This window comes from Neovison vison, chromosome 1 (genome assembly GCF_020171115.1).
Source record: "Neovison vison isolate M4711 chromosome 1, ASM_NN_V1, whole genome shotgun sequence".
Lineage (NCBI taxonomy): Eukaryota > Metazoa > Chordata > Mammalia > Carnivora > Mustelidae > Neogale > Neogale vison.
In genome coordinates, this window is record NC_058091.1 from 9,625,912 (window position 1) to 10,107,154 (window position 481,243).

The 481,243-nt window shown below is 46.3% G+C and overlaps 3 protein-coding genes and 1 non-coding gene across 5 annotated transcripts; 2 read left to right on the forward strand and 2 right to left on the reverse strand.

Annotated features, from left to right (window-relative positions):
• Positions 1–111,674: 111,674 nt before the first annotated feature.
• Positions 111,675–377,956, reverse strand: ZDHHC14 (zinc finger DHHC-type palmitoyltransferase 14). Of its 2 annotated transcripts, XM_044243227.1 has the most exons (9): positions 377,712–377,956; positions 220,646–220,806; positions 182,021–182,179; positions 150,591–150,728; positions 147,223–147,271; positions 135,731–135,833; positions 134,556–134,665; positions 128,686–128,788; positions 111,675–112,950 (listed from the first exon to the last, which is right to left on the reverse strand). In XM_044243227.1, exons 1-9 carry the CDS (start codon positions 377,954–377,956, stop codon positions 112,552–112,554), a joined length of 1,467 nt encoding a protein of 488 aa, XP_044099162.1. In that variant the 3' UTR covers positions 111,675–112,551. The 2 variants fall into 2 exon arrangements, with proteins under 2 accessions (XP_044099162.1, XP_044099171.1); XM_044243236.1 differs by lacking the exon at positions 182,021–182,179 and having other exon boundaries at positions 377,712–377,931.
• A 45,462-nt stretch (positions 377,957–423,418) lies between these two features.
• On the forward strand, positions 423,419–452,667 carry TMEM242 (transmembrane protein 242). The gene is made up of 4 exons (XM_044243262.1): positions 423,419–423,554; positions 424,154–424,254; positions 429,689–429,826; positions 450,613–452,667. Exons 1-4 carry the CDS (start codon positions 423,467–423,469, stop codon positions 450,709–450,711), a joined length of 426 nt encoding a protein of 141 aa, XP_044099197.1. The 5' UTR covers positions 423,419–423,466; the 3' UTR covers positions 450,712–452,667.
• Positions 429,772–444,687, forward strand: LOC122902968 (L-lactate dehydrogenase A-like 6A). Its single transcript, XM_044243248.1, has 2 exons — positions 429,772–429,826; positions 443,169–444,687. Exon 2 carries the CDS (start codon positions 443,178–443,180, stop codon positions 444,303–444,305), a length of 1,128 nt encoding a protein of 375 aa, XP_044099183.1. The 5' UTR covers positions 429,772–429,826; positions 443,169–443,177; the 3' UTR covers positions 444,306–444,687.
• A 534-nt stretch (positions 452,668–453,201) lies between the features above and the next one.
• On the reverse strand, positions 453,202–453,306 carry LOC122898325. Its single transcript, XR_006382992.1, has one exon. It is a non-coding gene; the product is annotated as a small nucleolar RNA U13 (small nucleolar RNA).
• Positions 453,307–481,243: the final 27,937 nt, after the last annotated feature.

Below are 481,243 nucleotides of genomic sequence, written 5' to 3' on the forward strand. Positions count from 1 at the left end.
GGCTAGATCAGGACGAATTAAAGGGCAAGGAGCTAGCCAACAGAATAATAAGGAAGGCCAAATCAATGGATAATTTAAGTTTAAAGGACAAACCACTCTGGGGACCCAGGAGACTCTGATAACTCCACAGTGGGGGGGGGATGATTATCAAAGCAGACCTATGATTAGAAGGAAAAGAGTGGTAGATCATAATCAGAGGCAAGGACAACCCAAAGAAGTAGTGGCCGATAGGGAACCTATTCGCGCTGAACTCAGATTAGGACAGATTTCTGTCCAGAACATATCTGATGCAGACGGCTTACTCCATGTGTGGGGTAGCGGAGCAAACATGACAGCACTATTTATTGGGTACAGAGATTTATCAGGTATCTTCTTTCGCCGAAAACCCCTCATTAAATCATTCAATTATGGCAATACATAGAAAGGACACGTAGGAACACATGCGATATTCAAACAATTCACAAAAAGAAATCCCAGCGTTACTTGGCAGGAAATGAAAAAGAACATTGCAGGAATATATCATGTTGTAGACAAATGATAGACAAATATGGGTACATTGCACCAATAGACACATACAAACCCGCTACATTTAATTTTATAAAACAAATAGATTTCACAGGACTGCTAAAAATCAGTTATCCACAGAAGCATGCCGACACTAGCGGATACCTATACATAGCCTTGGGGCAGCGGTGACTGCATCGAGGTCCTCAGCCCACAACCATACACGCTCTAGAATCACAGGCAGCTCATTTTGGAGCACCAGTAACAGTAGAAAGTGACCAGGGAACTCACTTGACAGCCACCTCAGTTAAAAAGCCCTGTATTGATGGAACTTAGAATAGCATTATCATCAAGTCTATAACCCACCAGCTGCTGGATATGTAGAAGGATTTAGTGGATTATTAAAAAGAGAATTACTATTGGTAGAAAGACAAGGGAGTTTTCAACAGGCCCTGGATGTGGCTTGCTTTATGCTAAATCAAAGAGACAGGTTACAAAAAGATAGTCCTTGTAAGATCGTAACACTTCTGCCCCAGATATAGGAAAAAAGGAGGTACCAGTAGACAGACCCCAAACTTCCATATAAGTTAGCAACCAAACTGAGGGACAATTCTGTCTCCTTACAGGATACTGTGGCTCACAGACGTGGAAACACTTAGTGGACTTGAGGGGCCAAAGGATAGCTACAATTTCAGAAAATCCCAAACCTTTCCCCTATGGGCCTACATTAGGAATAATTGGAGGAGGGAGGTGGGGCGCCTGGGTTGCTCAGTCGGTTAAGGGTCCAACTCTTGATTTTGGCTCAGGTCATGATCTCAGAATTCTGAGATGGAGCTCCTCCTTGGAGCTTGGCTCCATGCTGGGTGTGGAGCCCATTTAAGATTCTCTCTCTCCCTCTGTCCCTCTCCTCACTCATGCTCTCTTGGAAAAATAAAGAAAAAAAGAAGAAGAAGAAGAATTAGAGGAAAACTGCTTTCAAACTAGCATCATACTATGCCTACGGTATTATACTTTGGCTAGCAAGTAGCACACTCACGTGGACCTTATATCGAACAAGCATACCAGGCATGTGTAACATACAACATTCCTCCTGTTATAGATGAGGAAACTGCCATGTACTGCCTCCAATCCGTGTGTCCCCGTTCACTGCTACAGCGGCCTCTTGTCGTTGTAAGACAAGAGATACACACACACCAACTGCACCACCAATTAGGATATAAATATGCAGTGTTGATCTAGTTTCCGGCAACGAGGCTGCTAGGGAAAACATTTTTAATAATTACCAAATAGTGTCCTGATTTTTGGTCTGACTGAACTGACTGGATACTTCACCTATGGCCACCACACAAACTGCCACAGTAGTAACAGGACCCAACTATTATGCAGAAACCTAGTTAACTGCACAATCTGCCTAATTAACAAAGCATTAAAAGAATAAGATTTTCGGGGTGCCTGGGTGGCTCAGTGGGTTAAAGCCTCTGCCTTCAGCTCAGGTCATGGTCCCAGGATCCTGGGATTGAGACCCGCATCAGGCTTTCTGCTCAGCAGGAGGCCTGCTTCCCTCTTTCTCTCTGCCTGCCTCTCTACCTACCTGTGATCTCTGTCTAAATAAATAAGTTAAATTAATTAATTAAATAAATAAAATCTTAAAAAAAAAAAAAAGAATAAGATTTTCCACAATGGAGAGATGCACCAAATACCGGACTCTACCATACCAGACTCCCAAGAATCTCCTGATAGAGATCTAGACTCGGCACGAATAATTCAGGAAGACGATCCAGAAATGACCCTGCATTGGAAGCAGCCTGGGAAGACCTCTCAGCCCTCTTGGATGCCCCGTTAGATGAAGACGCCGGGTCACCGCAGGCTCGTGCTGATTGGTTCAAGTGCCAAGATGTGCTGAACTCCCATGAGGCATACGAACTTTAATGACTGCTTCTTTTTTTTTTTTTTAAAGATTTTATATATTTATTTATTTGACAGAGAGAAATCACAAGTAGGCAGAGAGGCAGGCAGAGAGAGAGAGAGAGAGGGAAGCAGGCTCCCTGCTGAGCAGAGAGCCCAATGTGGGGCTCGATCCCAGGACCCTGGGATCATGATCTGAGCTGAAGGCAAAGGCTTAACCCCACTGAGCCACCCAGGCACCCCTAATGATTGCTTCTTGACTGAACTAGCAGCAGCATTAGGAATTTCACAAGGACTACTGGAGGTCACAGACATAGGTCACTTATTTGATATTTGTTTCTTTTAACGTACTATTGTCAACATGTACAAAGGCTGATTAATCAGAGAGATAATAGAGGACATTATTCTAGGCTGGAAACATACCCACAAGTACCACACGATTGCCCAGATTCAGTGGCTAATTTTATGTATCTTAATCATAAACACGGCCACTGTCCTAAGACACACAAGAGTTACCAATAATACTTCAGCTCCTGAATACGACGTGAACTTCCCTGCACCACAAGACCAGCCCAGCCCAAAATTCAATTTTTCAAATCATGCCCCAACCACATCAGGACTGCCCGAACACATACCAGGCTATATTTTTATACAATAACGTCTTCCTTTTTCCAAGCCCTCCAACAATATTCACAATCTTAGAAAATTCTACATAAGAGAACAATACGTGTTTAATTGTGCTAGAGCTCGAAAGCAATGTTAAGACCCTTTGGCACTTATGGTATTGATATTAAGCTTAGCTGACAAAATTTTTACTCTTAGCTTCCAGACTGTATACATTTATGGAGCTATACATAAAATAGATCACACACTAGATAAGTGCAGACAGAATGGGATAAAGTCTGAAAGGCCAGAATCGTGCTCATGCCATGAAGGCTTTAATAATATCTCAAACAAATATGCCACTCATATTGCAAACAAAATTGTAAGTGAAGGCATGGAATTAACCCCATCCACTGAGTTTAAAAACATTAGTTCCGTCTTCTACAATCTCACCGCAGAAACATATGTACCCAGCATAGAGCTCACACTGCAGGATATCTAGACATCCCATGCGTGAACCTCGTTATACACTCACAAATTCTTCAGCAACCCGTGGTATGAATTTTGGTACCAACTGGGTATGGAACAAGAGGATACGTATGACAAACATGAGTATCCAGAAACTACTACTAATAGTAATGCAGGCACTGGTCCTGCTAAACCCTCATATCATTTTCCACACTTTAACTCACCCCTAGACAAAGTTCCAGTGCCACCTGGGTACCCGAAGGATTACGGCATCACATCCACTGACAATAATGTTACATAGTATGAATATTATTTGATAGATTTTCCAAGATTTTTATTTTTTGGCCTTTTTTGCACAAGACACGGAGATTCACAATCTCATAGTACACATGGCACTTGGTGTACCAAGGCTTCATCAACGTACCTAACCCCTGAAGGATTTTATACGAGAGGAAATGGAACATTTGCACCCACAGAATTAGACTGGAAATTAAAAATAGGACCAACCTTGCTTACACAGCTGGATCACCACTTCACACGTCAAGCTAGACCTGATTTACATGTACCCAAAACCCCGTATTATTAGATGGAACAACTGTGCCGTAATTGGACATGGGGATGCCTGAAAGGCTTTAAAAGTAATTTCACCACACACCTACGCAGGGACAATGCTTCAAGACCAATGCTTTTAAAACCCATTCTCGAATGCTTTCCACTGAACCTTGCAGTGGCACACACAAAGGGATATTTTTACATCTACCAGTTTGAAACAACTTATGAGACTGACGCGCTACCTACTGCGCTAACGAGGCACCTTGAAACAACTTAGATTTTAAAACATTGGCTTATAGGGCACAGGCATTACTCTGATGGACTAATAAATTGCTCTGCAGCAGGACCTATGAGCTCAAATTCAGCGGTTGATACTTTTTGCCTACCAGCATCATAATGGAATGGAATGGAATGGAATCCCAGAGCTTGAAAAAAACACCATGATCAGGCATCTCCCACTTAATGGTATAGCGGAGTTGAAGTTATACTCGGCTGACACGGGATATAGTGTAGAATGGAATGGTGGGCACCAACTAGGCTTATCAAAATTTAGATCCGATATTACATGGCAGAATATTTCCAGAGATAGTTCCCCACTGCAGGCTAGCATCACAACTGAAAACTGCCAGTTAATACGACTAATTGTTGGACATGTGTGTATCCCGGTGATCGTTGGTTCCCAGAACAGTCTGTGACACCTGTGCAGTCATACCTAAATGAGTTTTAGCACTTAACAGGTAAACAGGGCAATATGATCTTTACTTGTGATCATATTCTAGGTGATTTTAATAGCCTTGCAGTTATAAATCCAGCCACGTTAGGTCCTTTCACACCTACATGGGTTAAGACACAACAACTCAATCGCTCCAACACTAATCCTACCTCTGACACTTCTTCTTGTAAATGGCTTAAGATAAATGACACGTATGATACTACTGTATTATCAAAATTGACAATCTTTATAACATAACGAAGTGATCGGTGGGAAAAATAGGAACTGATTTTAACACAGACTTAGTAACACAGATTGACCCAGACATGCAACAATATTTCTTCTCATTGGTCCAACCGTCACATGCACAGTGAGTAGATCACACATGGTGGGCACAGCGCCCTGTGAGAATATAACCAGAACTGATTCATCTATACCAATTCACATAACTAAAGGACATACCTTGGACAAGTATGGTGTATCACCCAACAGCCCAGGCTTATGTATCATTAAGAGATGTTAGAATACTACACATTGTATGAGAACTTTCCACTGGAAACGACAAAGGACGTATGGCATTACCAAACCAACACCAAAAATCCTCAAGCCAAATGTGTTTGAACCTGTATTACTTAATCCTATGAGAACTGTATACAAACCTATATCACAGAGAGTTGAAATAACAAAAGGAACAATTCAGTCTGTTCTATATACAACCTGGATGTAAAATTTACAGAACAGAAATAGAAGTGATCACCCACGAATTGCCTCATTTACCACCTGTTGATAAAATTAGGCTTAGAAACCCCCTACAATACCTGGTAGGTATCATCTCTAATTTAATTATCTCTGGGATACAAGAAGCAGAAATCCAGCCTCTTAAGAGGAACTATTTGCATTTAAAAGAACATGTTCACCCCCTGTTTAATGCAGCTGGTGATTTAGGTTCCAAGAACTCCCCAGCATTCAGAGAACTACATTCCATTGTTTCAGCTATGTGCCATTACAACGCCTATGGACTGAAATTACCTATAACATTGCCGGTAAGATCCAAGCCCTCCAACAATATTCACAATCTTAGAAAATTCTACATAAGAGAACAATTTAAAAAAATAGTTGCTGCAGAATCCATAACCTACTGGAGAGAGCATGGAATGATATCAGAAACGTTATTGTAACAGGGAAGATATCTTCTGAACGGACAGAGTCTCTCCTACAGTTAGACACCTCCAGGCCATCTGGTTATAACAATACAGGACAATGTAAACTTTCATTGTTAAGACTATCTGGGAGTCGGGGTGCCCTGGGACTCAGTCCGTTAAGCATCTGCCTTCGGCTCAGGTCATGGCCCTAAAGTCCTAGAATCGAGCCCCACATTGGGCTCCTTGCTCAGCAGGGAACCTGCTTCTCCCTCTCCCTCTGCACAACCCCCCCAACTTGTGCTCACTCTCTGTGCTCTCTTTCTCTCAAATAAATAAACAAAATCTTTAAAAAGAAAGAAAAACCACTACTGGGGGTAAAAGCCTATCAGCCTATGACACATAGATCAACCATACCAACCAACCATAGACACCCTCCAAGGAGCTTCTGTCTCCATACCACAAGTGTAACACAGCACTTTTGACAATCCACATACTCATATGGACTGATGGATATTTACTACCCAAAAAGAGGATATTTCAGTGATGTAATTTCATGTATTATACCTGGTCTGAACTGGAAATAAATGAGAATCTTCACTCTCTAGCGACAACATCCATGGAAAATTTATTCTTCCACATGGGACACTTCCACAGGATGATTTATGCTAAGAACTCCTCAGAGGTCACCTTCTTTGATCACACTCAGAGGCATAAAATTGTCACCACCATCAACAAAGAATGCATTAATATATTGTATGCTATTAACGTAACATTGAATAATGTTATTAAAATGGGTACGTTTATCTCAGAATATTTGTGTAAGGATTTTCCAACATCTTATCACACCAAAGTAACAGAAATACTTTGGGTGAAACTGACAAGACATAACTCTAGATGAAAACGTAGAAGGACTCCGGGCGGCCCAGAAAACCTTGAGCAGCAGGCTAATCCACTTTGAGCAGGCCGCACGGGCTCATTGTGTGGCCTTGGCACTCCCCAGCACCAACCCTGTCACACTGCCCAGAGATACACAAGACTTACATAGTATCTGTTCCTTTCTAGAATTACTAACAAAACCTTTTAAACGTGTTGTTTGTTCTGGCTCCTGGTCTATAACCCTTTAAAATACTTAAAGATGGGTTGGAATTACTTCTCTGCTCATATTTGAGGACATCAAATTTCAGGACATCTTTCTATTGCTTTTAGCTATTATTTTTGCTAGCTTATTAATGAAGCTATTAGAATGTTATGCACCATCAGGTTTAAGAAGGGAAGATTACAAAAAGACTATGATTAACCATACCCTCCCTGTTCTTTTCTGTATGTGCCATGAGTCTCTGGCGAAGATTTCATTCATGATTTTCATTTGATTCTGTTGATTTGTTATCTTACCTTAATTGAATTCAGATTTAGTTTGGTTTATGACTTAATTATTATTAAATAAGACTTAGAGTTTGAGTTTTGATTCTGATTTGACTTTATAACCTGACTTAATTGATACTTGATTTAATCCTGTTGATTTTGCTTTACTCTAAATTGATTTACCTTTATTTGACTCAATTTTATTTATCTGTTTTGATCTGTTGTGACTTTCCTTCCGTGCTGTCAGTTGAAAATTTCATACAATTTGAGGTTGATTTGATTTTGTTTGATTTTCACTGGAACCATGATTATATATCTTAGATTTGCCTTTATCCATAGCAGAGTAAAACCATAGTGCTGATGCTGTTAAAAACATATTTGATTCACGCATGACCCTTATGGGTTAGTCATGAGTAATCATGGGATAGGATGGAGAGAACAAGATGGAGTCACTCGTGTCAAGCAGCGAGCTAATCGGGAGAGCCGCCAAGGGCCCCGCAGCTGACCCCAGCTCTCACCCCAACCGGCACTGACCGGCAGCACCAAGGACTGACCATCGGTGAGGCCACAGCACCTGGAAGAACCCGGAGTTGATAATCACTGGAACCAGAAGAGGCCTGCAAAGGCCCACGACTGATCGAACTCCTTCAAGAAGGGAGGACCTGTGCGGCGATCTGTCGGACTCTCCAGCCGCTGACCTTCCCCGTCTGACCCCGCAGGAGAGGCCGCTGCCCCGGCAGGCTCGGGCTGCTGGGTCTCTGAGCAGAACAGAGATCCCCCGCGGTGTGATCACAGCCAGCGGGACCACGGAGGGCTGACCCGGACCAGGCAGAGGCCTCCCCTCCGTGGTGCCCAGCGACTGACTTCGCTTTGGTTCATTAACTTCTTGCCTTTCTGGTGTCTTGTTTGTGGTGTGACTTTGTATTATAGCTTGTCTCGTGCGACGTGTATGAAGCCCAGTTAAATGCACAGTGAAATGTCACGGAGTTTGGAAGCCTGAACCTGCTTCACAATCATGTCAACCTTGCTCTGCGGCTGAATAAAGCTGACACTGTGGAAAGACACAACTCACACGCCCGGCCTTCCGGTATTTTTGTGACACCCTCCAAGGAGCTTCTGTCTCCAACTTCGAGGTTACCACAGGCTGTGATCCCAGCTGGAGCTTCTGGGCCGGGACGTGTGGGGATTTCATTCTGAGATGTCCCATTAACCTCCTTCTGGACTCTTGATAAATTTAAAAATGCCTCAGGGTCCCTGAGGTGCGAGGGAGACACAAGAGGCTTCCTGAAGTGCAAATGAGAGGTCTAAAAATTTCCTTTTTTTTGGTCAAAGTGTATGAATGAATGATTCAAATTGAGTGGCAAGATTTTTACTCAAGGACAAAAGACATGACCAGGAGACAGATTTTTTTTTTTAAATTTTATTTATTTATTTGAGAGAGAGCATGAGAGGTGAGAAGGTCAGAGGGAGAAGCAGACTCCCTGCAGAGCTGGGAGCCCGATGTGGGACTCGATCCTGGGACTCGATCCTGGGACTCCAGGATCATGACCTGAGCCAAAGGCATTTGCTCAACCAACTGAGCCACCCCGGCACCCCGGGAGACAGATCTTAATTTGGTGTATTAGTCCAGTACATTTTGTTTTTATTATCAGGGATGCATGTTAAAAGAGGCAGCTATCAAGCCAGATCAACCTTGTCTAGAAAAGAAGTATTTAGAGATAATGTCAAATTTGTGTCCTCCCGAAAATAGTCTCTCTGACGTCCAGAGATTTCATTAGTTACATTCAACAATGGCGTTTGAAAGGATCTGGTGCTACAGAGTGCTGTGAATGTTTGTTTGCTGAGGTCAGGCTGAAGTGATAGTCTTCATAACATTCCTTGACAGTCTTTCCTAAGTAAAAGGAAAGTTGGAGACACCAACGCTTGCTGACAGCCTGCTTGCCCTATAGTAGGTTCTCACATGCCTTAATCTCACTGAGTCCCTATAGGCAGCTTTGAGAAAACCATTATTGTTTACAGACATGAGGAAACCAAGGCTCACTTAAATAATTTAGTCTGTCATATTTGTCAACATTGGAAATGACCATAACGGTGGACCTAGTGGCTTTACTTCTAGGAATTTATCCAGCTGTCCCTCTTGTGTAAGTGTGAAATATGCTTAGTAAACCATTGCCTTGTGAGAACCCCAAACAGACAGCAACCTATATGTTTGTTGACAGGACTATCTCAATAAATATGGTATATCCACACAAATTAAATACTAGGAAGCCCGTAAGAAAGTGGTTCTATTTTACGAGGTGTTAATAAAGGTAAAAAGAACATTATCGTGCAATCGTTGATGTAAAAAATTTAGAAATGCATTGTCTATGCCTAGGAAATTCCTGAAAAGATTCACCAGATGGTATTGCCAGAAGTTTTGCATAAAGATGTATTGCTTTATCTTAAGAATGAGTTTACATTTTAACAACTAAGAGTACGCACTAGTATTTGGAAAAGCCAGGATCTGAACTCAAGGAATAATATAAGTACTGAAGTTTCCATATTCTTTTAAATTTGAAAGCCAAGGACAGGTGCCTGCAGCCTGTTCAATAATACATGTTTTGCTAGGAAGTCAAGGTCGCGCCTATGACCTGTGTGTTCTGCATGTTCAGCTGAGAAGTTCTGGGCAACGATCATTTTGGGCATCTGGCACCAAGAAAGCCGGAAGACCAGCTTTTCCTGGTCTTTTCCTACTTGAACAATTTCTATAGGCTTGGATTCATTTGGAAAAGCCAAATGCAGAATAACCAATGCAAATCAATATAAATAGAGAAATAAAAGTGAATCTCCATGTATATTCTTGACCCGTGGTTTACAGAGCCCGGAAGCGTGGTCACTGATGTAATCCTCATGTGAGCTTGATCTTTGCCTCTTGTTCATTCCACCATCCCAGGCTCTCTGCTTCAACCACTCTGGGCTCTTCCTTCCTCCTAACTCCTAAGCAGCACACTCCCTTCCAGGGAAAGGACCAGGGCCTGCTTCTTGGGCGGTCATGTGACCTGTGCTAAAGGGACTGAGTCCAGATGGACCGTATCCTTGCTTTAATTCTCTGTTCTCACCATCTTTAAATTATTAATCGGTTTGAACAAAGGGTCTCACAATTTCATTTTGTGCTGGGACTCCTAAATTATGTTGTTTATATTGTTTCTTTGTCTAAAATACTCCCCAGCCGCCAACCATCCACCCTCCCCACCACATCCCGGCAAACTTCCCACTCATCTTTCAAAGCTCTCGCGAACAGCCGTAGTGATTACAATTCTCAGGGAAATCTCCCTGGCCTCCAGTCTAAGTCAAGTTCTGTCCATATAAGTTCTCCTAGTACTGGTTTCCTTGCCTTTGGAAACTTATCTCAGTTTGGAATTCATTGGAGTGACCACTTGCCTGCCTCTCCCATCAGACTGTAAGGACATTAAGAAGAGTTTCGGGAGTGCCTGGGTGGCTCAGTGGGTTAAGCTGCTGCCTCTGGCTCAGGTCATGATCTCAGGGTACCGGGATCGAGTCCCGCCTCGGGCTCTCTGCTCAGCAGGGAGCCTGCTTCCCTCTCTCTCTCTGCCTGCCTCTCTGTCTACTTGTGATCTCTCTCTCAGTCAAATAAATAAATAAATAATCTTAAAAAAAAAAAAAAAGAAGAAGAAGAAGAGTTTCCATGGTCTTGTCTCACACATGCCTCTGCTCACCTAGCTTGCAGGAAGACCCCATTCAAAAAACTGTGTGGAAATGAATGAGTAAATGAATGAATGACAAGAGTTATGAATCACAAATCAGCATTTGCCTGAGTCTACTCTCGAGCAACTCTTGGGATTCTGTGGAACACATCTGAAAACCACTGTCCCATCATTACCCATGCTAATGTGAACCATTGCATAATATAAGCTTCCACAAATTTTATTACTCAACAACATCCTGTTTTTTTTTTTTTTAATCTTCAGAAGTGTTATCCCTCTACCAAGTTTTAGGAAGTAATTTCATGCTATGATGTTGCTTTTGGCTGGTGTGTAGGAAAATGATGTTGTGAAGCTGAGCAGTATTTATTGGAGATGTTAAAAATGCGGTAAATAAAGGTTTTCATTATGCTCAAGATCTCTCTAGTGTGACTTATCATTGAAGTGCACATCTCTTAGGTACTTTCTAGGTATTGGCTGGCTTTTGTTTGTCTTGGATGTAAGGACCAAGGTCATGGGATTCTAAAACCCCCGTCCATTCATTTGCAGGTGCAGGAACGAGACCGGAGTGGTTCAGGGGCTCACTCATGGCCGTGAATTAAGCCAGAGCGAGGACAGGAGCCCACTTCTCTTATGATGGTTCCCCCAAACACGTCATTTTCAAACTACCAGTGTTTTAGGTGAGAGGTTTAAATGGAGTTTTGTGAAGGTAAGGACAGTCACTGTTAATATGGGACAAGGACTCCAGTCCTGGAGGAGCCACCCACCCACACAGAGGAACAGAAGAACAGAAGAAACATGACACAGTTTTCTGTCATCTGACGAGATCCAGATGTCCAGGGGAGCAGCAGCTTCTCCCAGACAAAAATTTGACTTCGCTCGAGACAGTCACGGAAAGCTCTGGGTGCAATCGGGAAACAGATGGCTTTTGTTTTCTGCTTCCATTTGGAAAAACCCATTCATGCCTCTTTCTTGCCTCCCTCCTCCTCCTTCCCTTGACATCTTTCCTTGGAGGTGACACCTTCCACAGGCTGCCCGCAGAATCTCGAGCCCCAGCACTGAGACTGGCACACATTTCCTCAATGGCCAGAGCTTCCAGTGCTCACACGGGTGAGAGCACAACTGATGAGCAAAGGAATTGGTATTTGCAGACAGGTTTTTGTTATAACGAGATTGCTCTTTCAAAAGGAAAAAGAGCCTGTAGCCAGAGCAATGGAGCTGTTCTGTTTAGGTTTTGCACTCTTGTCATCCTGGTGAGGTGGAGAGATAGGGGTTCCATGGAAGTCCGTGCTAGGGACACAGCTGGTGGCAAGAGGAGAATAGCCATGGACTGTCTGGGTTCGTTCAGTGACGTGTAGCTGGGGTGACTACTATACCCTCAGGAAGTTAAAGCACTTTGGTTTTAACTAAAGAAATTAGTGACTTCAGGGAGCCTTGGGGGGCTCAGTGGATTAAGGCCTCTGACTTTGGCTCAAGTCGTGATCCTGGGGGACTGGGCCCTCTGCTCCGTGGGGGAGACTGCTTCCTTTTCTCTCTCTCTGCCTGCCTCTCTGCCTACTTGTAATCCCTGTCAAATAAATAAATAAAATCTAAAAAAAAAAAAAAGAAAGAAAGAAAGAAAGAAAGAAATTAGTGACTTCATTGTTGTAACTCAGAACCTCTCCAGCCCCAAACTCATTTTTTCATAGCAAAATGTTTTAAAATTCATCTTTTATTTTATTTTTGTTTTAAGTACGCTCCCCACCTAGTGCAGAGCTCAATGCGGGACTTGAACCCACAGCCCCTGAGATCAGGACCTGAGCTGAGATCAAGAGTCAGACACTCAACCAAATGAGCCACCCAGGGGCCCCTAAAATTCATCTTTTTTAAAAACTAGAATTTCTTAGATACAACTCTGTGGTTCAGGAAAACACAAATGCAATCGCCACTCCATTCCCTTCTCTTTTCTCCTCCTTTCTTCCTGAGGAGCAGAGTTTCCTGTCAACAGGTATGGATTCTGTTACTTACAACCCACGTAATCTCAGGCACGTTACTTAACTTTTTCATTCTCAGTTTCCTGAGCTGCAACACGGAAATGATAATAGTATCTATGTCATGGGTTTGCTGTGTGTGTTAAACTAAATAATGAACAAAGGACTTCGCATGATGTTTGATACCTAATAAGCACTCGATAAATAACCATTATTAACCTTCCTATTAGTTTCTCAAGTCAAAATTAGGTTCTCGTTGTATTTCAGCAGTTCAGAACACAACTCAGTGCTAGGTCAACTAATGGGAAACTACTGCAGGAATATGAAGCTATGAGAACTAATGTGGAATGGCGGGGGGGACATGTGTGACTGTCCCCTCCTGCCCGTATCGGAGAATGGAAGCATGGGGACTAGTTAGGGACTCCCAGAGTGGGCGTGGGTCTGATACACAACTGTATCTTCTCTCACTGGATGAGCTGTTTGAAGTTGAAGTGAACCTCAAGGGTTCACTATTTTCACCTTGAAAATAGCAAAACTGGGCGTGACAGATGCCTTTCCAATCACAACATGTGTATTAAGTCTTCGCCTTGTACCAGATATTGACAGAGGCAAAAGTCCCTGCTCCCTCAGAACGGACACTGGGTAAGGGGTGGGGGAGACAAGGCACCGGTGCATATGTAAGGTGTCAGGTGTTTCAGGAAGTGCTCTGGTAGAAAATCAAGCTGGGGAAGGAGATGAGGTGAAGGGAGAGAGGTTATTTTATATAAGGCTCCCAGCCGGTGTTAAGCTTGCCAGTGGTTATCTATGAAAGTGAACGTCCTTTTGTTTGGGTTGCTTAGCTAATTGGTTGGTTTTAGTTTTTGTTCCGTTTTGACTCAGTCACTTCTCTCTTCCTCTGTCAGGGAGGAGACACAGTCCACGGATCATGATTGGAAATGGTGTGCGGACCCAGAGAGCTAGCAGGAACTCCTCTGCTAAGATCTGAGCGGGGAGACAGGCACAGAGGGTCGAGGGGGGAAGAGGCTGGAGGTCAGTGAGACTGCACGGATGGCAGAGGTGGCCCGGCCGGGCAGCGTAAGTCTATGACAAGGGCTGCTCCCTCTTGGTTCTGTGCTTGCCTGTTGCTCCGTGTGAGTGCACCTGACTCTCAACCTCCTCTGGGATAGGAGGCTGAGATGGCAGCGGTGACCATAACGTCAGCTAATCAGTTGGCTTCCCAAATCTCCGAGGTTCCGGCATCCCTGCGCACCCTAAAGCTGCACCTAGGACATTGCTTTGCTTCTCTGACCTGCTGTGAACAGACTCTGTGTGAGCTCTCAGAGCGTGTTCAGAGACAAGTGGTTGGGCACAAAGAGGTGAGCAATAGCAGGAGGAGGGAGAGTCGGGGTGCAAAGGTCTTTTGCGAGCTCACATGTCATTGCTCAAGTCACAGACTACGGGGTTACTTTCAAAGCTAAAAGTCCCACCTGACACACTCGTGCACGCACATGCAGTGACACACCTATATGCACACACACACGGGTCCTGCATGGGAGGCTCTTCCAACGACAGTGATCGCCAACACGAATGCAGGGTATTTGCCGCTACCCTCACGATTTAGAGCTGGTAAATGCGAATGACAGCTTCTGTCTGTGAAGTCTTGTTCCTTCCCAGGCCTTTGAGCAGAAAGGCCACCAGCTGCTGAGTGCTGAATGGTGAGCAAGCGAGCCCCGGATTTGCACAGCCCGTGGCTCGAAACTCATTTCTGCTGCTTCCACCTGTGTGCATTGGGGCAGCTTATCTAATCTTGACCCTCCGAGCTCTCATTTATAGTGACGCTGCCCTAAGGCTTGTTTATGAGATTCGGCGAAACAGCCTTTAACCCAGCAGTATGCTGTCTTAAAAGATCATTTTCTTTATTTTTTAAAAGATTTTGTATTTATTTATTTGAGTGAGAGAGCAGAGGGAGCAAGAGATAATATGAGTGGGGAAGGAGGAGCAGAGGGAGAAGCAGGTTCCCCACTGAGCACAGAGCCCAACATGGGCAGGGCTCCATCCCAGGATGGGATCATGACCTGAGCCAAAGGCAGAGGCTTAACCCACTGAGTCACCCAAGTGCACCTGTCTTAAAAGATCTTAATAGTTATTAGTGACTCTGTACTAGAGGGGCCCACTCTGGTGCTGAGTTCTTTCTTTCTTTCTTTATTTGAGAGAGAGAGCAAGCATGAGTGGGAGGAAGGGTAGAGAGAGAGAGAGAGAATCTTCAGCAGATGCCCCACTGAACCTGGAGCTGGATGCGGGGCTCGATCCCACAAACCTGAGATCATGACCTGAGCTTAAACCAAGAGTCAGATGCATAACTGACTGAGCTGCCCTGGGTGCGATTTCTAATCACGGTTCTCAGATCTATAACGATATTCTGAACATGTTGTTCCATAATAGTTTCAGCTTTTCCATCATCCACATCCTAGACCTGTATTTGCTCACTCCATTGGCATTTCTTGCTTTTCTCTATCCACACTGTTGTTCCGTTTAGCCCCTGGGATATACTTAATCTCTTCCCTGGGGTGCCTAGCATCTCAAGCTTCTCAGCATTTTCACAGATGCCTCAGCAATTCTTCTATCGGCCATTAAACCTCTGTTTAAGTCAAGAAATGTCAAAATGCAAAATATTCTTTTAAGTGAAAAAGGCCAGAGACATTCATAGTTCGTATAAACACAAGCACCACCTTAGTTTCAAAATAGGTGACAAGTTTAATTTTAGAGAAACAGAGACATCCTAAGCTCAATTTCTAAAAGTATTAAATTAGTAGCTGTTCAGAAACACAAAGGATTCTTTGAAACAGTCCCTATCTAGCTGATGCTTGTCCATGTTAATATTCGTAAAGTAAAGTTATGGTTTTCAGGTGACAATTGTTCATTGACTGTAGTGATGCACACAGAGCTCTGGCACTTGGTAGGCATTCAAGAAACAGTGGCTCTTATTCAGACTGGTTTGGTCTATTAGCTGCTTTTTAGTTCATTCACAACATCTTTATTGTGAGTGTGCAATGGTAGATAAGCTCAAAGTTGTGAAAAAAAATGTATTTTGTGTTCCCCTAGAATTGGAAATAGAAGGAAAATAAGACATCCATCCTAGTACCACACTCAGAGGCCCCAAGGTGGTTGTGGTTGACTATTTACTCTTATTAAACAAACAACCTGTGTTCTTCCTGGAAACGAAACTCTCATACTCTTTCCATGAGAACCACTGGGAGAATCACCTGTATTTTAGAGAACTTGTGGTTTCTGAAGTAAAGAGAAGGGAAGAGATCTGAAAAGCAGAACAATTCTGGGGAGTCTGTCCAACCGCACTACCCCAATCTCAAACCCCAAAATGCTTACCCCAGAGCTAGTGCACCTCACAACTATCCTTTGCCTGAAATGTTTCCCACTAGAAGGTAACAGTTAGAGATGAACTTAGCATGTACTTTTGAAAATGTAATCTAAAAAAAATTAATTTGGGGGCGGAGGATTAAGAGGCTCTTGGTTCTTTGCTTAAAACCAGCCTGATAAATATTCAGTAGATTGAGTTGATGGAAATGATAAGGAAGTGAATAATTTTGTAACACAGTTATAGTAGATACCTATGTTCTGAGCAGGCCTGGGTCACTTAAAACAGGGATCCAAGTTAGTGGGTCCAGCGACATAATTTGTGGGTTCTGGAGCAAGATGAACATGTGTGAACCCTTGTTCAAACATGATTAGCAATTTCAAAAGAATGAAGTCAGTCTTATCTCACACCATATACAAAAGTCAACTTAAAATAGATTAAATGTAATATCTGAAACCATAAATAACTTCTAGAAAAATGTAGGGGAAATCTCCTTGACATTGGTCTTGGCAAAGGTTTTTTTGTGTCTGACACCAAAAATACAGCAAAAAACAAAAATAAGTCAGTGGGCCTACATCAAACTAAAAAGCTCTGCACAACAAAAGAAACAACAATATGAAATGGCAACTTATGGAATGGGAGAAATATTTGCAAACCACATATCTAAGGCATTAATATCTAAAATGTATAAGGAAGTCACATAATACAATAGCAAAAATCCGAATAAGCTGATTAGAAAATGGGTGGAGGATCTGAATAGACATTTTCCCAAAGAAGACATATAAATAGCCAATGGGTATATGAAAAGATACTCAACATTGCTAATCATCAGGGAAATTCAAATAGAAATCACAATAAGATGCCATTTCATACCTGTTAGAATGGCTATTAGCAAAGATAAGACATAACAAATGCTGATGAGAGTCTAAAGAAAGGGAACCCTTAGGCACTATTGGTAAGAATGTAAATTGGTGCAGCCATATGCAAAGAAGCATGGAAATTTCTCAAAAAATTAGAAATAGTACTACCATATGATCCCACGATCCCACTTTTGAGCATAAATTCAAAGGGAATGAAGTCACTATCTTGAAAAGTTATCTGCACTCCCATGTTCATTGCAGTATTATTTGAAATAGCCAAGTTATGGAAACAACCTAAATGTTCTTTGACAGATGAGTCAATAAAGAAAATACAGTATTATGGAATATTATTCAGCCATAAAAAAGGACATTCTTATGTTTATGACATAGATGAACTTGGAGGACATTACACTAAGTGAGATAAGCCAGATACAGAGACAAATTCTACATGATTTCACCAACACATGGAATCTTTAAAAAAAAAGTCAAGTTCATAGTATCAGCAAATAAAATGATGGTTTCCAGGGGTTGGATGGTGAGGAAATGGGGAGATTTTGGTCAAAGGGTAAATATTTTTAGTTACAAGATGAATAAGGTCTGGGTAATCTAATATACAGCATGGCAACTATAGTTATTTAAACTGTATTGTATACTTGAAATTTGCTAAGAGAGTAGATCTTAAGTGTTCTCACCACAAATACAAAAATAACTCCGTGAGATACATTAATGAACTTGGTTATGGTAATCATTTCGCAATGTATACATATATTAAATCATCACATTGTAAACGCTAAATATAAATAATTTTTCAATTATAAATTTTAAAAAGCTGGAAAAATGAAGAAAATTTAAAATAAAACAAACAAACAAACAAACAAACAAAAAAGCAAAGATCCCAACAAAAACACAGGGTGAACAATGTTGGAGAATTCAGGACAGAGTTAAAAGAAAAGTGGGATGTGATTAAAAGGGGAGTAGAGAGAATGTAGAGAGGAATTGATATCAGAAAAGAAAATACAGAAGCCTCTTCCAAACTGATGAAAGACATCAATCCACAGATTGAATTTTCATTTAACTCCACATCCCCTAAGCAAAGTGCACAGAAAACAACAAGCTACACTATGGTCTAAAGAACAAAGATAATGAGGAAGATTTTAAAAACTACAGAAGCCAAACACACAAGAAAAAAGCTGATAGCTGAGATCTCAATATAAATAAAAGGAGAGAGACATCAGTGGAGCATCATTTTTAAAGTGGTAAAGAAATCTCTTGATAAAAAAGAATTCTATACCCAGCAGCAATACTGTCCCCAAATAAATATATATATATATTTTAAAGATTTTTATTATTTACTTTCCAGAGAGAGAGAGAGAACACAAGCAGGGGGAATGGCAGAGAGAGGCAGAACAGGCTCCCTGCTGAGCAAGGATCCCAATGTGGGACTCCATCCCAGGACTCTGGGATCATGACCTGAGCCAAAGGCAAATACTTAACCGACTGAACCACCCAGACATCCGAAAATAAAGATTTCTTAAGACAAGCTTAAGCTGAAACATTTTGTTGTTAGCAGCACTGAATTAGAAAAAAACACTAGAGTGAGTTCTTCATTCCAAAGGAAAATAATCCCAGATTGAACTGAAAATATAGAAAGGAATGAAGAATAATAAAAAAGATAATACATAGATAAATATAAATGAATATTGTTTTGTGAAGCAATACTAGAAATGCCTCATGGAAATTAAAATATATGTAGAATTTAAATGAATGACAACAGTAATACAAAAGTCAATAAAGGTAACAATAGAATTAAAAGTGTTCAAGGTGTTAGAATTTGAGGATATAGTTTATTAGACTCTATTAAGTATTCATGACTTAGTCATTTGTGTCTGATTATAACTAACAAGTTTATAGAGGGATCAATGGAATAATAAAATATTTAATTCAAAGCAATGGTAAATACTTTTTCAGGTAAAGTGACTAAGGAAACTTTAACCAGTTAGGTCAAAATGTGGGGAAAGAGTAAGATGGTTGAAATAATCTCAAATTTATAGCAATGATGTGAAAAATAAAGGCACAAAATATTAATTTCTTTTTAATGGCTGTGTGATTTATTCTTTAGAACTTTTGACAAATATTTTGCACATTCCTTTATTGAAAAAAAAAGAATTTCAAGACAGCAAAAGCAGAGTATTATTTTTTTAAGATTTTATTTATTTATTTGTCAGAGAGAGAGCAAGCCTCCACTGACCCCTTATCCAGACCCAGATATCATCAACCATGGCTGACCCATTCCTGCACCCACCTGCTGTTTGCCTCACCTATTATATTTAATAAACCTTAGACATCAAATCATTGTATTGGGAAGAGCACACAGAACTTAGGGGCCAATCACATGTATGCCGTATTGGGGAGGAAAATTTTTACTCTATCCTCAAGATTCTTTTGGCTGGTCTAAGAATTTAATCAACATGAGACAAATTAACAGGAGAAAAATCACATTTAATTTTGTATGTATGGGGGCTCCATGGGAATCCAAGGCCCCCATGCAGATAATTGAGGCTTATATGACATCCAGATGTAAAGAGAAAGGGGTAGGGGTCTGGGACTTCAAAAAGAAGGAAGTTCTTTTTGAACTTCTTTTGAACTGAACTGGGAATTCAAAAAGAAGGAAGGTAATTCACAGGAAGACGAAAAAAACTAAAGGTTTGTTGGGCCATTCTTAAACAGTGGGACATAAGAGAGGAATTTTAACAAGCACACTGCTAATTTCCTCTCTGCCTACCATACCCAGCTCATGCTATACTCTACTTATCTACCGTGATGGCTCCCTTCCTGGAGCAGGTTGTTTACCCACATTTTATCAGGCAGTTAGGAGGAAAGTCAAAGATTCTCCCTGAGCCTTCTGTTTCTTAAAAACATTCGGTCTAAGATAATCCACATGCCATAGAGACACACTTCGGGGTGGCGAATTTTGCTCGCCTATGGTAGAAAGGGAAAAATTCAGGTAGCTATGGTCCCACTGCTGAATAGTAGTAATTGCTAACATTTTTTCAGCACCCACAGGGTGCTGGAGATTGTTCTTGGCATGTCACACATGAATTTTGCTAGAGAACGGTGAAGCCATGGATAAAAACAGGTGCTGGGGAGGAACCCAGAGTCTGACTCCCTTTCTCTGCAGCTGGATTTCTGCACATCTGGGACGAACATGATCTTTGTAAAGAAAAATTTTATGGGCCATGGCCCAGCAACCCTGGAGAGTCTCAGAAGTGGGGGTAGCAAGGGGGTGAGGTCAGTGAGGGTAAATTTTAATGTGCAATTATGATTATTGGAGGGGTTGTGGATTAGACTTGCAAAACCTTTCTGCAAACCCTTCTCCAATGCCAGATATTTGCTTGGCCTGCTAGTGTCTGTGGCTTATCCTTCAGCCTTGATGTGTTAGCAGGCTTCTTCCTGGGTTGTAGCCCTTTCTGTTTTATCTCAGGTCTCCTTCACCCGGAGGAGGGGTCCAATTCTTGGCTCCAGATCCCCTCCCCATTGGCTGGGCTGAGCCTGACTGGGTCTTAAGGGTTGATGTCTAGAAGGAAACACTCTGGAGATATTTGGGATGGGGAATGGGATTCTATAGAGAACTTAGGTCTGAAAATGAAGATTTCGAGATAATAGAGCAGAGAAAAGATGTGAGATGTTGGAGGGATTTCCTGGGGAAGTGTTGCAGCAGAGCCAAAGACCAAGGCCCGGGTAGTGTGGCCACAAACCCAGGAATTCCTAGCGGCTCAGGAAAGATGTGGCCTGTATGTCCGGTGGTGCGGGAACAGGTTCTTTCATCACAGATGCAGAGCTTTGTATACTTAAAGGCTCTGAAAACCATTTTTTTTAATTATAAATTTTTAATTGAACTAAAAAGAATTTTATATTTGTATGGGTTTTTTCCAGCTCCAAAGTCCCTGAGACAGCAAGAGAATCAACTTGCAATTTGAACATAAAATGATTGTATTTAAGATACTAAACCTAGAAGTATAATTGAATAACATGGTGATTGAAATGTTCGGATCAGGATCCCTGGCTGGCTAAGTTGCTAGGGCGTTCGACTCTTGATCTCAGAATCGTGAGTTCCAGCCCCACGTCGGGTATAGAGATTACATGAAAGAAACGTTTCGATCACTTGAACATTATTTTAGGGTTTTTTGGGGGTCATTACCAGCTCCTTAAAATCATATGCAACTTGAGAAAAGTTAGCATAAACAAACAAAAAAAGAGTTTTATTTATTTATTTATTTATTTTTCCCGTTATACTCAGCAAAATGGCAAGTGATATAGGAGAAAAAAAATAAATTCAGCATCTGGGATGAGTAAAACAGAAACAAACGACCCAACCCTTTCCAGCCCAGTCAGGTCCTTTGATGAACTGACACTTCAACATTGCCACAGCTCCGGGGCCCTTTCTTGGTCATCTCTGGAAGATTCTGCTGACCTCTGAAAACTATTTTTACAGGGGTGGGTATAAGCTTCTCTACCGTTCATATGATATTATATTTCTTGACAGCATCATGAGGATTTCCAGATAGAGATGAGTTTCTTCAAATGTTACAGAGACCGGAGTGTGAGGAATCATGAAGTCCCCACCGCACAAAGACGTGGCCTGTGCCGAGAAAGGAAGATGCTCCCACTGCATCAGGAGGGCATATAGGGGAGCTCAGGCCACCCTGACAATGTGCCACAGCCCTGGAGGCTTACCTGGGAGACGTGTATTGTCCTTGGGTACTGGAGGCTTCGAGTCCCACATGAGGGTTGGTTGGTTCCATCTAAGGGCACTCAGGAAGAATCTGTCCCAGGCCTCCTGTCCCCTAGTATGTTCATTAGGTTTCTCCAGAGAAGAAGGACCAACAGAGTGTGTGTGGGGAGAGAGAGAGAGGGAGAGAGATTTATTTTAGGGAATTGACTCACGGAATGGGGAGGCTCGGTGAGGTCAAAATCTGATGGAGTAAGGTCCACAGAATGGAAACTCACGGAAGAGCATCAGGTCAAGTCCAAAGGCAGTGTGCTCCTGTCTCTTTCATCCACTGAACACATTTTCTTGAAGAGTCCAGCACACTTTTATTGTAGGCGGAATCTGGATAGTTTCCAGTGATGCCCTTCTGGTATTTGTTCCCTTGTGTAATTCCTCCCTTTGAGGGTGGGCTGAACTTACGGGATTGCTTTTGATGAATAGAACAGGGCCGAAGATGTGGATGTTCTAAAAAGACTGTGGTTTCCACCTCGGATGCTCTGACACTCTCTCTCTCTCTCATCCCAGCTGCCATGTCATGAGGATATCCGGACAGCCGCTGGAGATTTCCTCAAGGCAAGGGGCTGGGATTTGCTGCAAAAACATGGATAAGCTTGGATTTTCCTGAGACCTTCTGAGGTCTGCCAGCAGTCACATGAGTGAGCTGTGAGAGGACGCCAGCCCTGGCTGACAGCCTGGGGCACCGAGCTAAGTTGTGCCCTCAGCGAATGTTTGCTGTTTTTAGCTCTTAAATAGTGGGGTAATTTGTTATGTAGCGTTAGGTCAGGAACACAAATTCATACTGATCACTGGGAAAAAAATAATTAATAAGGCACATCTTGAGTAATGAGTCACCATCCATACTCTCCTCCTAAGTATGAAATCTGATTCTTACTTAAAAAAAAAATGGGTCCCCCAGGGAGGGGGGCCCAACATCCAGATTGACCCCATATCTTTAGTGTCCACTTGGGGATGTGGCCCACTGTCCTTCCCCGCATTCTGCTGGGTTTTCCTCTACGTCCGTCATCGTCTGACCCTGCATTAGTAGTTGTTCATCTGCAAGTACTCCTGTTATGCTTTTTACTTATTAAGTTTTTTACAATCAATCAGGTTACAGAAATAAAACTGTATACAGGAATATAGCACTGCAAACTTCTGGAGGGCAGAGTGGGGAGCGCCCCCAGCTGCAGCTCTAGCCTAGACCGCGTAGTGACTTCACGTCCGCAGATCTCTTGGGGAACCCAGGAGGACCCTCTTGAGGTGACGCAGGCGCACATTGCTGTCATTTGGGTTGGGGCATCTTGACCAGCTGCGATTCCAAGGAAACCGTGCTTTACTTTTTTGTGTGTTATGGAAAGTGGTTGGTGTCAGTTGCGTCTTTAACACTTTAAGAAAAGGATTCTTTTATTTCATAAATAAGGAGCAAGGAAAGGTAAAAACCACTAATGGACCTTTTCTTAAATGTGGTATCAAGCTATAGGTTTTTGTTGTTATTGCTGTTTTTTCTTTTTTAAAGATTTTATTTATTTATTTGACAGACAGAGATCACAAGTAGGCAGAGAGGCAGGCTGAGAGAGAGAAGGACACAGGCTCCCTGCTGAGCAGAGAGCCCGATGCGGGGCTCGAACCCAGACCCTGAGATCATGACCTGAGCCAAAGGCAGAGGCTTAACCCACTGAGCCACTCAGGTGCCCCATTATTGTTGTTTTTAAAAGATTTTATGTATTTATTTCAGAGAGAGAGTGGGGGCGCACATGCTCTGGGGAGGGGCAGAGGGAGAAGCAACTCCCGGCCCAGCAGGAAGCCTGATGGGGGGCTTGATCCCACAACCCTGAGATCATGCCCTGAGCTGAAGGCAGTCCCTTAACTGACTGAGCCACCCAGGATCAAGTTACAGTTTTAAATGACCTTTGCCAGATTCACATCAATCACTGGTCAGCAATCACTGGTGAGCTAGAGTTTCTGTGTGTCGGGCTGCGGAATTAAAAAAAGATGAATAACATGGGGCGTGTTGGTGGCTCAGTTGGTTAAGACTCTGCCTTCGGCTCAGGTCATGATCTCAGGGTCCTGGGATCAAGCCCTGGCATTGGGCTCTCTGCTCAGCAGCGAGCCTGCTTCTCCCTTTTCCTCTGCTTGTCCGCCAACTTGTGCTTGTGGTCTCTCTGAAATAAGTAAGTCTTTAAAAACAAAAAAGATGAACAATGCCCTGGGTGTCTGCTGTTGACGAATTCATGAATCAGTGGGGGACAGGACCCCTAAGCAAATCATTGTAAGGAAAGGGTTAAGGAGCAGTCTCCGTTCAATTGGCTACAGTGACATTTCTTTTCTCTAATCCTGGCCCCAGGCAACCCACTTTTTGATACTATATTTTTGCCATTTACAAAATGACATATAAATGAAACTGTACAACAGTTATAGTCTTTTGTGGCTGGCTTCTTTTTTTTTTTTTAAGGTTTTATTTATTTATTTGACTCAAAGAGAGCGAGATCGTGAGAGGGGGACAAAAGCAGGGGGAGTGGGAGAGGGAGAAGGACCTCCTGGTGAGCAGGGAGCCCAATGTGGGGCTCCATCCCAGGACCCTGAGATCATTACTTGAGCCGAAATCAAGAATTCGACACTTAACCAACTGAGCCACCCAGGAGTCCCTCATTTTCATTTTTAATGTTATTTGTCAGCGACCAAAACATTTTTAGTTTCAAAGTCCAACTTCATTTTTCTTTGAAAGTTTGTGTCCCATCTGAAATATCTTTGCCTACCACAAGAGCACAGAGGTTCTCTCATTCATTTTCTGACTTTTGTTCTTACATGATCCATGATCCATTTTGAGTTAATTTTTATGAATGGTATGAGACAATGGTTGAGGTTCAAATTTCTTGTCGGGACAACCAGTGATTCAGGCCCCATTAGCAGAAGGGCTTTCTCTCCTCCAGGGAATCGCCTTGGCAAATTTGTTGCAAATCCACTCTGCAAAGAATTGTGGGGCAAATTCCTGGGCTGTCTATTCTGTGCCGCTGGTCTATTTGTCTAATCTGCCAATAGCACATCGTCTCGAATATTGTCAGTGAATGTAAATTTGGTATCAGGTAATGTAAGCCCTTTAACTCCCTTCTTTCTTAAAAACTGGCTTGTCTGTTCTAAGTTCTTCCCATTTTCAGATAAGTTTGAGAATCATCTGTAGTTGATTTCTACAAAGAACAAATTCTAGGATTTTGATTGTTTAAATCTACAGACCAATCCAGTAAGAGAGAATTGCCATCTCAACCTTCAATCTCCCAACACAAAAATGATAAATCTCACCATTTATTCAGGTTCTCTTTAATTTCTCTCAGAAGTGTTTTATGATGTTTAGTGTTTAGGTCTTACATGTTGTCTTTTAAGTTCATTCCTAGGTTTTGTGATGCTGTTGTGAATAAGCGTTTTAAATTTCACCTGTCAATTATTCATTCATATAGAAATACTAATGATTTTTGTTAACTGGCTTTATATCTTACAACCTTGCTAAATTCATTTATTAATTCTAGAATATTCTAAAAGATTCCTCAACATTTTCTATATTAGACAATGATGTCCATGAAAAAAAAAGCAGTTTTATTTATTCCTTTCTAATCAATATGTCTTTTGTTTCTTTCTCTTACATTATCATACCGTGTAGGCCCTTCAGAACAATGATGACTAGAACAATGAGGGTAGATATACATGCCTTGCTTACAATCCGAGATAGAAGCTTTCATTCTTTGACCATAAATATGATGTTAGCCCAAGGTTTTTCACAAATGCTCTTTATCAGGTTGAGGAAGTTCCCTTCTATTTCTCATGGACTGAAAATAGATTTTTTTAAATCATAAGTAGGCACTAAGTTATACCAAATTTTTTTTTTTTGCATCTCTTGATATGATCACATTTTTAGTTTTTCAGTCTGTTGATTTTGGGAATTACACTAATTTTTAAACTGTGAAACCGAACTTGTATTCGTGGAATGCAAGTGGGGATAAACCCCACTTCATTGGAAATATGCTATTTTTTTTAGACATTGTTGGATTCGATATGATCACATTTTGTGAAGACTTCCTTGTGTCTTTACTCATGACTACTATAGATCTTTCCTTGGAACGTTGTTGACTGGCTTTAAGAGCAGGATGGTGGTGACCTCACCTGATGAGTTCTGCAGTGTTCCCTCCACCTTTACTTTCTGGAAGACTTTATGTAGACCCGGTATTGTTTCTTCTTTAAAGTTGGTTTGTTTTTTTTTTTAAGATTTTAAAAATTTATTTATTTGACAGGCAGAGATCACAAGTAGGCAGAGAGGCAGGCAGAGAGAAAGGAAGGGAAGCAGGCTTCCCGTTGAGCAGAGAGCCTGATGCAGGGCTCGATTCCAGGACCCTGAGATCATGATCTGAGCTGAAGGCAGAGGCTTTAACCCACTGAACCACCCAGGTGCCCCTCTTCTTTGACGTTTTGATAGAATTCATTGTAAAGTCAAAGACCTAAGCCTAGGATTTTCATTGGGAAAACTAAAAGTTACCAATTCAATTTCTTTAGTTGGTACAAATTTATTTACATTTTCTTTTTTCCTTGAGTCAGTTTTGGTAATATGTCTCTTTAAAATAATTTTTCCACATCATCTAAATTGTCAAACTAACTAGCTTAAGTTGTTAAGAATATTCCCTTATTATCATATTTTAAAGATGTCTTAAAAAACATTTATTTATTTATTTGAGAGAGAGAGCTCACAAACGGGGCGGGGGGAGGAGAACATCTTCAAGCAGACTCCCAGCTGAGTGCGGAACCGGTCATGCGACTCGATCCCATGATCCATGAGATCATGGCCTGAGTCAAAACTAAGAGTCCGACGCTTAACTGACGGAGCCACCCAGGCACCCCTCCCCGATTATCATTTTAATGTCTGTACAATCTTTGGTGACGATCTGTCATTCATTCCAGTTGTCGTTAGCAGGTGTATTCTCTGTTGTTTCCTGGACACTGGGTGCTGCTAGTCCCTGTACTTGGCCGAAGCTGGACACTGGAGAAGTGGCAAGTCTGGTAGCTTGGACACTGGACTCTGGTGCTGGTGTAGATGGCCAGGGAAGCCATGCACATTGCAAGCACACAGAACGAGAAAGAGTGATTCTGCCTCTGCAGTGTTTCCCAGGTGCTCACAAAGCTTAACATCGAGACATCTGTCAAAGGAAAAATAAGACTTAAATATTAATTAAATAATATAAAGGGCCCAGATCCATTTTCACAGAACTGGCAAAAAGTATGAATTTAGAGCTGAGAGACCATAAATTTATAACCAGAACAGAGCACTCTGTTAAGTAGCAAAAGCTAACTGATGTATGGTAGATCCTCTTGGTTAATCTTCCAAGGGCCTTAACCCCCTTTTCCCTTTTTCTGTGTTGTGGTCTGGGAAATTTCTTCAAGATGGAGACTTTCTTCAAGATAGAGACTCCCCCCCCCCCCAGCTCTGTCCAACCTCTGGTGTTAATCTACCTACTGGATTTTAAATTTCAAAAATGAATTTTTTTTCATTTCTAAGGAGCTATTTGGATTCTACTGGATTGTCCAGTAGACAATCTGGAGTTACTGGATTGTTGCATGGTCTTATTTTTTCATGATGATTTCTATATCCTTTAAAAAACAATTTCAAACATTCTTATTTTATCACTTATTTCCAATTCTGCTATTATCTCAGGTTTTTGCTAGTCTTTCTGTTTGATGTGTTCCTGGTGAGTTTTCTCTTGTGGTTTATAATTTTTGTTTGTGAGCTTATTTCTTTAAGATTTTTTTTCCCTGAGAAAGTCACTTGTATTTTCAACTAAGAAAGTATCTCTAGAGAGTAGTTTATATTTTCTTCTTCTTAGCAGCTAGAAATTTCACCAACCTGTGACTAATCTTCATGCTACAAGTTTAGCTTGGAAATTTCCACATAATGGGGTTACTGTAAATTTCAACTCCACACCCCTCCAAGGTATAGGTTTGGAACCTCAATATTTCATAGGAGGTGTTTTTCCAGGACCCTGGGCAGAATTTACTTTATTGTTGCTTTCTTGGGAAAGCAGGGAAGTTTTTTAGCCACTTAATAAAAAGATAGCTCTTTCAGGATTTCAGTTTATTTATAAGTCTTGGTTCCAGCTCCTTGCTTCCTGGGGCCCAAGAACACATTTCCTGCCCTTGCTTGGGTGTTAAAATCCCATCCCTAGCGTTTTGGGCCCACATACAGATCTAATTCCTGCCCTCGACTCACGTCTGAGACCTCAAGTTGTAAGTTTACAGCTCATTCTGACACTGGGAGCTTTCGGACTAGTCCATGCATTCAAAATAATTTCCGCTATCTTTTATCTAATATTTCTACGTGACTGTGAAAAGGTTGTAAGGTTGGCAGTTACATTTGCATTAACTCAGTATGCCATATTTCTGGAACCTGAGTTTTAGATTTTTCATCATTTTAGAATTTACAGCAGAAGATTTTAAACAGGAGAGGGACCACAATCAAATCTCTTTTGCAGTGATCACTCTGCATTTTATTTTTTTCATTTTTTAAATGAATTTTATTTTTTTCATTTTTTAAAGATTTTATTTATTTATTTGACAGAGAGACACAGCGAGAGAAGGAACACAAGCAGAGGGAATGGGAGAGGGAGAAGCAGGCTTCCCGCTGAGCAGGGAGCCTGACTGAGGGGCTCGATCCCAGGACCCTGGGATCATGACTGGAGCCCAAGGCAGACACTTAACGACTGAGCCACCCAGGTGCTCCCTGAGAGTGAATTTTAGAGGAAAGTCATTCATGCCTGGAGGGCCAGTTGGGACGCTATTGCAACAGCCAAGATTCAAAGATGATGAGAAAGTGAAGGGTCTCCCTTCCCCCACCTCACCCAAGGAGAATCCTTGTCCTTTAAGAAGGGAAGATTGTGAAGTCACGTGGTTGCAGGATGATTCAAGAAGGAGGTGATGCCTGTTTTCATCTTTGAAAAAGCGGGAGGAATTATTTGGATAGTGAGCAGAGTAAAGAGCCTTCTTTCAGGGTGGACAGGCCCAGGCTAAGCCAAGAAAGGAAAGTGGTAGGAATGTACGTGGCTTATAGAGTAGGACAGCTTGACCAGAGCAGCGGGCCGAGCAGGGGGCCGTAGAAGGTATTGGAACAACCACTGAAACCCGATTGGGAAGGCTGTTAGATCCCCCATAGATATCCTCACCGTTGGTGATTACTAATATTTTGGGGAACACAGTCCTGGGTTTTGCCAGTGGAGAAACCACAAAGGGTATTTTGGTTAGATTGCCATATGAAGGAAGTTGGATCCAAAATTGTAGTTGTCCCAATTTTCAGATCATCTACACTTTCTGTTGCCACGAGAACCTAAGTTTAAATTTCAGAAAGAAAATAAATGTTTGACGATTGATTTAAACCGTCCACTTCCAACTGTATCAAAACTAACAAAGTCTTGATTTGGTTGCTACCCGCTGCTGTTTTCCGCTTGATTTTAAGATTATTTAGTAGAGAGCAGGACACAGATGGGTGTTGGATTTGCTTTATGTTTTTTAAAAAATGAGATGGGTGGGTGTTTTGAGAGCAACTTTAGGATGTTTTATTTTCCCTACGAAAAGTGGCATAGCCAAAATCATATGCACAGAATAATGTCTCACAAATGTGCTTCTTTCCACAATTATCAAATATTTTGAAGAGTTGCAGTAACTGTCCCATCTGTTAAAGATAAGTCCCTCAGTAACCTCTGGCATATGCAGAAATCAGAATGGAAATAAGGAGACGGGGAAAAGCTTAAGGTGATGGATTTACCATACTGAGCAGAAAAAGAAGCCAAGAGAAAGAGACGCTTTTTTCTTTCTTTTTTTTTTAAATGATGACTAGTTACAGATTGGCTCAGTTCTAGGCCAGCATTGTTTTGGCCATTTATCTTTCTTAATAGACTGGTGAAAGAGATAAACACATTTTTATTAATTTTTGTGTGTGTATGGAGTTCCCATAGAAGGTTCAAATAACAATTTTTGACTCGGAGACCAGAAGCGGGATGGGTTCCGATTACTGTAGCAGCCACTTCATAGTCTGCGCCCGATACCAGGCCTGTGGCCAGGAAGAACTGATGTATGTGCTAACCCGTAACAGACGGGCCTTTTCTGACACATCTGGGTGCATGCAGAGCCCGACATGGCGCCGGACAGACGGCGGACGCTCAGGGAAGCTTCGCTGGATGACTGAGGATGTGCGCACAGGAACGCAGAAGCGGTTAAGCTATGGGTCCGTAAATGCATATTTAGATAATAGGTTATATACAACAGGGGCTATAAACTATGTGAATATTTTATCCAGAAAGTGAATCAAAGGGGAGTGACTCTAAGCTTCATTTTACCTCCTCGGGTGGGCAAAATAAATTTTTAAAAAATTTGGTGCTTTCTGCCTTTTTATGGGCCCAGCATGTTCCGTTCTCATTTGTGGTGGGGCGCCATGCAGCCCAGCACCCCTGTCTATCTCAAAACATCAGAAAATTGTGTCAGGAGTCCCCTATGTTTGGCAAATTGGAATAGGTGCTGCCTGTCTCCATACTCTGGGGAGGGGAACCGTACTTTGGGGATGCGGCCTATACTCTGGGGATGGGACCCACACTCCAGAGACAGGACCCACAGGCAGATGGGCAAGACTCAGAACAGCGGGGTGTGCTTCGTTTCTTAGAAGGTCACTCTCAGGGCCTGTGAGGATGGTTGGAAGAGGCAGAGAAGGAAATATGGGAGGCCAGATCGACTGAGAAATTCAGGTTCTAGTCCAGGCTAGACATGTTGAAAACCTGGGCCAGGCTGGTGGCCACAAGGACAAAGACGACAGATATTTGAAGTGACAGGATTGGGGACTGAAGGACCGTGGGCGCTGGGGCAGAAGAAGGGTTGAAGACAAAGCCCAGATTCCTGGTGTGGGTGGCCAGGGGCTTGTGACACGGTTGCCCAACACAGAAGAGTCTAGAAGAGGAAATCATTGTGGGAGCAGGAGCTGCTGGGTTATAGGGTCAAGTCACAGAATTCTGCTAATGTGAGTCATGGTCCATGAATCCCACTAAAAGCTTACTGCCAGACCTGAGAGCCCTTAGTGAGGAGAAAAGACATTTTTTGTTTATAACTGGGCCAAATGTTTGTTAATGTTGGAAGCACTTAGCTTCCTGTATCTGGGCACCCCTCACTAAGGAGGACTGGTGAGGCACAGAGCCCCACTTCTCGCTGTAGGAGGAGAGGTGGACTTTTCCCTCCCCCCGCATTCTGGCTGCCAGGATTCCAACAAGTTTCTTGGTTCAGCAATTGGTTGCTATGATTGTTAATTGTCCATTTCAACTCAGCTAGGCCACAGTACCCAGATATTTGGTCGAATGCTAGTCCAGATGTTGCTGTAAAGGTATTTTTAGATAAGATTAACATCGAAGTCAGTAGTCATTGAGTAAAGGAGATCGCCCTTCACAATGTGGGTGGGCCTCACTCAATCAGTTGAAGGCATTAAGAGAAATAAAGATTGATGTTCCCCTGGAAGCAGAGGGAGTTCTGCAAGCTTCATCATCAGTTTTTTCCTGAGCCTCCACCCTGTCTGCTTGCCCAGAAGAGGGAAGAGAGCCAGAGTCTGTTTCTGCTGCTTGCAATAATGAGCTTGTCTAATATAGTAACACATGCTCATTGTTGACAAATCACAAACACCAGAAAAGATGAAAAAAAAAAAAAAGAACCAATATAAAACTAAAAAATTCACATACACCCTGATGCAACGAATTTAAACATTTTCCCAGTTTCTTTCCAGATTCTTCTGTACATGCGTCCCATAGTCACATCCATATGTATATGGTATTTTATCCTGCTGATTCACTGAGCAGTCTACAATTACTAAAGCATTTAGATGCGTCCTTAACCATGGGTCATTTTACTGGTACTCTTGGTCCTATCTCAGTCCTCTTGATGTATGCTTTCTGTTTTTCAGGCTGCCTTCTTAATTTCTTTTCCTCTTTGTTTTCTCGCCCTCTGGGACCTATGCTGTATATGATTTGCTTTTAGTTCCCAAAGTGACTTGGAAATAGACACCCCATTTAAGTCCGCTTGGGGTTACCTCTAAGTTTAAGAACCACATCGTTGAAATCAATTTCTCTAGTTACTAAAGTTGAGAACTGATGTAGAGATCTCCTTTTCCCATACCCTCTCCCTGCTTTTCATGTAAGACCCTAACACATGTTAAGTATTTGCTCATATAAATATTTTCTTAAGAATAGTTTTTTGCTTCATTGATTTTGAAACCGTATCCCAAAGGTTATGTATACGTTCAATTGGTTTTAATACTTACCGCATGGCATTCCTATTCTTGGAACTTGTGCTTTCAGGAAGATATTAGAATGGTGCATTTTTTTTTTTGAGCCCTTGTCTATTTGAGACCATCTTTGTTACTTTCACACATGAATGACAAGTTGGTTTGCTCAGAGAAGTGTTCTCAAGCTATTAATAGAAACTTTTAATGGAGGTGAGTCAGACCTCCTTACCCTCTTACCAGCCATCCATGACTGTGCTGGCTTAGATGACAGGGAGGGAGGATTCAAAGGGGTAATTTTCAATCCAACCTCATCCACTCCAAAATCAATGGAAATTTCCCCCCATCCTGGCCCATGGTGCTCTCTCCTCTCTAATGCCCAATGGCGTCCCAAATTCCCATATTCCTGTGTCCCTTCACAGGTATTCCAGGGGGCGGTTCAGGGAGGGTCTACTAAGTAAGCCCCATGTCTACTGTCCCGTTACCTCCAAATGCCAGCTCGGAGTCCGTCCATCCCTCGTGGGTCCATAGCTTCACCAGCTGCTGTTACTGGAGATGCAGCCTTCTTTCATCTGCATTCGTCAAGCCTCCGCAGCTGCGTGTTCATTGCAACAAACCTGACTTAGTGCAGACAGAAAAGGAACCACCTTACAAGAATGCAGGAAAGCTTCATGGAACCCAGGAGCAAAACATGTCATCGGGTCTTAATAGGGAAGTGGAAAGTTCTATGGACCCTCCACTTCTTACTCCTGTTTCTTTCTACAGTTGGCTCGTAAAGATAAGCAGAGAACGCTGTCGTCTACAGAGTACTCAGTCCTTGCCACAAGGACCCTCAGAGAAAGGTATCGTGTGGCCTCTCCAGCTGCGCAGATGAGGAAGCCGAGACATAGAAATTCAGTTGCCACCCCCCTGGGAAGTTGCGAACACAGAATTTAGATCTCCAGCATTGACACCCTTAGTCTGTGCCAAACTCAGGTGCAGCTACCCTACACACATAACTTCAAAACAAATACAATGTTCTAATTATGAAATTAAGGAGGAATAAAGGAAAGTAATCTTTAAAAAAACAGAATGTAAATGCTGAGGCAGAGCTATGCCAGAAGACACAGGAAAGGGTTAATTGCACTTGCTTATAAGAGGAGTAGGGAATTTGGGTAAATTGGAAGGGGAGGTGAACCATGAGAGACTATGGACTCTGAAAAACAATCTGAGGGGTTTGAAGTGGCGGGGGGGGGTGGTGGGAGGTTGGGGGTACCAGGTGGTGGGTATTATAGAGGGCACGGCTTGCATGGAGCACTGGGTGTGGTGAAAAAATAATGAATAATGTTTTTCTGAAAATAAATAAATTGAAAAAAAAAATGTCTCTGGGCACCTGGGTGGCTCAGTCGTTGGGTGTCTGCCTTCGGCTCAGGTCATGATCCCAGGATCCTGGGATCGAGCCCCACATCGGGCTCCCAGCTAAGTGGGAAGTCTGCTTCTCCCTCTCCCACTGCCCCTGCTTGTGTTCCCTCTCTCGCTGTGTCTTTCTCTGTGTCAAATAAAGAAAGAAATAAAATCTTTTAAAAAATGTCTGTATTCCCAACAAGTAAGAAGATCCGATGGCTCTCTGTAGAAAAAATACAGAAAAAGAAAGAGAAAAGTTGTAAGTAAGCATTAGGAGAAATGATAGGCCCAAATTATGTATGTATGATGAAAGAGAGAGAAAAAAAACCATTCTTTAAAGTCATTATATATGTCAAAAGCAAAGTATAGACTTCTGAAAATGAGGAAGTGTGATTTTGTCACAGGTGACAGAGGCGTTCATTTAGAAGCACACTGTCAAACAATTTCCTGGCTTCTGACATGGGACAGTGGGTTGCCAAAGGCATGTCTCCTGTACTGTTTTCCTTGAATTCATCCTGCAGTCAATGAAGCTTTGGAGGCTGTGGGCTTCGATGGGCCCCGGAGCAGAGGATGGAGTGGAAAGAGAAACAGTGGAATGGGGGCAAAAGGCCCTGGGGCAGCCCCGTGCCCAGTGTCAGGAAAAGACTGGAAGATAAAACGGGGACCAAAGAAGAATTCCAGTATACAATGTCCCAATGCCTGTCTCATCCCCGAGGGACAGAATCAATATACATGTGACACCAGTCACAGGAAATCTTTTCAAAGAATCCTTCTAGTGAAATTAAACTTGATCTTTGAATTCATGTCTCTGGCAATGTAAGAAGTTTCTGGAGGGAAGGCAGTTACAAGGAGGCTTCAGACAGCTGTGTTGCCGAGTCGTGCATGAAAATGGCAGAAGCAGAACCAGCTAGGTGTGTCTTCAGGCCCCTCGGACACCACAGGCTGGCAGCCCTCCTTGGGGGTGACCTCATTTTTCCCCCACACTGAGCAGCTTCTTGGTAGACTTTCCAAACACAGCACAAGAGTCCTCTCTCAGCTTACACGGTAGTTGCATTCCCGGAAAATTTGTGATGGTGAAGAGTGTGAAAAGAAATATTTTTGCATTTCTATGCAGAAAGAGGCGTTCTAGACAGAGATATTTGTAAGAAGCTTTTTTCACCCCTCCAATGGCTGGAGGCAGTTCTTTATCTCCCCGTCCTGTCCACCTGTTGCAGGAGGCCTGGCATCCGGGGCCCTAACCCACTAGGTACCAGCAGCGATCCCTCCCCCACCAAGGGTGCTGCTGCTGGGAAGACCCCTTGGGTTAGAGAAGTCCCTTTGATTCCCTTCTCTGGGACACAGGCAAGCTTGGTGCCCACGGATCCTTCCACACACACGTACGTTGGTGTAGGTGACAAGCTAGTTCTAAACGTGTCTGCTAGGCCACCGTCTCCTCCTCTCATTTGTATTTACCATTGTCCTAGTTTTTAAAAAAAGTGGTAAAAACACACAAATTTACCACTTTTTGATTTATTTATTTATTTGAGGGAGAGCGAGAGCCCCTGAGCAGAGCAAGGGGAAGAGGGAGAGGGAGAGAGAGTCTCAAGCAGACTCTGCGCTGAGCACGGAGCCTGACTCGGGGCTCGACCTCACGACCCTGAGATCATGACTTGAGTCGAAACCGAGAGTCCCATGCTTAACCAACGGAGCCACCCAGGTGCCCCCATAAATTTACCATTTTTAAGTGTCCAGAGCAGTGGTATTCGGCACACTCACATTGTTGCGCAAACACCCCCACCATCATCCCCGGCTTGCGTATATTCGATATTTATTTACATCTGGGGAAAAGCGGTAAAGATAGTACAAAGAACTTTCCCCACGAGCTAGTGAAAGAGAAGGTTGCTGCTATCCTGTTTTATCAATCCTGAATGCTTTAGTGTAAAATTCTAAGAACAAGGACATTCTCTTAAATAAACTCAACATAGCCATCAAAATTGGGAAATCAACATTGAAAAAATACCACTGTCTGGCTCTCAGACCCCATTTAGTGGGGTCCACACTGTCCCTTCTGGAAAAGATCTCAGCTAGGATGAGGCACTGTGTTTTGCTGGGGAAGGACAGGCTGGGCCGAGGGCATCGAGGGCCAGGTCAGAAGGCAACTGTCCCCTCTGTCTTTGATCTTCATCAATCAGTTCCTCAGTTTGTCCTTGACCTTCACCCTCTGCACTTTCAAAGGCTACAAACTGGTTATTTTCTAGAATGTCTCTCAGTTTGCATCGCCGGGTGTTTCCTCCAATTATTTCAGGTTCAGCTTTTTGGCAATCACAGTGAATTTTTCTTGCTGTACTCACTCAAGTGGTATAAGATTTCAGTTTGGTTCGTTACTGGTGGTATTAAATTTGATCGTTTGATTAGTGTTGTCTTGTGGATGTCTCCACTGTCAGGTTGGGGTTTTTTTTGTGATTAGTAAGACTTCAGTGAGGAGAGACTCTGAGACCATGGAAATACTCCATTCCTTATCAAATTTCACCCACTAGCTAGTTTTCACATCTAATGTTTGTTGGCTGCACAAATAATGACCATGTTGTCAAAGAGTGACTTGCTAATTCCAGCCTGCCTTATACATTTATGAGTTGGAATTTCACTGCAAGGAAAGCTTTCTTTTCTCCCCATCAGTTATTATGTCATTTCACTGGGTCAGTACAGACTCACAGATTCTTACTTTGTTTAGTGGGCTATCATCTCTTACTATAATTATTTGTTTTGATGTCACATTATTTATTTTGCCCTGGATCTGTCCAGCGTGGGGCCCACTGAACTGGCTTCAGTGTCCTTTGAACATGTCCCTATCATGTACCAAGATCTTCCTAACATTCTGGCACAAGGCGTTCTAAGCCCATTTTGTACTTTCCCTGCCCCAATCCTAGGATTACCCATTTCTACAAGAATCCCTAATTGTTTTTTTAGTAGAGACTATTTAGAAACCAAGATCAAGACTCTAGGAGGGCACATGGTTCAGCATGTCGCTGATTTTAGATAGAGTCGGGGTTCACTCTATCTATGATCTTCCCATCCATCCATCCATCCATCCAACCATCTTCCAATCTCTCTCTCTATCCACATCACAAGCATCATGTATGGATCAGACATTTACATTTATTTCTTTATCTCTGTACACCACAAGTCACGAATTCATACCAAAACTTCCAATTCCAAATCTAATGCCACAGAGTTCATTCTAGTTGGTTTTCTATATCTGTAATCTCCTTCTCTGACAGTGAGACAACTGGCTTCCATCGTTCTCTGTGTTTCCTTATTGCCTCGGCGTCCTCTGTGCATAACCAGCCTACAGCAGACCTCTCCCAGATGCCTTCTGCACCCTGCCTGGGTGCTGACACCCTGTCCCAGGCTCCTAGACGTGGACGGTGGTCTTGTTTGCTTCCTTAGTTAGTGTCTTTCAAACCAAACCATTCAGGAATGAAGGATGGCAGGGAGGTAGGGAGGCAGAAACTTCCTAACCAGCTGGATCCCACTTTTGTGTTATTTTAAATCATTTGACTTTAATTAGAATTGATGTGTTTCATGCTACAGAGCACCTGCTGTGTCTGGATACTGTGTGCATTTTGCACCCATCATCGCATTTAATCCTTCGTTGAGGTACATAACGTTATTCTTTTATTCACCTTACAAAGGAGGCCCCTGAGACTTAGTTTCCATGGGAGGTGACCCCGCTAAGACACAAACCCCATGTGTTTTTCTCCAAAGATCATCCTCCATATTAATTTTTAAAAATTTAAGTATTTCCAGTATGGAACACCATCTAGGTAGATGTCATTTATAGATCACCAAACCCATTTTTTGTTTTTTAAGATTTTATTTATTATCTGACAGAGAGAGAGATCACAAGTAGGCAGAGAGAGAGCGGAAAGCAGGCTCCCCACTGAGTAGGGAGCCCGATGCAGGGCTCAGTCCCAGGACCCTGAGATCATGACCTGAGCTGAAGGCAGAGGCTTAACCCACTGAGCCACCCAGGCACCCCAGCAAACCCGTTTTTAGCTCTGTTCTTTGAGTAAATATTTTACATTCTGGTGAGCAATACAAAGGTGCAGTTCACTGTCTTCTCAGGATGACAGAGCTTCTCTGTAGAAGACAGTCCTTGAGTTAATTCTGTGTGTCATTGCTGTGTGTCATTCCAGAATAGTGCCTGCATATAGTGCGTACTTGAGCGATAGTTTTCCGCACGGCTGAGTGAATGATCTAGACATCTACAGAGCAATTGTTGGCAATGAGGTGGAAACAGCACTCACCAGAACACAGTTACTTTTCTGTCACTGGTAGAGGAGAGGCCACACTTTTCTGCTCCCTTGCAGTTAGATAGGGTTTCACGATCGGTTCTCATCAAGGAAAGGTAGAGCAGCGGTGACTGGTGAGAAGACCCTGGGTACATCCTAGTCCTTCTTGTCCTGCAGAGACAAGTCCCCGATGGCACAGCTACAAGGTGGGGAGTCTTCTGGCAGGGTGACGCTCTACCCAATCTACTTCCCCCTTCCCACCCACCGCCTCGCTGACCCGCAGGAGATTTTTGTTGTGACATGAATCCTCAAAGCCACTGAGATTTTGAGGTTATCTTGTTTCTGTAGCATGACCTTTTCCATCCCGACTCCTATCCTTCTTCTCTAGTTTCAGAGATAGGATTTACACAGAAAAAAGTTACATTCCCTACAAAAAGTCCAAACACAACTGAACTGTCAGTGTGAGCAAATGCCAGTTGCAAGATTTATAATAGAAACAGCATCGCGAGGATATTCTTGGGAACAGGAAATGTTGAGGAGTGCAGGAACATTAATTAAAAAAAAAGAAAAGAGAAGTAAAGAAAAGTCAAGACTGCTCAAACTCCTGGAATGGAGGGAGGACCGACAGAGCTACCTGCCTTGACATCTTACGTAAATCACTTTTGAGAATGACTTCCGGTTCTAACTTCCCTGATCCCTAGGATGCCAATTCTTTGTCACTCTTTGTCACACTTCCTCTTTAAAGAAAGAAAATATTGCCTTTGTTCATAGAGTTTTTTTTTTTTTAAGGTTCTGACCCTTTTTCACTTATAGGAAGGTGAGATGTACAGTTTCATTCAACATCTGGCTAGCTTAGTATTTCCTCATCAGACATAATTTTACTGTTACACTTATACCAAAAGTCACTTCAACAATGAAATAGTATTTAAGATTAAATTAGGAAGACTATTTCCTTCACCCAACATGTTTATCAACGTTATCCCCATGAGAACTTATCATATCAATTTTATGTATAGAGAGAATAATATAATGAATTCTCATAAAAATGTCATTTTGGTTTTATAAATTAACATTTTGTCATACATGCTTTATTTATTTTTTTCCCTTTGCCAGATGTTTTAAAGCTAGTCTCAGACCTAAAAACAAGGAAAACTTTTGTCTATCCAACATTTCACTATTAAATGCTTCAGTGCACATACCTAAAAAATAAAGATATTTTCTTACATAATCAGTACTATCATCACGCCCAACAGAATTAATAACATATTTTTCAGAACATCTGAAACCCAGTCCGTATTTGAATGATCTCAAAGATGCAGTTTTCTTTTATTTTTATACTTAGTTTGATTTGGAATCTAAACAAGGTTTCCAAATGTTTTCTTTCCTTTTTTTTTTTTTTTTTTTTTTGTGAGGTAAGTCTGAGCAAGATGCTCACTTTGTATCTGGGCAAATCTAGTATTTTTTTTTTTTAAGATTTTATCCATTTATTTGATAGAGATCAGTAGGCAGAGAGGCAGGCAGAGATGGAGAAGTAGGCTCCTTGCTTGCAGAGCAGAGAGCCTGAGGTGGGGCTCGATCCCAGGTTGCTGGGATCATGACCTGAGCCGAAGGCAGATGCTTTAACCTAGTGAGCCACACAGGTGCCCCATGTTTATTTGTTTTTAACAATCTTTAAAGACAATATGATATGGTAGTAGAAAAAGCTAGAGCTACAGCTTTTTGGGAGTTAGATACCTGGGTTTAGTTCTGCCTTTAGGGCAAACTAATGATTTGAGTAGAGTCCAACCTTGTCAGAGCCTTGGTTTCTTCATGAGAAAGGCTGGTTTAATTCATAGAGAAGATATACCAGGAACATTCTAAAATTTCGTAATGATATGTGACCAAAAGAGACCTATGACATCCTTCTGTCTCCCCAACAATTATACGAAGGTCTTAGGCTTCCCTATGAAGGTGGTTCTTCAAAGCAGGCCCTTTGGAGCTGGGAACTCATTTCCCTGATGTTGCCAACCTTCAAAACATTTTAGCAAATACTTCCAAACTCAGTGTACAGGCTGCACAAGAAAGTAAGTACTTGATGGCCTCATCTCCTGTCTGATGGAATAAGCATTCATTGTAGGTTTGCTCCTCGGACGAACTGTGCTGGGTGTTGAGGTTGCCAAGGCAGAGGTGGGCACAAAGATGAGTAAGAGAGTTTCTGCTGCTGAGGAACCGGTGGTCTGGGTGGAATGGGGAGATGGGCACGTGCGAGACACAACCAAAGGGAACAAATAAAACCTTTGAGGGGCGGAGAACATCTTCCCCATCTCATTAGTCTCTCCAAAGTCAAGATCCTTATATAACTTTATATTTTGAGGCTGATAAGGTGACTCCCATGTGATATTTATCAAAAGTGATTCTAGCGGTGCCTGGGGGCTCAGTCAGTTAAGTGTCTGCCTTCTGCTCAGGTCGTGATAGCCCCGTCCTGGGATTGAGTCCCACGTCAGGCTCCATGTTAGTAAAGAGCCTACTTCTCCCTCTCCCCCTACTTGTGCTCTCTCTCTCTCTCTCTCTGTCAAATAAATACAATAATTAAAAAAAAGAGGTGCCTGAATAGCTCAGTCAGTTAAGCATCTTCCTTTGGCTCAGATCATGGTCCCAGAGTCCTGGGATCTAGCCCCGTGTTGGGCTCCCTGTTCACGGGGGAGCCCACTTCTCCCTTTCTCCCCACTTGTGTGCTCTCTCGCGAAATCTCTGTTTCTCTCAAATAAATAAATAAATAAATATGGTTTTTTAAAAAAATCTTTAAAAAAAATGATTTTAGTGTAATTACTAAAATCAATAGCCAGGGTGGAAATATGAACAATCATTATCAGTTTGAAAGTAAAAAAGTTCAAAGCATCCTTTCGGCAACGTTGGGCCAAAACAAACACACTATACCCTCACTCATTTAAATAGCCAATAAATGCTCTTTCAAGAAGTGAGAACATTGAAGCATTTATAACACTATGGGGGAATTTCCCTATTTTTAACCCCAGTTAAATATTTTAGGGCACAGGTGTTTTCAGTGGGATTTCATTTCTGCCGGATTATTTTCCCCCAACATGTTAACTGATTCCTTCGCAGTCATACCGATAAGTATCTCTTAGGTTGACCAGGAATTTTAGTAGTTAGTCACTCGATGTTCCTTGGTGCTGACTTCCTGCTATCAGACTGGTCAGAGAAAAGCCATAGTTAGCCCCAGGCAACCCAGGAGCTTGTCCTTTTGGACGTTCCAAGCGTTTCTTGAAGTGGGCTGATCAGCGTCTGTCACATCGCCGATGCGACCCCCACCGTTGGTGCCAGGAAGAAAGATGTCACCTTGCCAAGTGCTGAAGACGTGTTTGTTGCAGAAGATGAGCGTGGCTTTTCAAAAAGCTCACTTAGCGTAAAATCATGATCCTCATGTATTTATTGCAGACACAGTTATTGAAAAACTACCAGGGACCAGAGCTGGTTGCCATAGTGCGTGGTTACATCAGGTGTTCTCGGCTGGGAGACCGGCTTCGCTGTACTGGAGGGGACTGGTTGACGTTCAGAAACAGATGAGGTTTATTCTTGGCTTCACTATTAGGAAAGGTAATTTCTGCTGAGTGTACTAAGGCCACAGAAATTGCTTCCGAATGCAACAGACAATAGTGACGGAAGATTAGCTTCCGTAATTTAGACTCACTGAATTCACTCGACCTGCAGTTTGGGGAGGGGAAGCGCTACCGATGACGTCACAGCAATTCATCAGCACAAGCTAGGACTGCGCGGGTCTGGTAGCTGCCCATTTGAGAACCCACTTGACATAGTCTGTTTACAAACAGAACGAAATGAAACAGTAAAAACAACCTTACTTAAAACACCTATGAGGCAGACCTGAAATGCTTGAAAGAGACTCATAAAATTTGTTCTTATTCATGATTTCCTCAAATGACCCGGCAGTGATTACCCAAAGGTAATCCCAAAGGAGCTAGAGCCAATAGGATTTTTGTTGTTGTTGTTTAGAGAGAGAGAGACAGAATGTGCTCAAGAGAGAATGGCGGGGGGAGGGGCAGAGGGGGAGAGAGAGAGAGAATCTTAAGCAAGTGGCATGCCCAGCGTGGAGCCCAGGAGGGACTCCATCTCTTGACCTTTAAGATCAGGACCTGAGCTGAAATCAAGAGTCAGAGGTTTAAGGGACTAACCCAGGCAACCCAGAACCAGCAGGATTTAAAGGAATCCAGCTGTTCTGCACTTTGAGGCACCTCCCTCTGAGAGAGGTCCAGAAAGGCAGCTTCCTCCCCGCCCCCCACCCCCACTCGCTGGAACAGAGGAGGTGGAGGGTGAGATTATCTGGGGTAGAGAGCACAATTGGCTGGAGGCGGCTATGGTTGCAGAGACAAGCCCCCATTGCACAGTCTAAGGTGAGCTGAGAAGCAGTGCAGGCCCTTCATCCTCGCAGGGGCCACACCTGCTCCAGCATAGCTACCCCTGTCTGGCTCAGCAACAGGGGAGAGAACAGGGAGGGGGAGCATGCCCATGGCTTGCAGTCCTTTGTAAATGGTGACAGAGGAAAAAGGCCATTGGGTATGATTCCTGTGCCCGAACTTCCTTGTCAACCTCCCCAGCTCACAACGAATAACAAGAGCCAAGAACCCTCGGGGTAACTTCTCTTCCTCTCCCCCCTCCTTTTTTTAAAGATTTTATTTATTTATTTGACAGAAATCACAAGTAGGCAGAGAGGCAGACAGAGAGAGAGAGGAGGAAACAGGCTCTCTGCTGAGCAGAAAGCCTGATGCGGGGCTCGATCCCACGACCCTGGGATCATGACCTGAGCCGAAAGCAGAGGCCTTAACCCACTGAGCCACCCAGGCGCCCCCTCTTTTCCCTTCCTCATGCTCCTCCTGTTTCAGATACCCCTTCTCTATCTGCAACTCTCTTCCCACTTGCTGTCAGTAGACTCTGCTCAGGTCACAGCTTTGACTTTCACATGGCATGTTGTGGAGAGCCCAACTGTGTGGGACACTCCTGGCTTCCTCCCATACCTGCTTTTCCTCCTTAGTAACAGAACTCCCAGGAAAACCCGGAATAATGACTCCAATTCCCATCACTCCCTGCGGCAGGCTGGGGGCCCGGAAGTCCCACACGTCGTCTCGAGGATGTTGTGGCCACAAGTGGTGGAAGTCCATGGGAGCCATGGGTCGTGGAGGTTGGGGAAGCGACCAGCTGGAAGGTGCCCGTGTTCCTGTCATTTGTGGGGCTGCCCCAGTGACCCTGCCCTAACTGAGGGAGGTTCAAAGTCTCTTATTTGAGCCTTTGTAATCCTGAGAATTTTGTCACTCTGATTTAATCTTTGTAGGAGTTGTAACCTGCTTTAAAGTGAAACAATACCATCGTTTTAGCACTTACTTCTAGGCCATGTTTTAACAGTTTTAGGTTTATTAACTCATTTAATACAACAACCCTATGAAAAAGTACTGTTATTAGTCATACTCATTTTAGGGATGAGAGAAATGCAGGAATGCTAAGTCACTTGCTCAAGGTCATAGGAGTAAATGGTAGAGTCAGAACTTGAACCCAGGCAGTATGACTCCTAAAAATGTACAGTCTTATCTTCTACAACAGAGGTTGGCAAACTAAGTAGGGCTGGTGGGAAAATCCAGCCTGATGATCCCTCTTTTTGTCAGTTTATTGGAACATAGCCATACTCATTTGTTTCTGGATTGTCTATGGCTGCTTTCATTCTATGAAGGAAGAGTTGAGTAGTTTCTACGCAGACCAGTTGACTCCAAAGTCTAAAATATTTATTACCTGCCCCTTTATAGAAAAAGATTTCTGATCCCTGTTCTATGATATACTGCCTCTATACCTTATTTGGAAAAACATGAACTTCTATAAAAGATAAACCACCGGTGGTTTTTTACTTTAGAAAATGGTTGACAATAGAATTGCCTAACTACTAAGGGAAATATTAATTTTGGTGACATCTTTTGTATCAGGAATGGCATTAGGCCCTTTACAAAATGAAGTTTTTTTCTTTTATAATCATCCCAGAAGGTAGATGTTCTTATCCCCATTTTGAAGATGAGTAAACTGAGACCTAGAGAATTAAGTAACTTGCCCATAGCTTCACAGCTATTAAGTGACCAAGCTAGGATTTGAGCCCAAGTATTTTATTTTAATCCTATAGTCTTCACTTACTATATCATGCCAACTCACTTGAAGTATTTAAAATATAATTTAATTTACAGAAAAATGGGCTTTCCCAGTATGTTGTAAAACCTCCTATAAAATTTGTTTAGCAAAATTTAATAAAGAACTATTTAAGCCTTCATTATAGGGTGATGATTTCACATCAAACTGGTCTCTGGTGGTTTTGGTCTAATATATGTCAACCTAGAAACTTCGAAAACATTGTTCATAGAACATCTTTCTAGAATTCTGATTTTCCTGGGTTGTAAAAGGAATTAGCTATTTCTAGAACTGTACTTCAAGTAGAAGGCCTTTTGAATGAGAAGAGAAAGACATGGCAATCTTTCCACATAAGCCAGTTCAGATAAGCCATAGTTCATCGTCCATGCCTTAGTCAGGCAACGATTCATTGATCGCTAACCAGGGAATGGCTTTTAATCTTTTAAGGATTATACACTTCTAAGAGGACCTCTGGATGTTTTCCCTTGAAAAAATTAACACATACTTAAACAGTTTTCCAAGACCTTTGGAACATTATGGACAACATTCTAGAGTTCCTCAGTCCTCAAGTTAAGAGCTTCTGTGTTATCTCTAGTATTTCCTCTCTATTATTAACAAGAGGACTTTGGACAAATTACTTAACCTTAGCAGGCAACAGTTTTTTCAACTGTATAGTAGGCATAACAACAGTATTTACAAGTTTACTGTGAAGACTAAGATAATCCGTAAAGTGTTGAGCATACGTCGGTCACATAAGCATTCAAGAAATATTAGCTGGGGTTATTAGAGCTGGTTTATCTGGTTTGTTTCCTACCTTTAAAATGTTACAAACAAGGCTTGATTTCAATTGATGAGGATTTGGCCACTGCTTATGTCTGGAACTGTGCTAGGATTTGTAGGTGATATCAAAATCTGGTTTATCTGGTTTGTTTCCTACCTTTAACATGTTACAAACAAGGCTTGATTTCAATTGATGAGCATTTGGCCACTGCTTATGTCTGGAACTGTGCTAGGATTTGTAGGTGATATCAAAATCTCATAAAACCACTGGTCATTCAATTATGCTATAGAATTTTTTACTTCTTAAGAGTATATAAGGAATTAATAATTTATAAAAATGATAATTAGCATTCTATTAATGAAATTGAATTGTTTAGAGATTAAACATAAAATATTTTTCTACTTTGGGATCCCTAAAGATGATGTTAGCAACTAATGTGGATATACATTACATGTGTTATATATATAATATAGTATACATATGATATACTATACAATGTTGAGCAGGAAGTGATGGCATAATTCCCTGAACTGCTTCTGACCTTGGAGGGCAGGATAGGGGATATTTAATGACGTTTCATGGGAAGCATCAAGGTAGCCATGTGTTAATGGAATGGGGGAGTCATTTTTTTAGATTCAATCAAGTAGGGATTCTTTTAGCCTCTCTCTCTGTTACATGGCACAGAACTCAGGGTAGAAAGACAAGGGACTATAGACTCAACAGCCACAGTTAACATTTCTCTCAGTAATATTTTATAGTTTTCATGGTAGAGGTCTTTGCACATATTTTGTTAAATTTATCCCAAGTCAACCATCAGAGTCCTGTGACTGTGATAGTTCTCAGAACTCAGTGAACGGGGGGGGTCTTCAGTCAATTACATTTTCTTTAATGGAAAGTCTGCAAAGTATATTCTTATGACCACCATAGAACTCTAGTACAATCTTTAATAGAAGTGGTAAGAGTGGACATCTTTACCTTTCTCCTAAACTTATGGGGAAAGTGTTCAGTATTTCATCATTAAGTATGGTGTAGGCTGTAGGTTTTCTATAGAAAAGAGGTTTTCTATATCTGTATCAGTTTGAGAATGTAATCTTCTATTCCTAGTTTACTGAGCATTTTTTAAAATAATCGTGAAGGGGTATTGATTTTTGTTGAAAATTTTTATCTATGAAATTGTCATACATTAGCCTTTTTATTCTTTATTCTGTTAATATGATTGATTTCATTGTTTGATTTCTTTTTTTTTAAATTTTTATCTATTCACTTGAGAGAGAGTGAACATGGAGGGGAGGGAAAGAGGGAGAGAGAGAGAAGCAGACCCCCCACTGAGCCAGGACCACCCCCCCCAATACAAGGCTCTATCCTAGGACCCCATAATCATGAGCTGAGCTGAAGAAAGACGCTTCACCAACTGAGCCACCCAGGTATCCCCATTGTTTGATTTCTGAATATTAAACTGACCTTTCAATCCTAGAATAAACCTCACTTGGTTATGATATATTATCTTCTTTTATTAATTGTTGGATTTGATTTGCTAATATTTTGTTAAGAATCTTGCTCTTAAGGTGTATTGGTCTATAACTTTTTTTGGTAAGTTCTCTGACAGGTTTTACTCTCAGAATTATGTTGGATGCATAAAATACATTGGGAAGTGGACTTTCTTTTTCTATTTTCTGAGAATTTGCATAAAATAGTATTATTTATTTCTTAAATGTTTAATAGAATTCACCAGAGAAACCATACAGGAGATTTTTGAATGTGAATTCAATTTCTTTCATAGACATAGGACTATTTATATTTTCTATTTCATCCTGTATCAGTTTTTGCAAATTATGTTTTTCAAGGAATCTGTTAATTTCATCTAAGTTGTCAGATTTAATGATATAAAACTGTTCATAAAATACTCTTTTGGTAACTTTTTCATTTCTGATACCAAACAATTATCTTTTCTCTCTTTTTTCTTAATTTGCCTTGTTAGAGTTTATCAATTTGATTAATATTTTCAAAGAATCAATTTTTGGTTCTGTTAAATTTTTCTGTTTTGTTTATTTTCAGTTTCATAGATTTCTGCTCTGATTTTTATTTCTTTCTATTTGTTTATTTGGATTATCTTGCTTACCTTCTCTAACTTTTTTTTTTAAGATTTTATTTTTTTATTTGAGAGAGAGAGCACAACAGGGGACAGAGGGAGAAGGAGAAATAGGCTCCCTGTGAGCAGGGATTGCAAGGCAGAGCTCTATCCCAGAACCCCAAGATCACAACCTTACCTAAAGGCAGATGTTTAACCAACTGAGCCAACCAGGAGCCCCCACCCTTTTTAACTTCTTTAAGTGGACACTACATACTTGGATAACTGAGTTTAAGCCTTTCTTCTAATATAAACCTACGAAGTTACAAATTTTCCTTTAATCACTGTTTTAGCTATAGACCCTAAATTTTGATATGTCATATTCTCATTATCATTCAGTTTGAAATATTTTTTTAGTTTACCTTGTGATCTTTTTCTTTGACCTAGGAGTTATTTAGAAGAATTTTGTTTAATTTTCAAATAGCTGAGGATTTTCTATAGATAGTTATTGATTTCTAATTTAATTTGTGTGTGGACAGAGAACACATTTTAAAAATTCAATTTTTAAAAATTTATTGAGACATGTTATGATTCAATGTATAGTCTACTTTGGTGAATTTTTTTTTTTATTAGCTTCAGAGGGCTCTAAGGGCCCTCCTTAGTGCCCATCACCCCATTATCCCTCCCCACCCCTGCCACGTACTTTGGTGAATGTTTTATGTGTACCTGCTAAGAATGGATATCCTGTTGCTATTGGGTGTGGTGTTTTATAAATATCTATTAAGTCAAAGTGGTTGAAAGTGTCCTTCAAATCTATATCCTTAATGATTAAAAAAATTTTTTTGTCTATCAATTTCTCAGTGCAGAGTGTTAAAATCACAAATCACAGTTGCAGATCTATCTGCATCTCCTTTATTTCTGTCATTTTTTGGTTGCATACAGTTTGAAGCACTGTATTTTGTTATGTCTTCTTGATATATGGATTCTTGTTATACTTTTGCCTTCAACTTTATTTTGAGTCTATTTTGTCCAAAATTCATATAGCTACCTCAGCTTTCTTACACTTCTTATTTTATAGTCAAATTTTCATCTTTGTTTCTTTCATCCTATTCGGGCAGCTCTGTTTCAGGTGCCTCTCTTGAAGGCAGCATATAATTAGGTCTTGCTTGTCTGATATAGCTGAGTGTAAGTCTACCATCTTCATATTTGTCATAACTGTCCCATGCTTTTCTTTTTCTTATTTATCTTTCCTGACTTTCTTCTGCATCACTATTTTCAATATTCCATTTTAATCCTTTACAGGCTCTTTAACTATGCCTCTTTGCATTTAGTAGTTGCTGTAGTGGGTATAATATATGCCTTTACTTCATCACAATCCACTTACAGGTAATATTGTCCTGCTTCATATAGTTCATGGGAACCTTAGAGTGGTATAGCTCCATATGCCGTGTGTGCATGTGCACACACGTCGTGTTCTATGTACATTACATCTACCTCAAGCCAGTAAGGCTGATGTTTCCTGCCTATAAGGAGGGTGGGCATTCAGGAAGTTTCCTCAAGGTAAAGAAAAAGAAGTAGCAAACTCCCAGATATCACCAGGTAGAGTTTCCCCTCTTTCATGGGTAAACTCAACTCCAGTTTCTGCCTCCTTTTACTCACTCTCCACTGCTTTCATATATGAAAAAAAAATTTTCCCTTATTATCTGTAGGGCTTATTTTCACCAAACTACATTGTCATTACCAGAACATAATCTCCACAGCCAATCTTCTTCAGAGAACTTTATAAGAAATTAAAGCCCTCTGGGTGCCTGGGTGGCTCAGTTGGTTGGGTGACTGCCTTTGGCTCAGGTCATGATCCTGGAGTCCCAGGATCGAGTCCCACATGGGGCTCCCTGCTCAGTGGGAAGTCTGCTTCTCTCTCTGACCTTCCGCCCTCTCATGATTTCTCTCTCTCATATAAATAAATAAATAGGTAAAATCTTAAAAAAAAATTCTCTCTCAAAAAAAATTAAAGCCCTCCATTGAAATCAATTAGGAAACGCTCACTATTGTGGGAAGATGAGCAAGTTTAAGCTGAGACTTTGCCTTCAGGGCCTTAATGCAACAAGCATCTACCGTAATGGAGACAGAGCACGTGGTCACACAGAAGTGAATCTCATTTGGGTTACCGAGGAGTGAGTGGCGCCTCTCGGCAGAGCCCGCTCTAGATCCTCAGTTTCTTGAATGCTAGCCTAGATGTTGAACCATTTGAAATGGCCACCGTTGGCTGGTTTTGACCTTAAAAACTATGAATGTTGCAATTCAGCCAAATGGTCTCTTATAGAATGTGGGTTTCATTCCTTCCTGAACATTTTCTCATCTTTACAAAGTCCTAAAGGAACACTCTCTGCATTGTTTTATAGAGAGATAAACAGGAGGAACAGCACTTATGAGAGTCACAAGTCCAGGAGGCAAAGCTAGGTGAGCAGCCCCACGTAAAGCGTTCTATCTTCACAAGGAGTGTCACCTGGTGTGGCCAGTGTGTCAGGTATGAGCAGTGACACCAATTACAGGGAACTGTGCTTCCTTGAAGGCGGGAGTTGATTATGTGATGTCTGATATCTTCATCCTGAGATAGTCTTAATAAACAGCGTGGGTTTAGTGTTGCCAGAGTCAGCAAAAACAAAAAATCAAATAAACACAAACAGGGTGCATGGTTAAATTAGAATTCCAGATAAACAACAAGACCTTTTTAGTGTATGTTTTCTTCTTATCACATGAAACATAGTTATACTAAAAATTATTTGCCACCCATCTGAAATTCAAACTTATCTGCAAATTTACCCGACAACTCCATGGCCTACAGTGTGCGGTGCCAAAGAGGACAGGGTTCTGGCCCTGGAAGTCTACACTGTTAGGGAAATGGGCCTCCAGGTGGGATGTTCATGGTTCCATCTCTGGGAGAAAGGAGGCATCCCCAGTTGGGAGGCCAAGTTCACAAGGCACCTGGAGAGTGGGAGCTCATAAAGAAAATCTTCCTTTTGAGAGCTCCTATACCAATAGTAATTAGCTTTATCAGGAACTTTTTCTGTGAGTATGCTCTGTAATTATTCATTTGTTAATTGCTACAACATCCTTTGGAGGTTGGTAAATATTTCTCCTACTTTCATTTTGCAATGAAATAAACAGGGACAGAAGAGGCAGCTGAGTCACAGGGCAGCCCAGCAGGCTAGGAGGGGACAGGCAGGATGGCCCAGGTGTGGCCTCACATACCGAGCTGTGGGTTTGCAGGCAAGCTTGCCCTAGGGCTGGTCCTAGCAATGTAAAAGCTCAAATAAAAATCTGATACGAGGAATAAAGAAAATGTTCTGAGCTGTCTGAAAACTCCAGATTCTGAAGAGCTCCATTGTTGGCAAATGAAATAGACCAGAACAAAAATATGTAGAAAGGAAACGGTTGAAAAGAGATGGTTTTTCCAAAGGAGGGAATAGCTTCTCCACCCTTTGTTTCTCTTCAAGCAAAGGTGAATTTTCTTGTCAGTGCCTGGAAAAGGAAGACAGTAAGAGAAGAAAAGTGATTCCACCTGTAATAGCAGCAGTCCACACTGATGGACTCTCTCTCGTATCAAGGGGTTTACCAACCTGATTGAATTTAATCTCCACAACCAGCGCACACGCTCCAACTGTCCCCACTTTGCTGATGGGCAGGCATAACTCAGAGGGCGAGAGAGACTTCTGGGGTATCCGCTGCTGTGAAGAGAGGAGGAGGACTCAAGGCCGGGACTGGCCTGACTCAAGTGCATGTACCATTTTCTGCCTCAACTTTCCACCCACACCCAGAAAACATCCAGCATACCCAAAGCTCTCCCAGAAGGCTCTAGGGAAGGATCCTTCTTTGCCTCATGCTGACTTCTGGTGACTGCTGGCAGACCTTGGTGTCCTTGGCTTGAAGACACATCTCCCCGCCCTCTGCCTCTGGTGTCCCGTGCTCCTCCCTGTGTGTCTGTGTGTTTGTGTCTAAACTTCCCTTTTCATACAAGGACACTGGTCATTGGACTCACTTAGGATCTACTCAAGTATGACCCTGTCTTAGACTGATTGTAACTATAAGGACCCCATTTCCAAATAAGGTCATAGGTGCTGGAGGTAGCATTTGAGGGTATCTTTGTGGGGGGGGCACAGTTCTACCCACTTGAGTCCCACTATCTTCTTGTCTCCTCCCTTCCCTCTCCTTCCCTTTCTATATCCTAGGCTGTATACTGCATTTCCTAAACATCTCTCATTTTGTCCTTCTCCATCGCATTGTCTTGATTCCGACCCTAACTGAGCTGGATGACCGCAGGGGTCCCCCTCTTCCTCTTTGTCCTGTTGGTTTCCCTTTCAGCCAGCTGCCTCAGCGAGCTTGGGGCAATGTGGATTTGGTCATGGCATCTGCTGCCTAGAATCCCAAATGGCTCCCGAAGTCTTTGGGATCAAAATCGAGAGCCCGATTTTCTCATCTTTCAGGGACAGACTTACTTATCAGGCTCACGCACTGACCATTTGCTGCCGGAAAGCCACTTTACTGATCTAAGTAGGAACTGTAGCGCTAGACACTGGGGTCCTCCAGCCAAGCCACACTCTCCCAGTCCTGCCACCTGGAAACGTAAGTTGTCAGAAGATCCTGTGAGCCTGGAGTCAGACAAGGAGAAACTGTTTCATGTTTTCCACATTGAATGGTACCGGGTTGGGCAGCCCTGGGTGTCCTCCAGGATCCTGCAGAACCCCCTTGGCGCAGCCTGGACAGGTGAGTTTTGGGCAGGATCGGTCCTCGCGGGAGGGGCCTGCATGGATCCTGCGCCTTGGATGGGGTCACAGCCTGTGTGGCTGTATGAGGTGTGCCTTTAATATCAACTTTACCAGAGATGGGGGAGAGGCGGGAGTGGGATAGAGGCGTGTTTATACCAGAGCTTTCCGAAGTGGTGTACTGAGAACGGCTTATGGATACCATGTCCCTCGGGGAGAGCAGATTCTCCGGGCTGGTCACCTCTACTGCACCATGTCTACGTTAGTGGTGGGCTGAATCGTATCCCCAAAAAAGACAAGTTCAAGTCCGAACCCCCCATTCCTGTGACTGTAACCTTATTTGGAAATATGGTCTTTACAGATGTAATTAGTTAAGATGAGGTCATACTGGGATAGGATGGGCTGATGTCCTCAGGTCCCATGTGCCCCTCCAGTGACACCTGTCCCTCATCTTCCCCACCTCCATCCCTTTCCTTACTTCTTCTCTGAGGGGAAACACCAATTTCTTCACCTCCTTGCCATCTGCAAGGCAGTTTAAGTTAGCCCCCCCTGGGCCTGCGCTCAGAGCCCACTTGAGCAACTTATCCAAGGAATGGAGGCTCATTTTTAAGGAAACTGATAAAGATTCACACAGATAACTGTGCCCTTAACTGTCCTGTGGCAGTTATTCAAAAAGATACAGACGGGAAAAGATACAAATTATTGAGTAATTACAGCATGCAGATGAAAAAACAGAAAGTAGGAATCACCTCCATTCGCATCTGGGGAAACTGAGGCTTAGTCGGTAGGCAACTTGCCCAAGATGGATCCAGACTTTGAACCTGAAATGATCTGACTTCAAAACCCTTCCTTTAAACTATGTTACTAAATTGACTTCAAAAGATGTAGTCTTATAAATATTTGGAAGGGCTTGCCAAATTTGCCTTATTCTTTCTATAATTTTATTATTTTATAGACATTTGCTGCTGAAAGTAGACATAAGACACCTGAAGAAATTCAGGATGGTGATCTATATTTCAGTTATTCTTGGCAGTTTATTTTCTCAGGGGTAAAAGTAATAATTATTATTTGGTCTGGAGCCTACCAGCCTTCATAGCAATTCTACTAAATTTGTAGAGAGTTCCTTAAGTATCAGTGTATTGTGTTTTAGTGTTGGTAAAGGACTGTCTCTTTTTTCTTCCCTGAAGTTCAAGCATAGACATAGTCAATATATTTTCTTTTAAACCCTTGCAGTGATAATTTTCTTTCAATGCAAATTTGGTGTTGCATGAGCTTTGGGCATCCTATGAAATTCTTAGCCAAATAAAATAATAAATCACTCATTTTTTTCCAAAAGTCTTTTCTGTTAAGCAATATCCAGTTAGCTTCAGCTTAAATGAATGAAGTTTTTTAGCTTAAATTACTACACTAAGTGAAATTGAGGTGTGGGAAATCCCTCTTTTACTCGAGCAGCAAACTCAAAGCTCATGTTATTAAAATGCCCTCGGATTTCCGTCTTCAAAGCCAGTAAACCATCTGATGTCTTCTTGCTCTCGGGAACTTTAACCACAGGCCATCCTTGATGTGCTCACAGACATGCACTACTCGGAACGGGGTCTTGTGAGCCCTCTTTACACGTGTGTCCTACCTGACAGGATAAATCAACAATCTCAAGGCCTTGGTTGAAGTCCAAGCGTCACTAGCCAAGCAAAGTTTCCGCACAAACATGCAGAAGACAGTTAGCACTGGGCCGGACCAGCTGTGAAATTTGCAGGCCTCGTGCAAAACGGAAATGCAGGGCCCGTTGTTCAAAAATGAAGCATTTTGAGACAGCAACAGCAGCACAGTAAGCCGAGGACTGGGCCCTCTGGGCATGGGCTTGGGCGACTGCTGAGCCACACACCCCTGGGCGGCCATCCTTCCAGCTTTCGGCTCCTCCTTCTGCCACCTGCCATCCGGCCCCACGCTCCTACTCCAATATTTCATCTATCGCTGAGGCTGATTCTGACCCCTGGACACCTTGCAAACATGCCCATTTCGCCTCTCTCTTTCCTGATGCCTCTTACCTCCAGTCACTCTCTGCCCCCGGCCCCGCAGCCTGGCTCGCTTGCCGTAGAGATCCTGTCCTGCCCCGTGGATCAGCCTTGGGAGGCTTCCGATCGCCCTTGGTGGAAGGCCAAAAACAAGCACATAGATGCCCATACCTTACTCTTTCTGTCCTGCTTCCTCTAGCATCTTCGGCTCATGCCGGTGCCTTAGTCACCCTGGACTTCTCCCATGTAGCCTCCCCGATGGGACACTCTTCCAACCTCCTTGCCTTCTCCAGGGCTGCCCTGCTAGCCTTTCCCTCTGTCTTCACCTGGCCCCTCCCGGTCAGCTGGCAGGGCTTGGCTTGAGTCTGATGTCCTGGGGAAGCGTTCCCTGCCTCCCAGAACAGGACAGATCTCCCCGCTGCCCGCTCCCTGGCATCCTCTCTGCTCCCTGGTACAGCTCAATGCACTCTCCCTGTGTGGCTCCTGTCCGTGAAGGGGCGGGTGGGGGGGGGGTGTCCCAGGGCTCCTGTTCCCTTGCAGAAATGGCAGGGACTTGTCGGATGGGCTGTGGTTCGAGGCTCTGACACAAAGACAGCATCCTCGAGAAAAAGAACTATGGTCACTTAGTACCAAGGGACCTGTTTTGTTCTTGCTGCTAGTCCGTAGAAGGCTGTAGAACACAGACGCTCGGAGCAGCGAGAGGCTCTGGTGGCAGACGGTGTGACCCACCGGAACGAGTACTGCCCACCCGAGATGTGCACTGCTTGCGTTTTTTCAGTATGTTTAAAAAGTCGGCGTTCTGAGGTTATGTGTGGTTTTGAAGGTTCCTTCTGTGTTCTTCCAGCTTGTGACGATATGCAGACACCACTGTGATGACCGTGATGAACCACCCCTCCCCAGCAAGCTTGCTTTAAAAAAAAAAAAAGTACCAGGCAAGAGGAATTTCCTAAAGGGGTTTATTTTCTTTGCAAATGTGTTTCCTCTGACTGGAAAGGGGAAACTGCTTTCATCCCTCTGCTCACACACCGCAGAAGAAGGGGCACGAAGAGGAAGTTACGTATGGTGTCAATGGCGCCAATTAATATTCTTATAAAAATTTATATAAAAGTGAGAGAACAACCATAGCCATAAAGCTAAGCCACGAGAGCTGCTGAACCCCAGGGAGGGTGTTTACCGCTCTTGAGGTTCTGAGCTTTGAGAAAAGAGAGGACAATTGCCTTCTAGTCCCGGACCATGGCTGTACAGAGCAGTAGTTTCCAGCCTAGATTATTGAGCCTCAAACACTTTTTTCCTCCTGCTACATTTGTCTCTGCTATTCAGGCAAGAAGGATAAGAAACAGAATTTGAGTCAAGTCTGTGGGATAGGCTCGGAGGGTTTCAGAATGCGTAGTAAGGCTAATGGGTTAGATGAACGTGAAGCAGTTTATACCAGCATCGGATGCGGTGACCCACTGTCCCTGTTTGCCTGTGACGCAGGAGTTACCCGGACACCAGACTCAAAACTGAGATGATCCTGAACGAACCAGTGTGAGATGATGACTTGTGGGAAAGCAGACCGGGGTCCAGGCCTGCCTTGGGGCCCCGCCCCTGCTGGCCCCTCCCCTGCTGGCCCCGTCCCCGATGGCCCCGTCTCCCGTGGGCCCCACCACCCATGTGTTGCTACTTGGCTCAGCTTCTGGTCCCCAGCACTCCGTGTGAAGAACTCATAATATCACCATTTTCCAGGGCAGTTTTGAGAATCGACTCTGGCCTGAACTTGGGAACCCAGAGCATAATTTCATCTTCAGTGATGTCACTCAGCTTTTTACTTTCTAGAATGAAACCCCTTTAACTTGGGTTTTAAAATGATTTGTGATTTAAGAGAAAACAGAATCCTGGTATGAACTCAGATTTTGATACATTCGAACCGTCAAAATTGTTCCCTTTAAGTTGCACTCAATGCAAATTTCAGTTCCTAAAAAACCCAAATAAGGTAATAAATGTTAAGGGAAGGAGGTTTGATTTATCTCTTCCTAAACTGATGACCTAGTAGGAAAATTGCTGATTTGAGGAAAAACACGTCGGGGTTCATGCTAACACAGAGACACACTCATGGCTGTCAAGAGTGATTGTTCTATTTCTGCTGCAGGGGGTGAAGGAAAGTTAGGGCAGGTTCTAAGGGAAGGCTGTCATTAAGACATTTACTGTGGCATTCCACTTCATATGCACCCCTCCAAGGGGTCCAGTATTCCAGGAGGGAGATGACATCATCATCCCACTTTCCAGAAAGAGACTCAAGCGGGTAAGTGGCCCGAGGACAGGCATCCCGACCTGGTTGTCTCCCACTCCTATCTGGTTGCATTCTTCAGAGTGGGGCAAGTCAGTTTCCTAAGTGTCTTACAGCCCTCACGCTAGGTCAACCAACCAGAGCTGAGACATCATTGACAGAGAACTCACCGTCTCCCCTGAGTAACAGAGATGAGACAGAAGCTGATTTTGATGTTTAGAGAGTCTTGATACCGTTTGTTTAGGGAATTGTTCTGTGTAGATGAGGAAGAACTTTCACATTCACTGGAAGACAAAGAAGAGCAGCGGTGATGGCAGCAATAGTCACAATAAACGCGCCCACAATGCGGGACTCCTCGCCATGCAACGACGACGCTGAGGCTCTGGGAGGTGACCGAGCTGCCATTTTGTCCCCAGGCTAACCCTGAAGTTCAAGCTTTTTGTGCTTCATCCCATGGTCATTTTTTAGTGTGTTGATCTCATTTTACAGCTGAGGAAATGAAGACACTTGGAGGCTAAAGGACTTGCTCAGTTCTCGTGCTTAGAACGTGCCGAGCCGGAGCTCACCCCTAATGGCCAGCCGCCTCTGCAGGTGCCCTTGAGACCCTGCCAGCCCGTTGATGTTGAATCAGCCCAGAGCCAAGAGCCCCATGGAATGATGGGCTTCTGAGATAAGAATTAGTACCAGTTAGTGATCTCTTGTTTGCAGGGGCAGAAATTGTGGAGTTAAACAAATAAGGAAAATGTTAAGTTTTTTTAAAAAAATGTCAAATTGAGCCTGGAATGAGCTTGCAGCTGGGCCTCAGGAAGTACCAGACTTAAGCCTGGGACAAATCAGGGCTTCTTCTCTGGTTTCTGTAGACCAGCTTTCCCTGCTCTCCAGGGCCAGGCTGGAATGTGGCCACTGGCCACACCCACATTTACACAGTTTAAGTCCAGCTATTGGGAAAGGTTTTTTTTGTTCCATTTCATTCTCCAGGAGAAGGGCCAGTGAGTGGTCAAGTCTGGGTAGACCGTGTGCCTCTGGTCCCCACTCCGTAGACGGGAGGCAGGCGACAACACAAACAAGGCCAGCCCAGCCCCCCAGCCCCTCAGAACTGGGGAACGAGAGTTACCAGAGAACTGGGAATCACATAGAAAGCTGGGCATATGGCCCAGTATATGTCCAGGCATCAGAACTCATTAAGTCAGAACAGAGCAGGAGAAAAACATCTAGACAGAAGCCATGGTTCTGTTAAGCAGTGCTTACATCAGGGAAGGTGTATCCAACCAGCTATTTATTTCATTAAAATCCTCCAGAAAACAAGTATGTACCATAAATATTGTCTTTGTGATGAACTGTTTCTAAAGTTTTTTTTTTTAATTTTCATTTTTTAAATTTGTGTAATGATCACTTAGTGGGGGAAATGGGCTACTGTAACTTCCATCCAACAATGCAGATGGGCCCAAGAAATTATAAGTTTTCTGGAGCAAAGGAGTCTGCTGTGATAGACTTTCCCCGCTAACGTCCTCCTTGCTCCCCCAGCAACTTGGGAATAAATGTCACGGTCTTTTTGCAAGAGAGGCAAGATGGAAAATTAGCAGACGTGAAATGTGTAGCTCTTTATAATGGATGCTGTCCAATATACCCCGGGTCCTTTCTCTCCAGAAAGTCACTGAACGATATGCAAATGATATAAAGCAAAAACAAACCCAGAAAAACAAAAACCAAAACCCCACAAATCACGACGCCTCCAAGCCCCTGTGCTTGTTAGCTGCGGGCCTCAGTTCGTTTCTGACATGCAGGGGGACTGGGATAAGACACATATGCATTGGCTCTGAAGGACTTCAGATGGAATTCTCTGTGGCAGAGAGTGGGGTCCGAGTCGGACGGATAGTTGTCCCTAAGGGTGACAGTCATCGTCGAGCAGGGACAATCTCCTTCTGCCTCTAAAAGGCTGATTAAAGCTTGGCCTTCCTCTTGGTCTCCTTTCCGAGAATCTCCGAGAATCTCCGCCGCAGGTTCACGCTTACTATTTCAAGTTGGTCTGGATGATTTCCACGGCAACGCTCATAGCATCGGGATCTGTAATTATATTTTGCAAGCGGTATTAGGCGCTGCCAATGCATTTGACAGTTTCGTGTTGCAAGGCGGGTGCCCTAACTTTTTGCCACTTGGTTGTTGAATTCCATACAGTAGAGAGAGACTTAGTCGCACTGGTGGCCCCCACGAGGAAGCGGGAGGGGCCTCTGCGCCAGCAACATTCCTGCCGGTTTGGATTCCTTCCCCGGAGGTAGGTTTCACGTCTGCCACGTGATGGCCCCCGCTGCTGTCAACAAGTGATTCATTGTCAGCTCAGAGGGAAAAACAGACTGTGGAGGAAGGTGCTATATGGTGATACATTCCGGGGTTTTTCTGCCTTCTGCTGGGTACATTGTGCCTTATTGTCACGCATCGGAGGTGGAAGTGTGACGCAATTAAACTGATTTACAAAAACCACATACAGAAACTAGTGTCTTTTTTTTTTTTTTTTTAGCCTCGGTGTGGTTAAGGTTTACTTCCTCTGCATATTTATAGCGGAGACTTAGGGGCATGGCTGGGAGAGAGCCAGCATCTGATAGAAGGTCTATCTGCTGGTTACTGCCTCTGTAATTTATACTCGGTTTCACAAGGAAAGGGTCTTCCTGGCCTCAATTAGATGTGAAGGTTGTGATTCTCGGCAGCCATTGGCCATTCCAGCGGAGAGCAGGACTATGAGCCGGAAACAGATCCAAAGAGGCACAGGGCTGGGAAATGCTGCAGCAGATTATTTGAGCTCTCGATTCCGTGTAGCAACTGGCTCAAAAATAGACCTGAAAATGCATATACAAAGCAAGACTAATTTTCTGTCATAGGGCCGTGGGGCTTTAAAAGGCAGCCTGGACATCTCAGTGAGTCCGTTTTTAGAAAGGGAGGAAGGTGAGGTTAATGAACCTCGACACCTGCTTTGTTTTCTTCCTCTGCTCTAAAAATCCTGCCTGGTGAGGTTCTGGAGCACGTCGTAGATATTATATTTAAAGAACAAGAAGCAGCGGTGGCTGCGCGGTTCATGAAACATGCTAGAAACGTAATGAGGCCGATTCTAGCGTCTCCAGGCATTCACTGGGAGCCCAGTCCATGTTTCTTAACTTGCAAATTTTCCAGGGTGAAATTCACACTACTTATTTGGGTGTTTGGAGAAGTTGCCATGAGGCAGTGTGTCAAATCTGTGGGAAATACAAGGTGTTCATTAGATGGTGGCTTGGGTCGCTGGAATCAGGCAGGTGCCCAGGGAGGGGATGACTCATGGAAAAGGCAGGCTTCCACCTGGAAAGGAGGCTCACTTGGTGTGTTGACAGGTAGGAAAGAACGAGTCTCTAGAATTATGACTCCTTGTCTGACCTGCTCCTGGGTCAACATCTGAACCCCCCAGCACCGTCTCAACAGCTTGTTTCTTCAAAGCTGAGCTGTCCCGGTCTCAGCCTTCCACTGTTTATAGAGTGCTAGTTAGCAGGGGGAGTAGACACTTTTCTGCAGTGAACTGTGTTGGCCTTTAGTTACCTAAACTCCATGGAGAAGGACTGGAGATCCGTGTGGAAGTGCTCTTTTCATTCCAGGAGGGTCTGACCTGGAAGCACAGGGCACTGCCGTAGGCCTTTTCCCTTCCCTGCTCTGGGAGAGGAGCCCCAGCCCCCACTCAGCATCAAAGAAGGTAGGAGGACTGACCGCCCATCACCCATTGTCATGATGCCAACCTCAGTGACCTCTGGAAACAACTTTCCATCTATTTCCAAGTAATCATGACAAAGCTCATGGTTTATGTTGCTGTGTGCGATCTCCATGAAGTGATCAGAAAGAGGCCAGAGGGCATCTTTGTTTTATTTTCCATTTGATTTGGGAGATGCGGAGGAAGCTATAATGTCTCTACCACACTCCTTAACAGAAGAATCATCCACTCTCCAAAAATGCATCAGAGCCAACAGAGAGAGAAGAGGCTTCTGCTTACAGATCGGATCCTCCCCCTTGACAAGTGGTGTTGGAGATGCTGCTCCAGGAGCTTCTTCTGGACCTGACTTTTCCTTCCCAACCAGACACAGCAACTCTGAACGTGTGAGACACACAGTCTCAGCCATGGTATTGTTTTCTGTTTTCTGGAATCTTCTTTTTCACTTGGCTTCCTGGAGCGAGCCCCACCCCGGGAGAGGCCTGGCCTGGCTCCTTTTCCTGCTGACCTCTCAGTTTACCTAGTGTCCACATTTCACATGTTCACTTTGAAGTCCTCCAACTTTGCCCAGCACACTGTATTTGCAATGGAAATTCAAGTTCCAGACCTAGAGCTACATTTGACCTCCGCAGATACGCTTGCTCTAGGCTCCATGTCTCCCCTTCTTGAATCCTGGAAAGCACCAGGCTTTAAAACATGCATCACCCCTTCCTATACCCGATTTCACTGGACCTTTAGAAATAACCCCGAAGTAGCTGGCCGGGGGTTCTTAGCCCCATTCTACAAATGGTAAAACTGAGGCTGCGAGCAATTGAGTAGACCACTTCTAAGGTCATACAGTTGCTACGCCCCAGAACTTGATTCTAGGTCAACGTTGCCACATCTGCATGCTCATCTCTTTTTAAAGAACCTTGTTTTTTATGCTTCAGACCTCTTTCTGCTCCGCGGGGTTCAACGCTAGAATAATAGGAAAGTGGTGACTCATAGCTAACTTCTGACTTCTTCTGTTACGTGCACAAAATAAGGCGGTCTACCAAGTTTTTCCAGAGAGCTCATTGCATCTCTAACAGCGCTTTTCAACTCTGAGCTCCGTGGACGGCCTGCAGCCTGTGGACCCTTGAGGCATGTTGTCGTCTGAACGGAAAAACAGGACATGCCTCCAACACTCGAAAAGTAAGGGCTTCTATGAAACTAAGGCCATAAAGAGGAACGGAAGAAGAACGTGTCAGCTGTTCTAACACAATCAACTGATCACGTAGAACCCCGTCAGAAGTGCCCAGCTGTGCGGAGGGTGGCCACCTGCTCTGAAGGAGTGTTTTGTCACCACCGTCGCTTAGAACGACGGTGATAATGCAAAGCAGGCCAACTAGCTGGTTTTCTTGCGTTTTAATTCTCTGTAGACCATGGGCCTTGCTTCCTCCTCTTTCTCAGGACCACCAAGTACAAACAGTGACTCCTGTTACCCATCAGATCAGAGTTTTTCAAAATTATTTTATCTTATCTTATTATATTTTTGATAAGTACATTTCACTTCCTTCTGTGTGGTTGTCAGATCCTGCCTCCCTCCGCCTGCTTCCCCTCAGCTGCCTGCAGGCTCCCATCAGCCAGGCTTGGGACCGTGAGACTGAAACCCCCTTCCCCATTAGGGGGTGGAGACTGGGGTCCTCTGCAGCTGCCCCCCCACCCAAGCACAGTATGGTTGAGCAGTCGGCCACGTTGGCCTCTGTCCCTATCCTGGTTTTTATTCTGGCCCTGAAACCCAGCACTGAATGTCAGGCCAAGGAATTGGCATTCTGCCTCCTCCCTCAGTAGGCATTCTACCTACTTTCCCCACGTCCCCCAGTCCTCTGTATCCTCGCTCGCTGACACTTGCATCAAGCTGGACAGAGCTCCCTAGAGCCGTGACCCCGGCATTCCCTGAAGCTAAGAGCTGTCCTTGTGCAAACCCTCTGCCGTTGGCCTCTCCAGCCTCACCGGACGGGGATCAGTGCTGCTCCCTGATGGAAACGTGGAGGGGCGTCCTCTGGCATGTTTCCCAGGGCCTGACCATAACTTCTTTTATCTGCCATCCTCCTTCCTCTGAATGAGAACATGGATGCTTCCCCAGCTGACCTTTGGTCCGGATCCCTCTTTTGAACCCCAGTGTCTCCTGTACAACTGGCAGCACATCTTCCTCTGACCGGCTCACAAGCATCTCCTACTCCTACACGCTACCAGCCAGACTTAACTCTCCAATGTTCTTGGTTCTTCCGTCCATCAATATCTACTGAGCACCTACTGTGTGCTTGTCGCTGTGACTTCTGCACGTCATGCAGCCTGAATAAGCTACTGTCCCAGTCCCCACCTAAAGGAAATGGAGTCACCACCGGTTTGGTGACCTAAGGCAGGGTCATCTTCCCACACGGCATATTAACAATGATTGGGTCGGTAAATCGGATCTCCTCTTCTACTTCCTAATCAAGTCTGGAATCCTTCCTCCTCTTCCTCCCCCCATGACCATCTTTTCTCAGGTCCTCATGCTTTCTCTCCCGGATGCTGCCGGAAGCCCCTCACTGGCCTTTTCATCCAGGGACTGCGGCATCCCAACCCATCCGCCATAATGCCGGCGGAACGAGACTCCTGAAGCCACATTTATGACATCACCGTTTCCCTGTGTAACATTCTCCCAAACACCGTCCTGACCTTTAGAACGAAATCTATGCCCCTTGGCATGATATAAAGGGTCTTCTGTGTTACCTGGCTCCTGTCTACCTCTCTGTCTTCTCGTCCCCATTCTTCTTGGGACTTATGCTCTGGTCACAGAGAACTTTGCCTAGAATCCTCCCCTTTCCCACCCCACCCCCATTCTGCTCCTTCTTTGATCGCCTGCTCCCCTATTTATTCTTCAAAACGTGTTCTGATGCAAGCCTCCCAGGGTAGTTGTGCCGTGGGCCTTGTGGAACAAGCGAGCGGTGCTGTGCACACCTGTAGTCATTGTAGATTATCAGGACAATTTTCAGGCATATGGTAGTCAGTCAAGTGTATATGGCCGTCAAGGGCAGAGTGCCCCTGAGGCCGTCAGCAGGGCTGCTCCTGTCAGCCCCTCCTGGCAATGTCTGCTGACCCTCCCCATCTGCCCTCCGAGGCTCTTCTCTGTCATGGCCAAGTCAGACCATCCTGTAATCATCTGCTGATTAGTCCCGGAGCTTCTTTGGAAAATGAGCTCTTAAAGGAGGGGACGAGGTCTTTTATCTGTATCAGCAAGGAGGATGCAGGGGCCCTAGTAAATGGTCCATAAATGTTTGTTGAGTGAATGCACATAATACAGTGGTAGCCAAGGGCACGGACCCCTTTCCCCCTTAACCCCCAGTGAACCCCATTGTTGTTTCTTCCCGGCGGTGGGGTGGCCCTCGTCACTCGTCATGTGGGCAGTCACTTCACGTGACGAGTGTGAGGCCTCAGGGAGGAGAGGGGCTGTCCCGCTCCCGGCCAGCACACACGGAGCAACTGGCAGCTCTTACAATGATGGGGTATTTGCAGGTCTCAAACTCCTTCTCTGTTGGGCTTTCCAGTTCAGGTTTCTGGACTCCCTCCATCGGTCTATTATTATTTTAACCTTCCTCATTCTTACTAGAGAAGCCGCATGATCCTGATGTTATAAATATTTTTGGCTGCCAGCTCTGGGGTCGGAGGAGGTGGGGATGGAATGGGGTGGGAGGTGGGGGCGGGGGGCGGGTGTGAGAGGTGGACTGTGGCTCCAAGATCTGGGGTGTGGCGGTGGCGGTGTGTGTGAGCTAAGGCAGCACACATCCATGGCAGCTAAAACCCAAGGACAGGGCTGTCAGACCTTGGGGATTATCTGGCTATTCCCAGCTGCCTCCGGGCTTGGACGCTGGCCTCATTTCCATGTTGGCTACCCTGAGTTTTCCCCGGGTGGGAGGCACTGCTTCCTGCCACTGCCCACCGCTGGCTGGAGCCGGACCTCCCCATGTGTTTGACGATGTTGCCCCCTAGGGATCAGGCCCAATTTTCAATGACTATGGACTCCCCGGCTGGAGGCTTGCAGGTCTGTGGGCTGCGTTAGCAACTTCAGGGGTGCAGAAGGGACCCCTCCCTCAAGGTAGGATGTCCCCACTCAAGGAACTGGACACCTTGATAATCCTGGAAAAGCGTCAGGACTAGAAAGTCCTGGAAAGTCAAAGACTGGAAAGTCAAAGAACTCTGTGTACAGAGGGGGTACTGTATCCTGGGGAGAATTGCGATGAAGGTGGGCCCGCAATCCTGTTTGTAGAGAATTGAGCAATTTGAAGAGAACCACAACCTGCATTTTCTTGTTTCTTCCTTTCAGACACACCAGTGAGGATGGTATTAATGAAATAACCATTTTGTTGGGAGACCGACAGTTAATACCGTCACCTTGGCCACTTACGTGACTACTGAGGACTGCCTTGACTTGTCAACTGATACTACGTCTCATCGCAAAGGTCACACTTGAAACAAAGCATCGTTTCAGAGGGAAAAATAAAACCCCCATGACTGTGACTTACCAGCGCGACTTTTCTGTAGTACCTAAGCTTTCTCCTGTGGAGTCTCTGGTAACATCTGGAAAGATCAAAGCGTGAACTAGACAGATGTGATGACTGCGGATGACTTTTGTGGATAATTTTCAGTTTCTGTCTTGCAACTGTGATCTGAAAAATTATGAAAAGGCACTTTTAGGATCAAAAGCATTTATTTTTTCAAGAAAAGATTTATGTGTTTATTTGAGAGAGAGAGAGAGGAAGAGAGCGTGAGCAGGGATTGGGGCAGAGGGAGACAATCTTCAGGCAGATTGCCCACTGAGCACGGAGCCTGGATCTCATGACCCATGAGAGCATGACCTGAGCCCAAACCAAGAATCTGATGTTTAACCGACCGAGCCACTCAGGTGCCCCGTATTAAAAGCATTTAGCTTCATTTCTTCATAGGAATGGAAAATCAACATCATTCTGAAGTCATTTTTTTAAAAGATGCAAAACAACTCTCCATTGCTTTGAAATCCCTCACATTCAAGCTTAAATCACAGCGGCATTGTCACATCGTAATCTATTTGAGTGAGTTAAACCAAATAATGGCGAAGGGTCCTTTTCTTTCTTTGATCTTTGAGAACAAAAGGGGAGCTCCAAAATTTATGCTGAACAGTCTATTAGGAGTCTCGATTGCTGCAGACATTCAGAGTAATGTCCGCACACGCCGCGCTGGTGTCCTTCTATCCCAGATGTACTCTGTTCTCCTCCAAGAATCGAGGAGTGACTAACACTTGGGAATACGGTGCCAAGAGCAGCCACGAGGAGAGAGAGACAATTCAGAGAGAGAATTTCTCCCTGGAGATTGTGAAATATTCTTTTTCAGGAGACAAAGCATCTTTCCCAGCTTCCCTTCATATCTCTGTGGCCAGAGCTGGGTCACATGTCGATTGCGTCTCCCCTTGGCCAGCAAGTTTGTTTGGACAATTCTTTGGGAGGGTAGAATGGATATTGGGATGTTAACCACAACTTTGGATACTGTTTCTGGAAACTTTGAGAGCCAGACCAGCTGTTCTTTGGTTTGAGGCAGATCAGAGGACTTGCTGCTCCCTTTTGAGGGTCTTTGGTGATTAAATGAAAGCCAAAAAAAAAAAAAAAAATCCCCTTTTCTCCCTGCACTCTTATCTGCGTAGTTACAAGAGGGATCTCTTATTTGGAAAATTTGCTGTGGAAACCCAAAAGCATAAAGCAGAGTTTAACATGATGTGTTAAGGTTCACTTCTGCAATGCACCTGCACGCCCATTTCACACAATCTTATGTGTGTGTAGACCCAGGTTCAAGAAAGCGTGCTTAGGCCTCACTTTGCAGTAGCATCTGATAAGGACACATCTGATAAGGGCAAACACTGTCGGTGGTCTACCCAGCAGGCACCCCTCATCTTCCTTGCTAACAGAGCCCTGATTTTGTCCCGGTGTCTGTCCTCTCTGGGTTTCTCATTTGCAGCCCTAGAAGCAGAATCTTGGTGACTTGGGGACGGGTAGTCTCGGGGGCTGGTTTAGAGCAACTGTATGACCAGTTCTGGCCAATGACACATGTAGGGCAGGGGTAGGTGTGGGCGGGTCGTGGAATCTGAGGCTCCAGGGGAACATTTCTTTGTTCTTAAGAAATAGAGAAGAAACGGAACAGCCCCTCACCCTCCTCTGGACCTTGTTACAACCGTCTGTAATCTTGGGATGCGGCAACCGTTTTGTGAAGATGAAGGGAACTAGCCTAAGGGCAGAAGTGCCTTACCTAGTACGGTCGACTGAAGAAAGACCCACGTGCCTTGTAAACTTGGGAGTTGCTGAATGAATCAACACCGGATGGCTCTAGCCCTGAATGTCCTGTCATCAGCTCACGTCCCCTTGTTTAGAGCATGTTGACTTTAATCTGAAAGCATCTTAAACAGTAATCCAGACCGAACTGTTGCTCCAGTTCACGGGGTGCTGCTTGCCCTCCCCTCTCGTTCTCTTACCCTCCATCTGAGCAGGAGTCCTTCTAAGGTTTGGGGAGGCCCTTTGTTCCTGAAGCTCACTTTTAAAAACAGAAATACTCGTCAACACAATTACCACTGCTGGTGGTAACCACCACATCCTTTCTGTGTCCGCTCTGCAAGGTCAGTGCCAAACCCCTCGCCTACAGTGTCTTTCTTATTTATTTATTTATTAAGGATTTTTATTTATTTATCTGACAGACAGAGATCTCAAATAGGCAGAGAGAGAGAGAGAGGGAAGCAGGATCCCTGCCGAGCAGAAAGCCTGATGTGGGGACTCGATTCCAGGACCCTGAGATCATGACCTGAGCCGAAGGCAGAGGCTCAACCCACTGAGCCACCCAGGCACCCCTACACTGTCTTTTTTAATTGTGAAAAGGACTCTGTGAGGTGGGACGCTTGTTATTCTCATTTCATAGGCGAGAAAGCCAAGGCCCACAAAAGTTAAGTAGCTTCCCTAGGTCTGAAAGCCGGCAAGTGAGGAAACGAAGGGTCAAAGCAGATGCTGGCCACGCCCTTGCCCATCACCCTGACTTTGAGCTCTACCACCGTGGGAACAGCACACACGCATGGGGCAGAGACCTCTTGCCTGACTGTTTTTCATCCTCAATATGTGAGTTCCTCAGGAGAGGTGAAATCTAATTAGGTTCTAAAGGTAATGCAGTACATAAACGTCGCTGCTCGACAGGAATTCCCTTGTGAGTTTTATTTAACCGTTCTGCACTTCAGATTCTCTGTTTGTGAAGTCAGGACCAGGAGACTTCCCACTACCTACTTCCTCAGGATATGAGATGATACACACGATCATGTATCCAAGAGCATTTTGCAATATCGAAAGGAAAAATACACAGAAAGCCAGGCCATTGTTAATGTGATTTTAGTAACTCCTCCCAACTCTTTGGGTGTTGATAGTGCAATGGAACCTGATAATTTGTTGAAAAATTTCCATACTGCTCCTTAAAGTCTGAGGAGAAAAGGCTCTGTGGGAAGATAAATGAGAAATCAATGACTTGGCGGCCACCCACCAAATATGTTCTAATGCTCAGGATTTTACACTGGACAGAAGGCAAGATTGTGTTAAGTTAGGGAACATTTTTCCTATTTTACATAGGTGTTTATAAAACATTTGGAAAGAATGGATCCTGACATCAGATATCTGATGTCAACCTAAATTATATTTTGTTATTTAAAATGAACAAACTGGGATGTCTGGGTGGCTCAGTGGGTTAAGCCGCTGCCTTCGACTCAGGTCATGATTCTAGGGTCCTGGGTTTGAGCCCCGCATCAGGCTCCTTGCTCAGCAGGGAGCCTGCCTCTCTCTCCACCTCCGCCTGCCTCTCTGCCTGCTTGTGTGCTTTCTCTCTCTCTCTTTCTGACAAATAAATAAATAAAATCTTTAAAAAATATATGAACAAACTAAAGTTAGGTATAGCTTGTGAACTAAAATTAATGTGGTCTTTCAGTTTTAGATCAAATGCAATTATAGAACAAAGATAAATTTACAAACTAGATAAAAACAAAATGACAAAACCAATAAAATTCAGACTAGTAACATTAATTTCATAGGATGGGTGATACTATTTTGTTGAAATAAAGTATGTTGGGTTTAATAATACATGGAGCAAAACTCTTGTTTGGTCCTTTACTTACAGGTTCCAGTTTGAGACTCAGTCCGCTGGATTAAAATCCCAGCTCTGTTTCTTACTGGCTGTGTGACTGTGGGCAAGTTAGTTAACCTCTCTGAGACTAGGTTTCCTAATAGGAAAACGGGGACAATAATACACTCAACTTGAGAGTTCTAGAAGGAGTTCAGGAAGATGGTAACATCTGTCAGTTAGTTGGCACAGTTGGACACAATAGGAGCTTAATAAATGCTAGCGGTTACTACTACTATTATTTTTTTTCTTTTTAAAGATTTATTTTATTTACTTTAGACAGAGAGAGCATGAGCTGGAGGGGCAGAAGGAGAGGGAGAGAGAATCTCAAGCCGACCATGCACCGATCTCACCGTGGGGCTGATCTCACCGCCCTGAGATCGTGGCCTGAGCCGAAACCAAGACTCAGGCATTCAATGGGCTGTGCCACCCAGGGGCCCCTAATATTACTTGTTTTACAGTTGTTGAAAATAAGCTGAATTCTGCGGCAGTGTTGAAATTTGCGGTAAATGAGTAGTGAAAACTATGATTGCTGGAATAGATAAAAGAAAAACTTTTGTTACAGGTTTTTTCTTGTACTTAAAAAGCCTCCCTGACTCCAGCCCCCCAACCCCGGGACAAGCATCTAGCATGGGACACACCTGTCACTCACTTCTTAATTCCACTTGCCCCCTCCCCTCTCTCACATGCTTGTGCTTGGACTCATTGAAGTGGCTGCTCCTTCAGTGACCTGCCTTTTCTCAGCTCAGGCGAATGAAGCTTTAGGTTAAAATCACCTTGGGGTAGAATGGAAACACGAAACTTTCCAAGTCAGCTTTTCCAGAGTTAAAAATCAAACAGGAGCTGGGGAGGCTCAAATCCTCTTTTCTTGGATCAACAAAGCACAGAGGAAGCAACAACGAAGTCATTTTATATATGGAAAATGCTTCCGTGCCTGCGGAGGACTTTACTTGGATGGATAAGGGAAAAGAGAAGGAAGAAAAATTTCTAAAGCTGAATATAAATTCTAGGTCCTGGTAAAATGGCTTCTTTATCTGCCTGCTGCAGACTTCATGAACACCTGGCCGCAGCTATAATAATTACTGCCACTCATTGAGCAACTACTGTATACTTAGCCTTTGACATATATAATTTCTTCCTCATAATAAACTAACAACAAAGGCAATTTTATTCCCACTTCATAGATGAGGAGGACAGAGGCTCAGAGAAGTTTGAACGTGTCCAAATTGCAAAACCAGTAAATAGTGAAAATTGCGCTCTGAACTTATCTCTGCTTGACTCAAAACTTGCTTTTTTTTCTTTTAAAGATTTTTTTAAAATTTATTTAAGGGATGGTGGTGGAGAGAGTAGAGGGAGAAGGACAAGCAGACTTTGTGCTGAGTGCAGAGCCTGATGTAGGGCTCACTCTTAGGACCCTGAGATCACATCCTGAGTCGAAACCAAGAGTCAGATGCCCAACCAATCGAGAAACTCAGGTGCCTCCAAAACTTGCTTTCTATTTAGCACTCCATTTTTGCTTATTACAGACTCTTGTTTTCCTTGAAGTTGTAAAGAAAGACAATCCAGATGGAGCTAAGAAAGTGCCATTGCTCCCCAACTGGGACCCTAAGGAGGATCCAATGGAATGAAAGGCTTGGATGGAATGAAAGATTTGGACAGACAGTCTTCCAGGTCCTTCTTGGTCCCAAGTGGGGAGGAGATGCCATGAATCTTCTGTGGCGTGGGGAGACTGAATAAGGAACAGGGATGTCATGACGGCTCCCATGGGGTAGTTGATTGCATTTGAGAGAATCCTGGAAGCAGGAGAAATAAATTTTTTGCTAATTGTTGCCTCCAGCTATCTGCAAATGATCAGTGGAATTAAATTTTCTTACACATCTTCTTACAGAGTCCATGAGTCATGTCTTTAAAGTATATTAAAGATTATACCTGGAGATTGGTGCGGTATAGTAAGGAAGCTACCAGAACCTCTTAAATATATAGATCATTTGTGGGAAGGAGTGAGAGGGTGTCCATGCACGAAGGCCCTGGCCTGGGAGTCAGAAGAAGGGTGACCTAGTCTCCGCTCTGCCTCCCAAATACTTGGGCCCAGCCAGGAGCAATCATGATAATATAAACAGAAGAGCTTTTGTTTTCAATATGAAACATTTGCCATATTGCAGGGTTAGATTAGTTGTTTTATATAAACCCATCATTTAACTTACATGACCCTTCCTCCAACTCACTCTTAAAAAAAAAAAAAGAGAGAGAGAGATTTACTTATAATTAAAACAGGTAATTTCAGGCAGGGTAAAGACCTCTGAGAATCCATTCTCCATTCAAAGCAACAAGAACACAGTCAAAAATGGTCAAAATCCATTCTTTCAGAGGTCTAACAACTCATCGAAGGCTTACAACAATACCAGAAGCTTTCATTCAAGAAAAATCGCTGGATTCTGGTAAGAACAGTGATCTTTGTGGAGTTTCAGCTGCCCTGATTCCAGCTCCCTCTCCCCGGAACTCCTCTGTAGCCTTGAGGATCCAAAGACTTGAACTCTCCGTAAGGCGCCATATCCTCACACCATCACTGGGCACGGAGCGATGGCGGGTGCGACCCTGCGGATGGACTTGCAGACGGTAAGCCAGACACAGAAGACCATATGCCGTGTGATTGCGTCCATGTGAGATGTTCAGAGCAGGCAACTCCATGGAGACAGAAAGCAGGTGACAGGTTGGCAGGGACTGGGGGTGAGGAGTAATGGGTTACTTCTTGGGATGATAAAGATGGTCTGGAATCAGGCAGTGGTGAGGTTATACACCCTGTGAATATACTAAAGACACTGAATTGTGTATATTTTTAAAAGATTTTATTTATTTATTTGAGAGAGAGTGAGAGCGGGCATGAGTGGGAGGAGGAGCAGAGGTGGAGGGAGAGAGAGAGAGTCTAAGCGCGGAGCCCAGTGCGGGGCTCGATCCCACAGACCCGAGATCATGCCCTGAGCTGAAATCAAGAGTTGGTCACCCAACCAACTGAGTCACCCAGGTGCCCCCGAATTACATACATTTTTAAAGGGGTGAGCTTTATGGTATACAAATTGTATCTTAATAAAGCTGCTATCAAATAAAACACATGGAATAAAATATAATTGGTAATTCATATCCATGGTAGAAAAGAAACCAAACAGCTCAAAAGCGTTTAGAATAAAAGGTAAGTCTGCTTCCATTCCATTCTCCCAGCTGCTAAGTGTCTCTTTCCCCTGTGTTATTGTGAATCTTTTCAGAGATTCTTCCTTCCTTCCTTCCTTCCTTCCTTCCTTCCTTCCTTCCTTCCTTCTTTCTCTCTGAGAGAGAGAAAAAGAGCACTCAGGAGTAGAGGGAGGGAGAGAGAAAATCCCAAGCAGGGATTCCCAAGAATCCCAGCACAGAGCCCAGTGAGGGACTCGATCACATGACCCTGAGAACATGACCCCAGCTGAAATCAGAGGCAGACGCTTAACTGACTGAGCCACCCAGCCGCCCCCACTTCAGACATTTTTTAATGTATTCCCAAGTACGTAAGTACATGTACACACATTTGTATATAAATGATAGCATACTATACCTTCTCCTCAGGTCCTTGCTTTTTCATTTAATTTTCATTTCATTAAATTTTTCATTTAAATGTCAACACTTGGCAATCATTCCACATTAGTATGTACAAATATATTCATTAAAAAAATTGCTACAAAGTATGTTTTTGTATGGATGTGCCATCATTGTATATTGTATATACATTGCATAATTACATTGTTCCTAATCTTATCTTATATTATTAAACTTATTTTAAACATATACAGGATCAATGGATTTACGTATTTTCGATTTTGTTGGATATTGCCAGTTGCTACCATGATCGGTTCTTTCCCATTGATCAGAAAGCAATTATGCTGAGTGAAATAAGTCAAGCAGAGAGAGTCAATTATCATATGGTTTCACTTATTTGTGGAGCATAACAAATAGCATGGAGGACAAGGGGTGTTAGAGAGGAGTAGGGAATTTGGGTAAATTGGAAGGGGAGGTGAACCATGAGAGACTATGGACTCTGAAAAACAGTCTGAGGGGTTTGAAGTGGCGGGGGGGTGGGAGGTTGAGGTACCAGGTGGTGGGTATTATAGAGGGCACGGCTTGCATGGAGCACTGGGTGTGGTGAAAAAATAATGAATACTGTTTTTCTGAAAATAAATAAATTGGAAAAAAAAATTAAAAAAAAAAAGAAAGCAATTATAAATCACAAAGCACTATTTATTTGCCGTAAAAGCTTGGAATGCATTCTTTATTTTTTGTGGTGGGGCAATGTGCATTGTTAAAAATGTAATTGCAGTGGAAGAAAGATATAGGGGGTAAAAAACAGATTCTCCTGGAAACTTGAACTCCTTTGATATTAAAAAAAAAAAAAACAGAATTCTCTATGTCCTTTTCCTATTGTCTGAGCAACTGTCTTGAGTCTCCCTTGAGGAGGGATCCTCTACTGACCTCCCCTTCCTGCAGTGCTCCCAGGGCTGGACTTTGGCTCCTCACTGTGCATATTCTCCTCGGGCAACCTGTGCATCCCACTGACTTCGCTGTTGTCCCTGTGCTGATGGCTCCCTAATCGTACCCCTGCCCGTGCCGGGACAGGGCTGCCATGATTCTCCCTACTTCCCTCCTCTCACCATCTGGCCTCTCCCTACCCACTAGCACAACCATCCCAGGACTCCATTTTCCAGTCTCCCTTTAAAATCAAGGTTTCGTTCGAAGTCTGAGCTGGGATTCCCAGGATTTAGGTGAAATTCTCAAACCCCACACGTCAGGTGCACCTGGCTTCCTCTCAAGACTTTTCAGAGGTTCACGAGATGGAGCTTCGCAGGGTCCCCGAGGGAGGTGACCTTCACCTTCAAACTGGTGATGATATTCTCATATGCAGGTTTGGCAGAGTGAGGCTCCCTTTACTTACTATGGGATGGGTTACTCGGGGGTGATGGCAGGGGCTTGCTGAATCTGGAGAGAATCACGAAGGTGTCTCAAAGAGGGGGCTGCTTACTGTGTGTCACACTTAGTCAGGTGTCTCTGTGGACCTCAGCCTGGGACTTTACATCTCATATGCCACGCCGCCGACAGTTGCCAGCTGTCAATAAATTCTAAGAGGACAAGCTGGATTGCTCTGTTCCCTCTGTGAGGCCCACCATCCGGGAGAATGTGGAGTCCATGACCCTGGAGGGGGCACCCCAGCACTAATAACCCACTATCTACTGGACATCTCTATGGGGCTGTCTCTTGGAATCTGGGTCAGTCTCTTATCAGAGCTCATGTTGCCCCCTCCCCTGGCTGACTGAGGACCCGCTCTCAGCCGTGAAGGCCGAGCTCCAGAGTGGTCTGAAGCCTCTCCTGACTCTCCAAGGAAAACTTGGCCAGCTCCTCCTTGAAGCTCTCCCACTGCCCCCCATCCACCCTCCCACCATCTGCATTCCGTCCCCATCCAAGGAAGGCATCATGGAGCTCCCACGCTGGGTTTCCTTCTTCCGTATTTTGTATTTTGCTTTATTTTGTGTCTTAGTTGGATCGTGACTTTTCCATTTCTAACAAACTCTGAATGTGCCTCCCTTTGGTGGTGGATCCTGTGAGATCGCTTCCTGCTGTAAACTGTGTATGAGGCGCTTTGGCTGAAAGCATTCGATCAGCGAGCTCTGAGTTCACCTGCTACAGTTTTTACTGAATCTTAGACTTCTCTCCAGTTTCAGGCTTGCCTCTTGTCCAGGCCTGAGGCCTCTGACACCCACTTCCATGCATCTTGTATGATGTAGGAAGTAATAGCTGTCCAAGGACGTGAGTATGCTCAGAGCCATCCAGCACATTCTCTGTTGCCATTGGAAGAAGTATGGCGCTGGGAAGTAGAAGATTTATTGTTTTGTCCTGGGGGTGCCTCTCCGCTGGGTGTAGAGAATCACTTATGTGACTGGTGGTTTTTTCCACCTGTAAAATACTGCCTCACGAGTTTTTGCAGGCATGCTATCTGGTCTGTTAGACATTACCAGTGTGGTACTTAGGGCTTCTACGGAGCTTCAGAGTCAAAATTAATAAGAACTTAAAAGCTTGAAGCTCCTCTAGTTATTAAATTCAGTGTTTATGAAACTTTCATTACATTAGAAAATGATTTATTGATTAATTTTTTTTAAACTTTGTAAAAATTCCTGAATAGCTAGATGATCTCCAGGAAATGATTGCTGACCCTAAATTAGTCACTTGAGCAAAACAAAAATTTTCAAAGTACTATAATAAGATTCTATTTAAAGTGAGACGTGGACACATTTCAGTATGTTTGCTCTGATGTGGGGCCGCAAACGTCAGAGTCCTAGGACTCAGGGAGATCTTGAAATGCCCCTGGATTAAGGGCTTTATACAGGTACCTAGTGAATTACAGAAAAATGCATTAACTACTCTGAAAAAAATCTCTAGAACAAATGCCATTGTCCCAAGAGGCCGCCAGCCAGGCATGTCTACTTAAACAGGGGTTCTGAATTCTATTGGATCATTCAAATTGCGGGGGAAGAAGGTCAGGATGGTGGCTGAGAGTGGGTCTTCTGATGATTGTTCCAAGTGAGTCTGGCAACTGGGCAGATTTGGGAACCGCTGGACTCTAACTGGGCTCCTCCCATCTCCTCTCATTTCACTTTGCCCTTGGTTTGCCCTTTTGGAAAAGAGCCGCGGATCATCCTCCTCGCCACCACATTTCCTGAACTTGGCTGCTGCCAAGTCTTTCTTAGCCAGACAAGAGAAGCCCAAGGGCATTCATAACACAATCAAACATCGCTCCGTCCTCAGCCCTTCCCTTCTCAAACCTCTCCCCATCCAGAAGAATTCACATCCCAGAACCCTCATTCTTTGCACTGTCCTTAAATTTCCTTCTGAACGTTCAGGTGCTGCCTGGAACGTCTTTGTCTTCCCTGCTCTCTTGTTCCAAGTCCCAGCTTCTGCAAAATGTTTTCTATTCTAGTTTGGCAATAACGGGCAGTAGCTGGGATTCCTGGGTGAAAGTGCTGTCATTTGCTGTAAAGAGACCGGAAGTAGGAAGTAAACAGTGTTCCATCTCCTGAGACCAACAAGTGGGGCCAAAATGTTTGGGGGAGGGGGGAGGGGAAGAGGGAGGTTCACCTTTGCACTTCTGGGCGTATTACCTTTCCTGGGGCAGGAAGTCAGTTGAAGTGGGGCCTGACTCTTCACTAATCCAGGCCGGAGGTTGGAAAGATGTTGTCTGCTGGAAATGTGACAATTGGTAATTTTAGTAAGGGTCTTATTTTTGTTGCAAAGGTCGGGGGGTGACTTCCTTCCCCGGGGGGAGGCCTTCCCCGCCTTGAGGTTGGTGTATTTGGCTCATATGTGCAAGGAGAATGCCACCAGAATTATTTAGCATTTATCAACAGGCTCGCAGCATACCGCAAAAACTGCAGATTTCATTGTTTTTAATGGAATGCAGCTATCATAGATAATTAAAATAAAGATGAATTTTCTTGTGGCATACTTGTCATCCTCCGATTCTGCCTGTTAACAGCACAGTCACAACACACCAGCTGCCGCGTGACGCACGGTTTCTCGACATGTGACCGGTGATGCACGGTTTCAGAATCACCGCGGTGGGGGCTGTTGGGAATGCAGAGTCCTGGGCTCAGATTCAGGCAATCGGAGTGTCGGGGTGAGGGGCCCGGGAACCTGCATGCTTAGCTTAGCCTCTCCAGTGAGTCTCGAGAATTCCAAAGTTGAAGAGTCACCAATCAGGCTAGACTTAGTATGTGCTAGGGACTCCAACTGAATAGAAAAAAAATCCTCACAGCAATTGTGCGAAGTAAATCCTGTCATCTGCCCTTTTACATGGAAGCTGAGAGGAACTGATAACATTTCTGAGGTCACATAGGAAATGGCAAATCCATGATTCAAACTCAGGTTTGTCTAACACTAGAGCCTGTGCCCTTCCGAGGTGGCCCCCATCTTCCCACGGAGGCCCAGTGGGAGCGGCCGGTGCCATTCACGCAGGGCCCTGGGCAGAGGCCGGAACTTTGCGGGAAACCCATGGTGTCTGTGAACTTTCTTCTCCAACAACTGCTGGATTTATTCTCCTTTGGATGATGGGGGGCGCCCAGCTCCTGGGAGTCCACGCACCCCACGGGGCTCAGATACCAGGTGCTTTGGCTGCCCCCCGACGCTCCTCTTTTTCAGGAACTCTGGTAATTAGCAGCCAAGCACGGCCGATGCCATTGGGAACCCATCCAACACCCATCTGCTCCCCTGCCGGAATTGGGGGACTGCGTCAGGAGGGACTGGGACTCGCAGCAGCCCCTCAAGGTGACCCTTCATTAGCCCAAATTAGACGGCAATTCCCTGCTGCCCGCCCGGCCTTCAACAATGAGCATCTGCCTCCATTCGATGAAGATTCGAGAGCGAGTTTGCTGGGAGGTCTCTGAGAGGGACCCCTTGATCACAAGCCGTCCAAGCCGTTCCAGAAGCAGAGGCCAGGCCAGCGCTCGGGACGATCCGGGGGGCTGCCGGCGTGTGGGAATCTCCTCGGCCACGGCCCCGGGGGCCCGCAGAGGGGTCCTGCTCACGCAGCAAGCGGCCCAGGGACCCCCAGCCTTTGCTCCACCCGGAGTTTCCAGCCCCACAGTCACAGATTCACGTCAGCTGAGTGAAGTGTTTAAGCCCCACAATGTCTGGGCGCAGGAGGCCTGCGGGCGAAAGCGGGCGCTCCCGTCGAACCTGGGCCAGACTCCAGGGTCTCCCGAAGACCGTGTATGCCAAAGCTCTCCCCAGAGGATAAACCTCCGCAGTCTGGAACCTTCGGGAGGATCAGGCTGGATCTGGGCCGCTCAGGCCTCTTGTCATGTTTAGCAGCTTCGACAGAGCCGTTCCGGGCCGCGGAGGGCCTGAGGGAGCGGCCAGGCCCAGGCTGACGGAGCGGCCTCTGCTGGCGACGCCCGGCCTCCCGCCTCCAGCCGCCAGAGCCCCGCTCTCGGCTTTCGTCCTCCCCCCTCGGCCTCCGACTGTCAGCTTCCTCAGGACGTTCCTCGTGCAAAGCCAACTTCCTTGTCAGGCGCCGTCTGCCGGCCTGTGGGGACCCGAGACCTCAGATCCTCTGTCACTCCTGGCTCCGGGGCCAGAAGCTTCCCTGACCCGACTGACCCCTCAGCTTCCCAGCAGGCCTCGGCCAGAACTCAGGGGTCTGTTAGCTTCAATCCGGGTTTCCACTTAATACAACACAGTGTTAATGGTTTCTAAAAATACAAGTTTCCTCCTTAGGGCAATTTCGCAGGCTCAAGGCTGAGAACGTAGAAATCGTCACAGAGCCCGCAGGCCAAAGAGTAACTCCCAAACCGAAGGAATTCTGACCCCCAGGGAGAGCAGCCACTGGGTATTTGTTTATTTTCCACTTCCTCCTCACGGTTTAACATTATTCTCGCCAGGACGATTGTTATCCTTATGTCACGATGAGGATAATCAGGTCAATCACATTGTTGTTGTTATTCATCGTTGTTTCCATGATAGCCACGCTTATCCTGGGTCGTCAATGAGTTGCTTGTGGTGCAACACCGAAGAGAGTTTCTCTGTTCACTCACGGTGTCTGATTTAACAAAGATGATTCGGAGATTTCCCCTAAAGACACAGTACCTCTCACCCCTCTCTGACAACCACTGTGACCCTCAGGTGTCTCTGAAGGCTGAGGCTTCTGAAATGTTCCACGTCCCTCCAGAGATGGGGAGCCACCACAGGCTTGCAGAAGACACTTGGGGAGGGGGCCTGTGCCTTCCTGAGCCAACGGAAACATTCTGAAGCCTCCTTTCCTCATCCCGTCAACCCCAGGAATAGGCCTGTAAGCTACAGCCAGGTCCTCCTGGGACAAACGTGTCCCACACAGTTTTCTAAGTCAACTGGGGGCCTAGGAACGATTCCTACAGCCCAAAGGGATTGTGAACGGTGTTCTTAGCCCTCCTGAGACTCTGTATTTTTTCTAAATAAGCTTGAAGGCAGATGGACCATTCCATTCCACCTAGAATGCCAGAGGGCGGTTTTACCTTCCACCAGAGCCTCCAGATTTTTTTTTTCTAGGTCAGTTTAGGAGCCTGGGAGCAGCCATTGCCCACAGACATGCGCAGAGAGGGCCTCCAGGATTGTGTGAGCCTCGGGAGATGTTCTAAGCCCCCTCAGGGGACCGCAGAGGCACAGAGAGGGCCAGTGCCCACCTGACCAACCGCAGAATCTTCTAAGTTCTCTGAGGAAACCCTGGAGTTTCTGAGGATTCTAGCTGGGGGACACCGAGGATAACGCACTCCAACAGCTCCGGCTGGAGATGTGCGGACCAAGACATCCCCACCTTGAGAGGCCCATGAAGACCCGATGGAAACAAGATTTTATTTTTTTATGTTTCATTTCATTTAAAAAAAATATTTCGTTTATTTATGAGAGAGAGAGCACAAATGGGGAGACCCTGAAGCCGACACCACACTGAGAATGGAGCCCAAGGTGGGGCTCGATCCCACGACTGCAAAACCATGACTTGAGCTGAAACCGAGACTGACACTTAACCAACTGAGCGACCTGGATTCCCCAAGATTTTTTTGTAAAAAGGTTTTTTTTTAAGAAAAGAATAGCAGTTTATTATGCCCTCTACAGAGAATACTAACCAGCAGTGATTGCCCCCTTTTTGGAAACAACACCCAGAGTTCCTTTTGGGCAACAAGACCCTAATCCACTCTCACAACTAAAAGCCTAAATACGGCTTTACCCAAGCTGCCGGGCTCAAGGAGGCAGCCCAGGCCTCAGCCAATAAGGGTGTTGTAAATGCACTGGGGCAGAGAATGTTGGAAGGCGCTAAGTGCTAGGAGAACACCTGGTGAAGTCCCGTATTCCTGGGGAGGGGAACCAACAACTTTCAGCAGTTGAATATGTGGTGTTTTCCTGGCAATTTGCAATCTGACCTCAGTGCTGAACCTGCTAAGTGGTCTCCCTTCTTCCCCGCCTCCAGGCTCATCCCAAACCAGTCCCTCTCTCTACCCGGTAGTCAAGGTGGACTTTTCAAATATAAATAAGTCTTCTCTGCTCGAAACCCTTCGACGGAGTTCCACGGCCCTGTTGGCAAAGGAAGAAGTCCAGACGTCCACCTTAGCACTTGTGGGGCTTGGTGATTGGCTCCTGCCTCCCTAACCCACACTGCCCTGCATTTTCATGTCTTCTCCATCACACTGTGAGCTCCTTGAGGGCAGGGATCATCTATGACTAGATTGCCATCCACACGATTGCGATTCCCATTATGAAATCCAACTGGGATCCCAGTTGAAAGTAAATACAGTTAAGCACAAGATAGAGGAAGAACATTTCTATAAGCAGGAATGACATTCTCTCTGGATTCTAACAAAGGATCTAACAGAAACTGACGCTTCGGAGAGAGATTAAGTACAATTTAAGGGGACTTAACAAGGGATCGTTCCCAAGTTTCTTCACTTGATCTGAGCAGGTACGCTCCAGGAGGTCACACTTCCTCTTCCCAAGAGTAGTAATGCATTCGGACAAACATCTTCTTAAAACATATTATCAGTTTAGTACATAAACCAATCTAGTGTCATGTAATAACCATGCTCTGTACGTGGTTGAAGAGACACGTTCTTCACTATAATAAGCAAGTAGTCGTCAAGAGCCATGAGCAGACTCAGGTCATGGTTTCCCCTTCCTGCTTCTTAGGAAAAGAACCTTCCTTCCTTCCTAAAGTAACACCTCCTTATTGGAGAAAAATTCTGAAGATACTGATAAGTAAAAGGAAAATGAAAATCATCCAGTAGCCCTCTACCCAGAGGTAACCACTATTGGGAACTTGGTTTATCCCTCCATTTTAAAAAAAGTTTTATTGAGATATAATTCACAGGAAGTTGACTCATGTAAGATGTACATTTCAAACGCTTTTAGTATTTTCTCAGAGTTGTGTATCCATCACCATAATCAATTTTAGAACATTTTTATTACTCCAGAAACAAAACCTGTTCCTCTTAGCTTTCACCTCTCAAATTTCCACCTCCTCCCGTCTTAGGCAATAATGAGCCTAACTTCTACCTCTGCAGACCTGCCTGCTCTGAATGTTTCATGTAAATGGCATCATACACGAGGAGTTCCTTTGGGACCATCTTCTTTCCCTTAGCTTCAGGTGCCTGGGGTTTATCCATGTTACAGCACGGGGCAGGGGTAGACAGATAATGCTATGAGAGACCTTCCTCATTCTCTACTAAATGAATCAATTACATTTTCTTCTAATTCTTTTATGGTATTTTTTTTGAACATGTAAAGCTTTGCTGTGGATTTTATTTTTATATAAGTAAGAAGCAACTTGGTGAATGTGACTTTGAATTTCCCTACTCTCTTTAATTCTTTGCTGATGGGAATTCTACCTTTATCACATTCTAAGTTCCAGGGTACATATCAACACATCGAGAGACTCCAGTTAAAAATAGAAAGGCAAGGCAGGAAAGGATTTTGCATAGTGTCCTGTAAGCCAGGACTTGTACCTATGTCCTACTTCAGCATGATGGTGCCGGGAGGCATAGCTGCCCTTGACTTTGAATATAGATTACGCAAGGCTCAGTGAACATGGGAGTAATGGAAAATTGTAACCTCTATTAGGTTTCTAATAGAGCATTTTGAAGAAATCACCTTTGGAGGAGGTGTGAAGAGGTAGGCAAGAAGGAATAGCATCAACACCTTCATCTTCTTCACCAGGAAAAATAACCAAGGGTAAAGTTGAACATTTGTTTCTAGGATTCCTAGTTAAGAAGCAAAAAGGTTTTTAAAACGTGCTCAGTGCCCAGTGTCAGCTGTGCCTTCCTTAGAACCTTAAGTGGCTCTGGGGGAGACAACGGGGGTCCCTTTCAGAAGAAACAGTTTCACTTGCTGTACATAACAATATAGCACTCTAAGTGAATTTCGGGAAATCCCTGCCTCTGGGACTAGAGCAAGGAGTCACTGGTACAATCTAACCTCGATGGGGAAGAATTAATATTGCTTCTGGGCTATGCCATGATGTCGTATTTGCTGTGGAACAGATAGTATCATGAATTACTGTATCCTGCAAGTGCTAAAAACCAATTTTTGCAAAGGTAAAGGTGGACCTTTATTTCAGATACAGGTTAAAGGAGCTAAAACACTGTCATATTAACACTTTGTGTCAACTGAAGGCAACCCTGTGCTTAAAGCTTTGAGTGAAGCTGACTTGTACTCCCATCCATGTATACTTGCAGACCTAGTATCCTTCGTAGACTCCAGGGAATGTGCAGGATGTCGGCCATCTGTATTCTATTTCCCCTGCTTACCTCCAGCTCTGAAATCCGGATTCCACAAAATCAATTCAGTTCGTGAAACATCTTTTTAGCCCAACTTGTGCCTTACAGCCCTCACTGGCCATGAGAGGATAACGTAATTTTCCAGAATGCCATCATCCAAGGCTATGTGTGTAGCTGACTTTTACTGACAGTTTGAGGCCACGGAGAGGTTTATAACATAGCATCTGAGTGTAAATCTAAAGTTAAGCCTGAATTAAACCTAAAATCGAATTACCTGACATCCTTGCTTTGGTATTTTGTCCCATTTCATCAAGGGTTTCTGTCTCACTGCTCGTATTTCTGCCCATTTCTGTGCTATGTCTCTTCTCTCCCCTCCTTGACCTTCTCCCCTTCCTTACCTTATCCTGACCTTTTATGCAGAGCACTTTGTCTCCCTTTTTTCCCCCCACTATCTTCTTCCAGACAAACCAATGAACACTGACCTCCCAACTAGACTGACTTATTAAGGTATTTTTGAAAACAAAGGCAATTCTTTTCACAAGTGGAACTCTGGTGTTAGCTGGTAAATAACATTTTATTGGATACTTGTACAATTCCTGGTGAAAGTAACCTTATGATAGTTTTGAATTTTACTTAAACCCTGTGTTTAAAAAATATTTTAGTTAAATAGTGAGGTAGGGCCAGGGGTAGTTTCTGTTCCTATAAGCTGGATTAGAAAAACTCATGACTCACTGGGCATTGGTTAGAGTACTCCCCAGGGTCTTGCCTCAATATTGGGGAACAATGAGCCCTATATTAAACATGACCATAGTCCACTTAAATTTTAAAAGCAAGACAGAAAGAATCAAACTATTCCCAAGTAATTTACCTTATCAAGAACAAATTCAAGAATATCTACAGGAATACAAAAACATCCAGTATTCAACAAGGTAAAATTCATAATGCCTGGCATCTAATCAAAAATTACCAGGCATACAAAGAAGTAGAAATCTACAATTCACTATTACTCACTACGTATACTATTGAAAATCACATAATAATACTTTTAATGTACTCTATTGGTTGAAACTGTCAAAAGCCTACTCAGGTTCAAGGGGTATAGATTCCACTTCTAATGGGAAGAGTTCAAAGATTTTCAAGGCCGTTTTCCAACACTACCACATAACCGAAACCCAGTGTCTTAAAGCAACAACAATTTGTTTAACTCATGATCTGCTGGGCAGTTTGTATGGTCTGAGCTAGGCTTAGCTGATCTTGGTGGGGCTCACTTAGACACCATTGGCAGGTGGACTGGGGGTTGGTTGGTTTATGATGGCCTTGATGGAATGACTAGGATGTCTGGGGCTTCTCTCCATATAGTTTCTGATCCTCTAGCAGACTATCCTGGGCTTTTTACATCATGGTCTCAGTGTTCCAAGGTAGTAAAAAAAGCAAGCCCTACTGGGGGAGGGCTTTTCAAGTCTCTTGCTTGCTTCATACTGCTGTTATCCTATAGGCCAAAGGAGGGAATAGCCAAGCCCACAGTCAGTGTGGGACAGTCCTGCCAAAGCAGGAAGGTACAGGGAGAAGAATCTGTGACCATTTCTCCAACCTCCCCCAAATACTATGATTATTCTCACTTTACAGATCAGGAAACAGTAACAGGTAGGTTAAATAACTTGCCCAAGATTACCCAGTTAGTAAGTGAAGGAGAGAGGATTCAACCTGGGCAATCTGGTTCCAGAGTCTATTCTTACAATGATTGTGTGGAAGGTTGGGGAGTGTCAACTCAGGCCTCCTACAAGGGGAGACATGGGATGACCTGGAATCTGGAATATCGGGGAAGCGTATCGAAGACGCTAATCTCTTACTGAGTCAGTGTGTGCGTGGACGCTTGGGTCGATGGCTGCACAAAATCAACCTGTATTCAGCGTCCGGCAATCTACCAACAGTCGTACTATTTGTAGAGATGGAAGTGGAAAAGGAAAGACATAAGATGAAAACTTGGTTTTACTATAGAAAAGCAATACCAACTCTAGCAATAGATGTTTATTTGATGATTCTGATGACTATTTCTGCTCCTTTCCATGATCGCTTTTCTAGCAAACACATACTGAGCATACACGGTTTGCAGGTGTCGTGCGTGCCACTGTGGGTAAAGAAAAATGAGTCTAGTCTTCATGAAGCCTACAGCCCAGGAGGACCAAATGCACAGTAATGATTACACATCACAGTATCGTGTCGTTAATTGGAAGTTTTGATTATAACAAGCTCTGACTGAACATGCGCCGTCTTCTTTTGCCCCTGTGGCATGACTGTTCTAATGACTGCTTAAAGCATTCAAGGTAATACTGCTGAGAATTGATGGGATATAATGAGTACGGCCTCTCTGACCTGCGGGGGACAGCTCAGCACTGTGGAACACAGAGTCCCTGAGCAGGAGGGGAGGCCTGGACACTGTCCCCAGTCCCCCGTCCCCGAGGGCAGATGTCAAACAGACACTTGCCCCTGATATGGTCTGAACCTCCCAGGGCTACAGATACCCTTGCTCTTGGGTGGTACAGGGAACGAAATCTCCTTCCTCCATTCTGCATCCTTGGCTGTTTTTAGAAGGTATTCAGAGGTTTCGTATAAAATATTCATTCAAACCCAAACAGGAAAAGCCTGCCGGGCTCTCAGCAGCCTCTGGGAGGTCGGTTTTCTTGGTGCCTGGAGGAAACCTCCCAGGGCTGAGGCCGAATGTTAGATCCTGCACGGGAGGCCCCAATCCAGAGTCTGAGGAAATGACACGACAGGAAACGGACTCTGCCGCATCACAGGCCTGAAGTTAATGAGTTCTCGGGGAGAGTTAACTCCCTGGGGATTATTTTTTTTAATGTGATTCTGAACTACTCTTTTAAGAGAATGTGTTTTCCTAAGATTAAAGAAACTTTTAAATATGAGGAAAATAATTGTTATCATTTACGCCCTATCAACTTTAAAAAGAGTTTTGAGGTAGCTTAAAATATGAAAGCGTGTGCTAAGCAGGGCCGGGAAAGTAGAGATAAGAGGCGCCCAGAAGCCGGGGGCAAAGGGTGAGTGGGTCAATTCCGTGCTCATTCTGGAAGTTACTAATTCAGGACAGAAAGGTGGTGTAACGGATTGTACTGTTCACGTTGCCTGATTGGAGAAAACCTTCTAGAGAGATGGATATTTTCCAGGAACTGAATTTTGGGAGCGATTTCTCGGGAGACCGTTCACAGGAGGGGTGCTAGCTGGGGCCTCGGACCCTATCTTCGCAGCAAGGTTGTAAACAACAGAAAAACTTGGACAACAGAAAATGCGAGCGAGCGTCCGTGTCCCCTTGCAGGATGGCCAGTCTCGTACCTTCTCTGACCTTCTGCTCACTCGCCCCCTGCCAGCCTCATGAGGCAACAAAAGAGAAACACCTTGGGTCGTTTTGCTGTACAGGAGGGAGGAAAGGACTCCCGGAGTTGCTGGCAGTAATGAATGAATGAATTCGCCGCACAAGTACCCGCAGAGCGTGTGATGACGGTTGCCACCGGAGGACAGGTGGAAGACGGTGTGTGGCGCAAGCCTGGGCAAGACCTGAAACAATTTTCCGATCATCTTTGTCCAGAGCATGTATATCCGCTCACCTGAAAGGCTCGGTGGTTGGGGGCTCATTTTCAGGCTCACAGAACAAAGCCTGACCTTTCCCTTCGCTTCTGCCTGCCACAAAAGGGAGGTCATTATTGGAGAAATAGATTTGACCCGTGGGAACTGGAGGCTGGGCACCGGGGCAGTTCAGGTCATGATCCCGGGGTCCTGAGATGGAGCCCTGTGTTGGGCTCTCTGCTCAGCAGGGAGCTTGCTTCCCCCTCTCTCTCTGCCTGCCTCTCTGCCTACTTGTGAGCTCTCCCTCTCTGTCAAATAAATAAGTAACATGTTAAATAATGCGGATTTTCCTTTGTCTTCAAGCTTAGGTGATTCATTTGGAAGATGTGAGAGTTTCGGTTATGAGCAGAGTGGCCCCGCGTTGCCATCTGCTGGGACAGTCCCAGTTCACATCTGTGGTCCTGGTGGGGTTATTAATAGGACCCCCTTTCACTGTCAAAAGTGGCTGGGTTGGGCGATGAATTCTATAATCAGGCTCGTGAGGATGTTTAAAAATGCGTACAGAACGTCAAAAGCCTGGCTTGCCAGTAAGGGGGGGTCCGGTCCTCCTTCCTGGGGAGGCCAGGGTTAGGGTGGCTTCAGGGCTGGCCGGTCATCTGGCTCCACGGGGTCTTCATGATTCTGGGTTCTCCTTGTGCCTCTGCTCTGCCCCACAAAGGGTCAGCATCCTCCTCAACCTGGTATCTGTCCAGGGACAACAAGGTCCCAGCTGCCCTGGAGCTTTCTTCCACACAATACACCGCCCAGAGGGAGAGACGGTCTCCTCCACAAATCTCTGCTTGTGTCTCCCCAGCCCAGCCTGGGTCATGGGCCACTGCTGAACCAGTGCTGGAATTGTCTGAATGCCATTTTTTGGGTCTGACCCCGCCACCGTGAGGCATGAGATAGTGTTATGCCTTTCTCTGTCTTAGACTAATTAGGCCCCTCCTGATTTGAGGGTCCTCCTCTGCCTAAGCCTTTAGGAGGTAAAGGGAGGCTACTTGAATGAAAATCTGAATTCCCTTAAGAAATCAGAAAGGGAAGAGAAATTCTAGATGCAACCAGCAAAGGCACATGACACAGGCCATTAGGATTCTTCTGTCGGTGAGGAGTTTGGGTGGCTTGTTTGGAGATTCTAGTACGAACCCTGGACAGAAGAACAGTCCTCCTCTTCCAGGGACAGTTGTCCTCCTCAACAGAGTGCTCAGCTCCAGAGACACAAACGGAACCGTGAGGGAGGGAGGGACGCCAGCCTAACCAGCAGATTAGCCGGGTCAGCGCTGGTGATCAAGGACAGCAGTCTCGGCCAGATGACCGTCACATGTGTGGGAGCAGTCTGGGAGGGGAGAGCTCTCTCTTTGAAGGAGAACAAAATCCCTTATGACTTTCATCTCATCAGCTGATCTTTGCTAACGGACTTACTCAAGAATATTCAAGAACATTCGAGAATCAGGAGACTTAAGCATTGACTCTTCAGAGTCATTTTGGAAGCTCGAATTCACCTCGTTGTTTTTCTTTCTGTGGTTTTGACAGCACGGAGGCCCTGGTCGGGTGTTACGTTTTCTCCCTCAGAGTGACTCTGCCCTCACAGTATCTTCACCGGCTCCTTTCCTAACCTGAGTGACCTCTGCACACGCCCAGGAACCACTGAGGCTAAGTCGGGAAAAAACACGTGAGTCAAGTTTGTCTCAGCATCTGAGTATGTTTGCCTTTGTCTTCGGCTCCTTGTCCAAAGTAAAGTGTGAGCGCTTCAGGATCGACCATTATTTCGTATGTCTCCTCCATTAGTATAAGAGCTGAGCTCCTAATCGTTGTGAAAGGCTTAGACATTTTCACCCTGAGCTCGAAAGGAGCAGAGGCAATGTTCTTCTCTTGCTTCTGGAGCCACTCTGGAGAATCTTGTTATACTATCATTTCAGCTGTGGCTACTTGAAGGGAATGGCCAGAGGCGAGGTCAATGGAGGGTCATTGGTCTCTCGCCACGGGGTGAGTCTGGTGGCTAAAGGGACACCTGGGAGGTAAGCATCCTTGAGCCCTTTGCCATTGCCCCAGATGCAGGAGGCTGTGGGATGAACGCTGGGGGCAGGGCTCGGGGGAGGGTCCGATTGGGCAAGCCACAGGAAGCTGTCGGTGAGGAGGCTCCTATGGACCTCTCAGAGAAAGTCCCTGTCAGTCAGCAGCACCAATAGCCAAGGGAGAACCAGGATGGCGGCTGCAGGGCAAAGACCCTGGACCTTCCCTTCCTCTTCCTCCTCCTCTGCACAGCACAGTGGGTGAAGGAGCGAGGTGGAGAGGGCGGCCAGAGCCACCACTGCCCCCGCCTCAGGCCAGATTTCTGAAGTGAGGACTTCATCACTGCTGGGAGGAGGGGGAAATGAAAAGAAGTGGATTAACATGGATTGGACAAGACTTGTGTTTTTTTAATACCCTGTGTCATGAAAGAAACAAGGACTCAGGATAGGATTGCTAAGGGACTGGACATAAAATGGGTTTATGTAGAACATAAAGCCATTTCCTATTTGTTTAGCATCGAATACCAAGTTAAGTTTGTTGAACAAAGCAATTAGTAACACATGTCTAGTATGACTTATGCTCCACTGATCTAGCATGTGTTTTCTATTTCTTTTTCTTTTTCTTAAAGATTTTATTTATTTGATAGAGAGAAAGAGAGCACAAGTAGGCAGATCAGCAGGAAGAGGGAGAGGGGAAGCTGGCTCTCCGTGGAGCAGGGAGCCTGACGCGGGACTCGATCCCAGGACCCTGGGACATGACCTGAGCTGAAGGCAGCCACTTACCTGATGGAGCTGCCCAGGTGCCCCAGCTTTTATTTTTTACTTCAGGTCTTTTGAACTCATGGATGTAGTGTTTCTTTATTTGTTAATTAATTTTATTAATCTTTTGTGTCTTTTTGTGTCTAATTAACTTTATTAATCTTTTGTGTCTTCCACCCCATCTCATTCTGGAATGCACAGAGAACCTAGGACTGCCATTCAAAGAGGCCGGCGACCACCTCCACAGAGCCTTCTCCATCGCCACGGCATCCGGCTCCATCCTTGGACAGACCGGCTCAGCCTCAGCTACTTGGCTGTGAACTATTGTTTCAACTAACCGTGTGTGGAGCACCTGCCAAGTACAGGGCCTTGTCCTGGCGGCTGGAGATGCACAGCTGTTCCTTACAAACCTGCAGCCTTCTGGATACTCCCCATCTAGGGAGGCTGGGCAGCGACTAGAAGGACAATGCAAGGATGGTTCGACCACAGGGAACTGGGCAGGGGTGGGGGAGGGTGGAGGAGGGAAGAGCAGGAGCAGGAGTCCTGCAGCTCACCCCTCATCCACCCCCACCGCTCTCCTCTCATTGACGCCAGAAAGTGCATTTGAGGGCGGCCTCCCATTGGAGCCCCCCGGGTGACCACGCACCAGAGGCCACAGGGACACAGCTGTTAACTACCCTTCAGTCCATAAAATGCGGAGATGGGCCATGGGAGTGTTGTTCAGTATTCACAAAGATACTGGACCTTGAATTTGCTTTCTGTTGATGTTTTGTCCCTCCTTCCAAAAAGAGGCAGCGATGGGAGCACAGCATCAATCACTTCCTGGCAAAAGGAGACAAATTTCTAAAATGGGCTGCAGCATGCAATCAATTTCACATTGAAAGCTTCTCCTTCTAAATGCTGAAAAGCTATAAATCAACAAGCCTAATGGGTTTTGTCCTGTCTATTCAATATCTTCTAGGGCACTGAATTTAGAATGTAATGCATTGGGGGTGGGGGGAAGCCCTCCAGCAAACACATGAGCTTGAACATTTTCGAAGTAAGATCCTCCAAGTTAAAAGCTTTCCTTCTCCCTTGTTGTGAAGCCTTGACCACTTGTCTGCTCGCTGACCGACACGCCCTCAGAGCTCACCTCGGAGTGCAGAGGAGAGAGCACGGATGCCTTGACGCCATCCCAGCTCTGCTGCTCCAACTGTGGGCCCTCGGACAAACAAGGGGAGTCTTTGCAGGGTTCTCATTCACCCAGTGAACCTTGAGGACGTAATGGAACATGTTACAAAGAACTTCAGGCAGCCCCTGCCTGACCGGGGTTGCTTGAAACATGGCGGCCAACATGATGGTTGTTTTCCCATGTAGATCCCCTCGCCGGCTGCTTCCTCACGTAGAGGACAGAGGCAGCCATTGCAGCTGTATCCTTCTCTTCCTTCCTTTCCTTCCTTTCAATCCATGAGCAGGACAGAAACCACGAAAGAATGTCCCTGCTTCATTAAGTAGCCAAACATGCAATTCTAGGCACTGTTTCAGGTGGGAGGGTGTGGGGCCCAGTGGGACCCACCCAGCTCTGGTTTCAGTAAAGCTTGGGATGGGGAGAGGCTGCCAGCCTCCCAGTCTCCTCCTTCGGGAATGGCTGGGGTGGGGCTGTTTTCCAGGCTGAAATCACAGAGGCCCCCCCCTTGCCGCTCAGACCTGGAGAGCCTCCTTGCAGGGCTTGGACAGGGCCAGCCAGGATTCCAGGCCCCACCAGCAGGGTCATGAGAGTTGTTGTAACTCACTGTTGTGGGGAACTTGGGCCTGGAAAACAAAGCTGTGTTGCAAGATTTCTTCATTCCTGGTCACACACCATCAAATTACTCATACATTTAATGTCATTTGAGTTTTTCTCGTGGATGGATCACATGGCCAGAATACAAAAAAGTTGACCAAATCGAGCCAGGACTCCTAATTTCTAGACTTTGTCTTTTCTCTCTCCCCTTTTTATAGACCATTTAAACCATAATCTTTGTAAACAGAAAATAACAGAAGCAGATGGATAGGGTTGGTTTCTTTATGCAAGCAGTCCTGTCAGGCTTAGAAAAAGGCTTAATTAAAAAAAAAAAAAAAGCCTTGGGGTGCCTGGTTGGCTCATTCGGTTAAGTGTCTGCCTTCTGCTCAGGTCATGATGCCTGGGTCCTGGGATCCAGCCCTGTGTTGGGCTCCCTGCCCAGCAGGGAGTTTACTTCTCCCTCTGCTCCTTCCCCCACTCGCCACACCTTGGCTCCTTCAGCCCGGGCACAGGTTTCTTTCTCTGGCAGCCTCCACCAGCTGATGTATGAACATGTATTTCCTTTATCTTGGAATATCCAGTGGAGGCCCTTGCAGCACAGCAGGTTAGACTGGGCGGGTCAACTTCACAGCATCGCCACCATTCCTGTGTTTTGCTCATGGAGCCATCGTGAAGGGCATACAGTACTCCTTCTGGTGCAGCCTGAGCCCTTCTCGGCCCAATACTCTGGATGGGCACCAACAACCCATCACTGTAGACATAAGGGATGAATTTTAGTTGCCATCCTGAAGGTAAGACGATCATGCGAGCCTGGATATGTGAGATGCAGTCAGCTACCTTGGGGTAGCAGATGACCTGTTCTCTTCTAAAATGGAAACTACCAGCTGCTTCTCACATACCGGTTGACCCAGAAAATCGTGTTAGAGGAGTTGACAAAATTGTTTTCTGAAGTTGTACGTTCCCAGTGAGTCAAAGATAATACAGGTCAATGAGGTATTGAGTTTCTGCACAGAGCAAAGCTCATTCAGGCAGGAAGCAGACATCTGTTGTTATTGGGGATGATGACAGTTTAGGGTCCCCTCGAGGGGACACCTTTGTCCTCTGGCACCTTTTCCAGATTGAGGATGATCTGATGGAACCTCTGGCAAGCAGAATTTCTCTTCCAGGCCTGAGCTTTCATAGGGGAGTAGAGGTGAGGGGAAGGGTGAATGGGTCGACGGGAGGGTGAGGGACAGGGAAGGTGGGCTGGTCCAGGCCCTGGCCCTTTCCCTGCCACTCCCAGGTGGGCAGATCTTCTGTGCACCAGAGCAGCTGTGGGTGATGGTAGGGGGCTCAGTCCGCAGAGCCCACCAGACCACTCCCCAACCCTGACAGGGCATTCCCCTCCACAGGTTCAAATGACCTGAGCCTATACTTCTCCCAGGTGCAGACACCCCTGTACAAAGAGTCTCTTCCGGCTGCCGCAGGCTCCTGCTCCCTATAGGTGGCTCTCTCCAGTGGTGAGGCGGTTTCCTTGATTGAGTAGCAGACAATGTCAGCCACCTGCCCCCAAGCCACGCATGCTCCCTTCCTGCTTCCTAGCAGACTCCAGGTGTCAGAAGAGGAATCCGATGAGCCAACCAGCCATGGCAACCGCACGCTGCTTATCGATGATTGGTTCATCGACGCAGGCTAAGTACGCAGGGTACATTGTCTGGTGGGGCCATGTTCTGCGGTGAGCCATTTTTGAATAAACTTTTCCCACTATGCCTCGTATTTGCTTTGTTTTTCTTTCCCTCTCCATCGACGAACAGGAAACAGCCACCAGAAAACCTGTGTCTGCTTTCCATGTGGCTCTCATAGGAGCCGATAACATGGTCTCGGGGCCTCAGGTTTGTTCAGAGTCTTTAAAATCTGTGGGAGCTCAGGAGACATCATGGAACCCAGCAGAGGTCAGAAAGAAATGTCTAAGAGAAACACTCTTTTCTATGTCTCCTTCCTCCCCTAGTTACCTCCTGCATAACTGCTTGCTCTCCCATGGAGGAACCAGCAAAGGGAGACCAGCATGCTGGAAAGTTCCATCTTACTGAAAGAAACACACTCGCTGCAAAGGGAAAAGCTTGCCCAAACCATGCGTTTGCCTTGCTAGCCTGTTCTGTGTCCACGACCAGGCATTTCAGGAAGGGGACCCTCTGTTGGAGGGGATCCCGTTATCATGTGCTAGGAGATGCCTGCTCGGAGAAGCCTAGCATCGGAGAGTGCTCAGCCCTTGTCCTCCTGTCCAGCCTGAAATCCTAGAGCATCCCCGGAACTGGGCTTCAGTTCTCTTCCCATTTGACAGCCCAGCTCCCTAAGAACTGTCAAACCACAACTGTGAGACAGTGATAGCTTCTACTGATTAAGAGCTACCCATTAGTTATGTGTTCGCATGGGTCATCTCTACCCTTTAAGTGATACTATGGAGGACAGGGAATTGTGCCCACTTTACAGACAGGGAAAACTGAGGCTTGTCGACACAGAGTAGTTCACCCCAGGAGCACACATTTAGTAAGAGGCAGAGCAGAGTCCACGAGCGACTGGTCGGTCTGTGAGGAGCAGCTTCTTACACTGGGGAGCACCACCTCCCACAGGGCCAGAGCCCACCCTTGCCTGCCCGCCCTCCTCCCTCCTGCTCTTTGCTGGAGTCTGACCAGGGATATGGGAAGGTGGAGAAGCTGGACTTGCTCAGTCAGCCAGCTCCCTGGTTCTCAGCCCCAGGAAGTAGGGGACAGTGTCTTGAGCCACACAGATACCCCATAGCTGAGGGTACCAAGGACCCCAGCATCATTTCATAGTTGAGGGAGCAGAATCCCAGAGATAGGAAAGGCTGGTTGTAAATCACTTAGGACAGTGACTGGATAATTTATTCAGCTCAGTTGCTCTGCTCCTGCCCTTGTGACAGCGCGGTCTCTCAGACACGTCTGGCCGGATCAGGACCCAAGTTTAGACCCACTCCCAGGAGATACTGCCTTTGCCCAACACCTGATGGTGTGTAATTTAATTGGATGGTGACAACCAGAGGCTCACAAAATGGGCAGCTGTTGCATTATTATAGCAATCCTTGGTGACTCGAAGGAGAGGGACCTGGAGATGCTGCACAGCCAGTGACGAGAGGGCTTCCTTCCAGACCTTCACACTGGGGGCTCGTAGTGCAACTGACAGGCTAGTGTCTGGCTGAGGTTTTCTAAGTTTTTATTACGGGTCAGGAGCACGATACAAGCTGGCTCATCTCCACTCCGTTCCAACAACGCAGTGAGGGTTGGTAGGGGCTGGCGGTGACATCTGGAAGATGGAAACATTGACCTTGGAAAGACTGCGTGATTTACTCAAGGTCACCCAGCTTATAGGCACCTGAACTGGCACTTGAATTCAGAGCTGCCGGAAGCCAACACCTACATTCTTCACGGTTCTTCAGCCCCCTCAGAACAAACTCATGGTTGTTTTTTTTTTTTTTTTCCTGGAAGCCAGAGAATTTTGAATTCTGATTAGAAAATCACCTTTCCATATTGATAGGCCTGGACCCCAGGTGCCCAGACCCCTCAAATGAGCCTGATTCCACACGGAGGGGACACGCAGGGTCTGGACACCACAGGTGGTGGCTTTTGAGTTTATCCACAAAAGTGTAGCGATTTTTGTTGTGGACTTAGTTGTGTTCCCCTAACTCATATGCCGGACCCCTCACCCCCAATATGACTGCATTTGGAGATAAGGCCTTTCGAGAAATAATTAAGGCTAAATGAGGTCATAAAGGTAGGGCCCTAAGAAATACTGGGGAGCTTTTTCTCTCTCTGTTTCTCTCTCTCTCCCTCAATCTCTTCCTCTCTTTCAATCTCTTTCTCTGTCTTCACGCTCCCAGAGAAGAGGCCATGTGAGGACACCGCAAGAAGGTGGCTGTCTACAAGCCAGAAGAGCGGTCTCACCTGGAACCAGTCCCGATGGCACCTTGATCTTAGGCTTCCAGCGTCCAGAACCATGAGAAGAGAAGTGTCTGTTCGGGCTGACCCTGCCTTGTCACAGCAAGCCAGGCAGGTGAATAGAGAGTTTCCTTTACAGATCCTCAAAGCCCATGTTCCAGCATAATGCGGAGGTCAGAGCACAGCCTCTGAAGTCGGGGTCCGGGGCGGGGGTGTCCCACGTTCACCCAGGACCTTGGATTCTACTGTACTTTCATAGCCTGTTTCATAAGACTGATAGGATGATTGACTAAAGCAAAGCCTAGCAGTACCGTGGTGGGTAGAACACATACGGATGTTATTGTCCTTGTGAATTTAGCCTTCCTCTGAAGGAGCTGGCAGATGGCATTTTTTTTCATCAGGCAGGGATACGTGGGCTCAGTTGCCCTGGGTCCTTCCAGCTGTGGTCTGATGGTTCCCAAACTCACAACTTCCTGACTCTAGGGCATCTCTAAGTCTCCACGGGGGTTCATGGCTTATTTTCAGTATATCCCGAAGTGTGTGGGTCGTCCCGGGCTTGCTCACAATGATGCTGCACGGGCTAACCAACATGGCATGTTCCTTCGCTTTTGGCTAGAACGAAACAAACTCACCATGGAGATGCTGCTTATCTCTAGATGACCGAAGCTGAGATTGACAGATAGGCATGTGCTTGGTTTATAAGAAAATGGGAGCATAAAATAATTATTATCTTACCATGGACTCCAAAGGAGCCATGGCAAGAAAAAAAAAAAAAAAAAAAAGACAAGGAGTCCCAGCGGGTGAGAAGGTGAGGAACCCTGGATGAAACCGTTGCACAGGGGTTGCGTATTTTTCCCCCAAGAAATTTTACGGAAATACTGTACTTTTGGATCAAGAACTGGTTTGCTCTTTTAATGATTACATACGGCTTAAATATATGATGTTTCGCTGCACCGCTCTGAGTCACCAAAAGCCAAAGCACATGAAGAGCTTGTGGGAGCCTTGAACACGCTCCTCACACCTGCCGTTGTGCGCTCGCACGTGGACTCAGCCCCCCTCGAGGACACGACTCCTTGCACTTCCGGGTGCTAAGTCCACACTCGGTACAGCCGCACAGGGCGGGCCACGCCTTCAGGGACGGGAGCCTGTGCCACCCTTTCCGTGGAGGCAGGATGGAGGCCTCCAGTGGGGCATCTGGATTAACCCGGTTTGTCACATTTAATGGCCTCAGGAAAGGCTCCGTCCTGGGTGTGTGCATCACTCGGTATCACAGACACTAAAGTAGCAGCTTCTGATGCAAACACAGCCCGGAATGACAGACAGAGGACTCTGGCCGGCAGGAGCTTGGAATACAGAAAAGATGCAGCCCGGCATACCTCAGGCTTCCAGGAGGTTTGGCATCTCATTCTTGCTGACCCTGAGGGGCTGCCCCTCCCAGGGCTAGTCTACTCCTGGAGACAGCAAATCAGTTGCCCAGAAGGCACCTTTCATATGCAAACTAACCAATCCAGAGTCCAGCCCCAACCGCCTCCTCCATCTGGCTGTCACACCCTGGGCCTCTGTGCACCTGCCCTAATCCCAAGGGCCAGACCCAGACCCAGACCCATGTGCCAGTCACTAGGGAGAGCCCTTCCTCCCCAGAACCCAACTTGCCAATGCCAAGTCTGCCTACTCTGTCTCATCCATTCCTTCCCTCAGAAACCACAGAGAAGGGTCTTGCCTGCATTTTCCTCCCCACCCTGCCTGCTCCCCACTGACCCTGGTGGTTTCCCGTGCTGCCCTATGGGGTGGGCCCTGCCTCCTGATTTCAGGGAACTGCACATGTGAACAACATGAACAGAGGTGAGATGCTGTTTGCAGACAAGCCTTCGCCTATGTCATCCAGGTCTTTGGAATTCGCCCTGCGGAATTCGCCCTGCAAATGCTATTCGCGCTGCGGATACTATTGGGGAGCCGGTGGAGGGCTTGAGAAGGGAGTATTCTAGAAAACCACTCAGGCAGTAGTTGGAGACCAGATTGGAAAGAGTAAGATTAAGATTGGAAGGGACCATTAGGAGTTTTCCATCCATGGCTTGGGCAAGAGGTGATGTCATGGGTTGAACTTGTGTTCCCCAAAAAGATCTGTTGAAGTCCTAACCTGTGGTACCCGGGAATGTGACCTTATTTGGAAATAGGGTATTTGCTGGTGCAGTTGGGATGGGCCCTAATCCAATCTGACTGGTGTCCTTATAAGAACAGGGAAAATGCATGTGAAGACACAGACACACAGGGGGAAGGCCACAAGGGGACCGAGGCAGGGATCGGGGAGATGCATCTGTGGGCCAAGGAAGGCCAAGCATTGCCACCACTCCCGGAGCTGGGAGAGGCAAGGCAGGCTTCTACCCAGCCTCCCAGAGGGAGCGTGGCCCTGCTGATGCCTTGATTTTGGACTTCTAGTCTCCAGAACTGAGAGAATACAGAAGTCAGGGTACTGCAGCCCTAAGAAAGGCATCCAAGGGATCCTGGTTGACTTTGGCAATGGTGGGGGGCACAGAGAAGGGAGGTTATGTTGCTGTTTTCTTGAGGTTGAAAGACCTCATTGGCCAAACAGATGTGAGGGTAAGGGAAGCACACGGGGCAATGGATGGTTCTAGATTTGGGCTTGGCAACTGCCCTGTAAGCTCCTGTTCCTTGTTTTGGATGAAGAGTTGGTCTATGCTAGCCCTCTTGAGACTGGCTGAGCCGTGGTGCTCTTGACCTTGTCTACACGCTGGTTCACCCAGTAGTGGTTTATGTAAGGGAAAGTCAGGAGACGGTCGCTGCTTTGTCCACCCCGAAGCCAGCCCACCCTGATGTCTGCGTGGTGAGCCACCCCTCTCTACTCTCGGTTCCCTTCATTTGAAGGAGGCTGACTCTAGGCCCGTGGCAGGGGTGAGCACCTCAGGCCACCAGAGTCCTCCCGCTCCTGGAGCTGGCTCAGCCCTGAGCACGGCCCATGTAGGCCTTATGAGGTTGTGTTCCAGGACTTGGCAGATGTGGAGGAGAGAGTCCCCCCACTCTCCTTCACTGGGGTTGCTGACCTGGAAGGACATAAGCCAGAGGACATCAGTGACTATTGTGTCACTCCGAGGGCTGATTCTGTCTGAGTGTGAAGTTAATGCGGGGGAAAGCAGAGCTGAGAGGTGGAGAGAGGGAGAGAGAGGTTGAGAGATTGTGTCCTTATGACATCAACTCAGCCCTTGGCTCAAGCCAGCCTGACGTTGGGTTATCTCCGTGATGTGACAAATCCTCCTGTTTGATGTGAGTGTCCGCCGCCCTTCCCTCACTGGCTGATGGTGCCGATGAGCCGGACAGAGGAACTGTGGACTCCAGGCAAGCTGGGGCCCAATATCACTCTTTGGGTTCCTTCTGCGTCCCTGGAGCTGTCTTCCGTAGAGCATTGGGAGGAGGAGTGGCTAACCAGACAAACTTGCTCAAACCATGGTTCCTCTTCATAAAGACTAGTTTCCCCATGACCATTGTTCTGTTACTCTACGTGGCCACGTTCTCTTCATTTAAAGCTACGGACTCTGAGTTGGAAACGGAGACACACACAGTGAAGATCCTTAACACTCGCTGCGCGGTGGTGAGTGCGGGGCCCAAAGCCCCGGGTCTGACAACTCTGGGTGGTCTTTTCACTCTACAGCAGCCTCTGAGAGACGGGGTCCCTCATGGGGACCTGACTGGGACAGCACAGCACCCCGGTCAGGCTTGTACTCACTACGGAATAGCGAGATCCAGCCCTTCGTAGAAAGGAATATATCGGGGTAACTTACGAATGTTCTCCACAAACTGTTCGCAGCGGGTACACGTTGCCAAGGGGGCAGGAAGGCTCTTATGCCCTCACCGTCTTCAGAGGTAACCACACACAAAGGGGGAGAACCCTTGGGCCCTCGTTACTTCGGTGTGTCGCAGTACAATGCTTTTATTTTTTTTTCAAACACATTTCCTCTTAAGATCCCTTGAAGTCCTTCTAAATCAGGCAGCTGGACGTGTGCAAGCCTAAATAAGCTCTTGTTCTGCAAAGGAAACCAACCACTGATAGTAAGCCTAAAATAGACCCAACCCAGGAAATCCTGAGCCGGTGTTCCTGATGGCCAGCTCACACGGCAGCAGGGTCCCAGCTCCCAGAAATGCGGGTGGACCTGAGCATCATATCCCAGCATCCCGGTCTTCAGGCAGGAACTGGGCCCTACTGGGGGTGGGAAGGGCAGCTGATCCAGGGGAAAGAGAGCCTGCTGGGGCTGCCTAGGGTCAGACCCAGGACTGAGGGCATGTGATGGGACATTGTTCCAGCTGTGACTGTTCAAGGGAGATCCCTTTGGGAACTGTCCTCTGTTGACAGCATGATTCACCCCACTGTGTGTGTGTGTGTGTGTGTGTGTGTGTGCATTTGCTTTGATCATTATGATCACATCATCATTTTTTTTTTTTTGCAGTTGTGGCTAGTGTATGTTTTTTAATTAATGGATTTTCTTTTTTTTTTTTTAAGATTTTATTTATTTGAGATAGAGAAAGCATGAGAGAGCACAGGTGAGGGTCAGAGAAAGAGGAAGAAGCAGGCTCCCCGCTGAGCAGGGAGCCCGATATGGGGCTCAATCCCCAGATCCTGGGATCACGACCTGAGCCGAAGGCAGACGGTTAACCGACTGAGCCATCCAGGTGCCCCAATAGATCTTCTTTTTTCAAGCAGTTTTGGTTCACAGCAAAATTGAGCAGAGAGTGCAGAGTTCCCACATCCCCCCCAGCCCCTGCACCCACAGCATCCCTCACCAAGGGGTACGTTGGCTACAGTGGATGGACCTACAAAATCCAGACTTTACATTAGTAGCGTTCCTTCTCGGTGGTGTACATGCTATGGGCTTGGATGAACGTGCAATGACATACGACCAACATTATAATATCATACCAAGTAGTTTCACTGCCCTAAAAATCCTTTGTGTCCCTCTTACTCCTCCCTCCTCTCTTAATGCCCCCCACCCCCACCCAAGGACTGGTCTTTTTACTGTTGCCACAGTTTTCCTTTTCCAGAATGCCACAGAGGTGAAACCATACGGGATGCAGCCGGTTCAGATGGGTTTCTTTGCTCAGTAATATGCGATTAAGAGTCCTCCATCTCTTTTTATGGCTCCAGAGCTCATTTCTTTTTAGTGCTAAATAGTATTCCAGTGACTGTCTGCGTCCCTCTTCAGATATCCAGCCACCAACTGTGCGACATTTTGGCTGCTTCCAAGTTTGGGCAGTTATGAACAAAGTCGTTATACATGCCTATGTGTGGGCTTTTGTGTGGACCTAAGTTTTTAATTTATTTTGGGTAAATACAAGAAGCATGATTGCAGGATCTTACAGTTTGAGTATGTTCAGATTTTTTATTTTTTTATTTTTAGAGGTGTGGGGGGGCAGAGGGAGAAGGAGAATCTTAAGCAGGCTGAACGCCCAGCGTAGAGCCCAGTACAGGGCTCAATCTCACGACCCCGAGATCATGATCTGAGCTGGAATCAAGAGTTGGACGCTTAACTGCTGAGCCAACACCCAGACACCCCAAGAGCATGTTCAGTTTCATAAGAACCCACCAGGCTGTTCTCTCCTGGGCGGCTGCGCCCTGTTGCTCTCCCAGCAGCGATGAATAAGAGCTCCTGTCACTTCTGCTGCGGTCCCTGTTGGGATCGGGCCATTCCAACAGGTATGCGGTGACAGTGCTGCTTCTAATGACATTTGGGGCACTATTTCAAGTTCTGACTTTGGATGCTGTGGTTCAACGTCTTGAATCCAAGGAAAGTGTAAGAGAACTGAATCATACATTTATCATTCATTCACAAGTCAGATTTTTTTTTTTTTGGAAGCTCCAATGGGCCAGACACTGGGGATTCTTAGAGGAAAATGCTCTCCTTGTCTTCGAAGACCTCACAGTGGAGTTGGGGAGATAATGACCAGATTGGAGAACGATTAGCACCCAGGGGTACATAGCGGCGGTGGGGGTGGGGGGGGAGTGTTCAGTGCTCCTGTGGAAGGAAGTCTCTAAAGGGGGCTCTGATTCAGAGAGAAGGGCCTGGTGGGCATCCGGTAGGAACTTGGAGATTAGAGGTTACGATTTTAGGGCCACTGAAGTGTGGGGTTTGAGGATGAGGAAGCAGGGATTCAAACAAGATAGGGGCATGACTGGGTTTGCTTCTGGGGGGGACCCCTAGATCACGTGCTCGCAGGGGGTGGACACACAGGAGGGAGTGACGAGAAGGGAGGGGACCATGGAGGGTAGAGGGTACAGTCCGCAGGTCTCCAGAGCTAGCGCTTTCCTAGTTATCCTCTGTTCTTGTGCTGGATTACCCCAAATCTAGCTTTAGGGACAGTTTTGACCTCTTCTCTTTAATCCTCGATCTGGAACCACTTCTGCTGACAAAGGAATTCTAGAAGGCTGGTTTCAGGTTAGCGATTCTCCTCTCCTTTACTCCTTCAGGGGAGGCTCAATGAGTCATGAAATGGCCATGAACAGAGGGGCAGAAGTCAGGAGGGGCAGGGGGGGCGCCGGCAGGGACTCACACGGGCGGTCAGTGCCGTTGAAGGCATGACAGGAGGCTTTGAAATTAACAGCACCCCCCTCCCCCACAACTGCGGAGTCCGCTCAGCCTCCCTGTGAGAGTCCGGGCGAAGTTCGCCTGTGGGGATGATGCTAAAGGGGCTTCATCCTGTTTTAGAAAATGGGTGACGACCTTTTTTTTTTTTTTTTTTTAATACTCCCTCACTGCCTTCTGTTTTCTCTTTCCTTTTCTTTTTTTCAGTTTATTTTTTAAGGGGCTCAACCCAGCAGCATTTGCACACACACCATTAAGCCCGAGCAGTTACGATGACTGTACGAAAAATCCATCAACGAGAAAAATAGATCTTTCCCGCAGACTCGGGATACTGATATTTCTCCGACTCGCCTGAAGTCAGTAGGGAAATTAGGCGTTGATGGGCCCTCTGAAGCTGGAGCCAAGGGCGGCAGGATAATTGGGCAAGTGTGGCTTCCCAGGGACAGGCACTGGGGAGTGGCCACCTGCTTCCTGCAGTGTTGAGTCCCCCCTAAATTAAGCTCTTTCAGCCGTTCAAAAGACGCTGAACACCTACTATGTGCCGGCATGGCTCCAGGCACTGGGAGTACAGGAGTGAGCGAGACAGGGTCCCTGCTTATTACGGGATTTATGTTCTATTTGTGGAAACATTATAAATGACTTCAATATTGTAGATAATGCTGAGAAGCAAAAACTGCAACGAAAAACTTTAAAAGCAAGGAAAGGGGCAGGAGCCCGATGGGGGGATGGATGGCTGTTTTAGAGACGGTGGTTTGAGCCGAGTGTGTCCTGTGGTGCCTGAAGGGTATTTCTAGGCAGCGAGCTGAGGGGCCTGCTTGTGTGTGAGGACAAATCTTTCTCTCTCTCTCTCTCTCTCTGTGTGTGTGTGTGTGTGTGTGCGTGAGGAGAGGCGGGTGTGTGACTGTGGAGGAGGGGCTGGTTGGTATAGGACTGAGGAGGAGAAGCCTCTCTCTGTGTGTAGGAGAAGCCACAGTAGCTAGAACAAGGCCAGAGGGTGGGAAAAAGGGGCTGATTTCATGCCCGTGTCGGCCGCTCATACTGCCAAGGTAGGAACCCGACCTGGCCAGGGACCAAGCCCCTCTTTGTGATGGGTACAAATGTCGTAGTCACAAACTGGGTTATAAAAAAAGCCACATTTTGAGAACTACTTCATTTCCAACTCTGAACCTCCGCAGCGGAAAAAAGGGAAAAACTGGTCTAGGTAAACTCAGTTGAAATCCGGGATTTCCTTGGTCAGGTGAGAGTTCCCTCTTGGCCTGAACTGGGAGCTTCTTCAGAATCTGTGTGGTGCTAGTCACCGTGTCCTTTGGGAATGAGCCTCTGGTTCTCTATCACTCTGCCCAGTGGCCACCACAGAGACGCGACTCCTCTCAAGGCATCTTCGGCATCTGCATGGACTGCGGGGGGGCTGGGACTTAGGGCATCTGCTCCAGGGACCCCATCTGACCACAGGCAGGGTTCCTGCCCCGCTAGGGTGCTGCTCATATCGTAAACCTCACAGATCTGTGTGTTTGCCCAGAGGATCTTGTATTGAATGTCAGTAAAGTTCGGTCTTCTTATAAAAATCAGTCTATGATGAATTTCCCCAATGGATGGAAGTAATGGGTCTTGAGGACCCTTTTCCTGATTTGTGCAGAGGGGTTCCATGTGGCTCTGCGCCCAGGACACATCCAGCGGCTCTTCCTAGCCTGGTCTTGGAGCGAGGGAGATGGGCTGCCTCCGTCTCTCTGCTTTTACTGACCTGCTGTGATTTCCACTAGGCATTCGCATGCCGGCCCGCAGACGGCGTGTCTCCTTAGACTTGACCCAAGAAGTGAGGCCCTGGTGCCGTCTGCCCTCAGGTTCCCCGCAAAGCCGCGGAGAACAGCAGACTTCCCTCATCAAGACCCCATGAAGTGGGGGGCCGGGGAGCCCTCCACTGCTCCAAAGTCTTCCCTCAATCCAGAGTTCTCCGCTCTTCTCCCTGTGGTACAGAAAATAAACGCCAGTTGCTCTCCTTACAAATCTTTGTTTAAGCTCTACTCAGTTGGTATTTTCTTTTCGTGTCATGGTCTCTGGCCTGGCCGTAGAAAACTCTACATAGACACTCTGGGGTAAGAACTGACTTCTGTCTTCTGGGCAGGGCCAGGACCCCTTGGATAGGCCATGGACTCAGTGAGTGGAAGGTGGTGGCCCCACAAAGAACGGAGAGGAAACCTGTTTCCATCCTACAGATCACCTTTGATCCCTTTGATCTTGCTATAAGTTTTCCTAGAAAGGAATGGGGCACAAATGCCTGACTTGTAAGTTCTGTTCACCCTGAACTTGAGGTTAGGTTGATCCAGGTTTAGACAACTCAGCAAAGCAGCTGATGCCTTGATAGACGTTAGAGAGAAAGAAAGAGAGGGAGATAGAGAGAGACAGAGAGAGAGAAAATCTGCTCCCTTTTTAGAAAGAGCACTGCTCTCCTCTGCAGCTCTGCGGCTCAGCCTTGCCCCTGGCAGGTGACGGATGCTGAGGAAAGAGCTAAGGAATTCTTTTTAGGACAGATCCCACCTGCCGATGAACTGATAAGGAAGTGTCTGGAAGAAAGAAATGCTAGAATTTAAAAGTACATCAGCCATCGCAGCTGGAAGTTCAGTCCTGGAAAGATAGAGAAGTCTGTTGGTCCCGAGGAAGAGCCAAGTCACAGGGAAGATGCCATGTCCAGAGGTAACCACATTTGTATTACGAGGTCCCTAGCTTGGATCCTGTATAAGACAGAAGCAGAAGTGAAGGGATGTCTTCGTGAAGGGGAGGGGGCACATGGAGAGCTCCAAACCAATGTGAAAGGAGAACTCGAGGTGGTTCTGAGCTTCCTGAAAGGGTCACGTTTTCAGTTACCTTCTATCGTGCTCTTGGGTTAGATTTTATGGCAGAAAGTTAATTTTTATCCAGATCTTGGGCAGATGCCTATGGAAGGCAAGGCACCCGAAGATTTCAGTAAGATAACAGAGCATCAGTTCACAAGGCCCTCCTATGACCTCAACAGAGCTGGTCTAAAGCTATTACTTAGGGACATGGAGAACCTTATTTGATATTTCCATGAGAACAGTGGGTTTAGAATAATCCTTGGTGGCTTCTGAATCCATCTGTTCGCATTATGCCAAGAAATTGTGTTTTCTGGTGCAGCTTCCAGACTGACCTAACTAATTAAGTTTCAATACTCAGGCTAGATTTCAATCAGAAGACAGGTGCTACCAACAGATGTTTGCCGACCAAATTTCTCAAAAAAGGACACTAAGAAGAAATCTTGCATAGAGTCTTCACCTCTATACATTTCCAGAGTGTTGACTAGGTTTCAAGGAAACATTTTTTTTTTTTAAAGATTTTATTTATTTACTTGACAGACAGAGATCACCAGCAGGCAGAGAGAGAGAGGAGAAAGCAGGCTCCCCGCTGAGCAGAGAGCCCTATGCGGGGCTTGATCCCAGGACCCTGGGATCATGACCTGAGCCGAAGGCAGAGGCCTTAACCCACTGAGCCACCCAGGCGCCCCTCAAGGAAACATTTTTAAAAGGCTTTACAAAATAATCACTATTTTTTTCACCACAATGATCAATGACAGCTAGGCATGCCTCAAGACAGAATGTGTGTTTTGATTCAGGGTATTAACAAAGAAACAAAAATAAATTCCCAGTCTCCAGTGAGCTGTACACGTTTGGTCAAGTTGGATCCAGCTGTGGAATCATCTAGAATTTCTGCTGGAGAATCATCTCAGCTGACGTTCCTGAAGGTTCTAAATATAAAGGAATATCTTGTTTCTAAGAGGTACCTTAAATGTATTATAAGGGGTTTCACTATTTTGAATCTCTGGAAGTAGAAAATGTAAGACTTCCTTTCCAGTGTTTTGTTTGTCCCTAATACAGATTTTAAAAAATCTGAGGTCCATGTGTTTCTTAAGATGGATTTACTCTTTGGTGGTGGGGTAGAAATAAAAGAAAGGGGTGGTCTACTCTCGAGGGGGCCTGGGGGTCCCCAGGTCAGAGCGCCAGGCTCAGGACTCAGAACTTAGAGACCTTTGGGGAGTTTAGAGCCCAGGTTTGTTGCTTGCATTATTTCAGGTCAGTTACGGATTATTTTGCACCTGACCTAGGTTCTAAATGTCATTTAAGATGTTTGCTTCCATGAGAAAACACATTCTAAATTCCATGCTAATTTCTGGAATACAATCCATCAGTGAAAAGTATAGAAAATATAGCTCTATATAAAAAGCAGTAGCGTGTACGAACACGTAAGAGTCTAACATATTCGAGTGTATGGTATATGCCTTCATACGTGAGTATATGCCATCGCTCATTTCTTTCTCCGTTCTTCATTACAGTCAGTCTTGTTTGTGACGTAAGAGGGAGTTACCATCCCTTTATCAGTCATCTGGCATCTCATCAAACCATTGGCTCTGCGGATGCTTGTCTGGAGCCCACACGTGGATGTTAGCATCAGCGCCGCGATGTGTGTGCACGGTGCAAAAATGGGATTTTAGAAAAGCGGCATATGAATGTTTATTTTATGTCTTATTTCAAGGCCTCTTTTATTAAATATCTGTAGTCTAGAAATAAATAATTACAATATATGAGTATACGGTGTACGCATTCTATGATATGGGAAGTGAGACACATTTATCAGGAACTAACCCTGTGTCATGTAGCCAACAAAGCTTGTCAATGGAACTGGTTAATAGATTTTTATTAAAAAAATTTTTTTAAAGCATGCAGTCCCCAATAATCTAAGTTACCTTACTATTGATCACAAATTATATATTTAGAAGATTAACTATTTTTTAAGATTTTATTTATTTGAAAGAGAGAGCAGAGAGAGATGGAGCACAGGGTGGAGGGGAGGAAGAGGGAGAAGCAGACTCCTTGCTGAACAGGGATCCTGATGCGGGGCTCGATCCCAGCACCCTGGGATCATGACCTGAGCCGAAGGCAGACACTTAACCGACTGAGCCACCCAGGCACCCCCAAAGTTAACTTTTTTCTATTGGAATTTTATAAAATGATGATTGATGACCACAATTTTATCCCAAAGTAGAATATATGCCACAAGGAATGGAAGGGAAGCCTCAGGTGGGCTTATGGAGGGAGCATAGATGTTCTGGGTCTGAGGAGCAGACCAAGACTGCCCCCGCTCAGGCACCCTCCACACAGCGCCTTGTATCTCAACAACCACATTTCCTTACAATGGACACCAAAAGGGTTAAAAGAGAAGATGGCTCCGCTTTCTGCTGAGGCTGTGAGGTCTCAGGATGGGGTCTCCTTAGGAAGTTTGGGTCTCTTTCTTAAACTGTTGCCACTGTACCCTCCTCACCTGAACCCCCGTCTTTCTGAGCATTTGAGGATTCCATGCCTGAGTGAATTGTCCTGCCTGGCACGCCCCCATGTTTTCTGGGGAGAGAGAACCTTTGCATGAGAATGTGAGTAACAGGTATTCTAGAAAGTGCATCGAATGTGTGACAGACATGTTTCAGATGTGCTGGTGGTGTAATCTTGTAAATATACTAAAAAACCACTGAGTTGTACATTTTAAAAGTGTGAACTTATGATAAACTTATGGTATGTGAACTATACCTCAATTTAAGAAAATACCTGACAGAACAATTTAAGAATTCTGAGGAAAGCAGTCTCTCAGTCTGTCAGAGAGCTTATGGAAGTGTTGGCCCTTGAGCAAGGCCTTGAAAGCTAGGATGGACTATGGGGAGAGTCAGGAAGAGCAGAGGGAAGATAGGGAGGGTAGGAAGTGCATGACTCCTACCAGAAGGTGAGGAGGCCAGACGGTCAGAGAGGAGAGCACAGGAAGAAAGGGACAGAGGACAGAAATACTAGTTGAGGCCAGAGAATAGAGGCTTTGATGTTGGCTTAAGCAGCATATGAGCAAGAAAAAGCCTTTGACAGTCTCCTGCCTAGGGTCTGACATGCACCTCGCATAGTTGGGGAAGACCAATTTGTCTGGGTTACATGGGATGGACAGGCTTAGGAAAAGCTTTGGAAGGGGACTTCTTGGAGCCACCATAACACTCTGGGGAAGACAGTGAAGACGGCAATCCAGTAGAAAAGAAGGACAGATTTGATGGATATTATAAAGCAAGACTAGAAGGGATTAGACACCTGACTGGATATGGAGAGTAATGAAGAGTCAAAGACCATTCCAGAATTTTCAGCCTCGGACTCTACTAGGGAAGCAGCAACTAAAATAAGGACTGGTTTGGGGGAAAAGATGTGGAATTCAATTTTAGGTATTCTGAGTGTAGGGTGATGATGGAACATCTAAGTGGACACTGAGCCAAGAATAGCATGGTGCATCAGAAGCCACCATAAACAGGTAAGGGAACTAGGTGCAGAGGCTCTACCCATCACCCAAGTGTTGGAGAGCTAGTTTCCGGCAAGCCAGAGCCAGAATCCTGTCTGAAAACTTTCTCCTCCAAGACAGCTGGTTCAGATGTGGGCTGGCACTGGGGAGGGAGGTGATCCAGGAGATAGAGAGGCTGGAGTTCACTATAGAGGAAGGATGAGAAGGCACTGGGAATGGAAAAGTCTCTGCAGGGGAGGAGAGCCAGGAGAGCGAAGGGCAAAGGGTGTGTCCTTATTTAGGGGGTGTGAGAAGGAAGCAAAATGCAAGGAGGTGCCCACTGGAACAACAACTTCACTGAGCCAGAGGGCAGAAGCACAGTGGTGAAGCACAGAGAGTTTGCCTGAGGAGCCTCGAGGCCATCCAACCGCAGCTTGCCTTCCATGCCCCCATGGCCCACCCAGGTGGGCCACCATGGTGCCAGATGCTTCCGAGATGTGAAAGAGAAGGTAGACCAATGTTGCTGGATTTGGCCATTGGAGACCTTGGAGCGCCAGTCTCATGAGTGTGGCACGAGGGAATGCCAGGGATGAAGGGCAAGAAAGAGGATTTTTTTTGTTTTTGTTTTTCCTTTTTTTTTTTGATAGAAGAAAAGCATGGTGACCTAGAAAAAGCAACTAATGAAAAGAGAGAAACTGAAGATGCAAGAGAAAGGGCTGGATCCTAGAGGTCATGGAACAGCCTAGGTCAAGCCTACTTTAGTAAATAGGAACTCTCTCCAAAGAGAGAAAAAGTGGGTGAAGACAAAGCTTTTCTGGCGGAGTGGAGAATGGATAAACTCAACTAGCAGGTCTCTTTTTCAGTAAGGAGGAGATGAGGTTATCCATTGTGATGATCTAGTAAATACTCATTTTGTCCTTCTTCCTTACAGAACTTGACATTATTTGGGGCAATAATGTGTCCAGCTAACACCGTAATTCCTGCCTCTTTTGTGCTCAGGGGTTGTCATGTGACTCGACATTGGCAATGGAGAAATCTGAGTAAGATTTGGGAATGGCTCTCTGAAGGGAGCCATCTTAAGTGTCTTGTACCCATTTTGCTCTTTCCCTTTGTTTCCTTCCTGGAATACGGCTTTGATGGCTGGAGCTGAAGGAGCTATCTTGTAGCCATGAAGTGAGCCTGAGGGTGAAAGTCAATGCTAAGAATGGCAGAACAGAAAGAAAGGGTTCAGGATACTGATGACATTACAGAGCCATCACTGACTCTGGATTGCCTACCTCTGGGCTTATTTTGCATGACAGAAAACACATCTCTTTGTTAAGCCACTGTTACTTGGAGATTTTGTTATTAGTAGCCAAATACAATTCTTATCTGGCAAAGTTAAAGGCTGGGGTATGTGTGTGTTAGAAGGTGGAACACAGAGCAAGTAGATTATGGGGTTTGAAGTTCTTAGTTGCTCTAAAGTCATTTGCGGATTTTAAAAAGTTGAGAATCACAGCTGTAAGAAACCAATCTAGGTATCTGTGACCAGAAAATCCAGTACTCTTCAAAGGAGTGTCTACACAGTGAAAACTCACTGAATGCAAATCGATCTGATTCTTCCCTACACCTTGTTGACCTTGAAAATCTTATAAAGACTGAGGTTTACATTTGATGCCATTAGCAGTTTTTATTGAAGGAGGAAAATACTTTCTTAATTCATTTCAGGTTTAAGATAGATTCTGCAAACATTGATTAAAACATGAAAGGCACTTCAATAAGCATAAGTATCTTGGAAAACATGCAACGCTCTGTATTATAGTGTGTTCACCATTGTTCCGATTCAGGGCTTTGAATCCACTAAGAGTTTAAAAGGCCTTTTTTCCCACCCTTTCACACCAAAATGTTTGACTCATGTGAAATACCAACACAGAATGCCCTGGGCAAATAGTAAGTGAGGATGTAATCTTCCCTTTTTTTTCTTTCCTTTTTTTTTAATTGCAGGCTAAAACCATGTCCATTCATGTAGAACCCAGAAAACATGTCTCCTTGGATAGGCCATATGGCCTCTCGGTGTAACTCTCCATCTTAACATATCTAGGGCAAACAGAGAGCCGTCCATTCATGTCTTCATCAGCAATACCAAGTGTCTCTTAAAAAGTCAACAGTGGATGGAAGAAAAGTCTTCATGTTGCACAAGATGGAAGAAAAGTCTTCATGTTTCCAGCCCATTCTGTAGGTGATTCCTGGGGTTTATGAGATTTAGAAAGTAATTCCATAGAAGGCCATTTATCTAGTTTTGTGGCAGCTGCAAATTCAGTTGCTCCAGAAACAATCTAATCTTCAGCCTCCCAATTATTTTCCATGGCTGGATTAATGTTCTGACGCCTTGTCTGAATATCCATCCTGGCTGTATGATGAGGACCTTACAGTGGGCAACTAGACGGAGGATTTCCCCAGGTACAAAAAGCCATGAGCATCTTTGACATTCATTTGAAAGAAAACGACTTCCAGCTTATTTAATATTTCAATAACTTATTGTTAGAAGACAGAGACAAGGGGGTGTTGCATCTCGAGGGAACAAATGGGGGGGTGGTTTTTGATGCAGGCACATGGAAAATGGCATACGAGGCCATACGCAGAGCTCCAGGACCTGTGGAGGGGACCAGGGGAATCAGACTTCATTTGAAAGGCTCTCTCCTTTGGACAAGAATATGCTTGACTTCCACAACTTATAGGTACTTAATAAAAAATGTAAACATCGATTTGACTTAGGCTCAGCTTCAAAACAGTTTAAGGCATTAATCAGAAAAGTAGATCTGACATTTGTTCCCTTTAGTCTCTTTTCTTACACCATCAAGACCTGAACAGGTGAGGCAGTGGTCATGTGGATGAATGACAGACAATGCACTTCAAAACGTTCCTTAAACAATGAATGCGAGTTCCTGATGCCTTCTGGCTAACTCAAAACCACCAGCCAAGGTGGGAAAGCCCTGGGTTTCTGGTGAAGAGGCTGACTGTTTGTGGAGCTCGGGAAGGGGGCATCGAGTTACAGTTCCCCTCTTTGGGGAGCAAGGAGGCTCTGAGACCCACAGAGGAGCCCATCAGGCTGTGCCCCTCAGAAACCAGTGATGGCGGTCCCCGAATGGGGGACCTTGGAGAAGTCCTTGGGGACTTCTGAAAACTCATTTAGGTCCAGCAGGAGCATGGCTCATAAAATGGGGTTTGCCTCTTGTTTTGAATCCCAGTCAGTAATCCTAAACATAATGGGGGTGGTTACGGGGTCTTTGGAGGGGGCTGAGCTGAGCACAAGGGTCTTCCTTGGTGTTATTCTGGGCTAGAACAGGTATTTGGCATTTTGCTGGCCCAGGCTGGGGCTATGGCATCACCCTCCCAGGCTGAACGCTGGAATGAGCATTTTTTCAAGTGCGTCAGCACAAATGCCGGCCGATTCTCCCTACGCATGAATGTCATGTCATCCTGCCCTTTCGGCGGGCACGCTAGCAGCCGCCCTGACGCTCCAGCCAACATCTTCCCCAGGACCAGGGCACTCAGGCTCAACTCAGCCTCTGAGTGCCTGGCAAGCCTGCGGTGCCCGAAGCGCTCCTGGGAGGAGGAAAGCAAATGGATTTTTAGACAACAAAGTGAGTGTGTGTGTGTGTGTGTGTGTGTGTATGCATGTGCATAGGTTTGATAATGGTCCAAGCTTTAATAGCACGGTAAAATATTAATCTTATTTTCATAGCCAGCATGCAATCGCTCCATAACACACCGACAGAATTTAGAAAGATCAAGGTCTATATGCAGCCACAGCTTGATGAAACCACCCAGCATTTAAAAATATTTGTATTTCTCAGTTAATGGGAAATGCAGATCCATCACCAGAAGTCCCTTTCCTGAGATCAGGGGAGGTTGGGAGCTCCCTGGATCATAGTCCTTCATTCCACAGACTCCCCCCTCTTTTCTAAGCCACAGACTAAAGGGCTGTGAGTATCTCTCTGGTCTGGGGCTTTAAGAAGTTCATTGTTATAGCAAATGGGCCTATTCAAGTTAATCACCCTCCTGGACCCGGAATGGGCTTGATAGCTTTGATTTGTTTCACTGAAATTCCCAATCCCCTTTCCAATAAATGATGTCAATGGGTACAGGAGATAAGGCTGGGGGTGTGCAGAGGATCAGTAATATATATTCTGTAAGTATTGGTTATTAAAGACATGAAAGATCCTTACTTCTTGGATTTTATCGTAAGGAGGTGGAAAGAGGGACCAATCCTGGGAAATCAGCAACCACTGAATTAGATGATAGAAATAGAAAGACTCAAAAGTTCATTGTCTTCATCTTCCAGGTGAAGGAAATGGGAGTGGACCGAGCCACAGACACTGGAGTGAGAAGTGACCCATCTTCTCCCCAGGGCCAACACTCTCCCAGGGTATCTGGGCAGTAGATGGAAGGAGGCAGAGAGCAGAGGGTAAGGAAAGTTCTGGAAGGCACATTGTGGGGCTATTGCTTTTTGCTCCCAGGCAGTGCAGGCAAGGAGAGAATCCCTATGGGTTTGTGACCGTGAGAGTGTGTGTGTGTGTGTGTGTGCGTGTGTGTGTATGGCTGTGTAAGGAAGAGCTCTGTCCCCGTTATTATAAATTCCAAGTGAGCACAAGGAGCTAGGAGGTCCGGGAGGTCAGTAATGGCTACACACCATCTGCCTTTCCTGTTTCCTATCTGTATAGACAGCATGAAAAGTTACGGTGGTTCCAAGACACCACCCAGCCAGAATTGTGGGGTTATTTTCAGCACAGGAGATTCTCCACCAACAAAGAATGGGCTTTATTCCAGATGAGACTTTAAATTGTGCTTTTCTTTTCCTTTTCTGCTTTCCTTTTCTATAAAATGGCAACTCTTTCGTGGGAGAAACAGCCTTTTTCCATAAATGCAAATCGCTGGGGTGGCTGGTGTTTCACACGGTTGTGAGGAGCCCCAGCTTGATTTTGAACTTGAGTCGATTGGGCGGTTGAATTTATTGTCTGGAGAGAAGCCTGGACAGAGCCTGCTGAGTCCCCGCAGCTGCCTCCGAAATGACTTACTCCTTAAATACAGAGCCCGCGTCCTTCTCAATGATAAATGAACGAATGAAGCAGTAATTTTCTTAATTCCACTCCGCTTCATGTCTGGGTGAGAATGATCAGCTACATGCTCAGGGCCCAGACGTGAAGCCAGTTTCTCCTCATTTTCTGATACCCGAGGAGAACCTTGCGCTGCCCTTTCCAAGCACTGACCTTATGGAATAGGACATAGAAGACGGCCTCACGGTGGCCTTGTCCCTGCGTGCCCTCTCCCGCCACCCGTGGATTAATCGCCCTGTGGCAATTGGTCAATGTGGAACAAATTCTGCTGAGACCGTATCAGAAAGACAAAGAAAAAAAAAAGAGAGGAAAAAAAAACCACTGTTGGAAAGCTACCCGCTTACCTGAGAAATCATCCCGTAAATCCCCCCTACCCCATTCCAAGATTTTACTTTTGGCTGTTTGGGGACCGTTCCTCGCTAGGGATACTTCGGTGAAACCACACTCTCCATAGGTCAGCCAGATGACTGTGTCGTCATTGAAGCTGTTAAGGATAACTGTACGCAGATCCGAAATAACAGAGGACGTCATTTTATTGGCTGCCCACAGGACGTTTGGTCACACAAGGAGGTGGAGACTGTGGCAGGCGTGGTACGACACAAAGCTCGTCTAACTACCCAACAGAAGGTGAACTGATACTTGACAGGGAACAAGCCGGCAGCCCCGCAGCCCGGGCGCCACCTGCCCCTGCCTAGCGAAGCTCGAGAAGCTGGCGCGCGTCGGCAATGTCCATGAGCCTCGCTGTGCTGCACTGGCTTCCCCTAAAACAGCACTTGAAAATTCACCAAATTAGAAGAAAGAAAGAAAGCAAGCAAGCAGCATTTCCGTTTGAATACCAACACCACTTGGAAACAGACGTAGCGTGGCATGCAAATCCAGATCTGGTCTTTTTTTTTTTTTAATCCCCTTTAGGTTTTTGTTTTTGTTTTTAAATTAACAAATGGAATGGTATGTCTAGTTCAAATATTAGTAGCATAACATGTAAGTGCAAATTCAGTCTGGCCACCAGTGTCCTCAACCTTCCCGTGTGTCTGTCCCCAGAGCAGCGGGCGGACCGCAGAACAGCCATCCGGGCCAGGTCCGTTCCTCCTGGGCTCAGCCTGCAGCCCCGGAGGCTGCTCCTCTCTCCCCAGGCCCACCCCTCAAATGCCAGTCGTCTGGAAACAGCCCCTTCTCCATTTTCATGGTGATCAAAGCAGTCAGGGTGGGGAAGAAAATTCCACTCAACCCAAGCTGTAGGCATTCGGGCCCCGCCCTCTTCTGCCCTGGAAGGGCCATCCGTTTGCGCTCTGAGGGGTCTGGGCGCCCCAGGACCCGGAGTTGTCCTCGCCGCCTTGGAACCGGGTCACGGCCAAGCCCCCGCGGTCTGCGGCCCTTGTCCCCGGGCTGCGGTCACACGGAGCTGAGCTTCACCAGCCCGCGCACCGAGTCCTCGTGCAGGGAGTCCTGGCTGGCCAGCCCCAGCACGTGCATGGTGCGGCTGTGGGCCAGGGGGCTGCCCGCCAGCAGCCGCGGCGGCGAGGGCGCTTCCTCCGGGGTCAGGAACTGGTGGCCCACGTGCTCGTCTTTCAGGGGCAGGATGTCTGTGAGCGCCGCCTCGGCGGTGAGGTTGGGCATGGAGGAGGGCGGCGTGGGCTGCCCAAGCGTCAGGCTGGCGCAGGGTGTGCCCAGGCCCGGCTTCCCGGGCAGGTGCAGCTCGTCGCTGGTGAGGCTGGGCTCGCTCTGCAGCAGGGGCGTGGCCGCGGCCTGCAAAACGAATTTGGTGCTCTGAATGCACTGGTCCTGGTCGCACTGGGCAGCAGGAGGGAGCCGGCAACCAGAAGGCGGAGAGGAGATGAGCATGGGGTGGGGAGGAGGGAGGGGGCACAGGAAGGGGAAGGGCGGGATGTGAGAGAGAGAGAGAAACCCGTTAGTGATGCTCAGTGAGACAAGACAGAGAGCGTGCACAGGGGCCTGGTATCCGCCAGGGACGCCTGCACCTGGAAAACACGTGCACCCAAATAAGCCGCCGGGGGAGACCCACAGGTGCCCACAGTGCCCACAGGTGCCCAGGGAGTTACGGGCGGCCAGAGGCACGACGCTCCTGGCCCTTGACCCCCAGACACGGCCTAATTAAGGAAAAATCCCCTGGAGACAGTTACAGGCTTCACCACCCAGAGTTGTCTCTGGTGATCGGTGGCTGCTGCTTGCAGGCTGGAAACCACTTTTACTCGATTGTTTTACAAATACAGGGGCCCGCACCCATGCTCACAGCAGCAGCAGTCACAAGAGCCAAGAGGTGGAAGCAGGGGTCCGTCTGCAGACGAACAGATCCACAAAACGTGGTCTAGACGGACGATCCGCCACAGCTGAGCTGTGGCAAGGAAGGAAATCCTGACACAGCCCACCACACAGATGAACCCTGAGGACATCGTGCTGAGTGAAGTAAGCCAGTCACAAGTGGGCGAATATTCCATGATAACACACGCGGCACCCGGAAGAATTAACTTCCCAACGACAGAAAGTAGAGAGAAGGGTGGGTGCCCGGGCCTGGGGGGAGGGAAGAGGGAACCAGTGTGCCTGGGGATAGAGTCTCAGTTTTGAGAGACGAAGAGGCCTGGAGATGGACAGTAGCCATCTTTGAACAACCCTGTGAGTGAACATATTGCCACCGAACCGGACACTGAAAGATGGTTAAAAGGGTAAATTTTGTGTTTTGTATATTTTACTACAAGGAAGAAAGAAAGAAAGAAAGAAAGAAAGAAAGGCAGGCCGGCCCCTCAGGGTCTGGTCAGACTGTTGTTCACAAAGCCCCAGAATTCCCCACTGCTAAATTTCCATCTGCTTCGAGAACCCTTGAGCTTCTGTGTTTTTTTTTAATCCGTGAAAGAGAATGCCAACATTTTACAAGATGTTTCCTTTTCTTCTAAGTGTTCTTAACTCATGTCACACCTTATGTCCTTTCCCTCATTTCACTCACTGGGTGAAGAAATGCTGTAAACATATTTTGAGCTGCTGGAACGTGGAATGTGGAACGTGGGACATGGGACGTGGAGCGTGGAGCCCTCCCTCGAGCGATGGAGCAGGTTTGGATCAGCCAGAAGACGCCTCGGCAGCATTCAGAGGTCTTGAACTAGAGTGTGTGCGGTCAGTCCTTCAAGAGTTTCAGGAACTGCTCTTCCACCAGGAGGAGGGAGAACGGGTGTGACTTTAGGTTCGAGCAGTAAGCGAGGCAGTGCACTGCTTCTTCAGAAGTTCTTAGAACAAACACATTTCCCCCCTGAGGCTGAAGTGAATGAGTGGCTTGTTCAAGACCTTACGGGTAAGAGTAAGGCAAGGACCCAGCGTTTGGGGCTGAGTTTGCTTGACCATGAAGCTCTTTCTACTACTGCACGTGACACATAGTAGGTACTCCATAAACCTTGTCTTACTATCCCCTCCTCTCTTTTTCAGAACTCCCGAGTTCTTGTAGAAACTGTCCCAGTGGTTTTGTGGTGGAGGTGGCTAACTGTCCTGCCCAGGGGACACCTAGAGCTGCCATCACTCCCCCACCTCCGTGCAGGGAACAGAAGGAACCATGCACCGCGCACACTTTTGGGAGGAGAGAGAGTTCATCGAAGTTCCAACTTACTAGGTCTTTCTTCCTTCCTTCCTCCCTCCCTCTCTTTCTTTCTCTCTTCCTTCCTTCCTTTCATTCTTTCTTTCTCTTCCTTTCCTTCTTTTAAAAAATCTTTTTATTTAAATTCAATTTAGTTAACACATAGCGTGTTATTAGTTTCAGAGGCAGAGCTCGGTGATCCGTCAGTTGCACAGAACACCCAGACCTCGTTACATCACGTGCCCTCCTCGGTGCCCATCACCCAGCTACCCACTCACCTCCCCTCCAGCAGCCCTCACTTTGTTTCCTGTAGTGAAGGGTCTCATGGTTTGCTTCCCTCTCTGTTTTCTTCTTATTTTATTTTTCCTTCCCTTCCTCTATGTTCGTCCATTTTGTTTCTCAAATTCCACAAAGGAGTGAAATCATACGGCATTTGTCTTTCTCTGACCGACTGACTTCATTTAGCCCAAAACCCTCTAGGTCCATCCACATCATCGCACATGGCAAGATTTCATTCTTTTGGATGGCTGCGTAGTATTCCGTAGTGGATCTACACCACATCTTCTCCGTCCATTCATCTGTCAGTGGACACTCGGCTTTTCTTTCATTCGCTCCAGTGTGTGTGTCCTTTGGCCAGATGGGTTTCTTTCTACATCCGCAAGGGGCAGGCCCGCCCCCAGCCCACTGAGGAGGGAGAGGTGCAGTCTCTGTGAATTCACAGGCTTTCAAAGGTGAAAGACCCAATTTCAGGCAAGAATAGAGTTCTTTACCGAAGGAAAGCAAGTCTCGGGGGGACCCTCACTCTCCATCGCCTTCCTCCCAGTCCAGGGAGCTCAGGAACACTGAGGGCCCTGGGCAAGGGCTGGGATCCCCTGTTCTCATTTTCCCCATCACCACCCCGTGGTTTCTGCCACCGCAGTGCTTTCCCGAGGGCTGGTCGGGCACCGGGTTCCGGCTGCTGGCGGGGGTTGGGGGGTTGCTTTCTGGCGGAGATGCTACACAGCGAGGCGGGGGCTGCGGGCGGGCTGGTGCAGGCAGGTGTTGCTCACGCTCTCCCGTATGGTCAGGCTGGTCCAACACACCGGATTGGTCTTGACAGGGCAGAAGCAGAGAAGAGCAACCTTCCTGATTAAACATTCATCTTCTGGAAACTGTCCTAGGGCTTTGGATATATTGTGCTTTGCAACGAATGTTTTGTGAAAAGCACAGTTTGGTCTCCTTGATGACCAAGACAGCTGGGCTCCCTCACCGCCTCCTCCACTTTCCGGGGCTCGGGGCTCGGTGCAGCCTGGGAGCAGGCCAGCGAGCGACCCCGGGGCTGAGCCGTGCCTGGAGGCCAGGATCCTGTTCTCAAATCTTCCCTCCTGGAGCTCCCCCCATGCCTCATACCTTCTGTCTACCCAGCACCCTGGGCTCTAAGGAAAGATAAAACTGCAAATCAGACTTGCTTGTCTCTGTTGCCTGCAGAAAGACTTCCTTTTTATTGAACAATAATTGGCAAATTCTGTTTTAGGGATTGGTGCAAGACTGACTCTTGCAGACTCACAGAGGATTATGTGAGAGGGCAGAGCTGGAGATTTTCAAGGTCAGGGGCACCAGGGTAAGGGGAGAGGTAGCCCCCCCTCCTGTCTCCAGCTCACTTCCTAGGTCCTTTTCCCTGGTCACTCCCCTCCAGCCATGCCCACTGCAGAGCCAGATTCCCCTGGGAGGAAGTGGTCAGTTAGTTCCTTAGACCTTGTGATCATTGGGGACTTCACGTGGAGCTGGATGTGGTCTGGAAGGCTTTGTATGACCAACATCACTGCTGCCTCTAACAGGACCACCCCTACCCGGAGGTGGGTTTATTCTGAAGCTATGAGGCTTGAGATCAAGTCCCAGTTCCTGGCAAATTGTTTTCTTTCTCTTAAAGAGAAAGCCCCCTCCAAACCCGGGTCCACTCCTGTACACATTACAGAGCTTTCCTGTGGCCAAACTGACAATTCATTAAAACGGTAACAAATCCGTGCTCAGCCTTCCGGTCAGGACTATGAAAAACAGTGTTCCAATTACCAGAGGTAAAGCCTAAGGGCTTGAACACATGAAAAACAATTGACCCTGAACTACTGCATTAAAAAAAAAAAGTCTAAATATAAGTGACTCAGAAATATTTTCAAAATGACTATTTTGAACCCTAGCTTGTATTAACTGACTTCAAGCCTCTCTCCTACATTGATTTCTTCAAACATTTAAAAAGATGACTATCTTTCTGAGTATAGTTATGGATATTTCTTTCATCATAGGGACTGCTTTCATATTAATAATTAACCTACTCTCTGCCATGCATTCCTTCCCGCCAGTTTAACTTGCGGCAGTGACGTCAGTGAGCACAGTTACCAGGATGATGAACCTAAGTGTCTAAAACCTGCTGACCCAAAACTTTGAAAAGAATTTGTCCCATTTGAACTGATTTTCCTTTAGACAATCAACCCCATAATGGGGGAACCCAGGGACCAGGATTTGTTCTACTGGAGTTTGCCCATATAAATCTCTTATTGGTTCCACATGACAATGGACTTTATTGGATTCCAACAAGGGACTATAATTCTCACATTAACTTGCATGTTTTGAACATCTCCTTCTTAGAAAAGATTCAATGATTGGGAAGCTCCTTTTTTGTTGTTGTTGTTTTGTTTTTAAAGTTAGCATTCCCTCATTCTGCACAATGCCAAAATTCCCAGGAGGATGGGTTGATAAACCTTCATGGTTGCGATCCTATTTGATAACTCGGCTGATATTTTCAAGGTCACTGTGGAGGGGATCCATGAAACGATGTACTTATACCTCCTCCTTTTCACCTCTGCTTCTGATTTTTATTTGCCCATTTCTTCTTTCTTCTTCCTCTTTTTCCTTCCCTGTCTTCCTTCCCACCTCTCTCTTCTTAAAGGCCAGCCTTTCTTTTCTTATTTATCTATTTATTTTTTATTATATTCAGCTAGCCACTGTATAGTACATAATTAGTTTTTGATGTAGTTTTCAGTGATTCGTTAGTTAAGTGTAACACCCAGCGCTCATCACAGCAGGTGCCTTCCTCAATACCCATTGCTCTGTTACCCGCTCCCTACACCCTCCTCCTCTGAACCCCCCAGATTGTTTCTCGGGATCCATAGTTTCTCATGGTTCATCTCCCTCTCTGATTTCTCCCCCCTTTGGATTTCCCTCCCTTCCTCTATGGTCCTCTGTGCTATTGCTTATGTTCCACAGATGAGTGAAACCATATGGTAACTGTCTTTCTCTGCTTGACTTACTTTGCTTAACATAATCCCCTCCAGTTCCATCCATGTTGATGCAAATTGTGGCTATTCGTCCTTTCTGATGGCTGAGTAATATTCCCTTGTGTATATGGGCCGCATCTTCTTTATCCATTCATCTGTTGAAGGGCATCTCAGCTCCTTCCACAGTTTGGCTATCAAGGACATTGCTGCTATGAACATTGGTGTGCACGTGCCCCTTCTTTTCACTACATCTGTATCTTTGGGGTAAATACCCAGTAGTGTCATTGCTGGGTCATAGTGTAGCTCTATTCTTAACAACCAAATTGGCAAAGAAGAAGTCAAACTCTCCCTCTTCGCAGATGACATGATACTATATGTGCAAAAACCAAAAGACTCCACTCCCAAATTACTAGAACTCATACAACAATTCAGCAATGTGGCAGGAGACAAAATCAATGCACAAAAATCAGCTGTTTTTCTATACATTAACAATGTAACTATAGAAAGAGAAATTAAGGAATCAGTTCCGTTCACAACAGCAACAAAACCCACAAGATACAAAGGAAATAAACCTAACTAAAGAGATAAAGGATCTATACTCTAGAAACTACAGAACACTCACAAAAGAAATTGAGGAAGAAACAAAAAGATGGAAAAATATTCCATGCTCATAGATTGGAAGAACAAACATCAAAATGTCTATCCTCCCCAGAGCAATTTATACTTACATTGCCATCACTATTAAAATACCATTGACATTTTTCAAAGAGCTGGAACAAAAATTCCCAAAATTTGTATGGAACTGGTAAAGATCCCAAATTGCCAAGTTAAGGATAAAAAAGAAAAACAAAGCTGGGGGCATTGTAATACATTGCAAGGCATTGCATGTCTTTGAGCTGTATTACAAAGCTGTGATCACCAAGACAGCATTGTACTGGCACAAAAAGACACACAATGGAACAGACCAATGGAACAGAATAAGGACTCCAGAAATGAACTCTCAGCTCCATGGTTAACTAATCCTTGACAAATCAGGAAAAAATATATCTAATAGAAAAAAGACAGTTTCTTCAATACAAGGTTCTGGGAAAACTGGACAGCTACATACAGAAGAATGAAAGTGGACTATTCTCTTACACCAGACACAAAAATAGACTCAAAAATGGATGAAAGACTTCAGTGAGAGACAGGAATCCATCAAAATCCTAGAGAACACAGGCAGTAACCTCTTCGACATTGGCCACAGCAACTTCTTTCAACACATGTCTCCAAAGACAAGCGAAAATGAACTTTTGGGACTTCATCAAGATCAAAAGCTTCTGCGCAGCAAAGGAAATAGTCAACAAAACTAAGAGGCAACCCAGGAATGGGAGAAGATATTTGCAAATGACAGTACAGACAAAGGGCTGATATTCAAGATCTATAAAGAAATTCTCAAACTCAATACTCAAAACTAATAACTCCGTCAAAAAATGGGCAGAAGACATGAACAGACACTTCTCGAGAAAAGCTCAGCCTTACTCAAGCCACCCCCCACCTTCTCGGCTTTTCATGAGCGGACTCCTCTCTTCAGCCAGTAGGGGGCGACATCACTGCTTACTTTCTTCTCTGACAACTTGGTCCAAGACTTAAGGCTCCTGCACTAACACCAAGACGCCCTTAGGTGTCTTTTAGAGATCTAACCACTCACATAATCTTAAGAAAAAACAATCAAGCGCCTGGATACTGGGCAGCACAATCCATCCAGTACAAACGGGAAATTGAGAGACTCGTGCTATCATTCCAAAACAACCCTTTAAAGTTTCCTATTTCTCAAATATTGGGTTGAATTCTATGAAACCGCCATTCTAAAAGTAAAAATCAGGGACACCTGGGTGTCTCAGTGAGTTAAGCCGATGCCTTGGGCTCAGGTCGTGATCCCAGGGTTCTAGGATCAAGCCCTGCATGGGACTCCTTGCTCAGCAAGGAGCCTGCTTCTCTCTCTGCCTCTGCCTGCCACTCTGCCTGCTTGTACTGTCCTTGCTCTCTCTCTCTCTGATAAATAAATAAATAAAATCTTAAAAAAAAAAAAAAAAGTAAAAAATCATTCAAATGGGGAAGACCACTGGAATAGAAAACCGATCTCTTGGAATAGTGTCTATGAAAAGACCCTTGTGTTGGCATCAGGAGAAACAGTGGGGGCAGGAGCGCGGGACCGCTGTGTTTGCTGTGTGAGGGAGGGCTGATTTACCGCCCGGACAAAGCACTGTCATTTAACGTACAAACGAACTGATGGTTTCAGATGTTCAGATGTCACACACATTGTCACTTAATGTTACGAGGGGAAAACAGTGCAGAGATAATTTACTTTCTGTTTCTGCAGATTTTCAAACGAAATTGCTCATGTTGGGATACATCTTATTTTACTCTCGCTGACTTCTTGTTTGAAATAAACCTAGCACACAAGTTCAATGCTGTTAAAAGCAAAGCTGGGAGTTTTCTAGACGGTCTTGTATACAAATGAAGGGTGAGTGAAATTATTTATGGCTTCTGCTCCAATTCTTGTCAAAAGTATTAGCATTGGGAATTGTTTATGTCTGCTTGGCCATGAAGCCCTCTTCTGGGGGTCTATGAGTGCTCAATTATGGTTCCAGAAATACTCTATACTTCTAAAACACACTTAAAATGTAGGTTAGGAGGAGAGCTTCCTTCTTGTCCTGTGATTTAACATTACTTTTTAATCTATTTTTTTCATATGATGCATGGAGAATTCTGCAATACTAGTTGAATAAATCACGTTAAGTGCTGGGTTTAGTTTAATTAATAAAATTAACGATGAATGAAGTTGACATCATGTGTCTTGTAGACATTAAACATGCATTAATTCTGATTTTGTAGTTCACACGTTTTAGAGCTCATCATGTGTTTTTAAGTCTTAAAGATTGTCACCATCCCTGGAAAAGCACACAGGCACTTGGCTTACAGTGTCCATTCGGTAGGACTAGCCATGACCTCTGGTTTCTCGGCCCATGGACTGATTTGATCGTACCAAGGCTGTCCCTGCACCAAAGAGAACTCCATCCCTCTGGTTCCTAGTTTCATATTCATAGGGGAGCCTTTTGCAGATGTGACAAAACTGGAGAGAGGAAAGAATGAGGTGGAGAAATAAAGACAGGAACAAACCAGTGTTTGTGCAGAACCCCCAGGAGCAAGGCCCCGAGACGGGGACGTTCACACACACTCAGCTGAATGTCTAACAAGCTCCTCCTGCGTTCCCGGCTGTGTTATCGTTTGGGGCTGGGAGGACAGGACACACAAGGCCTTAGTCAGTTCTAATCGCCTCCGTTCACCACTCTCCCCTTCTTCCCTTCACAGTTTAGGAATTGGAGGCTCTTGGGATTAAAGGACTTGATGTCCCTGATGTCCCAGCCCCAGGGTGAGGACTGGCAAATACAAGCCCAGGGGCTGTGATGCCACACGGAGCTCTCGCTCTACCTTTCCACACTGCGCTGAGTCCTGAAATCTGTCCGTTTGCATTTTCCCCTCATCATCTTTCAGCTTTATTCGCTCATCCTCGATAGTGTCTAATTCGATCAAGAGACTTGATTTGACTTGGTGAGGGCAGAGTTGACAGGGGTGGGTGGAGAGAAAGTCAGGAAAAGATATTAAATGTTGATTTTCGAGAAAAGACTCTTCCAGCAGGAGAGACAAAATCAGGTTAAGAGGTGACAAACAGGCAGCTCATGCTTTGTTAACAATGCCGATCGGCTGTTATTTCTAGGACAACTAATAAAATTGACCCACGTTTCTACTATTTCAAAGTGAATTTCTACAAACCACATCATTCCTTCGTAAGCATGGGGAGGGAGCCATCTGTAAGTTTCCCCACTACCGGCAGGGTACCCCCCACCACCCCCAGCTATCTATGGGCACCTTCAGCTTCCCCCTCCCCCTCTCCCTGTGTTTCCTTTGGTGACTTTTATGACCAGCTTGTCACCAAGCTGAAAGGCAGGGGGCAGGGGGCGCATCCCTGGCTCCTTGTCCCTGGCCCTCCACAGAGATTCCACCCCTGACAGCTGCTGCCTCTTTTCTAAACCCACCTCGGCTGTCCCGAGCAGCCCCACTGCCGCAAGGCCTACTGTGAAGGTCTTCTTCTGTTTTCCCCATCTCCGTATTAACATGCTTCCCTCGGCACCACATGGAAACTCCTGGGCTCTATTCACCCCAAGAAAACCTGATGGTATTGCTCTCTGCAACGGCTCCCTGCCTTGTGGAGAAATCCATGCTGCTTCTAAGGCACGTGAGGCTCTTCACACGCTCCCTCCAACACCTGCTTTGCAGCCCACAGCCTGGTAACTCAGTTCCCCGGCTCCCGTACCGGCACGCAGGGCCACCCCACTTGCACCTGTGACCTGTCCGTGCTCTGTGTGGCGTGTTTCTGCCACCCCTGGGTGGCTAATGCGTTTTAACGAACCTCTTACTATTTGGCTCCGATGTCATCTCCTCCAGAAAGCTTCGCCTGAAACCCAAGTACCTCTGTTTGGAGTCCCACAACTGCCCGGCCTCTCGTTTGCTAGCACATTCTGCTGAAATCCTCCGTACACCTGAGTATGAATATTCTCTGAACAGAGCATGTCTTAGTTGAGTCAATTCAGCTAAGGTTTTTCAAGAAAAACATTCTTTGTGTCAGAGCAAAATATGGCTCAAAAATCACTCCACCTGGGGATTCCGACTGAGCTGGGCTCAGGATATCAGTGTTGGGATCCTAACGTTCACCCAGGGCTGAGGCCCACTGGGTTGTAATGAGCTCGGCTGCCAGATGTAAGGGCCAGATCTGAAGAGGTTCAGCTGACACCGATTTGAGGGCTTCTAGAGTTGAATTCGCAGAAAGCAGCCCGGCTTTGTGACTCTGAGCAAGCCAGACATCATTCTAAAGCCTCACTTTCATGCTTTGCAAAATGGGAATGTAAGGACCTATTTAGCCAGAGCGACTCCATCTTGGTTAAAAGCCATTTTGTTGTTTGTGCAGTAAAACTTAAACTGACCCTGGCACCCCCCCCCCCCACCCCGAGAAGCTTACTTAGAAGCAAGTCTTGGAAACCAGTAAAATATGGTCGGCCAGTTCCTAATAACAGAGCCCAGAATACAAGGACGAGTCAGGCCAGGTAGAGACACCCAATCAGTAAAGCACACATACTGTCTCCCTAACCACCAAAGAATGTAAACTCCACCTTTTGGGCGCCAAACTTGAGCACCAATTCTGACCAGAGTAACAGGTTAGTTCAAACAACTACTTTAGGGTAAATTGTAATTCAATTGGCCACCTGCGTGTGACCTAACATGACTATGCAACTTTCTCTGTGTGTTACAATCTCATTGGCCACCTATGTGTGGCCAGGCTTTTGCTCTATAAAAGGTAGCCTGTAAGATGGGGAGGGGTCGCTCTCTTCGGAGGCGGCCCTGACCGGTCAGTCTGACTTCTAATGCTTAGCATAGAATAGAGCTTTGCATAATCTTTCACTTTGTCTCGTTCCCCTGGCCAATCAGTCTGACTTCTGATACTTATCATAAAATAAAACTTCAAATAACTTTCACTTTGTCTCAGTCTCGTTTCGTTTAATAACAGACCGAACAGGGAATACCTTGTAGGTTGCTGTGGGGGTTAAATGAGATGATCCCTGCAGTCATAGTATCCACACTGTCCACACTCTGCTGACTGCAGCGTGAATTAACTTTTGCCCCAGCGGAGACCCCCTGGCCACAGTATAATTCTGTATTAAATAAACTTGGTTCCACTTTTAGAACTGCCTGAAATGCACCTTGTTTGTTATTGTTAGATCATGTTGTGATTTAAATTCAACTTTAAAGGACTTGAAGCCAGTTTTCACATCTGTCTCATTGGGGATTGGGACACAAGAACATTTTTTATTGATCGTGTGCTCTAATTACATCTAATAAATGAAATAAATAAATAAAAAGGAAGACGGTGGGTTGCTTGTGGACAAATCGCTCCTAGCAATGATGCATGGCTCTTGCATGGCAGAAGGTAAGTGCCTGGATGTCCACTGGGCTCTCAGAACTGGAAAACCTGCTGGGATTGGGGTTCTTTCTGGCCAAGCACTGCTGGGTCTGATGTGTTGGCTCAGTTTGAGGTGGTCTTGCTTGGGGTGTCTGTTGGAGGCAGACGAAGCAAGTCAAAAGAAAGGCATGTCATAATCTGCCTCAAGGAATTATGGTCAGTCTTGAAATATTTAAGCTCTTTTTTCCATATTCTGACAATTTCTGGAAAATGCTTGTGTATTTCTCCTGGTCCTAACATTACCCAGAGCAGGACCTGCAGCCCACTCTGGAAGTCACTCTGGTAGGGTCCCCCAGCTCTCTCCTCTGGGGGACTTACAAGCATTTTCACAGCACGTGGCAAACACAAAACACCAATTACCCCCTTCAGGGCTCACTTTACCTATGTTCCTTCCCTCCCACCACATTCCCTCTCTTTTCACTTCTACAAATTACTCTTCTTATTTGTTTTTACTTTTTCAGTCCTTAGCTTTCCTTCCTTTCATCTAATTCCATAATAAAACGATAATGATATGACCGAAGAGACAAGGGCAACAGATTAGGTAACTTTGTAAAATAAATTCCTGGAAAGACAAGTGCTCTCGAAACTGACGCAAGATGAAGTAAAAAAATCTCAATAGACCTGTGAAAAGTAGTAAGTGAATTCATAATCAAAAAACTATCCACAAAGAAAAGCTCAGGACCAGAGAGCCTCACTGGTGAATTCTACCACATCTTTTAAATGGAATTAATCCCAGTTCTTCATAAATTCTTCCAAAAAACAGAAGAGGAAGAAACACTTCTCAACTCAGTCTATGAAGCTAATATTATCCTGATCCCAACGCCAGACAAAACAAGAAAAGGAAACTGCAGACGAAAATCTTTTATGAATATAGATGTAGAAATCCTCAACAGAACAGCCAGCAAACTAGAGCCAGCAACATATAAGAGGGATTATTCATCACGGCTAAGTAGGATTTATCCTAGAAATTTAAGAAGTATGAGACAAATAAGGGGAAGTTTGGGTATAAAGCCCAGACTACAGCAGGGTCTCGAGTCTGGGTCAAGGTGGGTAGGAGGAGTGGGAGGAACCAAGGGTCACAGTGTTTACCCTTTTCTGGGAGGAGCTGGCTCCCTTTCCTGTGTATGGGGACTGAGAAGTTGTTCTCTGCTCTTCTGACCTGTCAAGCTGCAAAGATCAGAGGTTCACAAAGAGTTTCTAGCTAGATGGGACTTTAGAGACAAATTAATTTCAGGTCGCATTTTGCAGGTGGGGAAAACTGAGGACCACAGAAGCAGAGTGACTTGCTAATAGTCAGGGGGATAACTGGTGAGAGCCAGGACTGGAGCTCTCATTCTCTGCTTCCATCGAGGCTCCTTCCCTCACCTGGGTCATGTCCATTGTTGTTCAAGTTACTCAGCGTGGATGCAATTCGCCCGGTTGATCTTATCATCATAGATATCAGGGTGATGATGACAGTAATAATAATAGAGCTAATACTTATATAACACTCACCTTGTGCCAGGCAAGGTTTTAAGTGCTTAACGTGCATTAACTCACCTAATCCCCATAGAAACCTTACAAAGGATATCAATGTTCCCATATTATGGATGAAAACACTGAGGCAGAGAGGTTAAGCAACTTGTCAAGGTCATTCACCTAGCAAGCGGCAGAAGCCTGGCTCTTTGCACAATTAATCGCCATCTCCTCTTGGAGAGAAGAAGGAAGGCCTCTTTCAAGCCTGGTGCCTGACTGTGAAGTGCACCCCCTGTCGAAGACACATCCCTGCACATTTTTAAATCACTGCTGGAACAGCCCGGCCCAGGGACCTGTGTCCCCGACTGTACTATTTACCAAATCTGGAGTGGACTTTGCTGGATTTTTAGATTTTGTCTCTGATAGGGAGAAGGTGGACCATGGAACACAGCAATGTGGAATTTCTTTACTGTGGAGTCCACGGGAGTCAGGGGGAGCAGCTGGTCCAGAAAGCAAATGCAGAACGTCATATATCTGAACTTACAGTCTGCACATGTCATTAGGGTTGTGGCTGCTGGAGTGTTAACGATACCGGAAGGCTCCCCAGGCTGACCTGTGCCTTGATCATTCCTTTACATCCCATGGCACTTTCAGTGCCTTGTCCAGAAGAGCTTGTATGCTCTTCTGGAAAGATCTGTGCACGCCTGGACAAAGAAATGAATGAAGCTCTTCCCCTTTCTGTGTGCTGGTGGCGACGCGGGGCTGTGGGACATGGCGTCTTGCACCTCCACTTGGGTGAGCGAGACAGACAGGGCATGAAGTCCAAGTGCTGTCAGCCTTGGCAAGTCGCCTGGGGTCATGGGGCCTCACTCAGTGCCCCCGGTCATGACTCAGGACGCTACGATTACCAGGTTGGGCCTGAAGAAGCTCTGATGCAGGTCAGAGCTCTGCCCAAGCCCCCGATCTGACTGGCCCTTCAAGCACGTACCCTAACCATTCCTGCCAGGCCAGTGCCCTCGGGAGTATGTCCTTAACTGGGGTCACGGTGCGGGTCTAGATGGCCTGGACCCCAGAGGCACAAGGGCAATTCTGATGACTCTGATTAACCGTACGAAGCAAAATAACCACAATGTCCCCTTTGTCAAACCTGCCCTCTCTGTCTAGCATAGAGGCACACAGTAGGTGCTCAGTAAATGTTTGTGGAATTAACAAAGTATGCCCTCATCCCATCTTAACATAAAGTGGCTTAACAGTGTCAACACCCTAAGGGGGCCTTGTTTACTTCTTAAATCTAAAGAAAGTACAGAGCAGGGCGAGCTCAGTACCACGGGAGTCAGGGCATGAAACAAACCTAAGTTCATTGAGTCTGGTAAGCACCCCTGCCCTCAGAGGCAGCGTCTAGTGAGGGTTCCTCCTACATCCTTCATGTATGTGTGTGTGTCGTGTCCCCAGACTGCTGCCTCCTCGAGGACAGAGGGACTGCTCTCCAGAGACCGCACATCCCTACCCCCGAGTCGAGTCCTCAGCACACAGCGGGGACTCAGTTACCGAACGAACTAGAGAATACGGACACAGTGTGTGAAAGCTCGAGCACACATCCCAGGAGTTACCGGTGGGAACCATGGTCAGGATCGCAAACAGGAACTTTCTCCTTACAGGACTTTTGTTGTGCACCTGCCGATCTCTGAGAAAGACTTCCAGACATGGAAACTGTTGTCCGTAGTGCCTGTTCATGGAAAGGAGGCAGTATACGAAACAGACACGGGCATTAGCCATCAGACTGGTTTTGGATCCATGAATTTGTGGCTATGTGCCCTGGGGCAGATGAATCCCCTCTCTTAGCTTAAAAAAAAAAAAAAAGCGAGAGACAAGCAGGCCCCTTTGCATTGTTGGTTTGGATTCAGTAAGATTCTGCTCAAGTACTTTGCACACAGTTGGTGTCACATACATGTAATCTCCTTTCCCGGGGGCCTCTCTCCTTGCTCTCTCAGTCCTCATTTCCCTCCTCTAAAAATAATGCGGTGCCCCTTAAGGGCCTCTTGTGTGGGTGAGTGCGGACAGAACAAGATGTCCTGTGGCCACTCTCAGAGTGGAGTGGCAAGGACCGTGCCGCGCGTGCACTTGCCTTTAAAGGAGACACTTGATCAGCAAAGCAAAGCACCACAGCACGAACTAGATGCCCCCGCCGCCGACAAACAAGCCCCTGCAAGCTTCTCCTGGGGGTCCAAGCCCATTCTCATGGGTCTTGGGGAGGAAGCAGTTTCCCTGAGCGCTTATTGAGACAGCTTTGAGACTGTTGCTTCTAAAGCAGTTCTTTCTAAGCTGACACAAAGTGTCCAAGAGGCTCTCATTTTTCCAGTCTACCCCAGAAGACAGGTCTTTGATCTGCTTGTTACGGAAACTCTGTTTTGGGTAATTCCCATCTACAAAGAATAAACAGCTCCAAGTGGGATCACATTGTGTTCCCTCCTGAAACACTGAGTTTCTTTAGGGAAATCCACTCCAACAGAGGAAAGCCATGGTCTTCCAGACACCTAAGGGTTTTTAAGAGACTGACGGTCAGAGCCAGACCTGACTGTGCTTTTAGGTGCCTATGGAGGGACTCCCGCCCTGGCCCCAAGTCTCCACCTGCAGACTGGCAACAAAGCCTGTCCGTATGCCACACCTCGCAGGAAACCTGTGAGCCTTCTTTGGCGAGACTTACTCAGTTTGGGCTCTGAATGAAGAAAACCTTGTCTGATTATGAGCATTAAGCTGTGCATGGCTGATCTAAGGTTTGGGCTGAGAGACAGGTGAACTGGCCACCCAGTGCATGGAGTGAGGCGAAGGCACGGAAAGGGACCACTTGGCTGGCCCTGCTGCCAGCATTGGTATCTCATTCCCTAGACAACGCCCTGGTTCTATGTAAGGGGTTTCCCATCACAAGGTGCCATGTCCTGCTCCTGGAGCACTTTTTGCACGTGTACGTCCCCTTACACGACCCGACCTGGAACACACCAACCACTCAACGGCCCTCGTCCTTTGCTGGGCACAGCCTTCACTTCACGCTTCCTTCCCCCCAGTGAGACCTTCAGTGGGCGTCCGGGAAAGGTTTCTAGCAGTGCTTGGTTGGTTACTGGGTTAGTGACACAGAAGCAGAAGAGAAGCCTTTGCGGGAGCGCTGGGCCTGCCGCAGGCATCCCTACCATGTCGCTCTGTGACTGCGTGGCCCCATACGCGGCCATCCCGTTGGACGGTGCGGCTGGCTGCGGCGTGTCGGACTGGATGTAGCCTCTTCTGTCGATGAGGCTGCCAGAGAAAACCAAACCAAACATCGGAAGAGGGAACAAAAAGCCAAAGGCGTCATCAACCCTATTTTCATTCCCATTTGGGACTCCCTGTTTCTGCCTGGCCCCGGTGCGGGCCCCTGGGGGTACACCCCCACTTAACCTTCACGTCCAGTCAGGGACCAAATTCTGTCACCTCGGCCTTTAAAAAATGCCCGTAGCATCTGTTCCCTCCCTGTCGCCTGCTGCAGGCTCCCATGGTCTCCCGCCCTGTCCCCCTAAGCTTCGTCTAGCGCCCAGTCCTCATAAGGTCTCCCCGCCTGCTTGCCCTGCTCTGGGGTCACTCCACCACCCGCCAACACTCCTACTACTTGTCCCCACTTCCCACCCCGGCCTCAGTCTGTGCCTTCTTAGGACAGGCACCGTGTCCCCAGGTCCTTCCTCAAGCGTGTGACACCGCAGCCCCAGCCCCGCCCGCTCGCACCCGTGTCTGCGGTCCCTGCACTGCTCCGGCTCTGGGTTTTCTTCCCCAGTCACTCTCCCTTCCACTCCACTGTCCGAAGCCCCCAACCCTTGCTCTTGCCCCTTCTCTGGATTCTCCGGGCCCTGCACGGGACCCCTGTAGCGGCACACATCCCTTTCCGCCTGGTGTCGCCAGGGTTTTATCCGCAGCCCCCCCCCCCCAATCTGGCAGCCTGCCAGCTCCAGACCACGGCCTTCATCTTCCCCCAAAAGCACCTACCCCGGCCCCACGCCCACCCCCACCCTGGACCAGGCCCCTCCGCGGTCCCCCAGCGCGCCCTGTTGGTCACGTCCTGTCGGGGGGATCCCCCGCTGGCCGATTTGCATCTGTCGTGGACTGTAAGCATCACGAGGGCAAGAACCAGGCGTTAATCATGGAGCCCCACCACGGACGCCCAGTAGGAGCTGCGCAGAAGCTTGGTGGCTGAATGAGTAGAAGTGGGTCCCTGTCGCTCGCTGGCAAGTGCCCAGAGAACAGTAAAACCATCTGTTCTGTGGCCCCGGGAGCTGTGGCCCAGACGGAAGAAACGGGAAGCTTCATGCAGCCATCAAAAGAGCCGCCTTTTTTCCTTCCCAAGAGAAGGCTCAGTGCTCCTTGAGTCTAAGGGCAGGACTGCAAAGGGCAAGCGGGGAGGTTGGGCCAAGGAGTGGCCACTCCTTGTGTGGCCCCCGCCACGTGGGGCTTGGCTGCTGGCCCCGCAGCCTCCGCAAGATGCTGCAGATGCGTCCGGGTGTCTATGCGCCCCCTCCTCCTCCTGAGGGTGGCTGGCCGGTCCCGTGAGGCCGCCCCTCTCCTTGTCAGGTTGCCTCTCAGGAGACATGAGTTTTTCCAATGAGCACCTGCGGGTCTCCAGACTGCACAGTCACAAGGCCTGGAAAAATACTTGTGACAATGGGATTCTCTCTGCTTCCAGTTTCGGTTGGATTCCCAGAGGTTTAGAAAAACCAACAGGCGACAAGGACCTCCATTTCCAAAGGTGGGGGGCGGGTGCTGGAGCCCCATGCAGCTCAGACCGAGTGTGTGACCCCCTGCAAGGGCACAGAAGATCAAGTGGAAAGAGCACAGAAGGGTGGACAGTGGTCATCTGCAGCCCACGGTGGACAGGAGCCTTGCGGGTCCCCTGGGACGGGCCCGTGTGCAGTGGGGGTGAACTGCGACTTTCCGAAAGCTGTGCTGAAATCCTAACCCGGCTACAGGTGAAGGGGAGGAGAGTCTGCCTTTCAGTGAACTCTGGGGTCCCTACTCACGGAAATGACACCGTGCTCCAGGACACAGAAGTGCCCCGAGTCCTTTGTTTTATTTTTAGGTCACAGATAAATTAAGGGGCTTGCAGGGGATTTCATTCAGGAGCAGGAAAAAAAAAAAAAAAAGCACGAGGTCATCAAAAGAGTCTGAAAGGACAGAAGGAAGGACAAAATGAACAACTTCTCAGCCTTCATCCTCTGTGTTCAGCCTGTTTCATGGACCAACCACACACTCAACACTGTAACATTCTGCCTCAAGTGTCCTTTCAGTCCTCACAGGGGCCTGGGAGCCCCTGTCATCTGGACGCCCTCCCTTGCCTTCACTTCTTGCTTTGCCTTCTGTGGTGCCCTCACTCCTACAGGGGAGCTCTTTCAGGTCTTCCTCGAACAGGCCATGCTCTCCTCTGACCCCAGGGCTATGGCACGTGCTGCTCCCGTGTGTCCTCCCCCAGATTCCTTCCCCCAATTCCTACTCATCCTTACAACAGACGACAACTTTGGCCCTCTCCTCTGGGAAGCCCTCCTGGGTGTCCCATGGAACCTGCACCCCGCCCTCTGTCACAGCCACTCTTTGACTGTGTAGACTGTGTTTTGTTCAACCTGTCAGTGACAGGATGACCCTTAGCACCGGCCCACAGGGCCCGACTGATCACACCTTGGGACTTTCTGTCTTTCCAATTTTCCATTCCCTCTGCTAGACTTGTAGGAGAAACCCGTTTCCCAAACCTGGCCATTTCCACCCCGCAGCCATGCACAGTCCTGGGGACCCGTGCAGGGAACCAAACGTGGGTCTTTGTCCTCATGGTTCCTAGTTCTCAGATCGAAACATGAAGACATCTCACAAGTATGTCGTTACGCCATTTCGGAATACTTTAGGGAAAATTCAGGAACATGAAGTTAGGCACGCTTGTGGTTCGTAGTCCGCATTGCAGAGGCTTGGCTGGCATGCCCGTGGAAGGTACTGGCCCTCTTAGGGGCACTGGGGTGGGTGAGGTAGGGCAGAGAGAGAAGGGGCAGAGAAGGCGACAGGAGGGAGAAGCAAAGACCAGCGCCCTCCCCCTGTCATTTCTGTCCAGGGCCAGTTCCGGGAGCCGGTGGGCACAGTGGGAGAGGCCAGGGGCCCATTTTCCCTGCACAAACCCTGGAGCAGGTCATGTGGTTCCGAGGGGAGGACCGTACTCAAGAAGCGCCCCATCCAGAGGGACTTGGGTTCTCGAAAGAATACAGCCCCAGCTCAGCCACAGTAGGAAATTTTATCCAGTTGTGGAAGCAGTAGATTTGGTTGTGATGAGATTTGATAAATAAATGATACAAAGTGGGTTAGGCCACGGGAAGGCTTGAGACGAGGACCAAACCAGGCCCTGACGTGTGCCTCCTTTACAGGCTGAATAGCCGAACAAAAGGCTTAGGTAGATAAAGTCAAGTGGCACCGAGAAAGGGTCTGTGCTGTGTGTTGCGCGTTCGCCTACGTGACTTCCCACGTTTGCTAGTCAGATAGAGACGATTTGGCCGGGGTCAGAAATTCCTGGCTGGACCTTGCTGTCCTTGCACGGGCTATAGGCTACACCACTGTAAGACTGAGCTGTGCTTATATACAAACTATGTCTTGAGTGGCCTTGAAGTCAATACATCTGGCGCTAGAAGGTCTGCTATTGGGGCTTGGGAAATAGATAATAGATAATAGATTGAAGGATTTTCTGTGCATGTTGCAAACTCTTTAGTAATCAGCTAAAAATAGATACTTCCTTATGATTGTTTCTGTTAGCTATATAATGCCTCACAGCCTTGAATAAAATTGGCACTATGGGACATCCTCCTCGGGGCTCCTCCTGCCCCCATCTCTGTCTCTTAATTTCTTTTCACCATCCTCTTACCCTCACATTCCTGGTCGATTTGTCGCACCGGCTGACAACAAAGCAGCGCCAAAGGCAAATCGAAGAACGGGGAATAAGAAAACAGATTTGTTCCAAATGGGAGACTTTGAAATTCCTTTCCTGGGTTCAGATGAGTTTCAGATTTGGGGAAGGAGGCTTGTTCTGTTGTCCTTTCTCTATTACGCTCCTCCGAGGCCCCTCACCTGGGCCTCACGGCCTGGCCCCATGATCCACATATACAAGCCAGTAGGAAGCAAAGCCAATTGTAAAGAAACAAGCATATCCTGAGGGGTTTTCTGGCCCAAAGAGCCCGAACAGGGTTCCTGGGTGGGTCTGGAGGTCTCTTGGGGAAAGTCTCACACCTTCCCAGGAATGTCTGATGCTCCAGCCCAAGGCGACCTTCCATCCAGAGTCCTTGGCTGTCCCTGCCTGCAGCCCCTCCTCGGAAGAGGCCCCTGAGGGACAGGCCAGGGGGCTCTTGAGGGGCCTCAGTTTGGGGGGAGAGTGGCACAGTAGGCTCCCAACTTTCTAGGCCCAAGCTAGAAAACGATCAACTGTTAATTACCCAGTAGTGCCAGTTATATAACCCGTTAATATGAGGCCTCAGAATATATGCTTGGGTTTATTTCTGGGGGGAGGGCAACACTCTTACTGCCCTAATGATATTTCAGTGAGCCTGATGATAAAATCGAGTTTGCTTTCCACGAGCACACATTGACCATGACTGGCCACGGAGGTTCAAGCACAGAGAGGGGCTACCTTGGAGACCACCTGGGACTCTCGTGCAGTGCATTTATGCATTTAGAGGCCAAAAGGGAGGACGTAGCATGTTTTGGAAACTCATTCTAGAGACTCGGAATATGTGCTTAATAAATACATTGGGTGATTATCCAATGACTCTGTTGGAAATGCTCTACCTGACAGTCGACTCACAAATAATGAGGAGCCGACTGCATTTTGTACTTGGGTAGCTTCCCCAGGGGGTGGGAGGGCAGCACGTACATCCCTCACTCACACTCGTTCTGATGCCAGAGCCTGGGTTTGGGTCCTGACCAGGGGGCATTTACTAGCTCGGCAAATGTGGGCACATGTTGGAACCTCTCTGGGCCAATTTCCTCATCCACAAAATGGGATAGAATTGTCCCTACCTCTTAGGTACAGAGCAATGTTTTTTGTTTTGTTTTTTTTTATTTTTAATTTTATTTTTTTTAAGGTTTTTACTTATTTGACAGACAGATCACAAGTAGGCAGAGAGGCAGGCAGAGAGCGAGGAGGATGCAGGCTCCCTGCTGAGCAGAGAGCCCGATGTGAGGCTCGATCCCAGGACCCTGGGATCATGACCTGAGCCGAAGGCAGAGGCTTTAACCACTGAGCCACCCAGGCGCCCCAGAGCGAGGTTTTAAAAGCTGATACATATAGGGACGCCTGAGCGGCTCAGTTGGTTGGGCAGCAGATTCTTGATTTTGGCTCGGGTCGTGATCTCTGGATTGTGAGATCGAGCCCTGCATAGGGCTCCACACTCAGTGCCGAGTCTGCTTGAGACTCTCTCTCCCTTTACCCCTCCCCCCCCAACTCGGGTGCACGGGCTCTCTCTCTAAATGAATGAAATCTTTAAAAGCCGACACACATAAAGCACGTAGAGCGGATCGAACACTGCTCATGAACGTCAGCGGCTGCCATCACAGTGCTGGCGCGTTCCCACCGCCATGGAAACTCAGCTCTCAACACCCACTTCTACAGCTTTCCTAACTGCTTCCTCCATTGCGTCCTGGACCCCCTACTTGTCTAACCACCACTCTCTCTTCAGCACGGATGCTCAAGATGACGCCACAGTTAATGGGAGTCACATGCCTCAGTTTCCCCATCTTGATCCTTCGGAGATTTTCCTCATCCTTGACAAGCATTCAGTGAAAGAACCAGAAAAATGGCAGGGACAGCACCATAAGCAGAGCCAGATCTCGACTGCCCCAACGCCACGTCTCCGTGGCACAAAGCCGGCCCCTGGCCTGGCGATCACCCAGAGGGTGCGATCGAATCTAACAGCGGGTTTTGTGGCTGGGTCTCGACCTCACAAGGCCTGCGCTGCCACACCTAAGTTGTTGGCTTTTCCGAGGTCCGCAAAAGTGCCTGACGCTTTCCGAATCTCACCTCGGAGAGATGGGCCCGCACAGGGCAACACAGCAATTGGTGAAGATGTTCCCGTAGCTGTAGGGATTGTAATTTTCTTTGCCTCTTTTATTTGACCAAGATCCTTTAATCTGAAAGAAAAAGGGAGACAATAACACCAACGCCACAGCCGAGGGAAACTGGATTGGAGGAAGGCCATAAAGAATGCGAAGTCATCTTTACTCATTTCTTTGCCAGGAGAAGCCGAGACACTTTCTCCAGAAAAACAGGCAAATGTTTTTTTCTCTCTAATGTGAACCAAACCTGGGTCACATTAGAGAGAAAGTAACATTCTCTGGGGACAATAATCTCTTGTTTCTATTACATGGCTCCAGAAGGTCAGCTCACATAAGCCTGTGGAGGGTTTTTCAGACCCACAGTTGGCGAGCTCAGCGATAGTTAAGTGAATGGTGGCTGATGGTTAACACGGCTCCCCTGCCAACTTACAGCCTGACAGAATCTGGCCTCACAGTGTTGCCCAAATAATCTCACAGATGCGAATATCCACAGCTACCAAAAACAAGTAAGTGTTAATATTCTCTTAACTCATGTATCTCTCCAGGCTTTAAGGCGATCTGACCGAATCTGAGGTAGTTAATCGTGGTACTGACCGAAACTGCCAGAAGCTAAATATTCAGAGCAGAGAGGACCAGGCTGTGAGGAACCTCGCCAACATCAGGATTTCTCTTTGTATACCTCCTCTCTGGCCTCATTAAGGACACACAGGCAATCCCGGACAGAAAGTGAAACTCTGGGTCAGGGTGGTCTCCTCCAGAAACAGAACTCTCATGTGGTAAACCTGAGAGGTGGATTCATTCGTTCACCCCGAGATGTCAGCCGGCCACGGTGTCCCTTCAGGGGACGTGTGACAGGTTGCTCACAAAACTACTGAAAAGGAAGAGAATCTCCTCCCTCAGCGTCTGGAATTGGGTGTCCCTTAGCCAACCTCAGAATCTGACTGACGTGGTCTGAAAGTAGGACAATTCGGAGATCCCCAGCTGGGAATCGTAGATGCTTCCACGACATTCTTGGCTCCCAGAGGCTCACACCTGGACTGGGATATGCAGAAGACCTTGGCCCCCAAGCTCGTCTCCTTACCCCCTCTGCCTCTGGACACAGACGCCCACACCCAGCACTCCAGCCCGCCAGGAACTTACGTCTTCATTCGTCGTCTGGTTGGAGCTGATCAGGTACGTGTGGAAACCCGAGAGGCCGACAATAGACCAGACGGAGAAGAAGCACACCACGGCCTCCAGCACAGTGGCCTGGAGTCAAGGAGCAGAACAGGGAAGGCAGGGGGACTCTCAGGGTGCCCGAGGAGCCAGGATGACATGAGGTTTGGACGGGAAACACCCACAGACACTCCCTAAGGCCTTTGAGCTTGTCTTGCTTCGCGTCAGGGCCATCCCTAGACAGAGCGGCGCCCTTCAGGCTGGCAATGTGTCCCCTTCTCTTCTAACCTCACATCATTCACGCTCAGTGAACCATCGGCGGGCTCCCTGAGCTGTCACATCGACAGTTCTCTCTCTCCCCCAGTCTGGTGTCAAGGGTAGGAGTGAATTGTCACAAAACAACAGTTGACAGTTGGGCACAGGTCTGGACACCGGTGCCTGGGAGCCTGGGCAGGCCTTCTCATCATGCTTTCTCTCTCCCTGACGGTCCCTTCACCCAATGGTGGCTGCCCGCCCCCATCTATGAGTGAGCTTCTGAGCCAGGGGGCTGTTTCTCAGAGTGGCATCGGGGGAGGGGTATTTCTAAGTCAGGGGACTTCTTTCCAGCCCCTTAACCCATGCTGACACATGGGGCCATTTTCAGCTAGTCGATGGGTGACTAGGAAATGCGGATGCTCGCCAGACACTGAGGGAGGGGGAGTCCAGAATTCCACAAGATGTGCCATTGCCAGAGGAAAGTGTGGTGTCCCTCAACAGATGACATAAATCAACCTAGAGTGTGGCACTTTGAAAGGACTAGAGAATTCTTCCTTCCCACGAATGTTCATGAAATTCTACTTACAAGATATAGACATTTCACAGGGAAAAACAAAAATATCCATCCTAGCTCTGGGAGTTGAAATACACACCATGCATCCCCCATCGATAAGTCATATCAGGCTTGGAGAGAGCAAATTCCCATGCTTTCTTTATGCTCCCAAGGACAGAAGCCATAGAGCATGTTGTAATAGACCATCATTGATTTTTTTTTTTCAGGATTGGAAATAATTCATCTTTAGGCCAGAGAAATGAACACAGTATTCAGTGTGGTGTCAGAATCTGCCATGTCATTATTAACAAATACCATCGTCCGTGCACACGGGGTGGCATGCGAAACAGGAGAAGCCAACAGGCTCCTGCCTGACTGCCTTTCAGCACCAGGATGAAACAAGGGCTGTGCTCTGTGTGACGGAGAGATATGCTTTACTCTTCGAAGGTTTGAACTCCTAGAAACCGCAAGCACTCAGAAAAACACTACTCTGATGTTAGATGGGCACGTGAAGAGGAGAAGAACGTTCTTCTGCCAGCTAGCTAAGAGGGAAAGCCCCAGGTACCCAGTCTTCCAGATGCCAACATCTGGGGCTCCCAGCGGGCCTTGTCCGTTCCTCACAGAGGCAGGCAGGAGGCGGACAGAAGTGAGGAGTAGCTACGTCTTTTGAGAAGGGAAACTAATGCACCACTTTGGAAAAGCAGGTAGGTATGGACACATGGGGAGGACCGGTGGGGGTAAGAGAGAGATGCAGAAAAGCAGACCCCATCCCAGGGGGACCACCAGCCTGGGCACCCCCTTTCATTTCTCCCAGGGTTGTCCAGATGGGGCAAATGGTGATGAGGGGAGGCGTCGGGTGCACCTGGGGACACACGGATGGTAGCCCTTGTAGCAAAGATGGTCTCATTCTCAGCTGCCTTCTCAGGTGGGGGCTCACAGATGCCCCTCCTCCGACCATCCCCGGCCCCCTCCCGGGACAGACGGGGCAAGCAAACACCGTGGGGTGTAAAGGCAGAGGTGAAGCGGAGCCCAGGGAAAATGATGGAGGTGAGCAGTGGGAAGGCTGAGTCAAGGAAAAGCGGGTTGCATTAAGGCAGATGACCCTGGCAATGAATTTGCGCAACTGGAAGTAAAAGACAAGAGCTAGAAAGGTCAGAGAGGAGGGGACCCATGACACGGAAACGAGCAATGGTCAGGGTAGAGAAGAGAGTACAGAATGAAGGCAAAGGACTTATTTGCTGAATAATACATGAAGAGCCAAACTTCTGTCTCAGGAACACTTCGGTGTTGCCAAAAGTTTACAGTTGGGTAGAACGATGGTGGCGTTGTAACAGACACAAATGCTAATGCATGAACCATCTAAAAACAGGCATGTCCATGCAGGAGGATCACAGCATTTCAAGCGGCTTCTGCCCAGCTTCTGGCTGCTGCCCCATTTGCAGCGCCACCTAACCTGACCACTCCTCGGAGGCGGCCTTGTTACCAGCGGACATGTAACATTCAAGGCTTATAGCTCCAAAAATAAGCTTGTAGTTTTCTGTATTAGTATCTCATGAGCTTTAGAGATGTTTTATGGGGCGTCTGGGTGGCTCAGTGGATTAGGCCGCTGCCTTTGGCTCAGGTCATGATCTCGGTGTCCTGGGATCGAGCCCCGCGTCGGGCTCTCTGCTCAGTGGGGAGCCTGCTTCCCCCTCTCTCTCTGCCTGACTCTCTGCCTACTTGTGATCTTTCTCTCTCTCTCTCTGTCAAATAAATAAATAAATAAATAAATAATAAAAAAAAAGAGATGTTTTATAAATAGCATACGGCATGGTTAGCTCAGAGCCGGGTCCGAATGACATGAAGACAAGGCAGGATGCCAGACGCAGCCCCGTGCGCTAGCCCCGCCCCCCCCCCCCCCCGCGGACACCCCCCACCTCTGCGCATGGTAAGGAGCCGTCATCGCCATTCATAACAACTTGTGGCCGGTGTTTCTGGCTACGCGGCAGGTGGCACTCCAGAGGCTTCACATGGACGAATTCACTTGATGCTCAGTCAGTGACCCAGTGAGAAGTGGGATTCCCAATTACCCAATAGGGAAACTGAGGCAGGGAGAAGTTCCGTACTTTGCTTGAGAAATAGTAGAGCTGGGAATGGATTCCTGGATGTGCGGCTGGGCCACTAGGACAGAAAAGCTGTGGGCTGGTTCCTTTCCTATTCCTGCAAAGGCCCGATGGCTCTAAGCTGACCGCATCCCACTGGGGGAGATGGGGACACTCCTTGTCACGGATTTGTGACCCTATGGCAGCCTAAGTAGACCACTCCCCTTCAACTTCACTTTCAGGCAGGGGGACAAATAACTGAACACATCTTCTCACCGACTCGATAGCCAGAAGGTGAAAACACCTATGCCATGATAAGATCAGTATAAATTTCTCTTGGGTGTCTGGGTGGCTCAGTCGGTTAAGCATCTGCCTTTGGCACAGGTCATGATCCCAGGGTCCTGGGATCGAGTTCCACATCAGGCTCCCTGCTCCGTGGGGAGCCTGCTTCTCCCCTTTCCTCTGCTTCTCACGAATAAATAAATAAAATCTTTTAAAAATTTTCTCTTAAATGTATCAAACCTATTTACTGAGAGCTTTAAAAGGGGAAATGAGGGAAAAAAAAAACATTCCAATTCCACTGAGAGCTAATTTAATAAGAGTTGGATGTTTACTGCCTCAGAGATGGCTCCAAATTACAGCAGTTACCACAGTCAGCCTCTGTCTCCCTCTGGCCTCCAGTAAGACAGGGAGCCCCTTGTGTGGCCGGGGTGGGGGTGGGGGGGCATTGGCATTCTATTCTCTGTAGCTTCTAGCCCAGGATAGTGCACATCGAGGTAATCACTAGATGACCGTGGGAATGCAAAAGCCTGGAAAATGCTGATGGGCAGACACCCTCCCACTGGGTTCCCGCGCCATCGCAGGAGCGCCGGCTCGGTGCCTTTCTGTGTGTGCAGCCAGCCCTGCACTGAGGAGAGCAGAGGTGGGGAGGGATTCCCTCCCTGCTCAATGGGAGTAGGAGTCTGTATGCCTATGAGAGGTAAGCAATGCGAGAGTCCCTTGCAGACAGGTGGGCAGGGTGTTGGACAGCCTGGCGAGGGCATCTCAGTATCTGGAAAATCACAGAAGGCAAGAGATCATGGAACCAAAGATTTTTAACCTTCCTGGGTCCCCACTCTTTTCTCATAAAAATATGCACACACGCTTTTTTTCCCCTTATAATTTCAGGAGTTTTGGAAACTCCCCTGATACCTCTCCACAGATACACACAGACCTCAAGTTAAGAGGTCCCGATTTATTTTAATCCCTTAATTTTAGAGCTAGGAAGCTGAGGCCCAGAGAGGTCAAGCCACTTTTAGAAGCTCACATAGCAGTTCACGGTAGAACAGAACTAGAACTTAGTCTCCAGACTTCTAGGACAGAAAGAACCCTTCCCAAGGCCCCACGCGATGGCAATGTTCCAGGACAGGCTGCCACTTACAGCAGCAAGGCCACCTGTGATCTGGAACCTGACGCATCTGTCCCACAGTCTTTGTCTTCCTCAGCATGTTGCCAGCCATCTTTCCAGTTTCCGTCAATCAGGCTGGCAATAGTGTTTGCCCAGTGCCAAATTGGGATAATAGTTTATTCTTTAAAAGTCTGTGTTTCATGTCCGTTTCCTCATTGACCCAAATCCTCTGGGTTCCAGAGTGGCTGGGGAATGCCGAGTCTGGGCTCTGGCTCGGGCACTTTCCTTCCTGAGCACTGGGTGACCCAGGCTCTGGGCGGCCTACGGGGCTGAGGGGCACTTCTCTCTGCAGCCACAGCCCTCACAAATTTTAATCCGCTTCAGGTCTCTGTTGTGAGTTCTGATTTTTAAAATGTAAGAAACAAATGTTCTTGGTCTTTTCTTTCCCCCCTTAAAAATTACAGTAAACTCGGCAGTGCGCCCTCCCAGGAAGGGTTTCTGTGGAAGGGCGGCCTTCAGCGAAGCTGCCCTCTCTTCTCTAGACTCAGTGTCTACGTCAGCATTGGAAGCTTGTGGATATTTGGGGTCAGGAATCTGTCAGCGCGTTCTCCACATCTACTGGATGACCCTACAGTCCTTAGACAGGATGGGAAGCGCAGCTCGCGCCACCGTCACCGGAGCGCCAACCTGCGTCGGGGGTGCAGGCCCTTCACGTCCCGGTGATTCGCGTGGCAGATACTGTCCCTGCAATGGCTCATTGGTATGTGCACGGACTCCTAGAATACATCTGGAAAGACCCACAAACACTGACAAGGTCAAGAGCAGTGCTCCTTTTTTAACACTTGTGTTTCTGACCATTTGAAATCTCTTACAATGAGAATATGTTCTTGTAGTACTTGGGTGATTTAAGAAACCCAACACCATCCTCCCCCACTCTGTGCCCTCATGAGATGTAATCTGATGCTGCTTCTTCACGGGACTTCCCCAGTCAGACTGGTCAAGGGCACCGGGAAAGCATCTCCACTCCCTGCGTGGAGAGAGGGACCGGCGGTGAGAAGATCCGGCCCCTAGTTCTGGCGACACTGTTGAGCAGAAATTGGGGGCACATGACCCTTCAGTGCTGACTCAGCTATAAGGGACCTCAGGGCGCCTGTCCTACGGATTTTCTGGGGTCCCTTTGAGGATCCACAGATACTGGGACAGAAGGGTCTGTCTTAAAAGCTGAGTTTAGCAAAGGCTTGTGCTGCCTTCATTAATTTTGCAACGGGCAGTACGGTGTCCCTCCTTCCTGGGGGCGCTGAGCCAACTCCAAGCCTTCTACCACATTCCCTTCAAACAGAACCATGTCCATTAGGCCACTGGTGCCTTTCAGACATTGCGCCGCGAAATGAATGCAAACTGGGGATAAAAAGGCTTTCTGTCAGAAGCCTCCACCCACGCAGAATCAATTACCATTTGATTTAGCAACCACTGGAAACTCTTCATTTGGGAGCACCAAACAATAAGTCATGATTAAAAATGACTGTAATCCTTTTAATTGGATGTTAATGCCATTTCATTGCAACGACCTGCTGATCACAGGGCTTCCCTTCTCTGGCTCCTCCTCAAATGACGCCGCCCGCCCTGGGGTCCTGTCCCTGTGGGGTTCCACCTCGTGGAACCTTGAAGCTAGGGAGCCCAGGGCGTGGCCAAGTGGCTCCCCGGGCACTGTGTGACGGGCCCCATTTCCTGTGAGGCTGGAGCATGATCACCGCAGGCTCCTGACTTCTTCCTCCTTCTGTATTTCATGCAAGGAACTACAGAGGATCCTGAAGGTATTTCTAGTCTCACACGGCAGTTCCCGGGGCCGGGGTGGGGGGGAGGTGTCATCGTTTAGGTTCTGCTCCTCAGTAGACTGCAAATAGGACTTATTTCCCCCGAAACCAGTGATGGCAGTCTCCCTTTTCTGCTGTGCCCTCTCTCTCCCGGACACCCAGGGCTGAACCCTCAGAGTTGGCTCTGACCCCCCACCCTGTCCCCTCCCAGCAATACTGATCTGACTGCCGAGCTGCTGGCTAAGCTGTCCCCTAGCCACTCATTCAATTTTGGGGGCCTTTCCCCTATAAGCATTCCTCCCTCCTTCCTTGTAATTCCCTGCTGCAAGGTGAGTGTTATTAAGGCAACAACAAAACCCAGCTCTGGGGATGTCATCACCTGGCAAAAATCTAAGCTGGTTCCGTAGCATCCAGGGGAGGAAGGTGGTCCCACTCCAAGCTAGCCAAGCCCCTCCCTTCCTGGGAGCAGTCACTCCTGACCCCCACCCTCAACTGGGGTTAGCCATCCCGGCCTCCCTGCCCCTGCCTACCACGTGTATGAGCCCAAGGGCATCTGTGTGCTTCCACCATGAGGGCAGAAGGCCGGTTGACTGGGAGCCAGCACCCCGCAAACCTTGTTGAGAGAACGAATGAACACAAACCCAGCTCCGGCCCTACGTGTTCCCTGTTCTTCCCTGACACGTGCTGAGATCCCCTCCCCCCCAACCACCAGGCTTTGCTCAGGCTCTCAGTTCTGCTGGGGACCTCTCCCCTCCATGTCCCCTATTAGCACACACCCCCCCGCCCCCCGAATCTTTCCAAGCCCTGTGCAAACACCACCTGCCAAAGCCTTTCCTGATTCCCCTGCACGATGCCCTTCTGGAACCCGCCCCCACCCTTCGGCCCCAGTGCAAGCTCTCTATAATTTCTGATGCCACTTAAGATTTATTCTGCTTTTGAGAAATCAGAGTCCTCCACCAGATCTTGGCATCAACAGATGCTCGCTGAAGAGAAGCATGAACCACCCCGCCCACCCTCGCTGTCTGCCCCCTTGGATAGAATGCGCTTCGGCATTGGTGTCTCCCTCATTCGCGCCAGTATCTCTGATAAGGTGTCTCAGCTCGTTGTTAATTCGCCATCTGTGCTTCTCATTTCTCCTGTTTCATCAACGACACGGCTCTCAGTTGGATCGTCTGCGGTAAATCCACTGAGAGAGAAACCTTTGCCGGTGCCCTGATTCCTTGCCACGATGTTTTGATATCATGGTCCAGAGATCAGATTGGAGGCCACAGAAAACATAAATTTGAGTTCTTCTCTTGCCCGAGAACTCTCGGCTGGGTCACAGGCAGAGGCAACAGGGGCCTTCAGTTCAGCGCTCAGGCAACGCCCCAGAAAACCTCTTGTTCTAAGAACTTGGTGCGGGACAGACTCTGGCCCTGTCGGGGCTGCGGGGCTGGAGAGGATGAGCTGAGGGCAGCAGGACCAGCAGCCGGGGAGTGGTTTCTATGAGGGTGAAATTCACAGATCCGTCTCATCCATCAGAAACCGACCACCTCCAAAGAGGCCCGGACTCCCAGCGCCTCAGCGATGAAAAAGAAGCTTGGGAGCATTAACATGATCTGATGTTAGAAGCTTCTACCACCCCAGCAGCACGATCCATCATCTTTGGGACCGCCCCTGTCCCTGTGACCTGGGGTTGCTGCCCCAGCGGTGAGCACACCTTCCCCTGCGAGCTGAGAACAGCCCCTCACTGGCACCACCTGGCCATTCCCGTGCCCCTCCCGAAGCCACACATGTGTCCACAGGAAAGGCAGGAACCAGATATACTGAACAGATAACTGAATGGGAACTGGCCTGACTTACCACACACATGTAATCACTCCTAACCAGAACTTCGTATTTTCTCAAAAACACATCACAGTCCCACAGACCTAAGGCATACTTTTCCTTCTGGAATACCAATTCATGATAAATCATCAGACCTCAACCCTTTTAATAGACTCACTCGATAGAAGGAGGGATTCTTCTCCAAAGGAGATATTTAAAACTGAGAAGACGCATCAGCACCCAGAGCCTGGCGGGAGTCAAACTGACGGGGGAGGGGGCGTTCGGTGTTCAATGGTACATACAACCATTTATGTTCTTTGTAACTAAAAAACCCAGCACCTCATTTCTTAGCATGGGCAAGTCTGATGTTCCTGAAATTCCCCACTGTTTCCGAAAGAGTAAAGAAAGATGCTGCTCACACGGCTCCTGTCATCTCCCTGCCCGTCTTGTCCCCGCTGGGCCGCTGTGCTGTCACGGTCCCCTGGGGGCCTGCTCTTGGTCCCCGATGTCCTCTGGCAGAGCATCAGACAGACGGAAGGGCACAGACCTTGAGATGAGCAGATTGTCCTAAATTCTCAGGTTGCGGCCACGCTTCAGAAGCGGAGAGCCTTTCTGGCTGAGGTGGGAGAGGTGGGCGGAGGACGGGCGGGAAAGCTTCAAAGTGTGGGAGGGACCCGGCCTGCTGCTGCTCTCTCTGAAGAGTAATTAAGTCCTGAGTCTGAAAACGGAGAAAGGGGCCTTCGTCCTACATCCCACGGACATGGTCAAGCATCCGAATGAGCCCAAGAAAGGGTTCTCCCCCGGAGCTTCCGGATGAGAGTCGAGGCTGGATGCCTTGATTTCAGTGCTGTGGGACCTAGAGCAGAAATGAGCCAAGCCTGCGGCCTTCTGACCTACAGAACGGCACAGCAATGACTTTATGTTGCTTGAAGCCTCCAAAACATAGCAGGCGCATGCTGGGGTCCCACAACCACAAGCAGGTGGTGGCCGCCACAGGCTCTTGACTGGGCTAGGTGGCTGCCCAGCTCCAGACGTAGTGGACATGTCCGGGTGACACGCAAGAAGGGACATACCTCAGCCCCTAGACCCGGCAACACCATCTGGAAAGGCAGTGACTGAGATGCCTGCGTGTTTTCAAAATCTGGGCCATAGCAAAGACTCCTTACTTCTACCTAGGAATGTTATTTGGAGGGAAAACAAGCTAAAATTTGCTCTGAACCTGACAAGAGCATTTCTCTCTCTCCTCTCCTTTCCGTGTGGACGGTTTCTCCTGCAAAGTCAGCGGGCCGCTCTTTCCACCAGCAGCATCTGTCTGCTTCCCTTCCCAAGGAACGCAATGCTCTTGATTATACACAAGAGCACAGCCAAATCATGAGAATGAGCAGACATGTGTGCTCTAAAAGAAGGTTCTGGAAGAGACCGCCCGTTGGACATCTTGCCACAAAAGATGCTTCTTTGAAATCACTCCTGTCACGCACATAAACAATATTCTGGTGCTGGGTGTTCTCACTTATATTTTGTATAACTGACTTTGTCGCCACAGCATGTAAAGTACGGAATGGCTAACTCTAGCAGGTCAACAACTTGAAACACAAAAGGGTTCAAAGAAATGACCTTAAACCTCATAACTGTGAGGGTAAGCAGGAATCCAGACCTCACTCTTTGTTCCTTCCTTGGGATATGATAAGATCCATGCGTCGGGAGGTCTGTAACAGCTATCAGGAAGACCCGTCAGCAACAGACCAACCACACACAAGAAGTGCGTGTGCTCTGCTCCAGGGGGACAGCTGTGTCCGAAGTGGGTATGGAGGTGAGCCCCAGCGAGCAGGAGGGAGCCTGCTGTCCCCAGGGATTGGAGCAGCTGAGATCCCCCAGGTCCCAGGTCAGGCTTTCTCCTCCCCTCCCCATGCAGAAGAGTCCCCATCACGGATGCCCGTTCATTGTCTGGAAAGCTCCACAGGCATCCATACAGGCACACGCTGTCGGAGAAATCACAGGTGCCAGGGACAGAGGAGGGGCGGTGGCTTAGGCTGCCACCCTCTCGAGGCTTCAGAAGGCGTTCCGGCTGCAGCCCAGTCCTCAGTTCTGGTTCTCAGGTGCATTTATAAAACGTCATGAGACCGGCATGTTTTCATGATGTAACCAGTTTTCTGAAAGACAGATGAGCCTCTTCTTCAAGACAAGTCTTGACTATAAGATATACCCAAGCAACATGTCTTGACAACAGAAGGGCACAGAGGAGATGATGGTGGACGGTGTCGCCGCTGACAGCACTGGGAAGAGAGACAAAGAATGACACTTCCCGTGGGACCTGTTCTTAGCGGCCACGGACATTGACAATTTTGATCTCAGGACCACCTTTCCTTCTGGATAACTTCTAACTAACTCTTGCCTCCCAGGTCCTTCATAGAAGACAGGATGTACCTTGTAAAATGTATTCTTCAAGTCGGCTTTGTAGATCTTCCATATGCCCCTGCCCCCTTTCTGGGAGATCAGCTGACTATAGACTCTGTACTTGTAACCAACATTCTGTGCTTTAAATACAGAAGTACCAAAATGGAGATACTTTATAGAATGAAAATATATACAGGACCACATTTGTTTTCAAATACCTAAGTAACACCACAAACACACACACACACACACACACACACACATACATGCCCCCAGGGACACGAGCTGGTTCATTTTAATAATTAAATGATATAAATGATATATACATCTTAGCAAACGTCTTCATTCATTGTTTAAGAATCCTCTACCACAAGATGAAGATGACTTTGGGGAGAAATGAGAAGTTCAAGTGCAGTCTACTTGGTTATACGGAGAAGGAAGAGAGGCAGTCCCAGATGGAGCCAGGTCAGTGGGTCCAGGGGGCCAACCCTACACTAATGAATGGTAAATCCAGGGGGACAGGTGAGGCAAGGAGCCCATTCAAGCCCATCATGGGTGAACATTTTCTTTCAAGAAGTTCAAAATACAATAGTACGTGCCCATACAAACTGCTTGGCAGGATGGGATCAATCCAAATGTCTTGAGATTGACCATCTTTCAGTTAGTCCATTCAAGACTGTGAAAAGGTGTTCTGAGCCTGGGAATAATATAGGTTATCTGGACTGCTTGAAGGTGTGCCTAACAGCACTCCCAGAAGGAATCCATAAAGGAGGTCCGAGGATTCCCATCTGGTGACCTCATAGCGAGCAGGCCACTCACCAAGGGTGTCTGTAAACACTTCGCATGGACCCCCTGCTCATCAAAATGAAGTCCGCTGGACTCCTGCCCATACCAACCTGATTTAACAAAAACCAATGCATGTTTTGAGAGTGAGAAAGGATTTACACTTAGCTTTCTAGTTCGAGAGCACTTCAACTTATTAATACATGCCTAAACAAGTCATGCCCAGGTTCAAACTTTCGGATGCTACTGCTTGTCATGTGAACATAGTTTTTTGGAAGGAACAAAGGAGAATACAATTTCTGAGAAGAAAAGCGAAGGCACAGAGGAAGAGGTAGTTGAGTAGAAGGTCAGCCCAATACTTAGCACGTTAGCATTGTGGGAACCAGGGCAACCCCAAAGGATATCTTGCAGGACTGTCCTTCAGCGCGTTTAGGAATCCTGTCTGCTGTGAACCTGTGGAAATGAAAAAAAAATTTAGTCTTCAAACATTCACCTCCAGAGAAACAGCCCTTATGTTGGAAGTTCCCTCATCTACATAAAAATAATAGGTGTCTAAAGATCAATTAAATAATTACATTTTGTTGTGCTACGGCTCCCAGGATGCTGATCCGGGACCGAGATCCAACTCAAGTTATTTAACAAGAAAATGGCAGATTCATAATTAGTCCAACATCTGCAGGATATTTTTTCAATAAAAGCAGATGGATGTCTGCATACTTTCCCATAAATTATAGTTCTGATTACTCCTTTGTTTTCCTCATTTTAATAGGAAAACAGAATACGGGATGTTATTTTCTTCCTCTTATGAAAGACTGTTTTTCCAAAGTTCATTAACTGTTGACCTCAGACATCCTATAAATTAGGCTGTGTCTAAAAGATGTCTTTATCTGCACCCGGAGTACAGCATAGCTCATAAAGTGACAATTTATTACTCACTCCTTTAGGAGTGAATTGCTGGTGCAAAAAATACTTTCTTTAGGGGCTTGAGGAAAGATGCATCTGACAAGAAACATTTTGTCTTTTACGTGTTGTCGTCATGGTTTTTAAAAACGAAAGCCCAAGAGAAGGAATGCTTGGTGCTCCCATCCCCGAGCGGTTCCTGCTGTGCTGGGTGAAGCTGTGTATGTGGGGAATGGAATCCGGCCTGGAGCAGCAGCGAGAGGAACAGGTGGGCTGGGCACAGCGTCCCGTGCTGCCGCAGCTGCACTGGGGAGTGAGAGGCAGGGTCCCGCACCCCTCTGTGTAAGAGGGAACTGTGGCTGGCCGTGGGAGGGCTAAGCATTTGTCCCCAAGGTCCCGTTTCCTCTGTGCTGTCTTCCCCACTGGCCACCACTAAGGCACAAAGATGTTTTCCCCGGGGCTAGGATGCCCAAAGGTGGGAAGACTAATAAGGAAAGCTTAAGGTTGTCGCTTCCATCTCTGTGAGGCCAGGGGGGCAAAACCAGCAAGTGAGCTGGGGCAGATCTTAGAGAAGTAAAATGAGGACACTAAAAGAAATGAATTCTCTTTCCCTACTGAATCCCGCTTTCCCAAACTTTCCATTCTCAATGAGGAAGTCTGGCCGTCCGCTTCCTCAGAATCTGCTACCACAGGATTCCGCCCTGGCTCCCCTTCCTGTCATGGCCTCCAACCCCCTCCTCCCCATCCCCCGGAGCCTGTTACCTGGCAGGGGAAACTCAGGACAGTTCTCCAGCTGCTCTCAGTGTCCTGCCTTGGCCAGTGTTTTCAGAATATTGGGGGATCATGGAAGCCATGTAAAACCTGCCCTTCCTGAGAGCACTGAGTGCTGAGCCAAGTCAGGGGGAGATGGGGTTGTTGGGGGGGGTTGGGAGGGTGCAGAATAAGAGGAGAGGAAAATCCTTATTTGCTTTTGTTCAACATATTCGGGTAACTTGCAAGCAGATAAATTCTGAATGCTTTTTGGGGTTTCTTTGTTGTTGTTGTTTTATTTTGATGGGATTAAAATATATTAGCGTAAATGACAGCAAACTCCATTTTGTTGGGTCTGGGGTCAGTAAAACCTGAGGGGAGATAAAGCGCAGTGTACTTCACCCAACTGTGGGGGCAGTGGCCAGTTTCACTGTGAGTGTGTGTGTGTGTGTGTGTGTGTGTGCTCCCAGAGCTCACGTGTGCAGGTGTGCAAGCAAAAACTGGCCCTTGGTGTCCAGAACGCAGGGGCAAGGTCATAAATATGTCCTGATAATATACATAGAAAGCAGCAGCGAGAGGAACAGGTGGGCTAAAGATGATCCAAAAATGTCAAGTTTAAATTCTATTTTTTAATGTCCTAAATGCAATGAGGTCTCAGTGTTTATTTCTTCTTGAGTCATTTCTGATTCTTTTGCTTCTTAAGATGCAGAGAGGACCCTGGCTGCATTTTTGCCATTTTTCAACTCTGAAATGAGAGGGAAAAGGTGCCTCTGCAGAGGCCATGGTGAGTGTGGAAAGGGCCTCTAACAAATGGCTAGCCCCTTCTTGGGAGCGCACGGGGTCTCGGCCCTCAAGTATAGACGCCCAGTCCGAGTCCCGTTGGCATGAAGGGATTTCAGCCCAAAGGAGGGGACCTAAGTTTTAAAATGCCATGAAAATTTGGGAGATTCTACTTCATGTCTGAATTTGACCAACACATCCATGTGAAATTCTCCATACTGCCTCCTTGGCCTAAGCCCCCGCCCCACTAAAAGAGAGGCAGAGAGTAACTCTAGCCTTAGCACGCCCTCTGTGGTTTCAGCACTGCCCCACAGGAGAAAGGGAGGCCGTGTTCAGATGCTCCCAGAAACCGGGCGAAAAGGAGCTCTGCATTTGCTAATGGGCGGTTCCATTTCTGGAATGTGGACAAGAGGCAGTGCTCGACTTTAATGTTGCTAATGGCACTGGAACGGAAATTTAAAGGCTTAAGTTTATAGTTCAAAGCCAATTTCCTTCCTTCTCATCATTCCCTGTTGTTGGAAAGTGGATAACCAGAAGTCAAAAGAAATTCAAAGTTATGACCTTCAGAATGAGAAATGAAAAATGTCATTTGCCTAGGCAAATACATATTAATATCCTTAATATCCCAATCTCATTTTTAATAAAGTTGCTTCCTTCGTATACCAGGGATTTACTAATGGTCGCCGATAACTGGAAATCTTTTTGATTGTGTATCTTTAGTGTGTGTGTGTGTGTGTGTGTGTGTGTGTGTGTATGTGTAAGGAAACCCAGTCTTCATTCCCTAGACATTGTTTTCTCAGGATGCGGCCTGTTCTTACATAAGCCAGTATCATGTTAAAAGCAAAACAAAACTACTGTATGATGCTTATCATTACAGCACATTATCCTTTGTGCAAAATGTGGGAATGAGTCTTCCAGGGGATCCCTGAGCCAAAGAGAAAGTGAGGTCACTGAGGTTGGAACAGGGGCAAGCATATGGAGGAAAAAATCTTGTAAGTGAAAAGAGAGCTTAATCTGGGTGATCTGGTAGCTGTGGTTGGAAAGATGAGGAATGGGAGTAGAAGGAACAAGGGGCAGGAAGAAGGGCAGAGAAAGAGGCTGGGGGGTGACAGAGAGGGAGGACGGGGAGGGAGGAAGGAGAGGGAGGGCAGAGAGGTAGGGAGGACAGAGAGGGAGGAAGGGGAGTACACAAAGGGACAGGCTGGAAGCGAGGAGAGGAACAGGAGAGGGGAAAAGAGAAGAAAGAGCCCGAAATGATCAAAATACTAACTCAAAATTAAATCAGAAAACCAAAGGCAGGCACATGGTTACATACATAATCTGATTTCGCCAGCATACTTACGAAGAATGACGTGGGTGATAACGAATGCAAATATAAAGACTGTCAGAAAAGACAGGGATAAAATAAACATATAAAAAAATCTGTAGTTTCTTTTCCCCACACAGTTGCCTACCCAGGGACAGTGGTGATCAAACCGTTCTGAAATGAGAGGCAGAAAAAAAAAAAAAAAGGAAATCAGTTAATAGAATGTCTTTTTACTCGAGGGAGCCCCTCCCTGCCCCCCAATACTCTGACAATACTGTCGACCCTTGAACGGTGCCAGGGTTTGGGGTGCTGGCCTCCGCACAGCTGGAACCCCATCTAACTTTGACTCCCCTGAAATGGAACTACTGATAGCCTTCTGTTGCTTGGAAGCCTCAGCGATCACATACACAGTCGGGTAACACACATTTTACACGTTATATTATTATATACTCTACTCTGGCAATAAAGTAAGCTAGAGCAAAGAAAATGTAATGAAGGAAATTGTAAGGAAAAGATACATTCACAGCACTGCGCTGTGTTTACGGAGGACTGCCCAGGAAATCACCGGCCCCACGAGGTCCTGGCCTGTGCTGGTCAAGGTCAACTGTATCACAAAATCACATCCAACCGCATATTTCCAAATGCACCACTCAGGGAAATGCTTAACACGAAGATGTTTCCAGAACAGAATGATTCTTCCAACAGAACTCAGCTGTTTTGAAAAAACAAGGAACACACCTTCCTCTCAAGCAGTAACTTAAAGGAATGGGAACTCAAATTCTTATCATGATGAGAAAAGATTTCCCTTTTCTGCAAAAGCCTCCGAGATTCACACAACAGTCTTCTGTCTTGTTTGTGTGCACGCATGCATGCACAGGGGTGCGTGTGTGCGTGTGAGTAGCCACAGACAGAGGTCACAGGGGTGGCAGGACAGAGGGGTCCTCGTCTTGTTCTCACATCCCATAACAACCATTTCCCAAGGAATGTCTCCACTATTTCAATAGTTGTAGGAAAACTGTATTTTAAAAATCGAACTGTGATCTTCACGTCCAATGTAACACACTAGATTTTTTAGTCCGCAATTCTCAGCTAAGTTACCTGTAAAGGGAAGATGCTCTTACAGGCTTGTTGTGGGGTTACCTAATATCTGGGAGCGCATTTTTAAAAATACACGGTGTTGGGGTGCCTGGGTGGCTCAGTGGGTTAATCCTCTGCCTTCGGCTCAGGTCATGATCTCAGGGTCCTGGGATAGAGCCCCACATCGGGCTCTCTGCTCGGCAGGGGGCCTGCTTCCTCCTCTCTGCCTCCTCTCTGCCTGTGTCTCTGCCTACTTGTGATCTCTGTCTATCAAATAAATAAATAAATAAATAAATAAATAAATAAATTAAAAAAATTAATTAAATTTAAAAAAAAAAAGTACACGGTGTTCTGTGGTTTGTCGAGAGAAGTCGCATGTCTTGATACCCCTGGCCTTGAGCCATTTCCAGGAGGAAAATGATGTTGCCCTCTTTTCTAGAGGAGCAAACTGAGTCCTAGAAAGAGGGGAGGAGACCCCTCAGGAGCAGTGGGGCCAGAAGCTGAGGCCAGGCCCCCCCATACGCTGGCCCTGGTGCCCCGCGGACGCCTGAGGGTTGACACTGGGCACTCTAACACTGTCTCCCCCGGAAGCCCGCGGACAAATTCACATCTTCTCACTGCAGGAATTTCATACAAAGTCTGTAATGCCATTGTGATTTGTCCCTCCCCTTGCAAGTCATGGCCAAGTGCTTCTCTTCTCTGCGGCTCAGCGGATCTTCCTTCCAGAAGGACTATGTGGAGTGTCCTACTAACACACTCACCCTGATTAGACCGCCTGCCGCCCACGGGGGCCAAAAACACTGGGGGGCAGGGGACGCCTTAGCTTTTCACTTGGGGTCTTTCCCAAGCTTATCTTCTACCCAGTTTTCAGATTTTAAATATCTATGTTTTAAAAAACATACAGAGAGGCTTATGGGAGGTGCGACTATGTAAGTAAGCCAGTCCAAAGCCAGGAAAGGCAGAGTGTCCTTTCTTTCTGGTCACCCGCCATAAATCACTCATCTCCCATTTTATGTCTCCTGCAAGCTTGCTTCTTGAAAACGGCACAAGGGACATTCGGAACAGTGGTGGTAAAGGAACTGTAATATCCATCCTAGCTCTCAAGGTGCGTTACGGAGAAACGGCCAGTGTGAACAGAGGAGCCAAAGAGATTTCAGAGCTCACTGGCCTCGTGACAAGCTGCTGGCCGGTACGAAGCTGACACCTGCGGGAAGGGGTCTCTGGCAGCGGTCCCCTGTCCTGTGTTAACGTGGGCTGCCCAGTCCACACAGTTGGAAAAGTTAACTCTTGTGCCAAAACCACCTCATTTCTTCCAAGTCACTGGTCTACACAGACTATACGAGAATACGTCTACACAAAGAAAGGCAAAAAAAGGAAAAAAAATCTGAACCAACCAGATATTCCTAAGACTTTGAGTCTGTCATTTTAAGAAGCCTCTTTTTCTTGATCCATGAGGACCAAACAGGGAAATGGGAGGTAGACACCCGGGGGCACAGGATGACATGCTAGGTTGGAACTTCTGATTGCAGCTGTGAAAGCCGATTTCCAAACCCCAGATACGATGTGGACTGAGCCTCTGCCTCAAGCATCTCTCAGCGCAGAGGACGCCAGGGCTTGGGAGGTGTAACTAGCGCTGTGGACACGGCCCCTCGAAGCACCAGGGTCTTTGCAGCCCACGGTAGACCATGGCTAGCGGGGCAGGCGGCTGTTTTCTTTCTAGCTGAAAAGTCTTGGCCAAGCGGGGACTCCGGTCTTCCGGTGGGAGGCAGAGCAGCTGGGGAAGGTGAGGGGCAGGAGACCCTTGCTCATGGCATCTGGGAGGGTCCTACGGAACCAGGAATGGCGGGAACGCCGGCTCTCCCAGCGCCCTCTTCCCATCCCCTTCCTCCACTTCCCTCTCTGCCCGACTAGCGGCGGTGGCCTGCCCGCTGGGGCTCAGCTTGGGCCCCTTCTCCTCTCCATGGATTCTCTACCGCGGGGAAGTCTCTCTTCATCCAACCACACACTGGTGATGCCCAAATGGCATGGGCCGCCTTCAGCAGGTCCTGTCCACTCTACCCCCACTTTTCTCCACAATCATTCATTTTTTGCTTGTGTTTGCCAGTGCTACATTAAGTCTTTAATACATGTTGGTTAAATGGCTGCATAAACTCTCATACTCCCCAGAGGACGTCCACGCCAGCAAGCGTGTTGCCCAACACCGCGCTCAGCTGGTGCACAGCCAGGCTGGCGCGAAGCCCGCTCCATCTGCCTCCGGGACTCCCGGCCACGAAATGCACGTGGCCCTTCCTGAGTATTCTGCAGGTGCCCGGTGCCATGCCCAGTGCCAGGAAGGAACACAACAGCAACAACAACACTCCGTGGCTTCAAGATGCTCCTCATCTTATTGGATGCGATGCTTTGTTTTCAGACTCCAACTTTTCTCGCACTTAAGGAGTGAGCTCCTCGCCGAGAAAAGCTACTTGAGCATCTCACGCAGTCTGCTCTCTCTCGCCAGTGCTGGCAAGCACACCGCATCCTCCCTTTATGGGTCGGGGATAAAAGCAGGACAAGGGGTGCTCACCCCGTCCTGCATGGCTCTGCTCAGAACACACGTGCCCTCGCTCGGAGTGGAGGAAGCTCAGGGGGCACCTGGGGCTGTTCTGAACGGGAAGACTCCTGTGACTCAGTTTCCAGGGAGAGGAGCAGACAGGAAGAGGGTACAGGCCGAGCTGGAGCAAGAGGAAGTGTGCATGACGTGCCCTCGGGGAACCGGTGGGAAGCAGGAACTGCCTGGGCGAGAGGTCATCTGAGGGAGGAGAAGGGGGACCCAACAGCTGGCAAAGGTAGCTGCATGCGTCCGCAACATCTGGGACGTTTTGAACAGCTGTCACTAGAGGTCAGTTTGTGTATTTCCCGCAGGGAAAAGTTAAATGAAGTGTTGTCTGTCCTGAGGGTGGGGGTGGCGGTGGGGGTGTGAGGTGTTGTGGGAGAGTCTTTAAGAATAAATGTTTTGGAGCTGCCGCCACAGCCCTTGATTCTCAAGTTTGGAATCTTCTGCCAGAAGGGAGTGGTCTCTACACTGTGGCATTTCTGGAGGGTTCCTTTCCAAAGCACCAGGAGCTATTCCCTGTTCTGTCGCGCTGTCCTGGATCAGTACTCAGCCTTCCCTGCACACCGGAACAGAGCCTGACGGGAGGGGGACAGCACAGAGGGTCAGGGCTAGGTGCAGACAAACATGGAAGGTTCTCTGAAAAGACTGGAGATCCGAGGAGCTAGCTGGGGCGCCCTGACCTCAGCGCTTTTGGCACCACGCTACCCCGTAATCATCTGTGAATTGTCCTCCCCTCCTTCCCCAGGTGAGTGTGCAGCAAGAAACCATTTCTAGCTACCCGAACAGCCTGGCAGACACTCAACACACAGGCACCAAGCCAAGGAAGAGATGCCTTTAATGGCTTTTGGTAGGTATCCAAGTGATCGCTGGTTGCCAGGTGCAGACATGGAATATGCTGGTGAAAGAGAAGATTTGGGGCGAGCCAACCTGAGGAAAAGGCAGGGGTCCGTGAGATCTGAAAGCACTCGGACAAGCCTGAGGGGTGGCAGCTGTCGACCAGAGCACCAACTGGACAGTCAGTGTGAGTCATCGCATGGCGAGACAGGGCCTCTGGCTTCTCCCACTAACAGACGGAGGCGGGGAGGTTTTATCAAAAGCTCCAGAGGATGGACTGAGAGACCCAGATGCTATGGCTGGGAGGCAGGCCAACTTCAAAAAGTCACCTGCCCTGAGATCTTTAGTGGGGGAAGGAGGCCCCAGAAAAATGAAATATGGTCTTACTTTGTTAGCTCAAAACTCAAAATAATAATGAACATAGTATTATTAGTGATGATTGAAGGTACCGTTCATCGGCTGCCTGTTACGTCATCACGTATTATGTGCTGTTAGGATTACTTTGTCATTTGTCATTTATCCTGGACAACAGCCCCATGGTAGGTGCTATGCCCACACTTTACAGAGGAGGGAATCACCCAGAGACACTCTGCCCATCGAGAGCCGCAGGTTTGGAGGGAGACTGTGTCTCTCCCCCGACTAAAGGAAGATCGGGGGAAGGAATGGAATAGGAAAAAGACCCCAAACACAAGGAAAACAGGAGCGGTATTAAAACTGCACGAGGATAGAACAATCCACTGAAACATTAAGGCAAAAATATTTGCAGAAGTTGTATTTGAAGGCTGCCCGAGAAAGGAATACAATGCTTTAAAGTTTAAGAGGTTAAAATCTCCTCAAAGTCTGGCTCTAATATAGGCCCTCAAGAGTGGAATCGATGCAAAGATAGAGGAAGCCCATACCCTCAGTCCAGACAGCCGCGGACCAGAAAATTCCGCATTTTCCGGACAATGGTTCTGGGCTCTGGTTGGGCTGCATCTCAGCTTGGTCAGAAGGGGAATAATCCCAATTTCCTCCTCCAAGAGCATCTTGGGAATCATGTGAAAAAATAGATGGAAATATACAACTGAAATTTAAAACTCCTAATTTAAATGTTAATTAAATGTTAATTTAAATGTTAAGTTAAATGTTTTCAAATATATGAAATGGGAAATTATTTTTTCTTTAAACCTAGGGCTTTTTTTTTCAACATTCCAAATTAGAAAAATCTTGCCTTATGAGATATCTTTTGTTTTTTTTTTTGTTTTTTTAATTGATGAAATATTAGAGTGGTACATATTGTTATCTGGCCTTTATGATTCCCATGCACTTCTTAGACACTAAATAATTCATACCGTTCTAAACTTTCGGTAAGGCCCAAGTTAAAACAGCTTTGCTGCTATGTTCAAGGACTGGTTAGGTTTCTGGAAAACAGCCTGGGACGCTCACTCCACTCCCTCCTCCTTCTCTCACTCTTGCCCACTTTTATCCCCATGAGTCCTTGCCAGGCACTGTGCTCAGTACTTCACATGAATGGTGTCCTTTACTTCTCAGGCAACCTGGTAAGGTTGACACTATTATGCCCATTTTACAGATGAGAAAGTGCAGCTGGAGAAGTTGGCACTAGAGTCCGGGTGTTAACCTGAACCCTAAACCACCACCTGTTCCTGCCTCCTGGGCTGGTCGCTGTATCAGATGGGCCTAAAGGCCCGGCCCTTGCCTCCTAGAGCAGCAAACTTGGGTACCCGCAACCCAGCAAGACCTAGCTCAAGTCTGGGGATGCCTGCCCTCAATCAGGAAGTCCTCCAATGTATCAAATGATGACCACATTGTCAGCAGAGGGAAAATCAGAAGAGGGGTCTCCTTTGGAGACGTACGGATTTGACAAATCTATCGCGACTGTGGGCTTTGGGGGTTATTTGGGACAAAGGGACGTATCAGGGAAGGTCTTCTACCCCACTGCTAAGGAGTAAGGCTCCTTATCTGAAGATGAATTCTACCTGTAATATCATATTGACTAATCTTGTGGCCTTCATTTATCATCTCTACATGGGGACTCAATTTCTTCACGTGTAAAAAGTTGAATTCGATAAGCTCCAAGGCCCCTGTGAGCTATAAAATAAAATGCAAAATGACTCTGTTTTCTTAGTCCCTGTATGGATTTTTTCCAGTCTTGAGCCCTTGCAAAAGGCCTATAAATTAAGATTCTACAGCTTTTAGCTCTATTGGTTAAAAAACTAAAACTTCCCTTGTAAAACCAACAAGTAAATGTAGAGTTGTTGTAAACTTTACAATGCAATTTAAAGTCACCTTGGGCGGTGATGTGGAATCAAAGCATGGTCTCATCTGCACCCCACCCCCCACCCCTGCTCTAGCTTCTCCATTAACCGGCACAGTGCTGAGTCTTTTTGGGCATTGAGGGAGGGGACTTGACAACACAAAACTAAGGTGCCTTTAGCTCCCCCAATGGCAATCTGTACACATTTCTATTTCCTTGAATTGTCTCAGTTTGCTTAACTTCTGTTTGTAAGGCTGGTTTCCAATGCTGGGGGAATTTTCTGCTTCTAGAAGGAGGGGAAGCACGCAGGGGAGAAGCCAGCCTTTGGAAGCAGCTGTGCCATGAGGGAGACCTATGGCTGAGAAACAAAGATGACAACAAAACTTGAAAAGAGGGGGGAAAATGAAGGTCTTTCCAGAGAAGCAAAGAGAAATAGTATCTCCCCAAAATGGGGAGGAAGGCAGGAAAAGACAATTTAGTTTGTAATACAAATAGTTTTTGAAAAGAGATATAAGAAAGGTAATAGAAATACAATGACTTTAAAAAGTGAATCAACCCATTATGAGGTAGAAGGAAAGAATTCTTAAATTTGGGGTCCTAGAGGGGCAGCCTAGGAAGTGTCAGTTCCAATGAGGCAGGCAAATGGCACTGCCTTCTCCGGTCTCGCTGTCCCAGCATCTCTGGCCTCGGGAAGACTCAGATGAGAGCCCCACTGTTGAGCCCTTTGAGCTTCCTGGAATTTAGTTGCTGGATTAGAGCTCTGGCTCATTTTGACAAAATCAGTAATGTAAGTTCAAATTTGCATATCCTCAAGACAACCGTCTTGAGGCATGGGTGGTCCCTGCTGTGTGGTGAAACTCTGAAATAAGCCAGTGCCTGGGCATTCAGGAAGTCTTACTTCCTGGCAGTCATTCTACGAGCCTGCCCAGACCCCGCTCAGCCTTGGCTCCCCACTGTCTGTGGGTCTGCAGGGCCAGAAACGCTGTCTGGGAATTCCTCTTCATTCTCCACAGAATAAAACTATCTTCTGAGTCTGAAAAAACAAGCTCATGCTATCAACCAACACCCCTCAGAAACTTCTCCATGCCTCTCTAGTAATTCCAGGCCTTGAAATCAATATCAACATCACCTGACATCAGAATGACTTGAACATCTGTAGGGCTTTCTGATTTTTAGTCCTTGTTAGCGTTCGCTTATCTTACACCGGCCCTGGGAGAGAAGCAACCAGGTGCCCGGGTACAGGTGAGGAGAGTGAAGCCAGGAGCAGGTGGAATTGCCAAGGCCCTGGATGCTCCATGCTGGGTCCGGGTCAAGAACCACTTTTGATGTCCTGTTGCTGATTTCCTCACGTTCCCACACTTTTCAGTCACGTTCTTTCATGTCCTGTCACTGTGGTTTTGAAGCCCAAAATGAAGGTTTGAGAATAAGGGTTTCAGAAGTGATTTATCTCGTGGGCACATTACACATGTAAAGCTGATGATTCTAAGGCTCTTCAAAAGCTGTCAATTTGAGGGCGCCTGGGTGGCTCAGTGGGTTAAGGCCTCTGCCTTCGGCTCAGGTCATGATCCCAGGGTCCTGGGATCCAGCCCCGAGTGGGGCTCTCTGCTCAGCGGGGAGCCTGCTTCCTCCTCTTTCTCTCTGCCTGCCTCTCTGCCTGCTTGTGATCTCTGTCTGTCGAATTAATAAGTAAAATCTTTAAAAAAAAAAAAAAGCTGGGGGCGCCTGGGTGGCTCAGTGGGTTAAGCCGCTGCCTTCGGCTCAGGTCATGATCTCAGAGTCCTGGGATCGAGTCCCGCATCGGGCTCTCTGCTCAGCAGGGAGCCTGCTTCCCCCTCTCTCTCTCTGCCTGCCTCTCTGCCTGCTTGTGATTTCTCTCTGTCAAATAAATAAATAAAATCTAAAAAAAAAAAAAAAGCTGTCAATTTGACTATGGACATATATGGTTGGAAACCTGTGCTCCTGATGGGAATGCTTTTCTGGAGTAAGCCCTTCTATGATCTTGTAGCAAAGACCTGATGTCGTCTCGGGCACAGAGCTGTGTCGATGAGCAGGATACAATGACTCAGTGGAATTGATGATGAGTCCCTTGCGTAACAAACTCTGATGTGGTCAAACTAATAATCTTAAAAAAATTACCCAGAATGAAATCTTTTTGCAAAGCTTCTGAGACATTTTATTTCTCTTAAGTTGAAACTGTAGACCCAACTTTATGACGAGTAGGGTTAAAACAGAAGACCAGTGCAAGGAAAGGATGGCAAATATGTACTGTGCTTTATATATTTTAGGGTGCTTTCCCATGTAATAGCTCATCCAGTAATATACCCGTGTCCACGCTGTGTCTCGTGGCTACCACTAATGGCTATGTGTTACGAGATGATGAACACAGATGTGGGACCGGAGAGTGACAGGGGCCCGTGCTCCCCCTGTAACCGTTCTTTAGTCATGTGGCCAATATTCATATCTGTAATATTCGTAATTGTCCCCAATTTTGCATTTCGAAAAGGTGGGACCCTGAGTCACCCTCCCTGCCCAGCACGCTCAGAGTTAAGGCCTTCTGGAGGCTCAGTGCAGTTATCCTACTGGATAGTCCCGGCTGCCCTACTTCGCAATACAGAATAGAAGAAAAGCCAGACTCAGATGGGCTGAAGGGATATTTGATGCTCAGAAGTCCCCAGTAGGGTTTTCCCAAATCCTCACAGCTGCTGTCACTCTGCGCAGATGTTCGGCCCCTCAAGTATCTGCGTCCCCAGCTGCTTGTGTGATTGGCATTCCCGGACATGTGCCTGAGAGTCCACAGTCCCTTTGTCCCTTTGGTTCAATGCTTGGTGATCTGGTGCAAACATCCAGGTTTGGGAGGGTACCGTTGAGGGTAGGTAACCCAGTCATTCCTATTGAGCACAAGGAACTAAGGGTGTGTTTGGATGTCACTCACCCCAAGCTCCTTTACTTCTCTTACTGATACATTCACCTTGACTGAGCTCTTGCTATCCTTCCAACGGCCCACTAGGCATTCCTACCTACCGGTCTTGTAGACACCTCACCTTCAGTGGTCCAAAGCTACATTCATTATGCTTCCCTGTTCACTCTTCTCCTCACCACTGGCTTTGTCTTAGCAAATGGTGCCCTCGAGGCATCTGGCTGCCCAAGGTGGAGAACGTACTTTCTGCCCGTTCCTCATATGCAGCTGGCCAACGGGACTGCCCGCTGTATCCTGCTGTTTTGTTCATGCTTCTGCCCCCGTCTCTGAAGGCCATTGCAGTGCACATGCCTTTATCAGCTCTTCTGTGAACCACTGTCAAAACTTCCGGGGGCGCCCCATCCATGTGTGCTCCACATGGCTGCTAGAAGGACCACCCAAAGCAAATAAGATCCCATGAGCCCTGTGCTTGTACTCCCTGTGCGGCTCCCGTGCTGGGGCCTCCACATTGGGTGCAGCCTTGATGGGACACAGAACTGCTGCGTTTCCAGAATGAGCTCCTTGGGTGCTGGGAGGTCCCTCCCCCTAGTCATTCACTTTTTCTTCCCTTTCAACTAGAGGAGACAAACCTCTATTGGTTTTATATATTGAGTTTCCCCATTATATTGCATTTTCTAAAATGGCCCACTGCTTACAACCCCCCTGCCACCCCCCCATACTACAACCAGCTAGTAAATGTTCCCTGTAATTATTCCAAGCAGTCCCAAGTTAAGATCCCAGTATGTATGGTATCCCGCTCTTGTCAAGTGACAGCTTGGGGGAGCCCTGTTGAAAGGCCACTGGGTTCTCAGGAGAAAGGACCTGTGACCTAACCCTAAAGGCTGATTTAGCAATGTCCCCTAGGCAGGTCTGTGGGTCCCAGCAGCTGGATATACTACTGTCAAGGTTCTTTCCAATTCAAATATTAAGATCATAGGGCTGAATACAAATGTCAGAGATTGAAGTCAACTGAGTCTGTCTTGCACAAGATTAGGAAGTGCTGGCAGGCTTCAGCAGCAGAAACTATAAATAATTGATAAGAACTGGTCCTCTTATAGACCCAGGGTAGGCCCAGAAGGAACCAGAGGCTGTAAAGCCTTCAGACTACAAAGTGCTACATAAATACTCCCCCTCCCACCAGAATCAGATCAGCACTGATTTCTCAGAAGCTAAACATAGTGGGTTGTCTTCTCACTGGTGGCTGTTGTTCACGAGAAGCATGCCAGCACTTCCCTGAGTCACCCTGGTCTAGCCAGTGGATCGTCAATTACTTTTTTAAAACAAGGCACTCAAAAGAAGAGGTCAAAGGTTCTCTCTAGTGGTCAGGATTACCAACATAATTTGTGGGGTCCACTGCAAAATGACCCTATAGGGCATCTTATAGAAAAATTCATAAGATGGGTGCCTGGATAGCTCAGTCGGTTAAGCATCTGACTCTTGATTTTGGCTCAGGTCATGATCTCAGAGTTGTGAGATCAAGCCCCAAGCCGAGCCCTGGGTCACCTCTGTGCTGGATGTGGGACCTGCTTAAGATTGTCTCTCTCTCTCTTCTTCTGTTCCTCCCCACCCACCCCTGGCACACGCAAGGACACTCTCTTTTTCTCTCTTAAAAAAAAAAAAATTCGCAAGAATTTCAAGACAGCGACAGCAGAGCATTAAATCGACCTTGGGTCCTGCACAGCCATGAAGCCAGACCTGCTAACTGCCAAGGGTTTATGGTCTGGGAAAGTGATTTTCTAATCGAGGACAATTAATGGCTAGAAATTCCATCGGATTGTCTGAAAGGATTTACAAAGGGCATCTAAGAGAGAAGTACAGCAGGGACATGGTGATGGACTATTAAACCTGCAGGAGGCTAACGTCCCATCCCTTGTGGAGAGCAAGTGGAAAATGCCTTGCTGCTGACAAGGCCAGAGCTACGGAGCTCAGGTCCAGCGGCCAGGCCAGGGGAGGCTCCTGCTGCTGGCCCGGGGCTGCTGGAGGTGTGACTGAGGACCCTATGATAGGCGTGAGGTTAATGAGAGAAGAAGGATGACAGGGAGGACGCAGGAGGAAGCGAAGGCTAAAACCCATCCTCTTGGCTACAGTTTCCCACCAATATCAGAAACTCAGGTTTCTGGGGGCACCTGGGTGGCTCAGTCAGTGAAGCGTCTGCCTTCGGCTCAGATCATGATCCAGGTCCTGGGATCGAGCCCCACGTTGTGTCCCCTGCTCAGCAGGGAGCCTTCTTCTCCCTTTCCCTCTGCTGCTCCCCCTCTATCCTTCAGTCAAATGAATAAATAAAAAAATCTTAAAAAAAAAAAAAGACCTCTAGGGCAGTGGTTCTTAATGCTTTTTATTCCCAAATGCTTTGAAAATCTGATGAAAACTGTACCCCATCCCCTCCATGCCCTCATACACAGCAGTTTCCATAAAACCACCCCAAGCCTGTTCTTAGACCCTGGGGTTAAGAATGGTTGATCGATGGTTTCCCCTGCTGAAAATGAAGTAACTCATTTCAAACAACAAATTTTCAAGTTGAGTTGTTCTAAGAAGGCAGGCAGATGGGTCTGTTCAATGTGCCGCCTTCGGGTCCTGAAGAACAGTGTCCTAGAGTCCCACCCCAGCTGGAGGACGGCTCTCTGCTCACCCCGCGTAACTTCCGGCTGCCATGCACCCACACAGAGCGTGAGCGGCTTTCCTTACCAGAAGGGCCTATGTTTTATTCAGGGTCTTTCAAACTAAGGGCTATGATTAAGTAGTGGGTCACAAAATTAATTTAGTTGGCCATGACCAGCATTCCGATTTTAAAAAAGGAAGACAAATAGCCTGGAAAACACCAAGGCATCTCATGTAATCAAGTTACTGCTTCACGAAACGTTATCTGAACATTTGTATACATCGAGTAGCAGCGAATATGCATTTCCTCCTGTGAGTTGCAGGAAAGAAAAGAGTTGGAAAGCAACTACTGCTTTATTCACATCTGTAGCTGGCACAGGGCAGGCCCTCAGATACTTGCCCAGTGAATAAACGAATGTAGGTATCCTATCTGCAAGAGGCCAAAATACATTCTCAATCATGCCATTTCCATCCTCCCAGAGCTGTTATCAGGGGTATTAGCTTCTGATCAAACTTCTATTTTATAACTTTTTATCTTTTCTCTTGGAGTCTGAAGATGTTATTTGTGCTTCTTGAACTTTGAGAGTTTGTGGGTGGGGTGGTGAGTTTTATTTAGTGTAAATTTTGGGAAGGAAACATTTTTGTTTCAGTTGAGAGCACTAACCTAGTGAGAGAACCAAAAAAGCAATATACCTTTTTTTTTTTTAAGATTTTATTTATTTATTTGAGAGAGAGACAGTGAGAAAGAGCATGGGCGAGGAGAAGGTCAGAGGGAGAAGCAGACTCTCCACAGAGCTGGGAGCCCAACGCAGGACTCGATCCCGGGACTCCAGGATCATGACCCGAGCCGAAGGCAGTCGTCCAACCAACTGAGCCACCCAGGCGGTGAGGTGGAGAGATGAAGGTAGATATAGCCAGAGGAATGTTTAATTTTTTTTCCTTTCCTTGCCTCCTTCTTTTTGCTCCCTCTATTCCCAAATATTAACGGAGCAGCTTCATGCCAGGTAAGGTGCCAGCGGCTAGGAACATGGAACGAGGGAAAGAGATACCGCCTGCCCTCTTGGAGCACACACTCCAAATGAGCCTTCTATCAGGACAGCCTCGTGCATGCAGGCAGAGTTCAGAAAGCCAGGAGAGGCTTCCCAGATCCCTCCCTGAAAGGCAGGCAGGAGTTCACAGAGGAGACTGTGGCTTTTTCCAGGAAAGGCGAAGACAGGGAGGCCAAGCCGGAGAGGTGGGCAGGGCACACATCCTCATGTCTGACCGGGTTAAGGATGTTGGTCTCCTTCCTAGGAGCCACCAGCAGGAAAGCACTTTCAAGAAGGGTTGGACGATCACATTCTATCTGGAGTCGTAGAGCGGGGGATCAGATGGGGAGAAGATATGATGGAAGAGGCCACCAAGAGACCCCTGCCTGGTTATGATGAGAGGTGATGGCAGCTTGTCGCTGGCCCTGGCAGAGCAAAGGTAGGGGGGGTACGTGAGTGGAGCTGGGACCTCCCAAGTAAGACAGAGCCCTGTGATGGAGAAGGAAAGAGTCAAAAGTGACTCTTAAGTGCTTGCCATTCCAAGTGTGACCCACAAACAGTTTGGCTCTCAGCAAGGTGAAGGTCATGGGAAATGCTGATGTGGGATGTCTCTGCTCCCCAAGTGGAGATGTCAGAAAAACAGGGGGCAGCTGCTGGTCTGGAGCTCTGAGCTCTGAGCAGAGGTCTGAGCTAGAGCCATAAACTAGAGGGAAAGATTTCAGGAAGACAAAGGGAGCCAACACACTTCCCAGGGACAAAGCCCAGCACAGACTCCCCAGGGACAAAGCCAGGAACCACACACACATCAAGGGAGACAGCAAGTCAGAAGGACACTTGGGGAAGGGGCTAGGGGGATAGAGGGTGGACAGGGAGACCAATAGAAACAGACTTTCACGAGGTAACTGTTTGTGGCTTTCCTGGGTGTTGAAAAAAAGTATTTTAAAAGCAGAGTTGCAGTTTGACGATTATAGGCAGAAATGAGGCAAGCACTTCTTAGCCAGATAAAAATAAAACCCACGGCCGGAGGTCCAATCTACCTTTGGCTCAGAAGGAGGCCTTGGAGCAGCACACACAGACACTGGGCTGGAGTCCCAGGGCGCCCACCCAAGACGGGGAGAGAAAGGGCCCCGGGGCCCCCAGAAATTCTGTCCTTGAAACCTCCCTGTTGCTGGGGGATGTGCTTTCCAAACCATCTCATCAGACACACGGTCTCTCTTTTTTTGAAAACCGTTTTTAAATGAATGTGCAGAATAAAAAAAGAAATGCTCAAAAATTATTTCAAAGGCATTATTTTGAACGAACAGAATCCTCTAACAAAGCATTTTTTGTCAAGTGCACCTATCAACGAGCCCCATTCTGCTGTGAGAGCATCTGACCCCATCATCCAGAAAGCTGCACAGGGCGGGGCCTCTGCAGGCTTCTGCTTCCTACCGTGGTTGTATTTTCATTCCACAGTTAGAAATTAGAGTCCTGTTTATGAATTGGCTGCCCAGAAGAGAAAGGGCTGGTTTTGCATGGTGGGAGAACTCTAGCCCCCGGGACAGGGAGTCACAGTCATTTGCTACAAATGAACACGGGGGCATCCTGGCTTTGCTCATTCAGTGTGGGAGCTGGGCCAACAAGGTCTGTGACAAAGGGATGGCTCTGCCGCCCCCTACACCGGCAGAACCCTGACCTCACTCCTGCCAAGTGCAGGCTCTAAGACCAAGGCCACTCACTTCCCTTGGGGCATGAGCCCTCCTGCCATCCCAGCCTCACCCACGGTGACTGACGAGAACATGACATGTGTGACCTCCCTCAGACTTGGGGGGCTGGGCATGTTACTTGATTACTCCCGCTCTTAGGTCCAGGTGGTCTCAGATCGACCCAGGTCAGCTATCTGCGGACAACAGGTTGTAAGGCAGCTAGGGCCTCTCCTCGGGCAGATGAGGACGATGAGGGCTCACCCTACAAAGTCACAGACAAACGTTCTAAAAAGGTGTTTTAGGATGTTGTTTCCCACTTTTCTCTCCAAGAAACTGCTGATGACTTTAAGACAGAGAGTCAAGGACAGATGGGACCCCAGTCCAGCTAGGATCTACCTCGGGAGGTAGATGCTTGCCCATGACGCCCGGAGGCAAGGCTCCCTCTCCTCCCGTGCTCCCTTGCATGCCTGCCCATGGCCCATCCCTTGGGACTCCTGGGCGTTTTTGAAGGACTAGCTTCTTCTCATGCTCTATCCTGTGGCTCCAGCACCAGGGACAGACTCTGCTTGTGGCAGGACTGGAAATGGACTCCTCATTAGCGGCAACTAAGAACAACCCACCCACTCAGCAGGAAGCTCGGCGCTCACTGCGTGAACTGTAAAGAGCGAGGCCTGGGCAGCGTGAGCATGCCGGCCATGGGGGCCGTTCTGGGTGAAGGGAGCAGAGTTACTGTGGGGTCTGCCCTCCGGCTAGCATCCTTGGCAGCTCCCAGGGCGGCGGGTCCTGTCCTAGCACCGTCTGCTCTCAGCCCCCTGCAAGCGCCTGACCCCACCACTCGCTACCCTCCCTTTCCCCATGTTTATCTTTTTTGCTCTCTTCTTTCTCTTGCTGTGATTTTTCTAGCGCTTCCCCACCCCCCTTCTTTTCTTCCCTCTGTGTGTCCGACTTCACAGACACCAACTAACCACTCTGGCTTGACATTGTAGCTCTGGCTCTCTGCAGCTGGTCCCATCGTTTTTAGGTCCGCAGGTTTAAGCGGCTATGGATGGAGTTCTGGAACGAGGGCCAGAGGCTTCCGGGCAGTCAAGCTGAGTTATGTGCCATACAGACAGGTCAGTGTGCCATGATTCACTTAAAATACGTGAACTCCATTTTTCTTTAAAAACATTAATTTTTTTTTAATTTAAAGATTTTATTTACTTATTTGACAGACAGAGATCACAAGTAGGCAGAGAGGCAGGCAGAGAGAGAGGAGGAAGCAGGCTCCCTGCTGAGCAGAGAGCCCAACGTGGGGCTCGATCCCATGACCCAGGGATCATGACCTGAGCTGAAGGCAGAAGCTTTAACCCACTGAGCCACCCAGGTGCCCCTAAAAACATTAATTTTTAACATGGGGAAATAATCATGCTTCCAAGAGATAAAGGGCTCAAACCCTCATTCCCCTTCGCCCCAACGCCATGAATTCAGTGAAGCACGGACTCCTGCTGGCTCTTCCCCTGAAATATTTCTGGAATCCATCCACATTGTCTTTCCACCTCCATGGTCGCTTCCCTAGCCTGCGCCAAGGGAACCTGCCAGGGCAGCATCCCTCCCACTCATCTCCATGGCTCTGTCTTGCCACCATCCACTCACTGTCTGTAAGGCGGACAGAGGCCACTTTCTGAAACACAGATAGGGTCACTGTGTTGTCTCCTGCTCTCAGGGTAAGACAGAGGATCCTCAGTGGGTTTGGAAGGTGCGTGTTTACCTTCTGCCTCTCATATACCTCCTCCCTGACTGCCTGGACTTTTCACATCAGCCTCTTCCTCGGGTCCCTCCCTCTGCCTGACAACCCGTGCTTATCCTGCGGTTCTCAGATTGGGTGCTCCTTCCCCTGGGTTAGGAACCTCTCCTGCATGTTCCCACCTAACTGTGTACTTTTGACTTGTTCATCTGCCTCCCCAGTGCCTGCCTTGCATGGGGCCTGACAATCGACAGCTGGTAGACATCCCTCCGACAGCTGAGAGAGGGGCTTACAGAGTCACACGTCCAGCCCTAGAGGATCAATAGCCTACAAGTCCCCTGCTTCCCAGAGCACAGGGTTTTAAGAATCCCAGACACACACGCTGGTGACTTTCTGTCCTCCAGCAAAGCTTCAGCGTGATCAAAGATGGAAAAAATACAAGGGTTTTTGTTGTTGTTGTTGTTGTTGAGCTAGTTGGACTGAAAAATAAACTACAAATCAATTACTAATAATGGTTTTTCAGGCACAAACCGCTGGTGGAAAACCAGTTACTTTTATCATGTGATAAACGGCATACTCCTCTGTTATGATATTGTTGTGAATTTAACTCCTAAGAGTCAAGAATATGCTCTATAACACCACCTTATTTTTGCCCACTTCCAGGGGAAAGACATGTGGCACAAACCATTATACAACCCACGGCGGGGGTGGGGTGGGGCTGGGAAATGATCTTAGCTTCAAATCTAAGACGACACCCAGTGAGCCTTTGCGGGAAAGCCTTAATTTCTTTAACTACACCAAGGGTTCTTTTCTTCCCAGTATTTCTCAGTGGCATAAAGAGATCGAGACAAGGACAGTGGGGAGGAAGGGATTCTCAACAACTTTTAAGGAACTTTCAAGAAGGATTCTGTTTACCCAAGAACCCAGAGAGGTGGTGAAGACAAGCTCAGACGCTCATCCTGCCACTGAGACCGCCCACCCGCCTCCAGGAAGCTATGTGTCTGTGTGCTGCACACCTGCATTTCTTGAGAGAGAAAGAGGAAGAAAAAGGGGAAGGAAGAAGAATGAGCCCAGTGTCATTGGTTTTCTTAAAAAAAAAAAAAAAAAGCTTATAAAAACGGCATTCTTGGGTATCTGGGTGGCTCAGTTGGTTAAGCGTCTGCCTTTGACTTAGGTCATGAGCTTGGGGTCCTGGATCCAGCCCCACATTGGGCTCCCTGCTCAGTGGGGACCCTGCTTCTCCCTTTGTCCCTCCCCCCACTTGTGCACCTGCTCTCTATCTCAAATAAATAAATAAAACCTTAAAAAAAAAAAACCAAACAACCAAAAAACAAATGGCATTCTTGGGGGAAAAAAAATGTTACTGGGTATTACTTGAAAAAAAAATTAATACAGTCCATCTGGTGGGTGGTGGGGTGGAGAGATGTTACCTGTCATCTTCAGAAGTCTATTTTCTAACAAGCAAAGAGTCTAAACAAGATTTAAGCGGGGTTCTTAACTTCTTGGGTGTGCTGTGACCCCTGCCAGGAGCCTCCTGAAGCTTACTGGCCTCCCCTTCCCTGTGTGTTTTTAAATTTATAAAACACATGAGAGGACAAAAGACACCAAAAATCAGTATTATTTTCAAAATAATTAAAAAGTTGTGACACAACAAAATGCATGCTTGTTTATCCATATGCCAAATAAAAGAAGTTAGATTTTATCAGTTGTTGTAATTGTGAAGCAGTGACAAGTGGAAAGGTTGGTCTACATATCTGCAAGGCATCAGAAATGTCTGTGGTTTCTCGTGGTGACTAACCCTATTTGTGTGGTTTGTGGCCTGTATATATAATTGAAGGATATATTAAATTTCATTGAGAGGTTCGTGAGAATAAAGATGGGATTGTTTTTCCTATCCAAGCTCATGGATCCCTGAATTCCATCCACAGTGCCCCGATCAGGAATCCCTGCTCAAAGCAAATTCTAGAAGCAAGGTGTTTGGTCCCTGGTCAGGCCCTGTCCTTGGAGGGAGACAGTCCCGGCGACTGAGCTGCATTTCTCTAGCGGGAGCCACAGCCTACCTATCCTCATGGCAACTGAGCTCCGGCTCTGAGGCTGTTGAAGCCTTGCTCTGTCCAGGTCGCTGGGGTAGATCATGGAACTCTCTCCCATGTGGGGCCCACGGCTTCCACTCAAGTTGCTGGTACCTTCTGATTCAAGTACACAGCTCACCTCATTAAACTCTCCTCTTGGATCTTAACAGACCCATGGGAGCCCTGAGAAGAAGGCCCAATCCAAGTACAAAAAGCCTGTATTATGTCAACCCAAGAGGGTAATATACATGTCATTTGCACACATGAGAGGATTCTAACGATCTGAATCACTTACACATGTCCCTTGTCTTGCTAACCTCTCAATAATCCCAGGACAATAAGCAGCGTGATGAGTTTACTTAAGACTTTGCATGGGTCCAGCGAGTTCGTGGCAGACGCTCACCTTCTCTACTCATCCTGGAGCCTTCCGAAGCTCTTCGAGGTTTGTGAATGCCTGTGACTCATCCTCCTACTCTCCCTGCAAACTGCAGCCCTGCCCGGGACCCAGGCACAGAGCCTCATTCAGTGTTGGATGAATGGCGTGTTTCTGCTGGAGTGGGGTAGAGGTTACGGTCTTTCCACACAAGTTAAATCTTACTGTCTGCCTCCTGCTCACCTTCTGGCCCAGCTGAGTTTCTCCCTGCTCTGCAGCTGTGCATTAGAGCTTTCCCACAGGGCTTGGGAGGACGGCTTCTAACTCAGGCTACTGGAGTCCTGCTGTGTGACCATTTGCAAGTTCCTGCCCTCTCTGAACCGGAGTTCTCTATCAAATGGGGGTGATACTCTCTACCCCCCTAATGCACAGGCTGGTTGTGAGCAACAGATGAGATAACATATAGAATCACCTCCTAAAGTAAAAAGCCTTCCCTAAATATATGATGATGTCATAAAAACCCAGGAACTATTTGAGTGTACATTGTTTCTGTGTATTCATTTCCTATTTTTAATAAAAAATGTAGCAATCTCATGTTACAGGCACAGTAGTAACTTTTTTTACATTATTAATTTTCATTTTTTTAAGATTTATTTATTTATTTTTAGAGAGCAAGCGAGCATGCATGCAAACAGGGGCAAGGGAGAGGGGGACAAGCAGACTCCCCACTGAGTGGGGAGCCAGACACAGCTCAATCCCACGACCCTGAGATTGTGACCTGAGCCCAGATCAAGAGTTGGACACTTAACCGAATGAGCCACCTAATGCTCCACATTACTAATTTTTAAATAAGTGATTCTTCTTCCCCTTTTCCCAACTTAATCTTTCCATGTCAATGAGTCTTTTATTTAAAATACTTTCCAACCTTTTGAAAGTAAAATAAAACTTAACATATTCTAAAAAAACCCAATTATTTCCATAGCTTTTTCTTTTCAATGTACAAACTTATACTAAGCTTTCAAAACAAAAGCACACAGGTTACTGGTCACTATCCCAGTGGCCAGCCTTTAAGAGCTCAGTCCTGCCCGACTGCTGCTGACAGTAGGCGGAATTCTGTGAAACCTTTATTGTTTAACACCCAACAGCGAGCAGCGGGATCAGCTGGTCGACCACAGATAATGTTGGAAGAAAGAACTTCATAGCTGGTGATGTATATTTTATCCTTTGCTTCCCTAACTCCCAAATCCATTGCTGGAAGACAATTTCACCTCTAGGCAACTCAAGAAAACAACAGACGGCTGGACTATAAGACACTCTATACTATAAAAAGATGAATAGACACACAGCCTTAGAAAGTGACTGGTCTTCAGTCTTTGAGTCTCCGTGACAGATTGGTTAATTTCAGCAAATATTCACTTTCTTCCCTCTTAAGATAGAATATCCTTCCCTGCGCCACTGACAGATCACAGTCATGGGCATATGGCCATCTGCCTTGTTTGGCCAATGGAGGCTTAGCGCATGTGCTCCTAAGCAGGGGCCTTAAGAGATACTGCTTGCTTAGGTGTCCCATCACCTGGTCCAGTGACCCACACTGGGAGGAGAAGACATCCCTGCTGGCTGCAGTCCCTCCATCCCGGGTCCTCAGAATCAAACTGGAGAAGACTCACCCTCCTCAACGCCCGGAGCCAAGCCCAGCCAGTTCTCAGAGCTGCCCGTGACCCACAGCCACACGAGAAGGAGAAGTGCTATTTATTAAAAGCCATGGAGATTTCGGAGGATGTTTGTCAGACAGCATCGCTGGATAGTAGCTAACAGATACATCTCATCGACTCACTTTACACTATGTGAGATTAGCCCTCCTAAGGCCAGATTTTGATCTTGTTCCAGCAATTCTTGCTAGTGGCTGAGTCTGGTCCCTCCTTCTTGGGCCACATCCGGGGCCTCAGGGTGGCTGGCATCTAATTTTTCAAGACTTTCCTCCCATCTCATCCCTTTGTGAGAATTCAGCTAAAATGACCATCCTAAGGTCAGACTAGATATCCTGAGTGTTAAAAACTTGTCAAATATTCTTTATGGTGTTAGTGAACTTTTCATATGTAGGCAGAAAACTTCTCAACGGCAGGAGTCCTGTCTTGTACTTCTTTGCCCTCTCCACCCACGTACAATCTGTTGCTGGAGGCCAGTTCCAATTCTAGGCCACTCAAGTCAACAGCATGACGTATACATACATTTGATTTCATTACAAATGCTTACGTTACTTCTACCCCTGTTGGCAAACTGTGTCCACATCCACCTCAGACACCCAGAGAAAAGATGGCCCTAAGGGGAGCTGGAGGAGAAATACAGCCTTCTTGATGAGTTTTCAACATTTCCTATGCATGGTTTCCAGCAGCCTCCAAAAAATGGTAGTTACTTATTAATATTAAAATCTCAAAGTGGCTAATCACCTTAGCAGTTTTTCTTCTAGAAGTGGCTGCCTCCTGTCAGAAGAAATGAGCAATTCCTGAGGCTTCCGCATGGCCTGACCTCCGGGCTGGAACCCTTGCTGATCCCCTGGCTCTCAACCTTGACTGTGACTAGGAACCCGCTGGGAACTGTGCTAAAATGCAGACTCCTGGGCCCACGTAGTCCATCTTAAGACATTTATACGGACTTACACGCACTGAAACCTAGAACAAATGTGTTGTGATTTGTGAATCTACTTCACAAATGTGTTGTGAAGTAGATTCTTCTGCAAGAGGAAAGCCTTCGAGGAGTTTCATTTTATTTTGGTTATAGCCTCAAAAGCACCTCTAGACCCTCAATGTTAATGTCCTTTTTAGAAGAAACTCCTGGAAGCAGAACACAGAAGATCTCATTGTGGGGAGAGCATGTTGAGAAAGAGATTGCCAGGGACGAGGCAATAGTGTGAAGACTCCACGGACAGTGCAGAGCCAAGAGACGAGCTGGGGCCAGCCGGGGACCCAGGAGAAGGGGAGTGGGCGTGATCTTTGGGACAGGAGAGCTGGCAGGAAGAGACAGCAAACAGCATGGAGGCAACCAGAAATGGTTTTCATTTGACGCAAGAGGAGGTGAAAAGACTTCCAGGAAAGAATGTCATCTTACCGTCAAGTGAGTCAGGAAGGTTACTTGGAATTCTGTCATCTGTCACTTAAGCTAATAACACTGAATCATTGCTGATGAGTGACTTCATTAAAACCCCCCTCTCTTTCTGAAAAAGGACTCGAGCTGCCTATAAGCAAATCAGGAAGAAGTCAGTGCCAAAAATACATGCCCCGAGGTCTTATCTATATGCTCAGAGGTGGGTAAATTTGGTTCTGAACTTCTGATATGACTAAAACCTTTAAGGAACACATGACAGTGTTCTGCACAGCCATGAACCGAATTCTGGCCCTCTCTCCCGTCTGCAAAGTGTGAGTTACATCACAACAACAATGACAGTCCCTGACTTTCTCTTCATTTCAAAAACCCCCTTCAGCCTTCAGTCCACTATAATAGGTGATCAGAGAAAAAAGAAAAAAAAAAAGAAAAAAGAAAAAAAACACCTCCAAGTTTGTTTTTAGCTGTAAGAGCTCACGACTGCAGGTATTCACTTTGAGTTGGAGGTAGGCACACAAATTAGGGGAGGCACGCAGGAACTTTCCAGAGGTCCATGAAGGTGAAAACAGGGCTGGTGGCTTGGATACAAAAGCATTAAGATGATTGATAGAGTTTGAAGTTTAGTGACAGGACCTGTTGCTTCAACCAAGGAAAAAGGACAAAACTCCGGACACTGAGGAAAAACTGACAGGCTACTGGAAGGGACTAGATGTCCTGAGGAGCAGAAGAACCCAGCCGTGTGCAACCACAGAAAGCTCAGAGGCCGGCCCCACAGGAGTCGTAGAGTAAACAGCTCCCCCAAATCTCAGGGGACAAGCCTCATGGACTGCTTTCAAGCATTTGCACAAGTCTCCGAGCTTCTGTCCTGTCTGGTCTGCCCAGTATGTTGACCCACTGGGTCTCCTGCCTCCAGCAATGCAGTAATCCCCTCCTGACACTGTACGACTTGGCACAGGGACCCCCCCAATGAGAAGTCTGGGCTCCAGAAGACCCCTCCCTGTGGTACCAGCCCTACACTGTCTTGGTGACCTCTGCCGTTCTCGCCAGATGGTGAGACCCTTCTAAACAAGGACTGTGTATTCGGATGATCGTTTTAGAGATTTGGAGAATTTAGAAGTGACAATGAAGAAAGTGTTCACACACACACACATACACATGAATAGGCAGTCCTCAAGTCACTTTCTGCACCAGGTCTGTGGGTCAGGGACATGCGTTAGACCTCATGATATCCAACAGTACAGGTCTCCTTGTATTGCTTTTCCCCCACAGTGTTACTGGTTATTAATGGCTAGCTTATTCTTTTGACTTAACTGTGTAATTGTTTTATCTTGTCCCCTGCCTCACATTGGTTAATTTTATAAAGAATATTGTGGAGAGAGGGCGCCTGGGTGGCTCAGTGGGTTAAAGCCTCTGCCTTCAGCTCGGGTCATGATCCCAGGGTCCTATGATCCAGTCCCGCTTCAGCAGGGAGCCTGCTTCCTCCTCTCTCTCTCTGCCTACTTGTGATCTCTGTCTGTCAAATAAAAAAAAAAAAAAAACAAATAAATAAATAAAATCTTAATAAAAATAATATTGTGGAGAGAACGTATTTTGATTTCTATTGTGATTCCTAACTGATCTATGACCACTTACTTTAATGTATTAATTTGGTAACTAATAACCCTACTGAATTTTAAATGAGCTCTGATATTTGCTGGTACTAGTTCTAATGTTATTGTTGGTTTTCTTGTCACCTGCAACGAAGGGATTATTTTGTCTGCTTCTTTTTGACAGTGCATATTTATTTTATCTCATCTTCCTGCATTAGTTTAAAAAAGCTAGAAAAATGTTAAATGCTAGCCATGATCGTGAACATCCTAATCTGTGTCTAACTTTAATGTAAAATAACTCTAGCGTTTTGCCATAAAGAAAATGTTAGCTTTTTTTATCTTTACAATTGTGTTAAAAGATATTCTTTTCTGTTAGTTTTTTTATAAGTGCCTAGCAATTTGTACATTTAAACAACATCTCCTTCGGTCCCCTATCCCCCATTTTACTCTGTTTTTATGGGTACAGCTTTTCTAGATTCTGTATATAAAAGGTACCATACACAATTTGTCTTTGTCTGATTTATTTCACTTAGCATAATGTCCTTGAGATACATCCATGTTGAAGCAAATACAGGATTTCCTTCTCTCACGTGGAGGAATAATATTCCATTGCATGCCTATACCGCCATCCTTATCCATTCATCAGCTGACAGGCACTAGATTGTTTCCATTTCTTGGCTGTTGTGAGTAAAGCTGCAATGAACACGGGGGTGCAGATAGCTCTTCAAAATGCAGTGGCTTTAAACAACACAAACTTAGTGTCTTGAAATTTTAACAGGTCTGGAGGTTGGCTCAGGGTCTCCCAAGGCTAGGATCAAGGTAAAGGTCGGGGGTGCAGGTGCCATTGGGCCTGGGTCCTCTTCCTTCCAGGCCTAGTGCGGTTGACAGCATTCATTTATTTCTCACCTTTTCCACATGGTCCCCTCCATCTTCAGGCCAACCATGCAGGATGAATCTTTCTCCTACTTGGAATCTCTGCTGTTTGCTCTGAAGGGCTCTTATGATTACAGTGGGCCCACTTGGGTCATTACTTGGAGTCAGTTAATTAGGAACCTTACTGGCATCTGGAAAACCTCTTTGTCATGTGAGGTGACCTAACTGTGGGAGTAATACCATGGTATGGAGATCATGGGGCCCAAATTCAGCCTATCAGACCACCCAAACTTGGTTTGCCAAGTTTTAGAGTTAGAAATGGGTGCCAGATTTTATTAAATCTCCTTTTCTTATCTATTATCATGATCATATACCTTTTGGCCTTTGACCTATTGATATAGGAAGAGACTTATTAACATTTTAAAAATTGCATTCCTGGGATAGGCCCTTTTATGTCAAAATGACGAATTTTCTTATTATGCTGTTAGATTAAATTTGCTATGTTAGATTGAATTTGCTATGTTATCATTTTGACTTTTACATACATTTATTAAACAGAGTCTTCTTTTTCTCATGTTATTTTGTTAGATTTTAGTGTTAGGTCTATGCTGTCTCGGAGAAATGAACTGAAAAGCTGTCCAAGCTGCTCTAAGATCTGAAACGCTATTCAGAGCACTGGAAGTAAGATTGTTTGGTTCTGGCATCTTTCTTGGATGTTTCTTTAGTAAATTACTCAGTCTTTCATTATTATTAGTCTACTTAAGTTTCTACTCATTCTTTGACTCATTTTCCATAAAGCCATGTTTCACTGAGATTTTCAAAGCAATCAGTGTATTATATAATATGCAAACTAATGTAATTATTTTCTAATAACTAAAAAATTTACCTGTATTTGTCTTATTTGAATCTGTTATTTCTACTTTCTTGTTATTTTCTCTTTCAGTCTTACCAGAAGTTTATCTTTACAATGCTTATTTTCCAAAGAATCAGAGGTGGGATCATATTTATTCTTCTGTTTTCAAGGTCACTAATCACTTTCTTCCTGTTTTTCTTAAGCTTATTTTGCTATTCTTTTTCTATCCTCTTGAGATGGATGCTATGTTTGTTTTTTGGTTTCTAAATTCAGGGTCTTTTTGGACTAGATTTTTAAAAACTTTTTCTTTTATTGGCCATTCACCATCTATGTTAACTTCCTGTTTTGGGGAGAATCCCAAAATAGGTGGGAGACAGGACCCCACCCTTCCACCCCTCGTTATAGAAGCTGAAAGTGGGTAGTTACCTTCTCCCACCTTGCTAGCTCCTTGGGTGGGGAAGTGAAACAGGCCCAGGTGCTCCCACCCAGATGTCTGAACCCACAGTCCTTGCAGACGGACGGAGTCATTTTAAGTTGAGAGCAGCAGCAGACTTAGAACTTGGTGGTGGTGCAACAAGCATTTTGCTCGTGGTGCTCGTGCCTCCTGTGACATCCTTTTGCAGCCGTGACTGCACTCAGTCATGCAGCCTTCCCTGGCTCTTCCTGGTTTTCGAGCCTGGTTCTCAGGCTTCTCCTTCATTCCTATGGGCTACCTGACAGCTTTCCAAAGAACTCTCTCCTGCTTAGGTCAACTCTTGTGTGTTTAAAATGTAGAATTCTAACCTGCATACGGTTTTCTTTTGCCTGTTTCTTATTGTCATTTTCTAACTAGTCCACAATTGTGATTTTGAGGTTTGTGTTGGAAGTTTAAAAAGTTGTTTTTTTGTTTTTGTTTTTTTTAAATATCACAACTGGTCAGGTTTGTGTACTTATCTCTTTGTGACTGATTTCTAGTTTTACTGTTGTGCCATCAGATATTATGGTCTGTGCAATATCTGCTCTTAGAAAGCTAGGAATTTTTTGTGGCCTAGTATGATTAATTTTTGTAACTATTCCACATACCATTTAAAAAGAAGGTAAGTATACTTTGTAGAAACAAAGTTCAGCATATACTTATTAATTAAATATTAGTATTCTCTATTTCCTTACTTCTATTTTATTTACCTGAACCATTCCTTACTTCTATTTTATTTACCTGAACCATCAAAACTAGAATTATAAAATTGTTTCTCATTAGCATTATGTTTTTACGAAATTATCCTTGCTTCCTCTAACAATTTTTACTTTATATATTTTGACACAATATTACTGGATGCATATATGTTGATGACTGAATTGTTAATTGTACTCTTTACCAGTGTAAAATTACTCTCTTTGGCTTATGCACCATAATAAATATAATGATTTCTATCTTGAATTCTCCTTCATCTGTTCTTAGTAATGATCTTTGAGGACTGTCTTTTACTTGGATGTATCTAGCCACTAGCAAAGGTCTGACACATAGGTCCTTATTAAATATGACTGAAAAGAAAAGATATTTGAAACTGGGGGCGGGTACAGTAAACCCCTGTTTGTTTTGGTTCTTGGGAGAATGCAAATGCCGTCTCTCTCCATTCCCCTCAAATGATACACTTTCTTATGGGAGATTAATAGCCCTCTCCCCATACCTAATAGTTAAAAAGAAATTCCAGAATGCAACTCTACACCAGAAGACACCTGCAATTCCAAATCTCAGATATTCTAAACCTTTTAAGATTGAGCCCAACCGTGCAGCAATAGCTCTAATGCGTGAGTTCTAATATACACAGAGTATACACAACAGACAAAATATCAGCAGTTGAGCTCAGAAAACCACATCATACAGGAAGCAGCCGGATCAATGGGATGGAGACACTGTGGTGTGGGGTGAGAAGGGGAGTGTGCACTCCTCCCAGGAGAGCGAGAGCACAGCAAAAAAGAGGCAGGGGAATGAGAAAAGGCGTTTATAAGGATTTTTAAGATGGTGGTACAGCCCTACCCAAAACAAGAGTCACTGAACACCAAGTCCCTGTGGAGGGCCTCTAGAGGTTCTTTGTGCCACCTACACCAGAACTAATAGACGAGGACAGAACAAAATGGGACCGGGGCACCCCATACGTAAGGAAAGAGGCTAGCAGCACTGAGTGCAACCCAGGGGCTGACACAGCCTGAGGGCTTCACGTGCCCTTTTCTTTGTCTTCACAGCACTTTCGGATGCGGCACTGCATAGGCAGAGAGGGTCCTCCTTGCCCACACTGGGCAGCAGGTCTGGGACCCAGGGGGCTGCTGCCTCCAAAGGCCACCTCTGGGCCTCAGGCTAAGCTGCTTCTGCCTGGTCAGAACTAGACTAACTCGAGGTAGAGCAGGCTTACAAACGCATGTGCGGTCTCATTGTTTAGCCAACTCAACTTGGTCCACAGGGTGTGATTAAGCTACTTTCAAGTAAGTCCCTTTTAATTACAGGCTTAGATTGTGTTCAGAATACCCAATTCCGGTGAAAGCTGCTGGCTTTTTTGACAAGAGACCAGAGACCACCAAAGGACAGACTTCCCTGAAATGTGGAGCAGACTCACTTGGGGGCTCCGGTATGAACACAATGAGTTGGAGAGGACCTCCCAAGCACGCATTGTGCTTTCCAGCACCTTCAGTTAGTCTCACTTTAATCATGATCTGAGGGATCCTGAGGATCAGAGACAGCAGAAGGGGCTCCATGGCCCCAGATGTTGGTCATTTAAAAATACCGTATAACTTCAAAGATCACCTGGATTAACCAATAAGCCAGAATACTCTGTTCTGTCTGTGCAGAAACAATGGATGGCAACAGAGAAAAAGAACTAGAAAGAAGATAGAGAAAGGTTCTGAGAGACAGACAGAAAGAGAGGTAAACAGGCACAACCAGAGTGGGGAGGGATATGTTCTCTTCTACTACTGCAGGTCCTCTAAAGCCCACCAGATTACAGGAAAACAAGGTGATTCTTATCATGCCGTGAAGATGAATCTTGTTCTGTGCAGTTACCTTGAAGGGTCATGGCAGCATTTCCCTGGTCACCATGACGACACTGATGGCAAGCACACACTGAGCCCCCAGTGTGCACCACGTCTACCTGAGGTCTTTGCTAGACACTGTCTCACTTAATCCTTAAAAGAAACCTCTGAGGTAGTACTAGGGTCATCCCATTTTAGAGAGGTGGTAACAGTTGGGGACAGTCAGATAACCTACCCAGGTACTGATAGCATCCAATGACAGGACCTCGATCCGGTCTTGTGCATTACACCCACACTGCCAACCACTAGACTCGACTAACCTGTTTTGTATTTGCACCAGAGTCTGCTCTCCATGGAAGCAGTTTTGTCCCTCAGTTCTCAATTCAAAATACAGAGCCCCTCCCAGTATGCTCTCATTTCAAACTTAGTTAACAAAGAAAAATACTTTTCTGGACCACCTGGGAAACTGCATTTTTCCTCTCTCCTCTCCCAGGGTAAAGCAACATTAAGCTGTGTACGTAGGAAGAACCAACCCAAACCCATTCATTACGAAGGAAGGGAAGGCGCGTGTGCTAACCCTGGCTTTCAGCACATCATTGTACATTTCTCCATGGCTGCAAAAAGTATAATTCTTTCAATAAAAACTTTCTTCCTACAAATAAAATCATGGCAAACTCTGCAATTACAATTCTCAGTTGGAGACATGTGCTTTCTGTTCTGGAAGTTTTATCATGATCAGGAGTCTAGCCTAGAGACAGTAAACAGAAAATTGGAACCAGTTGATATAAATGAACAGTCAGATGTCTAGAAGTGGGTAAATATTTTTATAAATAATAAAGAGAAGGAGGTACCCAGTAAATTCTTTGGGTTTACAGATATCAACTCCCTACCTAGGAATGCCTAGTGAAATATGTCACCAGACCTTCAGGAAAAGGCAAAGTAGCAGAAGAGTTTCGTGAAAAATTTAAGTTACATCATATAATAGTTCATCATTAGTATCAAAATTATGACCCAAGCAAGGTTTAAGCAAGACCCAAGCAAAATTCTCAAGCAAGGGTTTTGAGAATCTCCACAGGTTAGTTCCTGAAGATATTGAAGCCACTGCAATGCTTTGACTTAAAAGCCTCCTCAAGATGGCCCCTGGGGCTGAAGTCACCAGGAAGCCTATCAGAAATCTATCAAAGGCTGCCATTGTGTCCTTGTGGAAACCCTGGTCTGCTCTCACACGGAGGATGAGGTGCGGTTTTGGTCATCACACCCACAGAGGGCTACGGTAGATCAAGAAATTATCTAGAGAGAGCTAATCAAAATATCAAGGAAGCAGAAGTAAGAACTGAAGAGTAACAAAGATTACAGACACAACAATAACATTTGCTCTACCCAGGCACCATTCCAGGCTCTTCCTCATATCGACCCACTTAATTCTCCAACCATCCCATGAAGTAGTTACTGCTATCAATCCCATTGTACAGATGAGAAAACTGAGGTATAGAGAGTTGAAGTAGCTTGTTTGTGTCATGATGCTAGTATTGGCAACCAGGCCATCCAGTGCCAGATTCCTGACTCTTGACGCAAGCTACTTGCAAAATGGGAAAGGACTGAACACAATTCCATGCCTTTCTGCTTGGGGAGCAAGGCTAAAAGTAATTTACTAAGTTGATAAAAAACAAGACAAGGTCTGATGGCGAAAACGGGGACTTTCTACCAATTTTAGGTTTTTAATGTTAGGATGAAGTAATTTTCAAATAAAAGGTAAACAGTTTGCACAGCAGAAATGCATTACGACATTTTCTTTCCCTCAAGAATTGAGACTACAAATTCTAATAGATTCAAAAAAAAGTGCTGGCCAGGCATGATGTGTTACTGAGGGAAGCAAAGTCGGGTCTGAGCTCATAGAGGATTCCCGGGCCTAATGCCCAGAATTATCCATGGCAGGTTATGGGACTGGAGAAATGTGGGTCTTTCCCAGGGGGCAGAGCCTCTGTGTTACCCGCCCTTCCTGTGACTTGGGTCTTCTACCATCTCCTTGCCAACTTCATTCTCTAAGAAGCTTCAGACCGGGAAGGAAAAAGGTCTGTGGGTGTGACTAGCAGTTCTCTGGCTGAAGTGACAGGAAGTGCTTGCCAAGTAATTCCGAGGGCCTGAGACCCAGGTCAGCTGTAAAAATCCCCTGTTGGGCCAATGGTGGCCAAACAGTAGAGCCATGTCTTACAATGGAGGACGTCTGCGCTACCCATTCCCTCTGCTGTTCCTCCAGTCTGTCCTGGAGAAAGCAAGGGGACACAGAGGCAAGGTCCTGGTGGTCTCTGGGGAGAGCAACCATCCTAACTAGGGGCCTGGAAGTCTTCCCGCCTCTGCCTCTTTTCCTCTCCCTGGACTTCGTGGGGCCTCCAGTTCCCCCACTAAGTGCCTCTCTGAGGAGTTGGGAGAAGTAGACAAAGCCCACCCGGCCACGTTTAGGCAACCGAGGGACCTCGGGGTAACAGGGTTTTATTTCTAGTGCCTGCCGATCTGGAAGCTCCAGGGGCAAAGAACCTCACTCTGGTGTGTGCGCTCCGGGAGCAGAAGGTCTAGGGCGCTGTACCCGGAGCGGAGGGGGTGGAAGACGGAAAAATGAAAAAGTAAAAAAAAAGAGAGAGAGATTTGGTAACCCTAGGCTTGGTGAATGGGATCGGCGGCAGGAGGCGCTTGGAATACAGCTAGTACTGAGTTCAGTCCCGCAGGTTGAGAGAAACCCCCGGGCTCTCCTCGGCCGTGCTAGAGCGAGTCCTGCGAGGAAACGAGCCACCCCCTCTGCAGCAGACACCGGACCCCCGCGTGACGGGCCCTGCCGAGGCTGTCTCGGCGGCTACTCACCTACGCAGTTATCGCAAAGGCTACAGTGAGAGGCACGAGGGGGCCGGAAAATCTTGCAGGTGAAACAATACTTAAGTTTCACAGTCTGTCCATTGATGATGACTTCTTTGGTTCTGGGAGGCGGGCGGTACCCCCCTGAACTGGTGCCGTTTGCGATATCTGTGGAGAAAAGAAGACAAAGAGCGCACGCTCGTCACACGGTCCCCGGTGCCTGCAGTCTCCCGCATCTAGAAGGGAGGCGTGGAGTCTGCATGTCTAAGGGCAGTGGCCACACTTGGCCTTGGGACACCGATGCCTTTCTGGGAGGCACGTGACACACGAATGTTCCTGAGGCGCTGAGGAACCGCCGTCCCACAGACTTCCTGGTCCTAGCCAGGACTTGGGGTGGGGGGCGGGATGCTGGGACTATTTCACACAGGTGGGAGCGGCCACGTGACTGAGCTCTGGCCAATGGGGTTCCAGCACTTCCGGTGCACTGCTGCCAGTGGGTACCTCCCCAGTGGAGCCCCGCCCACTCTCTCGCTCCGGGCCAGGGCACTTTAGAACCACAAACTGGGGACCCTGGATGACTGTGCAGAGTAGAGCTGCCTCTCTGACCTCTTCGCCCTCCACACTCTTACATGGACACCAAATCCCCACCGTGTTAAATTGCTGAAGGTCTGGGCTTTGTTACAGCAGGTAGTGTTGACCTATTTAGTACAGTGGGTGATACTGGTATCAAGATCTTTCTCCAGGGGCACCTGGCTGGCTCAGTCATTAAGATCTTTCTCCCCTGGTGCATCCCAAATCCAGTTTGAGAATCTCCCACCGTGTACACTGGCCTCCTCAAAAATCCCAGGTATTGGATGGAGGGAATGTAAGTCATATATACGTGTGTGTTTATATGTATTCAAAAATATACATGTATATACATTTAAATATACATTTAAAGGCATATTATATATATTCAAAAACATATACATTAAACGGATATTTAAAAAATAATTTCCATATTTTGTTTATTGTCTGGCCAGCATCTTTTGTCTGGCCAGTTTTTTTAAATGTTGAAGAAAATACAAATATGTATATTTTTTTAAGTTTCATTTTATCTTACAATCTCGTTCTGGTCCCTGAGTTCACATTAAAATCACCCAGGGAGCTTTTAAAATTCCCCTAATGCATGGACCCCGGGCCCAGACCCATTAAATCAGAATCGCCCCCAGGATAGTTCCGACGTGCTGCAGGGTTGAGAAGCCTGCTCTACAGGAAGATAAAACATGGGAGTTTTATTCTCATCTAGACCTCTCCCAGCCCTGTAAGTGCTGCCAGAAAGAATTTGGGGCAGCTCGCCGTGCAGCCAAGAGCAGGAGGCCACGGGGGATAAATAGCGAGAATATCTAAGGGCTTCGGCAGAGACTCTGCAGCCAATAAACAGTCAGGACAGACCCTAGGGGCTGGAGGAAATCTTGGGAAACTTCATAGTGTTCTGGAAACAGAGCCAGGAGCATGAAAGGTAGCTGTCCCTTTTAATTCATACACATTGAAAGTACACACGATCAGACAGCAACAGTTGCAACATTTGGCAAATTTACCAAGGGGTAGTGGGGAGTCCCACCACCCACAGAGCACCACCCCCAAACAGCCGGGAAGAGAGTTACGGGAAGAGTTTCTGAAACTACTGGCCTTTCCGTCCTGCCCTCAGACAGTCTGATTTCATTGGCGGGGTAGAGTCTGGCATCAGTGTGGTAAAAACTCCCCGGGGATGGTGGTACTTGCAGAGCTGGCCCTCTGCCCGCTGCCCTGCACAGACAGCGCCCACCATGCACGCGTCGTGATATCGGGGCCCCTCACCCTTCACCCCAGTCTTCTATAAGAGGAAGACAGAGGCTGGAAAATCTCCTCCAGCCCTTTGGCTTTAGTGTTGGAATTTGTGAAAATACCAACCCCAGTGGTAAGACAAGCATATTGAGAAGTTAGCCATTTTCTATTCATGGAAAATGAAAGTTCTCTTAAGCAGGTTATGGGAGGAGAGGACAGAGAGTTCTGGAACACCTGAGGGAGAGAAGGCGGTGGGAGGCAGGGAAACGGGAAGAGTAAGGAGCAGCCCTCTGATCCACCCCTGGGCTGAAAACAACCCTTCTACTTAGAATAATTAAACAGCCGTGGAGTCATCCCAAAGAGCCTGGGTGGCCTTGCCAAGCATCCTACATGCCAAGAGGATACCCTCTCTTGGCATGTGTCCCACCTGCCTGGCCTCCTGTGGCTGCCCCATGGGATATCTCAACAGCTTTTGTAATAAGGAGAAAGCAAAGAGAGGACATGGCTGTGTACTTCCCTAAGCATCTGGGTAAAAATAACTTGATTTGAATAGATCAAGGATAAGGTCAGCTCTCCAGAGACCATGCCAACTGGATGCCACTGAGGCCTCGATTAATTATGACTTGGTGCCTTCTGGTCTTATGTCAGCCCGAAATCTACTGTATCAATTCAGCTCATGAAAACATGGGAAGAAACACTAGAAAGCCAGATATAGATTTTAAAATAATAATCCAATCAATAAGATTTGTGTTGATTTAATCAGAAAGGTTAAAAAACTGGATTGTCAAGTGCAGTGTTTTAAAAAGTGGGAATGATAAACTCACCCACACTAGAACTACTAAAAAAGGCCTGGTCTGAGTACCAGTGGCTTGGAGAAGGATCTGCTTGCACTTCTTAAGACAAACTAGTGACCCTGTAATTCCCTAGTACATTCTGGAAAGATTAAAACTTTGACACAATGTGAACTGAAGGCTAGAATTCAACACACATGGTCAACTGAAGCTTAAAACTGAGGCTAAACCCCAAAATTCTTTGACTTAATATCTGGAGAGCTTTTCATCTAAAAGAAATGGAAAAATCAGAAGACCTAGATTCAGGACCCAGCTGTGCCATCATTAACTGACTGAAAGTCCACAGAACTAAAATAAAAACCAAAAAGTCAACTGACATTCAGGATATATGGTTGACCTGTGAACAACGTTGGGTTTGGGGGGCAAACCCCTTGCACAGCTGAAAATCCAAGTATAACTTTTGGCTTCCCGTAAACTTAATTATGAATAGTCTGTTGTTGACCAGAAGCCTTACAAATAACATAAAGTCGATGAAGATGTATTTGGTATATTCTATGTATTAGCTACCATGTTCCTTAAATAAAGGAAGCTAGAGAAAAGAAAATGTTATTAAGAAAATCATAAGGGAATACACATTTACAACATTGTTCTGTATTTATGGAAAAAAAATATCAACAACACATGTGTAAGTGGCCCCGTGCAATTCAAACCCACATTGTTCCGGTCAACTGTAGGGACCCTAAGCAAAATACCACGCCAGAGGCCATGGAGGTCCCATACATGACCAAAGACAGACATGGGTGCAGAGGGGGCAGCGAGGGGGTGTTGCTGGGCAGTCTGGCGAGCAGTGAGTCTCCTGGCTACCCACATGGTCTTCCACGCACCTGACCTTCTCTGGCTGCTCAGTCTTACAGAGAGCCCGAGCTCACAGCACAGTGGCTTCCTTGCGCCCCCTTGACCAGGCAATGCTGTTTCCTACTACCAGGCATGATGCCTTCTCCCCCTGGGCCTCCCTTTCCTGCTGTCTGCATAGACACCCGTCCTTCTTAAAGGACCAGTTCGAAGTTCTCTTTGTAAGCTGAGCTGTTTCCTCCTTTAGACTTCTACCATGCGGTTCCTGCATGTATATATGATATTCAAGCAGTAGGTCGTGTTGTGCAGGGTCCGGTCCTGTGCTGGGAGCAGGGGGAGACACCTTCTCTGCTGGTGGTTCTTACAGGTCAGAGGGAGGACCTTGCTAGGGCAATGAGACCAGGATCTGCTTTCGTGTCTTCCCCCAGATGCTGCTGGAGGGTGGAGACCGGGCCGTGCCCACTTGCATATTCCCACCATTCAGCAAAGCTCCCAGCATACAGTAGCTCTTCAAGGTACATGCTGTATGGAAGGCTGATCGTTCTGGAAGGTGGGCACCAAAGATGTCTGGATGCCCAGGATTGGTGTCCTCCATGGGCACACATCAGTCTGATGTGTGAGTCCCTGCGCCCTGTGACCCTCCCTCCCCCCTGGGAACGCCTCTCTCAACATCTTCCTCCGGCTGTTGCTCCTGTCAAATACGTCCCTGGCCACTGCTGGTCCGGAGGCCCATCTCACCCAGCTTGTCTGAACCACCAGAGAGGGCCGCGCGACATGGACTGCCGAGCACCTCAGGGCACCCCAAAGGGGCCATTTTATTTCACATCACAAATTCAATACTGCCCCAGCCAACAGCTTTCAGGCACGCCTGGGTCCAGGGTAGATGTGAATAATATGGGCTTGAAACCCAGGGTTTCAAATACCCCCTGAACACAAAGGAAGTTTCTCCTCAGCATTCAGACAGACGTCAATGGCTGGTCAGAGACTCTGTTCCTCGTCCCTGGAGATGACAAAGCCCCGTGCCCCACCCCACATCATGAGGCACAGAAGGTGGTTCTCCTGCTCGAATCCTCAATGACTCTGTGTTTTTGGAGTTGGGTTTTTGTTGTTGGCAACAACTGTGCCTCTGCTTCTTGGGGCTGCTCTTTGTGGTTTAGGCACAGCTGTGGAAAAAAGAGTAATTGAAGTCTGCAATACCTAATGGGTAGAGAACTCTAGAATTTGGGGGGATAAAGCTCTAACAGTACTTCAAGTTTATATGAGTCTGTATTTCTTAAGGACACTTTTATAAACAAGCGTTTTGAAAGAGTTTAAAAGACTGAAATGGGTTTTTTTTCTTCATGAAGAACCACCCCTCCCCTGCCTTGCAAATTGTCGGTAGTTGTGGCTGTGGAGGCAGAAACAGTGACAGAATCCCCATTTTGCAGCAACCTCATGACCAGCAAAGAAAAGGGGGTCTGGCGGGGGCGGGGGAGGGGGCGTCGTGCGCACAGTGTGGATCCGGGGACGCAAATGTTTTCACTTGGAAAGGAGGCCCGGGCTTAGCAGAAGTCTTAAGTAAATTGTTTGTTAATACATGTCTATTTTAAAGCCACTCTCTGAATAAATCTTGTTCTCTTCTTGAGGCAAATAATAAATAGGGCACTCACATCCCAAGAGACCCACTTGTGTAGCATCTCATTTATTCCTGCTCCAAATTCAGGGAGAAAATGATTGAACTTTTAAAACTGTTGAACTTCACCATGTAAAATAACTGAACTCTGCTTTTTTGAAATGCAAAGGGAATGGGGGCACCTGGGGGGCTCAGTTGGTTGGGCATCTGACTCTTGATTCCAGCTCAGGTCATGATCTCAGGGTCATGAGATGGAGTCCTACCGTGGGCTCTGTGCTCAGCGGGGAGTCTGCTTGAGATTCTCTCCTTCTCCTTTTGCCCCTCTCTCTGTTCACGTGCTCTCTTATCTAACATAAATAAATAAAATCTTAAAAAAAGAAACGCAAAGGGAGGGGTACCTGGGTGGCTCAGTCGGTTGAGCGGCTGCCTTCAGCTCAGGTCATGACCCCAGCTCAGTGAAGAACCTGCTTCTCCCTCTCCCTCTGCTGCTCTCCCCCTCCTGCTCACTCTCTCTCTCTCTCTGTCTCAAATAAATAAATAAAATATTTTTTTAAAAATGCGAAGGGAAAAATCCAAACTCACAAAAGGAGCACATTAAGATTCTTTTTCTTTAACCAAAGGATTTGGAACACTGGGATTACCTGATGCATTGAACCTTTATAGACAATTCGGCACTGACAGTGTCCAGGAGAAAGGGAGGAACCTCTACTAATAAATGTTTAACTGGAACGAAGGCAAAGCTTCTCTGAACTAGGATACAAGTCGTAGGGGAGGTATAACTCGCTGTATATGCAGGTCATTACATTATGTCTCTGCATGAGTTGGAGGACAGCTGGTGGGTTTGATACCCCTGAAATTTCATAAGGCTCATTTCTTTGGTGCTCTGCAGCATTTGGACCACAGACTACCCAACCTTGAAATGGTTATCTATCATGAAGGCAAATGGCTAAGAGCCAATTAACACAGACTCTTGGCTAACAGTCTGCAAGCTTCCAAGTCCGTAGGAAAATATTCAAATGATTCGATCTTAGACAACTCAACTATTAGAGCATCAGGGGGGAAGGTAGAGCAAATGCTGATCTGGCCACAGACATTGGTTGGGTTTCCACTGGAGGGTAAAATGTGAATATTTTCTCACTGCTCTACTGGAGGGCAGTAGCTTTGCTCTGCAAATGCTTAGATACAAATGTGCATTTGAGGGCTCATGAATGGGCCATGGTCCCCTAACCCTCTCCCTCCAGCTGAAATCTCTGTTCTGTCAGTTTGTCTTAAATGTTTATCTTCAAAGACTGGAACTGATGCCTGAGGTGAGGCTCACGCAGGCTGAGTTCAAGCCTGAGCCACACGGGCGGGTGGGCAGACAGGTGAGTCCCTTCTGCTCTGTGGGGCACATCTCAAGGCAGAGCAGAGATGGCCTGCAAAGCTGGGAGCAAGAGAACAAGGGCAGCAGGAGTGGGGAACCCGTGGGCACATGGGACTGAAGGGGTCCTACCAGGAAGGAAGACATGTGGTCCTCATGGCCCAGTGAGGCTTGCCCAGATCCTCCCCTCAGTCCGTCAGCATCTGTGAGTGTTGGAGGTACCCTGGTAGGCAGCACAGACCTGGTTCCTTCCTGGTTCAGGAAGTTTACGGTCTAGTGGAGGACATGGATATTAACTAAGTAATCAGACAACTTAATGTGTCGCTATGCATTCTGCCTTTTTGAGTCAGAGAAGCAAGGACATCCTCCTGGTGTGGGGGCTCTCCCCAGAAGAAACTGTACTTGACCCAGGTTCTGAAGGATGATGGAGGGGGGACTTCCTTAGGCAATGCCTGTGCACGCGTGTGCAATCTGGCTGGGATACTGGAGTTAGGAACTGGGTATTTTAGGCAAAGGGAATAATGACTTGTGCCCTGGCCCCAGGACAGGAGGCAGATAGTATATTCAAGAGGGGAAAGGAGGTTAGTGTGACCAGGACACAGTACCTGGGAGATGGTCAGAGAGGAAGAAGGCAGCGGCTCGATGACACAGAGCCTTGTGGTCATGTTTGGGATGTTGGCCTTCATCCTAAGTGCAAGAGGAAGCTTTACTGTTAATTTTTTGTGACAACTTGGCTAAGTTGTGTGCCCAGTTGCCTGGTCAAACCCCAGGAGAGATGTTGCTGTGGTGTTTCTAGATGAGATTAAGATTTAAATCAGATTTTGAGTAAAGCAGATATTGCTCCATCCTGTGGGTGGGCCTCGTGCAATCACTTGAAGGCCTTAAGAGCAAAGACCGAGGTTCTCCAGAGTATAAGAAATTCTCTTCAAGACTGCAACACAGAAATCCAGCCTGTGAAATCTGGACTCAAGACTTCGACCTTGACTCTTTCCAATTTTCCAGCCTGCAGGCCGGCCCCACAAACTTCACTTGCCAGGTCCCATAACCCCTTAAAAATAAATTTAGATACTCCTATTGGTTCTCTTTCTCTGGAGAACCCTAACACAGAAGCCAAGGAGGATTAAAAGTATATGTAATACAAATGTAGGTAACATGTAAAATATCAGTTGACTACAGTCCCAGAGATGGGCTAGGGACAGAGGGAAGCAAGACAGCCCGGTAGGAGGGACTTGGAATACAAGCCAGGAATGATATTAGTTCAGAAGAGAATGGGGGCTGTGGCGATGGAGAGGAGTAGACATTCCAGAAACGTGAAAATGGTAACACCAGTTACTAGCGGCTGCGATAAATGAGAGTCAGGTGGGTGTCCGGGTTGAGCCTCAGGCTCTGGCTGGCACATGGGGATGGGGGAAGGAGGGGAGCTCACCTGCTAGCAGTGAGTGGAAGGGCATATGCAGGTGGATGCAACACAGAGCAGGACTAAGTGGAAGGGCCGAGGCTGCACAGAGAAACATCCCTTGACCATGACAGCATCACAAGGCGTGGGGCCAAGGGCTGAGCCCCAAGGCACTCCTACGTCTCCAAAAGCCAGGAGCCCTGGAGAGGCAGAAGGAGGGCACAGTGTTGCTGAGTCACTGAGGCGGCTTCAAACACGTTCGGAAAACCCCGACACTGGATTCCCTCTGGGAGATGGACTGCGACATCAGCACCACAAAGGTGCTAGGAATAAAAAAGTACAAAGGAAAAACCCAGGGTTTCCCCCAGTGAACTCGGTTCTCCTCCCTTCCAAGGAAATTCCTGTCCTGTGGGGCCAGGAGCATGACTGGACCTGCTAGCAGTGACATGCTGGTGTGGGGGGGGGGGGCTGGCAGGGCAAGCAAGTTTCCCTCCAGATGAAGGGGACACGGCTGGGACGGTTGCAGAGTAGATGGAGGGTCGAACAGGAAGGAAAGGTGCTCGCTCACTCGGGGCTGGACAGAAAGCATGGGAGTCAACGCACAGCCAGGATGCCATGAGGGTGAAGGGATCAATGCACGCCGCCCCCCCCCCCAGCCGGGCTCAGCCCGCAGGCCCAGAGACAGGAGAGCAAGGAGCTGAGACTGTGAGTCCCCGGGCTGCCCTCAAACCAGCAGAGTCATTGAAGGAGGCAGAGAGCTGGAGAGGGAGCCTTCATGCAGGGGTGAAGAGTGCAGTGGTGGGGAGCTAATGCAGACTCCTGGGGATGGGGACCTGGCAGGGGACTTGGGGCAGATCCCATATAAGGAGACTCAGCCCCTGTCCATGCTGGAGGCAAGGGGGGCGGTACAGAGGGGATCCTTGTTCCCACGGAGTCTCACACCCATGCTGGCTGTCCTGCCTTCATGAACAAAGCAGAGCACTTGAGGTCTGCTGCAGGGACCAGGGACTTGAGGTGTGCTGCTGGGACCGCGCTGCCTGTGAACCACTCAAGAGGAGGAATGGAAGGGGACAGGCACTGCTGCTTTCTGGCTCTGAGGGGCAGTGATGTACATGTACCCTTCTCACTCATGATGCTGCCCGTGGCCCTCCCAGCCCCATAAGAGGGTGGAAGTTGGGGGAACAATGACAGCGCAGCAGGCAGCAGGAGCCTAAGAAAGAGGGAGATGACAAGTGCAGACAGCAAACCCACGGTGCACAGAGCAGCCAAGGCTGGATCTCGCCTCTCCTGAACACGCAGCTGGCTTTGGTCATGGGAGGTCACGGCGCTTAGAAACCACAAAGGCTTTGGGCTTCCTCCAGACTTGGTCATCAAAGGGCTTGTAGGATGGATCTCCCTTAGGGGAGAACGTGGCCAAGGAAAAAGCATTCGTCAGATGAGAACTGCGACAGTCACGCTTCAGTCCCACAGCTACTCGACCACTTATGGCTTTAACCAGGAACTGAGAAAACACAAGGAAATATTTGTAGAGAATTGGGCAAAGCCACTTTCCTCTGTATGCTTCATAGAACATAAGGAAAGGAAGCCTCAGAGAATGAGCCTCCAATGCTGTTCAGTGCTAGCTTCATGCATTCATTCGTTATTCCTGCCCAATATTTATTAGGCCCCGGCTGTGTACTAAGCAGCCTTCCAGGTGTTCTGGAAATAGCGGTGAACAAGTTAAGTCCTCTATCCTTTTACACTCTAGGGAAGGCAGATAAACCCAGAGTGCAGATATTGAAATGTACAAACAAATCGCCTTTAGTAATATCGCTTACTCTTGACTGAGGGTCAAGGTCACCTAGGGCAGTGATTCTCAACCAGGGGTGATTTCATGCCCTAGGGAAAATCTGGCTACAGTCAAACATGTCTGATGACTTTTTTGGTTGTCACAAGCAGGAGAGAATGCTATCGCATCTAGGAAGTTAGGCCGAGGGATGCTGCCGAACACCCTGTAATGGACAAGACAGCCCTCACAGCAAAGAACCACCCAGCCCAAGATGTCCGTGGGACCAAGGATGCGGCACCTGGGCCTGGGGGTTTGCTGCTCAAAGTGTGTTCTGTGGACCCGTGATAGCAGCAGCACCAGGAAGCTTGTTAGAAATGAGTAAGGCCAGGTGGTTGGAGGCATGTGACAGTTGGAGAAGCACTCTGCCCAGAGGCAAACACTCGTTAGCAAGCAGGACAAAAGCTGAGGGTGGGGGGTGGGGGAGTTCCTAGGTGCATTTTTTCAGGTAAGGTGACAAGCACCACCCGTGAAGGTTTGCTCACTTGGGAGCCTTTTAAAATGCAAAGATTCCTTGCTCCTGAAGATTCTTAGGTCTTAGGTCCAGTATGTTTAGGTCTTAGGTCCAGTATGTTTAGAAAAGCTCCCTGTGGACAGCAGATGAAGAGGCTTGGGATACAAGGCAAACAGGACGCGGGCAACAGCTCAAATCAGCCGAGTTTCTAGCACTAGTTGGAGAACCGCAGGAGCTGGTCTGGGGATGCGCGCGAGAGATGTGCGCCATTTACTTTACTTTATTTTATTATTATTAATATTATTGATGTGTGCCATTTATAAAGATGTTAACGTTACCCGAAGAGCTGATTTTATCTACTTAATTATGGAAAATGGAAAGTGGGCCCCAATGAAAATGCCCAACCCAGGTGTTCAAACGGTGCTTTTTTTTGTTGCCTTTCTAACAGTCTAACTTTTTTGTTCAAAGACGATCTTAAGAGAATCTGAATATCCACAATGGGAGAGAATGAAGTGACTCTGGTTTCTGTGAATGGGCCTGTTTGTTTCATGCCCTGACAACAGCTGTCTGAAGGAAGAAGGGCCCTGTTAAGTTAAAGGAGAGCCCCTGTCCACATTTCTGTGTGCTCAGAGTTAAGGAGGTGGCTATGAGCGTGAATTTTAACTGTGACCATGGAATGGTAAACATCATTCTTCACTGTCGCAAAAATAATCCCATGAATATAAGTCCAAATGTTCCTAAAAATAGTGCTGAAGCATATAAATTCCAGAAAATGGGAACACAGGATGGCATTGGTGAGAGAAGTGTGATTTTTTTTTTCTTAATCTGGTGGAGAAAACAGGCCTCAGTTTCTCCACATTTAACTATGACCCTTCGAGCGCCCACAGTTCAGGGGCAATGTAATTTATTGAAAGACCTTGACTGTCATGCTATGATGTTCAGAGCTATCAACACTTCTCTTTTGGGGGCCTGCCCAGATCCTCTAGGGATATATATATATATCTATATCTATCTATCTATATATATATATCTGTATCACTAACTAATGGAATTAAAAACAAGAAAAAGAAAGTGCTTAGTAGCTGTGACCTTTTTAGTTTAACTGAGTTCCTCTAAAACATGCTTCTGGCAAAATGAAAATTAATGACGATATTATTTTTTGCCATACTTTTTTTCCCCACATGCATGCCAAAGACTCATCCTTAAATATAAAAGAAATAAAGGTCATTTGTCCTTGCAACGTTTTAATTTCTCTCACCAAACTGCTGAGCTGCATATATGAAAATAAATTCTTTCACTGAAGGCCAAAGCTAGAAGTATTTGTGTGCATTTCTAATCCATGGGGACAACCTCCCTGGTGGTCTAGTGGTTAGGATTCGGCGCTCTCTCTCTAATCCATGGGGATTATCCCTGCATCATTAGAAGCTACTAAATATTGGACAATGATAGAGCTCAGTCTGGGTTATCGGTGTTTGGAGTATTATATGACAAGGAGGGGAAAACAAAGTTAAAAACTGGTCACGGGGGCACATCAGTGGCTCAGTCGGTGAAGTGTCTGCCTTCAGCCCTGGTCAGGATGCCGGGGTCCTGGGATGGAGTCCCGTGTCGGGATCCCTGTTCAGAGGAGAGCCTGCCTCTCCCTCTGCTGCTCTCCCTGCTTGTGCTCTCTGCTCTGTCAAATAAATAAATACAATCTTTTAAAAAGCACCTGGGCACTGCATGCCACGTGAGAGCGGGGCTGTACTTCCTCATTATCACGAGGGAATCTGACGTGCTTTTATTGACGGTTGAGTGGCATCAACAGGAGGACATTAGCAAGGACCAGCTTCTATCTCATTCTGTCCAGCAATGTCACAAGATTGCATCTTTAGCACTGAGAAAAAGAGAATTAAGGAGCCACTGGAGTACTAGTGGATGTTATTTATAAATGCATTGTGTACTTTACTGGAAAAAATGTCCATCTATGGTGGTTCTATAATATTTTCCCTTTTGCTTCTAATCAATACTGATTGAGAAAATTAATAAGAATCTTTAATAAGATCACTGGTATAAATCCATATCTGGGTATCTATGTATCTATCTAAATGTCAAAAGCCTACACACACACACACACATACACACACACACACACACACACACACAAGTATATATACAATATTAGCAATAACCAGTTGGAGGGATGCCTGGGTGGCTCAGTGGGTTAAGCCTCTGCTTTTGGCTCAGGTCATGATCTTGGGGTCCTGGGATCGAGCCCCACATCGGGCTCTCTTCTCGGCGGGGAGCCTGCTTCATCTCTCTCTCTCTGCCTGCCCCTCTTCCTACTTGTGATCTCTGTCAAATAAATAAAATCTTTAAAAAAAAATAACCAGTTGGAAACTATAAAGGGAAAAAAATCCCATTTACTTCAGAAAAAGTAATCGCAAGACTAGGAATAAATCTAACCAAAAAAATAGTTGGTGGGTTTCAAAGGCAGAACTCCTCAAAACAACACTGAGACTTTAAGGAAGTTTCGAAAAACAGAGGAGCGTTCCGCATCCTGGAGTGCATGATTCTGTATTTTAAACATGTCTGCTCTTACCAGAACACTTTATGCATCTGTTACAAGGACAATCAAAATTCCAATATTATTTGGGGAAATTCTGACAAACTGGAAAAAACGATTCTAAAGCTTCATCTGGAAGAATTAAACAGGTGAGAATATTTGCAAAGAAAAAAAATAAGGGGAAATAATTGTCCCAGGAAAAAAGTGAAACATTGAAGCAGAACAGAACATTCCCAGAGAAATGAAAATTCTGCAAGATTCAGTATTTGATAAATGCAGCTTTTCAAATCAGTGGGGGAAACAAGAGCCATTTAATAAATGGAAATGGGATAAATACCTGTTTGTTTAGAAGGGAAAAACCCAAAATCTAGAACCGTATCTTATACCAAGATACATAAACATAAAACATTACAGGAACTAGAAAAATGTGCATAAAGTTAAGAGTCTGGGGGCAGGAAAGCACTTTCTAAACACACATGCTAAGGCAGCATATGTAAAGAAAAGACAGAGAACTCCGACTACACAAAAATTTGAAAAACTATATGTCAAAAACTCCATAAAGTGCAAATGATAAAGTAGAAACATTGGTACACACATAACGAAGAGTCGTATCTTCAAAGAGCTCTTACAAACGATTAAGAAAAAGACAAATATTGCAATTAAAATAGGGAAAAAACGTGAACAGGCAACTCACACACAAGGGAGAACCAGGTCAGTAAAGCTATTGAAGGAGTTCGCCACTTGGCTGCCCCCAATCTCAAACAAAGGCACGGGTTAATTTTAAATGGTGATATTTAGTATTGGTGAGAGCAGGGAGAACAGGCATGCTCATGCACTTCCGGTGAGAATATAAATTAGCATAACCCTTTGAGGATCTCAAAACATTAACAACCTATATATATCTTTGGCAAAGCAAGAGCATCTTTAGACATCTGCCTTGGGAAATTTCCATGAATGTTGATTGTGACACTGTTTTTAGTATTAAAAACTGAAGTGTCAAGAAAACAGAACTGGTTAAATGACTTGTGATCGTGATTCTACAATGGACAGCCACAAACCTATTAAAGATGGAGTGGAATGGTTCATAGTACAGAGCAGGGGGAAAAAGTCTGTGTTCAAAAGAGTAACACATGACATGAGCCCATATTTGTGTAAAAATATATTATGCAGAGAAAAGATACTGAAAGGATACATCAAAATGTTTACCATGGGGCGCCTGGGTGGCTCAGTTGGTTAAGTGACTGCCTTCGGCTCAGGTCACAATCTCAGAGTCCCAGGATGGAGTCCCATGTCGGACTCCCTCCTCAGTGGGGAGCCTGTTTCTCCATCTGACCCTCCCCACTCTTATGCTGTCTCTCCCACTCACTCTCTCTCAAATAAATAAAATCTTTTAAAAATGTTTACCATGGATATCTCTGATTGGTCGGATTAATTCATTTGCTAAAAAAAAAAAAAAAGAATTAAATAAGTCCTTTATGTCCCTCAGGGGTTCTACAATCAGTATGTGTTATTTTGTAAGGAACAAAAAAACTGTGACTTTTAAAACATCTGGCAAGAGGCATAAAACTCTTGCAAAAAGGGTTGAGATAGTCTGGGTTCCCTCTAATTCATAAATTCAGACATCAACGGAAATAGTTCTGCTGCTTCAGAAAAATACTTTAAAATCATAGATTTCAGCAATTGTTTTATTTTTACTTAGTGACCATTTTGCGGCATCTACTGTGTACAAGGAACCGTTCTAGGCACTAAAGATAAAGCAACGAACAAAACACACAAAACCTCTCTGCATTCGGGCAACTGACATTTTGTACGTGAGGACCAGAAAGGTTTTGAGCAAAGTGGATATTCATCAATAATTTTAGAAAGATGTTCTCTGCTCCGCCTAAGGACTGGTTGTGAGCTAGATGTTTTTAAGATTCTTTTTTCATTCCTGAAACGATGTGAGAAGGAGTCTGCTCGACTCATTGGGGCCACTTGTCACTCTTGGAATTTGAATCCTCCTCCCGGCTCTCTGGCACACATGGTGCTGACTGGGGCCAAGTCATACAATTAGCTCACTTACCGCAGATTATCTCAGCACAACATTGATCTCTAGGAACACTGCCTGTCCCGCTACTGGGCACTGTGTTCTTTCCGCTGCCACAGTATCACCCAGACCGTGTGCCAAGAGAAAGCAAGGGGAACAGAGAATTTTCCCAGGAGCCAGGAGACCCAGTTCTCTTGTCCGCACCACCGCCCTTGAGTGATTGAGGTCTACTGGTCTACCCAGGTCTGTAGAACCAGCAGCCGGAGAGATGAGCCAGAAGGCTCCTGGCTCTTTCCGGGTGTAGGAGTCCGTATGGATGCATGCCCCCCAGCTTTCTGATTCCACTTGGCTTTGTGCTTTGCATCATGCGTGCGACTAAATCTGGATCATACTGAATAATGTGCTTGTGTTCTCCATGAAATCAGTTCTTGTATTTTCGCTTTAGTCCCACAAGCAGATGGTGGATGGGTTGAAGGCACACTGCAGGTAGGTACTTAATAAATGCTCGTTAACCAGCTCTCCATTCAATCGATCTCCTCTATGCGACACCTTTCCACTTACAGTGATTCCATGAAATTGTCCAAATACTTCTGCTTTGGACTGCACCCCGAGGACATGCTCCTTCTTGACAAGAGCAGCATGGAAGAGCCCCCCGGCCCACCCACCCCCAGTGGATCTCTGCATCTTGCTCCTAGGGCCCCACACCTGCCTTAGCGGGCCCACGGCAGTCCCCAATGTTCTCTGGTACCAGATCTGAAAAAAGGCCAAGGTCATGGCAAATCAGGCAAGAACGAGTTGCATCTCAACTTGCTTCTAAGGCAGGCAGTGGTGATTTTGTCTGCCTTACTGGTGCTCATCCATACTTTAATAAAGGGCTGTAAGATCTCTGAATAAAATGTGTCGGGGCGGAACAGAACTCAGATAAATTATTTAATAGCACGCACCTTGTGATCAATAACAGTGCAGGCTAGCTTTGACAGAAACAAAACAATTTCATTTTTCCTTTGTTCTCTTCCTCGCTCACAGTGTAACTTGCAACGAGAATCAAAACTGTGCTGTTTGGACTGGAGGCAAAGAAAATTGAGTTTCTAGTTCTTGAGATTAGCATTTAATGGTCACCAACTTCCACAAGTTTAAAAAAAAATGTACACATAATACAAAAGATAGCTCCTAAATGCCTACAAGTCTCCCTCCAATCATGTGGACACACTGATCCTTCTGAATGTGATTATGGTGTTTTTTTTTTCTTTTTCTTTTTTGGGTCCCTTCTGGCAAATAAAGTATCTCGCTCGGGTCCCAAGTTTGTTGGCATAAAGCGTGAATTAGAAATCTGAGTCCTTATGCCTTTTGCTTCTGATTATCTCATCATGTGATAGTCTGCAGACACCAATGGAGACCACCACAGAAGGACGTTTTTAACTGCAAAGGATATGTTTGATTTTTTACGAAATCTTCTTGTCAGCAGGGTAGGAATGTCTCTGTTCCTTTGTCAATTAACTTGGAAGAAATACGACTGAGACATTCTTTGGGTTTCCAGCCTGATCTCATCTGGGCAAGGGCCCCGATGTTCTTAGGTATCTGATATTCCCTGACATTCTTTCCATTCTCGGCCCCGTAGACTAATGGACTCCATGTCACAGAGATGCTCAGAATGGCCCCACCAAAGTACCTTGTGTTTCACTTTTGTTCAGGCTTCTTGAAGTCCTAGAACTTCAGTGCAGCCCCAGGGCCCGGACTCATCCAGAAGGGCGGCCTTCAGAGGCCATTAGCTATTTGTTTCTGAAACCTTCCCCTCCCCTGCTGCATACTCCCTTCCCCGCAGGTCTGGGTGGCAGACTTTTTGGCCTGAGGCTCTGAGTCCTTGTTAGCCCTCAGTCTTGGACAGTGTCTCATCAGCCCGTCTCTGCTGGCCGGAGGCGGGTCCAACCCCCACCCCATGGTTTTGTATGTGAAGGAAAGAAACGACCAGATTTGTTCTGGATGCACATGGAGCTGAGCAATGATGGTCCACCTGGACAACTCCTTGCTAGGGCATTTGTCTCTCTAATAAGTGTCTTCCAAGACGCAGGTCCTGCAAACAAGAAGAATACATGCTCCTCCTTCAGACAGAAGCAGTTCTGTGGGGGGATTGGGGAAGGAACACCCCCACCCCACCATACACATAGTCAGAACAGAGCGATGCAGAAACCAGCCACTCCTGAGTGTCCGCATGTCCTCCAGACCAGTCCCAGCTCTTCCTCTAGCTCAGGGTGGGACCTTGGGGAGTGTGCTGGAAGCAGATTGGCATGCTCTACTTCCTAGAGATACTCTGTGGGTTTAGGCTGGGGCCTGAGGATCTGCATTTTAATGACAGCTCTGCAGACCTAAGGATGACAGTGGCTTTAGGATTCCCTCTCCCTCCCGCTGGGTAAGTATCTGCTCCCATACCCTCTCCTGGGAGCCCCCACCCCACATCTCCCTAGAGACACTGCCCAGGGAGCCCTAGGCATAGCTCCTGGGGTCTCTACACCCGAGCGGCTAATGGAAACTGGGGGGTCTGCCCAGAGTACACAAGGGCAGGGCCCCTTCTTGTAGAACTTCCTGTCCAGTAGTTAGGAGCCAACCCCAAGAGCTCTGCTGGCCCTTTTCACAGTTTGGAGCTCCAGGGCCCTGCTTCCTTTCCTCGCTGCCGTGGCCCGTGGGTTTCATGGTCATCGCGGACTCACAGGCTCTTCTTATGGGGTTCCGCGGCTGGCTTCAGGCTTCAGGGCCCCAGCTGCACCTGCACGGCCTCGTGGCCACACACCTTGGTGACCTGCTCACACTAAACCATCCGACCCTTCCCCGTAAGCAGCTCTCTGAGCAGAGGAAGCAAAACGGTTTTGTTTGATGTATTATAAACCCCCACGTTTCTCACTCAGCCCGCAGAACCTCAGATACTAAGAGAAAAAATAAGACTCCAAGAATCTCTATACATTTCATGTTTAACTTTCACATTCAACCCAACAGTTCAAGGCCAATGTCGGAGAGCTCCATGCTGGGCGGGTGCGTACAGTTCGTGTCCCCTTCGACAACAAAGGGAGGGCAGCAATTGTGTCACCTGCATTCCCCATAGTTATCCTAGCATAGGAGAGTGGGTTTCACATTGGGGGCTCTAAGCGGGGACCCTAACGGCTGGATCAGAATCTCCAGAAGTCTCTGACCTGCGTGTTAATACATTTTATGGTTAAAAAGTGATACATGGGGACGCCTGAGTGGCTCAGTGGTTAAGCATCTGCCTTCCACTCAGGTCATGATCCCGAGGTCCTGGGATCGAGCCCTGCATCCCCGCTGAGCCGGGAGCCTGCTGCTTTCTCTCCCTCTGCCCCTCCTCCTGCTTGTGTTCTCTCTCTGACAAATAAATAAAATCTTTTTTTTTTTTAAAGTAATATACCAATGGTAAAAAAAAAAAAAAAAAAAAAAGTATCATGTAAAATTTTAAAACCTCTACAGGAACTCTAATCTGCATGGACATGGAAACCCTTGGCCTAGACTAACCCTTGGCACCGGACAGCTGCTCAGTAGGTGCTGGATGGAAACTCGGACAATAGAGCCTTCGAGCCCTGCCTGCCCCATCCGTCTAAGGCACGCTTCTCCCATTCACGGTCTGAGCCAAGCACAATAAACAGCAAATCTCAGGGGCAGCTGCAAGGGCCACTCCCGTTATCACTGGGAAGTGGGGCTCTCTCAGGGACAGTCCTTGCATGGGGCCAGCTAACGCACCCGAGCCCCCCTGCTATGTGCCCACCTTTCAGTTTTAGTTCCTTTCGGGCTGCGATTCAACTTGTCATTCAAGCTTGTTCAATTTCCTGCTTCTTGTGTTTTAGCAGATTTACAGCGAGACGTAGCAGCCAACACAGTGTTCTAGATCTTGCTTGTATAAATAGCTTCCCTTTCCGCAGGTTAAACGCGCAGGCTCCTCATCCCACTTCCATGAGGTAGGCGAGGCCGCTGGATCCCATGACCCAGGCGAGGACAGGAAGCCCCAAGAGACAGATTTCCTCAGTCCAGGCAACTAGCAAGCCACCAGTAAGCAGGCTTAATAAAGGTTGTGAGTTCATGTAACGATACGGCTTTTTTCTGATTATAAAACTAATACGTGATCATCATAGAGAATTCGGAATATCAGAATATACAGAGAAAAAGTAAGATCACTTGTCAGTCTAAACACAGGGAAAAACCTCTTTATGTTTCTTCCCATTTTTCTAGGGTTATGCATATATGAAGACTGTCATTTATGCACATTTTTGCATTTTGCTTATTTTCATTTGATATTGTGGCAAGGTCATTTTCGTAAGTCTTTAAATATTTAATATACTTATTTATTTTAGAGAGAGAGGGGGAGAGAGCGTGAGCAGGGGGGAGGGGCCGAGGGAGAGGATTCAAGCAGACTCTGTGCTGAGCCCAGAGCTGGTCACCGGGCTCCATCTCAGGACCCTGAGATCATGACCTGAGAAAAACCAAGCGTTCGATGCTCAACCAACTGAGCCATCCAGGTGCCCCAGTTATTAAATATTTTTGAAATCAGCATTTTCATGACTTCCTTCCTAACAGTAATTGCAGAAGTACACAGTTGTTCATTTATCCATTTTCTACTATTGTACATTTAAATCGCCCCTAAGTTTTTACAATTTTAAAAATTTCTTTTAAAGACTTTATTTATTAGAGAGAGAGAGAGCAAGCACAAGCAGGGGCAGTGGCAGAGGGAGAAAGAGAAGCAGTGGGAAGCCCATCATGGGGCTCAATCCTAGGACCCCAGAACCATCACCTGAGCCAAAGGAAGATTCTTAACTGACTGAGCCACCCTGGTGCCCCAATTTTTTACACTATTATAAATAACCCTGCAATGAACATCTTCATATTTATTTTTCAAGTCAAGTTTCAATTTTGTTCCTCAAAGCTCTATGAAGTGGGTACCTATTTCAATTTCTTTTTAATGGATTTCTTCCATCACTTTGTTATTTTGGCCCTAACATTAATTTCTAAAACTTGATACAAAGTGGAAAGACAGCTCGTCATGTTCCTTCCACTGATTCCAGGTCTCTGAGAGCTTTTCTTCCAGACTCTTCGGTGGGCAAGCCATTTGGAACTGGTCTTCTACAAAATACTATTCATGGCTCTCTGAAGCTTGAGACCAGGAAAGACAAAAGAGGGAAAAAATTATGTAAAGATTATTTTACTGAGAAATTAGGAAGTGACCGTGGAAAATGAACACCATTTTCCTTCCAAAGCAGGTTCCTTGTACGGGGGCAGAGGCATTTGTCAGATCCTACAAGTTTAGTCAAATCCTCCTCTGTCGGATTCCTGCCACCAGCATGGGCATAAAGAGGCCACCAAAGCAGCTCTGTGTTTGGTGGCCAATCACACCTACAGAAAGAGGCAGGTGGCCAATTCTGGGGTAGGGTTTTTCATCACTCTGGCAGGGGAGCCACGCTGTCTTGGGGAAAAGAGCATCAGAGTGGAGGTCAGCCAGCTGCTACCGGGTCAGCCGCCCAGCCCCGATGGCACACCTGCTTCAGAAGGCTGTCAGGCAGCCAGACACCGGGCTGGAACCCGCTGGTCACAGAGGGATGGCCTAGCCTCTGCTGGCCAACTGTGTCCAGTGAATCACCTCTGCCGTCTGCTTCTGTAATTACCATCAGACTCTCTGTGTTCATAATTGCCAAAACATGCAAATAGTCATTAAAATATTGATGAAAGAAATCCCACAACCATTGATCATCACAGAATAGCAGTTGTTATCTGCTTTTATCTCCGGAGAGCTTCATGGGAAGCCTGAAAAACCTCTCCATCATCACGCTATTTGTGTGTTTGGGGCTGTAATCGTCCTGAAGGGTGACCAGAATCTGAAAAGCCCACCTGCATTTTTCTCAAAGAGCTGGAGGAGAAAGCCAGCATCTGGGGACCGGGACCTGGGTGGCCCTCCCCCAAGGTCACATTTCCAGATGTTTTCACTCTGGTGTATGTTTGGCCAGGAAAGAAAAGGAACCTCCAGCAGGGAAGAGAACTCTCCACTCTACATTACTGGAACTCAGCAATGTTGTTTTATACACCCAAAGTTCAGTTGGTGACTTTTGCAAAATGCCAGACCAATAATTTTTATTTTAGTAACGACTTCCTAGAACTACCCTGTGCACTGTCAACTGGAGAAATGGAATCATAAACACCTGAAATGAGGATCTGAGGCAGAAGAAATAAAGCCCAAAACACAATTCTGAGTCTTCCATTGCTTTAGCCTGAATCCAATCTTTCGTTATTGATGGGCTGTTGCCTTTCTTATATTAGAAATTCCTCCTTCCCACCAACTTGGATTCCATTTCAGCACCCAAGTTATTAGTTTTGTTTTCCTGTGGAATTGGTAACGGCTGGATGTGAGAGCCTTCTGGACGGGCCGTTCTTGTCACTAAATGGTTCATCGGGGGCTCTCTGGGTGATGGATGGCTCTTAAACAGTTTCCCTCTGGTGATGCAAGCCAGCCGAGGCGCGAAATGAACCACAGACTCACATTCGTGCACACCAGGCATCCGTCTTATGGGAACGAGAGTGACACAGCCATCACCAAGCTCAGAGTAATTACCAGCCTTTTTCTGGAATGCCGATATCGCAGTTGGGAGTTTTAGACCCGCTGTCCAATAAGGTGGCCGCCATCACCTGTAGTTTCTGAGCACTCAAATGTAGCTAGTCTGAATTAGGATGCTTTGTGAGTGTAAAAAATACACACCAGATTTGAAAGACTTAGTACAAAAAGGAGAGTATAATATATCTCAGTACTAAGTTCTGATTACCTGTTCAAATGAGAATTCTCTGAAGAACTGGGTGAACTAAAAATATTATTAAAATCCATTGCACTGTTTCTTTTTACAGTATACAGCGGCTACTGGAGAATGCAAATCAGCATCCTTGGGTTTGTAGCTCACAGTATATTTCTGTGATAGTGTGCTGGTTTGGGCAGTGGAAAATATCCACTGGAATTGAGTGGAGAATCTCCCCGTATGTTATTTATTAGGGTGGCAGGGGGAAGGGCTGGTCCCAGGACTCTGCCTGGATGTGCACAGCACAGCCCTCACGCTGGTGTGGACCCTTCACTCCTGGTCTTTCTCTCTCTGCTCTCAGATCTGTCTACTGTTCTCGCTTTTCTCAGTGGTGTGGGAATGAAAGCAGGAAGTCTGCAGGGACAGGCCCAGCTCCCAGAGGAGTACCACACACCCTTCAAGTATCTTGACGCTCAAGTTATTTTTAGAGCTAACTTCACAAGTAAGAACCACCACAGCCCTGCCCCTGGAATAAAATTTTGCTTTTTTCTCAGTCTTCGGCCTAACACAATCTGGACACACATCTAACCACACAGCTCCAACAAATGTGAAATTCCACACTTCAGCCCTGACCGCTCAATTTCTGTCCATTTATATAAAAACTCTCACATATCAGATGATTCACTAGAGACTAAAATCCGAAGATGGCAAAAATCAAGTTTCTTTTGTCTCTTATCAGAGCAGCCCCTGTGAGTTCTAAGAGCGCCAGGCTTCTCTCTCAGAGCCACAGTCTGACCGCCCCCCCCTCAACTGTGCACCTGCCGCAGCCTCCCCAGGATGTCTGGCTTCAGCTTCCCCCTCTCCAGAACCCCTTCGCTCGCTGCTGGAGAAATTTCTGTCCTGGCTACAGCGAGCTCAGAGCTCTACTAGACCCCACACGTACTGCATCGCATTCAGCCCTCCCCCACACTTGAGGACAGACAGTATTACTGCGTCTCTGATCCAGAGAAGGGGACCCCGAGGCCGGAGGGCCGAGCACTCAGCCCAGATCGCGGCAGTGAGGGGCAGTGTCAGCGTCCTGGCCGCCTGCCTTCAGGCCTTTGCACGTGGCTCAGCTTCAGTCTCTCAGGCAGCAATCCCTCTGCACCCAGTTCTCTGGCACAGACCAGCCTCCCCTCCAGGGCAAGCCTCCCCCCACCTCAATTTTCCTTTTGCCCCACCCTGACATCGTGCTGGCTTCAGCTCACCTGGAACCCCCCTGGACCCACCCTTGGCCCGATCCCCCTCTGGGGTGACCTTCCCCTCCCAGCACCCTCCACCAAGCCCAGGTGTGCCCGAAGACCTCAGCTGTCACCTCCTGCTCAAAGCCCCTGCTCTGTTCACAGCCTGGCACCCACCGTCCCTGTCCGTGGGCTGAAGGGACTGACCTGCCTGCTTGGGACTCTTCATCTGCAGCTTTCCTTTGAAATCTGAGAACCTCTTGGACTCTTCGTAGGAATCCCTGATGTTTTCGCAAAGGAGGGCGAATGTTTTTACTCCTTCCCAACCCTGATTGACCCCTTGGATTCCAGACCACCCCCGCCTGGCGGTGAGGAGAACGCCATCACCCAGCTCTGCCTCAAGGAACCCACATCCCCTGCGCAGTGGGTACACGCGTGGCCTCAGCCCCCAGGCGCGGCCTAACTCCTGGCTCTGCTGTTTGCTAGCTGAGAGACTCTGGGAAGTTCCTGGTCCCCTTCGAGCCTCAGTTTCTCCAGCTGTAAAGTGGTAAAACAAGAACAGCATCTGAGAGGTACTTCGGCTAAGAGAAGCGAATTAGCCACAGAAAGCTAGCTCGTGTCCCTCTATTTCTCTTTCCCGTCATAAGATTCTGAAACAGCACCTCCCTTCCACTCTCTGGCCCTCCACTCCGCCATCTCCTCGGTCAGCCGGGGTCCTCTGTCTTTGGAGATGCAGCTCAGACTTGTTCTCCCTCAAACTCTCTCTTGATTTCTCTCCCCGGCTCATGGTTTCCTCTGTCCTGTCCCATCTGTGGTGCTCAAGCCCGGGGTGGTTTTTGCCACTCCCCCCAGGGACACTTGGCCCTGTCAGGAGACAATTTGCTTGGGACAGGGTGCCAAACACCTGCCAATACAGGACATCCCCCACTCCCACCCCACAGAGAATTCTCTGGCCCCGAAATGTCAACAGTGCAAAGACTGTCACCCCGCACTAAAGTCATTGGTCCATGTTGATGTTCCTGTTTAACAACAACAGCCTTCCTGGCTGTCTGAAGCCAAGGAGAGATGCCTCAGGAGGAACTAAGCCTGGTAACACCTAGATCTTGAGCTTGTAGCCTCCAGAAGTGTGAAAAAGTAAATTTATGTTGTTAAAAAAGAAAAAAGAAAAAAAAAACCCTTCGGTGGTTTCACTGATGCATGCCAGCCTCCTGCTGGGTTTCTTCTGATTCTTCCACAGAACCTAAGACACTGCTGTGCTTAAAACAGACTGATTAATTGATCATGATCAATCTTCTAACTAAACAGTGAGCCAGGAATATTTTTCATCGAAGGTCTGGAGTATGGCATCACAAGATGAAAAAAAGCCACATAAATGTTTGAAACATCCTGTGTTGGTCGAGAAAAATGCAGAAGTCTAGTCACCAAGCCCAAGTCTGTCCCACCACAGGAGGGGCTGGGGGAGTCAGAGAGCCCCCTCCCCCCACCCCGTCAACATCAGACACAATTACACGGGTCACCTCTTCGTGACCTGTTTCTTATCTGTGTTCTTTTCTGAGAACTTGACCGTTTGGTTGGTATTCATGGGATTAATATGCTAGAAGACAGCCAAACCTGGTCATCCAAATCTAAAAGAAAACGTGTCTTTTTTCTACAATGGAAGTGGCAGCCAGGAAGGTGCATCAGGGATCTAAAACTGACATCGAGGGATGCCTGGATGGCTCGGTTGGTGACACGTCCGACTCTAGATTTGGGCTCAGGTCATGATCTCAGGGTCGTGAGATCGAGTCTCATGTCTGGCTCCACACTGAGCATGGAGCCTGCTTAAGATTCTCCCTTTCCCTCTCCCTCTGCCCCTTCACCCCCGACTCATGCTCTCTGTCTAAAGAAATAAATAAAATTGATGTCGAGTTGTTCAAGGCACGGGTAAACAGGACGCCTGGCAACTGTTCCCTAGTCTGCCACAGGGCTTTCCTGCAAAGATGACAACTAAACAGAGTGGGAAGAAAAGACCTTCCTTCCCACCAGCACTTCCTGGGGTGGGGGGTTTCTGTGGAGCCCAATGACCAAGCCCCCGACCCATTCCTGCCCAAGGTGAGGAACAGAGAAAAGGCAGTGAGAGCCGGAGGCATCCTTGTTACTTGTAACAAACATCTCTGTGCAGACTGCAAAACAGAGGGCAGCCCCATCCCAAATTCCCATACTTCACTTGTTGGCTCCAAAAGCCTCGAATTCCAGTCTATTACAGAGAGCTGCACGCATCTGGGGTGGGATGTGTAATAATAATTAGACAAAAGCTCTCTGACTTGGCGAGAGGGGTGCTGTCCTTCCAGACGACGCCCAGACGACACTCCAAGTTCAGTAAGGCGGGCCTGGACCACCGGGAAGTTACACAAACTGAAAAATAAACTCATTAAGGATCAGAGGCTACCATTCCAAGCAGGCCTTTTCTCTGGGTGTTTGCGAGCTTCTAAATCAACCCTGTCATCAGCCATCTGATGGCATCCAGTCAGGAAGTTGTGGCCTGGCTGACCCCCGGCCTGGCCCGCTCTCACTCTCTCAAATGGTCCATTACACTGGAGTGAGGGTCGAAGATGTACATCTTGTAAAACAGAGCCCTGGGCGGGGTGTGTGTGTGTGTGTGTGTGGAATCCTCCTGCTAGGACGTTTGGCTCTGGAGGAGTGCGGGACAGACATACATGAGGAGGGTAATCCCATGCTGTGGGGGACAGACAGCAGTTCCCACTGGTTCAAAAGCGTCAGCAATCCTTTGATAGGAGGTGAAAGGCAAATTTGTCCCATGAGGCACTGGAAGGAAAGCCTGTGTCCCGCCAAGTCACAGGCTCTGTCGCGGTCCCCTGATTCGGACACTCTGAGATGCGGGGTGTGGCATCTGTCTGAACAGGCCCTTTAGTGATTCTGCTGTGTGTTCAGGTGTCAGAACTGGTGGCCTTATCCACAGCACAGAATCTCACTGTGCTCTCACCAAAAACTTTAATGTTGGGGCGCCTGGGTGACTCAGTGGGTTAAGCCTCTGCCTTCGGTTCAGGTCATGATCTCATGGTCCTGAGATTGAACCCCACATCGGGCTCTCTGCTCAGCGGGGAGCCTACTTCCTCCTCTCTCTCTGCCTGCCTGTCTGGCTACTTGTGATCTCTGTCAAATAAATAAATAAAACCTTAAAAAAAAACCTTAAATATCATTAAAAACAAAAATGATTCTGCTCAGGTATTCCAGATGATTCCTTCATTTACAACTTTACAATGACCTTGATAGAAATGAAAACAACTCTGCTAAGAGTATAATTTCCATTATTATAGTGGCTCGTGCTGAGTAAGGACTCAAGTATATGTTGACTATGTGAAAAATGAATGCATGTATGAGGTTCTTTGAAGACATGGTGACGTTAAGAGCCATTCTCTCAAGCTTTACTCCGAAGTGATCCGAAGCAAGATAGACAATACCAATACCTCTGAGAGATTCTGACAACTATTTAGGTCCAGTTCTGGATCCTTTAAATCTGTGATGCCTAATATGCTAGCCAACGGACACGTGTGAGCCCCAGGAATGCGAGTAGTCTACACTGAATGTGAGTAGTCTACACTGAAGATGCTGTGAATGCAAAATAACACTGGGAAGATTCAATGCCAAACATTTTTTTAAAGAGGAATGTAAAATGTTTTATTAGTACTTTTTGATATTGAATGCATGTTGAAATGATAATATTTTGGATACCCTGGTTAAAGCTAATATAGTATTAAAATTAATTGTATCTGTTCCTTTTCATTTTTTAAATGTTACTACTGGAAAATTGACAATTACACATTTGGCTTGCATTATATCTCTATTGGATGTGCTGCTCAGTGTTTTTTTTTTTAAGATTTTATTGATTTATTTATTTTAGAGAGAGAGAAAGAGTGAGGGGAGGCACAAAGGGAGAGGGAGAGAATCTCCAGTAGATGCTGAGCAGAGCGTGGAGCCCACCGCAGGGCTCGATCTCACAACCCTGAGATCATGACCTGAGCTGAAATCTGAGAGTCGGACGCTTCACCAGCTGAGCCACCTGGATGCCCCTGGGCTGCTCAGCATTGCTCCAAGTGTGTTACATCTAGCTGTGTGAGAGCCGCAGGAGGCTTCAGTCCACTTCCACTCTACTGCTTTCTCTTGAGTATAAGGAGCAACCCATCCATCACTCACTCAAGGACCCTTGGATTTCAAGTTTCCACCCTTAGAAGAAAATAAAGAGATTTTTCTGAAGTGCACACTCCAAATTTTGATGGTAATGCGGCATTCATCCACTTGTCTTGTTTTCTCCTAGACAGTCTTCATCTACAGTCTCAGAATAAATGGTCTTCACTTCTGCCCACTTCTGTAAGTTAGAGTTTTCCAATGGGGGCTTATGAAGTAAATTTGGATAAATGAAAAATGTGAGGAATTTTTCCCTCACAAGAGGGGCTCCCCCATTCTCCCACTGCATGCCTCCTACCCTCTGCGTGCTGGCTGCAAGTGAGGCCTCACACCCGCCCCAAACTCTGGACAAATCAGCAGATGTTAATCTATTCCTAGTCTTAGGCAACCATTCGGAGCCTCAGAACTTGTCCACCAGAAACACAAAATCACAGTTTATCTACCTCCCATAGGTTACTCTTGAGTTTCCCCAGGCACAGAAGGGAAGGCAGCTAGAGCACACGTCCACCCCACCACCAAAATTGGCTGTCAGTCCCTACCCTCCAGCATTAGATTCTAAAGAAGGAGGGAGAAAGATCACTTGGAAAGCCAACAGTGAGTTGGTTTGATTATAACAAAGTTTTGGAGGGAGATCATTGTGGCAAAGTTTGTTTGTTTGTTTGTTTTAAAGATTTTACATATTTATTTGACAGACGGAGATCACAAGTAGGCAGAGAGGCAGGCAGAGAGAGAGAAAGAGAAAGAGGAGGAAGCAGGCTCCCCGCTGAGCAGAGAGCCCTATGTGGGGCTTGATCCCAGGACCCTGGGATCATGCCCTGAGCCATGTGGCTTTAACCCACTGAGCCACCCAGGTGCCCCTGTGGCAAAGTTTCATTGACTCGCAGATCCCACCGACATCACAGAGCATGAAAGCTTATAAATGACATAGGGGCATCAAGGCCAGGTAAGGGATAAGCAGAGACACTAAGAGTAGGTTACTCAACAAGGGGCTCTGCGTTAAATTGGACCCCTAGCATAGACTCCAGCCACAAAAGACACAAAACATGCAGATGTTTTATGAAGCAGAATGTGGGAGGGTTCCCTAGACTTAAAAAAAAAAAAAAAAAAAAAGGAAGGAAGGAAAGAAGGAAAGAAAGAAAAAAAGAAAGAAAGAGACAGGAAGGGGGGAAAAAGAGACAAAAGCTCTTCCCAAGAAAACTTCAAGGAGTGCCTACTGCTTCATTGACCAGAGCGGCGTTCTCTAAGTGTCCTCTCCTGCCCTGCTGGGCCCCTAATCCTTGGCCAGCCCTGCACCTGCTCAGCCCATCTCCTCCCAGCCCCGACCCAGCCCGCCTCCCAGCCCTGGTCCATTTCCTCTCTCCTCACTGGGTGCTTTGTTTCCTTTGATTCCTGAGCCGCCTTTCATGCTACTCTACACTTTAATGAGAAAATGCCTCCCACTTCCAGGCACAAAGAGCCTTCCCACTCTTCTGATTAACCTCCTCCAGCGGGATTTCTTTCCTGAAAAGTCATTCTCATTCTCCCCTCCTCCTCGTGCCTTGCACGCTCACCAGTGCGGCCGCCTTGCCGTTCCAGAGCCCGTTTTGCCCAACACGCCCTGCCCGTTCTTGGATGAAGCGCGTTATCTTTGACTCTCCCTAAAACCGATCGACTGACTCCTTCCCTCAGTCAGAAGAGCCATCGTTCCATCATTTTGCGTCACCCTCCCAGGGACGGCCAGTTAAAGGAAGAATGACAGTCCTATTCCTGGGAATCAACTTATCTCCTGTTTCATGCTTGCAGTTCGCTTGCAGGGTTTACACAGGTGTGCGTGCAGCTTTGCAATCTAAAATTATTCCCAGAATATGTCATTCTTCTTGTTTAAGTAGTTCACAGGCTAAATGACCTGGAATATTCAGGTTCCTGGATTTTCATGGTCAAGCCAAGGAGGAGGAAGGATTTATTTCTAGACTCATAGGGTGATAACATTGGAATGGATCTTTGCACTCAGAGGGTCTATTTGATACGCACTAAAATCGAGGCTCAGAGAAGTTAAAACACTTCTCAGGGTCACACAGCAAGTGGAAGAGCTGGGATGCGGACTCAGGCAACGTAGCTCAAGAGCCTGGGCTCATAACCATACACTTTACTGATACAAAAGCACACAGGGACTTTGGAATCTGTAAAGCACCACCAAAAGAGAAGGTATTTATCATATAGTTATCATTAGTCAGTAATAATAAGGGAAAAGATACCAGTCACAGGCACTGCCAGGAGACTTCTACACCGAATGCTCAAAGTCAATGAATTTGTAGTTAGCCACACCCCTGACATCCTGGCAGTCAGTCCGGGGAGTTTAGGAGGAGAGGAAGCAAACACTGACTTGGGGTGGGGGGAGGTGGGGGAACGGAAGACGCTGGGTGCCTGTCCCCGGCTGAGAGCGAGAGGCACCAGGGCTGTGCTTCTTGGCTTCCAAGGGTCCTGTTAAAAATTCAGATTCAGAGTCACTAAGTGCGGTGCGGCCTGAGGCTCTGCATTTCTAATAAGCTCCCGGGAGATGTTGTAGCAAGGATTTAGGGACTTGGTTTCAGAAGAGAAAGGGCAAACAATAGGTATCCGCAGCTGTCTCCCTCTGAGCCTCAGCTCACTCTGCAAACCGAAGGAGTGGTCCAGGGTGATCTCCATGATTGCTAAGGCCCCTTGAAGCTGGAATGTTCTATGACTCAGAGCACTGCTGAGGACAGGCCTACCTGGAGTCGGGGAAGTGGGTTCCCCAAGCTCTTTCATTGACAGGATCTGCCCAGGTCAGTGCCCCTGGCTGGAGAAGGGCGGGCCTCCAATTTCCACGAACACACACCTGACTCTTGCTCTTTCCTCTAGGCCTGTTCTAAACCACGGGGTCCCGATTTCTCCATCGTTTTGGTGCCACCTGGACCTTTCCATCCCCTTTTTACAGCTTCTGGCTTCCTCTTCCCTCTTGCAGCTGACCTGTTCCTCACCCTGATTCGGTCATCTTCTCTGCGTCACAGCCTTCTATGTGAGAGCAGATTAGAATTACAGCACGGTTCTTCTTTCCTCTCTTTTTTCTTTTCCTTTTTCCCCTTCCTTCCTTCCTCCCTCCCTCCCTCCCTCCCGCCCGGCAATGTGTGTCAATACTGCTGTGTGCCATCATTTTGCTGATCTAACAGACTCTAAAGAATGGGACATTCATGCAGTGAGAGAGAGTCCCCTCATCTGTCATGAAGCGATACCTTTGCTTCGAGGGCAGTTTCATTAATTCTCTAGAATAGATTCCAAACCTGTACGTGTGGACACTTATGTAAGTAAGTCGAACCTTCAACTTGTTAAGACTTATTATATTAAAAGAGACACCCAGTGGCTTCAGGTCACCAAAATACCCATGTGGATTTGGAATTCAGATTCGGAAGCTCAGGACAGTGGGGACGAGAAAGTGTGACCTCAGCAAGTGCCCCTGGCTCGGTTTTCCCTCCTGTCCAAGGGAGGAAAATACCACTGGCCCCCCACACAGCTGTCTGGAGGACACCGAGGCAGGCGGGTCTGTAACGTGCACCCGCATAGGAGGGGAGCTGCTGGGTGCTTTTCACCGTCGTCCTAATTCTCCACTCCAGCCATCACAGGAAACTGTCCTAACCTCACAAACAAGCAAATGCATTTATATCTGAAACTGGCCTCAGGTCCAACACATGGTACACTCCCCCAAGTTCGCGTTTCTACAGGAAGAAGGAATAACATAGGCTTCAGTGAACATCCTGGATGAGAAACACCCAGCCTCCCAGATCCTTTGGAAAAACAAAAATCTCTGGCTCCTTCCTTCCCTCAGAACTAGAGCCTTCAAAATCTTGTGGTATTTCCCCAAATACCACAATTTTGAATTGTGACATCTGGTTCCCAGCTCTCCCAGGCCTGGATTTTCTTTTTCTTTCTTTCTTTCTTTTTTTTTTTTTAAAGAGACAATCAGGAATTTTGACATTCTGAGTTGCCACCCCGAGTTGGTGTGGGAGAATCACTGCCCACCCTTCCCTGGCATCCATATGCTCTAGATGACTCTAGCATTTTCCCTCAAACAAGGACATCTACTTTTTGTTTTCGTCCTTGGATGCCATTTTCTTCAAATGTCTTGTCTCTTCCAGACTGTATTTCAGATGTGCTGGGACACCCTGCTCTCCCTCCCCTTAACTCCTTCATGAACATCACGAGTCCCAATGGACAGGAGGTGCCTGGATCTGCAGGCGGTTTCAAGAGGGGCATTAGGTTGTCTGGACTTTCCCTGTGTTTCTACTCCCTCCACCGAACTGGGATTTGAGAAGCAGGCCCTATGGCCACAGCATGCTGGACACAGCTCTCTATTTCTAGGCCACGGGTGACAGAGGAGTCAGCCAACAGGACGGGAAAGCTGGATGATGTCGACAGTCTGGGGGAGAGAAAATAACTTAGGGGGAATGGGAAGTGCTCCTTGTTTCAGTAAGACTAGAAATCTGTTGCTCGGGGCCTGGCTCCCCAGAGCAGTGAGATGGTGGGCCGTGGTTAAAAGCACTTGGTGGGGTGGGATAATGGGAGACGGGCCTGCCTTCCTAGCTCTGGTCAAATGACCTTTGGCCAATCACTTCCTTTTCTGAGCCCTGGCTTTCCTATGAATAAAACAGGAAATGAAGAGAGCAGGAAGCAAGCAGCTGGGGAGAGAGGATGGCAAAGGCAGAAGGAATCCCACCCAGGCAGGTGTAGTTCAAGTCTGAACAGAGTTCCTAGGGCTGGCCGAATGTTCATGAAAAGCCGAAATGTCCATAGCAGAGAACGATTATACAGATACGCTGGGAAGATTTTGGAGGTGAGCAGAGAGATTCAAACAGGATTTGGGAGAAAGGAGCAGAAAATATCACCTTCTGGAAAGAAAACTGGCAAAACCCAATCAAATTAACCACCAGGATCCTGCCCCTTCTCTTTCTGGATGTTCTATACAGTGGGCATCTAGTATGCATTACCCAAAGTGAATCCAAGAGTCAGGTAGGTTTAATTACATATCCATCAAAGATAACAGATGTAGCCCAAGGCCAAAAATGAATGGAACCATCACATTTTAAAGCAATTTTATGGTGAATATTACCAGTAGAAATAACCAAAAAGAAACCAGTATTGACTGTAAAACATGAAATCACCAGGAAAATCTATCTTAGTAGAAGTCATAGTTCTGTGAGAAAATTCCTAGTGGCAACTTTCAGGATATAAAAAAGACCTGAATGAGAAAAAACTCTTAGTTATAATTTTTATGCAGAAAAAAAATTACTCCAATTAAAATGATTTTAGTAAAATCATTTTAGTAAAACATCGAGATGGGAGAAAATTGGAAATAGTGGAGCTTTACAATACAGAACATTGATAAAGGTCTTCAATTGGCTTAGAGTAATCTCAGAAAGTATTTTCTTCAACAAAAATCCATCAGTGTTGTTAAAATCCAATTAAGTGTTTCTACGCTTAAATACAGAATTAAGATGTCTCTAGGGGGGGTAAAAAAAAACTCCAGCAAGTCAAGTTGGCGGGTGAAGACATCCTGTTCCCATGGAACTCTTCCCAGGAATCACACTCTGTGGGATTGGGCATAACCGAGGCTGGTTGGCCGGTGTTTCCTCGGGTCAGGAAACCATCCTGCTTCCTAAACATCTCATCTAAAGGATGTCCAGACCAAGGACTAATTTGAGAAATAATGAAAGGGAAACTTTCATCTTAGAAATGGTGGTTGGTTCTGTGTACTTCAAGAAAAGTTGTTGATGGGAGTCTGGCGGGAGAGTAGGGGGTGGGGGAAGAAGAGAAATAGAAGTAGGGGGAGGAGAAGGAGGAGAAAGAGATCTAGGGGAAGGAGCCGGAAAGGAGGAGGGGGACTGAGGGGAAAGAGGAAGAGAGAGGGGAAAGGAGAGAGAGGGAGAAAGAGACAGAGGGAGACAGACAGAAGGAGACAGAGAGGGAAGGGAGACTCGTGTGCCCACCGTGTCACACCTACTCCAACTGCCCAATAAAAGGGGCAGAGCGAGGCAATAATTCTTCCGATTCTGCTCCTGCCACAGCCCAGGTGAGTTTTCTAAAGACCGCCCTGCTTCCTTGGATCGGATTTGACACTCCCCAAGCAACCATATGATCTTTGGTCAATTTATCTCTTTGCCTTTTACGGATCCTGCCTTTGGTGTTGTACCTAAGAACTCCGGGTGTCAGGGTTACGGTGACACAGGGAGAGATTTTCCTAAGGAATCAGCTTCGCTTTGGGATCCCGACAAGCTGAGTTCACATTTCGGCTCCTCCCGGATTCCCTCTCTTGGGGTCCCTCTACACTGTCGGACTGTCGAGGCGTGGGAAGAGGTAAGACGCTTAATGAAAAACAGAGAGGCAGACCCGCCGCTCTCCCCCATTTTGATCCCTGGAAAGGTCTATCCCTACTTGAAATGCTTCGACCCAGTGACTTACAACACAGTCTCATCATTTCTTTCAAGCCCCAAATCCATTGCGTAGTATCTTATCCTCCCTGAGTGAACCGAAAAAACGGAGTTTCCCAAGTGTCACGTTTCCAAGCAGGACTCCAGTGACCAAGTGAGACCTCCCTGCACCCCTCCCCCACCCCGCCCCACCACTGCCATCCTGGGATGTCATTTTAGTTGAAAGATAATGAACCAGGAAAGGTCTTTCAGAAAAAAAGAAGGGTAAAGCCTTTTAAGAAACGGTAACAGACTCTGAGACAGAGCGTCCCCCTCTTCCTCACCACCTCCTCCCCTCCCGAAACCTGAAGACAGGGGAGCTGGTCCCCCCCAACCCCTTGGCACAGCTTCATTCAGTTACTCAGATGGCTGGTTTCAAGCGGCTACCATGGACTTCTATAAGGAGAGATCTATAGACAATTAGAATTAATAACTAATAATAAGTTTCCAAACCTCATTTTCATTTTTTCCTTCTTCAGTTAGATAGCACAAAACCAATGTGCTAAGACTTCATTGAGACATAATCTTATTCTCCACGGCCAAGCAACACACGGAAGGACTTCTAATAAAGAATTAGACCAGCTTAGCCACTTCGTTTTATCACATGGCAGGTGGAGAATTCTTTTATGACAGTCTGTGTATGTGGGAGGTGAGGAGAGAACTGGCTGGGAAAAGAGAAGAATTTTTCTTTTTAAAAACACAAAAACAGGGGCACCTGGGTGGCTCAATGGGTTAATCAGCTGCCTTCAGCTCAGGTCATGATCCCAGAGTCCTGGGATCGAGTCCCGCATCAGGCTCTCTGCTCAGCAGGGAGCCTGCTTCCCTCTCTCTCTCTCTGCCTGTCTCTCTGTCTACTTGTGATTTCTCTCTGTCAAATAAATAAATAAAATCTTAAAAAACAAAACAAAAAACACAAAAACAAAAACCCGCAACCATTTACTGAGCTGATCCCGAGAAGAACCTTATAGGATAAGGGTTATTATTCCCATTTTAAAACTAGCTTAACGCCATACAACCAGAGGCGAGTGGGCCTTCTTCTGCTACCCCATCTTCCTCCTCTCTCCTTCCTCTCCCCTTTTTTAGACAGTTTCTTGTGCTGTAACTTATCACTCTAACAGTTATCCTCTGGAAGCATGCAGTAACATGACCTTTCATAAATTCACCAGGCTGTGCCACAGTACCCCAGTCCACTCTTAGACCGTTTTCACTATTCCAGCAAGTTCTCTCACATCCAAGTATGGTGACCCTCACCCGTGCCCCCACCCCAGGCAATCACTCCTCTGCTTTCTGTCTCTAAAGCCATTTCATACACACGGAACTACACAACAGGTAGCCTTCTGATCCGGCTTCTTCCACTTGGTGTGTTTTTACCACTAATCCATGTTGTAGCATATGTCCGCACGGGGCTCCTTTTCATCACTTACTGGTATTCTGCCGTGTGGCTATACCACATATGGTTCATTGGTTTGCCCAATGATGGACATTCGAGTTATTTCCAATTGGGGGGAATTAGGTACAATGCACATCAGGGACGTAGGTTTTCGTTTCTCTTGGGTATATATCTAGAAACAGACTTGTCAGGTTATATGGTAATCTATGCTTAACGTCTTGAGGAATTCTGAGGACGTGTTTTCCAAAGTGGCTGCAGCGTTTTACCCCACTGGTGATGCACGAGGGTTCCAATTTCTCCAGGCCATCACTGACATTTGTTATTGTCAGCCTTTCCGGTTAGAGCCGTTCCAGTGGGTGTGAAGTGGTACGTCAGTGCTGTCTTGATTTGCATTTCCTTCTTTTCTTGTGTTCATTGGCCATTCATAGATCTTTTTTGGAAAAATGTCTGTTCAAATCCTTTACTCATTTTTAATTGGGTTGTTTTTCTTATTATTGTGTTGTAAGAGATCTTAATATATTCAAAATACAAGTGCAAGATCCTTTTATCAGACATATGATGTGCAAATACTTTTTCCCAGTCTGTGGCTTGTTTTTCTATTTTCTTAATGGTATCTTTTGAAGCACAAAAGGTCTTAATTTGATGAACTTCAATTTATTATCTTTTTCTTTCTACAGATCATGCTTTTGGTATCTATGTAAGAACTCTTTTTTTAAAAAAAAGATTTATTTATTTTAGAAAGAGAGAGAGCATGCATGTGCATGGGGGGGTGCAGGGACAGAGGGACAGGGAGAGAGAGAATCCTCAAGCAAACTCTGTGCTGAGCATGGAGCCCAGGATGGCTCAATTCCAGGACACTGAGATCATGACATGAGCTGAAATCAAGAGTTGGTCCCTTAACTGACTGAACCACCCAGGCACCCCTTTGTAAGAATGCTTTGCCTAACCCAAGGTCATGAGAATTTTCTCTAAGTTCTATTCAGAAGTTTTAGAAATTAAGCTCTTACACTGAGGTCTATGATCCATTTGGAATTAAATTTTGTGTATGGTGTGAGGTAAGGATTCAAATTCATCTTTCTACATATGGACGGCTGATTTCTTTATTTGTTATGGCTTTCTTCAGCTTTTCTATTTCTTTTTGAGTCATTCTTTAGGTAATTGTGGCTTGCTGAGAATTTGTCCATTCATCTAAGTTGTCTAATCTGTGGCGTAAAGTTAAAATCCTTTTAATATGCTAGGGTCAATAGTGATGACTCTGCTTCCCTTCCAGATTTTGGTAATTTGTATCTTCTCTATGTCTTTTTTTGGAAGGAGTGGTGAATAGTATAGTTAAAGATTTAGCAAATTTTGTTAATCTTCTAGAACTAACTCTTGGTCTCACTGATCTTCTCTGTTGTTTTCTGTATTCTATTTCATTGATTTCCACTCTCATATTTTTTTTTCTTTTAAAGATTTTATTTATTTACTTGTCAGAGAGAGAGAGTGAGTGCACAAGCAGGGGTAGCAACAGGCAGGGTGAGAAGCAGGATCCCCCCACCCCCAGCAAAGTGCCGAACTGAGGACTGATAAAGGACTTGATCCCAGGACCCTGGGATCATGACCTGAGCCAAAGGGAGATGCTTAACCAGTGGAGCTACCCAGGCGCCCCTCCACTCTCACCTTCAATATGTCTTACTACAGCTTGCTCTTAGTTTACCCTTTTTCTAGTTTCTTAAGGGGAAACTTCAGTTACTGACTTTTTTTTCCGTATTTCACTCCAAAGCAAATTAGCCCCTCAGGCAGGTAAGTTGCTGGTTTTCAGAGTCTGCCCTGTCCAGCTAGAACTTCCTTACCTTTGGAATTCAGGTGGGCACTAGACCAGCCCCCGGTAAGACTATCACAGACACCCAGTATTCTTATCCAAAGTCCACTAGATTTTCATGAATAACTGTCCCTCAATACAGTTGAATTCTAGACCCATGAAATGGCTGTGATGGTTTTGTCCAGTTTTCTTTTTGTCTCTTGGTGATAGGATATGCAGAGCCACTCAAGTCTGCCATGCTGTCCTGTCTTTAAAGACCTTCCACTCTCCCTCCTTTGAAACAAGATTTGGTTTCATCCTTTACCTCATCTAATACTTTCACAGGTTCTGTGTCTCAGGGGGTATAGGGCAAAGCTGGTGTTAAAAATACTCATGTTGAAAAAACCACTCTTAAGTTATCAACTCAAAGCCAAAGGAAAAAAAAAAGCACTTTAGTAGATCACTCAACTTCCTCAATATCAACAAGGATGAACAGAAACTCTGTGCCTCTTAGAATCTGCATTTATGATAGAGAATTTCAGTAGCACTCTTTGTCATCCCCAGTTCCCAATCTTGCTGATTTCACAGATGCTCCTTGCACTATCTGAGAGGTGGGAAAGAAAACAGGATTGCAGCAGGAAAATGCTTCAAGGCCAGTGTAAAGACCAAGGTACTCAACACACTGCTTGAGTTGAGGGTTTTCAAGCTGTGTGCTAAGGTAATGTGGGTACAGGCTATGCAGTTTCCAGAGGCCCAGTTCTCTTTCTGAAGGAAACTGGACCAGTCTGCTCCCCAAGACATGACACCCTGGAAAGAATAAAGGCTGAGACCCAGGAGATCTGGGTTCAAGCCTCTGGCTCTGCCACTTCCTCCCAGTTAACCTCCATGGGGCTCTCCGTTTCCTTACTTGCAAAATGAATGTCATAATCAAGTCTTCTTCCCAAACTTACTTGGGTATGGTTAATTCAGTGATAACTGTGGATGGCCTTTACAGAGGCTTTACATGCTATAAATGTAAGCCTTTAAATTATGAATTAATATATAATTAATGTCCCAAATCCCAAGATGCACTGGCTAAGAAAGAGACTGTCTCTCCACTGCTGATTCTTCCTTCCTCTGCTTGCCTGCCTCAGGACACAAGAAGGCTGCAGCCAGCAGACCACCACTATGTTCCCCTCATGAACTCCTTTACTGCTCCCCTCCTGCACAGCCGGGACGAAGGATGGAGGCAGATGCCCAGAGGACATAGCCATGCTTTGGTACCTGGAGAGGGCAGTCCACAGCACATGTTGCCTCTCAGAACCCACGCTCCTATCTCTTGACACTGGAAAGCCGGGGCCTTTTGGCTGAGTGAGGCTGGGAAGAGAAGCCCACAGGGTAGGAGGAACAGCAGGAGGGAAGTGTCAGATGGGTTTTCATGCTAAGCTTTACATTCACACAGAGTCACCACAACCCTCTGCCACACTTGTCAAATTATCATAGTGTCACTGCAAAGCTACGCATTCACAAATGCAAACTTTTAAGAGCGAGAAGTTCTCTTTTTAACTAAAAAGGGAACATTAAAAGTTTACCCTGCAGGAGATTAGGATTTGTTTTAATATGTTTAAAATGGGTCCCTGTAAACTTTTTACATTTCAATACAGGGTTCCAATATCTAAGGAAAAATGAAAGCTCTTCATCTCCGCATATACCATGAACATATATCTTTGTTGCCTTAATAAAGAAAGTTCTGGGTCCTAGGCTGGAACAATGAGACAGCAGGGGAAGACATAACCTCCCAGGCTTCTGTTCTGGGAAACCAGGAGCAAGAAGGACGCTCGTAAAGGGAACAGAGAATTGCCCCTCATAATGACGGGTCTTACAGGACAGAGGCTCTTCCTCAGCCGGGCTTGGATTTCAAAGACACATCAGGACCCAGAGCATCGTGAGGGAGGCACCGCTGCTTGGTGGCACCGCCAGCCCCTGGGCTGACCTCCAAACACTTCACATCCCACCTCCTACTCAGCCCGTCCTGCCACCGAGGAAACGAGGACTTCCCGGACACCTCCCTGGTTACGCACCACTGTCCAGCACCCATCCTGCACTGGCACCTGGGCCTGTCCTCCCATACGGCAGCTGAGCCCCAGTGGGAAGGGACCCAAGGCTAAGGGCAGCCCATCAAGGTTACCTATTTGTCGCTCCAGGTCGGCGGCTTCATCGGGCGTGGCTCGCGGAAGGACTCCTGGGTCACTGAAGCTGGTACGAAGCAGGGTCCCCATCACAAAGAAGAAGAGGATGCCACCAACCACGGGGATGGCGGGGGTGATTTTCACTGCTAGGTACGGGCAGCTGCCAACAGGTTGGAAAGGCCATGAGGGGAAGCGGGGAGGGGGAAAAGAAAGGAAATACAATGTCAGTAATCAACAGGGAGAGGTCTGTATCTTCCAAGAAGCCGAAAGGCTTATTAGAGAAGCAAAATTGATTTCCATTAAAAATTCATCTATGTTAAGCATTTCCATTTGGGGAAGTCCACAGTTCTCTCTTGTGGATAATCGAACCCTCCCTTTCCAGCCACAGTAACCCAGGCCCTCTGCTCCCATGGTGCTCCTTGGGAAAGACACGGGCAGGCAAGGGACAGTCACCGTGCTCTGTAATCACCGTAGGACATGCTGGGCTTGGATGCTTTGCGGTCAATACAGCACGTGAATCTGTGTGACCTGCCTGCCCTTCCCCGGAACTGCATCGTAAAAGAAGACACCAGCTTAGAGCCATCTTCAACAGACCCAGCCTCTCCTTCCTGAGTCGAACACCTTCATGGCGTGAAAAAGCTGAGAATGGTAAATTCATCCTTCAAAGGCAAGAAAACATTTTTCAATCTTTTGGAACTAATCTCTCCCAAAGAGGTTAATGAGCAATGGAAATGAACTTGCAAGCAGGCGTCTGAAGAGGCTAAAAGAAATTTAGGCAGCTGGGATATGATACATTCCTGCTTTCCAGAAGGCACATGAGCTACCAACTAAAGAACATGGCCCAACTCAGTTCTACAAAACGTCCTCACTGTCCTTCAGTCCTGGGAGCTGACGTGCAGCGGGGACTGGGATGAGTCGGGCAGACTAACGACTGTGCCAGTGGGCTCTGGGACAGCTTCAAGCACCAGGCCCACTGTCAGGGTCCTTTGATTCCATGGAGGTGGCAAGAAGCAGAGTAAGAATGACCTCGATGCCTGGAGGTGAGTGAGCTGAGTGGGATCTGCCATGACCACGGTCAGTCTGTTGTCACCACGTTCAGTCACATCATGGGCACCAAGGGACACAAGATGGAATCAAAGAACTGTCATATCTGGAATGGGAAGCACCTCCAAGATGGTCCACCCCATTGGCCAATGCTCATGTCCATACTCGAGACGAAACAAAGAGAGGGAGTCGGGTGGAAAGATCTGGTCAAGACAAGGGGCTCCATCCTGGGAATGCTAGCGACCAGCATCCCATTCCTGTGCAGTGTTTGCAGAGCAAATGGTAAGGTCACTGACAGGTTGGTAAGGGGATCTCGGCAAGAGTCCAGGACTCAAGGACCACAGGGCATGATGGCCTCAGGCATGATGGTCAGCCTCAGGCCCATGAGAACATCTGTTCTTCTAGACACCTGGAAAATTGGACAGGTCTCTGTGGGATGGTTACTGCGATCTGAAGACCCAAGTCCTCTCCAGAGTTCCCTGTTCGGAAGGAACCCACAGAATTTCCTACAACTTTAAGAAGGTAGAGGAGTGACCCCCAACAGGACTAGGCCCATGGCCTCCAGGAAAATCACCTGATCTCGAGAGACAAAAATATATGACATTTCTAATACCTCTTTCATCTCTCCCACACCAACTGCTCTGTAGAAACAGAACAAAACCACCATCACCGATATCATGTCACACTTAACTTGCTGGGTTGTCATTGTGACTTCCCTTCATGGGACTCATGGGAAATCATGGAAAACTGTCCATTGTCCTTCCTGCATCACTATGACCCTGTCCAAACTCCCAGACACTTAGAGCCTTTTTGAACATCCTCAGAGTTTCTCGTAGGAAAGCGAATTTAGCAAAAAAAAAAAAAAAAAAAGCCAGCAGACATAAAGAACTTGCTGTGGAAAAAAGGAATACAAGACCGTCTAACCTAAAGACATCCACTTGGTGGAAGTATTCCATTAAATAATGGAAAGGACGTTTTTAATCCAACTGATTTTGCTCTGCATTAAATCACAAAAAAAAAAAAAAAACCAACCCAACATTGCCTTCCTCAAGTGTAGTCTGGCAAATACTGACATAATTAATACCCTTTAATGGGGTTACAGTTTTCCTTAGAAAATGTGAAAAGCTTCAAGTCAAATAAACATTTAAGAGACTGGGGACACCATAATCTGGTAAATGGCACTTACTGTCTAATCCTGGATTGTGAAGGGAACATTTTATTGCAATAAGATTTAAACAATTAGAAGGTTTTAAAAGATGGCCCCACTGAGGGATTCAGTATAAAGTGACAATCAAAATCACATTAACGACTGAATCAAAGTTAGAATCCTAATGTTTGTATGGGGCTGAATCCCAGCTCATGGTGTAGGGTGGTGCGGTGGCCTCTTGGGCACCTCATGTCTACGATGTTAAGTCTGGCACATTTGGACTGTGATGTGAAGCTTCTGTGAAGAACTCGTAATAAAAATCCATTGCTGCAAGTCTGCCGAGTAAATATCTAACTGTCACATCAACCTGGAGCTAAGAGCAAGGAACGTAGACTCCAGAGGGTCCTTAAATGTGTCATAAAAAAGGGTCCTTTGTGTCATAAAAATGATGTTATCTTTGCTACACTTACTATCAAATAAAAAATAACCTCCCCCATTGTATTAAGCCTTGAAAATGCGTTAGGGTACCACAATCAGAAAAAAACACAGTCCATATTGAAGGCATAAAATTGACCTTAGTCCTAACAGATCTCTATTTATAATAGTCCTAAAATATTTCTTTTTTTTTTCAAGTTTTTATTTAAATTCTAGTTAGTTAACATATACGGTAAAATTGGTGTCAGATGTAGAACTTAGTGATTCATCATTTACGTACAACACCCAGTGCTCATCACATCCCGTGCCCTCCTTAATGCCTGTCGCCCATCTAGCCCATCCCCACCTTCTTCCCTCCATCAACCTGCAGTTTTTTTCCCTATCACTAGGAGTCTTTTATGGTTTGCTTCTCTCTCTCTTTTTCTTCCCCTTCCCCTAGGTCCATCTGTTTTGTTTCTTAATCCCACATATTCCCACATATGAGTGAGATCATACGTATTTGTCTTTCTCTGACCAACTCATTTCATTTAGCATAAAACCCTCTAGCTACATCCATATCACTGCAAATGGCAAGATTTTATTCTTTTTGATAGCTGAGTAGTATTACTCTGTGTGTGTGTGTGTGTGTACACATACATCTACTTTATTCATTCATCTGTTGATGGACATTTGGGCTCTTACCATAATTTGGCTACTGTTGGTAACATTGCAATAAATATCAGGGGCATGTCCCCTTTCAATCAGTAGCCCTAAAATATTTTTTGTAGCCTAAAAGAATCTACTCTAGGTGGACTCTGTGTGTGTGTGTTTGTGTGTGTGTATGTATTTCATAAAAATGGTTAGAGAAATTATTGTATAGAAGATGATTTCCCAGAATTCAAATTTCAGGCCAAGGTTTCTCCTCTTTCTCAACATTAATGAGTTTGGATAGGAAAGAGTTGGAAGAGTCATTACGCAGCAGCACCCAGGGCAGAGCTGGACAGGATGTCAGGGCAGATCGGGCAGCAGGACGTGACCTGCCATGGGTGTCACGAGCTGTGATCTATTTAGGTCCCTCTGGCTTCTCCAAGGTTGGAGCTTACTTCAGTCCTGCTGGAAACCCCCTTGCGAAGGTGGTTTAGTTAATCTTAGGTGACAGTGTACTTGTCTTTCCTTTTATTTGCTTGACCTCAAACTTGACGTGCTCCAGGTCTCACAGGGTGCCTCCTTCGAGCAAGATGCCACTGATGAGTAAGCCATGTCCTAAACGGTTTCTTGTTGTCCCAAGTGGACTGGTATCTTTACGGGACACATCTGGCCGCTTCTCCAGGCTGACAGCTCCAGAAGCTTCCCCTTGCCTCCACCTGCCTCTCCTCATCTCCCGCCAAGGATGCCCACTGCCCTCATTGGCTAACAAGGGACATTCAAAGATCAGAGAGATCCTCTGTCTTCTAAGCCTGCTAGGTATGAGCTTAATTTCCTCCTAACAGATGCTGAGGAGATTTCATCCAGGAAGCTTCCCTGGCCAGGAGAAGGGTAGGTTCTCCCCAGTTCGCAGAGTCGAGCGTGAAATATGTTTGCATCCTGTGAACATTAACTAGAACCTCTAACCCCTTCACAGCCTGAAGTCCTGGCAGATAAAACCCCTTATGTTGGTACAACTTTGGACAGACCATCCCCCTGTCCAACCTACCTCTGTGAGACAAAGCACAATGTCCAGTTTCCCTTTGAAATCTTGGACAACACTCTTCATAAGAAGCAGCAGAATTCACACCCCTAAGTGCACGACAAGATCAGGGCACCTTCCCAATGCTGCTTGGAGAGAGTGGAGAACGTATGCAGTCCCTCTGGTAAAGACAAGGCAATCAGCAGACCCTGCCCCCGACAGGGATCGCTAGACCTCCCTCCGGAAGGAGGCAAGGCTAACGGGAAATCCCAGCCAAGACCCCGTGGCCAGCACAGCCTCAGAGCCCAGCCACGGCAAGGAGCAGAGAAAATTCTTAGCCCGAGCTCAGACAACTGGAAAATGTCTCCTTCACATTTCTGAGCAACTGTGGCTGGGATCTCCAACTCTGAGAGCCATCTGTGAGGAGGAAGACTCCTTCCCCTGAGGGCCTGGATCTGATACAAGAAGATGCAGCTGCCAAAGACACAAACCCAAATGGAGGCCTCTCTCTAGCCAAATTGTGACCTACATACTGCCCAGGGCCTGTGGAAAACAGGCTCCAAACGACTTAGTCTTCATAAAGCTCAATGGGAAAGTGTCAGGAGAGGGGGAAAAAAATTGTAAAGAATCTGAAAGCATGTGTTTTCATAACATGAAAGCAATGAGCTAATTTAGCACCAGACCAAAGAAATGCTAACCTGATGAGAAGCCGTCCCAGGGCCTTCCCCCTCAATGGTGCGCGTCAGTGGGGGCCGGTAGGCTCTGGCTTGTGGTGAATGAATACCCACGACAGACTGTTACCTCGTTGAATGCCAGAGGTAAAATTTTTCCAGGTAAAAATTAGAAAATGTAGCATTATCAAAAAGGTAAAAGGGATATTTTTCTCTCCCTCCTTCCTTCTTTTCTTTCCTCCCTTTCTCCTCTTCTTCCTTCGTCCTTTCTTCCTGAGAGAGGGATGCCCGGTGGCTCAGTCGGTTAAATGACCTGAGCCTTCAACTCAGGTCACGATCCTAGGGTCCTGGGATCAAGCCCTGCGCCAGGCTCTCTGCTCGGCGGGGAGCCTGCTTCTCCCACTTCTCCCCATTCGTGCTCTCTGTTACTATCTCTGTTTCTCTCTCTTAAATAAATGAATAATTTAAAAGAGAGAGGGAGAGCAGTCGGGGGAAAGGGAGAGAGAGAATCCCAAATGGAGGAAGAGAGAGAGAGAATCCTAAGCAAACTCCACGCTCAGTGTGGAGCCCGATGCAGGGCTCGATCTCACAACGGTGAGATCACGACTTGGGCTGAAATCAAGAGTCAGATGCTCAACTGACTGAGCCAGCCAGGTGCCCTGAGAAAGAATGTTTTCAATTCTATCAGCCTTCTTCTTAAATCTGTATAAAAAATAATGACTTGTGCTTTGGTGTTTATTGATGGGGTGGGGTAGTTTTCTGGGTGCTCTTGTTACCCGAGCCCATACCTTAATTCCTACAACATTGTTTTATCATCAAACAGATATTGACATCCCAGAATCAGTGCCGTCCTTAATTCAGCATTCCTACTTAGAGGATGGCTCACCGGTTTGAATGTGACATACAACCAATTCCTTGGACAAAACTCCTTGGGCCATGTTAATTTCAGAGATATTTCAGAGAGGAAATCTGGATTTCATTACTGGGTAGCCAGATTTCTCTGTTTCTCCATGGGACATTTTTTGGGCAGTGGCAGGGTGGGCAGGCGGGTGGAGATTAGCTTTACTTAAAAAGAAAAACAAAACAAAATAAAATATTAACAAGATGTGGCAAAGGCATTAAAACCAGGTGGCCTTTGGAACAGAAAGTAAAGAATCTTTTCCTATATCAAAGCAATTTGAGTCATCTTTTAATTTTTCACTTGTAAATGGGTACATACACAGGAAAACAAAAAAAAATTCTGTTTTGTGGCTCATGACCCCGACACAACACAGCCTACATTTGATGTTTGCGTCCTGTCCTGTACGTATGGACAAGTAAACACCAGAATCACTATTCTTTACAGAGAAATGAGGCCCACCGTGAAAGTCCATACAGGAGTGGGGAGACAGCCTTGGCTCTGTGACGCTATACACCAACAAAAGACATTTCTGTGTTTCAGAAATCACAAAGTGAACCTATTATTTTACATTCCAGAACCCTGATTGCAATGCATTTTGGTAATGGATAGCTAGGGCAAATGATCATAAAATGAAATAATCTGAGCCAATGACTCACATGTCTGAAATAATGACAGAGTTGCCTTATGAGAAATGGAGGTCACGAGGGTTGTGATAAAAATGATCTTTTCCTCTTCATATGAGTCACTGTAAAATAAGTGTAGTCTTCATTTATAGGCAGGGACATAAACACCATTAATTGTATGATTTGTTCCTTAATCACGTACTTAGAAGTAAATGGACCACCACAGGGCAAAGATAAGCACATTACCTAGAGACAAATAGAGAAAAAAGTGGATTCAGAAATAACATCCGCTCACAACTCTAGAATGGGGGGAAAGTGATGATTTCATTAACCCTTAAGACTATCATTTTCCTGTAAGAGAACTCCAGGTCTGGAAAGCCCCCTACTTGCTCATTGCACATAAGGGTGAATCTGCCAATATGATCGGGAAGGAGGGTGATTTTTTAAAAAAGAATTTTATTCAGGGACACCTAGGTGACATAGTTGTTAAGCGTCTGCCTTCGGCTCAGGTCATGATCCCAGGGTCCTGGAACTGAGTCCTGCATGGGGCTCCCTGCTTGGTGGGAAGCCTGTTTCTACCTCTCCTATTCGCCCTGCTTGTGTTCCCTCTCTTGCTGTGTATCTCTCTCTGTCAAAAAAGTAAAGAAAATCTTAAAAAAAAAAAAAAAAAGATTTTATTCAGGGGTGCCTGGGTGGCTCAGTGGGTTAAAGCCTCTGCCTTCAGCTCAGGTCATGATCCCAGGGTCCTGGGATCAAGCTCTGCATCAGGCTCTCTGCTCAGCAGGGAGCCTGCTTCCCCTCCTCTCTCTCTGCCTGCCTCTCTGGCTACTTGTGATCTCTGTCTGTCAAATAAATAAATAAAATCTAAAAAAACGAAACAAAACAAAACCCCCAAAAAACCTCAAAGCATATTTTAAAAAAAAAGATTTTATTCAATTATTTGACAGCAAGAGAGAGAGAGAGAGTGCAAATGCATAAGCAGGGGGAGAGGCAGAGGGAGAAGTAGATTTCCCCTTGAGCAGGGATCCCGATGTGGGGCTCGATGCCAGGACCCTGGGATCATGACCTGAGCCAAAGGCAGATGCTTAACCGACTGAGCCATCCAAGCATCCCTAGAAGGAGGGAATTTAAATAAATGAATCCAGGGACAAAGGGGGTGCACATAACAAGAGAAAACTGGAAGGAAAAGCTCAAAGCCAGAGAGAAAGGCTGGGAGAGAGGAGAAATACACACACACATTTATCAACTGTCAATGTGGCTCAGAGAGTCATCAGAGTCCCCGCAGGCTCATTCTGACATCTGTCTACTTTCTGATCTGAGAACTGAAGCTTTCAGGCTTTCTGAGGGGTAGGAGGCAGGTGAAACCCAGAGACCAAGGAGAGGACAGTCCCTGAGGAACCCGGCTGCCTTCTCCCTGCAGGCCTCCCAGCCGGGTGTGTCTCTGCCTAGAGGTCCCCAGATAGCACCGTCTTCCCTAAAGCCTCTACAGCTCCTTGGTGACAAAATCTGTTTTATGATTCTAAAAGGGCCTCCCCAGGTACCATAAGATGTCAAATTATAGACCCAGAACCTGGGAATCTGTAGTTTAAGATGGAGGTTTCAATGCACAGGGTATAAGCAGCCCATCACCTGCGCCTCTGTTGAGAAGGTGCAAAAGCTTGTTGGGAGAATGGTGGCATTTCAAAGTTTCTGCCGAGTGATTTTGAATTTGATTAAAATTCCAGGAAGTCAAAGGCTTCGGGCTAGTGTGTGAACCACAGGGAGGAAAGCCAGGATTTCTCTGCCCTAAAGACCGGCTCTTTCATGACCCACGTGATTACTTAGGCAAGGCGACCATACATCCCAGTTTTCCGTTAGAGTCCTAACTCATGACCTGTCATTTTCGGGCAGAGTATGGTCACTAAAGTACCAGGCCACGGTAACGCCATCACCGAGCTCCCCTTGTGTCCTAGGCCAGAAGAAATGACAAGACCAGAGAGGTCCCTGCAGGAAGCTGTCTGCCCCGGGGACATGCTGAGAGCCACAGTGGGATGTGGGGACTTAGACCAGGTGGCTGGAGGACAGTTAGCCTCCGCCCTGGCCCTACCCAGAATGCCAGTGTGGCTGCTCAGATCCTAGGAGTTTCTAAAGTTTCTAAACATGGCTTATTTTTGCAGTGGAAAATAGATGATTAAAAATAAATGCATAAATTCTCCTTGAACTGAAAAAAGGGGGGGATTGTCAAATATTAAAATCTTTCTCTGCTGTCATTAAAGAAAAAAAACTCCAACTATCTATAAAGAAGATGCTTGACAATAATGCATATTCGAGGTTAGAGCAAAACCTCAAATGGCTAAAGCCCCTGATTTCTGCAGGTACATCTAATGAGGTCAGTGTAGTACGAGGTACGGGGTAGCATCTATTTAAAGATACAAGAGCCTCACATCACTGCTCTGTACAGATTGTCACAGGCATGCGACAGAAGAAAGTTCTCCTTTTCTTGCCCTCATGGGTTTCCACCTTAAACTGAACATTTATATATCAACAGCAGAGACAACTATGCCCTGGTCTTCCTATGTCACAGTGAGAAACAAAACCAAACCCAAGAGACAGCTGAGAAGGAGGCTGGAGGTGTAGACCCACGTGCGCCAGGACATGGGCACCATCATGGCCCGGCGAGCCCTCTGGGGATCTGGGGTCCCGGACTCATTGTCTTGTACCTCTTCCTATTCTTGGGTGGGGGTTGGGTCCGAGGATGGCAGGATGGGGAAAGAGGCCTTCTGGAATGAGAAGGGATGAAAAGCTATGTAAATTAAACTTCTCATACACTGGCCATGTTCTTGGGAGTTGAACCCAAATGGCGGACGGCTCTGTTAGAAGCATCATGGCTGAACGGACTGTCCAACACAGAGACATTTTCAACTGAACACAAATTAGTGTAACCATTATATGTTCAGGAGAACCTTTTCTGGGATGAAAATTCTCTGCCTTGTTTTAGACTGCACGGTGGACGTCAATGGGCCTTGTCTTCTTTCCCAAGACACTGGGGAGCGTCGGGTTCTCTGCTGGAAAGTAACCCTACGATGCCCACTGGTACCACTCAGCATATAATTGTTGTTTATGTGGTCTGTTCTCTCCTCCCTCCTGCTAGCCCTTGTCCGCAGCAACCCCATCCAGGGGTATGTGAAATCAGGAAGCACAGCACTGAGGCCTCTGCCACAGTGTGGCCCCAATCTCCATTACACTGGGGGATGGCATCTCCTTCCAGACTCTAGAAGCCACTGCTATAGGAAAGTGGACTTGAGTGTTATGAAGACCACCTCAGAACCATAACCATTCGACCTTTGTGTGAGTTTCAGGAAGTTTCTACAGATGGAGAGCAAGCCCTGTGGATACTGTGGGGACATTCTACGTCACCTTCTTTCATCCAATCGCTCCTCACACTTGCAGTGAGCCCATACTACATGCCAACACATGAGGCCAAATGCCAGGGATACAAGAAAATCAAGACCAGATCCTTGCTCTCAAGGGGCTCACCTCTTGGTAGAAGAGACAGACCCCCAAATCAGGTAACTACACACACAACAGCAAGTCTGGTGACAGCGGTACAGAGTACGTGGGGGGAACACTGAAAGGGACCAGCTGGCCTGGGTCTGGATAGGACCAGCGAAGGCTTTCTGGAGTGGGTATTGACAGCTAAGCAAAGGTTAGAATAGCACCTACAAGAACTTGGAGCCACAGAACCCCCCACTGTATTCACTGTATCCTGGCCTTCTGTGGTCGACCACCAAGCAAGAAGGTGGGGCCTTCTCAGACCTACCTGGACTGGACTCCCCTGCAGGGACAAGTCCAGCAGGAAGGGGCCTTTGCAGGCTATTGGGTCACTCCTCTATCCCCAGTACCCCAGAAGCTTCCCGCCACAGGGCAGGCACTCTGCAAATATTTGCCAAATTGAGTTTAATAGAATCATCAGAGCAAACCCGCAAGCTCAAGGTCCACACTGTGGCTGGAGCTGCAAAGCAAGGTGTCGCAAAGAGTTCAATGTTCATGGAGTCATGGAGTTCAATGTTAAGGAAACCATGCGTGAAGATGAGCAGACCTCCATCTCAATATATTCCCTACTTCTGCTGACAGCTCTCTCCTATCCTGCTAACGCTCCGCTCACCCAGACGTCACAGTTAATTTTCTCCTATTCCTGAGGGGAGAAGGAGGGCCACATGCTTCCTTTTGCAGAAGAATTACCAAGCAAATTTCCTTTATAGTATTTCTCTAAGATCAAGGAGAGAAGATTTCGTTTTTAACATACCCATCCTTATAAACGTCTCAGAAGTAAGACAATGGAGGATAAATACAGTTGAGAAATGGCCAATCATTGGGACCTAGAATGCACGTGACTTTGGATGCCAAAGCAACTTCACTCATGCACTTATAGAATGATGTTCTTGTCCATAGCAGACACCATTGTTTGAAAAAGAGTATGTGACACTTACTCAGAATGGAAATACGGTGTTTTTGAGGGGAGAAGAAAAAGTCTACACATGTATTTAAGGAAAAAAGTTCTATTTCCTCAAAAGAGAGAAATAACAACAAAGCAAGGTAACCAACTTAACAAGCCCGTGAACATTTTGACACCAAATGAAAGTCCATTGGGTAAGAACAATTTCAGGAGGACATATTTGGTAGAAATAAAAACAAAATGAAATTTAAAATGGGCAAAATGCAATTTACCAAGAGTTTTTGGATATGGGGTGCTGTTGGGGGCTTCAGGTTAATTTTTCCCTTGTCTAAAGGGACAGCACTTAGTGTTCATGAACAGACGATTTCTTTTGCTACCCCCTAAACACTGCCCATGCTACTGGTTATTCTACTGTATAAAGTGCTTTGCCACTAAAAAAAATGGTGAAGGCTTCTCTCTTCCCTGATGGTGGGGAAGACTCCTACCATGTAATTATCCAGCCCATTAAAAGGCGAGGTCAGATCAGACAGATACAGAGGGGAAGTCCGCCCTTGCAAGGCACACAGATGTGGTCACAGGGTTTTTAAAGAACAGTCAGCTAGACAGGGAGACTGCAGGGAGAGGATGGAAGTTTCCAGTTTTTGATCGAGAACCTACATTTCAAACAGTCTCACGTATCGTATTTCATGAACTCCCTATGAAAAGTCTATGAGCTTGGCATTTTACAGATGAGGAAACTAAGTCATGAGAGGTTCACAGAATTGACTGAAGACATCCAGCCCGTACATTTCAGAACAAGAATTCATATCAGACGTGGCCGTCTTCAAAGCCCACATGCCCAGGGCACATTCTCTCAATTACACCACCATGAGGTCTGCATTTTTTTTTTTAATCGAAGAATAGCTGACATACAATATTGTATTGGTTTCTGGTGTAAAACAGTGTGATTTGATATTTATCTATATTTCAAAATGATCACTACAATAAGACTAGTTACCTTCAGTCACCAAAGTTGTTGCAATATTATTGACTATGTTCCCTATGCTGCACATCACTTCGCCTTGTCTTCTTTCTTTTATAACTGGAAGATGGTACCTCGTAATCCCCTTCATCTATTTCACCCAACCCCTCACCCCAACCCTACTGCCCCCCTGCCCTGGCTACTTCTAGTCCTGATCTGCACCCTCTACGCCTTCTTAGTAAGATACAGTAACTGTTGTACTTGTTTTTACCTTCTTATCATGATCTCAATTACCTTGATCATGTGCAATTAAGAATGCCTAGAAAACCTGAAACTTGATTCCGCCGGTAGGTGCCTTGCCCCATTTGGAGGGAGGAGAGGCCCAGGTCATGAGAGACAGCACCTCCCAATGATGGATCACCAGCAGATGGATAGGAAAGGAAACAATTCACAGACCTGCCAAAAAGGCAGCTGAGCCCAGGATCCTGTGCTGTGAGCACCAGCTGGAGGCCCGAACCGTGGGGTGAAGAGGGCCGCTGTGAGGGGGCGGAGAGCCAGAGCCATTAACGTGTGGGACACGGGAAAGGGGTACAGCCATATTTCGGACACACAGATCTTTAACTGCTTAGGGCGCCCCCTAAGCTTCAGGGAAGACTAATGAGGGAGAGCACCTTAGTGCTCCAAGGTCAAGAACACTGCTCTTGGGCTCTGCTTCTCAGTTCCACTGATACGTAACCAGCTCCATAATTTCTGCCTAGAAGAGTGCCTGTATCCCGAGTCCCTGTGAAACAGGCTTTGACACCGAATGGTGAAAACACTCCTGCTATTTCTACTTGTGCCATACACACCCAGCCATGGTTAGTACTGCCTCAGTATTGGGGGATTCTGAGGGGTATAGTGCTAAAGCAAAACTCTCATTTATGAAAAAAAAGCAAAGCTTCCTAAAGTTCCCAGGCTATGCCCAAGGAGTAACTTGCTTCTCCTGAGAAGAGGATGGGGTACAGAAAGTTCAGAGCCCCTACTTCCCAGAAGCCAGAGTGGGACTGAGTCTAAGGCTCTGATTTAGACTTCTGTCAAGCAGGCAAGACAATGAACCTCAGGTGAGAACAGGTGGAAGGTGCCAGGTATCACCCAGGAGCCTGGGTATTCTTACTAGATAGTACTGAGTACAGTACTTTACATTACTGAGTACAGTGCTGAGTACAGTGATGGACTTTTTATGAAACTCTTTGAACTCACTGGAAAAAAAACTGAAAAATATCGTACTGACCAATTAATGCCTCAACCATTCCATTAGACCCCTTGTTCTTTTCTAAGTGTGTTCTTCTGTGGCTCAACTTTCATGCTGTCTCTTTCTTTCCAGCTGTGCACTTCCGAGATAAGGATCTTCTCAGTTCATTTCAAAATAGAATGGGTTCCTAAGGACAGCCCAGTGGCAAACATGACTCTTAATTTCTTAAAAGGAGAGGTCAAAAGGCAAATGGTGGTCAGTAGTTCTAGAGAAAACCACAGAAATAACCTTATAGCATATGATGGGAAGACATCTGGGAAAAGCATATTTAACGAGAGCCCAACAACACGGGTTTAGGCAAAGGAAGTTATGCCTGGCTATCCGGATGGAATTTTTGGAAGGTGTTACTGTCATGAAAAGCACAATAAATTAAATCACTGCCACACATTCCTTGAATTTTGCTGAGCAGATAGCAAAGCTGGAGATCCAACCAGGAAGCTGGAGAACGATACAGAAGACTGGGGGAGAGATCAGAAAGCGTCTCCCACAGAACCGAGTCCTCATTCTTCCGGGGCTTGGGCCAGGCATCATTCACTTGGATGAAACAGTCTGTAGGATTAACAAAGTCCAAAGAACTGCCACGTCTGGAGGGTGACCTTTTACATTTCCAGGAACAACTACCTGAGAGGGCGGTCATGTGACTGCCAAGGAAAAACCACTTCATGTCTTTTTTTTTTTTTTAAAGATTTTATTTATTTATTTGACAGAGAGAGATCACAAGTAGACAGAGAGGCAGGCAGAGAGAGAGGTAGAGGGAAGCAGGCTCCCCGCTGAGCAAAGAGCCCGATGCGGGACTTGATCCCAGGACCCTGAGATCATGACCTGAGCCGAAGGCAGCGGCCTAACCCACTGAGCCACCCAGGCGCCCCAAAAACCACTTTATGTCTTAAGCACTTGTGAGACTCTATGATGTCAAGAAGCAGAGGTCCACCCAGCTGGCCCCTGATGCTCTAGCTGTGTCTGTGGGCTCAGCGACAAAATCTTGTGGCTGTAAGGCTCATTCTGGACAGTTCTTGAGGAAGACTTTTTCAAGTAGAAGTTTCCATCAGTTTGGGTTTCCCCTCTCCTTCTTCCCTCAGAGGAATGTGTGCTGCCCTGAGCAAGAGGACAGGACTTTAATGTTGTCTAAATATAACAGCAAGCTTTGAAAAACTGTTTTTTCAAAGAGAAGAGTTATTGGATAGGACATCTGGGTTGGAACCTAGGAGAATGGGTAAACTGGACAAGGAGTATTAATCAGTGCTGTTCTACAAGTGAGCTGAGAAGTCTGCCTCTCCTTAAGGGGAGCCATAAGTCTGGAAGGGAGTGGGGGCTCTGAGGGAGCCAGGCCTGCCCATGGGAACCTGCTCTCAGGTGGTCGGGAAGAGGCCAAGCTGTACCTTCAGCCATGTCTTAATCTGGAGGTTATGGGCTTCCCAGTCTACTAGGAGAAGATCCGTGGGTTCTTTAAGGGGTTTGTGACCCCCAAAGTATTTCAAATTACTAGGAAGGAAGATATGAACCCATGTACCTACACAGAAGTACATTTCTGCACTGCTAAAAATGCTTCCCAAGTGTCTCTGTGTTCCCCAGCCACCATTCACCACCCTAGCCCCTCTCCCCACACCCTGCAGACCTCTCCATGAGCCAGGAAATAAAGCTAATGTCTGCCCATGTTATAGGTCTCCAAGTCCTTGCTCCGGCAGTTGGTAAATAACATGGTTATCAACTCTGCCCACAGGTCCGAAGAGTGGAACCAGCCTGCCCAAATGACACTCAGGGCATACACATTGGTCCAGCGGAAGACGGGTTCACAAATTCTGAAGTAGGGAGGAGACACGGGGGCCACTTCAAGGTTGGTGCCAATGTGGGGACAAGCAGTGAAGCTCCTTCCTCATTCACAAGGCCAAAGGTGGGCAAGATGCCTGAATGATAAAATACTTCACCTTTGGCAAACGCAGGAGTGTAAGAAGGTTCTAGAAGAGACTAAGGAGGGGTACCATCTTATCCCTAGCCTTGTCTGGCGTCTGAGAACTTCACCCTGACAAGACCAAGCAGACTGACAGTTAAGATAAGAACCTGATTCACTTCTACCCCAGAATCCGAGGACTGGGTCCAGAGGGCCATGTGACAAGTTGCACGGTATGCGGGAAGGCCTTAGGTACTGGAATCAGAACAAGTGGCTTCAAATCTTAAATCTGGCACTTAGTCTATGAACTTGAGGAAGTTACTCATTCTTTTTTTTTGACAGAGAGAAATCACAAGTAGATGGAGAGGCAGGCAGAGAGAGAGGGAAGCAGGCTCCCCGCTGAGCAGAGAGCCCGATGCGGGACTCGATCCCAGGACCCTGAGATCATGACCTGAGCCGAAGGCAGCGGCTTAACCCACTGAGCCACCCAGGTGCCCGAGGAAGTTACTCATTCTTGCTTTGTCTTCGTTTCCACCTGTTTGAGCTGGAACAATTATAAATTACAGGTACTGACACGCCCAATGTAGTGCTAGCTTGAGAGCTGGCAGGTTACTGTTTGGAAGACCTTCCACAAAGCCCTGGATATACACTATGTACTCCCTTAATATTATTCCTTTCCTCCTACAGGAGCTAGTCTGGCACTTGTGTGGATTTCTGGTAATTTTCCATACTTCCCTGTTGTTCCTGGTTTGAGTCTGGTCCAGTGGCCTCCCTGCGGTTTAAAGTTAGAGCCCATGAGGTTGGGCGTTTGTTCCAGAGGCCAGCAAGTTGGGAAGAAGTGTGGCTTCAAAGCTCGGAGAGGAACTCAAGAAGTGATCGGAAGCCACTGGAAAAGAGGGTGAGTGAGCAGTCTGTGAAAGAGAAGTGTGGTGGGGAGTGGAGGTTGAAACCGGAACTGGCTCTGTGCGATTCCGGTCCCCCGCAGCCATGGAACAGCAGTGGGACCAAAGGAGGTTCGGCTGTCATGCTGTTGGATGCCCCCAATCATTCAACTGAAACACCGCAGAAAGAAGTCCTTTCACAGGACGGTGGGCAGCCAACCAGATGGCTCTGGCGATCCTGGCCTCCTGGTGTTCAGCCCCACCTGGAGTGGAGGCTGGCCTTGGTGACTTCTGGAAAATGGCCACAGAAGTGATGAGTTCTCACTTCCAAGATTAGGTCACAAAAAAAGATGGCGACTTCCCTCTTGCTCACTTTCTCACTCTCTTGGGGGGAGGCCTGGCTGGTGTCATGCTGTGAGCGGTCTATGGAGAGGCTCCGGAGACAAAGGGGGCCACTGGCCAACAGGCCCAGGAGTGAACTTAGAGGCAGGTCTGCCCCCAGTTGAGCCCTGAGATGACCGCAACCTGGCGGGACACCTGAGCCAGAGGCCACAGCTAAGCTGTGTGGGATTTCTGACCCAGGTGCTTCGAGATAATAAATGTTTGTTGTTCTAAGCTACAAAACTGTGGGATGACAGTTACACAGCAATAGCTCACTCATACACACAGAGCTCCATCGGGCACAAACTGCATTCAGAAATTACATCTGCCGAATAAAATGGAATATTCTTCTTCCTAGAGAGACTAGAACAGAATCACTTAATGGAATAAATCCTGAAATCCTTCCAACCTGAGATTTTGTCTGACTGGCTGAGTGGTAGTCGGGGCTCCCTTGGGATGTGGGGAAAAAACTGCAGTGCTACAGGTCACCAAACATTTCGTTTCCCTCCCCATTTTAGTTCCATCTTTTATACAAAATTGTAAGGGATACACATTTACCAATGAGTCTTTGTTTCTTAATGAATTCAAAGAATATTCTTTCTGGAATCTGACTATGCCAACCTTTATGCCCCTGTAGTTTGACAGGACTGTGAGAGGCATAAAATTTAAAGTCAGAAGTCTTCTTGGTGGGATCTACATAGCCACTGACCAGACATGTCTGGTATCCCTGGTCCCAGCCTCCCACTAGGACCCCCACAGGGACACCACAAGAAGCACAAGAATGTCAAAGACAGTGAAGATTCAAGAGAGGAACAGCACAGGCCAAAGTCCAGGGGGTTCCATTAACATACCGTGGATGGGGACAAGCCGAGAAAGGCATTTCTAGATCACACGTCACCTGTTACATAAGCCATGAAACAAAACAAAGCAGATGCCCCCACCCCCAAAGGGCAGGGAAAGACCTTAACACAGAAGAAATGAAGATGGCATCAATCTCACTAGTGACGGAAGAAAGGCAAATTGAAAATACCATTTGTAGATTCATATTGACACACACCCCCAAGGCTCAAGAGAGAAAGAGAAAGAGAGAGCGAGCCTGGGAGAAGGCGAGGAGAACTGTTCCCCACCCCCCCCCGCCCCCTGTCTGCCCCTGGGAGGACAGAGAGCAGGCCAGCGGTCCTGCCAGCGGCCAGAGCCTGATGGTGTAAGGCCTCAGCTCTTTTAAACCTGCTCTGTCTGGAGAGAAGGAAGCGGGTGGAGGGAGGAAAGGAGAGGAAAGGAAATGGAAGGAAGAAAAGAAAAACAGAATTTACAGTAAGCAGATTTCTAAAAATCATTAAAAATTACTTTTAAATAACTTCGCAAATAATTTTTTTAAAAAAACTGATTAAAAACGGTTTTCGGGAGCATCTGGGTGATTCAGTCGGTTAAGTGTCTGACTCCTGGTTTCCGCTCAGGACCTCAGGCTTGTGATCTCAGGGGCAGGAGATGGAGCCCCCAAAGCGGGCTCCTCGCTCAGCAGGGGGTCCGCTTGAGATTCTCTCCCTCTGCTCCTTCCCCCTCCATGCTGGCTCACACTCTCTCGCTCTCTCAACTAAATAAATAAATCTTTAAAAAAAAATAGGTTTGGTAACTTTTGGGGACCAGAAAAGAAATAATTTCCTTAAAATCCATACCACTAGGAAGTAGACTCCTGGATCTCCTTTCCTATGCCCATGCTTCCTGTGCCAGTTACTTCCTCAAGATCTCAGGGGCAGCAAATGGGGGAGGAGAAGCCAACAGGCCCATAAACAAGACGACACCCCCACACTTAGTGGAACAGTCAGTGTGAAAACCAGTGACACACTGTCAAATCCATTCCTGTCTGTGACTCAGATTTACGAGCTTCTCGCTAATGTCCGAATTTAATTTGAGAGGATGCATCGAGTCTTAACTCTAATTATGTAATGGCAGAATTTCCCCTTTTTCGTTGTGAAAGCCATTTTTATCTGTTTGGCTTTTGACATAACATCTGCATTTATAAAGCCTGGCAGGAACGTGCTGCATGGATAGGTCCAGGGGCCTGAAACAAAGTCCGCACCCAATCTTCCAACAATCCCGTAGTAGCTGCTGGACCAGAGGAACGCACAGAGCTGCTTAAGCAACCTGGCAAAGGTCATCCAAGCAGTGAGTATAAAGGGCAAATCTAGGACCCCTTCAGGCCAGAGTTGGGTATCTTTGTGCAGCCTGGCTTTGTGGCTTTTTAAACACAATTTATTACATACTTGAGCAATTTACAGGTTCATTAGGTTAATTAAGGCAACCATCTCAAAGGCTGCCCCTATATTCTGGGGCCTTATGCTCCTCCCTGTGGACTGGGAGGCTTGATGCCATCAACCCTCAATGAAAGAATAAAAGCTGCTCCTTGGGGAGGGCTGTGGCTGGGGGTCCCGAGGCCCAGCCAGGAATTTCAGGGTCGGCACCTTCCCTCCCCCGCTGCTCCTGAGCACTGTCCTTCCAGGAAACAGACAGACCTCTCCCAATCCCTAAGTAACCCCTTGCCCTAAAACTAAGGTTCAGAGCAGAAAAAAGCAGGAGTCCATTATTCAAGGCTGACCTCCAGAATTTTCTGAGCTAAATTACATGATGGGCACTGAGTCGGAGTTCAGAGTTAGCTAATATGTCAGACTCCAAACTATAACACAAAGCAAAGATCTGACTCCCTTGTCTGAACTCCTGACTCTACCTACCTGGGTCCCTATTTCATCATCTGTCAATGAAGTTGGATTAAACCCCCAAATGAGCCTTTCGGCTCGAACATTCCATGGTTTTAAATACGTATCTGCACGCGCATTTCACCTTTCCTCCCCCATAGACATATTGGCAGAGTACAGCTACATTTTATGTGATTTCAATTTATGTGAATTTGAAATAGTAAGATTATAGAAGTATTGATAAAGCTTCATTTTATGTGCAAAACTCCAAAGCCCTCTGAATTAACGGAATTATCAAGAACCATGTCATTTTAAAGTGAATTGTCAACCAACAGCAAGAGGTGAATTGTCAACTATGTCACACCACTGTCTCAGTCCCCTCGTAAGGAAGAGTACTCAGTGCTATTCCCCAGGCCAGTGGACATACCAGCCATCCCTTGTACCAGCATCCTACGGCCAGCACTTTTGTTCCGTGTCTCAGAACACATGTACGGGATTTTAGGGACGATTGTGTTATAAATATCTACTGGACATAATTTAAAATCTTTGGAAAATGTCCTATGGAAATATCATTGACGTGATCATTAAGAGGCAAGTGCCAGTGCTGATACTGGAAAACACTAAAATGTAATAACTTTGGAAAGAAAGATTGTAAAACACTATTATGTGTGTATAATTATGCTTTTCAAACATTTTGCTCAAAACAAGCACAAATATCCTTTTAATGGTTGCAGATTATGTCTTTGAAGAGCACAACCTCCTTTCTGTAAACTTACTTCTAAGGAAAACTGGTCTCAGATTATGTGTTTTAACTCATACGAGATCTTCAGGAACTTGCTTCTTGCATAAACTAAGACTACCAGGTAATGTCTAATTAAATACGTTCCAGTAGCGGCGCCTGGGTGGCTCAGTGGGTTAAGCCTCTGCCTTCGGCTCAGGTCATGACCTCAGGGTCCTAGGATGGAGCCCCGCATCGGGCTCTCTGCTCAGCAGGGAGCCTGCTTCCCCCTCTCTCTCTGCCTGCCTCTCTGCCTATTTGTGATCTTTCTGTCAAATAAATAAATAAAATCTTTAAAAATAAATAAATAAATATATATATATATATTCCAGTAGAACTTCTGTGCCATGACAGCTGGGGAAGAAAGACCTAGAAGCAAGGGCAGCCAAAGTGCGTATAGGCAGGAATGCAGGGGGGAAATAGCCGAGTCTCCCTGCAGGTTCTGCCACCAGTCATAATGGGAAAGGGACTCTTTCCAGGGCCACTGCCCCAGGCAAGAACACAGCTGGGATGCAAACAGAAACCCATCTGCCCAGAGTTCGGCATAAATCATGCACTCCAGTTAGACTCAACACTTTAGATCTGGAAGTGACCCTGGAAATCATCGCTTGTCCTGCAAATGCCCTTCCCTTCCTCTCTACTTGGCTCAAGTGCCACCCACTCCGAGAAGTCCGTCCTGAGCTACCCTCCCAGCCCTTTAGTGTCTACCTCTGTGTCACCCAAGCACCCTGTGCATCTGTTCACTCCCCTGCTGGGCTCTAACTGAGGGTTTTGTCACTCCTCTTGCTCAAAAGGACACTGAGTCCCTTGGGAACAGTGAACAGCTGGTCAGTTTTTTATTCCCAGGACCTAGCAAACCAAACAGACTCCAGGGGCCATGCTATAGATGTCTGCCCGACAAAGCCAACCAGCTGAACCCTTTCCTTCTGCAGGGGAAGAGCCGAGAGGGAAGGGACTTGCCCAGGGCCACACAGCTCCAGAGGGCCAGCACTGAGACTAGGACTCAAGGCTCCAAGGCCCTTACCTGCCAGTCATCTGGGACATGCATCATGTGGGAAGCTTACATTGCTTCCAGAATCCATGTAAGACAGTTATGCTTCTAGAACCACCAAGCCTGTGCCTTTTAGAAAGTTATTTCACTTAGACCTTCTCTTCCCCATGAGCACATCTCTCTGGACAAGCAGATACCCGCCGCTGGGCACACACTGAGCATCTTAAGATAAGGAGTCACATAAGGAAAGTATCTTGTTTTTTCCATGTGACATCCTACTTGCCTTCGGGTTTATTAAAATTACATATTATTCCCTATGGTTGCTTCAGAGCATAAGTAAGTAAGTAAATAAATAAATACCAAACTTCATCTCTTTGCTTCTAATCTGAAGACATTATCATACTTTTAATACCATGATTACAAAAATGCAATATATACAATAGGCCTCAAGCTTAGTTGCTACTTCGCTGTGTTTGGATCCCTATGCTCCAGGATGAAAACCAAAACCCAGCTCCCCGTTCCACAATGACCCTGGGAGGGCTCATGCTCTTGTGGCTAGCAGCACAAGCGAATCGTGCGAACCCTCCGGAACCCAGCACCAGACACCAGGGGCCCCGGCAGGGGGGCTGGGCCTCCACAGAGCAACAGCAGTGACTTCTGCATGGCTCCCCCCACCCCTTCCATGGCTGTCACCCCTCTGGATTGGCGCATAACAGCTACAGGGTGGCTGGTAGCATTCCTCTTGGTATGTGTCCCCCAAAAGCAGGAGAGGGCCCAGGCCACCAGGGTGTAATGACTGTACCGATCACAGAGCTTGGGCCTGGAGTTCTCTGTGGAAATAACCACGGGGACCAGTACAGGGTGGGGGTGGGGCGCAAACGCCAGGCCTCTCTGGCTGCCACCCAAGCCCCAGGAGATACATGTGGAGGCAGATTCCAAAGACCCCAGCAGCCACAGGGGAGAAGCCCGGGGATGAGGAGGTTTGGGGCCCAGCCCTGGAGATGGAAGGGACAGCAGGAGAGGCAGGGGACAGGTTTGCAGAGCTGGGGGCCGGGGTGCAAGAGCACACACGGGAGGGGCTCTCAGCAGCTGTGATGCTTCTAATTCCTTTTCCACCTCTCGTGAGTTATAGCTCCTTCCTGGTCCCGGCTTTGCCAGCTTTACTCCCCAGGCACTGAGTCCACCACCACATGCACGCTCACGCACGTACTCACACGTGTACATGCATGCATTCGCAATACACACATGCTCACATGTGTGCTCACACAGGCACACGTGCGTGCTCTCACGCATGCACATATATACACACTACACACACGGGCACACACGCGGTATACACATATGCTTGCACAATACATGTGCACACACACACACACTCCTTTTCAAGTTGTCCGCAGGCAATCCCGTGACTCACCCCGCTGACCCTTTCTCAGCCACCAGCTGAAGCAGTGGCCGACATGGGGGCTTTGATAAAGAACACAGGCATTGCCTCCAGCAACACTTCAAAAAATTCACCCTCTCTTGGTGATGACATTATGTTCTTGATAAATAAAAAAGGAAAAGCAAATGCCGGCACTGCTTTTGAAATGCAGTAAGGACCAAGACCACAGGCAGCTCCGTGGACCAAGGATCAGGCCTGGGGTAAGGCAGATGCTCCCGACCGGCCCTCGTTCAGCTGTGAGCCCCGCTGCTGTCTGAGCTCTGGAGCAGTCTGGGTGTACCTGGCAGTTTTCAGATGCCCCCTGTGGCTGACTGCTGGGGAGATGCTCAAGGTGGAAGGTTCTCTGGGGCACCCCATCCCCGACACACTGTGGAGAAAGCAGCCAGGGGCTGGGTGGCTCAGCCAATTAAGCTCTTGGTTTTGGCTCATGTCATGATCCTGGGGTCCTGGGATCGAGCCCGCAGCAGGCTCTGTGCTCAGCGGAGATTCTCTCTCTCCTTCTGCCCCTTCCCTGCTTATGCTCCCTCTCTCTTTTTCTCCCAAATAAATAAATCTCAAAAAAAATTTTCTTTTTAAATAAAAAAGAAGAAGAAAAGAAAGCAGCCAACTCTACTAGGAAAACCAGTTCTCCCATTTTGGGGAAGAGTTCATGGCTCCTGAGGAAGGAAGGGTTCAGTGGAGGAATGCTCAAGGCGACAAAGATGTCCACGGGCCTGACGCTCACTTCAGTGCTGTGACCAGATATCCCACTACCTTCCCATCCCAACTCTCAGTACTTGTTCTCACTGCTTTGCTAGAGCTTTCCAAAAGGAACACAGAAGAAACCCTGCCCCTGCCCCCTCCCCTCGGTGCAGCCATGGTGCAGTCTGCGTACTACAGATGGGATGGGCGCAGTGAGAACAGGTTTCTTCTGGAAAATGACAGATGCAGCTGGAATGGTTTACATATTTATCAACGTAATGTATCTCATTGTGTCTAGCGACAAACACGCCCAGGAAGGACCACAGAGGGTCCGCATTTACTAGCCCTTCAGTTCTCGTTTGATTTCATCTCAGACTTGACCTTCTGTCTGCATCCTTTGTCCCTCCTTGCACAATTTTATATATGACTGCAGTCCCAAAATCTTGGTTCCCATCCCTCATCACTACATTCAATCCACTAACAAATATGGATTACTTAGCAGGTGGATTTACAGTGGGGCTGAAGAAGATTGGCCAAGTCCACAAATAACATCACAGTATGACAGAAAGAGCACGGACTGTGCCCTCGGGGTCCTAGAGCCTGCCTGTCCATGGGAACGACAAGAACATACTCCCAGAACTCTGACAGAAGATTGTCTTAAGAGAGCAAACCTAGAGAGATTCAAAATGTAGCTGATTCAAAATATACCTAACACCGTATACAAGATGTTCAAGCAGCACTACTTAGAATAGTGCGAAACTGAAAACAAGCCAAATGTCATCACAAGTAGAATGTATTAATAAATTATTCATTACTATAATGGAATATTATACAGCACTGTATAATAGAATATAATATGTATAATATAATATAAAATGTATAATATAAAAAGGTAGTATTTGCTGCATACAACATACACACATCTTACAAATCTAATGTGAAGCAGAAGGTACACTGCGAGTTTCATTTATATAAAGCTCAAAAACAGGCCAAGTTAAACTTATAATGTTAGAGGACAGCAGTTCCTTTTGAGGGTTCATGGGGGGCTGGCTAGGCTCTATTTCTTCCTCTGAGTGCCAGCTTCATGGCTCCAATAAATCTGTGAAAATTTATCAAGCTGTATCCATAATTTGTACACTTTTAAAAAAAGATTTTATTTTTTATTTGAGAGGTAGGGAGAGGGAAAGAGAGAAGGAGAGAGAAAAAGTGTACTTGCGGGGGGGGAGGGGCAGGGGGGAGAAGCAGACTCCCCGCTGAGCAGGGAGCCTGGGCTCCATCCCAGGACCTGGAGATCATGAAGCCTGAGCCGAAGGCAGACGCTTAACCACCCAGGCGCCCTGTACCTCTTTCTGTATATGTTATATATCAATGAAAGGCACATATATATGTGCAGGGGTGAGTGTAGGACACAATGTCTGGAAATGTACAATGGCTGGAAACGTGCAGCTCAAGAAACCTGGGCTGCTCCCAGTGCATCGTGCGTGATTTGGCATAAGCTCAGAAAAGAAGGCCTAAATGTGATTATAATCATGTAAGCCAGAATGTGATCAGTCATACTGTGCTCTGCTCAAAAGATAGTGAAAAAGATTTGGAGAGGGACAAGTTTGTAGTGTCTGTCCTCACCATCCCCCAGAGAGGTGCTCCATCAGGAAGGCAGGAATATTCTGGCTACTAGAGAGACGCTCAACTGTGGGTGATTCATCGGGCCTTGCCATTCTCGGCTGACATGTCGTTTAAGGTCATTTCTCCCTTCATTCTTGTTTCCACTCACAAACAGCCTTCCAACCACAAATCCAATCTCCCCAGCCCAGGACACCCTAGAGTTGCAAAAAGAATATTCTGGTCACTCCAAAATGGCTGCCCTAAACCCACCCGCATCCTACTGCAGACACCTGCAAGGCCCCTGCTACGAACACTTCGGAAAACACTGGGACAACATTGAGTCCCTGCACCTGCCAAGTTGGGAACTAGACCTTGAACTGCGGGAGCACCCCCAAAGCGCAGTTCCCTGACCCACAGCCCCAGATCTCCCATGTTCTGGGAATGGGCTACTTGGGCATGTGTTCAGTGCCTGTACCATAGGCAGTCACTTCCCAGCCACCTGCAGGAAGAGAGCCTGGTTGGCCTTCTGGAAGTCAAGGCCAGCAAGACTTTCCAGGAGGCAAGAGGCTTCAGGGATCAGTCAGAATTAGTGGTCTGTTCCTTGTCTCAGGGGTTCCTTCAAGTTGTGTGACATCTGTCTTAACTCGCTCCTCTCTGTCCTTCCTCGCTGCCCGCTAATTAACACACAAGTGAAGTACAGGGGTTCTGCCCCAACTGTGGGTAGTACTGACCCCAGCATATACTATGTTTTCTCCTATCCGTTCTACCTGCGATCAAGTTTAATTTTATAAATTAGGCACAGTAAGAAATTAACAACAATAATCAAAGAGGAAAATAGCAATGATACACTGTAACACAGGTTATGTGAATGTGTTCTGTTCTCTCAGACCATCCTGTTGTACTATACTCTCCTGATGATGATAACGGGAGAGAATCAAATGCCTCCATGATGAGGTGACATGCGGGGACCGCTGTACGCATTGTGACGTAGTGTTGGGCTACCATTGACCTTGACGACAGGTCAGAAGGAGGATTGTCTGCTTTTGGACCCCAGCCGAACTCAGGTAATTGAAACTGCATATAAGGGGAGACTACTGTCTACACTGGGGGTCCTGGGGACCCTTCCTGATCCTACGCCTTGATGAGGTCTAAATACCAAGCAACAGTCTCATCAGGGGACATTTTTGCTCTACTGTCCCCTTCAGCAGAGTCTTACATTCCTGCTACTGATAGGAACCCCAGAGCCTGACAGCCACAGAGGAGGTTTTGGAAGGTGTTCCCCGTGGATAAGGAGGGGGGACTACTGTATTTTAGTTTTGGTCTGGGGCCTGCTCTCTGCACAGCTGACAGTGACCACAGGCGTGCAAGGAGAGGAAGGAAAATGCATGTCATACCAGACTTTTGGACGTGGAAGTGAATCCCTATAGGACATGGCAAGGGGCACCTTTGATTCCATGCTGACCCCCGGCATGGAAGGACAGTGGCAGGCAGTGCTTGGCCCAGAGCTTGCTGGTTTGCTCCTCCCAAGGGGAACTGGAGAGCCCAGAATCTCTACCGGCTTGCTTTCAATATGTGTTTTCCTGGCTGTCTTTTTCTTTTAATCTCTGAATCTACATTTCACACACTTGCTAATGAAAACTCAACTCATTTTGTTTCTCTAGACAGAACCAATTTCAGGCAAGTAAACTCATTCTGGACGACCTGTGTGAGTCATCAGCCACTGTCAGAGAGGAAGGGTGAGTACTGAGAGGCCGTGGGTCACGGTCATGGTCACAGTAGGAGGAGCATAGTGGGCTGAAGACCACTGATGGCACTGAGCCCCTGGGTGGGTCAGTCCCCCTCTCTGAGCTGCGACTTGCTCAGCCATAAAATGAGGGGTTGGAAATCAATGTTTCTAAGTTCCCTTCAAGATCCATGATGGGTGGCTAAGCAGCCTCTTCTTCAGATCAGGCCTGGATTCTGATCTCTAATTTCACCACTAGCTGTGTGACTCAGGCAAGTTACTCAGCCTCTCTGAGCCTCTGTTTGTTAATGTGTAAAACCACAGTAATAATCATCCCATAATAACATGATGCCAATCATAAAGAATGATGATATGGTATATAATATACAAAAATAATAAGAATAATACAAGTGAAGTAAATGTACGTGCAGCATTAAGTCAGGCATCCCTTCCGCGTAAATAATAAATAGCAAAAAAAAAAAAAAAAAAAAAAAACCAGTAAAAAATAAATAGCAAAAAAAAAGAGTGTGAGTCCGCGTTTCCATTCACAGAAGCCCAGATGAGACACAGTCTGCTGTGAGGAGCGGTAACGGCTTAGGTAAGGGTGCGAGATGTTCAGAAACGACTGAATTACCACCCGATCCAACCCCGACTCTTCAAACGACTGTCTCCAGCCTTAACTAGCAAGTTCCGGCGAGCTCCCACCGCACTCACAGCTGCGAAACAGCTCGTCTATAGGCACATGGATGACAACTCCTGAGGTTTTAGTGCGCATTTATGGACGCTAATGCCAGAAAGAGAGGAGAATGGTGCTGAATAGTCAATTTTGTTTACATCTTACAGAGAACACTGAGCCATTAAGAGCAATCTGTGCTTAAGAGCGCGATGTAAGCAGCCAGCTGGGGCGTCTCTCCTGACGTCCTCGGCTGAAGGATGTCCTTAAGGATAACAGCACCAGCCACACTTCACTTAGAAGTGGCTGCTTTGTTTAACAAAATACGGCAGAAACAATTTTAGGACACTGATCTGACAGGTACACACATGTCTTGTTCAATGTTCTCCGGTATTAGGGTTTCATTTCTCTTCTGGGTTCTTTTGAGCTTTCTCTCACTGTTAACGACATCCCAGTTCATACAGGGGGTACCTGGGGGGGCTCAGTCAGTTAAGTGTCTGCCTCTTGATTTTAGCTCAGGTCACAATCTCAGGGTCGTAAGATCAAGTCCCCTATCAAGTTCCACACTTAATGTGGAATCTGTTTGAGATTTTCTCTCTTTCTCCCTCATCCCTCATCCTGCTCGTGCTCTCTCTCTCTCTCAAATAAATAAATAAAAATCTAAAAAAAATAGTAATTGCATACAAAGGCAGAAACACAAACTTTTCCTGAGGTAAGGAAAAATGTTTAACTGGCATACGTAAAGTATTTCATTCTTCAATAAAGAGGAGAAGAATGTTTCAAGAATACTTAAGAGTAGCCCAGTCCTAAATTCTGATGAGCTTAGGAATTAGAAAATACAAGTACTGAGAGACAGCTATGTTTTCATCTGTTCTAAAAAGTTCACTCATTTCTAAATAAGCCATTTATTTATTATTGCTCTCGTTCCCCCAAGGAAGCCCATGGTGTGTATGTGCTTGGGAGTGTTATGAACCACACAAACTGTGTCCCACGTCGTGCAGGAACATGGCACTGTCTTTGAAAGGCGGGTCACAGAGATCCTGAAGGAGGAAATGACCAGATCAGGAGCAGAGCCACTGACATTCCAGAGGGATGGAGGGCTGTGAGTGGAGAAGGCTCTGGAATGGGCAAGGTGGCCTGGCCGGGAGGCCCCTTGAGATGGCTGGCAGCCAGTGGCCTGGACCTCACGTCCGCATGCCTCCATTAACATCCTGCTGGGTGCTTACCTGCTATGTGACTTCAAATTCCTTAACCTCCCCCTGCTTGAGTCTACTCTGAAATGAAGGTAATAGCTGCCGGAGGGGCAGTGTATTGTTTCGTGGGCACTATTTCACACGCACGGGGCACTGGGATAGTGTCTGTCACTTTCTTCTTCAAGGTAGCTTATCACCACCTTTGGAAACACTCCAGTTCACCGCTCCCTGATCTAGAGCTTGCTGTCTATGCATCTGTTTCTAGTAAATCAAGATGACTAAAAGGCAAAATTGATACCTTCTCTACCAGCTCTACCAGCTCTCATGATCCAATCAACAGCATAAGCATCATTAAATATCATTTGTTTATGCACAGTATGGAGATAAAGGACAACAACACTCAGAACATGCGCTAAACCAACACGGAAACGAAACCTGCTAGGCACTGACCATATGAACAAGCGACGTCGCTTACATGAAAATCCTCTCCCGGTGCACGCCCGCCCCCACCACTAGCCTCCACAAGCCGATCCACCCTGCTCAACCGTTGGCTGTATTTCACAGAGAATGACACGGGGAAGCAAATATCCTGAGACAAGTAGTAGGCCCAGGGCGATTCCTCTCCCTGCTTTGCACCTGAAAAATCCTTACGGACTCCAGCAAAACACGGGACCGCCTTCCAGGTGGAAACATGAGGTAAGCAATCCAGGCCATTTGTCCCCACGGTGCGGCTCTGGAACTCAGACACACAAAGAATCTGCACTTTAAAAACAGACATAGACAACTCTGCTTTAAAAAAGGCAAATGGCCTTGGCACTGAGGGGAGACTGGGATTGGCCAGGGTGGAATTGGAGACAGTGGCTTTCCATGCTTTTATTTCTAAACCATAAAGGTCACTTTTGATGAAAAAAATATATATATTATTTGTATCATTTATAAAAGATTTTATTTATTTATTTGTCAGAGAGACAGCGCATAAGCAGGGGGAGCAGCAGCCAGAGGGAGATCCAGGCTCTCCACAGAGCAGGGAGCCCAATGGGGGACTCCACCCCAGAACCCTGGCTGGGATCATGACCTGAGCCACCCAGGTGTCCCCTTATTTGTAGCATTTTTAAAAAATACAGCAAGGAGAGAAAGTTTTCAAGGAAATGGCAAAACAGCAGCAGGTGGCAGTCTAGGGGTGGAACCAAAGCCCCCAAAACACCTGTAGAATCTGGTGGCCCGGCCCACAGATGGGCGTGGCCACTTGGCAGCGCTCCAAATCATGTTGTAGATGAGCACCTCCTGCTCATCCGCACTTCAGGCGAGGCCCCTTCTGAACAGGTACATGTTCTCCTCCTCTTGCAGACTGCAGAGAGGGCCTGTGGCCAAGGAACAGCAGACCCTGGAAGGCAGGTGTTGCGGGAAGATCAGAACTGCCTACGGAAGAGGAATCAGAAAGTAGGAAGAGAATCCAACAGCAGAAAGCCAAGAGGAGAAAGTTCCAGAGCAGGGCAGTGTCCATACCGACTGTCAAGGCTGAGGGGCTACCTTACACGTGGCCTAGCGGTATCCGGAGGGGGATGAAGAGAGAAAATTCAGCAGATCCATGCCTGTGTGTGGGTTCATGCCCAGACCTGCAGGACTTTGGACAGGGAGGAATGAGGACCTTTGAAGAGTAGGCTACCCAGGGCAGACCAGACCTCAATGGCCTCACTCGCTCTGGGTCTAAGATCCGTGTTTAGGAAGCTCTGGGCAGACACAGTGGTATGCATTCCACAATATCCAGAGAGGTGGTTCTCCCTTAGCTGTAGACAATAGCTCATGCTAACATTTCCCTCAGACCCGTGTAAGACGTATCTATTGATAAGTTTTGCATAAGTGAGCTCACTAAAATTAATGGGCTTTTTCACACACCATCTAAGGACTATATCTAATTTGTCCTGGAAAGACTCTGGAAAGTTCTAGCTTGTCATTGCCAAGTTTACTATCCTTTGCATGGTCTGGGAAGAGGTACCTGGAATATAATACAACTGAGAAATAAGGTTGTAGGGTATTGTAGAGGTTTGCATTATAACTCACAGACTGGGGGTTCCCACCCAACTGAAGCACAAGTAACAGTGTAAGTCAGAGGACAGGCACAAGTGGTTCTTTATGAAGAGATGCCCAGAGTCACAGAACATGGGATGTGAAAGAGACATCCGAACTCTTCACCTTTTCCTTTTACGAAAGCAGAAACTGAAAGAGGCTGACAAAATCACAATTGTTCAATGTAGTCACTGGTGGTTCCATACTGGGCTCCGTCTGTCTTTACCTTTTGAGTGAGACACAGCAAGTTTCTCACGGGGCTTTAAAAGATAATGCTGAATCAAGCAAATGACACCAGAAGTCCTCCCTTTATCAGAAAAGTAACCACAGGAGCAACCAGGTCTTCCCACCAAGCATCAATGCCCAGAGGGGAATGTAACCAGAGGTGGAAATCACCAAACAGGTGTGCAGTCTACACTAAAGCTCCTCCGCTGTGTTTCTGAGTCACACAAGCCCTGATCTTGACCTTCAACCTCATGTGCTCATGGCATTCCCTCTCACCAGGGGATTCTCTTGCTCGTGCGTGCCTTTTCCAAATCACTCATTTAAAATATGCGATGAGGCAAATATTGCCCGATCACTACAGACATGACAAGGTTACACCTCTCCACATAGATGAAGGCTCACTGAATTCCTAGTCACGTGTCACTTCTGATGGCTGCCTCCCTATCCATGAGGAACTATTTCCCCAAGCCACAATGACATCAGGGTTTTAATAACTTTCAATAGAGTCGTTAATCAGAGACTTTTTCAAGGTCTAAATAGATTTCAGCCACTAGTTCCCCCAACCATATGATGATTTGTTCCCTGATGGGATATTAATTGATCCATCTGACAGCTTCCTCTTAGAAGAATCCTGTTACTTTGTCACCCAAAGGCAATGAGTCACACTTACTTAAGAGCTCAGTGAGCCTCTACTTTAAAAATTATCACGTGGTCAAACCATAAGTGACTCTTAATCTCACAAAACAAACTGAGGGTTACTGGAGGGTTGGGAGAAGGGGGGTGGGGTTATGGACATTGGGGAGGGTATGTGCTTTGGTGAGTGCTGTGAAGTGTGTAAACTGGGCGATTCACAGACCTGTACCCCTGGGGATAAAAATATATTTTTATAAAAAATTAAAAATTTAAAATTAAAAAAAAAAACTTTTGCCAAAAAAAAAATTATCACATGGTATTTGATATGGGTGATGGGTGGATACACAGGTTATGAGGGCCCAAAGAAAACATCCCTCCCAGCCCAACCCTACCATCCAAATAAACATCAGAACTCATTACTGATTATCACTGGAGTCAACTTGGTGCTTTTCCCTGATCCCGCCTTCCAGACTAACCCTCCCTAGATAAACACTCTTGATTTTAAAGATTTTATTTATTTACATGGGAGAGAGAGTGTGTGGGGAGGAGCAGAGAGAGAGGGAGAGAAAGAACCTCAAGCAGACTTCCCGCTGAGTGCGGAGCCTGACTCGAGGCTTGATCTCACGACTGTAAGATCATGACCTAAGCCAAAATCAAGAGTCGGATGCTTAACTTAGTGTGCCACACAGGCACCCCAACCACCCTTGCTTTTAAACATATATGTTTACCATATATGGATGCGTCCTAACAATATAGTGTTTTAATCTACTTGCTTTTGAGATTCATAAACATGGCATTTTACTGTATGTGGTCTTCGGGAACTTGCTTTTTTTTTTTAAAATAAAGATTTTATTTATTTGACAGATGGAGATCACAAGCAGGCAGAGAGACAGGCAGAGAGAGAGGAGGAAGCAGGCTCCCCGCTGAGCAGGGAGCCCAATGTGGGGCTCGATCCCAGGATCCTGGGATCATGACCTGAGCCGAAGGCAGAGGCTTAACCCACTGAGCCACCCAGGTGCCCGAACTTGCTTTTTTTCCTTAAACTGAATATTCAGTTTTGAAGATATATCCATGTCATTGTGTGTGACTGTAGTTCCTTCATTTTCACTGCCGTGTGGCCATCCATTGTGCAAATACACCAGTGTATTTATTCTGTTATAGGACATTAAGATTGTCTCCAGGTTTTTGTTACAATGAACATTATTATCAAGAACATTCTCAAGCATGTCTCTTAAAGAACTCATAAAATACATATTTTTCTTGCTTTGAAGGGTGTAGGCATGTTCTGCTTTACAAGATAATACCAACTTTTTACCCAAGTGTTGAGACCAAATGACCCCCCCGCCCCCCCAGCAGTGCCTGAAAGGTCCTGTTTCCACACACCCATTACCCCTGACACTTGTGCTGTCAGATGTCTTAATCCTTTCCAGTTTAGTGGGAGTAGAATAGTATGTCATTGTGATCCTAATTTACATTTCCCTGATTACTAATGAGGCTGAGCATGTTTTCATGTTTTCAGATTGTCTACCACCTGGCTCCTAATAATTTTAGGCAATTCATTTTGTAGCACTGAGTGTCAAACTATTCACCGGTCCCAAATCCTGCTTGGGAGAGGGAAGGGGTTGGAAAATAAGACGCACAGTATCTTACAAAACACGGGTGGCTCTGAGTCGTAGGTAACAGAGATAATAGATACTTTGGCTCTGCAGGTCATTAAACTCTGCCCACACTAATCAGCAGCCTGTGGCTGGGGGACTTGAGCTCAGCTTAGAAGGTAGGTATGCATGATAGAAGGGAAAACTCTCCTGCCAGTCAGGGGCGCAGGACTGGCAGTGTGAAATCTGTTTAAAAAGAGGCAAAGAAAGGCCCACCGGAGGCTTCTGGGAAGATCCGTCCCTATTCTTACAGGCAGCACAGCAAGCCAGGATTTGGCTGACCCTGGAAGTGAGGGAGGCAGCAGGCAGGTCCACAAACAGCAGTCATCCTAAGTCCACAAGGAGGACGATGGTAGAACGACGTTATCGTCATGGAAGGCAGAGCAGACAGATGGAACAGCCCAGGTCCTTGATCACACTGCTGAGCTGCCAGGTGAACCAACACTGATCCACTCTGACTCAAGGTGCCAACTTAGGCAAACTGATAAATTTCCTTGTTGCTTAAACCAGTCTGTACCTGGCTTTCTGTTACTTCAACTGGTGCGTCCTGAGACAGCCATCTCTGATCTCAGTTTCCTTCTTTGTTACAAGAGCAACAGTGCAAGACCACTGATCGGATGACGACAGTGCATATCACGTGGTTGACAACTGGCAGCCATTACTGTTAATGATGTTGGGTTAAGTGCGCAAATGCCCAACATTCAGGGTGACGCCGTGTGGTCCAAAGGTGTCTTTTAGCCACAGAATCTCTTCCAGCCTGGAACAGGAGAGTCCTATATCCTAAAGAGTCTAGAAAACTTCTCCCTTTGGGGAGAAGGAAAATGTTATCATATCCTTATCAATAAGGGAGAAGCAGAGCAACTTGTGAAGAGTGAGGGTCTTATTATCAAACTGTAAAACCAACCACTGACACTGCTACCGGTTCCACGAACCAGCGAAACGTTACATCTTCATAGGAGGAAATCAGTCACCAGGGTGCTGGTCTTGTTTTTGTATTCCAAAATAAAACCATACTGGCTTTAGAAATGTAGAAACACTCTGAACATGAATACACTTTTTAATAACTTCGTGTGCTCATAGACACAAAACAAGAGCTGACACAGTTTTAATATCAAAGTTTAAATTTCAGTGCAATGCAATACTAATCACAGGCTCTAAATGTAATCTTAGAGAACAAGAAAATACCCAGTAATACAGCTAATTTAGAGTAGAACAGATTCCTGGAATAATTATTTAGTTCAGGAAAAGATCGAGAAATGGTTGACACCCCAAAAAAATCACATTATTCCAATTTTGCACAATTTTTTACAGCAATAACCTAGTTGCAATAACATAATTGCCTTAGAAAAAATTAGACGCCATACAAAGTATGTCGAACTATTTTTTTTGCAGGGGAAAATTCTGGTAAATAGCCTTAGAGGAAGGAAAAATGATAACACAACACAAGGAAAGCAAACAGAAGAACCAAAATGAGTCTACCCAACCCTGAGTATTATTTCCACAAGAAAATTAGTTAAGATTTCAAATACCAGCAGAAGAGGAAACCCTGAATTTTTATTGTTTGCCTCCTTTCCACCATTAACTGTACTGATTTTGTCTAGCATCTTCTCCTACAGAAGAAACTGTAAATTAAGCCCCATCTTTCCAATACACTAAATAATGAAGTTCGTAATGAGCCCATGATAATGGGTCTTTTTTTGCTGGAAGTTGCAATTTAGTTTATTTTTCTAAGGAACATCTGCTATGGTTTTGAAAGGTTGCTAAGGAAGGGTTTAAGAAAAGGTGATACAAAGCAAGCGACTTCTTTATCCTATTCTTCACCAAAAAATGCAGCACATTTAAAATTTAAACTTGTATTCTAAATTATGAAAACCATTTAAGGTTTTGATGGTTCTTCACCTTCATGAAGGGGCCATGGACTCCGCTGCCACGGGTCACATTCATTCTGGGGTGACGGGGCCAGGGTTGGGGTTAGTGACTGTGACCTATGGGCATCTCTAACTGGAAAATTGGAACAGAGCTATTCCCCTGATAGCCACATCCCAAATTCACCCATTAGCAAATCACATCAACTGTCAAAATACTGTTCGTCCTAGTTGCTTCCTATGAGTCCATTAATGACCCCAATCAGATCCACACTAGTCCGTATCTGGAAATGACTTCTGCATTTCTCTATATGCTCCCATGTTCTAACATTCCATTCTGCCTACCACTGCTAAAGTGATTATGTAAAAGTGACTTCCTGTTGTACTTAGAACATAATCTAATGCCCTCAATGTAGTCTATGAGGCTTGCCCGATCTGGTGCCTGGCTATCTTGCTTGCCTCATCTGCTACCATTTTTCCTCTAGTTCAATGCACTCCAGTCACACCACACTTCTTACCATTCCTCAAATAGGCCAATTTCATCCTACCACAGGGCCTTTGCACTAGCTGATCTCTCTCCCCTAAATGCATTTTACCAGATATTTGGAAGCCTCAATTCCTTGCTTCTTTCATATTTCCACTCTTCAAAGCAGAAAGAGGTGTCATCTATTCAAAGATGCCTTTCCTAATATGCTGCCTAAGACAACCTAATCTCAATACTTAGGAATAAACATAACCAAAGAAATAAATAACCTGTACTCTGAAAACTATAAAACACTGATAAAAGCAACTGAAAATAACACAAATAAATGGAAAGAGATTCAATGATCATGGACTGGAAAAATTAACATTGTCAAAATGTCCATACTTCCCAAAGCAATCTGCAGATTCAATGAAATCCCTATCAAAATATCAATAGCATTTTTCACAAAACTAGAAAAAATGATACTAAAACTTTAGGGAAACACAGAAGACCCCAAACAGCCAAAGCAATCTTGAGGAAGAACAAAACCAGAGGTACCACAATTCCAGATTTCAAGCCAAACAGCATGGTACTGGCACAAAAACAGACTCATAGATCAATAGAGCAGAGTAGAGAGTTCAGAATTAAATCCAGATATATATGGTCAATTAATCTATGACAAAGGAGGCAAGAATGAAAATGGGAAAAAGACAACCTCATCAACAAATGGTGCTGGGAACACTGGACAGGAAACTGGACCACTTTCTAACACCAGCCACAAAAATAAACTCAAAAGGGATTAACAATCTAACCTGAGACCCGAAACCATAAACATCCTAGAAGAGAGCAGACACGGCAATTTCTCTAACATCAGCCATAGCAGTATTTTTCTAGATATGTCTCCTGAGGCAAAGAAAACAAAAGCAAAAATAAACTAATGGGAATAGACCAAAAATAAACCAAAGATAAGATCAAAAATAGACCAAAAATAAAAAATTGCAAAGGAAACCATCAAGAAAACAAAAAGATGGTGGGTATTAAGGAGGGCACGTACTGCATGGAGCACTGGGTGTGGTGCAAAAAACAATGAATACTGTTACACTGAAAAGAAATTTGAAAAAAAAAAAAGAAAAAGATGACCTACTGCATGGGAGAAGATATCGGCAAATGCCAGATCCAATAAGGGGTTGACATCCAAAATATATAAAGAACTTACACAACTCAACACCACAAAGACAAACAATCTGAATGAGCAAACAAAAAAAAGCAGAGTCAGAACCATAAATACAGAGAACAAAACTTGATGGCTGCCAGGAGGGAGGGGGGAGGGTTGGGCCAAATGGGAGAAGGGGAGTGGGAGATACCAACCTCCGGTTATGGAGTGAGTGAGTCACAGGAAAGAAAGCAGAGCATAAGAAGGAATACACTGATATTATAAATCGATGTAATAGGGCAGATAGTAGCTATACTTACAGTAAACACAGCGCAAGGCATAAACTTGTCAAATCATTAAGTTGTACACCAGAAACTAATGTCACATTGTGTCAACTACATTCAAATGTAAAAAAATAAATAAATAAACGAAACAGCATAATCTCCCCAGATCTCCAGCCTTATCCTTCTCAGTTTTCTCCCAATAGTCGGAATTGTCATGTGATATTACGTTACACACGTATCTGTGGCTTTGTTTATGGTCTGTTTCCCCTACTAGAATGTAGATTCATTGAAGGCAGGGACCTTACATTATTCATTGCTAGAACAATCCCAATCCTCATCAAATGTTTGTTGAATGAATACATGAACGGATTCATTGGTTTCCTAAAAAGTGCAGACCTAACAAATCCCTACTTCTTAAACATTATATTAAACCATAATTATGATGGAAATTATATGCTTAGGAGGATCCAAGTAGCAAAACCAGTACTTGGTATAACATGGGCACAATCTTCCTGTCACTCTCATCCCATGAGCCCACCTCAAAGCTGTCCCTGGGAAATGTCAGGAACTTAGCCCTCCTAGTGAGCTAGGTCTGGATGGATGGAGGAAGACCAAGTGCTGCTCTACGGCAGACACCACAGCAGTGGCCACACACCAAAAATGTTCTCTGATCCCCTGTAGAAGCTAAGCTGTAAGAGTTTTATGGGCTGCAGAAAGCGAGTGGGATTAAAATCAGGCATATTGTCAGCACTTTCCGTTTGCTTTTTTTTCATTCCAGTTTTCAGAATAGAATATATCGTCTAACCCCAAACAAAAATAGCATTAAACATGGTTCTGCTTTACCAAAGCCATTAGGAGCCCATAGGAATGGAATTAATATTAAGCAGAGGGGGTCAAAATCTGCTCGGTTCTCCCTGAGTAAGAGCTGTGGAAGTCAATGTCAAGTAGACACAGACAGAAATGATGGGTGGCTTTCATCTATTAATAAAGTCCTAAGTTTAAGTGAACAGATGTTTGGGCATCACTTCTTGGACACACTACCACCTTTATCTGAATCTGCTGGTTTTTATTTTAACTTTTATACAGGCAAAAGAAATAAACTAAGTGGGACCAAAGGGAGAATGAATAAAGTGCTAACATCTGTTCCAATAAGCTGCTTTTTCCTCTCTGCTCAATGGGATAGACATTTGCTAGCAGATTCCAGAGAAAATGTGCCTTAAAGGCCTCCCCAAAATAAAAATAATAATATCTGCACAATGATATCTATATTGATACTTGCCTGCTCCAAATCCCTCGAGCCACCCAGGTTTGGACTTGACCCCAAATATGGGCTGGAGGAGACATAACAAGTTCCCATCCCAGCCCCTGGGACCAATCTGCCCCCGAGTCACACTTTCCCACCTCTGCTCATGCTCCCTTCTTCCTGGACACGCACTTCAGCTACCAGTGTCTTCTGTCAATGTTCTACCCTCGACGGGGGCTCTTCTCAGTCTTCCCTTCAGCAAATCTACCTTAATCTCTCACGTCCAAACTCCTCATTGCTTCTAACAATCCCTTTGTAGTGTGCCTTATGGTCTTCAAAATATTTTCACATAACTTGTTCAGAAGACAAATATTCTTTTTTTTTTTAACATTTTATTTATTTATTTATTTGACAGAGATCACGAATAGGTAGAGAGGCAGGCAAGGGTGGGGGGAGCAGGCTCCCTGCTGAGCAGAGAGCCTGATGCAGGGCTCGATCCCAGGACCCTGGGACCATCACCTGAGCCGAAGGCAGGGGTAACCCACTGAGCCACCCAGGCGCCCCACAAATATTCTTAATATTATTATTCCAGGACATGGATGAAGAAAAGGGGAGTATTCCAAGTTCAAGGATCCACAGGAGGCCCTGAGGCCTTCCACTGCCCTGCTTCATCAAACAATGCTAGGACATTGGGTTCGTCTGGTCGATTACAGGCTATGAGAAGAGGAAGGTGGATACGCCTTACAGCGCTGGACAAATGATAATTACTTTAAGATACTTGTTGACTGGGATACTGGAGAGAAACATGGAGAATGGGATTCTGGTGCTGACTCACTATCTTCAGTTGTCTTATTGGTGGCAAGTCACTGAGATTCCATTCAGATCCCCCAGCTGCTGAACTGAAGGGTTTGGGTTGAATGCTGGTGTTAACCCTCTGGTCCTAGAATTCGTGAGCAACATGCCCACAGACATGGCTTCCCCTTGGTTGACTCCTTCTGCCAGTATCACAAATCCCAAGTTGTCAAGTCCCCAAATTCAAGTACTCTTCTAAATGTGCTAGAAGTTCTAGGCTGCCATGTGTCCACTGGAACCAAATCCTCACGGGGTTCATGTTGTGGGACATGCATTACACATGGGACCCTCACCACACTTGACATGAGGTGGTGTTATTAGACCCACCAGCCCTCTGAGTAGACCACAGCCCTTGGGGAATACGCATAGGACAGTAAAACTCTTAGCCCGAATCTATGAATGCCAACATTCCACTGTCTCTTCAAGGCCATACTTGCCAAGCAATCTAGAACTACTGAACTGCCAGAGATCCCCCAAGATTCCACCTTTCCCAATTACTGAAGCTGATCACGTTGGCAGTGGAACCTAGAGGTATTCCTAAAATGAAAACTCCTTCCTACTCATCTCATCCTAGCCGCCACACTCACTCTCTCAAGCAAGGAGTAATTCTCAGAATCAGAGAGGCTTGAAGCTCAAAATCTTCAAGTCATTTTGTATTTTGCCCTCAATCTCCTTCCTTATCCTGCTCAAGGCGAGCTCTTGGTTTCCTCCCATCTTCCCTCCGCCTGGCCTCCATCCGCCATGGTCCCTAGTGCCTGATCTCCCTGAGGCATAGGCTTCCAGAAACCTTCCCCCCTTTCTCCAATCCATCCCACCCAGAACAGACAGAATAGTCCTGGGATCTCTGCTCTGCTACTCCACCCTCCCTCGACACCCACAGAACATTTCGTTTCGTCACTGTGTTCACAAGAAGGGCAGATAAGAAGAAGAGATAAAGAGGAAGTGATGAAGGAGGGAATTCATGAGTCTGGTTTCTGTGACCTGTGTGGAAGGAACTCCTCTGAAGCCTTGTTATGCAAGTTGGCGTGGGTAGCTGTTTCCTGAGCTGACATAACAAAGTAGCACAAGCCAGGTGACAGAAAAAAACAGAAATGTCTTGTCTGGCGGTCTGGACACTAGAAGTCTGACATTCAGGAACTAGAAGGGCCATGATGTTCTAGGAGAGAATCCTTCTGGTGTCTGCCAGCTATCCTTGGGTTTGCTCGGCTTGGAGATGTGTCACTACCATCCGATGGCACCTTCCCCGTGTCTCAGTCTCTTTGGGCTTCTAGAACAAAAAGTACCTTATCAACAGGAATTTATTTCTCACAGCTCTGGAGGTTGGGAAGTCCAGGATCAAGGTGCCAGCACGGGCACACTCTAGTGGGGACCCGCTTCCTGGCTCATGGATTGCACCTTGTTGCTTTCTGCACATGGTAGAAGGAACTCGGGAGCTCCCTGGAGCCTTTTAAGGGCACCAACCCATTCATGAAGGTTCTACCTTCAAGTCCTACATATATGCCCAAAGCTCTACCTTCTACTACCATTACAATACATGTTAGGATTTTAACACAGGAATTTGGGTAGAGTGGGGAGACAAACAGACCATAGACCCTTGTATACTTTCACACAGCCTACACTCTGTGTATGTTTGTATCAGTGTCCAAATGTCCCCTTTCTAGGATACCAATCACAGTGGATTAGTCCCCATGCTAATGTCTCAATCCTCCCTTGATTATCTTTATGAAAACCCTATTGCCAAATAAGATCATGTTCTGAGAGTTAGGACTTCAAAATACCTTTTTGGGGGGGGCACAATTCAACCGCAGGAGCATGGGAAAGGGTGACTTACTTTCCAGTGGGGCAGTGGACCAGCCCTTGACAGAACTCTTATACTCACAGACTGTATGAACCACACAAGGTCTACCTACCCAGGCCTTCGACATCGTCTTAGGTGAGCCCATGTAGCCACCGTGCTTGACTTGACCTTTCTTCTCTCTGAACTATACTGGGGAGATGGAGCTGGAGGCCCAGGAGTCCCAGAAGCTCTTACAACTAAGAGAAAATACGGCAGGAGGAGGAGTTGGCTTGATCAGGAGAACGTGAAAGGTGTAGCCGTGAGAGGACCACAGTGGTTTTGCATGTGTCCCTATCCTTGGCCTGGTCCAGCTGTTAGCTCCTGCCCTCGTTCCGAAGCCATCCTATACTGTCCCTCACTGCATCGTTCCGAGTCGGTGGGCATCGTAGTGATCCGTGTGGCTTCTTCCCTCTTGTCAACACTCCCTGCTGTGAATAGGAATGTCTAAAACATCCTCCACCTACACACTGCCTGGCTGGTGGGGAACTGTCCAAATGGCAAGGAGAGAGTCCCAAGCTTGTTCTGTCTTCTCAAAGTGCGGTCTTTACGAGCGTAAGAATATTACAGATGTTAATAATAAGAATGTTTGGTATTTTTTTTTTTTTTTTTTGCTGAGATCGTGCAAGCTTGCTGAAAGATGCCGATAAATGTAATTTGTTCTTAAAATACCTCATATTAAAAAACTCAATAGACATCTATTGCATATCCACTCACCATATGCAAATTAAGATGAAGCCATTTAAACATCGCTTTGTGGATTCACTATAGAAAGTTTATAATAATAATGCAAACTTAGAGCTCACCCCAAGCAAGACATTTTTTTTTTAAAGATTTTATTCAGTTATTTGTCAGAGAGAGAGAACACAAGCAGGGGGAGCTGCAGGCAGAGGGAGAAACAGACTCCCCACTGAGCAGAGAGCCCGAAGTGGGGCTCGATCCCAGGACCCTATGCTCATGACCTGAGCTGAAGGCAGTCGCTTAACCAACTGAGCCACCCAGGCATCCCTCCTTGGCTTTTCTTATACCCCACTTGCTTTCCAGTACTGTGCACACAATTAAGGTATAATCCTTAACACGAACCCCTCAACATTTCCCTCAAGTGCTTTGCATAGTCCTCCCTCTGCCTTCATCACTGCCGTCCTTTCCTGCTTCCTCCCCCTGATAAAATCCTGAGACCCTTATGAGCACACGTCCACTGTCTACCTCCACAAACACCACACCTCTGTCCCCGTACATCATAAATGCTGGTTAAGTGAATCAAACAGGAAGTGCCGAAGGCTTGTATTCCATTCCAATTTTGGACTAGTTTAAAAAAAATTTTTCATAGTTACATGGGACAACAAAATTAGAGCTTATTTAAATGCTCCAAAATATGGAAGCTTGCATGTGTTCAGTGCTTGGCAAGGAATCTACAAATGGAAGCTTTGAGGGGAGGGCTTTGCAAAAACTGTTTCCTTGGGGCGTGCTTTTCTCCATCTATGTTAAAAGGAATGAAAAACAAACCCAAAGAGGCACTTAGGAGGCCCTATTCCCATTTCATAGCCTAAAACTGCTTTAACAGAAAGATTCTCCCTTCCAAGTGCCGTCATTTCTAGAGAAACATGAGGCAGGAAAATGCAGTCTGCTTATGGCCAAGAAGATAAGAAGAAACCTCGAGGTTGTCAATGAGCATTTTATCACTTGCCTATTGGTTTGGCTGTCTCTGGTGTTGTTTAAATGTAGAATATGTATTCAGGATATGCAACGGATTTGAGATTACACATTCAGGAAATGAAATGGATTTGAGACCTTAGAGCCTACAGAATGCAATTGAACATTTTTCTCTCTTTGAATTTATTAGATTTTTAGAGCGTCATTTCCTTTTAAACTGCCTTAATGAAACAAAGTGAACTACCCTGGAATGAAAGATTTTATGAGAATGGGTTTCCTCAGAAGGGCCACAATCTCCAAGAAAAGTGTTATGTTCGTCTTTATAAGAATCCACCTACGGTCTTTCGTCTCTTCCATGGACACGGAAGGCGCTGCGGGAGCCTGGGATTAGACAATCCACGTGTTGCCTGGCTGTCCCCTCAAATTCAGGTCACTGTCTTTCCAATGCAAATCATCTCCCCCTCCAGACTGATAGATCCAGATGACAGAGGACAGGCCCGTCACTGCTGTCATTGCCATCAGGATGTCTAGCCTTGAGGAGTCCGCATGACAGGGCAGAGAGGCGGAGGGTGGGGTGGGCATCCAGAGACAGGCACCCCCCATCTTGCATCACACAGCTCGCAGGCAGAGCCCGGCACTCCACAGTCAAATGGCCCGAAAGTGATATCCCTTTGGCCCCGACCTTTCAAAAGCTTAGGGACTTTATGGTACCTTAGAGAGGACCAAGTTCAACCCCCTTGTGGTAAAGCTGAAGCAACCATGGAAATAAATGCCCAAGGCCAACCGAGAGTCAGTGGCTGAGCCAGGACCCTGCGGGGCCCCTCCGGGAACCACGCTTCTTTACAAACAAGGGCAAGCAAAGCCACGTGCAGTGCTCCTCAATGCCATGCTTTTCCAGTCCCCAAAGCTTTGCCATCTAAGCGGGTTGCCACAGTTGGCTAAGGGGAGCCACTGGTGTCACAGAGAGGTGCAGGGACAAGGGTAGCTTGTGGATGCCACCAGCTGGAGGGCAGGGGTCTACCATGCGTGTGTGCTCGTCTACTGCACAGCTGGGACCAAGAGGCCACCTCCAGGGAGACGCTTTTCCACCCCCTAGTGCCCAAGACCCACAGGACAACGTCACTAGGCTACAGAATGCAATTTAACATTTTTCTCTCTTTGAATTTATTAGATTTTTAGAGGGTTATTTCCTTTTAAACTGCCTTAATGAAACAAAGTGAACTACCCTGGAATGAAAGATTTTATGAGAATGGGTTTGTTTTGGGATCTCGGGAGGTGAGTTCCTGACAGAAGGCCGTGAACTTCCAGAGCCACGCCCCCACAGCACTCCACAGCACTCCTCAGGCACTGGGTCACGGCCACAGCCCTGGCTCTTCTGGGCCATCTCTCACAGCTGTGGGCCCACGGGGTCTGAGGTCTGTCAGGACTGTTGACTGTTTGCCCCAGTAAACATGCCTGATGGGCTTGCTTTTGGCTTCCACGGTCTTTGAAGCCATCAGTTGCTTGAAGAGAATGGTAACCCTAAGGCACACAGGGCAAAGCTCCTCCTCACCTGCACCTGGGCCTCCAGAACTCCCTCCCCACTCGGGGTCACAGGTCCGATTCCATTCTCTCTTGGCCCTGAGCATGTCCCAGCAGGCCCCAGCCTGTCCTCTCAGTCCAGGGGCGCTGGAAGGTTATTCTCCACCTGCTCGCACATGGGTCCTCACCCGAGGGTTCTGGTGCCCACCTCCTGCCTCCCCCTGCCTCCCCCTGCATGATCTCTGCTGAAGGGCTGGGTCACTCACCCTGACAATGAGCTTCCTCCCTGCTTGTCACCTTCTGTGGACCCCTCCCCTGACAATGGGTGTTCTAGTCCCCCAAGGTTGTGGTCCTGTCCTCGGAGGGGTAAGAGAAACAGGAAGAGGTCCATGCACTGAGAGTTCGGGAAAGCCAATTCTTCTCTCCAACATGGAGCAAAAGGAACAGGAGGAGCCACGAATGTGCCTGAGACCGAAACACAGCTGGAAGGTCTAATTCAGGCTCCAACCCTGACAGGCGCACGACACACACGACAGATTTCCTGAAAGCAGAGAGCAATCGCACGTCACAAAGTGACACAGGAATACAAACACCGCCATCATTCTGAGTTCCAGAAAATAACCTGGGGGGAGGGGCGGACATAGAGGGAGGGAAGGGGGGAGAGGGGGGAGGGGAGGTCGAGAGAGTATCTGTGGAATGTGGAGGTCCCACCACTGAAGCATGAGGGGGAGCGGAGGAGAGCTCCCTGGGTGAATTGTGGTGTCAAAAGCCACTGACTAGGGGGCGCCTGGGTGGCTCAGTGGGTTAAGCCGCTGCCTTCGGCTCAGGTCATGATCTCAGGGTCCTGGGATCGAGTCCCGCATCGGGCTCTCTGCTCAGCGGGGAGCCTGCTTCCCTCTCTCTCTCCGCCTGCCTCTCCATCTACTTGTGATGTCTGTCAAATAAATACATAAAATCTTTAAAAAAAAAAAAAAAGCCACTGACTAGATATGTGACTTGGGTGAAATCCTTCACCTCTCTTAGTTTCATTGATTCATTCATTCATTCAGGCATATGCTATATTCCTACTATGTGCCTAACACTGCTTTGGGCACTAGAGATAAAGCCAGGCCATGAAGGAGGGTGTGCGGGGCGGAGAAAGGAGGGGAGCAGAGGAGGAGAGAAAGATGAAGAACAGGAAGAAGAGGAACAGGAAAGGAGAAGGGGAGGGGAGGGAGAGAAGGAAAGAAAGAGGAGGAGGGGGGGAGGAGGGAAGGGAAGGAAGGGAGAAAGAGGGAGGGGGAAGAAAGAGGAGAGGTCGAGGAGGAAGAGGGGAGGGGGGGAGAGGAGAAGGCAGTAGCAGTAGCGGAGGAGCCTCCGCTCTGACGAGCTTGGTGACTTCATCAAGTAATCACACTAATTAACAGAGGAAAAAACCCTGCAATAAACACCCCAAGGAAAGGCATGTTTTCTTCAGAGGGTGAAACCAAGGAAGTTACCCAGACCAGGAGGCTTGGGGCACAGGGGGCTGAGCACCTTCTCTACGAAGGCTTGTTTCCAGATGAAAGACTGAAATGATGAAACATTGATCTGGATTCCTGTCCTCCTGGACTCCTCTCCTCCACATCCAGTCCCTAATCAGAGCCACATCTCAGGTCTGAGCCCTTCTGCACCTCCCCCAACAGGGCCTGGTCCAAGTACTGCCATCTTTGCCTGGACTGGTGCAGTAGCACCTCAGTCAATCTCCTGCTTCTGCCCTTTACAAGTGCAGGGGATGGTGGGACATTTAAAGCCTGCAAGGTAACTCCCTCTGCTTAAAATCATCTGACAGCTTCCCATCCCACTCAGAATAAAATCCCAAACCAAACCTCTGACCCACAGGGCCCTCTCCTGCCATAATGTCCTTCACCACCCCCATCACCCCCACTGCTGCCCTTCCCATTGCCTTCCTTGCTAGGCCTTTGTTCCGACAAAGCACTGTGCCTGGAATGTCTTCCCCAGACCATGCCCCCACTCCACAGAGGTCCATACTTGAGGCCTCCCACACGCCTTTTCGTGAGCTAAAATACATTTCTCCTGACCTGGACTCCTAAGCTTCCCACTTGCTTTACCCATTGTTCATGCATTTAATTTATGCGCTGAGTGTCTGTGATGTTCGGGCTGCTCCAGCTGCTGGGAAGACTGCAGTAAGGGGGGCAGAGCCCCTGTTCTCCTGCAGCTAACGCCCTAGAACCAGGGAGAAATGACAGCACCTCTTATGTGTCAGCTACCCCCACACACAAAGAGCAGAATCTGCCCCCCAGGCCCATTCCCTCAATTCCAGAACTGGCCGTGCCTCCCGGGGAGGGGACAGCCGCAGGGCAGGGGACAAGCAGGGTGGACAGTCAAGCTGGAAGGTTTCTGAAACACAAGATGGATGGGGTGGGGGGCGGTGCTGGAGCTCAGAGTGAGGGCAGGGGGCAGTAGGAGGCTGCAGAGGGGGCCCAGGAGGGACCCAGCCCCTCTCAGGAAGAGCCATTGCTGGTTCTGAGCTGGGCGGTGACAGGTGGGGCTTCATGTGGAAAGAACCTGTCTGGCCCCAGGGTGGGTGTAGGGGCACCTGTGCTTGGGAAGGAGGTGGTGGTGGTTTAGACGAAGGTGGTGGGCGAGGAGGGAAGCCAGGGGCAGGGTTTTTGCTCCAGTGAAGTGGGGTTATGCTGCTACCGGCCTGGAGGGCAATGCAATGGGGGGAGGTGGCCCCCAGCCCAGAGCGCCCTAGGATTACGACAGAGGGGAGGGTGGTTTGGGCAGGGAGGAGCGCCCCGACTTCTCTGAGGCAGCCCCTGTGCTCAGACGGGGAGCCTCTGCGCCTGTACGAGTGGGTGAGCTCCAGGCGCTTCTGAAAATGGCAAATCAGCACAAGAGATAATTCGATAATCAAAATAATTAATCCTCAGGATTACAATTGAAATGCTAGCCACTTAGCGACTCTATCATTACAATCCCTCGCAGCCTCTTCCTGGTCCATTCCACTCCCTTCTAGCTGCCAGTTTATGGAGTCAGAACTGTTAAAGGGGTGACAGCGAAGGCCACATGTCCCTAAGGTGCCTCACTACCAGACTGGGGCCAGATGACAGGGGCCCGAGGCCTGGGGACTCCCCACCAACACGGTGGCTTTGAGCCTTTGGTTTCTCAGTTCAACAAATTAAATTTGAATACAGAATTATACATTCGGCTCATTTGTAGAACTTGATCTTAAAAAGTAAAAGACGAAACCTATATGATCTCATTAGAAATGTATTAATCACGTCCTAGTCTTTCCATTTACAAAGTCTCTCAATTCATCTTCTTTCCATTTCCAGGGACACTAACCTAGTCCAATCCACCGCACCATACATTTTTTAAATTTTATTTTATTTTTTTCAGTGATCCAAGATTCAGTTTATGCTCCAACCACCCAGTACTCCATGCCATCCGTGCCCTCCTTAATACCCACCACCAGGCTCATCCGACCCCCAACCCCCCTCCCCTCCAAAACCCTCAGTTTGTTTCCCGGAGTCCACAGTCTCTCATGCTTCGTCTCCCCGTCTGATTTCTCCCCAATTCACTTTTCCTTTCCTTCTCCTAGTGTCCCCCGTGTTATTCCTTATGCTCCACAAGTAAGTGAAACCATATGATAATTGACTCTCTCTGCTTGACTTACTTCACTCAGCATAAAGGATGAATACCCAACTTTTGAATCAACACACCGGAACGTTTTAGTGAATCCCCACTAGACGCGGAGCAGTGGGCCAGGTGCTGGGGGGATCAGAGAATGAATGTGCTTCCCGCCCTTGACTCGGGGAACATAGAAAAAGCTGCACATGTGGACCCTACACTCACAAGATAAAACCTCACCGAGAAGAGGTGACAGGACACTCTGTGTCCCTGTCCTCCGTCCATTCACACATCCCCCTGCAGCCCTGAAGGCGTCAGGGAGGACGGGGCATGGACGGGGAGACATTCTGATGGACTATGGTGACCTGGCACCCTCACTGCGAATGACCGTGACCAAGGTCATGGCCGAGAGTGGCTCTGACCCTCAGGACACACGCTCCAGGAACGCCCTGCCCCTCCCCTGTCCCTTGCCCCCAGCCTCCTCTCGCCCATCCCACCTCTCGCCTCACAAATCCCTAATTCCTGCCTCACCCATCCATCTTCACACTGAGCAAGGCAGGTTCCGACTAAGTGCTAAAAGACCAGGGGAACCGGCCACTACTGCGGGGTGATAAAGCAGGGAGGGGTGGGGGGGAGGAGAGGCAGGGAGCTGCAGGCCTGCCAACAGCATAAACATGATTTCAAGGAGCAGCCACACTCAGTGCCTGGCACCGAAGGGCCTGGCCAGCCCAAGCAGGGTTTGCTCCGCTACCATTTACAGAGGACTGCCTCGGACAGGTACCCCGCTGGGGGCTCCAGGATAGAGGCGGGCACCAGGCAAAGAGACTTTCAGAAACAGGAGGAAACCCAGAAGGGGGTCACACTGTCTATATTGCTCTTGAACTTGCAATTTAAATACCAGACCAGGGTTTGGACTTTGGAGGCATTTTTACTACTATGAACAGTAATACTTCAGTGAAAAGACTTGTCTGTATCTCTTTGCTCACTCATCAAATTACAGTATTTTTCTAAGGGTAAATTCCTGGAAAAGAACATTAGGGTCAAGTAGATGCTTTTTCTTTCTTTTTTTTGCCAGTAACTTTTTATTTACATTGCCGAACTGCTCACCAAAAGAGCTGCACCATTTTATTTACAGAAAAGGAAGTGAATGAGGTTAAATAGTTTCCGCTGTTTATCATTTATATTTCTTCTTTTGTGAATTACCCATACATGTTCTTAAACTTGTCTTTCTAATGAGTCAATATTTTTGTCCTTTGTTCTGTATTAATCTTTTGTGTAACAAGTACCTTGCAAATACTTTTCCATCTCTGTGGTCTTTAAATTTAAGAGGCTTTGCTTTGACCCAATTTTGAATTTGGGTCATCTACCAAACTTTCCTGGCTTTTTGTGGGATGCTTGTGAGTGCCTTCTTCACCCAATTTTATAACAGCCACAGACATTTCTCTACTGCTTTTACATGTTCACTTATTTAAAGTATCAGTCTGTCTAGATTTGACGTAAAGTTTCTCAGAGATCCATATAAGTATATAGTACATTAAATTCTTATATAGCCTTAGGTCTTATTCTGTGTTATTAACTTCTCTGGCTGTCCTGGGATCAGGACACACACAGCTTCAATTATTATTAAATTAGTAACTTATTTTTTTTAAGATTTTTTATTTACTTGTTTGTCAGAGAGGGAGAGAGAGTATGTGTGTGTGCACAAGCAGGGGGAGTGGCAGGCAGAGAGAGACGCAGGAGCAAGGAGCCCGGTGCAGGGCTCTACCCCGGAACCCGGAGATAATGACCTAGAGGACAGACACTTACCTGACTGAGCCACGCAGGCGTCCCAATAACTTATTATTTATAAACAAAAATGCCTCATCCTCCCAACCCTCATTATTTACTTTTCAGAGTTTTTCCAAATATACACATACTTTTTTTCTTTCAGATGAACTCGAGTTATTTTAAAACGTTCTCCCCAAAAATCACAACTATAATTCGGCCAGAATTGTGTTAAATTTATAAACTAATTTGGGGTAGGATAGACATCTTTACTATATTGCATTTTCTATCTAGATATTTAACATAATCTTCCATTTATTTTTTATTTTTTTTTAAGATTTTATTTATTTGTTTGATAGAGAGAGATCACAAGTAGACAGAGAGGAAGGCAGGGAGAGAGAGGGAAGCAGGCTCCCTGCCGAGCAGAGAGCCTGATGCGGGACTCGATCCCAGGACCCTGAGATCATGACCTGAGCCGAAGGCAGCGACTTAACCCACTGAGCCACCCAGGCGCCCAATAATCTTCCATTTATTAAAAAAAGCTTTGTATCTCTCGGTCTTATACTTTTTCCCTATGAATACCGCATATTCCCTTAAACTATTCCTACATGTGAACTACTTAGGTATTGAGTTAAAAATCTGAATTATTTTTATTATAGTTTTAGTTGGTCATTGTCCTGAGAAAGCATTTTTTAAAAAATCTGTAATGCTCTGAGATAGCTCTTATATTATTTCTAATACTTTTGGTTCTCCTGAGTTTTCTTTCTCTTCCTGGAAAAAGGCAGACAATCACACGTTGGCAAGTCAAGGTAATTTTGCATCTTCTTTCCTTTATAACATACCTTTATATTCCCATTTAATTGAACAGGTTATCACCTCCAGAAGAATTTTAAGTGGTAATGCTCACAGGAACATCTGTGTTTTGCTCTTAAATTTATTGAGAATGTTCTGACCTTAAGAATGAAGCTGGGGGTACCTGGGTGGCTCAGTGGCTTAAGCCTCTGCTTTCGACTGAGGGCATGATCTCAGGGTCCGGCATGATCTCAGCGGGGAGCCGGCTTCTCTCCCCACCCCCAGCTCCGCCCACCTCTCTGCCTACTTGTGATCTCTCTGTGTGTCAAATAAATAAATAATCTTCAAAAATAAAAAAAGAAAACTCATTTTAAAAAATTATGAAATGATGAAGTGGTGATGCAACATGGGGGGTTAAGGGGGTAGGAGAAGAATAAATGAAACAAGATGGGATTGGGAGGGAGACAAACCGTAAGTGACTCTTAATCTCCCATCCAAGTACTAACCAGGCCCGACCCTGCTGAGCTTCCGAGATCAGAAGAGATCGGGCGTGTTCAGGGTGGTATGGCCGTAGACAAGTGACTCTTAATCTCACAAAACAAACTGGGGGTTGCTGGGGGGAGGGGTTTTGGGAGAAGGGGGGTGGGATTATGGACATTGGGAAAGGTATGTGCTATGGTGCGTGCTGTGAAGTGTGTAAACCTGGCGATTCACAGACCTGTACCCCGGGGGATAAAAATATATTATATGTTTATAAAAAATTAAAAATTAAAAAAAGTATGAAGCTGACTAGGGTGTCTGAGTGGCTCAGTCGGTTAAGAGTCCAGCTCTTGATGTCGGCTCAGGTCGTGATCTCAGGGTTGTGAGATCGAGCCCTAAGTCAGGCTGCAAGCTCAGGGCAGAGCTTGCTTGAGATTCTCTCTTTCCCTCTCCCTCTTCTCCTACACCCACTCCTACGAAAGAAAGAAAGGCAGGCAGGAAGGCAGGAAAAAGAAAGGAGGAAAGAAGGAAAAAAGGAAAGGAAAGGAAAAGATTTAAATAAGACAATTTTTGTAAGGCTCCCACCAAAGTGCTTGTTCTTCGTAGGAATTCGATAACCGGTAGTTATTGGTATTATTTTCACCATTCCTACCCTCCCTTCAGCTTGTTCCTCTCCTCTGTGGCTTTATTCATGCACTTTTGCTCTGGTCTATACAGCCCCATCCCAGGGTCTTAGTTTTCTGGTGCTCTGGTGCGAGGGCAAAGCCGACACTTCCTTCAGGGTCCCACTCCTGACAACTCTTCTGAAACTCTTCTTGACTTCATGAATGTGCCTGAAACCGTCCTCTGTGTGTTCTCGCAACATTTTATATATAATTCATGTTACATTACAGGCTTGATTATACGCTGCCTTTAGAATTTTCTAGATAACTACAAGTGGCAATTACTTGTTGGTTTCATGGAGATACACCTTGTCTTCCTAATTAAATTGAAAGCTTTTGAAGGCCAAGGATCATACTTGCTGCTTTTTTATTACGCACAGACCCCAATCCACTGAATAATGACACGAATCCCGAGACAGAATAGTACATGGATAAAATTACCCAAGTAATTTTCCTAATTCAAAATCAAGCATTAAAACAGGATTGGAAAACTGAACGTGCAATGATTACAGAAACTCTGAAAGTAATTTCTGAGACCCTCACAAATCTTCATCTCCTATCCCCTCCCCCACCCCAGCCACACATTGCCCAGCCCCCTCTCCTCCTGCGGGCTTCAGGTCTTTCTCATGGATTATCCGATCATCCATTGATTATCTGATTATCCGAGGTGCCCCCCAACATATTTTTCTCCATCTCAATGCCCAGTGAGCTTCCTTCCTCACAGTCTAGCATTGCGTTGGCTTACTTGCTCACTAGACTGTGACCTCCAGACCCAATTTTAGACAGACCCACTTTCTTTCTTCCTTTTTTAATTAGTGAAGTTTAGTTGACACGCAGTGTCATATTAGTTTCAGGTGCGCAACAGAGTGGTTCGACGGTTCGGTACGCTCTGCCGTGCTCACCACGATCTGTGCTGTCCCCATCGGACACCCTACAGCCCTCACACAGTATTACCACCTATGTTCTCTAGGCTGTACTTTTCATCCCTGGGACTCATTATTTTCTGACAGACCCACTTTGTTTACAAGCCTACTTCCCGGCACAAAAAATGCTCCATACGTGTTCGTTGAATAAATGTGGGAAAAGCACCCATGTGCCCAAGCTTTGTGACTTACTGTGCTGGGGAGTATGAGCAAGCAATCGAGCGTCTTTGAGCCAGAGATCTGGTACACAGAGAAGCAGAACAGAGACATCTGCTCTGTCAGCTTCACAAGGATGTTGTAAGGACTGGAGAAAAATTGTCTGGGACAATGCTTGAAAATACGCACTGCGTTTACATCGCAAAGCACTCTTGTGTGCCTGGTGGAGTCTGGCTTAACTAGGCAGGGCTCTGGGATCTAGTCTTACCAAATTCAGCCCCCTCTGTAAGAATAAACACCACTCTCCGTTTTAAAATCCAGAGGGCACCAGTACTGGAATGCCTTCACAAGACTCACCCTGAAAACGCTATTTAAAGGGGAAAAGTCTAAGAAACGAGAATAAGGTTACAGCGTTTTTAAACTATTCAATGAGAGCAACTGAAGTGGGGGGGGGCGGGTAAAAACCTGTCCATAGACTTCGTGCAAATTTCAAAACCAACACTTCCTGATTGGGGGGGGGGGTGCGTTGCTCCTTGTAGCTTTAAGCTATGACGGCTTTTACAAAGAAGCAGTTACACTTGAGTGCACTCCATGTACCAGGTTAATGTTACAACTTGTCTCCAGCAACCTGTTCATTTTCTTAAAATTTCAACTCTAAATATTCCTCCTTGAGAAGAGTAAGAAGACAAGTAGAAAGAGCGATGTGAGATTCCCGCCAAGTTTGCAGAAAGCGTTGTAATTGGATGAAGCCGGCCGTGTTGGAGACATCTTGAGCATCTGAGACAGACTTCTGCAGACAGCAAGTCCACCCTCTTGCGCCAACCACCACAGAACTACCACTGAACACGGATGCACATTACCTCGTAAAAGAAAGGAGCAGTTATTCCTCCCACACTCACAAAATACACATCCTCAATTTATGGGAGTGAAACAGGTGACATAGTTGCTGCTGTTGCACCAGCCACAAGAAGACGCTTCTACCCAGATGCTCAGAATGCACACTCCCAGGCAGGGGACGAGCTGCCCTGAGCCCGGCAGACAAGTCCGTCCAGGCACAAGTGTGGGCTATTTTTAAAGCACAACCCAGGTAACGAATGTACCCCAGGTCCAGTGAACCCTGTGGACAGTCGTGCTCTGCCTACAGACAGCTAACGACGGCACCACAGTGAATACAGAAAGCCCCATAGAAGGCAGGCCAGGGAAAACATGACTACCCAGCATTTGAAATTAAAGCTCTTAAGTCCCCCTAAAAAGGTACGTTATTCTGACACCTTGAGGTTCAGAGGAAACTTTCTGGCTTTGTCTACAGGTTGACATTACCAATGAAATAAACACTCGGGTTCCACACCCTGTCTCAGACCCAACACAAAGTTGGGGGGGGGGGGGGTTTGGATCCCAGGGAAAGTGGATTTCAGATGCAAATGTCCTGAAATCCTTGACTACAAGTCAAGGCAGAGCCTGGCCCCGTGGGCTCTCAGGTAGGAGACTCCCAGGCCTGAAGTCATATTCCACTAAAGCAAAGGTCAGTGAATGTTGTCTCCAAAGCAAAACCTCACTCCTTTCCCCAGAAATCAAGATCCAAGTCAGCTGCAAAGGCCGGGCAGGGTCTGACTGTTAAAACGGGATTGGGTGCTGAGGGCCCCTGGAAGTGGGAGGGGGAGGCACGCTGGGGCTAGCTGCCTTCCCCGAGAAGGGATGGTGTAGTTTCTCAGACCCCCTGTGGGTAAGTCCACCAGGAAGCAGAAGCGATGCGCCTCCAGCAGGTGGCCCCTGCTCAGGGCATCTCGGGGCTGCATGAGACCCAGGGAATCTCATTGACAGAGGAAAGGGTTCCAGGGAGTTGGTACAGCTCAGGCCTGCGAGAGCCTCTGAGAGCCGCAATGGGGTGGGGAAAACAGCCTCTGTGCACCCGCCTGGCTGGGAGAGGGCTCAGGGAAAGACATAAAGTCCCAAGCCTGCTGGCCTGGGTTCTGCCATCTTCCTTCAGCTCCTGCCTGGCTCCCAGACCCTGTCTGAGAGTCATTAACACAATAAACCACTATAACCATACCTGACTCCCAACCACGCACCAGGAACTGAACATCTAGGAAACAGTAGGCTTTGAGTTCAAACACTCTGATTGGGGCGTATTCCTGGCTCCACCATTTACAAACTGTGTGGCCTTAGGCTAGCCCGGGTCTATAGGCTGGGGATGCTGGTCCTTTCTGCCTCTTGGAGCCTGGTGACGTTCAAACAGCGAGAGGCTTAGCAAAGGCAGGCAGTAAAGGTTCAATAACTGCAAGTGGATATTACTTTTTTAATTTTATTTTTACTTTGCATTTTCTTTAACCCTCACGGGTTTGCAAAGAAACTCAGGTCCAATGTCACGAGAAAGGCTAACAATGAAAGGGAGACAGAAGACGGGGTCTGTGGGACTCCAGCAGCCACTCGTGATGGCCCAGGGTGGTGCTGGAATAGGATCCACCCAGCACAAGGGACCAGCCAACCCAGATCGGCTGCCATTTTCCTGTCAACCTCCCCACCGAATCGTGTTGCCCTCCCACCTGAAGTCCTTCTGAGCTCAAGCCCATCACCTCTGGGATGAAATGCACGCTCGGCAGCAGGGCAGCGGGGAGCGGGCAGCGGGGTGTTTCGGCATCCCCCATCAGAGAGAGCAGCAGCAGAAGTTTGCACGGAGGAAAGAGCTTGATGTTTGGTCTCACAATGACCCACGTTCAAATTTTGCTTTTTTTTTTTTTTTTTTTTACTTACTACTTAGGTGCCCTTCTGAAAGTTACTTAACTTCTACGTCTTCACTTGCAGAAAAGATGCTAACACCAATTTAACTTGGCCAAGGAGTGCAGTAAATAGCGGCCACGTTAGGACCACTTCCCAACCCCATCTTCTGCCATTGGCCCATGGTCACCTCACCCGGAAACGGGGACAACTCCCCAGCACCCCGCATCTCCCCTGTTTTCTCCCATTTATGTATCCTGTCCCTTGAGTCTTCCCCACCCCTCCCACCCCTGTACTACCCTCTGTGGGGCTGAATCCTATTTCTCTTTCAAGAGTCCTCTCTAGCACGAGCTCCTCTGGGGATCCAGCTCCCTGGGAGTCCCAGAGCATCCACTGCACACCGCTCTCCGAAGACTGACTGTATGGCCTTATTCTAGAGATTTCTGTTCCCATCTCCACCACTGGACTGTGTTCTTTAAGAGCACAGTGGGCATCTCCCATTTCTGGACACCAGTTCTTAGCACTTCGTAGGCACTCTCTGTGTGCTTGCTGAGGCGAGAACAGAAACTTACGTAAGGGACTCGGGCTCTCAGTCGGAGAACTGAAACATACAGGAACAATGATCAGAATCACAGGATTTCAGAGCTGGAAGGAATATGCATATTCACCTTGGCCGTTGCCTTCATTTGAAGTGAAGCGATGTCAATCACAGTTTGCCGGCTGCCCAAGATAACGCGGGTAGGCGATCCTTGGTCTGGCAAGATTAATTATTTATTTATAAATAAAGAGAACCCTGAATCAAGCATCTTAAAATCCTCCAAAATGAGGAAGGCTGGCCTCCTGGTGGAGCACATGTGTCACCCGCACACACACGGAAGCGGAAGGGGACGCACAAGGCTTTACCCACAGCCTCACCTCCTGACCCACCCTTCTTCTAGGTCATTCTGGCAGGAACGATAATAATCACCCTACAGCAGAAGGAGAGCTAGGCATTAGCTGGCAACAATCACAAAACGGTTCACAGATTGTACTAAAGCTTTCCATCAAGGTCCGGCATCATTATTATTACAAATAATGAGCTTCCATTCTCTTTGGCATTTTCCCACTGATTTTGTATAAAAAGAAAGCAAATTACTAGGTAAGAAAAAAAAAGTTTGCAGAACACATTTCATCTGATTTTAAGGGTCTTTCTCCTATGAAGATAATACCCTACAAATATAATATGCTACCCGCAGCTCCCAGCCAGATGCCGCATATTAGAACCGGTGTTTTGTTAAGCAAGATCCCCTGCAAAGAACAAGGCTTCCACCGAAATGCTTGCAAAGCGTCAGCAGGTGGAAAAGGGGCATTTCTAGAACTGAGTTGACAGGAGAAGGGCTGAGACGGCACGCTTTGCCTTGCTTCCGTGCAACAACACACTGGATCTCAGGACGGCTGGGTGGGCCCCGGAGGACAGTGGCACCGGCAATGCTGCCCGGGGGAGCAGAGGGTGACTGCACACGCAGTCAGCACGCCGGCTGCAGCCATTCACGCCCTCCGCCTCGTCTTGCCTGGCTGCGCTGCGAGGATAATTAGATGTCATCAGACCCAGCCTGGAGAACAGAGCCAACTGTTCTCACTGAGAGCAACAATTCAGGCCAATTAAGCTGGGGCGCTGAAGAGCTGTGAAGAGCGTGTTGATTAGCTTGAACGTAAGGTAGATTATTTGAAGGGAGAAACAGCAAGCGGCGTGCAGACATTAGAATGTTCTCCACTTGTGAGACATCCTCCCTCTAGTTCAGGTGTTTGAACTGGACGTTTCCAACTGGCCACTATCAGAGGCCAAGTTTATAGGGGGCCATAGTTTCCCAGGAAACCTCAACGAACTGCCAGAACAGGAAGATGGTGAGACCACTTTTCTGTGAGTCTTCTCAATGTGAACCAGCATCCATGGGCATGTCACAGGGCAGGAGCTGGCCAGGCTATGGCCACCTGATCCCAGGACGCTGGTTATAAGGTGGTGCCCTTCTTGGCCAGCAAGCTGGCTTCACCGTCATCTGAGCATTACCCAAAACAGGACCCCAACCCCCTTTAAAAGGATGCTTCATGGCCAACTCATTTATACATGTAGTCACAGAATATTTTGGGGCCCCCATGCTATGGCAGACACAGTCCAAGGGACTGGCACTGAAACAATGGATAAGACAAATAAGGTCCTCGCCCTCACAGGGTCCCAACAAGTGACCTAGAGGACTAGTTCAATTACAATGATGGAAGTGACTGGGAATAGCCAACGTGCGCAATGGGAAATTAAAAAGGCAGGAGAATTCCGTGACGGGCAGCCCTCACTTGCACAATCCATATAAACCTGATGCCAACCCTGGGAACATGGTTCTTTCCACCCCTCTTATTTTAAAACAATGATATTCATTAAAAGCCATTTGAATAGCACACTCGAAATAATGCTGTGTGGAAAGACAGGTCCACACAACCAAGAGCCTCAAGGACATGCGGACATGTCTGGTACCCCAAGGAATCGTGGCGCCAGGCTCAAGGGCAGAGGACAGCAGCAGGACAGGAACGCATGTGCTGATACAGTGTAGGAAGAGGAGGTGGTTCCATCGGAAGTCAAGGTCAGAGACCAAACATTCCCAAAGTTTCCCTGCCTGTCCTGGAGAGACAGTCACTTGTCATTACCCCCAACAAGCCACCATCAACCTTCAAAATGCATTTCACTTCATCCAAAAAGAGCAGAAAGGGGTCACCCATAAGTCACCCACAGTTGGCTCCAGTAGGTAGAGAAATGTTCTGGAGTTTCTCTAGCCCAGTGGCTTTCATCAAGGGGCAGCCCTCTGAACACATATGCACAATCTGGCCTCCCCTTGCCCTCAGACCAGGGGTTCACAGAGAGGGACACTGCCAGTGAGGGCCGCCCAGCAGGACAGGATAAGAAGGGACCCAGAGATGACGCCCAAGAGAGTGTAAAGCCTGCTGACTGTGCTCAGGGGACCATCAGGGACCTGGATCTTCTTCATAATTAGAACCCCACCCAACCTGGACCATTATGTTAAGGAAGACACATGAATACACAAACAGGAGAGAAGCAAAGGGAATGAAAATTGTTTCTTCCTTCACAAGGTGCTCAGAGCACAAGGTACTGTGGTGAAGAGCAGTCACAGTTAACAGAATCTAAGACACGCCTCAGAGACAAATGTGCCAATCCAGTAAGCAAATGTAGTAACTCAAGTACCCCGTGCCTGAATTCCTACCGGTTACGAGGAACTGCACTAAAGGCCACGGAGTTATGGGAAGAAGTAGGACAGGGGAGCTTTCCCAAAGCCCAGCTGCCTGGGATGGGAAAGAGCCGGACACTGAGGCCTCGGCTAAGACCCCTTGCTCAGCTACAGCAGACCTGCTGTCAGGTGCCAGATGAAGGGACAGGCATGAAGGCAGAAGGCACAGAGGTCAGGTATGGATGGGAAACTACAACACCCTGAGCTGCCCCAAGAGAAAAGCCACTGTGGCTGACACCTGCTGGGGACACCCCAAATAATTTTGACCCTCTGGCATGAGTGCTTTCTCCCCACCTGTCTGAGTGCAGCTACCAACCCCTGAAAGGTTCATCCACACCCTGTGGACTTGGGTCCTGCTTGCCTGTCCCCCAGGGTTCCTATAGGCTCTGCTGCTTTTACTTTGGATTAGAAGCTAGCAGCAACTCCCGCAGGATCCCTTGCTGCTAGGTATGCCCCAGTCCTGCCCCAGAGTTATCAAGGATAACTTCTGCTGCTAGGTATGCCCCAGTCCTGCCCCAGAGTTATCAAGGATAACTTCTAGGACCATGCTACGCCCCTCTCAGTGTTGATGATCTCATAAGAGAGACAGTCAGACCGACAGGCATAAAGGAAACAGACACAGATGATAGATGGATATGATGGTAACGATTCCAAGCACTGGGTACTCTCAATGCTTTAAGAAAAAAAAAATAGAAAGGAGTATCAGGGATGAGTTATGTTCACTGACTCCCGACTGGAGGGAGTAGTTAGGACTTCCTGGAAGAAGTGACATTTGTGTTGGGTATAATTACTAGAGGTAAATTTCTGCAGATGGAGGTAGCAGGGTTTGGGCAGGAACAGGAAAAGGAAAGCAATAGAAGAAACGGTTCTAGATGTAGGAACAGCATGAGCAAAGGTGGGAAGGTCCGAGTGTTCACCATGCAGTGATGGGAACCGCCATGGGGTCTGTGGGAGTGCAGGACAGAAGGGCAGGAGGCAGGCCTGGCCCTGTGCCCGAACAGCACTTCACCGTGGAACTCGCTTGTAGCTCCTCAACCTCCCTCTAGCTGACTGTCCATTCTCTGCAGACTTTCCAAAAACAAGGAGGAAAAGTAAGATAAAAAAACACTATCTTAAGAGACACAAGTTGCTCATCTACAGAAACTATTGCCTCTCGTTTCCAAAAACACAATAAAAATATCAACTCTCTCTCTCCATAGTTTACACAGAAAGACTTAGTGGGACAGCTGAGGCCTGTGTACACACAGGATTTCAGAGGGGGTGTTTGGGGTTGAGACGGGTGAGCTCCAGGCAGAGACAGACAAGAACGCCACCGATGGAACACTCCCTTGCCAGAGTCCTTCACCAGCATCTTGGACCTCACACAGAACAAGTTCACGATCCTCTCTCTTTCCTAACAATCTAACCGATAAAAATGAACAATGCAAAACAGGTTAGAACCCCCAGGAAATGTTTTTTTCAAGCCTGAGGATAAGAACGACGTGATAGTTACACCTTTCTTCTTGTATTATGACAGTGGTCTATTTTATCTCACAAAAGTGATGGGGAACCCTGTTCAAACATGAGTCTCCTGTATCAGAGCACCAAATGTAGCATCAGAAGTACCAAGTGGGCCGTCTGAATTCTGAGAGGGGCCGATGTGGCCCACGACAGTACCGCTCCCCTCAGAGAGGGCTCGCGACCCAGAAAGGGTCCCTCCAGAACCGCTGAGCCAACCGGGGTGACCCTCGGGCAACGGCAGGAGGGCGGCCACAAACCTGGCAGTCCTCACGGGAGTGAGGCCACAGGCAGATTCATCATCAGAGAGAAATCTAAAATCACCCCGAGCCTAACCCAAAGTCTGTCCGCTGTCCAGCAGCACCCAGTGCAGACAATTCGAGTGTCCAGGCTAAAAGCTCCCCTTCCTCAGAACTCTCCCGACGCCCAACCCTGGCGCACCACGGAACTCAAGAGCCTGTCACTTTTAAAATAGTTCATTTGTGGGGCGCCTGGGTGGCTCAGTGGGTTAAGCCGCTGCCTTCAGCTTGGGTCATGATCCCAGGGTCCTGGGATCGAGGCCCACATCGGGCTCTCTGCTCGACAGGGAGCCTGCTTCCTCCTCTCTCTCTCCCTGCCTCTCTGCTCACTTGTGATCTCTGTCTGTCAAATAAATAAATAAAATCTTAAAAAATAATAATAAAATAAAATAGTTCATTGGCTCTTCATGCAATCTGTGACAGAGGCAGAGAAGGAGGCCTCAGAACAAACCCCATCTGACCGAGTCACAGGCTGCGAGAGGCTTGCGCCGGGTCCCAAAGCAGGCGCGTCCGGGAGCTGGGAGCCGCAGACTCCTGCCGTGGCTTCTCCCACCACACCTCGCTGGCTCTCTGTCAAGCAGGATGCCACAGTGCTGGCCCCTGGGAGAAGGTGCTCCCTTGTGCAGCCCTGGGGCATCAGGGCAGGTCTGGGTGGCCTTCCCACTGCCATTTCTTGCTGCTTCTGGCCTGCAGGAGCCAGGCTGCACCTGCCCAGGTTGGTGGTGGTTGGGGGAGGGGGGAAGAGTTCTGCAGCTGTCAGCAAAACCAAACTCCCTGGACCCCTCCAGAACACTGCTGCTTCTCTTTTCTTCTCCTCTCGTGAGCACTGCCGCCAAGCTTCCTGCCCACTCTGGGCTGGGAGGGTGAGGCCGAGGCGCCCAGTTCGGCAGGCCCAGTGCGATCTACTTAACGTATTTGGGCCTGAGTGAACCCTCTCCTTGGCGGAGTTGCCCTCACGACGAGGTGCTCGGGTTCAAAGGCAAACATCTATTTGCCACTTCAGTTCACACCTTCAAAAACAAAAACCAACCTCCTATGAGTTCAGAAGCCTTAGGCGAAAGCAGTGGCTAAAAATCTATTTCAGCTCTGAGGGGCCCTTCCCTGAAAGAGCAAGAGAGAAGCAAATTCCTTACGCTGGAGTGTGGTAGGAGGGCACGCCGGCGCCCTGGGAAAGGCCCCCGGGGCTGCCAGAGATGAAGAACCCCTCCATTCCCCCCCGGGGGGGTGGGCGTGAGGAGACCAGCTCCTAAACTCTGGTGACGGCCAACTAAAAATGTGAGTAAGTTTTTTAAAAAAGTCTTGAGGTACACAGAGTCATAGCCAATTCCTTTCACTGCCCTTATGACAGGCCAGTCACTCTTCTGAGAGTTTTACCTACCTGTACTCACTCATTTTGTTTTTTAAGATTTCTTTATTTGCTTATTTGAGAAAGAGAGAGAGCATGAGCTCTCAAGAAGGGGCAGAGGGAGAGGGAGAGAGTGTCTCCAGCAGACTCCATGCTGAGCGCAGAGCCTAACTCAGGGCTCGATCTCGCAACCCTGAGATCACAACCTGAGCAGAAACCAAGAGTCAGATGCTTAACCAACTGTGCCAACCAGGTGCCCCTGTACTCATTTAATCCTCAAACACCCCTCTGAGGAAGGTGCTGTATCCCCATTTCCCATGAGAGGAAACAAGGGCACAGATAGGTTAGGTCATTTGCCCAAGATCACAGAGCTGGTTAGTAGCTAAGAAAGGACCTGAACCTGGGAAGTTGTGCTCCAAGGTCCATGTCCTTAATCCCAACACCATGCTACCTTTCTGACAGGCAGATTATACAGGAATTACCAAAGAAGAGATCTCCAGCTCAGTGCCATTATACCATCCCACGGTGCCGCTGGGTTGGGAGGGTCGTGGATCTGACTCACTCGCTAGATCCTTTAGAATTCATTTTTTCATATATATATAGTATAAAATATATAAATACATATACATATATGCATATTTGATTTCAAATGCTAAAACTGATTTTTTTTAAAAGATTTGTTATAGAGAGAGACTGCACACACATGGGGGAGGGGCAGAGGGAGAGGAAGAGAACGTCTCAAGCAGACTCTGCACTGAGCGTGGAGGCCAACACTGGGCTCCATGTCATGACCCCAAGACCACAACCTCAGCTGAAAGCAAGAGTCATCGCTTCACTAACTGGCCACCCAGGTACCCCGCCAAAACTGCTCTTAAATGAGAGGGTATTGAAATGATCTTCTGGGGCGCCTGGGTGGCTCAGTGGGTTAAGTCTCTGCCTTCTGCTCACGTTGTGATCCCAGGGTTCTGGGATCAAGCCCCTCACCGGGCTCTTTACTCAGCGGGGAGACTGCTTCCCCCCTCTCTCTGCCTGCCTCTCTGCCTATTTGTGACCTCTCTCTGTCAATAGATAAAATTAAAATAAAAAAAGAAATGATGTTCTACCTAAATTTTTCCTACGGGCATTTCCTAAATGATTAAATATAACAAATATTTCTGAGCATGTACCGAGTCACAAGCACTAGTCTAAGGGTTAGGGATACAAAGATACACTTTCTGGTGGTTCATATACTTTGAACAGTGACTAACAGCCAACTTGGGTAGACAGGAGCATCACTGCACCTGGACTGCTGGTGTCCTGGGGAAACCTCTCAAGACACAGCGACGGGACCCCGCTGGCTGTGTCACTTGTGAGGAGGCCAGGGAAAACCAGCCCAAACAACGTGAGTGTGCCTGACGTCATGGAAGGTTGCTTTTAGCGAAATGATTCGGAGGAGGGGAGAATGAAATGTGAGAACAGGAGACTCGAACCCAAATCTACAATTACCTTCTTAAAAAACAGCAGCAACAATAACAATGACGACAAACCAACCACAAAATTAGTCTTGTGGTGAAGTTTGGGGGAAGGAAACAAGCAAGCTTGTGAGGTGTGAGGCTCGTCCCAGTTCTTAGATCTCCTGGCCTGTTTCTGAATGGTCGCCGTATCCCTCTGCTTCCTAATTTACAGACACGCCCCCGAATAATACAAACTCTATGATCGTCACAAAACTCTATGACTGTCAGACTCTTCTAACTCATGATTGCTTCCAAGTAGATGTTACTGAAAACTTACTGTAGCAAACTCCTGAGCACACATTAATGTGAAGTTCTCCAGCGTGTGCTCCGAAATAGGGACCTTCTCATTCCATCCAGGATGTGGCAATGAACTGTTTTAATTACCCAGCAGCTCTGTGTTAAAGTCCAATTGAGTTAAACAGACAGTAGTATTAACTGAACAGTAAAGGGCATTTAATTAAAGTCTACCCGGATAAAAACCCTAGCACCAAAATGCAGCCGGAAATTGCTAATTATCTTGCATACGTCTAAAGAAAGATACCCTCATTCATACAACAGTATGATAAAGGTCTTAACATATTCATGAAAACAGCGGGAAAAGCCTTTCTTATTCTTTTGTTCCAGCAACATAAATAAATGACAAAGATCCTAGAGACAAAACACAGTGTTACAACTCCCTACATGGAAATAAACGGCACAGCTGTGTGACCCAGGGCTGTGCTGTACGGTTCCACGCAGGCCTGAAAGTGAGACAAATGTCAAGTAATTACTAGAAAGTTATCTTCTTTGTAATTGATCTTTGCCAATGGAAGCTTAATAAAGACCATTGAGCCAAATCAATTTTTCTTATAATGATACATTTAAAAGAAAAAGACGTGTATGGATTGAACAAAATACCAGAAGCTTCCCCAGCATCAGCCAAGGAAAACAAAACACAAATGGTTTGGGGGCGTTTCTGCATTTATGGATTCATGAAAATATAATCAAAAATCAAAAGTGACTACCATGCTTAAAATGAGCCACAGATTTTCAAAAGCACCAATTATCTTGTCCTCTTTACTCTTCAAAGCACAGCGCCCCCCAAATACTGATTTTGTTTAGAAAAGGGACATGCAGCGTGACACAGTGCCTCCAATCAGTGCTCTGAGGCACAAAGGGTGCCCGGGCTTGGTCTGCCTATGGTCTGGTAAGGGCTAGAAGCTCCGTAAGTGCCTAAGAGCAAAGCCGCCCTTTGTGTGCACCTGTTAAGAACCAGGTAAGCCGTCTCCAATCAGAGCCTTCGGCACTTTCCTGTAAGACGTTTGTGTAACAAGCAATGGCCAGAAAGTGTGTGTTTATAATTGTCTTTCAGAGAAAAGTACCGGGAATGACAAAAGGAGAAAATCACCTCTACACTGCTTTCTTTTTTAATTCACAGGGTAAATGCGGATTCAGGCATTAAAGCTGTGTTTTCTTTCTTTCTTTTTTTTTTTTTTAAAGATTTTATTTATTTATTTGACAGAGAGAGAGATCACAAGTAGGCAGAGAGGCAGGCAGAGAGAGAGAGGGAAGCAGGCTCCCCACTGAGCAGAGAGCCCCATGCGGGTAAAGCTGTGTTTTCTATTCCCAGAAGCAAGCCCCCACTCTACTTGTTTGAAGGGCTAAGCAGCAGAGTCTGAAGTCAAAGCAGGAACCACAGCTCTTGGTCCTGGAAACACTCGCAACTACTCAATAAATATTCACCTCTCCGCGCGAGGTCTGACTGGGTCCCCTCCCCATGCTTTCCACACCCCTAAGTAAAGCGACGATGATTTCAAGGCCTGTATTAACCTCTCCCCGCCCCCACCTCCTCCAAGGCTACAGGGGACACACACTTATGTCCCACCTCCTGACGCCCACCCTCCCCAGCTGCAGACAGCAGCTGCTGTGACCAGAGGCTCCTTCCTGCTGGTGGAGACCATCTCCACCTGCGAGAACGCCACACGTGTTCTCCCATGAGAACATCCTAGTACCACCCTGAGCTTTTTATCTACGGCCTTTCATTTAACTCTCATGCCAAGTCATGAAATGGACCCCACCATGAAGCCCATTTTACAGATGAGGGAACAGACACAGAGGCCTCTTGCCTGTCTCCAAGATGAGCTCTCTCCTGCATCGGGCCAGACGGCGCTCTCAAAGCGGAAACAAGGAAACTTCTGTTTCATTCCTCCCTTTCCGCCTTCCATGACCATCTTCTCTCCCGGCTGCCTAATAACCACTGTGCTCAGCAAAACAGGTTCGGTTTCCTCCACAAAGGCAGCCACTTTCCCAGCTATTTCCAGCCCGCACACTCTTCATCTTAGACAACTCCCTCCTGTGATAATCGCTTCCTTCTCTTCTAAGACGGCAGTTACCAACACAAACCACTTCTGAGCATACGCGGAACCCTCTGTGGAGGCCAGTTGTGCAGTATAAACCCCTTTCTGCAGGGAACCCCGGGGGAGAAGCAGGTGCATCTGGGGGTGGGGGTTCCCGGCAGGGGAAGCTCAGAGGCTGGGAGTCCATTGACCCAGAAATCGCCAGGAAAATGCGAGAATAGAGCTGCAGACTGTATTTAAAGCTGGACCCCTCACAAGTCTTGTTAGTTTGTTCATCTTACGAACAAATCTCAGAGGCCTCCTGGTGGGGGGTCGGGGGGACGACATAGTATCATCCTCAGGCACCTGCTCTGGAAGGCCCGGAGATCAGGGAAGCAGATTCCTGGGCTCCACTCCAGACCTTCAGAATCAAACTCCTGGGGGTAGGGGTACAGGAAGCTGAGCTTTAAACAAGGACCTAGAGATTCTGAAGACCATGGAGCAACCCTGGGTTAGGTGCTGAAACAGACCCGCCCATTATAGAAATAGAAAAGACACATTTCTGACATATAAGGCCTTCACATGTCAGGGGTGTGTGTGCAGTGGGAGCTGACATGGCCACCCACCACTAAGTATGGAAGCCAAGTGGTGGGCTGCTAAACCAGCTCTCCGGGCACGGTCTGGGGAGTTTCCTACTCCTCAAGAACTCTGCGGGTTGCAAACTTGACAAGTCCCACTCATATTTGGAAGGCATCATAATATCTGTGTGTGCACGCTTTCCAGAGACATTCTATGGTTTTTGTTTTCTAAAACCATTTTCCTTTACCTCGGGCCCAATTTCTTCCACAGGGTTTGTGAACCAGAGATCATCTATGTAGTATTTTCATCTATGTCCACTAAGATACTAATGTTTCTAACTTGAAAATTTCTTCATAGACTCTCAGTAGATCAACAAATGCATTAAATAGAGATTTCTCCAATGAGGACATAAGAATGGCTAACAGCCATATGGAAAAATGTTCATCATCATTAGCCATCAGGGAAATTCAAATCAAAAACACATTGAAATACCACCTTACACCAGTTAGAATGGCAAAAATTGAAGGCAAGAAACAACAAGTGTCAGAGAGGATGTGGAGAAAGGGGAACCAACCCTCTTACACTACTGATGGGAATGCAAGTTGGTGCAGCCACTTTGGAAAACAGTGTGGAGATTCCTCAAAAAATTAAAAATAGAGCTACCCTATGACCCAGCAACTGCACCACTGAGTATTTACCCCAAAGATACAGATGTAGTGAAAAGAAGGGCCATCTGTACCTCAACGTTCATAGCAGCAATGGCTACAATAGCCAAACTGTGGAAAGAACCAAGATGCCCTTCAACAGACAAATGGATAAAGAAGATGTGGTCCATATATACAATGGAGTATTACTCAGCCATCATAAAAGATGAACACCCACCATTTGCATTGACATGCACTGAACTGGAGGGGATTATGCTGAGTGAAAAAAGTCAAGCACAGAAAGTCAATCATCATATGGTTTCACTTACTTATGGAATGTAAGGAATGACATGGAAGACATTGGGAGAAGGAAAGGAAAAGTGAGTTGGGGGAAATCGGAGGGGGGAGACGAACCAACAGAGACTGTGGACTCTGAGAAACAAACTGAGAGTTTTGGAAGGGAGGGGTGTTGGGGGGGATGGTGAGCCTGGTGATGGGTATTCCGGAGGGCATGGACTGCATGGAGCACTGGGGTTATACATAAATAATGAATCCTGGAACACTACCTCAAAAACTAATGATGTACTGTATGGTGACTAACATAACATAACAAAAAAATGCATTTAGGATATTTTTCTGAAGTATTTCTATCTGTAAGGTAATAGTTTTTTAAACGACATAAGCAACACTGAAAAATATTCATAATTCTACAACTCTAAAAGAATTGTCATTTTTAGTATTTTCATTTCCAATCTTTTTTCATCTGTACTTATTTGAACGCAGTTATGCTTGATGAATATCTACGACATCGTAACACATTTTCGACCAATATACTATCCTGGGCAATTTCCATGTTGTTATATAATTTTCCCTATTATTTTTGTGGCTGCATTACATTTTGTGAAGTCTAGGTGTCATTATTTACTTAATCATTCTCTTATGGTTGAACGTTTAATTCGGGTTCCTACCAGTTCTTCAAAAGTATAAATAAGGGGCGCCTGGGTGGCTCAGTGGGTTAAGCCGCTGCCTTCGGCTCAGGTCATGATCTCAGGGTCCTGGGATCGAGTCCCGCATCGGGCTCTCTGCTGGGCAGGGAGCCTGCTTCCCTCTCTCTCTCTGCCTGCCTCTCCGTCTGCTTGTGATTTCTGTCAAATAAATAAATAAAATCTCTTTAAAAAAAAGTATAAATAATAGCATTTTTAAAAATGTGTTTTCTTCCTTAGAATAGAATCCCAAACATTGGCTTATCTAAGGAAAACAGAATTGAAAGACAGTGGAATATCAGCCCACCCCCTTTTTTTGGCTATTGAAAAACTAACTTTTTCTACATAGCACCTTAGAAGTTGTCATTTACCAAACACCTACTGTGTGCCAGGCCCACGTAATCCTCTTAACACACTTAAAAGTAATGTTACTCTCCGGTGTACAGAGTGGGGGGGTCTGGGTCTCAATGTGGAGTGGGGGCCCGAGGCCCACCCCTGTTGTAATTCATGGTTGGGGGGGAGGGGCCAGGGACAAGGGCACCAAGACAAGAGTGGTGGACATCGGCGCTGTTTGCCTGTCGTTTCCAGGTCTCCCCCACTTCCAGGCACCTGTAGGGACCGTCCCTCTGGCCCCTAAGGTTGGATGGAGCCAGTGGGCTGTTGAGTGGCAGTCCTGCATCACTTCCAGGCCAGAACATCTAATTGATGGTGTCAACAAGTGAGGGGATGTTACTCCTTCATCCCAGGTCCCCGACTGAGGTGCTTATTCTGGGCAGAATCCCCAGCGGGCATCAGTGCTCCTGCAGCTTGAGCAGGAAAAATACTTTTGTTGTCACAAGTCACCAAGATTTTGAAGCTATTTGTTACCTTAGCATAAGCTCGCTTATCCTGCCCTAGACAGAAGCACAGCCTGAAAAACCTACTGAGAAGGACTTCATGGGGTGGGGTGGGGGCGGGAGGGAAGCTAACACTGTGAGCCACCCCCAGGGCATTCGCACCTTTCCAGACATAGGCCTGTCAGCTCCCACGAGGGAGGGCAGCGCTTTGTGCGCCGTATGGGGTGAGGGCGGCGGGGTGAAAAAAGCCTGGGAGCTGGGGGTGCCGGACAGAGGACAGGCTCAGGTTGGGCGGAGGAGAGCACTGGCTAATTGGCCAAAAGGGGTAGATCTTGATGTCAGACTCACCTACCAAACAAGTGTGCCCCAGAAAGACACGAGCTGTCATTCATAGTGAAACCTCTTCCCGGGGCATCTGTGGGGCTCAGTCAGTTGATCGTGTGGCCCTTGATTTCAGCTCAGGTCATGATCTCAGGGTCTTGGGATTGAGTCCCGCCTCTGGCTACCTGCTCAGCAGGGAATATTCTTGGGATTCTCTCTCCCTCTCCCTCTCCCACTGCTAGCTCTCTCTCTCGGTTCCTCTGCCTCTCCCCCTGCTCACTCTCTCACAAATAAATAAAATCTTTTAAAAAAAGTCTTCCCTCCCCAAACTACTACCTTCTGGAAAGATGGGCTCGGGGCAACAGAGACCTGGCATTATCTGTCCAGGGCTCAGATACAAGCTGTTACTCCAAATCAAATGACCTTGGTTCTTTTCTGTATCTGAGCATCAAATTCTCATCTAGGAAATGGGAATAAAAACATTTTAATAAGATGTTGGGCTAATTAAAAGAGGAAGAATGGACTTACAACACAGTAGGTCTTCAATACACTGTACCTATTGTTTTTAAAATGAAGCAAGTTTCCTCCCAGGTTCATCTGTTTCAGAGCACAGGAAAATGGGCAGAATCCACTAGTTTAGCAAAATGAAATCCCAGAAGGCCAATGCCTCCTTCAACTGGCTTTATCTTAAAACTAGTCACTCTAAAAACAGACTTTGTCTTTTAGGGCAACTGAGGTCAGGGCAGCCTCTGGCCATCAGGGAACTGTCCAAGGGCGGCATTATTCGCTGTAGTAGCCAATAGCAAGGCCACGTAGCTTGCAGGCCTGGATAAAAACCCTCTTCCTCCCCTGGCAGGCCCCTAACCTGAGCAGGCCGTGACAGCGGATGACCAGAGCTGGCAACGACAGCGCAGGCGAGTCCTTTCCACTGGCACCAGACAGCTTCCCCAGGTGACTTAGCTCGGAGAGGCCTCTGCAGGTCACATGTGGCCTCTGGCCCCGCTCACTGTGCCTCCTGGTGACGAACACCCCCTCACCAGCCACCACTCTGCCACCACCACACTTTCCCGGGCATGCCCTTTGCTCTCAGGAACTCAGGAGCTGCTACATTATACCCTTCCTTCTTACAAGAGTGATTTTCCAAAGTTTTTGGTACATTGATAACCCGTCCTTGTTTTTCTGGTGTGGAGTTTTTTCCTCATCTCTGATGTGCTGCATAACGTCGTTACTTAGTGGGGTTGACAATCTTCTGGACATTATTTGTAACAGCCACCAAAGGGAAACAATCCAACATCCATCAAATGAAGAATGGATAAACACAATGGGGCCTCTCCAGACAATGGAATATGATTCAGCGGAGAAACACAGACACAGGCTACAACAGGATGAGCCTTTAAAACGTACCCTAAATGAGAGAAGGGAGGCACAAAAGGTCACAAATTATATTACCCCACTGATCCAAAGTATCCAGAATAGGCCAGTCTATAGGGAGAGGAAGCAGATGAGTGGCTCCCTGGGCCTGGAGTAGGCAGGACATGGGGAGTGGCGGCTGATGGGCACTGGGTTTCTCTTGGGGGTGATGAAAATGTTCCAAAATTAGTTCTGGATGAACACCCCGCTCTGAACAGACTAAAAGCCACTGGTTTGTAGGCCTTAAAAGGGTAACTCTCATAGTATGTGAATTATAGCTCAACAAGGCAATTATTTAAAAAAAAAAACAACAACCTCCAGGTACAGGAATTTCTGAAACACCGTGAGAGTGTTTGCAAGTCAGAGATGACAAGCCTTGTGGGATATGCTTTCCGGGGCTCAAGGAGGGAAGAGGTGGGCGAACACGTGGCTGGGGGCAAGTGGCCACTGGCCCCTAGAAAACGCGCTGACCTGGAGAGGACCGCCATACTGCTCCCTCCAATTACTGCCCCTTGGGCCCAATATCACCAGGTTTTCCACGGTTTTCAGGAAAAGCCAAACACTTGAGTCTTCATCGAAATTTCCCTATTTCGGTGTCTGTAACTAATTCAATATTTTGAAAAAGCACAGACTGACTTCTGACTTCTGCCTTTCACTGCTGAGTCAACAAACGCTGCCCGAAAGCCTACTATGTGCCAAGCACCGTACCAGCGTCGGGGCCTCAAGGAAGTAGCTCCCTTTCTTTCTGTGCGGACGGTGCTATTGTGGGGCCAATGGGGCTGTACCAAGTACACTGAGCTCCCAAGAGCATGGCAAACTGAGGCCCTGAGTTGCCATGGGAACCAGCATTGGCAAAACACACAGGTAGATGGGGCTGGTGGCCCGGAAGCTGGCGCAGGACCCTCCCTGTGGGGTCTCAGGTCTTCCTGAGAGGCCCGAGTGTACTCAGAGGTGGCCGTGAGACCAGACCAGGGCAGAACAGGCCTGAATGCCCTAGCGCAGGCTTCTGGAGGAAGGCTGACGCGCAGGGGCCAACCTGCCCTCGGGGACAGGGGATCTCAGTACATCACATTTTAACGAGAGCCTCATGGCACTTCGTGAAGTAGGCCAACCTTGGGAAATGTCTGTTTTTCTTACCCTCTCGTTAAACAGAATGACGCTGTCTGGCTGTTGTGGTTCAAAGCAGCTCCCCCTGGAAAGGGCTCGAACTAGCCTGTTTTATTTAATTTCATAATGTTCATGGTTCCCGGGGAAAATGTTTTGTTACAAGGGTGGTTATTGTCTTAATGGGCTTGGGTATTTGTCCTGCGGTCGTTGTGACTTTCTGTTCCCCCAGAAGTTCTGTTCTCAAGAACATTCTCAGAGAGGCCCTCATGAACACCAGTGAATCAGGACCTCAGAACTGATATGCTGGTACCAGTTTCCAAGTGGGCACCTATGCATACTCTACCTGGCCTATGACAACTTAGGGAGAATATAAAATTACCATCATCTAAAATTTAATTGCTCAGTGAGAGAACTGACCATATCTGTGCTTTTCTAAAACAAAAATAAGTCTCTCTTTATTAATGGGTCCAACTCAATGAGCAATCTTAAAATGTAAAAAAAAAAAAAGGCTACTTTTTAATACGTCATGTGGCAGATTAAGGATGACTGCAGATTCCCTGCTACTCCTGCCACTGAAAAATTCAATCTAAGTGCCCTCCGCTTGAATCTGGGCTGATTCTTAGTGACTTGCCTGAGTAAATGTGACCCAAGTGCTGTTCTGGAATCTCCAAGACTAGCTCAAAAAAGTCTTACAGCTTTAGCCTTGCTTCTCTGGAACACCCAGGACCCCGTGCTATGAGGAAGCCAAAGTTAACCACACAGAAAGACGAGATGCTCAGCTAGCCTTCTTGACTCCAGCCACGCTCACAAAGGAGCCGTGTACACGTGTGAAGAAGCCATGTCTCCTAGCCCAGTCAGCATCACAGCCTAACCCAGAACACCCTGACCCAAAACTGCCAGCTGAACCAAGTCAACCCAAAGAACCACGCGATGGTACGCCAAAATATGTGTTAAGCCCTAAGTTTTGGGATGGTTTCTTAAAGGAGAACAGATTCTTGCAACAGGCAGGAAAAGAGAATGTGATTATTTTTCATAATCCTTCATGTACAGTAATTCCATAATTACTTAATCTACAATAAAAGGAAAAAATGGTGAATTTGGACAATTTGATAGTTCCCCATATTCACCCCCAAATCTACTTCATAAGTTACAGATGTCATTTGAAGACCAGAAGTAACCATTAAATTAGTCAAGTGTTTATTAAACACCCATTACATATAAAACTAAGATGTGAAGTATCTAATCAGAAAAACTATTTAACAATTCCTGGCCTGAATGAACTATCTGCAGTCATAGTAGAAAAGGGCACAGAAATGAATTAGTTCAAAGTCCTACAGTGAAAGGAATTACTCAGCACATATACAGAAGAACAATGTTACAACAGTACATGTACTAAAATAAACACACAAACAGAATATTGCAGGTTGCAATCTTCTCAACAGCAGGTAATGATTCTCATCACTCTTTAGGACTTCCAAACTTCCACGTTAAGGAAGGGTTTTCAACATGTATTTATGCCTAGAGCAATGAAATATTTAAGCATGGACTGAATTTCCATTACAGTTTTTTAATTAATTAATACTTTTAAATTTAATTTTATTTATTTGGTTTTTAAATTGGGTGTGGAGCCCAATGCGGGGCTTGAACTCACTACACTGAGATCAAGAACTGAGCTGAGATCAGGAGTGGGGCGCTTCACTGAGTGAATCACCCTGGTGTCTCTCTATTACTGTTTTTTTAAAAGAAAAGAAAAGAAGAAGAAGAGGAGGAGAAGGAGGAAGGAGGAAGAAGAGGAGGAGGAAGAAGAAGAAAGAAGGAAGAAGAAAGAAGAAGAAACCTTTACTTACTATAATTTTTAAAATTTTATATCAGCATCATTTTTAAATCCGATCAATCAGAGCTGTGGGGAGTGGACAGTGGGACAAACCTCAGCAACATCTCACTTTTTGAGGATTATTTTACATCAAAGAGTAGATCAGTCAATGGCCGTCTCACCTGGAAGGCCCTTCTTGAGCAGGGCGGCTGGGTGGACCCGCTGGGTTATTTTCTTTTGAAATGATCCTCCCTCTAGGCTCAGTGTCCGTTCCCTTGGTTAAGGTGCCAGCGGGGGGGGGGTGTCTAGTAACACATCACTGTCAATACTCACAGGGGTAAGACCGAGGCTGTGGGCTCCAGAAACAGCTTCCAGCAGTCAACATCCCCGCCTCGACCATATTGCAAACACCCAAGAGACAAGAGAAACAGTGGGCTGTGACCTCTTCGTGTTTTCTTACTGCCTTGGGTGTCGACTTTCCAAACTAAGCACTTCCGGGTGGGTCTGCAGCCCCCCACGTGCTCTCTGCGCATGTCCGCGACTCCGGTGACGCACGTGAGACAAGCCGGGTCGCGTCAGGCGCGCTTACGCCCTGCAGTTCGGCTCACACACAGGCGGACGTGGCTCCTCTCAAGCAGCTGTTTTTATGGGCTTTCAGGAAATTTCATTAGTAATGAAATGAGGCCATTTTCTTCTTAATAATTGTGTGAGGGTCACAGTTAAACAGCCGAGACAGCACCGGCCGAAGCCGTTCTGTACGACGCCCAGCCGGCCCTTCTCCGTGGGCGACGCCAGCTTGAACCCGCAAGGAGAGGAATGGCGGGCGGGGAGGGAGGCCTCCCCAGAGCAGGGCAGGGCTGGCGGGCCCCCAAACTAAGCCCTAGAGACTGGGTGCCTCCTCTTCTCTCCCTTTTGCGAGGGGCGGAGTCCGAGAACGACACCCAGGGGTGACTTACAACCACAGCCACTTCTGTTTCTGAGACTTGCAGTGCGCGGCGACACAAGGACATGCTTAAGAGGCGTTCTCCTCCGAGAGATCTTTCCAAGCCAGAGGCTACGACGCTGCTTTCCTTCACCAAAAAGAGCCGGAGACTTACACAAAAAAGTCCTGGGACTCTGCACCTGGTCAGGAAAAGCTGCGAGAACAGGAGGAGGCTCGGCTTTTCCCCTGCTCGGGTAGAACAGAGCAGCAACAGCAAAGGGAAAGGAAATCACAGTCTGCCTTGGAAGTCCGGATATAACCCGGGCTTCTGGCTTTGAGGGGATTTGGCTGTTGAAGTTCTGAGAGGAGCCACGGCTGCCCGTGTAACCTCAGAGATCTTGAGGAAACCTAGGGTGAACCGCGCCAGAACACAGGGTAGGGAAAAGTACAGAAAGGACAAACCGGCCTGCCCATCTCCTCCGCAGTCACAGAGCTCAGGAGGCCACTTGGAGCTGAAGGAGGTACATTTGGAGAAACAGAAGGAAGAGCTCGCATCACACGGTGGCAGAAAAACCCTGAGACTCGTGCCAAAGGGGCCAAAACAGGCAGAAACTCCAATGAAGCTCAGAGAAGGTTTAAAGTCGTGGCTGGACAGTGAGTTGCATCTTTTTTTTTTTTTTTTTTTTTTTGGTCTAATTTTCTTTTTTTATTTGTGGTAGGAACACAAAACATGAGCTTCCCGCTGAACCACTCTGCACAGTGGACTTCTAGAACTCATTTCATCCTGCAAGACTGAAACTTGATATGGTGAAGAATGACTCCCCATTCCCTCCTCCTCCCAGCCCCTGGCAACCACCAGGCTTCTCTCTGCTTCTCGAAGTTCAACTCTTTTTTAGATTCTTCATATATGCAGTGTCAGGCGATACCTGTTGGACATGACCCTCTTATTTCCCTTAGTATAATGGCCTTCAATTTCATCAATGTTGTTGCCAGATGACGGGATTTCTTTCTTTTTGGTGGCAGAATAATGTTCCATCACGTGTATATACTACATTTTCTTGTTCATTCATTCATCCATTGGTGGACACTTGGGTTGTGTCTCCATCTTGGCTGTTGTGAGCAGTGCTGCAATGAATGTGGGACTTGTATCTAGGGAAATAAGGCTGCCCAGTGCCCACCCACAAAGCCTCATTTGGTGTCATGCCGCCTGCTGGACAGGGATCTGACACAACAGGGCTTTTTACAATTTTTTCCAGAGCAGGAAAATTATCCTAAATTAAGGGTAGGCTCTTCACACATGAGGATCTCAAGACACAGACTTCTCTACCTCTGTCATGGGCTGGGTGCTCCAATGGATGCCTTCCCAAAGTGACAAATGGCTAATTCCGGAAGTCCTGACAATGGTAATAGAATGGAACTGTGCAATGGAACTGCACTGCCCAGCATCCTCTTTACCAGGTAGAGGACAGGATCATGGAGTATCTGCTCACCCCACCCACCACTGCCCCTCTCTGTTCCTCCACCTCTGCTCCCCTTATCCATCTTTCACAGCAGGGGATGTTCACCCATGGCCAGTGTCTCCCTGCCATGCCCTTAGACCTTGGCTAAGCATCGTCATTTTAATTTCATCTAGAAGGATGATGTTCTGGAAGGGTGGGAATGGCTACTAATGTAAAGACCTGAACCCAAAATATAGCTACTGTGACAAAAATAAGTAGGAACTAGGACGCATGTCTAGGAAACATGCTTGTTATCATCCAAATGCCTTTGCCTTTGGGAATTACATGGGCAACGAGACTTGGGCTGGCAATGACCTGCACATAAGAGTGTGGGAAATCAAAGTTCCAAACTCGATGGTGATCTGTCTGATGCCTAGGTCCTGCTATGCACAGCTGTATTCTGATGTCCCTCTGAAAGCTATTTTTAGTAGCAGTCATTATTTAAGGAGGAGAAAGAGAACATTAGAAGTATTCATAAAGGCACAGGAGACTCTGCCCACAGGTGGACTGCCTTTCAAAGGCATCTTTCCCCACAGAGACCTCTTTTTTCCCTTTGAACCATTCAAGATTAGAAGCCTGGGACCTCCACCACAATTTAATGAGATTTAATGGATGACTTCTATGGCAATGGCCACCTGGGAATTTCCCAGGCCCCTGGAATGTGTGTGTTATTTCAGACTCCAAAACCGAAAGTACCCAGCAATGACGTCAGGTGCTCCACGGCAAAGTGCATGTGCATTTTAACCGGCTCTTAACTTGGCTTCTTCCTAAGCAGATCACTGTGGCTAGCAGGCAGGAAAAGGAGCCTTTTTGAGCACACAAACATTGCATTCATTGTCCAAACAGGAAAAAATAGATACAGGAATTATTTGCTTAGCTCCTGTGGTTACCAACCTGTGCTGGGGAGAAACACAACAGACCAGGAGACCGTGGTCAGAAGCCACACGCAAGCACTCCATGTCCCTGCATGCATTTCTGCCACCCCCCACACCACCCCCCACTGCCCTTTGCAACCCTACCTTGCTCCTTCCCCGTAACGCATCTGCACTCACTGCCAATGGGATGTTTACACACAGGCTCAGGTTAGCCGTGTTATTTTCTGCCTCCATATAATTTAAGTGTGCAAGTAAGAACCGGCCAACACTCTTGATTCCAGGTGACCAGAACTCTTGTATTCTAGACTTCTAGGAAGCTTCTCTATAGAAGGATTCTTGCATGGGGTGGGAAATTGGGATCAGTGATGTCTAAGACCTCTACTGATGTCTCTAATTCAGAGAGTTTCTTTTTTCCTCAGAAGCACGTTTCTTCAAAACTCCTCATCATGGAAATTCAAGAATTGCTATGTAGGTATCAACAATGATCTCTGGGGAAGTAGACACGGGAAGACATCCCAGTTCCATGTGGACCCAGCAACTTAGAGAAAGGAAGTAGAGAATTTGTTTGTCAACTGTGCCCCTTACCCAGCGACCCCTGCCGGGCTCCTTAGGCTTACTCATGTAGGAGATTCTAATCCTGAGGCTCTCTTCATGTGCCTCTATTTGAGCTCCCCAGAAACCCCAACTCTTCCCATGCCAGCTGACAGGCAGTGTTCATTAGTGAGTGGCACCTAGACATAGTAAAACCTTGGTCAAACTTCATGGTCACAGAATGGAAGGTGTCCTATTCTTCTGCAGTTCATAGCACCTCTCCAACAATGTTCCCAAATTTCCAGCCACCGACACAGAAGCAATGAATTCATCCCCCTCCTAACAGCTGAGGAAACTGTAAAGGCTAAGAGGGAAGGGGATATAGAGAGAAGCCAAAGGGAGGCTGACTTATTCTGTTCCTAAGGCTGGTGTCACCATCAAACAGTAATTCGGAGTGTTATCACTGAGAAACGGCAGAAGCTATAGGACACATTTTCTACATTGTAATGAATGTCAGTCATCTGTTTTCCAGAAAGTTCTTTCATAGACACTTTTGGAGGAATACCTTTATCAACATATATGTTCATAAATGGATCAACACTACTCTGATAAATTGTTCAGAACAGTGGTCCCTGTCCATTTCAAAGATAGGAACTATTTTTTAATGTTAAAAGAATTATGTGCTAATGGATCATTGAACATTATATCAAAAACTAATAGTGTACTCATACTTTGGCTAACTGAATTTAAATTTTAAAAAATCATGTGCATCCCTGTGTGGAAGTAGTTGTACTTCGTATCTTTTGATTATTGAGAAAATACTAATGACAGAAGGCTATCGTGAATTCAGCTATGCTTTTTTTTTTTTAAAAGATTTTATTCATTTATTTGACAGGACAGAGATCACAAGTGGGCAGAGAGACAGGCAGAGAGAGAGGAGGAAGCAGGCTCCCTGCTGAACTGAGAGCCTGATGCAGGGCTCGATCCCAAGACCCTAAGATCATGACCTGAGCCGAAGGCAGAGGCTTAACCCTCTGAGCCACCCAGGCGCCCCTCAGCTATGCTTTTATTTTATTTTTATTTTTTTTAATATTTTATTTATTCATTTGACAGAGAGAGACCACAAGTAGGCAGAACAACATACAGAGAGAGGGGGAAGCAGGCTCCCTGCTGAGCAGAGAGCCCGATGTGGGGCTCGATCCCAGGACCCTGGGAACATGACCTGAGCTGAAGGCAGAGGCTTAACCCACTGAGCCACCCAGGCGCCCCTCAGCTATGCTTTTAAGTTGAATTTATGTTTGATTAGTCACAACAGCATCTACGCACACTTGAAAAACTCTAACATAACATTATACATAAGGTGTGCTACTTACTATCCACAGACTGTACTGGTTTCTTGACCCCTTGCTGTGACCCCGCCACCATAAGCCTCCCCTAGGCCAAGGCCCTCAGACTCAGAACCTCTGGGGTCTAACCACTTCTGTGAATTCTGAAAACCATAATTTTACCAGGTGATTTCAAAGGAATTTTGAGTTGACACTGTCAAGAGGAAAAAAGGCAAAAGCACTTACTGTTAATTTTTTCTCCCTTTCATGACACCTTTATATTCCTATTATGGTATCAAGCAATGAAACGGATAGCAACAGAATAGATTTTGCACCACTTTTTGTTGTCTAACCGTCAACAAACATTAAACAAGAGAAGATACTAACGAATCACCACACTCGCTGCTCCGAGTGGCTCTTACAGTCTAATTAAAACCCACAAGATCAATGCTGCGCCAAATGAAAAAAAATCACCATGGGAACTATGAAGAGTGAAAAAAAAAAAGACTTTTGTTAGCAATCACATAAAATTACCCTGAATAATCCTCCCTCATCCTATCCCCTGACAAAAACACTCCTCTAGGCTTAAACATAAATAAATGTCAATAACCTGACTCTCATAGATCCTTACTACAGATCGAGAAGAAACAGCCCCAAGTGTGTGAGGTAGGGGTAGGGAAACAGAAGAAGCCGTTTATTCATCTTGTCTGCAAAGCCAGTGTAAGCCCATGTCCTTGTGGCTGTTTTATGTGTTGGTTTCTTTGGTCTTGTGTTTTAATTTGTCCAGACTAGTTCTTCTTTGCCACCAGGACAGAAACAATCCCAGGCCCACAGCGAAAACCTCAGCTTGGCGGTCGAGGCTGGCCTGGGGCTGGGAGTGGACTCTCAATGTTGCCTTTTGTTGAGATGAAACAGGAGGGGCCAGGCAGTGGTGGCTGGATGAGACACCCCTCGGAACAACCAAAACCGAGAACACAGAATCTATGCCGAACCGACAGCTCAGATCTTAGAGAGATCCCAGTGCCCAGGGCAACTCACTTCCAGGCATCACCTCTAACATGGAAATCACCAATCAGCAGGTGACAGAAAAACCACATTTCTGTAATTTCAGATTTGTGAAGAAAACAAAGAACATAACACTGAATTGACTGGTAAAGCTTCCAGAGAACAACGGGATATCTTAATTTCCATGTATTCTTACTCACTGACAAAGTCAAAGGCAAAACGGAGAATGGCACGGGCATTATTGTCCATTTTAAGACATGATAGGGTAGTTCCTCTCCAGACTTCTTGGACCAGGTTGCCCATTTCATATTCTGGTTGCACAGAATACCATTCCCAAAGTGACTTGCAGCAAGCCAATCCACAAAACCATACCAACTAACATTCCTGCTCCAAGCTCCAGGAATGACTCTGGACCGCATCTGTTTGCTGCAGGCAAACAAATGAAGTCCCCTGGAAGCCAAGACTGAGTCGTGATGAACACCTCACCACCAAGTCCCGACTTGGTGGGCCAACTTGATCTGGCCAACTCAGGGGCCAGATCAGTATCCGTGACAGCTCAGGACATGGAACAGATTGCTGATGATAACGTCATTTCACAGCAATTTAAAGTAGAGGTGGAAAGCACCAAATGGTTAGGCAAACTCTCCGAATAACTGCAAAACTCCTCTGAAACCTCTCCCTTCCTTGGCAAAGTTCCAAATTAAAAAAGAAAGAGAGAGAGAGAAAGAAAGAAAGAAAGAAAAATAGATAGATTAAAAGCGCAGCCTGATGGGGATCCTTGCCTTTGTGGACCCACATCTGTATACCACAGAAGCACAAACTGCCAAGGGAAGGGATGATGGGGCTTTGCCTTTCTTTAATTCCTTACTATTATTTTTTAAAGATTTTATCTATTCATTCACAAGTAGGCAGAGAGGCAGACAGAGAGAGAGGAAGGGAAGCAGGCTCCCCGCCGAGCAGAGAGCCCGATGCGGGGCCCGATCCCAGGACCCTGAGACCATGACCTGAGCCAAAGGCAGAGGCTTTAACCCACTAAGCAACCCAGGTGCCCCAATTCCTTACTATTTTAAAAGTGCCCTCAAATAAGTCACATCATGGCACGCCTGAAACAGCTGGGCACCGCATCGGACAGCTGCGGTCCTTCCCCACTTCGCAAAGTCCAAGTTTCCATGGCGTGGGGACTGACACCCAGTTCTGTGGCCCCGACTCAGAGCCCAGGCTGGAGTGGCTTGGCCTGCTGGTCCACCTGCCACTCTTCCAACTGCGGGACAAGCAGGGAGACGGCCACCTTGGCCACTAACTGCCCAATGCAGCCTGTGTTTGAGCAACTGAAAACATCAAGATTATTTTTAGGTCTTTGAAACTACAGCATCGGAAGGCTCAGAGGCCAGACACACTTTCAGAAGGGTCTTTGCGGAGCCCTGACCCAGCCCCACCATTGGGCATGGGGGCCACAAGCCTGCCCGGCGTCCTCGGGGAGCAGGAGTCAGCAGAAGCCGGCAGCTGGTCTCCCACAGGCCATGTGTTTTCACGTCGGTGGCAGCAGTCTGCAAACATCAACCAGCTCCAATGAAACCAAGCCATTGCCAAAAAAAGCAAAACTCCCATTTCCTCTGTTCCCTCTCTGATGCCAACAGCTCCTTCGCCTCTGTCCCCCAAGTCAGATTAAGTGGGCGTGGCAGTACGTGGCAGCTGTCAAAGGGTGTCACTTGACACTGAGATCAGTGCCAGGAGAGTGCTGCTCAGGCGCACAATGGGCCAACGTGTTTCTCCGATTCCCTGTGGAAAATGAACCGCCTTCTCTGAGGGGAAACACCGTGTCCCACAGCATTTGCTTTCTAACAAGAGCCGCTTGTATCTGCAGCTGACTGGAAGAAAGATTCCATTCTGTGCCTCATGAAGAAAATGACAATGGTCCCTCCGCGGCCCGAGTCCTGTAGAAAAGGGCGGTGTCCGAGCCTGCAACCCAGGGGCTCTTAGCTCCTGACCCCACCCACTTCACCCAAACTCCAGGAGCTGCAGGACGGAACAAAAGCCCACAAAACCCGGCAGCATCACTGGGGCCTCCGGATTTAAGAAAAAGCCTCTGGGTCTACCACCAGCCCACTGCAGACCTCAGGTGGGGTTTACCTGCTTCATTTGGGAGGAGGGCAGGACTGAGATGGGGCTGCAGCTCACCACGAACCTTCCACGCTAACATAGCCCTTGGAGGCCTGTGGGCTTTTCTCCCTGGCTTTTGTCTGGTTTTGTTCCAGAGCTCTTCTCCCCTGGGACACGATGATCCATCACTCGGCCCTCTTCAGGCACCTCTGACACACATTCCGCTGCCCATGTAGACGCCGCATCTTCAGAAAGATCCAGACTGTATCAAGTAGCCACTGCTACACCCATGGGCCTCCCCCATCCTGCGATGCAGACTGGGAAATGCTTGGAGAACTTGGGGGAGAAATCATACTGCAGTAAATGCTTAGCTCAGCTGACTTCTAGAGGCTTACTGCTGCCTTTCAAAGTGGCCTGGCAGCACCTCCCAAGAAATGTTAGGCCACAGACGTGCTGCTGGAAAACAGCATGGAAGAAGCTCTTCATTTGCAGTAAGTAACCCTGTTAAAATGCGCGACACCCGAACGGAGGCCTGTTCTTGGCCTGAGGTACCCAACAGCACAGTTCCCAGGGCTGTCAAAGGCACTCACAGAGGGATGCTCCTTGTCTGATGGAAATCGATATTGTGCTTACACTGTGGCTTAGGGGGCATTCAGATGTGATGTCAACGTCATATACAGAATTAACAAGAGAGAGCGCTCCCTGGGCCCACAGGTGCAATCAAATACTCCTTTGTGAATATGGAGAAAACCATCACTGCTTTCAGAGGTTTTTCAACGTGCCGGAAGAAGAATAGGAGCATTTATCTCTATTTGCTTTTAATTTTGTGAGTTCATTTTTAAAGATGCATTAGAAGCATTTTTAAAATCAGTAATGTTGTGCTGTGCTTTTCCTCTTTCTTTTATGGGTAAACATGTTTCACAGCCAGGGATCTTCTGGAATTAAAGAGCATGATCCATTACCATAAAGTATTTAGAGAGAGAGAATTACTCTTTCATATTAGAAGAAAAGTGCATTCACAAGTAGCAACGCTTGAGGACAGGACTAGAAACCTAAGTGTACAATGCTTAAAGAACATCTGATGCAAATCTTTTAACCTTATTTCTTTGTCCTTTGACCTTTTGGGTGGCTGAAATGCAGATATGATGGCTGGAGCTAGAGCAGCCATTCTGGACTATGAGGTAATCTTGGAAATGTAGGCCAGCTACAGCTAGTGACAAAAAGGAGCCTGCGGCCTTGAGAACTCTGAGAAGCAATACTGCCACACCAGTCCTATCCTGTGAGAGATGTTTGCCTAAGTAGAGGATAGTTTTTCCTATTTCTCTCCAAGAAACCTTGACCTAAGTTATATACCCCATAACTAAAGCCCTTGAAATAAGCATAAGGTTTGGAATGACAGCTACCAATGAATAAGCAGAGCTATCTGCAGAGGCAGAAACAAAAGAAATGCATTTGCCACCAGAAGTAAGTATATATGTGGGGTCGTGCGTGGTCCGAAACAAACAAACAAAAAAGGCCTTAGAATGAATGAGATCTAATACAAGTTCAGATGGACCAGCCAATCACCCATCTGGTCTCTGGAGGAAAGATGCTGCACCCCTTTCCCCTCACATTGATTCTGGGACAGAGTAGATGGTCAGTAAATACCTACCGAATGAATGAATGACATTAAAGTCAAGAAAGTTCAATAAACACCTATGAATAAATGAATTTAAAGTCAGGATAGCAGCTCAACCTATGTGCAGGGTCTGATTATTAAAGGATCCTTTTTAGTATAGAACAAAATAATAAAATAAGAGACTCTCAAGTTTGTGTAGAAAATGTGTCTTAGAATTAAGTCCCTTTGATGGCTCCAGTTTCGCTGTAGAGTGGCACGAGAGAAAAGAAAATGTAAGAGTTCATGAGAAGGTAACGCTTTATTCTGCAGGATCTGAGAAGAGTGAATTTAGGATTCGGGGTTGTTGGGTATTGATACACTGTCATTCCGATTTCATAAAGCTTCAAGATAAAAGATCAACACACAGAATGTCTTTTGAATCTAAAGAACAGAGGTGAAAAGTAGAGATCCCTTTGGAATTCCTGTCTGAAGAAAATGCTGCAGAGAATCTGGAAATACCAAGATCCATAACAACGACAGTCATCCTAAATCAATCCAGCTCAGAGCAGAAGTTTTGTCAGATGGGAGACTTCTATCATGTAAAAGAGCTAAATGTAACAGGTAGTGGGGGTGGATGAAAAACAAGGATGGTGTATTTATTACCCTCCTCTAGAGGATCAACCACAGTTTCTTGATTAAAAAGAACATTCCCCATGTCTTAGTGATCTTTAGATTTGTCAAACATCTTTCTTTCTAACTTACATTATAAAATCTAAGCCCAACTTTCCTTGACAGTACAGAAAATTAAGGTGTCATAAGGTCTATTAAAGGCAAAGGTTGAAATTATAGAATTGAGCAGAACATGGGGCCTACCAGATTTAAAAATTGAGTAAGGTTCTGAGTATTTTTATTTTTTTCATTTAATTTTATTTTTTTAGCATTCCTAGATTCATTGTTTATGCACCACACCCAGTGCTCCATGCAATATGTGCCCTCCTTAATACCCACCACCAGGCCCTCCTAACCCCCCAACACCCCCAAAACCCTCAGTTTGTTTCTCCAGAGTCCACAGTCTCTCATGGTTCATCTCCCTGTCTGATTCCCCCCAATTCACCTTTCCTTTCCTTCTCCTATTGTCCCCCATGTTATTCCTTATGCTCCACAAGTAAGTGAAAGCATATGATAATTGACTCTCTCTGCTTGACTTATTTCACTCAGCATAATCTCCTCCAGTCCTGTCCATGTTGATACAAAAGTTGGGTATTCATCCTTTCTGATGGCTGCACAATATTCCACTGTATAAGTGCTAAAACAAACAATCCTAAAATTTGTATGGAACCAGAAGAGAACCCGAATTGCTAGGGAAATGTTGAAAAAGAAAAACAAAACTGGGGGCATCATGTTACCTGATTTCAAGCTTTACTACAAAGCTGTGATCACCAAGACGGCATGGTACTGGCACAAAACAGACACACACACCAGTGGAATAGAGTAGAGAGTCCAGATATGGACCCGCAACTCTGTGGTCAAATAATCTTCGGCAAAGCAGAAAAAAAATCCAGCAGAAAAAAGACAGTCTTTTCAAAAAATGGTGCTGGGAAAATTGGACAGCTATGTATAGAAGAATGAAACTCTACCATTCTCTTACACCATACACAAAGATAAACTCGAAATGGATAAAAGACCTCAACAGGAGGCAGGAATCTATCAAAATCCTAGAGGAGAACATAGGCAGTAACCTCTTCGACATCAGCCACAGCAACTTCTTTTAAGATATGTCTCCAAAGGCAAAGGAAACAAAAGTGAAAATGAACTTTTGGGACTTTGTCAAGATCAAAAGCTTCTGCACAGCAAAGGAAACAGTCAACAAAACAAAGAGGCAACCCACGGAATGGGAGAAGATATTTGCAAACGACAGTAAAGACAAAGGGCTCATATGCAAGATCTATAAAGAACTCCTCAAAGTCAACATCCAAAAAAACAGATAATCATGTCAAAAAATGGGCAGAAGACGTGAACAGACACTTCTCCAAAAAAGACATACAAATGTCTAACAGACACATGAAAAAATGTTCATCATCATTAGCCATCAGGCTCTGAGTATTTTTAAAAAATCCTTAATTGTGTTAGGCAATTTCATACCAAACATACACAACACACACACACATACACACACACACACACACACACACACACACACACACTCCCCCCTCCTTCACAAAAATTCCTACCTGGGCAATTTTACTGCTTGGAGACAAAGGAGTATAAGCAAAGGTGATCTATTTCAGGCTATAAATGGGTAAGCCAGTGTCCCCCAAAGCGTGACTCAGAAAGCAGATGGTTTAAGTGGTTCATGGACAAACTTAAGTCCTTTCAAGTGAGTCCACTTGTAAAAAAAAAAAAATACTAAGCACATTTGGAAATTAGTAGTCCACGTGGCAGGCAGTTCAGAAACATAAAACCTAGGTCAGAGACAGGAAATCTGTCCAGTCCAAGATCAGGTTTGGGTGGAAGGACAGGCTGGCGGGGTACCATGACCTCAGCCTCAGAACTCGCAGACCAGTATCAGTACAGCACTAAGTCAGGCCAGCACCCCGGGGCCATCCCAGCTTTCTGGGCCACTCCCCAGAGCTCACAGGACCACAAGACTGTCATCCTCCATAATCCTGGGGACCCGTGTATCCCTTGAGACCTCAACAGGCACTCTCTGTTCCCTGTTTTTTTGTTTCCCCTTAAAGTAGATGCCATCTGCAATAAGTAATATCTAGGAAACAAGGCTTCCAGGAAAATAATCCGAGTAAGAGAGGTTTTTGTGTTTTAATGTCTATAAAATGCTTTTACCCCCCCCAAATCGAATTTTATCTGTCTGAACCAAATGCTCTCTTACCTGATTCTTTTGACCATAGTCTAGAAGTAGATTAACCTATTATTTCAATATCCCATGTATTCATTTATTAGCAGATGCTTATTGAAGGAATACAAATTTATTCCCTATATGTTTATTGAGTAGAAGACCTATCATGTGCCAGGCATTGTGCCATGAACTGAGGCTACCCTGCTTTTTTGAGCTTATAGTCCGACTCATAGAATGACTCTGCTCTGATCTCTAAGGAGCAGGTCCAGACTTCACCTTTCTCTGTCCCAGACAGCAACACGTGACATGGACAATGTGCAAGGTCATCATTCTTCCATTGGCCACTTCTCCAGATACCTCAAAACTTATTATTTCTGATATTGATTTGTGCTAAATTTATCAAAGGAAGATGCAGCGAGGATTAACATTTGTAAGCTCTGATGAAGGTCAAGATCATAGCAAAGGTTAATTGGCTTCTTTGGAAATCAGAAGCGTAGTGTAGGCATGCCTGTCCTTCCATCTCAACCTTCCACCCTGACAGGAGTCAGATCTCGCCCATCCAGAAGGACACAACCAGCCTCTGCAAATGTGCATAAACACAAGACCAGATTTTTGACATTCAAACCTGTCCCACAGTTAGCAACAATTATTACTTAAAAATACCAACGTGTTTCTGCTTGTAGAGATCTATAAATTGTAAGAAGTTAAAATCGCCTGGGTGGCTCCGTGGGTTAAGCCTCTGCCTTGGGCTCAGGTCATGATCTCAGGGTCCTGGGATCGAGCCCCACATTGGGCTCTCTGCTCAGCAGGGAGCCTGCTTCCCCTACCCAACCACCTACCTCTCTGCCTACTTGTGATCTCTGTCAAATAAATAAATAATTTTTTTAAAAAAAGAAGTTAAAATCGGGACAAAATGCTGAGCATGGACACACACCTCGAGGAAATCTGACTTGGGAATCAACTCGTTAATATTTCTGGGAAGCACAAGCTGTCTCCTGCTTTATTGCCATGTGCACACCTGCCTTAACTGACTGGAGCCCAATTTATAGATTCAAGGAGGGGTGCTAAAATTCAATTGTCAAAAGGCATAAATAGATTTGCAATAAAGATATGACCTTGCAATAAAGATATGACCTTGTTTGGCTTTTTATTTATCTCTTGAAGTCACAAAATTGATCCATTCAAGGGCTGGTTAGTTCCAGGCACTTCAGCTTGCAAAGAAAATATTCTACACAAAAGTGAAAGAAGAAAATCGAGTATCCAGGAATTCCCTGGTTCATGAAACAGTTTGGTGATTTACTTCTCTTTAGTTCTGAACACTGTGTATTCCATGGGCTTGGAAATATTCCTCCTTAAATACATTTATTTGCTGACATTTATAAATATTTACTGAAGTGGTTACCATGTGTCTCAAAGGCACCATATGATAAGGATCACCATGATCCATTACAGAAAAATCTGCAAGATTAGTTTGGCTTGAAAATACCATAAATGGGTAAAGCCCTTCATCCTACCTCGTGGGTCCCTAGCACAGGCCTCTAATTAGAAAGAAAGCAGAAGTAGGAGCCATACCTCAAGAATCATCGTCCTTATTAATTTCTCACAAAGGGTCAGATACAAGTCTGTTCCATGTAAAATCTCACTTGGCCCAAACGAGCCTATGAGGGGTATCCAGTTAGCATCCCCACTTCCACGGTGAGAAAACTGGGGTGCAGAGAAAGTACATCAGCTCAAGATCACATAGTTAGGAAGCAGAAAAGCTGCCATTCAAGCCATCGGGGTCGATGCCCAGTTAAAACCAATTAAAGTAAGGGTGGGAAATTTCAGAGCGGTGGTTTGCCCTGGGATGCCCGAGTCTATGAGTGAATTGTCCCATCAACAGGAAGTCGCAGGGAATTAGGGAACCACATGATTTCACTTGGATAGTAAAGCCTCGCTCATGTGCCCTGAGGACTGAAAGAGGAAAAGCAGAAATAATTAAAAGTGGGCCCAAAGTAAATAAAAGAAGCCAGACACAGAAGACTACAAACCGTATGATTCCATTTATATGAAATACTAGGAAAAACCCAACTATCGTGACAGCAGATCTGTGGTTGCCAGAAGCCGGTGACAGCAAAGCGGCCCAGAGGATCGGAGCAGTTCCTTATTATGACTGTGGAGATGTTTTCACAACTGAACACATCTGTCCAACTCATCCCACTGCACAGTTAACACAGGTGAATTTTATTTTCTGTAAATTATTCCTCAAAAAATCTGATTATTTTAAAGTGACTTTAAAGGAAATTGAATAATACTCATATAATCATATAATATACAATGGATACTCTCTATTCCATTTTTTAAAAAGATTTTATTTATTTATTTGACAGACAGAAATCACAGGTAGGCAGAGAGGCAAGCAGAGAGAGAGGAGGAAGCAGACTCCCTGCTGAGCAGAGAGCCCGATGCGGGGCTTAAACCCAGGACCCTGGGATCATGACCTGAGCCGAAGGCAGAAGCTTTAACCCACTGAGCCACCCAGGCGCCCCTCTCTATTCCATTTTTTAAAAGATTTTACTTATTCATTTGACAGAGAGAGAGAGGGAGAGAACACAAGCAGGCAGAGGGAGAGGGAGAAGCAGGCTCCCCGCTGAGCAAGGAGCCCAATGGCTGAGCCGAAGGCAGACGCCCAGCCAACTGAGCCACGCAGGCATCCCTCTCTTTTCTTTTTTTTTAATCTATCAGATAAACCTATACTCAGTGGGAAATTTGTATTTGAAGAACCAAAATCTTTCATGCTTTGAAGCTTCTCATTTCTTCACAAACCTGATCTCACCCCACAGGCAATGTATCCTGCTCTAAATGACAACTGTTTGTGACTGTCTGTGATAAGATCCTGGGTGCCTGGAAGGTGCCAGGTACGCACAAAGCAGCTTGTAGTGAAGCCTGGCCCTTCTGGGTCACAGCTGAGTAGCCTTGGGGAAGTCACTGAACTTCTCTGAGCCTGGTTTTCTCCTTTGTAAAATGGGAATGATCATGTCTGCCTTCCAGTACATTATGAGAACTAAAAGTGCTACTGATAAATGAAAGCACTTCCATTTTTATTATTTTAAAATGCCAAAAAGGTCTCATTTTTTAAAAATAGGAAAATATTCTCTTCAAGACACCAACAGTCTACCATAGCACTTGCGGTTAAAGCCATAAAATCTGAAGTTTTATTAGAGTTTCTTATTTGTCCTTTCTTTGTTCCAAGCACAGAATTTCTATAGGGACCTCATGTATTTTTCATTGTGCCTGGCCACAGGCTCAGCACACTCAATTACGATTTCTGGACAATTAACAATAGAAGGGAAGAAGGGGAGGCTTGGTACATGCGGGTAGGGGGTGAATGCAATATAGATGAAAAAAATAGTATTTGTTGCCATAAATTATTTTTTACGATTATTTGTGGGGCTGTATATTCAACTTCACTCATTTAGTAGATATGTTATCCACTCCCACACATGTTACAGGCAGGAAAAATATTCACTTGGTACAGGGATAAGCTTCATGGTAGAACAAAGTTTCGTAATTAACCAAAATATATCCTTTCAGCTACTCAAAGTCAGACTTAAGCACCACAGTTACAAAGAAATCAAACAAAAATATTTTTTAAACACTGCTGACAAGACATGAATAGTTGTGCTGGGGACAAAAGCCCCAACCTTTGTGGCATGAGGGCAAGAGGACAAAAGAGGCCACTTACCCTAACCTACATATGTAAACGTCATGAATCCAGGTAAAAACGTAAACAAAATGGGTTTATCCCTTCCTTAAAAAAAAAAAAAAATTCATTTTTAGTAATCTCTACATGCAACATAGGGTTCGAACTCATAGCCCTAAGATCAAGAGTTGCATGCTCTCCAGACTGAGTGGGCCAGGCGTGACCCCATCCCCCTTCCTTGACAAAATGTATTCCATAAGGGCTAGGAAGGGCTAGGAAGGCCAAGTTCTATGTAGGATTCTTGGACTCCCCAGCATTCTGCACCCAGACCTCAGCCCTGGCCTTCCCAACCTGCCTCGGTTCCCTATATCCATTCCCTCAGGCCTGGAGTGCGCAGCCCCACAAACACAGGCAAGAACCTGCACAGCCTCTGTAAGTGGGTTTGGGGTCATTTGGACAAGGAATTCTGAGTCCCAGGTACCCAGAGCAAAGTCTATAAGAAGGCAGAGGTGAGTCCATTTGGCCCCATGGGGAGACACAGCAATGGAAGGACCTGAATAAGGCCCCGTAAAGCCCAGAACTGGGACTCTCTTGTCTACACTGGAAATTAAATGTATGAATAAACCTTCGATGGATAAAACAGTATTACATTCCGACAACACAGATTCATAAATGCATATACCTACGTGCATACGTACAAATAATACACACATACACAAACACACCAGCGTCTGACTCGTATGTAGCGAGTTACTAACCCTGTGATACAGAAAATGTGTCAAAGAGTCAGAAAAGGAAGAGACACAGACTAAATGAAGGGTCAAGGAAAACATTTGGGATGGGGCAGGAACTGAGCTGGGGTTTTATTTTTATTTTTTTTAAGATTTTATTTATTTATTTGACAGACAGAGATCACAAGCAGGCAGAGAGAGAGAAGGGGAAGCAGGCTCCCCGCTGAGCAGAGAGCTCAGCCCAGGACTCAGCCTCAAGCTCAGCTTGAGGATCAAGCCCCCAGGACCCTGGGATCATGACCTGAGCGGAAGGCAGACGCTTTAACCCACTGAGCCACCCAGGCGTCCCCCGAGTTGGGGTTTTAAGAATCGGTGCATAGGGCTGCAAGGAGAAGGCCGGAAGGAGGCACTGAGTACATGAAGTATTAAGAGAGGACTTTCTGGAGGTGGTGTCTAGAAGAGAAAATACCTAGATCCAGGGAAGAACAGACCTAGCCGCCAAGTACAGCTCTGCTTGCCGGAAATAAGAGGGAAGCATGGGCACTTGGAATTCTTTTTAGAAAAAGGTTATAAACAGAGAAGTATGATCAAATTAAAATCACAGGGAATTGCTAAAACCTGCAATTGGCCCAGTGCCCTCCATGCCACCGAGTGACTCACACTTTCGGGCCGACACTGTGAGCCGTGCCTGAGCGGGTGGAAAGGCGCAGGCCCCAGACAGGGCTCTGAGTGGAGGCAATCGGGGTGCAGAGAATATTAACTTTGACATCTTGGTTTTATAACGATTCAACTCTTGGCATGTGGAATCATTTAGTTTGACACCCTAGCCCCCTACCCCCCCACCACCTTTCTCTCTCTCAGTCTTTTTCCAAACTAAAACCATCTCGCTTCAGTTGGGTGTTCTGTTTTGTTGTGTTTCTGGATCTAAATATAGTTTAAAAAAAAAAAACAGCATTAAAGGCCTGGAATGAAAAAACATGGAAGGGGGATGTTTCCCTTTCAGACCAGATTCTATTCTATTCTATTCCCTAATAACTTGTACAAAAGGTTAGAAGGACGTCTCCCCAGTCCTGCTCCCTTGTGGCCCAGTCACCATCCCAAGATGGCGGAAGAGATTTGTGATTCACTGTGAGGAGCCGCTGGGCCAAAGCGAGGTTCACTAACGCCGGCCTTTCTCACCCAAGCCTGAAAGCATTCTCTGTTGCTTTAAAAATAGACACTGTTCTGGCCAGACAACCACATGAAATGGAGATGTAACAGGAAGAAGACGGGCAGGACAAGGTTCCATCTATTTCTAGTTTATTTTTAATAAACTATGACGACCCTTGTCTAATCAAAAATGCCACAAGCAGCAGGCAGAAGACAGGCAAAATTAACTCCTAGAAACCTTCTGTCCCTTTGGGTAATATTGGTTTGTCTCCACTAATTAGGAGTTAATATTTCTAATGGTTTCACAGATTTACACAAACGATGTATACAAACTGTGGGCAGGGGTGACAAGGCTAAAACCCTTCCCTAGGAGTCACTGGGAATGTCCCTGGGACCCCCCAGCCCAGCCCCCAGCCCTGTCAGGAGACTCAGAGTTGCCGCCCCCAACTCTGGCTTCCACAGAGACTCTCCCCACTGTGGTCCTGTTCCCTCCATGTTGAATCCAACTTCTGGCCATGTGTTCCCTTCAGAATTTGCCTGGGTCATTCCACAAGTTGTCCTGCCTCACCGTCCTCTGACCACGGATGGCCTTGATCGACTGACCACACTCTGGCAGACCCTCTGCCCAGCCTCTCAGTGGGGGGAAGTGATGGCCTATGAATGACTTTATGTCAAAGGCTGCCCACAAAATGTCTCCTGCAACTGAAGTAGAAAACTTCTCACTGACTTTCTTAGATTTAGAAAGGGAAAAAAAAAAAAGGTCATCTTGCTAGAGGGTTATCTTAGAGCTTCTTCCATCCTCAAAATTCCTTGACCAACAACAGTAGTTTCCCGGAGTCCACAAGCAAATATCAAACACCGTGACACAAGGTGGAACTTGAATCTAGAGCCTGGGATCCGGCTGTTACCTATGTCACGCTTATCCATGGTGGGCTTCACTGTGGTCGTGCAGACTGTCTGTAATAATATTGTGGAAGTGCAGAATTTGGAACCAGACAGACTAAAGTTAAAACTTTTACTTTTTAACTGACTTTTAACTTTTTAACGGACTTTGGACAAGTGCCTGGTCCTCATTTTCCTTACTCCTAAAATACGAAACTCACGAGATCATTGCAAGGAACAAATGAGATATCACATAAAAACTTCGCACGGGGTGCCTGGGTGGCTCACAGGGGTGCTAATCCCCGGCACGTAGACGAGCTTCACCTCCAAGGACAGCAGTCACTGTGGGTCAACGAAGAACAGCTTCGGTGGTTCTCTGGCTGCTGTTTTTGGTCTTACTGGAAGTCCGAATGCTGGGGTCTTTCCTCTTCCTCCAGTGAATTCCTAGGTTCAGGCACAAGGGCCTGGAGCAGAGTGGAAGCGGTGGGGTCAGGGACAGGATCACCCAGGCACGACCACAGTGCTCCCCCTTCTCTCTGGCAGGGGGCCCCCAACCCAAGTGACCTGGGGACAAACAAACCTAAGTTGGCTTCAGACTACTAACGGGAAATTACTGCCTCGGTTTTGCTAATGATGTTCTTTGATCGAGTTCTGGATACATCTTCCTGGGAAAACGTCCTAGGATTGTTGCTTAAAAAAAAAAAAAAAAAAAAACAAAACCCCACCCAGAGCACTGCCTGTGGCAGAGGGCGCCTCCAAGGGCATGCCTGCTGCGTAAAAGGCAGAAAGGGGGGCTGTGACTCTTCGGGAGGCATGTGGCCAGGGCCTCGGGCTTGGGCAACGAGCTACATCTGCAGGCAGCACAAGCATATTGTTCGGTGCCCACCGGAGACGCTTTCTGCTTCGGGGAAAAAAAAGAGCCCTAGGCAAACTGCCAGGGAAATGATGTATTGCAAACATTTTTTCTTCCTCTTTGGTTAATGGAAATAATATTTACTTAGCCACCGACAAACAGGCGCTCTCAGAGAAAGGGGCTTAGATGCCCGAGACGAGTTCTGAAAGCCGGGGAGGGAGGGCTCTCCTATTCTGCTACTGATCTGCTCTTCCTTCTGCCAGCTCACTCTGTAACAACAGCTGGGGCAGGAGTTTTCAGAGAACCTTCTGAATATTTGTGTGCCTTCCACAGAGCGCAGCTTCTACTATTCTGAGGCTGGATAATAAGCATCCATCTATCAATTTTCTAATTGATAAAGCTGAAGCACCATGAGGATAAAAGATTTGCATCATAAAGAAACAACAGGTGTTGGCGAGGATCTGGAGAAAGGGGACAGCTCGAGCACTGTTGGTGGGAATGCGCGCTGGTGCAGCCACTCTGGAAAACAGTACGGAGGGTCCTCAGAAAATTAAATCTAGAATTACCCTATGATGTGGAAATCCACACTACTGGGTATTTACCCCCAAAATACAAAATGCTAACTCAGAAGGATACATGCATCCCTATGTAGCCTAAGTCCAGTGATAGATAAATGGATAAAGAAGGTGTGGTATAGGGGTGGGTACACGGTAGAATATTATTCAGCCATTAAAAAGGAAATCTTGCCATTTGCAACAACATGGATGGAGCTAGAGAGTATAATGCTCAGTAAAATAAGTCAGTCAGAGAAAGACAAACGTCGTATGATCTCATTCATATGTGGAATTTAAAAAATAAAACAAATGAAGGAAAAAAGAAGAGAGAGAGAGACAAACCAAGAAACAGACTTTTTTTTTCAAGTAGGCTCCACACCCGGTGTGGTGCTCAGTGTGGGGCTTGAACTCATGACCCTGAGATCAAGACCTTAGCTTAGATCAAGAGTCAGGTGTTTAACTGACTGAGCCCCCCAGGTGGTCCAAGAAACAGACTCTTAACTATAGAGAACAAACTGATAAGGTTACCGAGGGTGGCAGGTGGGGGGGTGGGGGCAACAGGGGATGGGGACTAGAGAGTGCACCGTCATGACGAAAAAAATAAAATGATACAAAAATAAATTTAAAAGAGGTTCAACAGCAAAAAATGAAAAGATTTCTGTAATGAGTTAACTGTATTGCTAACGCTAAATTTTAAAATACCCAGTACTTGGACCTATACTAACTCCCTTTAAAAACTTTCTCTTTGGGGTGCCTAGGTGGCTCAGTGGGTTAAGCCTCTGCCTTCAGCTCAGGTCATGATCTCAGGGTCCTGGGATCAAGCCCTGCATCGGGCTCTCTGCTCAGCAGGGAGCCTGCTTTCCACCACCACCACCACCCCTCACCCGGCCTACTTGTGATCTCTCTGTCAAATACATAAATAAAATCTTTAAAAAAAAAAACACCTTTCTCTTCTTAAAATATTCAACTTGAGAGCAAAGACAATTATACTGACACAAAATATTTTCCCTATAGGATACTGAGTGATAAAAATCTTATATACTGGGCACCTGGGTGGCTCAGTGGGTTAAAGCCTCTGCCTTCGGCTCAGGTCGTGATCCCAGGGTCCTGGGATCGAGCCCCATATAGGGCTCTCTGCTCAGTGGGGAGCCTGCTTCCTCCTCTCTCTCTCTCTCTGCCTGCCTCTCTGCCTACTTGTGATCTCTCTCTCTCTCTGTCAAATAAAAAAATAAAATCTTTAAAAAAAAAACTTATATACTGAGGAACAAACACGTTCAAATGTAACACCTATTGGAAGATTCCAAATAAGGTTGTAGCACAATTTATTTTTTGTTTTAAGAGAGAAGGGAAGGGCAGAGAGAGGCAGAGGGAGAGCAAGCGAGAGAATGTTAAGCAGGCTCCGCACCTGCCACACACCCAACTGGGGGCTGGATTCAGGACCCCGAGATCGTGACCTGAGGCCGAATCAAGTCAGACACTTAACTGACTGAGCCACCCAGTCACCCCCAGCACAAGTAATTTCTAATGTAATTTTCATTCTGTAGGAAGTCTTCCAAGTGTTCCAGCAACAAAGGATGTGTCTTACACTATGCAGGGAGGGTCTGCGGAAGGACAGACCCACAAGAAACTAAAAAAGGCCTCTTAAGCAGAGCTGAAGTCATGAGACAGTGGGAGAATGGGGACTTTTGTTTCAAATTTTGAACATTGTGAATCCAGTACCTGTTGAATAAATGATGCTATTAACATTTTTTTAAATAAGAAGGTGTCTCCAAATATCTCTTAAAAATTTATCTGAAGTTAAATAGCAATGTGTCTTGCGGCTTTATTCCCCCCAAAATCTGCAACCAAGATCTGCACATCAGAGCCGTGATTCCCAGGATGCGCTCACTTTCCCCCTCCCTATTTAATCCTGTGGCTATCAGTGACCTGATGAACTTCAGTGCCACAAATGTGACACAGAGATCCTACATCACGGCCATGGACCCTGCTCGGCAGCCACGAGCCTCTGTCCAGGCAGGTGCTCACGAACACTCCTGTCAACCCACTGCCACCTCCCTTTACCCAGCCTCTGGCCTCTCTCTTAGCTCAGGGCCATGTGATGGGAGTGCGCACTTGTCCAAAAACACAAGCCCAACAACTCTGAAAGTCATGGTCACACTGTTCGAGTCAAGACAGGTCTCAGAGCTTCTTACACAAGAGAATCAACCACTTTGCCATTTCCTAGGGTTCCTACAGCAGTCCCCAGAGATGGTTCAGCACTGGAAGTGAGAGCAAGGAATTGCAAACTTGGTTGCACAGAGCATATTTGCAAACCAAGATCAAATACCTAACATATTTGACGTTAGTGGTAGTGATGTCACCATGTCACCAAGTCAACAGTGGTGACGGCCACTGGACAGATCATCCTTTCTTATCTCTCATGGCCCAAGACAGAGGTTAGACCTCCAGCTATCTAGAGGTGGACTCCCACCTCCCACCATGCCCAACCCCAAAAAAGCCCACACACCCTTGCCCTTTGTCATGTAACCTGCAACGGGTCCCGGTAGCCTCAGCAGACCTCCAGCCCCACTGTCCAAACTGGCTGGAAGTGGCCATGGCCAGTGTGAACAAATGAGACGCCTGCCACATCAGAGAAGCTTTGCATTCAACACTGTGGTTCAGTGCGGTCTCGCTTCTGCCTTCTACCAGGAGAACAGCATGTCCACACCACTGCTCCTCCAGGGAAGGGAAAACCCATCCATGCAGGGCCCGTGGCCTAAAGAGCAGACCCATGTTATCTGAGCAAGCCACTGGATGTCGAAAGCCACAAAATGTCTGGAATTGTGTGTTACAGTAGCAAACTTAATACCCTGTCCTTAGTCATCCAAGTTGCATAACTAGTGGGTTTGATCTTTGACTTCCCTGCACACACAAATGTGGTGACCAACAGTGACAGTCAACATGCTTGGGCTATTTTCAATCACACAGAAAACCAGACGGTCATCAGGACTTAATGATGGTCGATAGCTGATATATATTTGGATTTAAGATATTCTTTTTTTTCTTAAAGATTTTTATTTATTTATTTGACAGACAGGTCACAAGTAGGCAGAGAGGCAGGCAGAGAGAGAGAGAGGAGGAAGCAGGCTCCTCACTGAGCAGAGAGCCCAACGCGGGGCTCAATCCCAGGACCCTAGGATCATGACCTGAGCCGAAGGCAGAGGCTTTAACCCACTGAGCCACCCAGGCGCCCCGGATTTAAGATATTCTTTAAACAGGTCCACCGCTGTATTGTTGGGACTGATCTATGCTAAATCAAACTGAGGTATCTGAGTTCCTTTCTAGTTGAATCTGCGCATTCTGGTATTCAGCCAGTATCGAACCTCATTCCTGCAAATCCTGTAAGCATTTACTAAGTACCACACGTATGCCAGGACCCATGTCAGGCCAACTGTAAACTATGTAAAATTTCACTGCTGTCCAAGGTTATTTCACTTTTATGCAGAGTACTCAGTATTATTACTATCTGCATTTAGGTGTGCAAGGGGTAGAGGAGGCTGAGGGGGCAGAAGGAGAGATGTGCCTGAGTACACCATTCGGGCTCTGCCCTTGATCTCCTGGAGAGGCAGTGGAGTGCAGTAAAGAAGCCAGCCTCTGAAATCAGATCGTCCGGTCTGAACCCCTGGGTCTACCACTCGGTGGTGGGGAGGACCTTGAGCAAACCCTCTCCGAGCCTCAGAGTCTCCATCTAAGAACATGGATCTCACTGGCTGGTCCTGAGGAAGAAGGGAGACGAGCACACAAAGCTTCAGACCCGGATCCTGGCGCTGAGCAAGAACTCAGTACTGCATTCTGGAGTCTCGCTAGTCTGTGCCCGTGACCATCAGGGACAGCGGGTTCACCTTACTTCTCATTTAACAGTTTTACTTCAGTCAGTGGTCTCCATTCATAAGTAAACTCCTGTGGTTGAGATATTGCAGGACTTTCTCTTCCTAATTAAATCCTACACGGGAGGAAGAAGTAAATGAAACCCATCCATGTTTTGAATATGAGTTTCCATGAAACATGGGGTCTTTCCTATCTGGAAATAGCACACACACACACTAAAGAATGGACACTTCTTTTCTTCCTCTTTTATCCTGCACTTTTTTATACAAGAGTCTGTGTCTTCATTTGCCCATGTGCTTGTCAGAGAGAAATTAACACAGGAAATTTTCCTTCCTTACTCCCACGCAACACATCTGCCAATCTAACACTTACAGACGCAGTGAGCCACGAGGAGGCTACAGCCTCGGAGAACAAATAACCAAATTAACAGAACTTTGGAAATAAGAACAAGTATTTGGTGTCAGCCTGGAAACAACCCACAGCTAAAGAGCTCTCTTCTCAAAGATTAGAAACCTGCCGGGACAGAACGCAGGATTTGCAAATTCAGGAAAGATCCGAGCCACATGCAATCCTTCTAGACAAGTGTAACATCCAGTTGCCATCTCTGCCTTGACCTCCACCTCCTAAAAGGTGAGCTAGGCCCCTCTTTTCGACTTCTGCTAGTGACTTCCTTGCAGACACAAAATTACTACAGATACAAAAAAGAGGCAGAAATAGAAATCTGGGGAACTGTTAGGTTCGCTCCATGTTAGCACGGAAATGGCTGGAGACTCTAGAGTCTTCTAGAAAAGACCTAAATGGGTTACACAGCCACTTCTCTCCCTGCAAACGGTTCAACTTCTGAAACAGGAGATTTGCTCTCCTGCTTGCAGTTTGAGGATACCAAATATTTTATTGAGGACAGACTGTATCCCCTGCCTTCCGAGAACTTAGACTGATTCTGAGCAGTATTACTCATCATTCACTCATTCAACAAATATTTATTAAGCACCTACTATACCTAGAACCTATTCTTTGTTTTAAAGATTTTATATATTTGAGAGAGAGAGAGCACACAAGCAGAGGGGAGGGCCTGAGGGAGAAGGAGGAGGAGGGAATGGGGAGGACCCAAGGGAGAGGGAGGGAGACTCCCTGCTGAGCAGGGAACCCAACATGGGGCTCGATTTGAGGACCCCGGGATCATGACCTGAGCTGAAGGTTGTCGCTTAACTGAGTCACCCTCAACGCCCCTACCTAGACCCTATTCTTGACCCTGAAGATTCCAGTAGAGGATAAAACATACTTTAAAATTCTGCTCTCCAGGGATGCCTGGGTGGCTCAGTCGTTAAGTGTCTTCCTTCAGCTCAGGTCATGGTCCTAGGATCCTGGGATCGAGTTCTGCATCGGGCTCCCTGCTCAGGAGGGAACCTGCTTCTCTCTCTCCCCCTCTGCTGTTCCCCCTGCTTGTGCTCTTTCTCTATCTGATGGATAAGGAAATAAAATCTAAAAAAAAAAAAAAAAAGATAAAATCTGCCCTCAAGAAGCATATACTTTAATGGAAGAAAGAGGTTATAAGCAGGACTAGAAAGTAAAACATGCATTAGACAGTATTCAGAGGAAAGGATTAAAACAAAGGAGGGAATGGCACCTGGGTGGCTCAGTTGGTTAAACATCGGACTCTTGGTTTTGGCTCAGGTCATGATCTCAGGGTCCTGAGATCGAGCCCCATGTTGGGCTCCGTGCTCAGCAAGGAATCTGCTTGCTGCTCTCCCTCTCCCTCTGCCCTCCCCCCAGCTCATGCTCTAAAATAAGAAAATAAATCTTTAAAAAACAAAAACAAAGTAAAGAAGGGAGGATACAAAGTATATGGAATTTCCACTTTAGATGGGACAGCCTTAGGATGGGCATAACCAGAGGTGGGCCCTAACTCACACGTGAAGGAAGAGAGGGAATAAGCCAGCTGTGTGTACCTCTGGGGGAAAAGAATACCCCACAAAGGGAACAGCAAGTGCCCAGACCATGTGGGAGAGTGGCGCAGGGTTGGAGGAGTAGCTAGGAAGCCAGGGAAGCCCGCGTAAAGGAACAAGGGGAGAGGCGGGGAGCTTAGGCTGATTGGGGCAGGTCAGACAGCTAAGCTCACGCAAGGCTTCCCAGCCCTCAGGGGCATGACCTGACTTCTGTCCAAAATGATCACTCTAACTCATCACTGTGTTGACAACAGGGTTGGACATGGGGTGGGGAGAGCCGGGAGCCCCATCGGGAAGTAATGACATCGGGAGGTAATGACCGTGGTAATGGGAGGTAATGACAGGAATGATGGTGCAGGCCTGGGGGCGAGGTGGCCATGGAGGTGGGGAATACCGTCCCATCACGGGCACGTGCATGTTCTCTAACACAGGCAAAGTGGCACAAGTACATTAGGGGAACCAATCAGCCATCAATCACTCTCCAAAGCTGGGACCGGAGTGTGTGCCGGAGTTTAATCATGGGAAAGGCCGTATGGAGACATGGAGATGTGTAAGGCACCTGGGAATCCCTTTCCTCGTGTACAAAGCAGGCACTGTGAGAGTCACGCTCAGACCTGGGCAGTCATGAATGCCATGGAGGCTGCTAGAAATGACCCTTGATCACGGCCCACGTTTGCAGATACAGCAGCCTGATGATGAGCCCCGAGAAACAGGGAGGATCTTTCTAGAGGCCAAACTTCAAGATAACTACAATCTCAAGGGGCAGTGTTGCCAACACTAAGATGCTCTTTAAAGGAAAACTTTTTTGTTTTTCTTTTCCAGAAAAGTTCAAGGCATGAACTGAAAAAGTCATCACACCCCAGAGAAAAAGCAGGCCTCCAGGGCCCCCGGCCATGAGGGCTAGCTCCAGACAATTCCAAGTTACCTCTGAAATGGAACAGCAAACATGGACACAGTATTCGGACAGGCGTCTGATAAATGGCCAGCGAGTAGATAACTCCCTGGTCCCGCCGCTGTGAAAGCCTGCCTGTTTCAAGGCTATGCCATAGTCGCATCCTCTGCATCTAGGGAGATGCCCAGACCTCCCGAGCACCCTTGACTATGACCATGGCTGTCTCCCCATGTAGGACGGGTGTGTGCAGTCTCTGTCCAGCCTCTGCTCTTCTGATGGAAGTTTCTAAGACATGGTTCTCAATGTTTGCATCATTCTAATGTACCAAATTTGGTGTTATCTGTAAATGTCACAAGTAGACTCACCTTCAGGCATCTAGGTTACCCAAAATATATTAAATAATACTAGTCATTGAGGGCACAAATTCTAGGGCACGGAGAAAGGCTCTCTTCGCCTTCAGGAATTACACAAACGAGGCTCAGCAGAGCCGCTGAAATGGAGGGCTCTACCACCGCTCTGAGCTCTCGCTGGGAGAAGCAGGCACAGCACTGTGCTTAAAGTGTGGGGCTCTGCGGCAGACCCACAGCTCTGGTGCTAATATGAGGGGGACTCGGGATAAGCGGCTTAGTCTCCCCGAGACTCAGATCCTCTGTCTGTAAAATGGGGCTAACCCTCGGATGCACCTCAGAGCAGTGTTCTGAGGGTGAAATCAATTTGTGCATATAAAATATTTAATAGAGGCCGCCTGTACTCACTAGTTTGTACACATACTCAGTAAATTTCTCAGCATTTGTGGGCCAGGAGCAAGGCTAAGCTCTTTGTGTGCTTTTATTTTCACTTTAGAAAAAATGGTCTGGGGCGCCTGGGTAGCTCAGTCAGTTGAGTATTTGCCTTCAGCCCAGGTCATGATTCCAGGGTCATGGGATCGAGTCCCAAGTTGGGCTCCTTGCTCGGCGGGGAGCCTGCTTCTCTCTCTGCCTCTGCCGCCACTCTGCCTGCTTGTGCTCGCTCTCTCTCAAATAAATAAATAAAATCTTTAAAAATAAAAAATAAAGAATAAAATAAAATAATCATAGGCTCACAGGAAGGTGCAAAAAGCGTAGAAAGAGGTTCCAAGTCTATTTCACCCTGTTTCTCCCAATGGTAACATCTTTTTCAAGCCTTATCTTTTTTAATCATCACATTTTATGAGGTAAATATCCCTACTGGCCCCTTCGCACAGATAAAGCAACTAAGGTTCATAGCAGTTAGATGACTTGCTCTGCATCACTCAGCTAGTAATCAGTGGGATTCCAGAAGCTACACTCTCAGTCACCAGCCAGATCGCAGCACCTGTGGAGGACAGGAAAGACGGAGGGAGGGAGAAGGGCATCGGCTCGCTTGCTCTGATGCAGCTTGCCTGCTTGGACAGCTCTTCCTCTGTGCAAACGTGAGGCATGAGAAACTACCCCTCAAGAAACAAAATAACTCGTATCTGGCAAAGAGGCTTCTGGGGAACAAACCCTCAGTGACAGGTTTCTCGGGGCCCCTCCATCTACTTGGAGCCAAGCTCTGCAGAGGTTCTCTGGGAGAAGCTCCTGAACCCCGAAGTCCAATAAGCTAAACACACTCCTAGTAATAGGGACTCTTAGGCAGGTGGTCAGGATTTCCTGATCAACACAATGTCACAGCAACAAACATTTATATACCACATACTATGAGCCAAGTACTTTACGTGTATGACGTAAGCCCTCAACATCCCTGTTAGGTACCTCCTATCATCTCTCCATTTTATTTCTTATTTATTAAAAGATTTATTTATTTATTCTAGAGAAAGCGAGTGAGTGAGTTAGTGGGAGGTGGGGTAGAGGGAGAGAGCCTTCAAGCAGGCTCTTCACAGAGCAAGGAGCCAGACATGGGGCTCGATCTCACCACCCATGAGAACGTGACCTGAGCCGAAAACCAAGAGTCGGACACTCAACCCACTGAGCCACCCAGATGCCCTTCATCATCTCCAGGTTCCATGTGGGAAACTGAGGCACAGAGAGGTTAAGTAGGTCACCTGAGGTCACCTGAGGTAAGCAGGAGAGGTGGGATTTGAACCCAGGCAGCCTAGCGGCAGAGCTCATACCCCTCACCACTCCTCCTCTTGCCTCTCTAGAAACACCTAATGAACCCCAAGTGGACTCCTGCTTCTCCTTCTCACGTGGCTCCGTCTGATCTCACGCGGGTTAGCTGTCATCACTTAAGCGCTCGTGCGTGGATACCTTGTTCTGTAAGGGCTCCGTGGGAGGACTAGGAGAGGCTCCTGCTTTCACTTGTCCTGCTGCTTCCACAAGGCCTCGTCCAGCGAGCAGCACTTTCTGAGATGAACGTGTACAAGCTGCTCCTAAGACAGGCTTGCTCGGTCGGCCCCTTCAGCCCCTCCTGGAGCCCCGGTGGTCCTGCCTCTGGACCCTGGGCACTTCCTGCCTGCGTGTAAATGGTGTATTGCTCTAATCCGAGGCCATAAATCAACGCCTCACCCAGTCCTTAGAAATCCTCCCCTATCTTCTTCCAGTTCTCAAAACTATTTGCAGGCACTCTGCAGTGGTAGCTGTCAGTTTCTGAAGGGCCCCCATATATTTTGGGAATGAAGAAAGGAAATGTTTTATTAGGATATAAGACATGTAAATGGCTGCACGAGATGGGGGCAATGACGGTTCCTTTGGCCAGGGGACCATCCCAACCCGAACCGACAGAGTGTTAAAGTCACTCAGCGACCCTCGCCCTCACTGCCACAAAGACCCTTTGTCTGACAATATGATTCTCTAAGCAGTGAAGCGGCTAAGTCAGCATGAATGCCCAATTCTAGATGAATTCGGCCCTTGGAACTCACCACAGTCTGGACAATACCCTGAATTTATTACTTATAAGATACATTTGTCCAAAGCCTTCCCTCCGATCCCCTGTAGCCAAGTACATCCATAAATTCCACAGCTTTGGCTCAAACTGCTTTTGGAAATAGTATTCTAACTTCCTGACACCAACACTAACATTTTGACTGCTTCTAATATGACATCCAGACTTTTGAATTTCAAAAACAATGCCTGGGACAAAGGAGGAACATCCTGTGGCATAACAGAAGAAAAAATATCTTTTTATTCCCGGAGAAAATGCTTTTCACAAAGGCACAAACGTCTTTTGATAACAATGTTAAATGTAAAGGTTAACATAGATGTTACTATGGTGATGCTCCCATTTGCAAATCCACATGAGATGTTAGCAATGTGTTGCACTGCAGGTATGTGTGAAAATATGTTAACTTCAGCTAATGGAAAGTACAGAGCTCGGTCTATACCTGACACTTGCTTTTAAGGATCTCATTGATTTTCCAAATTCTGCAAACGCAACTCAAAGTCCATATTTTAATCATACCATCTCAAAAATTCTCTGAATCTGGCTACCTTGGGGATTTCCTGAGTCCTCTAGCAAAATAAAAATAATCACCTTATTTTTAAAAAAATTCTACTTCTAAAACCTATAAGAACTTTCCAGAAAGCATTGCTAAATGCCCATGGTCTTCTTGCCCAGGAAAGCCCCAATTTGTGATACCTTGGAATTCAGTTCAAGAATTATATCTTTCCAGGTAAATACTTTCTTACAGTCTTTTGTGCTTTCTCATTTCTTTTTGGAGATTTAGAAACTTTGCACCATGGGCGTAGTTAAAACGACATGAGATCCTTAATGTCTTGGATCTGGAACTGCACACTTAAAATGGAACATTTTGTAATTCTATTTCACCTCAATTCAAAGATTACCTGATAGTTGAGTACACATAACTTCTAACTAGCTAAATCCCTATTTAGAAAATCAAACAAAGGGTAAAGAAAAAACAGACCTGCATGTATTTCTTATTTTATTCTTCCATCCCACAGCAACAGGAACATCTGTAAATTTAATCAACTTGTGCTTTCCCTTCTTCTACAAAAATCTGACCTATATGACCCCATAATTTCCTATGGGAAAGAATGAATCCTAGCATTCACAGGACTGTTTTTTCCCAGTTTTAAAGACAGAAATTTGTTGTCCTACAGCGATCAACAATATAGTTACCGATCCTGAAACAGATAATACATTATATGTCAATAAAAAATTAAATTAAATTTTAAAAGTATATAGTTACCAAGAAGAGCTAGCAGCCTACATATCCGAAGAGATTTCACCTTGACATAGAAGGTCATTTTATTAATAAGAGGAAGCTCTCAGGCTGAGCCTTTAAGGGGAGGATTCTCATCCTGAGGGCTTCCGGGGACTCATTTAGCACTGAACTGACCCAAGAGCTGTTCATAAACACGAGCAGGGATTTTTCTGGGAAGAGGGCTGACGACCTTCCTTTCAAAATGATGACCTAAACCTCACTTCGGAGACAGCCCGCTGAGGCCTGGGGCAAGCACGGAAGGAGCCTGTCCTCAAGGCTCGTGAGCACAGCTCGACGCCCGCCGTTCATTCTCCCGACACCCCCATCCGGAGAACCCCGGTATCCTCTGGAGGACACGTGGCCTCCTTATGGAAGGACACATCCATTAACCTAATTCGTCATTCCGGCACTGCCTCCGCCGGCGCCGTTTGAAAACGACAAGGCGACAAGGCGCTGTCCGGAGGAGAGCTTCGTGGGCCTGACAACCAATGAGCCTTCAGCAAAAGGCCCCTGGTGCAGCGCCCCAGGCTCCCTGACCCTCTTTCCGACCCTCTTTCCCACAGCTTTTATGGGAAAGAGCTAGGGAACCCCGGGAGGACCTGCGCTTCCAGGGCAGGGCCACCACGCGGGGCCAGCTGCGGTGGCCACGTCCCACGCATGGCCACAGCTCCCTGCTCTTTGTCGGCAGCTGCCGCGTCTCATTACGAAACTCCCGGGGCCGGGGAAGCCTCCTCTGCCTCCCCCAACCCCACTACCTGCCACTCCGGCTCCTCCTTGCCAGCTTAGTCTTCTGCCCCCTCTGCCCTCTCTGCCCGCACGACTCCGTGCGGGTGCTCTGTGCCGGGGGACTCGCCTGCCTGACTTCCCTCCAGAGTTCTAGAATGTGGTCTCCAAACTCACCAGAACTTCTCCATCTGGAAATTCCACAGGCCCATGGAATCAACACAACCCACACTGAGCTCATCATTTTTCCAAAGCAGACCTGCCTCGCTCCCCCCTTCCCAGGAACAGAAAGTGATGCCTTTAGGAGCTCAGATTCAAACCCTTCCCCTCCCCAGCTGCCTGGCACCTGGGCCCACAACGACGTACTTGCCACCTCCCCCAGCCCAAGTCCTCACAACCGCTCACCTGCGTGCCCCAGAACCTGCTAACCCATCCTCGCACCTCCCGGGGGCCTCTGCCTCCACTCCAAACTAGCCTACTGTTGCCAGATTACTCTACCTAAAAGCTCAGCCCAATTTCACCCTTCCCCGCAGGAGAGCCACACTGTCCCCGGGACTAGTAAATTAAGAACGGTGCGAGCGAGGCGGCACCAGGCCCTTGAGTTACCAGCACGATGCTGAACCCTCGACGGGTCTCACATTGATCTCCCAAGCGATCTCAGAAGGTTGCACCTTCATAATCTCCATTTGACAAATAAGGAAGTTCTGGAGGACACAAATAGTAAACAAGTGAGCCAAGGCCCCACAGCTAACACCAGGCCTCTACAGCTCCTTTGCCTAGTGTCCAGAGGCCTCCCACGGTGCCACCGGCCTGTCCTGCCCTGTTGGCTACCACTCCTTGCCAAGACCCTGGCCCGGTCCTTCACACCCACGCTATTCTCGCTGCCTCGTGTATCTCCAAATGCACACCTCGCCCAAGCGTCCGTTCAAACAGCGCACACCGAGCACACATCTGCCACGGGCCAGACTCTCAGCCACTCTGCCAGTCCTCTGGGTGCATCGCAGAATGGAGAAACGGAACAGATGGGGAGGAAAGGGGAGGCCCCTGCCCTATTCAGCTTGCGGTCTGGTACCAGAGACAGACACTGGTCAAGAAAGCACACGTTTGGAGTGCCTGGGCGGCGCAGTCGGTTAAGCAACCGACTCTTGATTTCAGTCCAGGTCATGCTCTCAGGGTCATGATCTCAGAGTCATGAGACAAGCCCTATGTCAGGCTCCATGCTGGGCCCCGAACCTGCTTAAGATTCTCGCTCTCCCCCTCCCTCTGCCCTTGCCCCCATCTCTTAAAAAAAGAGAAGAAGAAAGAAAGCATATATTTGTTTATATCTCAACCTTTCCTCAGTGTTCATTACAGTGTCATCTACTTCATGAAAACTTTCCGAACACACCGTCCCCCTACCCCCGATCCCTCACACCTCCGCGTGCTAGCATTTTCCCCATGGTGCCCCTTCACTCTTGCCTTCTTTCCAATGCACACGCTTACCCTGGACTAGGAAGCAGCACCCCACAGGCAGGACGTGCGTTGGCACACCCCAGGTGTGACTGGTGACTTCCCAGAGCCTCAGCTCCCCCACCCATAAAGTACTTAAGGTCAACATGAGAATTAAGTGGGATCAAAGTCTCCAACCCCTGAGGACCTTCCTGTGGGACCATGAACTATTCCCAGCTTGGTGGCAGGGGTCGTCGGTGCTCAGTGAGAGCCCAACGGCTTGCAGAATGTCTCTAGGTGACAGTCCAAACAAATAAGCTGAGGGAGAAACCCTGAAGCTTGTTCTCTAAAGGCTCTGCCGGCAGCCCAGGAATGGATGTCCTGAGCTGGTCCCCTCTCCCTAGACCATGGCCAACCCAGACAAGGCTCTCACGACACATGTCACACCAGGATTCTCTTCATCCCGGGGCGCGTCAGTTTCATCAGGCAAGTGCTAGCTCCGTGCCCACGACAGGTGAGGGAGACCCCAGCTGCCCTTCCTCTGTAACCTGCTCCTCCCTATAATGTAGAGCCTGGTGAGTGGTTGTCCTCTCAGGGCCCATGCCACACAGGCAAAAATTTGATAAACCAGATAAAACTGGGTGAGAGATCCATTTTGAAAGCACCCAGAGGAGAGTAAAAGAAAATGTGATTACTGCTATTACTGTGGCCTAAATGATTCACAGGGTTGTGTTTTCAGTGACCCAAATACAATGTTTCAGGGCACCTAGAAGCGTTACAAGGGCCACTAGCAGCAGGTCGCCACCAAGCTGAAATGATCGGATCACATGAAGTCCTCATGGGGACTTTCAGAGCAGGAGAAAGGAGCATGCTGGGGTCACTCCAGCCATGGATGGGGCTGAAACAATACACCAACCAGCCCTGTGAGAACAGGTGTCAGCTCCCAGTGGGGTTCTTACCGGCCAGGGGGCCCCCATAGGAGGGACTGTTCATGCCTTGACTCCATGCTCTCCCGCCTCTGTTTAGAGCACCGGAAGAGCTCCCTGACCCTGAACTCAAATGCAACGGAACTACTGTATAGAAATACACAATTTATAAGCGAGCTTCTCTAACTTTTAGGTGACCGGGGATTAATTACATAGTAGACATAATACTGCTTTTCTTTCCGATTTTCTTTTTGTTCTTCAAAGCTATGAAATCTCAGAGCTGGATTTTTTTTTTTTAATACTCCTTTGGCTTATCTTCCAGCAGTGGCAAAAGTCACATGCTGTGGCATCACCCCCGGCATCACTGGGCTCACGGCTATTTATGATGGCATCCGTGGCACAGTCACACGCTGCTATAATTACTGGGAACAGAGCGCAGGTGTGCAGAGGACTGGATCTGGTTTTCTCAAGTCCCTGCTATTTCCTTTGCCCAAAAATCCAGTGCTCCCTCAGGAAAGATGTGAGCCAGCCGACTGGAAGACATCAAAGCACCCTCCATCTCCACAGCCCATGTCATGTCACAGTCTGTTAACATCTCCATCTGAAAAGGACACTTGTCAAGGTCACCGAGGGCCACCAGCTGTGCTTTGAGTCATGAGCAGGGGCATCTGTGCACGTGTTTGCACACGCCAGCCACTCCGTCCGACTGTTGTTACCAGTCTGTCCTTCCAAATGGCACAGTCATGCAAAGGGAGACTCTCCAGGACCGGTGCTCACCTGTCACCTCCCCTCGCCCTCCCACCCTCCCACTCCGAAACCAAAACAAAATATTCCCAAGGAGGTTAAGCGGTTTGTCCAGGACGCTGCGGTTGATCAGCTGTTCCGGAACAGCTCTCAGCCCGGCCGACCTCTCGGAGAGCCAAAGGATTCTTGCCTTATCCATGACTTTTAAACCTTTTCTTTCTTTATTCAGAAAACCTCTATGAGTTTCTGTGTTTAGGCAAATAAGCCTTATCCAAGAGGGGCTGTCATTATTCCAAGAAAACTAGCCTCCTCTCCGGTATCAGGAAAGACACATAACGGTATTTGGTATTTAGTTTGCAACCATGTGCCCACGTAAAATTAAAATTGTTAGTTCTGAGGGCCAACTTAATTCAATTATAAATTCTTATTACCCAAATAAGTCTCAAGAAATAGAGGGAACTTGCCAGCAGTGTGTTAGATTTCATGCCCAAATGCAAACCTGCTACCTGCCAAGGCACATGACAAGGTTTTCAAAGAAAAGTGACCACAGGCCATTTAAAATCTTCATCAAGAACAGACGCACTGCGTCTTGGGAGGTGAGGAGCTCCAGCCCCATGACAGCCACAGTAGGGCTACCCTCCAAAGTGGATTCTTATGCAGAAGGAAACTTAAAAAAAAAAAAAAAAGATTGTATTTACTTATTTGACAGAGAGAGACAAAGCGAGAGAGGGAACACAAGCCGGGGGAGTGGGAGAGGGAGAAGCCGGCTTCCCGCTGAGCAGGGAGCCCGACTGTAGAAGGAAACTTTTTTCTTTACTTCCCACTTGATCAGCAGGGACAGTGCTCCTTTTGGAACAACCATCTGGATCCAAAAACATAAAAAACGGTTCCCTGAAATTGCACATGCTTAAATGTCAAGACTATATAGCAACTTCAAGATGCGCAGAAAAGCTGCTTTTCCTACTACATTATTCTACATTATTTGAGTCACCATAGGTTTAAACAGTTGGCTCATGTCAGTGGCTTCGGTGGCATGAAAGCCATTTTTTCATTCATAAAATCATGTGGAAATAGCTCTAATTAGATTTCTAGTACAAAACAGGTCTGCTTCTGTGCAATCTTAACACCTTTTATTCTATCTCAGAGGAAGTCAAATTTTAAATTAAATGATAATGGGAATTATCCAGGACTCTACCTCCTATTGGAAGGCTCCCAAAGAAAATAAATACTCAGGAGCTTTCGCAGCAGTGCAGGCGAATCAGCTGACTTAGGAACTCTTCCGTAAGCTTCACACCTCCTATGCAACTACTAACATCTTTAGGAAAAAGCATTGGGCAAATGCATCTGCTAGACCAGAAGCTCCCTGAAGTGAGGACTCAACCCTGTTCTCTTTTGCTCCACGCAGTCTCTTACTTAAATAACATTTTATTAATAAAGGAATGCATAATCTCATTATTCATTAAACACAATTGCCGAGCATCCACTCTATCAGGTACTGAAGATACCAAGATGAGTAAGACGGCGTTCTTTTGTTTGCATGACACGTTTTCTACTTACTTAAAAAATTAAATATATGCAGCGGAAGAGGGCTCACGGTGCATCTTACACAAATTTCACCAAAAAGAACAAAATATACTAAGAAGCTGTAGTGAACTCTGCTCCTTCCCATGGACTTTTATGAGGCCAACTCGTGAGGTCCTTTACTTCAGCAGATTGTTATCGGTTAGGCTGAGCATTTCCAGAAGTCCAAGGGGTTAAAAAAAAAGATTAAAGCAACATTTCTTTAAAAAGCAAAGAGAATGTGTCAGGTAACTGGTTTGATTTATTGTGACCAGCAGTTCAGACTAAATTTCCTAAGGAGTTGAAGTAACCTTGGATACCTTCAATAGTTAAGAGATTTCAACGTAACTCACACTAGTAATAATGTAAAAACTTGCTCTCTAATCCCAACAGATATACTAAAATCATTAATCCCCAATCATGAAAACAGAATCCTCATCCACAGAGCAGCTTCTTTGCTCTTTCCTATCACTAACACATGCCCTTGCACTGGATGTGGATTCTGGTGCTACCATCTTGGTTACAGAGGTGAGAAACCTGAGCACACAGCTGACTCAACAAAAATTCTCATCCAGTACTGGGGCCCTGGCACTGATCTCCCCTCTCTGCGTGGTTCCTGAGAGGGGAACTTGGGGCTGGAATCCAGGCTCTGCCTGTTAGACCAGCTGAGTCATCTGTTGGACGAATTGCTTGCCCCCGCCCCCAGCCTTGCTTGCTTCAACTCTGGACAGGAATAGTAATGACACCTCCCTCGGACAGCCGTTCTGAAGATTAAATTCAGATAATACTACACAGAGCCTGATGCAGGCACTCAGTCACTACTACCCATGCCCACACTCCTTTCAGCCTGTGTTCCATATATAATCTGGTAGATGGGAGTAGGTAAGCCAGCTGAAGACAGCTGCTATTTACAGACAACTTCATCAAGTAGATCAGCAACATGACAACAGCTCTGCAGAAGTACCACACAAGAGCACAGCGCAACCTGGGTGTCCAATTAACCTTGCCAGACCAGCTGTCAGGTCAGTCTTCCTCCTGGGACCACTACCCAGCTCTATAAATGGAATGATTTATCATATCCATGAGATAGTCATAGCACACATGCCCTGCCCAACTGTACTCTACACAAATACCAAAGTTTTAGCAGGGGCTACTAATGATTGGCAATCTTAGACTAAGCCACATGTGGTAGACAGAATGATGGCTCCACAGGATGTCCATGCCCTGTGACCTGTTAGGTTATGTGGCAATGGGGAATGAAGACTGCAGACAGGATTAAGGTTGCTAATCAGCTGACCTTAAACTAGGGAGATTATCCTGGATTATCCCAGGGGGCCCAAGGTAATCTCAAAGGTCCTTAGAAGTGGAATGGAAAATCAGAAGAGAGAAGCAGAGAGGAGGCAGCACTAGAAGGACTAGGTCCAATGTTGCTGGCTCCAAAAATACAGGAAGGGACCACAAGCCAAGGACAGCCTCTAGTCACTGGAAAGGTCAAAGAAACATTCTCCCTGAGGAGTTCCAGAAGGATAAAGCCTGCCAACATCTTAATTTAGCCCAGCAAGACCCATTTTGGACTCCTGACCTCTAGAACTATAAGATAATAATTTGAGCTGTTTCAAACCACTCCATTTGTGGTGATTTTGGTGCAGTGGCAAGAGAAGTCTGATGTCCCGTATCACCCCATCGAGATCTTCTGAGCAGAGACCACACAAACCCTTCAGGAAAGCATTCTCTCAGACACTCCCCTTTACCCATGAGGAGTCTCTACCATTCTGAACTTTTTGGTTTGAAGTTGGTTACCTCTATCTGTCTTAGGGGTGTCTTCACTGATTTCACTTTCCAAATCATTCAGGAAGCTCTTTTGGAAACAGAGAGATGGTTTTTGGGATCCTGGATGATGTTGAGGATGAGAAATGAAGTATAACCTGCCCTCCTGCGGCCCTCCCTCCCTCCTTCCTCCCTCTCTCTTTCTTCCCTCCCTTCCTCCTGCCTCCCTCCTTTCTCCCTCCTCCCTTCCTCCCTCCCTCCTCTCTCCCTTCCTCTATCTTCCCTTTCTGCTGCCTCCCTCCCTACCTCCCTTCCTTCCTTCCCTCCTTTCTCGCCAATATTTTCTTCCTTCCCTCTCTCCCGCCCTCCTTCTTTCCTTCCTGTCTGCCTGCCTTCCACAAATAGCTATCAAGCACCTAATACCTATGGTACATACTGCTAGGGACAGGGGAATACAGGAATGAATAAAGAGTCCTCAGCTCTTACCCAAAGAGTTCATTAAAGACTTACCACCCACCTAGAGCAGTGTTTTTCAAACTTTTTATACCATTACCCATAGCAACAAATGCATATTTGCATCACAGTCTAAAATGCACACACATACACATACAACTGAAAAAAAAATTCTACAAAACAATAATTAAACTTGCCAAAGGAGATGTACTCTACATTCTATTGTATTCTATTGTATTCTATTCTACTCTAAATTCTGACCAGCAATCTATTAAATTGGTTTCATGACCTAGTAATCGATTACACCCGTTGGTCTGGAAAACGATGAGCCAGAAGTCTTCGCACCTGTACCTGGATGCTCGGCGTACAGATCCACGGAGGCCCATCCTCAGAAACTTCCTCAAGGCATTAGTCAACCCCAGACCGTTCTTTTCTCCGGCCCACCACCATCCACACAGGCTAAGATGACTCGGACTCAACATTTAGATTCCAGGCATTTTGATAATAACAGTCACCCACCTCCCCCACGCCTCTCCCAAGTGCACACACACAATCTCATCGCCCCTCGAAGGGAAGGAATCGGCGGTACCGAATGTGGAAGACTGTGACTCACTGCTCCTGTCAGCCAGGTACGTGGCTAAGAATGTCACTCAAGTGAGACCACAGCAAGGGGCACAGAGCCACGGAGGACAGCACCTGGAAAGCACGGGCTGGGCACTGAGGCCTCTGGACGTCCACACAGAACCAAGTAAGCAGGCGAGATCTGAGGTGAGGAGAAGCACTAGAAACACTTGAACAGAACACCACGGGACTAAGAATGTGCTGGGACTAACTTCAGTGATCCCCCAGCATCCTCGGGAAGGTTGCTAGTGAACCTGCGGAAGATCTGGTCTCAGTCCCCAGCAAGCCCACGCTGAAGGGCCAGTGGGCAGGGCTGGGCCTCCTCCCAAGCTCACCCATGGGGCCACGGCCGTCAGCCAGCGGCAGAGGGCACGCTGCGAGCAGCCGCTGAGACGGTCGCGGCATCCCTGTACGTAGGAGTGCCTGATCTGCACAGAGACTTGCTGTAAAAATGGGAAACTTCACCCTCGATTACTTGTCATCCCACCTAATGACACATATTAAAGCTTATCTTTCCACAGGCTAATTTTAGTCTGATACCAATTCACAGATCACTAGTTTGGAAAAACACCACCCTGCTTTGCCAACCCAGTCCACTCCCCCTGGCAGATTCCTATGACAGAAGAGCTGGCAAGGCCAGAGAGAAAAGATGAAGCCTAGAGGCCTACCAACTATTGTCCTTAGAGGCCAAAGTCATAAACAGAATCCTGATTAAGAATTGTTACCAAAAAAAAAAAAAAAATTGTTACCATATTTAAAGGAAGGGAGGTCAACATCATATCTTATTTTTGTCTCTTACTCCTGCAGGATTAAAAACCCTGGGAGATATACTTCCTCTGAAGTACAATCCAAGGCAGCCCTCACTGTGATAGCCCACCATGCATCCTCCCCATGCCTGTGGACCCCCCAGCTCTCATCTCCCTCTACAAGCCTGGACCCCTTGGTTCACCACTGGTTTCTCTCTTGCCATTGGCTTTGGCTTTCCAGCCACCAGGTTCTGCATTTTTCCCTGCTGAATCTCCACCTTGAATGAATGGAGCCAACCATGCCCAGTGACCCACCAGCTCAATGCTCTGAAGCCCTGCTGTGGGAAAGCACAGAGCAGAGAGCAGATTTTCCGAGACATGAATGGGCTCCTGTCCCAGAGACTCAGGAATCCTGCCTCACCCCATAGACAGGTTCACTTCCTACTTCACAGAGTAACACCTGTAAACCTTGAACTCTCAACCTTCCCATGTCTTCTCATTTGGCCTCTGACAACACCAGGAAGATCAAGGCCATCTGGAGAGAGTTCCCCTCAGTTGCCTTTCCACCCCTCCTTTCTCCTTTCTCTGTTTCCCCTTGTCACGTGGCAGGTGGTGCTCCCCTATAAAAGGCTAACATGTCCCTCCTTTCCTTCTTGGGACCCCTCTCCCTAACAACTCCCTTTCTCACTAATATTTTCTACCTTTCTCTGTAAACTGACTATTCCCATATCTTCTCCTCCAGATACTGTCTATTTTTTTAAGATTTATTTATTTATTTATTTGACAGACAGAGATCACAAGTAGGCAGAGAGGCAGGCAGAGAAAGAGGGGGAAACAGGCTCCCCACTGAGCAGAGAGCCCAACGTGGGGCTCGATCCCAGGACACTGAGATCATGACCTGAGCCAAAGGAAGAGGCTTTAACCCACTGAGCCACCCAGGCGCCCCCAAATACAGATGTCTTAATTTCTCCTTCTGGTTCATGAACAGGAAGTCTACAGCATAGGAAGTCTACACTTCCACCCCCTCAACACACAGCTTTTACTCATCAACCTCCTCCACTGATATCCTCGTTTCTACTAAAAATGCTCCTGTTCAAGGGTCTTGTTCAACGTTCTTATTTGGGGGTCCAATGAGCCCCAAGTTGCCAACCACAGTAAACCATTTCAATCCTCTTCTCACTCACCACCTCTGTGAGCTCTGACTCTGGCTTCCACTCCCCGATTCCTGAAACTCCCTCCTTGTCACATGGATTCCCGGTCCCCATCATCTCCTTTTTCCATAAATGATGGCTAAATGAAAGTCCCAAACCAAATTAATCGCTTCCCCCCCCACCCTCAAACTTGCTCCTCTTTCTGGAATCCCCACCTCAATGAATGGTACCAGCAAACCACCCAAGAAGGGTGCCCCCTCAGAGCACCCTCCATGTTCCTTTCCGATCTCTCACCCCCCACCTCCACTCAGTGGTCAAGCCATAGAGCTTTTACCTACATAATGTCGCTTGTGTCTCTTCCCTACTTCCTAACCCTGGGACCATGATCTGACACCTGGTTCTCATCACTTGAACATGAACCAGGCCGATGGCCTCCTTTGGACCTTCTGTGCCTGGTCTGGCCACCTGGGATTCACAGCCTTGGCACCTTGCAATCTGACTTTTCCTGGCTCTCTAGGAAGAAGCAGGACACTGGGTGGAGATCCACTCTGGTCAAGGGGTCAAGGAGCCTCCCATGAAGAGGAGCTCGGAAAGAGTAGGGGCTGCCCGGGGAAGGCCACTTGGAGTGGAGGGGGAGGCAGAGTGACAAAGGGACAGAAGGGGCAGGTGTCCAGTATGCTAAGGGGGGAAGGGGCATGGCATGCTCTAGGAGCCAGCATGGCTGGAACCGGGAAGCAAAACACAGCCTCACCTGAGGCGGAGGAGGACCAGGGGTCAGACCGCCTGGGACCTTGGGACGCAGGGGAGGACAGTTTCCACTTCAAAGCAATAAGCCAGGGGTGACATGATCAGGTCTGAATTTTTACAAGATCCCTCTGTAAAAAATGCTAATTAGTGAAGCAATGATGGATACTTCCCAACGTGATAAAACAGATCTCACTAAACGGAAAACAGCATTTATAACGGGAACTCTAGAAACATTTCGCTACTCAGGAGTAAGACGATGTCCACTGTCATAGTTCTTTGAGGAGATGGCAAATACACTTGAGTCAAAGAAAGAAGTTAGAGATTTAAAAATCAGCAAAAAGAGGTAAAGGGGCATGGGGGTGGCTGGGTTGGTTGAATGTCTGGTTCTTGATTTCGGCTTAGAGGTCATGATCTCAGGGTAGTGAGACAGAGCCTGCATCAAGCTCTGTGCTCGGCATGGAGCCTCCCCAGGCACGCATGCATATTCTCTCTCTCTCTAAAAAAACAAACAAACAAAACAAAACAAAAGAGGTAAAACTGTCACTATTTGCATATGATATTCTCATACAGCTAAAAAACACCGAAGAATCCATTAAGAAACTATGCAAACCATAAGAGAATTCACCAAAATGGTAGGAGAAAATTCCTATGTAGAAATCAATAACTTGGGGTGCCTGGGTGGCTCAGTGAGTTAGGCCCCTGCTTTCAGCTCAGGTCATGATCCCAGGGTCCTGGGATTAAGCCCTGAGTCGGGCTCTCTGCTCAGCAGGGAGCCTGCTTCCCCCTCTCTCTCTGCCTGCCTCCCTGCCTACTTGTGATTTCTCTCTCTGTCAAAAAAATAAATAAAATCCAAAAAAAAAAGAAGAAATCAATAACTAGCTTGTATATAAACAATAACCAGTTAAAAGACGTATTAGAAGAAAAGGCCTCCATCTATAAAAGGAACAACAGAGTGAAATTGTTAAGCATAAATGTAACAAGAACTGGACAAGAGCCATAGGAAGAAAATTTAAATTAACCGGCAAGATGCAGGGGAAGAGCTTGTAAAGTCTATGGGCAGGAAGGTTCAACAATATAATGATGTCGATTCTTCCTAATCTAATCTATAAACATTAGTGCAATCCCAATAAAAATAATGGGATTTTTTTTAATATTCAGGACAGTCTTGTCTTAGAGTTCCTAATGAAAGGATCCCTCTGGCTGCCGTGTAGCCGTGCATTAAAGAGTGAAAGTGGAGGGTGCTGGGGGACCAGCCAGGCTGTGGCAGTGGTCCCCAGTGAGAGCTAAGAGAGCTGGGCCCAGGGCCTGGCCAGGGGTCTGGGGCTGGAATGCCGAGAAGGGCATGCATTTGAGAGATACTTACTTGGTGAAATTCCTAAGACATGGTGACTGGCTGGACCTGGGAGATGAGAGAGAGTTCTCCAATGATGGCTCCTGGTTTCAGGTTTGTATATTTAATAGTGAATCAAACCTCCAGCCAACGGATTCCCCCTCTTTCCTAAAATCACTGTTCATGCAGTGTTTCTGGGCTAGGGGCCGGACAAGGGATTTGGCAAGGGCCCTCACAAAGGCTGGTTATCCAGCTGTTTGGTCAGAACAAAGTGAAATACCAGTGTTGCTTCCTGACTCCATTAATTAGGTGTTAGGCATAGATCTTTGGTGGACAGAACGGTTTCAGCTTCAGAAAGCCTGCTGACCCTTGTTCTTTCCCTCCCGGTGTTTCTTTTCCCCTTGTGATTCAAAACTGTGCTAGAAAAAAAAAAATAGGGCAATGATGATGTTAGAGTTTGACCTAAGCAGACTCGGTGTTGATTTAGCTGGGGCTGGACAATGTCCCCGCAGAATCCTGACTTTCATATTTAACAAACAAACAAATCCCTCGCGGTCAACAAAACCCCTCACCTCCGTGGCCTGACGTTCTGTCGGTGGCTGCTTCCCACTGCGGCTGGCTTTCTCCCCTGTCCAGAAATCCTTCCAACGGATTTTCAAACAGAACAAAGTGAGTTTAAATATGTCACACAGTGCTCGCCTCTCGAAACTCGACAGAAACGATTTCAGTGAATGCATTGTTTGATATGAAAAAGAAGGGTGTTTGTTTTCGGTACAAGGCATGGGTCTGTTAAAACTCAGGTGAAATAAGCCAGTGCTTTGGGTGGGACCAGTGTAGACCCGGCTTAGCTTTACTGCGGTGTCTACACAAAGCACGAGCGAGGTGCTCGCCGAGCCAGGGCTCTGAAACTTGCCCCGAACCAGACTGCCCGGGGTCTTAATTCAGTCTGGTCTGCAGGTGGAGGCTGGGGCCTGAGAGTCTGCATTTTTAATGAGCTCCTGGGTCATGCCATCCTACAACTGCACAGATGGCACTGAAGGGGAGCAAGAGTTTCAGTGAGCTCGGCAACTCCCAAGCTACATTTCTCTAGAGTTAACCTGCAGATTGGGATGCATTCTCCTGATTTATGAAACAGAGACTTTGCCGTTATCTTATGTCAATAATCCTCAGCTGCAACCAGTGAATGTTTTTCAGAGTCTCTTCAGACTTCAAACATCTGGAGGTCAGAATACCCCATCCCAATCTAATCCAGATGTTATACTTGCTTAAAAAAAAATCGAGGTGCCTGAGTGGCTCGGTTGGCTAAGCATCTGCCTTTGGCTCGGGTCATGATCCCGGGGTCCTGGGATCGAGTCCCACATTGAGCCTGCTTCTCCCTCTCCCTCTGACTCCCACTCCTTGTGCTCTCTCTCTGACAAATAAATAAATAAAATATTTTTTTAAAAAAATCCATACTGACAAAATTCTGCAATACTCCGTGAAACCTCACCAATTTGGATTAAATAAAAGGGAAAATTTAATGATGAGATTTTTAAAACATAAGCAGGTTTATTACTTTCAATTTCAAAGGGTAAAAAAGATTCAGGAGTTTGGAAATAGTTTGCTCTTTTAAATATTTCATGTACTTCCCTATGGATCATGGTAACCCTGTTTCATTTACACAGTCTATGAGAAAAGAAAACACTGGGTCTTCCAAGACCCTATACAAATTATCACAGACTCTCAATAAAAGGAAATAGAATTTCAAAAGTCATCCTATATCTAAAATGAAAAGCCTCTAAAACTTAACTGTCACTCTTAGTTCCTTCAAAATCCATGCTTGTCAGTGGGCTTCAGTTAGCCTATTTTTGAGATAGAAAAACTAAGGCCTAAAGAAAAAAGTCCATAGAATTCAAGGTCAATGTCATCTTCAGGACCTTATTAAACAAAGCAATGTCAATTGCCGTAAGTCCTACCCACTCAAGTACCAGCTGCCTTGAGGGAACGTACATGTGGCTCTCTACAAACACATAATCTCACAGTCTAGTTGTTTGGCCTTGGAAAACATTCTCCTTATCCACTGAGAAGCAGAATGCGTACAGAAGAGTGCATTAACGGCTTTTTTAAAAGATGAAAAGTAAATAAAGTACACTCATTTAAGCTGTTTTTCCTGTAACTACACAGATCTCGGCTCCTGGATACAAAAGGCCACGGGGTAGTCATATTGTGGAAAGAGCTACTCTGTTTCACAAGGAAATATGCAAAATACAGAATTAAAAGGTACATACTAAAAATACCCAAAAAAGCACAGAGTAAGTCTATGCAAATGCCTTACACGTACTGTCTTTTCCCTGGTTATGATGACTAGTGCTTACCCTGCCTGTCCTGATCAAGGGGGGCAGGAGGTGTGCCTTAAAAACATGAGGCATCTTTAAAAACCATGAAATGAAAATGGAATTTATACTATTCCCAAATATTAATGACCCATGAGAAATTTTCAGTTAACCCGGGTTTTATTAAGTCTAGTAACCTTTGGAGCATCTAGGTGGCTCAGCTGGTTGAGTGTCCGACTCTTGATTTCAGCTCAGGTGATGATTTCAGGGTCGTGAGATCGAGCCCCACATCAGGTTCAGTGAGGAATCTGCTTGAGATTCTCTCTCTCCCTCCCCCTCTGCTCCTCCCCCTACTCACACACTCTCTATAAATAAAAAAAGATAAATAAATATATATATATATATTTTTAAAGGCTAGTAACCCTCCATTGATCATCTTTCTACCATACGATGAGCTCTAACTGCCTGCCCGGGTAACCCTGCACCAAATGATAAATGAGCTTAGCTCCACAAGGACAGACTGGTCCCCTCTAACTCATTTAAATCTGGGGTGGGTAGGATGGAGGCAGAGAATCCGGACATTAGGATGGGGTTTTGAAAAGTGTGGAATACTCACGGGACAGGTATGGGAAACCTCTGCAAACAGAGTTTGCATTGCTTCTCTGCTGGGAACACTTGGAGCGACGTCATTTATCTTCACAACATGGAGTTCGCTGAGCTCCACTCCCATCCCACCTTCCTGTGCTATTGCTGTCCCTTTGATTAAGGAAGCGGAAGGAACTATACCCGGAGGGGATTCCCCACATGCCCGGGGAACACTTTTCCTATGAAGCTACGGTGTGACCCATTGGAAAGGGCTCTTTACTGAACCAGACACACGGGTTCAAGATACTCCTAGTTCTTGTCAATGTCCTTACCTGCCCAGTCGAGATACATCCCGGCCTCCACAGGTGGTGTAATGAGGCCCCTGAAACCTGGAAGGGATTCAATGAACACGGACTGAATTCTCAGATGAGATAAGTATGCCAAACATATATCCCAAATGTTACTTATTATTATTCTTTTCATACTTTTCCATCAAGGTTCTCAAAGCACACAGGACTCCGGTAATTCACAGTTCACTAAGCAGGCAGTTGTTTTTAATCTCGATTTCACTTTTGGACTCAAATTGTTGGTAAAAGTCTTGATTTCTACCCTGGGCTCTACAGTGGGAGCAGCAAGAACTACCGAAGGGGACGGTCACGGTGGGTGTCTGACGCTGTGCATTTGTCACAATCCACAGACCTGCGCAGCACAAAAGGGGAACCCCAAAATACACGGCAGACTTTGGTTAAAAATAATGTGTTAAGACAGGCTGGTCGGCTGACCAGCTATAACAAACGTACTGCCCTATCAACAAGGCCAGAGATCAGAGGAACAACCCCAACAGGAAGGAACCAGAAAATCAAAGCCCCTTACTTTGGCCCGCCTGGGGAGCCCTTAGTCCCTAAGCAGAGACACACTTGAATCTCCAGTCCTGTTCCAAGCCTGCTGCTCCACAAAGTGGCCTCCATCCCCATGAGAACACTTTAAATTTAGCACAAAGACTACGCTATGTCTGACACTGGGGCGGTTCGTAGTCCAATTACTCAAATTCCTCAAGAGTCCACCGCAGTAATCTGATCACCAAAGGTCTCACCCAATGCTTCCCTCTTGGCCCATATGTGTCAGACTCGGTCTGACAAGGAAACGCACACCTGCGAAATTATTTGGAAACAGATCACTTTGAAGAAGTTTGGCAGCACACGCATTCACTAAATGCTTCTGGGAGGTGGGGCAGGTGGCGGGGAGCAAGACCCAATTCTCTGGTTTTCACTGTGAGTAAAAAGGCACAAAGTCATGAAGCAACTTCTTCATTTAAGAGCCTCTTTCTGCTCTCAAAACACGAACAAGTCCTGTCTACTCACAGTTGCAGCCCTACTTTTTTAAACCTACTGTTTTCTCCACTGCCTTGATCATACCTTCTCCACAACGTACACACACACCCGTCTTATGCCTCATTAACCAGCCCCAAAAGCAAAGTGCAACACGGTCGGCCTACAAGTCACTTCTGGAACGACTGCTCAACACTCCTTTCCCATTCGTGCCTACAGAAGTACAACCTGGTGCTAGATCTCCATAAGGCAATCTGGGAATAAACTGCAAATTTTAAAGTTCAACTTTATAACTGCTGACCCAGTAACCCCATTTGTGGGGCTTTATCCTTTTAGCAAGTATGAAAGTTGACTTCTCAACATATATTCCACCACTGGCCCATGAGTGGTTTCAGAATGAGTAACAGGATAGGCGAGGGCGTCTTCTGGGAAGGACATGCCGAAAGCAGTGGTCTCATTCTTCTCCCGGATGTTGTCAGGCCTAACGTGCCCCCAGGATTCCGTACAGTCAACCTGTGACCACACGGACAGTGAGTACAAGGGAGGAAAGGGCCTGTGGCCTCGAGACCTGAGTTCATGAACCAGCACTTCCCGGACCTGCCTGACCTTGGGCTTTACCTGCAGAGATAGTGTCTTTATCATATAAGCCCAGTGTAGGTCACCATTGTCTGTAAGTTATAGCTGAAGTCAGCCAATACAACCCTGCAGATAAAGTCACATGTTTATGCCAACATGTGTGTACAAGAATGTTTACTGCTGCCTAGTTAGCAACAGCTAAAACCTGGAAACCTGAAAGTTCATCCTGGCTCAGTAAATCATGGCCCATCCATAGTATGGAACATGATGCAGCCCCTAAAAAGAGAGAGAGGCTCTGTATGTGGTAATATGTTAAGATACCCAAGGTATAAGATTAGTTGAACAGAAAAGGTACAGAATGGTGTGTACATGACATGATCTCATCTGCATAATATATACACACATACATATTTTCTATATATGCATGCACACACACACACACGCTTGCATAGAAGTTTCTGGAGGACACTGTGAAATTGGTAATGGTTACGGCTGCTGGCAGGGCAGCAAACGGAGGTGAGCTAGTTTTCACTTAATAGTCTCTGTACTGTCTGGATTTTTAGCACAGGATGAATTACTCTTATAATTTCTTAAATTAAGATGAAAAATACTTTCAAAAAGAGCAAAAAAAAATCAGACGATTCACAGAAATTCAAATGGAAAATATACATATAATAAAATTGCCGCCTAGAAATTCATCCAAGTTAAACTTTATGTCTAATTTGTAGGTTAGCCCCAAAAAGATGTTTGCTTTTTAGCCCTCTTGCTCCATTTCCTCTAAAACCTTATCATCTTCCTAGCTACTGGCTGTCAGTATGAATTAGGGAACTATAAACTCATTGTCATATAGCCTGAGCAAAATAAATTTAAAATAGACAGTCCAAATGCACACAGAGATAGCCTAAAGCCAAATATAAGTCTTCCCAACGATCCACACCTCTGTGAATTGCTGCGAAACCAGAGCTGCCTATAATATTTTAAGAATAACTTTAAGAGGGGCGCGTGGGTGGCTCAGCGGGTTCAAGCCTCTGCCTTCTGCTGGGGTCATGATCTCAGGGTCCTGGGATCGAGCCCCACATCGGGCTCTCTGCTCAGCGGGGAGCCTGCTTCCTTCCTCCTCTCTCTCTGCCTGCCTCTCTGCCTACTTGTGATCTCTGTCTGTCAAATAAATAAAATCTTAAAAAAAAAAGAATAACTTTAAGAAAATCCAGTTTTATTTATCTTTCCAGACTTACTTTTGGAGCCTAGCTTATACATGGGGCATTTATAACTATATTCACTCAGCAGAGATACCAATGTTGAATTATGTCCCAGTGTCGTTATTAAACAGAAAGACCCGTGGTTCAACTCACTACCAAAAAAGCAGTCTTATCCCAATGTGAAGTAACATTCCAGAAACGCTGTGCTTTGGGGAAGCTGTGGTCCCCACTTTGTAGGGGACTTGGCTGACTGAGGCTTTCTGATGAGTCTCTTGGGTCCTGAGACTCTCTCTCTCATCTCCTTTGACACTATACCTGGTCTCCAGATACTGACTCTGCGCCTTCCCTTTGTTTCCTCCTCCCTGGAGCTGCCCCACCCCCATGGCTGTTTCACTGCCCCGCCCCTGCCCCGCCCACCGCTATGTCACCGGCGGCCCTGTTCACGTGTCTGCATCTCCATCAGCTTCCACTACCCCACCGTGGTCCACTGGCGGCCAGCACTTGTTTTGTTCCCTGTGGTTCCCTGGAAGCCGGCAACGGGTGTGGTATTTTGGGGGGAGAGAAATCCATAAGGGGATTCTGATCCTGCCCCTCACAAGCCCTGAAAACGGGATGAGCTCCTGTGGGACAGTGTGAGCCTGGATCTCCTCAGTTACCAAACAGAGGTAATCAGGCACTGTTTCCAGTTGGTCCAGGTGGAGACAGTGGTAGTAAAAGTCATCATTATGATAATAATAGATGCTTAATGCATAAATCAGCCTGAATAGTCCCGTCACCTGGACCAGCTGGGCGCCACCATCTCACTTATTCCTTAAATGAATGGCCCTGGCCACATGACAAGCAAATAACCCGCTGCCCAACCCCCCCACCCCACCCCAGCGCCGGGTGCAGAAGGTCTGACCTTCTCCAAGACACACTGTCTCTCAAACATGTACTGCCTGGGGAGCTGTAGGCTCGGTCTTCTGGAGCACCAGGATTCCAGCAGGTTCCACAGTGGTGCACGGAGGGAGAGGAGCGAAGGCAGAGAGGCAAGTTCTCTGGACCACACATTCCACTTTGCATGTAGCTCAGAACAGGTTTTGGGTTTTCTGGCGTTGGTTTTAGCGTCAAAATCCTAGCAGGCAAGAACTGCTTCCCTCACCATAGTCCGAGAACTGGGCCCGAGGCGCAAGGGAGCTCATTTGAAAGCTCTATCCCCTGAGCCCTTCCCTTCTCCTATCACACCATCTCCCATCCAAGTGGAATTATTTAACTTACAGGATCTTTGAAAAGAGAAGAAACAATCCTTAAAACTCTTCTTGAGTCCTTCTAGATCAATGATTTCCATATCAGAAAAGGCAGGCAGCGCCGTCCAGACACGCCAGAGTGACCTACTTGCAGGCTTGACCTAGGTTCGCGGTACGAAGCGCTGACCTGACTCCTCACAGTACCTTTGAGTGATCCAAGAAAAATAAACAGTTTTGAAAAACTGAAAATCGTGTACCTAAATATATATAAAGAAAAAAACCTCTCCCAGGGAAACAAGACTGTTTTTAACGTTAAAGAGGGGAAGAGGCATTGGGAAGAGTGAAAAGCAATAGCAAAACACACTTCCTTTTAACTGCCCCGTCATCCACCCTGCCAGGGCCTGAGGTTTTCAGCTCTTGCCCCCACCGCCCTGTGGGGCCCAGATGCAGGCTCCCTGGGGACCAGAACGGCCTCCCCTCCTGGCCCATTGTCTCAGATTCTGACAGAAAGAATATGTTGTCTCGGTAATGTTTCAGGTTAAAAAATTATACCTCCTTGGAGTTCTTCCTGCCACGAATTTTTTTTAATAGAAAACAGAAAATATTTTGAACCAAAAAACAGAAATATGACACCTTAAGGTATATGCATACAGAATGAGGTCACCAAAATGGTAACATGGGAGACTCCCAACATCAGGGTGCCTGGGTGGCTCAGTCGGTTAAGCGGTTGCCTTCAGCTCAGGTCATGATCATGAAGTCCCGGGATTGAACCCCACATTGCGCTCCTTGCTTAGTGGGGAGTCTGCTTCTCCCTCTGCCCTTTATCCCACTTGCACTCTCTCTCTCTCTCTCTCTCACCAGGGAAGGCTGCCACCAACTTTTAATCGACCCTAAAGCACATCAGCGTATTGTAAGAATGGACATCATATTTCTGAGCTCTTTTCTAATAAGCTTTGCCCTCATGAAGCATCTTCTTACATAACACTACCCTATGCTTCCGGCTTCTGTCAGTTCGTCTGATTGTGTGATTGTTTTGTTGTTCTTGTTTTTCTAATACTTTCCTATCCCTTGCAAAGCTCTTTGCCATACTGGCCATCAAGTCGGTATCAATGAACTATTACACACTGTTGCTTACTAATATTACTTAAAGCTCTCTAGGGCCTAGCACAGACCAGAACAAAGAAGGGCTTTAAAAATAAAAGTAGTGGGATGCCTGGGCAGCTCAGTGGGTTAAGCCCCTGCCTTTGGCTCAGATCATGAGTCAAAGCCCAGGGTCCTGGGATCGAGCCCCGTGTCGGGCTCTCTGCTCAGTGGGAAGCCTGCTTCCCCCCCACCCACCTTTTCTGCCTGCCTCTCTGCCTGCTCGTGATTTCTCTCCCTTAAATAAAAAAATAAAATAAAAGTAGTAATTCAGGGACGCCTGGGTGGCTCAGTTGGTTAAGCAGCTGCCTTCGGCTCAGGTCATGATCCCAGCGTCCTGGGATCGAGTCCCACATCGGGCTCCTTGCTTGGCAGGGAGCCTGCTTCTCCCTCTGCCTTTGCCTGCCATTCTGTCTGCCTGTGCTTGCTCGCTCTCCCTCTCTCTCTCTGATAAATAAATACAATCTTAAAAAAAAAAAAAAGTAGTAATTCAGTGAATTGTGTATTAATGGAAGATCTGGATGAGTCCGAAACATCACCGGTATCATTCTCTTGGCAGTGAGTGGGGCCAGACCAGCACCTCACCGTCTCTGCCAACACCCTCCTATTATCCTCTCCATGAAGCCTGGCCCTTCCGTCCTTGAATCCCCACAAGAGCAATTTGGGTGCTGTAACTAGAGAACCAAACAAAAGTATAGAAATGAGGGGAAGCCAGTCGAATGTTATCAAGACACGGACAAAACTTGTGGCTCTGATCAGAAGAACGAAAAGAATTCAGGATTCGGTCAGGCAGTTCAGAGATGTATGAACAAACTGCGAGCTTGACCCAGAGGGACAGAGACATGAACGGAGTCTTCCCAAACAGCATGTTAACAATGGAAAGAAGTCGTGAAGGAATTTCATATGGGTGTCAGCTGAACGCAGAAAGAAATACCGCCAACTGACCAGTGCGGACGCTGAGTGGCTTCTGGGGGTGGGGCACAATCATCCTCGCAGATACAGCCCGTGGGCTCCTCAGTCTGGCTGGAAATTTCAGGCTCCAACCACAGCCCAGTAGCCTCTCGCTGCCATAAATCGTCTTCCTAGTAACTCAAACCAGCAGTCTCAGCCCTTCCCAAAGGATTGCCCCAGCTCCCAGGCAGAACATGAACCAGTGCAAAATACCCACTTGGGTTTCATTTCAAAGCTGGGAAGAGAAGAACTGGCAGCAGGAGAAACTGGCTCCAGTCACCAAAGATGCTGGCCAGCCGCATTTTCTAGATTCTCGGAACGTCGGGGCTGGAGGAAAGCTTTGAGGTCATTCAGCAGTGTTACAGGTGGAGAAAGGAGAGCCCAGAGAGGGAAAGGGAGCTGGCCAAAGGCACACAGTTCAAGAGCAGCAGAGGGAGGACCAGAGCCCAGGGTTCTCTCCATGAACCTGTTATGCCTCCTGACACCCGAGTGTTGAAATTCACTTTGGATTTTGTTAGAGAAACCAGACACTCCGTGTTTCATGCACAGTGGCCTGCCGTCTGACTTACCAAATAAACTTTAGACCTTCTCCCTTACTTGTGAACGAAGGCCAAGAAGTACAGCTCAAAGTCCTGTCCTCTTGACAACCCAGGTCTTGGAAATCACTGGGCTGATCGAGGCAGCTGGTGGTTTGCCTCCCGGGTGACCACTTCTCGTCATTCAGGCGAGCCAGCCCAGGAGAACAGGACAGGCTGTTTCCACAAAGAAGACCCTTGCCAAAGGCAGTGGATGGGGCCTGGCTGCCATTAAGGGCAGCACCTGCATGGAATTCCTTCTCAGGAGAAGATTCTAGCAGGTGTGAGGGAAATTCAGCCTCTGCACCGGGTTCACTGAAAACTCAACAGGGACCCCCACCTGCAGGCTCTGCTGGCTTCAAACCGGGCTGGTGGAGAGAAGGGTAATTACCGATGAAAATAGATGTTCGTTCTCAGTGTTTCTGCTCTCTTCTCCACTCAATCGCCTGACAGGGTTGACGACATTCTTTTTTTTCTCCTTTGTCTTATGTCCCCCTTCCTTGTAAACACTGTTTAAAGATCTAGCTGTGGAGTTTAATTTTGTCTAACACATCATCACCAATGTTAAATGCTTCGGGAAATACTGTTTACTTATGGAGGTCCCCCCAAAAAGCCCAGGATAGTTTACCCATAAGCAGTGGGGTCTGAAGTACTAAATATGATATGATATCACTATGCAAGCCAAAATCCAGAGGTCAAATGAGAACATCAGGAATTTTCAAGTAAGCATTTTGACCACGGCCGGCTACATTCTGGACTTCCATATGGAGAACCTGCCTTCCCCCCTCCCCAGGTTCCCCCACAGGCCACGTGGAGAAGGATTCCCCATCTCAAGGCCAAGCCCTCTGCCTGGGCTATAGAACCCACCCTTGCTGCCTTCTCAAGAACCCTCCACTGTCAAATAAACTGACTTTCTCTTAGAGTCAACCGGATCCTTGGAAATTTACTTAGGCGTCTACTTTTTAAAAGGCATGGAGCACTGGGTGTGGTACATAAACAATGAATTTTGGAACACTGAATAAAATAAAATAAAAATGTTTTTAAAATTTTTAAAAAGAAAAGAAAAAGGTCTCCCAGCCTCATACCCCGCTGCCTGACCTGTTCCTTCCTTCCTGGCCAAACTCTTAAAGAGTTGGTCACTTCCTGCCTACTACCACTCTTTCTTCAACTCACTCCAATCTGGCATCCTCCACCACACTGGCCCCCATCAAGGTCACCAATGACCTCCATGTCACCAAATCCAGCAGTCCTTTTGAGCGATGGCATTCAATTCTGCCTACCGCCCTACCCGATCCACTGCCTGTGCCCTGCCAGCCGTCCTCCTCCTTCTCCCTCTCTGCCACTTCTCCATATATGTGACATCCTCCTCTGCCCTGCCTCCATGTGTCCCTGGAGGCTTCTCCTTCATCCTAAACTCTCTCTTTAGATGCAATGCCTGCCTGTAATGCACAGATAACTCACAAGGTCTGAGAGAAGCTCCTCAAACTCAACAAGTCCAAGCAAGTCCATACTTGCTCTCTCTCCTCCTCCCTCCCCTGCCCCCCCAATTCGAAACTGCAAACCAAGAACCCACGAGTCATCCATGACCGTCCTTCACCCCACACTGAACGCAGCCTAAGCACGGTCAGCTCTATCTTCTCCAAGGTGTCTCACACTGTCCACTTCTCACAATCTCTGCTGCCGCACCTGATCCATATGCCACTGGGTCTTCCTCAACAGGCTCCTAATTCTGCCCCCCAACTCCTGCCCCTCTATCCAGCTCCCCATCCTTAAACCAGAGTCACCATTGCAAAGCACACTTCCAATAGTGCTCTATCCCCCATCTGAGGGCGGCCTGCTGCCTACATAAAGGCCTGCACACCCCCTTCTCCCAGTGCCACCAGGAGAGCCTCCCCTCATCCCTGAATCTGCCTACTTCATTCCTCCACAGTCCTCAGACCTCAGCCCCCTGGCGAAGCCTGCCCTGGCCTGTTCCCTGCAGGCAGGGAAGATCGCCTCGCTACGCTTTCCTAGCACTGTATACTTGGCATTTATTAGAGGTCTTCACAGCTCTAATTTTACAGTTGCTCATGTGATTTTCTGGTTAATATCTTCGCCCATCCCTACTGCTATGTCAGACATGAGAATGCGCTTCCCACACCCCCTGCTACAGGGAGCATAATGGACAGAGGCAAGCTCCAGAGGGTGGATGAATTTCCATCTCAGTGCCTGTGCACGCTGGAAGCCATGGCTCCGAGAGGGTTGTCTAGTCAATGACTGAATGCAGCGAAAATACTCAGACACACCCGTTCCTCTGACTGTCCTAGGCACTCTGACTCTGTCCTCTGAATTTGACTCAAGGACTCCCAACGGCTTTGCCAAACCTCCCTAGACCATGCAGGATGTTTCTATACAAACTTCTCTCCCTCTCACCTTCACTGGGGGTCCATCTTCATGGTATAAAGGCTCTCCCCAAGTTTTCAATTTTCTCCCCATCTTCTTCCCTCTTAGGAAGAAGATTTTCCCCTAATTTTCCCCTAATAAAATCCTTGCACATCTGAGCCCTTCACATCTCTTCTCCAAAGACCCAAACTAACAAAACCCTCAAACGAGAAGCCCCACAAGTGCAGGAACCTTGTCTGCTTGGGTTGCCAGTTAGTTTCCAACACCTAATGCAGCCATGCTGAATGCATATTTGCGGAATAAATGAAAGAATCAATTAATATATAATTTTTGAAGGAACCTAGAGGACAAACACATCCAGGATCTCTTATTGATTTTATGTTCCTTACTTAGTGTCACCTATATTGACATAAAATACTGAGTAAATTCTCAAGGCAGTCACTGAGTTAGGACAAGTTCCCAAGTGACTGGCAGGAAGTCACAGTGCAATCTAGCCCGTTCCAACATGAGTGATGCACTAACTTCTATGAATACTAAGTAAGTACAGAAAGAAATGCATTGGGTACCCTTTGCAGTGTTCTCCACACTACCTTTCTGGAGTGGAAGGAATACATTGGCATTTAGTAGACAACTTGTAACCCATAGGAGAAGGAGGGCCCATGAGACACAGGTGGAAGCCTGAACAAAATTTCTAGAGAAAAAAAAGAATACACAATGAGTACAGAAGAGTTTTGAGGTTCCATGGAGACTTGCTTTAGACATAAAAAGACATTTTAGAAAATGCACTGAAGAAAGCTTTTCAGCACACATGCATCCTTTCCACTAAGTATCTGAATGTGAGAAATTTTTGGCTGCCTTCTGACTTTAAAAAATGCTCTAAAAGAGAGATACCTTAAAAAGAAAAAAAAATCATCATTCTGAAAGAATGCTGTCTGTTGCTTCAGGTAATTTTAAAACCATGAAATAAGAAATTCCCCTTCCTGAGGCAAATTGTCTAAGGCAGTGACATCACGCCTCCGCGTACTGGTTAAAACAGAGTCAGAGAAACTGTGAGCACCGCGCACACCAAATGGAATGAGAGGTGCTGTTCGTCAGCCTTCTCGAAACAGCCGTCTTTAGGGGCATCTCATAAGCAAAACCTCTGTGGCTTAGAGAGCTGGCCTCCCCACGTGCGAGATCATAAAGATGATGTCTTGACCTGATAGGCAGAGAGATGGGGAAATGATCGGCCGCTAGGGTCCGGAGTCCACATTGCTCTACAAACATGCAATGTGTCTCCTTGCCGGACCAGGCTCTGTTCGCAGCCTCTGAGATGGCTTACCACTCTCCCTCATTCACTGTCACCCTTCCAAGGCTGATCTCAAGTCCCACTTCAATCTGTCATTCAGAAGTGTGAGCTAACCACCTTTTACTTTGGTGACAATCCCAAATAGCTAACCCCGTGGGCTCTCTCAAACCCATACATCTGAAAGCTGCTATCTGTAGCCCCTGTCCTTCCTCTAGATCTGATTCTTCAAGTCCTTGAGGGTTCTGGTGCTCTCCTTCAAGGTCACTTGCAGAACTGCCTGTCTAAAATCTGACACGTTGGGGCGCCTGGGTGGCTCAGTGGGTTAAATCCTCTGCCTTTGGCTGGGGTCATGATCCCAGAGTACTGGGACTGAGCCTCGAATCGGGCTCTCTGCTCAGCAGGGAGCCTGCTTCCCCCTCTCTCTGCCTGCTTCTCTGCCTGATTGTGATCTCTAACTGTCAAAAAAATAAATAAAATCTTTTAAAAAAAAAATCTGACATGTTGTGCTCTGACTCTGGACCGTGGATCTCACTGGGCCTGCTCCCCTCCCCCAATCACCAAAGTCCTGGCAGCTGTACAGGCCCCGCCCCCTGAATCTCCCAGCTGAGAGAATCCCCATTCCCAAGTGTACTTCATCATGTAGTCGCTGATAAATAGTGAACGCATTCAGATGCGAGGCCAGTCTTCCCACGCGAGTGCACGCCCCTGCCCGCTTCCACACGAGCCCCAACAGGTACCCAGTGCGCACACGTCCAAAGACTGTGCCGTCTCAACCAGTGGCTGCACATCAGAGGTACCTGGAAAGTTCTTCTTAACTATTCCTTTTGCAATAGTTCTGGGCTCAAAAAAAAAGTTGGAAAAATAGTGCAGAGAAAATTTGACGTTTCCACGTCTCTCTACTTTCCTTTTCTTACTCTCCAACTTTAATCTTCTTGGCACAGGTCTTCCTTTCTACGTAAGAATGTACCGATCACTCAACCCACCGCAAGAGTGACACCCCACAAAACTAAAAGACAGTCAGCACAGTACAATGAGCTAAACCACAGGACTTACTCACATTGCACCATATTTTTGCACACATTCTTTTATTTGATCTATCTTGTATATAATTTTATGACACTTCATCCCTTAAACAGATTAACCAAGACACAGAACTGTTGCAGCCGCACAAAGGAATAGCTGGTACTTCCTGTTACAGTCACACCTGCCCTCCAGGTCCCTAACCCCTGGCAACCAGGTGTCTGGTCTCCATCTCTGCAGTGTTGTCATTGGAAGACTCCCACATATGAAATGGCATCGGACAGAATGTAACCTTTGGCGACTGGCTTCTTTCACTCTTTGCTAGCTTTTAATAATGACCTCTCCTGAGATTTACCCCCTCCCACCTCCCAACCCAAGCCTGGGATCCTGATTCACTACATCTCAGGGGGGACCCCAAAGATAGCGTTTTACAAAGCTTCTCAGGGAATCCTTATCACCTGTGGTGGACAGGCCTGGGCCATTTCTCCTGGCATTTGGATGGCCAAGGTGTTGAAAGGTGGATTCCAATACCTTGCTAAAAGCAGGACACGATACAGCCATCACTTGTTTCTTCTGCCATATCACACAGGGCTCCCGAGAGAACTGGACGGGCCTGATGCAAACGCTTCCCCATAAGCTAGCATTAGCCTCCCCAGAAGAGAACAGGTCACCTCAGTGAACACTACCTGCCCTGCTTTCTAGACAAAGGAGCCCAAGGGAGCAGGGTTCGCTGCACAAACCACCATGTGGGATAACCTACTACTGCTCGCTTCTGGAAGGTGGGTCCATGCAGAGCGTCCAGAACCAGATCCCTGATGAGCTGTCACCTCAATGCCACAGAGTCGTCCTCCCTCACCAGGTGCCACCCAGCCCAGCTCCGATGGTGGCACCCCCACCCTCGGTGTGGATTCAACACACCCACCTTCCCGGGGACACAGAGGCAGAAAGTGCTAGTGTTCCTCAGTAACCGTTTGCCTCCTCTTATGTAATACAAGAGGGTTTGACGGGTCATGCAGAAGCACAGAGCAAAGACTCATTTCTCAATTGCTTTTGCAGCGAGGTAGGACTCTGACCCGGCAAATGGGATGCAAGCAGGCTGCCATGCAGCGGCTCTTAAAGAAGGCAGGGAAGGGCTCCTCTTTGCCCCTTCTTCTCTCTCCCATCCTTGTGCCTGGGACTCGGATGCAATAGCCGGTGCTCCGGCTGTCACCGGGATCCCAAGAACAGGGGTCACACCCTAGGGAATAAGGATGGATGAGCAAGGCGGGGGCGGGGGGCTCTCAGAAGACCTTGTGGCAAGGGGCCACTGTGCCCGCCCGCACAGCCAACCTCTGACATTTTCTATGGGGGAAATACAAACTCTTATTTTAATTACCCCACTGTTAGTGGGGGCTTTCTTGTACCCACAGCAGACCGAATCCTGACTAAAACTGATGTATAAGACAAAGATACATCCGGCACATCACATCCACAGAACAACATGACTTCCTAAAGACTGGTCACCATCACTACATCTGACTCCTTCCTGGGCCTATTTCTGCATTTGACCTTTATCGTTTCTCAAACAAACATGTTGCTATTTCCTAGCAACATGACAGTACTTGCAAAAGCATCGAGGACACACATAAAAACCACCTGCTTCCTGATGATCTGACTCCTGAGAGCGAGCAATGAGTTTACTTAGCCAGGTGGCTCACCCAACCGAAGTTTATTCAGCTCTCGGTCCACACGTCATCCTAATCAAGCTGAAATAAACACGGACACGGCGACAGGCAAAAAGAAGTGCCAGCCCATCAGACTGTGATTAAATGAATGCTGAAGCACCCCTTCTGCCTTCCTCGAGGGTGAAGGCACATTGATTTCATCATCATCATCGTGCAGCCAAAGCGCCAGGAGTAAGTTTTAAAGGAGACCAGCCTTCCTTTTCCTCTAGGGCGGAGACAGCCACCGTGTCTTCTCAGAGGACAAATGACTTGGTTTGGGTGGTCTACCATTATTTGAGGAATTTAATCTCATAATGAAAAGAACACTAAGAGTTCACTTTCCTCACATGGTACATTGCTGGGAAGCTTTCTGGACTCCAGGCAATTCTGGCTTAATGAAGGCCTGCAAATCCTAGGAAGGATACAACATGGCTGGACGTTGATCCAAATGAGCCTGTGAGGCGGAAGGTTCCCTATCCAGAGAGCACCCCTGGACTGCTGTCTGTACACACAGGAGGAGCGGGGCAGGGGAAGGCAGGGCACCACCCCAGTGTCAGAGGGGAGCCTCAGGGCAGCCCAGACTTGTGGATCTGGCTGGAGGCAGTGGGGAGGCTGAGGTCCATAGGGCATGAGAACAACTCCGCAGTCCCCGGGGTCTGAGTTCACATCCAATTCTGCCACTGACTAGAAAGCTGGCTGCAGGCTAGCTGTCCACCCTGGGCAATAGAACTGCCTACGTTATAAGGCCACTTGTTACAAGGACTAATGATAGATATCAGAATTCCTGGCCCATAATGAGTGCACATTACATTTATGGAAATACTATTATATATCCAGGGCACAGCTAAGCCAAGCTTGAGAATGGCACTGCTACAATGAAAAGCTAATGCATGTATTAATGCCTAATACGCAGATATTACACAAACAAGACTCATCTCCTTTCTCCCTGTCTCCCTTTATGACTTGCAGACAGGCACAAGATCTTCTGCACAACAGGCAGTTAATTCAGTGGGGACTGAGCACTTCCAGAGAGATGGACAGAGCAAAGAACTAGAGAAATGGGAAGCAGAGCTGCATGTTCAGTTGCAGTTTGTGCACTGAACAAGAGCATTTCAAGTAAGAGGCACTATTTACATCATAAACATCATTAAATTATGTCCTTATTTTGATAATATTCCAGCAGAGAGAAATATCTTTGTTTTCATAAAAATATTTATATGATAATTATCTGACAGCTGGAGATAAACCATCTTAAAGAAAGAAAGACTCTCAAATTTACACAAAGGTGCCATATGAATTAGTGATGAAGCAATCAGGACTCTGCTGGGGAACCCCTGGCTAGAAGAGATACTACTTCTGAGTCTGGAACTATGCCCTCTCCTAACTAAGCAAGCCAAATTCCATCCAATTCTTGGAGCAAAATTTTTCTGAAACCATATTCAACCAAAGCCATGTTAATTCAGTGTCCTAGGCGGTCAACCTTCATAAACCCAACATGACAACTATGATCCTACTTACAGCAATACCTATGGACCGTCACTGGTTCAAGAAGAGCTGAACAGACACATGGGTCCCTGTGACTGTGGAACCCCTTCAACCTTCTTTCTCCTTCTCACGCTCCACCCTCTGGATCCCAGTCTCTGTACCTTCCCTCACCGTCCCCAAACAGCTTCCTGTTTAAAGCCTCAGGCCTGGTGAGAAAGCGATAAGCTCATACACACTCTGAGCTGGTTTGATACAAACTAATGCACTATCTCTCCCATGGGCAATTAATATTTTAAAAAGCATGACCTCAAAAGGATAAGGCTTAGCTCAACAAAAGACACCAAGGGTGTTATTATCCCAGTCCGAAGGAGGAAGCAAAGAGGAAAAGATGGTGGGGGGGGGGGTGGGGGGGGCTGGGGAACAGTGACCCGGAATTCTCAACTGATGCCTTCCTCCTCACCTAGCAGTGCATGGCCCTCTCCAAAACACTGACTTATTACAGAATCATGGCCAAATGTCTTTGCTTGTACACTGTTTTATTTATAAGGCCGATCATCCTGTCCAAACACTGAACTATGGCCTCGCTTGTAAAATGTAAGCAATGCCACGTTGTTATTAAAAACAATCATTGAGACGCGTGGGTGGCTCAGTCAGTTAAGCATCCAACTCTGATCTCAGCTCAGGTCTTGATCTTGGGACCATGAGTTCACGTCTTACGTTGGGCTCCATGTTGGCTGTGGAGCCTACTTAAAAATCATCATCATCATCATCATCATTTATGATTGAGTAAATCATGGTCAAAATTCAGTTCCTTGTGCAAATATGAACATATTATGGTCATTAACAACACAACGTACTTCCCTCCTTCTCCTCATTATCACTCTCAAGACTATCAGTTTACTGACAAAATTCCCGCAGTCCCAAAGAAAAAAGAACATTAAAAAATTTTTTTTCTTTTTTTTAGTCTACTTGGAAAAGGTTTTTTTTCCTTTAAAAAAAAAAAAAGATTTTATTTATTTATTTGAGACAAAGAGATAGCAAGGGGCAGGGGGAGGCAGAGGGAGAGGGAGGCAGACTCCCCAGTGAGCCGGGAGCCCGATGCGGGGCTCAATGCGGGGCTCGATCTCAGGATCCCAAGATCATGACCTGAGCTGAAGGCAGACACTTAACCAACTGAGGCACCCCGGCACCCCATACTTGGGGAAGGTTTTGTACCGAATCTCAATAATCAAAAATGTTCGCAGATGGGTATCTCTCCTTGTTTCACATTTCTAGGCTCAGACCCTAAAATATTTCTGAGCCGCGCAGTGTCTGTTGTTTAATAAGCCAGGAAAACAAATAGAAGTTGGAGATTCAGCCTCACGGAGGTTGGAGTCCACCCTTTCTGAAGGCAAAGCTGTATGAACACTCTGCACTGACTGACTTGGGAGAATCGGTTTTGTACCCACTGCTTCTAATTTTTTTGTATATCTCATTTTCAGAAATGTCAGTAGTGCCTAAGGAATTCATTTATTTACTCTTAACTCCTGATGAGAAAATCCATCAAGGGCAACGAGCATATGAGGAAGAGGTGAACCATGAACCAACGAGCTAGGAAGTTACCTAATACCATTTGCCCCATTTTTCTGTAAATTTAAAATACGCTAAAATAAAAAGTGTATTTAAAAGCAAGCTACCAGAGTGCCTGGGTGGCTCAGTGGGTTAAAGCCTCTGACTTCGGCTCGGGTCATGATCTCAGGGTCCTGGGATCAAGCTCCGCATGGGGCTCTCTGCTCATAGGGGAGCCTGTTTCCCCCTCTCTCTCTGCCTGCCTCTCTGCCTACTTGTGATCTCTCTCTCTGTCAAATAAATAAATAAAATCTCAAAAAAAAAAAAAAAAAGAATCCTTAAATAAATAAATAAAAGCTGTATAACCAAAGAAAAGTCCCCAACTTCAAAAGAGTGTCTGTGAGCCACGCACAGTGCAAATGGTTCCACATACCTTCCCCTCCTGTATCACTGCCAGGAAACTTCCAGAAACTATTACCGTCCCAATGTCAGAGGACAAAACTGAGGACCAGACAGCTACACTTTCGAGGGAAACAATGGAGAGACTCTCAAAAAAGCAACACACAAATATCCACTCAGGTTTCAGTCAGCACAGGGGGGTCTTCTTAACAAAGCAACAAACACGGACCAGTGGCCCTCCCGATTAGGACAGGAGAGCATAAACTTCTTTTTAGAAAACCCCCATTGGCCACTTTCAGCTTTTATGCACAACATGCTCTAAAGATCCATAGCAGAATGTTTTCTCATGTGTAATCCCGACTGACAGCAGTAACTACTACCGAGACAATGTGCTGATTCAGTAAGATGATCCGCAAAAGCCCCTCGTGGGCTCCCGGCCCTCCCAGGCAGGCCCCGCTGGGAAATGTCCTCAGGCGGAACGCTGCTCTGTGCCATCTGTCCGGGCGCCTGTCCCAGCGCAGCCTGGTGCTGGTCTAGCGGGAGCCCAGGGCCGGGGAGATGGGCGCGCCTGTAACGGGCAAGCCGCCTTCCTTGGCCGCCCTTCATTCTCCCCGACGCTGGTGGTTGTCAGTGTCTGTGTTATGGTGTCACATTAGCTAATGAGATCATACTTGCTAAACTAAGCTAAGCTAATGAGCTCTGCTTAGCTAATCAGCTCCAGAGAAATGAGCTTTCTTTTTTTGGTGAACAGGCAGCCCCCTAAGTTATTTGAAATTAAGAATGCGTTTCCCCATAGGAAAGTGGCAAAAGAAGGCAGAGTTCTCAGGCCAGCCCCACACCCCTTTTATTCCTTAAGGAAGGAAATATTAGCGCAGGAATTCTGGGTTCTAGGAGCTGTGGGTGCATAGTACAGGGAAGAAAGAAGCTGGCTTTCCCTCTTCCGGGTGTACAGGTTGCATGTGGGTCAAAAATGGAAGAAGAAAATAAACATAAGTGACAACTCCATCCTAACCCAACTAGATGACCACAGGTTTCACCAAGTGTATTCTCTGGTTCCTCATCTCGAAGGTTATTTACTGTCACTATGGCTTGTGACAAATCAAAATGGTATGTGCTGAAAGGAACACACCAAAAAAATTATATTAAAACCCCTTTCCCATCCAAGGGTGCTCATTGGGAATTCTGTTTGTGTTTCTTTGTATATATAAGATTCAAGGTCAAATCCATGAACTCCAGTGAAGATGAGCATGACTTTCAGCCCAACCCTGGGCTTGAACTCATGACCCCAAGATCAAGAGGTGAGCTGGGATCAAGAGTGGGCCACTTCAGCCCCTAGCATGACTTTTTATTGTATGGTGCAACACACCCAGCCCAGAAAGCAATAGCGTATACACATCACCAGCTTGAGAATATTAATATCTTCCAATAAAGATGAAATAGCTCCCTACTTCTCATTTTTTTCAAGGAAGAAATAAAGTTTGAAACAAGAAATGGTCAGAAGAATTTCACATCAAAAACAAGTTGTATTGATGGTTAGGAGGACGGAGAGAGACGATCACACTTCCTTTTGCTATCTGCCTTACCTTCCTGATGTCAAGAAGGGAGGACACAGAGGGGAAGCCTCACACTGGCCATCAGAAGAGGCACATTCTCGCCCTGCCTTTGACAGGATGCTTCTGTGTGACCGCCAGTCACCTAGCCTCCTGGGCCCATTTCCTCACCTGTCAAATGGGAGGAAATTCTACCCATTCTACCATTATAAGATGAAAAGTAAGAGAAAAGGATTCCTGCATAGAGCCAACAAAACTCTAGAACCCATTTGGCCAAAAGATTGACAAGAGTCAACACTGATCATGAAAAAGTCACTATTTTAAGAAGCACCTATTTTCACAAATTTTCATGCTTCTAAAAAAAAGTTCTTCGAAGTCCATTATTTGAAACGCCAATGTTTCTATTCATCTTTAACCTCTATGTCTTGACACTGGGTTCCTGAGAATGGTTATTTCACTGCCTCTTACGAAAAGGCTTTTGCACGTGGTTGGCAATCGTGTATGGGAATCTGGATGAAGACATACGTGGCCAGAAAAGCAGGTTTTGCTTGGCCCTCCCGCTCAAGGGCATCATTCTTTTAATGCAGTTCCAGAATCATTGATTCGGTGTGCACTGTGTGCCACACACTGGCCTCAAATGCACAGGAGCCAGAGAGCAGCAGGACAGGCCACAGGTTTGGTGAGCTCACAAGCAGCAGAGGAGAAAGGCACGCACAGCAGGCTAAGGCCACCAGCCAGTGCCAGAGACACAGGAAGAAGGGTCTGCCGTCACACAGCTACGTCCTCACCTCGGGTTTCAAAAAAGCTGCATGAAACAGTATATTTGAGTAAAACCAGGAAAAATGGGTTGTTGCACATCTCACAGGTGCATGGCTGGAAGCGAGGGGAGGAGTGTGGGCAGAGGACACATGAGGATGAAGACGGGAGAGGGGTGGGGACCCGGCCTCGGTGGGCAGCAGTGGTGTCCTGGCTGCCAGGTTCTGGCTGAGGGGTTCTCAGTTTGCAGGTTATGGGTCACTGAATCAAACTGGAGGGTCACAAGTGTTTTTCTACTGTAATAATCTAGAATAAAACAAAGAGTTGATGAGAAGAGAGCTCCCGGCACATAGTTCAACGTGAAATTTCCGTTTCTGTTGGCAAGAGCATGTGCAAGTGTGCGTAGACGTGGGTGTGTGTGTGGATCTCTATGATGTGCTGCTAGCTCTCAAAGTTTAAAAAAAGATCCTGTTCAGGGGCGCCTGGGTGGCTCAGTCGATTAAGGGTCCAACTCCTGATTGCAGCTCAGGTCGTGATGTCAGCGTTGTGAGATGGAATCCTGGGTCGGGCTCCACACTGAGTGCGGAGTCTGCTTCTCCCTCTCCCTCTGCCCACTTTCTCTCTTTCTGAAATAATTCACTAAGTAAAATATTTAAAAACAATGCTGTTAAGGGTGTGGGGGATGTTGGGCGCTACCCAGTTGTCCACACCAAGGCCTCCCTCCACGGAGCCCGGTGGTGACTGCAGGACTGGAGACAGTGGGGCAGTTCCGTGGCAGGCCGGGTGGGACCCAGACAAAGGCTCAGGGCTGTGGCCGGCACACTGGCTCTATCCCAGCAGCTCTCTGGGGGAGACCTCCGTGAATTACCCCCAAGGCAGACCACAGGTCGGTTTAGGACATCGGTGCTGCCAGGGCATGAAGATAAGAAGAGTCCCACTTCAGGGAGTTTATTCAGAATTCTGCCATTGTTAGGAGGTAAGTTTTGTGATTTGCAATTTATTTTTGTATACAAGTTACAAAGGTAATACTTTTTGTATACTTATATACAAAAGTATGTTTTGTATATAAGTTACCAAAAGTGCTGGGGAAAAGCATTGGGCCCAGAAACTTCTTTGTGTTTATGGCTTTTGAAAGGGCTTCATCCAGCCCTGGTCGTGATGACCCAACTGATTCTGAGCAAAATTCCCCTAGAGCAGACGGCCTCAGCCCGGGCCCTTTTGCAGAATGGCCCGACCCGTCTGCTGGAGGCCCACCCGAGGCCTGAGCCTACGGTGGGCACAGTGTGGGCATCGTGATCAGGGCCCTGGGAGGGGGTCCACAAAGCATGGGGAAGTTCAGGCACAGCCTCAAGGAAAGCCGTGTCATGCAAAGAAATGTACACGGGGAGAGCTAGTGTCTGGGTTGGCTCCCGCCCAGCAGAGAAGCCCGGTTACCGGAGCAGGAAGAGCGTGGAAGGCAGTTTCCGGTTCCAGATCTTTCTTCTTCACAAAACCATTAACCTTCTGGGGAGTCCGTAGGAATGATAATAACAAAAACTGCTTTTGTACCTTTGAAACAAGAATCTTAAGAGGGAAAAAGGCACAAGTTACGAAGAGCTCTCCACCTGTCTGAAGAAAAGGCATTTATGTGCAAATACTGCTCATAGATGCTACAAACACCTTTATTTCTTATCTCATGGCCCAGTGCTTATTCGGAGGCTCAGAAAATACTGACCGGGGCCCTGACAGCAGAGCACAGCCCCTCAATTTCACAGCACGGGTCACCACGTGATACGCAGACAATCCTCGAGACGGGGCCCCTTGTGTTTGGCACGTGGTAAATACTCAACAGATACTCCTCGAGTAAAGAAATATTAGCAGAAGTAAAAGAAGAGTGAAAATCTCATGAAGAAAGATATGGGGAAAGTGTTGGGAAAAACAAATGACCTAAAGGGACAGGAGGGAGTCTCCCCATTCGGAAGGATGGCATTTCCTCTCAGTCTAAGTGCAGGCATCAGGAAAGCGCAGTCTGATCAAGCAGTCTGGAAGCAGACATCTCAGTGTCTCTCCAGAACATCGCCTCGGTCGGTAGATGTCTTCCTTGCATTGACCAATGTAGTCCACCAGATGCTTCAAGTAAAACCACTTTTCTCCGGAGGCTGAATGAACTGAACGGACTACAGAGATTCTGGAACAAAGGAGGCCCTCCATGTCTACCACACGCATAGCCAAACTCTTCCCCTTCCCCTGTACTAGTCAGCGTTGCTGCCAAGAGCAGCCTTACTGGTAGAAGAACCATTAGGACTAGAGAAAGGCTTTCCCTAACAATAAATAAATAAATAAACAAATAAATAATAATAACAATATTTCTTCTAAAACACAGAAGTAATACTTCCATTTGATACAACCTACTGGTTTCCTATAAAACATCTCCATAGTTTCCCCTCTGATTCAGGAGAGAGAGTGCTTCTTTAAGCTTTTTCTAGAGCATCACTAATTATCCCCATATTCTCTTTGGTGAAGACAGGGAAGAAAATAATGACAATTATAAAATCTTCTTCAGTAAGCATTCATGCTTTCTGATGGCTGAGTAATATTACAGTGTGTGTGTGTGTGTGTGTGTGTGTGTGTGTGTGTCCCAAAGCTTCTTTAACCATTTACACCATCATGGATGGAACTGGAGGGTACTATGCTGAGCAAGAAAGTCCTTCAGAGGAAGAATTATCATACAATTTCACTCCTATGTGGACTATAGGAAACAGCACAGAGGATCATGGGGGAGGAGAGGGCAAACTGAATGGGAAGTCATCAGAGAGGAAGAAAAACCACAGGAGACTCTTAACTCTGGGAAACAAACTGAGGGTCACTGGAGGGGAGGGGGGGCGGTGGGCTGGGCTAACCAGGTGATGGGCATGAAGGAGGGCACAGGATGTGATGAGCACTGGGTGTTACATGCAACTGATAAATTATTGAATACTACATCTGAAATTAATGATGTTGGTTAAATGAATTTTTTTTAATTTTATCTATTTATTTGACAGAGAGAGAGAGATCACCAGTAGGCAGAGGGGCAGGCAAAGAGAGGGGGTTGGGAAGCAGGCTCCCTGCTGAGCAAAGAGCTCCATGCGGGGTCTTGATCCCAGAACCCTGAGATCATGACCTGAGCTGAAGGCAGAGGCTAAACCCACTGAGCCACCCAGGCACCCCTTGGCTAAATGAATTTAAATTTTTAAAAAATCTTCAGACGACAAAGATCTATCTCACACCGAGAAGAAAATTTAGTGAAAGGTCAGGTTCAGCCTGAATCTCAGCCTTGCCTTCCCCTTCCTCCACACAAATGCAGGCTGGCTTGGCAGGCCCTAAGATGCAGACCCGGAGGGGACAGAGCCGGGGTCAGGGAGGGACTCTCTCCTGCCCATGGGCTGCTGCTCTAGCTTCACACTGTGTCCACTCCCAGCAGCACATCCCCGTCCTGGACGCCTCAGGTCCCTGAGGCTCTGTTCTGTGGCTCTCCAGAGCTGGAGAGCTGCCTGACACCTTCAGGTCACTGGGGCCACCTCGATCCCATCTGTGGCCTGCCTGGCTGGATTCCCTCTCCCGGCCACAAACTGTCACTGCCTGCGGTGGAAGCTGTCATTGGCCATGCAGATTACCCGCACGCCCCCCCCCCCCGCCTCCACCCCACTGTCTGTTCTTTTAGGACAGAAGCATTTGCTCCCCCAGCCAGCTGCTGGAATCCTGGCATCCGTCCGCTTCCAGCCAAGCCCCTCTCAGAAGGCCATCTGTAACTGGAGAAAGACATCAGGCCCAAGACATCCTGCCCCTTCTGGGGGACCCATGTCCAACTTTTCTAATCTACAGAATTGTAGATCAGATCATGAATGTGTGTGATTTTAAGTCACGAAGTATGTGGCAATCCCTTATGGCAGCAATAGAAAACTTATCCGGAGGAAAGAAAGAATGAGGAGACAGGCGAACAATTCCGTATATATCTACAGTTTAAATCTCCCTATTATGCATGATCAGGGCTTGCATTCAGGAAAGCTTGAGATCTTCCTTGAAAATACCAACTAGGGTCAACTCTGGGTGATCAGACCAAGCCCAAAAGCTCACATCCTCTTTAGAGTCAAGAATATTAAGCTCATGTTCTAGAGAACAAACCCACCATTTCTTGTACCACTATAACCATCCGCAGCCACAAGGAAGGAATGAACGGCACCCTTCCTTGGTTGCCACCTCAATTCTTAAATAAAAAATAGAATGCTTATAGTTTTCTAGCTCAGTAAAGGCATATAACTTAAAAATAATACTTCTCACCTTTAGTTTTTTGTTGTGAGCCAGAGAAGAAATAATTCCTGTACACAATCTTACTCAATGTTAATCCCGATTAAAGAATAATTTAATGACAAAGAGTAGGCTTCTCTAACTTTCAGTAGCTCTTTATCTGTACAAGACAAGACCATTCTTTTTGGGGCACCTGGACGGCTCAGTTGGTTGAGCATCACTCTTGGTTTTGGCTCAGGTCATGATCTCCTGGGTCCTGAGCTCGAGCCCCAGGTCAGGCTCCCTGTGCCGCACTCAGCAGGGAGTCAGCTGGAAGATTCTCTCCCTCTGCACTCCCCCGTGCACATGCTCTCTCTCAAATAAATGAATGCATCTTTAAAAATGAATAAATAAAAATAAAAGCCAAGACCGTACCTTTTGAAATATCTGCATAAAACATGCATAAAGCTAATGGAATAGAAACAGAAACACAAACCCGCACATCTCCTAAATAGAGTTGTAAGCACCACTTGCATTTACGTAGGGACCATTCTGGCATTTGATTCGCATGGATTGCTATCTTACAGAGGAGCAGGCAAATTTAAGTTAGTAAGTCTAAGAGCCAAGCAAAGGATTTTTCTCCCTCGTCAGAAAGACAAATAAGCTATATATAGCTGCAGAATTTAACTCGACTTTGGCTTATATGTCCACAATGTTCTTATCTGTCATCAAGAATGTGTGTATGGGAAATTCATGGCATTAAAAGACCCCAAAATAGTACCATTCAAGATGATAAAGTGCATCAATTATGCAAATCTGAGGCCTGCAGGAAAGATCAGATCACTGGGAGTCGCTAGCCTTCTAGCTGCCCACTTCTGGGGAAGCATAGCTCAGCAGACCCAAAGTAACCACAGGCTGTTACCAGAAAGGCCTCAGTGGGTCCAAGGTATGGCAGATTGGTAAGCCAGGTTCCTGGTCTCAATATCCCAGGAAGAACGAGCATCCTAGCACACTGCACTATTGAAGAGGCATCCCTACTTGGGTCACGTTTCCACATTCAGCCCTTTCCAGAATCAACAGATGGATAACTCTACACAGAGATCTCAAAGAATACAGAGATTGTCATCTAGATTAATAGTTGTGAGAAAAATAGAAAGGTCTTGAACAATTGATTTCAACAGCTCTGTGTGGATTTACTTTTCCATGCAATGGGAGTGTAAGTCTATCACTACAAAAGTAACAAGCACAGCATGGAAGAAAATTCGAGAAAGAAGGCTGGGACTGTGGTCCAGGCATGGGCTGGTGAAGACCTACACCACTGAACTCAAACTACTTTACCAACACAAACACCTCTCCCAGGGGAAACCCAGGGTTTGGCACAATTGTGGATACATTATTGAACAGCAACTCCTTTCTCTCCTACTCAAGGACACATTGGAATGGAAGCAGTGAGTGAGAAAAGCTAACCTTGATGTTACCAGAAAAAATTTTCTTCCTTCTCAAGCGACAGCACTATAACTTTAGTATTAGTGGCACATTTATTGCTGCATATTCCAGAGCAGTCTAAACACTTCATTTGAGAATTTCTGATAGTTAAGTTTTCCAGTGTAATAAACCTCCCAAAAACGTAGTGGCTTAAAACAACAACATTGTTCATTCACAAATCCTCACTGTGGAGAGAACATGGTGGGAATAGTTCATGTCTGCTCCACTGGCTTCCACTGGGGTGGCTCAAAGACCAGGGGAAGAGGGGGAACTGAATCTTATGAAGGTTAATTAGCTTGCATGTCTGCTGCTGTGCCAGGAAGACTCAAACAGCTGGGTGGGAAGAGCTGGGGAATCCATAGGCACCTCTCTATGGTCCGGACTCACTCCATGTGGTCTCTGTACTACGGGGAGTCTCTATATGATGTAGCTAGACTTCTCACATGGTAGCTCAGAGCTCTAAAGGTACATGTCCCAAGTGAGAGAGAGAGAGAAATCATGCCCTAGATAAAAGTTTCATCACATGTCTAACCTAGCCTCAGAAATTACACAGCACCACTTCTGCCATGTTCTGTTCTTTAGAACAGAGTATTAAGGCAGACTCATATTCAAAGGGTAAAGAATTAGACTCAATTTCTTAATGGAAAGAGAATTAAAGATGTTGTGAATATGTTTGAAAACCACCACATCAGTATGGAAAGAGAAGAAGAGTACAGCCTAAGAGACATTAAAGGAAAGGATCAGTAGAGGATGAAGGACTCAAGTACGTGAGAAAAGGGGAAACTGCAGTGCTGGGGACCAGGGAGGGGTTCTCTTCACCCACAGTGGTGAATCCAGTAACAGCATATGTGGGGCTCAATACCTTGCTCCCTGGGCCGCAGAGGACACCTGGGTAAGAGATCTCCACAGACAGGAGTAATTCACAACTAGAAGACAAGTGCTCTAAGCGAGGAGAAAGAGAGCAAGAGATTAAAAGTCACCTTGAAAGAGGCAAGAGTGATCACCATGATGATTCAGACTTGCTCAAGAGAGGAAGAAAGGGAGAAGAGGAATGAGCAAAGTGAATTCAGGGCAAGCAGGAAATGAGATATAATACAGGAGAAAAAGAAAAAGAAAGTGGAAGCAGATGACCATCCTAGAAACTATAGGAAGTAGAAGTTTCATGTAAAGAGACAGTAGGGACACTTTGGTGGCCCGGTCAGTTAAGCGCCTGCCTACCGCTCAGGTCACGATCCCAGGGTCCTGGGATGGAGTCCCATGTCAGGCTCCCTGCTCAGCAGGTAACCTGGTTCTCCCTCTCCCTCTGCTGCTCCCCCAGCTTGTGCTCTCTTGAGCATGCTCTCTGTGTCAAATAAATAAAATAAAATAAAATAAAATAAAATAAACAGTAAAGAGAAAGTAGTCACAAACACTTACACCACTGAAAGAAAGGAAAAATAAAAACAAGAAAGAAGGATATCAGATTCTGTCAAGAAAGTAATCAGGAACGCACATTTTGGGGACCCATTTTATTTTTACTATCTGTACGAGGGAGGCAATAATTTCTCATCTCAGCATGTAGAACTGACACCTCTAATAGACTCCAGGGTTTTGTGTTAAAATAAGCTTTTTCTCTGTATTCTTGAGAAGTGCCTGCAAAGATACCAGGCTTAGGGAGCTTAAATCCTTTCCCAAGTGAGTTAGACAGCCATTCCTCCATGGATAAGACTACCTCAAGGCAAACCACATACAGCCCCGGACGGCCACTGGCTACACCCTTCTCTATCAACCACCAGCCTTATCATATTTGATGGCTTTCAACAGCAAGACCAAGTTCCCATGGACTTTGAGGTCAGCAATTTTTAAAACTCCATTTGAGGATATATGGAAATTACTGTATTCCTATTTTTAAAATTGGTGTGCTCTGTCCAAATGTGCTTAAAATATTCTAAATTGAAAAGGTCTCATTACAGTTGAAAGAAAGTCTACCTCAAAAATCTCTAGATGGAGACAGGGAAGCCTATTCTAATGGTGTGTTGGCTCCCAGCTGTGAAGGGCCAAGGAAGTAGAGGCAAAAATAGGCCTAAATTAAGGAGAGCACAGCTTCTACAGATTAGAAGAATGGTCAGGGGGAAAAAATACACACACAGAGACCTGTCACGTCTCTCTTCATTCTGGGACTGCTCATGTCAAAGGAAGAGATTTTCTTTCTCATGTAGATGACCAGAGTCTGAAGAGTCTACAAGAGCTGAGGGCTGGCTGGTTCAGTCATAAATCCCTTCTATCAGGACTTTCACCCAAAGCCAGCTACATGAGAAGAGGTCAGTAACAAACCTTCATTACCATTACAAGTACCTGGGGGTTTGTATCTAAGCTAGCATGGGATCAGAGAAGAGACTCCACACTCTAAGTATTATAAGTGGGGGATAAAAAGTTAAGCTTTTTAAAAAAATCAATGAAAAACTAGCATCAAATTAAACAGATGAAGATTTGTGATAAAGATCTCACTTATGATAAGGACATATAGTTCCATAAACCTTACTCTTAATTGTATGTAACTTCAATGGTTAAATGATAGTTATGATTTATCTTTTGAAAACTAATTCACCGTCATATAAAAGCATACCAGACTGAATCTCGCGCTAAATTCTGTTACCCAGGCCTAAGCATTTGAACCGAGATGTCATAGTCATTGCCAGGACACACTTAAATCAAAACCTATGAAAAGGCAGCCTTGCATATTCTACCCCTTAAAATGATAGTAAATGCCAAGAATCAGCAAGAAGTCCAAAAAAAGAAAGATTAGAAATAGTATGAAGAATAAATTTAGTGTATTTATACAAACAAAATATTATAGCAATAAAAGTTAATTATATATATATGCAACAACATACATGGATCTGAGGAACACATTAAGTTAGAAAAATACAAGTTGAAAGTTGTAAGAGCAATCGCTCCCACTCTGACAATAAGAACAAGACAGATTAGCTACAAAGCAGGTTTTTTTTTAAATATATCAGGAAGCTGAGGATGCAAAGAAGCTTAAATGCATTGAGCCCTTCCCAAAAGATAAAAGGCCAACAGCTCCTTTCATTCCTAGCGAAGTCTCAGGAGGAACAGGAATACACCATATCCAGGAGTAAGGAGAAAACAGGCAAATTTTTAAGCAATTTTAATGGCTATATGGGTGGTTGCATGGGTAAGAATACAAAGAGCCTAAGCCACAGAGTAAGTCTACACCATCAGCCAATCTGCACCACCAGCCAACTCTTTCCCATAAATCCTTACCAAAAAGACAGCAAGAATACACCAAAGGCTGGGGGTAGAGCAGGAGAGTTCATAAGCAACTGCTCTGGGGGCTCTGAGACCTTCCCAAGGCTAAGAGAAGGGTCAGAGCATGCAAACTGAGAAAAATCTCCCTAATGTGCTTCAGGTCTTCACCCTAGGCACTGCCGCAGCTCTCCAAAAGCTGAGGCCAGACATCTAGACCAAGAGAGATGGGCTGAGATCAAGAAGGCTGGGACAGGGCTAAAAGCAAAGAAAACTCCCCAGTAACCCATAATGCTAATGGACTGGCTCAGAAAACTTCCACAGTTGGGTAAGCTGGTGCTGGGCTATGAAGCATAAAGAAATCTTAAGAATTCAGATCCCAATTCCTGCTAAAGGGAAAGTCTCTGCCCTTGAAACATTGAACTCAATGATGAAACAGGTCTAACTAAAGCTTCAGAAAAGACCATACCCATTTTATAACAGATTAAACTGACTCAACACACACACCAGTGGCCTGATAAAAGGCACACACTTTTAAATTGCTGCATCCTCTACAATTCTTTTACACACAATTTCTGACATGCAATCAAAAATTATGAGACACACAAAGAAGAGAGAAAATACAACCCACAGGCAAGAGAAGAAATAGCCAAAAGAAGTAGACCCAGAAAGGATACAGCTGTTGGAATCATTAGGTTGGGAGTGTAAAATAACTACGGGGCACGAGGATGGCTCAGTCGTTAAGTGCCTGCCTTCAGCTCAAGTCATGGTCCCGGGGTCCTGGGATCAAGCCCTGCATCAGGCTACCTGCTCAGCAGGAAGACTGCTTCTCCCTCTCCCACTCCCCCTGCTTGTGTTCCCTCTCTCACTGTCTCTGTCAAATAAATAAGTAAAATCTTTAAAAAATAATAAAATAAAATAACTATAAGAAAATATGTTAAGGGATCCAGGGGAAAATATGGACATGAATGGATGGAGAATTTCAGAAGAATAGAAATTATTTTTTTAATTATATAAAAAGCTGTTTTTTAAATGTAGAAATGCTCAAAATTTAAAAAAAAAGATTTCACAGATTTTTTAAAAAAGATTTTATTTATTTATTCATGAGAGACAGAGAGAGAGAGGGAGTGGCAGAGGGAGAAGCAGGCTTCCCAATGAGGAGGGAGCCCAATGTGGAACTCAATCCCAGGACCCTGCGATCATGCCTAGAGCCAAAGGCAGAGGCTTAACCATCTGAGCCACCCAGGTGCCTGACATCATAGATGTTTTAACACAGTGAAGTAAGAATCACTAAATATAAAGTCAGACTAAGAGGAATTATTGAAATTGAAGCATATGCACACACATACACACATATACACACATAGAGTATTTAAAAAAATGGGACAAGAGATGGAGAAAAGAAATAACTGAAGAAATAATGGATGAAGAAGCTCTAAAACTGATGAAAGATATCAACCCACAGATCCCAGAATTCTTAGCAAACCCTGAGTCATATAAGTAGAAAGAAAACTACACCTGGGCATGTCGTAGTTCAGCTGTTAAAAACAAAAGATAAACAGAAAAATCAGCTGGGGAAAAACTCACCTATCATGCCACAGGGGAAAATGCTAAAAAAAAAAAAAAAAAAAGATTAACTTCTCATCAGAAACAAGAGAACAGAAGACAATGGGCCATTATCCTATCCAGTGAAAATATCTTCTATCTTTTAAAAAATGAAGGCAACCATTTTCAGAAAAAGCAAAATCTGAAAGAACTTGTCACCAGTAGACCTGCATCAAGAAATGCTAAAAGTACTTTTGCCAAAGCGAAATAATAGAGATGGAAGAAATAAATAGTACTAGAAATAGTAAATATGTAAATATAAATATAAAATCTCATTTAAAATTGTCTCTATTTTATACATGTATAAATGTATTATTTTAGCTTTTACATATGGGAACATGTTTTACTTTAAATTATCTTTTTTTCATATAGATATATGTATTTATGTTTCTCTTGCATACTATTGACAGTTTTAAAGCAGTAACATTACTGGGTTTATAGCACACACAGTATATAATATATGACAACAGAGTTATAAAGGGTGGGAGAAGTAAGTAGAATTATAATGTTTTAGTTTTTCTACATTATTTGTGAAATACAGTATTACTATTTGGAGGTAGACTATCACAGGGTAAAGATGCATATTCTATCTCTTAAATAACTATGAAAAAATACAAAGAAATACAGTTTAAATATTTAAAAAAATAATAAAATGGTATATTAAAAATATGCAGTTCATCTAAATGAAGGCTAGAAGGAGAAATGAGAAATAATATATATTAGATAAGCACAAAACAAATACGAAGATCATAAACTTAAATCTAATAGTAAAATTTAAATATGGACTGTTGTAGCCACATTAAATTTACTGAAATTGATAGTATCATAGCTGACTCTTGAACAAAACAGGGTTGGATGCCAGCCCCACTCCACCCCCACTCCATCAGTTGAAAATTGGTGTATAACTTTCAACACCTTCAAAATCTTTAACTACTAATAGCCTACTGACCAGCAGACTTACAGATAAAATAAATAGTCCAAATACATATTTTGTATGTTACATGTATTACACACTGTATTCCCACAATAAAGTAAGCTAGAAAAAAGAAAATGTTATTAAGAAAACCATAAGGAGGGTGCCGGGGTGGCTCAGTCATTAAGCATTTGTCTTTGGCTCAGGTCATGATCCCAGAGTCCCAGGATCAAGTCCCACATCAGGTTCCCCACTATGCAGGAAAACTGCTTTTCCCTCTCCCACTCCCCTGTTTGTGTTCCCTGTATTCCCTCTCTCGCTGTGTCTCTCTCTGTCAAATAAATAAAAACTTGGGGAAAAAAAGAAAGAAAGAAAGAAAGAAAGGGGGGCGCCTGGGGGCTCAGTGGGTTAAGCCTCTGCCTTCGGTTCAGGTCATGATCTCAGGGTCCTGGGATCGAGCCCCACATTGGGCTCTCTGCTCAGCGGGGATCCTGCTTCCCCCTCTCTCTCTGCCTGCTTCTCTGCCTACTTGTGATCTCTGTCTGTCAAATAAAGAAATAAAATCTTAAAAAAAAAAAAAGGAAGAAAACCATAAGGAAGAGCAAATACATTCACAGTACTGTACTATGAAAAAAATCCATACTTAAATGGACCCACACAGCTCACACTTGTATTGTTCAAGATTTAATGATATGGTGCTTACATAAGAGAATGTCTTCTTCTTAAGAATTAAATGCTGAAAATTTTGGATATAAAAGGACATGGTGGGACGCCTGGGTGGCTCAGTTGGTTAAGCAGCTGCCTTCGGCTCAGGTCATGATCCCAGCGTCCTGGGATCGAGTCCCACATCAGGCTCCTTGCTTGGCAGGGAGCCTGCTCCTCCCTCTGCCTCTGCCTGCCATTCTGTCTGCCTGTGCTCGCTCTCTCTCTCTGACAAATAAATAAAATCTTTAAAAAAAAAAAAAAAAGAAAAAAAAAAGGACATGGTGTCTGCAGTTTACTCTTTGACGGTCCAGACAGAGGGAGGGAAAGGGACAGAGATGGAGGGTGGGGTTGTTTGTTTTGGGGTTTTTTTTGTTTCTACAAAAGATTCCTTTACTTCTTTATATATATAAGAATGTTTTCTTTATATTTTTTATATAGAAACAATCTACTGTTTGGGAATGCATACATTAAGAAACCTAGAGGGAAGGGGCACCTGGGTGGCTCAGTGGGTTAAGCCGCTGCCTTCGTTTCAGGTCATGATCTCAGGGTTCTGGGATCGAGCCCCACATCCGGGTCTCTGCTCGGCGGGGAACCTGCTTCTTCCTCTCTCTCTGCCTGCCTCTCTGACTGCCTCTCTTCCTACTTGTGATCTCTATCTGTCAAAAAAATAAATAAAATCTTTAAAAAAAAAAGAAGAAGAAGAAGAAGAAGAAGAAACCTAGAGGGAAAAGAGGCAAGACATTAATAATGGCTGAACACAAGTGTTGAAGATCTCAGGGAGGGGCAGGGAGATGGATCAGAGCTGAAACCCAGAGGGTGTGAGTAGACTCAAAGACCCTATATCCAGGTAGTTCCGGAGTTGAGTGGTAGCTCCACAGGCACTCTTTACAGTAGTTTATTTCCAAACTTGCATGTCTGGTACACAGACTCTTCTGCATGAGTCTAATATTACGTTTGGGTTTTTGGTTGTTTTTTTTTTTACATTTTTTAAAGGGCAGAAATTGAGGAGGTAGATCATCCAGTTTATAAAAATTAGTATGAATTGGGACCAACTTTTATATTTACTAAAGAACTAAACAAAAGCATTAAGATGGTCCCCAGCCTTTACCTGAGCCAAATTTTTTTTATCAGATCCAAATTCCTGGATATAACTTATTAGAAGTATCTGTTGACTACCAGTGTTTTCCCTTTCCCAACAACCTCAGCTGCGAAGAAATGAACACACTTCATTAAAACATTTAATTTAAATTCTCTTGCTAAAACAGAGCAACTCTGCAATGAATAAATTACGTGCAACATTGCTCTGCAAAGGAAAAATCTTCAGGTTATGTAGATATGACCCATTAAATAATTGACCATTATTACCTATTTCAGGCACCCACAGGCATCCTTTCTGTATAACTTGGTATCACTTCCCACTAGCTGAGAGTCAACAGAATCCTTAAGATTTTTATTAAATAAATTCAAGTATCCAAAATCAAGAACCCATAAAATGTGAAATTATTCCAGGTACTGGTGGTAGTTGGGTAACATTCTTATATATCACAGAGTACTTCATTTGCTTAAAGCATTTAGTTAAAAAATAAATAAAAACTTGAAAGAAGTCTTAGTTAGCCAAGTGAACAGCTCAACTCTGTCACTGGTTTCTAAGTAACTAAGAAAACCTTTTATTTCCTCTGCTTCAATTAACACACTTGAAAGGGGATGAGACCTGATTCTAAAATCAGAAGAATTACATCTAATAATCAAAGCTTTTAAGGCAAATGTGCTGTAGAAGGCACTATTAATTATAAATTTTTTTAATGTTGACAGCTTTCCAAGATGAAAAACTAAAGCACAAGGAAGTTATCTTTTCAGAGTGTTTCCATATTGCCATTATTCCATAAACAACAAATATTCACAGAGAGCCTGCTATGTAACAGATACTACTTTAGGTACTGGAGCACAACGGTGAGCAAAACTAACACATCCCCTAAGCTCATGAAATATACATGTGTTGATCTCGCACACAAATGAATGGGTTAGTGCCCTCAAGTCAAGAGGTCAATAATAAGGTTACTTGGTTAATAGAAAATGTTGAGGGTAACATCCTGATGGTCATCCACTATCATGTACCATTATGCCCTCCGTGTTCTATGATGCATGGCTTGGCCAGCATCTGGCTAGAAGACAGGACACCTCCCCGAGGTTTTCTCGATGGGGGAAAACTTGATGCAGTTCTGAATAGGACAGTTGAGAAAAGAGAGGGTCCTTCTATGTTATAAGGGTAGCATCTTCTACTAAATAATAAAGGATTTCCAATCTATAAGGGAGAAATTATTATTAGAAATAGCACCTTTGTTTATGGGGGAAAGGCCCTTGTTCCATCTTCAAAGCAAACATCACCCCATGACCAATTAGTCATCAAGTATTTCAGAGGGGATTAGCCAAGGAAAGGAGGAGGAGGAGGAAGAAGAAGAAACAAAGGGAAGGAGCGCAAGAGAAAAGGGGAGAGAGAGGAGGAGAAGGAAACATATTTTTTTAAAAAATCAATGTACTTCTAGTGATGAGAAATTTAAGAAAGCATCCACATTCCCAAGGGTTTCCGCCCCAGTCACACCTCTGAACTGTCTGTGACCACAGCATGGAACTGGGAGACCGTCAAGTCCATGATCAGGATGGGCTTCCCCTCACCTCACAGAAGCTCCTGGCCTCCTGGTTCATTTCCTTCTTGGATCGGAGACTATGACCGAAATGAGACCAAAGACTTTTTCTTTTCAAAATTTCAAACCGAAACAAGAGCAGGCTGTAAGTATGTGTATGACAGAGAAGAAGAGACACAGAAATTGATCAAGCTCATCGATCTCCAATTGTGCTTCTGAGGACGTGAGAACGAGGACATCGCTATGAGGCTCAGATGAACCAGGCCCTCAGTAACTGTGAGGAGCGGTGACAAGTGTGGACAGCGCTGTGAGCAGCTTCCTTCCATCCCGAATACGGCTAACAAAATGCTAGCACTCTCTATCAGTACTTATCAGTACATATGCTGAACACAAGGTGCCCCAAAATACACAGTCCCGCCCTACTTGCAAACCAGCAGAGTCGCATCGTGTAGCTTCCAATAGCTTTTCTTCCTGTCTTCATGGTGCTAAGATGGTAGGTCTGAAAATGGAAATGAAATCCAGTCCCGGCTTCGTGGAGGCCTTCTCAGTGCTCCCACTCAGGTCTGGACGAGGGGAGGCGGGGTCCCAGACCTCTTGCCGGGACTCCCACTCCGAAGGGGCAAGAGCGAAGCCACGTCTCAGACTCATACAAAGGTCTTTATTTCAACTGCAAACTACACAGTTCCACATTTTTTTTTCCAGCCCAGCGTTCTATCACTGTTATACAATTAATCCACTTACTCCCTACTTCAAAGGCTCTCAGAAAAGGGAGTCCTGGGGAAGCTACTTCTAAGGTTTGCACTAATGATATGTGCTATTTATTGAGTATTGACTATGTATGAGACACGGCACTAACTATACTTTTTAATCCAATCTTCGTAACACTTTAAGGTAGTTATTATTAATCCCATTTAACAGACTGGGAAACCAAGGCTTAGAAAAGTCACATTATGTGCCCAGGGTCATACTTCTGGTTAGACTCTTGGGATCTGTCCTTCCAAAGTCCATACCTTTAAGCACCATTCTATGCTTGGAGGGAGGGCAGCACTGGGGGGCAGAAAAGGCACTGGCTTTGCAGTCAGAAGCCCTGCCACTAGTTAGTGTGTGACCCTTGGTTATTTCACTTCTCTATGCCTCTGTCACTTCACCTGCCATGTGGGAACAGTCATTCCCGCCCTGCCGTTTGCCCAGGGTCAGAGGCAGTATCAACACCTGTTGCTCTGCTCTAATAGTAAGTCCCTTTCTCTTGCATGAACTTCCTTGTCCTCTGTTCAAGGTTGGGACTGAGAGGAAGGGCAGGTGAAGAGTTGCAGGAAAAGGAGGTCCGAAGCTAAGCCCTGTGACTTCCTTTCAAATGTTGTACTCGCCCATGGGGAAACATGGACTCAAATATTTGAACACGAACTCTACTAATATTAAAATTATCTAGACATGAAATTAATCCAAGTAGTCAAACACATAGTATGTGCTCAATAAATAAGTAAAGAAAGGGCAGAAGGAAGGCGGGCGGTGAGCAGACAAAACTGGCACTTTCTCTTGATCTCTTTTAGGCTGTTGGCATTTCATTTCCTATGCATGCTTCTAATTGAACTAACTGCTTCTCTGAGTCTATCAGATTAATTTGGCCGAAGTCATTTAATTTCACTTTGTCATTAGCAATGCTAAAGAACTTAAAAGCAACACAGTGACAATATTCTTAGCCAAACCATTATATTCTATAGTTTGAACAGCCCTGTAGTTTTTCCCAACTGAGGCATCAGGCCAGGACTGGCCTATTTTCTTGAAATTTCAAATTGCCTAATTGAAGCAACACTCACGGAGACCAAACACACACACACACACACACACACACACACACACACAAAGAGCTTATCTAAAAATGAAGCTACCAATAGTAGCTAATAAAATCCCAGCACACGTGTTTATCCCTCCAGCCACTGGTTAGCACAATGCCGATGCAGAGAAGGATCCCTAACAACCCACCAGTGAGGACTTTGGGGAAGTCTTGGAAGAAACATACACAAAGCTTAAGAGGCACAAATGAATTTATGATGGTTTGCACGAAGGAGTATTTGAATAAAGAAAATAGAAGTAAGTACAACTAGAGGGGACCTCCAACCATCCAGTGGGGGTCTGGGTGTACAAAGAAAATGAAACACTCATCATCCCGGATGAAACAGACCTGTGGCTGAAGCTCACAAAACTAACCCTTTTCCCCCCCAATCTTAAAATGGCTAAAAAGAGAGCAAAAATGCCAATACAGATCAGTTCAAAACTTTTTTAACATTAGGAACATATTGAAGCCTATCTATCTAGAAGGCCACCTGTCATAGAAGCCACCATTAGAAGTATGGCATCCGTGTTCAATCACATGGTATCCTCACCCCAGGGCCTGAACCTATCATGACTCAGACCCTGGTCTGTAAGGACAAGTGGCTGCCTCTGGAAGGGGACAAGGCGAGCAACACAGGAGGGAAAGAACATTTCTCCTGCTATTGCCAAAGCTGTTTCACACCCTCCCTCTCCCATCCCCAAGGCCCCCAACAGGCTCCACCCTAGTTGCAAATGTGTCCCAAAGTTAAATTTCTGGAAGAGACTGGGAAATGTACCTAGTCAGAAAGGAAGGGGTTGTGTGTGAGGCCTGGGGGCACTGCATGGCTTACCTCTGAGATCTCTCTCCTCACCTGCTCTAACTCAATCCCGTTCATCATAGCACAATGTTCAGATGCAAAATGTTTCCCCTCAGAGTCAGAGGGCTTTACAAGAAAGGTATTACACTGTCCAGAGATCATTCATTTCTGACTGACACAGCATTTGGAATACCAAACCCTGGGGCAAAATAAGAGCCTATTAAGACTTACCAGAGACAAAAGTAAATAAACACAAAGGTTTAATTAACCCTATGCAACAGAAGATGGAGACTGAATGGGTACCATGCCCCATAATAAGCAGGATATGGGACACGCAAAGAACCCCCAATAAATGTATTTTGGGGGTAGGAGAGTGTAGTGGGGGAGTAGCTACAACTTTGATCAGACATAGGATACCAGCAATTACATAAGAAGCTACATTGCAAATGCTGGACCTAATAAAAGCAATTGAAATTGATTCTGGAATGTGGTTAAAGGACTTTATCTAACCTATTAATAAATAAGAAGATCTTTCATTAGTTGGCAGGAGGACAGTTGCTACTGGCCAACTTGACTTTCCTGAAAACGGCGAAGACTTGCATGTGCTTTTCTTCAAATAAAAGCCCCAAAGTCCCAAAGTACTGGTTCCGGAAACAGAAGTTACCATGCAGTGTCATACTTCTCCTGAACAGACTGACAAAGTCTCCTCTCACCTGTTCCCCCAACACTGGGGGAGGGGGGAGGAGAAAATGTGTATTTTCAACGTTTTTTATTGAAACTTTTTTTAAAAGCAAAGAGTTTGGAAAGCTCACGGTAAATCAGAAATTGTTGATCAAGAGTGACCATTTAAGGAGAACAAAAAATGAAAATATCCTTCCAGGTTACATCGGGTGGCCTACACTTGGAACCCTGAAATAACCAAGATTCTTCACTCTTTCGTTAAGGTACCTATAAGACTTAGTAAACGAGATTAACAAAATGCCCTATGCTGGTGAGGAAGGAAGTCACTGCATTTACCCCTGACTGCCTGAGCAATCAGCCTCATCCTCCCTTCGCACTCAAGGCTACATCCTGGCTGGCTTGCTCGTCTCCCAACTCAGCAGAGACAGCACCAAGAATCAGTCACCTGCGAGGTGCCACCCAACCCCTGGGAGCAACGAGGCCGGCGCACCTTCCCGGCGTGCCCTCTCCCCTCTCCACTCCCAGAGCCCGACCCAGGGCTGCCTGATCTCTGGCGACCAAAGAGCAAACGGACCTCCCGAAGAAAGAGAGGGAGAAGTGGGTTTGCATTATATAACAGTGTACAGCAAATAAGGCTTCTAGAAAACGAAAGTAGCGGGAGGAGAGGCAGGGGTCGGGAGAGGCGAGGGGAGCGGGGCGTCGCGGAGCTTCCGCAGCCACTTACTCGAAGGCGAAGAAGAGTCCGCTAGTGACCAGGATGAGGACGAGCGTCAGGTAGAAGACGCCCGTCTGCCGGGCCATCATGATCCTGCCGTTGCAGAAGAACTTGTTTCTTCCCGGGAAAACCTCCCATTTCCTCCGGGCCGCGATTTTCTTCTTCTTGTGGGGCGACTCCATGGGGGAGGAGCTGTGGGTGCTGATCTGACTGTACTCGCAGTCTTTCATGGGCCCGCCGCCGCCGGGAGGCATCCACGAGGGCAGCCGGCGGGGGGCGCACGCCCCCAGAAGCCCCCCGGCCGCGCGGGCCCCGCCGAGCCACGACCGCCGCCGGCCGCCCGGCCGCCCCCCGAGCCGCGGCGCCGCGACCCCTACGCCGGCTCCCGGCTCGGCGACAACTTTGCCGAGGACACCCAGGTTAACCCTTGCGGGAGCCCAGCTGTCATAGCCGGGTCCCCCTCCGGGAGGGACGGTGCTCGCTTGCAGCCCGCGGCGGCGGTCCTCAGTCGCTTCCAGCCCGCGTACCGGCGCTCCGGGGCCCCGCGGGGCGCGAGGGGCCGCCCGGCCGGTCCCCGGCTCGCCGCGCGCCCGCCCCCTCGCACCGCCGCTCGCTCGGCCCCGCCGCCCCCGGCCCGCCGGCCGCGCCTCGGCTCCGGCCCGTCGACCCCCGAGCGCTGCGCCCCGAGGGGACACGAGGCGGCGGCCCCGGCGCCGGCTTCCTCGGGAGCCACTTCGGCGCCGCGGCCAGGTTTATTCCAATCCTTCCTCCCGGCGGCGGATCCTCCCCAGGAGAGAGCGATGGAAACTGGGAGGCCGCTCGCGGCACCGGCAACCCCTCCCAGGGGTGGGTGGGGAAACCGAGCACGTTCTTCTGTCAGGAGCGGGCTCGGCGACAGCCCGGGCGCTGCTCGCTTGGCGACCCCGCGCCGGCGCGCCTGGCAGCCGAGTCCAGACCGCGGGCCCCGCGCGGGGCTGCCGCGGCCGCCCGGGCAGAGGGTCGCGGCGGCGGCTGGTGGGCTGCACGGCCAGCGGATCCCTGGCTCCCTCCTGCCCCATAGGGGCCGGGCGGGGCGCGAGGAGGGCCGCGGGGGCGGGGGCGGGGGGGGCGGCGGAGCGCGTCTCGGGGCCGCGGGGCGAGTGCCACAGACACTTGTTTGCAAGGCTCAGCCCCGGCGCGCGCGCGGCGCTCGGAGCGGGTCCGCCTCCTCCCAACCGGGTGGGCGGCGGCCCTCGCCGAGCCAGCCCGGCTCCTCCTCCCGCTCCTCCTTCTCGCCCGCGGAGCCCTGCACAGGCCCCGCGGGGTCCCCGCCCCAGGCCCCTCGGGCGGGCCAGGCGCCGTCCCCTCCACTACCCGGGGGAAAGTGCTGGGCTCCCCGCCGGCATCGCTCGCGGACGGCTCGGGTCGGTGCCCGCTGGCCGGGGCGCGCACTCGCCCGCAGACTCGGGCCGCCGCCTCCCGGCTTCTCCTCCGGTTTATTCCCGGCCGCCGCTACCGCTTCGGCGCGCGCGCGCACACACACACACTCACACATTCACGCTGCTACACGCAAAGCCCTTCTTGCCGCTCCCGGGGACCTGAGGAACCCACGCGGAGAGGTGACCCTCCCGGGGCCTGACCCGGCTCGTCCTCTTCCTCCCCCCAGCGGGGCGCGTGGTCGACTGGCGGGGAGCTCTGCTGCTGCCCGGGAGTGGGCAGGGGTGCCCGGCGACGGGATGGGGAGAGGGGGTACGGGACAGGCCTGAGTCTGGGAGGAGGGCTGCGGGCCGGGGTCTCGGGGCCCGAACGTTTCCCAGGTTTCCCGCGGGGAGAGCGGAGCGGTCTGGGTCCCCTCCTGCCCCGGATCCCTGCCTCCGTGCCGGAGGACAAGCCCGTGGCGGCCAGGCTCTGCGGAGGTTGCCGCCTCCCCAGCCCTTTCTCACTTCTCGGACACGGGCGCTCGCAATTTACTCGCTTTATTGCTCCCTTTTCCCCTGCGAGCGCCCAGGGCAGCAGAGGGACCGACCGATCTCCTCTAGAGCCCGCGCCTCCCCTGCCCGCCCCGCCCCACCGTCCCGGCCGATCCGCCCGTGCGCTCGCGCGCTCGCTGGCTTTGCGGCGGGGCCGGAGCCCTCGCGTGGTGGGAACAACCAGTGGGCAGCGGAAAGCAAAGGCGGCCGGGCGGGGACGCTCGGTTTTCCGAGCCCCACTTTCCTTTCGCCGCCCACTGGGATGTGTAGTTCTTCCTCTCGCCCACTGGCTCCGAGAGGAAATATGATTTGGGGACCAAAAAACTACAAATCCCTGCATCCCCCGCGACGAAAGCGGGAGAGGCGCGGTGCGGGGCGTTCTGGTTCTCCGAGACTGGAGATGCGAACTAACAAAGGGAATGGTGGGGGGCGGCTGTGGCTTCCCGGGGCTGGGTACTTTACACGTTACACACGTTCTTTATCTGATCTTTGCTGCAACGCTGCGAGGCACTACTGTGTGCAGTTTAGAGAACGCTCTACTTGGCAGAGATCTCAGAGTGCCCCGGTAGTGGAGATGAGATTGAACCCAGAGCCCTGAGAATTTCCTTTTTTAAAAGCGCTGCCTCGGTAAGCCTTGTCAAAGGTAGAAAAGAACTGGGTGGGATCAGTTGGAAAGAACTTCCTGCAGTAAGGGAAAAGTGGTAAGGATGGCAATTATAGTGGGACATGAAGTCATAAGTAGTTATGGAAAAAGTAGAGTTCACAAGGGTCCATTCCAGAGCAGGTTAGGGATACGGGTCCTACGATCAGAATCGGGATTCAGTGATTTTAGGTTTTGTATGACCTATGAGGGTATGATAGGAACAATTAAGTACTTTGTGACTGCAGTATTTAAAAATGACAAAGACAATAACTAGCAAAGCTTAGACATTTCAAGTGAAAGGTCTCATATGCTTACCTGTTCTTTAGCTCGTGGGATCAAGGGGATGTTATTCTTACTCCATTTATAGAACATGCCTTTTCTCCCTGTGTCCAATTAGTATACTAGCTCTATCAACTATCTGGCTTTTAAAAGACTTCTATTTTGGTTCTTAGTGAAGTTTTAGTTTTTCTGGTATCACTGTTGTACTTTTAAAAAGTCCTTCTCTGTTAGAGACACTAAAGTATTTGCAAGTGCTATAAAATACTCCAGCCCATCCATCTCCAAAACCATGACCATAATGATGAAACAATACTGGCAACCTATGGAAAATTGTTTACATTGGGTGGTACATGTGAATTAGTAATATATTGCTGCAAATTATCACAAATTAAGAAACTCAATAACAGTTTCATATCTCACACTTTTTATGGGTCAGGTGTCCAAGGATGTAAGGTCCTCTGCTTCAGGTCTTAACCTACCATCAAGGTGTTGACAAGGCTGTGTTTTATCTGGGGGCTCAGCTAGGAAAGTGTCAGCTTCCTCACTCAGGGCCCTGGCGGATTTCATTTCCTTGCAGCTGTAGGATGGAAGATCCTGGCTTTTTCTGGCTGGCCACTGGAGACTGCTGTCAGCTCCTGGAGGGCACCTGGAGTTCATTGTCATGTGCCCTTTCCTAACATGGCCACTGACTTCATCAAGCCAGCATGGAGAGTCCCCAGAGTAAGTTTGTTAGCAAGATGGAATCTTACACAACATAAGTAATCACACAAGGGTGATACCAAATTGACATACTCTGTTGGTTAGAAGCAGGTTTTTTGTTTGAGAAACAAGATGGAGACACGTAGAAAGTCGATAATGAATTTCTTCCTGATGCGATAAAAATAACTATCTTTTCGGAAGTATCCTCTTTATTAGGTAGAATTCTGGTTCTTGAGACATTTAGCTCACTAGATCCAGAGGACAATCCAAGGAGGCAAGGATTCTTACCAGTATTTCACAGGGGCATAAACAAGCTCAGAGAAGTGGGATGATGTGCCCAGGGGCTCATAGCTAGTAAGTAACCAAGTCAGGATTCTCCAGCCAGGCACGTGTGTGGGGTTCCAACCCTTTCTACTCCAGCCCACTGCACAATGAAAAGAGTATACTGTGTCTGACTAGCTGCCTGCTGAGTAGACTTTGCTCAAAGTGCGGCTGGGGGCTGTGGCCATTTGGATATGCAGAACCAAGGGGGTGAGGATCTCGGGACAGTGGGAATGGTGGGGGAAACACATGACGATTCTAGTTGGACTAGAGCTGACAAGATTCAAGAGCAAGTAGTTTACTTAGGAAGGGATTCCAGAAAACACCGGTGACAGTGAAGTGAAATAGAGGGGAAGAAGCTTCTAGAGCATGCATTATGAAGCAAGTTACCAGCACAGGGGACTGAGGCTCAGACCCTCCCGGGGGCACTGGGGAGTGGTGCAGAACCCACCTCACAGCTCCCCATTGCAGGGGTGGGGGCACGGGGGGGGGGGGGGGGGGTTGTGAGGAAGCTGACCTTTGCCCACCAACCTAGCAGCTGCTAGTTGAGAACTGGGAGCCTTACTCTACCTTCTTAACAGCTGATCAACCCTTCTGAAGCTGATGTAGTCAGCACTGCCGTGGGCACTCAGAACACCAAGCTGGGCTTCCCTGGATTGTTGGGGATATCTTTGATTCCAGCGGACCTTTCCCTGTTTCCACCTGACTCAGTGGGCCCACCAACAACAAGGTTCTGTTAACAAGATTAGAGCTTTGGTCCTTTCGTCTGAGCAGCTCAAAGCATTCTCCAGACCCACCTTGGTCATTCTCAGAATTTACCTCCAGGCAGCGGAAAAGGAAGAATGGTCTTACGTATGGTTTAAAGGGAGGACATTCAGATCCAGGACATTATATATCTTATATACCTTTTGAGGTCAGGATGAAGTGCTTCCAGGACGGTCAAAGGACATGGAGGTCAAAGGGACAAGGTCCTCTAAGGTGAACTTTGAAGTCATCCCGAAAGGGCTTTCTTCCGAGAACTCTAGGATGGCAGGAAGTAACTGCTGAAACTCCTGTATTAAACAGAATTCTCCAGAAAATCAGACACCCTAATCCCTACCAACCCAGAGGGTTGGCTCGCAATTTTTACATGTGCTCAGCACCTCTGGGAACATCACGGGTCAAAACACATAAGATGTTTAAAGTAATAAACTTAGGGCTATAGGAAAAAAGTGGATGATGCAGAAAAAACATAATCCAAAATTTTCTTATAATAGGCAAAAACAGAGGGAGACAACCATAAAAGACTCTTCATCTCAGGAAACAAACTGAGGGCTGCTGGAGGGGAGGGGGGTGGGAGGGATGGGGTGGCAGGGTGATGGACACTGGGGAGGGCATGTGCTATGGTGAGAGCTGTGAATTGTGTAAGACTGATGAATCACAGACCTGTACCCCTGAAATGAATAATACATTATATGTTAATAAAAAATTGTAATTGCCTGCAAGTGAGCCTTTCTTGCCTTTTAACACTAAAAAATATATTTTTTTCCGGAGTTTCATAAAAATAACGCATGTGCATTGAAAAAATTTTACTTTATTTTATTACAAAATTTTATTACAAAAAAGAAAAAATATATTGGACACAAATACACAAAATGTAAAAGTTGTTCAAATTCCCATCACCTTAAGATAGTCTTTTAACATTTTGTTAGCCATCCTTATATAAGTCATTTTACACATTTACATCCATATCATTTAACAAAAATGGAATCATATCCTGCATGCTATTTGCATCCTGTATGCTTTTTTTTTTAATTGTGATGTTTTTTTTTCTTTCATTGCCAACCCCCCCTCTTCTTTAAGTAACCACTGTTTGCAATATCTATCCTTCTCCAGACTCATATCGCTATAGGCAAAGACACAGATACAGTCCGCATTCCACTTTCATCCATTGTCCTGATAATGTTCTTTACAGTTAATTTGTCCCCGCCCAGGCTCATACATGGCGCTTTGCATGAGGTCTCTAAGAGTCTTCTTCCGTGTGGGACAGCCACATTACTTTCTGCCTTTTGTTTCTTGATATTGACATTTCAGAAGAGTATAGGCCATTTATTTTTGTACAGTGTCATTCAGTTTGGGTTTGTCTGGTGTTTCTTCACAATAAAATCCGGCTGCGGACCCTCACCGGCGCTCAGCTTATGTACATAGACAATATAGCTGAACCTGCCTCCTGCAGGGCCGGATTTGTTTGTTTGTTTATTTGTTTTAAAGTAGGGTCCATGCCCAAGGTGGGGCTTGAACTCACCCGCCTGAGATCAAGAGTCCTATGCTCTACCAGCTGAGCAGCCAGGCCCGGCTCCTCGCACCCTTTTAAGAAGCACGTTCATACGGCTTCCAGCTACAGGTGCTGGATAAAGCCGGAATGTGCAACAAGCTCCAGGCCAAAACTGACCCACAAAATATAGACACTTGTTAGCCGAGAAGCCAAAGCGTACGCAGGCAGTTTTAAAGCAGCAAGAGTTATGAAGAGGGACAAAGTCTCCCAAACTCCTTTGCTAATTACTCATAAAACATGCAACAGAATAGGGGCGCCTGGGTGGCTCAGTTGGCTAAGCATCTGCATCGGCTTGGGTCATGATCCCGGAGTCCTGGGATCGAGCCCACGTCGGGCTCCCGGCTCAGGGGGAAGCCTACTTCTCCCTCTCCTCGGCCGCTCCCCCTGCTTATGCGCTCTCGCTCTCTCTCTGTGTCAAATAAATAAAAACTAAAAAACAAAACAAACAAACAAAAAAAAAAAACCATGCAACAGAACAATAAGCATGATGGCGAAAGAAGAAGTTTCCTGCTGGCCATGAGAAACAGGAGTTCTCTGTTCTCCCGCTCGCACCGCGACCACGCACCTGCCGGAGCACAGGGGAGAGAGACGCTCCGAGCTCTGCAAGCGGTTCCAGCGCGAGGCCAGCCCGGGTGTGCAGAGCACCTGCACCTGCCGCCGGAGCCCGGCTGCCGCTCGGGGGCGGACAAGAGTGTGACAGACACTTCTCTCAACAGAACGTGCTGCTTAGTCAGAAAGAATTCCAGAAGAATCCAAAATGGTTTTCAGAAATTTTTTGTCTCCTCCGTAAGGAAGGGGTTTTGAGGAATGTCTAAGGCTATTTCTGAATGAAAGCTAGCCAGTGCAACAGCTTGCGGGCCGGGTATTTATTCTCTGAATACATGGAAACCGAGTCCAGGAACAAACTTTTCTTGGCATCCTCTGCATTTCTGGGAAATAAAAATCTCATTGGAATGAAAAACTGAAATCTACCTACCTCGAAGGTTGGTTGCGAGGTCAAAAAATACATACAAAAGTGCCCTGTAAGTAGTAAGTGCAAGTGCAGATATTAACTGTATTTTTGTTATTTTCCCCTTTTCTCCGATTTTTACTGTTTATATTGTTTTCTTGCTTTCTTTCCTTTTTTTTTTTTTTTTTTTTTTTGGTATTGTTTTCTCTCAAAAGGCAATTGAGACCTGTATAAAGCATCTACTTCTACTCGTTTGGATTTCTCTGGTCAGTAGCTTAACTCCTAATTGAGAAGGGGGAAAAAAATATGTCTTTGTCCTCCCCAAAACACCTGCATAACAATACATTTGTAAATTCTGAAACTTATTCCCATTTGGGCTGTAAAAATATCAGGGATATTCTTAGATATAGGTAATTCAATGAGATAAAGAGTGCAAATCTATTTCCAGAAATTTTCATTTTTGTAACTTTCTATGTTCCTGTAATAATATTTCTTTCACCTTAAGAGGCATTTTAATTTGTTCTAGTACACACTTATTTTAGGTTTAAAATCATTTCACAATATAACATAGTAAGTTATGCTTTACCCCTCTTACATCTTTTCTGGAATGACATAGATATAAGTTACTGGTTTTTTGTTTTTGTTTTTTTAATCTACTTGAGAGAGAGAGTGAGCGAGAGGGTGAGAGCAGGAGCAGGGGGAGAGGCAGAGGGGGAAGCAGGCTCCCTGCTAAGCAGGTCTCCATCATAGGACTCCATCATAGGACCCTGGGCAGGTCTCCATCATATGCAGGTCTCTATCATAGGATCCTGGGATCACGACCTGAGCTGAAGGCAGACACTTAACCTACTGAGCCACCCAGGCACCCCTAAATTATTGTCGTTGTTTTTTTAAATAGGCAGCATTATTTCAGCTTTCTATTAGCCTATTTACATATGTTGAAAAAATCAGATTACACATTTCAGTAGAAGTATCAGTGAAATTACCTTGTGCCCTTCTCAAATCAGGTCAAATGATGTTGGTTTAGCCAATGCTGGTGATGTTCATTTTGATCATTAGGATAAGATAGTTCCACCAGATTTTTCCCATTTAAAGTTATTATTTTGGGAATGCGTGGGTGGCTCAGCTGGTTAAGCCTCTGCCTTCCGCTCAGGTCATGATCCCTGGGTCCTGAGATCGAGTCCTAAATCAGGCTCCTTTTTCAGCTGGGAGCCTACTTCTCTCCCTGCCTGCTGCTCCCCCTGCTTGTGCTCTATCTCTCTAACAAATAAATAAATAAAATCTTTTTTAAAAAATTAAATAAAGTTATTTTTCCTTCCTAATTAATAATTGTAAAGAATGTAAATATCTTATTCTTTATCAAACTCTCACACTAATTAAAATTAGTAAACCACTTGATGATTTCCTAATTTTATTCTTCTTCCTACCTTCCTTCCTTCTCTCTCTTCCTCTCCTTCTCCCTCCCCAACTCTTTCCCCTCTCTCCCTATTTCTCCCTCTCCCCACCTCTCCCCCCTTTCTTGGATTTTCACAGTAAGGAAGAATTTCCCCTTCCTCCCCATTTATGTATCTGTTCACTCATCTATTTCTATCAGAATGGCCTCATAGATATTTATATTGTTCAATAGGTTATTATCAATAGTTATTTTAATATTCGGATTGTTCCAGATTTGGCTGCTTCAGGCTAAGTCCTGAATAATGTGATGTGAACTGATCATTCCTGGCTTCCCCACTAACTGACTCAATCACCTGTGAGGGCTCATCTTGTCCTTCCCCTGTCTTGGTCCTGCCAGTCACTTCTCCAAGGGGTCCTCGTTCGTTTTAGCGGAAGATATATATGTGCTTGTATACCTCTATCTCTTGCCATCTCCATAAAAACATAGGCAGGCATAGACATGTACATTTATTTTTCTCAATGTTAAAATCCATGTTTTTAAACTGATACATGCAATTCTATTTAAGAACTATAGGCTATATTGCATGCTCTTCTACTTTCCATACTTGAAGACCAGCACCATTATCCTCAGCATATTTGTTCATTTCCTCAAGCCTAGAATCCAAAAAAGATTTCAGAACTGCTAGCCCACACCACTAAGAAAAACAAACCAACAATCTAGATTGAGTAATTATTTACAGCTCTTTTTTATTTTAGATAAAATAAATAAGTAAACAAATAAATAAAGATTGGACATCTTTGCATTGTTTTTAACCTTAGGAGAAAGCATCAAATATTTCATTGAGAGGTCTCCTTCTATTTCTGGTTTGATGAGTTTATATATACAGAGATGTTGAATTTTGTAAGATGTTCTTTCTGTACCTATTGAGATAGTTTTCTCCTTGATTCTGTTAATATGATGATAATCACATCAACTGATAACTGCTTAAAAATATATATATATACATTTCTGAGACAATCCTCACTTGTTTAAAATGTATTATCCTTTTCCTATATTGCTAGATTTGAATTAACAATACTTTGTGGAAAATAAATTGCATCTATGTTATGAGGGTTAATTGTTTAGTGATTTTCATTTGTTTGTTTATTCTGTTATGTCTTTGTCATGTTTTGTTTCAGGATTCTTCTCCTGGCCTCATCAAACAAGACAGCAATTATTCACTCATCTATATTTTTTTTCCCAAAAGGGTTTTGTAAGGCTGCTATTATTTATCTGTTCAATGTTTGATAGTGGGGCACCTGGGTGACTCGGGCAGTTAAGCATCTGACTCTTGATTTCAGCTCAGGTCATGATCTCAGGGTCATGTGATTGAACCCCGTGTTGGGCTCTGCACTGAGTATGGAGTCTGCTGGAGATGCTCCCTCTCCCTCTGCCCCTCCTCCTGCCCCTCCCCCCGGCTCTCTCTCACTTTCTCTAAAAAATAAAAAGAAGAAAGAAATAAACAAAATATCTTTTAAAAACACAAAAATAAATGTTTGACAGAACTCATCAGCCAATTTTTTTGGTCCTGGAATTCTATTTGAGGGAAAGGTTATGACAGCAAATTCAATGTCTTCAAACGATATAAAATGACTCTTTAGTTTCTATTTTATCTTGTTTCCATTTGGACAAATTATGCTTTTCAAGGAATTTTTCTCTTTCATTTAAGTTATTGGATATCATGGCATAGAATTGTTCATGATATTCTCCTGTTATCCATTTAATGTCTATAATATCACTTATTGTAAATATTGGCAATTTTCTCAATCAACTTTGCTAAGTGCTTACCAGTTTATTAATTTTTTCAGAAAAATTAATTTTTACCTTGTTAATTTAAGCTAGTGTTTTTTTCCTATTTCATTTGTATCTGCTCTTATCTTTATAATTATCTTCCTTTTTTTACTTTAGGTTTCTAGATTTTTTTTAAGATTTTATGTATTTATTTGACAGAGAGAGAGAGAGATCACAAGTAGGAAGAAAGGCAGGCAGAAAGTGGGGGAAACGGGCTCCCCACTGAGCAGAGAGCCCGATGCGGGGCTCTATCCCAGGACCCTGAGATCATGACCTGAGCTGAAGGCAGAGGCTTTAATCCACTGAGCCACACAGGCACCCCTGTTTCTAGATTCTTAAGTCAGAATCTTAATTCTACATCTTTTTTCTTTTCTAATATAAATATTTAAAACTCTGAGATCCCCCCAAAAACCACCTTAACTGCACTCCACAAATTTTAATATGTTATATTTCATTATCAGAGCTCTAAATGTTTTCTAATTTTCCTGGTGATTTTTTTTTGTCTATCCATGTTTTATTAAGAAGTGAGTTGTTCAATTTCTACATATCTTATTGTTATTGATTCCTAATATTTTTAAAAAGATTTTCTTATTTATTTATTTGAGAGTGAGAGAGAGAGTGTGTGTCAGAGTGGAGAGGTCAGAGGGAGAAGCAGACTCCCCACTGAGCAGGGAGCCTGATGCAGGACTCAATCCTGGGACTCCAGGATCATGACCCGCTTAACCAACTGAGCCACCCAGGCACCTGATTCCTGATATTTTTGTGGTCAGAGAACATACGCTGTAAGATTTGAGCTTTTTAAAATTTATTACAACTGGTTTTATTTTCCAGCATATGGTCAGGATGTCATGATCCCAGGTACACTGAGAAAGAATGTTTTTCTGCAGTTCTTGGGTACAGTGTCCTTGAAGTGTCAGTTATGTTAAGGTAGTTGATAATTTTGTCAGGTCTTTTACATCCTTAGTAATTTTTACTCTAGTTGTTCTCTCATTTATTGAGGGAGAGGTGTTAAAATCTCCAACTATGATTGTGGATTTGTGGATTTTCCCCTTATTTCTTGGTTTTTGCTTTATGTGATTGGAAGCCTTCTTATTAGGAGCATAAATATGTATGATTATTTAATTGTTTTATATTCTCAATGAATTCACCACTTTATTGTCACAAATATAATTCTTTTCTCTAGCTGTATTCCTAGACTAGGAATTAATATTCCAATTAATATTGTCTAGTGTTAATTTATCTGGCACACCTTTCTTATGTGTACTGTTTTTATGGTAAATCTTTTTCCCATTATTTAGCTTTCAACCCCTTGGATACTTTATGAAAGACTAATTTTTTAAAATAGCATGTGGTTAGGTTTTGCTTTGTTATCTAGCCTGGCAATTCCTGTTTTTAGTGGGAGTGTTTAGTACATTTACATTTAATATAATTATTGATATGATTGGATTTGGGTCTACCATTTTCTTTGTTTTATATTTGTCTGAGCTGATCTTTTGCTTCTTTGCTACTCTCTTCCTGCCTCTTTTTGGTTTTGTCAAAAAAGAACCTTTATAACATTCCATTTTAGTTCCTCTATAGGCTTTTCAGATATACCTCTTTGTCTTGTTTATTAGTGGTTTCTCTGGGGATTAAAATACATATACTCATCACAGTCTTTAGAGCTAGTATAATGTACATTTTAAAATCTTGAAGTAGTATAAATCTCTTTACCTGTGTTTTGTACATTTGATGTGATTTATTATAACTGTATGCTTTACAAGCCACAAAATATATGATGACCTAATTTTGCTTTAAATAACCATATGGTGCTTAAAGACATCAAGAGAAGAAAAAAGCAGAATTTTATATTTAGCTACATACTTAACATTTCTGATTCTCTTTATTCCTCTCTGTAGAAACAAACTTCCACGTGATGTCAATTTATTTCAGCCTAAAGAAATGTGAAAGAAAACTTTTCTTTATCTGGTATTATTTTAGTTTACTTTCACTTTTTAAGGCTATTTTGATGGCATTTAGAATTCTGGGCTGATGGGTGTTTTATCCTCAGACCTTTAAAGATAAGATTCCACTGGCTTCTGGTATTAATTGCTTTCGATGAGAAGCAAGTAGTCACCTGTGCTATTGTTCCCCAATTTGTGATCTATCATAAAAAGTGCTACTCTCAAGACTGTTTTTCAGTTTGACTATGATGTGCCTTGTTATTTTCTTTTTATATTTATCTTAAGATTTGGAGCGTCTTAGGTCTGTAAGTTTATATTCTTTGCGTAATTTGGGAAAATTTTAGTCATTTTTTTCAAACATTTGTATGTGGCCCCATTTTCTCCGTCTACTCTCATTCTGAGACTCTAATTCCACATATGTTAAGCTGCTCAATATGATCACACAGATTAATGACATTCTGTGTATTTAGCTTTTAAAGTCTTTCTTCTGTGTGTTCTTCAGATCAGATAACTTCTATTGATCTGACTTCAAGTTCACTGACCCTTTCTGCTGCTATCTGCAATTTATAATTAAACCTATCCCATGAAATTCTTGTTTCAGATATTTTATTTTCAGCCCTCGAATTTCTGTCTCATCCCTTTTTAGAGTTTTTCTTTCCTGCTGGGCTTTGTCCATCTGTTGGTTTATCATGATCATATTTTCTTTTAAGTTCTTGAACATGTTTACAAGCACTCTTTTAAAGTCCTTGTTTGCTAATTCCAACATCTGAGTTATCGCATGGTTGGTTTCTATTCATTGGTTTTTCTCTTGTACATGGGTCACATTTTCTTGCTTTTTCAAATGTCTAGTAATTCTTTGTCTTTGCTGCACATTATAAGTGCTACATTGTTGAGATACTATGGATTTTTAAAATCTTACTTTAGATTTTTTTTTCTTTTGGATGGTTAATTTACTGACATAGCAGCTTGAGTCTTTCAAGGTTTGTAATCCAGAGCAATCTTTACACTAGGGCTAGAGTAACTCTATTCCTAGAATGTTGACATTTTGGCAGGTTGAGAGCCCAGGATGTTCATTGCGGTCTTTCCACTGGATTGTTGGAACTCCTATATCTCTCAGTACTGTAGAACCTCCAGGCCTAGTGGAGTCTTGCCTTTGCAATCACAGTTCAGTACATGGCCAAACAGGTAAGGGGGTCCCTAAGCAGAACTTTGGAGCTCCTTTTATGCATAACTTCTTCTATTCTGATACTCTACCCTACAAACTCCAGCTACATTAGCAACTCTGAACTCTGTTCTCTGTTTCCATCAATCAGTGGGCTAAAGGAATGTGTGGGCTCCTTCTCACTGCACCATGATCCAAAGAGTGCCCCCAGGCAGAGCTAAGATGATTGTGGTGCTCATTTCATCTTCTGCCTGATGTCCAACAATCAAAGACAACAACTCATACATTTTTATCAATTTTGAAGGCAGGCAGGCCCTTGTCCTTGTATATTTTGATCAGTTTATGGAGAAAAGGTTAATTAGATACCCATACTCTAGAGATTATTATATTTTTGTTATGTTACTATCTAAGCTTTTTTGTACCCATTATTTCTTAATTATTTTTTTGGAATAGCAGGATTGCCTTTTTACTTCATACCCCAACTTATTTAGAAATACATAAAAGAATTTCCAAATAATATATTTTCTCAGGTAAAAATCTATCTTCCAGAAACCACCAAATATTTAGTCTCTTTCTGACCTTGTCCTCTTTGATGAATCTCATGATAGATTTTTAGAAGTGTTCTACCTGCTCAGTGGTGTTCTAAGAGGGAAACTGATGAGATACAGTGCTGCCATTTCTTCCATGGATCTGTGGATTTCTTCAGACCATGCTCTTTCCAGGAGAACTTTCTTGAGGGTCACTTAGATTCTCCAGCTCTGTGCTTCAGACTGTTTCACCCAGAAGAGAAGAGCCTTGCACTGGCTCTGTGTCTGGATGCCAGTAGGTTTGGAATGTAGTTCACACTTTAACTTTCAGCAGTTTACTATCCTCAGCTTAGGGGTAGAAGTTAGTAGTTGAATTGAAATTGGGAGCGAACAATGTGGACTTACTCAAACTGCCATTTTTCTATCAAACCCAACTTGATTACAATGTCCCTATGGATTAATAAGACAAGAAAGTTTGTTGAGCACCCTTTATTACAGAAAATGAATTTATATTTTTTAAATTAATGCCCATTCAAATAAGTCCCTGGCCAAGACAGTTGTTGTTTTTTTTTTAAGATGTTATTTATTTATTTTTGTGTGAGAGAGAGAGAAAGAAAGAGCACAAGCAGGGGGGAGGAGCAGAGGGAGAAGCTGACTCCCTGCTGAGCAGGGAGCCTGATGTGGGGCTCAATGTGGGTCTTGATCCCAGCACCTGAGGATCATGACCTGAGTCGAAAGCAGACGCTTAACCAATTGAGCCACACAGACACCTGCCAAGATACCTTTTCTTAGGTAAATCTATGATTCAATATTTGAATCTTTTAATACCTCTATTTAAAGATGAAATTTGAGCAACCTGGGGTTTTGATTAGTGTCTGTCTGTCCCTCCCCCTTTTCTAGCACAACACTGAGTAGTAAGCGTCAATGATGATGAAAAACCCCAGGCGAAACCATACCAAATAAACACTGGTGAGGAGGTGGGACAACAGAACTTGCATCTACCAACCCAAACTGTCTTTTGTACTATTTGCAAGAAGACAGGTACAAGAGCATTCACTGAAACACTGGGTTTCTTTCATAGTAAAAAGAATGAAACCTTGAAACAACCTTATGGCCATTAGTAGGAGACTAGGTTAAAAAACAGTGGACTAAGGGCACCAGGTTGGCTCAGTCAGTTAAGCCTCCGACCGTTGATTTTGGCTCAGGCCGTGATCTGGGGGTCCTGAGATCTAGCCCCACCTTGGGTTCTGAGCTGGGTGTGGAGTCTGCTTAAGACTCTCTCTCTCCCTCTCCCTCTGCCTCTCCTTCCCCCTTCCCCCAGCTTGCACACACACACACACACACACTCTCTCTCTCTCTCTCTCTCTAAAAAAAAAAAAAAATTAGTGAACTATTCATACAATAGCATATTATACAGAGTGAGATGGAATAATTAGAAGTATAAGGATAAACATAAATTTTTAAAATGATATTAAATGAAAAAGAAAGTTGCTGGAGTTTACATATATACGGTGGCTTTTATATGAATTATAACGGGATATTTTGTTTATGGTTATATACATGAATACTAAAATTCAAAAGAAATCCAAAGGGATGGTAAACACAAAATCCAGTGTATTTTTTAAAGCAATGGAAGGAGTGAAGAAAAAAGAAAATGAGGATCAAGAGTTTAAGCTGTATAGTTGATACAGAGGAGATTATTATATTTTTGTTATGTTACTATCTAAGCTTTTTTGTACCCATTATTTCTTAATTATTTTTTGGAATAGCAGGATTGCCTTTTTACTTCATACCCCAACTTATTGGCTCCGTAGCTCAGGGGTTAGAGCACTGGTCTCGTATCCCAACTTATTTAGAAATACATAAAAGAATTTCCAAATAATATATATTCTCAGGTAAAAATCTATCTTCCAGAAACCACCAAATATTTAGTCTCTTTCTGACCTTGTCCTCTTTGATGAGGGAAGTCAGCATCCACAGTACTGAGATAGAAAACATCATTTTATTCACAGGATTAATAATTGAGGTCTCAGCAAAAGACAGGAGCTGCCAAATACAGGTTAAAAGAAATACTTGAAAAAGAATAAAGACATGTTTAGTTTACTAGAACAATGTAAATAAGGTCTACTGTTAAGTTACACATTAATGTTGACAGGCCCCGTGAACGGCTCTGTCCACACAAAAAATCATTACCGCCAGAAAAACTCAACATTGTACTCAATCTCAACCAGCTCTTATCTGATAAATATTTACTATCCCCTTAGGAAAAGGGAAAGTGGATAAAAAGAAAAAAGTCTATTTTCTAAGCTTGGGTATCTTAACAGTGAAACCAGTCTATTTAGATCAACACAGATGTTCAGTGAGCTCAAGGCAGAGTTAAAAAAAATTTCTTGTTGGCTGGGAAAGCAAAACGAAACAAAACAAAAGGAGAACTGAGAAGAAAAAAAGGAGACAAAAAGAGTCTGAATGATATGAAAAATGTCAGGTTTGAACCTTAAAAACACTGGGTAGCCAAGAATTCCAGGATTGTTGGTGAACTATATCTCACCCATCATTCTCAGAGTCCCAGGCATGTGCCATAGATGATGGGGAAACAGAAATGCACAAGCTCTAGTCCTGGATGTTAGGTATTGTAACCAAAAGATAACTAAGGACACCCCCACAGGGCAGATATTCGCCACAATGATGGTGCCCTCAGCAGAGCATCGGCCACAGATAAAGGAATAACTTACTTGTGGACAGTTTCATTGGCAAGCTGACATTTGATCTGGACCTTTATGGGAACTTTACTTCTTCTCAACTAACGGAATAAAAAGAAAGTTCCAAAACCAAGATGAAAGACAACAATCATGGCATTGTTTAAATGTTTTTTAAAAAGTGGCACGAATGAAGGATTATTTTTTAAAATACATGTGTTATGGGCTGAAGTATGTCCCCTACCCCAAAATTTCATTCGTTGAAGTCCTAAATTCCCAGTACCTCAGAATGTGACTGTATTTGGAGGGAACACTTTCAAAGACAGTGGGCTATAATCCACTTTCAAAGACATACAAAGATGAAGGTCATCAACACAGAGAAGACAGCCATCTACAAGGCAAGGAGAAAGACCTCAAAAGAAACCAACCTTGCTGACACTTTGACCTCAAACTTCTTGCCTCCAGATTGGGAGAAAATAAATTTCTATTGTTTAGACCACCCGGTCTGTAGTACTTTGTTATGGCAGAACTAGCAAACTAATATAACATAGTATACCTAAAATGATGGTAAAAATCCTGTGTTGACCTATGATATTCAAATCATAATGTCTAGTTTAAAAATGCAGACAGTTGTATAGAATGATCCAATTTTTATAAAACTGTGCAATTAAATGCATAAATATAGCTAGAAAGATGACAAATGTTCTCTCTGATGTTGTGTGTTATTTTTTTAAAAAAAACTTTCTCCGTTAGGCTTTTCTGCATTGGTCCATTATTTTAATAAGTATGTGAGTGGATGAATTCGAGTGGGAATAAATATATAGAGCAAGAAAAAGAAATGTAGCTCAGGGCAGAACCTTGGGGAATGCTGTTATTTAAGGGACAGAAGGTAGAAGCAAGCTAAAGCAACAAAGAAAAATTGGTCAGAGAGGAGAAAAACCCAGAGTATATTCCAAAGAAACCAATGGAGGGCAAGGTTTTAGAAGGAACAGGCTGCTAACCAAGGTTCAAGGGTGCAAGGAGCCTCATGGACCCTGGCAGGACAACACTGCATCTGGAAACCAGAAAGTCATGCTGTCCTCGGAGACCTGTGGTGAGGCCAGTTTGTAAGGGTTTGCGGAAAAAATTGGTAGTGAGGAAGGAAGGTGGCAAAGCCATGAATAGTGAGAAGAATTACAGACCTTCAGGTCTAGAAGCAGACTGTCATTATCATACCAGGAATAGTCTGAATTCAAACCCAGAGATGCTGAAATGCCAGTTACCCTAGAAACCCAGAGAAGAATACCTTAGCAACTGTACCAAGCTGCTGTATTCTGCAGGGTACCTGGAGATGTTCCTGGCCCCACTCTGGTGTAATCTGTCAATTAGCCCAGAGTCTTTGCTTAATGGCAAAGATACTTCTATAGACTAAAAGCCTTGACAATGAGATCGCTTAGTAGCCTCTATAAAATAATAAGGGTGCTGGCAGCAACCAGCACTTGGTAATTAGAAAGGTCTCATAATGTGACAAAAAAGCATTTCTAAACTGTTATGACTTTGAGGAACATGCTTTCTTGTCTAGTTTCTGTACCTCTTAGCCAGGTTCCCTTGGGATGAGAGCACAATAAAAGCGAAGTAAAGATAGAAGGAGAGAGGGAAGGTGAGGGTCTGTGTTTAGAAAGTGTGCAAGGCACTGATGTTTCTCCCTTCATTTTAGCCAGGTAGCTCGGGGGTGACATTTCGTCAGTGTTATGACAAAGATATCATATATATCGTATTTACATCATATTATGTAACATTTAGTTAACTATTACACGTAGTTAACTGTTGTGGGCCAAGCAGCATACTACACACTTTACCGGAAATGGTTAATTTCATTTTTACACAATTCCACTTAAGTAGCTGTTATTGTTATCTCCTGTCTATGGATGAGGGGCCTGAGGCTAAGAAAAGTTGTGTTATGTACTTGAGATCACACAGACTCCTTGATTTAACATCACTTTTGGCTACTACTCAGGGCACAAAGTGACCTTTGACATTAGGTCTCCCACTGAGGACCCCACACCCGGGTCCCACCATCAGACACAAGACTGAACAGACTGAACAACACTTAAAAGGAGAATCTAGATGCTGTAGGAGAGGGGTGTCCGCTGGCGGCTGGGTGTCCCCTCACGGCTGGGCCATCAGAAGGTTTCTGAGAAGAGTTCACAAGTGGAGCTTCCTTTTACCATAAAATCAAAACATCATCTGCCTTTTCTACCTTTCTTCCTTTGTCTTCTTCCTTCCCAGCTCTTTCCCGGCTGGCTCTAACCGGCCAGGCTGCGCTGGTACCACCATCTGTTGATCGCCATCGTCCTCACTCCCTTCCAAGCACTAGCCTTCCTAGCCGCCGCCCGCCGAGCTGCGCATGCTCCCATGCTCGGAGGCCAGAGCTGTTGTCATGGCCAGCCCGCCGCGGCAAGGATAACCTGCCGAGCGGGACTCCAGTAAAGGACCCTCGCTAGCCTCTGGCCTTTGGATGGGGATCTCTGAGTGCTGTGTGGACTGGCTGCTAGGGCAGGCATCGTTAAAATATTCTCTGCACCCAGTGTGGGGCTCGAACTCATGACCCCGAGGTCAAGAGTCGGATGCTCTTCTGACCCAGCCAGCCAGCATTCCCTGGAGGCCTTTCTGAGTACAGCTCCGTCCTATGTTAGCTGAGTTCACCTTTAACTGTCATCTGGTAAACAAAACCCTAAAATTCTTTGTGTCCCAAAAGTTGGAGGATAAAGGAATGGAGTAGTCGAGTTCACATCGTGAGCCAGGGCATTGCTGGGAAAGTCCCAGAACTCTCTAGCGCCCACATCTAACATCAGAATCTGTCTCTAACTGGCTGAGCTGCTCCACCAGAAAGCAGAAAGTGATTGTTAAAATAAATTAGTTTTTAAAATGTTAATAGCACTTTTCACATTATTCACAATCAGATGTCTCCCTTTTCATAATCAGAAGAGAGAGAACCTGCTTTTTAGGAAGTGCTTCTTTTCTTTCTTTCTTTCTTTTCTTTTTTTTTTAAGATTTTATTTATTTATTTGACAGAGAGAGGAGATACAGCCAGAAAGGGAACATAAGCAGGGGCAGTGGGAGAGGTAGAAGCAGGGAGCCTGATGTGGAACTCGATCCCAGGACTCTGGGATCATGAGCCTAACCGAAGGCAAATGCTTAACAACTGAGTCACCCAGGCATCCCTAGTAAGAGTTTCTTAAGCCCAGAATAATTTCTGGATACCTATAGAAAATAAGCCAAAGATATTGAAGAAGAATGGGAAAGAGTTATTTGCTCTTATCAAAAGCAAATTATCTCTTATGAGAAGAAAAGTCTTTGACCATTGGTAATTCATTCTGTTGAAAGATACCTCAACAACTGAAGAAAAAAAGCTCTCATTAGACCTGAAAAAAAAAAAGGGATGAAATAAAGAAAGAAACATAGATTTGATCACAGTGCCAGAGTCTCAGATTTTTGACCCAAAGAAAAGGCTGAAGATGCTTGAATAACTTTTAGGCATATACGCAGTATGAAGAACTAGATCTTCTCCATCTCTTCCTTAAGATTTATTTCTTTTTTCGGGAAAGAGAGCACACAAGCAGGAGGGAGGATGGAGAGGGAGAGAGACAGAATCTCAAGCAGACTCCACGCTGAGCACAGAGCCCAACGCAGGGCTTGAGCTCACGACCCTGCAATCAGGACCTGATCCCAAACCAAGAGTCACGCATTCAACTGCCTGCACCACTCAGGGGTCCCCCTTCCCCATCTCTTGAGGAGTTTAGTGTTGTTGTTTTTATTTTAAGATTTTATTTATTTATTTGACAGACAGGATCACAAGCAGGCAGAGAGACAGTCAGAGAGAGAGAGAGAGGAGGAAGTAGGCTCCCTGCACAGCAGAGAGCCCGATGTGGGGCTCGATCCCAGGACCCTGAGATCATGACCCAAGCCGAAGGCAGAGGCTTAACCCACTGAGCCACCCAGGCACCCCTTGAGGAGTTTAGTTTTAAGAACAGTTTAGATGATATAATTGGGGGGAACTTCTATGTAGAATGACGACAAAATAAGATACTAAAATGATTGTGGCTTTAATTGTTCCTAAGAGTAGGCTAGGTCACCGCCCACTGACAGTTCTTACTCTCAACCCTCCCAGAATGCATCCAGTGGCCACCGGAGGTATGATCCACTTTGCAGTTCCAGGTAATATAATCTAAAGAATGTAGCAAGAAGTCTGTAAAACCAAAATAGCTGAATCTTCAAACATTCCCTCTGTTATATTATTTTAAAATCTGGATACCTAAAGTGTCATTTTCCCCCCAGTTTAAAAATAATGCTATTTTTATTATTGTTCCCTATGGAAACCATTTCCCTAGGCATGGCAACAGCCATGTCTTAACAGAGGATTATTTACTTAAGCTTGTTTTTCTTGTTGCACTTTGGATGACAGAAACCCATATTTTATCCCAGCGGATCCTTCAAGATTAATCTCTGCATACTCTTGGAGAATCATCTAATGCTGCCACAGCCACACTCCCAGATGCTACGCTGCCAAGGAGAACCATTCTGTTCCCGAGAGATCAGTTTGAGGAACTTCAGGTCCTCGGGGACTAATGGAAAGTTACAGCAGCTGTGACGAGAATTCTCCAAATCTGTCTGAGGTCAAATGTCAAATACAGCAGTGGTGCTCAGAAAGTACATAAGAATCCCAAGAAGATCTCCATGCTTGCACAGGAGAGAAAGAACATTCCCTTCACCTAAAATGCATTTCTGACAACATATTATTCTTCGCTAAACATTAAAGAACGGGAAACTTCTATTTGCGCCTATGAATGAGTAGCTTGTATCAGACTAACTCTCCCAGAAAAACAGCCATAAAAACACTGCCTCTCACTTAAAAAGCTATTAAAACAATGGAGAGTAACCTAAACAGCCGGGACTTAAGCGGTCAAGATGCTAAAGAGAAATAGAATATGCAAAAGTGAGCCAGATCGTTACCACTGCTGTTCTCCAAGGAATTTGCTGAAGTGTAGAGGCCAGAAAGACACACACACACACATGCACACATGCGCGCACATACGTGTGTACGTGCATAAGTGATCAAGTGTTGTAGGAGCCTCACTGGGCTAGGGAGATGAAAAGCAGAATTCAGGGCTATGAAACTCAAAGGATGTGGGGATCCAGCATCCTAGAGAAGTGAATCCCACATTCCCTCTGCAATTTCCCCTCAAGGTATCAACTTCTCCCTAAGCTAATTAGACATGGCCCCAGAGGAAGAAACCAAGCAACCACTCAACAGACAACTTCTTGGACTGGAAGGTCCTCAGGGACTTTGGTGGTCTATGGAGTTTAGGAGTCCTGGCACACGTTCCAAACTTTCTGCTAAGACTGCTAAAGGACCGTACCCTAGGAAAAGGTGCAATAATTCAGGGATAGAAGAGTCCTTGTGAATACTGAAACTCATCTCCACTCAGCTCAATTCCTGATTGGGTCATGGGGATCTGTTTACTAAAATCAAATTAAATCATCCTGTAGGAAGGTGGTCATCATCTAGAGTCTCTATGATTTGTTACACAAAATTCCCATCATTCAATCCAAATTACCAGGCATACCAGAGAATATGACCAATGACAAAAGATTTAAGGGGGGAAAAAAGCCAAGAGAACAGAAAGAGAAATACATGTGATCTAGATATTAAGATTCTCAGACCCTGACTTTAAAATAACTGTGATTGAAATGGTTATGGAAATAGATAAACATATGGAGGGTTTCACCAAGAACAGCAATTCTATTTTTTAAAAGCATTAAATGGCAATTCTAGAGCTGAAAAATGCAGTGACTGAATTGAGAACTCTAGTACTGGATTTAATGATGGACTATAAGCAGAAGAGAGAGTTAGCAAACTGAAAGATAGATCCATTAGAAAACAAACAAACAAACAAAACAAAGAAAAACTCAGATTGAAGCACAGAGAAGCAAAGCCTGGGAAGAGTGAAAGAGATATACAGTAAGTAGATAGTGGAAAACCTGAATACATGTGTAATTAAAGCCTCCGGAGACGAGAAAGAACGGGGCAGAAACTATCTCCCAAAACTGACAGAAGACATGAAGCTGCAGATTCAATAAGTTTTATGACCTCGAAGCAGGATAAATACAGAAGGAAACCACACCGAGACATGTCATAGTAAGACTGCAGAAAACAAGAGCTCAAGGGGGAAAAAATCATATAATAAATAGAGAAAAAAGACATATTACCTTCAAAAGGGCAACAATAGGGGCACTTGGGTGGCTCAGTCAGTTAAATGTCTGTCTTTGGCTCAGGTCATGATCCAGAGTTCCAGGATGGAGCCCTGAATCAGGCTCCCTGCCCCCTGGGGTCTGCCTCTCCCTCTCCCCCTCCCACTTCCCCTGCTCATGTTCTCTGTCTCTCTCTCTCTCTCTCAAATAAATAAATAAAATCTAAAAAAAAAAATTCAAAAGGACAACAATAAGACATCTTGGAGGCAAACACTGTATTTCTGTGCATTGGCCAAAAAAAAAAAAAAGAAAGAAAGAAATTTAAAACACAACATCACTTACAATAACAGCAAAACTCGTCAAATAGCTAGGAATAAATCCAACAGAAGATGTGTGAACTCCCTTTGCTGGAAACTATAAAGCATTCCTGAGAGAATTTTAAATAGACCTTAATAAATGAAAGAATATACCAAGTTCATGTATTAGAAGACTCGATATTTTAAGGGTTAATTCTACTCAAACTAATGAATAGACTCAATGCTCAAAGCAATCTCCATTTTAAAAAATGCTTGAAGGTGGCTAACAAATTAGAAATTGACAAATTTTAAAATTTATACAGAATTTTAAAAAAAAGAAAAGGAAAAGGAAAAACAAACTTGGTGAAGAAAAAAAAAAGTTGGAAGACTTACACTACCAGATCTCAAGATTGATTGGAAAGGTAAATTATTTTTTTTAAAGATTTTATTTATTTGACAGAGAGAGATCACAAGTAGGCAGAGAGGCAAGCAGAGAGAGAGAGAGAGAAGGAAGCAGGCTCCCTGCCGAACAGAGAGCCCGATGCAGGACTCCATCCCAGAACCCTGAGATCATGACCTGAGCTGAAGGCAGAGGCTTAACCCACTGAGCCACCCAGGTGCCTGGAAAGGTAAATTAAATAAGGGAGTAAAATTGGTCACTGCAATATAACAGAGTTAAGTGAAACAGGTGGCCTTTTCAATAAATGGTAGTATATCAACATAGGACAAATTTAACCTTAATCCCCTATCTACACCCCAAAATCAATTCCAGGTGGATCATTAGACCTAAATGGGAAAGGTAAAATGATACAGCTACTCTAAGATAACCTAGGGCAATATCTTCATCACCTGAGGTAGGCAAAGATTTCTCAAACAGGACACAAAAGACACTTAAAGTGAAAATAAAAGGTGAAAAATTGGACTTTATTAAAATTAAAATGTCTTTTATCAAAAGACACTATTAAATAATGAAAAGGCAAGTGATAAGATGTGAGCATATATAAGTAATGAATCTGTATATGTATATGTGTGTGTGTTTCCTGTAAAAAACTGAGAAGGCAAATTTAGTGTCTAATTTAAAATGCACAAAAGTCTTGAATAGGCTTTTCTTTAAAAAAGTACAACCAAATGGACAATCAGTATGAGAAAGATATTTGGTATCAGTAGTTAGCAGGAAAATAAAAATTTTAAAACACACTAAAATGCCACCACTCACCCAGCAGAGTGGTTAAAACAAAAAGGACCAACAATTCCAAGTATTGGTGAGGACACGAACACCTGATCTCTCATCCTTGTTGGTGGGGACATAAGTCAGGGCAATGCTGTGGCTTATTTAAAAATGGCCACACACTATATCCATCTGTGTATGCATTTGCAATTGACACATACAATTTGCAACTGACTTTGCAGTTCTTCCCTCCAAAAGGTCTATTTCTCCATTCATTCCTTGAATCTCGGTTTGGCCATGTGACATGCCTTGGCCAATGGGACATTAGCAAATGTGACACCAGGAAAGACTTGAAAAGACCTGGCATGTTGGAATTTGTTCCCTTTTATGCTCCTGGCAAACTGCCATCATCACCATGGGAATGAACCCAGACCAGCTTGCTGGATTATGGCTGCCCCTTTGCTAAGTTAGCCCCATTGCTCCTACTGACAACCAGCCAGCTTCCAGACAAGTGAATGGAGCCACCGGCCCCCAGCTGATTGCTAATGCAGGACCGAATCCAGCTGACATAGACATGAGCACAAAAGAACCGTCCCAGTTGACGACAGGTCCACTGCACTGATCCAGGGAAAAATGAGTTCTTGCTTTAAGCCATTGCATTTCAGGTGGTTTGTTATGAAGCAAAAGCTAACTGAATAAACCACTTTGGGAGAATGATTTGGTAGAATCCGTTAAACACATACACTATTCCCAAACAATTCCACTCTTAGATATATACCCAACAGAAGTGGATCAAAAGACATATACAAGAAGAATGTTCATTGTAGCACTATTCATAATAGCCCCAAACTAAAAATAGCATAGATATCTATCAAGAATAGAATACAAAATCTGTGGAACAGAGTACTATACAGCAATGAAAACAAACAACCTATTGGTAAATGCTCAGCACAGATGAATCTTACAAATACCATGTTAAGTTTAACAAAACAGACACAGCACAAAAAATGTATACTGTATGGTTTCATTTATAGAAAGTTCAAAACCTAGGAAAAATCAGAATAGGTTTTTGTCTAGAAGGAAGTATGAAGGAGATTTCTGGGTGCCAGCAATATTTCCTATTTAGATCTACCCATTTGTGTCCTCTGGGTAAAAATTCATTGAACTGAGTATCCAAGATGTGTGCCCTTTACTGTGTATTATACTTCTATTTTAAAAGTGTAAAAATTAGTAAGAAGTGGTTCTTGGTTCTATATTCTACAATGTCTTTTGCAGGGAGCTTATCTAGCCCCACACAATTTTAGTGACAAGATTTTTCCTGGGTATTTGCTGATTTCATTCTCCAATCCTCATAGAGACACCTGTACTCACATGATCCACTAGCATGGTAATTGCAGACCAAAACTCAACAACTCACTTACCCCACATATCTGGCCTTGCGGTGCTTCTCATTTCCAAATGCCTTTCATGGCACCTCTCATCACCTTATCTTCCTTGTTCTCCACATCAAATTGTCAAGTCCTGTTGGGTCTTCCTTTGAATTTTTCCTTCAATTTGGTCCCTCTCTCCTTTCTATTATGTCAATCAGAGTTTGGAGGCAGGAGACAGAAACCACTGCAGTTACCTTGAGCAGGAAGAGATTGAATACAGGGAATCCAAGGCTTAAAGAATTATTGGGAGGCTGGAGAAGCCTTCTTCAGGCTGGCTTCCAGGAATGGTTCCGAGAAGCAAGAATACTCGGGTAGATCTCCAGTGAAGAGGGTCCTCATCTCTCTTCCCACTTCACTGGAGCACATTCATTTTGTAGAATGTAATCTACATGCAGAACACTGGTTGCATGGGAGTCGGGGAATGCAGCCTTGGCTTTCTGGCCTCTGTAGTACAGGAAGGCCACTGGAAGGAAATTGAAATAGGTACTAAGGGTCCATCCACCATGTCCATTGAACATTCAAGCCCATATCTCTTACACCTGGACTATTCCTTTTGTCATACAACAGGCATCTACCCAGGGTCTGCTGAGTATCTGGGATTGAAGTAGGTGCTGGGACTACCAAAAAAATACATAGTTCCTGCCCTTGGGGAGCTCTTGATCTAGAAAGGAATAGAAACCCAGCAACCAATGATCCCAAGACAGAGCAGGGAAGGGATGTGTGAAGTTTGGGCAGCTGCACTTGGAGAATATGGAAAAGATGCTTTTATCTCAGCTTGGAGGAATAGGAAGCTTTCTTGGAAGGGGCTCAACCATATTTCTGAGTCTTTGATAACATCAATTCCTCTCTCTGAAATAGATCTTCCATTCCACCTAAATAAAAATCTTGTGCAAGAACTCACTCATGAGTCTTAGTAGCTAAAGGCAAACTTAAGTTAGAAAAACTTTGGGGGTGAGAAGGGTGGTATTACGGACTCCGCAAAGTGTGGTCTGGTTTTATCCCATACTGGCCCCTGTCTCTGAGGCCCTCTTTTTTTCAGAAAAGCCCACTTGTCTTTCTGGCATTGCACCTGCCCCAGAGGCGGAACCAGATCTCCTTTTGATCTTTGAAGCAGGGCAAGTCCCTGGTTCCTTCTAAAGAGGCAGAAACACATATCACTGCTCGTCCCCAAGGCTGTGTGGGCAGCCCTTCCACCGATCTCACAAACCCACAGGGACCCCAGAGCCTCCTACACAAAGGCTTTAGGGACTGAAAAGGAGAAAGGCATGCTGGATTTTCAAGCTGAGTTTTCCTTGGGCCTCCAAGTTCAAATTACAACACTTAGTCTACTTATACTATCTAGTAAAACCAGAATAAATTCACATTTTCTTTCATTAATCACCAACTATATCAAGTTGAACAGACTAAACTCCCTTAAACAATCACTCCCATTTACATCTTGGTTAATTAAATCCCCTCAAATATGTTAAACTGCAGGTACAAATTTAATACACTCAATTTTCTTTTGAACTACTTCAAATGCCTACCTTAAGCAGCAAAGCCTTTCCAAGTACTTATACAACTTTAATAAATCTATTAAATTAAACCTATTAATACTGTGACTCTCCAGTTCACTTAAACATCCAAATACTGTTTATAAATTTAATCAAATTTTTATACTTTATATAAATCACAAGTCTAAAATCAATTACTTAATTACACATTTTAAATATGGGATCACAAGGCTAGTCTGTCTTGGTTCCAATACATCCAATTCTATTATTACAATGAAACCCGACTATACCCAGATTTTCTCTGTTTCTAGAATTGCTGTTCTTCTTCTCTTCGATCTGCCGATGGATTTGCAGCTGTTTGCAATCTTTAGATAAGCTCTCTAGCTGATCTCCTGCTAGCTGAGGTAGTCTCAGCCTGCTACTTCTCCGCCATCTTGACTCCTCTACCCAGATTTTCTCAATGATTTCAAATGTATTCCTGAACTACACAAAGGTATGAATATTATGGTTTGATTTACTTCAACATCTAGTTCTAAACATTCCTGGGGCTAGAAATACAGTCTTCCCATTGAGGGAACAATTTCATCACCCCAAAACAACTTGAGTTGTCTTCTCAAGGTTTTGGAATCACTACTGCTCAGGCAGTTGGGTCCCAGACAAGAGTTCACTTGTCCCGGTCAGTCCTACCTGCGTCAATGATGGACTCGTGAGTCTTTCTTGTAGCCAGACAACAAGGGACTCCAAGTCTTCATCTTGCCTAGGGGATTAATCTTAAAGCCCTTGCCATCTGGGTTCACGAGACGGCATGATCTTCCAAAACTTCTTTCAACATTGCTACCTGATGGGGCCTGATGGAAATCCACATTCCCATTAAAATTTCAACTAACCTTGTCTAATCCCACACTGCCTGTTTGAATTTGGATTCTGTTCCTCTTCCCCAGGGGCCAGGCCACAATGCTTTTGGACATTTAACTGACATCTGATTGTTCTACTGTTGTATGCATGTGTCTACTCCGCCTGGCTCTGTGATCATGCTGATGACGCCAGTGTCCCCTCATAGTGTCTTCTCCAGTGGGCTTTGCTAATCCAGACTGGAAGTGGCAACGTTTCTCTTTCGAATACCCCCTGTAAAACACTGATCTAAAAACAAGTAGGCTTCGAGGTGCCTAGCAGCTCAGTTGGATCAGTCAGATCCAACTCTTGATCTCAGCTCAGGTCTCAATCTCAGGGTTGGGAGTTTGAGCCCCGTGTTGGGGTCCACACTAGGTGTAGTGCCTACTAAAAAAACAAATAAATAAATAAATACAAATAAAAACAGGTAGGCTTCCTATGAGAGTCACCAGCAAGTGACTGGAGAAATAAATAAACTGAAGGTAAGCTATAAACATTGATTCTATCAGATGACAGCCATGTATTAACATCTCAAATACTATTGAGCACTGACTGTATACCAGGAAGTACAGATATAGTGACGAACAAGACCCAGCAGGTCCCTATGCTCATCCCAGTGAGAGAAACCCCGCAAATACATAGCACACGACTGGAACCCCAAACGTCTCCAAGATCCACACAGCCCCCGCGTAACTGAGAACCCCAACCTTTACCCTCTGCACCCTGGGCATTTGCGCCCTGGGGCCCACTTTGTCATGGCACACACTGTTCCAACAGTCTACCCTCCAAAAATAGAAGGTTTCTGCCCAAACGGCTAAGTGACCTGGAGTGAGAGATGAACAATTCCTTGGACAACAGTTTCCTCCTGTACCAAAGAGAAATAATGGGACCTACCCTGCAGGTTTATTTATTAAATAAACTCATTCAGGTAAAGCACTCGGTATAAAACTTCACACAGAGCGTGTGCTTGGTAAATGATAGCTAGTACCATCTTCAGTATATGCATATTTAACTTTAGGTATGTGTCTTAGTCAGCTCGGGCTGCCATCATGGAATACCACAGATGGAGTAGATGGAACAACAGGAATTTATTTCTCACAGTTCTGGAGGCTGGACTTCCAAGATTAGGGTGCCAGCATGGTCGGGTTCCGGTGACGATTCTCTTCCTGGCTTGCAGACAGCTACCCTGTCACTGTGTCTGCGTGACAGAGAGACAGAGAGAGAGCGAGCGAGTGAGCAAGCTCTGGTCTCTTCATCCTCTTATAAGGACACTGGTCCCATCCTGAGGGGCCCACCCCCATGACTTCCTCTACACCTCATCACCTCATCACCTCCCAAAGGCTTCACCTCCAAAAACCCTCACCCTGGGGGTTACGGTTTCACATATAAATATCAAGGGGACACATTCAATCCTTAACAATGTATTTCTCTGAGACTCCACTGAGCTTGAGTTCGGGTTTTTTTTGTTTTTGTGGGGTTTTCTTTTTTTGGTTGTTGTTTTAATCTCTTGAAAATGATACATTCCTGAGGCCATGCACAGATGACCCTTGGGGAACCATAACTTTCTGAGTGGAAAACATTGCCAAAATCGTCCTTGGTGTGTTATCTCCTTTCAAGGAACGAAACATTCCTTCAGGAAGTGGGCCAGTCATTCTCCACATGTGCCCTCAGATACATTTCTCACCCTTCCGATCTTCTTTGTGCTCCAAAAAGCTTGTGTGGGGTCCCTTTCAGCCGATTTCTGTCAGGATGTGGCCAAGAGATGACCCCAGAGGACATTGGAGGGCAGGAAGCAGGGCAGTGTTTCCCTGTTCCTTTCATGATGTGGTGCCTGGTTCAGGGGGCGGCAACACCCTTCCACAACCACACCTCCTGTCAGAGAGGGCACCTTCTGCCCAGCTCCAAATCTCACCAGGACCCCTATCTCCCTTCAGGTCTAGGGTTCATCACAGCTTCCTACTGCTGTAGTCTCTGGGTGCCTCGACCTCTCCTAGCGGTTCTGTAACCCCGTGCATTCCTGTGCAAAGAGCCCCTTCATTAAAGAATCTTCTGTTGGAACTACCTGAGAGGTTTCTCATCTCCTGCGGGGACCCTCGTTGATTGATGTAATTATCATACATTTCAATATTTTTCCATGCAGCCTACTTCCTTCTCAGTCATGCTCTTAGCTTAATAAAATACTTGTCGTCATCAAAAAAAAGAACTTCTAAAGAATTTCCAGTTGGCACATGTAGCTTTTGCAAGGTCATGATGATAATTGCCTTGAGGGAAACAGCCATTTTTAGGATTACTTGGAAGTCAAGTGGAGGAGTTCAGTAAAGGAAATACAATCCTTGCCAGTCCGATACCTGGCTGATGTATTAAGAAATAGGAAAAATGAGAAGTTAGAAGTCAGCACAGGAGTTCAGAGTCAAGCTGTCAGAAGACTGTGCTGTCGTTACTCCTTCTGCCTTCTCAGAGCTCCCTCCCTTTAAGGCAAAGTACTAATTGTCTTTCAGGAGGAATTGGACACGTATAGGCTCAGTCAACACTTATAGGAATTACCATGAGGCACACCTGCATCACTCCCCCTCCCCAGATCTTGGAAATCAGGAAACTAAAATTAATCTCAGAGGGCTCGACTTTAAGTCATGTCCTGGATCAGAACAGAGATATGCCAAGTCACCTTACGTGTTGAAGGGCCCTTAGAACTAGAAGGCTTGGCTTTAGCAGAACTGAATATATTGGGGGCGCCTTGGTGGCTCAGTGGGTTAAGCCTCTGCCTTTGGCTCAGGTCATGATCCCAGAGTCCTGGGATCAAGCCTCACATCCGGCTCTCTGCTCAGCAGGAAACCTGCTTCCCCCTCTCTCTCTGCCTACTTGTGATCTCTGTCAAATAAATAAATAAAAACCTTTAAAAAAAAAAAAAAAGAACTGAATATATTAAACTACCTAAAGCAAAAATCTATCAGTCAGAAGAGACCAGGAAAAGGAGAATCACAGAAACAGACGTCAACTGTGCTCCATGAATTAGCTTCCAGAAGAACAACCGCGAAGAACTCAGAATGTGCTGATATCTTTCTCGTGAGACAAACGCCTCAGCTTATCTCTGCCAAATACCATTAAATCATCAATTCTTTTCATTCCCTATGTTTCAACTCTGTGCTCACCAAGAATTGTTTTTAGAGTAATGATTTTCTTATTTCAATACATGTGGGTGGTTTTTTTTTTTTAAGATTTTATTTATTTGTCAGAGAGAGACAGAGGCAGGCAGAGGGAGACACGGGCTCCACGCTGAGCAGATCCTGCCTGATGCGGGGCTGGACCCCAGGACCCTGGGTCATGACCTGAGCTGAAGGCAGACACTTAACCGACTGAGCCACCCAGCCCCACAATACATTTATTACAAAAATAATCAGAAAATGTGGACCAAGCTCAGGGATGACGTTAATGCCTTGATTTATTTTCTCCGGTGCCATTTTTCACACACACAAATACACAAGCATACATAGTAACAAAAATAGAAATATTTCGTCCTTACTGAGGTGTTTTTCAACTTCACTGAAAAATAATGAGCGTCTTTGTGTGTTGACAAATATATCTCTACCACAGATTAATGAATACATATTTTTTAGGTAGGCAACCCTATCTTTTCTTTAGCCAGAGATCTGTTATTGCACATTTCTGCCATTTCCGTCATTTTTCAATTACCAAAAGCACTACAGGAGACAGACTTGTGTGCAAATCTTTGCACCTCATTAACCATTTCTCTGCACAGACTCCCAAAGGGCATGGGCATTCCAAGACTTCTGATACATTTTGCCAGATTGCTTTCCAGAAAATATTATAATTGTTCCAGTGTTTGCCAATTTTTATAGGTGATAAATCATTAGGTCATTATTTTAATATGTATTTTTCTGATTAATAATGCAGCTAAAATTTTTTTCATGGATTTATTAGGCATTTGAGTTTTGTATCTATCTTCCTGTTCATCTTCATTGCCCATTTTTATTGGGGATCTCTTATTTTAGAAGTTTTTGTATTAATAGGGATATTAACTTTTGTGATATATATTGCAAATCTCTATCCCAGGTTTTTATTTACCTTTTATTGCAATACGGTGTTTTGCCTTGAGCTCAGACTCAGTTAGGAATGAGTTTGACTTTGGAATGAATCTGGCTAACACTCCTGCCCCTCTTGCCTCCTTCTGCTTATTATCTTATGGTCACTAAATGGCTGCTGCAGTACTAGCCATCAGATCTGTGTTCCAGGCAGGAAGCGGGTAGAGGAAGAGACAATGCCAGCTGACTCTTGCTTATGCCCATTGGCCAGAACTGGTCACATGGCCACTCCGAGCAGTAGGTGAGGGGAGGCAACACAAAGAACTGGAGATGGGAGTATGTGAGCAAATTTACACTACCTGCCACAGAGCAGTTTCCAGATTTATACGGTCAAATTGGTCTATATAGACCATCCTGACTTACCATGGTTCAACTTGAGATTTTTCGACTTCGCGGTGGTGTGAAAGTGATGGGCACTCCGTAGAAAACATATGTCAAATTTTTATGTCGGATCTTTTCCAGGGCTAGAGACATGCAGGCAAACTCTTTCATGATGCTAGGCAGCTCCAGTCAGCCTGAGACCTGAGGACACACACAACCATTCTGTACCCATACAGAATTCTGTTTTCCACTTTTGATATAGTAATTCAATACATTATACGGGCTACTCAACACTGTTATAAAACAGTCTGTGTGTTCCATGATTTTGTAAGTATTTTGAGCACGGTGGAGACAGCCCAGGCGAAGCTGTGGTATTTGGTAGGCTGGGTGTATCGAATGCATTTTCGACTCACAATGAGTTAGTTACTGGGGCATAACCCCGTTGTAAGTGGACCAATATCTATATTTATTTTTTGGTTCATGCTTTGAAAGTTGTTCCTCAACCCAAGGAGGTTTCCCACTAGACAGTTATCTGTACTTTCTTACATTGCTTTTAAGTTTTCATTGTAATAGGAGATAGAAATCAAAGACATTTTTTCCAAATAATCAGTTAGTTGTCCCCTTATTGTTTCGGGGACTTTCTCTACTAATTTGAAATATGTTTGTTCACCATCCCATGAATCCAGTCGGCTGTTCCTGTCTATGGTTAGTGCTTCAATTAAGGTAACATTATGCATTTAACATTGCAGGGCAATCCCTCCCATAAGGCTTTTCCAAAATTTCTTGACTTTTTTGAATGTTTATTATTCAGATGAATTTTTAATAGCTCTGTCAAGTTTTCTTTAAGACTTTATTTGTTCGAGAGAGAGAGAGAGCATGCACAAGGAAGGAACAGAGGGAGAGGGACAAGCAGACTCCCTGCTGAACGTCAAGCCTGACCTGGGGCTCGATCCACAACCCTGTGATCATGACCTAAACTGAAATCAAGAGTTGATGCTTAACCAACTGAGCCACCCAGGTGCCCTGCATTCTGTCAAGTTTTTTAAATGATTCTAGTTTGATTTCAGCAGGAACTGCATGATATTTGTAAGCTGAGAACAACTGACAACCGGACAGGTAAGTTTGGGGGAACCAGAGATAGGCCATTGTCAAGCCTTCTTTCATGTGTGGCATCTTTTTTTCCCCTATTTTGAATTTTTATCAGTTTAGCTAATATATAGGAAAGCTAATTATTTTTACAATATTGATTTCACAGATGACCACCTTATAGAACCCTCAGTTCTTTCTAGAAGTTTTCCTTACTTGTTTTTATATACTTTACCTGCCAGAGCCTGAAAGAGAGGTGTCACATGCAGCTTTCTGACTGTTACCTGACTTCCGATTATGGTTCTTACCATATTTACACAGTATTAAATTGGCATTTGAACTCATGAGCCTGATTAATGTGATCTTTCCCAGAGAGATAAATCTGCTCTCGCCCTGCCGACAAAACCAAGTTTCAGAGACAGCAGAGCTGAGTTAGCAGAGCTGCAACAAAAGCTTTCTTGGAGTTTCTTCCTTGTCGCTCAGGCATGAATTTCTTCTACACCATCTCCATTAGATGGTAATCCAACTTCTACTCAGAAAGTCCTAGTGATAGGAAACAATATAATTCAAGTTCCTCATTCCATTCGGGGGACTTTTCAGATTTTTTAAATGTTCTTATTTGAAACAAAATCTACCTAGTCTTTCTTTCCCCCACAGTTCCTGAGAGACTCTACCTCTTTCTCTAGCACTTACCCTCAGCTCTTTTTTCTGAGACAACATGGTTAAGATTTCCTTCTGTAATTATTATTTTTATGTTATGTTAGTCACCATACAGTACATAGTACATCATTAGCTTTTGATGTAGTGTTCCATGATTCATTGTTTGCGTGAAACAGCCAGAGCTCCAAGCAATCTGTGCCCTCCTTAATACCCATCACCAGGCTCACCATCCCCCCAACCACCTCCCCTCCCCTCTGAAACCCTCAGTTTGTTTCCCAGAGACCATAGTCTCTCATGATTTATTTCCAACTCTGATTCCCCTCCTTCATTTTTCCCTTCCTTCTCCTAATGTCCTCCCTGCAATTCCTTATGTTCCACACATAAGTGAAACAATATAATAACTGTCTTTCTCTGCTTGACTTATTTCCTTAGCATAGTCCCCTCCAGTTGTCAATGCAAATGGTGGGTATTCATCCTTTCTGAAGGTTGAGTAATATTCCATTGTACATATGGATCACATCTTCTTTATCTATTCGTCTGTTGAAGGGCATCTTGGCTCTTTCCACAGGTTGGCTCTTATGAACATTGCCACTATGAACATTGGGGTGCAGTTGTCCGTTCTTTCACTACATCTATATCTTTGGGGTAAATACCCAGTAGTGCAATTGCCAGGTCATAGGGAAGCTCTATTTTTAATTTCTTAAGGAATCTCCACATTGTTTTCCAAAGTGGCTGCACCAACTTGCATTCCCACCAACAGTGTGAATGCAGTTTCTCCACATCCTCTCCAACACATGTTGTTTCCTGCCTTGTCAATTTTTGCCATTCTAAGCTGGTGTAAGGTGGTATCTCACTGCGATTTTGATTTGAATTTCCATGATGGCTAATGATGTTGAGTGTTTTTTCATGTGTCTGTTGGCCATTTATATGTCTTCTTATTTATTTATTTATTTATTGACAGACAGAGATCCAAGTAGGCAGAGAGGCCGGCAGAGAGAGAGGAAAGGAAGCAGGCTCCCTACCGAGCGGAGAGCCCAACATGGGGCTCGATCCTAGGACCCCAGGACCGCAACCTGAGCCGAAGGCAGAGGCTTTAACCCACTGAGCCACCCAGGCGCCCCTGTATGTCTTCTTTAGAGAAGTATCTGCTCATGTCTTCTGCCCATTTTTTGACTTGATGATTTGTTTTTTGGGTGTTGAGTTTGAGAAGTTCTTCCTGTCTCCAAGTCACTGTCCCCTATATCTTCCCTGCTCTCTGAGGATGCTGAGTGGCCAGTCCTCACACAAGCCAACTCAACAGTCCATGTTTTTTTCACAGGAAGCACTCCAGGCCAAATTTCCCCCACCCTGCACTTGGTTATTTTCTGCAAATTTGATTTGTCTTTGTTAAAGTCTGTTCAAGTCCGACTTTTGTGGAGTCTGCCTAAGCCATCTTAAGACATTTCTCTTTCATCTCACTCATTCAATAATTAAAGCTTCCTGTTTTGTGCCATCTGTAAAATGTAATAGTCACTCCTTCCAGGGTCTAGGTTCAAGTTGCTTACAAATGTTGAAAAGCCTGCAGCATGGCCTCGGGGGTTTCTTTCCAAGTGGTATGTAAATTAAGACTCTTTGGGCACAAGGTGCTCAGCCGACTTCAAAAACAAACAACCTTAGTAATAAAGTTATGAAATGAGGAATTTTGTCAAAAGTCTTCTGACATACCAGTACCATAATGCCCAGAGTTCTGGTTGACCTGGTTGCTTACGGGCACAGAGATGCAGGGGAGCAGGGCAGATGGGGAGAAGCCCTGACCTAGACTAGGATATGGCCCCTGGCGTGACTTGCATGACAGGCTGAGGTGGGGAGGGAGCATCAGAATTCACCACAAGTAAAAATGGGAATAAAAGGGGGGCCTGGGTCTGCAGTTGGTTAAGTGTCCACCTTTTGGTTACAGCTCAGGTTGTGATCTCAGGGTGGTGAGATCGAGTCCTGTATCCTGCTCCAGGCTCCAGGGCAGGCAGAGTCTGCTTCTCTCCCTCACCACACTCATGTTCTCTCTTTCCCTCTTTAAAATAAATAAATAAATCTTAAAAAGAAAAGAAAAGAAAAATGGGAGGTATAGCCAGCTGCTCAGCTCCTGGCAACCATGAGGGCCTTGGCTTCCAGACGGTGTGTGAGCAGGAAGCATGTGGTGCCGGGTGGGCAAGTGTTCAGTGGTTATGGGGGACAATTTTCTGTGAGAGAGGGTGAGTTTTTTCCATTTGGGCAAAGAGGCATAAGAGGTAGCACCTGCACTGTGAAAGACCCCTCTAGGGACAGTATGGCAGCCAGAGCAAGGGTGGCTGAGTAGGACACCACAGAGGACAGCTTCAGGACAAGGAGGGAGAAGCAGAGTTGAGACAGAGAGAGAGAGAAGCTGAAACACGTGCTACAGATGGGGTGAAGCCAGCAGCAAGGGGCTCCTCCTGGACAGAGTGGCTGGCCCCCAGAAGACTGTCTTTGGGTCTAATGGTGATCCCGGTCCCCTTGGCTTTGGCCAGCACCACTGGACCATATGACGTGGAACACAGAGACTTCCGCAAATGGAACCGCCTAGAGCTAGTGTTCTGAGAAGCTTGAGGATGTGACGGGCAGACTGAAGTCCTCCAGGACCAGTGGCTCCCAGGCCCCCAGCACACTGAGCTCCTTTAAGAAAAATCACATGAGAGATAGGATGTGCCTCAGCCAACTGGTTGCTCTAGGATCCGAAATCAAGAGGAGACCCCCCTGTGGGTTCTGTCATGAGGAGCGTTTGAGTGAAATCCTTCCTGGACGCAAGATGACTCTCGTGACTTTTCTCAGAGTCCTGCAACTCTGAGAAAAGCAACCAAATAAGGATAAATATATAGCAGGGCTTGAAATAGTAAATCTAATTCTACTGTAAGTCAGTGTATTTTTGGTTTCTCCACTATACCAATTCAGAAATATGCTTTGGGGACTGCATTTTTCTTCCTAATTGACTGGAATGAAGTAGATTCTTCATGACCATTTTGGCTTCCCCAAACCGCCCTTCCAACCACACACACACACATAGCTCTCTCTTTCTTCTCTTTTAGAATGTGAAGAACAGCTTTAAATTTGACATGGGAAAGTGAGACATTATTTCTGGCTTGAGTCGAATGGAAGCTTCGACCCCTCCATGAAATCTGGTCTTTGCTCTTCCGACCACCCAGAGGGTTCAGATGAGCTGCAGAGCGGAGACATTAAATTTTAGATCTGCCCTTGAGCTGCAAGAGGACGGCGGGGAGTTGTTTTCTACACTCTAAACAGAATAACCTCGTTTCTCCAAACTGACCTAGAATCAGAATTTGGGGGGAGTAGAAACAATCCTAGTGACCAACTAGGTCAGTCTTTCTCAAACTATAGTCTTAAGGCACAAAAGATATTCCTCAACAGAGATTTCTTTGGCCAAATGAGTTAGAGAATTGCTGCTTACTAGGTCCTCTGGAGGACTCTGAGAAGCCCCAAAGCAAAGAAACCTGTTACATTTTGTTTGCCAAACTTATTTGATGACAAAACGTTTTTTCCCCAGGTAACACCTAACAGCCTTCTGGAACTGGCATGCTATCAAAGCTACTTTCTTAGCGCTAAACTGTGCTGAAGAGTGCTGATCTATGCAGTCCTCCCTTTTATGGAGAAGGCAAATGAAGCCCATATTAAGAGATATGGAGACAATGATGCCCCGTTACTGGCAGGGCTGGCTTCCAGACAACCCATCCAAGCTCTTTCTACCTTTCTACCTTGGTCGTAGCTTTGATGTATCCCCTAGCACATTTTCATTGTCTGGAATTTGGAGGTTGTATTTATTTATAGTGCATTCCACAATGAATCCATCAAATGCTTTGAATGTTTTAAAAAGGGTATTGGGTCCTGGTACATTTGACCTAAAAAAGACATCATCTTTTAAGTGGCATGTAATTTACTATATTGTGAAATATTTTATCACACTATATAATCACGTTTTAAGAGGTTATTATTTTTACAAGCAAGAATAAATCAAAGGGGTCAAATCTCAGTAAAATATGTTACTAAAATGAAAGTATACTGTCCAGTGAGAAGTAACTGTAGACACTGCTTTTGTAACACAGAGAGAACAGTCGGTGAGCCAGAATTACAAAAGAAAAATTGTTCAAAGGCCACAGATGTATTCTTTAAAAGTAAATTCAAGGAGTTGAAGCATGCTAGCACTCTTCAAAGGCGACATTTTTCTGACTTATTCTCCGAATTCCAGAGGCACGGTGAATCTCTATGCATTTTAGGGCCACACAGTTCTTTCTGACATTCCAGCCCTGGATACTTTGAAATCTTTCTCATATTTCTTTTTCTGTCTTAATACAAGGTAGACTACCATTAGTTGGGATATGTTCTAAATTGTCTCCTAGCCTCTGAACATCATGTTTGCCAATCTAATACTGGCCCAGGAGGTACCATTTTGTGAACCAGAAAAGGCAGCCCTTTCCAGACGCAGTGGGTGACCTGCACCAGAGTACCAGGCTTGTGAGCAGAACACAGGCTAGTTTCCAGCCCCTGTCCTCTGGGTTGGAGAACACATCCATGTGAACACATCACACAACCAAAGGCAGGGCCCTGTCTGCTTCCATCCTTCTCCTCCAGTCCTCTACCTCTAGACCCACTTCTAGACCCACCTAGAGACCAAGCCTTCACCTTGACCTGACTTCATGGACTCTATTTATGGATTGCAGACCTCTCAACTCTCCTCACTGACTCAGCACCAAAAGCCCACTGACTCTGTCACAGCTGGGATCCTGGTCACGGGCTCTTCACTTTGCCTGGGTTGTGCCTTTGCATTTAGGAGTTACAACCTCTAGGTCTTGGGTTCTGTGGAAGGTCAGGATGCTGTTATCCATGGGCAAGTCTCTTGATGACACTGACCTTCTCACCTGAAGTTCTGAACTCCCTCCTCTGCCCTGAATTCTGGAACACCATGTTAATTGCTTTGACAGCTACTTCATCTCACAACCAGACCACCAGGACTACAGCCCTCTCTAGCTGGGACCCCATAAGCATGGGCTTTGTTCCCCAGGACAAGCCTACTTGCTTCTGAATCATTTGTGGGGCTTCAGTTGCTGAGCCTAATTCTGGGAAACAGCCCCTATCCTCTAAGTTCCAAGACCTGGACCATCCAGGCTCAGCACAGATGCAGAACAATCTCCTAGGTGTTCTAGACCCACGTTATGCAAAAACAATTGACCTGAAGCACCGCAGGGGTCTCAAGCAGGAAATAAAAGTTGCTGTAGATCATATTGAACTTGTTAAGGCACAAAGTAGAAGACATGAAGTTAGGAAATGAAGTTCCACCTTCCCTGAAGGCAGAAATGGAAAGACGCTTTGATGAAATTGCCAGTAAATTAGAAAATGGAGGATACTGGAACTCTAAGCTCCCAATGAGCCAAGGGCCTCTTTCCTTCACCAAAGTAAACCCAGCCCCTCAGACTGTCACAATCAATTCAATTCAATTAATTCAATTCAATCAATTCAATTAAACCTCTCAATGAATGAGAATTAAAATCAATCTGACCACAGAATTTGTTAAAAAAGTAATTTATCACTCCTCATCACATATGTCATAGAACCTGTTTTCAGTCACTTTGTAGTTTATTAACTTTAATCCATCAGGAGAGAATAATTCACCAAAAAATACAATAAGCATTAATGAAATGTGTATGCCTATATACGAAATACTGGCAAAATTAAATGCACAGATGGAAATATATTTTACTTTTGGCAGTGTGAAAGGGTTTTTCTCTGACTGGGACACACATGGGACTAAAATTAAGAATGCCTTTTATTGCCAGAAAACTTGACAATTTACAAAATGCTTGAACACATGTGAGCATATTTGATCCTCAAAAGATCAAGGACTGTCATTAAAGGAAATTATATGCATCGATCTTTTATAAGGAAATATCTGTGGCTCGTGAAACAGAACAGCTTTCAAAAAGATTTCTGGTCTCTCATTAACAGTAACAATCCAGCTGTGAGCATAGAAGGAGATAGGAAAGACACTCTCTACCATAAAGACAAATTGATAGGGGGGTACCTGTAATGGCAACTTCCATTTACTGTGATGAAGACAGACTTCTATTATTCAACCTGGGGCAGTTAGAGATACTATTCTAAGAGATAAGTAAAGAGATGCCGGAAGTGAGTGATGAGATGCAACCTTTGAAAGTCAAGTTTCAGCTCACTGCAGAGGAATTATGACCATTCTTAGCACTTCCGCTGCACTGTAGTGCACTTCAAGGCAGCTATAACTCTGGGAGTCTGGAGCAGAGACTGGGAAGAATTCAAGAGACTCTGAGAACATCAAGCCGGGGGATATACACTTGGCAAGGGCTCTCCACCAGCCTAAAGTCTCTCCAGGGGACATACGCTTCTCACTCTTACTCCCTCGCTATCCAAGTGCTGTCACTGGATACCTGCTAAAGAGTTTGGTGAATTACTCTGGAAACCTACATAATATTTCTACTTATACAGAAAAAAAATCTCTTTAAATGATACGATACACTTTTAAAGTATTTTTATTATTTTTCTTCCTTGTTTCCCCCCTTTCATAAAAGTAATACAAGTTTCTTGCTAAATTTTTTTTGAAACATTATAGGAATTTGTAAAACTGTTGCTTTGGTCAGCATTTTGCTTATTAGGACAGAAAGATGAAATATGATTAGAAAGTTTCACCTCCCCTCTTCCCTCAAGGTAACCTTTGTTAATAATTCCACATAAAGCCCAGCAGATCCATTTTCCTAGGTACACATTTAATTAGGCAACAGCTTTTAAAGATCTCTGAGCTCTATTTTTGACAATTATCTTACATCAAGAAGCAGTGAGAAGAATGACCAATATGTGACGTTTATCAGGTTTTAAAAAAGAATTCACCCTCATATTTTAAACAGGGAGAAATTGAAGCTCCAAAAGAAATGTTTTAAAAATAGATGGGGAAAAAAGCCTGTCAGTGTTTGGAACTAGAGAGAGCGAGGGTACCCACGTTCTGGGAAACCATAATGCTAACAGGTTTTCTAGCCATCGAAACTTGAAATAGAATCCACAGGGGCCCAAAGGTTTGAAATAAGAATGTGGTCAGATGCATAGATGGTATGGACTTTCAGCTGACTAAAACAAACACCAAAATAGCAACAGAGTCGGTCTTAGATGAGCTTGCTTTCCCAGCAGCTTCTTTGCTTGCAAGACATCTCTATTACATTTGCCTAAAAGGGAACCACGCTTCCACTGAAACACCAGTCCTGCTCCCATCGCATGGAGCACCAAACGTCTGTAAATGTCTGGCCACAGGGACCCATGCTCAGCATATGCCCCACCTTGCTGCTTCAGAACCAGCAGAGCCTGTCTTGCAGAGACACTGTGTTCCAAGTATCTGCGAATCACCTGTTTGGAGAGTGCATCACTCATTCTTGTAGAACCCAGTCTAGGTAAGATTGGAGGGTCCTGAGAGCAGGCCAGTTAATTTGATGGCACCCGAAGTCCCTAACTGTGCAAACCGCAGAAATAGGAGATCTTGGTTAACATTGTCTTTAAAATGCATTTTCTTTAAGTGTCCTAATTGGGGATGCCTGGACTGTGGTTCTAATCTCAAGGCCAGGGACTGCCCATCCTGGTTTCATGCAGGCTTCCCAGGTCTTGGGATCACCACCTTCTGGAATCTGGAACCGAGCAAAGGACAGGAGCCTAGGGCCAGTGAGGAATGGGGTTTGGGAGCTCTCCACACGATGAGGTCGCCTCGTCCAAGGGGCTCCCAGTCTCTCCTCTCAAGGCGTGTGTCTGACAAGGATTTCCAAAGTGCACATTTCTCACCACGGCAAAGATTACCCATGGGTTTGCCTTCATTGCTCTTCACCCTCTGTATCCTGGGAAACTGAACTTAGGGGTAGGAAGGAGGAACGCTGTCCTCTGCTTTGGGGAATTAGAATGAAGACAGACGTTTGTGAGCAGCAGCCCTTGGAACAGAAGCAGAAAGGGGTCCAGCAGGGATGGTTAATATTGCCTCAGAATGAAAACAGGCTCTAGACGACAGGGTGCTGTAATGTCCCTAAATTTAAACATGAGTTCTCTCTCTTCTATTCCTTACAGTAAATAGTAATATAAGCCTTGAAATAAAAAATGTCTGTGGTTTGGAAGGGACGGGTGGGGGGGCGGCATAGATGGGGAACTAGGTAGCCTACACATGTCCTCTCTGAGCCGTCTTGGGAGAAGACAATTCCAAGTGCTGAAGTGGACGGTGTGGCTCTAAGAGGTATAAACTGTAAGAGTGAAGCAAAGAGAGGGTCTCTCTAACCAGCAGCACCACTTGTGAACTCGTTCTCAGGCCCCATGCAGACCCACTGAATCAAAAACTCTGGGAGTGAGGCCCTTCGGGGGAATTCCAGTTACCAAGCTCAAGCTTAGGGACCACTGTGTAGTGGATAAGGACTCGGACAGAATTGCTTTTACTTATTTGTTTGTTTGTTTTCTACTTACTTTTTGACCCCCTTCACCCATTTCTCCTACCCTCTACCCCTTCCTTGCCTCTAGCAACCACCGTTGTATCTATGTCTGTATCTGTGGTCTTCTTTTTTGTTTGCTTGTTCTTTTTTTTCATTTTTATTTTGTTTGTTTGTTCTTTTAGATTGCACACACAGGAGAGGTCACACGGTATTTGTCTTTCTTTGTGTGACTTATTTCACTTAACATAATGCCCTCGAGGCTCATCCACATTGTTACAAATGGCAAGGTTTCATTCGTTTTATGGCTGAATATTCCATTAAATATGTATACTGCAATTTCTTTATTCATTTGTCCATTGATGGACATTTAGGTGGCTTCCATACCTTGGCTATTGTACATAACGCTACAATGAACGTGGGTACAGCTTTCCAACATAGTGTTTTCACTTTCTTCAGATAAATATTCAGAGTGGAATTGCTAGATCATACGGTAGGTCTATTTTGAATTTTTTGAGGAGCATCTGTACTGTTTTCCAATGCAGCCGCATCCGTCTTCTCCCACCAACAGTGTGAAAGGGCTCTCTTCTCTCCACATCTTCAGAGACACTTGTTATCATTTGTCTTTCTCATAAGGGCCATTCTAACAGGTGTCGGGTGATTCTTACCGTGGTTTTGATTTGTATTTCCCTGATGGTTAATGATGTAGAGCATCTTTTCATGGCTCTGTTGGCCGGCTATATGTCTTCTTCGGAAAAAATGTCTATTCAGATTCTCTGCCCGTGTGATTTTTTTTTTCTTTTTGCCTTTGAGTTGTATGAGTTCCTTATATATTGGGTATTAGCTCCGTGTCAGCTATACAATTTGCAAATATTCACTACCATGCAGTAGGTTGTCTTTTCATTTTGTTGATGGTGCCTCTACTGTGCAGAAGCTTTTGGCCTGTGGTAGTCCCACTTATTTCTTTTCGCTTTTGTTGCTTTTAAAAATAGAGCTGCTTCCTGGCTCGGCTTTTTAACAGCTGTGTGAGTTGAGCAAGTTAATTGGTCTGAGTTTATGAAGAAAATTAAATGAGATAACATATTTGAAGCACTTAGCACAAAGCCAGGCATATAGAAAGCACTCAATAAATGTTAGCTGCTGGGATCACCTTTTTGTATGAGGGAAAGGAGAAAAGATGAGTCCTTAAGACCTTCAACAAGTGAGCCCAGTATTTACCAGTTTAAAGGGGCCTTTCAGACTCTGGCCTTGTATTTCCAAGGCACCAACAGAGCAGTAGTTCTCAACCCGACTGATCATCTGAAACCCATGGGCTTTTTTAAAAAATATTTTTTTTTTATTTTGGGGGGAGAGGGAGAGGGAGAATCCTAAGCAGGCTCTGCACGGGGCGGGGCACAATCTCAGGACCATGAAATCATGACCTGAGCAGAAATCAAGAGTCAGACCTTAACTGACTGAGCCACCCAGGCACCCCTAATTTTTAAAATTTATTTATTTATTTATTTATTTATTTAGAGCCGTAGCGAGAGCCCCCAGTGGAGCTTTTAAACTGCCCTGCATGGACCTTCAGAACAATCATCTTCAGCAGTAGGCCCTGGGCATCTATAATTTAAAAATTTCCATAGGCAATGCTGTGAAATAGCTATGGGAATTGAAAGTTATGATAGCTAGAGTTAACATGTATTGGGTATCTATCTGTGCCAGGCACTACGCTAACTTCTTTATTTTATTGCTTCCTTTAATTCTCACAGCAACTTCTAAGGCAGGTAATGTCAGTTTCTTTTATATATGAGGAAACTAGGCAAAGAGCCTAAATAACTCAGCCAAGTTCACCTAACAGAGAAGTGACTTAGGACCTGAGCCCAGATTTGAGCTACTAATTGTAATTAACTAATGCATTCATTTACTCATTCATCCAGAATGTATTATGTGTGACCAGGTAAGGAGTTGAGAGCCAGGGAATCTAAAATTGAATAAAAATCTCCATCCCCATCCTGAAGAAGTTCATGGCCTTTGTGCGAGTGTTCAAAATGAACAAATGACAGATTGTCTCATTTTAAAAGATGATGTCATGCGTCGGTGTTTGAGAGGCTGAAAAGATTTTCTACGACTTCCAGCCTCTTCCTCTCGGTGACCGTTTATAGAATCCACAACCGTTGCAGATCAGCCTCCCAGACAGAAGCCCAAGCCCATCTGGGGGCCGCCAGCACCAGCGTCTCCGTTAGCAAATTCTCAGGGTGGTCCTCGGCTGTCCCCGCTGGCTTGTCTCACGCCAGTTCAGCAGGACAGCCGCCCGCCCCTCTCGGTAGGTCCATCAATCAAAGCACCGGACGGAGGTGATCGCAGCGGAGCTGGGGCTGGCTCTCTTCCAGCGATAAAACCTGCCCCTTACACCTCACGTGAGCACTGCTACGAAATTTCCCGGAAAAGTACAAAGAGAAGACGTAGACCTGCCTTTTAGAATCGTGAAATATTAGCGCTGGTTAAATCCCTGGGTGGAACGAAGGCTGATCCGGGAGACGGAGCTCCAGGGTCTCGAACCCCCGGGCCCTGGGCTCGCCGCGCCATCTGCGACCGCTCACTGCCTCCCAGAGTCCGAGCCGGGCACTGCCGCAGATAAGACGCTGTCCTGTTCAAGGGAGGCTTCGGGCTAAAGGCCCGAGCTGGAGGCGGCCCGCGCCCCTCCGCCCCCACCCCGAGGTTGGGCTGGGGACACCACGTGCAGCCACCACGCCTTCCTCGCGGGTCGGGGGGAGCGGTGAGAGGGTTTGGGATCCTCGGCCGGTCCCCGGACCGGTATTCTGAACGCACAGGGAGAGCGGGTAGCGGAACCTTTCTCCTCCGCTTCGCTCTCGCTTCCCCCCGAACTCAGTTGGCGTCGGACCCAGCGGTGGAGTCTCACGAACATGGAGACGGCAGGTGCTGAACCTGGGCCGCCGTCCTCAGGCCTCGAGGCTCCGGGTTCCACAGACGATCGGCTTTTCCTGGTGAAAGGTGTGGAGTGGTGAGGTGCTGGTGTCGGGGCGAGCTCCTCCAGGGCCTGCGCTGGAGCCGCCATTCCCACACACACCCCGCCCTGGGAGACCTAACCTTGGGTTGCCCCTGAGGTTAGCCGGTGGGGATCGGCCGGTCAGGGGTCGTGCGGGGTGCAGGGTGGAGACTCCTCTGGGCTGGGGGGCTGGGCTCGTGAGGTGTCCTGTGTGCTGCATTTTCCCCATCCCCTCTGCAGTTTCTCCCGTCCCTTGTCCTACCTTCCACTAGCTTGTTTTCCTCCCCGGGAGAAACTCCCAAACCGTCCCTGGGAAGAGGGAAAGGGACCCTGGGCCACTTCCCAGCACTTGGAAACGACCCCGCAGAATGATCTCAGGAACCAGAGGTCGTGAGGTCACGCAGGTTTCGCACCCCTATCGTTTACCTTTGGCCAGAGCTGACTAGCTTTCGTTCTCACATTTCAAATGTGATTTCAAATTACATTGACTTAAAATGTAATTGAAATAGTGTCTGAACTTACTTGGGTACATCTTCTTAAGGTGGTTTTTTTTTCTCTTTCACTTTAATATCTCTCCTCGCCTTACCCCCAAAACTCTTGGCAGGTGGAGTTTTCCTTGGTACTGTGGCTGCAGCAGGAATGCTAGCGGGATTTGTTACAACATTATCATTGGCTAAAAAGAAAAGCCCTGAATGGTTCAATAAGGTTTGTGACCCGGAAATCCATTCATAGCATTGTTATTGTTTACACATAATTGGCAGTTGTTTTGCATGGGAGAAGTAAAGAAAATGTTGGTGGACTTTCATGTTGTTTTAAGAAGTAAATCTATATACCTAGATTGAAGAAGTGTACAAATTAACCAATGGTCTTTATTTTCATTTAGAAAGAAGTATTTAGGGAGACCTGGGGGGTTCAGTTGGTTAAGTGTCTGCCTTCAACTGGGATCATGATCTTGGAGTCCTGGGATCAAACCCCATGTGGGGCTCTCTTCCCAGTGGAGAGCCTGCTTCTCCTCCCTCTGTGCCCTCTCTCTCTCTCTCTCAATCATAAATGAAATCTTTATTTAAAAAAAAATAAAAAAGAAAAGAGAAGTACTTAGTTGTGTGCTTTCTTTTTCTTAAATTTTAGCAGCACAAGACTTGGAAAGCTATCCAGTACATTTCCTGTTCACAACATGACTAAGTCTAAATCGGGGTAATTCCCTATCAGTTGTAAGAGGCCCAGTATTTTATACACCTCTGGGGGAAAAAATGATGCCAGTTAAATTCTTGACACAATACTGATTCCCAGTGGCATTTCTATTTACTTATTTATTTAAGCTTTACACCCGGCGTGGGGCTTGAATGATCCCAAGATCAGGAGTCTCCTACTCTACTGACTGAGCCAGCCAGGCGCCCCACCAGAGGCATTTCTGTTTCAGAAATGTTCAATTGTTGAAATAAAGTGCATCTTATCATCAATGAAAAACATGGGTCAGCTCCTTGAGCCCAGAGATCACACATGCTTTGTGCTGCTGCAGCCCCGCTCTCCAGAAAAGTCCCTGACACATAAGGGCTCAGTTTGGGGTGAATGACCACAAGCTACTTAAGGCAGAAAATTCTTACTCTGTGAGCAAGACTAAGTAATCACTCATGTGGTCATACCCCAGTTGATGAGGATTTTTCTTCTCATTGACTTGTCATTACTTGTTTGCACGTGTCCTGTCTCTGCCCTCTTCATCCCGTATGACTTATTTATCCATCATTTCATTGCTTCAGATGTTAACTTGGGATCTTTTATGTATCAGGCACTGTGCTAGCTAGGTACAGGAGATAGAAGAATGAACAAAACATCTGCCTTTCAGGAAGCTAGCATCTGGTGCAGGAGACAGATACTAAATATTGACACAATTAACTATATAATTATAATTTGATGTTTGCTTGGAAGAACAGTGTTAAATGAAAAATCATAAACCAGTCAAGTTCCCTCTCCACTTACATTTTTAATAATTGGATATCATGCTTAAGCATTGTAAATACTGTAAAGGAAAAAGACCACATTTAAGATGCTTTTGCTTCCCATCTGCATACTCGAGACTTAAATGGAACTACAGAAATCACTGTGATGAAACTGTGGTCATTTTCTCCCTGTATTACAGAATATCTTCCGTGCAAAAATACATCTTGTAGAAGGAATAAGTAAGGCCTAACTGATAGCGAAGTTTTAACAGTACAATTTGCATAGATTTCTAAGCCAAAATTACCAGTTAACTTTTGGGTCACAGACCTTTCTGAGAATCTCATGAAAGTTACGGATCCTTAGGGAAAAAACTACATACCCACAATTACAACTTGGTATTCTATTTTGTGGTTCTAAGATTTGATTATCACACAGGCCCTATCAAATGTGGTTGTCAAGCTGTGGTCCACAGAGCCCTAGGATCCTTGAGACTCTTGAGGGTCTGTAAAGTCAAAACTATTTTCATAATAATCCCAAGTCATTTGCGGGGGTAAAACTGCTGGTGCATTAGTGTAATCAAGGCCGTGGCACCAAACTGTACTAGCAGTCATTGTGTTCTCTGTCACCATGCCTCTGTAGTTTCAAAAACAAAATGAAACAAAACCAAAAAAACCTTGTTGCATGAGAATGTCCTTGTTCTAGCAGTAAAAGTGTTGATTTTATTAAATCTTAACACTTACTATTTCACATGAAGAAATGGGAAGTATCATAAAGCCCTTCTGATCTATACCAGAGATGTTTTTCTCTAGGAAAAACAATTGTATGATTAAGTTGCATGCTGAACCAGCTGCTTTTTTTCATGTAATATCATATTGTATTTGAAAGAGCAACTGACAAACTATAGTTATTCAGAAGTGGGTATTTGGCAGATGTTAATCTTCAAAATGAACAAAATGAGCCTGTCATCTCTCAAGCAAGCGCTTGTTGGTATTTATTGTCAATGAAAAAAACTGAAGCTTGCAAGTGAAAATTAGATCTTGGGAAACGTGCCATTGGGAGCATGATAGGTGCTCGATACATAAGGCTCTCCTGATGAGATTGCTGGTAATATTAATAATGTGATATTTTAAATATTTAATAAATGGTGTCAGCCTCGGAAAGATCTGCATAAATTGGTAAATCAGTATTTCCTGAATGATCCTAATGCATGAATAAAAGGCCTATTCAAAATACAAAAGAGATGAATGGATTTTAATGTAACACAGTGCAAAAAACTCATCGGTCTGACTTCCGATTCCAGAGTACAGGCAGCTATTCGGGAAGTTTCGGTGGAGTGTCAGAGAAGGGAGGCTGTTAAAATACTTGTCCCTTTTCCAACCACAGATCTCTGGAAGACTGGATTTTATTCACATTCTTCCATCAAAAAACATATTGCAACAGATTGAATACAGAAGCATTTATGAAAATTCATCTGTCCTTTATTAAGCCAAACATTTAGAAGATTAATCAAAACGTAAAACATTGCTTCTTGGCACTAAATTCTTTTGTTTTGTAAGGCAGTTGTTTTCATAAGACTAGGTTTTTATTCACCTATACTGGGTTGATTTTTTTTTTTAAGATTTTATTTATTTATTTGACAGAGAGAGAGAGATCACAAGTACACAGAGAGGCAAGCAGAGAGAGTAGGGTAGGCAGGCTCCCTGCTGAGCAGAGCGCCCCACGTGGGACTCAATCTCAGGACCCTGAGATCATGACCTGAACCGAAGGCAGAGGCTTTAACCCACTGAGCCACCCAGGTGCCCCTACTGGGTTGATTTTTAAATGAATACTTAAATGAATACTTAAAATTTAAATTAAAATTAAATTAAAAATTTTCAATTAATACTTAAAATTTAAGAATTTCTTGGTTTTAATTTTTAATATATTAAATATTCATAAGTATAATCCACACAAGCAGAAGTCTTTGAGATCCAAGTAGAAATGGATCCTGAGACCGGAAAGTTTGAGAACTACTATTCTGGCTGGTTAAATATGTTGTGTAAAGTTCTGCCTCTCCTCTGGGGCAGCATCTGAATTAGAGCATTACCATTGATCCAGACCGTGTCTGAGAGGCTCAGAGGTTCTGGAGCAGGTAATGCATTTACACTTAGCAAGCGCCGGTTTAAGAATCCCACTTAGGCAGTGTATTTCAGAGTCGCCGCCTGGCAGTTTTCCCTGACATTAGTAGTGAAGATAATATCGAGCTTTTGAGTGCTTACCACGTGCTGGCTGCTGCTGTTCCTTGAACCCCCTTCACAGCCCCATGAGACACTGTTATTAGGCTGTCCCCATTAAACTGAGGCACAGACGGATTAAACAACTTGCTCACCATGGCACTCTTTCCATCTTATTCTTGGTGAGGAAATTATACTATTTTTAGCAATTTTTTACTTAAATAGACTTCTGTCCGCTAGCCTGGAATCGAAGCATTCGTTATAATACAAATACAGATTGCAACTCAGGACTCTAAAAATGACCAGCTTTAGTTGGGGACAGCCTGCACTGCTATTATTTCAGGAAGATGGTCATCATTTCTTTAAAGTCTTAACCGCAGTATCTTAGCTGAGTCTCACACTAGTGGAAAGGGAGTAGTAAATGCTGGACAAACGAACATTGATTTTTCTTTGTCCTTTACTGAATAAACAAAGGAAGGTGTAAGCTAAGGTGCCTTTTAAAAACACATGCACATACATAATACATAGGTAATTTCTGTCCTTCCCAAGGAAATAAGGAATTTTTAACTTAAGTTTCTAAAATAAAATTTAGGCACTTAAATTGACCCTCTTTTAATAATATTTGGTTAATGGTATTGCTTCTGGATGAAAATTCAGGCTCGTTAGAAGTTAGTGAATTTATATGAGATCTGTGGTGAACTGATGTGAAATGAACTGGTCTGAAATTACAGCAACATGAGAAAAGGGAGAGAAGAGTGTTGTTTTGATCACAGAAAATAAAGAAACATCTCTTGAAAATCTGGTTGGGTCTCATGTATATTACAAACAAGTGGTAAGTCAGCAAATACTGAGTATCTTCTGGGTCAGGGCACAGTATGAGACCTGAAGATACAGGTAAGCCCAGCTTTTCTATGTGCCACCAATAACATTCGTAACCACAGCACGTGATACATACCCTGATTATTCAGTGGATTGAGCAATATAAAGGAAGTTGTTCTTAAGAAGAAGGGCTTTTTTCCCCCCAAGTAAATGGAAATTTGTTTCCAGAAGGAAGACCAAACATTACAAATTTGCCATCTTATTACATTAGCTGATCAGTTTGATGGCATTTTAATGAAGATGCCAGTGAACAGAACCCAGAGAGAACCTGACAGAATGTTTTAGGGCTTTTCTGGGATAATTAATAGGCAAAAAGAGCAAAGAAAAGTTTTGGAAAAAAATAATCAGTAACCAGTGCTTTCAGTGATGGGATGGTTATATGCTTTTGGATCGCATTCTTAGTCTTCTCTGTCAAGTTCGTGTGCTGTAGGCTGAAAGTTGTTCAGTTATTATGGTTATAGATTTTTTTACCGTAATAAGAGGCCTTAAAACCCAAAAGGAGAGTCATTGTTTATTTCCTACTTTGTCATGACTAGCTGCCACAGTTGGGTTTCTACTGTGTGCCACACATTTTGCATATCCATTTACAAGTCACACACAAAAATAGACTCAAAATGGACGAAAGACCTCAGTGTGAGAAAGTCTTCACAGTGACTTCTATTAGTTCACCTCTTTGAGGAACCTCTCCTTAAATCTTCCTCTAATTGCAGCAGTAAATCATGTACCCTCCTCTGGGACCGTGGTGCCCTGGGTATAGTTCTTTCGTTGCACATTCTATTGAGATCACAGTTAACTTTTATGTGTCTGTGTCCACCCCCCATCCCCCGCACCAGTGACCGAAATTTTTAGAAAGAAGTTATTCTATTTGTCTTTTTCTCTCTAGTACCCAGCCGCAGCTCCTGGCAATGCCCTGCCTACTCAAATATCCGTCAGTCAGAGGAGTTGTGACCTAAGTCTTATAGTTATTAAGTAACAAAGCTGCTTTTTGAACTTGGGTTCGTCTGGCATCCCAAAATTACGGTGACATTCCGAGAGTCGTGAGTGTCAAAGATTCCCGAAATAATTATACTTTCTGAACTGATGCTTTTTCCTTTCTTTCTCCATTGCAGGGGAGTATGGCCACAGCCGCCTTACCAGAGAGCGGGTCTTCCCTGGCCTTGCGAGCCCTGGGCTGGGGCTCACTTTACGCGTGGTGTGGGGTTGGTGTGATCAGCTTCGCAGTCTGGAAAGCTTTAGGAGTTCACAGTGTAAGTAACTACAGTCCTGTAATTGCTGTCTGAATGTTTATTCTACTTTCTGTGACTAACTATGCCTGATTTCCAAGAAGTGTGTGTGTGTGTGTGTGTGCGCGCGCACGCGCACGTGCACGGGCACGCACACGTGTGTGTAACTTACACCCCAGGCTAAACAGCTCCATACTGGGAATGATTGGCTTTTTTTAAACTACTGGTAGGAAGTTCTGTGGACCAGGCCGTGTGTGACAGGTGAGAACTGACGGTGGTTTGGTGTAGGTGGCAGCAAGGGAGTTGAAGAGAAGAGGTTCTGGGTATATTTTGAAGGTAGAGTCAACTAGGACTTGTTTCACGTCGAATGTGAGAGGTAAGAGAAAAAATGAAGTCAAGGATCTCCAAGGCTTTTGGCCTAAGCAGCTGGAAGATGGATGGGGGGACAGCGTGAGAGGAGCAGATGTTCGGGGATAACGTCGGAAGCTCCATCACTCACAGGGCCTGTGCGTTTGAAATAATCCGTTAGATAGCAAAGTGGAGAGTCAAGCAAGCAGTTAGATATAGAAGTTTGGAGTTCAGAGGAGAGGTACAAGGTCAAAATGTAAGTTTGAGAGTCTTCAGTATGTGGATAGTAGTCAAAGCCAGGAGACTAGATGAGCTCACCAAGGCATTGAACAGAGAGAGAAAAGAGGTCCGAGGAAAGAGCTCTGGGCACTCCCAAGGTTTAGAGGTTGGGAAATATGGAGGAAATTAGCAAAGGAGAAAACCCGGGAGAACAGTGACTTGGACGCCAGGTGAAGAAGGTGTATAGTGGCGTGAAATCATGTAAGATGTATGGCGGTCCTTGGTGGGTAAAGCCTGGGTGGAGTGGGTCTGAAAGAAGGGAGAAGAGAGATTGTCTGTATAGACACGTCTTAAATTCTGCTTTACGGGTAAAGAAAGAGATGGGGTCGTAGCTGGAAGGGGGACTGAGATCAAGAGAGGCATTTTTTGTTTTTTGTTTTAAGTTGGGAGAATTGACAGCATGTGAGTATGCTGACGGGAGCGATTCCGTAAAGGGGGAGAAATTGCAAGGGAGCGGGAGTGCTAAGTAATAATATTACTATAGGCATTACCGAAGTTTTCCCATTTGGTTTAATCATAACTGAACGTAGGCATTATTGTACGTTTTACTCAGAGTATACTGATGGATAGACAGATAGATGCTGCTTTTCTTTTAGTCCGACTAACCTTTATTTTTTTTTTTTTAAAGATTTTATTTATTTATTTGACAGAGAGAGATTAGAAGTAGGCAGAGAGGCAGGTAGAGAGAGAAGGAGGAGGAAGCAGGCTCCCCGCTGAGCAGAGAGCCCGATGTGGGACTCGATCCCAGGACCCCGAGATCATGACCCGAGCCGAAGGCAGTGGCTTAACCCACTGAGCCACCCACTAACCTTTATTTTTAAAGTAACTTTGCTGGCTAGTAATTGTTTAAGTTGTGTTTACACGGAAAAGTTAGAAAACCAATGACTGAATATATGGGATGATTTTTGTTGTCAACCTCAGTTTTGCTTTTGACCAGTATAAAGTCTCTCCTTCCATTGCAGGCATTGTACCAGACATTTTGGACATAGCGGGTTATTTAATCTTTACAGTAACTATGAAGCAGATAGTAATATCCCCCATTTTATAAGTGAGGAAATTGGGACTCAGAGAGGTTAAGTCACTTGTCCAAGATCACACAGCTTATAACTGACAGAGTCAAGATTTGGATCCAAGTCTGATAGTCTTTAGAACCTAGTTTTTTTTCCGATGTTACCTCCCCTAGCTAAGGTAGGAAAATAGAGATGTAGTTGAAAGGGGCCAGAGTGAGGGGGAAGGAGTAAATTTGGTTTTAATTGTGCTGTGATCTACACATTCTTGATGACTTCACTGGTTTTCCTAGGTATCTTCAATGTGGGCCTCATCTCCCGGCTTTCTAATTAATGTCAGTTAGGTATAGGACTGGGCCATTCTTTCCTCATAAAAGAGAAGGCCTCCTTTTAGCCTTCATCTGCAGTAGAAAAATGCTTAGGGTATAATGGTAAAGCAGGATTCATTTGTATATATAATATGAGAGCAGTTACTTGAAAACAAGTGGAAAAAACTGGGGGGAAATATGTGCAGTAGAAATGTGTGGATGAGTTATGGGTGTGGGAGTCGATTTTTTATTTCACTTTTCTGTATGTCCCTTAAATATGTATTACTTTAACAGTAATACTTCCATTTAAATTTTTATTAATTTATGCTAGAAATAAAACACAGCTGCTTAGAAGTTCACAGAACTTCTTTGACCATGTGTGAAATATACTTGAGGGCATGAGATACTTAATAGTAAGTTTATTAAGCTTGTAGTTTCTATAAAAATGATGGTCTTTTAGCATTTTAAAGTGAGTTGATGGAATTGTCAGGGGATGTTTCCAGAACTTAGTAATGTGGGTCATAAGCTGAATAATAAAGTTTTAAGATATTTTAAAATATAAATAACCTTTGAACGAGAAGAGTCATAATGAATCCATCCAAACTTTCATAGGCCAACAAAGTTAAGATATTTAGATTAAGTTATATGCTCAAGAACTTGGGCTTTATGGGCTATCTGGTGCTATTCTAGTTTCTAGAATGTGAACTTCTTTGTTTTATGGCAACTGTAGGAGGATTATGGCCTAAAGAAGATGGTTGGGCAAGAAAAATTGTTTTCTGATTGGCACTGCTGAATACAAGGACACTTGGAATCTTTTTATATCTTCATGTCTTTAAAACGTGAGAATACGAGTGTACTATCCCCCTACCTATAGGCCATTAGGAATATCAGATTGCTATCCATATCTGAGAAGTCTCACACAAAAATGAACCACTGATAGTTTTTCAAGGGCACACCTTTTAAAAAGCAGTAGTGTTTATGAATTTGTTCATTCAAAAGACATTTGTGGGTCTACCCTGAGCCAGGCACTGTGCCAAGACAGGGCTCCCAGCAGACCATTACTGTGGAAGTCTTCGGTTTTAAGACTCTCTAAGCAAATTCTTATTATATGACCCACTCTGCGTCTTGCGGACAGCAGTACTACATTTCAGTTCTCAGAGATTTTGGAGGATAATTGTGAGATTGCCCCAACTCCTGAGAACTGTTACCTTTCCATGACTAAAGAAAACAAATCTTAGAAAATGCTGGACAGAAATGGTCCAGATCTATGCACTCAATAAATAGTTGATATGATTATTCTGGGTAAATTAGGTAAATCAGAATCAGTCCCTTTGTCAAATAATTGATGGTTGGTAGCAACCTTGAATCCTATTAAATCGTTATAAACCCAGTTCAAAAAAAAGAAGGGTGCCATCTACTGGCTGAAGGAGAGCAGTGCACATTCCCTATTTTAATTCACAGCTACATCTGCTGGTCTAAACCAGGACATGCTGAAATGCTAGAAGCTAAGCTCTTCAGTTTCTTAGAAATATTTTGGATTTACACTTAGTTTATTCGTAGTTGTTATGGAATTTATTTCACATAGAAAATGTATAATACATCAGATATAAGTTTATATTTTACTCAATAGTGTTATCAATTAATTAGAGATTCTAACAAAAGCAGAGGTAGTGGAGGCTATCTTGTCAGCGGACTGAAGCTAGTAGGTGCGTCCAGGATTTAAGGTGGGAGCCTCCCTCCCTCCATGTCTGAGCCAGTCCAGATTCAGTCTGGGATCCTCTCACCAGTTCTGGCCATGAACAGCATCGTGGGCCAGCAAGCAAGGCCTCATTGCTCAGTATAGATTCATCCATTACTTTGAATTACAGTATTTTATCATCTGATTATGATTGAGGCAGCATTCACTTTTTAACAGTAACTTAATTGTTGAAACAATGAACATTTACTGTGGGTCTGTGGTCTCCTAATGCACCCAGTGATCCCAAAGGATCCCAAAGGATCCTGGGAGGCTGCCATGTTCAGGCCACGTTCACCCTGTGGCAGTATGATTAGATGCTTTTTATTATTTTAAGTTTAGAGTAGTTGAAATAAATGCTTGTCAGTGAGTAAATAAGGATGTCTCAAGATAGCAACTAGTAATTCCCCAGTTATCAAAAGAAGCAAGCCAGGGCGCCTGGGTGGCTCAGTGGGTGAACTGCCTGCCTTCGGCTCAGGTCATGATCCCAGGGTCCTGGGATGGAGCCCCGTGTTGGGCTCTCTGCTCAGCCAGGAGCCTGCTTCTCCCTCTCCCTCATTCCCTCCCCACTGCTTGTACATGCGCGCTCTCTCTCTTTCACTCTGTCTCACACTCTCTCAAATAAATAAAAAAACTTAAAAACACCATGCCACTTAAAATTATTCACCTGTGACTCAAGCACAAAGACTTCACTTTTGTACCTTTTCTTATTTATATTAAGTATTGATACTTGAAAGGATTTCTGAAAAGATTGAGCATAATTACGATTTGACTATTTTGCCTTCTTTTCCCCTCCCCTTAGAAGGAAAAATGTTGGATGTATAAATAATACCTGATTGATACGACTGGGAAATCTAGGGCTTTTTTTGCCTGGACTCTTCTCTTCTCTTCCAACATTTTTGGACGTGAAGCTGTCTCAGTACCTATCGGAATTACCACTGCTAGCATTTACTGTGCCTTGTAGTTAATATATTCATGATACCTGGTGTAGTTAGATTCACAGATAATTTACAGTTGTTGCCCTCAGAGGAGCAAAAATCTCAATAGTAATAAAGCCACAAATGAAAACATTTTTAGTTATTGTGAAATACATTAAATCATCCAGAGACTTAAATTTAAAAATTAACTTGTAAATAAAGGAAATTTTTTGTTTAGTTTGTCTTTTACCAGGTAATAAGAAGTATTTGTTTTTATTTACATATATTGCTTATTTTTAAAGAAAAACATGTTTAGGACCTATCTTTTTTAAAACAAAGATATCTTATGTTTATTTTGTGTTTTATATTGTGTTTATTTTATAAAATTATGTACCCATTTTAAAAAAAAAGGGTAGAAAAGTACAAAAAGGGAAACAAAAATCACCAGAAATCCTATTTAGTTGTAATCACTTATTACAATAAAAACATCCCTTCAGACTTTCTGTATGTCTGTGAATATAATTGTATGTAAGTGTTTACTATTCTATTTTAGAGCCTTTTCTCACTGAATAGCCACAAGAACATCTTTGCATAATAGACTGTGTAAATCTCCATCACTTTTAATGGCTGCCTGGTGTTCCATTATATTATAATTTACATAATCAGTCTCCTGCCAATAGCACTTACATTGTAATTTTTCACTATTAAACACCAGAGTGAACCTCTGTAGGTGTGCATCTTTTTATACTTTTCTCAGTCAGGAAATTTGTCCTAAAGACAACTGATGTTATTGTTGAATCCAGGGGCATTTAAAAATGTTTTTGATGTCCAAAGTACAAAGTTGATACATTTAGAAGATACTGACAGTGCATACAGGTTTCCTAGCTCCCTTGCCATTAGTGGCTTCTATTAACTTTGAAATGATTGCCAATCTGATAAATGGAAAATAATCTCTTTCTTCCTTTACTGTTTCTCTCCAAAGTCCCGCTGCTCTGAAGGCTTTTATGCAAATAATCTGTGATTGAAGTCTTACACATCTCTCCAGCCCCCATATTTCCTCCTGATCATCAGATATAGCTTACTTCTTTCTCAAGAGCCCAGGCTTCCTTTTCCTTAAAATCAAAAAGTAAAACATGTCTTAATTATTTCTCCAGAAATTGGCATCGGTCTTTCCTATTCTAAAAGATTCTTTAAGAGAGGTAATAATATCTTTCTTCTAGGACAATATTGGATTCATTCTAATAAAATGTATTTTCTCCAGCTCTTTTTGGTAGCTGCTGCTAAGTATACTTTTTAATGTTAATTTTTATGCTCATTTCTTAATGACCTTATGACCAGCTTTGAGGGCTTTTGCTAATTACAGTAAAATCTCTTTCTTTTTACTTTTTGCTGATTTCAGTATCTGGTAGATCTTAGATTAAATATGTTTATTCTGAACCATTTTTAAGTTATTTGTCTCAAATGAAGCAACATTGTAGGTGAATGCTAGGACCACATATATAAATAAAACTATGAAAAAGCTTAGAGGTTTTTAATATCTAAGATATTTAAGAAGGAAATAGACTGTATGATTTGTACTTTGCTTTGGTTCCGGTCAGAGGTTAAAAACAAATCCATTTCCTGGCAAATTGTTTAATGGTAACCACTTCTGAGGGATCTGCAGGGGAAGTCAGAGGAGTGACTAAAATATGTCCCTTCTGCATCCTTGCCTAATCTAATTTGAGAGCTTCCAAACATCTCTACCAGCTTCTGTCCCCAGGAAGCAAACTTCAGTTCCTGACTCTGATTACCATAACATCAGCACACCCAGCTTCACTTCCACTTCCTGATGGATCTTCCTAGAATGCCTAGAACAGAGTCCTCATGATCTCACACAGGTAGTTCTGTCTGTCAAGCTGAGGGCCTTCAAACAACGTAAGCACTGAGGAATATATTCCTGGAATCATTTTTAAATTAATTGGAAGTGGCACTGTGCATCACTTAGATTTAGGTCTGAGGTGACAAGAACATCTCTACAACCCTTATTTCCCACTCACTGCAGCTCTAATGGGCTTGGCATCCGGTGGTAAGAGGCACTCGATGTAATGTGGAAAGGAATTTGGTGACAGAGAGAGCGAATCACAGGCACTTGCTCAGTTTAAAATGGGAGATAATGACCAATGTCGTATTTTGTTTTCTGAGGTGGGTTGTTTTTTTTTTCCCCCTAAGCCAAGGGAGCAGGAAAAGAAGAAAAGAAAAAAAAAAAAAACCCCACAGCTTTTTTTATTGGCATATTGCCAAAATACCTCTTCTAAAAACCCACCAGTTTCCTTTTATAAGTAAAATAGGACCCAAGCATTTTATGAAGTGGGAATGTGCAACAATTATTAGAAAAGATAAGCTCTGCCATAAAAGCCTTCTTGTTCCAAAGCCTGACACAAATCAGGCTTAATCACCTCAGGAATGTTCCTGGCCTTCTCCCACTGGAGGAAAAATATCCTTGATTTCATTTGGGTTTTCTTTTTCTTTGTCCTTATTTCAATATGGAGCATAGAAAATTGGACTCAGATGAGCAGATCTCTCTAAAGAAGGCACAGTGGAACGAAGACCCAATAGCCTATGCTTCCCCCTACGCGTTGTTTTAAAAGGTACCTATTATTGGTTGGTCACTTAGAAATACCTAGGAATCTATAAAACATTTTTCTATGTATATGTTGATATATTTATATAGATTATTTTTTGTTTCCCAGTGTATCTGATAATGAAGTGGTCTCTCAAATTGAATTCTCCTGACCGAAATGATTTTAAGAAGAAATCTTTTTTTTAATGTGCTGTGTATCTTTCCACAGTGTAGACTGTGCTGAACATAATTTCTATAATTTTTGATGAACCAAATCTATATATCGGATATATATCAGTTATTGTTTGTTTCTTGTGCTAATGGATACTGGCCTTTTATAGTTCTTCATTCTTTTTGTAATTTTTCTCAATCCTAGTTTGGCTCTTATTTTTTCCTTCCCACTATTCCATTTCCTTTGAAATGCTGCTGCCTTATTTTATACATTTTATGCTAGGTTCCTTGCTTTGCCTTTAAATTTGCTGCTCCGAGGGTCCCTCTGCTCTAGCTTCATCCACACACAGAAGGCTGCCAGGTCTGCGTCTCTAGTCGACTTCTGAGCTCCTTGCTCATGGACCCACTTGCTGGACACCGATGCTTGGGTGTCCTGCAGGTCTCACGTGTGTTCCCACATGAATGTTATTTACTGCCCTGCCCCCGTCCCCACGCAGCATCCTACTCCTGGGTCACTCACGGTGAGTGGCCGTGTCATCCGTAGAGCCGCGCGGAGGGAAAAGCTGGATTCTCACCACAACCACACTCTTTCTCACCCCTGTATCTAATCACTCAGCATGTCTTGCTTCTCCCACACTCCCCCTGCCCTTGTCCCTGCCCCAAGATGGTCACGACGGACCTCTGTTCTCCCTGCCTCCCACCCGGTCTCTCCATAGTCCTTTCTCCACACTGCGAGAGGGCTCTGGCCTTCATCTTCCCGAGTTCATCCTGCATCTGTACCACTCACTCTGCCTTTCTTCATGTCACCGTGGGCGAGGTGTCCGTGCCGCGGGCATAGGTCCGTCACGTCCATCTGTCGGAGGACCTTGCTCCCAGGATTACCCCAGCCTTTGCTGATTGTCAGTCCCCCGCTGCTGTGTGTGCAGACGTGTTCCAGCTCCTCCCGCCTCTGCAGATTCTCTCTTGATGTTCCCCATCTTTCTCCAACTACTGCTTTGGTCCGTCAGCCCCCAGCTGTGGTCCTCGGCATCTGAGCACAGTGTGCGCAGTCGGCCGTCGGGTTTGCCCTGCACGTGCCTGTTGCGCATCAGCAGTGGTGTGGCCCAGAGGCACGCAGCAACCTGGGTCTCACTCAGAGCTCTCGGTCTCCTCACCGGCTCCCGTCGCTCCCGTGCGGGCTGCGTCCCTCCCGTGCCCCCAGCTGCCCAAGCCCGGAACCCAGCAGAGACTCACCCTCTCGGCTTCTCTCATTTCCCTTCATTCCCTTCATGTCATCCACGGGCAAGTCCTGCTTGTTGGCTGTGCTGCCAGACACGGCCTGGCCCCTTTCATCTCTCGCCATTGCATTCACCTTTTGCCTCGCAGAGTTTTCCGGCCTCTTCTTTACTCCCCCCCCCCCCAACTCTCCCTCCACACAGCAGCTGGAGAGATTTGTAAAGTGTCAGATGACGTCACTCTGAACAACGCTTCAGAGGCTCCCTGTGAAGAAGTCTCGTGGCATGTAGCCCCACGTGCCAGCCGGCCTCCTCTTGGACCCCCAAGTCACCCCTCCCACCCGCGGACACCCCCCGGCCCCCCACCGCACACCAGCCTTCCTCCTGAGGGCCCCTCCTCCTGCTGGGCCAGGAGACTCCTTGCCCAGGTGCTGGCCTGGCGGCTCTGTGTTGGCTTGTAGAGTTTCAACCCTGTTTGCGTTCGTCTCCCCTGAGAAGCTTCCCCAGACCATCAGTCCCTCTCTGATAGCATCCTGTTTTCTTCTTTTCACAGCACTGTTGCAAAATGAAGTTCTATTGACCATTTACTTGTCTTCTATGTCCTCACAGAAAGAATATAAATTTTAAGAGGATAGAGACCTCATTTGTCTTGTTCACTGTTGTAACCTCAGCACCTGATAGAGTACCTAGCATGGAGAAGGTGTCCAGGAGACATCTGTTGGATGAAATCTGATCACTGTTTCTGCCATTTCAATGGCCCACTCTTCCCTGGAGAATAAAATCCAAGTTCCTTGAAATGGTTTGGTTGCTCTCTGGTCTTGCTCCTACTCATTTTTAACCCACTGGTTCTTAATGGGGGCATTTTGACTTCCCCTCCCCACAGAAGAAAGATACTTGGCAATATCCACAGACAGTTCTGGTTATCATGACTGTAGGGGTGCTCTGGCATTCCATGGATAGAGGCCAGGGGTGCAGCTCGGTGGCCTGCACTGCACGGGACTGGCCCCAGAAAAGGGATCTGATGCAAATGTCCACAACGCATCGCTCAAGACTCTGGCTGGTTCTCTCTTTATTGCACTCAGAGTTCTAGCCTTGCTGAAAGGCCATGTCCTTCTAGCCTCTGAGCCTTGACCTTGCTAATGTCGCCACTGAACATTCCTTCCTCTCCTCTGTTTCTGCTGCTGACTCTGTTCTTCGCCTAGATGGGGTCTTGAGGCAAATAAGGAGTTCATCTATTCTGGCAGTTTTGAGACTGTAAAAAATAACTTAAGTTTCCACCTTTAGGTGGAATTTAAGTTTTAGGTAAATTTAAGTTTTTACCTAAATTGAAGGTAACTTCCATGTACAAACATATTCTTCATGTCATTTTTTTTAAGATGAATAGAACTGCTATCGGGCACTACAGTATTATTTCTATTAATCCAACCACAGAGAATAATTGCAGTGAATTAATAAAAACACATCTATTTAGAGCCTAAATCCATAAAATTAAGCTTTGTCAGTTTTTAGCTACAAATTGGGATATTTAAACACCTATCAGTGAATTTTAGTTTCTTTGTTTTTCGTGATTTGTGCTCCGTTAAAATATTTCACTTTTGAAAGATAAATGCCTGTGGCTCTTCTAAGTGCATCAAAAATTATGTGTCGATAATGCCCTTAAAGAACACAATTGAGATTTGGATTCTTTATTAGATGACCTTGTCAATTCCTGTTAACGATATTTGAATACCATCAATGCAAGTTGATTGCAGTGTTTTGACTTGACGTCAAGTCTGCCCTTGTTTTATTAGGAGACAAAGCTTTGTGGCCCTACTTTTGTCCCTCCCCAGCATTCCCAGATCACCGACAAAGGAAAATGCTCTAAGGTGCTGGTATTTGTAAATATAGATTTTAGTATATGAGCAATAGAATCACAGCCCACTAATTTGTTTTAAAACTACAATTTGCAATTTATGATTTTTAAATCAGAAAGAAGATTTTTAAAATAATTATGTTTATATAATGCTCTACTTGCTGATAAGTGTGTAGCTTATAATATTAATTAATAGTGCTTTCATCGCAGCTTCTCTTTCTTTCTCATATCAAGGGTTTTGTGCAGTGGTTATTTTATAAAAGCTTTCCAAAGAATGAAACATTTTTTTACAGGATGAAAATATTCTCAGGATATTTACAGGATGAAAATGCTCATTGAGCATTTGTTTTACTGTGTGTCTAGTGCTGCAGAATTTCTTTTTTGTATGTTCTGACTTGGTAGGTATTGGCTTTGGCTTTGAAAATGGCTAAGAAATCTTTTAGTTTATCCATACCTTTGTCTGAATTGTATACATCAGCTTTGCTAAGAAACCCCAAACAGGTACCTACATATTTTACCTACCCCTTAATTTAAAACTTTGGCACCAGGTGGATTCTCCAGTTGTGCCTTTCTGTTTCTCTCACCTTTCAGCGCTGTGGCCTTACTTCACTGGGTTCTATACTCCTTTTCTACCATGAATATTTACTGAATTCATTTACCGAGCTCTGTTCTAAAGGATCGTGATATGCTCTAAATAAAAGGTGATCTCTTTGGAGTGACAAGTTCCTAAGTAATTACATTTAATAGTGTGTGATAAATTCCACAATGGAGAGAGGTACAAAAGACATTGGTGGCGTAGGATTCTTAAAAGTCACTTCTGCTTGGTTGATTGTAGAGACCAAGAGGGTGGAATATTTGAGCTGCACCCCTAGCTAGAAAAAGGGCAGGGGACCTGCGGGGAGAGTCTAGGCAAAAGGAAGAGAATGACTTACTTGGAACCACTGCTGGTCCGGAGGCTTGCTGGTCATCTTCATTTCTTGCTTTCTCCCTCCTAAGTGATGTCATCAAGCATAATCCTACCATCAGCTGTATAATGCTGTATTTTGAACAGATAATTTGAGTTAGGTTTTCCCATTCAAAAGGAATAAAGAGCCACTGAAGACAGGTCATTAGGGAGCTATCTGGCTGTATTTGGCTTTGCACATCTTTGAGTAGATCTAAATCTGCTCCGGAGGTCATGTACATCTCTTTGTCTGTCTTAGTTCTTCCCTTCTTACCTCAAGACTTACTGTAAATAAAAAGCTGCTTTGTTTGAGGTATTTTCATTTTGGAGAGTGTTATTTTCTCAAAATTGATTTAGTTGTGGCTGAGGGGAAAAACTGAAGAGGCAGCTGTCAGAGATTTTATTTCTGAAGAGCTTCAAACTCTAGAAAGAAAATTACTTTAGAAAGAAGTCATTTAGCTACGAGTCTTTATGTGCTTGAATTTCATCCTCAAGAACACTTATCTTGGAAAAATGACTTGACTGGTCAAAGGAATCATTATAGGAAGAAGGTGGGAACAGGCATCAGGTTAAAACATTTCAATTACGACTGGGATAAAAGAAACTATCAAAAGTTGGTCCTTTAAAAGGATCCCCCGAAGATGTTAGCCACCATTAAATAAAGATGATCATTTGAGCAATTCCAGTTTTCAGTTTGAGAAATGGTTACCATAAATCTGACCACTATAGTGGATGGAACTTACGTATGTGGTGCTCTCACCATTGTGTGTGTCATGGGGCTTGTGACCGCATACGTTCCACATGGGGTGTCTGGTCCCTGCTAGTGTGCTAAGTCACACCGAAACAGGATGGCAGGAACCCCATTAATAGCCACACTTTTCCTCCGCTCACCACCTCCTCTGAGTATTCCTGTCTGCATTTCCGTGGCAGAAAGAGTAAGAATAGCTTTCCCAGTCCTAAATATGAAATATTTAATAGAAGCCTTTCGACTCGAGAAGTCGTTTTTAATCAGGACTCGGAATCCCAGCCTTGCCTTTGGCCTGAGAAGGAAGTAACAGCGTCTCACGTGAGTTTTCGCGCCGGACTCCGCGCAGTCGGCCACTTCCCCTTGTTGTTGCTGCTGTGACTTCCCAGCAGTTGTGGGTCTTGGTCGTGGCTGTATGAAGGCAGTGGAACCTTTCCAAATAGAAAGTTCTCAAGTTGGGTACACCCTAAGTCAGGAGCCCCACCTCTCCTACAGACGCAGAGAAATGATGAAGGCAGCCATTTGGAGACAGCGCACACACCTTATTCGTCCCGGCAGGGATACACTTCAGAAAAGATAACCCTATTTTTATCTGTACTTCTTGGAATTTTTTTTACTTGGCATCTGTAGCAAAAATAGAAAATCAGTAATCCCGGGGATCTTGGTTGGCCCATTATTCACGTTAAAAATTGCAGAGACTTCGGGGACGCCTGGGTGGCTCAGTTGGTTAAGCAGCTGCCTTCGGCTCAGGTCGTGATCCCAGGGTCCTGGGGTCGAGTCCCATATCGGGTTCCTTGCTTGGCAGGGAGCCTGCTTCTCCCTCTGCCTCTGCCTGCCTCTCTGTCTGCCTATGCTCGCTTGCTCTCTCCCCCTCTGTCTCTGACAAATAAATAAATAAAATCTTTTAAAAAAAAAATTGCAGAGACTTCGTGTTTATAAAACTTTCACTTCAGATTTCATCTGCTAGAGAACTCCTTTTCCCACCCAGTCCAACGCAGAAATTTCCCCGGAGGCCCTGGCGATTCCCTGGGGCCCGGCCGCCTTGCGCAGCCGCGGTCGTGGGCCACGGGGCCCGCCGACGCCGCGGCCTTGCGCAGCCGCAGTAGTGGACTGCGGGGGCTCCTAACCGCCACGGGCTTGCGCAGCCGCAGTTGCAGGAGGAGGGCACGTTTAACAGTCACCTGCAGCTTTCCATCCCGCCTGGGAGTTTGTCTGGCGCTTCCCTCCTTTCTCCCTCCACTTCTCCAGTGAGTGGCCATGAGTCGGGCCGTGGGAGTCCTGCGGGCCGGCCGGAGAGTGGGCGCCGCGAGAGTGAATTGGCTGCGTCCCCGCCCGGCGGCGGGCCTCCCTCTCACGGGCGCTCGGGCCGTCCCCGCCGTGTGCAAGATGGCAACCGTCAGGTGCGAGCTTATCAAGAACGTCGCTTCCGAGGAGGCCGTGCCTCACAACAAGGTCTCCATCATCGGAACCGGATCGGTTGGCATGGCCTGTGCTATCAGCATCCTGTTAAGGGGCTTGACCGATGAACTTGCCCTTGTGGATGTGCATGAAGACAAACTGAAGGGGGAGACGATGGATCTTCAACATGGCAGCCCCTTCGTGAAAATGCCAACTGTTGTGTCCAGCAGAGATTACGTCGTCACTGCAAACTCCAGCCTCGTGATCATCACCGCAGGGGCGCGCCAGGAAAAAGGGGAAACACGGCTGAATTTAGTCCATCGAAATGTGGACATCTTTAAATTAATGATATCCAGTATTACCCAATATAGCCCTCGCTGCAAAATGATCGTTGTTTCCAACCCAGTGGATATACTAACTTACGTGACCTGGAAGTTGAGCGAATTTCCCCCAAACCGTGTTATTGGAAGTGGTTGTAGTCTGGACACGGCCCGTTTCCGTTTCTTGATTGGGCAGAAGCTCGGTATCCACGCTGAAAGCTGTCATGGGTGGGTCCTGGGAGAGCATGGAGACTCGAGTGTGCCTGTGTGGAGTGGAGTGAACGTCGCTGGTGTCCCTCTGAAGAACCTGAACTCAGCCATAGGAACTGATCAAGATCCTGAGCAGTGGAAGAATGTCCACAAAGATGTGGTCGCTAGTGCCTATGAGATTATTAGAATGAAAGATTATACTTCTTGGGCCATTGGCCTATCTGTAGCTGATTTAACAGAAAGTATTTTGAAGAATCTTAGAAGAGTGCATCCAGTTTCCACATTAGTTAAGGGTCTCTATGGAATAAATGAAGAAGTATTCCTCAGTGTTCCGTGTATCTTAGGAGAGAATGGTATTACAGACCTTATAAAGATAAAGCTGACCACAGAAGAAGAGGCTTCTCTGAAGAAGAGTGCAGAAACTCTTTGGGAAATTCAGAAGGAGCTCAAGCTTTAAAGTTGTTGGAAACTACCTTTCTGAAGTTACTGAAAAAACAGGGTTTTGTTTGTCAAAAAAAAAAATTTTTTTTATAAGCTTTAATTTCTACAAGTTGGAAACAGGAAAGAATTTCTACAAGTTGGAAACAGGAAAGGAAGTAGAGAGTTGCCCCCCAAGCTTTTTTTTTTAGCATCTAGATGTCAGGATGCTTTTTTCCCCCATAGTTCCTAAGTGACGGCATCGAAGGAAGTGTTTTTGTACCACAGATGTACCAGCACGTGCTATGTGTGTGTGTGTGTGTATTTGCTCTTTGGTCCAAAAAGGATTAGGATATAGGCATTTGTGTTATAGAAATGATAATTTTCATTAAGTACATGTTCTTTCATTCTGGATGGCTTACACTTACTATGTTTATTTACCACTTTTAAGATGTAACTTCCTTTACAATGTAAAAATAAATGTACCTACAGAAGTACTTTCTGTAATGAAGCCATGAGCTGTCTTCATTCCACTGTGACAGTCTGTCCCCTGGGCCTTAAAAAAAAGGCATTATAAAACGGGAGCTGCAAGTAGGTCCTATTTATTTGGGGGCAGAGGGGCACATGCACACTCTTACTCTTGTATGGATGCCAGCGAAGCAGGATCATTAGGTTAAAATGTGAAAAGAGGAGTGATCTTGTTGGCAGTTGTTACAAAGTGTTTAATGCAGTAAAATACAAAGCTTTTAGAAAGAGGCCTGACAGAGATGGCAAGTGTTTCTGTCACTTAGTCAGCAGGGAAAGGAAATATACTTAGATTCTGGAGTTGTTAAAAACCAAGCCTGACTAACGTTATTTTAGAACTGCCTCTGAGAACCTGACCTGTTAGCAGGTTAAATCAGGAAGTGTGTTACAAACTGTCCTTGTTGGGTCCGGTCTTACCAGCAGATTGGGCCCTGACCCCAAGATGCTCCCGCGTCGTCCCTGCTGCTGGTTCACTTCACATTAGCAGAAAGCTTTTACCTTTCAATTTTGCCCTGTTAGTGTCCTAGAAATTGGTTATTTTAATGAGTACTTCAAGGATTGTATTTCTCAGGAAGTTACACATTCACTTTTCATTCCTTGATCAATGGACTTTACTATAGATGCTAAACTTTATACATCTGATAACAGTGAGGGTTTAGGAGAAAGTGAAGGTGCTTGTCAGGCCTTTACCTAAATGATGTAATAACTTAGAAAATTTAAAAAAAAAAATTTTTCTTTATTTTAGAGAGAGCGAGCACACAGGAGGGGGAGAGGGAGAGAGGACCTCAAGCCAACTCTGCTGAGCACAGAGCCCGATGCAGGGTTCCACCTCGAGACCTTGAGATAACGACCTGAGCTAAAGCCAAGGGTCAGATGCTTAACCAAGTGCCACCCAGGCACCCTGAGAAAGATTTTTGAATTCATGTCAGCTTTCCTAATGCAACTGAATATTAAATAAATAATACGGTGTCTTTAAACATATTTCAAGATCCATGTGGCTATCAGCAGGGGTAATCAAAATTGAACGGTACCAGCAAATACTCTCTAAAGCCAGTCCTGGAATGCCTAGGAGGCTCATTCCCTTAAGCGTCTGCCTTCGGCTCAGGTCATGATCCTAAGGTCCTGGATCGAGTCCTACATTGGGCTGCTTGCTCAGCGGAGAGCCTGCTTCTCCCTCTGCCTACTCTTCCCCCTGCTTGTTCTATCTTTCTCTCTCTGACATAAATTTAAAAAATAAAGCCAGTCCTCCTCAGTTGAATTTTATCGAGTAGACCTAGGACAGCAGTCTGCCCCCCAAAATGACCCTTTACCCTAGTGATCAGAGCTCCCATACTGTTTTATTGGAAACATCTAGAAATGTTCTGATTACCCAGGAAGTAGTACATATAGTGGGACAAATTGATGTACCGGGCTTTTGGAAAGTAGGAAGAATGGTGGTTTGGTTGTTCCAGCTGATTCTAAGAGCCATTTAAGCTTAACTGCACAGAGTTCCTCTTCCCTTTTGCCCAGTGCTTGAGTTTTCATTCAACCATGTTTCAGCCAAGTTTAACATAATTTTGAAGGGGATCAGAGGATGCCCTAGGTCTGTTTTGTAATTCTCTTCACTATGTCAGTCAGAATAGGCTAGGTTATACTACAGTGAAAAACAGTCTCCAAATGTGTGGTTTAAAACAACAAAGGTTTATTTCTCTTGTAAAATCCAGTGTGGGTTTACGTGTGTCTCTCTAGGGGAACTGTCCTACACAAGGACAGTTTTGATCTTGAGGCACCTCTGTAGTAACACGGGTTTCCTTTTTTCCGTGGCAAGATAAGAGTGGCCTGGAAACAGCTGCGGTTAAATGCATCACCCTGGATGTGATGCCCATTTCTTCTGCCAGAGCTGGTCACATGGTTACCTAACTTCAAGAGGGTGGAGAAGTTGAACCCCCTGTGTCTAGAAGTCCACGACTTCTGGTTATCAGGGAACATTGCTAATAACCCGCCATGCCATTCTAAATAAAGTGGTAGCCATTGTAGGAGTATGTATGCTTTTGAAATCCTTCTTAGTGAAAGCTGGTATGCGATTAGAGGTTCTAGAGGTACCAAGTTTTCCAGGTCACGGGACCAGGCTGTGGTGAAAGAGCCCAGGGCGTCAGTCAGTTGTACTTAGAAAACATGTCACCATGGCTGGTTTAACCTCTCTGACCTCTGGTTTCTCATATGCAAAGTGCCGGCTCTCATTTCTGCTGCATAGAATTGTAAAGACTAAGTAATAGCCCCGTGCTTGGTTCAGTGCCTGGCGTCCAGGTCATCTCAAATGGCAGACATTTTTATTCCTATTCAAGTGACAGAGTCTTACTCTATTTTATGGAGAAGCTGAATTTCCAGGTTCTTCAGAATTACTCTTGGTACCATAATTATTGACCTGTCCGAAGGCTTTCTCATCACTCGTTCCTAAAAAGCTTTTGTCATGCTACGTCCAGCATTGACGTCCTGCAAGAGGTAATTGAAGTAAAGGAGCTGGTGAATGGCAAAGACATTTTACAGCTTGAGCTTTTTATTCCAATAACTGCTTATTTTTTTAAGAATAGATGCTATAAGGATTTTCTCAAATTAATTGGGTACATAGCAGCTTTTAAGGAGTTTTTCAGCACACCATATATGAGACCAAAAGTCTTCTTTTTTTTTTTTTTTTTTCCTGCCAAGACACACATGATGAATGCGCAGCAGTGTCCCAGGTCTCCTGCTGGCATCCTGGCTTTATGGCCCTTTACAAAGCTGTTGCAGTGTGAACAACAGTAACATTGTTAGAGGCACAATCTTGAATCTGTTCTGATGTCTGAAAAATTGCTCCTACTCAGTCTTTAGAATGTCCGTATTATGACGAAGTACTTACAATAGGTTTCCCAATTGTCATGACATTGTATCTGAGAACTGCCTTTAGGAAGTTGTACTTTCCAATAATATGACAACCCATCACTGCTGGACACAAACACTGGAACTTAAGGATGAGGTTCTTGAGCAGTGGACTTGTTGCCCAGCGGGTGCCATTCCTGTCTTAGTCTTTGTGGAGAGCAGTGGCCCTGCTTAGAGGGGTAGCCCTGTGACCCCTAGCCAAGGTAAAATTCTTCCTGGTCCGAGGAAAGAGGGAAGAGGAGGGAAGAGATCCCTGAGTTTGCAAAATGCTGCAGAGTAAAACTGAGCTGCTGGATGGAGACTAGTTCCTAGCATGCCCTGTCCTCACCAGACTGTTGGCATGTAGGGTAGGGAATGGGTTTATGCCAGTAGCTGTCAATGTTATTGTGGAATCTAGTACATTGGTGTTATTATCAAATTTGCTTAAATTAACTCAACCCCTAAATCTTTTCAAGCACATTTTTTTATCCTTTTTTTTTTCAAGCACATTTTTAAGCAGAAGGTTCTGTTAGCCTGTGATAGTGTATTACTGATAGACCCACACCTCTAAACTGCATCAGAAATTGACAGAGGTTTAAAAAAAAAAAAAAAGCAATAACAACAACAACAAAAACCCTGAAGGTTTTCGTTTACTATCCATATAACAAAAATAGTACGAACTTAAAAACCTGCTGTGAAACCCTTGCTTAAAGCGACATAAGGCCCTGTTTATAACTTAAATGTGGACTCTGGGTTTCCATTTCCACGGCTGTAAAATTAAAGAAGAGGTTTGAATGGTCCACTTGTCTCCCTTCCTTTATATCTCTTTGAAGCCTGTCTATTCCTAATTGGCTCTTTCTTCAGATGATTCCTTGCGGTGGCTTAGTAACTCATTTATGACTCTGAGAGCAAGTAAATGATACAATACTTGGGAAATTAAAGGCAAGGGGAAAAAAATCAGTCCAAGAGGAGGAAATGGGAACACAGGCCCCCATGCTGAAGTAGAACGCCCAACCTTTACTCCTCCCCAGACCTCAGCTACTTCCCCCCCACTCCTCCCTTCTCAACAACTGCCCGTGTCCCACATCCCTGAGAAGGTGAAATGGTAAATGATTCATGTCCTCGCTCTCTGACACCCCATTTGAAAACTCATTAGGTTTGTGACAGATGTTACAACCAGTGAAGGCGAAGGGAAAGAACTAGGCAGCACATCGTAGACCCTGACCAGAGATGTCTTTGAACTGAGAAAATGTATGCAAAAGATTCCTCAGTGGGGCCATGTTGGTATTTTGGACAAAGCAATTTTTTTTTTAAGATTTTATTAATTTATTTTAGAGAGAGCTCGAGAGAGAGGGAGAGGGAGAAGCAGGCTCTCCCCTGAGCAGGGAGCTCCACGTAGGGCTCAATCCCAGAACCCTGGGATCATGATCAGAGCCAAAGGCACATGCTTAATGGACTGAGCCACCTAGGTGCCCCCAAAGCAGTACGTTAGCTATTTAGAATCTTTCCCCACCCCCAATGCAAACAGCAGTTCCCTGTGGTTATGGCAACCAAAATGGCATGACAGGATTTGAGAACTGCTGTTGGGAACTACAGTTCCGGTCCCTCCCCAGTACTACCTCTGGTTGACAACCTCTCATGGAGGATTTGCCACAGTACCAGCTGGAGAGTTGCGTGGAAGACTGGGCTAGGGAGAGGCATACCTGCCATGGACGTGTGTGTCTTGGGTACTGGTGTCTGGGACCCAAACATGAGATGGTTGGCCCGGACCTCCTACAGATTACATAGAACAGGTAACCTCCTGGATCTCCCAATGTCAGAATACTTAGACCAAAATGACACTGAACTATAACGTTTTCAACAGATCTGTCATATTATATCTATGCATGTGAGCTGTGTTCTTGCAGCCCAGCACTGGTGATGCTGCCATGACAACAGCTAGTAGATCACCGAACACCACGTGCTCGGTGCTGTGCTCGCGTCCTCACCACCGTGTAAGCAGGTGATGACCTCCATTCTACACACGTGGGATCTACCGCTTAGAGACAGGAAGCAGTTTCCCCAGGTAGTGGAGTTAGGATTTAACAGAGAAGTCTGTCCAGTACCAGAGTCTGTGCTGCAGGGACCGGAGCGCATGCCTAGCACTTGACGAGACCTGAACACGACACACTGGCTGAATGTAGAGACAAGGGAAGGAACCAGCTTCAAAACCAAGCGAAGTAAGAAAACATCAGCCGACTCTCCGAACAGCCCACCCAGAGATGACTTGGTGCTGTCGAGGAGTGCAAGGTGCTTCACAGCTCTCAGGGGGTCTTCATCCTTGAGAAACGCAGTTCGGATGTGGCTGATGAGAATACCGTAAGGCCATGCCATGCTGTAGAGCCGAAGCGATGAATTCACAGCAGGCCCAGATAGATTAAATAACGAACCAAACCGTGTATAGCTCGGACTGTCTAGTGGAAAGATGATCGAGCTCCCGTAGTGAGTGCTGCCCTCCCTCAGAGCAGCGCCCTCCGTCCGTGGAGCACCCTGCCGGGTCTCTTCTCTTCATTTCTTCCTTTTGGCTCCAGAATTCTTGGTGTAGTTAGGATAAACAGAACTCCCTCCCCCCCTTCCCCCGCAGAAACCCAGAACTCCCATTCTTAGCTGTATCTCTATATGTGAAAACCAACAACACATAGCATTCTTCTGGTAGGAAATAAATATTACGGAGAGTTGACAATTTAAATTATGTTGCCTTCCAGATTTAGAATGGCATTTTATGTTATTTAAAGGAAGAAGAAAAGAGGTTTCTCATTTCCTTTTAAGGTAGCAAGAACAGTCCTTACCTTTTATTGTACCCACAAGCAGTGCAGTATCATTAGGGCAGCAACAGGGTCTCTCTCATTGCTTTGGCTCTTTTCCCCTTCTTTTAATTTTGATAACTGATTTTTTTTTTCTTCTTTCAGATGAAAGACTTCCGAAGTAAAATGCAGTCAATATTTCCAGCAATTCCCAAGAACTCAGAATCGCCTCTTGAGTGGGAGGAAGCATTGAAATCCAAATGAGATGAGCATGGTGGGAAAAGTCTAAAACAAACGTCATGGAGAGGGTGGCTTTGGAGATGTCACAGAAGCAAAGGGACTCCCCTGATTTATCATCAGGGACATGTGCATTGCTGACCCAACCCACGGGATGGATGGCGTTCAGTGCCGCACAGGAGGCCTATATTCTGTGTGCTTTACTTTAGTGTGTGTGTGTGTGTGTGTGTGTGTGAAGGTTTTCCCAAAATTAGGAAGATTCTTGCAAAATAATTACATGGATAACCTCTCGGTGGAGAAGATCCCAAGGGAAATCCTTCTGTTTACAAGGGCTAAAACCAAGTTTTGTACCTGGGGGAAAAATAAACGTGAAGTAACAGATGATGGAAAATCTTTATAGACAGACTCCTAACAGCACTAGTACTTCACTGTGTCTAATTAAATGAGTTTCCACAGCCTTCCTTGTTGGATGTAATTGTCAGGGTGTGGAAGGCTTGCTGCTATGAGGCCTACTCCCCAGTGACAGGTTCACAGGGAAACCCTGTCTGTCAGGCAGCAGATGTGGCTCCGTCATCTGGAACCCAGCCCTAGGTTTGCTCCTGCTTGCCAGTTAGCTGATGAGCTCACCCCAAGGCCCTGGAAATTCTCAGACATAGAGAAGAAGCCAGGAACAGATTATGATAACCCAAAGAGACAGTCATGCTAAAATAATAATTGTGGATATAAATTGTGCTTTTTTGAGGAGTCAGTTCTGTGTTCCTAAACATTGACTAATAATTTGTAGTTTCACCTCAATTGTTCATGTAAAAATGGTCCAGTTATCACCTAGCTTAACAAATATTTTTAACCAGAAAGTTACTGAGGTATTGAGTCTCAGTATTAAGTACTGCCTCTTGATGGATTCCTACACACAGACCCCGCCCTTTCCTGTCCTCCATGACCTCTCAGAGAAAACAGAGGATAATGTCTACGTGCAATTGTTTTTACTGGAGATGAACGTTTTTTAAAGAAAGTACTTTAATATGTCAGTATATCCCAAAAAATATGGTTGGACATCAGTAGTGCAATTTCTTTATAATTAATTAGGCTTTAATTAGCAATCAGGTTTAATAAAGTACATTTGAAATTTTTCTGTTATAATGAAACCTTTTAGTGCTAAGGAAAATTTTTAAATGAAATGTCAAGTGCATAATGTAACATTTTTCTCTGGACCACGTTACCCTGTTAAAGTTGCTGTATTGTTAATTAATTAAACAGGTGTAAGCAGCATCTGGGATCATATGTAACCTGTTAAAAATCCAGGACTAAAAGGAAAGAACTATGGAATTTATCAGGGCATATGGAGTAGCAAAAACTCTTTGCCCAGCTTTCATTTTTAACTAAATCTCTAAGAAGAGATTCCTAGCCTCTGAATGGGATGAAGGAAGGAAAGGCCAGAACCAAACTGAACAGTTTGTGTTCCTATTACTGGCCTGAGTCTAGGAGCAGGGTGGGTGTGCTCTGTTCCCCCATGGCCTGGCACATGAGAGGCCTGAGGAATTAATGTTTGGACACATACTTCTGAGGCATGACTCGTGTTTACAAACCCTTTCCGTACGTCTTTTGTTCTTGAGGCATGGCAGGGCGGCCAGAATGATCGTGAATCACCTGCTGAGGGAACGTTGACATGGGGACAGACTCCCTAGGAGACACCAGGCATAGGATCCAGTCGCATTTGAAAAGCAAAAATGGAGTAACGAAACTGAGAGTTTAAAGGAAAACAAGCAGTGTGATCGAAGTGGTATTTTTCTATAGTCAGAACTCAGATATCAGAAGATTTAGTCATTTGTCTATTCCTTTTATACCAGAGGCATATTGTTAAATTGGTTAATGGAAAGGAAAAATGTTGAACAGATAATGTTATTCTTTATGTGAAGTACCATCTGTGTATTGAGTTCTGAATGTTCCTGGATATGGAAGAGAGGAAATGTTATGGAATTTCAAGTTTGCCTTCTTTGCTGTCTTTATCTTGGGTAGAGTATGACAAACATAATCACATTTATCTCCTGGAGCATAAAGAGTTTTAATCACCCTATTAACCAGGATGACATTTTTCACAGACTTAAAAAGGAATAGAACAGACATTATCTCCCCATAAGCAATCCATTTCATGGAGGCTGAGCACTAGAAATTTTTTAAAGGATGGATAACACAAGCCATTTCCATTTCATGTGTAAGCCCACATTAAGGCGGCTTTCCCTAAGAACGTTGCTTACCCTGGTTGAGTGTTAAGCTTTATGTTTAGAATCTCAGCACCAAAAGAGCTATTAGAGAAAGCAATATAGAAAAAATGTGATGGGCAGGGAGGGGCGACTTCCCAGGCCTCAGGATTCATTCACAGGGAAAAAAAAAAAAAAAAAAAACACCAACATGTATTCCAAGAGGTTATTGCTACCCTGTAAAAACGTATCCATGGGCTGCTGTTACCTTCAGAGTCAAGAAAATACGATTTCTTTTTTTTTTTTTTTTTTTTTTTCACGTCAGACGGGTAATGTGCCAAGGTCGTAACAAGGTTTAAAGGGCGGCACATGTCACACAAAAGCGTGAACACCCAATCATCATGCTTATGAACTACAAAAGGATCCAAGAAAATACGATTTCTAAATAACCCCAGAATGAAAAACAAGGCACGGAAAGGGCCTCATGCGATGCTGAGCTGCCTTTCTCTAGAAGAAACGGGGATTCTGATGATCCGGAGTTGGGAATGAACCACTGTGCGACCCGGCAGCGCAAAGGCATGATCGCAGGCGACCCTCGTTCCGTCGCACCGACTCAGGCGACATGAGAAAAACCTCGCTCGGTGCTCAGTCAAAAGGTGGCATCTGATCACCTCATCTGTCATACATTGCTTTGTTTCATGGACAGTGTGGGACTCAACTTGCAAATTAATCATGCAACCTAAGGGGAAAATGTAAGAAATTAAGAAGAAAAAAAAAAGCCCATGGGGACAAAAGTAATTAAAATCCACTGAATTTAGCTGTTTCACTGGGGGCAAAATTTAATCTCTCCTAGGTTTGGTTCATGAAGAATGTTGTATATTGTCACCAATTTTCATTTATCTTCTTTTAAAATAGAGCAAACAGTTAAGTATAAAGTAAAATCAGCCAGATAAACTATAAAATTATTTCTCCAAATAGTTAAATTTCTCACGAAAGGCAGTAAAATACAGATTTTTATAGTATATTATCATATTCAAGTGAGATGCTTTTCCTTTCTGCCAAGAGTCATTGAATAATATGTCAAGGATTGGGGTCTCTATATTGGTGTTATCAGGATTAATTATCAAAGGCGGCGCTTATATAAGGGGAAAGAGCATCTCTTGCAGGCAGTGACATTCATCTGTAATAATGAGTGAGGCTGTTAGCAAATTTTGTCTGAAGGCAGGTAACTCAGTTTGGGAGAAAATTAGACCAAGAAGCACATAGAGCTCAACTTTCCTGCCCAAGCAGTGGAGTGACTCAGGACCTAATTTGCATTTCTCGAATAAGCTTGCCTCATTATCATTTGGTGATAAAGAAAACAAAACAATAGTGAACACAGGCAAGAGATCATGTAAATGTTCTCAATGATGAAGGGTAAAGGCCATTTTTTTCTTAAGATTTTATTTATTTTGTTAGTAGGAGCAAGCATGAGTAGGGGTGGGGGTAGAGGGGTCAGAGAGGGAAGGAGGCTCCCTACTGAGCAGGGAGCCCGATGTGGGCCTAGATCCCAGGATCCTGAGGTCATGACCTGAGCAGAAGGCAAAGGCTTAACCAACGGAGCCTTCCAGGACCCTGTAAAGGCCATTCGTAAGGGGCTCTCTTAGGAAGGCAAACCGAGGTAGCTTGGCACATGGATGCAACACCTACTACCACCCACTCGTCTGAAAACGCTCCAAAATCCATCTTCCTCCTGCCCCTGCCTGATGCCTCCGGCTTAGCCCGGGAGTCCGGGTGTGCAGCCCGACAGATGGCCCTCCAGCACACAGCCCGGCGACTGCCGCGAACTCGGGGCTCCCGGCCACAGACTTGGGGCTCCAGCGAGCCTGGGCCTGTTGTTCGGAGAGAGCACAAGTGGCCACACTGACTCGGAGGTTGCTCCGTTGGGACAGAGGTTACAAAGCTAAGAAAAGTCTAGCGTGGTAAATCTCATGCCAAGCTAATGTAAGAGCTCTCGTTGAAAGATCCGAATGATTGAGGAAACCCTTTGCTCTGAAGCTTGCTTGTGGGCCAGCCCCGACTCTCTCCTCATAGATTTATTACAGAAGATCGTAGTCGAGTGTGGGACCATCACGTCAGCAAGCCTACCACATCCTCATCTAAGAGGACGACTTTTTATGCAAGTCCCTAGCGGTCCTGGAGATACGGCCCCGGCCTTGTCCGGGCTGACCCAGAGTTGGAGGCAAATGGCCTTTTTCTTCCTCCACAGATCAACATGTGGAGCGGTTCCCCCGTGTTTTCCCGGGTGTCTCTCCCAGAGACGTTCCCATGGGAATGGTCTGCATTCTTCACGGATCCACATTCATCACAGGAGTACCTTTGCTTTAATTCCTCAGTATCCCACATGCTACTGAAGAAGCAGGGGATGAAGGGCGAGGTTAAAAACATAGGCCTGGCGGCGCCTGGGTGGCTCAGCGGGTTAAGCCTCTGCCTTCAGCTCAGGTCATGATCTCGGGGTTCTGGGATCGAGCCCCGCGTCCAGCTCTCTGCTCAGCTGGGAGCCTGCTCCCCACCCCCCCTGCCTGCCTCTCTGCCTACTTGTGATCTCTCTTTTAAATAAGTAAAATATTTAAAAAAACGAAAAACAAAACACAGGCTCTTTGAGACCTTAGAGAAGCACTTGCTCCGCGACAAGGAAGTGGGGGCCATCCTTGCATGGTGTCTTCGGGGCATGACTAAGGCCATAATAGGCCCTCAGGAGCTCCCATGTGAGGGAGCGAAGGAGGAAGGAGGTGCCGAGGGAAGGGGACGGGATAGAGGAGGGAGGAAGGAAGAAAAGAGGAAGGAGGCGGAGGAGGAAAGGCCCGGCGTGGGGAGGGAGGGATGTCCTCACTGGGAAGAGGGTCCCTACGTCCAAGACCACACGTCCAGCTCCTGGCCAAGCTGACCGATGACCGTCCCCTTCTCACCCATGCTGACCACATCGACCTCAGCCACCAAATCTCGAGAACAATAAAAGTCACGTCAGAATGAGGAAGGAGTAGCATCTGCACCGGGTCCTGGGACCTGGCAGCGGTTGCTAATTCCCAGTCTCGGGACCAGACGGTCCAAAAATTAAAAGTCAAAAGCAAAATCCTAATGCATTTACCTTCTCTGAGTTACGGAGCAAGAAGAAATAGACGGTGAGCCAGAGGACGAGTATCACTCAGGATGAGCCGGTGGGGGCCGCAGGGGTGGCCCGGCAGAGCCCAGTCGCGCTCCCACAAGTAATGACAGTGGAACGTTCCTTGAACGCAAAAGATTAAAAAAAAAAAAAAATTCCTGGTGCTTCTCACTTCATTTTAGAGACTTCACTCTCTAGCAACAGCCTCTAGACATAAGGCTCCCCCTCACCTTTGGGCCGAGGAGGTTTATTTTGCAGCCGGAGCCCGAGCTGAAGTTTGGCTCCGAGTCCCCAGGACGCGCACACACGCCCCGCGGGCTGCCCCCCCCACCCCCGCCCCCCGGAGAAATGACACCGAGACCACCTCCCCGGGACCCCAACCCCACTTAGCAAGAAGTCTAATAATTCTCCCTAATCTACCCAATTTGTGCCTTCGGGGTAAGCTCCCGCGGCCCCCTCTCTGCTCAGCCAGTCGCTAAGTCGGTCACATGCGAATGACCCCGCGTGACAGCCCCGCGGGTCAGCCGCTCTGGGTTGTCCCTGCCGGGAGGCCGCGACCACTACCAGACAAGCGCGGGCTGGCAGGCTAGTACCCCCCTCCCGGTCGCCATGCGTGACGTGGCTGCCGGAGTGGAAATCAGTAGCATCTCAGATACGCGACAGCCGAGAGTCCCAGCGGGTCCGCGCCGTCCTGACCCGGTGCGGTGACTGGGTCCGCGGTGGCTCCGGATGCGGACGTCACCCTCAGAGCAGCCGTTGGCCCAGGAGCGAGGTGCGCGCAGCGGGTCAGTGCTCGCCCCCGGGCTGGTCCGCCGCAAGGCGTTGCCCGAAGATGCTGCCTCCCCCGGACTGTCCGCTGCCTCCCCCGGACTGTCCCTTGTCTTCCAGGCGCCCCTCCACCCCTGCAGGAGCACCTGGGGAACAAGACTGGAGCTGATCCTGTGCACAAGCGGAGGAACATTGACTCCAGCCTGGGGAAGCCTTCCCAATGCCTCACCTGGCACAAGGTCAAGGCCAGGGGCGGGGTGGTCAGAAGTCCTTGGGTTTTGGATCCCTGCTCATGTTGCCCAGGTGTCCTGCACCACCCCCTGCGGAGACCTGTTCACGTCTGTCTTCTCCGGGGCTGCTTCTGGTGGATCCAACCCCAGGATGAGCCCCAGCTCTCCGAAAGGAGACACAAGTGAGCCGCATGTTGGCAGGTTAAATTAGCCTCTGCCCTGTGTTTCTTTTCCTTTTTTCTATCAGAACAAGGATCAGTTGATGTGGATGAGAGATTTTGCAAACCTCTCTAGAGGCTCATATTGTGCGATCCCCCAGGTGGCCCATGAGCACCTCCCAGAGCCCTTCCTCAGCTTGCGCTGTCCTTCCCTGTCTTGGGGAGTCACTTCCCGAACCTCGTCCTTTCACAGTGAGTTACTAAGGGTCAATTCAGTAGTGATAGGCCAGTAAACATTTTCTCCCCAGCTAAAACTCCTTTATGATCAATGCCGGTATAAACATTAAAAAAATTCTTCACGGAGTATCCATGTCACCAGGCTGTCCTCCCTGAAGGGGGTCTCGAGGAGCTGGCGGGGTCCTCCCCCACCTGACTCTACCCTCCAAACCCCTCCAACCCTCCTCCAGCCTCCCAACCTTACCCCCAAGCCCAGCTTACACCCGGGATGACTTTGGGCAAATGACCCACGCAGGCTCAGTGTCTCCATCTCTAAAATGGGTTCAAGAAGCACGTCCACATCACGTGCTCTGGGAGCGCTTCACAAAGCAGCCAGTCTGTGTCACAGGGGCACTTGATCTGACCCTCAGTGACAGCCTGGGACTCCTCCTGCAGGATACTCTTGTTCACCCCACCGTCCCAATGCTCTGCCTCCAGATCTCACCCACGGGAGGAGGGTGGGAGCCCTCTCGGGCCTGGGCTTCCGAGGCTGCACTTGCTGCCCGGAGACTCTCTCCATCAGGAGAGAGATGGCTGGGGCCATCAGGAGAGAGTCCGCCCTCCAGCCTGGAACGTCCCCTGAGCCCTCAGGGACCGCTGGACAGCCACAGGGGGAGCAGGGAAAGACTCGGACTGGGGAAAGGAGGGCTCAGGGCTCCTTTGTTACTCTGCCTACACCCACGGGTCTCAAACCTCACTCCAAGCCCTTGTGAAAACCCAGGTCCTGGCCCCACCCCCAAGCCTCCAATTCAGTGTCTGGGCGGGGCCTGAGAGCTTGCATCTCTGTCAAGTTCCAGGGGACACTGACCTGCTGGTTCAGCACCACAGTGAGAAACAGGGCCCCATTCTGTCTTTCTCTCAGGACCGTGCTAGGGAGAAGAGGTGCCTCGGGAAAGCACCTTTGCTAATCCCTCGCTTGCATCCACAGACCACCTTCTCAAGCTCCTGCGAAAGCTACAGCTCGTCCCACCCTCCTGATTCCGCTCCCACCTGCCTGCAAAACACATGGGTGGCTGTCACCCTCCCAACCCTGTCCCTGCCCCTTCCCTCCCTCGTCACCTTAGAATCGCTCTCCTGGGCAGCCTGGCAGAAGTCTCACTGTCCTCCAGCTGCCATGTGCCATGGGCTCCTCCACTCCCTGTCCTCGGGCGAGCCATCATTACAGGCAACGCGGACCCCGGACACCCTCAGGGGTCGTAGGAAATGAGCTGGGAGCTGACCGTTTTCAGTCCCCGACTAGTCACATTTTAACTGGGAAAGGAGACAAGCTCACGGGAAATAACAACTAGCCGAGATGGGTATGAGAGCCTCAAGGGGAAGGGACAGCAAGGAGGAGAGTCCTTCCCCCAGACCTGGTCAGGGAGGAGGACATGGAGAGGACAGGGGAGGGAGGGCCTTGGAGCTGGCTGCAGAGGGAAGAGAGCTTTGCAGGAGGCGGGCCCCGGCGGGTCTGCAGTGCGGGAACCCAAGCCTGGGAAGTGAGTCAGTTTACCCAAGGCCTGGGCTACCAGATGAGAAGTTTGGGTTTTGCCTCTAAGCAACGAGAAGTCCATGACATTTCCTGAGCGTGTGATGTTAGGAAATTGGCATTTCCTTCCTTCCACTCATTCATTCATGCAACTCACTTAAAGCGCAATTACTGAGCGGCTGGTGGGTGCTGGGTGGGGACACAATCACGTTTAGAGGCCCTCCTTTAAGATTGGACTGGAAGCCAGCCGCGGCCGGCACCCGGGAGGCACCTCCCCCAGGCGGCCAGCAGGAGGCGCCAGGGTCCGGAGACACCGCTGAGTCCCGGGGCTGGGGCCGGGCCGGGTGCGGGCTGAGGGCTGCACGTTAACAGGTCTCATTGGCACTAACACTCCTCTTCTTATTTTATTATTTTTTAAAAATTTATTTATTTGACAGATCACAAGGAGGGGGTGGGGGGGGTGGAAGCAGGCTGCCTGCTGAGCAGAGAGCGCGAGACGGGGCTCCATTCGATCCCAGGACCCTGGGATCATAACCTGAGCCGAAGGCAGAGGCTTCCCACTGAGCCACCCAGGCGCCCCTAACACTCTTCTTTTTAAAGAGGTGAGAGCGCCCGGCAGAGCTGTACTCGAGCGGTACCCCGCGTCTCTCTGGGGTGCGGTGTCTGAGCTGCCCGGGGGCCCATGGAGGGTGGGGTCTGGTCCCGCAGGCGGTGGCGCCGCACGCCCGTCCAGCGTCTTCCTGCAGCTGAGCACGGGGTCCGGTTCCCTACTCCGGGGTCCCACAGGGAGGGACAGCCACGGATCCAAATAGTGAGAACCCTGGCACTTGCGTGACATTTACGGGGTGTGTGTGGGGGGGGGCTGTTCTGAAGACGCGCATATATAAGCTCATTTAACTCTTGGAAACGCCCCGGGAGATGGAGAGGAAACTGGGGTCTTGGGAGGGATGGAACTGTTCCCAGGGTCGCAGGCTGGAGGTCAAGCCAGGAGAAATAACCCGCCCAAGGTCACACATCTAATTGACGCCACAGGTAGGAATCCACCGCGTGTGAGACCTGCAAAGCCCCCTCTCCCCTTCCCCTGGCGGTCACCCAGCAGGGAAAGACTGGGGACAGGGCAGTAGGAGGCCGGCGATCCCCAGTCCACCGAGCCCGGGGCCTTCGTAAAGGCAGTCGGGAAAGCAGAAATCAAGCTAGAAAGTTGCTAAGTGAAATGCATTTAGTCTCTGCTGGATAAACACAGCTTCACAGCCGAAGGGAAACCAAGCTCCAATGCAGAATTCTCGAGGTGGGGGGGACCCAACCCCTACCCAGTCCCGGATCCACGACTTCAATGCCAGCACCTTGCCCGCATCCGCATGTGGACCCCCAGCCTACGTCCAAGCGCCCCACCTGCCACCCTCACGTCCGACGTGGGGCTATGAACACCTGCGGGGAGGCGTCCGGGAGAAGATGGGCCCAGGGCTGGGCTGGTTGCCGCTTGCGGTCCCCTGCGCCCCAGCCGAGCCCAGGCCCCCCCTCAGCTTTGCACTGTGCGTGCGTGACCCTGCCCCCTCCAGCCCCTCGCTGTGACCGCTGGACCCTCCTGGCACGTCCCTCCCAGGCCCCTGTAATTGTCACCAAGTGAACACGGTACCGGAGACGCTGATGTCCCTTGGAGGGCTAATGCACCGCTTGCAACGTTCTTTTCTTTACTCAGATGAGGAAGCTGACAAAAGGCTTCATGTTTCCATTTTTGCTTTAGCTGCCAGAAAGCTCGGTGGGATGCTGAACCTCGAGTCACAGCAATTTTTTTTTTTTTTTTAGGATTTTATTTATTTATTTGACAGAAAGAGAGAGAGAGAGAGCACAAGTAGGTAGAGCAGCAGGCAGGGGCAGAGGGGGAGGGAAGAGCAGGCTCTCCGTGGAGCAGGAAGCCTGATGTGGGGCTGGATCCCAGGACCCTGGAATTATGCCCTGAGCCAAAGTCAGTGGCTTAAGCGACTGAACCACCCAGGAGCCCCGGGTCACAGCAATTTTATCACCTTCCCCACTTCCTCCTCCTTCCGTGTGACTTTTCCATTTTCTAGTCCCATTTTAGCAACCTGGTTGTGCACATGTCTTTTATTGGATGCTGCCTCAAATCCTTTTTAGAAGCTGATAGGGTATAAATTATAAATAAAAAATAAATACAGCTGAAATCTTCCCATTGTCGCTTTCTTATTTCTGGAGTTATCTGAAGGCCTGACATGGCATTTGTGATCAATTCAACGTAAAACCTTTTATCCACCAACACGTTTTCAAAATTTCTGTTTCTGCAGGAGACCCTAGGTTGCCATCATCCTGGACTCACAACTGAAAATTTTTCAAGGGAAAGCAGTTTACAAACATTGTCACTTTGAGCTGTGGCTGTTTGCAACACCTCAACTAAATCTTAATAAGTATTGTTTAAAATTTGGGGATCATTATTAACGAGCTGGGAAGGAAGGGTGTAGCCTCGAGTCACTTCTGGTCGGAGAGGAAGGGTCTTGGGGAATTTATACTGTAGCAGAGAGATTCCGATGTCATTCCTTCTCTTTCTGCCACCCTGAGAGGGACCCAAGGAAGGAGGGACGTCTGGCTAATAGGATGGGGCAGGCGTGCAGAGAGGTAAATGAAAGCTGCTAACTCTAGAGGGAGTCTGGTTCTGACTGAGGAGAGACCTCTGAGCTACCCAGGGTCAGGACAAAGGCACCTTCTGACCTAAGGCTGGGGAAAGTGAGAAAGGGACAGATAGGCCTTGGTTACAGGCTTTAATTTTTGAAATCTTAGCCTGTGAGATTCGATATTTGACCATTTTATGTTATCAGTATTTCACAGTTGTAATAGGAAGCAATAATGGAATGAAATGGAATAGTGCAGCACAGCATAAAATATGATAAAATAGCACGGAATAGAAAGTTGTTCAAAAGAAGTAGTAAGTGTGCGTGTGTGCGAGAGAGCTTGCCACTGACAGTTCTTTCACATGCCTGGCTCTGACCTTCTTGCCTCAACTCCTGCCCACATCCAATTTGGCCCTGCTCGAACCCTCTAGACCCTGGGGTCTCTGTCCCCATCCCTGTCCCCTCTCGACACTCTGAACTTGAAGTGGGACCCTCTCTCTCAGTCGCAGACTGGTTCTTCTGGCCATGACCCTGATTATTCACGCTGGTGGTATCTCCTGTTTCTGTCCCTGGCCTCCTGGCCCCGGGGTCCTCCTTCCACTGATCTCACCGAGGCTCACGGGGAAAGATGGCATGTTCCTCATATTCTGGACTACATGAGCAAAGCACTTTGCCCCTTCAGAAGCAAGTCTAATTGCTGGTCAGATTTTGATAGAAGCATAGTCTGAAAAAGAACCTACAAAACCAGATTTATTCAGTGCTGGCAAAAGCTGCAGCCCCAGCAAGACTGGCCACTGGCATTCTTCTCAATGTGAAAAGTGCCGTCTATTTCCATACAGTTGCCACTTGTTGCTGAGCTTTGGGTGATTTTTAAAGCCTTCTTCATACTCTTTGTACTGTTTGATTTTTTTTTCCCCCTGTGAGCATGGATCACTCTTCCGACTAGAAAAGGTGATTAACCTTTTTTTAAATTTTATTTTGAGAATAAAAAATTATTGCCTAGAGTATATTGTTGATCTAAACCCCAAACAGTCCCCAAGTCCAATCCCTCCTGGGGAAGGAGACAGACCCCAACTGCCTCCTTCCAGAATTGTAGCCTCCACCTGCTGGAAGCGTGTCCCCTGTGGGTCCTGACTACCAGGAACGCTCAGAGTAGATGAGATCATCTGGCTTTCCCTGTTTTCTCTGCCTCTGGAGTGGAGCCCAGAGCTTCTCTCTGGACATTCCTGGACACCCAGGAAAAACAGACTGCACCGATGTTATCAGGTATGACTGCTGTGCTAAGAGGGCAAGAGACAGGCACACAGGAGGAAGCGGCCACATGAGGCTGGAGACCGAGATGGGGGAGAGGAGTCTTCAAGTCACTGGACATCAGGGATTTCTGGGAACACCGTCGCTAAGAGAAAGGCATGGAACAGAGTCCCCCTGCAGACCTCAGAGAGAGTGTGGCCCCGCCGGCAATTTGGTATTGGACTTCCGGCCTCCAGAATCCATTTCTCCTTGAGGAAGTGCATTTCCGTTGCTGAAGCGGCTACGACGCCCCGTTGGCTCCACGCCCACCGGCTGACCCAGAGCCGCTCCATGCAGCCACCAGCGCTGCCGACCCCATCCCACTGAGCGGGTTCGCCTGGCCGTCCCGCTCGTCGCGCGCCAGCTCCCGGAGGAGGTGGGTCCACGTCGCTCTCCTCTGCCTCCCCGCACCCCCCACGCACTCAGCACTTTGCAAGCAGTGGAGGCTGAGCAAACGTCCTCCTGTCGGGGGACCCTGGGGACGCCGAGGTCAGCCTCTCCTGCCCTCCTCTGATGCACCGCGAGGCCCTTTCCTTCTCAGACCGGGGCACACTTCACCCACCCCGGCCCCGGCCCCGGCCCCCAGCCCCAGGCACCGTCTTGCCACGTTTCCGCGTTCCCAGCACTCGGGAGCCCGCCGGGTGCGGGGCGCGCGGGACAGACGGGAGGCTGCCCTGCGCGCTTCGCCCAGCAGAGGGCGGCCGAGCCCGGGCCCCGCGGCCGCTGCGTGAGGCTGTCCCGCGGCGCCGTCGGGGGGCGTGGCGGGGCGTGGCCGTGCTTCTTCGGACTCCGCGGCCGCGGCGCCGGCTCCTCGCAGTCTGGGGTGGGGTGGGGGGGAAGGGGGAGCCCCGCTGCCGCCCTGGTCTCCGCCGGGTCCTCCGCGAAATGGGCCGGAACGAGAGCAAGGCCTCGGCCGCCCCCCGAGGCCGGGACGGAAGCCCCGGAGGTGCGCAGGGTCCTTGTGGCCCCCCACAAGGCTCCTGGGACCACGCGACCCAGCGCACTGCCCTCCGCGCCCTCAGACCCGCTCCCGACTCTCCCTCCCCAGACCTCCGCCCCCCCAGCCCCTACCCCCGACCCCTGCAGGGGCGGCACCCCGCGCTGCCTCCACTTTGAGGGGCCCTAGCTGCAGGGGGCAGGCCGGCCCCTCTTAGTGTCCCAAGAGGTGTTTTCGGTCGTTTGGGTTTTCACGTGCCTTTTTCCAACTGTTTTTAGTGATTGTTTTGCCTCCGACCAGTTACTACAGTGTTGAATGTAGAAAAATGACAGACAAGCGAATGAGTGAAAAAAAAAAACACCCCGAAGTCCCAGCCTCTGCCCCTAGCCCCAGTGCTATCCTGGGGGGTGTACTGCCGCATTTCACCTTCTGCGTGTGTGTGTGTGTGTGTGTACAGAGATGCATATTGTTTTTCCAAAATAGGAATCACATCCTCTCCCTGACCTCTGTCATCTTTTTTTTTTTTTTAATTTTACTTATTTTTTTATTTGAGTGAGGGACAGAACACGTAGGGGGAGGAGCAGTGGGAGAAGAACAAGCAGACTCCACACTGAGCCCAGAGCCGGCCAGGGGGCTCCATCCCAGGACCCCAAGATCCTGACCTGAGCTGACAGGAAGAGTCGGGCCACCCAGACGCCCCTGTCACCTGCTTTTCCACCCAACACAGGGGGAACAGCTCTCCACGAGGGGGCTGCCATGGAAAACGCACCCAGGAGTGCAAAGGCCCTGTGCAGCTGAGGGCTCTCACTGGGAAGTTTCTGGAAGCAGAAGGGTCATGGGGCCCCAAGGGCAGCATTGCTCACACCCTCGGTCCTCTGTGTTGGCGAGGTCTCCCCACAGCAGCCCCCAAAGGCTTCATTCTGTCCCTTTCAAGAACGCTCTGAAGAAGACCCCATTCCTGTACCTTTGCTCTTGTCTTCCCTGCCCCCACCTTTGAGTTGAAGCAACTCTGCCCTTTGTTGTGTGACTTTAACTATGAGCAACACAAAATAAATCTTATTGACACGGGAAGGAACATCATTCTTTCCGCATGTGGGACAGGAAAGATGGGCCTCCAGATCACCCACGTGGAAGGGGGTGGGGTGGGGGTGATTCTGCCCCCTGGGGGGACATTTGGCAATGTCTAGAGACATTTTTAATTGTCATGAGGAGGTATTGCTCCTGGCATCCGGTGCAGAGATGCTAGTCCGCAGAGATGCTAGTCTGCAGAGATGCTGCTGAACTACCCGCGATGCCCAGGACAGCCCCCCGAAGTAATTAACCACAGCAAAGGTCAACAACGCAGAGGTCCAGGCCCCCTGCTTCAGATGCTCATCAGCACCCTCACTTGGGGTCCAAGAGCCTCCCAGCCTTGGTCTGCCTGCAACAATGCCTGAGGGGCCATGGCCTTGACTGGTCACTTCTAGGCCCTGTCCCTTTCACCCCAGGCATGAAAGGCGGGAGGTGGAGAGGCAACGGAAGTGATGGGCCCGGAGCACTCAGGGAGGTGGCGGGGAGAATCACCCGGTAGCCAATGTGCCCTGTTTTGCTTTTATTTTATTTTATTTTATTTTTTTAAGATTTTATTTTTTCACTTGACAAAGAGAGACACAGCGAGAAAGGGAACACAAGCAGGGGTGGGTAGGAGAGGGAGAAGCAGGCTGCTCCCTGCTTGGCAGGAAGCCTGATGTGGTGCTGAATCCTAGGACCCCAGGATCCTGGACTGTAGGATCATGACCTCAGCTGAAGGCAGACGCTTAACAACTGAGCCACCCAGGCGCTTCTGTTTTATTTGATTTTGCTGAGCAAGGATTCAGATCGTTTTCTCAGGGTTGTTTTTCTTTTTTTTTTTTTTTTTCTTTTTTTCCTTTTTTCTTTTTGGGGCGAGGTGGGGAGAGGAAGACATAACTCATTTCAGCCCTTTTGACTGCAGAATCCCAGAGTGTTGAAGCTCTGAGGAACTGGAGGCATTTCCTCATCCAACCATTTCACTTCCACACGGGAAACGGGACCCAGACGCAGGTGTACACAAAGCCCCTGTGCTCCATTTCTTAATTTACAAAAAATAGCATCTCCCTTTTGCCAGGTACCACCTGTGCCTCAGGCACATTCACACATTCCCTGCACGGCCCACGACAAACCTGTGATGGAAGCGTGACTTCACAGGGGACGGCGCTGAGCCGCATGGCTTCCGGGAAGCCACAGAGCCAGCAGGTAGAAGGGGAAGCCCAGCAAGGTTCTCCCACCCTGAACGAGACCAGGCCTCTGGCTCTCAAATTTGGCTGCCCGTTAGAATCATCTGGGGCATTTGGCAATGCACATGCCCAGGTCACCCCTCAGAGATCTGATTTCATTGGTCTGGGACCCATTCTGGGCACTGAGATTTTCAAACCCTTCCCTGGGGGGGGGGTCGTCCAGGTGCAGCAGGTGTAGGGAACCCGCTCAAGCAGATGCCTTCTGACCCAAAAGCCATGTTATTAACCTGGGTTAACATCCTGGACATGATGTCAGGGCAAGGAAGGGTCTGTTTCATGAAATGTTGAGGTTTTAGGATATCTTCTTGGCAAAAGCCTCTATTCTATGTGTCTAGAAACATTAGGATTGACTTCGAATGAGGTTTCCTTCCATCTGAATACTGAAGTCCCCAAATATGGTCTGTTGGGAGACCTGTATTTTCTGGCTGCTCCCTGGATGTCTGGAGGGTTGATTTAACACCTTAAATAATACTCCTGGCTCACAGGGCTGGGGGCTAACCCCAACATCACATTGGTGTGGGCACCAGGGGGACACAGGCCTGGGAGCCACAAGCCAACATTTGCCGATGCACTGCGGACACTTGTACCTTTAGCAGAAGGTCTGAAATGGAAAGGCCCTCAGATGAACAGCGTGCCAGAAGGGGCATCCCAGGTGCTAGGGCGGGGTAGGGGTGGATAACTTCGGTAGGGCAGGGGCTTCGACCTCCTAGTCCTCCCACACCCCTTCTTTCAAGTCTGGGCCACAGAACACACAGTTACATATGACTTTAAGTGGCCTGTTCCTCCCTGGACCTGTGGACCTCTGCATTTTTGCCCTTCAACCAGGAGAGCACTTTAACACCGACACAGGGAGCTGAGTCATCTCACTTAATCCTGGCAACACCCTGGGGGCAGCTGGAGCCCAAGCCAAGAGAGGCCCCCCAGGAAGGCTGCTGACTCAGTTGCAGTCCTGTCCATCCACAACCCTGGGGTGCTTCTTGTGCCTGACCTCGGGTTCAACGTATTGTAACGTGGCCAACCTGGTCTGCACCCCTGCAGCTCAGCCCTCCACACCTCCTAATTGGGCAGGAACCCCTTCCTGCCCTCGGCCTCCACCCGCCCACTGCCTGTCAGCCCGTTTGGCCTCCATGTTCCAGGTGTTCTAGAATTTTCCATCCCCCTCCTCGGGCAGTTTGTTTCCTTTAACAAACCTTCATATTTTCTGTGGAAGCCCCAAATTCACATCTCTGGGCCAGAATTAGAACACTCTTCTTCTCGACTGGCTAAAGCGATTTTAATATGTCTATCTCGTCCGTTTATTTTATTTTTATTTCCTTACATTCCAAGCTCTATGTTGACAGGCATTTTGGCATAAAAAAGGATTGCTCCGTTATGCAAGTGTTTCTGTGTGTGTTTGCAGTGTGTGTGCACCCGTGGGAGCTGTGGGAGCACGGGTGTGTTTTAACCGCTGATTCTCAAGTGTGCTTCCAGAACCAGCAGCTAACAGGTTTCAGAACCTGTTAGAAACGCAAATCATCAAGCCCGACCCCAGATCTACTGAACAGGAAACGCTGTGGGGGAGACCTGGCAGTCTCGGTTGTAACAGAACCCACTGATGCTCCGTGTAATCCAGTTTTTTTAGGATCTGCTTAAGACAGAAGCTTACTATGGGGTCTCTTAAGACACGAATAGGTAAACAGTAAGAGCTCTGACGTCCTTGGAAAGGGGTCAGTAGTGTCTTTTTTCAGATTTCTTTGTTCATGCTTTAATGGATAAGAGGCATGCGTGTGCCCGTGCATGTGCGCGTGTGCGCACACACTCATTCCAACTCTCCTTGGATTTGGGGAGGCCTCCCCCTCGGCCCCTGGCTCTGCTCCTGGGGATATTTAGCCATTGAGAAAAGCAGGTCTGAGTCTCCCTGCTTGACACCAAGGTCATGGTTTCAGAGACGGCGGAAGGAAAGCGAGAATGAAGTCAGAGGAATACAACTGTGGCGGTGGAATGTCAGGCACCGGGGCCAGTGGCGGGGGCGTGGAGGCGACGGTGATGATGGCGGTGAGGTGACGGAGGTGGTGGCAATGAACCTGGTGTTGGTATTGGTGGTGGGGCTGCTGGTGGAGGTGAGGATGGTGGTGATGAAAGCGGAGGAAGGAGGTGTCGGCGTTGTCGGCGTCCTTGGTGTGGGCGATGACGGCGCTGGGCTGCTTACACGGCGGCCCTCGGGTCACACTGCCCGCCGCCCTCTCCTTCCCCAGCAGGTGCGCCACGCGTGCATCCGGCGTGCGCCGCGGGGTGTGACGGCGCACACGCGCTTGCACTTAGATGGGCCCGCACCCGCCGCCTTGGCTGGAGGGCCTCCAAAGTTTACAAAACCCCTAAAGCTTTTAAAATAAAAATAGGGGTTAAACCATTTGGATCTTCCAAATTAGAAAGAATAAATGAACCACCCAGCTGTAGTTATAGGCAATTAATGTGATTCTGGGAGGGCTTCGCTGCAAGATAATGGAAAAGCTGATTATAAACGAGCCAGGAGTAACGAGGGAGGTCAGAGCGGTCCCTGAGCTCTGAAGGAGAAGCCGGAGCTCGGCTGCGTCCCGCGCCCGCAGCTTCAAGGTGCGGGTCTCTTTCCGCTCGGGCTTCCAGACCCCGCGGCCGCGGGCCAAGGCCACGGGCGCGGGGCGGGCTGAGCCCGCGACGGCCTGGCCGGGAGGAGCCGGAGGGCGGGAGTCTGCTCCCCCTTGTGCAGCCCCTGCAGCTTCAGGAAAACGACGCGGCTGAAAATAAACCCAGAGAAGGGCGAGGAAAATGAGGGCAGAAAGGGAGAGAGCAAGAGTAAGGTTCCCCGTGAGAACCGACTAAAAACAGGACTTCTGACCTGGAAAGACACTGGCAGGAGCGGGGAGAGGGAACGTGTGTGCCAGGTGGCTCTTCACCCCTGCCGGCAGGCATCCGGGAACCCCCACCGACCACCGACCACCGAGGCCGACCCCCCGGCTTGCATATTTGCGCTCCAATTTTATCTTCGTCTTGAGGGTTGTTTTTCTGTTTGTTTGTTTTTTTGTTTTGTTTTGTTTTTATTATGCTCCTAGGTCTTTTAAATACATATAATTTTATGTTTCGTTTTCTTATATTCTACTGCAAATTCTTTTTTTTTTTTTCATTTTCTTTTTTTATTTTTAATACAGGCTCCACGCCCAGTGTGGAGCTCAAGGCAAGGCTTGAACTCAGGACCCTGAGATCATGACCTGAGCTGAGATCGAAAGTCCCACACTTAACCGACTGCACCAGCCAGGCGCCCCAACAAATTCTTCTCTAAAAACAAGTCAGAGCATGAATGAACAAACAAACAAACACGTGGAGCTTCAGCCAGGAGCTGACCAGTTCACCAGGCAAGCTCTGGTTCTGGTTGAGCTAAAACAATCAACCGCAGCCTTTCGTCTTCAGAAACTGCAGTTTGGGCCAAGCCCTCTTTCTGGAGACCTGCCCTACACACCCCACCCACCCCCCGCAAAGGGGCCTTGCACTTGGTATGTCAAGCCTCTGGGCCTCCTGGTTGGAAAGAGTTGCTTTCTGGCCCTATTCAGCTCTGGAAGGAATTGTCCTTAGAGAGAGGAGGGGTTCACCCTCTTCCTCAGACAATTTGGATTTAAGGAGCCTGCCCCAACTTCCAACTCCCCCTATGTGGGAGGAACACCATGGAGTCCTAAGGGGATAGCCCCACCCTTTGGAGAACAACCACTTCCGGACCTTGTGAATAATTCATGTGACCCACTGTGGTCTTTATGTGGTAGTTTGTGTGTCTAGGTGAGGAGTGAGACTTCGAGAACGCCCATCCACAGCTTGTAAAGTGACAGTGCCACACAGTGGCTGAAAGCCTGGGTTCGAATCCCAGCTCTTCTGCATACGGGCTGGGAGACTTACTTAGCCTCTCTGCACATCAGTGTCTTCACCTGTCAAGTGGGGCTAGTAATAAACCTCCCTGTAAATACTGGGAGTATATACAGATGAGAGATTTAAAGTGCTTGGTTCCGTGCCCGGCATGATGCATATTATGATGATGGCCATTTTTATTATTATTCCCTTTGGGTGGCATGCACTGACTTGCTAGCCTGTTGGAGAAATTGCGCCTCTAATACTTCGATTGGGGTTCAAAGCCTGGTAACTGGGACATTTGCCCAGTATGACCCCAGCCCCAGACCTCACTGGGCAGGAGAGGCTGTCCACGTGACCAGTGCCATCACACTGGTCTTTCCCCACGGGACACCATGTTAGCGCTGCCACAAAGACTGACGCCAAATGGGTCTGGGACAGAGGAACCGAGACCTTGGCTTAGGTGAAGTCTAGTTTTTGGAGTCTCCTTTGCTTTTGGTACCCACGCTCCCAGTAGCGGCGATCTCTCTCCCCTGTGGCTACTGTGTTGTCTGACTCCCTTGTCTATAGTGGAGGAAATCTTCATGCTGAGAGTCTCGATTCGATTCCCAGCTTCCCTAGCAGCTAGGAAGACCTGTTTCCTGCCCCACCCATCAGACGTGACCATGCAAGACCTCAATTCAGAGATAAACTATGTGGGGGCTCCTGTTTTGCTGGTCCTGGCGAGGCCGATGCACCCGGGTTCTGGTGAAGACGGTGGCTGGGGCTGCCGAGCCCACCCTGAGCCACCAGGTCCGGTTCCCAGGGCAGAAGTGGCAGCAGGTGGCAGCCAAGATGGCAGTGGGGCTGAGCTCCTGACATCTGGTGTGAGCAGGGACTTTGGGTGCCGATGTTGGAAGGCCAGTCTTGCTCTGTTTGGCCCACCCTCTCGAGGCTTCTATGGGCCAGCCAACAACTAACCATGCCCTTTCAGCTTAAACTGGCCCGGGTGCCTTCTGTTCTTCACTGCGGAGCCAAATGAGTGATAAGCCACCACTTACCAGGTATTCTCTGTGTGCCAGGACCTCCCACTGGGCACTTGACAGCGCCTTTCCACCGAGGCTTGCAATCCCCTGGGGACACAAGCTGCTGATTTCCAAGAGTCAAGCTGCCTCATGTGTCAGTCTCAGGCCAAGCCATGTGGGGCCAGTGATGGGTCTCTTCAAGGGAGACAGTAATTTTTAGTCTTCAATCCTAAAATGCACTCCAGATCTTCTCTAGAAGGGACTGAAACCCCAAGATGGACCCTGGAGCTACCCAGGCTCCCAAAGGTGCTCCTTGGGCTGTGTGGAGCAAACTGGATGTCCCTGGGTCATCTGCACCTCAGCCTAAGCTGATGGGTCCAAGAATGGACGTGGCTGGAGCCCTGGGCTTCTGGGGAGGGGTGTGTACCTCCCCAGGGCCCACTGGCCACTGCCCTGGCAGCCCCATCAGACCTCTGAATCTGTGTTCAGTCCACCACCCAGCTGCAGGCAGAGACCTCACAACTGCCCAAAGAGATGCACACTGCCTTAAATTATGTGTGCATACTGTGTGTGTGTGTGCACAGTAAGTGTCTGTGGGTGTGTGTGCATGTATGGGGGTACATGTCTGTGTGTGCACATGCATGTACAGTGGGTACATGTCCATGTGTGCATGCATGTATGGGGTACATGTGCATGTGTGTGTGTTATATATGGGGGTATATGTCTGTGTATGTACATGTATAGGGGTACATGCCCGTGTGTGTGTGCACGTGTGGGGACATGTGTCTCTGTGTTTGCATGCATGTACAGGGGTATGTGTCTGTGTGTACGTGCATGTATGGGGGGTACATGTTTCTGTGTCTATGCGTGTCTTTGTTTATACATTTATGTGCATGTTTGTGTGTATGGCGTGCATATATACATGTGTGCATATGGGGGGGTGTGTCCCTGTGTGTGTTTATGTGCATGTTCATGCACGTGTGTGTGTGTGCGTGTGTGTGTGTGTGTGTGTGTAAGTGTGTTTGGTGCTCTTCTTCCGGGCATTGTCCTTCACTTCAGTTCCTAGTTTTATTACATCATCACAGATCTCCATGGCAGAAGCTGGGGCCGGTACCTCCAAAGGGACAGTTGCACTGATCCTGTCCTTCAGATGACCCTGTCCCAAGTCATCATCGAACAGCTAACACTTTCTGTGAACAACACTTTTTAACTCCCTACTTGCTTCCTCCAAGCCACAGACAGAACCGAGGTTCTGTAATCACATGCTGTTTCATGCTCAGTGCTTCTGATGAACATACGTAGTGAGCAGAAGCACACATGTGTCTCGAGTGCTCCCTCTGTGCCAGGCACTGTCTGTGGGACCCCGGTTAAAAGGGACAAGCTGAGCATCAAACGTCATGGAAGGGCCTGGAGGGCTCAGCCCCAGAAGGTGGTCTGATGGGAGGCTGGGTGCTGGATGGAAAACACAAAGGCGGGCAACCGGGGAGAGTGGGTGGGGGCCCCCTCTGAGGCTGGCTCACTGAGGGGGCAGGGACCACACAGAGCACTGGCAGAACCCCCAGTGCCCAGGAGGACGAGGACACCTGGCTGTTCTAGGGACAAGAGAGCTGAGTGTGGCAGATGGTGGGGACCAGACATAATTCATGCAAAATGGAAAGGTAGACCCTTGCTCAGAAACTATTAAGAGCTTCCATACGGTGACCGCAGGGTAAATAGCAAGCCTGGGGCCCTGCAAGCTTGAGATGGGGCTCCATGCAGAAGGCCCTGAGCGAGGATGGCAATGAGATGTGTGCACGCTCAGACCTTGGCATTTTGGATTTTCTTCCACCTGCAGCGGAAGTCACAGGAAGGGCCAAGCTGGGGCAAGACGTGACATGGGGCCCGTCCTCAGACCATGGCCTAGTTGCTGGGAGGAGCCTAGGCTGAGGGGCACAGGCAGGTGCAGGGGGTTCAGGGGTGCGGCTGGGCCCAGGACCAGATGAGCAGAGGTGGCGAGAGGAGGGCGGATTGTAGAGGGGATGGGCGGCAGGCAGCGAGCGGACGGAAGCCCCACAATCCTGCCTGACCTGCAGTTCGAGGTGCCCCCACCAGGCCTGCGGGACCACGGCCAGTGCCCCCCGACCCCGGGGAGGCAGTGCCTCTCTTGGGGTTGCCCTTCTTCTCTCCTCACAGAAGCCTCATCCCGGCTCCCGCCCAGCGACAGTGCTTGCCAGAGGCTCGTCACGGTCGGAGGCCATGCTGCCAGATGCTAAATCTCCCCCACAAGAAATCTGAAGACAAAACGTGCAGCAGCCACTGCCCAAAACCAATATGTACCAAACAGCGCAGAGCCCGTTGGAGCAGCAGGTGCCGCAGCAGTAAACACGGGAGGCCGACATGTTGACTTTGGCAGCTCACGCGTGTCTTGTCGTGGAAAGAGAGTTTATCGAAACTGAAAACTGGGACAAGGCAGCTCTGCAAGGCCACCCGCTCTGACTGTCGTCCAAAGTGGGGTTAAGAAGCGCAAGAGCTACATTTCCGGAGCCCCTGGCACACATGTGGGACGCTCAGACGCCCCAGAGCCCTTCCACATGTTGTCTCAGTCCTTCCCACAGCCCCTATTTTCCAGATGCTGAAAACGGAGCACAGAGGGGCTGAGCGACCTGTTCAAGGTCACACAGCCCCTTAAATGAAGCCCGAATTTAAAAAACCAACTGGCGGATCCCATGGGTGTTATAATGGGTCTTCGCCAGTCACCAGAATCCTGATGTCCTCTGCCAGCGGTTGGTTTGGGAGTGAGCATGAGACCCCTTCTGGCCAAATGAGATGGGAGAGAAAGCTGTGGGATCAGGAGCTCCTGGGGAAGAGCTTCTCCCTGATAGAAAGGCCTGAACGATTCGAGAACGAATACCCGTTGACTCTTCCACCTCTACTTCCTGCCTGTGGGCTTGGTATGGGAAGGTCGGGTGAGTGGGCTCAGGCAGCCTTTTAAGATCCATGAGGTGACAGGTATGAAGCCTGATGATGCAAAGTGAAAGTCTGGAATGTGTGACTGCTGGCCTGTCAAACCAGCCCTAGTACCTCCCATGTCCAGACTTCTTGTTGAGTAAGCAGGAAATGTCTTCATGGTTGAAGTCACTGTCACTCAGTTGAACACCTCCTAACATAAATCCCGGGCTAGTATCACTTCAAAGCCCATCAGCTTTCTCCTGTTACACTCCGATGCTTACGTGAGGGTCCAGCTGTCCTCCGCTACCCATCGTTAACCTAATGCCTGACAATTACAGAAACAATCAGATTTAGAAACTGGAAAGGAGTGGTGTTCTGTTCAGCAAGATCAGAAATCTCGTTTCTGGCCTCCATTACTCTTGGCATGAATCCTAGCATCACCGAACTGCAGAGCTGGAACACACCAGAACAATCATCTGGTCCACCCCCATATTACAGACGGTGATATGGAGCCTATGAGAGGCTAAGACTTGCCCTGAGGCCTGGAGGTAGCATCAGCCCCCAGACCAGAATGCCGCTCTCCTACCTGGCTCTCAGCCAAGTACCTTTTCCTTACTCTCCACACAAACTCTTTATCAACTTGTTTCAAACTCTGACTGGCCACTCGTCTCAAATCAAGAAGAAATTCTCAATTTAACCACATTGTGGTGACAGGATAAACTTTGATGTCATTAACTGAGGTTTCTTTCATGCATGTCCCCTTGGGTCAAGTTATAAGCCTCTTTCCATAATTCAGCAGCACATCCCACCCAAGAAAATAAAAGAACCCAGAAGAACCCAGAGCAGGGTTAGTGGGTAGAGAGTGTCGAGTTCTTGGTTTTTCAGACCGAAAACTAGTTCTTGAATCTCATCACAGAGACAGCTGTCTTGAAAGCAAGAGTTTCGCATTTGGAATTTGAGAGACGAAGGTCTGATGGGAGCCAGTGACACGTGTGAGCCACAGACCGGATGCTGAGAAGGGGAGAGGAGTCAGAGCACCACATGCCCCTTAATGAAGACTGCGCAGGCTGGACAGAAAGGGAGCTTAGGTGCTGGAGAAGCCCTTAGAAGGTGACTGATATCTAGAGAGAAGGGGCAGGGAGGACATTGGCACCGTCCCACACTGGCACAGGGGTCTGTGATGGGTGGTTACACAGTGGCACACACTGAAGATGTCCTACCGGTTTATAGATGAACCAGGCCAGCCCGGGTTTCCCTGCCAATTGGGACCCCAGAGCCTCCAGGTCTGAGATCCACCTTTCCCTCGGCCCACCTCTGATGCCCAACCTCTCCATCCCCAACCGCAGCCCCAAGCCTGGGAATAAACGCCAGCTGGTGCAGAGAACCATGGGTCTGGGCTGACAGAGACTGGGTCCCACAGTCTCTGCCACCATTTTGCTTTCACATCCTGAAAACTCTTCCACGGGGAGCTGGGAAACCCAATTACACCCACAGCTCCGGGGGCTTGACCTTGAACAAGGGGGTCGGCAGCCCAGCCATGTGCCCTGACAACTTCTCCGTGGTACCCTGTGCAGCGCCAGGGGCACCCTGGGGACCCCCCCCCGCCCGCCACTTTCCTTCCGGACACCCCCAGCACCAGCGCTGCATCCTGATTGGCCCAGGCCCAAGCAGAGCTCATCTCCGTCGGTGATTGGTTAGAGATGGGCCTGCTGTCCCGCCAGGTTGGTTTCCTGGCTCTGCAGGGGAGACCCTGAGATCCGCCCTTCCTTCCAAGACAGTGTGGGGACGCATGGCCCAGGACCCCCACAGGCCGAAGCTGGTGCCCCTCTGACCTGGCTTCGCTGTGCAGGAGCTGGAGCGTAGGAGGCCTCCACCGCCTGGTAGAGGAAGGGGGTTGGAGTGGGAGGTCAGGTGGCATTGCCGCACTCACTGTATCACAAATCGCCAAGGTCCTCAGTGGCACCTGATGATGAGCTAGACAGCCCTGCTCCGCGGGCGTCGTGTTGGCCACACGACTCACTCAGGCAAGCAGGCATCTGGGGAGAGTCCCACGTAATGGTTCTGAGGAGAACTTGTCTGTCCCATTTGATTTCTTGCCCTTCTGCCATTGCTGTGAGGAAAAGCTTCTTCGGAGCACCTGCTCCCACTGAGCCTGGGCCCAGGGTGCACACCCCTGGAGCAGAGTCATCCCCGATCTCTGCAGGGAGAAGCGGAGGCTCCCAGCCACGCCCAGCCTAGAGCAGCGACTCCAAGCCACGTGCAGACCCTGAGCTCATAAGTGTCATGCTTAACAGGGGTCACCGAGGTTCTGGGCTGTTGGCTACATGCGCGGCCGTCAGCATCCGAGGTGCTCTGTTTGCACCTGTATTTCATAACTTGTACTGGTTTATCCCCTCTTTGACAAAAGAATTGCATTGGCCTTAGAGTGCTATCTCTAGAAGATCTTATGGGGAAAGCACTTCACAGAGGACGTGGTATGGAGTAGACACTTGGTAAATGCAGTGATGATGGTGGTGACACTGGTGGTGGTGATGACGATGATGATGGTGGTAGTGGGGCTGCTGCTGCTGATGGTAGTGGTGGTGTTGATGGTGTTGATGGAGATGATGGTGATGGTGGTGATGGTGGTGATGGAGATGGTGGTGATGGTGGTGATGGGGGTGATGGAGAGTACGGTGATGGTGGTGATGGTGGTGATGGAGATGATGGTGATGGTGGTGATGGGGGTGATGGAGATGGTGGTGATGGTGGTGATGGAGATGGTGGTGATGGTGGTGATGGTGGTGATGGAGATGGTGGTGATGGAGATGGTGGTGATGGAGATGGTGGTGATGGTGGTGATGAGGGTAGTGGTGGAGATGGTGATGACGGTGGTGACGGCGATAATGGTAGTGGTGGTGATGAGGGTAGTGGTAGTGATGGAGATGATGATGGTGGTGGAGATGGTGATGATGGTGGTGTGATGCGGGTAGTGGTGGGGATGGGGACGGTGGTGATGAGGGTAGTGGTGGTGATGGTGGTGGTGATGGTAGTGACAATGGCGGTAGTGATGGCAATTCTCTGAAGCATTGGTTAGAACCCTGGCTGCTCAGGGCCACTCCTGAGCTCCTGGCTCATCCACAGAAGGAGAACTTTCTTCCAGAAAGACCTTGGTGCTACAGACAGCCTCAGGCTTACAGTCCGAGCAGCGCTTCCCTGATTTCAGGCTGATCACACAGCAGCTGGCCCCCAGCTGGAGTGGCTCTCAGGCATTTACCTGCTTCTGGCATTTTGGCTGGCAAACACAGACGATAACTCTTCAAAAATATTAATAATATTATTATGGAAAATAATCATCAATGAAGACATCACAGAGAAATGCGGATTAAAATGAGCTGTGTGATAGACTTTCCACCTTGTTATTTCTGGCAGGGGGCCAAGACCCGAGAAATAATGAGGTGATAATGAGGAAAGACAAAGGCCGTCACCCCTCCATCGCCTCCTGGGGCTTCTGGGGCAGGTGCAGGCCTCTCTTCTCCATCCCTAGCAGGTTTCCTGGAGCCTTAGGCAGCTGCTGCTGCTCTCCCCTGGAAGATGTGGGTTCGATGCAGCTGTGGTCACTAAAAGGCGAAGTGGGCCACCGAGAGACACGGAGAGAGCCAGATTGACTTACTGCACAAACGAGCCAGGCCCCCAGGGGAGAAAATGACCCTGTTCCCGGGGACGTTCCATTCAAGTGAGAAAGATACTTTCCAACCACATAAATGAAATGACTGCAGGTACTAACAGATGCTTCAAATAAAGTAAAGCAAGCCCCTCCCCCAAAAAGGTAAGAGAATGTTAAGGTGGGGAAAGGGGTGTTAGGGGTTGAACTGTGTCACCCCAAAATTCATATGATGAAGTCCTAACCCCTTGTACCTCAGAATGTGATTGCATTTGGAGACTGAGGCTTTACAGAGGGACGGCATTAGCACGAGTTCAGTGGGAAGGGCCCCAGGCCACTCTGACTGGTGTCCTTATAAAAAGGGAAGCTCGGACCCAGACACACACACACAAGGAGACCATAATGTGGACAGAAGCTGGCCTCTCCCAGCCCAGGAGAAAGGCCTGGAAGAGGTTTTCCCCTGCAGCCCTCAGAAGAGGCCCGCTGACATCTCCAGACTCCAGGACAGAACGTGCCAAGGGAGTCCGCTGGATTTCCAGGCTCTTTTGCGGGATTTGCTGTTCTTTGCAAGCGATCAGTTCCTGAAACCTGTCCTTGACCTGGTAGAGACTCCTTCACTCACTGCCCCTCCCTGAGGTCGATTCCCGGCCCGTCCTGCCAGGCCCCGGGCCCTCTCGGCTGCCTGGCTGGTGGCTGGATAGGTCGGGATACGCAGAAAGGACAGGAAGCTTTAAGAAGAGCTTTCCCATGGGTGTTCCGGCTCTGCAACCACTTTCAGTGCCAGCCTCAGCCTTGGCTTGCTGAAGGCGCCATCCTTACCGCCCGCAGGAACCAGCACGAGCTGCGTGTGGCCGGCGGGCTCAGGGCGGCAGTGTAACCCCCTCACTGTCCCACCACTGGTGGCCTCTGCCATCGCCACTGGTAGAAGCAGGTTCTCAGTTTCCTTTCATCTTTCTCCAACACTCAAGCTCTACAGTGATAAGAAAATAATTTCGACAAGGGTCAGGCTTGTGGATTATACATTTTTGTATAATGCTTGGCCTATTACTTTGCATAAAGCTGGGAAATGACCGCTCCATGCCGCTCAGCTGAGCCGGTGCTCAGCGCAGAACACCCTTGGTAAGTGATTTAGAGAGCAACATCGATCCTTCTACGGGGGGATACGTTTCCGAGTCCTCACCATATACCGTCAGATAAATTATAAGCACACACTCCAAATACTTCTTTCCAGTTTGACACCGTCGGAATAACGGCCAGGCTCTCGGAGCTGCACCTGTTCTAGCTCTGTAGCTCTGAGCCCAGCCTCTTTCAACAGCCCTGGTCCCAGGAAGGCCAGCTCGCTCTTTCCTGCATCTTCAAGGTCGTACCCTTGCCTTTTGGCTGGAAGCCCTTAAGGAGTCTGGGCCGCTGTGCTCAGGGGGCTGCAAGCTTGCGGAACTCTGAGTCCGTTCTTTTCTTCTGGGCAAAGATCCTTTTCTCCTTCGAAATCCCTATGGATAAGACACACAGGCCGGAGGCGACTGTGACCTCAAGGCTGAGCAGCTAGTTGAACAACTGCCTCTAAAAGGTGCCCCAGAAGCAGATGGGGGAGGGCCGGGGGAGGGCCCCCACTGTCCTTGGCACCTCCTTGTTCTGTGCGTGTGTAACGCCTGGATTCAGACATGACCAGGGCATAGGAAACATACTAGCCTAGGAGTTAAGAATCCGGGCTGCCCCCAAACTTCTGGGGCAAATGAAGTCCAGCTTAGCTCCAAGCTAATTGTCCTGGGTGGGGCAGGTCATTTAACTCCTCTGGGTCTCAATTTACTCAGCTCTATAATGGGAATCATGATCATTTTGCCTTTGGAATTACTGAGCATTAAGAGTCAAGACTTGCAAAGCATCTAGAATTTACCATCTGGGTGTTGGCTGTTATTAACACAGCTCTCCTGGTGGTGAGTAACAAGGAGCTGGGGCATTGGGGGTGGGAGGAGTAAATGCACCAGTGGACGGAACAGGATCTGGAATGTCTCACTGAGTCAGGGTGTTGGGTGAATTTGACAGTGAAGCTGATTGTTGTGTCCCTAAGGCCCCAGCTGTGCAGGATGAGAAAGACAGTCTCTCAGTGGTATGGGGAGGAAATGACCTGGGGGGTGGTCCAGTAGTCCGTTACCTAGAAGTCAACCCCCGGGTGGGCTCCCCTCCCAAAAAAGCTTATGTCACCTTACCCTGTGTCCCTAGATATGGGTGATTAGAAGAGGGAGGACTCTAGCCTTCACCCACACAGACAAAATACACCCAGGCCAGTTTGGGGTGCCCACTGTAAAAGGAGTGTAGACAGGCAGGGATGTGTGCAGAGCAGGAGCTGGGAATGCAGAGGCTCGGAAGCATGTGGATCGAAGCGACGCTAGTGATGACAACAGCTTAGTACTTGCTCACCTAACAGATGTTCCACAGTGGGGGTCAGCCCTCCTCCAGCAGCGGAGCAGGGTGCCTGCCTGCGTGAAGAGCGTGGAGCCTGTGAAGGTAGGTGTGGGTCAGGTGTGGAAGTGACCACATGCTCTCCACTCCATGCACCCCATGACCATAGCGACCTTCAAGGGAGCGTGGGACATGCAGTCTGGCTACGAGACCAGAAGAGAAGCTCGATCATCAGCCAGCAACCTCTGCTACAGTGCACAGCGTGAAGAACATCCAGGACGGGGTGCCTGGATGGCTCAGTGGGTGAGGCGTCCAGCTCTTGATTTCAGCTTGGGTCGTGATCTCGGGCTGTGACATTGAGCCCCACATCCGGCTCTGCGCTCAGAGGGGCCTCTGCTTGAGATGGTCTCTCCCTTTCCCTCTGCCCCTCCCCACCCAGGCTCTCTTTTTTCTTTCTCTCTAAAATAAATAAATAAATCTTTAAAAAATAAATAAATAAAAGAAGAAGGTCTAAGAAACCAAGGATGTCAAGCCTGAAAAGACTTTGTAGGACCCAAAATGTGTCTTTAAAGGATGGAAGGGGCTTCTCGTGAAAAGAGAGATTCATCTCTGTTTGTGTCATTCCAAAGGGTATGAGTAAAACCTGTAATGCACGGAAGAAGGGAGGCAGGTGGGGTGAATCGACCATCCTGCTTTGCCCAGGCTATCTGGTCTTAGTCCTGAAAGTTCCACCAGGCCCCTTGGTCCTCCTTGTCAGGGCCGACTTTGGGTGGACACAGGTGTGTCTATGCTAAGAGTTCTCTCTGCAGCCGTCCCTCCCCATCTCCCACTTCTTCAGTCATAGCGTTGTTGGCCGTGAGTTCAATGCTAATGAACCAATAATATATATGAAATAAGGTGTCTTTAGGCAGAAACACATATAAAACGAGGTTATGTATTGATTGATCGATGAAAATGTTGTGACCAGTGGCTTGCAGAAACGTAATCCCATATTCCCGCCAGCAGCAACGGCCCGGTGTTGGCTAATTCGATGATCGCGACATCTTTATGGAATGTTAACTACCAAAAATAACAAGGCTGGATATCTATGGCACTAAATAGTTTGGGGCCATAAAAAGAAATGAAGTACTGATACTACAACCTAGATGAACCTTGAAAACATGATGCAGAGGGAAAGAAACCAGCCACAAAGATGATGTATTGTAGGATTCTGATTTATAAAATGTCCAGAATAGGGAAATCTATAGAGACAGAAAGATGAGTAGTTGCTTAGGGCTGGGGGAGGGGGGGCGGTAGAGACTAGAGGAGCAAACGCTAAAGGGCACAGAGTTTCTTCTCAAGTGATGAAAATTG

Excerpts from the sequence above, each read along its gene's own strand:
- ZDHHC14 (XM_044243227.1), bottom strand. The coding sequence starts at position 377,956 with ATGCCTCCCGGCGGCGGCGGGCCCATGAAAGACTGCGAGTACAGTCAG. Across the intron at positions 182,180-220,645 it reads CGACCTGGAGCGACAAATAG|ATATCGCAAACGGCACCAGT; the intron begins GTAACCTTGATG and ends TTTTCTCCACAG. Across the intron at positions 134,666-135,730 it reads ACCAGACGACGAATGAAGAC|ATTAAAGGATCTTGGTCAAA; the intron begins GTAAGTTCCTGG and ends TTTTTCTTTCAG.
- TMEM242 (XM_044243262.1), top strand. The coding sequence starts at position 423,467 with ATGGAGACGGCAGGTGCTGAACCTGGGCCGCCGTCCTCAGGCCTCGAG. Across the intron at positions 423,555-424,153 it reads TCGGCTTTTCCTGGTGAAAG|GTGGAGTTTTCCTTGGTACT; the intron begins GTGTGGAGTGGT and ends AACTCTTGGCAG. Across the intron at positions 429,827-450,612 it reads AAGCTTTAGGAGTTCACAGT|ATGAAAGACTTCCGAAGTAA; the intron begins GTAAGTAACTAC and ends TTCTTCTTTCAG.
- LOC122902968 (XM_044243248.1), top strand. The coding sequence starts at position 443,178 with ATGAGTCGGGCCGTGGGAGTCCTGCGGGCCGGCCGGAGAGTGGGCGCC.